Genomic DNA, 576,716 nt, shown 5'->3' with positions numbered 1-576,716 from the left:
GCTACTACCATTTGTTTAGGTCATCTGCATGCAAAGCTATTTCTTCAAGAAACACTTGAGATGCTGGAAGAATTTGCTCAAGGAATAATATTCAAATATTGTCTCTAAGCATAAATTGTTGATATTTACAAAGCACACCTCATACCTTTACTTTGCCTCACTTAAGTAATGCTTTCAAAATCTTGAAAAGGTGTATAAGCATATTTCATTTTCTCCTGAAAATGAATTTTATAAACAATTTCATTTTAATAGATTGCCGCACTCAACAACAACATCCTACTACTTTTGCTGCATATGTTTAGCTCAATAGGGGTCTTTTAGTGATTGCAAAATGTGGTATTTATTTAAGTTTAGGAAATACACATCCTAAGGAAAGATATCAGCAATCATATAGTCCTCTCCTTCCTTCTGCCCCTCTCAATTTATTATACATTGAGTAGTTGTTTAATAATAATAATGATTCTATTTATCCTAAATCAAGCTGACAGAAATGATGAAGTGTCCTTTTGTCTGAGCAACAAATTTACCACGTATACTATAGGTTCTCTATATTTCTGTCAAATTCTAATACACTGCTATGTCTTACAGGAGTTTCTGGTATCTGGATCTTATTGAAAGAGTGGTATCCAACTTTCTTCATGGAAGTGGGATTTGTGAATTGTTCTGGGGAGCTGGTTGGCCACAGAGGGTGCACTGTTACACGTGCCCCTGAATCTTCTCTGTGTACATATATGAATATATAACTACATGACAGGTTTCTTCCTACAGCTACAGGAATTCTGTTGTGCAAAAATTACTCAGATTATGGTAGTGCATTCCTGTGTTATGATTCTGTCAATGTAGCTGTTTCTTAGGGTACAATTTTGGTATATGGACTCTTTAAATGTAAGTTGAGAATACTGACATAGAAGACTGATTCTCAATTAGTCCTTTAATTGCTTATAACCAATACAATCAGGTCAGTAATAAATTGGTCCTGTCAGGTTAACTTCCAGAGAAAACTTTGAGAATTAAATCTGCTTAACAAAGGGGGTAGTAATGTGGTTTGTTCAGCTACATTTACATCAGAACTATAAGGTGGATATTTGTAGATTTCAAAATTTATTTTATCAACATTTTCTTGGAGAGCCATTGAGCTGAAAAACATGTTTTGAAAACTCTGTGGTCTAGATACATTGCTTTACATGTCAGAAGGTTGTATAGGAAGTAACCCCTATGTCATCGGTGCCCTGATGCTTACTCAGCATCTTGTAAGCAGTTTCCAGGAGACTGCAGTGAGTTGCCAGTTCCTGAGGGCAGTATAAAGCTTCCATCAGTTCCTGGCATCAGGGACAATTTTACGCACTACAAGGCATTTATTATATTTTAGAAGTACTAAGAAACTATCCTGAAATTCTACTTTGGAGGAAGAGTCTTCACCCGCTCCAATCTCTTGAGAGTGTTGTATCTGCAAGGAGGCAAATGGATCAACTCAGATATTGGTGGACATGGTAGGTGGTTAAAGGCAGCAGTCTGGAGTTTCTGCTTTGCATTGCACTTTTGTGTTCACTTTCACGGGAATAGAGAAACTATACACTTTCAGTTTTCTGCTTTATGGATGTGAAGAACTTTTTAACATCAGGTTACAGGTAGCTTTAGCAAACTGGCAAACATACAGGAAAATATCAATATAGTTTTAGTACCCATTTTCAGGTTAAAAGCTAAAATAAGTATTTTAGGACTAAGCACAATTAAACCAAATATTTGTAGTAAAACTACACAGACAGGTACATGCAGAATAGAGTATTTAAAGATATCAGTGCCTAAGTGAAGTGCCTTAATAAAATTTAAGTCACAATAAATAAACATATGGTGCAATGTGAAACAAAACACTATACTAATGCTTTTGAACTTGACTAAATGAGATATAAAGTAATGTATATTCTTTAGGAGATCTGTCTGGGAAATAAATGACTGATTGTGAAGGTTTCACTGAAATAGAATGCTTAGAAAAATATTTTAAATTGTAGCCATTGGTACATAAAATACTCTAAGATCTATTAAAAGATTTTATGTTCTTGTAAAAATAAAAAGTACATTAAAAAAGCAGCACAGCTCTCTAAATCTGCGATACATTAAAGCTACTGAAGTGTGTAAGAGCAAAAAATACTAAATTCAATGAATTTTATGGCTAAATATACCATTTATAAACACACACTGTTGGTACTTTAAGGAAGAATAATTGTCTAAATAGAGAAGAGAGAGCATAATGTTACAGACTCCTACAGATTGCTGGTTGGGAATTGTTAAAGTTGCAGTAAACCTAAACTGACTTTTTGTATACATATATATGTATATATATATATATGTATCTCAAAACTTTGTTTTACAAACTTTACAAATAGTCTGTTGTCTAAACTACACAGAACAACTTGGGATGGAAGAGTGAGAATACTTTACATTATTATCTTTTTTTTTCTGTTTCCCATAGAGTTTATATTTTTCAAAATGTCATGTTTACAATGCAAAAGTTAAATGGAGTGCTCTGTATTGACTATGTATGCTGCCATACGGGAAATATGGTGGTTTGAAGATCAGTCACTGCTCCACAGTAGATCTCACTGATGTCAGTGTTTACGGGGCTGGGCATTTCTTTTTGCTCTCATCCAGTTTTGCTGAAAATCAGTTGAATTTTATGTAAATTATACCATAGTGGGGTTTAGAAATCAGATTGGGTTGCTTGTGTGGTATGCTTGTTTCTGTTCACTGTTCTGATGATTCTCTTTGATGTTTCACCCTTTAAATTACACAAACCTTGTCTGCAATTTGCTGAGGCATTTAAGATAAATGCAGTATTTTCAATTGCCACATTAGATTTATAGGTCTTTATGTCACTGTAAAATGAAACAGAACACTGGGATTAGGTTTACTGTGATTTCCAGCTGAATGTCAGAGGCTAGGAAGTCTGAAGTGGTTGCTTTAGCACTGTCTCTGAAGGCAGCCTGACTCACCTGAATCCTTCAACAGTCCTCCATCTGTTGGGCTTCCTTAGACTGTTTTTGTCTTCAGACTTGTGCAAAGAGTTTAACTTTGTTGCTTTGCTGTGAGACTTCCCAACCACTGGTCAAGTAACTACTCTGCCTTGCAAAAACAAGGTAGAATTCCCTGTGGACATATTCCCCTCAGTGTGCTTCTTTGATATTTTCTTGCCTAGGAAGAGAAGGAAATGTCAAAGCAGAGTCAATCAGGATTATAAAATCCACAGCTTCTCTCCTTTGCCCTCTTACCATGGGCCTGGTATGCAAACAGAAAGTAAGAACATACCTGGGCATTAGTCTCTGTCCTGGGTCTGTTCCATTACTACTCATGAACAACGTTTGCTATGTTTGAGCCATTTTGTAGTGCTGTAAGTGATTCAGAGAAAAAGCACAGAGAAGAGTCTTACATCCCCTGTCACAGTTTATTAGAAAATACAACCTGATAAAGATTCAGAGGCAGGTTCCTTCTTTATTCAGTACTTCATCAATTCAGCAGGCATGGCACATATTTTGACAGTTCTATAGCTTACTCTTTCTCTTTTCAGAGTGAATTAACGATCAGTGTGTTGTGTGAGAACTGCTAAGCATAATAATCTCATTAATAATAATTCCTTTCATATATTAGGTGCAAAGACATTGCTATACACTGAGTGAAATAATTTGTTGGCTTAGAATACCTTGCAGCAGGAACTTGATGGATTAAAGAAAGATGAGTTGTGGGTTTCAGCTATTCTGAGGTATCCCCTTAGTTATGTTTCGGCAGCAAAAAAGTTCCTCTCAGATGGAAAGAGTCCTCCAAGTATACATAGATGCCTTGTTGACAATCTCAACCCAGAGACCATCCTCGTCATTATTTTCAGTGAATAACCTGAACCAGGACCATCCCTGAGAGTCACACCATGTGCCTGAGAAGTGTGTCCAAACACTTCTTGAACTCTGCCAGGCTTGGGGCTGTGACCACTTCCTTGGAGGAGCCTGTTCCAGTGCCCAAACATCTCTGGATGAGTTATCTTTCTAGTATCCAACCTAAGCCTCCTCCCAGACTCAGACCACTCCCTCGGATCCTGACACTGGTCACCAGAGAGAAGACATCCATTTCTGCCCCTCCACTTCCTCTCATGAGCCAGTTACAGACTGCAGTGATGTTTCCCCTCAGTCTCCTCCAGGCTGAACAGACCAAGTGACCTCAGCTGCTCCTCACAAAGCTTCCCCTCTAGATCATTCACCATCCTCATTGTCCACCTTTGGACATTCTCTAATACTTCAGTCTTTTTTCTATTGTGTCACTCAAAACTGTCCCCAGGACTCGAGGTGAGGTTGCCTCAGTGCAGAGCAGAGAGGACAATCCCCTCCCTTGCACAGCTGGAGATGCTGTGCCTGATGCCTCCCAGGACATGCTCGGCCCTCCTGGCTGCCAGAGCACATTGCTAATCACAGACTAATGAAGATTCCTGGTGCAGTTTACAATGAAATCTGCACAAATTCAAAACAAACCACTTCCTGAATATTTTTTTCCCTTTTTTTTCCCTTTTTTCCCCATTGAAATACAGGTCATGTTGGAATACAGACGATATGAAACTTGCTTATATTTATAATTAACAAGTACAGCTTCTTAAATACATTTTTCTGGTTCATAGAAGCCTTTGGTGTAAAAGTATCTTAATGCAAGATTTAATTTTTTAAGTGTATCTTGCTCTTGAAGAACCCTGTTCTAAGGTTAGTTTATTTAATTATGTGATAGAAATACAATATTATGTAATCCCAGTGCTCCTTTCTGTGCATAAGGATTTATTCTTCCATTTTACCATTTTTAAAACAGGAATGGTACTATTTCAACATCACAAGAAAATATACTGTCCTTTCTCTGTTTTTTTCCACTGAGGTTTGCATCCTAATGAAAACAAGTTTCATTACTCAGAGTTGCAATGTTATGAGCACATATGGTTTAGGTCTTCAATGAAACTAACAAGTATTTGTTTCCTCAACACTTTGGTAAGTGTGTATTATTTGAGGAATATAGAGAATCAAAATTGCTTTGTGGATAATTTTATCATATTGGTAAAATAGTTTTGTCTGTTTATGGAGTGGGTTTTTACACTTTTTTTTTTTTTCAATGCATTATTCCCTACACTTTTGATCAGGAAAGAGTTTTGCTGTTAATAGTATATGAGTTTTTAGAATTCTCTTCTCTGAGTGTTGTAGAAAGAGAGGAAGGTGAATGCCATACTTTCTTCCTGGGTACATGCCAAACAGACAGCTGCATGATTTATTCTCATCATACCAAAGAATGACAATAGTTTAGAGAAGGATGAGCGATTCCTAGGTCACCCCAATTGAATGGCTGTTTTTTTGCTGCTGGAATTTGCTTCCAGAATAAAAGTAATAAGGCCTGTGTATGCTTAAGGTCACTGATAATTGCAAATGAGGAGCTGAAGCATATATGCCTACAAGGGAAGCTGTTTATATTAGTGGGGCTGCTGTATAGCACAAGATACAACTTTGTTAGGAGTCTGAAATAATGCTTATACTGAGAAGGATATAACCTTGGCATAGCCAATGGTAAGTATGAAGCATAAAATTACATATAAGGTTCCCAGACTTCTTCCATGGTTTTCTGGTTTGGTTTGAGGTTCTGTTGTTTGGTTGGTTGGTGTTGTTTTGTGGTTTTTTTTCAAATTGAAAAGAGGGTTCTTAACTTCATGGACTTCAATCTCCAAATGCTCTCTGTGTATGTAGTTTTGTATGTGACAATAACAAGCCACCTGATATCAGTTAATCTTCAGCAAAAGTATCTGAGACTTCGACTTAGCATTATCTACATAACGACAAAAGTGATCTGAAAGGGATGTAGATACTAAATGATCAGGAAATATTATGGTTATACAGTCCTATAGAAGCCATATGAAAATTCTGCTAGGAAATGCATTCTCTTCTTAGATTTTTAGTCTTTGGATGATAGTTGAAAGGCTTCTTTGTAGAAGTACTGGACAAGATTGTTCATTAACTCTAAAATTGCAATTAGCTGTGTTAAAAAGTTAGGGACATTGGAAAGGATTACTCCAGATAATAAAACAGTAAGATTAATCAATCCCATAGTAGCAGAAAACCTCTGAATTTAGCACTGGTCTAAAATCAGGAAGGTTTTATATACAGGAAGGGAACCAAAGAACTGTTACCTACTATAAATAGGTTCACTATTCAAGTGATTTAGTCTTGGTGGCAGTCTCTAGTACAGTTCTTAAATTCTGGGAATGAATAGTCTTTCTCTCACTTGGAAAACGCCATCCTTTTTCCTACCAAGTATTGTATTCTGATTGGACTGTCCACAAGACCCAGTCAAAACTTTAACTGATTGAGAAAGAAGTAGATCAGTCAAGGATAGGCGTTGCTGGTAGGGGCAGGGAGGAGGTATTATTTATTACTTTCCAGTGCTAGAGTGAGAGTAATTTCTGCTTTTACAAAAATCTACATTTGCGCAGAAATGTCTTGTTAATAATTTTGAATGCTATACTTGAATCTGTGTCATTTGTTTTTTCTTTTATCTTATAGAATGAGAAAAGTATTTAATTTACCTAGAAATACTGTATATCTAGAGTGCTTCTGGAAAGGTCTTAAAGACTAAACTTCTCAACTTTGAAGTCTCACTAAGAGCTGTAACACAAGTGGCACAAGAATGCAAGGGCAAAATATTACTGCTCTAACCCATCAGGTGATACAGGTGAAGTTTCCCATGTGGTGCAGCAAGATGAAAACACTTCTGTTATAAGCATTTAGATTCTGCATTTTACTCTTGTCCAGTGTTAAAACACATGCAGTAGCTTAAACACCAGCTTCAATACCATATAATGTTATTGCTTTATTTTACTCTTTAAAACTGTATGTAAGTATATGGATTTTATTTAACACTCTTCTTGCTAATGCCAAGTTCCTTTGGATGTTGACAATATCCCCAGGCTTTCCTGCTGTCCTTAGTCAAATTATCATTGTGACTTCTGAGTCTTCCTTTGGTGGGAAGATATTCTCATATGTTCAGTAGACGTGTACTTGGAGAAGGTTTGAAAAAGGTATTTCACTGGCTTTTCAGAACTAAATCTCTATTTAACAGGTACCTCAGACTCTGCCACTTTTTTTTTATTTGCTTTCACTTCTGTAGTCCTCAATAGATGATGAATTCTCCCAGAAATGAACACTTAAATCATCTTCTGAAAAGTGGACATGTAAGAAACTCTCCTATTATTGTGTCCACGAGTAGCTGATGAAATTAATGAAGTAACATTGTAATCAAGGTGCGCAACCTGTCCCTAGCCTGAAGCTGGGTAAGTGTATCTTCACAGTACAAATCCTTTGCTGTCTCAGTGGAGGGCAGTGCACTCATTTTGCAAAATATTTCCCCTTTGGGAATCTGAACATACCTAGTACACTGAGAACAGAGTTAATAGTTGCATTACAATGTTTTATACGGTTAGAACAGCCTTTGTTCTCTTTTTCTTTTTGTAATAATACTGGATATTGCTGAGAGATGTTTATTGTCTTATCTCTGCCAACATGGCAGTTCAGTATTTATTGTTCCCATTTTCAGAGTAAGAAAGAGAGCAAGTATTAAACATCTCTGACAACCATGCTTGCTTACCTAAGAGACACAATTTTATCATTGCTCTAAGCAGTGCACCTAACATTTACATAGACTAATTAGTTTGAATTCCTTCATTCTTTTTCTCCTACCTATCCCCTTACAGAGCAGAAATTTTGTATTGTTATAGTTTGAGATCAGTTTGGTTTTACACAAAGTAGCTGCATGGAATTATTTTTCCCCTTAAGCTTCAATTATTTTGCTGCACAGAAAGTCAGTGGGAGGCTAAGGATTTTAAGGGAGCCGTTGTTATGTACATGCTATTTTGCATAAGTAAATATATGAGTTTTTATGTGAGCACTATTGGAAGTTGCCAGGTAAGGATGCATGTTTTATTTAGCTGAATTTATCCTACTTAAATGTTGGGAAATGTTATTTACTTTAATGGGTTCTATTTTTAGAAGTAGACTCTTACAAATCAAAGATAATTTTAAATTATAATCTCTCTTTCCAGAAATAGTGCTTCCTTCTGTAGAGTGTTTTCCCTATGCTGGAATCTTGAACACCAACTTTCCTATCATTAAGATCAACAGTCCTTCCTTCAACAATTTTATAAATTAGAACATTCAGGAAAATGAATGTGAATTTAATTAGAACAAGTTACTTAAACTTCATTATACATTAAACATTGCCTTTTCTATTCAAAACAGATTGAATTCACTTTAGAAGTAAACATAAATCCAGGTAGAGTATTTTTATACTTGAACACCTACACAAGTATTTACCTGAATTCAACTATTTGGGTTTAAAATCTTAGAAGTCAATAATGTCTCTATGTCCATAAGATAGCAACTGAAATTACAATCAATTGTAGATGATCAGTTAATGACTCTTGTTTGAAAAACCACCTTCCTATACTTCATTCCTTTATAACTTTATAACTACAGGGAAATATTTCACAGTGGAAATCAGGTGATTATTTTTTTTAATAAAATATTTTTCCTAATTGCTTCCATCACATGCTATGTTTCAGTAACTAGAATCAGGCTTCTAGTTTGAACTCAACGCTACTCATGCATACTATCTATGCAGGCTTTAACATGCATGTGAGCAGTCTGATAGAATTATTAATTTTCCAAAACACATTTAATAATTTCTGGTGATATTTTAAAGAATGAAGATTGACTTCTGTGATGGTTTGCTTCTGGAGAAAGCATAATGGGAGATGTAATCAATCCCCATGAATCATCCATTCCCATTGTACCCTTTTTAAGGCAAGAGCATGATCCTTTCAGTCCCTGCATTGCAGTATTTATTGAGGAAAATGATGGTTCGAACTGCAGCAGTGCTGATAATACTCACGACTTTCACTGACCTACTGGTTAATATGTTATTTTAGTTTGTTTTTCTAGTGACTAGCAGAGATGAGGATAAAACCGAAAACTACTCAGCCAAGGCAGAGCACAGAAAATATGATAGTGATACTTGGTGTAACCTAGGGCAGAGTAGTGAGGTGTAGGTGATCAGAGCTATACAGTGAAGAACATTTATGTATAATATTGATGATAATCACGTGCAATTTCTTTTCTCCAGAAGTAGTTTTCATTTCCGGCTAATTTATTTTGTTTTTTATTTTAATTTACATATTTGTTTAAAAAAATAATTCAGATTGAGCCAGAAATCGTGCATTCTGTTAGTTAAACTCTTTGACAATGTCAAATTGCATAAATCTTCTGATATCAATATGCTGGGAGATAAAAAGTGATGATCTAGTTCTTATATAAGAAAAAAACTAAAATCAATTCAGGTCAGTATGTGCAATACCTTTTCACTGTTAACAAGAATCAATCTGTCAAACTGTATTTTGCTGGTTTTCTGGAAAATGAGTTTTGATGATCTACAGCTTGAGGCACTTAATTTTAAATGGAAAAATAGATAGCATCACATACTGTATCAATTTTCTGAGTACACTTAAGTGCAAAGTTAACTTCTCCAGTGTTACATAGCTTTTCAGCATGACTTTAAATGTTTTGGAATTTTATTTTAGTTCTTTAACACAGGCTCTGCCATGCAGGCACTCTATTTTCTATATGAAAAATTGAGGAAACTTATTGATCACTCAAAATAATTAAGAAGATTCACAGATTGATTATTTTTAAATATATTTTGCAAATCTTAAAAACCAATAGTTAGAAGAAAAGTGTTAAAAGTGTTAAACACAGTAGCAGACTAGCTGCTTTCCATAACCTTGTTCCTAGGTTTCTCTAAGACAATGACTCAGAAAAGTCATAGGCCCATTTTCTCATTTTTGTGTCAATTGGTAACACAGTATTCTTTTTCATAATTTTTCCCTCCTTTTCTTTTCTACATAAGAAATCTTTTAAAGATGTCTGGGGGTTGTGCTCAGATTGCATTACTAATAAATGAGTATTAAATATCCTTTTATATATGTTCTGATAAAAAGTGTAGATACTTTTTATCTGTGGAGAGAATGGATATTCTTGTTCCCCACTTAGACAACAGCTTTCCAATTATGCAACATGTCATAATAGAATTAATATTTTGATGAAAAATCTGGTAGAACTATCTAGCAAAGAGTTTGGCAGGAAAATTCTGGAAATCTAATTTAAGGCTTCTGAAGTCACATTATCACCATTCACATATTGCTAGAAAAGCTTGCATTCAGGACTACTCAGGAAATACCTTATTGCCCAGTACTTTCGTGACCTCCAGGGACAGATTTGACAGAGCTGTGAGCCTCTCAGACTAAAAAGAGCATGATTTTTACTTGGTTCTTTACTGCTGCTTTGTACTGACCAGCAACTAACTGATAAAACCAAGGTGAGTTTTGGACAGCATCTGCCTGATCTTACAAGGAACATATGTTTCTGCTTCTGTAGGGATTTTGATTCATAGAAAACATGAAAATTTTTGGTTTTGGCCTCATTTGCATGGAGTGCCTTTAAAATTTTGACCTATCAAAAAATGTAAATTGTTCCACTGGCTCCTTATAAGAGCTAGTTCTCATTTCAACATGGTCTGTTGGGAGCTTGATAATTTTTCACAAAAATCTAACTCTTTTTTTCTGCTAGGATGTATTTGGATGCCTTGCTAGACCAATTGCTTATATTATATGAGTGGTGACTGTAATTACAGGAATGTACTAATACAGCCAAGTACAATCAATATTAATTCCATTGGAAATAATACAGATTTATAACCTCCATCACAAAATAGCAAGGTAAATCACAACTTTGGCAACCGTAGTTAGTCTGCAAGAAGTAGTTATCTACTAAGACACTTATTATGCTAATTTATACTTTTTTATTAAAAATCCTCAATATATTAAAAAAAAATACCGTGAGGTGTTTTGTGAATAAAAAAAAAACTTGCTGTAAATGAGTCTCATTTGTGAGAAACACTATTTTCTTTTAGAATGTTTTTTACTAATTTATTCAATCTTGAACATAATTTTTAGCAAGAATGAACATGTACCATATTATCCAGTACAGAAATGCCCTGCCTATTGTGTGATGATAAACTATTACTTGCTGATGGTTGTAGGAAGGACAAAACTTTAATGATGAGGAGAGGTGATCTGAGCTCTCAGTAAGTAATCATTCTCCTTAAGTAGCAAATATAAGTGTAAAATAAGTCATGAAAAACACAGAATGAAGTAGTGACTTTTTTTTTTTTAAGATTAGTTTAGTCCTCTAGCATGGGCCAAATTAAGAATGACTTTTAGAACCAATGCAAATGAGTAAAATTCTAATCAGTCACTTAGTAACAAGAGATTTTAGTCTCCATCTTTCTAATAATGTGTCAAATATTTCAATATTCAAATAAAATATTAACTTTCCCTTGAAATTACTAAAACCTTGTACCATTATGCACTAATACATAAAGTCTAGCAGTATTTTACTGAGGGATAGGTATCACATTTTACTGAACCTCTAAAATTTTATTGGAACATATTCTTCCAGATCTATTAAAACTATAATTTATCATTATGTTTTATTACCAATCCTATACTTAAATGTCTTAGAGGGGTTACTACAACTTACCTTTGCATAATAATCTATTTAATTGATGTAACAGGGTCCAGGGGGGCTGCACAAGCCGGCTCCCCCCTGGTCCAGGGTCCCTGGTCTGTGTAATCCCACCAGATCTGATGCGCCCGGCCCCCGAGGTTCCGCGGCATGGCGTCAGTCTCCAAACCACGTCAATTCAAGCAGGAATATAGTGAAATGAAGAAAAGAACTGGACTCCATCTCTGTTCTGGCAGGGAGGTTTATTTGGGGTAACGGGGAAAAGAGGGTTGCAGGGGAGGAGAAGGGGGGAGGACAAGCAGGGAAAGGATAAGGGCTGCCAGCCCAGAAATGCAGAGACCTCGAGCTTATCCGGACATTGACTTATAAAGGGAAAGGAAGGGGAGGGCTTGTCTCCCCCAGAGCCAGTCCCAGGGAGTCTGAAGGGAAGACAGGCATAGGGAACCCACCAATAGATTTTGGGTACAGCAGAATGCATATTTCAAAATGAACCCATGGTATACAAAGCAGAGGGACAAAGGAGCACATGGAATCCCAAAACCCCACATTGCTACATTTAATGGTCTCACCCTTTGAGTATATATATTTGGAAGCAGTAATATATCTAAAAGGCAGTTTGATACAAATTACCTTTGCCAGTGGATCAAAGTATGTAGGCATCTTGCTTTCTCACATATCACTGCTGTGTGGTCAACCCATAATTCACCAGTGGTTTTCCATTAGTTAGCAGCAACTGACACAGAAAGCCTAAAAGTGCTGAGATAAAGGATAAGTTAGAGTTATGCAAACCATAAAATCCGAAATTCTTTCATAATCCTTCCTGAAGGAGCATTAGTGCTTTATGTAGTGAATTTTATTCCAAGGCATGAGAAAGCCACTGTACTGTCAGCAACTAAGAAGTTCTTGTGTTGAATTTTCGTAGAATTCAATGGACTTGTAGTATCTATGAATCAATCCACATAGTATAGGTTAAAGATTTTCATTAACCATCAGGCAGTTAATGTACTTCTTATTTTCAACTAAGTAAACTTAGATCAAGCTATGGGGATTAAAAACAAAGCAAAACAACCCAAACACACTAGAGACTTATCAGGTACTGTGTAAGTGGCTCCCACACAGACAGGCACTTACCTGTGTCCTTGCACTGGTGCCTCATGCACAGGGGCAGCGCTTGCATTTGTCCTCGCTGAATATCTTACGTTTCCTGCTGACCTGTTCCTCCAGGTTGATTAGATATGTATGAACAGTACCCCTTCACTTGAGAGTTACTAATCAGCTTCTCTGCATTTGGTGCCGTGCTGTAAGCTTTGAGAGTGAGCTCTGATGCTTTTTTCAAGAGCCTGATAAAAATGTTAAATGGACGTGGTTCTGCAATATTGCCCTCATGCTTCATAAACCAAAATTAGCTGGAGAAAACATGCACTGAGAAGTGTGTGTGTGAGGTCTCAATTCCAGCACATCCATCCTAGCAAGCTCACCCTGCTGGTGTCATGATCCTGGTTCCACCACTGCACCTTCCTTGCCCTTTCCAGCCTCACTGGGGTCTCCACCCAAATGCTCTCTGCCAGGTCCAGGAGTCCTGGTCAGGCTCAGGCCTGTGCTGAGCTGTGGTTGTCCCTGTGTTCAGTCTTCTCCTCTTCCTGAACAAACTCTCTGGGTGGGGCTCAGTCCTGACTCATCCCCTCCCCTTGCCTGGGATTGCCATCCAGGGGATTGCCATCCCCCTTCCAGCCCTGCTGGGGTCCGTCCAGACTGTGCCCTGTCAGGGAGAGCATGGCTTGTGCTGTCAGCATCTGCTGCTCCTGCAGCCCTTGTGGAGCAGCCTCACTGCTGCTGTTTGGTGCATGGTTTGTTTAATCATTTCACAGCGTGAATATGTGTGTCCAAATCAGGCATCTGTCATGGCATATTTAGAATCTCTGTTCACTAGGGCTTATATATTTCCAACCAAATTCTCCTCCAGCCTCTGAATTAGGTCAATGTAGAGGAGAGATAGGTACATGGAGAATTCCAGCCTTTCTATTTTGGTTGAATAAGATAAGAATAAATAAGAATAAAAGGAAAATTCAACCTTGCCATCATAAAAATTACTTTCTCTTGGAAAAAAGTAAACAAACCTGTTGTATAATAGCATTATTTTCAGTTTATTGACGTCATATTAGTGCTTCTACTGCTGCATGTATTGCTAGCACTACAAGCAATTCTCAGATTGATAAATTATAAAAAATTCAGTTTAACTTTATAATTTTCATTTTCTTCCCTGAGATGCGTTTCATGCTCTTTCTTCTTTTGATCAAACCTGTAGGAAGAAAAGAGAAAAAAAACCCCTAATTTTGTCCAATTTTAGCTGTACTGTCAACACACTACCTTCTGAAAAAAATGCATAAATGGACGTATTGAAAATGCTTATTGTAAATGGCATCATTACATTCACTTTTTCCAAGAGTTTTGATAGTTGTCACTTGTAAATGTTTATTTTCCATTTCATTCAGACCAATGCTAAATAAACAATGCCAGAAGAACCTGGGAGGTCATTTCCTAGTTTAAAGAAAATAGTGAGAAGTGCATGAGAGCCATAAAGCACTAAGTCCTCTTCTTGAAGCTCACAGCTCAGTTTAGTAAACAAAGCACTTCCAAGATTTTGCGCTGTGATTATACCAATTTTCTTTCATCTATAGGACAGAAATTATTTTATTGGATGTTTTTTTCTCCTGAAGCAAAGTAATTTTCTGCATGACCAGCAGTAATGTAATGTGGGAGATTTTAATAAGGGACAATTATTTTTAAAATTAAACTTTAAACAGAGTGCAGATTTTAATAATATAGCAGGGAAGTGCACAAGACTATCTAGCTCCTTTTAAAATTGTTAACATTGAAATGCACTCTTTGATGATTCAGAGTATCTCAGAACTTCCAGAACAACAAAGATTTTTCCACTTTTTCTTTCCTTATTTCTTGCATCCTCAAAACCTTCCTAAACTTTAAACACAAAAAGAAAAAAATACCACATTCAAAGAGAGAAATCTAAACACTGTTGGATTTTTTGTTTGTTAGTTTTTGTTTCTGCTTTAGGGTGTTCGGGTAAAAAAAAAAATAGTATTACGATAATGTAATCATCAGAGAACAAAATGTTCAAGTCAGGAGCTGTCACATTCCACCCAAATTTTATTTTAGTACAATGATGACAATCGTCAAATACATGATCAAAACTTCATTTTACACTCAGTAGACAGAGTCTATAGACAACATGTTTGGAAGTTCTGCTGATATCTCAGTCTGGCCATACACAGCTTCCTGAAGGTTGGAGCAATGTGTGAGGATTTTTAGAAGGTGAGAATGGCACAAGTGCACTACAGTTAGCATTAGGACTCTGTGATGGTCTTTATGACATCTGTAGGTCTTTAACCAGTGCTTGTAAAGTTTCTGTTATTTTGTATAGTTAGTAATTTCAAAAATGTGTTCAAAAAATGCCCCTTGACTTCTTATTACAAGTAACAAAACCAGAAAAATGTCATGTTTTCTGATTTAGTGAGCTTGTTCCAAAGCATGCATCTTCCCTATTTTGGTTATTTTAGATTTGGCAAATTTTAGCCTGTGGAGGAAATTCTGTAAATAAGGCATATACAACTGAAGAGAACAAGTGATTACATGTTGGCTTATACACATAGAGCACATAGTCAGAACTAATGAGTCCCTACAGCTTTGCCTGGCTAATGTGCCCATTAATACACTCATAATGAGTCTTTGCTGGCCAGTCAGTCTTAGATTAGGAATCATTGGCCTGTGTTGCTCCCTGGAATGGGCCAGTGTTCAACATCAATTAATGCTTAGCATTATAGTTTTACTGTTTCAGTTTCCTTTTGTTTGTTTTTCTTACCATTATCTACTGTTTCATACCGGTAGTTTTCCTCCTGAATCCCTAAGTTGTTACTTATCTCTGTTTTACTTTTCTTATCCTGTATGACTCTAGGTTATGCAGTTCCTTATGTATTCTTTTTCAAAGCCTAAGACTTTTAGTGGTAAACCTGACCCAAGGTCATGCAGCTTGATACATCAAATGTAGACACTGGATTGAAGACAGCTGAACAGCTGAGCTAATGGATAGAGATTCAGGCAGAAAAACACTCCCAAAAATAACATGTACAGCAATATTTTTTGTTATTTTTTCAAAAAATGGCTAAAATGAAATGGTTGCATATCTCAAAAATCCAGCTTATGGCAAGAAACCGGACATAAAATGTCAAGGGTTAAATTCCAGAAACCTAGGGTGTAATTAACACTCCTTGTCAGGCAGTGCTAATCAATGGTGCTAGAAATAATTAAGGTCTACTTTGGGATTCACCTCGTGATGCATGTTTTCATTTGATTCAGATCTGTGTGACAGCCGGCAGATTGGTCAGTACATTAACAATTTGGCTGGGAGCATTGGCATGTGTGAGGTCCTACTGCTTTAGTGGCAGATCCAGAGTTCTGGGGCCAGAAATAGGCTTTTTTGGTACAGATTTCATACTGGGAAGAAAGTTACAAAATCCACTCATATAAGCACTGATTAACCCAAGGACAGAATTTTTTACTGATTCCATATCATATTGAGCTTGTAAATGTGGAATGGAACTTAACTTTGGATCTGTGAGCAATTAATTTGGACAGCAAAACTTTTACAGAGCAGAAAGAATCAGACCCTGAAAAATTCTCTCAGAGTTCAAGGCCACTGTCATGAGGAAGTTCAATTAAAGTTTTGGAGATATGCTTTTAAGACAAAATTTGATTGGCCAGATTTAACAATAGGAAACTAATATTTTGTTAAGGCTCTATTAGATTCTTAGAGATAAGTAGTTCTGTCTTATTCATTTTCTGTTATTTTCTTTCACTTTCAGTGGGTGAAACAGAAACAACAGAAATTTTAGGGAACAATAGAATATCAGAGCCATATTTAAAATTCCAAAGCATAGTTGACAAATAAGAACATACTCACCTGGAATTTGTTGGAGACACAGCAGAGCAAAACTTCCAAGTGATTTTGTCAAGACTAATGTTAATTTGAGCTCGAGAAATTAGTCAGTGATTATGTTTTTACATGAGACTCTTTGCACAAGTGAGTAGACTGTGAGTTACACAACCAGGAGATGAGAATATCCAGACCTATAGACTGATGCAGATTGATACCACATAAGCCTTGTATGTGCTAGGCTGGCAGTGTTTTGCAGAAAACTAATTTGTGTGAAAGGAACACATTTCTAAAACGCAAGTAAGGTCTTTCATTTCTTCTCTTTTATCTTTTTTAAGTGATTGGATCATTAAATAACAGACAAGCTCTTTCAAAAAAAAAAAAGTAAAAATACCTTATTATTTCAGACATTTCTCATTAATCCAGCTATTGACAAGAATGGATATATCACTTTGCATAATTGTTTCTAAATCAGGCCTTGCATCATAGAGAGTACTGCCAATTAATTTTCCCATGTAGTGTTGAAAGCAGTTAAGAAAAAACCCAAATATTCCCTCCACCCCTAATGAAAATAATTTTTAATCAAGTTGCCAGCTTCAATTAGCTTTGTGAAATCCTAAAAGATAGAAATGCTGAAAATTTTGTGGAATATAGGTACTTATCTCTCAATTATTGTTTCCAAAATATTTCTCAGTGCCTTTTACATCTGACAGTGGATCATGTGGAGCATGAAACCTGGATGGAATTTTATGTTTAGGAAGAAAGTACATTCAAAATATTAATCAGGAATTTAAATTGAGCTTTTATTTTCTGTTCTAGATTGAATGATGTCAACATGGATAGAAAACTAGTATATTTTTCTGACACAACCTATGTTTGCCTGTAAAAGGAAAATAAAAAAAATAATTCCCCTGTTGCCAGATCACGTTCAGTAAAGTCAAAGAATTTCAGAAGAGCAACCTTTTCTGCCATAGCTCACATGGAATTTTCTGATGAGAACTGACACAGAAATTTCAGAAAAGACTGGGAAAAGTTGGAAGGGTAGAGAAGAGTTTGTTAGGAAGGAATTTAAATGAAATTTCAAGAGTGGATGTTAGACTTGCTAAGATTATAGTCTGACGTTATTCACAGAGTGCAGAGAGAAAGGATCAAAAGAATAACATCTGTGGTACTGTGAGGTGGGTAAGAAATTTAAGTACGTATATCAGGGAAGAAATTAAAGAGGTGAAAATTTAGAATAACTGACTTCAGAAAAAAATGATAGTTCATTTGTCAATAAAAATATGTGACTGTCAAATATTTCTGGAAAAAAAGAAATGGAACAAGAGGTATGAGGAGACCTTAGGTTGTAGTAATTTAGGCACACATAAATGTCTTTCAGGAAAGCAGAGTGTGACACTAACAGAAGCAATAGCACATGATTGTGAGTGTTTTTTCTATTTGGTGAGTCAAAAACATAGGAATGATAGAGTATTTTATATTGCTGAGGAAATACATTGATATTCAAAGTGTTACAGCTTCATTCCATTACTAATTTAAAATCAATTTGTACTTATATTTGTAAACAGAAAGTTGCTGGAAATCTTACACTTTATTAGAGTGGGTCAGTCTTCCATGGGGTGCAATCCTTCAGGTACCGCCTGCTGCAGCGTGGGCTCCTCTCTCCATGGGCCTCCCATAGGGTCACAGCCTCCTCTCAGCCACCCACCTGCTCCAGGGTGGATGTCTTCTCCAGGGGCTGCAGGTGGATTTCTGCTTTCCTATGGACCTCCATGGGCTGCAGGGGCACAGCTGCTTCACCATGGTCTGCACCATGGGCTGCAGGGGAATCTCAGCTCTGGTGCCTGGAGCACCTCCTTCCCCTCCTTCTGCACTGACCTTGGTGTCTGCAGTTGTAATTGCAGCCCACTTTTCTCTGGCTGCAATTACAACTGTGCAATAATTTTTTTTCCTCCCCTCTTAAATCTGTTATCACAGAGTCACCATCACCATTTCTAATTGGCCCAGCCCTGACTAGTGGCACATCTGTCTTTGGAGCTGCCAGGGTTTGGCTTTGCTGGACGTGGCAGAAGCTTCCAGCAGCTCCTCACAGAAGCCACCCCTTTAGCCTTCCCCCACTACCAAAACTTGTCCATTCAAACCCAATACACAGTCACAGGACATGTCACTTTACCATTTACTAGTCAGAGACTAAATAATAAAAAAATGCAGTGCAAAGTCTAATAATCTTTCTAGTGGTTTTGTCAACACGCTCTTTTATAAATGTTGTTAATATTCAGATAAATTTCTATAAGTACATATTATTTTACTGTTTGCAGCTGTCTCATGATCACAGTGCTGAGGAGAAAAGAAGTATGTTGCAGAAGTTCCTCTTCCAGAATTGAAAACACCAGCACAAAACCAGGCACAGCATTTTCATGCAGCCATTCTGAACAAAGAAACAGATAATTTACTGCATTTCCACAAGTTCTATACAGAGAGAAAGCCCATTTGAAAGTTTAATGGAAGTGTTAGTACCTAAGCGATAACTTGCAGAAGAAATACATAGAAAGAAAATGGGGAAATCACTTAGTAAGTGTCAAAACTATAATTTGCTCCTTCCTCTTGATACACTGCCCATAGTTTATCTACTCCACTGCTCTTATGCAGTATAAAGAACAGAAGTTCAGGGCGTAACAGATTGATGACATGTTTGTAGCAATATGAACGAGAAGGTTAGGAAATTTACATTACTGTAAGCTACAAGATGGATTAATGTAATTTCTGTTTACAGCCTCACATTTAATTCATCAGTTTTTCCAGGAGAAAATGCATTACTGGTATCATGCTCTGAGGGAGTTTTGGAGTACGGTTATATTAGTAGTGTATAACTGGAGACATTTGTTATAAATACAAAGCTTAATTCCATAAAATGTTGATCAGTTTCCTAATGGAATATACCTTTTCTTTGATAACAAGGTGAAACAGTGTCAGTTCTGTGTCTAGGTCTTGGAATATAAATGAAACAAAAGGATGAATGTAAAGGTGATAAAAATTGCAGAGCTCTAAAACTACATTTTATTTTCTTCATCATATTAATATCAGTACTTTTATAGTTTTTCTGAAACTTTGATTTGAGCTTTGTCTTTCTTAATCTTCTCAAAATGTAAAATTAAAACAGACAAAAATCCCAAACATTTTTTCTTATGGCGTACAACAGGATAGTCATGACACACTGCTGGTACTTAGCTATATTATAGTACCCAGTTTAGAAGAAGATTTAGGAAGAAATTTAAATATTAAGTATGAGCCCTATTTAAACTTCTGATTTTAGTCATTCCATAAAATTATGCTGATGTAAGAAAGATTGTACTGGGTTAATCAAATCTGTTTTCTAACATTGTCAGATAAGGGAGTCATTTATGGGTTTCATGTATGTATGTCAAAGTTATTTTTCTCTCTTGATCTACTAGTATATTAGACCTGACACCCTTTCCTCAAGTATTTTTACAGTCTTTATGATTATTCTCTTATTTTGGCAAAAAATGCCTGGAATGAGGAAAAGCTGCAGTTCAGTACTGTAAAAATTATTTTTTTTTAACATACAGTTAAAAAGGTAAAAGTGTCCTCATTTGGGGGAATTTGCATTTGTGTAAATGATAGGAAGCAAAGTAGCCTACCTGTGATGAGAACTAGGTCTGTTCTTGGCCACTTGATTTCCATATGTCTCTACCTCCCACATAATAGCTCTGTGGCAGCCCTGCTCTAGTAGCTGTCTCTTTACACCAGCTCTGCTAGTTTAAAACTTTTTATATAAATATGTCATCTGCAGTCAGGGTGATTTTATAAATTTTGTGATGTTAGGAAATTGAATGGTTAAACAATATAAAATATAAAATATAAAAGACAGACAAGCTCAAAAAGTTCAAAGATTGTATTTCACCAGAAATAATTAATAAATTGGTTACTGTAGCTTTTCTCTTTTGTTCCCAGGGGAATTTAGGACAACAGCAGAAGCAGGAGTTTGTGATGAGGTAGGGAAAGCGAAGACTCTATGCAACATTTAGATTCATTGTGCTATCTCTCCAGGCAATTAGTAGGGAAAAGAAAATACTGGAAAAATGTGGGTTTTATTGGCAAGATCTTGAGGTATTGCAGGGATGTGCGTTTCTTATTTGTTAGTAAATTTACTGTTATATATTACTTTTACTTAGCATATTTCCTATTATATATTACTTTCACTTATATACTATTATTTATTACTTTTACTTATATACTGGTACAGGAAACCAGAGGTCTGGATGCCACTGAGTGTAGCTCTCATGTACCTTTTCAAATATCTGACATTTGTGTCCCCTCCTCTCATTAAAATTATGGATTCACATAGCTACTTTTTGTATGCAGAAGCATCTGGAAAGATCTGGAAAAAAGAAGAATGAGTATTGTTATTAACAAAAAGCCTAAATGGAAATCAATGTTGTAGTGTATTTCTTTTTTTCTAGATGAAATACTAAAGGATTTTCTTCTAAGATTATCTTAAATAAAAACAATAGAAAAATCTTTTGGATGATTATGTCTTACATGTTTACAATACTTTTTCTTTTGTCCCTTTCCGCGTGTTACTAAAATGAACAAACTAACAAAACCACAAAACCACTGTAAGTATCCAGATCTTTTAAAAGTGTGGCCTTTTATATAAACTAAGTCAAGGGGTTTAATTCTCTAAAATATTGTCTGTAGTGAGTTTTTATTGCTGATTTCCAACAAAAAGTTGTGCAATCTATCATACAAGACTGTTAAGTCTCAAAAGAGAGAAGTCTGCTTGTGTTATGAGAATTTAATCAAAATGATAGCACTGTATCATTGTAGAAGTCTTAGCTGTTTTCTTTCTGCCGGTTTGCTTTCAAAAGGAAGAAAATTAGATTCAGCAAAGCCTTCGGCAAGGGGTGTGGTGCTTCTGCAACACTTCTTTCTCTGAGAGAGTTACTACTAACAGAGAGGAAGCTAAGCACAAGGGTGGGAGAAGTGTGGGCTGGAAGATTGGGTGAAAGGACAGATATTTTGCACCATTCTTGGGTCATACATTGATGGCTAAGCATTCTGGGATTATGATTTCAGTACAGAAAAAGTAACTGTGCATTCCTTCAAAGGGAACTTGTATCCATCACTGCCTTATTTTGGACAGCATTGTGGTGTTGTCTTCAAAGTTAAGTAATAAGGTGAGGAGAGAGTGTATCTCCATACTTTGCTTTTTAAATCATCCCATTTTGAAGCAGGAAGCACTGGAAAGGATCAGGGGGTGCCTCTGGCACAGCTGTTGTACTCATTCTAGACTTTCTTCTGTGGCTATATTTCAGTGTAGAGAACCTAAGGCTAAGCACTAAACAAATGTCAACCTACAAGAGCAAATTTAGCATAGACAGCATTGAAATCTTTCATAAGTTTGTAGTCCATCTACATCCTAAGGATACAAATTCTAAGACAACTTCCAGTTACTTGCCCTCATTCCTAAGTGTCAGCATGATCCTTCTACCCTCATGTGGGACATTCTAGTAACAAAAAACACGCAAGACTTGTAATACTTCCAGACAAGAATATAAATTTTCCCTGGTTTCCTACACCAAAGTAAGTTCCATCCTTTTTGCACACTCTCTGGGTATTTTTTAATTATTTTACCTCAGTGTTTTAATTTTGAGCTTCAAAGATAAGGGAGTGGCATCCAGATAATAAAAGTTATACTCCAGTTTAGAACTCTGAATACCTATCTAAGTCTGGCCATTTCTATTGTTGATCTACTCAGTGAGTGGTCTTTAGATGTTTACTCCCTCTGCCAGTCCCAAATTTCAAGTTAATTTGTGGCCTCCTGGTATAAGTAAGCTCTGTTTAGAGCATCAGCATCACACAGCAGCATGCAAAACAAATATTTTTCCAACTCTTTTTGACCTTAAATAACAGCTTGTGTCAATGTGGCTCTTTGTAGTTATCCAACAGACTATTACTTGATCTATAGAACAGAATAAGATTGTGCGTAATTAAGACTTTAGATTCTTGTATGAACCCTATTTAAATTTCTGATTTTAGTCTTTCCATTAAATTGTGCTGATGTAAGAAAGATTGTACTGAGATAATCAAACCTGTTTTCTTACACTGTCAGATAAGGGAGTCATAGTGGAGACTATAGCAACTGCAAGAGTTTAGCATTCCATTGTTTTTTTGTGCTTCCCTGTCAGAGGTAGAATTTTTATCACTGTATTTATTGCCAGAGATCTAGAAATTTTTGTGCGAATCACTGTTGCAAATCATGTGGCATTTGGTTTTATCAAGACAGAATTTTGATTCAGTTACTTCAGTGAGTGTGGTGGTTTTGCTTGATTTAGAGAAGGTGTTGAAACACACACTCGGAAACTTACCAACACGAAGTGGTATGACCAGACTATGGATGATTTTGAGGTAGGTGGCCAGATATCCCTTCAGTCATTTCTTTTTTCACAGGTATTCTATAACTAAATCTTTTTTTCTTATCTTCTTTTGAGACTGAGGATTATAATTGCAATATTCAAAACACGGGAGATATGAATTTATGCACATTACGGTTTTGAATTTATACCTTTTCTAGTAGCTCATATGATTCCAATTACCCTCTTTGACTGCAGCTCAACTGCATTTGATGATCTTAATTCCTATTAAATGGTAATATTTAAATGCTCTCCTTGAATCAGCTGTTTCTTCCCTTGGTTGTCAGAGACTAAAGAATGTGAAACTACTCAGTCTCCCTCCCCTTCTCCTCAGCCTTTTCTATCTTCCTCTTGCATTTTGATGACTAGCTGTCTGATAATATTTTGGAGTTATTTGCATTGATTTACATCTCCACTTCTTTAGCAATGACAATTAACAAAACTTAAAATACAGATAGTGTTGTTGCTTGGTAGGAATGACCAAAATAAATAGTGCCATTCTATGTACCTGTGGAAAGGAGAGAAGGAAAGAAGGAAAGAAGGAAAGAAGGAAAGAAGGAAAGAGAGAAAGAGAGAAAGAGAGAGAGAAAGAAAGAGAGAAAGAGAGAAAGAGAGAAAGAGAGAAAGAGAGAAAGAGAGAAAGAGAGAAAGAAAGAAAGAAAGAAGACAAGCTAAGAGAAGCTGCATTTTAATTATAAGGTGCATAACAATCTGTAGACAGGGCATTACTTCTGTGGTTTGTTTAAAATGCCATGGTGGTGCTAGACTTCAAAGTCAGCTGCAGAGATTTTGTAAAAAGAGATGCCCTTTGGATGGATTGCTGTGTTGCTTATCTTTGTGCGTGCTGCCTTCTCCAAAGAATATTGGTAGATAGCTGAGACAGACTTTTCCTTTATAAAGGCTCCTCTCATTATTCTCTCTCATATTTCCATTATACTTTATCTTTTACAAGTTCTTAGAAATGAAAGTCATATTGCAGAGAAACTCAATCCTCTTTTTCTTTTGCTAACTATTTGCATAACTGAATCCACTTATTTTTCTTCATAGATAGCTAATGTTATAGGCTTGTCTACATTGGGAAAATAGGTCATATTTTGAAAAAGCTAAATTATTAATGCTTCAAATAGCATGAAAATCAGAAGGAAAAATGGTAATGAAATCTTGATATGTTTCAATACCAGGAGAAACTAAAGCAAACTCAGCTTAAAGGCATAATATCACTGGACTCAAAATCATTATAAAAAATTGAGCAGAAATTTAAAAAATATAATTTGAAAAGTCAGGAGATAAAGGGAAAATATTTCAATTGAGAGAAAATTCTGAAAGATAATAATATAGAAAAATATCCATAATTTCAGTATTTCTGTTTGCATGATTTGTGTATGTTTCTTTAAATATAATATCAGAGCACCAAGAGTGCCTTGATTTGTGGCTTCTCCCGGAAAAGGTGTTATGGGAAGAGATTAAAACATGGTAGGCAAAGCACACCAAAAGCTCTGTTCATCAGTCTTTAAGCAAGCTCCACTGCTGCCTAGATAGATGCATGCCATGCTTCTGGATCCAGCTGCTTAGACGTGAGTTGTCACTATTTCGTGGGGAAATAGCAATGGGAGAAAGAGCCTTTCATGGAGTTTTCCTGCTATAGGAGTCACATTGTGAGAGAAGCATAATGTGTTTAAAATTAAACATTTTTGCAAAAGTAATAAACCAAAAGTTACAAGACAGTTTTGAAAAGGGGAAAAGCTTGTTAAAAAGACATTAAAAAAGGCAACAAAAAGAGTTGAATATTTGCAACTAAGTTGGAGACTGAGAGATACTATATGTAGTAAAGACAGACAAAAATAGAGAATGGGCATTTGGCATTGCTAAATAGCTGGTGTTGGGGCCCTGACTGCACCAGGATGCTGTGATAGATGGTAATGATAAGTAGTTCTTATGTATGGAGTGAGTTATAGATGATGATAGAATAAAAATGCATCTTAGAGGGATACAGTTGTGGGCAGATAGAATGAACATGGGGGCATGTGATGAAACCAGAGGTCAAGGGCTATGAGCAAATGATCTGTAGTCAATTACTGATCACTAAACACATGCAGTGCTGAAGTGGGAAAAATGGCTTCAGAGCTAACAAAGAAAACACAGAATAACTATTTAGCATATGTAAAACATGTCATATACATTAAGCCAAGTATAACACAGAATTGCTGACCAATAAGGTATAGTACATGCTCTAGAGTACATAAAAATAATCTACAATATGAGGAAGGAATAACAAATGCTTTCAACATAACAAATCTGCCAACTCTTACAAGGGAAACATGGTTCAGTTCACCTAGCTTAATTATAAACTGGAATCAAAGCATAAATTTATTATGAACTTGTATTAACCAGCTATCATTGATTTATCCATTTGGGATTAATATCTGTTGTACAACAGACAAGGCAGAATCCTGAGCATTTTTAATAAACAGGTTATTTAGGTTATAACAGGTTGTCAATAAACAGGTTTCTACAACTGAATACCCAAAATTCTAACCATATTGGGACACAGTCTGGATGCTAGCTGCTCATGGCCTCCCATGGCGAGGTTGTGCTCTTTAGCATGGGCAGAGGTTATGGTGCCATCAGGATGAGTGCTGCTGCTCCTACTCTAAGGTATCTTCCTCTCCCTTGTTAGAAGTTTTTGTTTCTTCTGGGTTTCTTAGGTGAGGTTTTAATTTCTGTCCAAAGTATGTTTGAATGTTCCCATATACTGCTCTTCTGGCTGATGTTTGTCTCCCTCTTTAACACCACAGGAGGCAGTTGGTTCCTAGCCATGTCATTTATATGATCAGTTTTGGGCAAGCACTCTCCCAAGCTTTGTGCATTTGATCTGTGTACGAATACTGTGTACGCTTGTTCTAATCCTACCCCTGTTGTTATTCAGTCTATTTGCAAACAGTGGGCTGTGTGAAGATGCCCATGCCAGTGAAGAATTTAGAACATTGACAACTCACCCTAGTAATATCCACATCTGTCCCTGAGGAGCATAAGTTTGGGGATCATAGCAACAGAGAAGGGTCAATACAGTGAAACATGTATAAAAGATTTCTAGTCTTATTGTTGAGAACAATAGTTTGAGGATTTGGGAAGTCTTTTTTAAAGATAACAACTGACTCTTCGGACACATTGTTGATAGTTTAATATTTTAATTAGAGCATCAATACATTTACATGTAAAGTGTATTTATTCCACATGGATTGCATGGGATGTTTGATACAATACTTCCACCTGATAGATATAATTTGGATGAATCACAAGGCCAAAAGTACTTTAAACCACATTGATCAATGCACATACAAAAAGAAAATGCACAAAGAATACACACACACACACAAAATAGAAACAAAATACTTGTTCTGCTGCCTATGATATACGTAAGATCTCCCTTGAAACTAATTTACTTCCAGAAGAGTAAACAATAGGACAAATTATGGTGATTTTCAGAGAGGATTTCAGGGGTGATGAGTCATGCAGAGAAATACATTGAGGAAATTAATCAAAAAAAGGAATGATGCTGACATCTTAAGAGCCAGAAATAGTTAACAGTTTTCCCAAGGAGTTACAGAGAATGAGAAGGTGGGTGTGAAACAGGGTCATGCCTATCTAAAGCAAGGGATCAGTGCCATTTCATGGCCTCTGGAGTCTGGCAGCAGGAGATAGTGACCACTGACTCATGGACCACTAACTGAAGAAACCCATGCACTCAAAAAGGAAAGAAAGATTGACCATGTGGCCTAATTAATATGAGAAGCAAGAGAATAACTTAACAAATAGAAGATTTGCAAGATACTTATTATAAGAGAACTTAGTAACTTGTAACAAACAAACTGTTAATTTTTTTTGTTTGTTTGTATCTGTAGTGTAAATTTTGAGACTAGGTGTGTTTGATTTTTGGAAAAACTTCCACCCGTCACCCTGTGCTGAATAAACAATGTAGCCTTTTTAAATCAGCTCCCGTGCCTGTATTTAGAGTCCCTAACTTGGCAACAATACCATACTAAGTTCAAAGATATTAAGCAGACAGAGGCCATCTGCGAGTTTTGGGTGATGATATGTAATTTCACTGAAAATGTTGATTTGACAACAGTATGGTTATGTAAATAATGGATTAGAATTTGTTCTTCATATTTTGTTTTTGTCTCAATACAAGAGCACGTCAACCTCTTAAGTGTTATTCTCTCATGAACGTGTGTGTAAGGGGGAGAAGAAATCAGCAAATGTTTCATTCCATACTGTGGCTAAACTACATCACTGAGCAATTATATCTAATTCAAGTCTCAGAAACAATAGCTTGAGCTGTGTACTTTAGCAAGTTAGTTCTATTCTAAGCATATTTCTTAACATTCAATCAATTGTCAGTGCAGAGGACCAAATGTTCTTGAAAAGTCATTCAGAGGACAAAAAGAAAAACGTCCTAATGATCATTTTATTTAAGCTCTCTAATCACCCTTTGGCAGCCTTCAGGTGCTACTGCTTATGCTTTATGGACAACAGATGGGGGCTGAGAGAGATATCAGGCCATCATAAAGCAGCCTATGCCTTATCAAAACTACCAATTATGTGAGGAATGTGTAGATGCACAACACCTTTCATATTGATATTTATCTCCTCTGCTCTTCTTCAGGAGCTGTTGCACTGGCGTATTTACTTCTAGTTATTGGTACAGCACCTCTTTCCTAGTAAATGCGATGAATCAAAAACTAATACCTTGTATTTACAACAACACCTGTGTAGCTCTTTGTTAGCAGAAGAATGAGCTCGACTGGCTTGGATTTTCCCTGCTCTCAGAAGGTTTCATTTATTTACAGTGCAGCCCCTTCCAGATTAGGAATTAGGTTGTTCCACTGCTGGTAAGAGCCCCAAGGCTTGGTGCCAGTTATGCTGACTGCCCCAGCCTTCAGACCTGTCAGGATTTATCTGGGATTGGCCTGTTCATGGACCATTTTCAGCTTGTTTTGCTGTAACACCTGTGTGTAATGACCAGGTAACTACTACCTCTCGATTTAATTTTTTGTTTAGCCTTGTACTGCTGCGTGTAATAACAGTAATTGCAATTATGTGCTTGTAACTACTAGGCCACAATGACAAATATTTTTTCTGCAAAAAATAATAAAAAATTTATAGCCTTAGAACAGAACGTAGTGCATAGGGATCACTATGGGATGACAGCAGAAGCCCACAATGTGCAGGTGAAGATGATAGCCACAAGGCTATAAACAACTCATAAATGGCCAGCAGTGGTTCAGAAGTGGAATACTGCCTTGGAAACTGGGCAAAACCAGTTTTAGGGATAACAAAGCGAGCAAAGAGCAAGTATCCTAGTGTATTGGTTTGAAAACAAACCAGTGGGACATCACAAGTCAATATTAAAATTAATAGGAAAAATTAACAATAAGTGAAATAATACAAGGAAAAAGCACTGACAAGGTCAGATACAACCTGACACCCAATTAGGGTGGTGGTAGCAGTCCAACTGAAATATTTTAGTTGAAGCAGTGATCCTGTGAAGGTCTGGTCTCCAGCTGAAGGTCCAGTGGTAGCTCTTGCCCTCTGGGAACCCAGCAGACAGGGCTACCTTGGGCAGTTCCAAAGCCAGGTTATATCTGGGTAGGAATGCTTGGTTCCTCCCTCCTGGGCAGAGCATCTCACAACAGGATAAATCCATGAGTCATGCAGTGGGTCCCTGATGGCCCATTGTCTGTCATCCAGAGTGGGTCATTAGCAGGTGATAGCAGCTAACGGCCCACAGCTGGTGGTAATAGAATACTTAAATACATCTATATTGCAACCTAGGACACCAAACTAAGCAACACAGACTGTAGTAAATCTGGGTGCAGTGTGGAGTTGCAAACCACAGTTGCTGAGGAAAAACAGCAATGGAACAGTGGATCATTAGCAAATATATTTAAAATGACTCAAAATGTGTTATAGTGACAAAGGAGAAACAAAGAAACCATCAGTATTGTAGCTGTGCAGCAGGAAGGCTTGCTCTTGAAAACACATGAATGTAACAAACTGATGTGAATTCAAGCAAACCAGAAAGTGATTCAGATCAACAAATTAGTAACAGCAGTTGAGCTTTGAGCATAAAGTAGGATGTTGTTTTGTACTGCAGACACTGAGTTTAAAAGCTCCAGTTTTATGGTAGAGCATTAGTGGTCTTTTTTTTTTTCTTTTTATATGTTCTGGCAGCACAAAGTATTCTATGGAAAGTTGGTACTGGATCTAAAGGAGATTGGATAGTAAAAATCACATTAGGGATGGAAAAAAATGCTGTTGCTTATTCAAGTTTTATGTCTGCACTAACTTTTGCCTCCTTGAAACATTATGATTAAATATCAATTGAAGTAGACTATGCAGATTTTCAGAGTGCTTCTGATTTAAGTAATCTTCCATGGTTAAAGGGAAAAAATCCAGACATTTCATGTACTGATAGCACAAAAAGTAGTTCAACAAAAAAAATTACTTTGAATAACAAAAGAACACTTTATTTTTGCATTTGGAAATCTTTGGATTTATAATGTTTGGAATCTAAAGTACTTATTTCAGCAAAATTTTCTGTGCAGATTCTATTACTTTCACAGAATTAACCCTGACTTTTACAGAATTCACAGGGACAGTTATTTCAAATTCCCCTGATGATTCAAATGCCTTCCTAACAGTTTTGTTAAGGTTGCATGCACTTACTCCCCGATGTGCTGTGAACAGCATGTGTATGTTAATTAAAGTTTACACATGGCTTACAGGTATGTCAGAAAAAAGGCTTTACATGAATGCGTTCAGAAATTTCTATTTTCTGTGAGCAGAGAATGATATTCCTTAGGGCAGAGTCCACAGCATGTGAGTTTCCTGTGGGAATCTGAATGAGAAATAGAGATATTTCACAGGTCTAAGGCTTCTGGTAGAGTTAAGATGGCCTCATAGGCAGGTGCTTATGAGATTAGATGTTTGAATTAATGTATTGAGATGAGCAAGATTGTTCACTATCACAAAGTCTTTACCATTACCTGTTCAAAGTCTTTGCAAGGTTTTAGTGAAAGCTTTGAGAATTTCTTGTCTATGCTGGAAAATTTTTCTCTTTGGTTTTGTGTTTCAAAAGTTGTAAATTGTGCTTTAGTATGCAGCTGAACTAGTGCTCTGTCCTCACATAATTCCAGTTTGAACTCTCAGCCTCCCCTAAATTGTTTTTATATACAAAAGTATACAACTCCTATGAACAGCACTGTTAATCGGGAATTTGGATGAAGATATTTAATGTTAAATTATGTATTTAGACAGCTAAAATTGGAGTGTTTTCATAAATGTTTGCCCAGTGCTCTTTTAGATAAAGACTCTTACTATAGTGTACTAGACTCTTCTCTGCATCAAAATAGAGCTAGAGATTTGTAAGTAGAATAATAAAATTAAAAACTCATGAGTAAAGTTCATGATTCAGGTCAGCAGAAGAAATCACAAATGCTGTCATGTCCTAACAAATATATATGCTTATTGTGTTTCTGTAAAACCAGATGTGGAAAATGATCAGGAGAATATATAAAACATATAAGCAGCCAACTGCATCCTGTTTGCTCTGGTTGTGTGTGGGTGAGATTGGCAGTCACCATCCCTGGTGTTGCAGAGCAGCAGGGGATTTTTTCCTTTTTGTTTTGGTTTGGGGTTTTTTTTGTTTTTTTTTTTTTCCCTTTTCTCTTTTTCCTAGCCTCCTAAATTGTAATCCCCATGAAAATGTAAGCAAAACATTTTTTTTTACATGTTTCCTTAGTGTCATGTTGTGGTCTTTTTTTAACTTTCTTCTATTAAAATGAAAAAGTGAATGGGAGCCAAAGCCACGACCTTGGCATTATTAGCACTATGCTCTGACCAACTGAGCTAGTCTCAGAGTTACATTATGAACAGTGTTTAAAAATTCAAGCCAATTCTATGCTCTTTAGCAGATATGTTCTTGAATAAATTCTAGTCTTTTAAGCTGAAATACTCCAAACATATTTTGCACAATACTGTGGCACATTGTAAATATTGTATTAAGGTGTTATGTTTTATGAACATGAAGGAATAAATAATTTTAAGATTAAATATTTGTACAGGGACCTAGATCTCAGTATTTTCCCAAGAGAAAATCACAAGTTTTCATGTAATGGAATAAAGTCTAGACCAATTATTTTAGTAACTCTTCACACCCATTTTTTCCCTTGTAGGTTTTAGGGGAATGGAGTGGTTGGGACCAAAATGTTTATTGTGAATTATTTTTAGTATATTTAGGTGTTTTCAAGTTCTGTGATTGCATTTATAGGTACTAGCTGTGGAATAGTCTTACATTTATTGATAGATTTTGTTCCTGTACCATGTTCATAGCATTTCAAAATGGTGACCTACATATTCAAATTAATCCCTATGATAATTATTGATAATATATTCAAAGAATTTCTATTTCATTTTTCATATATAGCTCTAAATTTTTAATAACTACAGTGGTATATGCTTAAACGGCTGATTATGGGAAGTTATGATTTTAAAAGGCTTCTGAACAGCAGGCCTTGTTAGATGGATCTGGATGCAACCTTCTAGGAATAAAAGTGCTTTTAAAATTAAATATTCACTGGCCTTAGTGTCTTGGGAATATTTCTCAGGTACTGGATAGGATCTGAGAAAGTGAGTTTACTGCAATGTAGAAGAATTCCAAGGAGCCTGAAGATGAGTGAAAAATTCAAGAGAAAACATTAAAAAAAATCTGCATATGGTTAATAGAGTCTTTATGTGTTTGTGACTGTGTTTTTTTATTTCAATTTTGTGTGTCAGCTGATTGGCCAGTTGCATTTTTCTTCAGCAGAACTGTGACATAATACTGAATCCATCACTTTTTAGCCCTTCTGAACAACAGTGGAGTAAGACATTGCTCTGCCTGGGGTTCAGGAGTCAGTTTCTATCTCTTAGAAATGAGTGCCTGAAATAAGACTGATTTCAGTTCAGTCCTGTGATGCACACAGATTTTTGGTCATTACACTGCTAGTCTCTAAACAAAAATGTTTGTTGCAGCATTCAGATGCATGCTATAAGGCATTAGGAAGAAAAAGAAGCTACCTATTGAATTTGTGCATGGAAAGCTCAATAACATTTTTTTAAAGAAAAAGAGGCTACTTATGCTATGGTATGTACAGCCCACATTAAATAGGGTTGGATTTTTTCTTTTTTTTATTCCTGGTTGAGTAGGAAATATCTCTGCCTTTCCTGTGTTCCAGCTCAATATGCTATGATCTCCTGCAGACTGCAAAGCTTACTCCTTCAATGGGAAGTTACTGTGAAGTTTATTCAGTAAATTACACTGAAAAATTATAAAATTAATAAAAGTGGCACTTACATGAGACCAAAGCAGTTTTAAAGCTTTAGCAGGAAAGGATAAAATATAACTTCTTTCAAAGTAGTTTTGAAAAGTTTTTGAGAGTTTTTTCTGTATGAGTACAAATGTGAACTTTTTAGAAGAACCACATAGCATGTGCCTGGAGAAAATGGGCAAAGAAGGATATATAATATTAATAGTTATCCAAGAGCACTTTGTGATGATGGCTTTTGGATAATTCATTGCAAGAACTGTGTCAGTAGTGCTGTGTGCTCATGCATGAAGTACTAAAAGCTTTGTAGTTGTGGCAAGGATAAATTCCCATATGTGAAAACGATCAGTGAAGGAAGAATTACTTTGCATTACTGAAAGAAAGTTAAGATTCTGAAAGTAACATTTCAAAAGCATCTGTCTCAGCTTCAGTTTACAAGTTCTGTCTCTGGTAGTCAAGGGTATGACAAACACCAACTTGCTTTATGAACTTACTCTTGGATACCTATCTTGTATTTCTTCAGTATGCAGTACCTGATAAAATTATCATTTCTTCTCAAAGAAGTATTTTTGATTCAGGGAATAATTGAATTGCTGACCTAGTGATGTCTTAAAATTTTGGACGAGTTTTTAGTTGTTCCTAATTTTGACCATTTAGGGGCTAGAGATTCAAGCAACTCGAGGCCAAGTCTTACCAAGTATTATCTATTGAGTTATAGAACTAATTGTTGCAGGTCAGTCTCCATTGGAGACTATTCTTAGAGCAGCTTTGATCTATCAGCCTGTGGGGGCTCTCACCTGGTGGCAAATCCTGGCACTCAGATATGTTATTGACTGCAGGCTGAATGCTTTGCAAGTGTGAGGCATTTAAGAGGAAAATCAGGAGGTAGACTTTCAGTAAAAATGTGTAATAGAGTTACTATTGGTACAGAAATCATTACGGTTTCAAGACACTGCATTTTCTGCTGAAACCCTGAAACTGATAACCCTGAATTGGATCATCGGGACAAATTAATGTAAATTTTTGAAACCACAATGTGTGAAATATTTGATTTTGGTAAAAAAAACACTGAAACAACCAAACTGTCTATCATGACTGTATTACTTTAGGTTTTTTTTTTTTTTATAAATGGGTTTTTTTCAGAGAATCTGGTGTTCATAGCATAGCCTTAGGTGCTGGCGACCCACTCACCCTTACAGCATAGAGCATCGAAAATTACTCTTGTCCTTCATCCTCCAAATTTTATGTTGAACAGTGTTGATAGTTCTCTGAAGGAAGCATGTCAGACTTATCATGGACTTATCAGACTTATCATTCCCAGAGACTACTGAGATTACTGAAAATATATTCACTTGGCCACATACCTGTGGCTGAGGAGGCCCAACAGTTACTTTCTTGAGCCTTAAAGGGTATGTCAGATCTTTGTGAAGAAATAATTTTGTGCTGAAGTGTCCCCAAAGTATTTTATATTTTTCTGTTGACCACTGTGATATCTATAAAATGCCCATCACTAGGGAATGACATCCTCTGGATGTATTTGCATGCATTTGCAAATGGAAGAACCACAATTTTTTCACTTCAGAAACATTCAGATCAGCAGAAAATCTAGATTACACAAAGGAGTTAGAAGATAATGCTGACATTTGTGTATCACACAGAAGGCAAATAGAATATTTCAATGAACACTCCTCTTAAATAAATTTCTTGCAGTATTTCATCTACAGTGAACCAATAATGCAATACAGTAGAAAATAAGCTTGTATGTGCTGCTGTGAATGCATGCTTTTATTGTTCCCCTTATGTTATGCCCTTGGGATTATTTTATGTTCAGGCGTTTTTAATACAGACATTACTTAAAATTCAGCTCTTAAGCTATAATGTCACTTACCCTCTGTCCAATAAATCTGAGTTAATCACAGGATAAAACCTGCATCTCTTGCCTGGGATTACTAATAATAGCTCATCCTTAAAGTAATGCTAGAGTGGTTAAAGAATCTGTTTGAATTATTCTGCAGATGAAATGCAAGAATAAAAGATGCTGTTTTTCAAGCATTTGAGTTCCCAAACAGATAATGAGATGGCTTCTTGAAGCTAGGGATTACAAGGCATAGAAGTGCCAGCAATCATTAACTGGAAGTAAGTTAATTTTCTCCAACTGAAGAAAATCAAAACAGGTAATGTAGCTCTTATGCATCATTAAATTGACCTCTGGGTGTGTGTGGTGGATGGAATGACACACTTCACTCTTAAGACAGAAATAGCAATATTGATATAAACTAGCAATTTAGCAAAGTTCGATAACAAATGCTACAGTGGTTTTCCAAGATTTGTTGACAAGTTACAGTTAACTATTTACTGCATAGAGGACAGGGTCAGACCAAACTATCAGGGAAACCCTCCCATACAGTTCTGAGTTTCAGAAAGGACACACTTATATTCTAAACTCCTTCTCAGAGGGGAGTTTAGGTGAAGCTGGATACAGATTTAATCCTGAACTCGGACAATGTTTTATGTGTAAAGTATTATATATTCATAATCAATCCTTTATGTCACTTAACAAACATTTCAATATGAATTACTCACCAAGGATCTGCTGTGTTAAGGAATCTCTGAGTCTGAATAAGTAACCTTGAGAGGCATCTCTGCCCAAGGGGAGATCCTGGCACGTAGCCCTCTACCATGCAGGAAAGCTCAGCAGGCCCTGGGTTATCCAGCATTTATGGCATAAAATAACTGACTTAGAGTCATATTTGCATACTGACTATAGATGTAAATTTATTCCAAACTTGCCTTGAGTTAGACCATTGACCAGCACTGTTAGGCAGGTGTGTTCCTGACTTGTGCAGATGCTCTTGGCTCTGGGGTTGTTATCTGTCTCCCCCAAATCCACGCTGAGTCAGTCAGCTACAGCCAAAATGAGCAGACACATCCATGATAGCCACTGGACTTATGGGAAATAAAGGTCATGTTGGCATCATGGCATGGGGAGGGGAGAGCAAAGCATCACAGGGTGTAAGGCACCAGTGGATATCTTTTTAAGTGTTTTTATTATAAGAGAAATTTGTCCTGGCAAGATTACTATAGATCTATAACTCTCTTTGCCTCTTACGAATTCCATTTTCTGTGCATTGTACGATTCATCAGAGAGGAAAAAACAAAAGGGAGTTTGGTGAAAAAGAGTTCCTAAAAAAATTAAGTCATAATCCTTACAAGTGATCCGCATACATAAAGATAAAAAAATATACAAATGTTTTAATGCTGCAGCCTTTTAATCTTGTGCTGCTTTAGTAGCTGGAAATAGTCCTGGTTTGCCTACTTCAAGGAAAAATTGGAGACAATTTCACTTTTATATTCTTGCTGACCAACATTTCTTCCACGAACATAGTTAACAAGAATGTTGAAAGAGGACCCAGATCTGAAAATGAAGAGGATAAAGTTTCCTTTAATAGCTCATATTCTTGAGAGAAACTATTTATTACTTCACTGTGAAATATGCTATTGTGTGAAGAGGAACAGTATGTTGGTGTTTTCAACTAAGCTGTCCTTGTTAGGACCTTTATGAACAAGTTCTGATAGTGTTCAGTCCATAAGATTAATTTTGACAAAATCATAATGCTCAAGGAACTTCAGTTTGTTAAGTGGTGCATAATTAATGTTTTCGATGCTTGCTATTAAATGGATACACTTATGTCAATTTTCTCTCTAACTTTGAGGTGTACTGAGCTATTGCAACATCCGGTTTCTGGTAAATGAAGGAAATTTTCATTTGTTCTGATTATGTTCCATTATGTCAGGGAGTTCCCACATAAAATTGTTAGGGTTTTGGTTTTTAGGCTTTTAAATTGTATTCCTTTATTGACATCCACATATAAATTTTTGCTATGGTCTGGTAATATACCCTTGAATATCTTACCCTTGCCACAAGTATGTCCCTATCAGTATCTGCATGGACTTTACTAAAGCAAAGTTTCACGCAAACTGATGGTTTGTTCTGTGTTGCTGATGGAACTTTAGTCTAGATAGAAGCACAGAATCATGTAGGTTGGAAAAGAGTCTCAGGATTTTCAAGTCCAAATTCACCTTTAAACCATGTCCCTGAGCTCCACATTTATCCATTTTGTCAAAACCTTCAGTGATGGTGACTCCCCCAGTTACCTGGGCAACCCATTCTAATGGTTGGCAAACCTTTCAGTAAAGATGTTTTTTCTAATATCCAGTCCAAACCTCCCCTGGTGAGGCCTTTTCCACTTGTCCAATCACTTTTCACTTGGGAGAAAAGACTGACCTGGGTGTTTTTGCTGCGAGAGATCAGTGCTGGCTCATGTTCAGCTCAGTGTCCACCAGGACCCCCAAGTCCTATTCTGCACTTTAGCTTTCCCTTCCCTTGCTGAACTTCATGAGGTTCCTATCAGACATTTTCTCCAGGTTCAAGATCACTGCTGGATAGAAGCACAACACCCCAGTGTGTCAGCCACTCATCCCAGACATCTGCAAACTTGCTGAGTGCTTGTTCTGTCTCATCATCTAGGTCATGAATGAAGGTGTTGAACAGAATTAGACCCAGTACTCTGGGGTAAATCTTTAGTTTCTTGTGATTTCTATAAAAACGTGGTTCTTACTGTCTGTTGAATGACTGCAATGTTGTTCCAGGGTTTTGCCCTTTGTAAGGCATAAGTCTTTAAAGTATTAAAGAGCTGTTTTTACCAATTTACTGAATTAGATTGGTTTACTGTCTGTAGAAGAATGTTGCTTAGTATGAAATAGATCCTCCTTTGCCTGGTCTCTGAAATTTTTTTGAAATGAAAAAAGTGTGGGCTTTTAAGTTTAATTTTGATAGCAATTACTACTAACAGTTAAGTGCTTATTATGCATATTTTTCAGTTGATTTTTAGCAGCCCTCATAGAGAAATTATCAGAGAAGACAATTGCCTTTAGTATACAATTGCATTTAGTATACTCCACCTGAAATCCAGTTCTTTAATATCCAAAATTGGTGTAGGGAGGTCTATTTATGTGAACGAAGAAATAAGATAAAATGTAGAACATTTCTGCATGTGGGTAGAACATATATACTTCATACATAACTAGAGAAAAAAATAGTATCATTTAGCAAACTTTCTTTGATATGTTACCATCTAGTTACTTTGCACACTTTACAAATTTGGTGAAAAATCTACTGTCAGGGTGGTATTCTGACAAAAAGTCATGTTACTACTGTAATGAATACACTTTGAAAACATGTCAGATTTGATTACATATTGTTATCAACCCATATATTTAAATTTAAAATATAAATTAAAAATGGAATGTTTATTTGAATTTTGATATGAGAATAAAAACATTCAAAAGTTGAGAATTAATTCATGTAATCATAGTGAATATTCAAAAAGTGAGAAATCTGATTTCAAAATTATATATTAAAATGAGGATGAATCCCTAAACTGTTGGATTTTGTTCTTATCTACCACTAATAAACAAGGGGTTTTATACCATTGGAACTCATTATACATGCAAACATGTCTTATGATTAGGTTTATTGCCTTAGGGACAAAGCATGTGTATTGGGCTCAGTAGTTGCAATCAAATGTTTTCTGTTTCCAAATTTTGTGTGTGTGTGTGTGTGTGTGTGTGTGTGTGTGTGTGTGTGTGACAATGTTGCTTACTACGTAGACCTAGAGAAAATTATTTGAAATGTTGTGAATTGTGACATTTCCTTCTATTTAATTACAACTTCTTGGAAATGTGCTGAAAAGTACTGTAGCAAGAATCTCAAATGAAAAAAATATGTATTTTTTCCAAAAACTAGGAGTATATTTATCCAATTGTAGGTTACCAATTGTGCAAATGACAAGGTCCTAGATATTAAGTTAAGCAAATAGCTTTTTCTCCAGACCTTTGTAATTAAAAAAACTATCTATTGCCCCCCCCATTGCTCTCCCAAGTAAGTCTGAACCCATTACATTTAACAAAGTATTGTACCTTGTCTTAATCTCTGAATAGAATAAATAATGTCATTCATAATGCAGAAGTACCTGGTATTCTGAAGAAAGATTTAGTCGAATTAGCTATGGCCTTGAGTAATATCATGGCAGTCACTCCAATAAAGATAAGCTCTGTTTTTTCATCAGAGTATAACATTCCATGGGGCAATGTAATTCCTTCACTAAACTGCATTTTATACTGAGAGCAACCTGAGGGATCAAAAGGATTATGCACTTGTCTGAGATTTTCTTTTTATTATAGATTAATGCTAAACCAAACTGCTTCTGAAATGTGGAGTACCTCCACATCAAGGGTATTTGGAAACTCAGCAGAAACTTGGAGCAGCGCCTTCTGCTGTTTGGTTGCTTGAGCTTCTATTGATCATGCTGGGCTGCTGGAAGTGTATAAGCTATGTAAGACTGTACAGAAATAACTTTTTTTAAAATGTAAACAGCCTATTTGACTGGTTTTACTTCTGCATTAGCTGTTTTTGTACTGCAGTTCAACAACTCTAAGTGATAACTCTTTGAGTATAGGAAGGCAATAGGTAGCCTTAACCATGGAAGCTCTGGTTAAAAGATGAAGAAACTTCTGTTTTTCTGGCCCTTACTACTGTAGAATCTCCAAAGGACTCAGAAATAGAAAAAGAAGTTGTTATATATTTTTTTCTTCCAGTGGGAAGAAAGGACGACAGCTTATATGCCTAACGCCTTCAGTGTTGCAAGGAAAGGTGAACCAAAGTGCAGTTTTAATACACATCTGTACGCTTGGTATTTTCATGTTGAGTATAACATTGTCACATTCTGCTTTTTCTATTCATCCTTTTAAAGGGTGGGAGATTAATTAATTCGGGAAGCTTAAGTCCAGCCACATACTGTTCACATTCTTTTGTTGTTGTTAAGTACTTGACTTCTCTGTAAAGGCAGTAATGTGTTCTGCTTAAATTCTATTACAAGTCCTGGAGCAAGCCCTTTTCTATAAGTGCAGAAGCTATTTCTTTCTTTTTGTAAATGGAATTCTCTTCAGAATATACATTTTTCAGGCATGAAAGGAGACCCGTAGAGCAGTGACTGTCAGCTTTATGAATAGTTTTTCAGAACAGTGGTTTCATTAAACTATTACCAAAGTAGGGAATTTTTTTTTTTTTTTTGTTTCCCCCTGCAGCTCTTAAATTAATTTTATAAATCCTAGATGAAACACAAAGAACCTTCCTAATCTACAGTGTGAAGCTCTTCAGAGGTACAGTAACAGCTTACCCTCTGGAGCATTTGCATAAGGCATGAAAGCCCAGCACCATGCCCTTGGTTTGCTTGAGCTGCATCAAAGTTTAGCTTAGTCTTTTTACATGCCTGGTGGTTAGACAAGCCTGCTGTGTGTTGGTTCTTCTGTACTGTATTGTACTTGGAGGCCTTGAAAAGTAATTTTGAAGCTTATACTAGTGCATTTTTTAGTGTCTGGCTACATCATAGTCCCCTTTACCTGTTTATGTTTGTAACGCTTACCAGATGCTGAAGGACATTTTATATATTTTTCCACTGTCCTAGGACAAAGGTGTTGGATGTGTCTCAATCTGTTTGTATCTAATTTAGATATGTGGCCTTCTAAAAAGTCAATATTATCTTATCAACATGGTGAAAGTTTTCCATGCTATAAACTGATAGATCTTCAGCCCCACATGTCCTCCTCTGTGTGTATTGTCTTTTTTCTGAACATTCAAATGTGTTAGACATCATACAGAACATTGTAAAAAAAAAATGAAGTGTCATTAAATTTTTTTCCAGATGGCTCATTGTGCTTTCTCTGTTCTTGGAACTCTGTGTTAATAAACTGGTTTATGATTATAGTTTAATGAAAATCTTAATTTCAATGAGTCACTTCAAAAGTCCTTGCAAAAGTCAGGAAACCCAAGACATCCATCATTATAACTTTATAAATCATTAAATTTAATTTTATTCAGGGGACTCACAGATTTGTATGTACTGAAGATCTTTGCCCCACATTATGTTTAATAATGTTCCTTTGTGTATTTTCCTTCTCCTACAGATTTTATAATTTCAACAACTGCAAATCCTTAAGAGAAAAAATTACACTTATTGGAGATGAGTCACTGGGAGACCAAAGAATTTAAATAATTTGCTCATAACTACAAAGTATAACAACGATTTATTTTGAGTACTTCTTTGACTTACTGTCATTTTCTAATCACCATGAGTACTTCCAGTAGAAATCAAAGGGTTTGGATTTCATAATGAATGAGACCATGGATTTTTTTACATTAGTATTAATTATGTCTCTAAAAGTTAGAGACAGAACAGATGATGTAAAAAATAAACAAGGGAAGAGATTTTGGGATATACAAAGTCCTGACATGACTTAGAAAGATGTCAGAGCAAACTAGCTTTCAGTTCTGTCAACAGTGTTAACAAAGTTAATCCTAACTATTCATTTCAAGCTGCTTATTCAGCCTGTGACAGCTATTTTAACAGAAAATCAGCTGTAGTGATGGTCAGGGAGTCTAAAACTATTCTTGTATTAGTGACCGTGAAGTTAATATCATGATGTGAATAAAAAATACTTAACAGTTAGATCACAGCTCTTTTTCAGGATTACTTTGCCCATCTTTGTGGTAATATATGATTTATTAACAAACATTAATATATTCCAGCATAATAACAATAAAGATATATGTGCTGTGGGTATCAGTTTTTCTTCCTTAGGTAATATTGTTTCCCACTGTAAATTTTAATTAAGGTGGAAAGAAGACTGGCTGAAGAACACAAAATGTTGAAGCTGAAAGTCAGAGTTGAAGGAGAAATGAAATTTGGTGACAAATGAAGAGAACATATGACGCAGAAATATTTCAATAGATGTTATGAAGTACAGCACACAGATTGAGGTGATAGAGTCAAATGATTTAGCATAGTTGAGATGTATCTGGAAGAAAATGGCTCTAACAGGTAAGAAGTATGAAAAAGAACTAAAAATTGAGACATTTAGGAACATAGAGTTTTTATCTTTGCTCTCCTGTTTTCAGTTTCACACCTCGGAGACCTGATTTAGCTGTTTTGTAGTCATGAAGTTAAGAGTTGTTGCATCATCCGAGGATGTAAAAAAAGCATATCGGACTTCCTGAATTGGCTAATTTTAACTGCCATTCCTGAAACTCTTGAAAATTAACTCAAATTTCATTGCTCAACATATTAAAAATTAATAAAGTCAGGAATCTGGAATTATAGGATGCTGCAGAAATTCTAGCTGCAGCCAGATGTATATATTACTGTTCAAAGACCTAAATAAATACTAGTAAATATCTGATAAAGATAGGATTTTTTCTATATGTATGCATGAAATAAGTAGAAATTACTTGGAAGAAATAATTAAACCACTCAATTGAATACAAAAGGAAAAGAAAAGCCTATCTTGCCAAAAGTTTCTAAGGTCAGGAACTAGTACTGTGGTTGTATGTATGCAATTTTACTTGCTAGTCAAAATGCAAATAAATGAGCATAGTTAAGTGCAACTTCTGTCTGTTTGACTAACTCCTGTGATGGTGTACTACAAATGTAAGGGCAAATTACAAATTATCAATTAATGTTGTGGTTTTAGATTTTTCTTCTCTATTCTTTTGTGTTTCAGTATTGTTTTCTAGTGTTAATTAGATGAGGAAAAAATGCATGGTACTAGAAAGTACATTGTTATGCACCAGTCCTGGAAGAGGTCAATTGAGAATAATTAATAAATACATCAATACCTTGTTTACAAAGAATACAAATTCACACTTCAATTTTTGGATTCCCATGGAAACCACCTGGAAAAGCAGTTACTATACTCAGAATCAGAAACAGGTTTTTTTTGGAGACAAGAAATGTGTTACATTTTTTCAGACTCATATGGTCATGTCCCTTTGTGTATCAGCTGGTATGCACTCGAGTTTAAACAATTTTATATGTTTCAGACTGTTGTTAAATGCTTTATGACTATTAAAACACCTTTGTGACACGCAAAATGCATTCAACTGTGATACAAGAGTCATAATAAAGTGCCAGTCAAGGGACTTGAATTCTTGCCTTTTCCCTAGAAGACCAAACTGCCACTAAAAATGTAAGCAAGTTTGGCTTTTTGTGTGTGTGTGGATTTGGGTTTTTTTCTTGTTTATTTATCGATCAGGTATGGTGTTGGCCCTGGGAATGAAATCAAAAATCGTCTAATCTTTCTAAAAATCTATTCTACAATGTAACACAGCTCAGATACACTTTCCTGAATGATAAATTAAATACACTGTGGAATTCTAAACAAGCTGAAAGCTCCCCCTGCTGTTTCAGAGAGTTAGGAGATGAGTCATGCCTTTGGATTTTGTATTTAAAAGAGGAGATAAGATCAAATGCTTTAAACGAGCTAATGGTCAAAGAATGTTTATTTCAGTGATGACATTTTCAGCTGATGAAAGGCAGAAGATAATATGTTTGCATTAGTATTGAATAACTGTAGGAATCATGACAGAAAGAAAGCTTTTTCAGTTAAACCAAATGAGGAAAAATGTTAAACATAAAATCCTTTTAAAAAATGTTACCACTATTTAACATAGGAAGGAATATTCAATGTATTTGAGTAATTTATTTTTAAGGTTATACATATATTCTGGTTAGGGTCAATTAGCAGTCTCTGAATAATATGCTTTTGAGAATATTGTGTTGTTCATTGTAGCAATACTGTACTCTATAAATGGTGCTTAGACACAATCTGAGTTAAGATAACCATCCTCCTGTCTCCACTACTGTGTTCAAGAAAAGCATATACATATGTGGGATAGATGACTTTCTACAATTCCACGTACAAACAATGTGCTCCTGTTATCCATAAAATAAAAAAATCAGTTGGTGAAGAGATAGGTACAACTGAAGGGCATATTTTGGAGCATATTTTGATTAAAGGAGAATATCAACAATATTTTGCCATATATTATGTAAATAGCATGCTGTGCTCATACCAGATTGCAAATTACACCAGTGCAACACAAGAACCAGAGAAATTGCATTGATGGGAGTGAGAGGAAACCATCTGAATAGTATCCAGACCCAAGAAACAAACTGGATTTTTAATTCTTTTTCTGATTCCTGTATTGTGCTTCTGAGATCTTTGACAGGGGGAGCAGTATCACAATTCTCACTTTTCCTGTTTTTTATTCTCCTTGAAATGCTGATCACACATCACAGACTTGATATATGTCAGCCAAAAATGCAAAAGGATATTCAGATCTATTTTGTTCTCAAATTGCATAATCTACAGCTATCTGTGCTTGTCTTTCTGGTGGGTTGACCATGCCTGGCTGCCAGGCACCCACACAACCATGCTCTTTTTCTCCATCCTCACCAGGACAGGTGGAGAAAATAGGATGGAAAAGCTTGTGGGTCAAGATAAAGATAAGCAGATCCATTACTATCACATGCAAAACAGATTCGACTTGTGCAAAATTAATTTAACTTATTGCCTATTGAAAATAAGAATAGGATGGTGAGAAACAGAGACCAAAAAAAAACCCATCAATACTTTCTCTCTGTCTGTCAGCTCTTCTTCCCAGGATCACCTTCACCTTGAACCTTCCCTCCTGACTCCCATGAGTGACAATGTGTACACCATCCCTCTGGGCAGCTGGAGTCAGCCTCCCAGGTGGTGTCCCCTTCCAACCTCCTGTATAACCCCAGCCTACTCACTTTGAGCAGGTGTGGAAGAGCAAGCACAGCTCAGCAATAGGTGGAACACTGGTAGGTTACCAGAACCCTATTGGCCCCAAAGCAGAGTGGAGGGATTGCTGTGAAGAAAGTTAACCCCAGAATTCTATCCCTTCATCCAAATAATAGAATCATAGAATGGTTTGTGTTAGAAGGCACCTTAAAGACCATCTAGTTTCAGCCTCTCCTACAACCAGCAAGGGACATCCTACCTAGATCAGGTTGCTCAGAACTCTGTCCAACCTGGCCTTAAATATTGCCAGGGATGGGGCATTGATCACCACTCTGGGAAATCTGTTCTGGTGTTTCACCACCCTCATTATAAAAAAACTTCATTCTTATACCTATTCTAAATTGACCTTCCTTTGGTTTCAAACCCTTACCTTCTGTCCTATTGCAACAGGCTTTGTTCAAAAGTTTGTCCCCATCTTTCTTATAGGGCCCCTTCAAGAAGTGAAAGACCTCACAATGAGGTCTCCCTGGAACCTTCTCTTTTTCCAGGCTGAGCAACCCCATCTCTCTCAGCCTGTCATCACAGAAGAGGTGCTCCATCCTGCTGGTCATTTTTGTGGCCCTCATCTGGACCAATTCCAACAAGCCCATGTCCTCCCTTGTGCTCAGGACCTCAGAGCTGGACACACTATTCCAGGTGGGATCTCACCAGACTGGAGAATAGGGGGAGAATCAGTTCCTTCCTCCTTCTGGCCATGCTTCTGAGATGGCCCAGGATGTGTATGATTTGCTTCCTGGGCTTCAAGCACACATCACTGGCTCATGTCCAGCCTTTCACCCACCAGCCCTTCTCATCCAGTCCCCATTTTATTAATTGCGACACCTTTTGGGTTCTAAATGTCTAGTTGTTTATATTGTCCTCTTGATTTAGGATTAAGGAATCTGACCTATTGTAAACACTATCAGATTTCTCAAGGAAAGTGTGGAAAATTTAGTTTCTAACATCTGTCTCTGGTTACGTGCATTTCCTATTTTCAGAAGCTTTGCAGTTTTTAAAAAAAAAAAGTGTCAATCTGATGTTCCATTCCCAGAATTTATTTTTATCACAACAGAAATCAAGTTTAATTCTGTCAGGATTATTTTTATTAGCTCTTTGATTTTCTGTCTCCTCTTACAAGGTGAAGGGGCTGTTAAGTTCTTACCTCTCCTCATTTGGGTTCTGAATGTTCGTGTCAGAGGTGCTGCACAGTATCTTTCAAAACATTGAGTAATAAATTGGTAATACTTTACCAATGTAAAAAAATTATATATAAGTACCCATTTGGCACATTGTCTTTGATTTACATGTCTAATTTGGTCACCACTGTCACATTAATATATCATAAATGTATAAATAAATGTCTTTAAAAGATGTTACTGCTTGTACTCAAAATATTCTCTATTGTTTTAAGAAGGAATCTCAAATGTCTTGGGAATCTTGCATACAAGAAAATTTAATTGGACTTAATTGACTTAACTAATAAAACTGTTTCATATTTAAGCTTGTCTAATATTCAATGCAGGATTCACTGATGAATAATGTAGCCCAACCCCCTGTGAGGTACAGTCCTTTCTAGAGAATCTTTTGGTACAGTGCTTTTCTAGTGTTTCATCCAAAGGGGTCAGTTAAAGCGTAAACTGATACAGAATTCTAAATTACTGTTTTTCCTCCGCTCTTTGAGATTTCTACTTAACTGCAGTCTGTAGTTTCTTTAGTACATTAGGTCTATAATGAGGGTTTTTACTGCTGCTGGTATGTATAACAGTAGTGGGTGAAAGGTCTGTTTGACATAAGAATTTATTAAAATATGAACGACTTGTGTTGGCAAGTATTCATTACCCCAAATAGAGGCTGTACAATGCATCCTGTTTATTTATGTATTAACATTGCCCTCATCATCACTTCATCTGACTACTTCATGCTTATCACATTATTTTATTTAACAAAACTTACAAAGGGGGGAGCTAGTACCATAAAATTAGAATAACAGAATTCCTTAGATTGGAAAAGATCTTTAAGATTACCCTAAAGTCTGACCATTAACTCAGTACTGTCAGTCCAAAACTAAACCATGTCTGTAAGCACCACATCTACAGGTCTTTTAAATACCTCCAGGGATGGTGACTCAACCACTTCCCTCGGCAGCAAGTTCCAGTGCTTGACAACACTTTCAGTGAAGGGGTGAAATTATTACAGAGAGGAATGAAGTCAGATATCAGGGAGAAGTTTCAAGGGAGTAATTGAAAATATAGTCAGATGTGCACTGAATAGAGCTAAGCAGCTCATTATTGTTTCAAAAGGTCAAGGTTGGATTTGGCTCTGTTTCAATATGAACACTGACTCATGGGCTGTCCTTGTTCCTTTCCACCTAAGAGCACCTTCTGTTTTCTTCAAAGAAAAATTATCTGAAAATGTTAAAAAAAAAAAAAGAAATCTAAGCTAAAACTCAAGATTTTACATGTAGATGGTTGGGAAGTGTTCTTAAAAGCTGATGGTGTAAGGTGCTAGCTGGTGAAGAGAGAGCCCTCAGTCTCTGACTCAAGTGATTTAACAGAAAAACAGACTGAGCCAAGGTTAAGACCCATCTGCCAGCTCAGGAGAAGGAAAAATAAGACCATAGTAGTACAGCTAAAAATCAAACTATGCAGATATCAGATGGTTAGTAATTTTTCCTTTAAAATTATTTCTATCATAATATAAGTCCTGTAAATTTTCATGAAAAAATATAACATTTTATTTTCAGTAGAAGGATTCCTGCAAGATCTTAGCAGAACATGCAACTCTTTTCTGTACAGACTAGAAGATGGACAAGAAGTAGAAATTATTTCTGGATCTTATTTATTTTTCACAAAATTTTAGGTTAAATTCACCTTGGCAGCTTTGCCATTTACTCAGTATGGGTTTGTTCTGCCATTGGTTAACCCTTTTATTCTTGCAGATTTTACATTTGTATATGTATATATTGATACATATTTATATATACTACATATATACTTTATGCATATTTATATATGCATCTATGTATTGACAGAGATAACAAAGGGCTAATTAGAGTTAATATTTTGATGGATCTGCAAGGGAAGAAGAATAAAAGCTCTACCTTTCATCAGAGAAAACTAAGGGTCCAGAAACATAGTGATATGATGAATACTTTCATAAAGTTATTGAAATATACCAGTTAATGCTCCTGCCTTTGACATGTTGATCAAAAGGGTGAGAAAGGAAAACTAATCAACATGATCAAAAGGGTGAGAAAGGAAAACTAATCAACAATATTACCATTAGTTCTGTTCCAGAAATAATGAGTGCAAGGCAAATGCAACAAATACTGCCTAGTGGGCTGCTCATAAAAATAATGTTCATGAAGTTCCCAAAATCCATGAAGAAGTGACAAGAAAATGATGTAAATATCTAAGATTTCAGCTGATGAAAAACAGCATTAGGCCTAACTGACTATATTAAGATACTTCAAGTTTCAGTGTTTTGGGATAAGTACCCATAAATATGAGAAGATATTAGTTGTTTACTAAGGCTCATCATTTGTGATGTCAGATGCAATAGATCAAATATTTTGCTTTTTTTCCCCAAATATCTTTTTCAGGATTTCCATTATTTTGAATCAGACATTCAGGCATTAAGTTTTGGGGGAAGGGCTGGCTCTTCTTGTAGTTGTGAATAAAAATGGAATATGCACTGTGCAACTACATTGTTAGAGATGCAGCTTGGTCTAAAGGGTGATAAAATAGCACATTATTTGAGAATCTGCCACTGAATTGCTTTGAATGATTTTTTTTTTTTTGCTATGACTGTGGACAATGTCTCTGTGTCATTGTCATAATTGATATTCTATTAGAAAAATACTTTCTTCTTTTCTTTTTCAGAATACTAAACTGCTATGCACCATTTCAGTACATAATGAGAATCAGTATTTTCCTATTGATAACATATTATGTTGGAGTTCAGGAGACCTAGGTCTCATTGCTGACTGATGGTGCTTTTATAAAATATAATTTAATGTTTTGTTTTCTGAAGTGCTAGTAAACTTTATAAATAATGAAGTATTACTATAATTCTGTTTCCATGGATTAAAACTGAATTTCTTTCTCAGTCATTACTTTTCTTGTTCCATTTGTACATGCTTAAAGTGTGCCTCCACAAATCTTCATACCAATTCCTGAAAGTATCCGTAAGTGATCCTAAAAATTCCCCACACTGCAGTATGTCCCTGAAAATAAGAAAGGTAACTTTTATTGTGGGTCCTAAACTCCCAAAAATAGCACACTTTTGAATGGTTCCAGTGACTTTCATATCACAGCATGTTTACCCTACCTTATTTGTGTATACCAGAGGATGGGGAAAAGCCAGATGAGCACCCTTATCTAGCTGACTTATTCTCAGTTCAAATACATGAACAGAAGGACCGTGGCTATGACAGAGTGATCATTAAGACACAGCACTTTTTTTATAAAAACATATTTTCTCAGAGGAAGAGTACACTTAGTGACTGTATTTGCAAAATTCCTGTTGCTGAAGTGAAAATTATTGATATGACACTGCTAGAGGAATTTTTGCTATCATCCACTGATATGAAACAGCTATTTTCCAAGGCCTTAGGTGAGCTCCTCACCAACTCAGTGCATGCAAATTTTTTTCTAGTGACAATTGAAAGGTATCTTTCTCCTCTTCTGCCAGTGATGCAAGTGATACCAACTCTTAATCTAGCTCACATATATCATCTGAGGCATATATCACCTATCCTATTAATCACCTTTTAGATATGTTGAAATAGTATGATGAGGAGTATCTCTGCTTATTAAAGCTTTGTAACGTCCATTATTTAGAGGTTGACCTTTGCTGGACAACTGATCCTAAAAAAGCCATTCTAGTACTTCCCTTCCTCAACTGGACAAGCAGAGAAAAATACTAACAAAAGTGTTTGCTTGAAGATTTCTCTCATTATGTTAAAAATACACACGAAACAGAGGTTTTTCCATGAGATTAGAGTTGGTCAATCTTTCTTACCAAGATTTAAACTAGAATATTGTTTTGAGTAAAATTAAGATTTCTAGAAATTTGAATCCATTTCTTGAAAATATGCTTTTTCCTCCTACTTTCTATTTCTTTTTTTCAGTACTTCAAATATTTTTATTTCAGTGCAAAATTCTGACAGTGATCAAATTGCTGTTTGCACAGTCAGCGCTTGGAAAATTTTCTCTTAATAGTGAAGCATTTTCCAATGAAATTCCCATCTGTTAAAGCTCTGTGGAGAAATGCATAGCTGGGCAAGTCTGGAACTTTAAATGCAAAATGTGGAACTTGATCCTTTTCCATGCGAGCTTGAGTCTACACCATCTTAGGAATGGCAGCAGGCTGTGATGGTTATTTAGCTGAATGTTTCCATTAGATCTGATGGTCTCTTCAGATGGAACATGTTGTGTTCAGTTAACTGCATATTTTGATAGGGATGAATGGGACTGCTAACCTGTACAGCTCTGCTGATTTTTCATGGTTGTGTTTTAGGAAGAGGTAATGAATAGTATTCTTCTAACAAAGGAGAGCAATTGCTTTTAGACATTTATAAGAAATCACTTGGAGAGCTGACAGTGAGATTCCAGAGACGAGAGTACCAAATACTACTTCATTTATAGCTTATCTCTGTCTTCCTATTGATTTACTGCTTTTTAAAAAAGCGCTGAAGTAAATCAGTCGTTCAAAATTCTGTATAGTCTCTAGATATTTGAGTGAGGATGGAAATTGTTTGAAGCACATGCACATGCATTTCGAGGACTCCACTATTCTCAAGTGGATTCAAAAAAGTTTAATGATTTGTTAGGAAGCAAGCAGAAGAAAAAAAATACAAGGGTTATTGAAGCCCTAGAATTAAATACCTAAGGTTGTGCTTTAACAGTGGTCAAAATAGCTATGTTAATCATTGAAAATATTTAGAACATGAAGTCTCTTATTCCATCTTTCATTTGGCTTCCATCTTTCATTTGGCTTCCTAGCAAGTGATAATTGTTCTTGATCTTCAGGTTATCCTAACAGTTAAGCATTTCTTATGGCAACCATTTTCCAAAAACATTCTTAGTTCTTAACAAGCACTTGTGAGGAGTTATGCAAAATATCTGTGGTAGCTGTGAAAAAATCCTTCAGTGCAACTGCAGCTGTGAAGATGATAATGCACTTCCATAATACAGTAGTTAATCCTTTTTATACATGAGGCTTTCAAGATAGCATTTATAAGTACTTGAATTAGTCACCTGAAACTTCATCAGCACTTTGTGTCCCAAAGACAAATCCTATGCTGGAGGGTTCTCTTCTAGATGTTCTATTCTTGCACTTCTCACCATAGATGCATAGCTGGGATGTGTACCTTCTTTTATACCTAATGAAGCTATTATCAATTTCTGACATTCTTTCTGGCTTCACAAGACAAGCAAAAAGTGACATGACTTTCAATGATCATGTAACTTCTCTGGTGCAACGTTTCTATTATGCTGAATTTCTGTCCCTAATAATGTGTTCTCATTTCTTGTATTCTAGCAGGAGCATTACACTGTGTAGTGCAACACCTCACTTACAAAGTTTTTTTATTAAGCTGTGTGGCTTTTAAAATGCAACAGAGGGTTTTTTATTAGTCGAAATTTTGCATTTGTTCCTTTGTTCTAGGAATAAATGAGTACTGCCTAATGAAGGCAAGAATTGTTGCTTACATGATTTGAATATGATTCTGCATAACATAAACAAGCTTATTTCTGCAACAGACTCTGTTAGAGGGAAATGTGTAACTAACAATTCTGAAAGCTAAGGCCCAGTAATGAAAAGTCTTTACAGTTTCAGAATTCTGGGTTTGAATAAGCATACAAAAAAATAGAATATGTACTGCTTTACTCACTGTTAAGTTTTCTTAAAATCTAATTCTTTTGCCCATAAGTTACATGTTTATATCTGATATAATTTCTAATATACTGACTTTTTGGCAAATCTCCATATCCCAATACACAGTTTTATAATGAAAACCTGCAGATTCAGTGATAAATGGAAAGAATTTGGCATTGATAGTATTATCATAATTCAGAAATTGTTCAACAGAGAGATATTACTGTTTTGTAGATATAGGGGAAACATTTAACTATGTTTTGTGTCACAGAGTGAATGTGCATATAATGATACTGAAATTGTGGCTTTTCAATAGATTTTATTCACTGCAAATGAGTTATACGACAATTGCTAATTACTGAAAAAACAAAAAAAACCAACAAAAACATCAACAGCAAAATCCCAAATTGAAAAATAACCCAAACAACTAGAAGTTGTGTAATACAAATAAATTTAGCATCAATTCACAATTTCCTACAATATATTTTATTTAAATTTATTTTCTATCTTTGTGGCTTGTTTTGTGTTTTGTAAGCTTTTAGTTTGTATCCCCTGGTAACCATTTTATCTTTTGTTTGTTGTCTTATTTTCCAGTGTTTGTCTTGTGTTATGCAGTTCAGTCTAAAGCTGCTGCAGTCATCCAGTTTGATGTTTGCTGGACAAGACCACAGGATTAAAATCTTCTTTTTGAGATTGGAGATGATGCATGTTTTCTTTAGATTTGGCACTATCTGCTTGTTCAGGCATCCGGTGCTAGAATATGCAAAAGTAGAGAGCAGTTAAACAATGTAAAGCAAATATTCAAGCCAAAGGTACAGTTTAGCCATCTGGATTTCAGAGCTGTTTTAGAGAAGCACAGAATGAGTTGGGTTGGAAGGGACTCTAAGGTCATCTAGTTCTATCCTCCCTGCCATGGCCAAGGACACCTTTTACTAGACCAGGTGGCTCAAAGCACTTCAGAGAATGGACATCCCAACTTCACTGGGCAACATGTTCTGATGCATCACAACCCACACAGTAAAGTTTCTTCCTGATATCTACTCTAAACCTGTGGCGTTGTGTCCCCTCTACAGCCGAAAGCCCCAAAGCCACACGGAAAGGCGATCGGCTGGGCTGGAAGCACGCTGGGTGCACAGTGGTCATGAAGCACGGGGGCAAGCTGCGGAGCTCGGGGGACAGAAGCTCGAGAAGAAACCAGGTAGAGATGAAGGAGATGCAGAATCTCCTGCTGGGGATTCTGAAAGGACTTATTAAGGTTCGTAGGTGAAGGACAAAGGACGGTGAGGAGGGAAGGAGAGCAGAGGGCAGCAGGAGGACAAGGAGTCCGGAGCTCAAGAGCCCAGAACAAAGGATTGCATGAGCTTCAAAGGGGAAGGAAAAGGGGAGTGGTTGACTCTGAAGAGCCAATCAGGGAAAGACAAAGGGGAGGAGATAATGGGTGCAGACCAATCACAACATAACAGGGGAGGATACAAAACTTATAAACCAATGGGATGCTGAACTGGGGAGAACATACTAGAACAAAACCATAAATAGGGTAGAGGCGGGGAAGTGTGTGGGGCCAATAAACTTATTACTTGATGCATACTAATTCTTCCAGCCACAGAGTCTTCTGGGCTGCCACTAGACAGTCACCCTAACTTCAACAGTAACAGCTTTCAGCTCATACCCATGATTCTTCTTTGACTGTCACTGACCCATGTGGTTGGTCGCCCAGGCTTAACTGTAGGAGGGCCAGCACAACATAAACCTACCCTTCTCCTGTTTAAAGCCACTGCCCCTTGTCCTGTCCCTACAGACACTTGTAAAAAGTCCCTCTTCATCTTCCTTGTAAGCCCACTTTAGGTATTGGAAGGCTGCTTTAAGAATTTACTATCTACTTGTATTTCCTTCCTGAATCATTATGGACTGCCGAAACATGTTTTCTGACATTTTGTAGGCCAATTTTAGCCAGAAGTGGATAAATGCAATAATATTATTGGGAATTATGTTTATGATCTCTCATGGTTTAACGTCAGCCAGCAGCGACTCATTCACTTCCCAGCACTGGGATCAGGGAGAGAATTGGAAGGGTAAAAGGTAGAAAACTCATGGATTGAGATAAAGACAGTACCGTAGGAAAAGCAAAAGCTGTGCACACAAGCAAAGAAAAACAGGAAATTCATTCTCCACTTTCAAAGGGCAGGCAGGTGTTCAGACCTCTCCAGTATGTATTACATGTGTAATGGTGACTTGGGAAGACAAACACCATCACTCCAAAGGTTCTCCACCCCTTCCTCCTTCTTCCCACCACTTTACACAGTCTGGAATATCTCTTTGGTCAGTTTGGGTCACCTTTCCCAGCTGTGTCTCCTCCCAGCCTCACAAGCACCCCCAGCCTCCTCACCATCATGGCAGTGCGAAAAGCAGAAAAGACCTTGCCTCTATGTAAGCAGCAGAAAAGACCTTGCCTCTATGTAAGACCTGCTCAGCAATGACAAAACCGTCTCTCTGTTAGCAACCCTGTGTTCAGGGTTTGGATTGCTAAATCCAAAACGTCCAAGCCCCATACCAGCCACTGGGAAGAAAATTAACTCTACCCAAGCAGAAACCAACACATGGTTTTACAGCTGTTAAGGACTCAGCAGCTGTATCTGCCCATTGAAATTCGGTGATACCAGTAACCACCTCCTTGTTTAACCATGACTTTAAAGAGAAAAATACACTTGATTTAATTTCCTACAAGTGAGGTGTAGAGAAAATATAGGAGAAAGACATACAATTTTTTTTCTGTAACTAACTTCTGAGGGCTGCGAACAATTTGTCATTCAAAGTGGTGGTATTGGAGTTTGACACAGCATTTAGAATATTAAAAATAGAATGGAAAAGTGTCAGTGAGACATGTTTATCATTATGCATGAAGTTGCACTACTGCATTTATTGTCGTGGTTAACATAATATTATTTAAAGAAGACATATAGGGATCTCAGAATTGATGAAAAGGTGCAAAAATTGTACATTTAATTATATGCAACCTAAACCAGTCTGTGTAATGCAGGTAAATAACTTAGTTTCTCCCAGTGACTGCATATGAATAAAGTTATTTTGAAATAATTTGTAGTTATTAATATTTTAATGGCTTCTCATTAATTATTTTCAAACATATCATAAATTCAAAAGAAAATAATACTTTTTAGTGGTAGTCTCTCTAGTTAAATCTCACAGAAAGTGTCTTCCAACATTTACAAAAAGAGATTTTTTTTCTGCAGACTAATGAAAAGGCTTAATTGTTTTGATTTTCACTAAATTTCACTATTCTGTTCTGTCTTCTAGGGTACAGTCTTCTAGAGAATCAAAAGGGAAAGCAAGAGTATTTGTAGCTATATTGTGAGTTTGTAGCATCACTCCTTTTGTTAGTTAGCTGACTCTGCATTGTGCATAAGTATGTGCTGTGGAAGACAACATCTTCTTGTTAACATTTTTGATTGAGGTTCAAGGACAACATAAAATGGATCAAGGCAAATGTACGCAAAATGTAATATTGTCATTTTGATGAACTGTTGGTGGATTCTCTAAAATACAATATGTGCTTAGTTACATTAATACCATAACCAAGATCATAAAGAAAAAAAAAATAAAATCCCTTTACAGTTAGGATACATAGACTGAATAATTCTGTATATTTAAACAGAAGCATTTGATCTTTTTAAATTATCCTATATATTAGGCTTTGTTTTTGAAAGGATTTATTTCCGTTGGAATACAGAAACCCTATTTACTTTCTATCAGCAGAATGAATTTGATAGTAAATTATATATCAAGCATGCATTTAGATAATTTCTGGGTTGTTTTCCAATAGCAGGTTAATATTTGTTTCATTGTTATCTCAGTTTGAAAGTATCTAATAATTAAAATAGCACCTTTGTTAAGTACAGCTCATATTCTATTAGCTTTAATAAATCCACAAGTCATTCAATTTACACTAGTAGTATGGTCTACTTGTTTTTAAAGTTATTTTTCTTGAAAAACAAATAAAAAAAATTTTCATAATTGTTCTAGTTATGAAAAGAATTTGGTTAAAATAGTACTCATGTCAACACTTACTACATTTTTCAAAAAATTTTCTGGAATTATGGATGTAATTCTCTTCTGCCTTCTTCTGCAGGCATCCTTATGGCCCTGTGTGATTTCCAAACATAGTGTAAAACAGACCCTGTGAAAGACTGTTCTTAACCTCAATAATCTTGTGTTCTAGAAAAGGAAAATTATGTACATCATTTGAACCATTTGTTTTATATGAGTAACAAAAAACTTGAAGACTGCACTAATTTATACTGAAAAGAGAATGAAAGCTGTAGGCAAATGATTAACATTTATTTAGTCAGTAAAAAAATAGATAGTGACACATTAAGCCCTATAACACAGACATATTTTGGAAGTAATTTGAATGATCTATTTTCTGTATGAAAACATGAAGCAACACATGAATTTCTCATTATGAAAAAAATTCCCTTCAAATAGCAGCAGCTAAAGCATATTAGCTTGTTACTTTTATAATGGGAAACTTGTGACTATTCCTAAGAACTCAGATGTTTTTAGATAAACAGCATGATTCCACAGGGGGCCTCTATTTGTTGGTTTTTTTCTTCTTTTCCTTTTCTCTTCTATTCTAGTTATCCAGAGAAATTGAAATTCAAAGCATTGAACTAGAGGACTCTTGCCAAAACACTGTTGGCCTTAAATATATTCAAACTTTTAAATTTAATATAGATTATTTAAAAAAAAACCAGCCTTTATGTCTTTCTTATGGGAAATTTTACAGTCTTATACATCTTTAAAAATACAAGCTTTCTTTAGATTTATTTTCTATTGGGCCAATTTGAAACAGAGTTTACAACTATGCAAAATAATGTGTTAAATGTGAAATGCCTTAAGTGGGAAACTTAAAATTTTTGTGCTGTAAACTCCCTAAATGTTGTAATAGCTAAGTAAGCTGACATATAAACTATGATGTTTTATGTATGGGAATGTTATTTTGATGATATATTTCCTCTTGATATATGTTTCCAAACCTAAGTACATGTTTAACTAAGCAGTAAATAGAAATTTTGAGTGGAAAACTGCTCTGATATTAATAAAAAAGTTCTGAAAACAGTTGCCTATTGTAATGAAGATTCAAATAGGTTACATATATTTATACAAGAATTTCAGTGAAAATGCCAGTAATTTTTCTTTCATTAATCTTTACTTGATCTTTTGTCTTTGTTGCATCATTTGGCACTTACTGTTATTTTTTTCTCTGTGTTCTAAGACAACTCAATTTTGCCAAGAAATCCTATGTGACATTCCCAGCATGGCAGCTACTACCTATAGAAGACACCCGGCACACTTCTGAGTGCAAAATTTAACTGCTTTGAGTTTGGTCAACCAAGAAAGCATCTTCCTAAGTATGTAAATACTATCATAAGACATTCCTAGGTCTGAAGAAAAGCCAGTGTTTTAAATGCTATTTTTGGGTCAAGATTACAGAGATCACCTTGTAGATGCCCCCTTAAAAATTTTATTTAAAAAAAAAAAAATCAAAACCAAAACAAGTAAACAAAAACTACCAAAAAATAAAAAAACCAAAAAAAAGCAAAAACAAATGAAAAAGCAACCAACTAAAAAAAAACCAAAACAACACAAAACCACCAAATAATTCCCCCAAATATTTCAAGCCCTAGAATCTTTTATTCAGTTAGTTGTGCTCAGAAAGGCTTTTCACATGGGTATACTACTTTGAACAGAACTTAACCAGAGAAAGATTCCTGGGATTCAACAGAGATCAAAATCATAGATAACAAAAAGCCCTTTTGCAGAACAGTCATGTGATAGTTAAGTACTGAAGTCTATACTTCGGGTGCTTAGTATTTAAATCCTTGGCCTGGTATCATATCATTGCCTCACCATCAGGTCCTTCAGCCATCCCTGTCATCTCTACTGGATTCAGTGAATAATTTTAGCACAAACTAGACCCATATGTGGGAGAGTCTAAGGCAGTAATCTAGAAATTGCAGTGGGTCAGCGGAGTAGCTGAGGACTTGCTTTTCAAAGCCTGGCTTTCAGTGTGACAGAGCAGTTATGTAAGCTGATGGGCCTTTTGTAACTCAGATGAGCTTTCTAACAGCAGGACTAACAGGTTTGGGAGTAAAAGAAAACGGTTTGTTTTCTTTTCTCCACGAAGTTGACAAACTTTTTTCCAATTGTATGTTGACATCTCAGTTAGTTAGAGGAGGGGCAAGCTATTTCTTATCTAGCCTTAAAATATAAATAAGAAAAGGCTGGAGAGTGGAATTAAAAGACTGAAATAGCAAAAGGCCTAAAACAAAATGTGTAGTTTTCTGGAAAGCTTCAGTTCTGCAGTTGGATCATTCTGGTGGATACTACTCCATTATTTGTGTTGTTACCCTCTTTCAGGGCTTTAAGTCCTTCATCACTGCTCTTGACATTTGCTGCTGGCTTTCACTTGACCAGTGAAAAACTTGACCAGTTTTTCTTCCTGTAGGATTATCCAGTTCAGCAGAGTATCTCCTGAATTTGGTTTATAGGTCACATATGTCAAGACCTATGTTCAGGACATATTGTCAGGACACTCGGTATATCTCCTGGATATATGTGCTCAGCCCAAATGTGCTTCCAGCAAATATTAGGATGATGGAAGTCCTGGCTGAACTTCCTGGCTCTGTGTGACTCATGAATAACATGCCCTTTTTCAAAAAAACTTCACAGGAATATTTTATGGTTTTCCACAATTGTCTCTTTCCAGTTATTACATGTCTATTAGGCTATCAAAGACTATTTTTCTATTCTTTGTGTTTAATACATACAGAGTCTAGTAGCTGTGCTCTAAGTGACCTTTGATTTGTTTAATTATTCGTTCAATTCAGTTTATTATGAATCATTCTAAAATCTTAGCAAGACCTGCAAGATTTCAGCTGAAAGACTATTAACTGATTATAGTTGTCAGACCAGTGAGTTTAAACGATGAACATTATAAAAATAAATAATAATCATTTGATATTTTAGCAATTCTAAGTTTGAGCAATGTGTACTTTTTTCAGTATAGGTTTCCCTATGAATTTTTTTTTTAATAGTTGTGGCTCAAATGACAAAGAAAAATAAGCTTCTCTTTGATTTATGTTGGATATTTGATTGTTTGGGTGGAGTTTAATACGTCATTCTGTTCTACAACTTTCAAGACTAGAAGCCTCTATACTTATGTCCATTTTAAGAATCCATAGGAAATGGTCCCAAATAAAAAAGTAATTTTGCATTGCATCTAGTCCCAAAAGCATCATTTTACTTTGGTAATGATTTAAAGTGACCCATACACTACAAAAATATTCCAGTGACAGAATGTTTTGGCCCTTGCTTCAAGTCTGGATAATTAGCTGATTTTTAATGAGCTAATTTAAAGTTTTCCTTCCAACTCAGAATATTCAGTGATTCGGTGATATTACTTTCTGTGCTCATACGAAGGATTTGGTTTCAGGTTAACTCTTAGTCAGACATATATACATGTTTACATTCTACTGCTTTCTGCGTTGAGTGATGAGTAAGTATGAGCAAATTGAGTGACTTCTTAAGTCACACATAAGCAGTAGGGAAAAGAGAAGCTTTCTTGTTGTGGAGCAGAAAGGCCTTGCAAAGTGAGGGCCTTGTTTCCCCTGTAAAATCCTTATTCACTTCTGTTACTTTGGCTAACCCAGAAAGCATTCTGGGAATGACTCAGCTGAACTAGAGGTGACACACAAGTTACATAATTGTAAAACAATTATTAGAACCAGTAAGTGCTCGCACCGTGGGGCTGGTGAGTGGTTACACCTGTTGCCTGCTCCTACTGTGGCCTATGGTAGTTGGTTAAGCACATTTGTGCCTCACAAGTATGTAAACTCATAACAAACTAACAGTTTAAGAACCCTGGACTTTGTAATTAAGTGTCTTCACCACACCATTGTGGAGATCATTTGTTTAACGCCGCAGTTTCTGTTTACATATGTGCATGTACTTATACATGAATACCTGTGTGTGTTTGTTACCCAGGATGTTTGATAAATGTTTTGACTGAAATGATAATTTATGAGGTGTTGCTTGGCTTATTAGAAGTGAGCTGTAGTCATAGCTGGAAATTTTGTCCTTTAGTCCTTTTGAAATTTAGCTCTTAGCCATACCAGTTCTGAAATAAACATATTTAAGTTAACTCCAAGTTACTCCATTTTTACCTGCAATACAACCAAGTCAGCCACTGAGTTATACCATATTCTTGCTTTCTGCTTAAGAATCTCTCAGAGATTACAAGAGGTCTGTTTCAGATTGCTACCACTGAAATTAGGGAAAAAAATCAGGTTTTAATTTTTATTATAGCTTATTATTTTATGAAAAGATTACATAAGTTGCATGAGAATTCTTTTAAATAATCATATCTATATGATTTATATAGGGTACTGAATGATTTTGGATGACATATATGAGTTTAAATATTCCTAGCATTTTTCAGGGTCAAAATTATTTTAATTTACTCATTGTATTACCTGAATGGAGGTCTCTACTTTCTCTTCTAGTCAATCTTTATATCATATTCACATTCACATTCACAATTATAGCCACTGTACAAGGGTAGTATAAGGGTTGATGAACCATCACATAATCTGAAGGGTGGGGAAAAAATTCAATGATCTGTTTCACCATTTCTGGTCAGAGAAAAATTAAACTACATGTTTTATTTTTGCCCATTCTTCAGTAGATGAAAGGAAGTAATAGTCACACAGGAATATGTAAGTGTGACATACTGCAAATCATATTGTCATCTACTAATAACTTTTTTTGGTGAAAAAATACAATAACTAAATTTAGATACTTCAGTACTGAAATATTTCTCTTCTTCACAGAAAAAACTGCAGAACCATAGAAAAATGGCAAGTCTTTTCCTTTTGATCTTTCTGAAGCTGCCATTAAAAAGATTTTCTAATAGATATATATTTTGAAAGAGCATTCTTAAACCTATTATCTGCTTCAAAATTCTTTAAATCCATACATTATTTAACATCAATGACATTCTGTCCTTTTAATGCAAAAAAGGTCATCTCCATTTTTTTGAGAAATAAAACTATTTCCTGTTCAACTGGTTTAAATTGCTTTAAAGAGTTTTTTGTCTCTATGCTGGTTGTTACCTATTAAAAAAAAAAGGGAACAGATGAGTATTTTGCCATCTTTTATACTGAAAGACTTCCACAGAAATTTAGATGTGATGCCTTTCCCTGAAAACAAAAGAATGTGAGTTGAGTGATCTCTTCTAGGTATACAAGCGTATCCATGTGTTTGATCCTGGAAAAGAAGTTTTGGCAGAATGTTGTATAGCACAGTCCTTCTATCTCTGGGCTATAAAATGCAGTCTGCTGCTCTTGCAGAAAGCAATAATGTATCAGTCTGCGTTTTACAAATTCACTCCCAGTCCTCATCCTCTAATTCCCTGAGGAGAATCTTTATGAATCTCACTTTGGGTTTTTGAGCTACGTGTCCATATTGAGACTTTGTATGCTTTGAGCTTATGCCACTGCTAGTTCTCTTGGTCCTGTCTTTTATGTACTCACAAAAGATGGATAAAGCTTCCGGAGAGAAGGAATGGCTTTTAGTAGACCAGATGAGATGCTGAAATAAAAGCTGGGAAAATTCTGTGTATACATTCATTTTTCAGATTTTCAGAGGGTTGTATTTGCTCTAAACAGGTACCTGGAAATTCTGTGTCCTTAGTCATCTATATCCAGGACACAGCTGAAATATGCTGTGGCATTTTTCACATTTGCATTTTCTCCTCCTAAACATCTCATTTCTGAGACATGCTGGTCCTCCAGTATTTTTCAGTGTTCCAGTCCTTTTTTGAATTATTGATACCTCACAACTTTTTGGGGTCCTGTTCAAGTGCCAGGATATTTGGGCTTTTTTTTATTAAGGCATTCTGTCATGTAAGCTCATATGTGACCTGTGACTAACAGGTCATAGAGCTGGGTGTGAGAACAGTTGGTTCTCTATGGTCTTTCTTGTTTCACAGTTAATATTTCTGTGCTGAAAAGAGAATGTTTGCACAGCATTACAAAGATGCTGCGACTACATGGTGCTGAGCCTGGACTAATTTCTCTTGAGACTGACTTACTAACTGCCCCTGTGCCAGGCTAATGTCTATGTTCTGCATTCTGGGTTCAAAGCAGTACTGTGCTCTTTTGTGCTCATCCCTCGGATGTAGCTTGAAGAATCTTCAGTGATATTCTTCAGTGGTCCATATAGACATGGATCCATAGTCAACCTCCAGGTGACATGATTTGGAAATAAATACAGACATTATTCTAGTTATTGAGCAGTCCTAAAATGCGTATAATATCTTCAATATCATGAGATAATGAAGCCACTTTCTGGCACCAGCATTGTTTGCATTTCTAGAAGCAGTAGATCTACAAACAGCCTGAGATAAAACTCAAGAGGGGCAAAGGCAGCAGAGTGGTAAAAACAACACTTTTGACAGACTGTCAGGTTATTTTCTTCTCTAGGAGTATGAAGACTACATTAGCTTATGCTAGAAGGTGCTACTTTTTTGTCAGTGTTTTGCAGCATGAGTTTAATTTCACTCATATGGTTCTTCATATTTTCTTAGAAACAACTATGTAGATGTCAGTAGGATACTGGTCCTCAGAGCTTTTTGTTTGTTTTTTATCCCAGATTAAAGTAGAATGTTTTTAATAATACTTACCTGGTTATACAAGGCTCTGTTTATCCCCAAAAGAAAATTTGACCCTCTTTGTCAGTCAGATTGGATAGACTCATTGTAATTTTTGTTTTAGCTTGGTAGCTTCTATTTCTTGCTAGAGTTTAGATGACCAGACAGTTTTTGTTTGAATACTTATCTTTTATTTCTATAACCAGAAAAGTACTTTTCTCAAGTGCCCAAGCCAGATCAGAAGGAACAGACACCAATTCAAAATGGCAAAAATCACATCAAAAACATATATTGCTTTACATGTTTTGGTTTTCATTGATGATTGAAGATTGCTGTTCCAGTTAATCTTTCGGCAGTAATTTTTTGTGGCTGTTGTTTGTTTGCTTGTTTGTTTCTGTCTTGCAATATTGAACTATCTTTTTATTCCAATATTATGTATCATACAGATCTGTGGTATAAATTCATTGACTTCAACACTTGTTCTGGTAGACAGTATTTAGAGAAAAATGCTCTAATTGGTTGTTAGAGAATGCATTTTAGATCTGGGTTAATTCTTTCATTAGCAGGTAGAATTTTTTTGTTATTTTTTTATTTTTTTTTAGTTTTCATACACTCACACAGACAGACAGACATATATTCTGACATGCTATCAGGGAGGAAAAAAAATAACCCAACAAAACCTCTTTTTGTTGTCATTTTGTTGAATATAGAGCATATCTTACAGAGTATCACAGCCGGCTATGTTCCTCCTTCATTTAACCCCATAAACTTAATATCCTGCCCAAAGAAAGGAAACTATCTTGGATTTATTCTGAAATGCCAGAGAATAAAATTTAACTAAAATAGAAACTTAGAAATTAAATGGAATATTGATCCATTTTGTATTAGATAAATACAGTCCACATTCATCAAACAAATGCCTTTTATTCACTTAAATATGGTGTTCTAAAAACACTCTAGATCACCCTGACCTGAATAATTGCTAAAATATTGTCCAATCGTATATTGTCTTTTAATTATTTTATAAAATCTAATTATCAGAAAACCACTGGAAACCCTTCTTATATTTTCCCCTAAGCAGAAAGGAAATGAGAGCTTTAAAATTTAGACGTTTTACTTTTTATGAATGAGGGGAGTACTGTTGAGCCTTTTAACAGGATTAGTCTTCCATTTTTCTTCCATTTAGCATTGGAGAAGTTCGGAAGCAGAGTAGAAAAAAAATATCAGAAGTGACAAATAATAATTTTATTACTTTCTCTTGAATAATGGGGAAGCTAATATGAAAAGAACAGCAAAAAGCAGGAAAAAATAAAGAAAGCAAACCAAACCAAGAGTTGATTTTGAGGCATTCAGAAGATGAGAGGAAAAAAGATGACACACTGAATTCCATAACAAGCTTCTTTCTTTTAATTTTCCACCAGATTTGGGTCTAACCAGTTTCTTGTCATAAACACTGTTTATGTTTCAATGCTGTAAGTATAGCAGATGCAAAATCTGTGGGAAAAACTTGAAACTCCTTATCTGACTTGGTTTTTTAATGTCTGTTATTATGTAACTATCTTTTGGTATGGGCAGAAATGATACGATTAAAACCTTTTCAGATTTTTAGAAGGAAATTATGTACAGAAATATTAGAATGTAATATCTTTTCTTATCTGTATTATAGAAGAGAGTTTGAGCAATTATTGCTCAGCTTTTGCAGTACTTTATCCTTTCTGCATTACAGTAAGAATTAATTACTACCTGAGATGTAGTATAAAGAGGTAAGATTCAATGAAGTATGGGGAAAAGTGAAATCCCAGAGATCTGAAAAGTAGGAAAGTGACATCTCAGAAATTAAGATCTTGGTCTAAAAACTGAGTGTAACTCATCCACTATAGAAGTCAGATAACCTCATGATCAATCTGACAATGGGTTTAAGGTCATACATGGAATTTGTTCCAGTACCAGGCACTGTGAGTTGATCTGTTGCCATCTGACATGTGCAAGAAAAACAGTTCATCCTGGAGCCTGAATGATGGAGATTATCAGCACAAAATATTCTCGTAACATCATTAGTACTTGTGGGAGACACAGCATTTTTATCTTTTTCTTCTCTCTGTTTTCTACCATTTCTAGCTGTCCAGTTGTCTTCTGCTTTGCTCTTTTATTCTTTCCATTATCTCCATATTTTCCTATCTTTTAAAAAGGAAGTTTTAACATTAAATTAAAATGAGGTAGCTATGTCAGAAATTTCACTTAAGAGCTCTGATATACTGCATAAGTTTGGAATGGGCACAATGATATTTCTTCAAAACATTAGTAATTTGTTTCTGGCCCATGACAGCAATATGCTGCCCCAGTCTTTTCCCCTATTGGTTGTACCATAGGGGTGTTTTTGAAGAGACAGGGCCAAATCTATGTGAAATACTTTAGCTTTCAGAATTTTTTCAAGAGGCCCATGTATGAGCTTTATATGAGACTTGGTAGTTCATTCCTGTGTCTTAAAATTGAACAGGTTTGTAGATGTTAATGAAAAGTGAGTTTTATTCAAAGAGCTAATAGGGCATATTGGCATTTGCCTGTTCTTCCATTTGAAAATTATCCATGCAAAGAAAAGTCTTTTATGGTTCCTAACACCAACGTATTGCTTCTTCATAGAAAAAAAAATATAAACCAAAACGCAATGCTGTCTATTTGGTAATTTTTCAGTATGCATTTCTATAGCAATGAGGCCTACAGCCATGAGATATGTGGTGAAGGGAGTTCCTTAGGATATACCGTGAGATGTGTGGTGATGGCATTTCCATGGGCATGAGAGCATGTTGAGGGGGTGACAAGTTATCAGGCAGAGGCCAGATGACCCTTATTGCTGCAATAAGCTAGGTGGAAGAGGGAGTGACACTGGTATCTCAGCTCTGTTCCACCCTTGTGTAAGACCCACAGCCTTTGTAATCTCTCTCTATGTGAATCTCATTACCCCTCATCTATGTGTAAGTAGGTTTCTTGCCCACCATATTTCTGATGGCAGTAACAGAATATTTGAGTTCTTTATTTCTCCCAAAAATACAAATTGGCACTTGAAATATTCAGTGGTAGACAATGGGAATATGACCACCTTGTAGACAAGTTGACATGCTTGCTCCTCTCTCGTCCCCAAAGCAGGGATGTCTCTTTGGTAAAATTTGTGCCTCCAGCTGTATCAGGTTACACCCAGGAATACTTGTACATAGTGCTACACTTTTAGTTTGCAGGTCTGGTAAATGTTATCACTGGCAAAATCTAAAAGAATTCATAATCTGTTTCTCTGATTACTTGCACTTTTTGTGAATTTGTAGGCATGAATGAGACCAGATGTATAGTGTAACCCACATTATTTATGCATCTGGGGTCTAATTGAGTGCAACCAGATTTATAACTCCAAATTGGCTCTAACTGAAAATAAAGGCCAGCTGCACCCAGCACCTCTAGTCTCCGAGGACCAACTGGAATGTAAGGGGGTTTATTTTCTGCCCAATTTCTAGAATCTTAATGTAACAATTTCCCACTTAATCCAATCAAAAGAAGTCAAGAGAAAACTGGGGTATTTGATAAGGATAAGGATAGGATAAGGATAGATGGGAAATTGCATTGCTATTAATAAGAGCATTGAGTCTAATATCTTATTAAGACTCCATTATACTTTGCTCTTTGTAAAACTCAGAAGGGAAATAAAAATTGGGAAAGGTCTAATGCCCCTTTTGATGTGGGTAGTTAACATAAGAAGCCATTTCAGTGGTTATAAAAGGTCATTATTTTACTACTGTCACTAGAATATAGTATTTATGTTAAAGTACTTATCATGGAGACCCTCCGAGAGATAATTTTTGACACAAAAATAAAGATATTTAAGTTCCTCTAACACCTTTAATCCTTTAATTTGATTTACCACAATTAAACTTTTGGAGTCTCTTTAAGTCTCACTGTTGCAGGATCATATTATTGGTTTCTCTTTACCCTCTGTTCAGTGGGAAAATCTTTGTAACTTGATTTAGTTGTAAGATTTCCATGTTTCCCAGGCTTGAGAGTAACTAGCAATTCATTGCCTCTCCTTAGGGAAACCGGTGTGGTGATACTAGAGTGGCAGGTTTTAGTCATTTACTTTCCCAAGATTTGGAGGTTAGGATTTTAGGATTTAGATTAACCTCACTCAGAGGACAGGAATTTTTGAAGGTATAATCCATGTGGTCTTGAGATGTACTGCAGTTTTTCTTCAAATATGTTTTACTTCTGATTTCAATTGCAAAGACAGCTAGTGATTGCTCTAGTATAATTCTTAAATCATTATTAACACTCCAGTAATGCAGGCATGGGAAGACTACAGTCTGACAGGGAAAATAAAGCCTTAAGCTCATCCTGATGTTATTAGGAAAACTTCATAGAGTAGTGGAGAGAATAACTGAAAGCCCTAATGTACAAAAGGAAAGTTCCTGTCTTCATTATCTGAAAGAGTTGATTAGTTAGTAGGTTTTGGTTTGCATTTTGTGATGTATGTCTTTAATTGGTGTTTATAGATTAACATGCCAATGGTATCTTCCATGACCTACAGATTTTCTGTATAAATTGCATCATTCTTTTCAATACTGTTGCACACAGAGCAACAGCTCCCTGCAAGCAAGGAGCAGAAGTCTCTGATAGAATAGCATAGTCAGAAGAATTAGATTTAAATGCTATGCCATATCCTTGGTGAATATCCATTGGTTGCTGAAACATGCGTATACCAAAATACTGAGCTATTCATGTTATGTTAAGGAATTGGCAACCAGTTTGACTAGCTGATATCCACAAGCAACTTCTCTTGGAAACTGAGGAATATTCTTGCTCTGACTGTGAGGAATTTGATGAGGCTAGTTTGAGGTTTAACACATTCTGGTATTGGACCATGCATCAGCTCAGTTACTATTTATATGAATTGAAGAATGCAAGCCAAATTTGTATAATGATAAATTTTATTAATAAGGAAATAACTCGGAAGATGAAGGTACTTTTTCATCAAACTTTTTGATCCTTACATTTTTGAGGGAATGCTACACTCAGCATTTGGAGAAAGTTCATTAATGCTGACATTTCCTGTCAAGATTTTTAAATCAGTTTGTAAATATTAATATTCTTTAAAATTAAATTGGAGGAAGAAATTTTAAATGTATAAAAGACATCCACTTTAGTTGCAGACTTATCAGAAGCTCTGAAAATAGGGCAGCAAGGTGTGTTCCTATGGGAGCAGTGTAGAGCCTTAGCTGCCAGTTGAGATGCCCACACAAATCATGACTTGACCTCTACAAATCAGATGCATGCCTTCCCTTTCATAACCATAATTGTCATTTTGTAGTTAACTTCATGCTTAACCTCTGGTATATCCTGTCACTTCTTTTGCTGGGAAGGTGGAATGTAAATTTTGAAATGTGAATCAGCATAATGGAAAGTTGCTCAAAGTGTTTCATTTATACTAGGCAATTGCATTCTAAGAGTTTTGCTGACCTTGGGGAATGCAAGTGAAAAATCATTTCGAAAAAAATTGAACATGTATTTTCTAGGAACCTGTAGATAAGCCTTATGAGCCTTTGAGAACTTATTAGATGGGCACATCTTTCTCATTTTTGAGCTTTATCATCTAGCTGAAGCACTTTGAAGCAGTTTTACAGATTTGTGTGGCATAGAAAAGTCAATTACAGCCTTGAATTTATTAGCAATTGGAAACCAATACATTGCCAGATAAATTAAGAGACCCCTAAATTAGTAACTCTTTACTGCAAAGCCAGAAATGCTCAACTACTACGTGTCTAAATTTATTCCATTAGCTTGCATTGGTTTTTACATTCTTGAGTCCAAGTTATGAAGATTAAAAAATAGATTAACTAAACACAGCCAAAATATACATTGTTGTGGGGAAACTACTCAGTTTTCTGAAATTAGCAAAATATACTTTCAATATCTTGGTAAGTATATGTTACAGAACTGATAAACTAATAAATGTAGTCGTGGGACACACTTGCCTGGTACACTGATGCTAAACTTACCTTCAGACAAGCTGTAATATCTGCACAAAGAGCATTGCAGTTCTGCAGAGATCTACTTCTTTGGGATGCCCATGTCTAGTAGTGCTCTCTTAATTCACTGGACCTGGTTTGTGTGGTCAGGTCAGGGTAGCAGACGAGCTTCAGGGGTGGCTTCTGTGAGAAGTTGCTGGAAGCTTCTGCCTGTCTGATGAAATGCCAGCCTGGCCCAGGATGGACCCACCACTGGCCAAGGCCAAGGCCATCAGCAACAATGGTGGCAACCCTGGGTTAGCATATTTTAGAATAGGGCAAAAATTGTGCAACTGAAGCCAGAGGAGTGAAAATATGTGGGAGAATCAACTCTGCAGACACCAAGGGCAGTGGAGGAGGATAGGAAAGAGGTGAACCAGGTGCCAGAGCTGAGATTCCCCCGCAGCCCTTGGTGGAGACCATGGTGAGGCAGCTGTGCCCCTGCAGCCCATGGAGATCCATGGGGGAGCAGAGACCCACCTGAAGCCTGTGGAAGATGCCAAGCCAAGGTGGATGCTCAAAGAAGGCTGTGACCATGGATGAAGCTGAGCTAAAGCAGGCTACTGGCAGGATCTATGGACCCATGGAGGGAGGAGCTCACGTTGAAGCAATTTTTCTAGCAGGATATGTGGCCCTGTGGGGAACCCACATTAGAGCAGGCTGTGCCTGAAGGATGTACCCTTGGAAGGGACCAACACTGGTGTAGTTTGTGAGGATCTGTAGCCCATGGGATGGACTCACAGGAGAGAAGTTCATGGAATACTGTCTCCCATGGGACAGGGTAAGAGTGTGAGAAGTCCTCTTGCCCCTAGGAAGGAAGGAGTGGCCGAGACAATGCATGATGAGGCACTGACCAAAATCCCAGTCCCACAACCTGCTCTGCCTCTGTGGGAGCGATGGTGGAGAATCCAGGAATATAGTTAAATCTAGGAAGAAAGGAGAGGTGGGGAGAAGGCATTTTAAGATTTTTTTTTATTTTTCATTACCCTACTCTGATTTGATTGGTAGCAAATTTGGTTAATTTCCCCAAATCAAGTCGGTTTTGCCCATGATAATAATTGGTGAGGGATGCCTCCCTGTCCTTATCTCGATCCATAAGTTCTTATACTTTTTCTCCCCTGTCTAGCTGTGGAGGAGAGTGATAGAACACTTTTGGTGGACATCTTGTGTCCAGCCAGGATTGACAACCTCCACAAAACTGAAATTGTATGGTACCTACTGCTTTGAGTCCCAAAGTAGTGTCAATTAAAAATTGAATTTATATTTATATGGAAACTTCTGAATAATGTAAAAAACCCTGCTGTATCAACAACGCTGGACTTCTTTCATCAAGAGACTCATCAGTTAAAGGGTGGAAACAAGTTTGGTTTGATAACCAGCTTGTTCTGACTTGCTTTTGAAGTCTCAGGTTCCTAATTAGCAGTGCACAGCATGCTTCCATGTGCAATGACTGAGACAAACAAGGGTCTCTTCATCCACTAAAGAGTATCTGTATTTTATATTTCTTCTCTGTTGCAGGTATTTGAACTTTATTTTATGTTATTGAGCATGAAATATTAATTCCTTTAAAGATTTTTCTAAATGGTATTTTCCATTCTGATTCATTATCTTCCCTAGGAAATCAAAACCAACAACAATTTCCAGTCATTAATTTCACAGAGTGAGAAAATGTCGGCTTCTTCAAAGTCAGGGAAATATTCTATTTAAGTTTGAGAAGTCAAGGATGATTCTAGTTTAAATGCAGGATGAATAATATGAAGTAGTTCTTTATATGTGGAAAAGTGCAATGAAGTTTAAAACAAACAGAACCCAGACTTATTGTATATTACAGTGCCAGATGCTGCTGTGAAATGAGAAGGTGCAACTGCAGAACAGCTCCAGCTATTTAAACAGATAAATTCCAGATTTACTGGCAGTACTGTCAGCTGGACCTGACTCTGTGTTCAGTAATATTTGTCCTTGGAAATGAGACCTTCTAAAGTACTCTGATAAGAGATTTTGGCTCAACACGTACCTTGCATGCTTAGGGAACCTAAAATTGCATTGCAAAAATCATCTTCATATTTCAGTTCTATGGTGTTCATTTCTCTGGTGAATTTCACCTGGCAGTTTTCTGGCAAAAATGAAAAATAAGAAATCACAGTTGAGGTATAACTGCAAATAACTGGATTCTGTAGTGAATTAACATTTATAACATACATAAATTTAGATTATTTTTAAAATGATAAACATTTTTTAAGCCTTGTGCTTAAATAGTGGAGTATTAACTGCTTCAAATCCTTGCCACTTGTGTCTCCTGACATGTCCTAGAATCTCTGTTAGAGAGTCACAAGTCTTGCTTGTGATCCACAGTTCATCCATCATAACCTCAAAAATGCTGCTATTTGTTAAAATACATATTTTATGAAATTATCAGTATTAAAAATGTAAAATTTATAAAACTTATCTTACACACTTTAACCCGCAGAACCATATTTGTACAAACATTCCAGCTAGAATCAGAGGTATCAGAAAAAAATAACCAGAAAGTATTCAGATACACTTCTTGCAAGTCATCTCTGTAGGCCAAAGAAGGGGAAAGAGAGATCATAAGCCCTGAAACAAATGACGGCATATGGATGAAAGGACAAGTGTAAGTTCAGTGCTGTAATTAAAAACATTCAAAGATTCTTACTGTATTAGCCATGAGAAAACAGTGTGAAAAGAGATCTTGTTTTTGTGTTCATCAGAAAGCAGAAGAGAGTCATGAGACTTAGGTTGCATGTTAGCCTATTATCTTCTTCCTGCCTCTTTTCCTTTTTTATTTCTTACCTATGGAAGGTTGCCAAAGATGTGCAGTATTGTTTCCACTTACTCTTGTGTTTTCAGTAGGCAAGAATTCAAATTTAAACAAAAGAAAGCACAGAGCAAATGGAAAATCTCATATAATACCTGGGTGAGAAAGCACCAAGTGTCTTTATTGTCTTTGTACCATGCCATAACAATTGTCTGAGAGAACATCAGCTGTAGTGTTAAGAAAGTCTAGCTTAGACATTTAAAATTGTTACACTTGTTCAAGGATAACAATTATACAGCTGCCTACAGAATACAACTTGTGTATCAGCCTATTATTTTACTGCTCTATTCTTCCACCAATAATAAACCGTGGTACAATAAAATAGAATTCTTTTTAATGGAAGAAACAAAAGGTTGGAAGAGAAAAAGAACCCCACATTTTTGTAGAGCCTTAGATAAATAAAGAATTTACTTTTAGGTTTCCCAAGATGCATTTCCATGTAAAGAATGTCAGTGATGGGTAGATCTTGTTCTGACATAGAGGAAAATACAACATTGTTATGAGTGAAATTAAAGTTGCAAAGTTTCCCACCCTGTCTCTCACAATATTCTGTGCATTTTTACATAAAGTGCAAGGAAATACTTTAAAATATCTTTATACGGTTCAGTCTCAATTTGCTCATGTTGAAAATAGGTTTTTTCAAACTGAGAATTTTGTTGCAGCATATATATAAAACAATGCAGACTGCAACCCTGTTAGTGATACTCATTGATGGTATAAACATGTTTTGTACGTAAGTGAGAATGGAATAAAGTGAAGTAAAGTTTGTTAGTTATGTTGGGTCTGGGAAAGCAGCAAGAAAACAAAATGTTCATAGCTGCCAAGCTAAGAGAATGGAGTCAGTCTCTTCTTTGTGGTGCCAAGCAACAGCACGAGAGGCAATGGGCAGAAACTGATGCACAGGAAGCTCCACGTGATTATGAGGAAGAACTTCACTGTGTGTGCAAACTGGCACTGAACAGAATACCTGGAGAGGTTGTGGAGTCTCCCTCACTGGAGATATATAAGAACCATCTGGATGCAATCCTGTGCTGTGTGCTCTAGGATGACCCTGCTGGAGCAGGGAGATTAGACCATACGACCCCCTGTGATCCCTTCCAACTTGATCCATTTTGTGATTTGGATTCTGTGGTAGCTGGGGATCAGAAATAGGTCAAAGCCTCAGGTAGCACTAGATCATGTTGTCCTGAATTTTTGTGGCATCTCTGTCTGTGGAGATACTAAAAATCTGCCTGGACAAAGACTTGGACAACCTCCTGTAGCTGACCCTGCCTGAGCAGCAGGATTTGACTACGTTACCTCAAGAGGTCACTTCCACCCTAAATGGTTCTGTGATTTTGTTTAAAGAAATACAAATATATATTGATTTTTTTTCTATAAAGTACGACACAGATTTGTACTATAAGAACTGTAAGCAATCCTTAAAAAAAAACAAACAAAAAAAAAAACCAACCCTGCCAGGAATAATTAAGACAAAGTTGTTAAATGATATGACACAACAATGCGCAGCAAAAACTTTCTAAAAAATGCTTTTCCTTTCTCTAATAGTGTGCTACTAGATTTTTGTTATTAGGAATTTCATTCATTTTGCTTCATCACAACATTCATTATTTTTCATTACAATATTTGTAGTCTTTTATTATAATTTGTGTAATCTACTTCAGTCTGTGCTGTGGAACAAAATTTTTCCGTGGTGGATGACTAGTTTATGTTTATGTGATGTCTGACAGGAGAAAGATGGGAAATTAATTTCTGGCAGGACGAAAATGCAGGTTGCAAACATTTCATAGAGCATTTTTAAATTATTAGAGTGAGAAGCATGTGTAGAAATGAATTTGTGCCTAAAAAATCCTGTATGGTGCCAGGCAAAACTGTCCTGTTGGCAGAATTAACCTAGGGCATTTATTACATGGGATAGTGTGACCAAAACTTTCATTTTGTATGCGGAAAAAAAGTTAAAGACTGATAATTCTGATTTGTAAATACTTGAGGGGTTTTTGGTTTTTTGTTGTTTTTTTCAATAGAATCTGACATTACATGGGAAAAGAAAGGAGAAAATGTGTAGTCATAAATGTGATGTTAAACTAGTCTACAGGTGTGGGGTAATTTTGAAATTGCATGTTTATTGCAAATAGCATCATGTTTTTATTGTGATAGGATAATTTGGCTTTACATAGCTAAGAGAGAAAGGATCAGAGTGTTTTTCACCCCATTAATGGTCCCTTTTAATTTTATTTTTCTTTCTGTTGTTAAGACCTGTTTTCATGTGGAGTGAAACTACTGTTTTCATGAAACAGCATTGTACTTTTAATAACAGTCATTTAGACAGATTCATACTTCTTGCTGTGCACAAATGGCTCAGCAGTGTCACTTCAGGACAGCAAATACTAAGGGCTGTGTGGAATCACATCATTCTTTATGGAGCAGAAAAGGCTTTATGGCTGCAAACAACTACTACACTGTAGGGATTTGTTTAGTGTCTCACAAGCATCATTAGGCAATTCACAGAGAAGAGGTAGAGCCTGGGTCCAGTATCCTGCTGGCACAAATTTGGAATTACTGGGCAAACTGAGGAAAGATTATTTGTGAAACTAAGGCTGGAAGAGACTCTTTTCAGGCCAACTTCGTGGATAAGCATGATTTAGCCTAAGGAAAGGGGGTTTGATGACCTGAAGAAAGAAACAATGATTCTGAGAAGAAAATTGGTTCAGGTGATGAGGTTAATATTAAAGTGTATTCTAAGATCCTAAATAGCCATGTGTTTCACCCACATCATGTTTGGATGGGCTAAGCTAAGGATGATTACCCATTTAAATCCGAGGTTCAAATCCTGACACAATGGGAGAGGCAGAAACTAGATTTCTCAACTATCAATATAGAACTAGGAACTAAATTTAAGAGAAAAATACAAATATTTTTTTAAACTTTTACATAGGGGATTAGTATATTCTTAGGTTAAAAGAGAGAGATGTGTTTCTTTGTTGTATCTCTGTGGTTTGTTTTCCAAAGAAGTATTGTATTAATAACAAAAGAATTCATCTAAAATTCCTTATAAAACTCTTTACAAGCATTCTCAAGATCAGATTGTATCATAATTTTTCAAAACAGAGTGTCTAGAAATGCATGGAAGTTTTTAATACCTGGGTGCTTTCTTAGATTGCTTTCAAACTGTGGAAGAATAAAAGCAAATGTGTAAATCCCCCTGTTCTTCCAAAAAAAAATTCTGTCTCCTATTTTCACCAGATGTAGCAAATCCTGCACTGTGTTACAGGACAATGCTAAAATCTCTTTACTCAGATATGCAGGAACATTAATAACATTGGATGACAGTGTGCAGTATTTAATAACTTGGTGACAATTCTAAATATAGAAATGGTAAAGTATATTTGACAAAATTCACTAAGATGGACTTTCTGCTTTTGCTACTCACAATATTCCTTCACTACTCTCTTGATGAGTTTCTAATGATTTATTTTCATCTTTTACCTCCTGAGGTAGGCTGGTCCTTATCGGGTATGCTTCTTGAAAAGTCAGTGCAATTATAAAAGCTCATAGCAAAGCAAAACAAGCTCCTTTGTTTCTTCTTTCATTTAGAAATGACATTTGCAAGGAACTTATGAATGTCCTGGCAGGAAACTCTCTTCATAGCTAAGAAATATTTATGGACAATATTCATAAGGCAGTAAGTTCTCACTGCAATATGTGGTAACAAGGATAAGGAAAGATAACTGAAGATGTATTTGGTTAAGCAAAATAGACAAAACAAATATGTTGTGTGCCAAGAAGACTTGAGGTGGAGAACACTTAGAGAAAAAAAAATAATCCCACAACCTATAATGATTCAAAGCAGCCCTGGCTTTAATTGATATCACAGCTGAACACAATAGCCTAAAACCAAATGGACAAATTGGGGAAGAAAATGCCCTTTTATTTGGTCCTCTATATTGTTTGGCATGACCTAGACCAGGATATCAAGTTCTTTATTGCTTCTTGTGCAGGCAGATGTAGGCAGTTTCCCCCCACATTTATCTGCTTTCAGTTTGAAAGAAAATCAAGATATCTGGGGAACCACTGGTGCTACCTTTCCTCTCTTCCTGGAAGGGCCAAATGGATGGGAGAAGCAAAGCACAAGAAGGACCTACTCTTTCTAACTTGCTGGATAGAAAGTGTTATGTAACACTTCAAAACACAGCACTGCAAATGGCACCCCTGCAAATACTGGTGAATGTTTTACAAGTGAGCATTTCTCACTGGGGTGTGATTTCTACACTAGCTTTTCTCTTATGCTTTAAACACAAACACTGCAAAATGACCTTGGTGTCACAGCCAATTATGTGAACAGGGTTCAGGATTCAGCAAGGCCAGAGTACAAATCTGTAACTAGAGTACAAAAACATTAGGGACTTTTTAAAGTGGAATTTTTAATTATTTAATATTAAAGATCCTATACAATGTTTAACACTCCTTCGGTTCTCAGGAATCAGGTTAGTTCAGTTATAAGAGTTTAAGTATTTCCAAGCTGTTTTTTGCTTTTGATCTATACACTTTATAGAAAAGCTTTAATGATGCAACCGTTAATGTTGCACACCTAGTATGTAACAAATGTCTATACTAAATTTTTGTACTTAGAGCACTTAAATTGCTACACACTCAAACGCAGCATGAAGAAAGAGAAGAAAGGTTGAAAGCTGGTGGAAAAAACAGAAGGTAATAAACTGGCTGAATTTGAGACAGAATATACATATGGTATAATTTCACAAATTAATGTTCATTTAAAATTTTGTTTCTCTGCTATTTTATGGGTAAATTATCCCTTTTATATTTATCTTCTTTTTTTTTTCCAGAAGATAAGGTTTGTCTTTTGGACTTTGCACTCTCATATAGATACTGTTCCAGACATTCTTCTTCATTCCATTTCTGGCTGCAGAGTTGGTGCACTGATATAACAACTCTTCAGAAAGCTGCCTTTAACAGGATGGAAGGGAGGGTGCTCTGACTCTGATGGAAGGAAGGGTGAGGTGCTCTGACAGCACCTCTGTGCATGCAGTCATGCATTTGTGGCAATTTTAATGGGAATTATTATGGAGTAACATACCAGTTTTCAGCCTAAAAAATGGGAAAAAAAAAAGAAAAAAGGTGAAGATTATGGACTTGGTTTGTTTGACTTGCCTTTACAGTCTGAGATTTGGGTCTGGGACAAAGCTCACCCCTTGAGTTATGGCCAGGCTCACTGAGCAATCTGTGATGAGGGCAGGCAGAAGAATGATGGGAAGAAGGAAGAGATCAGGGTGTGACTCTCCATGTGTATGAAACCCCAAAATGCTTCAATCTGACATTTCAACTTCCTGTTTCAAAATAAATTCTCACTCCCAAATCTCTTCACATTAAAAAACAAACAAAACCCAATAACCAAAATAACCCCCCCCAAAAAAAGGGCCAACAAGAAGAAAACAAAACAAAATTAATTTTTTTAGCTCCAATAGTGGAAACTTTGAGTGAGAATTATGTTTTGAAGGGATAGTGTGAATGTAAGTAAACAGAAATTCTTTCTTTTTCTATCTGCCCTAAATACTAACTTTTTTTCATTGTTTTGGTGCAGCAGACATATCAACAAAATCAGTTATTTGCACAGCTTTACCTGCAAATTTAATTTTGTAATCCTAACACTAGAAGCTCTTTCTCCCTAAATAGCAGTGTAGTTAATTTTGGTAAATTGTATAATTTACTGTAGATATAAATTAATGTAGCTACATTGCTTTGTTTTGCAGAAATTAAAGGTACAATCTGGAAAAACTGTCTTGAGTACTGTGGCCTTCAGATCAGATGCAGGGCATGTGAGGGGCAAAGGTCCTGGGTTTTCATCAGAAGTAGCATTTTATTACATTATCCTTAATAAGATCATAGAATAAAAGATTGGTCTAGATAACAAAAATAAAATAAAAGGTGTCATCTGGCTTGATCAAGTTCTTTATATAATTAAGAATACAGACTGGATTGGTTATGAAGTACATCACAAAGCTAGCCAGCTAGTTATCCATACCATTGTTCTGGCAATGGAGTGACAATTCAGAATGAGAGTGTGCCATAAACTCTTTCCTGCTAAGTAATCTATAAAACAATATTAAAGGTGATTTTGTTTTTAATGCCAGAACAGTATTTTTCATAGCAAGTTGTGTCACATAAATGAAATCTTCAGCTTGAAGTCTGAGGCATGAGGGAAAGCCTTACTTGGCTTCAGGCTGTCATTTCTGCAATTGTTGAAACTACAGATTACTACGGAACTACATAAATTTACATGGACACAAAATGTTGGAATTTCAGTTGGGATTTTTATCCACCTGAGAAATGTTATTGAAAATCGTTGCCTTAAGACAATTTATGCATAGAGTTACCTCATCCTGCTAAATCTCTCTGCTTAAATATTTTTGGATGGAGATTAAAAAAAAAACATTTTTCACAGAGGCAATCTAGAAAGCAGCTCATAGACAGTTGATTTGTCTGCATAGTGCACTTGTTGCATCATTGCTTTGAGTCCAACCTGGTGCTGATTTAACAGTAGCAAGGAGTAAGTGGCTCTGTTTTCCCCGATCCATTTGTCTCTGGCTGTGCCCAGGTACCCAGTGGTGGCATGCCTGCTGTGTCCTCCCCATACATGATCTCTCAAGCAATGAGAATAATGCTACAAAGTGAATGGGGCAGTGATCTGGCCTTTCCCTTTCTCATGTGCTTGCTGTGGTATCCCATGAGAATAGGAAAGAACCAGCTTTCTTTCTTGTACTTTTCTAGTTTTAAATACCCCTTTCCAGACATCATCTGTCTTCACAACAAAATGGTGACAGGAGCCTTAAGTTAAGAAATGTTTCACTAAAGTATTGTCGAAATTGAGGTTTTGTTTGGTGGTTTTTAAAGGCATTAAGACAGGGACTGTGATTAATTCCGATGAGGCGATTCATGAATGCTATATTTAAGGATAATATTTCCTTTAAATGTATGCAGGCCTATGCCAGGATAGAATTTATTGTCTTCAAAATAGCTTGTATGGGATTATGACTTGGATTTGTGCTGGAAACAGCGTTTTCATTATTGCTGAGGAGAGATTACACAGCACCAAGACCTCTTCTGCCCACCACACCATCCCATCAGCGAGAAGGCTGAGGGTGCACAAGAAGTTGAGAGGGGACACTAGGGACAGCTGATCCCATCTGGCCAAAAGGATATTCCAGCCTGTACAGCATCTTTCTCAGCATATATACCTAGGGAACAAAGAATGAAAGGGAGGTGTTTGAAGTATGGCATTTGTCTTCCTGAGTCACTGTTACACATGATGGGGCCCTGCCCTCCTGGGGATGGCTGAACAGTGCCTGCCCATGGGAAGCTGTGAATTAATTCCTTGTTTTGCTCTGTTTGTGTGTGTAGCTTTTGCTTTCCCTATTAAACCACCTTTATCTCAGCCACAAGTTTTCTGTCTTTACCCTTCCAATTCTCTCTCCCATCCCACCAGGGAGGAGAGAGTGAACAGCTGTGTGGGGCTCAGTTTCCAGCTGGGAGAGCACCAGGAGAGTAAGAAGTATAATTACATTTTCCATCCATTAATCATGTTTTTTTTTTTTTTTTCCCCTGGCTTGCAAAAGGAGATGCATGCAGGGTTTCATTTCCCACTGTAGCTGGTGCAAACCTCACTGCTCACCATGGGACTTCTGCTGTGACACTTGTTCTTCTATTCAATTCCCACAGTATCTTGAAGAATCGATTTGCCACTCAGCTAAATTTCTATTCCACAAAGTTTTACATAACTTTGGCAAAGGTATCAGTTTACTAACTCCTAGTTGGATCTGTTTGAGATATTGTGGGGAATGTCACTTTGCCCCCCACTGCCAGATTCCTGTACTTGTTTTGGTTATCTTGGAACATATATTCTGAAACCAATTTTTGAGAATAGTCAATTCAGCGTTTAGTTGGCAACCACTGCTTTCATACGGTTGCAAAAGTTGCTTTTGACATTAATTTTATTTTTTCCTTTTTCACTAAAAAATAATTTTTGTTTAGAAAATGTAATTTATCTGTAACATATTGTTGTAACAAATTTCAGTAACTTAAAAGAAACAAAGGAAAGTTTTCAGGTTTCTTTCCTGAATTAATTATTGTTAATGTCAAGGAACCCTTATAAAAATTTTAAACTACTCCCACCAATTTAAGATGAGAATAATTTTCAGAGCTTGCAGAGAATAGGGAAATTTTCTTTCCTCTTTTTTTACACTCTCTTAAAAATCTATGCCAAGTTCTGTCTTAAGAATGATGACAAATAAAGCAGATAGTAAATTCCAAGATAAGTATGTTTGAAAAGAATTACTAACTTTTTCAATTAATTGTTTGTTTAGATCAACATTCTGTAAATGTGAAAGTTGCGTTGAGTTTATACTTTTCTCCCTTCCGTTTTGCTGAATATCTTGCTGTGATCTGCTTCGTTATTCAGCCTCTTTTTTAAGTGAAGTTTACCATATTATTGTTGGGACAAGGTTGATTAATCCCTAAAGGAATAACACAGTGCACCTCAGCAGTCAAATCAATAACTGCAGACTGAAGGTTAGCTGGTAAATGGGATTAGGTCTTCTGTTATGGGGCTGTATAACTACACACCTCTAAGCTGTTAGTTTTCTCAACGTCTTTCCCTCAGAAAGTCTATTCATTCTAGCAGAGGTGAATGACTTTTGCTTCTTCTATCGAGAATAATTGAGAATAATTTAGTGCTGCATTCTTCAGTTTAAGTACCTTGCCTTGGATTATTAGTTGAACAAACATCCAATTATCTTTATCTAAAGTGGTAGTAGTAAAATGAATAATTATTGGTTTAAATGGTGACTAGAACTGAATACAAAATTTTTTTGTAGATAGAAGCTCCCATCTCCCCAAGACGAATACTAGCATTTTTATCTTTGACAGATAACTGCAGATCTTGCTTAAAGGTCAGTTCTCTGAAGTAATGGGGTAGTTTACATGGGACTGTCACCTTTCACAGTTCTTTATTAGAAGCAGTATAATATATTCACTTAGGACTTTATATCCTTGTATGATATCCTGCTGCCCTCAGTGATACATTTGAAAAATGCTAATGGGAATCTGGGGACAAGGGAGAAAAATGTACCTGTCATTCTTCAGGCTCACCATCAAGGTGCACTGTCCCTATGACAGGCTAGAACAATCCCAAAAGCAAGGTTTGTCATCTGTCAGGTATCTCCACAGACTCTTCAAACAGATTGGAGAAATGTGGGAAAGGATTATGTATATACTCTTTACTTATAGTCCCCAAAAGCTTACACTGGGGAAAGGCAGGACACTGCTTTGTAAAACTCTCAAAAAAGGTAATTAAGGATGGGAGATCTTGAAAAGATTGTCCTGAATCCAGGCTGGGATCTGGCTCATAAGGAAAGTTGGCAAGAAGAATGAAAGTAGCACAGTTAAAACAGTGTTGGTTTAATTATTTTGCCTGCAATTCTGCCTGTAATCAACAAATGATAAAGCGTATTTTAATCATGGTAGGAACACTCCAAATCCATATTGCTTTCTTCAGTAACTTAAAAAAAAAAAAAAAATCAGTAGAGGCACTTTAAGAACCTTTCCAAGATGCTGAGGGACAGAGTAAGCAAATGACTGGGTGATTCTCCTTAAATCAAACATTCCAGGCTTGTTAATTTTTCCTTTTTTTTTTTTTTTAATTTATGGTGGTTATTTCATGGCATCATCAAAGGGTAATATTGCTAGTACTACCTATGTGCCTCTTAAGGTAGGCTCATCAGTATGTGCAGAAATTAAGTACATAAATGAAACCCTACTATAGAATATAGATATCCCAGTCTTCATCACTTCACTATGAACCAAGAAATGGGTTTATATCTAAAATGCACAAGGAATTTCTGTATACAAATTAAACCAATCAATAATCCTTAAACTCAGTTAAAGAAACTGCTTACCTTTCATATATATCTTAAACATTTATTCTCAAATATATTGTGACTGTAAGGACCTACTGCTGAATAGTTTCTGAAGTTGAAACATTTTCACCTTTTCCTCTACTGGCCTTCACCCTTTAAGTTAATAGAACATATTAAAAACATGCTAAAGGAATTGAAAATAATGCAGACACAATATTTTGCTATCTATTTCTCACTGCTAAAATTTTCCTGTTAAAGATGTACATATTTAAGTGAGTCATGGTATCAACACCTGTGATTGAATTAACACTTAATGAAGAGAAAAAAGATTTCTCCAATTAACAAGCTTAGAGAAACAAAATACAAACTGCAAGCAAAACAGATCCTTTCTCATTCTTGTAGAAATATTGAAAGCCGAAGCTCTCTTTCTTAGAGAAATTGCAGTATAACTAGAACATTTTGTAATTGTACCCTTTTGTCTTTCTTCAGAAGAACATTTAAAATCACTTTGTAAGCTTTCAAAAATGTTTAAGTTTTTTGGCAGTAGGCTGAAATCTGAGCTAGTAAAAGTTTTTCTAGACTGATGTATTTTTTAGCTATGTACTGAGTTAAGTTAGCCTAGATTAAGCCCATCAGACATGTGATATTCTTTCCTGAATTCATCAAAACAAGTATTTTATGGTTTTTGCATGTGTAACTACATATGTACTTTTTGCTTTCATGCAGAGCCAAATAGCCTGTGTATGTTGTAGGAACCCTGCTTTTAAAAATATCTCAGTTGCTTGAAAAAGAAATTTTGTGCTTGTTTGCCTAGAAGGTTTATCTGAAAACTCTGGAAAAAAAAAAAAAAGGCTGTTTATATGAACCTTGACAGTCTGCAGGAAGGATGGAGCACAATCACAATTGCAATTAAGCAATTCCAAACAAATAATTTGTTTGGAAACAATTTTTTTGTTTTTTTAATTGGATAATACTTATTTTGAGTTAATATTTTTAGTTTGTTTAAAGAATTGATTCAATAATTTATATTAAAAATAGAGAATGCTGGTCAGGAAAAGCGAAAGCAAAATAAATTTGAAAGATATACTTCCATTGATGAGTTGTAGTTTCAGTTTGTTTCACTCATTTCAAAAGCTAAGTGCTTCCTAAAAATTAATACATATTTCATTCTTCCTCTGAAGTAAGATGCCATTATTTTTCTCAGCTTGGTAGGAGAAAAAATTTCTGAGAGATTTGCATTATTGAATGGATTATATGAATTTCATGGTTGCTGCTGTAGAACTGGGGCTGTCAGATTGGCACATATGGTGGGGGGCACTATGCATACTCATACTAGTAAATTAAAAACAATTAAAAATACTCTGAGATGTAGTGGGATTGCTTCTGTCATACTGGTGAGGGAATTGTAACAGACAGAGAATTTTAAGAGGGATTAAGGCAATTGACATTTCTTTTGGGTGTTGCTGTTTAGCTGCTAATGAACCATTGACAATATCCCCAGAAATCTAGAATTACTCCACTTATCTTAAAACACTGAGCTGTGACACCTAAGATACACACCTACTCACTTCAGATTCCTTCCATAATCAATGAGAACAGCTGAACTAAGACGAGGCTGCATTACTCACTGGAGGATCCTGACTTACTTCAGAATAGAGGAGACTAAATCGTGCTGAGAAACCAGAATATAGAGAAAAGCCATATGTGTAATTAAATACTCCTTTTTTTTACCCTCATCCAACTTCTATGCCTATAAAGTCTGCAGGTCATTATTCTTTAGTCATCATTTTGGCATGTTAATGAGCTTGTTTTCCACTGAGAAACAGTTTTGTCAAGGATTCAGTAATTTCTGAGGTAGGGAATGAAACTGTACTTTAACAAGGAGAAAAAGATAGAAATGCTTATATGAATACAGTTTTATAACATATGCACAACAGTTCTTTTACAAATTTTAAGTGTTTATTATGGTGCAGCAAATAGAATATTCTTCTTTCTTCACACTTACTCATTTTAGTCTTTTCTGATGCAGAAAGATTCAGACTCATTGATAATTGCTTGCACAATGGTGAAAAATCCAGCTGGTTTATACAACTGGATTCTTTCTGCCTAGAGTGTTCAAAAAAATCTCTGTATTTCAATTCAGGCAGTTAATCCTTATAGTTCCCTGTCCTTCATGTTAAAACAGGCAGCAGGAGAAATTTTCTGACATACTAAAATCTGTCAAAAGCTTGTCTTCCCACATGGAGCCACTGATTGCTGATCTATTGTGCATAGTGTCACAGTAGTCAGTGGGACTTCTAAAATGGAACCCAACTTATCAGTCGGGTAAATAGAAAACAGTTAAAATATGTGAGAGTTGAGAAAGGTCATTTTGATCTGTGTTTGGCATCCATTAATGGCTTCAGTTCAGTATGGACAAATTCCTGCCTTTAACAACAGGATATTGTCTTGAAGAATTGAAGAGAATACTGATGTGCCTATAAATTTTGTGTGAAAGCACTGTACAAAATCAAGCCAAAATGAAAGTTTACAAAAGCTTTTCTTCTTTGCTCTTACAAATCATTATTATTTCAGTAGAAGGGACCAACGGCAACCATCTCTTTCTCACTGCCAACTATTGAGATATATTATTAGCAGCTACATAAAATGACCCAGTAGGAAGTCAGAGGTGGAGAAGGATATACCTGCCTGGAAACCTGAGTTCCTATTAGAGGGTACATAAAACTTGTGCACTGATACATCCACTGACTTTTCTTTGCTTCCCAGACAAATTCTGACGTAGCGTTCTTAAGCTCAGATCCATGATGAACCAAAACAAATCACATTTTCATGGATTTTGGCCAAAGCAGAGGGCACTCAAACCAAGGTCATGAACATCTACAAAATCCCATATGAGCAGCAGACACCGTGTTGCTGCAACTGGTTACATTTACAAAAATTGTTTGATAATGATTTTTGGGATTTTTTTTAGACACTTTATAAATGCATCAAAACTGCTTAGACTAGATGCTTTGTTTGTTCATAGTAGAAAAAATTACGGAGCAAGTAACAGGAGTTATCAAAATCATTGGATGGCTTTTCCTTGCCACTTTTCAAGAAACAGTGAAAAAATATTCTGCAGTGACTCACTGCTCATTTAGGTTCTTTTATAGATATAAAGCTTTAAGATTAAAAATTATCATCACATACTGGCAATATTACTAATGTAAATATTGTAATTATTTCTCTTGGAATTTCTTCATATTCATATTTCTCTAGTAGGAGTTATGATGCAATTCAATTTTCCTGTGCTAACACACTACAAAATACACAGAATTTTAACTGGTTTTGTGTCCATTTCATGAAATTCAATAAATGTTATTATTTCAGCATAACATATTAATAATTTAAGGACATTTTAAATGTCTTCACATATTTATTCATTAGGTTTATGAAATATTTTTGAGGAAAATGACACCGAAACGTTCCATTTAATTAGCGGAAAAGTGAAAGGCACTCCCTTTTCTGTGAGTGATAGGGTGAGAGGGTGGGTGAGAGGGACAGACTGTGTTTGACATTGCTGTGTAGAGGATATCATTGTAAAATAATCTTTTCCTATATTTTTTGTTTTCCCTTTTTATAAAATCAAATGTTTTGCCCTTTTCTCAATTAACAAAAGTTTCCCTTAGGATTTAAAAACATAATTTTTTTAAGTTCCTTCAATTCAGAATAAAGTATTATGAGAGCTGTCCATAAATTGCATTGTAGTTTATAACTAAAAGGTCTGTGTCCTCTATGTCTGAATAGAAAATCGGTTCCAACTCAAAGAACTCTAGCGGTTGGAACTCCAAACTGAATCATGTGCCACAAGTAGTTGTAGTGATTTTACCCTGGCTGGATACTAGGTGCCCATCAGGGCCATTCTATCATTCCCCTCCTCAGCTGGAAGCTGGAAAGGATGGGGAGAGATCACTCACCCGTTGCAGTCAGGGGCAAAAAAGACTTGATCTGGGAAAATTATTCGAATTTATTATCAATCAAGCCAGTGCAGCAATGAGAAATAAACCTCAAACTTAAAAATATGTTTTCCCCTCCCTTCTTCCCAGGGTAAACTTTATTCCAGTATTCTCTACCTCATCTCCTGCAGAGGGGCATGGAGACAGGGAATGAAGACCACGCTCAGTTTGTCACATGTTCTCTCTGCCTTTCCTTCCTTGTGGGGCAGGACTCCTCACTCTTCACCTGCTCCAGCCTGGGATCCCTCCCACAGGCTTCAGCTCTTCATAACCTGCCCTAGTGTGGGTCCCTTTCCATGGGGTGCAGTCCCTCAGGAACAGCCTGCTCCAGTGCAGGTCCCCTGTCAGCAAACCTGCTCCGCTACAGGATTGTCTCTCCTCTGGTTCACAGGTGCTGCCAGCAGCCTGCTCCAGCACAGATTTCCCACAGCGTCCCTCAGACATCCATCCGCTCTGGCATGGGATCACCCATGGGCTGCAGGTGGATCTGTGTTCCCCCATGGACCTCCATGAGCTACAGAGGAATCTCTGCTCTGCTGCCTGGAGCACCTCCTCCACCTCTGTCTCTGCTGACTTTGGTGTCTGCAAGGCTGTTCCCCTCACAAACTCTCACTCCTCTCTGGCTGCAGTTGCTGCTGTGCAATAACATATTCCATTCCTGAATGTGCTATGGAAGAGATGCCATCACTGCTGCTGATGGGCTTGGCCTTGGCCAGAGCAGCTCTGTCTCGGATCTGGCAGGCATTGGCTCTGCCAGGCATGGGGAAGTTTATAGCAGCTTCTCACAGAAACTCCCACTGGAGTGCCCCAGCTACCAAAACCTGTCCATCAAACCCAATAAGTGTATGGTTAAATCCAGCTCATAAGTAAGTTGTCACAGCTCTTGCTGGCTTGGAATGTTCAGCATTTTTTTTCCTTAGCTGAATTCAGTTCATTGCTCTTAATAAAGTTGCGAGCACTTAGCAGGAGAAGCATTACACTAAATACAGGAATTGTGAAGAGCCATTTTAGGGTACTTGCTATTAATTTATGTTTTTGAAGTGTACAAAACCCTCTACAGTGTCAATATGCATCAGACTATGTTGTTTTGGTGGTATTCAAGCTTCTCCTTGTAGTCAGTGATACTTGTAAAAAGAGATCCAAGCCTGTTGATTTCTGCTAGCTTGCAGTTAATTGTCAAATTGTTTTATTCTTGTTTCTGTGAAATTTTCAAGCTGAAATGACTATTATAGAAGGCGCCATTATCTCTGATGTTAGCATTTATGTATCTATATATATGTTTCTATACCTGTATCTATATAATCTATAGCTATATATCTATGTATACCTATATCTATATCTAATCTGTATATATCTATATCTATATCTATATCTATATCTATATCTATATCTATATCTAATCTATATCTATATCTATATCATCTATATCTATATCTATATCTATATCTATATCTATATCTATCTATCTATCTTCTAGAGTTTCTGGAAATGTCATTGTTGAGTGTAAGGTAATCTGCATTTCAGCTTTTGTTTCTGTGACTTTTTATTCAGATTTTAAAAAATAAGAAGAAAAAGTAATGTAGCTCTTGTTATGTTGTCATTTTTATATATTTTTTCTAAATATACATAAGAATTTTTTCTAACTGGTAGTAGCAATTAGCTTTACTAATTCAGGATTAATTTGCAACATCCGATATTGTTTTTATGATAAAAACACATAAAAAAATAAACATGCATGCATGCTATATCATGGAAATAGATCTTAGCAAATATAAGAAAGAAGTCAAATAGGAATCCCTAATCCTACCTGGTATAATTTGTTTCCGTATGCAGTGTACTGTTTCTAAGAGCAGCCGCATCCCATCGGCTCCTGCAAAGTTTGGATGTGCTGTAACAAATGCGCACCTGTCCAGCGTGGACACAGCCAGGCCCCTTTCGTGCCTTGGAAGGACTCCTAAACCTGTGGAGCCACATGAGGGCAGCAAAGACCCAAAGTCTAGGGAGGGCTGCTCGAGCCATTGACAGAACCGAGCATGCCCGAGTGGCTTCTTGATTCTCCTACTTCCCTTTACTTTTCCCAGATAAATTTTAAGAAGATCATGATAATGATGGTAGAAAGTCCATCATTGCAGTCTTTTAGAAATCACTGGATGTAGTTGATGGCACTCTCTTGCCATGAGGAAGGTTCAACAGCTTTCAATAGGAACCTCCAACATGACTTTGGAATCCCAAAGCAGATTTACAAAGCCTGTTTTATCCACACTCCGGATGAGAAGAGCTGAATCATGCCATTAAATCCAGACCTCTTCTCCTTTGTTCCTAAGGTACAAAATATGGAATTTTTTTCCTGTGGTGCACTGCTTTAGTAATATTTTTTTTCTTTTGAGTACTGTTTATTCTTTTGAATCACTTTGATGCTCATTTTCACAGCTACTTTTTCTGTTGCATTGATTAAAAACATCTGAATACCCTGATTGTTATAATTGTTTTGATACTCTATATATTCACTCAATGGAAACTTCAGCTAATCTGAGTTGAGAGCCCCCCACCATCTATTGCCTTGTCAATACAAGCTTAGCTTAAATGGCCGGAGTATACATTTCAAATTTCTGTACTTTTACTTTCTAGTGTTCTACTTAATAGAGAATGAACTTAACAGGAAATAGGAATGTATAAAATACAGATTAATAAGCATGAATGGCCTGCAGTCGTCTTAGTTTGTACTTAACAGAACACTTAGCACCTACACAGTGAAACGAGTCAAGATTTCTGTCAAATTCTCTGAAATGTAAAGATTTTGTTGCAAATTAAGATCCTAAAATCTACCAGCTCTGTGGTTGATATGGCACTGATCCTATGCAGCTGTTGCTAAAATGTTGATGAAATTCACATGTTCAAGTTTTTTCACTCACCAGTTGTTAACCAGGATAGATTTTCTGAAATCTTAGTGCTGACGAATATGAACATTACCTGAGCCTTTAAAGTAGGAGAATCTGAGCTTTTTCAGGGATAAAACTTGATCCTATTTCACACAGCCAATGAAACAAATCATGGTGGTCACCTTCTTAGTATTCCGTTGTTATCCTGGTAGAAATGAGAGTTAAGCATTGCGTTTTTTATTTTTCCTAATGTTAATATAAACTTTTTACTCAGTTACTGTGACAGTGATGTTCAAGCAGGGCAAGTAGAGCTGAATGGCATGCCTGTGAGTAGCTGCAGCATAAGTAGAGTACAGACAAAACAATGGTGCTAAGGAGAATAATCATTGTACATCAAGTTTTGTAAGGATTGCAGGACTGTTGGGAGTGCTTCAGCAAATTGTTGCCAAAAATGTGAGTTAGTGGACAGGCAAGAAATTACTGATATGTCTTGGGGTGTGGAAGGTATATCTGAGAGAGAATGACTTCATGATCTCCTCCAGGTGATCTAGAGTTCCAGGAGAGGAGTAATCTTACACTTCATAACAGATCAATATAATAGTAATTCAGTATGTCTGTGGCCCCCTCCTATAGAGATGATGACATAGCACTCTCCATAGATCACAAGAACTTTGGTACCTAAATGATCCATTGTCCAATTGCTGTAAAAGTGCAAATTATTCTAGAGGGGAGACTTTAAATAGGTTAGTGAAATAAACTGCACCTTAGGTCTGGAAGATCAAACTAACTCTAGCTGTATATTAATGCTACACCTGTGTTTATTTTCCAACCTGTTTGCATGCCACTACCATCATTTCTTAGCAGTATAACATATTTCAGTCTGTCATGCTGACTCAGACAGAGAAGCATTGCAGGCTGGAAGATGCTATGCCTGACTCCTGTGAAAATATTCAGTGATAGATTCCTCTGTGCTGCTATCAGAGGTTTTAAACCAACAAAAGCTTTGAGGTCTTTGCAAATTCCTTCTCATTTCTTTTAACCTTATTTTCAGAGGTTGTTTCCAACACAGAATTATTGATTTTGCAGCATTTTGCCAAACTGAGTAATCTCAGTCTGTATCTTTATACTAGAATGAGTCATCCTATGATAATTGCCAGATTGATGATGAACTCATTTGCCTAATTTCCTTCATATGCTTAGAAATCAATCTATTGAAATATATTATTCATTTTAAAAAATTGCTTCAATTTACTTACTGTCAGTAAGTATTGAAAATGGTAAATATTTGGTTTTAAACTTAGTAATTTAGAATTAAAATATTACCAAATTTGATAATTTTTTTTTTTTAATAACTTCTTGATGACTGGGTGGAAGTAAAAAATCAACAAACTGTTAAAATACAATGTGATAAAAAATTGCACACAACCACATCCAGATATATGAAGTTTGTTTCTATGTAGTAAAGGTATCAGCTGGAATACAAAGTGAAAAAAAAAAATCATATCAATGTAAGAAATCTGGGGTTAGAAAAAGGGGTATTATTGTCGGGACACACTATATTCTTTAAAATTTTCATTGCATTTTTCTATTTTTAATGGGATTTATTTTAAAAGATGTTGACTAGCAAAAAATAATTACTGTCAATTTTTTTCTATTATGTTGTACCTCTTTTATTTCAGTGGCTTGTCTTCTGTTTATTGTGTGAATTGTACCAAAACTTTCTGAAAGTCTTTAAAGCCATGGTTGAGGAAGTTCATGTATTAGCTTTAAACATATTTCCTGTTGAAAGTATATTTCCTGCTGTAGTATTTTGAGAAGACAAACAAACCTACTACATTTTTATAAAATTTTTAAATGAAATTTCATGAATAAAAAAACAATAACTAACATAAAATATACATGTTTTCAGTGAAGACTTGTTCTGTATGCCAGAACACACTTTGCAACTCAAAATAGCCCTTATTTTCGTTTACAAGGATTGTGTCAATGCAATTCAGGAGTATTTCCAGTAGAGTTCAAGGTGTTACATTACTGCAAAAAATCCAAGACATCCAAAGTCAAGCATTCAAAACACATCATATGAAAAATATATATAAGAAAAAAATGTTATTAAGTTTTATTGTTTAAAAATGTTTGAACCTTTAAGTAGTTATGTAGACTACCCAGATGTCCCATCCCATACAGGGAAAATAGTGTTCTCATAACTCATTAAAAATTGCCCACTGTTTTCATATGGATTTTTCATTAAGATATACTTTTTTGTTCTAAATTTTACTTCTCAAGCTCTTGGAATCTGAGCATTGCAGGAGAAAGGAAAGTTTCCTCTGCATATTTTTAATAATTATTATGTGGAGTAGTCTCTTTTACAAGTTTTTCTCATTTCATAAATATAACAAAGTTCTTCAGTTATGTTAAATATTGCAGATTCAGCAAGGGCAGTACAGACAAAAAGAGTTGTTGCACACTTAGAAAAAACTTTTTTACTTTCTTTTAGTGGACGGTCATGGAAAGCAACTCTAGGCCAGAAAAAATTCAACATTGTACATCAAGGTTAGCTGTGCCTAGGTTCTCTGCATGCTTCAGAAAGGTGAGTTAGAGCAGCCCATGCATTGGGCAATCACTGAGGTATCAAAAATTAAATCAGCAGGTAGCTGGCTAGATCTCTCTGTGATATGAAATCAGCCACATAGACATTTTCTAACACAGTTTTGAATATTAGAAAGCAGGCATTCTGGATTGCAGCACTCTGGGGATCCTTCCTCTAATGGAGTGTCCCAGTGTCAGGTGAACAGAGTTCTTATCATGCACACTGATTACATATTGATTAGCCATCCTTTCTTACTTGATGTATATGTATTAATTTATTTTACATAGTAACACCCCTTGTCAGAAGTCCTTAATGGTCTTTTGGGATTGTCTTCGGTGATCTTCAGTGTCTGGTGTCATAATGTTTGAGATGGCCATTCCTTGACTCCAGCTCTTGAGTAAGCACAAAACTGTTGTTTTGCATGACTCCTGCTTTGTCAGCTTTGCAGAGCTGAGCTGGCATCCTGTTTCCTTAAGTTACATCCTTTATCTATTTCTTCAAGGTTGTGCTGTTCTCTTCTGTCCTCATCAACTGGAGTTGTCCCTGTCCTAAGAAGTATTCAGATACCAGCCTGTACTTACTCTTGATTAATCGAGTCCAATCTTCTTATAAAATAGATATTTCAATCTTCTTGATGAAGGAAGAAAAGTTCCTGGAAGGAATTAAAGGAATGAAATGTTATTCTTTATGCACACAGGGAAGCAGAGTTTGCTAGGGATTTGAGCCTGTAAAAGGCAAGGATTAGCTGTGGGAGAAGAACTCAGAGGGCAGAGTGCCTTGTTTGTGAGCCTAACCATTCCTATGGAGCATATGGGAAATGTTTCATGGGTTTGGATTGATAAATTATCTACTCTTTTGCACACGATTTTTATACAGTTTTAGCAGATAGTGTGAGTGGCACAAAAATGACCTGAATGTGCTATTGTGAGAAGCGAGATGCTTTCCTTGCTGTAACCTTTGGAGCGTGTTAAAACTGAGCTCTTAATTTTGCGTGCATGCTTTAACTGCTGAGCTACCACATGGGAGAGAGGGGAGTTTCTTGTCATTGGCAAGTTTAGTGTTTTCTTCTGATTTGATTGATTTCTAAAAAGTGACTTTTGCAGCCTGTGTGATACACTAGAGCTGTGGTACATCGGAGTCCAACTGACAATTTAGAAAAGGGAGGATTTCTCCCGCATTTCAGCAGAATGTAGATATGTTGGCACTGTTGTTGGCTTTCTACCTTACCTGAAAATTGTCCACAGAAAACTTAACCTGGTCAGTAAAGAAAGCCTATGGACAACTTCTTCTCTAAGAACCTGGCACAGTCTTGGGAGGAAAAATACCTTTCAGAGCATGTTTTCAATTGTGTGTAAATGGGGTCATGAGTGGTATATGGGTGTCTGGGAGAAGTTTCAGATTACTTGCTCTTCACTGATCCTTGGGAGGCTGTGCTGGGTCTAGCTGGGATGGAGTTAGGTTTTAAGCTGTCTTAATATTTTTCCATGAGTTATCTGACTTTCACTCTGCCTATTTTGTCCCCCAGGGTGTGGGGGTAGGGAGTGAGTGAGTGGCTGTGTAGTGCCGAGCTACTGACTGGAGCCAATCCACCACATGGACACTGTCACGTGCAGAAAAAAGGACAGATTTCTCCAGACAAAGAAAATAATATGCATGATGGAGCCTGGTCAGCTCAGGGACTTCTAACAAAAGGGAGAGGACAAAGATGGTTTGCAATATTTTTCTGATCCATGTTATGCTCTTTCATTTAATCCTGCAGTGCTTTAGTGCAAATACAGACACGGTTTCTGAATCACAGAACAGCAGTGGTGGCTATTTCTAAGGCTTACAGTCCTTTACAGATCATTTCAATGGGAAGAATGGTCCTGCTTAGCTTTTCCCACATACTAGAGTTTCCTCTGCTGCTGAGTGTTTGAAATGGGGGTCTCTGGTCACAGCAACTGTTTTCTACAGCAATTGCCTAGATGAGTTGTCAAGTCAAGGCACTGATTCACAAAATCTGAGCCCTGTGAGGACATTCTCCTCTCCCTGACCACCAAGACAGAACTAAAGCAGTGCTGTCATCTTGGGTAACAAAGCATTATATTCTAGATAGGCAACAATTCAGACAAATCACTGTGCTCAGTATCTGTCCTTGAATATCTCTGGTCAGCAAATAGCTTCCTTATATCATTTTTCTGAATTTACTTAGCATGTTCTCTTAACTACATATGATATTAAACATTTTCAATCACATTATTTGGATCAAGCAAAGAAACCAATGTATTTGATACAAAAATTTGATTTAAATAAACAGAATTGCAATTATAAAAGCCCTAGAAAGAAAAATTCAGTACTTACCAAATGTGGGCGAGCATTACTAGAAGCAATAATCATTCATTGGTGAGTTAAATTCAGCAAACCTGAAAAAAGAAAAACTGAATTTCTGTTCTCAAATTTCTCCTTTTATGAATTGAAGATTAATGTCTTGCTCTACTGCATTTGAAACATTTGTATTTCCCTTGTCATTGACAAATCCCTCTTTATTTCATAGAATATATATTTCTAAATTTAAGACTAAGAAACAAAATTGAGCTAAGAAATGTTAACGTGGTATTTATATATACAAAAGGATGATAAATACAAATAACAGGAAAAAAAGAGGACATAACAACCCCAGAGTCCTTCATCTCCTGCTCTTTATTTCTCCTTCCCTTCATAGAGAGCAGGTATTTTACATACTGCAGTGGAACAGGAGAAAATATATTACATTTTTTTTTTTTTTGATATTGCAGTTAGTTTTTTCTTTTTTATGTTCATAAATTTTTGCTTCATTTTTGTGTTCATAAATTTTGTTCATGATTTTTGCTATGTCAGTCTGCAGAACATTAAGTTGATGTGTGTTCATTCTAAAACATGTTATGCAAACCAGAACTACAGTGCTGCACCTGTCCTCCTGTGTCAGGTACTTTTTGGTCAGATGTTTCTACTGTAAAACTTCAGTTGTAATCATTTATGCAGCAAGACTCACAGCTGGGAACGTAATGAATACACAGGGGGATGAAGATCAAACTTCAAAGTAACCCAAACAACCTAAAGCAGCGGGAGCTAAAGGCAATGGGAGCATTTGAATAATATTAAATGTATGCCCTGACTTCACTTACTGCAGTGAGAAAATGAGTTCCAAGGACTAAAAATTAAAACTAAAAATAAAAACTAAAAATAAAAAAATAGAAATATAACTATTTACTGCAGTCATGTGACCAAATTATATAAGACAAGCTTTTAAGGCATATTTATTTGTGAATCCTCTTAATGTGATTTCATTTCTTCCTCATACACCTTTATGTGTATGCTTCTAGAATTGTCCTTTCTGACAGAGACATACAGAAGAAAAACATGAATTTGGTAGTAAGTGCAGAATGGTCAACATTTGAAAACAATAAATCACCTCTAACATTAGAAACATAGCAGGGGAGCAGTGGCCTGCATTCTTGAATAGCGGACTAACACTGGCCCCTTTTCCAGCCAGTCACTTCATTCTCCTCTTTCTTTCTTCAGGTGTTCTTGGAACTCAGGGCAGTAACCACGACAGCTAACAAAGTGAAACACATGCAAAAGATGAAATGTATTGTAGAGGTTATCATCTTGCAGTGATGAAATTTTTTTCAAGAACATGTAGACTAAGCCAAACTGTGTCATCAGCCCTAGCAGCAATCAGTGTTGAGGTCCGTGTTAAAGACAAAAGAGTACACTCTTTTGTGGTGTATATAAAGGTATGCAGAATTGAAGGTCTATATAAAGGTATGCAGAATTGAAAGAAATATGGCAATTACAATGGTTAAAATATGAGGGAAATGACAAAATATTCAAGCATATAAGCATGTGATATTTAATAAATAAGAAAAAATTGGTTTTATCTATGCAATCTGGAAAATTAGAACTGAGGGAATGTTGATTTGGAGATCAAGTAAATTTACAATAAAGTCATAATAAGAGAATAAGGTCAGTCAAAATTGTGTTGTAAACTTTTATATTTCTGGCAGAAGCTGAGATCCCAGTGAAATGCCTAGAAACTGACCAGGTTATGTGACTTCCCCAGATGCTAATCAAGAACTATTCAAGATCACATTCAGCCAGATGTGATTCTTCTGTACTAAGCAACCCACAAACTATCAGTTTTTCAGGAGTTTGTCCAGCCTCTTTTTTGATCTGTGTGATCTCTGAGCCTCCGTAACTACCTCAGTTAGTGATCATGTGAAGAACCACATCTATTTTTTTGTAAATTTCACCCTTACATCTACTAGTTTCATGTGATGCCACTTACTTCTTGTACTGGAAATTACAGCAAATAATTTATCCTTCTCCACCCTATCCGCATTGCTAGTAATTGTACAGATTGTTACTCTATTCCTTCACTCCTACCTCAGCTATCTAACTAGAACAACTCTTAGTTACCATGGATAGAGCTTTGAGAAACCTGGTCTAGTGGGAGGTGTCCCTGCCCATGGCAGCGGGGTTGGAACTCTGTGATCTTTAAAGTCCCTTCCAATGCAAACTGTTGTGTGATTCCATGATTCTGCTCTGCTTGTGTGGTTAGGTCCCTAATGCCATTGAGCTCATTGCAGCTGTGGAGCCTAAGTACACAGGGTGGCTTTATCATGAGGCACAGAATGGAGGAGGTTGGAAGATTCTTCTAAAGGTCATCTAGTCCAGCCTCCCTGCTTACAGCAGGGTCAATTACAGCGGGTTTCTCAGGAAAAAATCGAGTTGGGTTTTGAACATTTCCAAGGTTGGATATATTACAACTTCTCTGGGCAACGTGATTACCTGCACAACAGCCTGAGGGTAAAGAACCTTTTTTCTTGCATTTTAATGGAATTTCATGCATTTCTGTTTGAGTCCATTGAGTCACTGGGCACCACTGACAAAAACTTTGCTCCACTTAGTTTACTTCCATCCATCAGATATTTATATATCAGGTATTTTACCTCCATCCATCAGGTGTATATACATCATTGATAAGATTTCCCTGAATCCTGAAAAGCAATTTGATTGGGAAGACAGCAATGAAAATAGGATTTAAAAAAAACCAACCAAACAAAAAAATATTTAGTTGCAAACTAAAGTTGAATAAAGCAAGTCTATGAATTAAATAAATATGTTAAAAAAACCCCTCAAAGACTCACCAAAAAACTCCAGGAACTGATCTTAGTTTTGCTCAAAATAGCAATCTTTGCTGGTGTTCTGGCAACTTATCTGATTCTTGATTTAAATAAGAAAAAACTCAGATTATTATACATTTTCCATTACAAAAAGGTTGTGAATGAGTGTAATATAAACTTTAAATTTCATTCACACTTAAATGTACTTCAGTAGGGTTATTATTAAGGGTAATTTCATTATTTGCTTTCATGGAGTTTTGCAAAGCTCAAAGATGTTTTCACACACAGAATTTGAATGCCTATGCTAATAATAATAATAAAACTGCAATAAAAGTACAACCCCAATTCTCAGCAAGTAAAATACAGTCATTAATGTAATATTAAATGCCTTTAACCCAATTAATTAGTAGCTTTTCTTCCTGCATTCATTCAGCAGAGATCTGTTATTCCATTGCAACACAATCTTAATAACACATATCAATAATGGAGGTAAATCTAGTATGAATATAGCATCTGCAGATCCACATTTTTAGCAGTGTAAAGGATAGGTTGGCTTTATGTGGATATGGAAATCTAATTGTTTAGGCAAGTATATTTTGAAGGTAATCTCTAGAATAATATTATTGGTAATCTGTTCAGTCTTTGCTCTATAATGAACTCTACTTTCAAAACCTAGAGGAAGTTCTCAGTAACTGTGAATGTATTTTGAACAGCAAAATTTAACTAATTTATAAAATAAGTAAAAATCCTGAAAGTGTAAAATATTCAACCCTATCTTTCTGCAGGAGACATAATCTACTGTCATTGCTTTCCAAATCCTTGCTCTTTGACACACTGACATTTTTGTATATCTATGTTACAAGAATAGCAGTAATTTCAGATTTGGGTGGTAGAGATCTTAGGTCCAAATATTAGCCACCTTTTATATTCTGATGCCACGGAAAAATTGTATGAACTTCTCTAAATATTGGCATGTTCAGTTTCCTTGAGAGGACAGAGAAGACTTGTATCTTCTTCCCTGAAATTCTTTTCAGATATTCTGTTATAAATTTGTCTTCAGTTCTGTATGTCTATGATGTAAGTTTAATAGTTCAATTTCCTTAAGTACTTCTACTCTTAGCTCAAAGCTTTACACTAGTATTTTTATTTCAGCACCAATAATGTATGTCATAAATATTTAACTTAAAAAGTGCAATTGTTTGTGCCAGTGAAGTATTTCAATGACTTCATGTGCAGAAAGTGTTTTACAGAATGTTTGGACTATTGAGATGATGCTAAATGTGTGTGCACCAGTACCCTATTTTTGGAAATTCAAACAAAAAGGTTCTCTCAATTCTATACCTTTTTAACATTATCTTAGTTCCTTGACACTCTGATAGCATTTGAGGTTTTGCAGAAAGAGAGACATCCACTTTAACATCTTGACTGTGACAGTGTTTGTAGAGATTTTTTTAAGATACAATGTGTAAAACCAGAAGTAATTAATTGATAAAATTTGCATGTGCACTGGGGTTCTCTAATCCTATTGACTTCGTGTCATCTCAGATGCCTTGACATATTTGAATTATTGTAAATTTCATATTTATCTAAATTACCTTTTATAAAATAACAAAACAAAACCTGACAAGCAGATTTTAGAAAGGGAGTGAAAGAAGACGGAATTAAATACAAATTTCCTGGATCCCAGCTTATGCATAAATGAAAAGCAATTATTTTCCTTAGTTCTACAGAGCTGTTACAAAAAAATACCCCTATTAAATTAAAATTGTTTGATCACCTTCAAAAATGCTCTTACAATATTTTAATTATATATTTTTAGGACTGTTTTGTTAGTAATTGCATACAAATTTTTTTTCTAAAATCTTCCTGATTGTGTATTAGTTATGTGATAGAATCATCTCAGCTACAAACCTCTTAAATGTCAAAAATACACACTTGATATTCAATATGGTGTTAATTTAACATACAACAACTCAGTCTCACATCATAGACATTGTGTGTAGCAGCATGTTAAAGACCACATTTTCTGTCTACTCATTTTGGATGTCAGGTTCACATACAGACTATCCGGCTTAGAACAAATGCCTACACATTCAAGTTAACCAGTGTTCACCCAGTATTCACTACAAATACAGAGAATTTCCTCAGGAGCAAGCATGCCACATGATGTCAAAAATTCAAGCACTGCTCTCACTTATGTTGACTTTCCTAGTGAAATGCATTTAAAGTTGCCAAGAGCAGAGTTTGGCTACAGGACTGAACATCTGTAACTGAGCAGTGTGAGATGTTTGTTTTAGTTGTGGTAACAGGGTAGGAAGTATTGCCATGCATATGCTACATGAGGAAGCATTGATAATTGCTTCCAGAAGGGTGAATCTTGTATGAATCAAGTCTCAGTTGTGACTAGTAGAAAATATAAGTATTTCCTTTATTCCCCAATGCTCTGTTTTAGGCCCACATTGCAGTCTCAAGTTGGTTTTGATATACTGTCAAGATGTGTGAAAATTTAAAACAGAATCTTCCACAGGAAAATTTCTGTGCTGTCAAATGGGCTCCATCACTTCATCTGCTTCCCTGTCCTGTGAGGAGAGAGATTTATTGGTTTAGTCTGTCTGTCAGGGAACACAGGATGCGTTTCCTGATAACAGTAGAAACCACAAAACTTCCTTATTGCTATATGCTGTGTCCCTTCCTCAGCACACTGCTGGTAGAGCCTATGTCAATCATGCTTTTTGTGCACCCCAGCCCAATTGTACTGAATGATCCCAAACTCATTCCAAATATGCACCTTTCAAAGTCTCATTGTGAGATTAATTTCTATAATGTTGAAATATCTTTACATTTCCCCAAGAGAGTAAAGGGAAACTTGTGCACGTTAATATCAGACTTGTGAGCTAAGTATATCTGGTAGTTATTAATTCTTTAGCTAAACAAAAAGTAAGCTATAGACCTGAGGTGAATAAAAAACTTCTGGCTCAAGAAAGACTCAGGTTGACCTTGGCAGTGCCATTAATCATGAGTAGAGCTCAAGCAGGTTGTATAGCACTGCAGAGACTTTGGAAGGAGAATATAAGAATGTATGCACTTCGGGGGACATAAACCATTGTCTTATGAAATGTCTGTGCCTTAGATCATCAGAAAAAGTCCCATAAAACAGTTTTGGAAGAGATCTCCCAAGGAATGATGCCTTCTGCATATCTGAACTTCTGTCATCTGCCCAGTTATATTCAGGCATGGGTATGTACATAAAGAGTGGACAAACATGCTGGTTTATACTTTTATTCTGCCTCTGTTTAAATTTTGTCAAGAACAAAATTAATAAAGTCTCCAAACTCAAAAGGTTTACTAAAATGTTTCCTGTGGGTGTGGCAGTGAAATACAGTGATATGCTGAACTGTAGCAGACAATCAGTGGAAAAATATCTATATTTCTAATATATATGTGCATGGTGCCTACAGAGTAACAATCTAATTGCAAAGAAAAGTGGTGCAGAGTTCTTTACATGTACTTCTTTACTGATACTTGCAAGGGAAAAGGTGTCTTGGTACTAAAAATACAATAATAGTCTTTAAAAACCCTCTCCACTTTTACATTCCAATAATAGTATCATTTCAAAAGAAGAGGGAGAGCCAAGGGAAATTTCCTTCACATAAAGGAATAGCTGCTTTCATCTTTTTATTATTTTCGAAAAATGTAATATTTGTACGAACATTTTAAATATTCATTGATGTATGCAAAGAACTTTTCCTTTTTAATTTGGGCTTTACATCTTCAGAGTGAGCAATAGCATTTTAAATTTAAATTTTCAGTGAAACTTTGGAAGAAGAAATATGATGTCTTGACTTACTGTTTTCTTTAAAAAAAGACAAAAAACATAACCCCCAAACACAATGTACACACTCCCCTCCTCCCCCGCAGTTCTAGTCATTAGATATACTCCAGGAAGTGATTTCCCTTTTTTTCTAAAAGAAGTCAGCATGTTGCTATTGCTTCTTGTCTTAAAGTTCGTGTCTGATTTAGCATTCAGTTTTGTAACACCATCACAGCAGACATTTTACCACTTAAATGATAAAAGTTTCAATAGGCACTTTAGTGGAATTACGAAAAAGCTACCACTCTTCCACCGTGATGCCAGAAAGCTACCTTCTTTCTATGTCAGGTCAGTAAACTGCACCTTGTAGGCCTGAGCTTGTCTCAGTGTAATTCCAGAGTAACAAAATAACAACAACAAAAACCTGTGTATATTACAGGATTCATCATTCTTTTGCAAATCAAACCAAAATTGACGATATGATAAATGTAACTTGCTGGAAACAATTGCTGTCTTTTATAATCAAAGGAATTTTGTCCTATATAAAGCTTAGGTTTATCTTTTAAATTGGTTGTTGGTTTGCTTTTCTTTTTATTTCACTTTTGTAGTCATTCTTAAGTGACTTTGTCAGGGTTATAACTTTCTTCTTCTCCAAACATGTCTGCCAAGATCTTAAAGCGAGGTCCCCAGTCACTCAGATAGTCATAATCCTCATCTGCCTCTGTAGTAAGGGAGTCTATAGAGCTGAGAGACTCTGCAACAGATCCATTTCCTTCATAAGCATACGTTGCCAAAGAGTCATAAGGGGGTGCAGATGGATCTACATCATTTTCCTTCAGCCTTTGATTAATGAAATCTCTTATGTCTGTGTTATCTTCGGCTGGTGGTCTGTGGCGCGGAAAACGCAAGGTGTCTGGTTTTATGTCCCTGCGTATTTTGTTATCTTCAATCACTTTGGGATTCCTCAGGGCACCTATGTCAAAAGCCTGGGTGTCCTCTTCTCCACCTCCTTCATCATCATAATGGATAACATTATCTCTGATGTCTTCTTTAGAGGTCATCAGGGTGTCCTTTTTCTTCTGCCTCCGTAGTGCTACGTACAGTACCACAATGACTGAAATGAGAGACAAGTGAAGTTAAAGACATGCACAGAAATAATTTAGTGCTCTGATGACATATCATTAGATCTTTCTTTGAAAATCACAAGCAATCAAAGGGACTTTTGTCCTTAGATAAGAGCAGTACTTAGCAGTGCTCTAGCAAATAAAAAATCATTTGCTGTTTGACATATGAGTCAAACTTTCCTAAGTGCTTGCTGTACTGCTGGAGAAAGTATCAAATAATTTTCCTACTGCCTGCTTTGCAAACAAATAGAATTGAACAGGACTTCAGCTTTTTAGTTCACAGAGACAGATGTGGATTTTTTTTTTAAATATCTTCCATAGAAAAATAGAGAAAAGAGCCTTAAATTTACACATTGAAGACGAGAATAAAAAAAAAAACCAAAAAAAAAACCCCAAAACCAAGCCACAGGGTATTAAAAAGCGGAAAAATGGAATTTTGAATAATAAATAATTTTAATAATATTAAATTTGGATTTTTTTTAAATACAAAAAAATAACTCTGCTTTAGCTTTTTTACAGTACACTTTGGCCTCTTCAGGGATCTGCTTCAAAAAAATCACGTGTTATAAGGTTCTGGAGAGAAGAGGGGTCCAGGAGGGCTGGTTGATTTTCAAGTATCACCTCTTTCAAACTCAACAGCGGTCCAACCTGAGGAGCAGGAAATCAAGTAAAAACAGCAGGAGGCCTGCATTGATGAATAAGAAGCTCTTGACTAAACTCAGGGATAAAAAAGAGGCTTCTAAGAGCTGAAAACACAGACAGGTGAGCCAGGAGGAATATTCAGTGACAGTCTGAACATGCAGGAATGCAGTTAGGAAAGACAAAGCTGGTGTGGTACTGTCTTATGAGGGACGTGAAGGGCAGCAAGAAGGGATTGTACAGTAAGACAGAAAAAAAAAAAAAAGGTAGAATGATAGAGTAAAGGTGAGCCCACTGCTGAATGGGGCAGGGGAGCTGTTGCCAAATGGCATGAAAAAGTGTCAGCAGCTTCTTTGCCTCTGTCCTTTTTGGTAAAGTTGTCCTTCAATTTTTCCAGGTCTCTGAGACAAGAGGGTAAGTCTGGAACAAGAAAGACTTATCCTCGGTGGAAGAGGATCAGGTCAGGGAATACTTAAACAGACTGGGCACACAAGTACATAGGACCTGATGAGATCCACACATCAGTGATAAAGTAGGGGGCTGAGATCATCGTGAGGCTACTTGTGATCATTTTTGAAAAGTCATGGGGACTGGGAGAGGTTTCTGAGGACTGAAGCAAATGTCACTCCTATCATCAAGCAGGGCAAGAAGAATGAGCTAGAGAACTACCAGCCAGCCTCACCTTGATTCTGAGGAAAGTGATGCAGAAAATAATTCTGGAACCTAAGACAGGGTAAGACTGGTAGACATGGATTTATGAAAGTGAAATTGTTCTTAACACACTTGATAGCCTTCTACAATGAGGTGTCTGGTGGATGAAGGGAGAAAAGTGTGTTAATTTTATCCTAACTTTTGCAAAACACTTTTGATGTTATCTTTCATAACAATGTTCTCAGAAAACCTGAGCAAGTGTGAACTATACAAGCAGATGATGAGGTGGATTGCAAAGCTGCCAAACTGCCAGACTGTAGAAGTTGTGATCAACTTCTCAAAGTCCAGATGGAGGCCAGTCACTAGTAAAGTACCCCAGGATTTGATACTGGAACTACTTTTTTTTAATAGTTCCATAAGTAGCCTGGATCATGGGACTCAATACACCCTCAGCAAGTTTGCAGGCAATAAATAGGAGCAATTGTGCCACCATTCAAAGGGATCTCACCAGGCTGAGGGAGTGGGCCAAAAGGAGCTCTGTGATTTTCAACAAACAGAAATTCCAAGTTCCACACATGGAGAGGAATAACTGCATACTGTAGGTTCCATTGGCCAACTGACCAGACAGCAGCTTGATAGACAAGGCCTTGCAGTCCTGTGGACAACAAGTTCACCATGAGCCATCAGTGTGCCCTTGTGTCAAAGAAGATCAACAGAATTTGGGACTGCGTTAGGAGAAACATTGTTGGCAGGTCTAGTGAGATGACCAGTGCCTTCTGCTCAGCTCTGATTGTGCACACTTAAGTTCTGGGTCCAGTTCTGGGCTCCTCATTACAAGACAGACATGGACTTCTTGGAGTGAGTCCAATGTAGAGCCACAAAGATGATTAAGGCATTGGAGCATCTGCCATACAAGGAGACGCCAAGAGAGCCAGGTCTGTTCAATCTGGAGAAGAGAAGGCTCAGGAGGATCTTATCAATGTGAATGAATATCTGATGGATGGAAGTAAAGATGGGGCCAGGATTTTCTAAGTGGTGTCCTGTCACAGAGGCAATGGGCACAAATTGAAATGCAGTAAATTCCATTAAAATGTAAGAAAAGAAAGCTTCTTTATTACCAGGATGTCAAGCAGTGGATTATGTTGCCCAGACAAATTGTGAGGTATCAATCCTGCTCTAACAGGAATTGTGGCAAAGGAGACAACATTCTTCTGGCTTCAAAAAAACTGACCTAAGTTGTTTTATTTAGTTGATTTTTTGGTTTTTGTAAATTCTTCAGAACGAGTGTATTTGTGATTTTAACTGCTACTCCATGACAAGTGTGACCATTTATCATTCTTGTTTTGATTTGAAAAAACATTTTTCTCACAACATAATTTTTTGACATGCAGCAGAAATTCTGACTTTTACCCACTGCTACTCTGAATGTATTTGTGTAACCCTGAACCTCCAGTAATTTATTTAAGTGCTAAGCCACGGCATCATCCAAATGCAAGGAGGTATCCATATGTTACATTCTGTGTCAGGAGCTATTTCTGGATATGCATTAGACCTATCATGGGATCTAGGAAGCCAACTAGTATCAAGAAGAGGCATAGGCCGGCATCTGTAAATCTCAGTGTGACTTCTGCAGCCCACATTGTGCCTCTGTAAGCTATAAGGTGGATTTTATTTAATTAGCAGTTGATTAGGGTTATATTGCAAGTAAGAGGCACATGAGTATTGACTGCTTTGAACAGGCTGTAAATAAGACAGTGTTTAAATATAAGGTAGAACATGTAACGATGTCATCTTATGAAATCCATGCCTGCCTGAAATAAAAAATCTTCCTGTGAAGCTTTTTATGGATATGGCCAGTAACAGTCTACATCACATTATTTTCTCCTCTTCCATTTCTTCATTATCCTTTTGCTCAAGTGGGCATGAGGAATTAAATAAAGGCTCTTAGTATGTCTTTACTGCTGTTATTGTACAACTTCTCTACCTTCTTAATAATATAAAAATTTAATCTTTCATTACAGATATTTAAAACCATTTGAGAGAAAAAAATATGATTTGGGTTCCACTGAAAACTAGTTCTCTTCATGAAATAAGAAATATTGCATGGATTAGCAGATTTGTGGTCATGGTCTGCACTTTGTGATATTTTTCAAGACCTAAACTGCCACACATATTCAATGGCTTCTGTTAAACACCAGGCTAAGCTAACAATTAAGCAGAGTAATGCATTTTGCAGGGCTTCATGAGAACTAACCTAGAAGGATAACAATACACAACAAGATTGCAATCAGAGCTCCGGTGCTGAGGCCGACTGGTAAGAAGATTGCTTCCACATTGCAGGACTGGATGGTGCCATCCGAATCACATCTGCAAACACGGATAGTCAAAGTGTTTGTGCTGCTCTGGACAGGGTAACTGCTGTCTTCTATTACTATTGGAAGAAAATACAGCTCTTGCTGCCTTCTGCTGTAGCCATTCCTCCTGGTTTCAATCCCAGCTGTGTTGTCTGTAAAACATTGCAGTCATTAGCAGATTTTTATTGTGCACTTCATTTCATATTGTAGCTTGTATCACCTTTAGAAACAGGCTGGTATTGCAGATATGAAACTTGGTGCATGACGTGCATTATGTAATCACCTTGCTTTGTCATTACAGAATGTATTGTATTCTGACTGGTACAGTTCTTTTTTGCAGAGTCATAAACAATATTCCATTCCTTGTAAACCTGCTAACAGCTGAAATTTCAAATAAGATAATAATTAAAAGAAAAACAAACAAAACATTACAAGTATGATTCAGAAGACTTTGCAGTTTTTCTTTTTCCTTTGTCTCTTTCCATTCCAAACCTGTGGTCCAAAGGATCTTGACTGTATATGGATTTAGAATCATATCTCCATCAATTAAGTAATTGCCTTAAAATTCAAAGTAATATATCTGGGTAATATGTAATCACTTTGGCATTCCTGCCCCATTAAAAATAACTAGAGAAATGAACTGAGTACTTGAAAATCAGTATAGTTTCTATCAATTAGTCCACTTCTAGAATTTGCCATTTCTTCCCAGAAGATATTCAGTTACTGCTGCTTTTCCTGAATCAAACAAAGTAGTGAAGAAATGATGTAAAAATTAAAAGAATTACATTAAAAGCAAAACCAAAATTAATTTAGCAGGGAACTAATGAGATGACAGATCTAAATGAAGATAACCTGCAACAGTTACCATTTTTGCATCTCAGCCATATTCATTATTATATTTTTTAGGGTATGACACAGGATGGCTTTCATTCCTTGCATTAAGGGCTCTGAATTTCACACTCAAATGGAGCTCTGATTAAGGACAATAAGAAGAAATCCTAAATATCCCAAATTAAGTATGTTATCATCAGGCATCATTGATAAGGCTCATGACTAAAAAATACTTCAGGCAGCTCCTTTTTATCAAACTCAAGCATGGATAGATCAAGTTCAGTTACACTTAGTTTTGAAAAGGAAAAACACCTCAAAATAATTTGAATCAAACCAGGTTCCATCTTCAGCTTTTTCTTTTTCTCTGTGATTAATCACCTGCACTATATAAAAAGTGTAAGAATTAATTTGAAGACATTCAGTTTAATCTTATTTCTATTATATTTTCCATATTTCTATTATTAGAATTATTTATATTCTTTTACTTTTTTCTTCCAATTGCAAAACTGAAGATCACTTTAATAGCTTACAATGTAACTAAATGACTTCCCATCCTCCTTTGAGAAGAATCAATCAGTTCAACCTCTTAACTCCTTGATTTTGAACACTTTTAATTGCTCTTTTATGACCCCTTGCAATTGTTCCAAGTTCTTTTGAGAATATGAACACAGGCAGGTGTTTGAACTCTACACAGAAGAGTCTGGAGAAGCTGAGATAGCTTCTGGTGCTTAAGTCTGTAGGCAATAAATTAATTTATAGGATATGTGTGAGAAAAGGAAATTCTGTCTCTTACATGAGAAATGGAGTGTTCTTCCCATGGAAGCTGCTCTCCAGAGAGCAGTGAGGCCAGCAAAGCAGAAAGGGAGATGTGCAGTCCCTTTGGGAGCACTCCAGCTCTGCCAGGGCATCACTTATATTAACATGGTGGATTGGTCTCAGCACTGCTGAAAGACATTCTTGAGCTTCTGTCATGCTCCAGTTCTCATTAAGTTATATTCTGAAGTATGGGCCTGGATTCTCTTGGGTGCACCTGCTGCTATACCTGCTGAAGTATTAGACCACCCATGATTTTTAGTTGTATAGAATAACACTGGGATTAGGGCTTCTTGATGTATTTAAAAATGTTAAATGCCATCTTTACTTCTAAAAGCATTAACTGTAGCACAGTGAACAAGACCGTATCCTCAAAATTTAGGAAAAATTCCTTTCACAAAGTACCTGCTTGTTACTAATATAATTGCTAATTAAAAAGAAAATAGTACTTGTATTTAAAAGGTTTCTGTAACAAAAATAAGGTTGTGTTATTATACCTCTAAACTGTGCAGACCTTCCTCCACCTTTGTGGCAAACAAAAGGCAGAAGATATTGCAAAACAGGGTTTCTGTTTGGACAGATTTTTTCCTAATAGCCCTGTAAATCATTGATAATGAAGAAAGGTTTTCATTATTTTTTTTTTCTTTATATTGTTATAAATAGCATACTTCTTTCTTCTTTTTTTGTTTTTATCTAAGTATTAAGAAATGCTTTTAAGAGTGTGTATCTTGGTGTTTTCTGCTTTTTATCAGAATATTGCACTTTTTTTTTATACAGTAGTGAAACTTCATTAACAGATCACTGAGATCCAAAGTCATGTCAGTGTCAACATTACTGGTTTAAACAGGGAAATTGAATCCTCTAATAATATTTGAACAATTTCCTCACCAAACTCATATGCTAAGCACACTTTACAAAAGCTATAATTACTGTATAGACTTACTAAGTTTAAAGATTCTTTTGATTAATTAAATCTGTTAAAATTACCTAAGAAGACCTTCTATTTAAAGCAAAAATTTGAATTACTTTGAAAAAAAACACCTTGGTGAAGTTAAAGGATATTTTAGGAAACATGAGAAAAAAAGAAATTAAAGGTCTTACTTTAAAGAAATCTTAAAAAAAAACAAAACCACAAAGGTCTTTAGAAATACATAGTATTCATGTTCTAAGACTATGTAATTGTGAAGATACTTCCCATATGGGCCTTGATATATGTTCCAGAGATGAGTAATGTCGTATTCTTCCAAGAACAGAAGAAAAGGAACTTGAATCCATTGTAAGCTTGTCCTTCATATTCATTGAGCTGTGTCTCAAGAAAACTGTTTGAATGCCCTCTGACAAAATGCTTTAAATCTACATAGTTTTGGTTTCATAAGATACTATTATTCATGTCTGCAATACTATGAATGTTCTCAATATATACTCTGTTTGCAAATCGTTAAGTGAAATTCTTTGCTCATGTATTCAATCTTTTTAACCATCTGTAACACACAAAGATAAAAGTCACTAGTAAGTTTAGGAATCAACCATTTTCATTGTATCAGCTTCACAGGAGAGCCATGCATAAAGAGAAAATAAGCACAGTTTGTTTTTTCAAATTTATTTCTTCCTGAACTTTTTTCAGGATTAATAGCTGTTATCTTATTTTGTTGGCTTTAATTTTCTATTGCATAGCAATGTCAATAGTACATGGCTTCAAAAGTAATGTGGGCCATATGCATAATTTAAATACATATTTTTAAAGCCTAAAAAATGGTTTTTGCAATTTTATTTCAATTGGTTTATTATTAATTTCTAGCAATTTAAGGCCTTGGAATACTTAATTTTCAAGAAAGGAACATATCGCAATTGGTGTAATCTCAATTTTAAATTGAAAACAGCAATCTATGCAATCATTAAGTTTTAATAATTAATAATTATATGCTTTTTTAATAATGATACTTATAATCTGCACAGTAGAGTGTTTTTGAAGTTTGCTGGATGGCTTTAGGTGTTCTTTCTTTGAAGTGTAATATAAATCCTTTTATATTAAAATCTTATCACAGTTATTTACATCTAATAGCAGAAATACTTTCTTTTTTCTTATTTGAATTAAGTAGTTAGTGTAAAAAATTTACCATGATTTATTATGTTTTAACTGTGTCTGTTTAAAAGACTACATCCTTGAAGATGCTTACAGTGGAAAAAAAGATCAATTTTTTTTGTCTCGGTTTGTTCTTTGCCATCTAACAAAAGAGTTCAAGTTAATAAGGGGAAAAAAAAATATTCAGTTATGAAAAAAAGTGGAAGAAAAATCAGTAATGTCATTGTATAAATCTCCAATCTATTAAGGGTGTTGTACTTCAGCAGCACTGTCCATATTTAAAACTAACGGTTCTGCAGGACTACGCATCCTCAAGAAAGCACAATATCTGGGTACTTTGAAAATGGTTAGCAAAGTCATAGTATTTAAACAAGACAGCAATAGTGCCTTGTTTAAAGGTATACCTGCATTGGCATATGGATTCTTCCTGAGATACTGAATGATAAAAGGAAGAAAATAAAACAGGTAGCAGTGTTTTTGAAGGCCTGTTGGGAAATCTCAGCCTTTGGTGTTCTGACAATTCCTGCCCCTAAAAATAAGAAAAGGTGCAAGACCTGAATTTATATTAATATAGGTCCCAGAGAGTTTAGCAATTAGAAAAGTCAAATAAAAAAAGTTAGGTCTGTAGACACAACTGTAATTCAAAGTAAACATATTTGTCATTGTAACCACAGTCTGCTGCTCTGAAACAGAGATATGGGTAACCAACTTACTTCTGTAGTCATGGACTGTGAAATTTGGTTTGTTGGAAGCCTCAGATGACAATTTGAAGGAAAACCTTTGCCCAGCTGGTGACAAATCTTTGTCTACTGCAGTGATGATCTGTATCACCTGAAACCAGATTAATTCCGAAGTCAGTTCACTCTCCTAAAAGAAGCAGTTTTGTAGAAGTGCAAAGTGAACATCAGATGAAACTATTGAAAGTGAAATCCTGCTAGATTACTGTCATTCCCTTAATGCCCTGGACAGTGGAGGCAAGAAGTCTGAAAACTCTAACCACCAGAGAACTCATGATGTCTCAGAAGGCCTTGCTTTGACATATCTGATGAAAATCAGAAAGATTTACTCTATATTGATGGTATTTAATATTTATTGTTTGAATTAAAATGCTAGTGATTGCTTTCAGTTGAATGATTATGCTTCACCTTATCTGCTACTGTTTCTGTCACACTTACAACTCTTTAAGAAAGAGATGCTTTCTCCTCTCATTGCTATTTATCCTCTCATAACTATTAAATGCACAGTAAAAGGTGGCTCAAGCCCATATAATCAGAAAAAATTAAAAAAAAAATACATATACTGTAAATAGACCATAAAAGTTAACAAACAGAATCCCAATGCATATTTCAAACAATGACATTTTGCTATTTTGTTTGCAAAAGAATTCTGACCATGATGCCATTTTTAAACCCAGAAATTTCTACTGCTATAGATAATAAGGAAAGAAAAGCAAAATAGCAAGCATTCCAAATTTGAAATACCTGTCCTGGTTTGGCATTTTCACATACAGATGTCTCATATGGAACTGAAATTTCAGGAGGAAACTCGTTGACATCCAGGACATTTATTATAACATTGACTTTGCTGGTTAATAGTGGGTTACCTATAAATAATTTCAGAAGAAGAGTGTTATGTTTGTTGTCATCACCCATCTCCATAACCTGTCATAAACTTGAGATCTCAGTACTGTGACTCCCAAAAGTCCTTGACTTCAGTTTATTTCTGATTTGTACTAAGAAGAAAACAGAAGCAAACTTCTTAACAATTTGCACCAGACTTTGATCCATTACTCTTCATGGGTTAGGGAATCAATCAGCATGATTATGTTTATCAGAGCATAAATGGAAACAAAGTGAAATTGTACCTCTTATTAAAGATGCAAACTTTTCTCAGATCACTTTTTATTAAGCCTGTGGAAAACACTTCCAATATTAAAACTGAATTCTGTTTTCCATATTTCCAAATGCAGAAAATCAATATTTATTGCCTAGCCTTTGTTTACATCTTCAAGATATTAAGGAGGCAAGCAGAGCATACCAATTTAGAAGACGGAGAAATTAAGACAGAAAGATATGAAAGAAAAAAATCTTGCTGAAAGCCAGACAGTGTCAGTATTAAAATTAGCAGTGAAAAATGCACAGCTAGCATTCAACTATTTGGCCACGCCGTAAAAGGTATTTCTTTAACTGCAAAAGTGCTTGCAGGCAGCAAATACTTTTGTGCAAAAGAAATGTTAAAGAACAGTGCACATCATGTTTCTTTCCACTGTCCTTCCTCTACAGATAATCTTCATCAGTCACTAGATGCATTTTATAAACAAGTTTACTTGCAAATACAACATCTGACCAAACAGAGACACTATTTCAATATAAAACAGACAATATTTTCTTTTACTTTATGCTGAAACTTCCTGCAAGGTAGCAAATAAATGAAAAATAGTATAGCTGGTGAGTCAAAAGTATAATTATTTTATCCTTTTTCATTTGAGTGGCAAAAACAGTTAACTACTCAAGAAATCTGTTCTATAAATCAGGGTGGTATGGGTATGACAGCATGGGGCCATGTTTAAGTGCAAGAGAAGTTGCCTTGAATCTTCAGGAATAAATCATAGAATCATAGAATGGCTTGAGTGGGAAGGAACTTTAAACATCATCTAGTCCCACTCCCACTGCTGCATGCTGAGATGCCTTCCACTAGACGGGATTGCTCAAAGCCCCATCCAACCTGGCCTTGAACATTTCCAGGGATGTGGCATCCACAGCTCCTCTGGGCAACCAATTTCAGTGTCTCACCATCCTCACAGTACAGGATTTCTTCCTCATATCCAATCCAAATCTACCCTCTTTCAGTTTGAAGCCATTCCCTCTTGTTCTGTCACCATGTGCTGCTGTCAAAAGTCCAGCTTTCTTGTAGGTTCCCTTCAGGTACAGGAAGGCCACAATTAGGTCATCCCAGAGCCTTCTCATTTATCTTCTCCATGCTGTATAAGCCAAGCTCTCTCAGCCTGTCTTCACAGGAGATGTGCTCCAGCCCTCTGATCATCTTCATGGCCCTCAATGGACCCTTCAAGTTATTTGCATTAGGTGTTTCCTTGGCAGTTTGTATAATCATTGGCATTTTTTTTTGTTTAAAACTAACTCAAAAAGTCTCTTCACGTGGTCATTGTAACAAATTTGCATGATTTCTTCATTATTCTTAGGAACTACTAAATACAGTGTTTTCAGGAGACCTCTGTCAAAATCAAAGGTATTCCCCAAAGATTTCCTATTTACATAGGACTAGCTCTAAGATGAGTCTTGCTTTACTTATTTACAAGTAATAGATAAATTGACTGTTATAAACACATCTTGGAATCTAGAAAAAAACAAAAATCCACTACCCAGACCACACAACATTTGTCGTCCTAACCTATGAATATAGATATTTAATAGAGAACATACATAATAACATCTTATTGAATGCTCATTAATTTCCAATTTAGCATCATCCCTACTTGCACCATATCTCTGTGGAGAAAGGCATTGTGCAGTACAGATGAACACAGAGTTTAGCCTATCAACTGGGAACTAGACACGGATTCTTTAGATGCCCAAAGGGCTGGAAGAAATCTAGATCACTTGTTCACAGTTGAATTTCTGCCTTTCTATAATAGGAAACAATAATATACTAAGAAGTTATTTTATGCAGTAGGAGGCAGGTCCTCTATAGAGAGATCAGAAAATACCTGTACAGGTTATGTTCACACAGTTACTGCCAGAAAAAATATAACTTAAAACTTCCCTACTAGCAGTACTCATTGAAAAGAACATATCAACTCACATGGAGTAACTCAGGTTTTTCCCTAGTTTTGATGTGTTTGCTTTAAGGTACAACACTGAGCAACAGTGGTTCAGAAGACATTTTTCAAACAGATTAGGAATTAATGCATCACCACCAAAGTACAGGCATAGATGTTCATTTCCTTTTAGAAGTATGTTCACAATGCCTTTCCAATGAAACAATGAATGTATACAAAATTTATTCTTCATGGAAACTATCAGCTGGTTTTGATAACTTCTGTTGGACAGTAATCTTTAAGAAATCCTTTAGGTCATATTTTAGTGAAGTAACTTATATAAATGACTTTTCCTTCTTTTTGCAACAGTTACAGTAGTATGTGACATATTTTTTAAAGTAACTGAAGGATTCAGCATTTTGTCCCCCCCGTAAAAATCACAGCATAGCATGTTCTGGAAATATACATGAACATGAGTATATATTTATATTTATATTTATATTTATATTTATATTTATTTATTTATTTCTCACTGGTGGTCTGTGATTTATTTTTTGTGATTCTTTGAAAGACATATTAGAGGCTAAAATATTCTGTTCCTAAGTACTTCAGCAAAGTGGAACTTTACCTTGCAGAAATGGTCTGGAAAAGTCAAACACAAAAGAAAACAGAATTACCAAAGCCTAAGATGGACCTATTTCGTGTTTTCATTTTGTTTATATGATTTTCTTTCTGGTTTGCACTGATATCAATTTAACTGCTTGTGTATATAAATACAGACTGCAAGAAGATTGTGTACAGATTTGAATTCATATATAATTACAAAGACCTGTAATATTCGATGTGAACAAGCACGAAGAATTGCCTTTAAAATACTACTTTGCAGACTTGACCTCCACTCTCTCTGGTTTTTGGTTGCTGTATCTCTCAAAATCAAGTATATTTTCACCCTGTGATCACAACACTGACAAATATGCTGGTATCAGTGAGTGAGTCACTAAAAATATCTGCTTATGACTTTTAAACCCAGATTACACAGATGAGAAGACTAACTGGTTAAATCATGAGCCTAGGAATTAAGAAATTGATTTTGTGTTTTAATTCGGCCTGTAAAATATGGGAAAATTAATTAACTTGATAAACTTCATTTCATCAATTTAATTAATTAGTTGACTTCGTCTTTCCTCATTTTTCCTGTCCGTAAGACAGTGACAATCCTACTTCCTTTTTTTCTTGATTACCATCATTTGTCAACATCTTAATGGTTCAAGGATTTTAGAGCAGTAGAAAACAAGTAAAATTCTTTGAATAATGAACTTGTGAAAATCCAAGATATCTGAGAAAATAGATACTTACTAATGGGGAGAGTTGCTGATTCCTTAATCCCAATTATGGTATGCAGGAGAAGATTAACTCCATTTTGAGATTTAAGGAGAGGTTTCCTTAACATTCTCAAAATTTGGGCCTAGACATATGTGAGTTAGGAAGATGGTTTGTACAGGAAGAATTATTACTTTATTTTTAACCTTAACTTATGTCTTGAGGACAGGAAAGCAGAAGATCTTATGCATTTTATCTATCTCATTTTTGTAAAATGGAAAAACCACTTCCATACTAGGTAATTAGGCAGCTCATGGAGGAACCTTTTGAGCACTGGACTGTGATTTTTTTATGCCATTATCCCTGGCTGCGAGTGTGCCTTGACAAAAGCATGCCTGAAAAAAGCTGATTTCATAATTGTTCTTTACTAGGGAGCCAACTTCTGTCTCACTTCAAGCTGCCAACCTGCCCCATGTATGCTATAAGTAGGGATGAAGGGGCAAGGCATAGAGTTTAGGGAAGAATATTGTGATCGTATGTATATGGATATATAAATAATTGTGTGTGTCAAAAAGCAGAACGAGGACACTGGACATGAAACCATTCACAAATTCCCAAACAACCAGGCTTTTGAACAAGGCTTCCCCCACCTACCCAGTAATAGGCAATGTCAGCAAAGGTAACTTTAATAAATACAAGGTAAATATATTTGACGTCATTTTCGAAATCAACTTCTTTAAAAATTGCACCTTCTGGTGCTTTAATGCTAATAATAACCACATCAGCGTCTAAGAAAAGTCTAAATGGTACATCTGTATCTAATTTACATGCTTGCTGCTATCTTTAGTTATCTAAACTGCCATTTATGCCACTGCTTGAAAGGTAACTTTATTGCTCAAAATTCATAATACTGTTTTAAGACTTTAGTGTCTTTAAGAAAAGTAATATAATACAAGAATCGTTGTTGCGGTGGCTATGGCTCACCTGGGTGCCCCAACCCCCTGGGAGAGAGATGGGGATGGATCCTGGGCTTGGTACACTCCCAGGACCCCCTGCTCTCCAGGCCAGTTGGAAGGTACACAGGCTTGACAAGGTGACAGCCACTCCTCTCCCGCTCCCCCGGTTCCCTATATGGTTATGATTCCAGAATGTTCTTCTTTGTTCATGTTTAAGCAGTTATTTGGTTGGTTTTCTTTTTATGGTATTGTCATTTCTTTGGTTATATAATTTGTCGCTCAAAAATCCCCTTTCCCCATTTGCTCCCCAAATCTCCTCCTTCCCTTTCCCCTCCCCCTATAAAAGTTACTGTACAAGAGGGGCCATTTTGTCGATGCCCCGAGACCCCTCCAACTCCCCTCACCCCTTACCTTAATAAACCCTTCTTGGAGCACCGACAATCTGGACTGCATCTCCTGTTTGTTTCGCCGACCTGCTGACAGCACCTGCGCTCCCTCGGGGCCCCGCCCTCTCCCGCAGTCTCTCCCTTCCCCGAACTCCGGGGTGGTGGGGCACCCATGGACGGAACCCCCACAAATCGTCTCTGATTCACATGCAGGGAGTCCATGCAAGCCTGCTGATGACCTTCACATCACTTTCCACATTTAGGGGAATGACAGCAAAGCCAGTTTAATTTATTTTTCTTTCTGACTTGATTGGGATAAAGCTGATTGGCTTTGTTTATAATTGGCCAATTCAAGAAAAGGTAGTTTACAGAATGACCTTTAGGATGTGAATAAAAAGTGTGGGAGGGGTTGTTGTTGCTATTCTCTTACAGTGAGAAAACAAAAATTTAGCAATAAAGTTTTTAAATAACATAATCTGACTGCTACTAGTTATGAGTTTACTTATTTATTCTTATTTTATAAGGATATATTTATATTTTATATATATACATATACTTATAGAGATAAGGTCACCAGGAAGTGAAAACACTTCAATAACAATACTGTCTGTCCTTTCCTGTAGAAAGTTTATGCAGCTAATTTCAATATTGGGCCACCTTCCTTACATAGTCCTGTGTGTGTCAAGGCACTGCTCATTGTGTTTTTTTCCATGATAAGGGATGACATTTTCAGTTTCTATGTCAGCACTGGACCGCAAATTTTGTATCAATAATTCTTCAAATGTAGTAATTTCCCCTCAGTCGTTTTCTTCAATTTTTTTCCTCTCTATTCATTATTATTTTCTTTTGTGCAGTGTGTCATCCCTCAAGCCTCAGACTTTATTTCTGTGCTCCTAGTCAGACAGCTGCACGTAATGTTTTCACAGTTACTATATCTCAAATCCTCCCAATTTTTGCCAATTACTGCCATGGTGGAGATATGGCAATTGTTTTTAATGCTGCAGAAAATGTTCAATGTATAAACATTTTGAGGTATGCTGCAATGAAGCACAGATATGTTTTAGGTGCAGATTTTTAACAAGGCAATTGATAAAATCAGGGATTTCAAAATATATACTACTTCCTACAGCTTTGCTTAAATACGACAGTGTTATGTATATGTGCACAGACAAACTTCAGGATTTTAGACAGATTTAATTACTCTTGGGAATAATAGATTTAAATCAAATTAACTGAAAGTGCTTCTGTACTGCAGGAAAGAAATTTACAAATCACAAATTTATGATTTGGTCCTTTGTCCATCACTAAGTCAAAATAGTTAAGCTTTAGTGAAACATAGACCATGATGAGACCTTCTTATTGCATCTACCTGCCTTTCAGTTTCTGTGGAAACAAATTACAGTTCTGCTGGATTTTCTGTGAATATACACATGCACATGTATCTCCATGAACTCAATCACTTCTGACAGTTTAGTCTTCTCTGTTAGTGTATGTCTTTTCCAATCTATGGATAAAAGTCAAGTGTTCATTTGACTGGTGTTCTCTTTATATTTTCAGGTTCCAAGGAGTGAGGCCATCATTCTTTTTGAGATAACTACTGCTAATAATTTATTTTTTTAATCTGAAATAATATATATCTTCTCTGCTTCCCAAATCTCCCTATTCCAATTAGTAGCATATATTAACTTCTGAAGATTCAGCCAAGCAATCATTGAGGAAAACATGGTATTTACTACAGAAACTTGCATTTTCAGACACGTAAACAACAGAGAAAGAATAAGAAATACAACAAGATCCACTTTTACAGCTTGTTGATGTTGACAGAAAAAATCTGTGGCCTTTGCACAACTGCTAAGTGACCAAAAGACTTGTATTCAAAGGGTGGGATATACCTATGAGAGTTACAGTTTGACAAGACCATGAATGAGAAATGCCACACAGATGGATGGCAATGAAGAAAGCTGGAAGGTGGGAAGAAGGGACTTCTTTTAAAAAAAGTCAATGTAGAAGACACAAATACAAGAAATTAAATTATTCCACCACAAATCACACAGGAAAAGAAAACAAGAGGTTTGGCATAAAATCTTGGACAGAGAGAAGACACAAGAGCAGACATGCAGCACACAGATTAGTTCATTTAGTGCATAAAATCTTGGCTTAATTTTAGTGTACTTTTTATCTGAGAATCAAATGACTCATTAATTTTTTCTGCCTTCAAAAAGCATAACAACCGACCTGTTATTTGACTAACCTAATTTCATATAGAATGAACTACAAAATCAGAAATCAGAACTGGAAGGCCTCCATATAGCTCCTCATGCACTTAATGATGACTAAATGCTTTTCAGCTTCTGAGGGAGCTGTGTCTACCTCATGTCTACAAGCAAAACCTTACTATACAGGGCTGACTGAACATCACACTTATCCTAACAGTGAGTCTGGCAAAATTATTTTTATTGGACATTCTTAAACAAATTCTTGGCAATTCAAGCACTCTTCAGATAATATTTATACCTGAGCATTACAGTCAGAGAAAAATACCACATTAACATATTAATTCAGTTTGTGTCATACTTACTAACTTTACTTGCAATTATAGAGAAATTGTATTGTGCTGTGCTTTCTCTGTCCAGTAATTCATTAGTAGCAATGGTTCCTTCAGTAGCATCTATTGTAAAGTAGCTGTCCACATCATTCTTCCAATCAATGAAGTATCTGTATATGAAAAATATTAAAGAAAGTAGATGCAAATGTACAAAGATTTCTCATTTATCATAGCAGCAGCGTAGCTGCCTCAAGTTTTGTTATTTTTCTCTTCACAGCTATTACCATCCTTGCAGGAAGAAGACAATAAAGAATGACTTGTTTATTTCTTTTTTTGCCGAGTTGGAATGCTCAAGGGGAAATGGGATATAACAAAAGATTTAGTACTTCTGTTGTTCAGATTATCTGAAAACCTTGAAGTTCCAAGAAGTTGATGCACATCATCTGTGACCCTGATTACTTGTGCCAGCCAATTTGGAAAGCACTACCTTGGCTTACACGGAAAAAGAGAAAAGATATGTGAAACAGGGATTGAGGTATGGATGGTGATGGAGAATGTAGCAGATCTGCTCTCTTTACATCCATTTGTAGCTGCAGTAGGCTGGACACAGCCTCTCTGGCTTACAAAGAGGTGTTCTAAAGGATTTTGGTACAGTAACAACAAGGAATATGGAGAAGAGTATGCTTATTCCCACACATATATAAGATCAATAAAGAGCTCTTTGCCTTTGTGAATAATAGGTAGCTTTCACTGGACCTGTGAGGAACAGGACAATGCCATGGTTTTGTTTTGTTTTTTGTTTTGTTTTGTTGTGTTTTCCTGAGCCTTTATACTTCAAGAAGTATGAACATAGAACAGATTTAACACTAGAAATGTTTACTTATTCCTTATTTTTCTCTAGTGAGGAAGAGAAAGAAGAGATGCACTGGCAAACATAGATGCTTAAAAGCAATATGTTAACTATCCCAAACCTATTTCCCTTAAATGCTAATTAATTTGCAAGTCTATTTTCACATTTGATGCTACTGTTTGTAGTCATAACAGAATAGTATTTTTTCTGATGCAATTGCTGCCAGCTACTAATTTCCTTTTCATTGTTAGTCTCTTCATACCTTGACAGTGTTTCTCAAAAACTATACAGGATGAAATTGAGAAAGACATTCATGAGCAGAAGGTAATAAGAACAAAATGGCACTCAACAAGAAGTACATTTAGAAGATCATAAAGCCTAGAGAACCACTTCTATAACAGCTTGTTGCAAGTAAACCAGTGAGAATATAAATAAAAACTGCTATTTCCTTCTCTGATTAGAGTTATTTATGTATTTAATATATAGGGAATGGAATGATAAACACTCTGTTTCTTTACTTCTGTGGAAGGAAGCAATTGTTGAAAGGTGGATGTGTCATATTCCCAGAGAAAATATTTCTGCTTGGTACTAAGAATGCCAATAGCCCACGAACACTCAAAGAGTAAAAAAGCCACAAATAAGGTCACTTGCTCATTTGGAGGTATTTTGTTCAATCAAAATCACAAGAAAAACATGATCTGTAGATGAAATAGTTTATTTCATCAATTGACAGGCATCATTACCAGTTTACAGCTTTAATTGAAAAGCCTCAGAAATGGGTTGCTAAAGGCAGCATGTATCTTTTTACACAGTTGAGCAGGCACATTTTCTTGAATACGATATTATTGTCTACCTACATTTGTAATTTCAATTTCTTTGTTCAAAATTTGCTTGACATAAAAAGTATGAAAAATATATAAGCCATTTATTAGAAATATCATTACCCTCAGATACTCCCTTAGGAGCAGCAAAATTACTCTTTCAGGCTTTGCATGTTTAATAAATTATAATTTCTTCTAAAATTAAATATGCAGCAACACACAAATAAATAAGTTCAAAGCATGAAAAAGTAACTTGGCTTTTATTTCCCCTTAGGAAGACTAACTTTGAGTTCCCCACACATCACAGTGTGAGCCAGGGAAGAAAAGTACAGGCCTGAATTCAAAACACAGTGTAGGTGATGGCTTCCTTCAGCAGGAGGCTTTGAAACTACAGAAAACATATTAAGTATGAACACTGTTGTGCTTGAAGTGAAGTTCAAGCATGAATATTTGTAGGATCAGAAACTGATAGTCTGTCTGGAAGCATTCACACAGGTGATTAACTTCATGCACAGTATGCCTATTCCTAAACATAAGTATCAACAGAATCAAAGTTCACAGCAAGCACTGCAAGACTAGCACTACTCCTGCTGATACCTATGGCAGAATTCCTCATGGCTTCTGTGGACATGGGAATTGAACTGTTTGATAAAAACAGAACTGCAGCAGTTCTTCCAAATTCATTGCCTTCACCTTTGTTAAAAATGTGGAATCTATTATGTTATCGCTGTTAGCATTGTGAGTATTTTTATTTACTTATTTTAATTTTGGCATTATCTTTAAAGGCCTCCCTTCATTTTCTCTCCATGTGCTGCACATAAGCTTAAATTAGGCATGTAAGAGCCTGTTGTTTCAGCTCCTTTTATTTTAAGAATCTACATATTCAATTAGACTACAGAAGGAAGAGGTATGTAGCAATGTGGGTTTTTAGGATTCCATGTTCTTCCATTGTTTCCCTGCTCTGTATGCTATTGGTTCATTTTGAAATACCCACTCTGCTGTACCTGAAAACCTATTGGTGTGTTCCCCCCTGTCAATTTTCCCCTCCTCCTCCTGAGACTGGCTCTAAGGGAGAAGGTCCTGCCCCTTCCTTTCCCCTTAAAAGCCAGTGTCTGTGTCAGAGAGAGGTCTTCCATCTCTGTGCTGCTAGCACCTGCTACCTGCCCTGTCTCCCTTCCCCCTTCTCCTTCCCTGCAACCCTTTCCCCGTACTCCAAATAAACCTCCCTAGCAGAACAGTAATGGCATCCAGTTCATTCTTTCATCTCACTATGTTTCCTGCTAGAATTTCTGTGGCCGGAGACTCACGCCATGCTAAGCGCACCCCGGGGGCTGCCCGGCCCAGACTTAGTGGAGATACGCGCCCCAGGGACCTCGACTTGTGAGGCCGCTGCCTCCTGCCACCCTCCCGCAGAGAGAAACATCAGAAGTATAGGAGGCGTTATTGGAGATGTAATGCCCAAATCATATAAATTTACAGGAAAAGCTGCAACCAAGCATCCATTCTTCTTCCTTTTATTGGTTCTCTGTGTATAGTACCCATGAAAACATATCTAGCAGAAAATCCTCTTACAGGCAGATCTTCTGGACGCAGAATTTCTCCCAGATACTTCAGTAAGTCTATAAAGCTTAAGAAAAAGTGAATGGGACCCCATCTATCTGGTCTTGAAATGGAAATTTTTTGGGAGAGCTCAAGGAGAGGCAACTTTTGGCAAAAATCCATAGTTTCGTTTTATTGCCAAAAAGCACTCTTTCACACACTTGATTTATTTGTAAATAGGAAAGCAACAGCTAGTCTCTTTCTAAGGCCAATAGTGTTGCCTGAGCTCTGTCCCTAATGATGGAAAAAATGCTTTGAGGAAGAGAAGAAATGAGAAAAAGGTCTCCAACCAGAAAAATCTGTAACTTCCCAGATATAATGGTATCTGGGACATAAAGCCCGACATTTCTTGTTAGAATGGGATACACAGAGGAACACTGTTGAAATACTGGTGTTAGGACAGCTGTCTAGATCTTCCAGTCATGGTCTAGCAGTTTGAAGTAACTGAGGTTGGTTTATTTGACTGCTCAGAGTGCCTGCAAGACAGACCATGGATAAGTGCACTAATCCTAAGAGGCATTTCCCTCCTTGAAAAGTTAGGGAGAACTTACTTGTTGGCATAGGACAAAGCAGTATTATTTTTCAGAAGCCCCTGAAGAGGCTTTCCTGGCAGCTCTCAGTACCTGACATTTATATAGTCCATATCCACTGACAGGGAAGAAATTTTAACTCATATGTCTCCCTGAATATTCTTCCCAGTGGAGGAATATTCCAGATTATGTTATTGAAGGCAGGGAGTGTGTGGAAGGACATATCTTTGCTAACATTGCCTGAGTTTTCTCAAGAATAGCTGTATTTCTACATTATGTACTATAGAAGAGAGAGAATGGAAATATTTGGTTTATAAAATGTTAAGATTTAAGAAATGTTAAGCCTGTAGGACTCACCCAGAGTCCACACTGTCTTCTTAGGAGCTCCAAGAATTATAGGCATTCACCCTGGCTAAACAGTGAGGCTGTGTATCCCTCAGGATGTCTCACAGAACACTCCCATGGGAGAGGGTTCAACCCCTTGCAAAGAGAGAAGGAAAAGGAGGAAGATTGAGCTGACTCTCACTGCAGCACTGAAGGTGTCAGAGTGCTTGATGGAGTGCTATAGACTACATGAGTGACAGCAGATCATCCTTGTGGGGATAACAGGAACTCTGAGCCATCGAGCAGAAAACTGTAGGTGCTTCAGACTGTTATGCCATGACTAAAAGAACTGGACAGCTGTCCTGTGCTGCTAGAGAAACCTACATGACAGCAGGCTCAGATGGGATGGGAGGTGGCAGGATGCTAAGGAAGCTCTGAAGCTTAAGACTTGGAAGTATTTTTTTTTTTTTTTTTTTTTTGGTTGATGCTTAAACAGAACACAAAGTATGCATCTGTGTGTCAATGCATTGGCCCTTTGTGGGAATTTCCCCAGCTGTTCCCAATACTCTCAGATCTTCTTCTGAAGAGAATGTCATGAGCAAAGAAAAAGAAAACTTTTAGGGTATCAAGAGGTACCAGAAAAATTTCAATTGCACAATGTTGATATGGTGAAAGCTGAGTCATATCAAGCTCTAAGTGCTCTCTTGTGCATTTCTACCCCAGAAGCACCCCAGTGTATCTTGCTTAAGTGCTCATGTAGCTGACAGCTACATGCATCCACGTTTCAGACAAGATACTTTGACATAATTTTAGGCTGAAAGGTCTCTGAAAGGTCTCAGAGTCTAAAAAACTGGACAGACTAAAGATACTTTGCCCAGAAACACTCATACCTCCTTAAAAGTAAGAATGCAAGCAGGGACAGTCTCTTGTAGCTCTGCTATCTCACTGCCAGTGAGACACATGAGGTGACTTATGAGTCTGGAGAGAAAATATTGATTTCCAGAAGTTTTCTTTCTGATACTGGACCTGAAAGATGAAAAGATGGAGCCCTTGGTATCATGGCTAATGGAATATGTAATGGTGTAATGGAATATGCAGTTCTTAAACCTTGTTATTAATATTATGATTGCGTAATTTAAGCCAGGAAATGAGCAAGGTAAGACATATAAAAGTGTATGTGTTTTAGAGGAAGAGAGGATTGCTTCAAAGCTGCAAGGGGAGGATTAAGGACAAATGACAAAGTAAAACTCAGGGATTGACCTTAAAGAGTGCTAAAACACAGAAAATAAATAAGGTACAGTTATGGTAAGCATGAGAAGAGCTCTGACCTGCCCAAGGTGCTCACAGTAACAGCAAAGACACCCTGCTTGTATAGCAAGCAGGGAAAGGAAGCACGGATCATGTCCCTGGAGACACTTTGGCTAAAGGAACTCAGTGCAAACTTACTCTTGCAGCAATAGAATGCATACAAAAATCTGAAGGAGTAAAGCGCATTCTTCTATTGGAACTGGCCTGAAAATGAAAGGGAATCATACAATTCAGTGAACATTGACACATTTAACATTTAATTACTGGCTTTCCCCATTGTTTTATGGTACAATAAATAGGGATCAGTACTGGCTTCCTAAAAGAAGAAAATGAAAAAGAAAATAGAGGGGATATTTCTTCAATTTTTATATTTAATAGAGTTGTCCCCCATCATCTGCTGTGAACCAGCATAAATATTCTTGTCTTTATTTTAAATGTTATTGTGAAATTGTACCTTAAGCAGATCCAAATGGTGAATCTAACAAAACTCAAATCATAAATTTTCTGTGTACATTCTGAATGTCTTGGCTGTCGATCCAAGTTTAGAAAACATTACTTCAGCTACAATTTCTCAAAGCCAAGAACTGGAATAAAGCATTTTTATCTAAGAAAATTCTTGATGAAATGAGATAAAAAGAAGTATTATTTCTAAGAGAAAGTATGCTCTCAATTATACTTTTCCACCCATTATTTCTTTCCAACTTCAAGTATTTACTTAATACCTTTCCCTGTAAATTAATCAAATTGGAAAGAGGAAAAATCATTCCTTTCTGTAGTTTCTTGAATGGCTGGGCTCTTCTTAAGTTTAATTTAATTTCTGTTGAGTTGCCAGTCCCTTCTGATCTTCCCTAGGAACTTTATCCTTGCCCAGTCACTGTGGAAAGCTCCTGTGACTGGTCAGGGGTGGGAGGAGGAGGTGCCTTCAGCCCTCAGGGGCTGTGCCTGTCACCCTGAAGACATTTGAGGCGATGGTTGTGATGCAGGTCTCAATTCCAGCAACTCAATAGCTGAGGTAAAGGCAACTTTCTCAGTCCAGGCTGAATTATTAGTGTATTTTGGAGCTTGAATGTGGTTTCATATTTTCCCCTTGAGAGGTTTCAGATTGGCTGCTTTGAGAGAATTGCTGCTGAAAGTAATAATAAGGAGAAAATGAGTAATATGTGTTAAATGTAGTATTTGCAAATTAGGTACTCTGGACTATGAACCTTACATGATTAAGTGAATGAAAGAATTTACAGAAAACCAGACTTTTTCTGCTTTGAAAGAGAAAGTTCAAGGGAAGAAATGGGAACAATAAGGTAAGTTAAAGCTGATCTTCAAAGGATAAATGTACTGGTAATTTCTCTCCTCTAAGTGAAGATCATACAAAACATCAGATCTATTGGCCAAGATCCTCAGAGGCAGCTAAGAGACTGACTTCAGAATATATGGGCTTTAGTGATTCCTCTTTTTCTTTTTAAATTACTTGGTATCTCGTTGCAAAGAGTATCCTCAAGTTAAAAAAGGCACTGGCAATGTAATCTCAGCACAACCAAAATTAGGCATTTGAAAGTTAATGTCTTCTAATCATTGTGCCTTTGTGGTCAACAAATATTTCCTCAAAAATTCCTATTGACTTGTTTAGTATGAGAGGGAAAAATAACCTGGTGATAGAGGAGCTTTATAAAAATACCTCAACTTTTCTCAACTCACAATTTGCTGATGTAAAGCACATTGCTTACTCTAGTACCCAGTAACTTAGAACACAGGCTTTTTAAACAAAAATATTGCAAAGAAAGGTGAGGGATGAAGTATCAATTTTCTGTAATGCGATAGATCACTATTTGTGTATATGACCTTAAATTGTTTAAACTGCATTCACTTTAAGTTTTATTTAAATATTGAACTGCAGATAAATGAAATTCAGAGTCCATGACAACTTGGGATAGTTAAATACCAGCCATCATATCAGAAATAATAAGCTGTAACTTAAAACCTTAGGAACATAGATGAAACCTAAGATGCAATTGGGTATTGTGATCAGTTAAGTTTTTTTGTAATTCCTATACATACATAATTAAATAGATGAAAGAAACATTAAAGCAGGAGTGGCAAAAGGGGTGAGGGACTGGAAGAATACAAATGAGATTCTAGGTGTGATGAGACTACCTGAAAGCCCAAAGAAATTTTCATTAGTAGAATGATCGTGTGCTGCAGCTTGAAAATATTAGATCTCTGCATACAACTGGATATTGAAAATATGACACATCTACAACAGAATTTTGTCCTAGGTATTATTTCACTAGATAAATATGAAAAAAAAAATTAGAGGAAGCTTACAGAAAAGCAAGGAAAACTGTCTTGGGTTTAGGAGTTCCAAGTTATAAGGAAATATTAAAAGAACTAACATATGCTTAGCTTGGATAAGAGATGAGAAAAGCGAGACAGGATAATGGCCTGCAGATAACTGAAGAGATTCCACACTGAAAAGGGGAGGGTAGAATTTGATCAACACAGAAAAGTGAAGGGGCAAAACTCATCAGGGAAAATTTATGTTTTGTAGCAAAATCTTACTGTCAGTGATGTACATTTTGCTGCGCACAGGAGGAATGACATGAGTGCTGTTGCTTGGTACTGAAAATGCAAGCTGGGAAATGTAACAGAAACTGTGTAGTAAAGGAAATTTCTAGAAAGATGGAACAAATAATCCTTAAAGTCTCTGAAATGCTAAACTCTGCTTAATAGGAAACAGTATCATCATACCAATCATACTCATCTTAAGGTGCAGTTTCACATAGTTTAAAATATAATGGGTTTTGGGTCTTTTTAAGATTGCTGTTATTAAAATGTAGGGAAACAGAAAAATCACTCGTACAATGAGAAACAAGAAATTGAGATTTCAAGTCAAGCCTGAAAGAAATTTAAAAGTTGAGAATGCAATGTGTTGAAGTATACAAGCCACGTGTCCTCCAAAATCCCACCCTGACACTAAAATATCCATCCTGCAGTTCTAAATCCATTCACTGAGTTATCATTGTGTAAAACTCAAACAAATCTGGTCACCATATTTACATGCATAAATATGAGAAACTCTAAGTCAGAACTTTATTGCTCTTCTCAAAGATAAGTGCTAAATTCTTCTGCTGGTTACTGGAAGTATCTCCCATTCCAGTTAACACTGAGGAGTGATTTCCATGATTTTGCTAAAGGTGCAGTCAAGAATTTTTGAAATGAGCCTCCGGTGTAAAAATATTAAGTCAAATGCTCCAGCATAAGCTTTTCCAATTGCTGATCAGTCCTTTTATTGCAAAAAGCCAGTACAAAAGTACATGGGTCCCTGCCCTCAGAGTCCCAGCCACCCATGGAACAAAGAGCTGCTGGAGAACTCGTTCTGTGTGAGCTGCTGCATCACAAGGGCATGGAGACTCATCAGCTGCAAGAATTTGTCAGCACAGTCTGCCAAGCATTCGTCTGCTTCGGCAAGTTTCTCAACAATGACAGATTTCTGCTTGTTCCTGTAACCCATGCATGCTTAAAAAAGTCATTAAGTTCAAACAGTTCAAATAAATGTAGCAAAACATTTTATTTTCCTGTGTTAAATGGTACAGTCATCTGAGTTATTTGCTTTTAGGACAAAGTAGGATAGTTAAATTTCTATTCTTAGGGCAACAACTCTTGAATTAGTATTATATTAATTTAGTTTCTTTTCCATTACTTCTTTTGATTTAAAGATTACCCTTGACTCTCTTTCTTGTGGTTTTCTATTAACCTGAAAATGTTGTTGCACGCAGTTTTCCAGGAGCAGAAATGCTAAAGAATCTTTTTTCTTGTCTGTGCAGCATGGAAATATGAAATAAAGTGTAATGTACTACTAGTTCAAGAGTAGCAGACTGGTTTTGCATATCATTCATGTTTTCCTGTGCAAATAAGATCACAATATTTTTGAAGTGCCCTGTACAACCCAGCAGCAATTGTGCTGTATGCATACACACTATTATATATGCAAAATATTGGATATTTTAAAAAATAAAAGTACTAGTTATTGAATAATTTCTGTTAATATAAAATATTGTAAGAAATACATTTCTTAATATATTGAAAGTAGATAGGACTTCTCTTAAGTCCTCTTAAACTGCAGAACTGCCAGTTTTAACACCCTGGGTTTAATATTGTGATATTATGCTTGAAGGAATAAATGCAATCAAACTTACCTATTGTCACATAAAAGTGTCACCTTATATATCCATGCTAAGGGTTATTTAAAAAATCTAATGCTAATATCAGCAAAATAACATTGATTTTTTTTGTAAAATTTTTCTGTCATTAACCAAAAAATGTAAAGGATGTTCATGGCTGGCAGATGCTATTGCACTAGGTTGCAGGGGTTTATTTTGTTTATATGCTTTAAATAATTTATTAAGCCATCTCCCTTAATGGCAGTGGAAACTTTCTCTACCTTTGCTGAAATTCTTCAGAACACTTCTGAGGCATTAGAGGTCAAACTAAAGGAAACTTGGGTTGGTCTGCTGACAGATCATATTCCTTTGGTAACCTCATGAATACGAGGAAGAACCCAGAAGAACCCCACCCATGCCAATACATAATAATCTCAAATGTATTGTTTTTGCTGGGTTTTGTGTTTGTTTTTTGTTTGTTTGTTTTTAGGGGGAATACTAGAAATGGAGGGTAAACAACAACAAACAATAAAAAGCCCTCAATGGACAAAACCCAGTTCTATCTGAAGTGTGAAAAAGAACCAGCACTGCCATTCACTACTATATGACTAGTGCCATTAAATCTTAACGTGACATTTCTCCAAAGTCAGTCACAGAAAGGCTTCTGCTGCTGCTCCAGGTTAAGTAGTCATGTCCTGTCCTGACCTCCCTTCCCACTTCCAGTCAACATCAGTCCTGTGGTTCTGCCAAATGCAATTTCCTTTTCAAACAAAAAGGGACAGTTTGTAAAAATGTAGTTTGGTTTCAGCAGCTGTTTGACCTACCTAACCAGTGTCACAAAGGGGTCACTTCTCAGTTGCACTGCAGAACTGATGTCAAAAACCACCTCAAGTGTGATTCTAAGTTTGCATATTAAAATGCAACCAAAAATGAGCAGCCAATGTCTTCAGTCTAACTTGCTCTAAGTGCCTTTACTGTCGTATAATAACACACAACCAACAAGGGGAAGAAAGGTCTCAGTGGCATTGCTTTTTTCCAAGGTATCAAAAACTAGAGATACCTGTGTGGGTGATGCTACAAAGCAGCAGAATTGCCTTTATACCACATCACACTTGACACACCTAAAAATAAATACACCCCCAAGTTTACTATCAAGCTAAAATATTTCTGTCAGTTTTACTATGAATTTTGTTTCAGCATTTCACAAAAACCCTTATTTCTTTATGGTATTGTAGACATTTTCAAATGTGCCTATCACTGATGTAAAGCTTTTATAATAGTCCAGGCTGAGTGTTTTTGAAGATCCCACTGAGGTAATGTATAGAATCTTTTAGGAAGGATAGTTTTGCATTACTTAATTTTTGGCTTAAAAAGCAGAGAATTCTGGGATTATTTTGACAGAAGCCCAAATAGGTTGTTGCCTCTGTACCCACTTCCGAAGGAGTTCAGCAGTGTAATTTCTCAGACTGATATCCTGTGAGCATTCACACAATGAGTGTGATCTATTCTGCCCAGCAGGTAGTGATGCTTAAGAGAAGGACAAAGGAATTGCTACACTTTGGGAGAAGGCATGAATGTTTCTTGACAGTGTTCCATGCCTATCGTTTTCATGCTTTTCATGTAACACTTCATCTCCCACAAGGAAAAAACAGTTTGACTCTTCAGCATACAACTTGACTGGGTTCTTTCTACATGGCTCCCTACTTGTGTGATTTTAATCAGGAGGTTGAAGTTTTGGTGATATTAGCAGTCAGCAGCTTATCTGGTCTGGAAAAAGTAGTATCAGTGCAAATAAATTATATTTTGCTCCTTTGGAGAAAATAAACCATTATGCCAAATTAATTGACAGGAAAGCAGTGGCTGCAGACAGCCAAACTAATGATGGGTCAGAGTCAAGCGAGGGAAGCTGTTAAACTTTTCATAACCCTTATAAATCTTACATAAGAATTTTAGTAAAACATGCTAGGTAATATAAGAATTAAAATGTGCTGCAGTTCAGTTATCAGCCCTTTCAAACTGCCAATTCTGCCTGTCTACAACTTCCTGTGTTTTCTCCTCCCTCTGCCTTTAAAGGCTTTGTTCATTTTCTTATCTGACCCTCCAGTCAGCTCCACTCCAGTCTGCTCTGCATTTCTCGTTACCAGCTGAGTATCTTATCAAAAGCTGTTGTCATTTGGAAAATGCATTGTTTTTATTCAGTCTCAACATCATTTTTCCTGCTTCATTGAGCAGGCAGAACTGCAAGACAGGCAGAGGGAAAACTTTGTCCTGCAGTTTAATTAAGTCTCAGTTTTTGGACTGTGAGCGGCAGCAGAAGGCACATTGGACTTAACATTGTCACTCCCGGCTTAGCAGCCAATGCTGCTATGGTGGGAAAGCAGTAGAGCACTTTCTCTACCAGTACCACACAGTATAGGCCCTGAACACCATTTTACCCTGATTTTGAAAGGTGTACATTTGCCCTTTGCTCTGCTGTCCATGGTCTGTTCTTTCCACCTTTATCCTGCCCATATCAGGAAGAAGAAGCCACCTGCATTACCCAAGGCACCAGAGGGCACATCTCACACTTGGTGAAAAGACAGCTTTGCGGGGGGAGCTCCTGCTTTGATGATTTTAGGTGGGGAAAAAGCATGCTGGCATGGGTGTCTGGATGTTTATGAGTATCTCTGCAAATGGGCAGAGTGTAGAGAAATGGAGCAAGTAAGTCTGAGTGGATACCTCAACCTTTAAGAAAGATGAGAGGAGGGAAACAGGTGTGATGACTCCATCAGATAGTCAGCCTTGGGTGCATCTGACCTAAACACCAAAGGATAAAACAGAAATGCTTCCTAGGCTGCTGTTCCCATGCCTGGCCTGGAATGCTTTGTCTCCTGCTCGAGTGCTAAGACATTAAATATCATAAATACTATAGAGGAGAGCTGGCCTACTGGCATCTATTCAATAGGGATATAAACAATCTTTGATTGTTTTCTTTTGCATCATTTTAAATATGTAAATATTAGCTCTGTTCTATGTCTTTTGGAACTAAAATCTGAACAAATATCTTACATATTTTTCCATTGAAAAAGCTGAAGTAAAATGCTGATGTTGAGACAATCAAAGGAAAAGCAAATAAAGTAATCATGCTGACTCTAGAGAAAACTGCAGCACACAGTAAAAGATTTATTGCTTGCTTAGATCATCAGTTGGGACTCACTTGGATTGCCAGCTGGATCTACAAGAGGAAACAGTAAAGTCAAGAATTGGAAGCTTCACTGTACTGCTTTGAAGCTGGTCTGGTGAAGTGCTTATAAAATAAGAGATTATACGGAACAGCTCTGATGCTGCAGAGCTGCTGCATTTTCCTCTTTTGTTTCTCCTCTCCAAGCCTCTGATGTATCAAGGAATGCAGCATCTGCAGAGGTCAGTATATGTATGAAGTCACCTTTTCAAAGGTTTTATGAATTTCATGAGGGCACCAGGCAAAAGTTGCTGGATAAGCATCTCCTTGCTCCTATTTGCATGCTGATGGTCTGACCTGAGCAAAATCAGGTCCTCTCACTTACTTCTGAAATTGGCTCCTCTCTCCTCCTATCTGAGACAGATTTCTGTGCTGTGTTTCCTTCACACTATTTTCAAATTTATTTTCTAAAATAATCTATTTTTACAGATCTGTAGACTTACCATTTCAATGAATGCTGGCAGCAGTCTTTTTAGCCATCATAGATGATTCCCTGCCATTATTTACCACAGACTTTGCTCCAGCTTATTAAAGATGGATGTCACAGAATCACAGAAGGGTGGAGGCGGGTAGGAACCTCTAGAGGTCATCTGGCCCAAACTTCTGCTTAAGCAGGGGCACCTAGAGACACTCGCCCAGGACCAAACCTAAATATTTTCTTAATATCTCCACAGCTCTCACTCCACCACCTCCCTGAGGTAATCTGTGCCAGTGCTTGGTGAACTTCACAGCACAAAATGTTTCCTGTTCCTGATATTCAGAGAAAACCTGTATTTCAGTTTGTGCCCACTGTCTCTTGTCCTGCACTTAGACACCACTGAGAAGAAGTGGTCTCCATCCTTTTTGCACCCTCCTTTTAGGTGCTATTATGTGCACTAAGTGCATTGATATGCACTGTTAAGACTCTCGAGTCTTCTCTTCCCTGGGCTGAACATTCCCAGCTCTGTCAGCCTTTGCTCATAGAAAGAATATTCCAGTTCCTTCATCATCTTCATGGCCCTTTGCTGGACTCCCTCCAGTATGCCCATGTCTTTCTTGTACTGAGAAGCCAAGAATAAGAATACTGTAAAAGTAGAAATATCTGAGATGTTTGCATCTAGTCAGAAGGTGACTGAAACTTCCAAACACAGAGATCCCAAAAAGTGTAGAACTCTCAAAACCCCTGTTTTTTAAACTTTATTAACAAGCCTGAAAACAAACAAACAAACAAACAAAAAAGCAAAGCGCAAAATATATAAGCTCTTTATGCAATAACTATTTAAACATCATAATAGATGTGAATATTTTAGGACAAGAAAGTAAAGTCAATGCTTAAAGACCTGAAGGATAAATTCACATTGAAAGGACTTGGAATCTGACTAGGCTGCAATGGTTAAAATAGTTATCCTTGTGAAAAGGCATGACAGACCTTAAATTAAAAATATTGGGAAGCTTATTTATTATTCTATACTAGTGAGAGAATTTCAAGATCGACTTGGTGTACCAATGTTCAAAATATCAACCAACACACTTCCCTGTGGCATGTAAGTTTTTCTTAGACATAGTTTTAAGTCCTGAGACCTTATAATTCTGTGTCAAGCCCTGAGAGGTTCACCGATTGAGATGATATGATAATGGTTGCAGCCATTAAATCTCTGTTTTAATCTCACAATTGCTTTCTAGAATCCTTGAGAAATCCATTGCTGGAGAAATTTGGAATAAGAGTCCTTGATGAAAAATCAGCAAGACTATTATTTGAGGTAAAATTACAATGTGTGCCTCTGGGATGAGAACTGGTTTTGTAAAATCACATCACCAGGTGGTACAAGTGCTGTGAAGTAAACCAGAAATTATTATGAACTATTATGATTATATTGTTCCTTTCTCTTCACTTTGGCTTCTTAACTGTTCTCAATTAATTTAGAAGCTTTCCCTGCCAAGTTGTTCTTTGCCTTGGATCTGAATGCACAATTCTTGATGTTCAGCATCCACTTCCTTCACAAACAGGCCATTCACTGAAAGCTGTAGTCCATAAACTTCTTGGGTCTACACATCTATTTCAGTTCAATCTCCTGACTGACATTTTATAGCGCAATATGACTGCATATGCCAAGTGAAGATCACTTGCTGTTTTTCACAAGCTTCAGTAAGTTGATGAATTACTGACTGTAAATAAAGGTTACTGGCCTCTCTCAGTTTCAGACTCTGTTTTCAGTTGCTTTTGACTTGCTGGACTTAGGAAAGAGTATTTCATGCTTCAAATGCATCCAGGATTCGATCAAAGAAAATTTATGCATGTCAAATTAATCCCACCAATCTTTTATTTGGGAAGGTCTAATTTTTCTCTAGCACAGTCTTTCTGACTTGTTCCAGAAAGTACTTACCTTTCCTCCATGTTCCTGCCAGTCTTGAGAAAACCCACACAGATCAAAATGTCAGTCTGCATGTGTCCCAGAAATGCAAAGAAGGATTTTTAACGCATGACTCCATCTGTTTCCATTGAACCTGCTGCAGCATCAGAGAGGGCTAACGAGTGACTACACTTACCTCCCCTACTGATCATGTGTGATCTCTTCAGCCTTAAGTATATGGATTTAAGATTAAGGTTAAGACAAATTCACTCTTTTTGGTAGTATCTTCTCTTAGTATCTCCAAGCTGATCACTGGAATCAAGGTACCACAGACCCTGAACTGATACAACTGAGCCACATTTCAGCTGAACTGTGATAACAGTCTGCGTGCATCTAATCCATTGCAAGTGTAAAAAAAAAAAAAAAAAAAAGTATTAATTTAAAATACCATGAAGGGGACTAGCATAACAATTTGTCATTCACATCTTGTTTCCTGGTAAAGGTAAAACAGAGACCATAGCAGTGCTGTGACTGCTAGAAAACAGTTCCTTTTGGAGGACAATTTATAGACAGAAGAAAAATCTTTTTCTGCCTTCTGTTTGAAGAGAAGTCACTTTTCTGTCCAGTTCCCTAAAACCACCCAGTCGCTGAGGAGGAAGACAGGTCATTCAAACCTAGAGAATGGCAGGGCAGTGTATGGGATCATACGGGGGAAAAATTACAGGGTAAGGGAGGTGGAGTGGAGGATGAGATTGCCTGAGGTCATGAAGACAAGTTTAGGAGCCAGAAAATGGAGAAAAGGAGAAGAGCCTGAAAGTGGGGAGAAATGGGATCAGGAAGTAGGAGTTCAGTATCCTGTATCATATCCACCATTGCCTGAAGGTAGGTAGATGGGGATCTTGCATGCATGATAGCTCAGTGCTCACTGAGCCAAATGAGGGTGAAAAGTAGAGAGGATGGTGAGGAAAGAGCAGATGTGTCTGCCAAATATACACCTTGGTATTCACAGAAAATGTTGGATAGAAGCCCAGTTTCTATAGTTCTAGTAAGACGATAAAGTAACTGAAATGAAGAGAAAAAAGCACATCAAGACACTGAGATCACAAATGATGTCTGTCCTCAGCAGAAGAAAGGAAGAGGGTAGAGCAGGACACCAATGAAACTAATGAGACATGGTTCAGGAGTGAAAATACAGAAACTAGCTGTGGGAGAAAGACTGTGGAACAGAAGGCTACTATTAGACTGACAGAGCATAAGAGATGTAACAAAACAGAGGGCTGGTAGGAGGACAGAAAGAGATAGCAAGGTTTCTGAAGCAGAAACTGTGAAGTAGTTCTGCAGGTATCTGAATTAGATATTTTGAATAAATTAGAACTTGGAATAGAGGTTTTAAAAGTGGGGTGGGTGACAGGCATTTCATAAAATGCAAGGGATAGAGTATAGCTAAAATTGCAACACAAACCGACAGGAGGCAACAGTGCAAGAAGTGTGCAAAAACCACCAGAGCAGCTAAAAAGGAGCCAAAATTCCTAATTCTCCACATCTCTTATCTGTACAAAAGTTTCTCTGCAGCATGATACCATACACAGAAAAACAGCTGTCACCTAAGCTGTTATTAAATTAAGAGGCTTGAGGTGTTGGAAGTAGGTGTCCCAGACATTCTATATATGTATACAACTGTAAGATACATCTTGATGTCACAGGGCAGATTTTTTTTTTTCTGAAGAATAAGAAAATTCAAAAAGTGCAGGCACAAAAAAAGTCCGAGGAATTGTAGGATTGAAAAGTCAAACTTACATATTTTAATTCATCTTGTTTATGCTTGTACATGAAGATACGGTTTTCAAGGATTCAGAAGGAAACCTACCATTTTTATTTTCTTGATATTAACATGACAAAGTATTTCCCTGGGAAAACAAAACCTGTTCATAAAAGTTTATTGGCCATTGTGAACTAGTTCAGAAAATAAAAAAGGCTTTTCCTTTGGAAGCACATGCAGGGATTACAGTCTTATCCCCAAGATACTGAGGGCAGGACTGACCTATGACTAGTACATATGGCTTTTTACTTTAAAATCATGGTTTCTTGACTCTGGACTTGATCAAGGAAGTGCACAGTCCCCACAGCTTTCCTGCTTTGAGTGGTCTTTTGGTTCATAAAGCAAAACTTCTGAGTCAAGCAGAGAAGATCTGAAGGACAGTGTTGTGGCTCAGAATATGAAACTCATTGTTAATTAGAGTCATGTGTGGGATTCACATCAGGGAAAAAAAATCCTCTTATACTTTATGCCAGAAGATCATCTCCATGGAAATCTGACAACTTCAGACATGTCAGTGCAAAGCTGTTGAACTTCTCACACACTGTTAGACAGAGCTCACTAGGAAGTACTGCAGGTAATTCAGTCTTGTACTCCCTTTCCGCTTTCTTGTTATTTAGACAGCTCTGTCTATAACATTCATGCTGCATGGACACATAAACCAGCGATTTTTAGGAAGTCCTAAAACCCCTTGTACCTGAAGAGGATCTTTACTAAAAACTTGCACAGTTACAAATTACATACTTTGTAACACACTACAAGACGGCTGGTTTTTTTTTTTCCTCCCAGTCATCTTCAAGCTGTAGTAAACTAAAGGAGTCTGAGAAGAAAATGAGATCAGAGCTGTTTTTACAAGTGCTTTGGGACTTTTAATGGCCAAAAACTACGTAAGACTTCACCTGAGCATGTATGCTGAGCATTTCTTGAAGCACTATGGATAAAATGGGAATACACAAAAGAGATCACCTGAGACACATAAGCTCCAGATTTAACACAGTTTGAAAATTAGGTGCCCTGAGGTAATGTTCCAAAACAGCTGCAAAGCCAGTCACCCTTGCAGGTGTTGAATATCTGAAGCTCCTTTTCTCCTTGTGCTTAATTTCCTATTCATTACTGGTTGTATGCTCTGTGCCATTTCCCTCCAATATCTCTAGCAAATAACTTCCTACAAAACAAACTTTTTAAGACTCCTGATTTGTCCAAAAATTTCATACTAATAACAAAAGAGAAAAATAATATAAGCCTTGCCATTTTCAATTTTCTCCAACAAAATATTTAACAGCTGAATCCAAACTTCATTCTTACCCGTTATCTTCCCCTTCCTGATATGCCTAACATAACAGACCTAAATTTTTTGTCTGATAACATGGATTTAGTTGCTGGAACTAACACTGTTTCCTTTCATGTGAGCTGTTCTAGCTTGCCCTGCTCTCTGGAGTTTTGCCTTCTGTTGCACGCAGTGCTGATTTTATCCCAGCCTTTATTATTTGGCAGACTGTTGACTAAGTTTTTTTTCTGTTACGAACTTTTTAATGGCCAAACAATTCCAGGAAAACATTTCAGAGAAAGTGAATGAATTTGTAGAGACACTACAACTGTTAGTTTTAGTTCTACTCAGTACTACCCAGTAATTTGTATAGGCTGAGCCTTCAAATAGCATGATTTGCTTTTACCCATTTGTTTAGAGGGCAAATTTACTCAGAAGCTGATTGAACTCCTTTGCAAGATGATGAAATGGGTGAAATAATTCTTTAGGTCTATGAGACGATCTAGATTTCAAGCAGTTAACAGAGTACAATTGATTAAGATACATTAAGAACTTGCAAACATGTTCAACTCTTTCAAACTAATTTACACTTTTCTGACTTATGATCATGTTTAATTTTTGGTTTTTTGTGTTTTTTGATTTTTTTAGGGTTTTTTTGGGGGTTTTTTTTTTTTTTTTTTTTAATTTAGAGGATATAAAACTTATGGAATATTGAATACAAAAACATCCGTGTATTGGGTCTGGCTGAGCTGGAGTTCATTTTCCTACAGCATGCCTCAGAGTGCTGTGCTCTGCACTGGTGCCTGGAAAGGTGTTGATAACTCACCAGTGCTTTGGGTACTGCTGAGCAGTGCTGGCACAGCATCAGTGCTGTCTCTCCAATATTCCCCCCATCAAGGGCTGAGGGTGGGCAGGATCCTGAGAGAGGGACACAACTATGCCAGTTAAATTAACCAGAGGGATATTCCATACCACATGATGACAGCCCACATATGAAAGCTAAGGAAAAGAAGAGGAAGGGGCGACATTTGTCATTTACATTGTTTGCCTTCCAGAGAAACCATTACATGTGCTGAAGCCCTGCTTTCTGGGAAATGGCTGAACGTCATTCTCACTTGCTGATGAGAAGTAGAGAATAAACCTTTTTTTCCCCCTTTGCTTATATGTGCACAAAATTTTATTTTTGCTTTAGTAAACTGCCTTATCAAATTGCTTTCCATCCTATTTTCTCTCCTCTATCCAGCTGGGGAGTGATAGAGTGGCTTGGTGGGTATGTGGCGTCCATCTAAAGTAAACCCATCATAGTCCTTTTTGGAACCGGAGCAGGGATGAGACAAAGGCAGTTATACCTATCTATCTATCATCTATCTATCACCCTATCTATCATCTATCTATCTATCTATCTATCTATCTATATCTATCTACCTATACTGAGCATGTATAGATAGAGTAGAATTATTGAGTAGAAGTCTCCCGTGTGGGACAGGTTTGTCAGCTGCACTGCTTGTCTGTCTGTTTTGCTGAGTTTGGGAACACATTAACACAAACAGTGGCTCTGTGCTTTGCCCTTACAAGACAGCCTTGTTATACTGGGGGAGCTGTCTTCTGTGGATGATGAGGGAATACCCCTCCCTCTCCCTGCCCAAGATTGATGTGAATGGGTTTAAAGTGCAGGCTCCCATGGTTATTGCTCATCCTTATTTAAGTCGCTTAATACTGTTAATAATATTATCTAATACCATTGGCACACTGTGGGATTTGTGGAATCTGGTGTCATTCTGGTGTAAGAGAAAACAAACTTTAAGAATGGAGATATTGAAATGTGCCCTGAGGTGACCAGTTCCTGGGTGGCAGGGTGTGTGGAAGGATTTGGGCAGGTTCCTAGGGTGGTTATTACCTCCAGTTACCTGTGACTTTACATCTGAACAGGTTACTAACCCTGGCAAACTGGCCCATCGACTGATGGAAGGGTGCTTTCCCCATATCAGTGAAAACCAACAGCTCCTATCCCTGTGCTGGGGCCTAGCCTGTGTCTGACAAGACATTGTTCAGTACTCTCAGAGGGCTGTATTTTAGGCAGGAACCCAAACTGTGTTTGAGGACACTATGGCTGACTCAAAGCACAGCAGCTACAGTATTTGCACCAGCAGTGAAAACAAAAAAAAAAGTGGAAAAGGCAAGCTACAGGTCCATATCATTGATCTGAAAGGGAGGAAGAAGACAAAGCAGAAGAAGGAGGGCAATCAAGAGAGGAGGGGTCAGATGAGGACGCTGGTCCTTTAACAATGAAATTTGAAGGAGTGAGACAAATCAAACAGGAACCTGGAGTTACCTGTTCCCCGACCTCATTAGAACCTTGAGACTTGCGTAAAGATTATAGCTGCCAGCCAGGTGGTGCTGGGATAACAGTGCTGACAGTCAGCAATTAGAAGGTCATGAAGCCGCAACAGCTGAAATCCCTTGCTAGACGTGGGGAAATTGAAAGAGGAATAAGAAAAGAAGGAGCAATTTCCAATCTCTGGAGACGGCTTCTTTAAAGTGTGAGGGCACAATATCCGTTTAAGGAAGATCATGTGAATTCCCCAGGAAAGTTGATCACTGCAGTTGAAAGTATACTGTACCTGAGAGAATTAGAAGTCCTGGAAGTCATCCATAGTAAACTAAAAAGGGATAAAGTCCCTAAAAATCCAGGGGATGCCCCTTGCACAAAGGCCATGTGGAGGAAGGTGGCTCAAAGTGCCCAAGAAGCACCATCATATAATGAGTTATCAGAGAACAAAAGAGGCTGTTCTCTATTTACTGATGGACCTTACTGCATGGTAGGAAACCATCGGAGCTGGAAAGCTGCTGTGTGGAGTCCTACACAACAACTACTGAAGGAAAAGGAGAGTCAAGCCAATTTGCAGAAGTGAAAGCCATCCAACTAGCCCTAGAGAGTCCCGAATGAGAAAAGTTCCCCCTACTGTATCTCTTCACTGACTCCTGGATGGTGGCTAATGCCCTGTGGGAGTGGCTGCAGGAGTGGAAGAGGATCAGTTGGCAGCCCAGGGATAAACCCGCCTGGGCTGCTGCACTGGGGCAGGACATCGCTGCAGGGCTAGAAAACACGACTCTGAACGTACATATGCCCAAAAGTCATGCCATCGAAGAACACCAGAACATTCTGGGACATAGTTCATGTTTTCCTGTGGCCATGAACCAGATGAATCAGCTCATAAATGTGATCCTGGGAACACTTCTGCAGTTTGTTGGTGTAAGGGTCAGCAAGTAGAGCAGTGAGAGTAAAATACACAGGTATTAACTGTAGATGGGCATTTGGACACTCAAGTAGTGATTTCAGCATTAAAGAACATAGACATAGAAATTTTCAAATGGCTTAGGATTCAATATTCCAGTGAACACAGTATATGGATAAACCATCATGAAACAATTATTTTTCCTGTGTAGCTGCAAATGCAGAACCAGTAAAAAAACACTCGAGTCTCCTAGGAGGGTTTGTGAAGCAAAAAACTCTCGCTGAGGAATGTTTATACATGCAAATGATTTCCCTGTCATATGAAAAACTGCTCAAAAATATGATTAAAGGCTTTCTATCTTGTTGCAAGAGAGTATGATTTTCAATAGAATATTGACTTCACTGGGGCTATTTTCATAGGCTACCACCAGAGAAAAAGATTCTCACTTCAGTCTTTCTTAGTGAAGGTTTTGATCCTTTGTCAGGGAAGGAATGTGTCACAGACTCAGGAACAAGTAAATTTCTGTGTTAAAAAAATGATGATTCTATTTAAAAAGAAGTTAAACAAACAACAATAATAATAATTTATGCAAAAATTAACAGTGACTTGATAAAGCAGGAGATAAAGAGTCACTGTTGTCTATTCAATTTTTGCATATGATTACAATGTTTATTATACATTTTGAGAATAGACGAGCTGAGCCAAAATACACATAATAGATAAACATGGATTAAAAAAAGTTCAAATTCAATTTGTAATCAAATATGCATGAATGTGTATGCACTTGGTAGACACTTAGTGACATTTGCCTGTTCTGTCACAGTCCCATTTGAAAAACATTGATATTTAAAGATTGATGACATACATTGTGTCTGCAATATTTCTTATGAAAATCTGGGGATAAAAATGTTTCTGGAAGTCAGGTAGGGCCAACACAAAATGGTACTGGGAGTATGCCTAATGACTTTCTATATCTCAGATCATGTCTAAGCTCTGAGGAGCTTCTTTATTGGTACATGACTTTGGTTTGCTTTAATCTTTCTAATGTTGCTGTAAATAGGTCATCAAAGTCAATGTATTATATTTGTATACCAGCTTCGCCCTCCTTTTTATTTCATGAAAATAAGCTTTAACAATAAATGAGAGGCTTGCCTGGCAGGAGTTTCCTTGTGCTGAACACAGCCATGTTGGTCAGCAATCAGGTCCCCTCAGCCTCACCCAAGACATGTGAAAATTATTTATCAGAGCATTTGTTTTTTTGGCAGATGTAGGGAGTAAGTGGTTCTTGTGAAAGGGGCAGTGCTTGCCCTCATCCATTGAGGCCTTACTCAGACAGACATAGCATGTACAACCTCCTTTTTCACTATTGTACTTCAGAGACATTTTTGTGGAAGACCCAGGGTAGAGGACCAGACCTAAGAACATCTTGTCTCAAACATTCTGAGCACTGCTACAGGAAAAGTGCTATCAGAGGAGAGAATCCTGCAGAGGTGGGGCAGGGCTGTTCTGAGCCAGCTCCCTGCTCCACCTTGAGATTCATTCTGAGCTTCCCCATGCCAACTCATTTCCTGGAGAAGGGCAGGCTGTGCATATGCGAACAAAACAGTGTGAAAAAGCTTACATAATAAGAGGTGTGCACCAGGTTAGCTGTAAAAGGACACAGATTGGGCCCTCTTGCTCTCTGTTTTCCTGTCTTTTGCTCTCATTGTTTACCCCAGCTCTGGACCATCCATACTGGCAGGACGAATGAGGAACCTAAGGATTGGTGATATTCTTTGTTCTCTCTCTCTTATCTGTCTTGTTTTATTCCCTTGCTTTGCCTGGGCAAAATGTGGCTATCCTATTCTAGCCCATACTCCATATTGAAATTTGTTACGGGAGTGGGGAGTTTGTGCAGGTGTGTTGTGGCTTGTGAGCCAGCACATTTTAAAGTGTTTGTTGTGGAGATTGAGAACTTATTGAAGTATATCATACTTATATGATACACTTCATATAAGTGTATACATACATACATACATATCAAAATTAAGGGCATCCATTCTTGTGGAAGTACACTGCAAAAATTTAATGGGTTGTTAGCCAACACTTTGTGGGTCAGAGTTATGGCAACTGTAAAATAAAAGTCTGAGAGTTCCCTGACACTTGTCTTTATTCAGGCTGAGGAGAATTTATTGCAAACATCACGTCCTCTGCCAGAGGGTTGTGACACCCAGATGTCACGTTGTCCCTTAGTCATAACACACTATCTCTGAAGTCATGTTAGCGTGTTGTAAAGTACATGATCAGTATGATAAGAAGCTGTGAGCACTTAATGTATTTTTCCAGATAATTCACCCAAATGAGTATCTCTTTCCAATATTTTTCAGAGCATCAGATATCTGTCACAGTGACAGACTTGGTATATTTTATATCTTCCTACTAAGTTCTTTGCCAGTGCATCCAACTTTCAGCAGCACCTTGGGTTGTCAGAGAGTTAGTGAAGGAGGAAAAGCTCTCTTACCTAACTGAGCTGCTGCCAGCATCAAGGTCTTGTGCTGTCACTGCACCTATAATGGTCCCCACGGGTGTATCCTCATAGACTTCCATCGTGTACAAGGGCTTGCTGAACACAGGAGGTTCATCCATGTCCAACACATTTATCTTCACAGTGGCAGTATCTTTGAATGGACCCACTGAGTGAAATCGATGGTCAAGATGGAGATTGGAGGCCTCCACCTTAAAGGTGTATGCCTTTTTCGTTTCAAAGTCTAATGGCTGTAGAAAGAACAGAGGCAAAACATCAGATTTGACTTAAAATTAGACATTGCAAAATCATTTTGGTTGAATTAATCTGTCAAAACTTAAGATGTCTTTAGTGTAAAACTCATCTCCTAAGCTAATCAATCATTTAAGTTTGTTTTGAAGTTCATCTCATGCTAAGGTGGTTTCTGAAATAGGCCAGATGAATCATAGTCAGGAAATTACTGCTTCTCCACATCAAAAAAATCAGGATGACTGGCATAGATGTAAACAGTTACACTGTAAATGTCTGAAGTTAAATGAGTGAGATTCATCTCTTGCAAATGAGCTGAGTGCAGGTTAGTCAGAGATTTGCATTCACAACTCCCATGCACAGGCAATCAGCTGTCTCTAGCTGATCCAGCTCCTTAAATAGAAGATTTCTCTTTTTTTTTTTTTTTTTTTGGAAGGAAAAGCTTTCAGAAGACCATGACAGTGATGGAGATGAGCCCAAATGAAAACTCTGATATATACCAATGGGTCAAACCAAACTTCAGGTATGATTTGGAATGTAAATTATACCTTCATCTGAACTAAGCTTTTCCTGTAAAATGTCTATCTGAGCAGTGAACTGCTATTCATGCCATATGTTTGAGGTGTGTGTATTTTGCAAAATGCAGACTTTGGCTCTGTCTTATGATCCTAGGTGCAATTCATAAGGTCCCGAAGATGACAGAGTAGCTTTTGTGTGGTTATCTGGGGTTTTAAAAGAATGTATCCTGCTATCAGGCTGTTTTGATGTGGGTTTCTGTCAATGCATATCAATTTAGTGCCTTTACTTCTAGAAAAGTAATCATCTAAAAACCCTTAATGCAGCCTTATTTAGTTGAAAATATGCAAAAGCTTTATTTTCATTTAAAGGGTTTATCTGCATTGGCTTTCATGTTGTTTTTAATGTTTCTAACAAAGCCTTTTCTTGATGTCTGGGTAACACTGGCACCTAGTGGTTTCTGCCTACAATTGTCAAGCTGGAAATTTTCTGTGGGAAAGAATATGCTATCTGGAAAAAAGAACAGGTTAACATGTGTATGAATAAGAGTATTTCAATGCCTGTGTTTTTTCCCCAGTGTTTTCAGTCTGTTTTCACAGCCAGGATAGATTTAAATTCTTCCATTTTCTGTCCTTATCACAACAGGACATAATTGGCCAGATGACAGACTGGTGCAGATTGAAGTAGCTCCATTAAAGTCAATTGAGTTACCCTGACCTGCATGAACTGAACAGCTACCATAATAATTATAAATCCTTGTGAAAGACTTCATAATTTTAGTAGTCTAGATGTTCAGTCATTTTTTTGAGCTGGGGACTTAAAATTAGCTATCTAAATCTAAATGCCATGGAATTAATCAGGCTGGAAAGTAATCCACTACCACACTCAACCATTCTCCTACAGAAAAAAATCCCAGAAAAGTCAGTATGAGCAGCACCTTCATGTCTGGACTGACATAAAGAAGAAAAGACTAAGCCTGAGAAGAAACAGAGAAAGATAAATCTGATAGATCCCATGCCGCAGTGGGATCTAGTGAAGATGTTGCCTTCACTAAAAATAGACACATTGCTCCATTATCCAAATCCAGTGTTTTCATTTTCTATACTACTCAGGCACACTGTTATGCATTGCCAAAAAAAAATTGCCCTGAAAAACAAACCCCCAATTCTTCTCCAGATATTTATATAAATTGCTAACATATTTTCAAAAATATAATAAGAGGAGAAATCTGAAGTTTAAGGACTTAGTCTGGAGAGGAAAAAGTCAGGGATTAAGCTAGAGCTAAATGATTAAGTCACAGAAAGCAAGAAATCTAAGCCCCCACATAGATAGTAATTCTGAGTAATACCTTGTATCACTTTCATACCACCTAAATTGCATTAAAACTGTTCAGATTGGCTCCTGTAATACATCAGCATATTTGCAGAGAGAGGTATTAATGGCAAGAGCCATAATTCATTCAGGCCTTGCAGTCTGTCTTTCACCAAATCACTCTTCAAGGAAGTTATACCAGATCATGGTGCATGGCCAGTGCCCAGTCACACCATTTCATAATGGAAGTGGAACAGAAAGCAGTAAGATTTCAAGCAATTCTGTCTACTGGTATGTTCACACTGATATATTTCACTGCATTGGTACCCAGGAAACAGATAAAGTGGCTGCATTACTTCTCTACCTCCCAGAATTATGGGAAAATACTATTTTTGAAGAGACAGTGTGAACCCAAGAAGGGATAATACTTTTCCACTGTATCCTCAAAGCAATTCATCCTATCTGTCCTTCTAAGTGTCTGATGATAAACATAGTTAGAGGTTAAGCAATATGAGGCCAATGCAAAGCACAAATGGCGGTCAAAATAAGAAGAGACAGGCTGAAAGTGATGAGCCATCGTGACAGAAAGAAATCAGTGTCAGACTTCCACACAATAGCAGAATTCAGCCTTTAGCCTAAGCAAGGTTGAGCTGCAACTGAAATGTATGGATAAATGGTAAATTTTGCAAGTGGTAAGCCTTGGATAAATTTCAAATAGAAAAAAAAAAAATTATACAACATATATCCTGCAACAAGAGTATGGTTTTACTGCCTTGTGTGCATGTGGAGCCCATGCTACAATCTCCTGATCAGTTCTGTTTTTCCCCAGCTCAAACAGTTGAGCCATATAGACACCACTTACAGTTTCAAGTTTTGGCATTTGTGTGAATTGTGCAGAATCTGCCTGAAAACAGTAGAATTCAATGTCTGCATTGATCTCAGGCAAAACCATTTGGATTTTTTGCTTTTTGGTTTAAAACATGTTATAAAAACATTTTATTTTATTTCTCTTTTTTAGTAGATATCAGTAAAATCTGTCAAGGAAATGAGTGGTGCACACAATATTCTAACTGTATTAAAAAAAAAGAACCCAAAACAACAAAACAAATGAAGCCCATCACTGTGTTTTGCTGTTATATAAGAAATGTCTGAGAATGCTCAGTCTCATTCTCATTTCTAACCTGGAATGCTGCTAAGGATGCAAGCATAGTAGAATGTTTGAATTGTACAAAAAACACCCAAATCAACCCTGGGGGAAACTGGGGAAATGTCTTTCAATTAAGTAGACTTTAATGGAATAACTTCATACATTTTTTTAAATAACAAAGAGAAATGTTTATTTCTCCTATAAAAGTAATTACCTGCATGATGTAAGTTTGAATAAGGCTTTTATTTTGCAGAAGTTGCTATTCTTTTCCACAGTATACTGAATTTTTGGCTCATATTAAGGTGATGTCTTATTAACAGTGAATTATTCAACAACTGGAGGAGTATTTCTAATTGATATTCTTAGTACCAGTGACAGAAATTTGGCCCCCTCAAATTGTCCTCATCTGCTTTCTCCTATGCTGAGGTTACAAGCTGCTCTGTATAGTTGCCTAGTGAAGTGCTATCAGCATATACACACCTGTGCACAGCAAAGCCATTCCAGAAATCCCCAAATCAAATAACACACACTGACAAATCACTTTACCTTGCAACTCTCTAAGTACCATGAATGGACTTATTTAGTATACTAGGAGAGCACAAAACCAGCTCTGTATTAGAAATAAACATAATTTGAAACATTACTGTTTTTCATATTCAAGGCAGAAGTTAAGAAATGCTGCTATATGGATGCATCTATATCTAATTGTATATTAGATATAGATTAGATTGTATATAGATATTATATATATCTATATATAATTGTATATTAGATAGACAGAGAGAAAGAGAGAGACAGAGAATTAAAGAACTGAAAGAAAAAGAAATGGTCTGAAAAATACAATGAATTTGCATGATAAGCGCAACAAGGGTGGGAAAAAAAAAACCTGCCCGGTCAGTTTGTTCTGCTTCACAAAGAGGCAGGACTGGAAACTCCAGGAATTTCTGCTTTTTATCCACACATTAGAAATACAAGAGTATTGTTTCTGATAGAGTCTGCCACCTAAAAGGATGGAAAACTCGTATTTTGGGGTGAGACTGTTAAGTCCCAGGACATATGGATAGTTACGGATAATAGGACTGGGTTGAGAGTAGATGCATATTTACTTAGGCTTGACTTCATACTAGCATTGTGCAGTTGCAGAATAACTCTGGGTCACATGTGTGACCTCAAAAGCCACCAACATTTGCCCCTTCAAATGGGTTGAACATCTACACATTTTGTGAAATATTGGCATAAGACAATTTGCTGTGCATTGACATCATTTCTGTACGTGCAGTTATGTTTCAGTAACAGCACTTCTGAGCCAGATTTTAAATAGTATAAGGAAATAACTGGTACTATAGAGCAGGTTCATTAAAATAAGCTCTAGATCAACCAGGAGCATTCATTAATTAGAGCTGAGAATGCACAGGAGAAAATGAGATCTGTAGGCCAAATTTACAGCAAGTGCCGTAGCTTTGACTAGATCTGAAGTGAGTATTTAAAAATTTGATGGGAAATGGGCAAAATATATGTATGTTCTGTGTCTGGAGAAGGGGAGAAGCCAACCAGTGTCAGGGGCTCTGCTGTTCGCTACTCTCAAGCATCTCACCTAGTTCTGAAGGTGCCTTTCCCTGTTCCAGGAGAAAACCCAACCAAACAGTTCTGTCCACAAAGACTGGACATCTCCTCTTCCTCACTTTTCCTGTTTTTTGTGATTTTTATCTGCACAGAGCTCACCACTTTCTGCCTGTACTGAAGGACTTAATATTGCCTGTTCTTCCTGCTCCAAATGCACAACCACTATTCCTACTCCCACAAACTCATGAATTATGATTACAGACAGTGCCTGTGCTCACACTTGCTGAGGAAATTCACTGCCTTTGGAGGAAGAAGGGGTGGGGTGGGGTGTGAAGAGCAGTCTGTACTGTTTTGGTAGTAAAAGCAAGGAGTAGCTTTAATGCAGTTCTCACTGAAAGATGCCATAAGTCTGACTTACGCTCACTGTTATGTGGTTAGTCTGTGATAATTTTTTTCTCTCAAAATAAAAAATAAAGGAAAATAGAATTCCTAAAAAAAGGGGGAAAGCCTAGTTTAGGGAGAGGTATTCCCAGACTGCTCTTAAGTTATAGCAATGTTCCAGAGCTACATATATGTGCTGTCCATGGCAAGACAACCTAGCTTAACTGGCAGTCAAAACACTACTTGCTGACTGCATTGAAAGGCTTCTAAAAAGTGGCTCCTGAGGTCAAAAGGAAGCACAAAGTCCTAATACTTCTCTGCAGCTACTGGTTCTGTTCATTGTCCCCCCATTTCTGCTATTTTATTATCACTAAAGTTACTGTTTGTCATTGGGCAACACTATGACATGTTGTTGGGATTTCACGGCCACAACTTTGTCATCTTATCAGTTAGTTTTAGTAGTGGTGCACAACTTAAAAAAAAAAAAAACAAGATGTGGTTGTTCCCTGAGCTTCCATGGAATCATGTGGAGAAATTCACCCAGTATAGTGGAGCATATGTAGGATCATACCAGGTGATGTCTAGAAATGGTTGTTTTCCCAGGTTTCAATGAGACATTGCAATTTAGTAATCACAATTACTGAAGTGATGTCTTCAAGCAGAACAAGTTCAGTGTTTGAGCCCTACTCAGTTTCTGGATTAGCACGTGCAGAGCCAATTAAAAGGCTTCTGCACAAAATGGGCTTATCGTGTAAACTCATCCTTGGTTTAATAAATTTAGTGCCAATTCTCCAGCAAAGATTAGAACATTCTATTTTCCTTTACTGTTGTTTCTGGTCATTAAAGATTTAAAAATCAATCCTTTGCCTGGACTGGCACATCTGAGGCCACTATGCTCTGGTGTGAAGGAAATGGTCACTTCTGTCACTGTGTTTCTTATTGCTTACCCACACTGTAGTTTGCTGAATATTCAGGTAGGATAACAGATGCTATATAAATATCAAATGCAATAAACACTGCATTGAACAGCACCAGAAAATGGAGGAAATTTTATTCTATTCCTAACATAGTAATATTTCTTACTTTTACAGAGAACTGTATACAGCACTATCCCTAAGCCAGATTTTTCCCCCTTTTTTGGTGGATACTATTTTGCTTTATTTTTTATTTTGAGAGAAAAAAAAATAGTACAGGACTAACCACACAGTGGTGCTAAATGGCATTTGGATGATTTATTTAGCAGAATATATGAAAAGATACTTCATTTTTAATATATGTAATTAGCAAAAGAGTAGTAGTAATCAGACTTATACTGGGTAACAGCACAAAAATAAATGAGCAAACAAAACAGATTATTTAAGATCTGCAACTTGTCCAGCTGTAGCTGTTCTTCCTCATTTAGCATCCTAGAAGCTGAGAATGTCCTTTTTGCATCCATTGACACACTTAGTGTGCTAAAAGGAACAGTTTAGCCTGGGCAATTTTTTTCTCCTCAACTGTATTTTCCACCAAAAATAAAGGCAGTCCAGGAAGGCTTCATTTTTGTCAATTTTGATATAGAAATCTCTTTGTTTTTTTTTTTTTTTGCATAACAACAGAACAAAAAAGCATCTATGCAGTGACAGACAGTTTCTGCCTGAAAAAAAACTTAGGGAAAATAACAGCAAATTTTATAAATGGTTTTGGAATGGCTTAGCAATGAATTACTGCAGCACTTACAGCATACGAATATGCTCTAATGGAGAAGAAAGTGCAAATCTGTTTTTAAAGCATATAGCACTTTTTATTAGTGACTTTCACTAAGTTCAGTCGTTTATAATTCATAATTGAATGTGTCAGTCCTATTCATTCACCCATTTTCATTTAAAAAAAGGCTTCAATGCATACTTTACTTAAATATTTGTATAATCCCAAAAGGTCAAATCAGTGTTTTGAACATCATGGAATGTAAAATTGCTTCTCTGCAGGCAAATGAATACTGCTGTTGTAAGCTTGTACTGTATAGGTAGCATGCATTTTAATAGGTATCTACAGAATTTTGAACACCCAGCAATTCTGTATATCAGAAAGCTGCAACCCATGAAAACACACTTGTATTACTACAAGTGTAGAAGATGTAAAAAGACAACTAAGTGAACAATATCTTAAAGAATCCTGACTGTTCTTGTTTAACCTGGGATCTAGCAAAGAACCTAAGTGGATTGATTTTGCATGATTCCAAATTTCTGAAAACACTTGGATGATTTAAAATTTTTTGAAAGGGATCTTTTCCCTTCCCAACTGAGAAAATTTATGTGAAAGACAATGTGTAGGGTCAGTATAAAAGCATTCTTTGCTGGAGGCCCTGCGTGTTTGGTTCATCTTCTTTCCACACTTTTGCATAGAACAAAGCTGGTATTTCCTGATCTTCACATTCTCTGACTGTGCCCTCTCACTACAATGAAGAAGATTAGGAAGGTATTAGGATTATATCTTTCCCCTCTCCCATGTTCAGAGACAGTGATCTGTCATTTACGTTTGGCAACACTGACTAAAATTCTGTTGTTGTAGAAGTTCCCTAGTTCAGATTATGCCCATTCTTGTGTCTGAAAAGACTAAATAAATGTTGCAATATACAATGACCAACTCTAAAGTATCTGGATATAGACTTGGTTGTTTCAATTTTATTTTTTCTTTTCCCTCTTTAATTTTCTTTCTGCATGCCCTAATGACATCCTCAAACATTTCCTGAGTTGCATGCCCATTTTTCCAAAGATGGAGCACCCCTTTTTTTCCCATCAGTTGCTTCAGAAGCTCCAGACAGGTTTTCCCTGCTAGCTAGTCTTTTGCCACATAGGGACAGCCTGCACTTGCACCTTCAAGATTTTTTTCTTGAAATATGTCTGTCCTTCCTGGACCCCTTTGTTTTATGGGCTGTTTCCCAAGGTACTCTCTGATCAGCATCCTGAATAGGCTGAAGTTTGCCTTCCAGATGTCCAGTGCAAAAGTATTGTTGATGCCAATCCTTGTTTCACTGAACATTGAAATCTCTATTATTTCAGGGTCACTGTACCCCAGGTGGCCTCTGACCACCACATCTCCTACCAGCCCTTCTCTGTTTGTAAACAGAAGGTCTAGCAGAGCCCCACCCCTGGCTGGTGACCTTGAAACATCCTCCAGATGCTTATAGAATAATGTAATGACCTCTTAATCCTGGTTGGGTGGTCTATGACAGACTCCCACCAGGATGTCATCCTTGTTGGCCTTCCCCCTGGTCCTTACCCAGTGGACAGATCCACCCCTCCTCCTGTCCTTCCTCACCTGTCCCATTTGTAGCCACCCATTGCAGCACCCCAGTCATGTGAGTCATCCCACCACATTTCCCTGATGGTGACTGTGTCATAGCTTTCCTTCTCTACCATGCCTTCCAGCTCCTCTTGTTTGTTGCCCATGCTGGGTGATTGGTGTACCTGCACTCCAGCTGGGCTGATTTCACCCCTGACTCTGGCTTACACCCCTTAGGCTCATCTCTCGAGATCCTGGTTTCAACCCCTTCCCCCTTCAAACCTAGTTTAAAGCCCTCTCAATCAGCCCTGCCAACTCATGGGCTAGAATTATTGTTCCCTTGTTAGATAGATGGAGACCATTTGACTCTAGCAGGCCTGGTGATGTAAAAGTTGCCCCATGACCAAAACAAACAAACTTGTGCTGATGGCACCAGGTCTAAACCCCTTATAGATGATATGGGCTTTCCTGTTCCTTTCATCATTATTCCCTGCTGCTGAAGGAACTGAGGAGAACACTGCCTCTACTCCTGCCCCATCAACCAGTCGACCCAGAGACTTGAAGCCCGTTTTAATTACTCTGGTACTCTTGTTATCAACACCATCACTGCCAGCCTGGACAGCCAGCAGTAGGTAATATATACACTTAACCACAGGTGTGGAAAATTCTATTATTGTGTATAGAAACAAGCAGCATAGATGAGGCTTAGGACTAATGTGAGGAGATCTGAATTCTATCAAAAACCTGCTCTTGATGATAAAATATTAATTTTTCAATGGCTCCCACCCTGCAATTTCTGCCTGGAATTGCATATGGAGGGGCATGCAGCTGCTCTGCCTGACAGCTCCAGATGGACCCATTTTTGAGTCATCTGCATAAAGGGAAAAAGGTGATCAGAAGGTGTTTAAAAATGAAACCAAATCTACGAATTCCCTTTAGGAGGAAACAGCACACTCAAGCTTTTAGTCAGAACAGAAGGAGGGGGTTAAAAAGGACAAAGAGTTGGTATTATTTCCTGTGAGTTTAGTGGCTTCCATTTATGTCATTAAAACTAGAAGAGTCAGTGACTTGACATCATCTTGTCCTTTAATGCACCCATGGATAATTTGCTACTTCCCAGGTCAGGAGGTTGAAGCCAGGACTTCCATTATTAGAACGAATATGATGCAAATATAGATCTATGGTCAGAGCTGAGGGAAGTTAAGTATCTACACTCTAAATTTTGTTGGAATTAAGGTTTCACTTTTCCTAAAGTTTATCATAATATACATGTCCAGAACTCTTTCCTTCCCAGACCCCTGTGAAGTGTTCACAACTGTGGATTCAAATAGAGATATAAACTATTTATGTACCACTACTACTGAGGTAAAATTACACAACCTGTATGGTTGTGTAATGTATTACAAAATTTCATTCTCTTACCATTTCTCACTTGAATCACAGGCACACTCACTCATTGGTGCCACATACCTTTTTCAGTTTAATGACTCCTTCCTGTGTGTACTCATCTGTTGTGATGTCAAACAAGTTTCCACCATCTCCTGGAACTATGTTGTACTCAATTTCTGCATTTTTCCCAAAATCAGGATCCACAGCTCTGATCCGTCCAATAGCAGAACCAACGTGAGAGGACTCAGGTACTTTTAAATGGAAGATACCTGTGACAAAGTGGTAGACAGTCATTCTTCAGATTTCTTGGTAATTAACACAGGATTTCTGATTAAAATCATGGACTCTGTGCAAAATAAAAATATTTAAATAATCTAATTAAAATTAGGTGATCAAAACAACAAAGGTTTTAAAAATATATGAACGTTTTACCCATTGATTTGCCCTAGATTCTGGATTTTGTCCATTGAAACAGTAAAGGCCTTAGTACCTATGTTTCTTGAGATATCTATCTATATTTCAATCTTTAATTTTTCACATGTGGTTGATTCTCTTTTGAATTAAACTGTACTTAGAGACAGTACATGTTTATAAGCATTTTCCTCCTTTTTCTGATTTTTTTGTAGAAAATAAATTTATGACTTTCATAGTAGCTGAAAAGAAAGATACAGTGGGAAAGGTTTTTACCCATTTCTTTAAAATTCAGTATTATAAATATATATACAACTCTTTATAGAAGGAAGATACAGTCTTGTTTATACATGAGCCACCAGAGGGTGCTCTTACTAAAATTTCCGAGCTAAACAACTTTTAGCTTAGAACATTTTTACTTTCAGATGATTTACTACAAGTAGTAATAAAAAATTAAAAACAAACCACCAAAAAATTACACACCTTTAAAATAAGTATTGCTACTGACATGTGAGGAGAAAATGGTTTCATTCAGGGGAACAGCTATGTTGAAAAATGCTAAACATAATTGTTAATAGAGCTAAAAGAAAAAGTCCAAAGTACTTTGAGGCAGCCTTGATTTTAGCAACAGCAGTATCAGCAGGCCTGGGTTTGTAACATGGTTCCCTGACCTATTTCACTGCTCCTGAAGTGCTCCATCCCCTGTTTAGCTGCACCTCTCAAGATGCTCCTTTGCACAGCCGCCAGTGAACACTACCATGATCAGTATCCACAAAGGGCAGGCAGCACTTGCCTTTCTTCATGCCGCAGCCTTTGCTGTTAAAACTGCCAGCAACTTTTGGAGCTGTTTTTTAGCCCAGGATATTTGATTCACCTCATCCTGTCTCTCAAAAAAGCTAGCTCCATTATTTTGTTTTCCTGGGTCCATTTTGTTTCCGTGGGTCAGTGTACTGCAGCTCTCACAGAGCAGCTCCTTCAGCAAACATTGGCAGTGGCCTGCTGAGCTCTGCTACATGTGAGCATGCAGGAGGAAATTTGCACCTCTTTTTCAATAGTATAACAGGACAGGCAACTGTGACTATCGGGAGGCACATTAGGGGGATGTCTCAGAGATTTCCACCCAGCAGTGGTTCAGGCACACATCACAAAATGAGGCTCTGAGAGGCTGTATATTATATAACAGCAGGATAGATGACTTTCACATTCAGCCGCTGAATTAAACAGCAGACATTGTTCCCTGTAGTTATCTCCTTACAATGCATGCTGTGTCAGCTTTTTCAGCTTTACGATATTTTCAGGTGAGGAACAAAATGACATTAGCTCTGCTGGATTAGGAACAAGCTTACTCTTTTGTGAGCTAGTCATTTGGGCTATGGTACCTATATGATTGCCTGTTTGATTGCCTCTGAGAAAATCTCTTTTGTTTGCTTCCCCCCTCTGCCCATCAGCATGCAAAGTATACCTGAAGGTAAAATTTGCTTTTTTTGTTAGAGAAAATCATCATAACTAAAGTCAGCTTGTGTCAGCATTCTTTTCTGGACATCATCATGTAGAGCTTTGTATTACCCATTGACTGAGCTACTAAAGATTGAGCAATTATCATTTCACTATTTTCTTTTTTTTTCCAAGGGAAAATACTAAAGGATGTTGTACTTCTTAGTGTTGTTCTAACAGCAGGAAAGGAGTGCAATGACCCAAAGTGGTATCATGACAAGGTAGTCTCAGCTATTTCTTACCTGTACTCAGTGACTGAGCAAAGAATCAAATTTTGACATTGTATCCATGGTAGAATCATAAAACCTCCTGTTATTTAATGTCACTTACAAACACCTATATTACTGGGTCTCTGGTGTGCAAATTATGCAGAAAAGAGACAGAAAAGGCTTTTGCCTACACTTGAATCTTATATTATGTTTCCACAGCATAGTTCCAGCCCTGATATCCAGGTCTTTCATAGGCATTTGCATCAAATAACAAAATCATTGCTGCAACGTTTGCTGTTTACATCCAAAATTTTAGTGAGCATGATATGTAAGAGCATATGATAATAGATTTTTCCATCTCCGCCAAATTGATCTGTTTTTAGTGATATGAAGATCACTCAGATTCGTTAAAACAAACCAAATATTTGCCTATAAAATATTGTACCTGGCTGTAAAGCATATGGGACTTAGATGAAGTCAAAGAAAGAGTACATTACTCATTTCTGATTGTTTATGCTTTTATCAGTTATTTTCAATGACTTGGCATTTCATCATTTCCAGAAATTCAAGAGCAATAAAGATGGGGTCATCAAGATGATTTTGGAACTCTGAAGCAATCTTTGACCCTGCAAGAGTCAAATTTCTGAAGATGTAGTATGCAATTACAGTGCCATTGTCCTCCTGTAATATGATCTTCACAGCATATGGAAGCTGTTAATGGTTCTACTGTGACAACATACTTTCAGAATAAAATAAATGAAAACAAATAATGTATATGCCAGCTCAGAGAAAAACTTCAAGAGAATATACTATATAGCATGAAACCCTCAGTCCTTCCTTCCCATCCCTCAAATAATAGAATCATAGAATATGCTGAGCTGGAAGGGACACATCAGGAAGACTGACAGCAACTCCTGACCCTGCCCAGGACACCCTGAGAACCACACCATGTGCCTGAGAGTGTTGTCTAAATGCTTCTTGGACTCAGGCAGGCTCAGTCTTTGTACAGAGGACATTTGAAATGATGAATATATGCTGTACACAAAATGAGATAGAAAGACAGCTTTGTAGATGTTTATTTTTCTGTTTCCAGCAGACATTACTTGCTGTGGACTTGTTGTGACAGTTTAGCATTATTAATTTTTTATTGTCTGTTTTGCCTGTATACGCTACTACCTCCATTTGCTATAGAGGTATATTGAAACAGGCCTGAGTAATAGCCTTTTACTCCCAAAGGTCCTAAAAACATTGTTCTCTTCAGCTTCCAGGAATTATGGAACAAGCAGCTCAGACAAACTTACGCAGCAGCTGGTTGTACTGCTCTGTCATATTTTGTTGATGTGACTTCTCTCCCAACAAAAATCTTTCTTCTACTTGCATAAATCTCTTTTAAATGTGTTTACCGCAACTAGTTCCTCCTTTGCTTATTTTAGGCACATATGTTGCATGCAAGCTGGGATATTTTCACGTATAGGAAAGCTGGTAGCAATAAATATTGCCTGGTCAGGATTTTTTGTTTCAGGTTGAGCGGCATCAATGAAGATGATAAAAATAAATGAGTGATGATGCTGTTGAAGCTTTTAAGCTGAAATAACTGACAGGGCTAATTGCTTAGCCCCAAAAGCATTCAGGAAAATGAGGCAGAGGTGAGCTAACAATTCATACATGCTGCCTCTGAGTTTCTAAAACAAAGATGGATCCAAAGCGCACAGCGGGAAGAAATCAGAGCTGAGTAAGTGACAGGTAATCAGTCATATTGACTGAAATACAGCACACATTTACAGTTCCTCTGGCGCGATCAGATTAGTTTTAGTTTTTAAGGCTCAAAAGCTGTTCTGGGGTTTGATTTTTACTTACAAAGAGGTTAGGTGTTTTCTTGTTTGGTTTTTTTTTTTGCTTACAAAGAGGGCTTTATTGTTGTTGTTTCTCCACACTTGCAATTTACACCATCATTTACCAAAAAGCCTTTCAGGTCTGATAGGAATAGCAAAAGAAAACCATCATTACTTCTCATCAGCAAAAAAAACGTTAAGAAATAATCCAGGTTAGCATCAAAGGATTTAAGCTAAATGCATAATGGCCTTCAATCAAATGGCTGTAAATGCTATTTGAATGTTTTTTTTTTCCAATCTGTCACCATACTTGTACTGTGTGTATGCAAGATTATCCTCTCCTGAATTTTCTTTGTCTGTACTTTTTTCTGCTTTCTGGCAATTGCAGAAGTATTGCATTGCAGTGGATCACGATAGCATGATTCTTAAAGGCAAAAACATTGAAATAAAATAATTTATTTGTCATCTAAATTTTTAATGTTCCTCAGGAAAAAAAACAAACAAACAAACAACAAAACTCAAACCCAATAGATAATGTATTGTAATATTCTTGTTGTCTTAAATTACCAAGGCATTTTAATTTTTATCCTGACCCAGGCTGTAATGGCACTGATTTCCTTCTTTTTAGGAGGAATGATAAGACAACACTTCATATTTTCTCACTGGTCTTTTAATTACAGTGTAAGTGTAAGTGGCAAAGGAAAGGATAATGTAAATAGACAGGCATATACTCAATGTATTAAACCTGGTACATCAGCTACAGCTAATCTGCCTAATAAATAGCATTCTTTGATGCATATGCTCCTACACCTAGGGAGATGTGATTTAGCACAGCAGTGAGATGCATTCATGCCTCTCCTAGATGTGGCTCTGTGCCCTGCAGAGGGGCTGGGACATTGAGTGGTGAAAAATAGCCAGGCTTTGTTACCATGTGTCTGATGTAGGTCACGCATTACCTGGGATGAGCTTGTAAAATTTCAGCTATGGAAAGGCTCCTTCCAGCCTCTAACCCAGTGCTCTGAGTAAGGGGTTATGGCCTCATTAGATATAACATAACCATGCTTAAAAGTTTCTGGTTCTCTTCTGTGGATTCCAAAGTCTACACTTTGAAAAATACATTTCCCAATACTGCAGAGGTCATAGATGTCCAAGGGTTGCCAGTTCTTTAAGGGAAAATGAGCAGAAAAAAACCCAAACATTTTGAGTTTGATCCTACCCTAGTTTTGGATAATCCACATGATGGAGCTTCCCCAGAGCTGGCAGTTTCTGAGCCAGAACTCTATCATCCCCTGAGGTAAGCTAGCAGACTGTGTTTTTGAGGCCATCCTCCTTCCTCCTTCCTAAAGGGAAAATTAGGTTCATCATACTGGTACCCTTTTTGTATACTGAAATATTAAGTATAACCATTTTCTGGTTTTTTCCTACTGATAAGGTATTGTTGTCTTACAGCTTTCTAGAAATAAACCTCCCCATTGCATGTCAGAGAATAATTTCACTGAGATGAATATCCCTCTTGTTGGAGCAAGGGTTCAGGAAATGGGAAATAACAATTCATTTTCTAAGATAGTCAAGATAGTCAATCCCACAGCTTCTGCCTCCAAAGTGTGCTGGTTTTTGCATAGAGAATATGTGCTGTATCAGATAAAAATCTGTTTAATAGCATAAAGTAGAAATAATCATAGAAACAGTTGTTTGGAGCCCTGCACACTCAGATGTGTGTGTCCTAATACTCAGGCAAGAATAATACTTAATCTTCTTTGAAGATCCTAAATACTTTTTTGTGGTAGCATAGTTTTACCAAGAGGGGAAGAAAATGCTCAGTCCTAGAAATTCCTCAAAGTTATAAAGATGATATGGAGTTGAATACCAACACTCTGAAGAGAATTAATCAAGTTCCTGAGTAACTGATTTAATCCTGATGTTATTGTTGTATATGAAAGAGTCTACCTTTATCACTTCCCCTTTTTGTAGAAAATCTGACTTTGCCAATGCAATTCATGTGTTAGACAGTGTGGCTTTTTTGCAACTCTGAGAGCTTATGTGGAAAACCAGTTCCATATGAGCAGCTTGTTATGTATCATAACAAATGAAGCATTGTTCTGCTAATATCCAGCCTACTGATTAGAATTTGCTACCAAACAATATCATAACAAAGAAATGATTTGTGGAGGGTATAGTCTAAAAGCTTGAATCAATTGTTTTTTAAGTAAATTATACAGCAGTTTTAAAGAGTTATCAAGGTGTAGCATGCCTTATGGATAGAAAAAGTTTCCAGGAGAAGATGTCTTTCCTTTTTCAGAATCCCAGGCAGCATGTAATTGGCATTTATCAGGTAGGTCGGTTGGTAATATTCCAGTGATCACACTGTCACCATGAAGTAAATCAGTACACTTATTCCCTCTATAAAATTTAAATTGAAAGATACATGTGAAACATTAACATGATAAAAAGTATATTGTCAGGGATGGGACATAGAGTTTGTAATGCTCTGCTTAACATCTCTGCTTCTTAAATATCTTGCCAGAGACTTTTCATATTTTCTTTATCACCCTGGCACAAGATATAATAACACAATTTTTACTACAATTTCTTCACTCTTAAGAATATGGTCAAACCATTTACTTTAGGATCTAAGCTAGGTGCTCTAAATCATCTGTATTGGAAGAATAATTTTTCTCTCCATCGACTAAGGAAATTAGGTTCCTATCTTAAAGTCCTCTAAGTCACACCTCAATTGCATCCCTAAAATCACCTAAACAAAGCATGGTCAACGTGTGTGTTACTCAAAAAACTCCTTGTGAAGCCTTGATTTTTACATATTATTGGGTACATTTGATGTAAATGCTTTTCCTTAGCCTCCATATTAATTTTCTTCACCATGTAGGCACAGGCTGAGGTCAAAAAATATTACTTTTAAAGATAATATTGTGAAATCTTCAAGTACAAATTCATAATAGATTATTATACTTTTTTTTTAAGTTTTGGGTTACTCTATGCAGTTTCCTTAAATACTTGTGATTTAGTGCATGATGTAGATAAGAAAATAGTGATACAATAAGATAGCAATTGAGTATTTTTCATTTGTATTCTCGTATACTTTACAACAAGTATGCTCAACTCATCACAAGTGATGTTTATCTTTTCCAATGTGAGTGTTTAAAGTGAGCTGTCTATAAAAAAATACTACTTTATTTACAATGAAATGCAAAAGCAGTGAGTGCTTAAGTACAGTTCTTTCTCTTGTGAGCACTGGCAATCACATTTACAAATTCAACAACTTTTCCATAGAAGCCACTGAGAATAAAATAATTGCCATGAACTTAAAAGACATATTTTACAATATTTCTGTAATTTTATTTTTCTTTTTTATAGCTTTATTTATGCGAATATTCAACTAAAGGTGTATTCTGGACTTACAGAAGAAAGTTGCAAACTGCTTGGTATCTTCAGCTCAGCTCCTATTGCTGTCATTAGGAACATCTGGATTTTTGCAAACATTTAGGTATCCCATTTAATGCTTTTACAAGGAGTGGAGCACTCCTGAAAATCTGAATAAAATGCCAGGTCTTAGATATTTTTGAAAATCATGAGCCTAAACTGTTGTGATTTTAATTAGATAATTACATATGGTGTGTTTCACTTTATGTTGCCCTGTAGTCTCTAAATTTTTTTGAAAGTAAGCTCACCATGGTTAGAAGCAGAAAGGATATGTTGATTTCTTACTTGGATGGAAGACCTCAGGGAAAAAGGCAGATGCTGCCAGAACTGACAGTGACACAGCAAGTGACACTATTGTCAGTGAGGCACTTTGGAACCAATTCTCAAAGCACTGCAAGGCAACCCCATGCTGTTAAATCTATAGCTTTAGCTACTTTTCAATATCAGAGTAGGCGGAGATGCATGGGGCTTTTAAGACATCCCAAGGTTACTGTGGGTAATTTCATGCATCCAATCTAAATACTCTCTGTGTTTTGAATGAGTAATTTCTTCATCCCCACAGAAAACACATTGTAGTGGAATGAATGACACGATTCTTGTCAAAGGTTGTTGAATTTCTATGAACTGTATTTATTTGCACTTTCTCTACATAAGGTAGCAGATGTAAAATACAATTATTAATGATAATAATCTACTATGATGATAATTATAGTGTTTAAAAACAATTTACCTAATCTTTCTGTTAATGATCAATTACCATTTAGAGATGATGATAGGAAGAAAATTAATTAACAACAGAATGTTATGACAAAGAGATAGCATTTAACTTCTGAATCCTATTGTGTTCATTTGTATTTCCTGCACTATTGTTTACAGTGCAACCAGAGCATTTCATTTTAGCTAGTGAGAAATTACCTATATTTTTCATTGGCTATGGAGTAGTATACAGAAATAGCTATATTTGGGTTTCTGCTCTGTTTTGCAGGTAAGGGTTCAGTCTCTCTCAGTTTAGACCTTTAAACAAGTTTTTTGTTTCGTTCAATCAGTAGTCCAAACAGACCTCAGATAACCTTTGCTACATATGCATTCTTGAGAGAGTTTAAAAGCAATATAAGTGCAGCAGACAAAGAGTTTACCAAACATTTAGTGTTTTGAGAATCTATGGTAATTGGGTATCTCCCCCTCCAGTTTATTTCTCAGTTTTCTTCCTATTAGTATGCTTTGGTTGGGAATTTAGTTATTCAGTCTAGATAAAATTATTCACTCTTCAAGATGCTTTATGATTAAGAGCACAAAACAGTGACAACTATAAAAAAGAGAAGAAATTTCGAGGGAGTTTTTACTAAGGCTACATGCACCTTTGGAGGCAAATCAGTTCTTATTAAAAGTGCTTGAAGAATTCTGATATGGAAAGAAATAAGAAAAAAGTAAGAGAAATAGTAAATAGAAATTTCTATAGAGGTTAAGTTTTGTTTTAACTTCTTTATGTTGCACACACACAAATAATGACAGAAGGCTCCCTAACGATGGAGTACTGCTACCCAAAGAGGGCTGTGTGGCCTGGATTGCAAAGCATAGGCTCAAATAAACTACAAATGTACAAAGAAATTTCATGTACCAGCCATACTCTGTGGCCCAGAATCCAGCCAATAGAGAATGGCCTAATTCCATGTTATTAAATTCTTTTACCCACACCAAAATAGGTCAATTTTATGGAAAGCGACTGCAGAAAATAGTTCCTGATCTGTACTAATTTCTCCACATGCCCTGAATTTCGCTGAGAAAACTTTGCTGTGGGTTGGTTGAAACCGTGCCCTGGACTATTCTAAGACTAACAGTACAGACAACATAAATCTTCATGAACTTTCCCAGATACTCTCCTTTTTTTCGTTTTGAAGAGCAAAACATGATAGGCCATTATATGCCTACTTTTAGTCTATGTAAATTGTCTATAATTGCACTGATTAATGGTGATGCAGGGAAAAGAAAAATACAGAGGCTTTTATATGACTACCTATCAAATGTGTAGCTCAAGTGGGTGAAATAGAAACAGCAGGCAAGGGTCGCTGAGCTATGTGACAGTGTAGTGGCCAAAACAAATAAGATGAAGATGTAAAGAGCTTAGCTGGGATGGTGAAGACTCATTATTTCACTATAGCAAGATATGGAGAAACTCAGAGCTGGAAGTGACTCAGCAAAGTATAAATTGTTTTAGGAGTGCTACCACTGGGGAAAAAAAAAAAAAAAAAAAGCACTTGTGAAGTTGAAGGAGAAGATGGCCACACTCTATTAACAAGATGAAAATGAGATCAAGCATAAATTTGTGTCTCTCACAGGAGAGGTGAGACAAGAGTGCATGCTGGAAGTAAGGATATACAGGATGAGGAATAAGAGAGGCCAAAGGAGGGTGAGACAGGCGAGACAGAAATGCAAATAGTACGGAGGTGTGAGACAACCTAGCTACTCCTCTGTTTCCTGTAAGAGCCCTGTACAAATACCAGTCAGCTGATATTTATTATTGTATTGATTTAACTATAGTTTTACTGATGATAAAGCTGTAGTTAAGTGAGTCAAAAATATTACAATCCAAAATTGTACTGACCTCTGCATGAGTGCTGTTTTCATGATTGGCTTGCAATTGCATGAGCCCATTTCTGGAGTCTTTTCATTCCTGTCTTCTACTGCTGTTTCAAGTGGTTGGTTAAAGTATTTGTTCAACTAAAAAATGCAGTTTTAATTTACACACAACTAACAGGTAAATGAAAATCAGACTTGTATAACATTTTCTGACATTGAACAATATAAGGTTTGTTTAAAAAATTAAGCTTGTGCTTTTTTCGTTTTATGTTTTACTTCATAGACATTACAAAATTAACAAAGATGGAAAAAATAAGGATTTGACCTTCCCTTCCTTTCTAATTCAAAGCAAGCTCTGGGTCAGTCTCCCAACTAATCTCTGCCTGCAGGCTGGTCTGCAAGGAATCTGTCCACCTGTCCTGTGCGAGTGTCTCCCAATTGGTATAAAATAAATAATTAGTTGCTGGAACTGAATTAGGGCATCTTGTCTGCCAGGCAAATTCTTTAATCAATGAAAGATGGACTAATTTTCATTCTGAGAGCCAATGAAGATGCAAGTGCTGTATATAAAGCACAACTACTTTTAACAGAAATACCGAGAGAAGGCATACTTCCATATCTAAATTAGAGGGAGTAGAATAACTTCCCAGAAACTTGTTAAAATGCTTAATTAGGCAGATCAGAACCTTAATCCTGAGTAAGTTTTCTAGCAAATTGTCAAAGTAAGGAGGGGATAAATCATCATTGCTTATTTTTAAATCAAACCTCTGCTTTCATTATTTAAATTTTCCAGATTAGTGACCAGAATAATTTATTAATCACACAATCTTTTTCTGTAGATTTCTAATGCACTACTGGGTGGGAGTTGTGTTGTGCTCTTCCAAAATCTTTAAAAGTAGATACCATTATCTGAGGAACTTCTCTCTAATAAGCCACTCATCCAAAGCAATGGACTAAAATATTTTCTTTTCTATCTCATGTGGACCAGAAGACCTCTTGCTTGCAGTCTGCTTCTGAAACAATTTTGCAATATAATCTGAGCTAGACTTGTTCTAAGCCACTTGAATGGAATCAGCCACATTAACTTACTGAGTTAACAACTGACTAGCTCTTTTGTAGTAAAACTTAAAGTAATTAATGTTTGTGCAATTTGTGATGTACTAAGCTTCCAGTGATATATAAAAAAATGATTTTGATAAGAGTTTTTGATCTACAAAGTGTGTATGCATAAGCATATATATAGGCAGGCTATTCTGGGTTCAGCTCTTCGTTGTTCTTTTTTAAAAAATATTTTTACAGATTGTAGTACCTGACAGTACACCTATTAAAACAAGTTATGAACCAATAAATAATCATGGAAAATAGGTGCAATCTAAAGGGTAATAATATGCAAAGCCTATTCCTAATATATAATACATCTATATAATAGATCATCCAGTTAATAGATCATTGAAGTGCCATGCCAAGGTTATATAACTAAGAGAATAAAGGGCTAGTTCGTGATCATAAAGGTCTTTTTTACTTACAATGAAATTCCTGAAATTGCATAAATGAAAGATTTTTTTGGTTTGTTTCTGAGTTGTCTATTTTGTGAACTTTGCTCTCTAAGGTTATGGTTTCCTCTGCTGTCTGCAATGGAGGATTTAATATATTCTGTGGAATGCACTGTACTGCCCACTCGTGAAATCCAAATCCAATTACCTGCAAACTCCTACAGTATGGACTGATGAGCAAGGCCCTAGCAATGATCCTTCAACCTTGCTTTATTGAAGGTGTCACTAGCAGAAAGATGAATAGTTGTGTTTCTGCTTCCAAATGTATTAGCATTTCTGGCAATTTGCCATGCTCTTTTATGCAAACTATCTTGATGGATTTCAGTGAGATGCTTTTGGAAAGACCAATGACAGCAAAAAACCAAAAAAGGTCCTGGTGATGCCAAGGCATTGCTCTACAGCTCTCTGAACGTTTTAAACGTGGTTGAAAAGCAGCCCTTAGATAATGGTTGCTGACCATCAGAGATGCATTTTTTTAAAGCTAAGACATGCACAAGTAGACAAAATTCAAATATTGGGTTCAAACCTTAATTAATTTCCCTTCTATAAGAAACAGCTTTTAATCATTCTCTCATAAAATTGACTTCTGTTAGCTGGAAATGATGTGATAAAACATAGCTTTAGCCAAATAGTTCTTTTGATTAAAAAAAAGGAAATTCAGGGAGTGTCACCTTAAAAATACACAACTTAAAAATAAGCCAAACACCTCTGACTTCACTAGAAACTTCAAATGGTCTTTTATTTCCTAATATCAGAATAAAAACTGTATATATTTTAAAATTCAATCACATTTCTTCTATGTCAGGGCCTTATTCTCTAAAAGCATATTTATGTCATACTAAAATAAAAAGACATACAATTCCTTTGACTAAAATGATTCACGTTTGCTTTTATTGCTCAGCATATAAGGTTTTATTTCTCTAAATTGCTTTCACACTCTGTCAGAAGTGAACAAAAGGAGGAGACAGGGAAACTGAAGCACAATAACCTTGCAAAATATGAATCCACCACTTCCCTTAATTGGTTTGGTTCCATAAAGCATAATTTATATCAACTAATTATACAGTTTTTGTCATTTAAATGTTGAAGTAAATATAACCCATCCATTTTTTCTTGAAGCTTATTTTAAGAATTGGAAATAAGCCACTGCTGTCCTGGCAGCTTGCTCAGACTGGTCCACTGCTGATGAGTTAAGGGTTAGTCCATTAGCTTTTAGGAAGGATGTGCTGAACTATCTTTTTACTTAGCCAGCTATCATGTACCTAAGTAGCTGAGAGAGAAAGGCCATCAGTTTCCTCTGGACCAACATGCAGGCCTACATATGTGCAGCTTTTGTCCACTTTTCTATGTTCAAAGGCAATGTTGTATTATACCAAATTTTTCTTCAATTACGAGAACATTGTTGTTATGATAGGAAAATTACTTACCTTTTCAGCCTTTGCTTTACTTTTTCTTTCTTTGGTTTTGGTAAAAATCAAACTTTGGTATGAAATATTTATTTTAGTATTTACAAAAAAGTTCTATCTTTAACAATGAAACATGCAGAGCAATGCAGAAAGTTGCTGTACTAATGAAGAGTCAGAGAAGAAAGAAAACACTTCTGGAAATAAATTTTTACTAATAAAATAATACAGATTAATTTTTTTCCTACTAGGTTTAAGGAAAATATCCATTTTCTGAAGTGTCAGTTTTCTGAAATATGGGCCAATAGATACCTGCAGGTCAAACAACTCTGACAGAAATATACATTTAGGGGTTTCCTCTCTGTTACACTCCTCATTACTAGGAGACATGCAAGGTGGGAGTTCCCCACTGAATACATTCAAAAGCACAGGTTCTAAATAAAAAATTCTGTGTTCAGCAGGATAGTCAGGGCTTTTTCATCACTGGATGCTGATAACCCATCCAAACCTGCCTGTCTCCTTAAAGGACCCTCGATGAGATGAAGGTGTTCCGTGATACCTTTTTTTTGCAATCTTTTAATGTATTATTTATCAATGTAGCTTCTTCCAAATATGAATAATATATGTTCTCCTACGTCTGCTGTGAAATCTCTTTTTTTCCAGCTTTACTAAGTTCAGAAAATAAATTTAAACTTTATCCTGTGAAATTTACTATTGTCTTATTTGATTAGGTAATCTATAGCATAGGTCTGGAATAAGCCCTTTGCAAAACTGTGGTCCTGATTATGTGGTGCAAAAACATTAACCTTGCAGCAGTTTGCATTAAAGGACCTTTAGTCCTTTATTTCAGTCTGTACTTCCTGCCTTTGTTGACCAAGCATGAGTAATGGGATACTGTAGGTCTCAACTGCTAGCAACACTTAAGGGTCCTGACCTCTTGCCAGGCCTGAATGTGGCACCTACACAGACCTAATTTTAAAGACTTATTTTTCACATAAACTAAAAATCTTCACGAATATCCTTTTAGCTACGGTAGTCAAGAGAATGGCAAACTCCATTTCCTGGCAGGTAATTACTCTGAATCATTGCAATATTTTCAGGGAAAAAAACCCTGAAAAATACAGTTCCTATGTCAGAAATATAACTCATATTCTACTTTTTTTTTTCCACTTAGTTCTCTTGTTTAGCCATAATTAGTCTTGTGTCTCTGTGAATTTCAGGCACAGTACACATCACCTCCCATACTGCTTAACAAAACAGAGTTGGCTAAGTAAATCCCCATTGATCAAGACTGGTGCCTGTAACACATGCAAAAATTAAAGGCTTGACCAAGTTTGTTCCAATACACTGGAGTCTCCACATTGACATTTTAGCTTGTAAGCCATGTTAAGTGTTTGTTATTTTCAATATCAACACGAACCTCCAATCTTATTCTCTTCTGTTTTGTTGAGACTCACTGCTGTAATTTGTCTTTTGTGACAGTTGATTTAATAGAACAAAAAGGTTTTCAACCTTACTAGCATGCAAAGCACAGGACAAGCCTGGTCTCTTGTGTGTGTGTTTTTTGCTCCTTCATAGCAACAATTGGGCAAAGATGTCATAACTGCAGTTCATGCATTAAATGAGACCTCGAGGCTATCTGCTTCAAAGAGGATGATATATTTCATGATTTCTCTTTGTCACGAAAACCATCTGACATTATGTGAAACTTGTGGATTTTTGTACCACCACAGCAAATGAAAGCATATAATAAAATGTAAAATACTAAGGCCCCTAACAGAAAAGGAAGTAAAATATACAACTGGAAACCAGATTGGGAATAAGCACTGGGCACATGAAGCTTGGCAACATACTGAGTTTTGGGTTTCCAGAAAGTTACATCATTTCCTCTGGTAACCCCTTCCAACAGCAGGGGTTCCAGCTGAAAGGAAGCAGCAGACTGCAAGGCTGGGCAGTTTAACAAGCACTGAGGACAAAGACAGCAGGACTGCTGGTACAAAGAGGCTCTCTGGGATGATTTGGTTATTGATCAGGTTTGGAGCATCCTACAAGTGCTTTGACAGCATGTCATGAAACTAAAGGAGACACCATGTGAGCTCTGCCAAAATAAAGAAGCCTTAAGATTAAAATTTAGGCTAGCAAATGAACCCTGAATTTAAGAACATTGACAGTAGCACAGTCTCTCACCACGTACAATCAGGAGAAAAACACTGAAAGGCAAAACTTTAAATACCTGGCTGAAAAAAGTGGTGAAAAGAAGTGAGTCGCAATATCAGAATGTTGGGGCACTTGTTAAAGAATAGGGAAAATGTAAAATTCATTTTGGCCATATAAAAATAGGCTTCTGAAAGTTTAAAAACTTTTCTGTGACCATGTGATACCTAGTGAAAGGTTCAGGAGAATTTTCAGGTGTTGGAAAGAATGCAGTTTTAAAAAATGCAAAGGTATGCAGTTCAGTCAAAGGGTGCAGTGATGAGAATTCTGCATTCTGCACTGGAGAATGCTACAGAAAAAGATGATAGCCCAGGAGGAAATGCAGAAGTGGTAGTTCATACAGAAGCAAAATAGGGACTAGTAAAGAAGAGAAAGAGAGACATAATATAAAGCCAAGGGTTAAAATGGGAACTAGCGTAGGTAACTTTAATGCCTAATGCGAAACAAGAACACCAGCATAATACCCATGTTCAATATATGTGGAAAAGAAGAAAATCAGCCAGGCAGCATAGTATCAAGGAGCAAAATACACAGGAAACTCACAGCAGACTTTATCAGTGGAGGAATAATGATGGTTGTTAAAGGAACCTCTGTCAACTAAGACTTAAAGAAGAGAACAGTATTAATATCAGCTAGTCAGGAAAAGCTCCTTAGCTTTACAGCCACTGTAATTGGTTTAAATGCAATATTTTTGCAGGAGCAATAGAAGCCAAAATTACAAGATGGTTGTGTTCACTTAAATAAATAATAATAACAAGAAAGTGGAAATAAATAAAACTGAGATATATTACTATAGGCATTGTGAATGGGATAGCTGACATTGAAATCACTGTGGGTGGTGTGGATTCTGTCTAGGGATATAATTTAGAAGACCCAAAGCAAATGCACATATCCATTAAAAAGCAAATCTATAAGGGCAAACAACATAGCCAATAAAAGCAAGAACACATCTTTCAAAAAAATGAAGTTGTGTCTCAGGGAGGACAATAGAAAGAACCATAAAATCTGCTTTATCTATGAAACCACAATAAAGAAGATGAAAAATGAGTTTGAATAAATCTCTGCAAACAAGCTAATAATAATTGTCTTTTAATAAAACTGGAGGCAAAAGCCTGAGAAGAACTGTAAAGCTAGACCAAAATTGAGATGTAGGAGTGCTCAGAGAAGATAAGATTACAAATGTAAAACTTATTACATTTTTTTCCTTTGTTGTTATTGTAGAAAAACTGGGGATTTTTTCTGTCCTAGAACTTTATAGGGGACTCAGGAGAAGGTTAAATTAGCTATAGAAGCAGTTGTGGAACATACAGACACAACAGTAACAAATCATTTGGATTAGCTGTTACATGCCCAAGAGGCTGAAGAATGAAATAAGGGAACTATTATGATGTGCAATATTTTGCTTCAAACCACTGTGGCACAAGAAGGCTTGGAGGTATAATATAACACTGATTTTTTTCCCCCAAAAGTTCTCCAGGGAGTCTAGGGGAGCGAAGGATGGATATGACTGACATGTACAGGCAAAAGAGTAGGAGCAGATTTACTGAACTCAGAGAGAATTTCCCATATTGAAAAAAGAGAAATCAACACAGCTTCTCTAAATAAAGCTCATATTTTACAGTGCTTTCTGAATTCTTTGAAGAGGTTAACATCCAAGCAATTACGTAAGGATGGATTCAAAACAAATGAGGGGAGGCTGTTTGTTGTGTGATATATGATAAATCTGTATACCTCTGACAAAGGACAGGGACTCTGAAATTTTACATAAATTTCAAAGCAACAGGACAACTTGCTGCAAGAAAAATACATTGAGGGTGGTTAAATAGACACCATTAGAACTAAATATAATTAGAAAGTGAGGAAGTTTTATGAAGTATTGCTTGGCCTGTTTTATGAATACCATCTACATGTGAATATAACAGAGAGAAGGAAGGACCAGATGGATCCTTCTCTTAGCATGATCTTTCTTACATGCCTGCAGAAACACAATACATTTTCAGACTGAGTAAAAGAAGAAGAATTTTTATATGAGAGGAAACATCACAGTTGCAGATGCGGTTTTGTACCTATGGAGCATTCATAATACATATATTGGGATTTCAATTCATGAGAAAAGAAAGAGATGTAAAGTAAAAAGCTGCTATGATCTTACTGCAGATTCATGCAATATATTCTAATATGAATTTGCCTTACTAACAAATTTTAGCAGCTAATTATTTTGGCATAGTTATCAAGATTTATGCCTGATTAGTTTCTGCATTTTGAAGGTATGGAATATACAGAACTTCAGTAAATTTATAGAGACAAGTGACAATCCTCCTAATCATACGCAGACTGTGAAACTCTTTAAATTAGCATACTTCTGAAAAGCTTCATTTAAACTAACTGTTGTGAAACATAATAAATTATCAGTGGATGATCACTGTTTTGAGGCTGTAAGCATTTTCAAGGACAGATATAATCTTCTGGGGCAAGACACATAAAAATCTGTTCCTGAATATCATAACAGTAATACTTAGCATTAGCTAGCTCTGCCTTTGGTACCTGGAAGTCCGAGGTTGTAACCTTTTGTAATTTGAAGGGGTCCATGCTGTTTCCCTTTACAAATTAGTATTTCCCAAATAATTTTTATAGTGTAAATGAAATGAACTCTTAGGCTCAGTTTGGTCTTGTGGAATGACAGTATATTTCCTCTTAAACATTCAACTCATGCTTTTAAATTAAGCTTTGTATTAAAAAAAAAAAAAACCCAAAACCCAGGATATCTGATATTTTTGATCATATACTGTTCTTCTTGCAGGATCTCAGTTTTTTATCTAAAGAACTTTTCCAAATGAATACTTTCAGTCATGCTTATTTGAAAATCAGTGCTTTGGAATACTACATACTCTTAGGAAATCTGGGTGGGTTGTCGTTGACATCCGTGAGAGTAATGTTTACAGTGGTAGTACCAGCTAGTCCTCCCAGCTGTCCTCCCATGTCCTTGGCTTGGATTAGAACTTGATATTGTTCTTTCACTTCTCTGTCCATATTTGGCAAAGCTGTTCTTATGACACCTATGAGAAGAAATGGGAAAGAGAAGGAGCAAATAAACAAAGGGCTGTGATTGCCTACTCTTACAATTTAATACTGGATTTCTTGAACAGAATTCTTCTGAACAGGTTTATGAGAGGAGTTCACCCAGAAACATGTAAATCACTCAGGCTTTTCTAAGGTGTGTTTGTCAGCTATTCAACCACTCAAAATGACTGTTTTGTCTTTTCAATCAGGACATGAATGGATGAAAGAGAATGATGCATTTCCACTAAGGATGTGAATGTTGTGATCATAGGTTTGCCACATCAGGGATGAGGAACACTGCCTTGTACAAGGTCAGGATATGTAGGAAGAGTTGGCATTGCATTGCAGAGCCTGCATCTTCAATTTTTTCCAGCCATTCACTTGCCAATAAATGTAGGCCAAGACAATATTCCTCTGTACAAAAGAAGGTCTTTATTAGAAGACTTTTCCTTTGCTTGAGAGAGTTTTCTTGATATAGCACAAAGGTGAAGTGAAAATTTGAGGAATTTCCTTTAAAAAATAATTTAAATATCACAGTAAGACATTACCCCAATGGCTTTTAGTCTTCACAGCTTATATCTAAGTAGATATGCCGTAATGTCCCTTCTAATATGTTAAGAATATATAGGATAAAAGGAAGACTTGGAGAGAGAAAGAGGGGGAGAGAAAGGGTGAGTTACTATTGAACACACAAATTAGCTGATGAGGTTGTATAAAGCTGTAAGGTTTTGGGGTACTAAAGGCTTTTTCATTAAATTAAATATGTAGGAGAAAATACATGTCTTTGTCAAAATTTTACAAGTGTGAATAGCATTGCAAAATGCTATATATTCAACAACAGTTATCAGAAAATGCCTAGGTGCACATTGGTGTGGAAAACATGCAAAACTGAAAAATAAACCAACTGTAAGTATGATTTTTCCTTGTTATTATTGGTTTAGAAAGTATTTTTTCTAGTATTAAACAATTTGATGTTAAAAGCAGGTTTTTTACCTGGTGTTATAATGGGTCTGGAATGGCAAGAAACAAACTTTAGGACAACTCTTATCTTTAGCAACTAACCACTACTGTCTTAACAAGTTGCAATAGGAACCACTAGCTTGTAATACTTTTTCAGAGTCTAGAAATAACTTTGACCTAAATCTGCTATTCCTGGCACCTATTAAAATTTCCATTGAATCAAACTCTATAACAATTTCCTTTCTCTCCACTTTAACATGATGATAATGACAACATTAATAGGAATCACCATTTTCCTGTCTCAGGATGGCATATACCATACTGCACACAGTTTGCTCCAAACCAAAAACTTGAATAATAAAGCTGCAAAAAAAAATATTCATATTCAGGTGAGATTCAGAAAAAAAAAAAATTGCATACGGGATGAACTTTATTAGGTTTCCTCTAAAATCTCTTAATGTTAATTAATGGTTTATTTGGCATTATGGCGACAATATGTTCCAAAATATTTTACAACATCCTTGGTATATTCACTCCAAGGAGAAATGACCTGTGAGAATGAAGGACCTCCTGCATTATACTAACAAAATTAAATAGCATAGAATTACAGAATCATAGAATATGCTCAGTTGGAAGGGACCCATCAGGATCATCTAGTGCAACTCCTGGCTCTGCTCAGGACATCCCAAGAGTCACACCATGTGCTTGAGAGTGTTTGTTTAAATGCTTCTTGAACTCTATCAGGCTAGAGCTATTACCACTTCCCCAGGGAAGCCTGTTCCAGTGCCAATCCACCCTCTCAGTGAAAAACCTTTCTCTGATATCAAACCTAAACCTCCCCTGCCTCAGCTTCATGACATTTTCTTGAGTTCTGTCACTGAGAGAGAAGAGATCAGTACCCACCCCTTCTCTTTCCCTCTTGAGGATGTTGAAGATCACAGTGAGGTCTCCCCTCAGTGTCCTCCAGGCTGAACAAACCAAGTGACTTCAGGTGCATCTCATATGGCTTCCCCTCGAGGCCCTTCACCATCTTCTTTGGATGCTCCCTGATAGTTTAATGTCTTCTTTATATTGTGGCACCCAGCACTGTCCCCAGCACTGGATTTGAGGCTGCCCCAGAGCAGAGCAGAGCAGAGCAGAGCAGGACAATCCCCTCCCTTGCCCAGCTGGCAATGCTGTGCCTGATGCACCCCAGGACACACTTGGCCCTCCTGGCTGTCAGGGCACTGCTGGCTCAGATTCAACTCGTCACTGACCAGGACTACCAGGTCCCTTTCCACAACACTGTTTTCCAGCCCCTCATTTCCCAGTCCATACAAAACCAGGGTTGCCTCATTCCAGCTGCAGAATCTGGTACTTGTCCTTGTCAAACTTCATATGTTTGGTGATTGCCCAGCTCTCTATTTTGTCAAAAATCTGCAGAGCCTCCTTGCCCTCAAGGGAGTTGATAGCTCCTCCCAGTTTAGTGTCATCAGCAAACTTACATAGTACTCCTTGCAGTCCTGCATGCAAGTCATTTTTGAAGATGTTGAAGAGCACGGGGCCAAGGATGAAGCCCCATGGAACCCCACTAGTGTCAGGTCGCCATTCTGATGTCACTCCATTCCCTGTAACACTTTGTGCCTGACCTGTGAGCCAGTTGCTCACATGTGTGATGGACATTTTTTCCAGAAGGATCCTGTGAGAGATAGTATCAAAAGCTTTGCTGAAGTCCAAAAAGATTACAGAAAAATATTACAGAAAAAACTGAGCATGAGCACACAGTGGGTTGTGAGGAGAAAATACAGTTTATCTGGTTGAAATAAGTATTCTGGGTACAACTAAGTAGCTTTTTCAGAAATGTTCCAGGAGTTTTTCAGAAAATGAAGAATGGGCTATCACTCTTGTAGTAAAGTTCCAAATCACCCACTGTTTATTCCTGTCTGGAAGTGTACGGTCATTCCATGTATTTTTGTGGGAAAAAACTTCATCTTCAGGGAAAAAAAAAAAGAAAATCAATGGGAATAATTTTCATGTCTAGGAATGCATGGGCAGTTGTCATCTTTCTGCCTACTTTATTTCAAAGGCTTAGACAAAACTACAAGAAATATTTTTTTCTTCAAATATCAGTTCATATGGACAGAACAAATGAGAATTAGAGTTGTCTTACCAGCAAAACAGGAGAATAAGATAGAGGTAAGAATTCATGGGAAGGAAAGGGCTACAAATGTTGGTATTTCAACTTCAGTGTCACAAAGAATATCTAAATTTAAATCAAACGGTTTTTATAATGTAGAAACCTTATGTGCATATAATGGTGTTTTGAGCTTTTGTGAATCCTTCCACCTTAAGATTTTTCAATAAAGACTGTTCAACTCCAGAATTGAGTAACTTTGATTTTCCTTTTTCTATTTCCAGATGTCATCAATATTAAATGTGCAGAAAAGTGTGATCTCCATGACATCGCTGAAAACTGAAAATAGTATATATGGGACTTGGGCCAGATTTGCTTTTCAAAGTTATTGACCTGTAATTCCGCAGGAGATCATTCAGTTTTGTGGAAGAGAAAATCCAGGTTCCAAGAAAAAATCTCCTCAATAAATATTAACATCAATACTCCTGCTGGCACCAATTTGGATTTCAATAATATAACTGAAGTCTAAAGATGGACTAGAATCCCGATTCTAACAAAAACTGGAGACATCTAACCCTAAAGAAGAATATTGACCTCATTAACACATCAGAAAATTGGGTGGAAAGGACATTTTAGTGGTGGAATGGACATTTTCGTACGAGAAGAGAGAATACATAGGATAGGTAAGAGAGGTCATCTGCTTTAAGAGAAGTTCTCATGTTAAAAAAAATTCACACTAAAATCAGAAGAGTAATTTTATAGCATTTAAAAGTACCCCCACATATAAGATTTGAAGCCTCAGAATGTGCCTGTCAAACAGTTGCTTTCCAGAAGTTACTATGTTGCATTTAACCTGCCTGGAACAGCAATAAAAGGCAACTGTCCCACTTCCACATGATTTGCTTATCTCCAACAAGAAGATGGAAAAAGGTTAGGAGGTCACTAAAGACAAGGAATAAAAGGGGAAGATATGACATTCAGACCCACAGAGGTTAAAAACTATTTAAGTGAACTAGTTTCATGTCAGAGTAAATGTGTAACACCTATTAGGAGTGATTTGAGAAAGGAGTAAGTGTAAAGTCATGTGCTCGACAAGCACAATCCTTATTTCACATGTAAATTCACGGTCAGTGGTCTCACTGTTACTACTTTGCAACGAGATCTTGAGATAGTAACAGACATTTCCACAAACATATCAACTTCTGTGTGGTAGAAGCTAAAGAAACAAACAATATTTGGAACTGTTTGGAGGGGAAGAGGGAACAGAAGTGTTGTGGTTAAACAACTGTATACACCCATCCATATCAGCTGCCTTCCTGAATACTGTGTGTACTTTCCCACCCCGAGGAGGAGAAGGATAATTATTTTTATGGAATGGCTTCTGTTAAAAGACATTTTCAATCTAGAAAAGAGGAGGTTCAGGGAGACTATAAATAGATATTAACTGTTCAGTGTCTTGTGCAATGTGTAAGGTACAAAACAAGTTAAGAGATGCTCCTCTTTCAAAAATAGAGGAAAAATGAGCTGGCTTTTAACCAAATAAACTTTTGCTGTGGAATTTCTAGTCAGTGCGTACACAGATACTGCACTCCTGGACAAGTCAAACATATTGGGAAGTGGAAAAGCTGTGAAGGAGAAGTACTTTTAGAATTTTAGTTACTTTGACACTACTAGTCACCCAGGAGCTTAGTAAGGACAAGTTCTTTGAAGACTAGAAGTGTATTCCAGGAGTGCATCACTACACAATTATTCTTCATCATTCAGTAGAGCCAAGCCATCATTTTTGCAAGCCAGATACAGGGCAGAAACTTAGTATGGATGTTCTTAGGTTCTTTAAATAACTATAAGTTTGTGTCTCAAAATTGTTACTGGGATGTGAGAGAGGGCAACGCAAGCCAGCAACAACGCAAAAAATGCTTATTCATCTGCCTGCAGTTCTGAGTTTGTCATTTATTACCAAATGGCTTTCTTCCCCTTTCCTGTCAAAAGCACTCAGAGCAGATTTCTGGCAGCAAAACTCTGCAGTGAAAAACTACTGTATAAACTCGTCAGTTATAAAATAAGAAATTGGAAAGACCAGATCTGTAGTACTACCCCAGACTTCTGGATTTTAGAGCAAATCATGAAGCACCATCCTGTGCGGTGTTATTCACTTACGATTTACCTCTACAGTCATTGCTAGACCCATGAGTAACTCTCATAATGTGAGCTTTCTAGCGTAAGACAGGTTACAGCATATTATTGATGCTTGTAGAAGCATGAATCTATATGCCTTTTTTCCGGTATAGGATTTAAAACTACACTGGGTTTCATCGAACTTCCTCTACAGCTGTGTCCATTCTTTTAGCACATGAGTAAGTCATTAAAGATAATAAACAGGTTTGTATGATGTTCCAGGGCTAGTAGGGTACAGGTCACCACCTAAGGCTGACTCACTGCTGAGTAACAGATGAGAACATCTGACACAGACATTTAAAGTGCCGTGGGAAAAATAGTTCTTCTTCCAAGTACCACTAACTACTTTTTTTTTCTTGTGAAACTTGTACTAAAACACCAATTTTGGCTCCAGTAAAGTTTTTTCTTGCCATTGAATTCACACCCATTCTTTACAAAACCGAAATGAAAAAGTAAGTATAAAGGCATTAAGTATAAAGTATTTTCCCCAGACACCTGAAGAAGTCCCATTTAAGTTTGAAAAGTAAAATTGCTTGCTGCAAATTGCCATATTATCTCCTGCTAAATGGAGCATGGAACAAAGGAGTGTGTCCATTGGAGATGGTGTGATAACAGCCTTACAAGGCTCCACCATCAGGGCTAAAGGTCCTGAACCTAGCATTCAAGTACAGCTTCATTGGAAGGCAAAATTATTTGCTGAACATTCACTGAAACAACATTCACTGAAACACACTCAGGATGCCACAGTCTATGTCATTCACCATGTAGGTTATCACTTCCTTAACTAAAATACTAAATATAGAATCAAGAATGACATTTAGAAATATAGGACAAGCCACCCAATTAACATGTCTACCAACCTCCCAAATACTTGTCTCTTTAAACATATTATCTTTTCCTGCTCACACATCCAGTAACCCCAGACAAAGATAGCATGCCCCAGGAAAAGAGGAGAGGAGGAGATCATTAGCTGTTCCACAGTCCCAAATTAGCTCAATATAGCAAAACAATAATTGCTGGAGAATTTCTGACTGTAAGTTCAGCAAGTAAAAATGCTGAGAAGACCAAAGTTACAAAGTGCAATCATCAGAAAAAAAAAAAAAATCAGGATGCATGTAGCACATGAAGTTTTATCTATAGAGAAATGGTAAAGCATTGAAAAAATAAACATTCAGTGTAGACATAGTTAGATATTCCAGGACTGATTGGAGGACCATGTTCCTTTTGTTTCTACAACACATTGCAATTAATAAAAACTAGTCTATACTCAAAACTGAATCACGTGGAAAATTGCACTCCTGGATTTTGGCCATATAAACCAAGTCCATATTTATTCATTGATATTTCCCACATGAATCAACAAAGCAAAGTTTGACTCTTCCACTGTTGCTGATAAACTATTTACCTGTCTTGGGATCAATGGAGAAATATGGTTGCCCCTGAAGAATGCTGTAAACCACTCTAGCACTGTTTCCATAAGTGGGATCATCAGCATCTGTCGCCTTTACTTGAAGCACATATGCTCCTGCAAAGAAACACAGGTAATCACGTTTTTGGCATAGAGCAGGGATCAGGGATATTTCAGGCACATTAGTCTGGTTGCTAATGGATTCTGTTGCAACTCTTGTTCCTCTGGAAATAAAGGTGAGAATAAAACAGTTAGTTCTTCATCTCCATGCTAGCAAACATCTAGGTAATAGCTGAGGCATAATGGGGAAGAAGGGGAAAGGAATCCACTGTCAGAAGATACTTATAAATAGTTTATGATGCATGCATTATTTGTAAAAACTTTTTATATAATATATACGATGGAGGTTTGGGAAAACTCTATATTAATTTTTGAAAATGGATTATACCCCACAACTTTGTGAAAAAATAGACAACCATGAAAGTAAAATATGGGAGTTGCCTTTAAAACAAGTGTTTGGTCAATCAGCTCCTGAATCTTCAGTAAGACCAAGTGAGCTAAGCTCTAAGTACATTAAAAAACTGCACTGCAGTCTCCTAAAGGTGGAATTAATATTCCAATTGTAGAATGAAATTAGGTGCTTAGTTCAGGTAGTTGTCTTCAAAATCCAAACTTGAGTACCTTTGCCTTTCCAATACAACCCAGTAAGAAATAGAAGTACTGTGGAGGAAGTTCTCCTTGTCTCTCTGTTTTCAGCCATAACTATAGACCAGACCTATTCCAACTTATAAGGGGCAAATGGAGCAAAAGAAATGCACGTGAAAGCAGAAAAGTCACTGTAAATCACAAAAGTCTGCAGAAATGTCTTGTTCCTCTGGCTTGTTTCTAACCTATTTACTTGCATTTCCTCACTGCCCCATAATTAAAATAGTTTTCAAACTATAATCGTTACCAAAACAAATTGCCACATTTTTAGGTTTTCCCATCAGCTTTGAAAAATTGTTTCCTATGATCTTCTGTTTAATTCAATGTTGGAATTTGCAGTGCTGATTTGGACTGAAGGTTGCCTACATGAGAAAGAGCACAGGGACGTGGATTATCTCCACCCTTCCTGTTTTAAGAACCATTGAGTATTTGGAGGTCATTTGACATTTTCTCAAGAATATTCATGGAATAAATACTTCAAGAGCTTTAGGATTGCTACTTTTCTGAAATGAAAATTGGCAAGTTTTAAAGAATGTTCAGAATCTGAAATGAACCTTAATAGACCTGTCAAAGTTTAGTTCTTGGAGTGCCTCACTCTCAGATGTTCCATATGAAAGGCCCTAAGACTTAGGCAGGAAAGTAACAGAAGAGGTTAATTGTTTGGAGGCTTAATTGTTCAGTGCCTGGCCCCTGTAGTCTCTTCATATGAGGACTGACAGAGGTGCTGAAGGGTTTGGTACTAACATTGTAAAAACATTTCTGCATGATGGCATCATCAGCCTTCTCTTGTTACTGTTTATTGAGCAATGGAAAATGAAAAGGTATCCCAAGAGATATTCTTTCTATCTCCTGTAGAAAACACAGAAATGTGTTATTTGATTAGCAATCACTTTTGCAGTTAATGGGCTGATCATGTTCTTAAGCTGAGGGCAAGTTTCAGTAAAATCAGCTTCTAAAAGAAAGAAAATATTAGTAAATAATGTGTTAATGAATGAAAGTAAGCACAACAGCTGAACCCATATCTATAACTTTTCAGTCAAAAATGTGACTCTGCAACGTGAAGGAAGCAGGCAGTGGCAATCAAACCGCCTGAAAATTCTGCCACAGACCGAGGTGCCTGATGATTCCTGCCCATACTGATTACTAGTGTGTGTATTCCTAGGTACATGCTCCAGGTACTCCAACCTTATTACACAAAAGGAGGAAGAAGTGTTGATTTACAAACTAAGTTTTATTAAGGAAGACATGCAAAGTCATATTTTAGACTGAAAAATAGCAGGCGCTGAATATGAAAAATAATCCATTTTACATTGACAGTATTTTCAGCTGTATTAACTCATCTATCAGATCTTATTCAGCTAAGATATAATATGTAGAGCTTACATTTTTGTGAGAGGTCTGGCATGTTGGGTTGTTTTGTTTTTTTTTTTTATATGCCTCCAGTCACTTACTTATTTAAATGCACACTTAATGTTCTAAATAGGTTTTTTGAAATTGGTTTCTCATCCTTTCAGTATTATCAATCATTGCTCTTTGTATCTAACAAGCTTTCTATTTTATTGCAAAGCAAGAAACCAATGTGTTTCTTCAAGTAGGCTCTAAAATGTAATTATTTTTTTCCAGGCAATAATGCAGGGCGCTACAGCTGTAAATCTTTAATGCACAAAGGTAGTGATGAGGGATCACATTAACTATAGTTCATGACATTTTAATTAAAATATATACTTACATTACTACATGGAGTAGTGAAATGGCCAAAAAAAAGATACAATATTATTTGGGTTTTGGAAATACCTTATATTATGGTCAACATTTAAATGTTTTTAATTTTGATATACAATAAACACATATTTGATGTAAGGCATTATAAAATGCAGAAAAATTGAATGGTGTGCTTTAGTTATTTGTGTTTTAAAAAGAGAAAAAAATAATGTTAAACAATTCACACAGCTCAAGAAATAGTATGGAATTTTAAAGACTGTGTTTTCTTTGAACCAATACAAGTGGTATTGAGGACTAACATACCCCAATAAAACATTGTTTTAATCGCAGCAAACATACTTATCTGAACTTTACTCTGGCTAAAACTAAAGGAGATTCATCAAAAAGTGAAAATAGATTGGAGCACAAGATTATAACTTGTTGGTGAAACTGACAGAAATAACATTAATAAAAGCCTTGTAGTTTATATCAAAATAACTGGAAGGAACTGTAGGACATCTAAGTTTATTCTGTAACAGAAATGTTTATGAAATATTGATTTGACTTCTAGAACAATTACTATTTTTCTTTTAACAGTCTCTCATTGGTAAAAATACTACTTTGCCAAAATAAAAAAAATTCTTTGAAAGAAGAACAATCTTGATGAAATCTCTTCCTATCCAAGGAGTACTAGAAAGAAATTTCAAAATATTCTAATACCCTGTTTGAGATTTTCAAATTGGTTATGAATGACTAGTCAAAGTTTGTTTGAAAAAATAAAGTTTAGACCCTCCCAAATTTTGAAACAGAATGTTTAATTAATTGATTTTATTTCCTGATTTTTTTCTCATAAATATTAAAATATTGACCCTTTGTACTACTTCAACCTGGAAACAAGTTTACCTTCACCAGAGTGTAGGTGGGGTATCTTGCTCTCTGTGGAGCTATTGTTGTCTTTCAAAGTAATCAAGCAAGAAATCTGAGTTTCTTATGTTTAGTTTGCTGACCTGAAGATCATGACAAAGAATACACAAAACTCAACTGGGACTAGATGAAATGTTTATTTCATTGTAAAGAAAAATGAGATGATTCAATGCTATGAGAATAATACAGCAGACTTATTCAGACACAACACCTGACAAAAATAATGCATAGTCATTAGAACTGCAAAGACAAACTACAAAGGAGATGCTGATATGTCATGTCTTTTCTCATTAAGAACAGCTTTCACTATGCCTGCAAATCCCATTAAGTTTGGTTACAAATGCCAAGATTCAGTTAAGTGGTAGCAGTGCATTGTTTTGCACAGAAAGCGAGGGTGGCCTGCTTTGAGGGTTTGAAGAAACAAGAGAAGGCTGGGTGGGAGCAGTAAGTTTTAAAAGTTAATTGAAAAAGGAAGGGATGCTGAAATCACCCCGTCAGCAGGACTTCAAGGGCTCCATGGGCTATAGCTGGAGCCTCTCTCCACTCTGCAGAGATCAGAGATTCAGTCGGAGAAGGTGACTCAGGCCCTCATGCCAAATTTTGAATTTCTCCAATAACAACGATACCCCTACTTTGAATGCTCCTATGGGATCCTGTCAAGCAGATTCCTTCCTCAACTCTTCCCTTTGGAAATTCAGGGCTCTGATTTTGCCATTTTTCTTGTTCACCTTTTTCCTGTCTTTTTTGAGTAGGAAATGAGTATTTAACTTTTGCACATGAATTTTCATGGAATTACTTTTTGTACTGGACTACCAAAGTAGTTTCATCTACTTTATGGTGAGTGAAGACATGGTTTTCTTGTAGATTCAGAAGAGCTGTCATCATCTTGCTGCACAGCCTCTCCCCTTCCACATGTATGATTTGGTACTTTTGAAAGAAATTAGATGATTATGAAAATTTATTTTTATGGGGAGGGAAGAGGAAGAGCACAGCTGCTGGCATAGAAATGAACTACTTTGTGCAATATTCTTTCTAACAATTCTAAAAATAGCTCCATGGCAACCCAAACAGCATCCATCTTCTTATCAGAATTCAAGTAAAAATCTAATCAACACATTTCATAGTTGTGGGTATGGGGTTTTTTTAAGTTGAAGAAAAAAAAGACAGTGAATTTATGGCTCACTGCAGCACTACATTGCAATTCAGATCAGGAGATTCTGTGTCTCAATAAATATTCCCCTGACCTGCCACTAGTAGTTTTAGCAAAGCTCCAGTACTGGGAAGACATGTGCATTTGTAAAGAGAGATGCTGACATTGCCCTTTTGGGGCTTATCTTTTATAGAAAAATTACCAATAATAAGTTTTGAATATATACTCTGGACGCTGACTCCCACAAAAGTAATGTGAGAAAGGCATATTTTACCTGGAAAAGTCAGTTTCCAGTTTATGTATTCATGGCTGTGCAGCCCTGATAATAACACAAGCTTGCTGGCTCCATCAATATCTCAAATACTAGACTAAATCAGGGGAGCATACTTTTCTCCTGTTTTGCATTCCAGACATCACCCTGAACATATATATTTTTCTCAGCTGTCAGAAACAGCCATGGCCACAAAAGCAATACTGCTATTCCTTTTGTAATTGATGAAGAATGGCAGGCTTTTGCTAATAGTTTTGCTGTGCTGGTAAGCTAAAAGCAGATGTTGCAAGTCTCAGCATTTAGTGTATAATCAAGCATATTTCTAGTAAGTCTAGAATAACATTTGATTTACATTGGCAACAATCCAGGGAGCATGGAAGCTGGCTTTTTTTTTCCGACTGATCATCCCTAGTTCCCTTATGGAGGATGAGGGTAAACAGGGGAAACCTACTAACATGGGGGTTTTAGCTAATTATTTAGTTTAGAAATCAACAAAGCAATTATTTTCTTTTCCCTTTCCTTTTTTTCTTTTTTTTTTTTTTTTTGGTACCATCATCTGTTGGGGTCAACCAGAGTTAAACCACTCCATCTGGCCAAGCTAATAATGCCTGTTATTCATTGCATATTTATTTAATTTATTTATTTTTATTAATTTAGGCTATTCATTTATTTATAAATACATTCAGCTGCTTACACAATCTCAAGGCTGTGATAATGTTTACAGAGGTTACACTTCTGAAGAAAATGAGGAGCTTGAAATAGCAGCTAATAGTCTATACCCAATATGCACATAAAGGAGTGGCCTGGTAAAGTAACTGCTGGAACTGCTGCATAAGGAGAATGGCAGAGGAGACAATTAGCAAATACTAAGCTTAATATCTATCTGCTTGAGAAATACACCTTCTGCGAGTGATTTTTCAGTTCTGTTTTCAAGATTGTTTTCGTCTTACCAATATGACAGAAGTTTCTCTCATATATATGAAATTTAGCAAATAAAAAAATTTAGCTTTGACTTCTGCTTTCATCGTCTTGACAACTTGATTAGTTTTCAGGCCATGGCTCAACAGGGACTTAACTCTGCCAGTATACCTTCATGACTAGGATAGGTGAGATAAAAATAACTAGTAAACTCTCTAATCGTGATAGCTGTGCTGGCAAATCTCCTACTATAGATATTTCTGTGCTGATAAAAACATGCTTTTGCTGCCTTAGTTTATGTTTTGCAGGGAGGTGGTTTAAGCTGTATTAGAGGAAAGGACCTTTATGATATCAAATGCTATATCTGAACCAGACAACTTTTCCAAAAACACTGTGGGAAACTGGATGTGTCCTGGGAAATATCTTCTTGAATGGAATTGAAAAATAATAAATTTTAGCCCTACTCAATGCACTGAAATCTTAAAAGCCTGAGGAAAAATGAGTCAGCCCTAGCATAACAGCACAAAGAGTTGTTAATAATTTATTGATTAACAACTGTAAACTTGTTTCAGTGTGATCAAAGTATTTTTCAGATGCAAATGTTCAAAGAAAAGACTAAGTATTAAGTTCAAGTTGAGCAAGGAAAGTGATACACTGGAACTGATTCCAACCTGATGCAACCTGATGGTTGTCATGATATTTACCTGTGCAGCACTTGTTGATATCATCTGCATGTACTTTCAACAACATAGATCCTTCTCATGCCAGATGAAAGAGTACTACCAAAAGAATTTGTAAGCAATCCAAGAAACAACATTCACTTTTCTCATGGAAGTGTTCCTAAGAACTTTTTTGGCAAAGACCTTGAAATTGTTACACTCCTCCTGACAGCCCCCAAAATAAAAGAAAGTATGCCAGAAAACGTGGCCATCACATAAAGAACTCAAGAGAAAGCAAGTCACAGTGTTACTTCCATTATTTCACTGTTTGAAGTTTTCATGAGCTGGAGTTTCACACATCAATTCTTCAAATGTCAAATGATTTATTCAGAATGTAGTCATAAGAAAACTCGAGCTTTACAGAGGATACAAGAAAAAATTAGTGTGAAATGAATGTCATTCATAGTTCATTTCTACTAAAGGGACCTGGTTTTGAATCTCAGTAGATGTTCTACTGCTATATGAAGGCTGGGTTATTTCACTATTTTTTACTAGGTATTAGATCTGTTTATAAATAATTTAAGTCTATGTTCACCCAGGTATCTTTAGCCAAGCAAAGTAATTCTCCACACCAGAATTTCATGAAAAAAATATTTTTAACTTTTGAATGAAAGAAAGAGGTTTATCAAAGCCTTTTTCCCAGTTATATTTAGAGTCATGCACTTAGGATCAAATATTGGTAACTGAATTACATACTTATGTGGTCATATTTCAAGAAAAAGACATTTGAAGATGTTGATGGCTGAGAACTTTTAAAGTTTGCATTGCCAGGACCACATGTCTTCATACTTACTTAAAATTTTGTGGTTAAATCTCTTAAGAAGGGGGCAGAGGAGTCTGCATGAACATTTTTTCCTTCGTATTTTTTTGCATTTACCTCTTTTTTCCTCCTCAAAATCTACAAATATCCTGAGGGCAAATTTGGATTAGGCAGAGTCATGATAATATGCAAGAAGAACTTCAGAATATATCAGTGATTTCTACACAATCTAGTATGCAATGAAATTCTCTGTAAAAGATGCTGACTTTAATTATTTAATCAGAATATTGCTTTGAAGACCTTCCTGCTACTTGAAGATCAAAGTACTGAAGAATCCACAGAATTTTACTCTATACATTTGCATTAAAATTTAAAATGTAATCTAATCCATTCATTGACTTAATACATAATGTCAATACTATTCTACACAGCTCTCTACATCAATATCCAATGACATTAACCTTCTGTGATGAGAGGAGACAGAAATCTCAGACACCCATGATAGGGGTATGACTGTAGGGGCTTCAGAACATGGAACAGCACTGATATCCTCAGGTTTGACAAGAGGTTCCCCTCATGCAAACTCATTCACAGTAATAAGAAAAATGGAAAAAGAGGGATTGTTACTCTAAGTGACATCAGGCACATCCTCCATCACAAATGGCATTTCAGAAAAAAAAGGGGAAGAATTCCAGTATCTGAAAAAACTCAGGATATCACGGTCCTGTGTAAGTTCTGATCTGATTCCTACCACTGACTGATTTACACCATTAAGCATAGCTTTTCTAAATACCCTTTACCTTTCACCACAATAACTAGGCAAATTATTCCTAAAACAAAGCTAATTAACTAATTTCCTTTTCTACAGGAACAGTGCAAGGAACCAAAAGGAGTCAGAGATTTGTGATAGATGAACAGGGACAGCTAGCACAGGGCTGACTGAGGTGACTTTTCTCCTCGTGTGGGCTTTATGCTCCCTCTCAGAAACCCTGTCCCTGTTGTAGGAATGACCCAGTGACTTATAAAGGTACAAACTGAGGTCAAATTCAGATTTCCTTAATAATTCACAGCAGTTGGTGGACTTTGAGCATGCAGCTGAATCATCCTTGCAGCAGAGACTCTTGAGAGAGAGTGGGAACAAACAACTGGCAGCAGAAAACCATGCAGACATTAAGATTATGAGTGGACAGACTTTAAACAGAGCCCTCATGTAAACAGTAAGCACATAATTAATTCTACTTTGTTCTTTTACCAGAGGGATTGTAATGTCACTATCTTTGGAAGTCCTCGAGAACAGATTAGGCATCCATTAGGAGTGACGTATATATGGTGATCCTCATGGAAATGCATGAAGTGAATCTGGGATCCCTTCTGACCCCAGCTCTGTGATGACATGTAGTGCATAAACAGACTTCCCTTCAGAGAGCTACTGTGTCCTTGCTCTTATGGCTATGATAGAAGTGCTTTAATTTGCTTCAGGAGTGCACTATTGAAGCAGATCTTTCACTTGCCCTCAGTTCACTCTTTCAGTGTGCAAACTGGATAACTTTGGGTTAAAACTAAGCTGGAAGGTAGGTGTGCACTTGATGAAATTCTGCTGTTAATAGGTAGTTTAAAGAGCTTATTTGAAACCATGAGGGTAGATATACTCAGTATACCAAGTTCTCATCATGCACTGTTTCATCACACAACTCTTTTTCTATTGCACCATGTTACTGCCTAGTATGACATCACATTATTTTCAGACCCTTTAGATACTATAGCAATAGATAAGTATCATTAGTATTTCACATCAGGAACAGTTGCAACTTAATTAGCAAAAATCTATAAAGTTTTAACTGCAGATGGGAAATGCTATGGTAGTACAACTAAACATATTTAACCAATTTCATAGCACTGAAAAGAGAATATTTTAGTGATTAGGAGAGAGAAGAAATTCAAACCACAAGGTCATGTTCCACATATGGAAGATTTAAATATATACACTTAAAACTAGCCTTAAGCATGACTCTCCTAAGATCTTATATTAGTGTGACAACTCCCTCCTTTTCATGTCCTCGCATTAATTTTTGATATTTTTTTCATAATATCATATTAAAACCTTCTGGTGTACCAGTCTGATTTTTTGTTGATCTGAACAGCAAATACAATTTTGTATTTACTTCATAGTTTGGATCAATATAATGCTTTGATAATACAGTTTTATTAAGCAAAACATCAAGCATCCTTCTCAGCAGGCAAATTTCTGGACTGTGTGCTGCCAGACTAGGGACTTACATTCAGTTTTGTTAGGAAAAGTCCAGCAAGCCAAAGAAAATGTCAGTGTTTCACCAGAGGAATGTACTACCCAGGCATAACTGGGAGGATGTTCTTTGTCAAAAGGTCACAGAAACATGCTTTTCAGTTTTTTCTGCTTTACTAAGCACAACTCAATTTCAAGATACTGCATGCAGAGATTTTCTCTGCATGGAGAAAGACTGAAGCAGAAGTTGGAAACAGAGAGATCTTGTCTGTTCTCAATTCAATACCAGACTGTTGCTCAACAAAGTGTTTTACAATTTCTTAGGTTCTCCATGAAAAAATGAAAACAGGAACCTTCACACTTACAGTGGTAGACAGTGTTCTAAGACAGTTTTATGTGGAGTGATTTTTGGCGCTCTGTAGTGTGATGGAAATAGAGATGTCTTCTGTTACATCATTGGTCATGACATTATAATATACATAAGCTGGAAATGTATCCTTGGGCAGAGCACCAGACCAACCCAAAATAAGACATAAAGGAGCATATCTTATTTTTCAAATTCCTGTAATTCATATCTTTGAAAGAATTATGGACTAAAGTCAAGAAGCAGTCAAATAATCTCAACAGCTGACAGATTTACAAAATGTTGCTTATTTCTAACAATATTTTATGATAGAGATATTTTATGATATAGGAAGGTATCTTGAAACCCGTGGCTGTGCACATACCCAATATTCTTTTTGTTTGGCTGGGTTGTTAAAAAAATGAACAATAGTGTGGCTTTTGGAATAAAAAAAACGTGAAGCAAAAATGTGATTTTAAGTTAGCATTAAGCATACAAATACATGAAAAGCATTTCAGTTTTGAGCATGGTAAACAGGCAAGAGTAAAAAAGCTTTTGTTTGCAGGGTTGCATTAGGAGAAAAAGACACTCAGCTATGCTGTGGGAGTTCTCAGTTCAGATGCTTTTTTTGCCTGAAGAAGTTCAAATTTGTACTGCCCATCTTTCTAGAAAATTTCATACATGTAACTGCTTATATACTTTTCTATTTAATTTAATCATTCACAAGGTTATATGCCTGTTTTCTAAGACAGCTTCCTGATTCTCATGCAATGTTACTCTTTCTTTCATTTTGTTCCCCTCAGTTCTTTCTTTGTGAACACTCCTGATCAATGACAATCAATGTTTCCAAAAACATGGAACAATATTATCAAGTGAGCCTGAAAGGCATAAATTTATATACGATAGGTGGAATAAGACCACTGTTGGTAGGAAAAAAAAAAAGTTTAGTCTTCTACATAAATTGGACTGTTGCATTAAAAAAATTCCCTAAAACATTTTTATGTATGCATAATTAGCTAACTGGAAAACAGAATCAAGACATCTCTAATAAAGCTTTTAAGTGAGTGAACCCTTCACTGACACCAAATTGACTTCAGTAGCATTCTTTCCCTTTGTGGCTCAGTTTTAATCTCTTAAAAGAGATACAAGGCAATGCTGTGGCAAATTAGAAATATGATGGAGATTATGGGGAGGAAGTTTGAAGTATGGGACAAAACACCCTTGTCCTCTCTTTAGAGAAGACTATAACTCAAAGATTGCTCTATTTCAAAATTAATATTTTTTTCGTCAGTGTGTCCTAATCGTGGGTACTGAAGTTTTACTGTCTAACTTCAGGCACTAAAGACTTCAATCTCAACACTCTAAAAGTTAATGTACCTGCCCATCCCAAAATACAGGCAGACTTCATTTATCAATTAAATTTTCATTCATCTGTTATCTAAAAAGAAGACAGAACCTTCAGGGGATAGACCATGTTATACTGACTGCATGGGTTTGGCTGCAAATCTTCTGACTGGAATGGTGCCAGATCAGATGAAGAGCCAGGCAGTGGTCCTTGGGTTATTTCAGGTGATATTAAAGGCTGTATTCAGATATGTACCTCTCTTCCCCATATGCCAGAGGTAAGCCCAGGCCTACACTCTCAACAGTTCTTCTTTTAGCCATAGCTGAAAAAAACCCTGTTCTTATAGCTGGTCAAAAAGTGTATCATCTGGCAAAGTGTAATTATAATCCTTATATTTTAAACAATTAAGAATATATCAGATCATTTTATGCTGCACTTCCCATTGTAAAGTCCTGTTTGGGAAGGGTGAGATCCTGCTTATCCTATAATTAACAACACAGCTGTTATTACCTTGGATAGCAAAGGACCATATGTTTACATACCCCTTTTGTTTTGAAATTTGAAATCTATCTAGCCCTATCACTCTAGGGAAAACCAGATGTTTCCCATCAGGTTGATAATTATTGAGAGAAAATGGACAAAAAATAAAAGTTTCAGACTTGACTTTGTGAGCCATCAATTGGTTTTGAGCAATCAATCTGGTGGAAATACTGGCTCAAAGCATTGTTTGAATGATTCTGTAAGTATTCCTTTCTTCTAATCATTAACTGACAATGCATTCTGTATCCCCAATACGTGACTGAACTCCGAAAACTCTTAAAATACAAAACTTTGTGTCACCTATCACAGATACATACAAGAAATCCAAAACATTTTGGTCCTTTTTTCAAAGAGACATTTAAAATCTTCAAAAAAGGTCTGTTTAGATTCCAAATAATTTAAGATCTTATGCGTGTTTTCTTACTACAGGAACAATTTCTGACTTACTAGATCACTTTGAAGATTTTAGCACTTATGAAAATATGGTAGTCAAGGTTCTTTTACCTAATTCACTTGAATCTGGCTCAGACAATTGTCAAAAGTTTATAGAAATTTACATCAATCTCTATGTCACAGATGCTAGAGAGACAAAAAACCCCAGCCTTTAATAAATTATCATTTATTTCCCAAATCTTAGCATTTTTGACATAATTATCTTCCCCAAGAGCCACAATCACATTTGTCAACTTAACTGATCCCTGAAATGGGATCCAAATTATTCAACAGGGATAAAATTAGTATCGAGCCTCAGGCATAAGACAGCAGTTGTTTTTAGCATTCATTTTTGGTTTATTAACTACTAGAGACCTATGGCAAATGAGATCATAAGATGATACTGAAGTCGAGTTGAACAGCCTGGTATTCCTGCAGCAGAACAACTTTTTGTTTGTTTGTGGTTTTTTGTTGAGTTTTTTTTGGTTTGGTTGGTTGGTTTACTTTGGTTTGTTGTATTTTTTGTTTTGTTTTGTTGTTTGGGTTTTTTGTTTGTTTGTTTGATTGTGCTCTTTAATTTTTCTGCAACTCTGGAATCCTTTAGATAAAGTGGAGCACATGTATCTGCAAAGCCACATTTAGGTGCTCAAACTTCCAGCATCTGAGAGCAGTAAGTACACAATTTTGCTCTCAAATTTATTAAGGCCTGTAGTCATAGGACAAGATGGCAATCTAGTGGCATAATCAATCCAAAACAATAAAAATGCCAAGTCATCCATTGAGCTGCTAGAAGTAATATCTCTTTAGAGAATGGTGATATTTTACCTCGACTGACTGCAGCTCTTCTTGTTGGCTGCTGACAAGACTCTTACCTTTTGTAAATTCCAGCCATATTCCTATTCTCATTCCCACAGCCTCCATCTAGTGAGCCACACAGAGGAAATTCATCCAGTCTAATCTGCAGTTTCCCATAGTTACTGACTACATTCGCTTTCCTCCCTGTTTCTCCTGACATGTACCTGTGCCTGTTATGCAACCATCTCCCTTGTGCCTGTTTCTTTCTCCTCTGGGTCTTCTACTCTCAAATCTTGCCAAGACCTAGCTTGATAAAATGTTCCTGAGGCAGGTCCTGTCTTCTCTAGATTTTTCTCTACAGAAAAAAAAAAAAAAGCCCTTTCATAGTGTGCCTCCTTCCCACAAAGCTTCTGGATGTAGCACGTTTCAGTCACTCAGTCATTTTTCATTCTTCAACACTAACCAGTCTACTTCTCTGGTTTTCATATTCTTTTTAATTCTATTTTATAAAATAAAATGACACTCAAAATAACTATTTTTGACACACTTCAATCTTTTTAATCAATTATGGGATAAATAAATGTGAAATTGTACTTTCTGGAAAAGTATTGCAAATGAAATTATTCGCACTGCATCACAAGATTATTCCTGGCCCCATTGCACCAAGTGCCAACAACAGACTTGTAAAGATACTGACAAAAATATGCTAACTAAACAATATGGACATTTTAATGAGAAATTTAATGAGAAATCTAAGCAGTGTCAGGACACTTATGATTTTCTGGTTTTTAATTTATTCATTTTCCTTACTCTGTAGGCCTCTATGTTTTTTTTTAATCACCAAAAATTAAAAGAAAAAGGAAATAATAGTATGTTAATGGGGAGCAGTTGAAGAGAAATGTATAGGAAGACAGTTGAGAAAACAGGCTCATTCATTTCTTTGTTATCACAGCTAAATATAATGCAGAATACAGTCTGATTTTCTTAAAATTCAGTAGGCATGTGAAGGCTGCACTGAATGAGGGAATGTGCTCTTTGACCATTTTATAAAAATGTCTAATTAATTTTCCTTTGTCACTTCCAATATGTTTCTATTACATGCTTGGGACTACTGGGGTTCCCAACGGTGACTGAGTTTTACAGCTGAAAATTACTGTCTTTAAGTAATTCTAATATTTTCTCACTGAAAACTCATAAGCCCACATCAGATGCTGGTTAAGGCCACACAAAGAAAGATCCTACTTGGTTATACTTATTAATTTAAATTGCCTTGAATACTACTTGTTTATTTAAGATAATTGCAGATTTTTGGAAAAGTCCTCTGCGGTATTTTCCTTGACTCTATAAATAAGGATTACATGGTTCCAAAATATTCTTCTCATGGACAACCATGCGGGAGCAAGGGATCCTATAAACTGCATGCTCTTTGGCAGAAATGAGCTCTGGGAGTGTACCCAGTTCATACAGTTACCAGACAAGTTACAGGTAGTGCCATGTAGAAGAGCAAATACGATGGGCAGAAGGTGCCAGAACATGTTGTCATCAAAGATTCTCATGGTTAATGTCACCTGTGTTACCTGCATGGGAACAATTGACTGGAAAATCGAGATTTCCAATGCCACTGGTGCATTGGAGTGCAGAATGCATTTACCAATGTCTGTTGTTGTATATGAAAAACAAAAATTACTACTACAGAAGTCCTCAAATCAACTGAGTTGCAATGTAACGAAAGAGTAAATGAGGGCATGTGTACCCCTCAAAAAAATCCCCAAATCTATATATTATCTGAATTTCCTGTATTCCATTACCATGTTCAGAAAATTTTATTTCATAGAATTATAGAATAGGTTCTTTAATAGATGCTCATAGCTATGAGCAGAGAGTTCAAGTAAACACTTAATAAACTGTTTCTGACAGAGTTTCTTTGTTCTCTTAATTATTGACATGGCATTTATTGTGAAAGAAATAATGGTTACTTTCCAAAATGAAAAATGGTGACAATTATGTTGTTAATAACTGTGACTTTTCTTCTCATTTTATTTAATTTTTAACTCTTCTTGCAAAATATTCAGTTTTATGGTAGGAACAACCTCTAAATTAGCACTTCACCTTCCAGGAAAAATTCTCCAAAGGATGGATCCACCAGATGGTGCCATTCACTTAGCCATATGAGGAATTTGGTCCATGAAAGCTTTCAATTTCTTATTTATAGATAATCTTTAATAATCAGTATATACTTTTTCTCCATTTTTCAGTGTCCTATGAATTTATGAATGTTATGCTGATTTTTATCTAAAGACCTAAACTTATCAGAGCATCTTTTTCCCAAGGAAGGGTAGGTGGGCAGAGATGACCCAACATGTTAATCAGGAACAGTTTTCAATTTTGGTTTTGTTTGTTGTTTTTTGTTTTACAGAGAAGAGCAAAACACAAAGCTGGGAGGAGTGGCCAATACCCCAGAGTGCTGTGGAGCCCTTCAGAAGGACCTTGACAGGTTGGAGAGATGGGCAGAGCAGAACCTTCTGAAGTTCAACAAAGACAATTGCAGGGTACTGCACCTGAGAAGGAATAACCCTAAGCACCAGGGCAGGCTGGGAGCTGATGTGCTGGAAAGCAGCTCTGTGGAGAAGGACCTGGGAGTCCTGGTGGACAACAAACTGTCCATCATCCAGCAGTGTGTCCTGGTGGCCAAGAAGGCCAAGGGTATCCTGGGGTGCATTAGGAAGAACATTGCCAGCAGGTCAGGGAGGTGATCCTGCCCCTCTGCTCAGCCCTGGTGAAGCCACATCTGGGGTGCTGTGTCCAGTTCTGGGCTCCTCAGTACAAGAGACACATGACCTCCTGGAGCAGGTCAAGCAGAAGGTGACAAAAATGACACAGAGAGTTGGGCATCTCTCTTAAGAGGAAAGGCTGGGAGCACTGGACCTGTTTAGTCTGGAGAAGGACAACTGATCAGGTACCTAACTTATAAGCGTCTGGAGGAAGGGTGTCTACAGGATGGAGCTAGGCTCCATAGGACAAGAGGAAACAGGCAGAAACAGATGGGCGGGAAATTCCACCAGAACATGAGGTGACCAAGCACTGGAGCAGATTGCCCAGAGAGGTTGTGGAGTTTCCCTCACTGGAGATATTCCAGAATCATCTGGACACAATACTGTGCTATGGGCTGTAGGATGGCCCTGCTTGAGCAGGGAGGTTGGACCAGGTGACCCACTGTGGTCCCTTCCAACCTTACCCACTCTTGTGATTCTGTGACTAATGTAAAACTTGCATTTAATCACAGAAAATAAAAAAAGGTTAAAAGAAAAGCAAAACCTTCTACTTCAGCCCCCTACTTTTTTTCCCTCAGTAAGAAGCAACTAATTTTTGTCTTCCATAACTGGTCAGAATGTTTTACCATTGGCTAATATATTTGTCTTTTTAAAAATTTTGATCTCTAGATTTGACACAAGCTGGAGCTAAGTCCATCTATTAAATAAATACACAGGCTTTTCTGATTTACTTTAAAATGTCATGTCAAATAATTAATACTTCTTAAAGAAATGTTTTTATACCTATTGTTCTATTATCAATCCTAGGCTTTAAACAACAAATACAAGTCCAAATTCTCATTTTAGCAAGAACCTTACCCTCTTTTTATCTTCATACCATATCTTAAGTAGTGTTCAGTTTTGCCCAATCCTTCTTTTGAATACAACAGAAGTCCATTGCACAGGGTCCTACATCCTTACCTGGCCTTGAATTAATGAAAACACATGATTTCTTTCATCAGGCTTAATGTCAGCACTCGTCAAAGAGGGAGTCTTTGTCTGCCTCCATTCACCAGAAGTGACTCCCACAACCCACTCCACAGGCTGCCTGTGCTTACTGCTCCCAGAACAGAAATGACAGCAGACCAAACATATCTGGAACTGTAAGCAAGAAAATTTGAGGTGCCAGAGAAACAGGGCACATATTTAGAAGCAAACACTGTACTCACTGAAAAAACACAGGCTAAAAGCAGATTAAACACAGACTAAATGGTTTGGTGTTAAATCTGGACACTTTCCTGTATGGCTGTGTGCCAACACAGGGCAAAAAGCCTCACAGGCATAGCAAAGCTCATCCATCCACCTGAGATACAGGGCATGTCAGTCTCTGCTGAGACATGTGCTAACGAGCACAGGCAGCCCTGGGAGCAAAGCTGCTTCTCACAGTGCGTTCCCAGGGACTTTGCACCAGTGCATAAAAACTCTGAGTGAATCCAAACCAAACATTTCTCTATTTAATGCAATAAATTTATACATTGAGGCAAAAAAAAAAAAAAAACATCTTCATGTAATGTCCAGTTTCAGTTCTATCACAACTCTGGAAAGCCCTGAAAGTAGATTCCTCTGAGGAATCAAAGTGCCTCCTTGCTCAAAATGACTTTCCTATTTAAACCTGGAGTCTCTCACACTTTACTCAGGACAACGGTAATGGATTTTGGCAGAAATCTTATCTTTATAAGCATGTTCCCTGCCTAATGCATTCACAGAACACCTAAGCTTTTACTTTCTTTTGACTGGCTCTCAGTTTATTTATTTTCTCTATGTATTTTTCCTTAAACCAAATGTAGTTAAGATTGTCTCCAGACTTGAACATCCTAATTTTGCATATGTAAGTGCTTACAAATTGGGTTTGTGGCCTGAATATAGCATACATAGCTGCTTCTCTGTGTGTGTGTATATATGTATTTGTTACTGGCCTGAGAAAGTTAAACCTTGTAACATTTATTATTAGCAGGATTTCATACCCTATCAAATTTCCTGGGGCTTGTGTTTGCTTGTTTTTTTTAAACTGATGGTGTAATAACAGGCTTTCATATAAAAACTACACAGTGTCAAGATTGTAAATAGTGAATCATACCATTGCTAAAGAAGCATTCTGTAACAGTTTCTTAGCTTTTTTAGGGTAATAATTCCCTAGTCAGAAGAGTGAAGATTGATAATCACTTCAAATTTCATTTAAAAAAAAAACTATTTAATAAGAAAGGTTAGTCATGCTAGTTCCTAGGTAGCTGGGGATCCAGCCAAATCTGCTGAACCTGACCAATTTTTTTAAGGTCAGTGCCGGTTCTATAAAGGATTGTATTAGCACACTTATAGAACAGCTCATCTTCTGAAATTGAACTAATATGACTGGAGTCACAATGGTGTTAAAAAATTGATACTGGTGTCATGGCACTAATCCAAAATTTGACAGAATCTGACTTCTACCTCCAACATACTTGTTCTTATTGACTGTGGTTCTTTTCTGTATTGCAGAGTGTGGGAATGCATTCAAAGAATTTTTATTTTTAAATTTGCCTTCACTGAAATTAGTTGAGGCTCCTAGACTGTGTTGCAAAGGCTGACTTATTCACTCATTATTCCTCTTTTTCACTGGGGGAATGCATCTAAGTAAAGTACAGTGGCAGTGCAAGTAAGGTTAAGCAGAAGCACCCTTGCAGTAAGTCCTTTGTCAACACAGAAGGAATGAAAGATGTCAAATAGCTTGACTTAAGGAATTAACTTCAGTGTGATATTCTGAGCCAGACTCTGTAACTTTGGGACATACTTTTTTCATGTACACCAGTGCCCTTGTGTCAAGATAAGCGGATCTTCATCTGGAGTTCCTTAAATACACAAAAATTCAGTGGTTTAGACCAAAATAAAGCTATTAAAGTTAACTATTTCTGCACTTTTTGGACTACATGACTTTTTTTGGTTATAACTAATGAATGATGTTTATGGCGACTGTTGCACAAATCACCAAGGAATTTTTCTGGCAGCAAACCACAGACTAAGGACTCCATACACCCTTTACTGATGATGTGGGGCAGGATTCACTTAAACAGATAAATCTTTCAATGTCATTGTAAGTAAATATCGGAAATTGTATGTTTATTTAAACTCTTTTCTTTTCAGTATTTGTACACTTTTTATTCTTACTTGGATTTAACAATATGTGACCATTAGAAAGACATCATACTAATAGTATCTCATTTTTCATCCCTTGCACTTCCTGATTATAATGCACTGAAAGATTCATTTGTATTCCTATCATTACAAGGAAATACTGAAACATGTATAATTATTTATCCTTTGTCTTCCCTCATCCCCTGGCAACAAGAAATTTGTGCCCTTCTGTATAAGAAACTATGTAATACATCATATTATCCTTTTTCTTTAAGCTATGTCACAGCAGGACAGAGTTCTGTGTAGAATGATAGAATGCTTTGAGTTGGAAGGGACCTTAAAGATCATTTATTTCCAACACCCCTGTTGTAGGTAGGGTCAACTTTCACTAAGCCAAATTGCTCAAAGTCCTATCCAGCCTTGAACTCTCCCAGGTTCAAATCCACAGTTTGTCTGGGCAACCTGTTCCAGTGTCTCACCAGCCTCACAGTAAAGAATTTCTTCCAAATTTCTTCCTATTGCCCAGTCTAGATCTACCTTCCTTCCATTTGAAGCCTTCACCCCTTGTCCTATCACTTCATGCCCTTGTGAAAAGTCCCTCTCCAGCTTTCTCGCAGACTCCCTTTAGGTACTGGAAGGTGGTCTAAGGTCTTCCCAGAGCCTTCTCCTCTCCATGCTGAACAACCCTAACTCCCTCAGCCTGTTTTGATATGAGAGGTGCTCCAGCTCTCTGATCATCTTCAGGGCCCTCCTCTGGACTTGTTCACCCAGGTCCATGTCCATCCTGTGCTGGGACCCCAGAGCTGGTTGCAGCAGTCCAGATGGGTCTCACAAGGACAGAGTAGAGGGGCACAATTCCCTCCCTTGCCCTGCTGGCCACACTGCTTTGGCTGCAGCCCAGGACATGGTTGTCTTTCTGGGCTGGAAATGCACCTTGCCATGCCAGGTGCAAGCTCCTAAAAGGAAAGAGCTGAAAATGACAGGTGTTTTCTCATAAGTAGCATGTAAGTCATACAGTATATGGAAAAACACTTCTAATCAGAACTGAGGCTTAGCTAGAAAACAGAAGTATGAAAATGATGAGCTTTCAAATCCTTGTCCCCTTATATATGAAACACAGGAATTGAATTTACTTCCTTATACAACATAGGGCCTTTAACTACGAAGTTTTTGCAAGATAAAAAATGTGAATACCACTGCTCAGGGGCAACAGCACTAAATAGACCAGTTCTTGCTCCAAAGATTTTGTGTAGTTCACTCCTACCTTTGTGAATGCATTACAGTTCATCCATATTTTCATAAAACTAATTTAATTGAATGGTAACAAGCAACCTAAAGATTTCTTCCTTTTGATAAACTTCTGGATTTTTCTACAGAAGCAATACCTCTTCACTAAACATGAAGTCAGAAGTTCTGCTCTACATAATTTATTGTAGTTTCTGTGGACCCAGGGTTTGGTAAAGCCAAAACTCATGCAGTTATCTCTATGACTGATTGCTGGCACGTTTGCTGTATTTTGTTTGGTATAAAGCAGAGAAAGCTAGTGATTTATCCTTGGCAGGCTAATGGTATATGGTCACCATATGGCATTTGAGAAAGACTTACCAAATCACACCTCCATGTAAGTATATTTAAAGACAAACTTCCATCCTTTTTTACCATAGGAAAAAGAAAAGCCTCTATAATAGATATCAAGGCTGAGGAAAGGCTGGGAAGCCTTTTATCCCTCCTTTTTAGTATGTACCTACATAGATGCAATTCCCCATTACTTCCATTCACTTCCCAGGGATAAAGCTCTGGAACTGATGAGAGGTAGTTATCAGCACCTTATCAGAGACCCTCTGGGACAGAAAAACAGGCAGTTGGTCAGGGCCCCAGAGCATGAGGAGTGATACAGCCATGGCTGTAACCTGGTGCATTTGCTGCCCAATCCAAGTTCTGTCCTCTGCTCTTCCTCTGTGGGCTTTATTGGGTGGCACCTGCACCGGCCTCCCAAGCAACACAGGAATTCAACTTGCAGGCATCTGGCTGTAGCAACGTGGGTTTTAGGATTCCATGTGCTCCTTTGTCCCTCTGCTTTGTATACCATTGGTTCATTTTGAAATATGCTCTGCTGTACCCCAAAATCTATTGGTGGGTTCCCTATGCCTGTCTTCCCTTCAGACTCCCCGGGACTGGCTCAAGGGGAGACAGTCCCTCCCCTTCCTTTCCCTTTATAAGGCGATGTCCAGATGACGTCGTGGTCTTTTCCATCTCTGGGCTGCTAGCATCCCCTCCCTGCCTTGTGTCCCTTTCCCCTTCTCCTTCCCTGCACCCCTTTTCCCGTTACCCCAAATAAACATCCCTAGTAGAACACAGATGGAGTCCAGTTCTTCCTTCGTATCACTATTTTCCTGCTTGAATTGACGCGGTTAGAAGACTGCCGCCATGCCACAGAACCTCGGGGGCCGCCCGCCCCGGATCCGGTGGGATTTACAAGAACCAGAGACCCGGTCCGGGGGGGAGCCAGCCTGTGCCACCCTCCCGGACCGCGATACAACATCTGGCTACCTGGCTGACTAAATAAAGATGTCTTTTCAGATGTCTTTTCAGAACCCAGGCAGGTCTGGTGTCTTTTCCCAGCCCTCTAAAGTCACTTAAAATAATAAGAATCATGCTACCTAAATATTGCACTAAAAATAATTATATTATGAATATGCTGTAAGGTTTAATTGAAAAAGAGCAAAGAAATTATAAGAGTATGAATTTAATTTTATATTAAAGATGTACTTCTGCACATGACTGTATTTTTAATTTCTCTTTAATCTGCGCACATCTGATTTTTATAAAATTAAAAGTAAATATGAAAGGACAGCCTACCAAACATGATACGTACTGTGCCCTTTCCTGCCCTTACTTCACATGCTTTGAAAATACTTTTTTTTTTTTTTTTTTTTCCCAGAAAGCTTGCTTTCAATTACTTGGATATTTAGGTCATCATATTAAAAACCATACACCACTTCAGTTCCCTTTAATTATTACACATTTGATTTTAAAAATTCTTTAGGCAAAATTCCGTTCTCAGTTGCACACATGCAGCCCCACTGAAGTCACTAATTAGCATTTAATCAGATATATAACTTATTCTCAGGGAAAGCAGATAAGAATGAGAGGAAGGGCAGGAAGAGAAAGGACTCAGAGCACAAAATAATAGGCTGACTAGCAAAGATAATTTAATAACATAGACATAACTAAGGCTTATTATGAACATTCTCTTCTTCCTCTGATTTTGTGAGTTAACATTAATTTAAGATCAATGACTATGTACTTGTTTCATCAGTTTCATTTAAAAGACAAAGGGAAAATTATGTTTAGTTATAATTACATTTATAAAGACCATGCTGGCTTTCAAGTTTTCACTTTTTCTATTTTTGGAAGGTACTAAATACTCACAGAACAGAGAGACAGAAGGTCCGCTAAAACACAAAAAAGAGTATAATCCCACCAACAGTAGAAATAACAGTAGAAGCAGTGATGCAGAGAGATTACATTCATTGCACCACAATCTCCTCTACCCCTGAACTAAGCTATCTAAAATTACCTAGTTAGGTCTGTATATTTAATGTCTTGCTGCATTGAGATGGACAAGAGCTTGGTTAGGTTGACAGAGCAAAAAGGTCCCAATGCCAACATAAGCCATCCCAGCAAGGGAGCACACTGTTTCGGTTAAATTACTTTTAATGTCCATACTAGTTTCTTAAGATTGTTTTATATCACAGCCAAGCAACCACTGCACCACACTGCCACCACTTTCTGCTACAGAGTGAATGGTACAGGCTGCAGAGCTGTGTGTCTGCTCTTGTACCCTGTAAACAGGAGGTGTAGCATCCTTGGCTGCTTACTGCTGTGCTCTGCTATACCTGCATTTATCATCTTCTCTAGGTCAGATTTTGTGCAGCCAAGAGGCCAGAACATTGGCTGTGAGCTCTCTGCACCTGAACCCAGTGCAATATTCTCCAGCCTGGCTTGAGCAGCCTTCAGTAAATGTTCAAACTAAGACAGATGTTTTGCCCCTAAAACAGATAAGGACTTAATATGCCATTATTTCTGCTTGCTCAAATGTAAGGATGGTACTATTGAGACACAGCAACATTTTCAATTAACATAATTATTTTTGCAGCAATTGCCTGATTATGGCCTTTCACACACATTTCAAAAAATGCTATCAGAAGCACAATTGCTTTGGCTGTCCAGAATATATCAAACCATTGTGTTTTATCTCTGTTTATTAATTTCACTAAACTCTATTTTCAGTGGTTAGCATCACTGACCTGGATGTCAGCATTAAAAATATTAAAAGCTTTTTGCTGTATATATTGTAGCTGTGTATAATAATACATTTTCACTAGTCATGAGTACATTTCAAGGATTTCAGTGTTCTGATTACAGTTGGGTAAAAGCTTGGGAGTCTGAAAGTTATTCCTTTTTTCTAGCTCTGTTGAGTCTGTAAAATTGAATTTGAAAGACTGCGGAGGAAGACACCTTTCAAGTAGTCTTCTAAGAGTCTGCAATTGGCCAGGAAAAACTGCAAAACACTCCTCCTTATGACTTCTCAGAAATTTTGACAAGCCCTCTCAATTAGAAAATGAGTTGAAGATACATTAAAAAAATATTAAATAGTGGAAAACAAAGATTTATTGCAGAACTTCTTTGAAATGTCAAAATTGGATTGATTCTTGAGATGTTTTAGAAGAATGTGTATTTTTCACTGAATTGATTTTCTTTACCTAAATTTAAAGTACAACTAAAAACAACACAGTTAGTGAAAATATTGCTATAAAAATGCCTGCATTTATATTTTCAGATGGTCTCAACAACTCCACAATGGTCAGAAGAAAAAATGGAGACACTTCTCCTTGTTTAGCTTGAAAAATTTAGTACTTGCAGATTATGTTATTGGTTAGGGGTTTCCTTCCTTCCTTCCTTCCTTCCTTCCTTCCTTCCTTCCTTCCTTCCTTCCTTCCTTCCTTCCTTCCTTCCTTCCTTCCTTCCTTCCTTCCTTCCTTCCTTCCTCCCCACCCCCTCCCCCCAACTTTTCTTTAAAGGATGAGCTCTAAAAAACATTTCTCTGCCACAGACCTCGGTTGTTTTCCTGCTTTTCAGCTCTCTGTAGCATGATTAAGAAGTTATTAGTGGAAAACCTATGTATTCATCAACTAAAAACCAGTGTAATTCTTTCAAAGACATTTAAAGATAACAAGATATTTAAAGGTAACAGAGCCTGAAAAAATTGCTTCCAAGAAATGCCGAAACAGAAAGTAGTGTGCAAGAAAATGGATTGTGAAAATCTAATATCACACAAATATCCCAAAATAATGACTTAAACATGTTTTAGTTGTGTTTCTTGGCAGGGACATTTGTAAAGCTGTGTTCAAAACCTCCTCAAGAAAAGCATTCTGATTCACAAAGACAGCCTTCCAAGTTTCAAATTTATCTTCAGTTCTGTGCTGGTTTTGGCTGAGGTTGATTTAGTTTTCTTCACAGTTGCTTGTACGAGGCTATGTTCTGGATTTGTGCTGAACACAGGGCTGATATTATAAAGAAAGTTTTGGGTTTTGTTTTAAAAAGACTCTTGTTGTTTAATCCCAGCCAGCCACCAAGCCCTACACAGCTTCTCCCTCACTCCCCCATGAGTACAACTTGGGAAAGAATCAGAAGGACAAAAGGTAGAAAACTTGAGGGTTGAGATAAAGACAGTTTAATAGGAAAAGCAAAAGCTACAAACACAAGCAAAGCAAAACAAGGAATGAATTCACTGCTCCCCGTGTTCGGGCAGGTGTTCATCCATACCCAGGAGTGCAGGGCCACATGATGCAGAACCATGACTTGGGAAGACAAACACCATCACTCCCAAGGTCACCCCCTTCCCGCCTTCTTCCCTGCAATTTATATATTGAGCAGCATGTGACATGGTCTGGAATATGCCTTTGGTCAGTTTGGGTCACCTGTCCTGGCTGTGCCTCCTCTGAACATCCCAAGCACCCCCAGCTTCTTCACCAGCTTGGCAGTCTGTAAAGCAGAAAAGGCCTTGGCTCTGTGTAAGCCCCGCTCAGCAATTAAAAATACCCAAACAAACAAACAAAAAAAAAACCTCTTTATTTTCAACCCTGCTTTCAGCACAAATCTAAAACACAGCCCCACAGCAGCCATTGAGAAAAAAATTAACTCTACCTCAGCCAAAACCAGCACAAGTTCCCAAGTTATGTATTTTACAAATCTTTACATCATAAACTATTGTCTGGTGCACAGCCATTTTGTGATCACTGATTTTAAATAAATTAAATCATTGTATTTAAAAAAAAAAGACAATACAATAGAAAGATATCTGAGGACTGACTTTGTTAAATCTCAAAGTTATTACAGGACACTTTACTGCAAATCCATTTGAGCTTTTGTTTTGGTGGTTTTTTTTTGGTTTTTTTTTGTTGTTGTTGTTGTTATTCTGCATATGATCACATTTAGAAAGGTGGAGGAAAAATATGGGAACTTTTTAATTAAAATTGCCATTGCTTCAAATGCTGTGAAAAACACGTCAACATTTATGGCAAATGGAGCATGAAACACAGCACTGTGAACACGATGGTGAAATTGCTGGGTAAGTAAATATTCTGCCTCAAAACACCTTCAATGTCAGATGTGCCGAAACATTTAAAGTATAGTTCTACTGTGAAAAGAAGCTGTCAGAAAATAAGTGTTTTGTACTTTGGAGATCTGCTTCTTATGTTTACACGTGTGACTAAAAACATCAGACTCTGTTCCAACTAGCTGCATTCATTTAATTTGCAAGGCTGGCTACACAGACATGATTGAGTGTGCTTACTAATGTCTCTGGCAGTATGAACATAATTGTTAATTAGTTTCCAAGAATAAAATCTTAATTGCTGATAAAGATTGTGTATCAAAGCGCAAGTGAGCAGTTTTGTTCTTGACAGCATTTGGGTAACGTGAGTTCAATATGTCTAGGCTTCAGATTACACCAAACACTGTGAATGTTTAGTACCTTAGATTACAGTGCTCGAGTTTGCTTCATATGTTAGAAACGGTGAGCAAACACTTCAAATGCTCACTGTGAAGAAAAATGGAGGGAAAAAAAACATTAGAAAGACAAACTACGGGGAGACAAGAGAAAACTTTCTTCCATATCTACCCCAAGCTGGCAGGACATCTGCTCGGTGCCCACCATCTGGGTGTGTCTAATTAGAGACTACCTGGAATAGGCTCTCAGAGAGCTATTACAGAAACAGCTCCACAGCAGATGCAGATTCACTCCCTAAGGGCTGAAAGATAAGGCTGCATGAGAAAAGGGACCACTGAGCAATGGGAATATTGTATCACCTTGTGCAGTAGTTTTGTAGAGCGAAATGCTTCCAGAAGAAATAAGTATTGCTTGCACTTGGAATTTACATGGAATCCAACAGGGAGCGATGATCACACAGAGCATCAAATACAAAGACATTGGAACAGCACACTGAGATGTAGTAAATACATGCAGTCCCATACTGATACTTCTGATGCACCTCAGTTTAGACTGATGTGATATGGATTTTTTCCTTCTCTTTTTTTTCCCCTTTTCCTTGAGGCAGCTTCTTTTTTTTTCTAATTTTGAAACCATTCAGGTTTTAATATCACCTCAATTTCAAATCATATTCAGCTGAAATTTAACACTGATCTCTTTTTAGTTTCCCACACTCTAGCCAAAAATCTCCTTAAAGATAAATTTCAGAGATTAAACAAATTGCAGTATAGCATCAAGAAAAAAAAAAATTCCATTTTTCTGGCTTTTTTCTGCAAAGGTATCACTCTTGCCTAGCCTAGCACTTAGTGCTTTCTGCTGACTGAAACACAAGCCCTGAATCTTTAGATAACTCATGATAACTCTAAAAAGCTGAAGAAACGTCACTTGTACTGGAGATGCATTTATGCAAAACTGCTCTTTGTAAGTGAACTTGATTCTTTTTTAACCTTTTAATAGTGATATTGATCCCAAAGCTTCACTTCATAGAGCTTGCAATAAGGAGGAAAGATCTGTGCTCTGGTGGAGTCTCACTTGGAACAGCCACACACATGGCATGAGCTGGCTCATGGTTTAGGGAACAGTGGCAGCTTCAGAGCTCTCTGGTCACCCTCACCAATGCTCTCAAAAGAGCCACCATCAGCTCTGACATCTTGTTAAAATAAGGCTATGGTTTTAAAAACACAAATCATAACAGGTATGTCATAAAGGTTATACCTGCTCCGTGAGCTATTTCAGTTATGTTTTGCTTTCAAAATACCTGTCCTTTCTTGGGTCTTTCAGGCTAACTTTTGTGTCTCAGAGTCCTCACTCCAGATTGCCCTGCTTTGCACAGCAGCAGGAACAACAACAACTTTAAGGAGCTGCCTGACTGTGAGACCCTTCACAGCCTAGCTCCCAAACACTCCTGAGCTTTAGCTTCTACTTGTGCCTGGAGCCAGATGTGAATAGACACCTTCAGATACTCACCTTTGGTGCTGACAGTAGATGGGGACAGCTGAATAAGGACCTCTGTAAATGGCCAGTTGCCACTCCCTTGGCCAGAGAATCACTCAGCTTACCTTACCTTAAATATTTTGCTTTCTATGATTATAATTTTCCCAGAAATTATCTGAATACAGTGTAATATAATCTATATGGGATTGCAAACATCAATGCTGTTTTCACCTACAACTATTGGTTGTTTATAGTATAGAATATAATATAAATTATATTCTTAGGCATAAAAATATATCCTTCCTTCAGGTTAGTCCAATTTCTTTTAGAATTTAGTGCAGCCTCTCAGTATTTTCACCTGGCTTTTAAAGGCTCAGTGGGGTTTTCAAGCATAGAAAGATGATTTGTCAGGTTCTTCCTGGTAGCTTAATGAATCTGTGCATTAGTGAAAGCCACTGTAGTAAATTTGAGGATGGTTGGAGATCAGTAGCCTCAGCTTTGACTGTGCAGTGCACCCAGGCAATATCAGGGTGATCAGAGCTCAACAGTCTAATGGCAAGGACAGGAATGGATTAAACCAGCTGGGATTGGAGGTGGAGAGATGAAATCATGAGTGACCTGAACATGACCTAGTTCTGCTTATTCTTTTGAAATACTCAAGGTGCATGGAATAAAGGATGCAATGTTAAACCTGTTCTAGAGAAAAAGAAACCCTGTGCTGATACTTGTCACATGAGAGAGGATAAAAATACTAGGAAATATCGATGTAAAACCCTCAATAATCCTGAAACATTTAATATTTATGAAAATTTTAACTATGTTGAAAGATCTGGAATTACATTCCTCTTGCATGCTGTCGTGGTGGGAACTCTATTGTTAAAATCACCTTGATATGCACAAGAGTATAAAGCAGTCACCAAGCTCATCTTGGATCCATTTCTTAGAGCCCAACGGAATCTACACACAACTTTGCAATAGCCATGCTGCAAAAAATAATTGATTTTCAGTGAAAACCTTAGTTATAAACATTTCATATGTTTAGAAGTCTTTACAAGGATTTTCAATGTTTTTTTCCCCTTGGGAACCTAATCTTAAACACTGTTTTAATTTCTGATGTATAAAAATAACGGAAAAACTGAGGTTCAGCTTAATCAAATGTATTTCTATATTTGTGCTGAACAGCTTTACCACAATCTTCTCTGCAATAATAATAAGAAAGGCAAAATCATTTTGGTTTGGATATTTCAAGCTTTGATTACAAAACAAGTAATTTTTTTAGGTGGCCCTAATCTTTCAGGTCAGTGAACTAAGAAAAAGCAGTTACTTGTACAGACTACTTGCATGTCAAAACTCTTTATCGGCATGTCACAAAAGGAAATATTAAAAGAAAGGCAAATAGCTTTTCCATACATCTTTGGCTCCCCAATAAGATTAGGTCCTGAAGATTCTCCAGGGCAGCACCATATGTTCTTCAAAACATAAGCATAGATTTGTGAAACAAGAAAATACTATGTCATTGTGGTTCCCCAGATGAAAAATGCACAAGAAAGGAAAATGAAATTTCTGCTCACAAATTAAAGATCTGCTCAATGAAAGGAACCAGTGGCGAAAGCAAACACATTGTAAGTTACCAAGGTGTGACATGCCATTTTCTATGGTACGAATGTAAAAGAAAGGCACAGTGAGCATCTTCTTAGGAAAAAACCCAACAAGTGTATGGAAAAAAGGCATCTTTAAAGGTCATCAGTCTTTCCTATGGCCTCTGGCCAAACAAGAAAGAACATCACTGAATGTTGTATGTCACCATTCTACTAAATTACAGGTGAGAAAATATGCCCTAAGATAAAACTTTCAGCAAATGCCATACATTATTATATTGTTTTCCTGTTATCTTAAATTCTACTAGGGAAATTTTCCTCAGTATTTTTCATTTCGTGAGCATATTATCAGTGTGGGTCGTTTGCTAGTCTACATAAAAAATGGACACATTACACCAACAGTAGTTTAAAATTAAAACTGAGTGCTTTAAATATATTTTAGAGAACTCTTTCACAATGCTTGAAATTAAGCCTAAGATCAGATACACTGCTTTTCCCTACTGGGGCATAAGGTCTGTAGGAATACCTGGGAATTTACTGGAATGTAGAACTCATTTACAAATACAGTGGAAAAACGTTCAGAACGGATGTGAACATTTGTAAAAATAAAAGATCGTGGGAATTCATTAACCTAGTGAAAGATATGGCTTTCATAACTTTTTCAATTGTATTTTCAGAATATACTGTTGCATGGAGTATTCCTCTTGGTTTTAAAAGAGCTAGTCTGACAAAATTCTCTGGATTGGAAGATTCCTATTCCTTCTAAAAATCACGTGAGATTTTTCAGAAAATTGGATTTTTTTTTCCACCCATAGGTAAGTAAAAAAAAAAGTGTATTTGCTAATGTACAAATATCATATGTCCCATGTGGAACTGGAGAAACAAAACATGAAATAGTAAACAACATAAATAAACAAAATTAATATGGGCCTGCAAGTTCTGGCTAGGGCACATTTCTCATATTGCAGTACTACTTCATTGTCAGAAGGGAGTCCCTAAATGGAGATGGGAGATTAGGGGAGAAAAACACTGAGGAGAAGAATGAGGTTCTGAGTTGCTCAGATACATAAATCTATCTAAGAACTTGAGTTACCTATTTCTGCATGCAGGAATGAAGTTGTAGTTCTAAAACTCTGATATTGTTTTACACTAAAACTGAAATTCTGTCAGATTTTCTTTTGAATGAAAAGACCTGAAAATTTTAATGGAATATATTAGCTAATCCCAGCAGATTTTCAGTGTACAATAATTGGTGTTTTGCAAATTGGAATACAGTGCTACCTGTGTGTAGTTCAGGTACCTATGGAAAAAAAATCAAACAATCAGGGGCCCCATTTTTTCCTCCATGTTAGAGAAATAATTCAATAGGACATTTCATTTGTCTAGTTTGGATGAGACAGAGTGCAACATCGATGAGCATACAGTACAGATCAGATTTTAAAGGTGTTTATCTTCCTGGTGATAAAAATGAAGGTATTTATAACACTGAAAACTGTATTTGTTATTTTTTTATCAGATAAACTTTATGACAGGGATTAAGTATTTGCTAGAAATATGTGTGAAGAGCAAAAACAAGTGTGCGTGATCTGTGAAACTTAGTGTGGCCTCCAAGGAAGGCTGCCATGGTCCTGTGTACATCTGCCTGTTATCACCTGAGACAGATGTGTGCACAATATCAGAAATATAGGGGCCCATTAACTCTACCCTGTGTCAAAGAAAAAACCCAAAATTGAGAATTTCTGCCTTATTATTTGAGTATTTAAAAGGTAGTGTTGAAAATCACCATTTAGAAAGCCTGTGAGATAGTCTCACTCCACATCTACACAATCCTCACCAATGGTGTATCCCCATTCTGGTCCAGAAATTATATATGTTCAAAACATCTCACTTGCCCAGGTATTTAGTCAGAGGATTTCTGAGCACCTTTAGTAGAGCTCAGCAGTGAAACTCACCTGCAGGAAGGACTTCAAGATGTTTTTTTCTGGGACTTCCCTCAGCTTCTTCCTCACTGTCCTGAGTTCCCCCTGCCACCCAGGGTGGCTTACCCTTCCTCCTCCCTTGCCTGTCATGTGAGTGTTGTGAAAAGCTTATACTGATCAAACAGTGGCAGTAGAAGTTATTCTCTCTTCATGGAGAGTTATCCCTGGGTAAATAATGAATAACAGGCCAGATCAGGATTTCCACTCTTCAATCCTATTACTATCCATGGACCAAATATCTTGGGTAAGCATAGCCTTGGATTCATCTAAAATGTGAATGAAAGCCTGACTGTAAGCAAAACCTTTAAGAACATAACTACTCAGCACATCATTTGGCATATGTTTCATTTAAAGAACCCTTTAAAAGGTACTGAAGCCAGTGAGATCAAATAATTATATTTTAAAGTAATTGGGACTTATTATTGGAATAATTGAAGGATATATGGTAATACAGTATGCAGTTTCATTTCTTTCTCCATGGTCATTTGTTAATCAGGTTCTTCTGCTCCTTATCAATAGCCAAAACTTCAGGGGCATAACTGGTAATCAGAAGGCTCTGAGGAAAAATCTAAGATCAAACTTTCCTTATCTGCCTAATTTCCCAGCTGCAAAAGGCAAGCAGAAAACATTTGTTTGCCTTCCTCTGCTGTAATGGCACTATGGACTGACAAATCTTTATTACAACAGTTGCATCTCCTTTGAGAAGGCTTTCTCTTATTTTAGAGTTCTGAGCCATCACCCCTGCAGCACAGCCTTCTCCTGATGTGATTGAGACTGTACATAGCCATACCTAGATATATATATATATTTTGCAAATATTTCACTGGTAATCTGTTAGTTTTATAAAGAAATGTGTTGAAAAAAATGATGTTTCCTTTATTAAAATACCTGAACTTTGAAAAAAAGGAGTAAAATCTAACAACGATGCTGAACTGTCTCTGTAGGAAGGGTGCAGCATTCTTTTATAATTTCAGTTTCATTTCTTATTTGAAGGCTTCTTTAATGCCTTAATTTTATGCAATGTGTTATGTGCTTTAAACAAGACACAAGCAAAAAAAAAAAGACAAGAACAATATGCAAATAAATTGTGACCATACCTAAATGCATGAATACAAGTACTTCAATACTTATATGGTACACCTAGGATACAGAAAATTCTAGTTAAGGGTGATGCAAAAAGGCCTCTGTACTTCTCACTGTTAAAATGGTTAAGGCAGAAACTCTACAATTTGCATACAGGAGTTTAAACCATTTACTCATTAGAGTTATTCTGAGCCTACTCTGGGATTTTTTGCCCCCGATTTGCATTTCTCCCTCTATTTTGATGATCAAAATCACTTGTCTCTGGAGACGAGATAAAAAGCAATGTTTAAGTTGACACCACTGGCCAAAAAAAAATAAAAAAAAGAATCAGAGTCAGAATAAGTAAAGATAAAATTAAAGTGGTAAAGACAGAGCATATCTGCTTGTTGTCCAGGCTGAAGTGTAGTCTGACCCTTCTTCAGCTAGTGAAGATTCTTTTTTAGAAATTTGCCTTACTATGCCACCCCCCATCATCTTTATGTTTATTCATAACTTGTAAAACCTGTGAGGTAAGCAGGACTTTATATTCATAAAATTCTGAACTTGAGAAACACCAAAGCTAAAATTAAACGCACCTAAATATGGCCTAGATATCTTGATTAACTCATAAAAACGAGTTCTACATTTCAGAGGAAAATATTTGCTTAAAATTTGCTGTGTTATCATTTTAGAGATTAAGCTATATCTATTAAAAATCAAATCCAGGCCTAAATATTGACTCTCTAAAATTTGAATGTATTCAGTATTCAAGGACTCTCATCTTCTCCTTAAAATTTCTAAATAAAATACAATCCAAGGTATTATTTTGTCCAAAGTTCAATAGTAGTAAAAATAGCAAAAGGAAATTCTATCCTAATCCTAAATAAAAAAACAAAACAAAAACAAAAACAAAATCCCAAATAAAACAAAAAGTCTCAAATACAATTAAAAAAAAAAAAAGGAAAAAAATACATAGTCAGACCTTCATTTTAAATAGTCCATGCACAGTCCTTCTCCCATATATAAAAACAGACATCATGGTTATCATCTTCACTCACTAAACTAATCATGCTCATATTTTTTAAATGAGCATTAAAATCTTGTTCTATTATTCATCCGCTTTCCTAACTTTTTACTGCATTTTTTTTTTTCTTATTCATCAAGATTTTTTTCCCCGTTCTATTCATCAAACATTTTGTTTTCCTTGATACCTTCACAAGCACATTTAAAAAGACATACTGGTTTTTAAGGTAATTTCTCCCAGTTCCCTTGCACACACACCCCATCTGTGTTTTGTCAGTTCTGGTAACAGATAAGCATTAAGACTCAAGCTCTGCAATTAAAATTCCTTCTCAGTTTTCACCAACTTCAAGACTACACCTATAAAACAGAGAAGTGACATTACATGGTGCTTTCATGCACAACAACTACAGCGCAGAGACACCGAGGGCATGAATCATAAAAAGAGCCACTGTGAAATGCAATAAGCCCAGATGCAGTTCTTTCTTTTCAGTGTTATTGAGATGCCTAACAAAGAGATCCATACAAGTGAGCTTATTAGTGAAAAGGTGTTGTAGCCTGTAAGAAATACCAGTGAGAAAAGTTGTATCCTGGATACCTTCCTTTTCAGAAATTATTTACTGAGGATAAAAATTTTGAACCCTTTTCTGTGTTAAGACTTTAAAGCAACCTTATTGTGACAAAATGCAGAAGCAGATGATGTTGCCCCCCTGACTGCTCAGTGGGTACATGAGCTACAGATTATTTTAAGTCACTCTCCTGTTATGTGGTGGTTGAATGCTTATTTTCTACCTCCTAAGTGAATGCTCTCTCAAGAGCATCATTCTCTTGAAAAAAGAAGGAAGCTGATCTGTTTTATGTAGGGTCATTAAATATTCATCAGGCCAAAAAAATGGAGAAGGAAGAAAAACTACAAAGACTCTGGTAGTTAAAACATAAGGGGGGGGGAGGCAGTATTCAAAGAAAGGGAAATAATAAAGCTGCATCTGCAGCATCTTATGTGAGTTTTCTATCTATCTCACCACAAAATGAAACACATGTAACCTCTCCTCCAGCCACATTTTGCATGGGATGTAACTCTGAACTCTGAAAATGTCACTGACTGGCTTCCGAAAGAGAATTAGGTATATCTACTTTATGACTTCTGACAGTGCTTATGCATTAATTGGCTTCTAGCTGCTCAGCAGTGTAAAGTTCAGATGGTTCTGTGTGGAAGCAGTTTGGGGACAGACTTAGCTGACATTTTAGGTACCAGTGGAAAAAAATTCATGGAATCTTACTTTTTTGCACTTTTAGGCAGGTGCTAAGATACTTCATGTGGAATCAGACAAATAAATGCATGTGGATATCTAAGCCTGCATGGCATGCTCACTGTAGTAGTGCTGAACTTGATTTGTGTCTGATGTGATTGGGCTCCAGAGACATTGCTCCAAGTACCTGTCCAAATTTTGAGGACATGTTGACTCATATTTATAATGTAGGTCAGCAAAAGTTAGGTGCCTATAGATAAGGGATTCTCAGTATAGCTTGAGGAACCTAGTGGTACAGCCCAAGCTATTAAAATATATTTGTGAGTCTAAAGGCTGACTAGGGTTTTCAAAACCATTTACACACCCTACAATTAGTCATATCAAGAAAAAAAATCTACCCACAAGATGCTTGAAAACTCTCAGTGCCAAGTTATCTTTAAAAATCTGTCCTGAGAATGTGCTGATGAAAAGCTTTCATGAACAAGACCCCTCTAAAGAGTCTAAAACCTCTACTGCTGATAAGAGCAGTACCAACATGGTGCACAATGTGTCCACAAGTAAGAACACATTTGCAGTGTGAGAAGTGCAGCCTCATGTAGTCTTTAATATGAGCAGTCTGGGCAACAGCAGCACTGGAAATGAACCATCTGGCCATTTCTGCAAGGGAGCTGGTGAGTTAGTGTCACAAAACCTCTTGTACTATGCTGCTGTAAAACCTGTCCTGTCATCACTGTTACTGTCCCCTTGTGCTAACCAAGGTAAATCGATAAAGGTGGCTAAAAAATAAAACATCCAGATTGCAGTATGGGTATTACTGAACTGCCACAACTTCAGCTCTCCAATAAATCAGTAGGATGTGCTGGTGCAGTTCTTATCCCTTATCTTTCCTTTAAATCAGCCGTTCAAAGATCTCTTACTGCTGTGCAGTGGCCCAAAGAGAGGATTCCTTCTTTACAGCTTGCCAGTTCAATTACTAGCCTCATATGGATTTTGGAATTTAAGGAGCTGATGCCTTGCTACGATCTTTTGATTCAGGCAGACAGTCTGACATCTTGGTGCCTTTCAGGTCATTTATGTAAGATTTTCTTCAGAAAAAAAGCCTAGGATTTGCTTTTGCTTAGTTGTTACAAAGAAAAGCTGATGTAGGAACTGGTTATCCAACATTATTATGTTGCAGAAGTTCCTAGTACACCAGTGTCTGAATCTTTGTTGTGTGAAATAAAAGCAGCTGTTTACGTGTGTTCAATCACTGCCTCTCCCTCCACAAATGTTGAGTCCCCAGCCTGATTCCCGCACCAGTATTGCAAATAAAACTATCAAAAACTGTTCTTTAATATATCATAGTAAAGTTGTTTTTACTACTCAAGCAGGATAATATTTCCTTCCCTCCCTGCTATATTAGCAACAGGATGATATTTGGAAGGCACACAGGATCATCCACTGTTTGAACAGCAAGGCACTATGTCTCACCGAATTATGCTCAGTGATTAATATTGGTTTAGGACTTAAAATCTGTGAACAAAAGATTCATTCAGAATCACATGGAAGGATCACAAAAGAATCCCAGGACTATCAAGCATCTGTTGAAAACTGTCTGAAAGGGTTTGGTTTGTATTCAAGCATAAGGTGTTATGGAGTCAAAGCAGCAAGAAAAAGTGGATGAATTTGGAGCTACTGAACCAGAGAAGTGGCAAGTAGGGCTGATAATTTGAGCATCTGTGTCTGTATCATCTCTTGCAAGACCATAAATTGCAGCCTTGAGCATTTGAACCTGCCCTTGAGGCATCTTTCTCATCTGAATTCTCTCAAGGCTGTTGAAAATATTGATTACTGCTGCCTTATCGCTAAAAGGACAGCAAAAGTAACAAGGGCTCAAAAGCAAGTAGTGAAAGGGATTGAGACTTGAAAAGTTTTCCACATAGAACTTTAAAGATTTAATCTGTTTAATTTAGAAAGGAGACAAAAAAATGTGGCATGATAGAGATGTATTCAGAAGATAGGACTGTACTAAAGCTAAATCATCTGTTCCTATACACGTTTTATCTTCCACACTGAAAGTCAAAAATGTTAAAAATAGACCAAGAAAATGTTTTGTAGACTGACATGATCAATTTAGGCAATATACAGCCACTAGACCTGACAAAATGGGGATTAGAAAAATATTTGACATGTATGTGAACCCAAACAACAATCCTTTTTAAGAGACAGAGAAGCAGTAAATTGTGCTTGGATAAAACTTAGTCCCAAATAGGCTGTGACATTATAATCTGCCTAAATGTGTGTTTAGCCTACTCCCAGGCACTAGTTCTGGAAATTTACAGAGACAGGAGGATAGGCAGGTTACTAAGGTGATGTTTCTACAAAATGGGAATCTTAGCTACATAATTATCTTGTATTTCAGATCAGTTAGGATACTCCTTCAGATCAGAACAAATGATAAAATTTATGTTTGCTGTACTAACAGCAATAAACACAGATGGAAGATGAAAGATATGATTCAGGAGATAATCTCCAGCTGTAGGCTTCTTGACCTGCTTGTTATTGGCTTGTCTGTTAGGATTCATATTATCCTTTACCATTCAGAATATCTATTCCCAAAGCATCATGCCAACCTCAGAGGGATCACTAGCAGTGAACAAATTATTTCCAGTGAAAATCATCAGTTGTTAACAATGTGTACAAAGATGTGAATGATGAGCTAAAATTACACCTCTGAGAGTACCAGCAGCAACATTCTGCATCAATCCTGGTGCAGAATGGTGTGTCAGGCAATCCTTTGCTGGAAGTTCTCTTGCATACTATTTGCTGTTTCCTTGTTGCCTCAAGACTGCTCCATAGCAATACTGGTATCTTGAGTGCTTATGCATTAACATCCTTTAGGCTTTTTATGAAAATAAAAAGGACAGTTCTGAGGTTTGTTAACAGAAATGACAGCTGTCTCTTTAGCAGTGTCAACCTAAATCAGGTCCAAGGCAGTATTAAAGGTGTTGATTTCTCTCCAATAGCTCTTGAAGTGAAAGCAGAACAGTCTGTAAAGATTTTTCTCTTCTTCTGCTGCCATCCTTTACTTTCACACCTGTCTAAAGTCAACTCCCCTTCTATTTCCAGTCTTTGCCTCACTAATCCTCAGTGATCTCACATTTACTGCTGGCTTCTGCACAAAAGGTGCTCAGACATAACTGGCAACTAAGGATGTCTAGACAGTGAAATTTTACTTTACTGTGACATTTCACATAGTTTTGGATTTTCACTTCATCTTGCAATATTCCAGGAAAAAAAATGCAGTCCAGAAAACAATACTGATACTGCCAAGTTTTTAGCAAAGACAACAGTTTCTTTCATTTCCATTGGTCTTCTTCCTACTTAGTTATGACCTGTTTAGCTTGGAGGATGACTATCTTGTCTGGAAAGCAAGACAACCTGTCTTGTCATCAACTGTATAGAAGAGAAATCAGGGAACAGGCAACCCACCATGTTCCCAACTTCAGAGAATACTGCCTGGCCTATGGGTTCCAAGCCAGACAGTGCTTGGCTTGTCAGGCTGATATAAAGAATGCTTCTCTACTAGTACAGGAGCCACCTGTTTAATTTTCCACTCACCAGCTAACCTGTAGGATGGCTCACTAGGCAGCCACCTGGTTTTTAATAAAAAGTTTTAAGAGTATTACATGTTTGCACCTTTCAGTTGTGCAGAAACCTAGCAAAAATATCTCTTGTGGAAAGGTTTCAGTCAGCTCTATCAGGATCCTTGTTGAGCAAAGGCTGGAGGGATGTCAGATTCCTGTTCCCACAAGAGCTGTAAAGGTTCCTTAGTTAGGAAAAACCTACATTGTACAGGACAGATATTGGACTGGATTGCCCATCTATGCTATTCCTTACTACAAACAAGGAGAAATGTTAAGTACCTAGGACTCATTAAATCCAAGGTTGGCAGACAGATACACCTACTAATTGGCTGACATTCCATTTAAAGATATTCTTGTATATGCTATTCCTCAGTCTGCAGATATTTTTAGACCTCTGGTTTATGTAGATTTTCTTTTCCTAAGGTATTATTTCTATCTGCAGTGTCTTTGCTGTAGACTTTAAGCCTTATGGGATTCTCTAAACAGAATAATTTGTCCTTAACACTATATTTGTGATCAGTGATTTTTCTCTTAGCTCTTGTTAAGCCAGATTCTCATGAACACTTTTTTATCACTCCAGGTCTTCCTAGGATTACATCTAATTTGCCACATAGATTCTTTCTGCACACAGAATTAAAGCCTTTAATAATATTTGGTTTACTGACTCCCATTTGTTTAGCAATCTTGACACTATTTTGGATTCTGTTTTGCCCTCCTCTAGGGCTGATGATGACTTGATTGATTCATACAATCCATTAGTGACTGATTTCTTAGACTTCTTAGATTTTTTATTACAGAATATCAGTCATGTCTGCTTTTATTATTTTGGTTTACTGAAGAGTAAAACACAAAAATTAGTGACTAGAACACTAAATATGACTCAGTTTACACGCAAAATATCCATTAAAATCCATTTAAAATTTGTCTTGCTATTATTACCTTCAGTGTTTTTATGAGAAGATGGGTAGGACATGATTACTTGTCATAAATGAAGAGCTGCCTTGTGCCAGTGGAAACTTGCGCTTGTTTTTTCTCTGAAAAATTATAAATAGAACTGAGTGTATAAGAAAAAAAAATAGCTCAGTGGATGAAAAGCAACTTTAAAGAAAAATTATATTCATAGCCATGCAGGCAGTAGCTTGAAAAGCAGCTTTTATAAAACATATTTAATGTTTACAGTCTCTCAGTGGCTGAGAACAGTAATGCTTTAAAAATATGTTTGTTTAAAACCATTTGGTGGCCAAAAGAACAGCTCTTACTGAACAGATATTTAATGTTCAGAGTCATTTTGTGACAAGAAAAAAGCAACTTGTTAATTTTTATCGTTTATAACTGATCTGTGGCTACCAAAACAACTATCAATACAACATATTTTATGTTTACAGATATAACATGCCTGAATAAAATAATTTCTGCACCTTTCAATGCTGCACTTAAATGTGTCAATATCTTTCCCTCATCAAGTGTATAATTAACAAAAAAAAATAGCACATAATCCCAATAACTCTAATGCAATATATCGTGAACCTAAAGATGTTTATGCAAACAGCAAGACTTTATAAAGCCTTCAAAATAATTACAAAGCTTCTCCTTATATACAAAAAGAACTAATACCCAACACCATTGAAATGATCAACATATACATTTAGAGTAAACCCAATAGTTTAGTTTTAATAATGAAAGCATTTGGCAATATAAAAGGGGTTAGATTGCATCAAAAGACACATATGATAAAATGTAGTATTATTTGATTTATGCAACTGGGCTGCAGTAAAGTCAGTGTGTGGATAGAAACAGAGTGGTTTTAACTGCTGTGACGTGAGTTCTAAGCTTTGCCCACATACAGTTAAACACAATCACACAGAGAATCACAGAATGGGTAAGGCTGGAAGGGACCACAGTGGGCCATTTGCTCCAACCTCCCTACTCAAGCAGGGTCGTCCTAGAGCACATTGCACAGGATTATGTCCAGATGGCTCTTGAATATCTCCAGTGAGGCAGGCTCCACCACCTCTCTGGGCAACCTGTTCCAGACCTTGGTCACCTCATATTCAGGTGGAACTTTCTGTGCATCCATTTCTCCCTGTTGCCTCTTGCCCTACTACTTGGCCCCACCAAGAAGAGCCTGGCTCCATCCTCTTGACACACTGCTTACCGACACTGATTAGGTTCCTTCTCTGTTGTCTCTTCTTGAGGCTGAACAGGCCCAGATCCCTTAGCCTTTCCTCATAAGAGAGATTTTCAAGTCCCATAATCATCTCTTACCCTCCACTGGACCAGCTCCATGTCTCTGTGGTATGGAGGAATCCAGAACTGGATACAGCACTCCAGCTGTGCCTCCCCGAGGACAGGATCTTGTCCCTCAACCTGTGGGTAATGATATTCCTAATGCATCCCAGGATACCATTGGCCCTCTTGGCCACCAGGACACCCTGCTGGCTCATGGACAACTTGTTGTCCACCAGGACCTCCAGGTCCTTCTCTACAGAGCTGCTTTCCTGCAGATCAGTCCCCAGCCTGTCCTGGTCCATGGGGTTATTCCTCCCCAGGTGCAGGATCTTGCATTTTCCTTTGTTGGATCTCAGACAGTTCTTTGCCCATCTCTTCAACGTGCCAAGGTCCTTCTGAAGGGCTGCACAGCCATCTGGGGTATCGACCACTCTCCCAGCTTTGTGCCATCAGTGAACTTGCTGAAGAGGCCTCTGCCCCTCCATCCAAGTTATTGATGATGAAGTTAAACACTTTTGGACCTAGTATTGAGTGCTGGCGGACACCACTAACGACAGGCTTCCAACCAGGACCTGTGCTATTGATTATCACCCTCTGGGATATGCCATTCAGCCAGTTCTCAATCCACTTCACTGTCCACTTATCTAATTCCCATCTCCTGAATTTGCTTATGAGGATATAATGAGAGACAGTGTTGAAAGCCCTGCTGAAGTCATGGTAGAAAATAAGCACTCTAGACTTGGTTATAAGTGAAGTAAGAATCAAATTCTTTAAATGGATTCAGCAGTTATACTGACATTTTGGGACTGTAAAAACAGCTAGCAGAAAACAGCTAGCAGAAAACAGCTATCCAGCACCTATCTCTTTTTAACAGCCAAAGCTTCTCAGCTTTGCTGAGAATTTTGCTGTTCACATGTTTGTATAGTCCTGTCTGTCACAGCTTTCATTTTACAGAGATTCTCCCACCTGACAGCATTTGCCAAATTTCATAGTTTTGCTGACAACATCCAACAACCAGAGTGTATGAAAAGAAACTCAAAGTATGACAATAACCATTATCCTTTAACTAAGCAAGTCGTGATTTTCTGTACTGTTTCCTCCTTCCCTTTTGATCTAAAATGTATTTTTCTGCGCCCTCCTCACTCCCCCCAATAACTGAAGCTGCCTATGTTGCCCAGTGATCTATCATAAATAAAGAAACACTTCTGTTTCAAAAACTTTAACTGCCTACTTGTAATATTCTCCCAGCATCTCAGCGTTGAGTTTTTTTTCATTTTATTTTTGGTTTATTTTTTATGCAATGTCCTGTATGGGGGAAAAACCACTGAGAAAAGGCTAAGCAGCCCTAACCTGCCTTTCCTTCTGCTTCTTCCTTAAAACTCACCTCTCTATACAATGGCTATAAAAGTCTGATGATCAGTGAAGTAGATGAAGCAGATGCATATTTTCAAAATAAAAAGAAAAAGATAATCAGAAAGATAAGAACTAAAATTAAAAAAAGAAAAAAGCAACAAACTGTTCTTAGTGGGAAACCACTGAAATATCAGTTGTGGTGAGTAAACCGCCACCTGACATAACCCCAGGAAAAAGAATGAAATAACAGTAATGGGACATGAATCTTTCTGAAACAAGGCCTGAATGACCCAGGGCATCAGGTCTGACCCATGGGATGGACGAAATTTGTACAGTGTAATAAAGTACCAAATTAGAGGACTAGTGGATATGACTCTGTAAGGTCGAACTCAGTACAGCTTTGTGAAGGGAAGTTGCTCTTCACAAAACCTATTAAAACTATTGGGTGCATCAGTGAGTATATAGCTCCAGATTACTGGCATAGAATAAGAGTATCTAAATTTTAAAAAAACTTTCAGCAAGGTTCCTATGCAAAGACTCTTAAAAAAAACAAAAAAAGGAAGTTTAAGACACAGCAGCTTTTCCTAAAATAATCCAAATAAAAAGAGATCTAAAACGGTAGGAATAAATTGCCAGTCTTTATATGAGAGAAGGGTTGCCACTGGCATCTCTCTTGGATCTGAACTCATAGGTTGCCAGTAAAAGAGAATATATGAACAGGTGACAGCTTGACAAAATGAAAGCTTCGCTGCAAAGTGCTACAGGGGAATCTTAACATAGCATGAAACTGAGAATACAGAACTTCACATGGAGAAACACAAAGAGGCATGGGAAAAAGTAACTTATCAGTACTTCCTCAGAGGTGGGTTGTATCTCTGTTACCTATTAATTCTTGATCTTGGGATCACTGTGCAAAATCCTCCAAAGTTTTCATCTCAATAATCAACAGCAGACAAAAAAAGGAAAATGATCAATGGAAATAATTCAACAAGGAAAATTGGGTAAAAATAAAGCATACTAAAGATGTTTGTATTTTGAATATGACATACAAGTCCCATTATTGTCTCTAAGGACTTGATAATACCAGAAAAAATAGTAGAGAGCAGGTTGGAGCTAGAGGGGCTGCAAACAGATTATGCTGTCAGTTATCTGTCCATGAGCATGCATAATGCCATTCAAAAAAATATCTATGGTCTCAATGGATTCCCAAAGTAATATCTTCCACAACAGCCTGGGTAAGCTCTTGGAAGCCCTTAAAAATATATCGCCAACAGCTAGGAATCTATATCAAAGGAAGAATCATTCAGCATTTGCTCCAATACCTTATAGTCCCTCTTTCCCAGCCTCTGCTCACTGTAAGCTTCAGGCTAAAGTCAGGCACACAGTACTAAGCTGAGCCAAGCCAGATTGCAGGGTACTATTTACTGCTTCATCAGGTTAGTTTTCTGCACATGTAATTCTTGCGCATGAAACGACGTAGATGGATAGATTAAACCTATGTTCCATTTGTGGATGTGTATATATGCTCAATTGTCAGTGTTCAAATATAAGCCAATGTTTAAATAAAAGTGAATTAAGTATTCATTTCGGAAGGAAAACTGCCAGAAAATTTATAGAGACTATTTTCACACTGACAGTACCACGGGAAGCAAATCCATAACACTCTTCAGGTAGCTTCTTTGCACCACTGAGGAACACAGTAAAAATAACCTGATATCAACTTTCTATTATCATTGACCATTTTAGTCTGCCACAGTGATGTGGAGTTTGTAGAGTGCCCTCTAATCAATAAAGAGTTAATGTAGTGGAAAAGCATGAAATGAAATTGCGTAGGAAAGAACATATGGCATCTATATATTATGTAATTGATGGGTTTAGTACAGACCTAGCTGGTCTATGTATAACCATAGAGGAATAATTCAAAGACTTTAGAAAACAATTAGAAGACTACGACAATAAAAGTTACAAATTTGCCGTTAAAATCAGCATATTCAGTGAAAGGAATGCATACGAAAGCAAATGCATTTCTGTGCCCATTTTATGTAAAAATATATAAAAATATATAATAAGATCTTTCCTTGAATATGTGCTTAATGCTGCTTTGCCCCCATTCTCAGTCATCTGGACTGATAGCTTTAATAAGGGGATAACCTTGGTTTAAACTCAGCTATATTTGCATGCTTACGTCAACTATATTGCAACAGAAGCTGGCACAGCTGCCAGAAGCAACAACACAGTTGATTAAACTATACTTAAGGAGAACATATTTTGCTAATACAAACTTACAAATGGGGATATTAGGGCATCCTTTTCAGTTCTCATAGATAAATCCCCGTTTCTGGTTCATTCTACATTTTGAAACCCGTATTAAATCAAGAAAATATTTTCAAATAAAGATATTGATAAAACCAATTCAGTATCAGAAATAAAGCCCCCCAACATTAGGAATCCAGCTCTTAAGCTTTTATAAGTCTCTTACTAGGCATAAGATAACAGCATAGCAATCTCTGTTCTTAAAATATTAGTTCTTAAAATATTAGTTCTGCATTGTAATCTGATTCCATCTGCTGAGTTTTTCTGCTGGGAATTTCAAATAATTGTCTTTTACAAAATAAATTCTTCACCATAAAGTATTCTGCACCCCATTTATTATGTGAGCAATACAATGTCAACTTTGGGGGTACCAACATCCTTCCACAACAATGTGCCCACTTTGAAACTGTCAGAAACACTGGAAGTGACAGATGGGTACAGCAATCTGCATGTTACAGCACTTGGTAGCCCAGGGGGCTTTTCAAGAAAAGATCTTTCTTGTTTATGTCTGTGATTGACTTTCCATCATACAAGAGCACTGCATGCATGGAAGAAGCAAGCCTGGCTGGTCATTGAAGCTTTGGCATGAAATAGCTTTGCATCCGAGCTTGTCGGGGGTAAACATCCTTCTAACATTTCTCCTTAAGAGCATATGAAGGAATTTGGCTCCTGGTAAGGAATGCATTGCAAAGGAAAAACAGCAATCCTAAAACTATCTCTTCAGTAAAAACTAAAAGATATGCAGTATCACTATCTTTTTTACTGAGTGGTATTGATTAAAAGAAAAAAAAAAACAACCATAGAGTACAGAAACTGTAGAAGAAATTTCAATTTGCCCTCAATGTAAATTTGAAGGGAAAAGTAAATTGCCACCTACAACGTGCATGGAAAATAACACAAGTTCTAAGAAAATCTACCAGGAAAAACTTGGCTATGACAGGTGTGTCTAAGTAATAACTCTGTGCAGAAAGCCAGATCTTGAGGATGCTATGAATTTTCATTTTTTTGCACTTTTTCCAATAAAAAAATTGCGAAGGTCCAGTTGACACACAATTTTTTTATAACACTGTAACTTCAATACCGATTCCAGAGTTGAACAGTATGGCATTATTTTAGCCATCCCAGATTCAGCAACAGCAATTAGTATGATGTCCAGAGACATTAAAAAACTGAGAACCATGTAGCCATGACAATTTCTAAAATGTACTAATAATATTACCAGTAATATTGGGATAAAAGTACGAAACACAGTAAACCTTTGTACACAAACATCATGTAACAGTAAAAAACTGTAAGTCACTAGTCACAAAAGCTTGTCAGGCTCAAGTAAGAGACTAGTAAGAGTCAAGAAAATAATGTTTCAGTGCATTTCCCACACAGAAATATGTGCATGTGTGAAGTTTATAATCAATACTGTTGTAAAACAATAGTAAGTGAAATATAGAACATTTGGTAATTAAAAAGTGGCAAGTAGAAAATGAAAATGTAAAAAAAAAAATAGATGAGATGAAGAGTCTATCTGGGTTTTTTCCAAAGCCAAGACAACCATATGCTGCACCAGCTGAAAAATCAAAGTGATTTTCAATGTCAGCCTCAGGCACTGGTAGGTCTAAGCATCTCCATAGGTGCAACTAAATGGTACTGCTGATAGAAAGGAGTTAGTTTTAGATCCTCTGAGAAATCTGTTCTTGCATAAGGAAGGAAAAGCATAGATAAGAGAGAACAACAGAGTGGCAAGACCTACATCAGAGAAGGCACAATCTCCCAGCACATTACAGAGGATAAAGCATTTCTGGATACTTTTGCTGCAAGACAACCTAACAGCAGAAATTGTTATCTGCTTTAGTAACCACTAATTGAAGTTTAGGCCTCCACTTAGGGAACTCTTTCCTTGTCTTGTTCTTTCTGCTTTCTGATCAATTTCCATCCATTTTTTTTTCATAGAGGAAAATAGCAACTGTTTTGAATAAATCTTCTAGATATAGTGAGTATGGCCCAATAAAGAGAAGACCAAGAAGATCCATTTTTGCCATTGCATCTACTGCTGTTCTAAAGGAGAATAAATTGAAAAGCATTTCTTTAAAATGCTGTATGCATGACAAAGCATGCTCAGTTGTAGCTTATTTAGTCTTGCAACTTCTCATCCATGTAAAAGCCACAATGTATGGCACACCTTGAAGAGTACTTCATATGAAGTAAAAGCTCTGTTAACATTTAATCTTTTACTGCACACACATATTTAAGAAAACAACAAAGGAAGATGGGGAAGAACAACAGAGTGAGACAATGAATTCAGGCACTGTGTTCTTCTGTACAAACAGCATCACTAATTTTCATTTCTTCTTTCTGATCAGGTTTTAAAAACAATTTCACAACCAACCATATGTTCACTGGTGGGAAATTTTGTTCTGAATTTGCCACAGACACAGACATCAAAATATAACAAACGGTTTTCATCTATAAATAATTCAACTGTCAGTAATATTATTATGCATCTCATTAGGGGAAAAAATAGTGCACCTATGTAGTGAATCTACAGACAAACCATTGCATGTGAGTACAGTGAATGCTTCTTTATACAAGATTAATGTGATTATCTCCACATGTCTCCTTACATGACATTTTATCACATTCTACAACTCCGTATCACAAAATTTGAAATACAACCCCATTAATTCTACGTAGCGACTCATGTAGATAGCTATTTGCCTGCCAGACTGACTTTAAAAACATCAACATCTAAGGTGCATAGCTGAAGGGGAGCAGTATCCCTCTGCCATTTCAAACTCAGAAAACTTCCAAAACTGTGAACAGCTACCGGGAGTATTAAATGACTGGGACTGGCTTGTGAAGTACTGGGAAAAGACAGTTTAGGAGAGAAAAAGGCAATAAGCTGGAGCTAGCACTGGGAAGTTAAAGGACTCCCAGCCCAGAACAAATTAATTTCTGGTGCCTGCAGGGAAACCCAAAATGCCATCTGGCAGCAGGACACAAACAGTGTGCTTATGTTGCAAACACACTGCTCAGGACCACTGCAGAATCAGCCATCAGGAAGAGACCCAAAGGGTCCATTTAGTCTATTGTCCTGCTCCAAAGCAGGATCAACACTCTTTATGTCATTCCTGGCAAATATCTCTCATGTTGTGAAAATTCTTCAAGAAAAATCCTATTCCAGTGCCTCAGTATCCTTCCTGCAGGCCACCTTTCTATGAAAAGAAAATTATTCTCTCTTCTGTACACTAGGTTTTTGAAAACTTACCATGTTCCCAGGCAATTTTTTTTTTTAAGGGTCTGATGCACTAGAGATTTTCTCAGACATTAGGTTTTTGACATCTTGAGCCAGTCCTCCAGCTCTCATTCTTGCATTGTGACCAAGGGAAGGGCAATAATTCCTTTGAGCCCACACAGTATACCAAGACTCGAATAAAGAATTGTCCTCTAATGCATAATTGGGAGATCATGCAAGTGCTGTAGGAGTTTAACAGCCATAAAGACAAGATCACTTAAATGTCAAGATGCTTTGCAGTAAACAGATAATCTAATTCTGTACAGCAAACAGTTAATGTAAACTAGGAAGAGAGGGGAATGCACCACATCATGTGACATAGCAGGTTTGGGACTACAGAGAGCCCCTGGGCCTTAGCATATCCACCTTGAATATCGGGGTTTCTTTCCTCATCCTACCCTCAGAGACTTAACTTCATGGACACTCATATTGCAGGAGAATAAGTTTCTAAACAAGGTAAAACAAACCTGTAATCTGTGTATTTCTAAGCACAGAATATTAGAAACATTTCTAATAGTAAGTTTTAGATGTTGTTTTTTCATTTCACCCTTCTCATTCTTTCCTCAGCGAGATTGTACATTGAGATAATTAAGCAATATGCAATTAGTTATCAAGCATTTACAGTTTCTTACTCACCCACTGGAGACATTTCTGGGACACTGGCAACATAAGGCCCATCCAGAAACTTTGGCTCATTATCATTAATGTCCTGCACTTTGATGATGAACTCTGATTCAGGCTCTAGTGGTTTCTTGGTGTCAACATCCACAGCCTGAGCCCGGAGTGTGTAGAAAGGTTTTTCTTCTCGATCTAGGCTCTTTATGGCATGAATGTCTCCCGTGGTCTCGTCAATAGTAAAAACCGTGCCAGCACCATCTCCTGAAAGGGTATATTTAACAGTGCCAACTCCCTTGTCCAAGTCAGAATGAAGCTTGACAAGAAAAAGAAAAACAAAAGGGAGGACAAAAAACATTAATGGCTTTTCCTAGGCTAGATGGTAACTATTATTTTAATTTCTTTTTTTCTTTAATGCAATAAAAGGCATTGGAGGAACAAATTTCCTAACTCCTTAACTGCCACAAAGTGCATGGAAAAATTGTGGGTAGCATGTTATGTAAGACTTTTACCCCATCTAGTACAGCACAGACAGCAGTTCAGCAACTAAAACTGTGATGAAGCAGGGCTTCACATTTGTTATAAACTAAAATTAAGGACCGAGGACATAAAATCACCCATAGCCACATCAAACAAATGTTAGATGACATGAGAGTGTGTAAAAAGCTTTCACAAGCATTTGGCTTTCAGAGAAGTAGAAGGGAAATCTCTAATTTTTATTTCAAGAGCAAGAGCTTGATGGCATCCAAAACTCCAAGTCAAACTTGGTCAAAAAAAAAGAAAATATACACCTTGTAATTACAGTAAATGATTAACAGAACTAAAAATACTACCTTTTACACAAATATTTGATCCCTTGCTTTTGTCTTTTCCAAGATAATCACACTACAGACTGTGAACCTAGGAGTTTCTTGCTGAAAGAGTCCAAAACTCAATCTTTTTTTTGCCTTAAATACCAATATACACATTTTTCCATGTATTGATATGATGAATCTCTAGTTATAATTTAAAAAAAAAATAATTTAACTTCTTGGATGTTTTTGTATCTTTAATCAGTGTTCATTCTACAATAATGTGGCCTTAAACTTTATTTTAAATGCAGGAACTTTTTAAATCTAAACACAGTATGATGAATTTCTTTCTCAGATGCCTTTACCTGCTTCATACTTATCCTTTAAATACATCTAAAAGCTTTACCAGGATATTCAAGGTTATATCACTGATGCTGAAATAGTTTTTAAAATATTCGCCCACTTTTCCCATCTAATGAGGATTAAAAAGATCCACTATAATGGACACTGGTCAGAATGGAGTTTTCAAGAGTGAATTTCCTTAAGCTGAATCGTAAAGCGATTATGGATATAGGCTTTATTTACATGATGTACTGCCCAAGGTGAAACACAATAGAGGAAACATGGGACATGAAAGGAGATTATGTAGAAATTGAATTACTGAGAAACTAAATGGTTTTGGTAATGGGGCAAGAAGCTAAGCTGCAGAGAAAGACGTAAAGGCCATTATTAACATTTATAGCTATTGACTTGAAATTGAAAATAGGTCCTTGTGACTGTGGAAGAGGTCGTGGTTTGTAGCATAGAGCGAACATGAACATAGTCTCTTCTTTGTCTTCTTTTTCATCTCATCATTCTTGTTCAGTGAATATACTAAATTCTGATCTCGCTGCCCCCCACATGTGATTTTAAATTATCTCTCCAGTCCAAAGTAAAGCATTTTGCTTCTGAGGTGTTAAATATTTCCTTGCTTGCAAAATGAAAAGATAATGCAGTCTGAGATAATTAATGTCTATTTCTTCCTCATCATTTCAATTTAAGTGGTTCAAAATTTCCTGCTGTTTCATTATACTCTGCTCAGTAAAAACTTGGTATTTTCCTTCCATTATCATATAGAGGCCTACAGACACACAACTGAGAGGGAAAAAAAATCAAAATTATGAGAAAGTTTGAAGAAAAAAAAAGTTAGAACTTTTTAGAAGGGACCGGGCAATTGTTTTAGTAGTTTCCCTTTATTAAATAAAATTTGTTTGCGCTTCATTGTGAAGACTACCTTGATTCATACTCTTGGAAGTAAGAATATCATGGAGCAAAAGCATGTGGTTATGAAGGAGGAATTTGTAAACAGGGAAGCATGACAAGATTGCTGTTTCTACTCCCATCTCTTGTCATCAGATTTGGCACTAAATCTGAGATGGTTGAGTGTGTTTCTGATTGCCAGCTGTAAATTTTATGTTCAAATAGTAACAAATCAGGCTGCCTTGCATGTCTTATCTGAACCCTTGGATCATACTAGAAACAATTATAGTTGATTTTCCTAGCTAGAGAAAAAGCAGGAAAAGCAAAGGCTCCCAAGACAAAGGAAGACTGAAATACAAAACGACTAAACATAGCTTTTTTTTCTGAATGTATTGGAGAGAAAAAAGCTTTTTAAGTGGCAGGATTAACAATCCTACAGTTACAGATGTGTTCACTGGGCTTCACAAGCATCACTCAGCTGGTATAACCTAGGAGCCATTCCACCTATTTAAGCAGAGCTGCATTGCTCTGCATTAACTGGAATGTGTCACATTGTGTTTATTCACCCAATAACGCTAATCTGCTGATTTTGATGCAGGCTTCCTAGATGCCATTGCTGGACAATGTGCAAATGCATGCTTATTTGTAATCCACACTGAGTTATGCAATTTGTGGGGCAAATCAACATTACACAGTGCCTAATTACTGAAGGGGAATAGTTGATTGATTTAATTTAATATGAACTAAATTCTCCAACCATAAAAGGAATGTAAAACTTAGATTCAAATGCAAGGATGAGGAGCAAGAAGCTAGCATTAGCTTTACCTACACAACACTAGGAAATAATCCTGACTTCCAATGTCGGAAATTTTCCAGAAAGCAGTTTGGGCTAAAGAATAAGTACTTGCTACTGTGTCTTGATTTATGTGCTACAAACTGTATTGCACTGGAAGAAAAAACTTTTATGTTTTTGTGCTGAAAAACATACAGAAGATTTGTGAGAGACTAGCTTTTCTGACACTGTGTTCACAGAAGCTTTTGGGTTTGTATTTCTTTGTATTTCTCCTTATTACTTGTAGTTATTTTCTAATTCTTGGCCTTCTGCTGTTTCCACAAAACTACAGGGCAAGAGAACAAGTGCTCAGATCTTACCTACTTCCCTCCCCACAATGTATTTACACTCCAGAATCACCTGAATTTACTGCAACAAGGTTGTACAAATGATTGTATCCACAGAAATTGTCTTAATTTTATATTTTCCCTATAAATCCTGAATATTAAAAATGCAGCAAAGGCTTGGAAATGTGAGGGATTCCTTTTTTACCATTGCTCAAATCTACACTTTTATTTTCACTACGTAAGTAACAGAATTTAGAGTCAGATCTTTGGGCAAATCTGCCCCAAGTGTAAAACTAATAATTTCTTGCAGCAAACTCTGTTAGTGTGGAATATTAGGAATATTTTTCTGTGATGGCAGAAAAAGACATATCATTTCATAATTCTTGCTAATGTGTGCAAACAACAACATATATGGCAAAGGGAATGACTGATTAAAAAAAAATAAAGTATGAATAATAAGATGGAGACTATTGTGAAATTCATTGTATAAAACTTTGTGAAAATTATGGCAGTGTTTTTGAATCATATCCAGTACCAGATGTCAGACTGAATCAGTCTGCAAGTCCATGTGATCTAGCAATCTGCTTCAGCCTGTAGCAAGTTGAAAGTGAGTTTCCCTCAAAGAGGATGGAAAGTTGGTAACAACTCACTACCAGAACATCTGGGAGAGATTATTTATTCAGTTCTTCTGACAGATAAGTCCCATTCCTGACTAGAAGTATGACTGTTTGTATTTTAGCAATAAATTAAAACCTTACTGCTTCAATAACTCAGTTTTATCAGCTCTGTGTCACTTCAAGAATTCATACGCCTGCACAAATGATTTGAAATAATATGAAAAACCAGGAAATGCATTAGACGATGTACTTCAAGAACAGCTCTATCCTCCTAGGTAAATTGAGCATTACTGAAGTATGGATCAGATGTATCTGTTCCTGAGTACCCTATGGTGCTGATTTTCTCCTCAGTGTCCTGTTCATCTAACCCTTAAATGTTCACCTTCTCTTTTCTTAAATACTTCAGAGGCTTCTCTTAATGCAATAATTTCAAAAGTCAAATGTAAGTTCACATACATAGGTAAAGAAATTGGAAGCAAAGGAAACTTAACAAATTGCAAGATAGTCTACTTTTAAAGCAAAGCAATCACTATATTCCCACAAATCATGCAAGAACAAGAGCTGTGACATCTGCTAGGATTGCTGTGATCTTAATTTCACAGCGATACAGACACTGGAAAGTTGTTGTATGAGTTAACAATTTTCCTTTCTTCATTTCCCATCCACATAAAATGGAAAAAAAGGTAGAGAACGAAGTAAAAAAGTTTTAAATGTCAAGAAATGCTCAACATTACTAAATTGATATATTCACCCTGTGATGCACTCTGAGATTCTATGTCTTATTCCACTGCCAAGTTCACGGGCTGAAAAATAAAAATCCCTGTCCAATTTATTTGTTACTAGTAAATCAATTTGAATGCTATATTGCAGTGCATATCTGGACTGAAAAAGGTGGTAAATGTTGCAGTCTATTAAGCATTCCTTGCCTGTACAACAATATTAGTTATCCAACCCACATCTGTATCCTTACTTCATTTTTCTCTATGGAATATATTTCATGGCTTTATTCTGTTCTCTCCTCTTCCTGCATCTACTCTCAGGTATCACCACTTATTCTATAGCCACCAGCTCCTCCTTCCCCCCTTTCTTGGGTAAGATGTGCAATGAAAAATATTTGTGAGATTAGAACATCCATTCAACTCCAGCATTACCTAAGATTGCAAATACTGAATGATGTCTTGAGCTGAGGAAAGGAAAAAAGGCCATTTTTGTGCAATAAGCAAAGACACAGGCAGATCTATTTTGGCACATCTCCACTGCAAAAGTCTGTGTGTTGGAACAGGAATATCTACTACAGGAGAGGAGGGTGTAAATGAGCCTGGAGACTTTCTGTTTGGAAGACTGCCCTTTAAAAATATAGTTATTCTACACGTATTTTCTATCGGCAAGAACTCTATGGTCTACACAGATTGCATAGTTTCTTTTAAAAGCTGATAATTAGAACCTAATGTACTGCTTTTACACAAATGTATTTATTCCTTCCTTCTAAAAATATATAAACCCTGAAAATTTTCCCAAAATAAAAAGGGGTGTGGGGGTTTCAGAGACTTTCATTCAGGACATTGCAAAATAAAAACAACAGTGTAATTGTTGCTAATCAAACCCAATAAAATAGTTTTTCTTTCTTTCCCTCTCCCATCACACACACATACACACCCATGCAGAGGACATGTAGGCAAGAGGTAAAATCTGCTTACAACATAGTCAGTGCAAATGTTCCCTGATCCTGTGAATTTGGATTTCCTAGGGTCTTCTCCACAACAATTTAAAATACATTAGTCAAACAAGACTGCAGACTAAAACTTGTGTTCAGAGGAGTTAGGACATTACTAAAAGTGGGTCAGATGAATGACAAAAAGTATATGGAAACAAGGAGCAACTAAAATCACAGAATCAGAGGACCCTTTAGGTTAAAAAAGACCTTTAAGATAGTTGAGTCCAAATGCAAAATCATGAGGTAAAAGAAAGGTGAACAAAAGGAGAAAAGAATGATTTTTTTAAAGGTCATTTGGAAAAGAAGGTTTTGCTTCCTTTTGAAGCTGAAAATTATTTGCAATAGAAAGAGGTGTCTTTGTACCAACTTTGTAGAGGGCTTTTATAAGAGAATCCTATCTGTGAGTAGGCTTTCTTAGTTCTATGAGAATTTCAAACAATAATTAAAAATTTCAATTAAAGGATGTGTATGTGTGTGTGTGTGTTTGTATACATATATATAAAAAAAATTAAAAGATATTATTTGAATTAGTAAGCTGGGCATATCTTATCATCATGATAAATTTTCTTTGTGTGGTATTTCTCTGTCTTCTTTTTTCATGTGTAGCACAATATCTGATTCCAAAACTTGGCATTCTTGTGACTACTTTTTGTAAAAATAGTAACAGACAACATGGCTCTGCATTTTGAAGTATCTTTCTGTTCAAATTAGATTACAATACAATCTTATTCAAAAGGAATTAGGTAAAAAGAATTTCTACACTTTTTCTAATGATTCTTGTTTGGCAAATAAAGTTGAGCTTTATTTAGATTAAAACACTGATTATCCAATTAAATAAAACATTATCTTCTTCTGTCATGGGGACGTAGTATAAGCACACTAAGTCAGAACACTTTTTTAATAATGAGTATGGTTGTCAGGTAGTAAGATGATGGCAAAAAAGTCAATAGAAAGGAACAAAAACAGTACCTGACCTGGTCAGTTCAGACAAATCTTCATCTCTATCAAAATCATGCACTTGAGGGGTTAGGGAATGTTATTTTTCTAATTCTTCTCTACATTAATATTTTTGTTGCATTATGTAGAATTCAATAATAAGACTTGTAAAATCACAGTGAAAGAAAACCCAACATTGCTTTCATGGAATATCATAACCATAAAAAATATTGGCCAATGAAAAAAAGTTAGGCACTAGTAAAACACTGAAAGAATAAAAATTTCTCAATAATGTCTGAATATAATTTAATTATAGAAGTACTTATATATGTAAGTTACAAGTTGCATATATTTATGATGATTATTTCTGCATCACTTTTTAAGCTGGAGTTGATACATATAAAAACACTGTGTTCTGGTCCTCCCTCTTAAACCTTAACACAAGAATCAAGAGTAGAAGTAATTTTTAAAATTAAATTACTCTTACTGATCTCATATAACTCCATGTTACCATGTGCTCTGTGTACATATGGTGATGGTTTAAGTTCACAGTTACGTTGAATATCATTGGAGGAAAATATTCTGCAGAAGGGTGACAGCTGATGGGACCATCGGTCTGCTGAGGTCTCTAGGCATAACCATTGAAAAGTAACAACACAATCCCAGGTTCCAACACCAAATTCCAGTATTGGCCATTAGAGAGCAATAGGAGTCAAAATTTGAGGAAATTTATCAGCTTCCAATTTGCTCTTTACCCAATGCAATTTTATATATCCTGCTGAAGTAATATGAGCTACTATGGAGCATGCACCTGCTGATGACATCTGAGTTGAACATGATTTTACCATATTATTAAATTTGTGTAATTTTAAAGTTTTTTCAAAGTAGTTATCAGGAACTGAGCAGGGGATTGAATCTGAAACCCTTACAATCCAAAACTGTTAATGCATCAGATGGGAAAAGTGAGTTTGTGCCATATATCCTCATACATGGATATGGCCTTTTCACTACTGTGCACTCAAAATCTGTGGTAAATAATCTTCTGGCTTGAAGGAGCCTGTGGAAGACATCACCTTTTACTAATGAATGCATTTGAGCTGGCACCAGTAGAGCTGCTTTGATCTACACCTGTGAAAGCACTGCTGCTCCCTCTGTACACACACCTGGCTGGAGTCCCTGTGGCTAAGTCAGAGTGGCTATGTTGATGTCCAAAACTCAGAAATGAAGGAAGGGCATTTGCCACAAACAAAGCTGTAATGGGAAAAATATCATCCCAGCTTTAGGCAGGAGATATTTGTATTCCTCTTCAAGACAATACTTATTTACTGATTCTGAAAACTAAATGAAGAAGAGAGCACTACAATCAAATTTTAATTCTTTCTATTTCATTGTGCAAGATACGAAAAATGCTCAATGGTGTTGCTGTAATCAATTAAAATGGTAAGTATGAAGGGGTGGTGATCTTCTGAGGTAGTATATGTGATTGCACTATTTCCTTTTTGAAAGAGGAATCACTGTAAGAATATCAAACAGACCTGCATCTCTCTAGATAATACATACTGACAGGAATACATTATATTGCACTAGGTTCCCTGCTGTATCTCTTCTACAACATATATAAAAGATCAGTGCATGAAAATATGAATTATGCTGTATGAATAAATATAATAAAAATAGACACTAGAGACTTAGAAAGTCTTTATGCAAAATTTGTTACATCTAACCCAAAATTTCTAAGACAACTATAAGAAGAGAGTTTATAATTTCTAATGACTACCTACTTATATTTATGAAGATAGTCTCTCTGAATATCACCAGATAACCACTGCTAAAAAGCTGAGAACAAGCAGGAACTTTATATTGCAAAGTGTCACTAAAATTAAGCTGTTGCCAAGGTTAGAAATTTTTGGTCTAGAATGAGGTGTTTATACTTGCAAAGTGAAATGACAAAATCTGCTCTCTTTCTAGGGTGTGTGAATGTAATCCATTTTCTGTAGAATTATAATCTATAGATCTATTAAGCTACAAGGTATAAAATTCTGGTTGGTTACTTGGACTTTTCCGCATAGAAAATACTATTATCATCAGAGGACACATGCTTGATTCCTCAAGTTCTTTTGACATTACGGACTTGTTTTTTATTTGAGATCCAATTTGTCATGGAAGCTGTAGCTACAGCCAGTCAGTTGCATGACCTTTTTGCTCTCACAGGAATTGCCCTACTGATGCCAGTGGGAATACCTTGTGTCAAAGGGAAGAAAGTGTGGGGTATTCCGTTCAGTTTCTGAAGGGACAGACAAAAAGACAGCTGCACGTTGACAACTGCCATGCTGCTGGAAAAGATCTTAGCTCCGAGCAGCTTCCCACCCTCTTCCTTGGTGATATTCACTTCTCCACCCTAAACATCTGGAGCTAATTGAATTACCCTGAAATTCTTTATATCATACTGTCCCATCTAGTTAGAGGAAAGGAATAGCTGGCTTTGTAAGCCTGGCTCTTTTGAAATTCATTATGGGAAACTCAAATTTCCTGCTGGAGTTGCTCTTCTGAGGAGGCAACAACCTGTATGAGGGAGAGTAGCTGTGAGGCAGCATACATTTCCACACCACAGCTGCAACTAGGAGAAGAAATACAGCTCCAGCTATGCAGTCATAAACATCTAAGGCATAGTAGTCATGAAGTAGTAATCTCCTACTGCCCATCAGTCCCTAACACAGAAAACCCTAGTTAGGGTCAGCTGACCTCCACAGTCACAGAAATGGTGTACATGACCACACACAAAGTGAATCCCAAGCTTGACTCTGGCTCCCTGACTCAGCTGTGAAAAATACCCAGAGACAGCTTCTCTGTAAAGCTAAGGGTTCACTGTAGTTCCTAGAAGTGTACCCTAATTAAGGCTCCCTACATTGTGTTTACTTCAGCAAGTCACAATTCTATGACATGCAGAGGCATGAAAGGACACAGATTGCATTACCCATTTGTCTACCTATGCTGATTTTTTTCTGTTACTATTATTAATAAAAGAATTTATTAATAACGATAATAACAACAACATCATCTCTGATAAATACACAACTTTTAAGTACTTTGAACAGGCACTCTGTCATAAACCAAAAATGACAGGTTCTTGTAGTTAGAATGTAAAAAGAAAGACTAGAGCTGTAGCAAATGCTACCCTGGAAATGTATGATGTACAAGTATCACTTTAAATCCTTTGCATTTAGAAAGGTAAAAGTTTATAAACTGATTATAAAAGTTGATGCTTAATTTTATACTGATTGGAGCCTTATTTAGCAAATACATCTTCTACTATTTTCTTATTTATATCAGTGTGCTCTTTACCTCCAACTTGAACTTGGTAGGGTTTAGAGTAAAGGCCTGCTAAATTCTGCTTTGCTGATGAAACTTTCTTCATTTTTATCTTTCCCTTAATACATTTTTTTTTGCTTTTTTACAAATATTTTTCTTTATTGACTGCATAGCAAATGAATATAGAAACTCCCTTCCTCGTGTATTTAAATTTAATGTCAAGTACAAAAAACTTGTTCCATAAATCGCACTTGCTGTAAAGCTCTGTCAGTTAAGGTGTCTCTTTTTGTTTGATAATGATATACCAGAACTGGCAGGGAATGGCAGAGTAGAAAGATTTTTCCTCAACCTGTCTATCACTGTGACAAGGCTTACTATCATAAACTGTTTGACCAGCAATCTTTTCTAAACAGGAAAAAAAAAAAAAATCTCAGTTACATCATAGAGGTGAAAAATATAAATTTTAACACATATATTAGAGGGATAAAGTTAAGGGATTTACAGGCACAGAATTTTAGGAGTGAAACAGAATATCTTCGGAATCTTTAATCTCTTTGTCTTAAATTTGCCCAAAAAACTCAGGCAAACATGCACACTAAAAGACACAGAAAAAAATTGTAAAATAATCCAGCAATAATGAACAAATAATGCTTAATGTGCAAGAGATATAGGAATAGAAGGTACAACAAAGAAACTGAAATAGTTTTCTGTGTCCTATGCATCAATTCTAAAGAAGCACAACCACATGAATAATGTTCCAGCTGCAAGATTTCCTCAGATTAATATTTTTAAAGGCTGTATTATAGCAGTGTTGATTTCCTCAGCTTCCAGAATCAGCATAGGAAAGGGTTGTGTTGGATGTATTTCTTTCATTTTGCTGAAGCAGTACAGATAAGTGACATGCTGCATAGTTTGCATTTTTTTCTAGCTTGTAACGCAGATTTATTTTTTAGGTTTGAGGTTGGAGGTTTTGCAAAAATAAGTAAACATTCTGTTTCAGTGGAGTCTTTTAACTAATCAACATTTGCATGGGAGAAAAACAGGTTCTTAAGACACATGTGGAGCATCAGATAGAGTTTGTTCTTCAAACTTGGTTTATTTAAAAGAAGCAGAATTTACATGGCTCTATGCAGAACTGAATCAAATCCCAGAAATCCTGTATCTATTCTAAGTTATGGATACATTAATATTTCACATACCATTAAGATACGCTGTGTGAGAATATTGGTAAGCCTTCTTTTTAATAAAAATGTCACACCTATGTACTAACAAGCAAAAGGAAAATATCTGCCACAACTCAAGGCTAAATCATTTCTGCTCAAATGGAGCAGTTTAATTATAAATCTGAATATGATTGTCTCTGCTGGATTTTCCCAATGCAATTTAAGAAAAACGTGTTAAGTTTACATGTAGTTATATGCTAGTTATAGCATTCACTTGCAAGACTTACTCATGTTTTTAATCAATAAAGAAAGATGTTCCTAAGAATCAGTCGAGAGTACAATACAATAGATAAATAAATTAGAAAGCTTTATAATTTGGAACAGAAATTATTGTACGGCTGCTGTAAGACCTCGGTTTTCTATAGCTGTGGCTGTACTTATGTTTTATACTGATGAGATGGAAGAACAGCCACCTCTGCTGCTGCTGTTAGGGCTGGAGAAGGAAGAGAAGAGCTTAGAGTCATTTTACCCCAGAGACAAGAGGGTGGGAAGGTCATTCCTACTGAGAACTTGGAAGAAGCAGAAAGTGAACAGTAGAACAACTGTGTCTGGATGAGTTTGTATTCCATTTTTTTCAGACAAAACTGCTCAATGAAACAAGAGATGTTAATTTGTTCCTAATCCTCCTGCATATGGTTCTTCTAGAAGTCCTGGGGAAATTAATTTACAGGGACAAAATCTCTTCAGGTTCCAGGGTAGCATAACTGTGTCCATAAAGCCTAAATCTTGGACTTGAGAAAGTCAATGGAAAAACTCCCATTGTCTCCAATTTTATTCAGGAATAATTAGGACATTGCAAGTACTAGCAGAGTACTCTCCTGCAGAGTATTAGCAGGGTTCTCTCCTGCAGACTGAAAGTAAACATTTTCTTTTGTTTAAGTTCACACACTTAGGGAAATTTTCTTTTCACCCTTAAGTTTACCATACTAAAGATCTCAAAATGGAAACAACGAAAGTCTTTTCTTATGTGAAAATCATTCACTATCTCACTCTCTCCCCATCCCCACTCTTTCATCTTCCAGAACCTCAAATAATAATATTTGATAGCTTCAAAATTCAGGGGTAGGATAAACTTTATTAAAAAAAAAAAAAAAAACTCTTTTGCAATTTTAACAGTAACCTTCATTAGACAGAAATTACTGCGAAATCCTTTCACTGGTGCAGGAATTAGTTGTGATGTGGCAGGGCTTTTATCCATTTACAAATATTTACAGAAGTCAGGCTTCTTTCACTGACAAATGTTGCAGCTATTGATAGCTAAATTCACCTATATTTGCAGTAGCTGTTAATTATGATCCAGGAAGTGATATTCACAAAGGGAAACCATTTTAGCAATTTCCCTAAAAATATTCCTTTGGTTTGATAAATGACACACATCCTTTTTGAACATAAGAACAAACTTATCTTTTAAATAATAATACATTCACTGGCTGTAGACCTTCTGAGCATCAAACATCATCTTTCCTTTGCTGTCTGCCTTTAAGTTTTTACAGATTTCATAATCTTATGACACTTGTTTGAAATGCAGTAACGAAGACTGAGAAAAGCATTTGTGCATCTTCAAAAAGACTATGTAAATATTTTTATTCACAGAATATCAGAAGATCCCTGTAGTGAAAAGGGAATTTTAAGAAAACATACAACCTAGCGACGTTAATTTTGATTATGACTGAAAGACATATGTACGGAAACTACATATTTGTTAATGAGAATGCAGAACAATGGCAGCTATTTAGAATTAGATCAGATCAAATTAAATGGCATCTGTTTGTTAATTAAGCTTTCAGTCTAACAATATTTGTACCATAAATTGAACTAAGTTTAACAAGGGAGATTGTAGCCTAATTTACATGGGGAGAGAAATCCATTACTGCATCAAATTCATCCAGAGAGGTAAAAAATATAGATCATTTGCTTAAAACAAATCAGAGAAGGAACAGGTAATTACACTTATTTACTAATGAATTTGCCAAAAATGAGTAATCCAGAAAACAGTAGTTATTTCTGGTGTTCACACTTTTTTAAGGGGAAAATACATATACAAATTACCCAAAATGTTGAAAGTCGCTGTTTCTAATTCTATTAACAAATTGAATAAGCAAATTGAATCAAAATATTTGTTTTCAATGCAAAGTTATTTGTTAGAAAATTTCACTTCTTTCAAGGATATCTGATGATGATTGATCTTTTGCATTACTTACGTAATGAATCAGAATAGATTCAATGTGAAAACCGCCTTATGAGCATACACTCTTGTGAGTAGTGCTTACAATAATTGAAGAGTAATGCACTCTAGCATTGAGGCAAGTTGTATTTCCTTATCTTCTTCAGAAGGCAAGATCTAACTACTGAGCTATGATCATAATATGTGACTGACTATAGGAACATAGCAGGTACAGCCTCTAAAAAGACAGTCTGCAAGCCACTCATGGAAACCCATGCAAGGATGTACTCTGTAGCAATGCACTTTATTTATGAAAAGGGAATAACATGTAATTGCCAATGCCCATATCCACAGCAGGGCACAGGTCTATTTATAACAGCCACGTGCCCCACAGAGCTGGTTCTATTAAAGGAACATTGTTTTTGAGTAATTGAGTTTTGTTTGACTCACCAAGAGCAAAAGTGTTTATGCACAGAGCTTCCCACATTCCTACCCTGACCTTCCACACCTGCACAGGGAAATAGCCATCCTTGTTGAGCTGCTATGAGATCCAATTTAGAGCTACATCCTTTACCCTAAAACTAAGTTTTTTGAGAGGCTGGCTTAGCAGGATGAGAAGAATATGGCATTCACTTGTAGAGAGACTTTTTAAGCTTTCAGAGTAGATTCATCTCTCGTTGGCATCCAGCTGGCCTTGTTTTGAGTACTGCAAAATTTTCTTTGAAAAATCATATAGCACTGACAGAAAAAAAAAAATTAAGTAAGACCAAGTTTTTGATTTACTATATGTGTGCCTTAAATGTGCATATTTTTCATCTTAATGATACATTTACCAGAAACATGAATTGGTGCTTTGGGATGTCAAACACCTGTCACAAAAAAAATTCATGCTATAAAATCATGAATAAACTACATCCCAGAACACTTACAGTCTTATCAGGATAATGTTCTTCTGTAAGAGTTCAACTGAATACTAAATTTTCTATAAATATTCTTTTTTTAATTTATAAAACTAGTAAGACAACCCAAAAAAGATTTTGAAATTCATAAATACATCAAGATTTCTTTGGTAATTTGTTTGTAAACTTAATAATATAATTAGACTGGGCTTAGCTTGATTAACAAGCCAGTATAATACCAATCTGCTATAAAAGAAGAATAATCTTAAATATTTTGTTTTAAATAATACTTCTAAGTAGTGGTGCTTCCATTACTGGAACATCTGGTACCTGGAGGAATAGTAATATACTTTCTTCATATTTTGATACACCAGCTGCAGCTAGTAGCTGTGTAGCATTTCTGACTTCCTGAAGCATCTATTTTGCGAACTGGATTAGTACTGTGCTCCCCTGGAAACAATCTGGGGGCTTGTAGGACTCCTTTGTTATCAGCACCATGTGACTGACCATGGACCATGTAATTCCTTGGGATTTTTTTTATTTCCAGTAAGAACTCAAATCTTTATCCCTGAAGAGATAAACATACACAAATTCATTCTTAAGTGTGAGATGAATGTGAAATGAAAACTGCATTTTAGAAGAAAAAGGAATGGGACAATCTGAAGGTGTGTCTTCAGCACATAAATAAAAAATTGATTTAATGCTGATTAACTTCCCTGTCAAAAAAATTCTGGCACATGCCCACTGTGCTTAAGGAAGTTTGCCCTCAAAAGGCACTGTTTTCACTTTTAAGAAGGAGCAACAAGAAATATTTTTGGAAGACAGAAAAAAAATATACAGAGTATTTCTCCAACTTGCCTGTGATCTGTGAATGTTGTGATTTTGGTGGGCAGATGAATAGGTGCTTCAGCCAGGCTGGGCTGTACAAAGCACAGCTAAGAAGAGACACATGCCTGTCTATAAAGAGGTTATAAAAGAGAGGTTATGTATCTCACCTAAACGATATTTCTCCCCATGAGTGCAGTGCAACTTTCTAACATAAATCCCTCCTCAGCACAGCAACACAGACACACCAGAATCATTAAGGGAAGGTTATAGGATGCTTCCAGATGACTTCCCAAAAGGGCAAGTGAAGCACTGTTTTCCCAGCATTACTGAATATGTTTTGCGGGCTGATCCTGCTGCTACACCCACCTCTGTCCCACAGGAGAGGTATGTGCCAATGCCATGCCAGGGCAGCAGATATCAGCTCTTTCTCTACTTAATCGGCAAGAACTCCTACATTTCCTGGCCTAGCAGTACAGCTAGCTGTGAAAAGAATGGAAAAGCACTTTTCCCTGTGGACAGGCGAAATAATAAACTAGTCATGGCAACAGCAAATTAGCAGCACATATCAGCACTGCAGGGTGTATATAGGATTTTTGGAGTGACACACTGTCAGAGTCCCAGAGGTATTATGGACTTTGACAAAGCAAAGTTAATGATGTTCAGATTCTACAAACCCATATTCGTGTGAGAGCTACAGATGATAACTTTGCATCAATTTTCAGAGAGCATTATAACCCCTACTTAGAGGAAGGGAAACAGAGGAAGAATGGTACAAACAAGCTCATTGGTACAAATTGTAAACAGAATTCAGTGAAAGTGTAGCTACTTTAATGGCAGTACCCAATTGTTCAGCTGCCTTCCAGCACAATAGCTGTAGATGAGTTAAGTTTGCTTTTCATTCAAGCCATAGAACGTCAAAGGTCAGAGAAATGAAGCAGAATAGACTAATTTTTTAGAAAAATAACCAGGAACACCTAAGAAATTATAGATCTTAGTAATTCCAGCTGAGTTAGCGAGAGAGAGCAAGAGAGAGAACAGAGAAACATCAACTCTACAGAAAACACCAACTAAAGCCAACTTGTTTCCCTTCCATATCAAACTGGGTCAGTTCGATGGAGGTTTGAGGTCAAAACCACTGAAGGTCAAGACTGTGAAGCCAGAGGACATATGAGGAGGAAAATTTGGTTCATTTACCAGCTCTAAAGTAAATAATCAAATGAAATTTCCCCAAGTGCAGGTTTTACACACACAAACACACACCCACAGATTGTCCATATGCTTGTTTTAGAGTAGTTCTTTTCCTGGTTAACAGGGAGGAGAAACAGGAAAAAAAGAGAAAAGAAGGGGAAAAAAAAAAAGATTATATTCAAAGGTGTAAATCATATGCATTACTAAAGGATGTTGCAAAACAGCTAGCAAATGTTTCCAAAAGAAAGGGCAAATGAATTTTACATAGCCAAGTATTTTAAAAATACACATTTTATGAGAACTTTAAAGGAAAAAACAGATGGCATTTTAGACTGCGTTCTACATACAAGATTTCTCTATCTCAGATTGTGAATTATGTATACATCCTTTCTCATGTCTTTTATATATAAAAAATGTTTTTAAATATTAATTTTTGTAGTTTAGAAAATATTACAATGAATATTTTCAGGACCACATATTCAGAAGCACCAGCCTTCAGAGAAATAAAAATAATGATTAGAGTATAAAAACGTATTTAGAAAATTACTTCTGCTCTTCATAACACTATGCATCATCTTTTCACACCAAAATTTTGATCTTGAAAAATTCAGTTTTCAGTGGGACTATTCTATCTTTCTTTCCATTTAATAAAAATTATTGAACTATACTTAATTTTAACTTTCATTATTGCAGTCAAAAAAACTATTTAAATAGACTACCTATTATAAACTAAATATAACAACAAATTTTCATTTCTCTGGCAGTTTTTTTATAACTTTGCATTGCCTGTTTCATGCTTTGTCTTAAAAATCAATTAAGATCAAATCAAAATTTATTGAAATTGAAATATCTTGGTGACTTCAACATCTCATCTACCTCATTATTTTTATTGTTCTTTGCATGGTTGTTTTTCACAAAATGAAAAGTAATGGCTGAACATATTCCAACACAGAACTAATTAAAAAAAGTAGACATGGTAAAATGTAACTTCTACTTACAGATCACACACAGATACATAGACACACAGACATGCAGGCACCAAACCTGGAAGTTAATATCTTCTAAATCAATATGATTTTATACAAACCATGTAAAAACTTATTTTTAGTACCTAGATTTTTCAAGAATTGTATGTCATGAAACATATACACTGCAAGCATGAAATTTTTACATATGCAGGCATGTAACATAAATATTGCTAAGAGTTACTCCCAAACTGAGATTATACTCTCATGTTTTATACTACTATTCTGCATAATTTCTTCCCCACCTTTGCACACTAGACACTATAAATCACTTCTGCTCAGTAGTTCTTAAAAATACTGGCAAATTTAATTGAAATTTAGGGAAAGATGGCTGACTAAATATGCCAGGACTCACCTATCCTTGGGTAGTGTCTCTGTATCTATTTTTTATTAGACACAAGCTGTACCTATGTTAGCAAGTAATGTGAACCAGTGAGAGTGTTCTGTAGAATGAGGCAGCTGATGGAGAGGAATGATGCAGGCAATAAATGCACCTCAGGGTCTTTTGCTGAGAACAAAATCTCATCTGGTTCGGTGGACTAAGTGCCAATTCATGTAGTGCATCCTCTCAGCTTTTTTTATCCAGAAGTGATCTAGCTTGTACTCTCGAAGACCTCTCCTGATGTGAACAAAACTACAGTCATTCTGAATGATCAAGAGATTTGCCTCAAAAGTGCACTTTAAATTGTAATGAAAACACTCATGAAGATTTGTCACCTATCTGGTAACAATTCTGAAAGGTGGCTATGACTTCAGAATTTGAGAAGTATGGTATCACTTTTTAATTTTGAAAGAATAAAAAAGTATTTTTTAAGAAAGGTCCCATTTATTTTTTTAACACAGCCCAAAATGGAAGAGGACTTTACCTTATGTCTGCATTGTATCTTTAAATAAAGATATAGAGCTGTCATTAGCTGGTTATAAAATTTGTGGTGGCATAAAGTGAAGTGAACTGGAATTTAACAGGATAAAATGAAAATTTACTTTTAAATCCCTGAATCTGAAAAACACTTTTCAGAAAATATGTTTTTGTTAATAAATTCCGTCAAAATGTGTGGGGTATTGGCAATATTTAGACAAATGTCATTATTAAATTTGTAGGCATTGTTTTAGGCTCATCTTGTTCTTTAGTGTGTAATATGAATGAACATTAAAACTATAAATGACTTTCAGGTTTTTTTTAAGACATTGCCATGATAGAATATCAATGGCTTTGCAAAGCCCTTGAATAAATTTACCCATATTTATCTTTGTACTTTACTTTTTTCCTGCAATTTGAGTTACATTAATGGAAAGTAAAACTGGAGATAAACTACTGAAACAAATAATTTCTGCCTTTTTATTTAACTCAGCATATGGACTGTCCATCATTTACAAACAGTAGACTTGCCACGAACACACACAATGAAAGACTCTTTGGTTTCTGCACTAGATACTGGGAAGAGGGATTTCACGTCCCTTTTTCCTCTCAAAAAATATCATTTTATATTTTCCCCAATAATACAAAATTATCTGTATAATGCATAAAATGTGATCAAATTCAGTACATATTTCTTATTATCTTGTATAACCTATAGGAAAAGTAATGTCAATAGGCTAATTACTTATACCATTATTTTTTACAAGTTTTTAACCACTGATACTTGGAGATAATTAAAGAAAATGAGCAGCCTGTCAGAATTATTTAATACGCTGAGGAAGCCATTACTTCAGAATCAGTCTCTGGGGCTGGGCTCCCCAAAGAAACATGTTAACAACCTACTACAAGGAACACAAGTGAAGACCCATAAAGCGCAATGCAGACAGACTGTAATGAGCACAGTACTCCCTTGGTCGCCTGTTTTCTTGGTTATTTTAATAATTTTGTCATCTAGTTTGATGATCCATGAGTAGATCCACAGTAGGCTCGTGAGGACTTGGCAGCACTGACCTTTAATCCTCTTTCCTCTTCCCCTTGAGCTTACTTTACCTTACTTTTTATCTTGCAGTTACAAATTTGACATTATTAACGTCAAGACTAGGAATGGACTTGGAAGCTAACTATTTAATCTAAAGAGCACTGCAGTGCTGGATGTAGGGAAATTTAATCAGTAACCCTTTATTTCATTTCCAGGTAGGCAGATCTGCCCAGCTCTCTCTTACTGTGTCCTTTCCCAGAGACACAAGTCCCTACTTATCAGTTCAGACAATATCAAACTTTAGACCAGTATTTATCTAAAAAACCCCCACACGTATCAAGAATTTTTAAAAAAATCAGAAGGACGGACTTTCTAGTTTTTAAGGTTTCAGTTTCATTTGATAATTGCTCAGGCAAGTAATTCAGTCTTCCTGCGCTTCACCTCTCTACTTAGGGAAGGGAGCTGATACTTCCTTGCCTCACACGGAGTCACAGCAAGGATAGTCATTGAAAAGTTCAGATGCCTCAGTGATGAAGCCCATAAAAGCATTTCTTTGAATCACTCTGATTCATAGAAGGATAATAATCAAAGAGGACATAACAAACCTTTTATTTGTAGGATCAATTAAAATTTCTTTTAAAAAAGTATTGTTCCCCAACAAAATAATGGGCCAGGCATTAATTTATTTAATTGCTAATATATATAATTCTGCTACCCTGGGTAATATAATATAATTCTTATAATTAATTACCCTGGATAATATAATAAATTTATGCTCTATTTGCTACCAGACTCATCTGGCAGAAGATTTAGCTTGTTGAAGAAGGAATGATCAAGTGCAGTTCAGAACCAAGCCTTACCATAGCTTTCAGATATGACGGTGCAATAAACATGTCAAAATGGTGAATAGAGTAAATAAAATAGCACATAAAAAGGAACCAGACCCAATCTTGTTTTCATCCAAATGAAAGAATGACTTATTTTTGGTTCTGTATTTTGTTATACAAAAAAAAGCAGCTCAAGTTATTGTTTCTAATATAAATCATCTACCTGTTACTGCCTTTTTTACTTCTGGATAATATCAAATTAGTCTATTTGAATATAAATTACTCAAAACTTAAATATTTTACTTTTTAAAAATACCACAGCAATACATACCTTTACTGAAAAGAAATTTTCAGTTGTACTGGTCAGTTTTTCAAGTTTTCAGCATCTTTGTTGTGGTTCTTAATCTGCACAAATGCTATCTGCCAGAATTCATTAGGCTTATGCAGGAATCTCCTGATCCTGCAAACACTCATTGATTATTTTTCTTGGACTCTACAACTGGCATCAATTAAACTAGAAACAGTTACCTGCTGTTGGGCTGATACAGCTGGATTTGACAAGCAGAAGCTATTAATTGGCTTATATACAGTGCTGGAAAGTACTCTTGGTTTCTAGAAAATATATACTGCACTAATAATGTCAATAAGACTTTTTTTCTTGGCTTTTTCCTCCACAGTTTATGCTTCAGCTCTCACAGAAAGAAAAAAACAGACAAAACATTGTTACAGCAATTAGACTGTCCTATCTCACTCTTTTAATATAATCCTTAATTCACATCAGCAACAATACATAAATATTTATAGGCTGATGGATTTTGACACAACTCTTGTTAACTATCCCAATCTGCAACTTGACACAGTAAAGAAAATGTCTTTGGCTCCTGCATTATGAAACACTAAAAAACTGTACTGTCTTCAATGTAGTAATTCTACACTGACACCAAGGTGCAAGAAAACATGAAAGATTCAGAATCAGCTGTGATCAACAACTTACTCAGACATCATCCCTGAAAACCAATGCTAGGAGAAAAATTTGAATAGAACAACCTCTGTTTAATGGCACAGAATCATCATCAGGGACTATGTTTTACACACTGCCATAGTGACAGAGAAAAGGCTTTCCTAATTAAAACTCATTTATAAACATTATCCTCTAGGATATTGGAACAGAAGATTCTCACATCTTGTCTCACCTCAAGCTTCTTTAAAGGGCAACTTGAACTGAACACCAGAAAAGCACTTTTGAAGACTCAAACACTAAAGAAAAATCAAAAGGCTGGTATACACACTCCTGACAGGCCTAAATTCCTATTCAACCTGCACACAAAACATCTACTCTCCTTCAATGTACGTGGGATTCATTTTGTATATAAAGAGGAAATGCAAACACGTAGAGAACTTGGAAGGTTTTTAGGATTGCATGACAAACAAGGAATTCTTCCACAGAAAATAAAAAAAATCCTTTCATTTACTTTTTGATTTTCAGCTTATCAGGCAGTCAGGCTAACAAGATATGATCACAACTCTTATCCCCTTTAAGAGGTCATTTTATTTTCATGAAACAGATTGCAAAGTATAATTTAAATCACCTACTGCATTTTATAAAAATGCCACAAGATTTGCATAAGAGGATAAAAACATCCCAGGAAGAAGATATACAGGAATATTTGTGCTTTGTCTCTGTCTGTCTTTTGCAAGCATGCTTGAGTTTGTGTGCAACTCCCACTGTGGTTCAAGGTTGTCACATTCATGCTGCATGTGGTAGATGTGCTTGCCTGGGAGATTTCAGGACACCTGATCAAGTCCCCTCACATTCCCAAGATGGCCTGAGCACAGACTGAGCTAGTTCCCTCTCGCTTAGAGTCAGAGAGAAAAGCAAATCACAAACTGAGTGTGTGGGCTCCATCCTCAGCGTAGTGGAGGTGTTTTGGGCTTAGGCCAGCTTCAGATAGAAGGGATCATCTGAGGGACTTGTAGGATGCCTGAAGAGGCTCAGCTCCTTTTAAGGATCTTTTTAAGGAAGATTCTCTGCCAGTGACACAGACTAGAAAACTAAGTAAGCAGTTAGTGTAATGTCTGGTGCTATGAGATATTGAAAGGCATGAAGCTTTGCAGCAACATCCCAAGCCTTTTGCTAACCGGACATTTTTCTCAGCATTACGCTAGTGTAGTGACCTGCACTGTTGTCTTATATTTTTGGAATCTAATATTATTAGTTACATAGCCACATTGACAAGACAATTAGTAAATTGCTACATGAAGTACTGCAGATGTTTGAATTTTACATATAACTACAAATGTTTATATTCTTCACTAGGAGAAATGCTATTTAGTATAATGCATTTTACTGTTTACAGCTGATTTCTTACTTGATGAAATTCCTTGCCCGTTAAATTGTCCAAACCACTTTCAACAAAGTTAAATGAATTGCTTTTGGGATCATGACTAATATATACACTTATCATTCTTTTATCCGTGGTGGAGGAGAATATCTGTTGCTATGGTTGGTCCCCTAACTATGATGTGCTGCACTGAATGCAAGTGACGTTCCAACACAGAACTCTGTCTCTGGCAAAGGTGAAAGTTAGAGAAAGCACAGTTCACCACATAAGTTCCAAGTGTTCAGTAGTTTGCGCACATAGCAGTGCCTTTGGAAAACTGATTTTTCATTAATTTCTTCATTCTCTTCTCATATACAAGAAAAATTCTGTTATCTCCGCAGTAACTTGTATGATGGAGCTACCCATTTTGGATTGATTCATTTTGTGAGGAATTACTTAATTTTCTTTTCTCTGAATGTGCCACCTGTTGGCTTCATTTGCTGTCCCACATCTTGCATTGGTGGAGGAGGGAATCTTCCCCCTTTAGTCTCAGCCCTGTGTTCTAGATATTTTTGAGACCTATCATATCTCCTTCTCTTTGTTTCTTTTCCAGGATAAGGAAACCTATCTTACTCAGTTATTCCTCACTGAGGAGTCAGTCCAAAAGTCCTGATTAACCTTTTATCCTTCTCTGCACTTTTCCCAGTTCTTTGGGACACATGTCCTCTTTGAGACTAGAGAGAAATAATTCCCACAGTGTGGAAGATACAGGCTCACCAGAAATTTAGATACAAAGCTGTATTAATGACTTCTATTTCCTTCTGCTGCTGCTAAGAACTTCGAACATCCTATTTGCTTTTTTTGGCACTCACGGCACACTAAGCAAATGTGCATACAGCTATTATGAAACAAGATCTCATTTGAGAGAGATTATCATTTCCACAGAGCATAACAATTTATTAATAAAATTCGAATTATTCTCCACCTCCTACAGTATGTATAGCTTCATATCAGATTTCATGTCTTATTTTAGTCCTATTTCATAAGATTCTTTTCCATTTAGCCTTTGTCTTTAGTAACTCCAGTAGCTTAATTAGAAGAGCAAACACTCCCGTGGATACTTTCACACTTTCTAAGATAATTTATGACATTAAACAACATAGGCCCCAACCTAAATCCTTACTGATATCAAATATAGCATCACAGTTTCCAGGATGAAACATAGTAACATTTTTTCAGTGGTCAGTTAGGTATTTTCACAACAATAGGAGTGAATAATCCATCTGTTACTGAAAATCTATTTTTTTAGCAAGCAGTAGCAAGGTTTTAATGGCATTACAGTATCTATCATTGATAACAGAATCAATAATAACTCTAACTTACATGTTCAGGGACTGACAGCCAAAATAAATACAATGCATACAAGGTAGTAATTTCTATAATTACAGACGGTGCTAGAAGACAGGAGTTTTTTCAAAGTTTGCTTTGTGGTTTACAGATACTTTTTTCTCTTGTTGTAAATACAAGAATAACTACTGCTCACAGCTGTTTAGACAAAGCCTTTTGTAATTATGTATTTATGAAACAAAACCTTCTCCAGAGGAAAATTAAATTTAAGCTAGTTACTAACAATTAAAACTACATTAGTTCTTATTTTAGCATGTGCCAATCCTGGTGGACATTGTCTTCACTCATTGGTATGTCTTTCAGCTTTTCTGCACCCTTTTTCATTTTATATGAGATCAGACCCTGGGCTGGAAGCAAGAGGTACATGTCACCCAGCACTGTGGGCGTAATCAACTTTCTCCTTAGTCACCCTCTCCTGCCTATAGAGCACATGTATCACTGCCGTGCAGAGGTCGTAGAACACACACATCTGGTACCACACAGTGATCTACACCAAGGAACTTATCAGTTTAAAAAAATCCTCTGTGGTTACTGGAAAAAAAAGCAATTTTACAACAGATTGTTCTTGTGCTTTAGATCATCTTCAATCAATGGAAACAGCATCATCAGTCTGCAAATGCCTCTAGAAGGTTATTTTATCATTTGGGGTTTTATAATCTCTGATTAGATTGACTAAATGATCATGAGCAAGTGACAAGAGAGAAAACCATGCAATAGTGTTCCTATTACAAAATAATTTTCCACTTCTGGGGCATCTAAATACTATTTGGTTATCTTTATGCATTATTATTATTTCCTCAGTTTTAGTCTTGTCACATTCTATTTTTCTTTGTTAAGACCTTTTTTGACTTTTCATGTTGAGTTTTCTACATTTTTTTTTTCTCAGGTAGAAAAATATGTAACCTACTCTGTTTTATGAACTAATTATTATGAAGTAAAGACAAGGTTCATTTATGAAAAACAGTTCATTTCACCAACACGTGGAAAATACAAGCAAGGTTTTGGGTGCACAAGGTCTACGGGAAACTGGAAGAGAAGCTGTGGAGTTCAAGCCATTATTAACTGGGTTCATTCGTCAGAATTTAACAGGATATGTAACAGATCCTGGGCAAGAATTAAAGTGATTGTAACTTTTGCAGCAGAGTGGAGTAGATGTCAGATAGAGGGAGACAGAAAGAAGGATTAGGGGATGGTTATCTCTAGAGGGAGAGGAAAGACAGGTGATTTAGAACCTGTGGGACATGAAGTGTTTCTGAGAGAGAGGGAAATGGTCACTGCCATAAAACAAATCCGTTGCTTTCTATGTTAGATAACAGAAAATGTGGTTTGATAAATCACTTTCAGAAGAACAGAGGGTTTTTGCACTTTAGGACATCGCCTATGAAAACACTTTCAAGGCCCTGACTCACAAACCATGCTGTGTTATGGCAGCACTTGATGACGCTGCCAATCTCAACCATTTCTGTTTATGACTTGCACGAAAGGCTATTAACTGCAGGGACTGAGGATGAGATAACCTAGCTCATTAGCTTATCCTATAAATTGGTGCTGGAAACCTAATTGGAATTTTTTCTTTCTTTTTCTTGTCTATGATGCTTCATTAATAATTGACTGATTGATTCTAGTTGTTATTTTGTTTGTGTGTGTGTGTTGTTTGAGGATATCTATAATTTTGTTTTAAAAAATTATTCAAGTTTTAAGTTTTTGAAATTCTATTTTACACTCATACATTAGTTTTGAATTTCAGTGGTGATTTTTCATGCTATGTTTTCATATATTAGTAAATAAATGTTTACATTTTATTGAAGCAATTTTAATCACAGAATATTCTGAGTTCGAAGGGGTCCAAAAGAATCATTGAGTGCTTGCCCTGCACAAAACAGCCCCAAGAGTCACACCATGTACCTGAGAGCATTGTCCAAATATTTATTGAACTCTGTCAGGCTTGATGATATGACCACTTCTCTAGGGAGCCTGTTCCAGTGCCCAACCACCCCCCAGGTGAAGAACCTTTCCCCAATATCCAACCTAAACTTCCCCTGACACAACTCCAAGCCATTCCCTCAGGTCTTGTCCCTGGCCACTACAGAGAAGAGATCAGTGTCTGCCCCTCCTCTTCCACTCATGAGAAAGGTGTAACTGCAGTGAGGTCTCCCTTCAGTCTCCTCCAGGCTGAATAGACCAAATTACCTCAGCTGCTCCTCATACCCCTCAAGGCATTCACCATCTTTGTTGCCCTCCTCTGGATGTAGTCTAATACTTTATTGTCTTTATTATATTTTGTAACCCAAAGCTGCCCCCAGCACTCAAGGTGATGCTGCCCCACTGCAGAGTAGAGCAGGACAATCCCCTCCCTTGCCCAGCTGGCAATGCTGTGCCTGATGCCCCCCAGGACACAGTTGGCCCTCCTGGCTGCCAGGGCACTGCTGGCTCAGATTCAGCTTGCCATTGACCAGGACCACCAGGGCCCTTTCCACAACACTGCTTCCCAGTCTAAACTGTAAAAATATCCAAATTATATAAATATTCCCATTTTAGCCACTATTTAAGCAGAATTATGAATTATTCATATTTCTGAAACTTGGTGTTTTAAATCTCTTTCCAGTAACTGTTTCAATACCAAATCTACATTTTTCTACAAAAGGCAAAAGAAACAAAAAAAGTCCATTTCAAAAAAGCAATCCATCTCACAGATATGAAATCCTGAGCTTTAATCTAGTCTTCTGTCACTTAGCAATTCTTTATTATTTCTGGGTTTTTTTTTGTTTTCCTGCTGAGAATTTATACTTTTGTAGCATGTTTAAGTGAGACATTATGCTATCGCCTTTTTTTTAACATGTTGAAGGTTGCAGCAACCATAACTTTTATTCCATTTCTGAACCTTCTTGTTATTTTGGTTTACACATTGTTTCCCAGATAAAGAAATAGCTACAGGTATTTAATACTTTCCCATATTTTGCTCACTGACAAATAAAATTTAATTTCTTACTTGGCATTCTGGTGCTCTTCCAGAAAGGAGATCTCATGATGCCAGCTGAATTTTAATTGATGGTCTAATGTTTCACTAGTTATAAATTCAGCTTGCATTGCTGACATACAGAATACATGTCCCTGTCTGATCTGACTATCAATAACACTATGTCCAAGTCTACCAGGTGAATCAGAAATTCTCAGCCAAACTCAAGATTTAGATTAAATTAATTTCAAATCTTCAGAGTTTCTTGGTTTAAAAGAGGAGACTATGTTTTTGTCTGTTCTCTTTGAGTCCTGCAAAGAATCTATACTTTTAAACTATCCTTTCACATATCTCCCTGTTTATATAAACCTCCTGCCCACACAAAGCCATTTATGCAGAAGCATTCCAAATCAGACTACAACAGGTATAAGATTTTTCTTTAGCAGTTTAATTTCCACAGGCTCATTTGTATTTCTACATCTGTGTTGGCAACATAAACTTCAGACACACGTGAGCACCATTAGCACCATGCACTCAGCTGTGTTCAGAGCTCTTGTGAGACCCAGTTGTTCATCCTAACAGGACTATTTCCACAGGCTCTCCATCTCCTACAGTGAGCACTGAATTCTTGCATAATACAGCCTGCTAAATTTTAGAGTTTGAAATATTCCAGTCTGTGACCTCCTTAGCTGTTCAGAACAATAACCTAAACCTTTTACATCCTCTAAAATGTGGATGACAGCTCAAGAAGTCGATCCTTCCTTTTTGTTTTGATCTCTCTTTGTCCTGAGCTCACTCTTTCTCCTCTCTCACGCAATCAGTGAAAACAGTTCTTTTTTTACAGCACCAAATACAACATATAATTTTCATTGATGCAAGGACCACAGGCAAGAGGTCTTACTAATACTATGCTCCTAATTTTCCTGCTGTGAGCTACCTAAGTAAATCAATAAACAAAGTGAAGCCACGAGATCAATAAGAAACACTCTGTTGCAAGTTGTTCATCTCTGCCACCTGTCTTTATACACCTTGTAAAAAGGTAAGCTTTCAGGAGTAAACATTAAATGTAAGTCTGACTTGCTCATGGGGGTTTTGTGTTTCCATGGTTCCATTTCCTTCTCACACTTTCACGTGCAACTGTCAAAATTACTTTGTGTCTTACAGACTCTATGCAATATACAGGATGCAAAGCTTTTAAAGTCATCATTTTTTTCACCAGAGAGACATAAGTGGGAGAGACAAAGGTCTCAGCTCAGCAGAGCAAAATAAAAAATCCAGAGTTTTAATACCCGTTCTGATTCCTCTTCCACCTTTTTTACCATTTCATTTCTCCTCATCAATTTCCTTATCTGTAATAATTTGTTACTGCTTTTACTTAATAATGTGCATGGCATAAACTCAGTAAGCCGATTTAGTAAGCCAGGTTAATGTAATCATGCTTGATTGTAGTTTAAATTATTATCTAAAGACCACTAAGGCCCAACAAGATTTCACTCTGATGTCAGCAGATAGAGGTGAGTATATGTTTGGTGTACTGAACAAGCTCATTCTTAAACATAGCATAGCTTTCATATTAAAATCACCCAGAAATGAGTAACTGTGATGTGCTGCATCATGGGAGTCAATTAATACATTACTAGCAGCAGTCCCTGAAACAATTTTCATCTCCTTGATGATGACACTGTGCAAATGTCTAATGGAAATAATACTCATCTATGTCTAATATTGTTACTTCAGTTGTGGGAATAGAATCTGATAAGTTACCAAACCCTTTTGAAAATTTTAAATGAAATATTATTGTGATCATCTTACTAGAAATCTAGTAGAAATATAATTTAAAAATATAAGTTTAATCGTGGTACAGTTATGAACTGTAGACAAGCTTTTTTTTTTTTCTTCAAAGGCCAGTAGCTTTCACATTCACTGCACGTATTTCTTTTCCTTAAATTTTATTTTTCCTTTCAAGTTAACTCAGTGCTTATGAATAATGCCAAAATGATAGCCACTGCACTGTAAAATTGTTTGTCTGAACAGATTCAAAACAAGCAGTGTAAAATTTCCTTTACAGGCTGCCCTGTCATCCAGACACTCACCCAAGAGGGAAAATAACTGTAAAAGGAGAGTGTATACTCAGAAGTACATGTTGATTTAAGCCTGACGAAAGGTGGTCAACATTAATTTGTATATATTAAAAACTATCCACTATAAATGCATAAATGAATTCTATGCTCATATTTCAGATGCAGAGGATAAATTATTAGGTTTCAAAACAGCACATATCTGTTCTGGGCACAGATATAGAGCTCTGCTTCCTCCAAATCAGCACTCTTTCTGCCTTGATATATGGGCAAACCTTTGAAGATGATGAGGCTTTCTCAGGACTGATTCAGATCAAAAATACCATATTGTTACACAATCCTATACTGCCATAGAGCACTTGTGAGTATTAAAATTTCAGCATCTTTTTCTTAACAAAAAATATCTGCATTAGTTTGTATGTAATCATGCATTAATGTAACAGAGGTTTACAAAACAAACTGTTGTAAAGCATAGGTTTATTCATTGGCAAAAAAATATCTGGCAAGCTGAGGTTCTGGCACTTTTTGGGATTTTTTTTGCACACTGGAAAACAGAAGTGAAATGGCCATTACACTGAAGAGGACTTTGCAATGTCCTCCTATGAACCCAGTCTGCATCCAGAACAAGCTACTATATGCCTGTCTCTGAAAACTTGAGGACAGACAGCAAAAATTCTTACTAAAAGCGACTGTGCAGGTGTACAACACAAGAAAGATGCAATGCATTTACGCACTAGGAATGCAAAGATGCATATAAAGGGAAGCATGCCACATGCAGCACAACTAAAACCATTTCTGGTATTCTCTTGACCAGGAAGAACTAATGTTGCTCTTGTCTATCTTTTTTTCTCTTAAACTTCCAGTACATTTTGCTACCTGTGCACAACAGAGTTGATCACAGGAATGAGGAAAGATTACAGACATATTTGTATTGTTCTGGTGGGCTGCACCTGCTTCAGCTATCCTTGCATAAGGACAATTAAAACTACTTCCTAGTTTGTGGTTATAAACTGTGCTGGGACTTGTTCAAACTTGAGGACCTGATACTCTGGTGAATTCTGTCACCATTCACTGAGATCTGAGCTTTTGCACAAAGAAAAAGAATCATGAACTTTTCTGTTTTCATCCACACCTGCCTGGCCTTCTGGAGCTTCAGAGTGCCAGGAAAACAAGTAAAGTACTGCAAAGTAAATGAGCAAGCCTTGTTTTACTCCCAGCACCCTGTCCATTTTCATGGGTCGCATGGTAACACCCTACTCTAATTTTGCTTTTTAGAATGGATCTGCTTAATGATCAAAGGAGCAAAGAGGGTTATATTCTCTTTAGCAATCTGATGGATTTTTATTCTTCTTCCAGATTACACAAGCAGGTTTCCAATTTTAATATTCAGGTTACATGCTTTTAACGTGTAAGCTTCAAGCATTATTTCAAAATCACCACCTGTAAGCTAATCTCTAGCAGTTTCTAAAATATATTTTGATTTGCAATCTGACATTTCTTGAGACATTTTTCTAAAAACAGACAAGAAAGGCATTATGTGCATTGGCTGATGACAGAAGCCATTATTACTGTAAAACTGTGTTCTCTTGCAGATGGTTTGCAAAATTAGCTAGTCTTTCTTAACTGTTTAGTGAAATTGTCAGCTGACTTAATAGATACATTAAACTCCTATTTATAAATTATTGTGACATTATTGGTGCAGTAGTTCTATAATAAGTATATAAATGCCTATGCACAGGTGTCCCGATATCATGTCTGGAAGAAGATAAAACCCCTGTGATTTCAGGTTACATGAAATACCCTGCACTTTGTCATACATTTATTACCACTGTAAAATATAGAATAGTAACGTTATAAAAAAAAATTATATTGAAAAGATATGCTTTTGGAATAAACCTTTAATTATAGTGAATAAATTACTTCTGCAGATTTAGTCCTGCAATCAATCAAGAACACAATTGCATTTACACCTTAAAAATTTTATGTGATTTTAAAAAATTGTGTAAGATCTAAAGATATTGATTAGCCACTGATGAGTATACTTTGGTATGTTGACAATGATTTGAATTTATATGAAGCTTGGCTATTGCTATCTGTATTTAAAAGCACAATTTCTCTAAGGGACTTCTCTCTTTCAGTGTTTTACCTTCTTTGAGACCTTTGTGTGTGTTGTGTTTTTGTAAGAGATTCAGCAAAGATGACATGCAAAAACTTGCAAGACTTTTTGGGGTTTTTTTTAGATATATTGAATCAAATGAATAATAAATATAAAAAGTTATGATAAACATCAAAATAAACATTGTTGCATGAAGTTAACAACTAATTGCTCTATTCTAGAAGCAGGTGTTTTGATGTAAAAAAAGGGGCTTGACTTTTTGACTTTCCTCATACTTGAAAAGTGTCTTTCCTACAATTTGTAAAGGTTCAAAAAAGTCTTAAGAAGTAAAAATATGCCTGATAAATTTGTGATGTGTTACTCTTAATGAAAATATCCCATTAGTTCTAAAGTTGTTTATAAACAAAGTCAGTGGAGCACAAACAGGATGAAGGAAGAAGCTGATCCCTCAGTACATTGATACTAGTGCATTTTGTGAAAAATTAATTTTTTTTTGGCTATCTATAACTGATCCTAAAAGACTACCAGGAAAAACTTACATAAAGGCATAGAGACTAATGAAAATATGGTGGTGGAGCAGTAGCATCTCTGTCTTTTGATGTTAAAAGCATAGCATTTACATTGCCTGTGCTACAGCATCAAATGTGATGAGAATCCTAGTCAGCATCTTCAGTGACTTGCCAGAAAAAAGATATGTGATAAAGAAAGTGTAATTTCTATCAACTGGATATCACAAATATGCATTTTTTTTTGTTATGTGGTTCCCCCTTTCTTCAGACTGTAAAACAAGATCTTTACATTACCTTTGTGATACATATCCACTGTTTGCAAATTGCTTTGACCAATATATTTTAGTGCTTAACATAAATGCCTACATGTGTAATACCCAATTACATTTTTGGCTGCTTTGCTAAATAATCTAGGGTTTTATTTATGCATCCTCAGTTTCCTGGAAGGGTAGGAGGAAAAATTAATTTGCTGTTAATTTTATTTATATTTGAGAGGGAAAAAAAAATATATATTTCCCAGAGTGTACATTTAAAAAAAAAAGGTACAAAATGGTATTAAAGTAAAAACTGAAGCACAATGACTAATTTTTATGGTAGGTGAATTTGAAACCTTGCTGTCAAGGGAAGTGGCATTTGGGGGCTCAGGAAACAAATCCCTGACTTCTTATTTTCATTGAGTAAAGTCGTTTACTTAAACTGAAAATTAAACACAGCAATCAATTATATATGCTGCTAAGATATTTTTTTCAGGTGTCCTTTTCAGCTTTCCTATCTGAAAACCCTATGATTTAAATTTACCACCCCCACACCCCTCAAACAATTGTCTATCAATTACTTATGCCCTGTTAGAGAAGAGTGGTCATATGATGAGAGGGAATTGCAAAAATTCTCTGCATGTATGGTTGTAAAAGTCTGCACAGAGCATAAAAGCTATAATGCAAGAGTTTGAACTATGAATCAATAAAACATATTAGAAATACTTGAAAAAAATCTGAAAAATCAGAAGTAAAAGTAAATTGTTCTGAGACACAAGACAACAGACCAAAAAAAGGGGTCTTCATTAGCTGAAAATTGATTTGGAATAACCATATCAATCACAGAAATGACTGCAGTCTGGGCTACAGATTTAAGATTTAAATCTTATCTCTTGATATCAGACCAATATTTGTTGCTAAAAATCAAATATGCTTTTACAGTAAATTCGGTTAGTTGTGAAACACATATTTATTGCAGAACTCTCTGTTTTTGTTTGTTTGCTTGTTTTTGTTGTGGTTTTTAATTCCAAAACCAAGAATGCGGAAATAAGATAAACATACCAAGGCAGAAAGTATGAAGTGACTATAGAAAGACTGGATGGTAAAAGTAATGTGCAAAGGGAACCACTGCCAGTTGAAGATTTGCTCCACCAGAAACAGGTACACATTTAAAATACATTTTAATATTTGTCTATATAATTCATTTTTTTTAAAGAAATAATAAAAAATTACCTTTCCCACATACTGAGGTTCAGAGCCCATGTACTCCTCCAGCACAAAAAATTGATTCCACACCCAGCCTCGTTTGACTCGCTGGGCAGATGACCTCCTCCCTGGCACTGGGACAACATTTTCTCTTGGCTGTGCATCTAAAATCTCTTGTGGTTGTGGATGCAGTGGCGTTAGAAGACCTCCATCAAACAGGACCCAGAGAAGCAGGGATAAGCAGTTCCTTGTAAGCATTGGCAATGGCTTCACTACTGCAAGTAATAAAAACTCCAGCACTTAATGCAGAGCAGAGGAATCCAGGTTTGAGGTGTCTGTGGCCTTCACCACTTAGCTTCTGATTTTATTGCAGAAATGCTAATGCAGGCATTAATCCTTCTGATGACAAGGTATTTGCCGCAATAAATTCCATCTAAAGGGACCTATAAAAGAGATTTACATGCAACATCAAATTACATAGGATTACACTGAAGCGTTCATCAAAATTCTCACACCTACTTAGTTTCTAGAGACAGAGAAAAAGATTAGGAATCACAGTTTAAAAGAGATTTCTATTTTCATTTTAGCACTGAGCTGCTTTAGAACATTGTACAGTTATTACAGGAATATCTCATTCTTGCTTGGAATTACCTTTAGTCTGTCTAAGAGCATTGCCTTTGTGTCTTTCTGACAGAGGCTTGTAGCCTTTGCTTTAGGATCAGTTATCAAACAAAACTGTTTCCCATTTGTGATATCACAAATGTTTACTCCATATTTACAAACAAAATACTGGAGATCAGCAAAACTACTCTTCCACCCTACTGTCCAGAGCAGGACTCCTGTGCTCACTTTCTCTGCTAGAAAAGCCTCATGAAGTCTTCTCTGCAGTGTGCTGCTTGTCAAGTATAAAAAATAACTGTCTGTAAGACTTAAGATAGATGCATTTTACATTTTAAAAACAAAAATACAATTTATAGCACTATGGAATTCACCATTTTGTTAGGGCCATATTGTGTCATTGATTTTTAAGCATAGGCTTCTAGGAAATCAATAGAGTTCTTAAAAATCAATGACATGATACGGACCTCAAAAAAGAAGAATAATAAAGTACTTAACCATATATATTTTTCATTTTCAAATACTGCCAAAGGTTATATTTTCCTTATGAATAATATTATTACTATCCATAACAATATATAACATAGATTTTCTTATTTCTTAGGTACATGCTGAAGTATTTAAATAGAAAGGATTTATAACCAGGAACCTGGAAAATTTCACAAGTCTTACAGAAGTAAAAAAAACACCCTAGAAGAATAACTGCACTTCCCATGCTAAATTTAGGGCAAGATTTCCTGTTCTGATTTGAAAGGCAATGTTTTAGGTCTTAATAAAGAAGAAAGTCAAAAACCTGGTGAAAGGTATCTAGTGCAAGTGAGTGTTTTAATTCTATCTTCAGAAAGGATGAAAGATGAGGAAAGAACTCCCATCTTGTCAAAATCCTTTAAATAAAAGTTTTTCTAAGTTATGTTCAAGACATTTCAATGTTTTTCATCTACAGCAAAATATTCTTTTGTGCAATGGGTACAAACTTCTTACTTGCACCATCATTTGTAGTCTATAGATTTTATTCCAGCAAAGAAACTTTCAGACAGGACCCAACCACCATAGGATCTGTACTCAATATTAATATATTTGGTATGTATTTATTTTTTATTCAACAGTTCACATGTGGTTTTCTGCTGCTCTTTTCAGTGCATTCAATGGTATATAACATCACAGTCAGACTATGTTGATCCATAATTCAGTTCCAAGATATCCAAACGTTTGTGTCTCTCTCGATCCATGGTTGCAAAGTGCATGCCTTTTTTTTATGGCAAAATCATAATAATAATGAAACACAGCAAAAAATAAAACCAAACAACTCAACATATCCTTTTGAAGCCCAGACACAGATGGGAGGTGGAAACAAATATAAAAAAGTGGTGGGATAATCTGCACTGCTTCAGAGATGCCAAAATCATGTAGTAGTCAATTTAATTGCTATACCACTTCTCTTTGCTGAGAAGACTCTGTACATTACAGTTCTCCCAGCAGAGCTCTGCCTCTGGCCATGTCCATCAGTCAGGGAGCTTTTAAAATGTTATACAGCACCAAAAGTAATGCAAAGAGATTGAAAGACTTCAAAGAAAGGAGAGCAATTCCCCCTTGGCTGGAAGGTTAGTAACCAAGTGCAAGACACAGAGCACTTTAACCCCTTCTCTGTTGGTCTCCCAGGCAGCATCCCAGAATACCTGCTGCACAGTGAGGAAAGAGCAATGCCAATGCTTGCTTTATTTCCTACAGCTTCAAAAAGCTGATGAATGGGAGGGTCAGAGAAAAATGGGAGGCTAACGGATGTCGCAGTACAGGATTGCAACACAGATGCCCTCATCAGCTGCAAAAGAGTTCAACATGAAGAATTTCTTCCTTTTTTTTTTCTTTTAATTTAAAGGTCAGCAAGGCAAATAATTGAGAATGTCATGCTTTGGCACTTGAAAGGATAACTCCAACTTGCTCTTCTCTAACACTTGTGCCATAGGAAACTGAGGCAGAAGATTCTGCCCCAGCTGCTTCTTCTTCCTCATAATTTCATTGCTGGCTTGGGAGGATATCTGGTCTGATAGAATATATTTTTCAGCACCATTGGAATATGTACAGTAATTCAAAGGCTAATATTTATTTTAGTCTGTGCTTAGAGTTTTGCATTTTCTTTTTAAGTTATGAATTTCAAAACCTGTCTTTTATATTGACAAACACTCATTAGTCCCTTATGTACCTCTGACCAGAAAACTACTAAGACAAGTAGGAGGCAAGTATTTAGAAATCCAACCAGAACAATTAACCATAAGAAAGATATTATATTTCCTACATGTTTAGGGTATTATTTCCTGTGATGATCATAAAGAAATACTTATCTAGTGAGAGTTGTGTGCAGACATGCACCCTCAATGCACCTCTATCCTATGTATTACAAAAGTACAGATTTTTCTTAGATCTTGGGGTTTTTTTCAATATTAGTTGTTGCTATTCATTTTTCAGACTATCATGTATGGATTTAAGTACCATTATGAATGACCTAATTAACCCATAAAGAGAGCTACAGAGGAAGACCCTGTATGAACTTAGCCCCACACATGCTTTCAAACACTGAGCTCACATGTATTCATTTCCTCAGTCTGATAAAATGAAATGACCCAGCAGCAAGCATGGACAGTCTGTTAATACCTGATTATTAAGAAATCTTGATCACATTTACTGTGTCCCCCCAAACTGGAGGCTTAGAAGCTCAAGAAATGCACATGATGAATAAAATATCATTAGTAAAATTATTTATTGAGAATTACAATATACAGTAGAAATGGTGGTGTTGCATGAATTTTATTCTGACCTGGACTATACTGCCGTTAATCTAAACAGCCTGAGCAAAGGAATGCTTTTGGAATACAAAACTGATGCATGCCATTGCTGCTGCAACCCTTAGTCAATGGGAATCATGGTACTGCAGACACAGACCACCTCACCAATCTTAGCAAATGTTACCCCTTGTAGAGAGGACAGCCACAGATCCTCTGCAATCCCTAGTATGCACATAAGGCCTCATGTAGAGAAGTAATTGAAAAGAAACTCTAAATTATTTTTGGTCTTGTCATGATTTAATCCCAGCCAGCAACTCAGCCCCACCCAGCTCCCCGCTCACTCGCTCCCAATTGGGATGAGGAAGAGAATCAAAAGGATAAAAGTGAGAAAATTCATGGGTTGAGATAAAGACAGTTTAACAGACAAAGCAAAAGCTGTAAATGCAAGGAAAGGAAAACAAGAAGTTAATTTACTCCTTTAACATTAGCAGGCAGAGGTTCAGTCATCCTCAGGAAAGCAGAACTCTGTAATACATAGTGGTGACTTGGGAAGTCAAATGCTATCACTCCAAACATTCCAACTGAGGAGTCCTTCTCCTTCTCTGCCCCCACCTCTACATGCTGACCATGGTGCCATATGGTCTGGAATATCCCTTTAGTCAGCTTGGGTCAGCTGTCCTGGCTGTCTCCCCTCCCAACTTGTGCACCCCCAGCCTCCTCACTGCTGAGGTGGGGTGAGGCCCAGAAAAGACCTTGACTGCATAAGCACTGCTCAGCAATAGCTAAAGCATCCCCATGTTATCTACACTCTTTTCAGGACAAATTTAGAGCACAGCACCATACTGGCTTTGATGAAAAAATTAATGCTATCCCAGCCAAAACCAGTACAGATCTGTAAGGTGTATCTACATGGATCAGATCACAGATGCACTACTGTCACATGCAGACAAGCAGGAAACACTAAAGCTCCATGATGCCCTCAAAACTGTCATTAGTCCAGCAAGGCTGGTAATTGCACTTCCATGAATGGAGGCAAATTGCTTACTGACAAAGTATCCATTATGCAATGATGGTAGGAACATTTGTGCAGCCACCTTAACCATAAATCTATCAGCATAGAAAATGCTTTTGCTTATGTGAAATAAGAGCTAATGTAGAGCAGCCACCTTCCTTACCCATAAAGAGGTTTGAAAAATCTTGTCGATATTGTAAAATGGTAGATCATGCCAGAAGAAAAGCCAGATAAGATCCCTAACTAAGGATATGTTGTAATAGCTGAACATGTAAACTTGATTCTCTGCAATATCTTGAAATGAGAAAATAAAACAACAGGAAAATGAGTCTATGTTCTTGCTACCTATTAAAATTAACTGCTGAAGCATTTGAGATGATATATCTTCTGGTTAAAGAACAGGTGAAAGGATATGGTAAATCTTTCTCTGAAATTAGGCAAATCAGTTAGGTGGATGTCCTCAAAGGATGTGTTTAAAGAAATACCATTTGATTAGACTCTAAATGACTATATCTCTTTGTGAGTTTGACTTTCTTGAGCTTCATAACCTACATAGACATTTTGCAAATAAAAGTAATTCTTCCCTTTTTCCACTTGGACTTTTTTAGTTAGGGTAGGAAATACTTGAGAATATCAAATGTTGGGTTAGGAGGGAGATTGCAAGTAAGCAGATTACAAGGCTGAAACTACCAAGGAGTTTAATTCTCAGTCTGTCCATCCTACAAGTCAGAATACTTTCCACAGATTGAGCAGGTCCCACCTCTGCAGCTACAGAAACTTGGCGAGGATAACATCTGGAATCCATGCCAGGTAACTGTCATAGGGAAAAAAAAAACAGTGTTTCTACCCGCTGGAGTCTTAACATGATCCAAACCAGTTACTCTATATCTCCCTTTGTGTAAGATTCAATAAGCTGTATAAACTGTCCTAGTTTAGCATCTGTCAGCAACCAAAGACCACACAGCTGCTCACTCACTCCCTCAGCCAGGATGATAGGGCCAAGAGAATTAGAAGAATAAAAGTGAGAAAACCTGTGTGTTCAGATAAGAAAAGCTTAATAATTGAAATATAATTATAATCATAGCAATAATAATATTACAGTTAAAAGTAATATAACTGATTGAGAGAAAAAACCCTCAAGAAATACAAGTGATGCAAATGAAAATAATTGCTCAACATCAGTGAATTGATACCCAGCCAGCCCACAAGCTGCAGCTCCACAACCAACTTTTCCTCTAATTTATTGCTGTGCATGGCTCTGTATGTTACAGAACATTTCTTTGGTCAGTTGGGATCAGCTGTCCTGGCTGTGTCCCCTCCCAGACTCTTGTCCATCCCCACCTTTGTGCTGGTGGAGTGATGTGAGAAGCAGAAAAGGCCTTGACTCTGTCTAAGCACGGTTCAGTAATAAAATATTCCTGTCTTATCAATGCTGTTTCCAGCACAAATCAAAAAACACAGCCCCATACCAGCAACTATGAAGAGAACTAACTCTGTCCCAGCCAAAACCAGTACAGAAGCCTAGGGTGGCTCTCTGGCTGTTTAGCTTGAATCCTCACAAAGTTGAAAATCTGAATCTGAGTTCCACTATTTCAGAGCTTATTTATATGAAGTTGCTGATGAAGGTGGGAACAGAAACCAAATCCCCTGAGCCAAACCCAAATATTCTGTAGATTAGTGATGAGAGCATTCTGATTGAATGTGAAAAATATATGTAGAAAATATACAAAAGGAATCTGAATCTTGGTATTTCTGGAAGACATAAATCATCATAGGGATGAGAACCTTACTCTGCAAACTACTAAACAACAAGATGATGCCTTTCTCCTGCAATAAGGAGACTTTAGCACTCTTATTGTTAAATTCTATTACAAAAGCCTGCAAATTCTCCTTTTTCATGTCAAATATTTTCCTTGTTATGAAGTATATAATTCAACTCGGCAAGAATAATATCAGTGTTATTAAGGCTATGATTTTTGGATTTGACTGCCAGAGCCACTTCCTCTATTCAATTGTTCTGTGCAGTTTTATTTTCTATACTAGTTAAGAGATCAATTCTAATGTTAGTAGTGACTACAGAGTGATGCCAGTTATGAATCTGGACTACTCTATTGAGTTTTTACTGGCATAAAACCAAAGTGAGATGAGAATGATGTCCCCCATCTTTGAGTTCGATTGCCCTTGTAAGCACATTCATAGGAAGGTTGCCACAAAGATGTATTAGAGCACAAAAAACATGTGATATACTCTATCAATACCCAGGAAACATATTTATGAAGTGCCTAACATTGGAGAGGAGTCTAATTATTGCTGGCATTTTTAAGCCTTGCAATAATAAAAGTATTATAGCTTCACAGATATGCTTTAATAATTGGCTTTCTAGCATACAGAAAAGTGATGACTTTAGGGGGTTTGGTAACATAACAAAATCAAATGCTAGATACTTCCAAAAATGGTGTAGCTCTACAATGCTGAGGCTTTTTTGGGGTGTGTTTGGTGTTTGGTTTGTTGAAACTATTTATACATATTGTGTCAGCTTTGTCATCATTAGCAATACTTACAGGAGATCATTTATGACTGAGCTATCATCCTATACCTGGGAAATTATAATTTCTGATCCATAAAAATGCATAAGAATATCAGGGAAATAATTGTTGAAAAAAAAAATTAAAAAAGGACTGAAACTTTCATTATAAAATGCAAATACATCAGTAAATGCACAAGTCTCCATGGTTCATTGAACCCTTGAAAGCTAACTCAGGTAAAATGAAATTTCACCCCACATTAATAATTAATGTTTATCTTGCTGAGATTCAAATCCAGGCCAGTACTACTCTGTAAATACATAATGCAGCCCTACAGTTTAATCATCAGTTTAAAGAAAGAAACAAACTGTTTCAGAATAGAATGAAGTTTCCTTTACAAAGATGGTCAGATGATGAACTAGTATCATCAATTTCATTTTTATTCTGTCTTATGTCATGTTTCTCGCAAAAAAGTCCTATGTTGAATCTATACTGACTTTGTCAATGATCTAGAATCTTTATTTTTTATCAACTACAAACATTTTCATTTCTGCTAGAAATCTGTCAATATCAGATGATATTTACATAAAATGACATGTTAAAGCATGGACAATCAGGAAACCATCCTTCATGCTACTGTCCTCCTGTGCTTATAGAATAAATACATGAGATAGGGGAAAGGCGAGAAAGGCAAATATATCAAAACATTTCAGCACATTAACAATACCTGTAAAGGAAGAATTGACAAACCTGAGGCTGCGGCTCAAATATATTTATAATTTTGTATGTAATACTAGATATGGAAATGAATGAGAGCACATTTTAATGTGCTCTGTAACATAATTTTCTTATTCCTTAGGATATTTCTGTTTTTCTGAACCTGTAAAGAATTCTATCAAGTACTTCACATTGCAAACATATTTTACTTAAGATCTCCTTATTAAAAGATTTTCTACCATGGGTCCAAACCTGATTATTAGAAATCTGAAACAATTTATTATAGTTTCTTGTGTTAGAAGGACTCTAAAAAAATGCTAAATTACAAAACTAACTCAAAGATAGATATTTTGAAGCGAGTTCAAATGTCTGTGAGCAGATATTTGTTTGTGTATTGTATATATAATGGTGCAATTATTGCTTAACATAAACTTGATATATAACCTTAGGCACTTGAAAATATGGGTCTCCTATTGCCAATTATTGAAACTTCTGTAAAGTAGATTTAATTGTCTCTGTCTCCGTCAACAGGGTATTAAAAAGTATTTAATCCCCAATATTCCTTTCCAGAGTAGATCATATATAGTAGATATAGTAGAACTTTTAGATTTTCCGTCTTCTGAAAGTTAATAGATTTGTTCTAACAGCACTTAATCACGTAATTTCAGAGGATGATACTATTCTCAGGAAAAAATGACAGACAGCAGTTGTGCCCAATGGGTTTCTAGCAATTAATCCTGTGAATTTTAAAAGGTAGTCCTCAACACAACAGAAGTGAGAGATAACCCATCAAATTTTCTGAACTGTGAGAACATCAGCTCAGACCTCTCAGTATACTGGAATCACCTACTTTTTTCTGGGCTTCTTCCAATACTCAGTAATAAATACCTCCTATGCTTAGTAATTTATCTCTTTTCACAACTCATTTTGACATGTTCTCACCCTACATACATTTGCTGGTAGGACTGTGACTCTTTTCTGATCATCAATGAACTGAGGGGGAAAAAAGGCTTCATGGATTTTAAAATATCAGAAATAGTAATGCTAAGTCTTCTGTTTTTATTCTTTAGAACAGTTTTCTTTGTCTTGCTTACCATTACTGCATAGGAATTTAAGGTCATTAGAGAAACTGAGGCAGGCTCTAGTTAGAATGGCAACAGCTATTCTAAATAGAGAGTACAGACATCTACAAATAACTTCAGCCAAAGTAATCCTCATTTGTATTTTGTTGTGCAGAACCAGATGTGTTTTGTGAAGACTCACCAAATATCAAACTGTGTTTGAACAGCTCTATGTCTCTCATCAAGAAACCCTTCACTCAAGTAAAACCTTTTACTCTCCAGTCAATGTGGAAGTGCTCCCAAACTAAGTCAGTGATTAAACTCAGAGATGCCAGGAGACATTTTGTGTACAGGTTCTAAAAAAAGATTAAATATTATTTGTGCCTCGCTTTCATCATTATAAATCCTCGTGTCTCCTGTGTATGATTGTTCATTTCCCAAATTCAAGAGTAATGAATTGAGTAATTTTGCAACAGATGCCTTCTGTGAATTTTAGCAATTATGGCAAACACGGGCAATAGATGAGGTGGTGCAGGAGGAAATAAAGGGCTTATTTCAGTGGCATTCAGTACTCCAGCCTTATCTGTCTTGTCTAGAGAAATAAATGCAAATCTTATCAGTGAAAATAGTTTTCTTTTTAGATTCTTTGGTACCTTTCTAAATTTCAAATTAAAAGGACAAGAAAATAATGTATTAGAAAAGAGAGAGGTTTTGTCATCTGTTTAACACTTGCACTTGGAAATATAGATTATTGGGGGCTTCCTCTCACTGATCCTTTCTTTTCTCATGTGGTACACCTGTGGGTCTTTATTAACTGGTGTGAATATATTTTCATAATGTCATTCACAAAAGTATCTGTTTTATTTAATAAATTAAAGACAAATATTATTTTGTCTCAATTTTTTCTTCATATATACATACATACATGCCCCATCTCACAGAATCACAGAATATACAGAAAATAGAGAAATTTAAATGTGAAATGCAAAAATCTCATCAATCTTTGTAAGCTTACTTACAATTTCAAAATGGCTTTTTTTTCTAAATACAAATGTCCGTAAAGAATCATAAGCCATTTTCAGTTAGCACTGATTTAACTTAGAATAGAAACCATATTATCTTACTATTTTTCACCCTTAAAACCCTGTCTTGAATTATTTCAATAATTAAATTAGTATTAATTAAAATAAAGCACATATTTTTATAAACTGTTACAGTCAACATTCTCATTCTTCAGAAAAGGCAGGCAGTGGTTACTTTTTTTTTTGTGCTTGGAATTTAAGCAAGATTTTTCCTTTATTTTTGTCTGAGCTCCTTCCATGCTACAGTAAAAATGCAACTGTATAGTGGCTTGGTGGTTTATGATTTATATAACTTACCTCAAGACATGTGATGAACAGCTTGTTTATTGTATATATTGCATATTTTATTTTTCTATAATAAACATAAATTTGTCTAGTTATTTCAGTCTGCAAAACTATGGTTTAGATAGGAAATCAATAATGTCTTTCTAAGGTTGAGCTCAGTGAAACAAAGTGCTGAAATAGTCCTGATGAAATTGCACCTCAGCTGAACTCACAAAGAACAGCATTATGGCAAGAGGATAATGTCATACCTGCAGTATTATAGATTGCACCAATCAATCAGACATATCGTAATCACTAAGGGCACTGTCCTATTGTACTAAAAAAATACCTTCAGGTCTCAAGGTAGAAAGATTGACACATTTAGTCTGGAGCAACCTAAATCAAATATTTCCCTAAGATTAGTGAATTAACCTTACTAGAGGACACAGCCCAAAGACACATATTTTTTTTCCTGTTATAAATGGAGTTCTGGGCCAAACACTATGCTGGAAGAAAGGCTAATACCCTGCACTGAAAAAAAAACCACAGAGGGAGCTATTGCTTTGGGTGGAAATAAACCTGTGTTTCTCTCCATGCAACTTCTGATCTGTGTTTAAGTGTGACACACTGTGTGGTTCCTCTTATAGCAGAATCACAGAAACACAGAATGGCTGAGGCTGATGGGACTTCTGGAGTTCATCTGGTCCAAACCTCCAGCTCAGTCAGGGTCAGCTACAACAAGCAGCTGTAGCTACATGGACAAAACAGGTATTTTCTAGATGTGGAGACTACACAACCATTTTGGGTGACCTGTTTCAACAGCCTGGCCATTCTGCCAGTTTTTGATCCACCTCACTGTCTACTTAACTTCACCAGTTTTTCTATGACATTATTTGGCAGCTGATGTGAAAAACTGTTTAAAAGTTGAGGTAAACTACATCCACCACACTCCCCTCATCCACCAAGCCAGTTGCCTCATTATAGAAAGCTACCGGGTTGGTTAAGCATGATTTCTCCTTTATAAATCCATACTGACTTCTCTCAGCCACTTTCTCATCCTTCATGTTTTTGGAAATGGTTTTCAGGTTTCCAGGACTTTATTACTTTCCCAAGGTCTCTCATGAGGTTGACACCTCAGGCCCCGAAGAATCATGTATGTACCTATTGCTAAAGTGCTCCCAATCTGGCTCTCCTTCACTGAGGGCAAATCTTCTTTGCTCTATACATTAGAAGCAGTCACTTCCTTTTTTCGTGGAATTTCAAAGCCTCACCCACAAGCACTATGACCAAGTCTCTTCATGAAGATAACTTCTGGTGTTTTACACTAAGCCAGTAAGTGAGCCAAAATAAACTCTCTCATTTTTCAAACCTTCTTCGCTTCCTTCAAGGAAATGAGTCTTTGAAAGTCCCAAGGACTTCTAGAGAAGATTATAGTTAATTTTTCAGTTAAATTCCTAATTTCTCCGTTAAAATTAATTAGTCTCTTTTTATTATTATTAGGTATTACATTTGTTAACATGGAAGTCCAAAACATAGGCCTATATTCTATGCTCCTAAATAAAGTATTTTGATTTTTCAGAAATGCTATAGACTTCAAATGCCTGGTGAAATCTTTAGAATGCTTTCAAGAAAAAAGTTATACTCTGTACTCTTAAGAATTGCAAACAAATAGTAATAAACATGCAGATACTTAATTGATATTAAATATGCTAAATAAAAGCAATTTGAAAGACAGCATTTTAATGCAATGGACAAAAATATTTCCTCACCTGTGATCCCTAAAATATTTATATGATTTTTTTTCACATAAAGATCTAAATTTTAATGGTTTGGGGTTGCATTTTATCATGATGAACAAACTTTTTGGTTTTTTAATGAACAAATCCTGTTCAGTGACAGAATTGATACCTGGAAAACTTTCATATGTAAGTAGAGAGAGTTCAGTTTGCACTGAGCTAAGAGAACTCTAAGCACTAAGAGAACTTTGCACTAAGAGAACTTTAAATATATATATATTTAAATTAATTTCCTTATATCTCCAATACTCTTTAAAAATTTATCCAACTTCCTATATTTCTCTAACAGAGATGGTAAAATTATTTCTTATAATTTTATGACATATCATTCAGATATATAAAGTGAACAATTAAGTCACCATAAAATCAAGTATTTGCTTTGCTGAGTATTATTAAGCAGTTAAAAGCAATTGATGATATGAAAGGCAGTAAAATCTTATTGCTTAGGAAAATTCCAACTGAAATGTTTTTATGACTACCTCACTTTAGCTAAAACCTTCTCTGATGTTAGAGCTTTTGAAATTCCTGGGAGGGTTTTATCCCCAGGAAGAGTCTTACTTTCCATTTCAAAAAGAACTGAAACAATTCTTTGGTTTTGCCCCTTTTGATACACATGCACATTTTTATATGGTGTGTGGCATTAAAGAGCATTTAAACCCAAACCCTGCAACTTAGAAACTGATTAAAGTTGTACTTTTTAGATGACATCAACCATCATTGGCTTTACTAGTCCTTTGGTTTTGCAGAAAGAGCATAATGTAGCAAACTCCTGTGACTGAGAATTTTCCATTGATTCACCACTTGCAGCTCTGTATGTCTCAGCATCTGCTAAACCACCAGATGCATTTCCACCTATTTACCTTCAAGCTTCATTCAAACACAGAGACAGAATTTCAGGTAATGACCAAAGGAAGAGAGCGAGAGACTAGACAGGAGCCCCTCAGACACACCTCTCATCTGATGTGTGTGAAATAGGATCTCTGTTGAGCAGTTCAAAACCTGGACTGGCACTAAGGTCACCTGCTTGAGACCGTTAATAATATTTTGATGATGCTGAGGAAGGGGGATATCCTTGTCATTTCATATGAGTAAATATCTTGAGGTTTCTGCTGAACTTATTTGCATAATAATGGAAGGTGCAGAAACAAATCTACTGTCCTCAAAGGAAATGAAAGGGCAAAACAAGGGTCCAAGATTCAGGTTTGTCAGTAGCAGAGAATAAGCAACTAATTCGCTAGGATACTTAACCCCCAAAACCAGAAAGTACTATGCTCTTCCCAGTTCAGTAGAAAAGGCTGTAGTTCTCTATTAACTGTGTTTAGCCATCATAATGGTATTCAAGCATCACTAATTATAATTAAATATTTAACTAGTTAACATCTGGGGCAATAGTTGGCAGCCTGGCTGGGCAGCAGCAGACAATCAGAGCAGAAAGAATTGTTGTGATTATTTCTTAATAGGGTGGCTAAAATGGCTCTCAGCTAATCAATGAAAAAGATTGACTTACTCAGCCCTTGTTCAGAAACAAGCTGAATAATAGTTATGCAAATAAGAGTTTTCAGTCAGGTTACAGAGACTTTAATATTTTACTGAGAAATAATCACACCACCGTTATGTAAGAACCTGCAGATGAGGTGCAGGCAATTGTTTATTGCCCCATAAATACACAGATGTGTGTCAGCAACTGTGCAACACCCCAGTTGTCATACTGGCTCAAATTATAAAAATTAAGAACAAACTCCTGCATCAGCGTTCCAGCATGACTTGACACTTCGATCAAGTCATGCCTTTACTGCTCACTTACTAATCACCTTCCCTCTCTTTGCTGCTGTTTTTTCTCTTTCTGAATTTTAGAAACAGTATTTAGAAGAGGGAAAAGGGAAGAGAGAGGAGATGGGAATGTCTTTGTTACTAAAATGCAACAGCATTTTAACACAAGTCATTAAGCTTGTAGTTAGACACATGAATTGAAGAGGTCTGCTTCAGAGGTCATGTGTGCAGAGTACTTTGGAAAATTAGGGCAAGCTTTTAGATACATATAAGTATAGGGCACATTTCATGATCACTTTGTGTAGGAAGTCGGACTATATGCCATGTTAAGATGCAGAATTTGTTTGCTTGTGTGAGTAGTGGAAAAAAATTACAGCAGTCTCTATGATTTAGTTAATGTTTCCTGTTTGATGGGATCTTTGAAAAAGAGAGACCAAACTGTGACCAATCCGATTTTGAAGAACATTATTTTTTTCAATTATTCGCAGCAAAAGTAAGTCAATTTTTTTAAATGACTTTCAGAGTTGATGTGCCTTTCACCTTCTGGGAGGTAGCAAAGTTTCACCTCCCAGATATCCCTTTTGTATTGCAAAGATTAAACATTCCACCACCTAAAGAAAAATAAAAAAAAAAAAAAAGGAAAAAATAAAAAGAAAAGTAAGTTTTTCTCAGAGCAAAGACAAAGTAAAGTCTTTGTCTCTACAATTTCCTCTAAAAAGCTCTTATTGATTTTTTTTTTTCTCCTAGGAAATCAAGGCAAAACTCTCAGGTTTCTAATTTTCTTCAACTTATTTGAAAAATAATATAATTTTCAGTCATTCTTATGATACCAAAACAAAGCTTTCATGACAACAACATTTGCTTAGGGCTTTGGGTCAAAAAATTCTGGACAGCAAATATCCCTTTATTTTGCATTCTTTCTATATGTATATGGATGCATAAATAGTAAGACACAGAGACACATTTATATACACCTAAGGAAAATGAAGGAATATTCCTTACAGGCATGCCTAAGAGTGATAAATTCTCAGAAAAACACCAAATATATTTGCTGCTGAATTACATAAATTAACCTTCCCAATACAGAGTACAGATCCTTTCCACTCCTAGTTTACATGAAGAAAAAACATATCTGATGGACACTGCCGAAAATATGACTTCTTCAGATGTTTTTAAGGTGCAATTTCCCTTCCTATACCATATAGAACCCAAAAATAATGCTCAGCAGCAGAGTTGCTCTGTGCCGCTAAAAAAAAGAAACAAAGTAGACACTTGATACATCTTCCACTTTCTACTAAGCGCAGTGGTCCAGTGCTTAGAAGTGAAAACAAGAAAATTAAATGTGTTCTTCCACTAAAAAAAAACAAACAAACGCAAATATAATACATTATCCCAAAGAGTATAATCTCCCTGTACAAAACTCAAATGCATTTTTATTATTTTGACTGTGTACCAGTGACATTTATTTTTCAAATTGAAAGTGCTTGCTGCAGCATTTTTGCATTCCATACTTTGTTTTTCAAATTTTCTCTTGTCAAAACTGGAACTTTACACTTAATTTTGGAAAAAGAAATAAAATTAATCCTCTATGAGTCCAAAAGCTTCTTGAGGTTACAGAGGGCAGTGCAGCAGGAATAACATGATGAAAATTTAAGACTAAATTGATAAATTGCAAACACACTAGATGCTAGAATACATTTTGATTTCTTTCAAAGTAAGGTAACAATAAAAAAAAATAGTCTTTGTTTACCAAATTCTTACTGTAGCACTCAAAAAGGACAGCACAACCAAGAAGGCCAGAAAACTTTCAAGCCATGAAAAACAGAATTGGACACTTGCTGAGATTTAAAGAAGATGAGAACTTCAAAGGAAAATGTGACAGAAGTATAAAAGACAAGTAACAGTTTTGAATGTCTAATCTTTTCCTAAACTCTACTGTGACATTTTCCCTTCTGATACTGCTTTAGTTTTCCTTTTTAGCTTATAAGAAACAGAAATAAAGTAAAACAGACATGCATACCCTAGGAAAGATAATGGAACTAGATTTAGATTACAATTATATGAAGAGGGAAACTTTGTAAGATGGAAAATTCTTTCTTTTTTACACTTTTAGATTTGAATTGTCTTTCCATTGCTTAATGAAAGGTAAATAGGACTGATAACTCATGTGAAAAAACCTCTACCATAAATTGTATTGTTGGCTAAACTATGTCAAACCATGTGAAACTATAGAAAAACTATTTCGGAAACAAAATGAGGAAATATGTTTGAAAACTAATTTTAATTTCAGACTATTTTAAAGTAGTTTTTTCAGACATAAAATGCTATTTGGAATGAAAATATTTTGAAATTAAAATAGTCAATAGTGAACAAAGACTATTGAGTCAAAACTAAAAAACAAAAAAAATTACGATTTCATTTCATAAATTTTTTTGAAATGTCATCTTCTCTTTTTCAGCTGAACTCTATCCATAATTAAACAAACAAACTGAAACACAGATTCCTTCCCTTTTTGAATTATCATCTTTTTAGATCAATCCTAATTTAAAATCAAGAACAATTTTAAAAAGATTTGTTTAAAAAGGTTTTTTTTAACAGAAAAGGAAAAAATAAAAAAAAAAACCTGTTTTCCATACAATGAAGCATTCTAAGGTAAAGCCTCTCATTAAAACAGCATATTGAAGTGTTGTATAGCAATTGTTTCCCCTTGTCTTTTAATAACAGAAACTCTGTGGATCTTTATGAACAAAAACACCAACAAAGACATGAAAAAAAAAAAAAAATAAATAAACCTGAGTACAGCAGTAGCCCTTTACCCTGAAACCACTGCTATCATAAATTAAATGGAGTACATTCCAATTGGAGGTATCAGTTGTGGGAGGTAGAAGCAGAACAGAAAAAGAGAAGATTACAAGGTGCCATCCTATAAAGCAGAGACAGGAAACTATAAAAGTAATTTTCAACATAGAACACAAGCCAGAAGTCTGCTCAGATGGTTTAACACGTCATATTAGCAGAAAGGTAAAATCTATAACCCCATGATAGACAATGACTTTATGTGTTGGAGACTACAGAAATCTGGCAGCTACAAGCACAAGAGATTTAGCCACAGAAAGACTTATGCACAGGAGGCCACAGCATTCCTGGAATGCAGCAGGAAGAGCGAGGAGTCAGAGGTAAAGATTTTGAAGGCAGCATTTACTTATGTTCACATGGTTGAGTATTATAACACAGCAGTTCTAAATATTTCTCTCCATAAAATGACAGTTTAATTCTATAAAATCAGCATAATTTTCATCTATCAAATGCTTAGTTGTGACAAGAAAGACTTATTTGCATGAATTTCCATCCTTCTGTCAACACAGAGGTGCCTGGCAGGCCTGTTTGCTTGCACCTGCTCAAGCTCTCAAGGATTGCAAACCAACCTCCATGGGGCCTCTGAGCTTAGCTTTGCTTTCCTTTCTGCAGTCACTTGTGCTGCTTGTGTTCCCCTCCCCTCTTTCCCCAATAAATATAGCAACAGCAACTCCTTGCTTTGAGTCAAAGGCCACCAAATCAATTCAGATTTCTCTCTTACCCAATCACTGCTCCCCAAACTCTGGTGCTTCTGATTTAAGAAAGGGAAATAATAAACAAAATTAGGTTAAGTGTATTACATTTCATTCTGTAAAAAAAATATATATAGTGAAAAATGCTTAACAGATTTTAATCTGCATTGCATTTAGCTTTGGGTTTTTGGGTTTGTTTTTTTTTTTTAAATAAATACTTTATACTATTTTTTCCCACAGAGCTCTCTCTTAAAACCAATGTTCTTTAATATCTTCATCAATGACATAGCGAGATAGAGTGCACTCTCAGCAAGTTTGCAGATGACACCAAGCTGAGCGATGCAGTTGACATACCTGAAGGATGGGAAGCTATCCAGGGGGACCTGACCAAACCTGAGAAGTGTGATGGCAAGAAACTCATGAGGTTCAACAAGGTCAAGTGCAAGGTGCTGCGCCTGGGTCAGAGCAATCCCAGACGTGACTGAAAAATAACTAATTGAAAGAGGTCTTCAGAGAAGGACTTGGAGGTTCTTGTGTACAAAAAGCCGGACATGAGCCTACAGTGTGTTCTTGCACCCAGAAAGCCAGCCATATCATGTAGCGTTGCCAGCAAGGCAAGGGAGGGGATTCTGCCCTCTGCTCTGCTCTGGTGAGACCACACCTGGAATGCTGCATCCAGCTCTGGGGTCCCAGCACAAGGAGGGCATAGACCTGTTGGAGAAAGTCCAGAGGAGGCCATGAAGATGATCAGAGGGATGGAGCATCTTTCATTTGAAGACAAGCTGAGAGAGCAAGAGTTGTTCAGCCTGGAAAGAGAAGGCTCCAGAGACACCTGATTAGTAGCCCTCCAGTGCTTAAAGGGACCTTATAGGAAAGATCCAGAGAAACTTTTTACAGTAGCAGACAGGACAAGGGGGAAAGATTTTAAAGTAAAAGAGGTGAGACTTAGATTGGATTTGGAAGAATTTCTTTACTCAGAGGATGGTGATGCACTGGCAGAGGTTGCCCAAAGAAGGTGTGGATGCCTCATTCCTGGAATTGTTCAAGGCCAGGTTGGACAGGTTGGTCTGGTAGCTCATGGCAGGGGGTGGGAATTAGTTGATCTTTAGTGTCACTTCCCACTCAAAACATTCTGTGACTCTATGATTCTATGATTCTATGAGTCTATGAATAGTTTTAAAAGAAAAGGGGGAAGAAAAGAGATTTTATATTTAAATGATCAAATCAAATATATGAAAGTGTTTTAAAGTCCATCATGCCTATTCATACATATTTTTAATTGTTCTTTAGAATAATGTGATGCAGTCAAATTTTAACTGAGTTAGCAGATTGCTTTCCATTTCCATAAAGAGACCATCCACAATTTCACATTACATCCATATGTTTTCCATTTTATTTAATAAATATTATCTGCTTGCAGATAATTGTTAAGATAAAGATTTGGCTGCCTATTTCAAGCTGAAAGATTTTACACTGGGATGAATAAAAGAGACTTGCAGAGCATAGTACATCCTAAACTATTTTTCATTCCTGACAGATTTACGTGACCAAATAATTTTGGTGGGTGGTTGGGGTTGTTTGTTTGGTTTTGTTTGCTTTTGGTTTTGTTTGTTTGGTTTTTTTAATCACAGAAGTTGTAACACCCCTGTAAGAATATTTAGCATTTCAGGGCTGCATAAATTACAGGTTCCTTAGCAAGGTCTGTTCTTGGCCTCATTTAGTTTTCACAAACTGAAACTTGGCAGGATACTTGCACATCATCTGCATTCAATAGACAAAGACAGGCTTCTTGAGCACTGTCTAGGATGAAAAGCATGATCACTTACCCTGATGTTGTTTACACTCACTCATTCTGATTGCAACAATAGAGCAGATTTGCCCTGTTGAATAGAAACAGCTTAAACAAGTTCTTCATCCTATTTCAGTTTCACTTATCCAACAGAGTCTAAGGTTAAAGCTTTGATTTGACATTACTGTACTTAAATTAAGGGGTTTTTTGCTGCCTACACAAACATGCATGAAAGTTATAGAAACTATTCATATATCCAAGTACTCATACCTAAACATTTTGCCAACTTAATAGAAAATTATGATTGATCTATAATACTGTTGGTACTCTGAATTGTTTAAGTCAATCAGAAAAGAATTAAAAAGTAATTTCTTCACAGTGTGTCATCCATGCTTTATTTAATTCTGAGGGCATCCTTTGCCTCCTGTAAGCCTACTGGGATTCTGAAATCCTCTGTAAGATAATTTTACTGCAAGAAAGACTCACTTGGATACAAACAACATGCCACCAAACTGACAGCTGACTTCATCAGTCACAATTCTCTCAGCTGCTATCGCCAACTTTTTTAGAAGAGAAAATCCAACTCTTTAATGGGTTGCACAAGAACAATTACTGTTTTGAGACTCTGTGTGAGACAGTCAGCTCTTTTCCTTAGGAGGAGGGGTACATGTGATTACCATATGTCACACCGGAGAGCTGCTCTGAAAGGGCTGACCTTGTGCTGCTTTGTGATTCCATGAGCAGAAGCCTGACAGGGCGCTTACCCATCACCATTAATAATCCGGGAAAGCCAGGCTCCTGGATGAAGAACAAGATTAAAGATGGTTACAGAGTTCCACATGAGTTATTAGCTGTTAGCCTGATGTAAACATGACTAACGGATAATGGAATTAGCTTGGCTGAGCAGAAATCACCCGGAGGATCTAAACACTTTCTCTTCCACACTAAAATATTTCAAAGAGGAAGAGAAAGGGTAAGGAAAGTCTTGTGTGTCATTTTAACAGCCTGGGTGGGTTATGACATTGCTTGAAACAAAATCCTCTCAAGGAGGCAGATGTGCTTTTTGCCTTCGCACAGAAAATTTCAAGCTCGAAGAAAATAAAATTAATGTGGGGAATGAGACAGACAGAAAATGATTATTTTGCTGTTCTTTTCTGGTGTATTGTTGGTTTTTGGTTTTGTTTTTTTATTTTTTGGTAACACCATTTAACTCCAAAAACAGCAGCAGACCTTACACTTCATTGTTAAGCAAGCACAAAGCAAACTGAATTTGGGATGCAGCAAAGTTTCCTACAGGAGTTGACAAGCCATTTTCTCCTAAGCAATGATCAGACCTTAAAAATAAATAAAGGATGAAAGATTCTGTATTTCAAGTACACAGATAGACACCTAGACAAGCACCAAAGACAAGGAAGGCACTGTGGCAGGTTTGTGTCAATGTAACTGACACAAAAATCTGCTTAGGCTTATTAAAGAGCTTAGAAACATACAGCTGAAAAGTGTAACATTCACAAAGCCTGCAAGAACATCCCCCCCATAAAAAACAAACCAAGCCAGCATAAAAAAAGAAAAAGGAAAGGCAAACATCATGAAAAAGAACAGAGAGGCCTGGGTGCTAATGAAAAATCTAAATTTTTTTGCATCCGCATAAGGCATGAAATCAACAACATGTCATCTTATAATTAATTTCTCTGAGTCTTTTGGCCTGCTTTTATTTTGCTAAAGCTTATCAGGAAAAAGAAAAGAGAGAAGAGAGGGGAAAGGTTTGTGAAAATGGTGCTTAAAAAATTCAACAAATAATTTACCACTTTTCTTTCCACTTTTGTGGAATGCATTTTAAAGCAATGATATGGATGGCAAAACAAACCTTTGTGCTCACAGGACCTGCAGGCATTTTAAAATGGCATTTCAGAAGAAGAAAATGTGGTTTGCAGGGAAGATTAAAAAAAAAAAAATCAGTATACATTGGTTCCACCTGAAATAAACTCAAGCCCCTAATGTCCTGAAAAACTGATACTAGACTTTCCTCAGTTTTATACTAAAAACCCTGAAAAACATTATACACACTCAGTGCTGCAAATTTCCATAATTTTAAGACGAATTTGGGGGAAATCTATTTCTAGGATATATTGCAGTTGCAATTCTGTGAGTGCTTCTCACAAAGCCTAAATTTCCTATGACTCCTTTTTCTGCATATGGTCACTGTAGATAACATATTTTAGAACAGCCAGTGTTTCTTCTATTCAGAATATCTGCAAAGCACAGTGGGATGTGAGCACACATTGCCCTGGGTAAACAGCATGACATTCCTTTGGTCATTACGGACCATTTTTCCTGGTGGTGCTTTTGGTCCAGCTCATTTCTGTGTTCAAAAGCATGTGTTCATTCACTCCACAAAATTATTTCTCAGTTCAGAAGTTGAAACACTGGAAACAGTGTTTTCTGGGCTCTAGAGTCAACCAGGAGAAAGACAAGTAAAAGGGAAGAGAAGGGAAGAGGGAAGGGAGAAAGAAAAGGTTAAAATGTTCTTCTAAAAAACAAGATAACTAAAACTGCATTCTTTGACCTTCACACTATGGTCTTTTGCATCCACTACAAGTATAATAAAGGAAAATTTTTCTACTACCTGTTTACAGTTGAAGAAACAAAAGTTGATAACACTCCATTCAGTTTTGCATTGAAGGTGATGTAGGTAACACTATTTAATGTTTCACATTTTGAGTTTGCTATGCTTTCTTTTCTGTGTGGTATAATGTCCTTCCATGGATCTCCTCAAAATGCTGTTCTTTAAAACCAGGTTAACATTTATCATTTAAGTTTGTTTTTTTTTTTGTAGAGTTTCCTTTGTAAAGGAAAGCATCTGTGTCCCCTGCATCTGACACACTTAGTATGCACATTCAGAGAATACTGGCACAAGTGAAATTCTGTTTAATGATTTACAGCTACAATTTTAATATATATCTTCCTACCATTATCCTTAACTTTAATCCTGAATGTTTCGGGGGGGGGGGGAACCAAACAAACAATTGACACAGCATAGCAACCTTATTGCAAGAAAACCAAGAAAAATATACATTACAAAGCAACAAAACTTGGCTTTCAAATTTTTTTCCATGCTGTTTGGGAAGAAAAAACAAATGGCCTCACAAACAAAAACACACTGGTGGAAGTTAGAACTAATAAAGAGTTTATAATGTTGAAGTATGGTTATTTACAGCATAATTTCATGGTGGTGAAAAAAGAATACATAAAACCTTTTAGACATTAAATAAAAAGTGTATTTACTACATGAAAAGTTGCTTTCATAATCTTCCAAAGACCAAAAAAACTAAATAGTGATAAAAATAATAATGAGTAGTGTATAATGTAGGAATGTTCATTTATAATCCATATATATCATATAAATAAATGTTCAGAGTCTAGCACGTGACTTTCTAGGCTCTAATGAATAAAACATCTTGATAGATCCTCACAGCATATGAACACCAGCCAGTATATTTTACAAAGAAGGAACTGAATATAGAGAAAAGTGATTTGAAAAAACCCATTGAGACAAGCAGAGCTAGGATTTGAGCTAAATCCAACCATGTGTCTTCAACATTCACTTAGTCCTTCTTGGCTATAAGTGATAGATTGAAATGCCAAATGGTTCTTATATAAAAGGTTATGCCACTTCTAAAAACTACATTCTGAGAATGCAAAATTTGTTTCATAGATTTCAGTGTTACTTAAATGCTACACGACCTGGCACAGCAAGTGCTTTCCTCAGCTCCCTAGATTACTCTTTTAAGAGTGACTTGTCAATGCCTTCATGTTGCAGCAAGTCACATGCACAGAGCATGCAACATGCTTTTGGTTTTACAATCTAGCACATGTGTACACTTGAAATGCCCACACTTAATGATAAATGGAGCATCCAAAACACAAGCAGTTTCCTTAATATCTTAGAAACTCCATGAGAGCACAAACCAATGAGTTTTTGATGAAGGAAAGCCATTCACAGAAAAAAAAAAAAAAAAAGAAAGAAAAAGAAAATTAATAAAAAAAGAAAAGCTTCATTGCAAATTTTCAGGCTGATTTCAATCCATGGAAAATGCACACCAATTTATTTGTTGAGTTACAATTTGTGGCTGTTCTAAATTGTGTAATGTTCAAAGGGAAGTTATTTTGTGTAAAAAAGATTAAGAAATTTGATTACTCAAGTGCACTGTGTCATTAATATTATTGATCTCTTCTCTCCCCCACAGAGACAGATGACCATTCTCTATAAAACCTTTGTTTATAATAATTACATCTCAATAGCCCTGTGAAGAATTTTCTGCTTTTGCTAAATATATGCTGCTCTTTTGCTCTACAGCACCTTGCTGAAATGTACCATTATTTTCAAGATGAATTGACTATATTTTTTGGTATTACTTATCCATGATAGTAAGCATCAACTTGAATTTGATTCCTATATATTGATCAAATTTTTTTTTCTTATTCAATTCACAAACTATCTACAGTTTTACAGTGCTCAAGCTGACCTTACACTCTGAGTATTTTAACTATCAATAACATGATAATCACTAGGAAGTATACACAGCTGAAAGAAAAATAACAAAATTATTTGAAGGCACCAAAGTAAGTTTCTTGTTTTTCATGCCTCTTTTGCTCCTCTTTATTGTGTCTGATATATAGAGATGAAATGGAGACTCACATTTTTATATGCTCCAAACCCTCCTGGAGATATAATGCTTAGGTTCCTTTTATTATGTTCATAATATGTTGGTGGTAATCAGTTATCAACACATTTAAAAATCACCTTAATTGAATCCAAGTTAAAATAAAATGCATATGCCCCTCCCTTTCATTTTTTTTTTTCTCTCTTAAACTCTAATACTTTTAAATGGGCTCTCAAGCTAAGGTTGAACAAGAATGTTCTTTCTCCTCTCAAAAACCAGATATAGCTGGTATGCTCTTTCAGGGAAGATGGAAGAAGCATTTATAATATTTTCCTTACTTTGTACCCCAGAGAGCACTTTCACAGAGAACCTCTGCTTTACTGCCTCCATCAAAAATCATTACATTTTGGCAAAATGTTATATTCCTGTAGCCATGTTCTCCCATCAAATCTCCCAATGCACCGAGGAAGCATCATCCTTTCTCTTGGAAAATTACTATATTGGGTACATACAGAGAAAATCAACTGACTCTGCTATTTGTGTAAAATAAGCACTTTTCTACTTCCTTAGATATGTGTGTTTATTATATCCTGTGCTTGACTGACCAATTAACATTATTTTACTTAGAGAGAACAGCCATCTTCTCTCTTCCCTTGGTGAACCACTGATACATTTTATTGTGATATACAATCAATAAACACTACTAATTTTCTATTTTTTCTTCTATATTACAAATCGCAACTGACAAACATTTTGCTGTTGTACAGATATGTAGCTCATTACTAGTATTAAGAGAAATCACGGTGGTAATCAGTCATTCTCAGGTGACTGATCTTCAGTGTCTTTTTCTAAGCCACTATCAACATCTTCTCATAACTCAAACTTTACTAAACCTGTACAATGATAAGCAGACCAGGATTTTTTGCCTCCAATTGTGCATGCTGCAGATCACCATCTATTTAATTTTGGTGTGAATTAAGTTTTTTTCATCCTTATGTTATTAAAAGGAAATTATCATAGCAATAGAGGAACACATGCTGGTTTTGGCTGGGCTGAAGTATTTTTTCTCCATAGTAGGTAGTGTGGGACTGTAGCTTGGATTTGTGCTGGAAAGAATTTTGATAACTCAGGGATGTCTTGGCTGCTGCTGATCAGGGCTCACAGAAGGTCAAGGCCTTTTCTGCTTCTTACAACACCCCAACAGCAAATACGTAGGGATGCACAAGAATTTGAGAGGAAACACAACCAAAATAGCTGATCCCAAATGACCAAAGGGATATTCTAGACCATATGGCATCATGATCAAAAATAAATTAAGGGGAAGGTTGGCCATAGGGCTGCTGTTCAGGGACTGGGTGGGCATTGGCTAGTTGGGGGTGAGCAAATGTTTTCACTTGCATCACTTTGTCTTCCTGGGTTTTATTTGTTTCCTGTTATTACTTTCTTTTTCATTAAAATTAAAGTTGTTGTTGTTGTTCTTATTACTCTATTTTCATTATTAAATTGTTCTAATCTAAGCTCATGAGTTTTCTTGCTTTTGCCATTCCGATTCTCTTCCCTTATGTTACTGTGGGGTGTGCAAGAGAGCAGCTGTGTGGTGCTTGGTTGTTCTCTGGAGTTCAACCAACACAGAGAGTGAGAGTAATTTTTTCAGATGGAGATGGTGGTGATTTAAATCCTACATTTTCAGTGCTACTTTCCTGTCGTCTTTGCATCAGCCTTTCAAAGTACTCAGATTTCTATAATCTATTCTTATCTATCTGGGCATGACCAGCACAGATGCTAAATTAAGGTCATATTATTGTAAATATTATTATAAAATATAACCAGTTAGCTGCCTCCTTTTTTTTTTTTTTTTTTTTTTTTTTAATTTGGAGTCAGCCATTTACACATTTTCCATTACAAGCAGAAGGGTCCAGCAAATGGAGTACATCTTTACTCATATTGCTCATGCTGTCCTAGAATGTGATTATTTCAGTGTTATTGGCAATCTGTCATTTTGCTAATTCAGTATATGACAGTACAGGGCAGCAGCTGAGAACTGTGCAAGACTCTCCTTCCTTGCAGGTTGTCAGATATCTTTCTACACTTTGATTCTCTGTTTGTGAGAGGGATAAAGAAAATACTATATCTTGTCTTTTATGAGATCTCATTACAGAATGATTCTTCTTTACCATGAATGAAAGTGAAAAGGTTTCCAGCATGTTGGCAAGGAATATTTTTCACAAATTTAAGACAGTCATTGCTCCTTTGGAAGCAAGGAATATTACAATTGCTGAGTGAGTGCACTATTTGCTTTACTAACCACCACTTTAGGCTCTGTAATCTATAGCTTGCACTGTTGGGCTATGCAACAGGCTTTCAGAGCTTGTTCTATTTCCTTGTGGAGCTGAGGTTCATATAAATGGGTCAAACTCTTATTTTCCTGCAGAGCAAAACCAAAAGGCAGCTCTCCCCTGCTGCGGGGGAGGGCTGCCCTAGAACCGGAACACGCAGGATGGTCATTCCATGGCCACGAGCTGTGGGGCTGGTCAGACACGGTTCTTGTAGAAGCGGTGCAGGTTTAGAAAGGCAGCTGTTTGGTTCCTGGTCTGCATGGTGTTTTTATTGTGGAAAACAGGGGAGGAGTGGGGAGACTGAGGAGGGGGAAGGGAAGGCGAGGGAGGGTACAGGTTCCATATGAGTCCAGAACCAAAGAGGCTGTTCCGGACCTGGCTGGGGTTTTTATCTCTAGGGATGGGGGGCGGTCCTGACTCACATCCAGTCAGAAGGGGTCAGGGGGGCGGGGTCAGGGACAGGAAGGACACACTTTACAACATTTTCCTAAAGTCAAGTAACCTTCATGCACTGTTAGAAAATATGTTTCTCTGCAGTGACACAGTGTCACAAGTCCACTGCCTTTGTTTAAAATCCTAGTTTGTAGTAATGGCAGCAAATGGGGTAACTTTGAAACCGAATGTATGTAAATTCCCAGGCTCCAATAACTTAACTAAAACCTGCAGTGTCTCATGCTCAGTTGCTGCTGGAGCACACTGTACTGAATGACAGCTCTGTAATCAGTTTCCTGCCTTTCCTCCATGAACATCTAAAGTGTTGTAAAGAGTGGTCTCAATGATTTGTGCAAAATCTCATACTCTGAAAGGTCTGTTCACCAAATTACTAGTAGAAAGATCAATAACAGTCAATTTCAGCAATCCTCAATATCCTTTTATAAAATTACATTTCTATACATTCTCATCATCATGGATGAAACACCTTTCTCATTTTAAAAATGTTTCTTTTCAGCTTTTGTTCACATTTTAATTACCAAAGGAAAGGCTTCTCTTTGATGCTGTTACTGCAAAATACCAGGCAAAATATACGTGCCAATATCCTGCTTGGAAAAATCACACAAATCAGGTTGTTTGCTTCCTATAAAAATATTTGAGGGCTTCACCTCTCTAACAGAAACTCCTTCAGTTTCTCAAAATACTGAAAGTTATGTTTTATGTATCTTCCAGAGTAAAAAAAAAACAACAAACAGGGGAGCAGGAATTTCCCCTGTATTTACCAAACATGGATATGTTGTACCCATACAATGCTAAGGCACGTATTTTTGAGGTGGACTTAAATGTTTTCTTTACTATTTTCCTTATTATATTTTCTTCTACTCTCCCCGGTTAATATTTTCCTATTTACTCTTACCCCTACTTCCCATTTTTGTGTTTCTTATGCTCTAAATTTTTAGCTCTTTCCAGTGCTGCTCAGACTCTTGGGTCATCCTCTTTCATTTGTTCCCCTCAGATGAAATGTCCAATATGTTCTATATCACATCACACATCCATGGAAATATTCAAGGTCAGGTTGGCTGGGACTCTGAGAAATTTCATCTAATGGAAGGTGTCCCTGCCCATGGCAGGGGCATGAAAACTAGACGATCTTTCAGGTCCCTTCTAACCCAAGACATTCTATGATTCTATGATATCAAAAAAATCTTCTTTCTCAGAAGATATCCTAGATACTAAAAGCAATTCAAGAAGAAACTGGAAATTATTTTTTGTTTTAATAGAAGCATTGAAAAAAACATTTCTCCTAGAATTTCTTTCTTAGCAAGAAAAGATCCTCCTTATTCCTGTTTCTTTAATTATTTGTCTCTATACAGAAAGAATTCAATTATAATTTTGTTTTGGAGGTACAGGTAATTTGGTAGTTGGTCTTGTTTGTTGGAGTTTATACTTACTATATCTCATTTGCTCGTATTAAAAAAAAAAAAAGGTATGGAATTTCAATTTTCCCAAGGAGAAGGGGAACCTTTTAGTTACATGAGTTTTAGGTAAGTTTGGAATCTTTTTCTGACTCATAACTATGAAGTACCTGACATCTCCTAAAATGTACCAAGAACAGTGTCTTGTCAAGCCCAGGTCTTTTACCAAGACAATATTACAAGCTGTGACTCTTTTTCCACTTTATTAACCTACATATGCAGTTCAAATACGTAAATAACGTGGATAAAATTGCCACTACATATGGTGAATTTTACTTTATTACTCCCTTGTCACCTGCTTGGTAACTATTTCATTGTTTCTGATGTAGAAGTGCCCAGTCTGAAATTATTAAGCGCTTTCCTTATGTAGATAATCCATTCCTTTTTAGCTGTAATATTCATAATGAGTTGCAGCTCACCAGAACTTGTATCTTGTCAAAGTATTCCCCTTTTTCCAGATTCTAAACACCACCAACCTTTGCAAAGCAGCAAGCTATTATAGTGCTTACTTTGTTTTCCAGACAGGCTTGTATTTACTCATGTCTGTAGACTAAATGCTAGGCATTTATTACTTCCAGTTCTGAACTGTGTTCATACTTCTGCCTCATGTATCTTGCCTCCACTTTTTGGTAGTGTCCTGAATTCTGTTTGCTGGTTTCTGACCTAGAATTTTCACCTTTTCTAAAAAAATGTAATGAATCTCATGGCCATGTGCATATAGCCAGACTATGCAAAACAGCCTATAGGAACACTCGAGGAACAAGTGACAGGAATGTTTTGAAATCCAAGCAGAGCACTGTGGCACATGTATTTAATAAGTTTAGATAGCATTTCAAAGAGCCTGGCTTATTTTTTTGTATCTCTTCCATACAGTTATGGATTCATTTAAATTGGAACTAATCCATCCCAGCCTCTTGGGCCTTGAAGTCATATATTTAAAAACAGAACCAAACATGACATTTTTCAAGTTTTGCCATAGATCTGGTAACATAAGACTGATTCAAGGACATGGAAAAGGAACTTCAGGTGAGAGTCTTTTTCTGTCTCAGAAAAGGTCAGGCTATTACTCTTTTTGGCTGCCTTTGGTGAATTGAGATGCAACAATAACACAAATTCGAATAATTGATCATAAGTAGTTTCTACTTTTCATTCTGTTAAATTTTTAGTTGAAGCTACCAGTCCAAAGTCAGATGCAAATGGAGCAGAACAGATTTCCACATGTTCATGTTTTATCTCATTTGTCTGTAGTAAGAATCTACTTTGCGGGATTTGAGCAGTCAGTATCATAACATGGCATCTATCTCAAACACTTTTCTTTCACAATATCATACCTATTGAAAATTCACCTAGTTTTGTATCAGTCTCTGAAGTTACAGATCATAAATCAGATGATATATGACTAGACAGACTATGCCTGAAAATGTTTGTAAATACATGTTGATAGGAAGGTGACATTAAAACAAAAAGCTTCAGTCCTGGATTTAATTACAAATGAATTCAGTAAGAAGATTCAAATTTCAATTTGAGGTATTCAACTTCTTTTATATACACTACTAAATTATACAATCATGAGCTGAATTATTTTTTCAGATTTTTTTCATGTTTTATAATGTTTTCTCCATTATCCATGTTAGATTTAGCTGCAAAATTTCTCACAAGCAAACCTTTATATGTTTGGGAAGCCACATAGCCTCTTATGCTAACATTCAAGGAAATAATTCCCGATCTTTTACTTGATGAGAAAACCAACTTCATAAGACAAAACAATCAGGTTGACATGTCCTTCACTTGATGGATATGCAGATGATGTGTCTGCTTACCTGATTGGATACCCAAAAAAATTGACAAAATTTTGTGTGTAAAACTAAACCTCAACCTGCCACATGATGGATGTGCTGCTGCCACTGGAGAGGCAAGAAGAAGATGCAGAGGAAAAGTCCATAAGGAACAGGTCACCATGACAATGCAGTCAGCACTGCTCACGTCTAAGGGGCCACTGAGTAAAGAGGGACAACACCTTTTGGACATGTCTGTTCCTACAGGGGGTGCTATTGCTTTGATTTGTACCCTTAATAAATATATAGGTCTTCACATTATATACGATAAAGCAGAGAAACGCTATCAGGAAGATGAGATGAGCATAAAGAGCAAGCACCTCAGAATCCACTGGCTGAAAAAAAGATAAATATTACATTATGACTCACATTTCGTAGAAAACAGAAATGGTAAGGACATTAAAATATACATGTGGATGCAAGTGTGAATATAAGAAGTTGCTAGGAAGTTGTCTATATGTTTTTCCAGAGATTATTTATTACATTTCGAGGGTCAAATAATTTTTCTGAAAAACAATTGGGGCTGTAGGGTATAAATACCAAACTGTGCCCTCACAAAGAGACAGGTTTACAAACAACCAGGATGCAACAGCAGCTCAGTTTTCACTATTACCTCTCCTGCTCAAAAGAGAACATAAATTTTGTTTTCAACAGATAATCTCTTTTAACAGAAATGTTAAACAAAAGCATATATACATGTTCAGCATGGTTATCCTATTAAGACACTAAAGATAAAACTCTGTCTGATATCAACTCACAGTAGGTAGCTAATTTCTAGTTAATTAGCTATGTAGCAACTGGCTAATACAGTGTGTAAAACTTTTACCCTCTTTGAACTGCACACCTTCTTAAGACCCAAATTTTCCTCCAAAGTGAATACATTGAAAAGAGATGAGAAGGACAGAAACAGAGCTTACTAAATTTAATCTAAAAATAAGCAGCACTTAATTTAGTACCCATTACATTTCCAGTGCTCTTAATCAGTTCTATGCATCTCCAACCTTCTATACTTTGGACCCTGGATCTGTGATGGAAACTGATTGAAAAAAAAAAAAGAAAAAAAAGAAAAAAAAAGAGAGAATTATTTAAATATTTTTTTTAAATTTTTGTGAATCTACCTTCATAAGATTTCATAAAAAAAGCAGAGAAATAAAAATCATCACCTTCCAGAATGTTTTGCTTACTCAGCTGTAATTGCCAGGATCACATCTTATTTCACTTTTCTCGGAAGGGAGTACTAGTGGCTTCTGATGTCCTCTCAACCAACTCTTAGTTGATAAATGAAATAGACCATAGAAAATAACTAAAGTATGAGATTGGACATTTTAGTGAATGAGAAGGGACTCCCAATCTACACACAATTTGTTTCACCCATTCTACAAGAAGCTTCAAAAATTTACTTTCAGCCCTTGAAATATAGGGTATGTTTCCATCCACTGTGCTGCATTTTGGAGGGGCAGAAGGTTGAGGGCACATTCAGAGGACTTCAGAAATGCTGGATCTACTGTACTCTAACCATTCTGCTTCACATATATGGGAAGCCATTTTTTCTAACACCTTCTAGTTCAGCAGAACCCCAATCTAAATATCATTTTGAAGACTGTGCATCTATTTAGTAGTGTATACATGTATGACATATGTATCTTTACATTATAGAAATAGTTTGAGAATAATGAAAACCAAATGCACCTAACATATGTAGCGTAATGGTTAGTTTCACTTAGGTGAGACCTCTAACTTCAAAAGAATAGAGAAAATGTCCTGGTAGAGATGAATTGTTGACAGCAGTGGCTTTAATTAGGCTTCACTTCAGTTCATGTGATCACTACTGCTCTTTCTGGCTGTACACAGCTCTTTCAGAAGAACTATAGAGAAATGTCTAGCCAGTCTTAAAACTGAAAGTCAACTGTCATTCATTCTTCCCAGAGCCATGGATCTCTGGATTGCATCTGACACATATTTCTGCGTCGAGGTTGTCATTATTGATATGAATAGTGCTGATAACTTTTTCTTTCATAAAAAAATGCTGCTCTGGTGGAACACCCACTCTTCAACATAAAAATGAAACTTCTGAGAAGGAGCAAAGAAGCTTTAGCAGAGACAGAAAACACACAGAATAGTTCATGCAGCATTAACCAATGGAACAAAATGGAAATTAGTATTAAGAATTCAAATTAATCCCCTTGGTTTCAATAAAAATAATTTAAACTCATCAGACTGCCTATTCCCCTTCAAATTATATATATTACAACACTCTCTTCCTGAAAACGTGAAGCACAAAAACACTTTGATAAGTTTCTGTTTTTTTCTTTTCCATGTTTTTCATTTTTTACAGCTGATTTTCTTTGTACATTTTTGCATGAAACAAATCTCAGTTCCCTCTGTAATTGTATGTTGCATAACTATAGCTAACTAGATATTTTCATAATATTTTTAACTTTTAAGTTTAATTTTATTGCGTACATTAAATAGCCCAACACCACTATCTAAGGCTCATTAGTTACCAAGTCTCAGGAAATTGGGATTTATTTATTTTTTTCTGTTAGAGAATGTACCATTCAATTCTATACCTTCCCTTGTTAGTAAGCTTTGTTAGTGAAACAGACTTTGCCTTCAGCCATAGGTTTGTGTTGCTTTTTCTGTTGTTTCATTACAAAACAAAATAAAAGCCTTCTGTCTTAAACTTCTGATATCTGAATAAATTAAAAAGTAAAATCACAAAGGAACGAAAAAATTTCTAGGGATTAAATTTTTGCTCTTGTATTATGCAATCATCTGACTGCATGAATGCTGAAACAGATTAATTTGAAATCCTGCTTGAGTATTTGGAGTTGAAAACAGAGCCATAAGTCATTGAAAATTTAATTTCCCTTAGATTTACAGTGAAAGCTCAGCTTTGATCTATGGCATCTATGTCCCAAGAAACTGGCCATTCTTAATGTTATCACTCTTCAGACACATACTTCCATCACTGAAATGTAAGGTACAAGAGATATTTGGAACACTGGTAAAGGACTACAGTAACGAATTAACAAACTGAAAGTGACAGAGAAAGCTTTGTAGAATGGAGTTATGATGAACAGCCATCAATCAGCATGCCAAGCCTCTGATTCAGCAATGTGCGTCTGTCCCAGCCCTTACTTCAAGCACGGGAGCAGTGCCATTGATGTGAGCCAGCCCCAGACCTGGCACAGGGGGGTGCACTGAAGGAGCAGGATGATGCTCCAAAAGCACAATCCTGCCACAGCTCTTCTCCCATCAGGAACAAGTCAGACTCCTGTGACGGCAGGAGCAGCAGCTCATGACAAAGGCACAGCAGGTTTGGAGAATGGGGGCTTTCAGAGAGGTCATCGCCAAGTTTCCTAATGCTTTCAAGCCCACAGAGACCTTGGAAACATCCTGTGGAGCCATATGGCCACTCTCCTGCTCAGATCTCACTGGGTTTTGTTTCTTGGTTTGATAGATATTGTTGCTGTTGTTCTTAATCTTTTAACATTTTTATATATTTTAACTTTAGAAATGCACAGGTACATTCATGAATCCATCAGGATCACATCTAACGGATCTGCTGCGCATCCCATAGCTGGTTATATATTAAATTCCACTAAAACTGTGAAATCTGCCTGCCCTGAAGAAGTCACCAGGGTGACCAGAAAACAAACAAATGTTTTATGCAGCAATATCCTGTTCTGGGGTGTTTAAAGCAAGGCTTCTGTATTTTACATATACAAAAATTAGGAAAGTTACAGCAAAATAAGGAAGCAAATTAATCCTCAGATATGATTGAGCTATGGGGTATTTTACTACAAAATTGAAAAAAAGAGTGAAAGGAGGAAGGGAAGTAATAAAGACCTCCCATAGAAACAACTGTGTTTGGAGCTCCCAGCAAAATGGCAAATGCCATTTTGTCTCATGAGTAGGAAAATGAGATCTGCCAAGTAGGACTGCAGTGACTAGAAGATTGATCTTGGATGAGAAGCTTTTGTGGCCTCCATTCCAAAGGGTGGCATTCTGCTTACCAAATAAAGCACTCATTTCAGGCAAATTCCAGTTATCCTCTTCAACTAAGGCCTGCAGTAAGATTTTGAGAAAATGTCATTTATTTCTAGTACTTAACAAAAAACGCATGAACCCTTCATCAAAATTACTAGACTTCCACTGCTTCCAACTCAACATTAGTTTAGACTAAAGCAGCCTGCTTTGATTTACTTTCCTTTTCAAATGTCTGGTCTTCATCCCTGCCTGATAGATGTAAGACCATAAGTCAGTGTACTGCTAGGAGACTCCCAGCTTCTCATACAGAAAAAAAATTTGCTTAGCTAATTCAAGAATCATTTAAAAAATATGCTTCAAGCATTACATGGTATTTCTTCCCCACTACCTGCTCCTCTTCCACAGACTGCACTATGATATCAGAAACGCGTGGCAGCCATCACCCCTGGTGAACACCAGGGTTTAGCTCCTCTTGAGCTTGTCAAAAACAAGTTCTCCCAGGAACTAGCACTGCCTAGCAAAGCCTAGAGCTTCTTTTTTTTCAATGAACATCCTTAAAAACTTAATTTTTTGCCTGAATATCAACTCAAGTGGAACAACGTTTTTGTTATCAAACTTTCAAAGAAATTACTGACCTGAACTGCAGCCATGATGAAAAATTACTATGACTAAAGCCAACTGTCTTGCAACCCTATAAACAGCTGTCCTAAGTGAGACCTTGTGAACTCTCCAGGACCACAGTGCGCTGCAATCAACAACCTCCCTCTGCGTGGGGTCTCTCAGAGCCAGTGAACTCTCAAGTTTGCTATACCTGGAGGATCACCAAATGGTAATGACAGAGCCTGGGCTGATACCCCCCACTCCTCGACTCAACCTCTTGACCACTGAGAATATGCAAAGGCATCCAACATGAGTATTACACTGAATTCAAGGGGATTTTTTTCCACTGAAATATACCTTGTACATACCCCTTTAGTTCTGTGTGTGTGCAAACATGCCATAGCAAACATACTGTGAATGGTGCTCTCTTAGATTCTTAAATATATTAGATTCATAAGTAAGTAAGGCCTATAAGTGAGTTACTGTTATGCTACAGTAAGTTCTACAGAATCTTTGGATAAATTGTTTCAATATCAGTTATCAGTTAAGTGCTGTTAAGTTTAAGTGTTCTTAAAACCTCCAGGCTTGATCCATTTGTCAAGTCTGGGGCTAAATTTGGCAAGGGGATTCGCTCTCAACGTTGTGACTTAATAGGAGAGTCTCCCTTTTTCTTATTATTCTTATCATTTCCTATTCTTACCCCTTTTCCATCCCAAGCCTCCACATAGACTATTTTTGGTAGATTTTAGATTTTAATATGATTTTTCTCTGTGTACTTTAACAATCTATTAAGTAGTAGAGTGAACCTTGCCAACAAACTTTGTCATGCTTTTGCTTTAGTACCAAACCTACTTTTGCTGATATCCTTGAGTGACCTAAAACACTTGCTTGTTACATGTCACTTCAAATAAGTCATTAAATCTATAAAATCAAACAACAACAGGAAATTTTAAGAAATAAATTGCAAGTTATTGCATTTTCTAAGAAACCAAAACAATACAGTAGAATAGCTGATGGGAACTGAAAACATTTATCTTCTTTTCTCTCTTTCTGGAACCAGGGAAAAGAAAATTCCCATGTAAGTAGAAATTTTCAGGAACTGCTTGCTCCATTTTTCTGATTATCCATATAGGTAAGTTAAAGCTAGAATTTAGCCATTTGAACTAAGGAGTCAGTTATAAATCCACGAAATCACCCATAATGTTATTGTGAAGATTCTGTATTATCTCTTTCAAAAATTCATGTTCATTATAACAAAATATAACTTTGAACTTTGTATGAAGATTTCACATTCCCTTTAAAACTTCATAAAACATGCCCGTACACAAAAGTTTTCCTGTCCACCTTTTTCAAATGGCACATTAAAGAATAAGATTATTGACTACCTCATTTATAAATACTTAAGTACCAAAATGTAGGCAGTCCAATTTGTATTACTTAGAAAGAAGTAGATATGACAAATGATATCCTCACAATGAAGGACATTTTAGACTGAGGAGAAGAAAGATATATTGGCTTCTAGACTGTGTGCCAATCACAAGCTGAATTATTCTGTTCAGTGGTATTTTTGTGGGTTTTTCTTTTTTTTTTTATATAAGGAACTAAGGGAATAATGCTGAATGAAAAATAACCTTACCATTTAAAAAGCTCATCCTATTACCATCAGTGAAGCAGCAGGAAATTCAGCTGCTAATGAACACCTCTAACCTTAACCACATCTGTGAAAAAATTTGCTTTGCCTAAGCATCACTGAGAAGAAAAAGCAGGCTTACAGTGTATGAAAACCGACATCTTCAGAAGTACTGTAACAAAATGATCTAATGCCACAAAAGAGGTTTTTATGAATGTATTTTTGTACTACCTCTAAGAAAACTGAAGCTTATCTTCTTCTATGTGACCAGAAGGAATTTATGCATCAGATTACAAAATGGTAATTATACCATTAATGTAAGATTGGGAAATTATAAAATTTCCATTTAACCTAAATCATTGCATATTCCAGGGAAAATATTGTTGAAAAAACCACAAAACTGAAAACCCTCTCTCCTGACTTTCTAAGGTCTTTCTCTCATTTAAAAGTATAAGCAAAATATTAAGCCTGTCACAAGTCTTCACATTGATCTATATATCCATCTTCATTGTAACAAAACCAACCATAAATGTTGTGTTCTTGAATTCTTCATATTCTTCAATGACATCTCACATTACTATGGTGGGTAAGAATGACTACTAAACATTCTGTAACTCGTCTTGTTAGCATCATGTTCTTCTTGTACCAGCACAAATACTCAAATGAGCCAGCACTGAACAGAAATAGAACCCTTATGTTCTATCTCAAAAGAAAATCAATTTACAATCTCCCACATGAGCCTCTCGCATTCTGTTTTTGTTTGTCCTTGTTTTCTCCTTATTAAACGAAAATTGCAAAAGCGACACTTCTGCCACTAGTTTATTTTGGTCAATTAATGAAGCATGAATATTTGTTGTAAGAGATAAGATTAAGTGAAGTTGTTTTACTAAATTATATGAATAGTTGGATAGGACTTCATTTCTCTAGAATCTACAGCACATTCACAATTTTGCCTGACATAAATTCCTGGAAGACAGGTTTTCACTGTATACACACAAATGTCTGAGAAGAGAATTAGAATATGACAAAAAGACTATATAATGAAAAGGAAAAATAAAACATAATGCTCATTTTGGTTTGTTTTGTTTGTTGTTTGTTTTTTTTTTTCTTGGTTTGGGGTTTTTTCAGCATTAGAAAAGGACTTATATGTGTATTTACAGTATAACTCAGTTTTAATTCTCTTCTGCTCTCTAATTCCCAGAAAAAATCAGCTCTACCATACTCTTTCTGTAATCATAAATGGAAATCTGCAGAGGCTGGCTAGAAGCAACCTGCAGGAATATGATAGCAAAGAGCTGGAACTACCTAAAACCAGCCCAGATGTATGAAGTGAGGGAATATGTTGAGAGCCCATTAGGCATGTTAAATCAGAGGCAATTCTCCTGAGATATCCCTGAGACAGAAGATGACGCATCCCACATGTGCAGGTTCAGCACCACAGAACACATCTCATTCACAAAGCAAATGGAAGTACTTAGTGTCTCTTCTTCATCTTAAGTAATTAATTTTGGTTTTAATTTTTATGCCTTAATTACTTTGGTAACCTCCTTCCTCCGCTGCAAAAGTCAGCGACTGGCTGACCTTGTAAAACAAACTCTGTCATGTTCTCTTTCTCTGTGTCATTTAGTTCTTGGTAAAACTAAATTGCTTCAAAGATCTGTGGTTGAAGTTGCAACTAGGTCTGACACATTTGCAGGAAACACACATTACAAAAGATCCAATTTTATTCATTTTTTTTCTTAACGTAAATATTTTCCAACATGATATTCAAATCCTACCAAAGTAACAGATTTTTTTTTTTTTTTTTTTTTTGTCTTTCCTCTGGCAGAACACATTCTTAACTGCTGTGGAAAAGTAACTGCTTTATTTTTGGATCATGCACTGTGGATGCAATTATTTACCGTGTTTCAAATCCATATTAGTTGCCTCTTACTGCACAAAGGATTTAATTTCAGTTTTTAAAATTATTAAGTTCGACAGTGACCTCCTTGAGTGACCATGAAGCACTCTACAGAACAGAACTCTACTTCAAAGCCTTCACTTCTACTCAGACACATTATTACTTCTGTTAATTTATGGGAGTTGATGCCTTTGTAGATTAATGTAAAACAAAAAAATCCAAACTCTGTTCCTCACATTAATTAAGAACTCAAAATCCCAAGTCTTTCAAAAGTGTCTGTATGACTCGGGTGTATAACAAATGATATTGTTTCAAGTTACAAGTTGGTCTAAGTTAAAAGAAGCAGGCAAGTGAAGAAGTATCTCTTCAATTGTGCATCTTTTTGAACAGAAATACATGAAAAGCCTCCTCCCTCATCAGCAAGTTCAGAATATATTCTAAAGTATGGTAATTGTCAAAGGGTAAAACCCATTGCTAAAGGGTCAAACCTATCTGAAAGCATCTGCCCTGGCTGCAGGGAGAGGGGAAGAAAATGCAAGTACACACTGGAAATTTTGTTATTTTGCCTCCCTTTCTCCAGTGGGAAGGTTATCAACACTCAACACCAGCCCTGCAGACCTCATGCATCTGTCACCATCCATCCCTCTGGTTCCTCCAGGACATCTTGTCTTTGTCCTGGCAGCCAGACAGAACTAACTTGAGGTGGTGAACACCTTCTTTGTGGGTAAAGCACCTTCTATTTTTGTATACTTTTGTTAATGCTATTGCTGCTCTTACTGTGGTTTTCTTATTCCATTGCGTTTTGTTTTCAGTAAATTATTATCTCAACTCATAGGCTCTGCCTCTGTCCCCTCCCAGACTTGAAGGGGCAAGGGGAAGGGGAGAGGCTTATTTATAATTTAATTTCCAGCTGTTGTTAAATCACCACAGTATCACTGAAGTGACTGAGACCTTGACTGAATTTGCCCTGTGCTCAGCCTGAACTGTTACATGATTCTGGTATACGCTACAAAAGCAAACCAAGCACGAACAGCTTCTATGGAGAGGCTTCTCTCAAAGCTCTGGGCTATACCTGAGCTGCTCTGATGATTGGGTATGCACAGAAAAGACACAAAGATGAACTCATAACAAATTTGTGCCCAGGTAAGACATTTTGGAGCAGGAAGCCAGGAGGTTATAGCAACCTAGGTAGCAATGTCCAGGTGGCTATAGCTATGGAGAAAGTAAAAGAAAGTGGTGATGTCACCAATGAAAACATCGGTGGCTTACATCAGTCAGCTGTGTTAGAATGCAACAAACAGTGATAATAACAGCCCTTCATGGAGGACATTCTTGCACAGTGCTCCCGTTGTACTTACAAATACCTTTTACATTATGTCACTAAGCAGTATGGTTCTGCTCCTGTGTCTACCTCATCCATGACAATTACCTAAAATACTCAGTTTTGTAATCCTCCATCATATCCAGTGACTTGTTTTTCCACTAGAATCTTAGGCTTAGAAAGTCAGTAGCACACACAGAGATGCTTCAAATTATGCCCAGAAGAAAAGAAATGCATGTGGCCATTTTTTTGCAATCTCTCATCAAGGAATTTCCAGCCCAAAACAGATCCTGAGATTTATGAAAGCAGCTAAATGTATAAGCATGGCCAAAACTCTCTGCTTGGTGTGTTTTAGTAATCACGAATCAATTAACTTTTACTTAACATTTCTTACAATTAAAAAAATCCAAACCAGCCTCTCACCGTGGGGCTTGCTTTAAAGCCCTTCTATGCAGAGAACAAATTCCCTTGAGGTATCAGACCTTGTAATGTGCACCTCTTCTATCCCAGTGTAGCTCAGGCTGTAAAGAATGCCAATTAATCTCTTACTGTCTGATTATATATGCACAACACTATTTTTACAGTATTATACAAATATTTAAAATGTTTTGACAGAATATGTTCTGAGAACACTTAACTAAATATGAAAGGACTAAATCATGGGAATTCTTTAGATGATATTACTGCTGATATACTGTATTTAGCACAAGGACATGCTCAAATACAATAAATGGTATTTATAGTTTGTAAAATTATGAAGATGGCAATAAGACACTTAATGCTGTGAAAGACTGAAATATTATGGCTAATGGTTTAAACATTGTTATGAAGAACCTTTTTGCCCATTATAGTAAACTGTGTAAAGAAGCTGCAACCACCAAAGCCTAACCCTCCCCATATATAACTCCTTACTGGAACTTTGGACTGCAAGCTAAACCACCTAAAGGAACTTGAAATAAGATAAAGGTGCCACTATCGTCCATTTATCTCAGGTTTAGGGAGAAGAAAATAAGGCTGAGATAGAAGAATGTATCAACAAAGAAAGTCAAATCCAGTGTCTGTCCTGCAATTCATCTATGTCTGGATTTGGGAGCAGGGAGTATGGTGAGAGAGTTTTTGGGTGTGTGATGCAACCTCTGGTCAGGAGTTAACACCTACCCTCCCACACACAAACTGTCTCAGTTGTAAACCACCCCCTGCTGTGGGAAGGCCATATCTATGGGACATTCACATGAGAGGCAGATGAGGAGGTGTCATAAACCATCAAAGACACCCAGAGTTCTCCCCAGACTCATTCCTGAGGCCTTTAACCAGAGCATTGCATGTGATAAAAAGTGATGCTACACATCAAAGCCAGTAGCAGATAGAAAGTACTAGTTGTCCCCCAACTTAGAGAGATAAGACATATTGTTTTATTTATTTACCCACAGAAAGGTACTGTATTGAGCTTTCTCAACTTTGATCTTTCTCTAAATTATTGAAATACCTAACACTGAATGTTTCATTGTTGTTGCAGGAATAAACCAAACCAAAACTGTACAGTTAGCCTCTACACCTCAGAGGTGTGTTCTCTCATCCATGTATGCACATAGCCTCTATTAGCATTAATGAGAACTAGCCATGCATATGGATGAGAGATCAGACCCCTTAATTTGTTTAGATGAGACCAATTTTAATCAGTGTAAGCTAATGCATAATTTTGCAGCGTGCTTGTGTGGTTGGTGAGTCAACATGTTTGAGGGTTTCACTTCATATTCCACAAGTGCCTGTGTATGCTGAGAATTCTGAAACAAGAATGTCAGAAGATAAGTCGGGAATATTATCCTCAGGGTACTTGGTCCCAGTGATAAGAGGAACCGCAGTGACATTGAGTGACCTCACAAAAGCAAACCAGGACAGAGAGTGAGTGCTGAATGCCAGAAGCATGATTTTGCATTGAATCCCTACCATTAAAAAAGCCTTTACGGCCATCACTGAGGTCTGTTACAATAAATCATTGCTCCTGATCATTAAACACAGGTCAGTAAACTTATGCTCCTAGTGAATCTTCAAAATCTGTATTACCTCCTAACCTCACAACAACCTCATACTGAGTTCAGTAAACATGCTTATTCAAACAAAACAAGCATCAAGAAAAATTAATGTAAAATGCATTACAGAAATAAAACTAAAACACACAAGGTGAAACTGAAGACTTGCTCAGGGAAAAAATTATGATACCCTAACCCTCATTTGAAAATGAGTTTCAGACTCAAAAACAAAAAGCTATTTTTATGTTAAATACACAATCTTTCCACTGCTTCACCTTTTACTGGTAATCATTTTCCTAACTCTCATCAATCCCACTTCGTAGAGATTGTTTTTGGAGATATGTAACTGTGAAGGTATTGTCTGTTTCATGAAAATATTGTACAGACAGATAAATATAGAAGCTTTTTTCATTTTTTCCCAAGAGAATATACAAGATATGTCCCCGAATTGAATACATACACTTGTGAGTAAAGGACAAGAAACTGCACCTGTAAAAATGTACCTAAAAAGAGACGGCTAGTGCAGATCCATTTGGAAGATGATGATCCATAGTTGTCATTAGGCCATTTTGTTAATCTTTCCCTCAAGATTTCACATTATTGGTGTTCAAACCATCTGTTTGACAAATGTAACTTTTAGTTTCTAAGAGTTTTCAGTATTGTGTTTTATGAAGTTCTGTGTGAAGCCATGAGTAACTTGTACAGATCATCCTAAATAAAGGTCTAGTGTAACCTTGATCTATACCCCATAAGCAACCAGTTTAAAACATAGAAAATCAACTAAAAATATATAAAAAGTTCTAAAAATATCCTCATGTTCTGTTTTTCCTGTCTTATTCCCACAAAGAATAAGAAGATTTTCCTACTAAATTCAGCCTGAGGGCAGAAGAATATAACCAGTAACTGACACAGATACACAATGCTTCAGTTTCTCGAGATGATATTTTTGGTATGATTGATGGAAAAGTAAGGTGACCACCCAGAAAACTGGATTATTTCATTCTAATACATTGCATCTTAATGTCTCAGTGGGGAAGAGGAGAGAGAGAAATGGTCTAAACATACATGTAGACATACACTCTATGCTGTGTACATATAAATTGCCAAACACTTGGAGATCTACAGTTTAAGATGCAGTCTTAAGAGAATTTATGAAGGGAATCATGAGAATGTGACAAAAAACACTTTATAAAGGCAATTAACACACGGTCTTCACAGGAAAGTGCATTTTCCTCTTACATATAAACATCTTTACTTGTTTATTTATTCCAAATATGTATTCCACCATAATAAGAGAGAGGAGAAAGAGAAATACAGTACTGGGGTAACTCTTTCATCTTGGTAAAGAGTTAGTGTTCTTAAGGTAGACAACACATTGCACCACTGATTTCTTCATGTGAAAATAGTTTTCGGAAGTCAATACTAAGATTGACATTAAAGCTTAAATGCAAGTAATAAGAGAAATTCTTCTGAGATACCTGTCTGGATTAACTAATTTAAAAAGATATTGCAGAGTATGGATAGGGAAGAGAAAACTGGAGAGTGGAGTCAAACATTTGTATCAGAGAAGATGCTTGGTAAATTATTACCACTTTTTTTTTTTTTTTTAATAGATGTACAGAAGTATGAAAATGAAAGATTGTTATAGGCATTTTCTAAGTAACTCATATTTTGTTGCTACCTAAATACATGCAATATTTATAACATAAGGACTAATTTCCATGAGTCTTAGTGTCTGAGGGACAAGCAAGCTGCAGTGTGTCATTACTAAAAAGACTCCATAGCTTATCTTAACTGGGAATAAAGATATCATGTTACATATTTAGGAAGTTATATAAAGTCTACCTCTGATGATCCCCAAATAATATCTATACACAAATAAATTAACCTCATGGTCTCAAAGTAATTTCTAATATCATTTTGTTGTCTTACCCAGGCCAATCTGTGTTTCACATCAAATTCAGCACATCTGCACAACATTCCAGCAATCTTCCCAAGCTAGAAGTGTAGTATCCAAGATATATACTGTGGTGTTTGAGCTGAATCTTCAAATTTTATCTATTTAGAAGATACCTCTGTAGTCAGTGAGAGGAATCTCATCATGCTTAGTTCTCTGGACAGTTAAAACAGACCTCCAATAAAACACATTAAAATGAAACTTCACTGGAGTGAAAAATTCACTGCCAGCAACAGCTTCTAGATTAAATAACCTAATCTCACTGGTAGCTCAGTAATTCACAGGGTGAATTACCTTACCATCATCTTTTAGTTGAGTTATTGGAGGATTTACCACTAACTGAAAGGTAAAAACTAAGTTCCTGTTCTGTTCTGCAGAAATAAAGGTAGAGAGAAACATCCAAAAGAACTTTCAATGTTTGCTGATCAGGTGTAAAATCATGGACTTATTAAGCAGAAAATTGTACACACAGAACTGAGTATTTTCTTTCCAGTGTGCTCCTGTATTATGTAGAACTATTAAGAGAGAAGGATGTCACTAAAATTTCCACCCCCTGATATTCTATATTGGCTACAGAATAAATTGAAAAGATGGTACTCTGCTGTAGAGGGGACAGTTTGAATGAAATCCAGTAGTTGCTCCTGGGAAAAAAAAAAAGTCCCTTTCTAAACAACCTGGTTTGGATTCTAAACAATCTGGTTTGGATTGTACTCTCTCGCTTCATCTGAAAACTTCAAATGTACTTTGCCTTTTCATACCTTTTGAAAGCTACTCTCAAGAAGGTCTTCATCTGATCAGTAAATTATTTATTCTAAATCTTTATGAACCTTGTTAAGGTTCATTCACTTTTTTTTTTAACTCCTATTGTAATAAAGACCTAAAAAAATGTTTTTACACAACACACGTGGGTAATAATCCATGAAATTTTACCTATAGTTTCCTCTTCATCTCTTTTATTTATACAACTCTCTAAATAATTTATGTTTGTGACCATCCCTCTGTAATTTAATTAAGCCATAATTGTATCAAAACATTTAGACAATAAAAGTAACACAGTTGCTTGATGAAAACAAAAATCGATTTAAAAAAATTATAAAGGGAAAAATGTTATTTGGGTTACAATTCAATTGTGTATCTTAAAATTAGTATGCAATTCAGTGGCAAAAACTTAATGAGAAAAAAGGTACTCACTGAGTGTAAAACATGGCACCAAAAACGTATGTTCATAAACATTTGCAGCCTCTCCAAAGAGAATTCACATCAGAGCAAAACTAATGATTATATTTTGGTAAGTTCTTTGCAGACTTATTTTCCTTTTCCATCAATTTATATAGGTGCCTTAATCACCACAGCTCAGCTTAGGTAGATCAATTAAATATACATGGAGAGAATCAACTGAGCAGTTCTCATGCAGTTCTCATACCTGATGCAAAGGATCCTTCCTTCCTTCCTTCCTTCCTTCCTTCCTTCCTTCCTTCCTTCCTTCCTTCCTTCCTTCCTTCCTTCCTTCCTTCCTTCCTGCCTTCCTTCCTTCCTTCCTTCCTTCCTTCCTTCCTCCCTCCCTCCCTCCCTCCCTCCCTCCCTTCTTAAAAAAAACTTTATGTACACTTGTCAACTAGGTTAAAATTTAGGGCTTTGCCTTTAGGTAGCTGGAAGCACCTCTGAAAAAATCAATGTCTGTTGAAGTTTAAATTAGGGTATGAGGCCTGGGAAAGACTTGGAGGTCACAGAGATGCTATCACATAACACAGAGCCAAAAGAGCACTTGCCAATGCTAATGGGAAAAAAGAGGTTAAACCCTTCTGTGTCATGGATCCTTTTCAACCATTTCCAGAAACCTATTACTGAGTAACTAATATGTCCCTCAAAAATTACAGATGTAGGAATTTATCTCCCCAGTGTACAGCAAAAATCACAACTGCTCACTCAGCCTAGTAATGCATTTGGGTACAGAGATTTATTATGGTCTTGAGTAAATTAAGTTAAATTCAGTCAGACTGGTAAAAAATAAAGGTATGAATTCTTAGCCAAAATTTTGCATGAAATTCTGCATATTCGTTGTCCATTTCCCAACTTTTCCTTTCTATAGCAAATAATTAAAAATACCAGAAATCAGATCAATCTTTGATTTTACAACTTGGGCCATTTTTTCGTGAATTTTGCAGCTATTTTACACAGGCTAACTTTACAATAACTTTTGAGAAGAAAAAGACAAAAGCAGGAAATAAAAAAGCACTGATACAAAAAAATATGTAGTGCTTAGAGTTACAAAACAGACTTTAGAGAAAGGTGCAGCTGCTCACCACCTGTTGGAGTCCTGCTGTGATGGCACAATGTAGAAAAGGAAATATTTTTAGACCTTTTCTTTTTTTGTTAACAGGGAACACGCCTTTTTGAGAGCAGCTTCATATCAAAATAGTGAACTGGAAAACTATACAGCTCCATATTCTCCATACTTCTTACTAGCAAATCACTTATGTGTGGCTTTAAGTTAAGCATGTCAGAAATCTTACTGTACTCATCAGTATTAGTCACATGCTTAAACAGGCTTGGAAATTTTTTTGGTTAAAGAACCTAAATATGTTACAATGACAAGCAGAAGTAGTAGTTTCTGAACAATCTGTGGCCCTGTAATTTAAAGGTTTTGTGGATAAAATAAAGAAGTAATACAACTTCTGATTAAAAAAAAAATCAAAATTTACATTAGAACACAATTTCAAGTCTTAGTGATCTATGCTTTCTCAATTCTAATTCAATTCTACCTTTCAGTCTGTACACCACTAGATGCTCTTAATTGCATTTGCTATTCAAGCAGTTGCACACACACACAATCATACCAACACAAAGATTTGTTAATAATAAATGAAAAAAAATCGGAATCTTCCATCACAACATAATAAAGTTTGACAGTGAACTGTAGCTTAATTACTACCAAAAACTATCATACCTCTAATAGAAACTGCTGATCTGGGCTTATCATGGCTCTTGATTAACCATATGAGAATTTGAAGAATTCTAGGTTTATAAACTTTGGAAAAAGGCAGGCAATTCTGTAGGACTACTAGGATGCTGCGAGACTCTTCAGGGAGAAAATTAGAACAGTCAAAACTCACCTAGTACTTAAATCTGGCTACTGCTGAAAAAGACAGTGAAAAATGTTTCTTTAAATATATCAGCAACAAAGGGAGGGCTAAGGAGAATCTCCATTGTTTATTGGGTGGAAGAGGAGACAATGACAAAAGATGAGTAAATGTCTGAGGTACTTAACAGTACTTCTTTGCCTCAGTTTTTAATGGTTAGACCAGTTGTACTTAGGGTACCCAGTCCCCTGAGCTGGAAGATAGACATGGGGACCAGAATGAAGCCCCCACAATACACAGGGAAATGGTCAGTGACCCTCTATACCACTCAGTCACACACATGTCTGAGAAGTTGGGTGGAATCTGCCCAAGAATACTCAGGAAGCTGGCAGAAATGCTCACCAAGCCACTTCCCATCATTTACCATCACTGTTGGCTAACTGGAGAGATCCCAGTGGACTGCAGTTTGGTCACAGTGATGCCTATCTATAAGAAGGGTCAAAAGGAGGACCTGGGGAACTACAGGCCTGTCAGTCTGACTTCAGTGTCAGGAAAAGGTATGGAGCAGATAGTTGAGCATTATCCCATGAAATGGGATGTGCAGGACAACCAGATGCTCAGGCATAGTCAGCATGGGTTTAGGAAAAGCAGGTCCTACTTGACCAAACTGATCTCCTTTCCAAGACAATTCAACCCCCTTAGTGGATGAGGGAAAGACTCTGTATGTTTTCTACCTGGACTTAAATAAATCCCTTGACACAGTCTCCCACAGCATTCTCCTAGAGAAACTGGCTGCTTAGGACTTGGACAAGACCATTATTTACTGAGTTGAAAATCGGATTCATGGCTGAGCCTGAAAAATGTTGGTGAATGGTGTTACATCCAGCTGGTGCTCAGATCACTAGTGGGGTTCCTGAGGGCTCAGTTTTGGGGCTAGTCCTGTTTAATATCTTCATCAACCATGTGGATGAGGGGATCAAGTGCACCCTCAGTCATTTGCAGGTGACACCAAGTTAGGCAGCAGTGTTGATCTGCTGGAGGGTAGGGAGGCTCTGCAGAGGGATCTGGACAGGCTGGATCAATGGGCCAAGAGCAATTGTATGAGGTTCAACAAGGCCAAGTGCAGGGTCCTTCACTTGGCTACAAAAACCGCCTGCAGCACTACGGGCTGGGGTCAGAGTGGCTGGAAACCTGCCCAGCAGAAAAGGACTTGGGGGTTCTGGTTGACCACCCGCTGAATTTGAGCCAGCAGTGTGCCTGGGTGGCCAGGAAGGCCAATGACATCCTGGCCTGGATGAGCAACAGTGTGTACAGCAGGACAGGGACAGTGATTGCTCCTCTGTATTCAGCACTAGTGAGGCCACACTTTAAATCCTGTGTTCAGTTCTGGCAACAACCCTCACAGCAACAAAGACATTGAGGCTCTGGAGTGTGTCCAGAGAAGGGCAACGGAGCTGGCGGAGGGTTTGGGCCACAAAACTTATGAGGAGTGGCTGAGGGAACTGGGGTTGCTTACCCCAGAGGAAAGAAGGATCAGTTGGAGACATACCACTCTTTATAACTACCTGAAGGAGGTTGTTGTGAAATGAGGGTTGGTCTCTTCTCCCGAGTGACAAGTGGTAGGGCAAGAGGAAATGGCCTCAAGTTGCATTAGGGGACGACTTGTATGGATAATAGGAAAAATTTCTTCATAGAAAGTGTTGTCAAGCACTAGAACAGGTTACCCAGGGAAGTGATGGAGGAGTTTAAACTGGAGGAGTTTAAACACGTGTAGATGTGTCACTTTGGGCCATGATTTAGTGGTGGACTTGGCAGTGTAAGGTTTCCGGTTCGATTTGATGATCTTAAAGGTCTTTTCCAACCTGAATGATTCTGATTCTATCATTTCCACTTGCATCATTTCTTGATGCCTACCAGATGATGGATAGCATGCTACTTATTTCCATATTTTCAGAAAAAAATATCTCTGGTAGTCTCAAATCTACAGCTCTCATCATGATAGTTTAATGTTTTTTAAAGCCTGAAATGCAAATTAAATGCAAAAAGAATCTCAGAGAATCTTTTATAGGCAAACTGAAATTAAATAATTGTTAGTCTTTTTTAAGAAGGTTTTCATTTAATAGTTTTTCTACTTTAATATGTTTTGTCTCTTGACAAATGTCTGTGTTTGGACACAATACTTTTGACAAAACATAATTTTAAAATTGTATTACAGAGCTGATGAATCATCAGCAATCTAAAGATATTCAAATGTTCATGAAACCAAATGTAATAGCATCAATCTTTTTGTTTGTTAAATGTATTGACTTATTTCAAAGAGCCCTGTATTTAATGAATTTCCTTACATGCATCAAATCTAAAAAAGATCTCTCATTTAAGGTACATATGTAAGTGTTCCTTTTCTTACAAGCTCACGTATTTTGTCTTCTTTTCGAAAGGTATGGATATGTTCTTGGCTAGCTTTTCTATGCAGCTACACTTCTACCCCAAAAAATCTTCCAGATTCAGGAATTGGAAAAGTCAAACAGAAGATTGTGGAACACTTGGCCAACCCAAAAATTTGGCTTCTATTCGGAGTTTGTCTCAGAGACCCTGCTTAGACTCCAAATGCTCAACACTATTTTCAGGCAGGGGCACCAGTGTAGTCCATATTTTTCACAGCAGCACATCATCTCTGGAAATCTCCATTGTCCTGCCTCTCCCATTTGAGATACCTGTGACAGAAAGTCTCTATTAAGCTCTGGAAAACTTCAAGTTCCTGAATTTTCCAACCAAAATGCAGTTGGAAACTTATATGGCATTTCTCACACAGGAAAAAAACTTTTTCTTTCTTGTCTAGTCTCTTTCAGATGAAGTGTTCCAAAACTATACAGGCAATTGGTACTACATGTTTCAGAAATACAGAGACCTAATTTTGTCTCTTAACTTTGTGCTTATGAAAACCTAGAATTCTCCAATCAAAGATTGGGATGTAGATCTGATCTTCCGTCTGTTCCCTTGAGATTATACAGGAAACTTATTAATGCATCCACCTTAACATAACGCTTAACTGGTGAATAAAAGAAAAATAATTATTTTTTATTTCCTCTGTATGTTTCTTGAAGAAGACATGGGACTACAGAAGAAGCCTTGAGTAAAGCCACAGAGGTATTGGGGGGCAGCTTATATAACTGCTTTGTTTGCTTTTCTAAATCTGAATTGAATCATCACCCCTTTCATAGGATAAGCTTCAGCTTTCTGCATTCAAAATTTTGGTAATAGCCTTGCAAATTTAAGTGTGACATAAGAAGTGAATTTTGTTATCAGACTGCACTTCAAATATACCTCTTTAATGTACACAAAGATCACTGAAGCCTGATCTTTGTTTACCACAGGCAGCTGGTGCACTAGTCACTTCATACAGTCCGTTATTTTATATTCCTTAAGGATGGGAGAACCATGGTGTCATCTTTTAGATTTGAATTTGTAAGGTTGAATGCACTAAGGAAATTCACATTTGCTTACTGCTAAAACTGCAGCAACAGCTAATGTATTACCCTATTCTTCCCATTTGTTTTCTTCTTTTAACTCTGAATTTTTCACTGCAATCTGCACTTGTGGTTGAGTAGGGATCATTTCCTTGCTACCTTCAAGACAAAGTTTGAGCTGTGAGCATGGAAGTGACATAGAGTAATTTCATTAAGAACCTTACTCATCTCTTTCTCTCTCATTCTCATGAAGCAGAAAGAACACCATAACTGACAGGAATTATTAGGATGACAGAAAGTTTCTGTTACATCAAAATAACGGAACATTAGGGATTTCAAGTTTAGAGGGTCTAAAATTAAGAAAAGGACTTGAAGATGAATAGTATGAAGGAATATGGGTTTGTACTTTGATTACTTCAATTTCTCTATTATGGTGACCAATAATTTTCATTATAGAATTTCATATGATAATAGGGGATGAGTAATGCTACCTTATTTGCCAATTTTAATAATTTAAGAATTTGTTTCTTTTTCATTATGGAAGGGGGAACCATGAGCTGTAATTACTATCTCTTCTCTCTTCAATGATACTTTTGCAGTTACTCCAACTCTGGTGTTGACATGTTTGATAACTGAGATGTGCTTTAGTTCTTCCTAGTTACTGCATTAGACATTAGAGAACTAGAGTCAGAAGCACTGCCCAAGGGCTCAATCTACTTCACTGGGAAGTCAATAAGAAAACTCAGGTTCACATCACTAGGACTTGAATTAGTCCTAAATACACAGAAGAAAATCCAGCTGATGGTACAGTTCTTATGCTCAGTTTACAATTCAAACAGAATCCTTATAAGTGTGGGCAAGTTAGAACTAGCAATAGGAATTCTCTAGAATTTATCCTGAAGTTACTCTAAGCAAGTAGGTGAAGAAGTTAGAAACTGAAGAGATATTATAAATTATGAGGGCTTGTATTAATAACAACACAGAGAAAATTATGGCCATTGATTAGCACAAGTATCATATAAAACATTTGATTTGCAGTATCAATAAACTATTCAAATTAAATTTGAATGTTTATAGGAACTGTGGAATAAACAGATTGATGTCAGTATGTTATTTTTATAGAACTCCTTAAAAGGTTAAGAAAGGTCTCTTGCAAAAACAGCTTCACATAATGAATTCAAATCAAGATTAAAGTTAGTGCAGTTATAATCATACAGGTAGGACCGAGAGTCTTGAGTTAATGTGTTAAAAGTTATAAGAGTATAAAAAAATACCAGTGTCCTTCATACTATATTCAGAACTTGATTTTTGTACAGGCAGGAATAGTGCCTGCTTCCCCATGTCTCCTGGAATATAATGAGTCTCAGAGAGAAAGTACTGTAATTTTCTTCCTCTGCAAAACTGGATTAATGCTATCTTATGTCTGACTTATTCCTGTCCTGAAGGAGTCTGAAGAAAAAACTGCAACTCAGTAAAGACAAAGTCCAAAGAAAATCTTTGCTGGGGCATGGCATACAGGATGACAGGTTTACATTGTCTTCATCCTTGCCCTATGGGTAAATCACTACCTCACTTCTACTCAGTTTCCTGAACACTTTTTATATTTTAATACAGATTACACGAGGATTACACAGCTACTCAACTTTTATGCAGGACAATATAAAACCAGCTCCTTCTTAGTGATCATGCATTGTAGAAGTTGAAGTTAATAGACATCAAGTAGTCTCCACCAATTAAAAGAGCAGCGTATGATTAGCATATCTTTTTTCCCCAGGAAAATTACCTTTTACATGAAAAGCTTCATGCTGTCTTTAACACTGTATGCTTTCTGTATTAGTGTGCTCATATCTCAAGGTTTTTAGTGGAAAAACTCAGTTGCAAAGCAATTCAAGACGTTGTCATAAACAAAGAAAGAACACAGCTTCCTAATACCTTTAAATTTTCAAGAATCCATAGTAGGTATTTTATGGCTGTTTTTTGCTTCACAGGAGCGAAAGTGACATTGATGAACACAATAAGGAGTGAGATGTTGTCAAGATATGCTACAAAAACAGCTCCTCCTGGGTTCTTAAGACTTGGTTCTACTTTCTTTTTTGAAAGAGAGAGCATCAGATCTTGATCAAGTATCACTGAAATCAATATAACAAATGTTTCACTGCATCAAAATCTGATAACATTTTTTACGGTATAATGCAAAATTAAATAGCTACTGCAGAGTCAGTACCCTTGATAAAACTTATTTTAAGAATTGTCCCAGCAAATGTGTCATTGACCTCACTGTGAACAGCTTTTAGTGATGATTTATAAATAGCATGTCTAGACACCCAGGCATATCACATTTTATAATTTCTTTCATTTACCTTACCATAACAATTCAATTTTGAAGTAGTAGAAAATGCCAATGTGATTCTACCAGACAGATACTGACATTAGCTGTTCTTATAGGAGCTTGTAACATTATGGAATAACCTCATTGAAGTCACTTGATTTAGTTGGTATATTTGAGACATGATAAATTGTATTTATTGAGAGAAGAGTTTGTATGCTGCATGCAGTTTCAAGGTGCACTTTCAAACTGCAACTGCTAATGTAACCTAAGTGGTCTTCATAGAGAAAGTCCTGAAAAAAAAAATGAAAATTTGAATATAACAGGATAAAATGACAAGAGAGCAATATTTTGGTGTGGGCAGGAATGATTTTAAAAAAACACCACTTTACTGAAATTATTCTATCAGATTAAATAATCTCTCTACTCTATTGTACCTCATCAGTTTTAGGTAAAAATCAGCATTTCATCACAAAGAAAAATTTTAAATAGTTGATACACATTGGAGTTTGATTTTGAGACAAGTTCTAACTTGCCACAATTTTTACCCAAAAATGTGGTGTATATGTACATGTATACATCACAAGAAGCTGTAAAGGGTGGAGGGTTAGACAAAGAGTTATTCTAGTCTAGTTTACATGAGACTGATGCTTTACCATTGTTTTAGCATTCAGGATGGAAGAGCAGCAAAGGAAACATTATCTCCCTCTGTGATCAAAGAAGCATAGGTTTGCTTCTTTCAGGACCCAAGAGAGCTTCAAAAAAGATGAACTAGTCTTACAGACACTCTACAGTCAGTCATCTGCAATATTGTAGATTAGACATTTTAAAATTCTGTTCTTATCATAGGCAGATGTCAAGTCATCTTCAAAAGAATCATTGCTGCTCACTTTTACGATGTTTCCTGCATTAGTAAACGATAGGATGGGAAATAAACAGCAACAAAAAAAAGTATTATTTCTAATTTTTATTGCCTGAATTTGCTATTCTAAAGGTGTCTGCAGACCTAATAAAAATGAATCAGTTTTCAGACAAAACTTAGTATTCTCTGATCACAGCAACAGTTTCCACTCTCCTTTAATTCCACGGAGTTGAGTTATACAAAAGAGAAAGTATTTCCTTTACTTATAGACTGAAATATTTGCTTTCAAAATGTTTCATAACATGCCCCTAGTAAAAATATACAGTGTGATCATCTGATGTTCAGTCACTGTTTTTCTTCATGGCGTGACTGCGAACATTATTTCTCAGGTGCTGTTTCCCTGCATTCAGGAGTCCACTTTGACCCCAAAAGCATTAACCCAGCCAGGTTGCATTTCTTTCTGTACTGTCATGTAAGATGTGCTCTACAAAAAATAAGGAACATTGACCTTGAAAGGAAAGGGGCAGGCGGGGGGGGAAATAATAAATCCCACCACCAAACCCATTCAACAGCCCAGACCAAGATCTAAGCTCTGTCAAAATGATTTCTTATTCCATTTTACTGAAGCAGTGCCATGCTTTATCACTTCTGAGTTCCTGCCTTACAGCTGAGGCAGCCCACTTGAATTGGTAAGTTGTTTAGTTAAAGTGTACACATGCTACTCACATTGTCAATATGATTTAAAAGGAAAGAACATTTTCCAGGTGAAATACAGCCACAAATGCAACAGGAAGCTGAAATCCAAAGCACTAGAGCACATGTAATTAACTGTTGCATATCTCACTATGTTCCTTCTCCTTCCCATTTACAACAATACTACAGACGCATGGTCCTGGTGACTCACTAGTGGAGGTGGCAGCATTAGATCTTCCAGGAGCTTCTGATGAAGCAAAATTGGTCAGCTAATCTGAGCTAAATGTAATGTACAACTACTTTCTGTTTCATTACATCACTGCAAACACAATTATATACAAATTTCAGTATAATGTGAAGAACTGCTGCATTTGTTTTGCGACTATGCAGATGTTGGAGCACCTAAATTAATCGTGAGTATGAAAAAATGCTTTCCAAGTCACCAAAGTGCTCAGTTTACAACCAGTAAAGTTTACACTTCATTACATCTCTTCAGAAGTTGTTGTGTTTATTTATAGATATTTTTACACAAGTAGGTTGAGTTGTTTGGCTTTTGCAGTCCAGTCAGATTGCTGCTTTGAACGAATAGATCAAGTATTGATATACAGGCATAGACTTTTTGTTTTGTTTTTTTTTTTTAAAGTGGAAGGCTCTGTATTAAAGCACAAAGCATACCTTAAAAAGGCTACTTGCTCAAACAGAAAGGAAATCAAAACATTTCTCTCCTTGTAATTTGCAAATAAAGAAACCTGGTCCCAGAATGCTTGAAATGCCCTATAACTCATTTCAATTTTATTTTAATGTAATTGAAAAGTCTTGTGAAGGCATTCTTGAAAGTTGAGCTCATTTTCTATTACACTGCAGTAGAATACCAAACTCTATGCATTTCATGTAAATTAGCAACATTATCAGACTACAATGAATCTAAACACTCCTCCATCTGTACTTTGTGATATGTGAATAAATAAAAACTTGAAAGTAATGCAAATGAAGTCACTGACAAAGGATCCATAACATTCAGAACTAGGTCATAAGTGAATGCATTAGTGTTCAATATAATTCCATCTTAGGTTTTAATGTTCACCTTCTTCTCTTGTTCTTGCTGCCAATTGATTATCTTTCAGTAAAGTTTACACGTTACCATTAAATGTTAATAATGCATAAATATTAAACATACCATTGTAAAGTTAGCAACACTATTAATATCCTCAGTCTCTGTAGGCAATACTAGAAATTACTAAGATCAGGACCGCTAGTCAGAATCATAAAATCCTTTCTTTCTGGAATTGGTAGCAATAAAAAAACTACAAGGTACAATGGATATTTAATATGGCCACATCTTCCTGCAAAACTGGTGTCAGGAAACAAAAGACAGCACCTTTTAAACAAGATATTCCTCTTAACATGTCACTATTTTCTGTCCTTTTTTCTGTATAAAATACTTGTAAAATGCCATAAGATCTTAAGGCGCTGCATATTCTGTAAAACTTAGCAATATTTTGTTCTCTAGTTTGTTCAAGAAAAAAAACCCCAAACACTGCTGCAGCACTGATGGGCAGAAATGCCACTGTCAGATTCCCCAGTGCAGATCCTTGTCAGGCAGGGCATTGTTCAAAAAGCAGGCAAAGACTTAAATGTGCACAGTTGCTCTAGATTTCAGTCCCACTAGGTGACAACAACTAGCTAAAGTGTCCATGTGTGATAAGCTTTACACCCTCCCAAGGGTGCTAAATCATTGTGTTGGCTCAAATTTGGTTTTTAAGAGCTTTGTTGACTTCACAGCTGGTGAGTTGATACTTTCTATCGCTCCACCACTTGGCAACAGATGCCTCTTACTTATGCACAGATGCTGAGTATCCACCCAACCCTAACATTAGCCTTGTGTTTTGAACTAATTGGGCCAACACAGTTGTAATTAAGATTTGAATAATTAGAAAACTAACATGATTACTTTCACAATTAATCCTTATATTGTACCATTACATTCTCTTTTGGACTATTCTGCAAAGGTCTTATTTCTTTGGGTCCTGCAAATCCATCAGCCTTCTAAACAGTGGAGTAAAAATGTATTTTGCAGATGATATAAATGACATTTTAAAGGGCTTGTTTCACCATGACTTAAAAAAGTTATAGTGTGCAATTAGACTGGTTTTTTTCATTCGTTCTATTGGCCCATTATATGGATCCCTTTATAATAGCCACACCGGAGGAAAAACCATGTACAAGAATGAACAAAGATTTTTAAGAATAGTATGTGAACATACATTGATAGAGTGTAATATAAAAGATCTTTAAATTGAGCTCATCTGATATGTCCTCTTTTATTCCTTTGACTTTGTGTCTTTTCTAAAGTGGGTGCTGAGGAGTAACTGTTAAGCAAAGGAATATAGCTGACGGTAAAGGAAGAGCCTTTTAAGTAGGAAGTTTGTAATGGGAAAATGGCAACATTAGTACTTGGAAAGAATAGCAGATAGTCAGATTTTAGAGAGAAGAAATAATAGGAAATGAAAAATTAAAAATTGAAAATCATTAGGTAATGTCTATTCAGAGCTTGAGGGGCATACAAAGTGTGTAAAGAGTGGATGAATATGTCAAAATCTCATGTTTTGGGTATTACACTAAACAGTGCTCAATCTGACAGTAATATACAAAATTAAGATGTATGTGCAAGCACACAGAAATGTCCCCTTTTTTTTTTTTTTCTCAGCTATATTTACTAATGTATAAACACAATAGGAACTCTCTTATCTGCCAGTAAAAGTCAACACTAGTTAAATTTTCATTCTTTGGCATTAGGAAGACTGAGAAAAATAGAGAAGAAACATTATAGCTGTGCAGGAATAATAGTAAGATTCATAATATATAAGTATGTATTAGCTTCTGTTTAATAAAATCCATCCAGTTATGGGAAAGAGAGGGAGTTAGCTAAAGACAGACTTTCTTGAACTAAAGATTTATGTTTGCTAGTCTCCTCCAGGTATTTAAAGCATATTATTCACACAGATATTCGAACTTTCTTTAAAGGGTGTTTCAGGAACATATTTATCAGGGAAATCAAAGAAACAAGAAAAACAAAGAAGTATTTCACAAACTGGTTCAAAGGCCCCTAAGTGTTAAATGGCAGCAGCCAGTATCAGCTCAGCCTCCCCTGAGCCAGAGCAGTTCAGTTCCCCTGAGGCAGGAGAATGAGCAAAGGCTGTAATTACTGTCTGCCACTGTTATTGAAAATAAATATACTGCTTCCATATTCAAGAAGATGTATAGCCTCAATCCCTTTTTCCCCACCAATTCCTTAATCCAAACTACAAATACTTCTATTTATGGCTATGATAATCCTTGGGGTTAGTATCTGACATCATGACAATTTGTGATCACAAGCCAATCTCTTGTAAAAGGTTGAGTTAGGTCTTGAGACAGTGACTCATTTCCTTAGGAACAAGAAAGGCAACATGATGCTAAGGCCCTGGGGAGGGAAGCATGACTTCCAAAAAGCAGTTATACTCACCCACTACCCTTGGTTTGCTGGGTAGGGATTAAATGAAAAAAAGAAACAGTCTCGACTTTTATGTTGGGGAGATGGAGTACTTTCCAAAAGCTGGAAGCAGAAATCACTTTGTGGGCAGCTTGGGTGGGGAAAAGGAGAGCAACCAAGTCTGTCTTTCCTTTTTGTTTTATTTAAAGGCAAAGGAATTTTGGGAGAGAACAACAATAATTTCAGTACTGGATTGAGTCTGGCTGAGCTGAAGTTCATTTTCCCAATGCAGCCCTCAGAGTGCTGTGCTCTGCATTGGTGGCTGGAAAGGTGTTGATAACACAGCAGTGCTTTGGGTACTGCTGAGCAGGGCTGGCACAGCATTGGTGCTGTCTCTCAGCATTCACACCATCAAGGGGCAAGATCCTGGGAGGGGGCTCAACCAGGCCAGCTGACCCAAAATAACCAAAGGGATATTCCATACCATATGAAGTCAGCCCAGATATAAAAGCTAAGGAAAGGAGGAGGAAGCAGGGGGATTTGTTATTTTCAGTGTTTGCTTTCCAGAGCAACTGCTACATGGGTTGACAGTGGCCTGAACATGACTTGCTGACAGGAAGTAGACAATAAACTTTTTCTTCCTCTTTGCTTGTGCACATGCAAACTTTTACTTTTGTTTTAGCAAACTGTTTTATCTCAACCTATGAGGTTGGTTTTTTTTTTTATCTTATTTCCTCTTCCCTGTCCATCTGGGGAGTAATAGAGTGGCCTGGTGGGCACTTGGCATCCAGCCAAGATCAACCTATCACGAGTACTTATAAACTTCAATTTGTCCAAGAGAAAAAGCTCAAAAACTGTTGATGGGATCACAAAAGTAATCACTTTCACACCTAATCTCAAACAGTCAGAGCTGTTGCACTGTCCCACACTTGGCACTTCTTTGGTTTAATAATTGAAGCAGGAACTTTTCTATTGCTCAACATCCTAGCCACTGAATGATGTTTCAACCTCACACATAAGAGGACAGCAGAAATCAAGACTTCATAGTTCTAAGACTCTTTCTTGTTTAGACATTCCATGAAACTTCAAATGCTCATGAGTGCTTATCAAATATACCCGATCAGTTAGATTTTCTAATTCTATCAATCATATCCAGTGTACTTCACAGCCATATCCTGATCGAGCTCCTGATGAAGTAATAGAAAGTTAAATTCATTCTCCCTCCAGGTTTGACTCTTCTGCATAATTTTTTGCCTCCTCTGTAAAACAGTTTGCCAGATACTTCTGCTGCTGTAGGTTTTTTAACTATGAGGCAATGTACTGAGCAGACTCTAAAACTTTTTTCCACTGTGTGGTTGGTGAACATGATATCCTTTTTAATTAAATTAAAGCCAGGTTATAGCTTTACCACAGCAGCGCTTCTTTCACAATACCTTCCATATAAAACACTTTAATGTCTCAAAGAGGGATGAATAAGATTATCCAATTACAAGCCTCTTCCCAAAGATTATCAAATAACATTTAGTTTCACAGAGAGCTTGAGAATTTTTACAGTTTTAGAATATCAAATTCCAACATACGTGGGATTATATTCTCAGAATTATAGAGAATTATTTACAGAATTATAAAGTGATACTTCAAATGATTACTTGGAATTAGTTTTCATTCCTGTAGCTGTGGTTTCTTTCAGTTACAGAGCTACAGAATTATGTGTAATAAAGAAAATAAGTATTATGCATTTCATTTGTATTCCTAATTATTTTCAGAATAAAAAAAGATATTTAAATGTTTCAAAAGTCATTAAAGGCAAAAAAAAAAAACCCTTAATATTAAAATAACACCAATGACTCACTAGATATTTGCAAAATAGAACAATAATTTTGATTACTAATACTTTCTTTTTTTGATAGGAAATGTTTCTCTATTTACTTGTATTGAATTTTGCCTTCTATCCTACTCACAACATTTATCTTGGTGTTATGGTTCTCTCTGCCTTTTCAAATGTTTGCCTTCAGGGGTATTGATACTACTAAAGAGCATCTATTTCATATATCTGCATTAAAAATCACTTCTATTTTCTGACAAGCTATTTAAAACATCATATTTATGCCCTATGAGGTGCACTTTAAAAAATATATCTGCATATCCTGTGAAAACTAAACCCATCTGACGCAAGTTTTGTTTCTTTGCAAGAAAGGTAATTTCTATCTGAGGAGATTAGCACTAAAGGAGTATGAAGGAGACATTTTCCAGAACAAATACTGTTGTTTACTTTTACTGGGAAGGAGGAAATATCCTATCAGAAACTTTAGAAGAATGATTCCTAAAATGGCTAGTTTAACTATGGACATCAGTAATATAGCATTATTTTTCTTCAAAATTAAAATTTGAAAACAAGATGGACAGGTAAGCCACACAAGACACATACATATAACCTCTGGCACTTGTATGTTTTAAAACTTTAGATGGACAATACCTCTATTTCCTTAATAATTTTTGCACAAGAAACACAGGCACAAAGTTAGAGGCTGAGAGTCTAAGAATGATATATCCCAATGTATGATTTGAAATTATAATAAAATATGTCTCTACTATGGTATTGGTTTAAAGAAAACCTAGGGAACAGCTGGTGGAAAAAGAAATGTCTGATGCACCTAAACTGCATTCAAAATTCTTTAGGTAGAGCTGCTTGTGTTTTGGCTGGTAGAACCTGCACTGAGAGAAACAACTGAGGTAGGGTGCATGGCGACCAGCTCCAGCTGTTCTTTATCAAACAAGTGAGATTATATCAAGTTAGATTTATTAAATCTCAGCTCTTAGTTAAAATCTGTCACTAGGTATGTGAACAACATGAACAGCGATCATACCTTGACTGGACAGAAGACATGCACATATATTTAGAAATTGCTAAATTTCTAAATTTAGAGAGAGAGAGACTTTCCACTCAAGAGAAAATTTAAACATAGCATCTTGCCATTTTTACCTGAATTACCATCCCTAGGCATGTATCACCAAAAGGATTGTATAACCACTAGGTAATGAGAAGTGAATGGTAATTCTGGTTGTTCAGCATTCCTCTTCCAACCCCTGCACAGAACTGTAACACCAACATTTAGAAAGACAGTTAAGTACTTGAGTCTTCTATTTAAAATATTCATGCTCTTTGACCACAAATAGGGCAAAAAAATTGTCATACAATCATTACAGAAAAAGTGAGTTGATTAAAAAAGAATGACCTTTAGAAAACATTTGCAAAAAAAGCCCATTGTTTTTTGGGAGATAATGCTTCAGGGAGCTCCAGGCAGAGTAAAAAAAAAATCAAGTCAAACAAACAAACAAACTCACCCAGTTTAAATAACAAGCTTGGAGAAAAATACTTCTACCAGACACAAAAAAACCCCAAACTGAAACAAAAAAACAAAACAAAAGACGGCTACTTTTTAATATTTCCTGGGCGGGGGGGAGGTTTGGGATTTTTTTTTTTGTTTGTTTGCTTTTCTCTTTAACTATTAAAATCATCCAATTGCTTGCCCTCATGACTCTGCTCCATCCTGCCATCCATAGTATCTCCTCTACACCTAGCCTAGGATTACTCATATTCTTGGCTGCTGGAACTCAAATATGTCCTTGACAGATAAATTTTGGCTCTCAGGGTGAGAAAGAGTGACAGGTAATTATTATGTGCTGCATCTGATGGGTAATGCAGAGTGGGATTGAAGTCCATTGATGCACCTGAAATAGGTGCTTATGCATTCTGTGCATTAACAAAGGAGGTTTCCAAATAATGATAAAAAAGAGGAGGATAGGAACGAAATGAGGAGACATGAGGACAAATACAGAAGAAAGTGATGGTGTCTGAAAATTTTATTAGATTCATATGCAGTGAGTACCAAAAAATGGGACAGAAATCTTTACACTGAATCACAAAAACAACGGAGGCAAGTGATGCTCTTTAAAAAGCATTTTAATTAGCAAATTAATTTGAGTGCTTTCCTCATCTGCACTTACCTTTTCAACACCACCTCTCACACTCTGTATTTATTCTGACATATGCACTTTTTCAAGTAGAAGCCAGGTGTATCACATTTTCTTTTTTTTTTTTTGACACATTCTCCTTCAAGCAGCAGTTCAGAGGTGGAAGGGCCAAATCACAAAAAGCTCTGGTTTATAGAAAACTTGAGTGTCACTACCTAGGAGGTCAGATTTTAAAAAGAAAAAAAAAAATAATAAACCAAAAAACAACAGGCTATTTCGTTATGAAAACATGAAACACAGCCCTATTGAGGGGTCTGCTCTCAACTGAAAGGCATTGTGCTTCTTTTGTCCTTCTTTTCTTATAATAGTGTAAATCAGGACTTCTGTAAGGTCTGTTTAGAGTTACAGTGAGATAGATCTACACTGGGTATGTTTACTTATGCTCAAAATTGTTACTATTTATGTAGCAAAAGAAAAGTGCTCCTTGTGACAGGCAACAAAACCTTTTTAAAGAGATGTAGTTATATATTTAAAATTATGGCAGCCAAATACCATGACTGCTATTAATATTTTAGAGAGAATTGAAAGGACACGTAACAAGCAAATGTACAAGTTTCCTAAATGGAAAGGCAATGGCTTTTCATTTTGTTATATAATTATTACTCCAGCTTAATGAATGAAATATTACTTGAACTAGAAGAGTTTTCAAAGAAAGCTTGTTGCGATAAATTTAAATGAACTCAGATTTGGCAGAATGACTTCATCATCAAATCCCTAGTAGAAGTATTGAGTACAATTCTTCTCAGACTGTTCAAGACAATGAAAATCTAGTAAAGAAATACTAGTTTCTAGTTTTTGTTCATGCTACAATTATTCTTAGAAATCTGTAATTAAATTTTCCATTTACTGATATTGTTTTTATTTGCAGCATTTTCTTAAATAAGAAAAATGTACCATGGATGGAGTATTTTTTTTTCTTCTTCTAGATTATTCATTAAACTAAGTATAAAATGGATATATGAAAGTGTGTAGCACACAGACATATTCAGTATGCCTGAGGATGGAATGCCAAGAAGGTTCTTCTCAATAAGTTTAATTTGTGGTCTTCATACTGACTTTTAAGAGAGCTGCTGAAACTATCATCTCAATTCCATATACAGAAATACTGCAGTATAAATAAATAAATTAATGCATACATATATATATATATATATATATATATATACACAGACACATATATAAGTGCTCCGAGGGGACTGAAGAACAAACATAAGAGAAAGATAAAGGAAGTCAGAATCTAGGTCTCCAGTTCAAACCAAGTCCTGTGAGTAGTGGTTGACCTTTTAAACAAACTAAAATTATTGTGAAATGAATAAATGACCACAGACAAGTGTTTAGCAAATGTGTGTCTGCATTTACAATTACACTTAGAGCTTGCTGGCAGCCTTCAAATAATAGAAGCTGGGAACCAACCTAATGCTTATACAGTTGAGGTCAAAAGACCCAGTTCAAAAAGCTGGATTATGGGATCAGTGCAAGAGTACATTGTTGATCAAGAAAGGTCAAAAGTCTTGTCTGTTTCCTGGAAAAGGAATGGGTTTGCATACCTATTCACTTTTACTGGGGAAAAAAAGTCAAGCATTTTACTAACCAAGTCAGTCACTAAGCTATTTTGCAAGTGTGTTTGGTGTGCTGGACAAAGTATTAATGCAGTCAGTGAGTAAATGCATGCATGAAAAGAATACTAAATCTGATCTGAATTTGGAAATAAAAACTACTTGTCCAAGTAATTTAACTGAGTATTTATCATCAGTTTGGATGACTGCTACAAATATACTGTACTCTGAAAGCTGATGGACACCGTAATTCTGGTGCAGTTAGGTGCTCAAATACTTTCTTATTTTTAGTATCAGACCTTTAAGTTTCTCATGAGTATCCCCATAAAGATTTGCATCTGAGCTGTGGTTCCAGGTCTGGGTCATTCAGTACCACTGCACAGAGATGGACTTCAGCATCCACAGACCCCAAAGCACACTTCACTGCAACACAGGACAGTAAACAAAGCTCACATTATACTTATCAAAAACAATGCAGTCATTGCCTTGAAAAATATTGGCAGCTGGGACATCTGCAGCAGAAAGATGGTCCTTCAGCACAGAACTGTCTGGTGTACATCAACTAGTCTGATCTTTGCAGGAAGGCTCTACACCCTCAAACCTGAAGCTATACAGTTGACAGAAACTGAACCACAGCTGCTCCTAAAGGAATCTGACCAAGTCTCATGATGTGAACTCTCTTAGTTCTCATTGGTGATAAGAAGAAGAGACTTTTAAATGATCCATTGCAATATTAGCCTTGTAAAACCTGTGATTTTGACTTCTCTGCTAAATACAAATTCCAGTAATCACTATGGCAAGGTAGGTTTGGATTTCATATTGATGCAGAATTTTTCTACCTGGAAATCTTTCCTCCTCCCAAACCACCAGGCTTGAAGGCTCAACAAGAAAACAGCCTGAAGTTTTGTCCTTCAGAAAAGAACACCTTCAAAGCTTTGCAACAAAATAATTCCCTCAACAAATGTTCAGCAACATATGCCAAACCTAGTGCCTTCAATGAGTTACACCTGTACAAAACAACTGGACCTTTGTGAAAGGCTCTATTAATAAAAAAGAAGATAAGGTTTGAAAGTCATTCTTTAACATGATGCACCTATGGCAAACCACAAAAAAAGAGAAATCAGGAAAAAGTAGTAGCAGAGAGTACATTAGTCTCTATATCAACCTGTTAGAGTCTGAGAAATCATTCAGGAGGTGAAACTTCCACAGTGGCTGGAAAATAGCAACCCCTGAAAATATGCTCAAAGCTTACTCATTTAAAGGCATAATGTACACATTGTAATCTCTGCTTCTTTTTAACAGTAATTTATGCTTTTGCAAGAACAACGATATCCTGAGGCAGATGACTTAAACCTTGCAGTGTTTGCACGAACCAGTTTAGAGCATGTGATTTCCACAGTCTAGATACACACAGGGACTCCAAGGCTGGAAGCAGAACCACCTCTTACTGTGCTAGCTACTTACTGTACAGTGAGATACAGCCCCTGACACAAAGACTGTAGAATCAAAAACAATTAAAAAACATAGAGAATAAGGGGATAAGGAGATGGTGGAGTTTTGGAGCACACATGCCCCATTTGTGTGAGCACTGGAGTGTCTTCGGTGGGTTTTTTTCTGTTTCCATTAAAAATGAAAAATTTACAAAGAGGAACCAAATGTGAAAAGTGGTGTCCCTGCAGCATCAAAGGACTGAAGAGAATCATGATAGATGAAGAAAAGGAAACAAAAGAATGAGGGAGAATGCTAAGAGGAAAAGAATGAAGAGAAACACCTACCATTAGGAAGAACATGAGCTTATATGAAGAGGAAGGTGCTACCCAGAGGTGCAAGAAGTTAAAAAGCCTTCTTTTCAAGTAAAGCAATTTCCTCATATCTTCAAGAAAGGAAACTGTGCAACCACATTAACTCCTGAGGCTTGTTCTATCTCACTGTCACAACATACTCTTGAAATTATATATCATTTAGTATATCACTTTATTTTACAATATCTGGATTATGATTTATAGTCATTTACAGTTGTTTCCTTTCTCACATGTCACTATCCCTGTTTTAGTGGGACTGTTCCTCACTGGTCTATGGTTAATTTTATGTCAGTTTTCATAGAGCTCTTGTTTCAATACCTCGTTTTAATGAATTTCCCCAAAAAGCTCCTAAAACATTAAAGCATTAGTATCAAACACTAATTTTCAATGGAGTTGGGCCAGATAGTAATTGTACTCGTCTGTCAGTAATAAGGAGATGTAGCTTGAGGCAAAAAAAAATTAAAACTGACCTCATTCAAAGAACTTGAAATATCTGAAATAAAGTTGAACTATGCATACAGCTATATATTTAATAGTATTTGATACAGCTTTAGAGTAAAGAAAAAAACTTCAAGAGAGGGAACTAGGCTATACTGCCTTCCTGTGTAATCTGTCTGACTGTGTTTAACAAGTCTGAAAAGCTTCAGTAAGTCAGATGCCCCAATTAATTTGTTTAATGAGGAATGTTATTTCCCATACTGCTGAGGTCACTTTTAGGACCATAACTATGTGTGAAGAAGCCCACAACCCACTTATGGAAAATATCAGGATATAATTATGGCATTATTGTCAATAATATCAAAACATGAGAAAAGCCAGAATTTCCCAGTGGTAGGTAGGCTGTCATGTCATAAAACCTCTGAGGCTGGCACACCAGAAAGTAAGAGCTCCTCACTTACAAGCAGCTAGAACATGTGATCTTGTGAAATAATAATAGAGATGTAAGTGTATTTGTAAGACTTGTTTAGAAACCCACAGACACACTGCCATGAAAGTGTGATTTATTTATTTTTTACTTACAGCAACAGCTTTGTGAAACAAAAGGAGAACAAAGCCATCATGTCAAACAACGTTTGTAGTCAGACCTCGTGAAAGACTGGAAAGGAACTTCCTGCTATTTGTATGTAACCTGGATGTCTCCAGCAGCAGTTGTTTCACACTTGAATTCTTTTCCCTTGCAGTGCATTAAGTTACTGTATTTTGATTTTTTTTATAATGAATACTCTGATTAATATGAATGAATACTATACGGAAAACCCATTGATTAGTCACAAAAGAAAAAAGTGAAGACATATATAATGGATTCCCATATGTGCATTGAAATATTTCTACCCTGGTCAAGACTTGCATCTCTGGGTGGAAGAAGCACAAAATTTAGTAAATGTCATCTAAATATAACATCAAAAAAGATGTGAGCCATATGCTACACCAAATGAGGATCAGTGCATGTAACCACTTCAAAACCAGCTTTCTTTCCTAGAAAACAGTGGACATATTGAGTTGCCATTATAAAAAATATTACTTTCAAAAAGAATTTTCAAGAAGGAGAATATACAGATAAACAGTTAAAACAGTCAGAATTCTTCGAACATGTCCCCAAAACCTTGGGTCATTTTCCCCTGTGCTAATGTTTTTGCAAGAAAGAAAACTGCATTTTTCACCGAAAAGGCTAATGGAATAAGTAACCTGCAGGTACCCAACATTTATGTAAATCATTCTTTCCCTTTTTTTTTTTGCCTTTTCTTTTGGGAGCAAGGTGGGGGCAGGTTGTGAAGTGGTGAGGTGGAGAGGAGGAGTGAAGCAGGGCAGAGGCTTGAGAGGTATATCTCTATATTGATTAGCTCAGTTTTTAACGCAGGATATAGTGTTACGAATTGTACTTCCAACCATAAATGATAACCAACAATACAGATATTTAATGACAATAAAGAGCATTGGCTGAAAACAGGCAGTGCAATTAATTCACACTTTTGTAAACTGCCTAGAAGTTACACATCTGTCTAAGCTATGAAGATTTGAAATTATTTAACTTTCCATTAATGTTTTCTTCCTATTATCATGAAGTTTTAAACACAATGTATTAACTTTTGTGGGCAACAGAGAGAACATTGACATGTTTGATACAACAGATCTTAATATTTTCCCTTACAGTATTAAAAAGTTTGGCCTCTTTACAAGCTCCTTAATTACATCCCCTGATAGCACAGCTATCAAACGTGGACATGACTGAGACCATCCAAGTCAGTTCATTTTAGACATTTCAGGGTGGACACACCGTAGGTACAAGGTTAGCTAACTCCAGACTGTGTAAAAATCTCTGACATTTTCTTATTACTCATTTAATCTTTCAAGACAGCCTCCCTCATCTACTCTCTTTTCTCCTTACCGATAAAGATCTTCAAGCATCAGTCTGTTCCTTTTGATATGCCTCACTTTCTATCAGCCCATGAAAAAAATACATCCTCTCTGTCTTCAGTCAAACACTACTCTCACCCCCTAGCAACCAATTTAATTTTCTGGCCACTTTTATTGAAACAGCAGCCCTACTCAGCCTTCCCCCCCTCAACACACACAGGAGAAATGCTAATCCTACGATAGCAACTATCCGAATCCTCTCAGCCTCCGAGTATAACATTCCTTCCACATGCCAGTCACAGTTCTCAGTCTGACGGTAGCCTGGAAAGCTGCATGCATATTCTTGACTCACATTTCAAGAATCCCTTACTGTCTCATTTAAATGCCACGGGACTTTGAAGCCTTGCATCTATGATTTCCTGCTGGTGAAGGAATGACGCTCCTCATTCAGGATTATGTTTTACCATAATGTACTTTTGCTTTCTATCTGCTGTGCTTCCTCAAATACATGTACAAGGGGGAAAGTGCACTTGCCTTTCCTCCTCCCTTCTCATACCCCTGCATGCGTCTAAGTTTTGGATTTTTGTGGGTTTTTTTGTGGTTTTTTTTTTTTTTTTTGTTCTTTTTCTGTCTGTATGTTTTTTTGTTCGTTGGTTTGGTTTTTTGGATTTTTTTTTTGTTTTTTGGGTTTTTTTTTCGCAAGCTTCAGGGAATCACCGGATCGGAAAAAACTGCAGCCATTCATAAGATGCTGCTTAAGACTGGAATCCCTCCGGAGAGGTGTTCCTGGCTGGGACACTCGCTCTGCCCCCAGCCCGCTCCCGCGGCGCGGCGCGCCTCCCTTGCTGCAGTGCAGGCTGCACTTCACTCCGCTCCAACTTTCCATGCAGAAATTCGGCGCGATGCAGGCAGCCAGATAAAGCAGCACTTACCTTAATTGAAATCTTTTCTCTGCTAATGCTGGAGCATCAGTCCAATCAACAGTGATCGGGGAGAATCTAACTTTCAATCAACACCCTCCGGGTAGCCGCATGCTGCTCTGCCTTTTTTTCGCTGAACTCCTCACTGTCTAGAGGAGAGAGAGAGAGAGATCAGCTGAAATCCTCAGAGGCTCGTAGGGAGTGAGAGAAGAGGCACCAAGGCAATGTTTCTTAACACGAGATTCTCAGCGAGCGCGCTCAGGTCTGGAGGATCCTGTAGCTGCTGTGATAGGCTCCTGTCATGTCCCCTGAGCCGTGAGATGATCATTGACCTGATTAGCTCTGAACACTCCCTGCATGCAGAGAAAGCGCTGAGAGGATTGGTGGGTCGCGAGGGAATTGGGAAAGGCACCAGGGCCGCTTGGGAATCTTCATTCTTCCAGACTAATGGATGTGCTGCAGCTGAGGCTGTAATTTGTGAGGAGGTTACGCACAATGTTAACCATATGAGGACTTAAACAAATGTGCTTTTGCATGCTGTTTCTCAAGGTACACCAGCATTCAAGGCAGGGTAGAGCTGAGTAATTAGAGGCTGATGTAGCCATTTCGTAATACAAGGCTCACTGTATGAGATGTTCTGTAAGCTGAGAGATAAAGTGGATTCATACATTTGTCTATGACCCTGGAGACAATAGCAGTTAATGGGTAGAATAAGTGAAATTAGTATGGTGGGCTCATGTTAGCCCCCAGATGGCAATCAGTCACCATGGAAAGAAAAAAGAAAAGAGCAACAAAACCCAAACAGGCTAGAATTATTTAACAAATGTATGCAGCAATTTAAACAAAATGTGGATAAAGAATTTCAAATTAGTACAGAACAGACTCTTCAACATGGAGATAAATCAGTAGAAAAGAACAACAATACAACAATGCAAGTTCTTCCCTCTCTTACAGCAGAGGGAAAAAACCAACAAGGAATGCATTTAAAAGATCTAATTTGCCTTTCACTTATACTGATACAAATAAATCTATTAAAGATGACAGTTTAAATTTAGACCAGAAAAAAAAAAAAAAAAAAAAAAAGAAGAGTGGAAGAAGAATGAGGTGTATTCATTACTTGGTTTTGGTTCAAGGGTATTATGGAAACTAGACTTCAGTGTACCAAATATTCAGGCTTATATGGTCAAAGGAGTCAAGCTAAAGTGTGTCAACTTTTATGACTGTCCTCATCTGCTATTTTCCTGTTCCTGGATGATAATTGTGGCACTAGCCAGTTGACACGGTTCAGATTTTCCATTCGGATTTATCTATGAAAATATCAGTTTGTCACTAAGAATAACTTTGTTCACAGAATAATATATTAAGTGTTGGTGATCCGAAGCAAATAATATAACATGGGAAATGGATATTTTGATAGCAACTAGTGAAGAAGATTTGGAACCTTTAGTACAAATGGTAGTTCATATGTAGTTATTATAAGTTACTCTATGAATGCTGAAACAGAGCTAATAATAAACATATACTGAAATTCTTAACCACATTTATTTACTTTAAGTCTGCTTTTATACATTTTTCAGTTAAATTTGTGTAATTGTGTTTTAGTAAGAAAAGCAATTTTTAAGTTGTTAAGCAAGTGGCAGAGAAAATGGATTATATGTTTACTTTCTGAAGGCATTTACATCAGAAAGCTCATTATTACAGAGAAAAGAGTATCATGTGTTTTAGACCACTCGAAGTAACCATGAAAGCTTGAATCTCCAATTTATTTAGCAAGACAGAAAACAATGATTTTTCACCCTGATTTTAATGCCTGAGAAACAGGAAATAAATCTAAGTGCCCCATATTTTCACTACACAATCAGTAGGAAGAGGTCAACTTTTCTACTCTGGCACTGTTAGCCATATAATAGTCAGGCTCCTCCTCTGGAAGTGCCACTTTCATCCCTCTCATCAAAAGCTCCTCCTTGTGCAAAATCTGGATAATAAGATTGGCAGTATTTCATATTCAGACAGGAAAGTTTTTAGAATGTAGGTTACTTTCTTTGCAATTTATTGAATGCTTACCCTGGGACTAATTGTAACAAAGCAATAATTAATCAACTAATTAATAAAATAAGAAGGCTTTTACACACATTAATATGAAACATAAACGCTCTAGAGTAAAGGGTTTCATGGGTCAAGACTAAGGTGATTTCCTGTTACAACCCCCACTGAAAAAGAGGCTGCTTCCTTTACCTATATATTTCTACCTGTGAGTGGGTGGAAATCATCCCAACACTCACAATCTTATCTGCTTTGACATGGCATCTCTCATGAAACATGTAATCCACAGACACACATTGTATTATTTATGATTTTAAATACAATGAAAAAATTAAATATGAAAAAGATCTTGTTAAGACAATTTACTTGCCATTCCTGTAAGCTCCCAATTTCAAGTTTCATGCTGCTTTGTCTAGTTGAATCTTAGCTCTCACCAGCCCTAGAAATTTCAAAACTTCTTTTAAACTGCTATTCCAGCCTATGAGATCTCCATAACAGAAATTCATTTCCTGTTTTCACCCCCTTTTCAAATATCTTTCAGTAATTTTATACTAAACAATTATGTTCTAATAATTTAAATGGCAATATTTCTCACTCAGTGTTCTGATTGTCTTTTTAAGGTTTAAAGGTCAACATTCATCAGAAGTTCATAGTACAAAACAGAATTATTTTAATTGTTTCTCACCACAAATAAAGGTCTGGAAAAAATAACAGCAGATCCAGAAAAGGGACTGAAGCATGAAGGAAAAAAAACTGAAGTGACAGAATGATTTCAGTTTGTGCAGAAACAACTGGGACTTACTGTAGTCTTGGACTATTAGGTAAGACACTGACATTTTAAATTCAGTGTTAACAAAAGAAAACAATAATTTGAATCACTCATGAATTGCTACAGCCTAAATAGCAGAAGCAAAGTCTGGCGCCTTGGGTCCTATTCCCAATCCTAAATATAACTTAAAATTTTGAATTCAGTTCCTATGAGTCATCTCAATAAAGGGACAGAGATTTTTCTGAACAAGGAGATCAGAAAAGTAATTATTTCAATAGGAGATCATATAGTTACTTATATAGATTAAAAAATTAAGCACCTTTCCCAGCACATCATTCTTACAAAAAGAGGGCAGTATATTAAAGCAGTAAAAGAAAAAAAAAAAAAAAAAAACCAAAAAACAGAAAGAAAAAAATTCTATGCAAACTCTAATTAACCTTTTGAATTCACTGCCCCAAGCAAGGGTTTTAGAAAAGAATTAATATATACATGTGAGAGTATTTTAATATCATAACAGAATTTAAAATGGTTACCTGAGAAAAATTTCTTTATTCAGTGTTGTTCTTCAATGAGATGCAAAAACATTTCCTCATGGGCAAGATAAGATATCAATCATGGGGAAAAAATCCCTGACCAACTAATATGATTTAGTAGCAAAATTTAGAAGACCTTTACAGTATCATTGAATAATCCATGGTATTTTTACTGTCAAAGGCCATTGGATATTCATGCTTCTAAGAGATTTTTTAAAAGATGAATAGCCTTTTTTAAAAAGCTGTATTTCCAACATTGGTCATTTAAATAGACTGAATGCCAAAATTAATTCAGAAAGCAATACTAGTGTGAGTTTCTTAATATTCTCATAAAAACCTTTGGTTCAAAGACACAGACTACTTTATCAGGCATTAATGTAAATTCAACGACAGGTGATAGAGGAACAGTAAGAAAAGTGCTAATACAGTCACAACTTTTCTGCTGGCCCAAATAACATACAGAGTCATCTGTATCAGCTCTGTTGATGCTCAGGAATAGAAAGAACTAGAAGAAAATTGTGTCTATATCCATAGCTTCAACACACAGAATTATTGTTTTCCTACACCTAAAAAGATCCTTTGCTATGAAAAAAAAATTACTATAAAGGATGTATTAAGAGTGTCAATTTTCTCAGTAATTTCTTCTTTTCTAATAAGTAAATAACAAAAAAGAGGTATTGTCTGTTTCATTTTGGCTGGAAACACAGAAACTAGAAATAAGGTGTGCAAGTACTCTAGGATAGTAGCAAACCCAGCAGAATACATAGAAGAGATTAAAAAAAAACTATATTTATCCTTCATCTCTTCAGAGAAAAACAGAAATAATAAGCTATGACATTAAAAATGCTTTGCAGAAAAGCATTTCAGCCATTCAAACTTTCACAACCATCATATTTTCCATATTTTGGTAACCATTTTTTCCCCATGGCCTCCATAAACAATGAGACTAGTTAACTCTTAGTAACACTTAACTGCCATGCACTGTAGCTCTGAAATTTTACTCTCATCCTCATTAATTTCAAAAGTACCAGCTGAGGAAATGCAACTCTGAACTCTCATCTGGCCTATATCAGCATAGCTGCAATGATTTAAGTGGAACTCTACAGCAGATTTATAAATTAGCAAGATCTCATATAAAAGCAATATAATTGGTCATCAATGAATACTACAGCAGGTTTCAAAGATAAACTTTCCTGCAGCATCATCCAATATTTAATTTTTGATATGGATAATTTATTTCCAAACTTTTTGGCCACAGTGAATAACGACAGCGCCGGAAATTTCTTTGCAACAAAGAGTTTAATCTTGAGCATTCAGTGCTTTAGTTCAGCACCTTATTCAACAGGTTCTTGATGTTAAGGTAAAGATGTGATCTGGATGGAAGGAGACAGCTGAATGCTTGTCATACCCAGTGGAAAATTGCTGACTTCATCGGGTTTCCCCTTGTGGTACCTCAAGGGGCTCAGACAAATCCAAAGTGCTTTATCTCATCTGCTCACTGTTCTCACTCCCAGTTTAACAAGACCCACTCTTTTTACTTAGGCTAGACTTCCAAATATAAGGAAAGTAGCACAGCATATTGTTTTAAGACACTCTTTTTAAGGTTAAGTGCAGTTTGAATTTCGTTGTATGCTTTTCTTAAGCCAGCCTTGTAGGCTGACACATTTCAATGGTAGTGATCTCTGTTTCCTTGGAGGCATTCTCATAATTTTGAAGGGATTTAGGAGGCCCAGGTAACCCTGGATTTAAGTAAAGGTCCACAGAATGCATAAACAAATGAAAGTTTTGGAGCATACTGATACCACAGTGGAGCAGTACCAAAATCATGAAGACAGTGGAAAAGCAAGTGGTGACTAAATATTTTATCATTCAGTTTTGGGAAAAATTTATGAACATTATGCTTTGCAAGAGTAGGGAACTTATGGGTGGAGAGGGTACATAGCCCTGTGAGTGGAAGGAAACATAGAGGGATAATATTTTTAAAGATATTTTCAGGTCTAATAATGAGGAAATTAAAATAAAGGCAGAAAAAAGATGTGAAATTGAAACAGGCCACCACTATTTCAATTATACATCTTCAGTTTTATTACTATCTAAAAGAACTACACTGAAGAAATGTATCACAGAGGAATACCATTCATGTTCAAGCACCAAGTAAATTATTGTTGTCCATAATTTGAAATAAGGAAACAGAATGGACAGTTTTTTGACAGTGATATGTGACTGCAATCCTATTTTATTTACACATACATATTATAAAGGTGTTTTTGTTAAATAATGGAATCAAAATTCTGTTCAGTCTGCTTGGTGTGTCATTATGTACAAATTGAGAATCTTGGCACTACTAGAATGTACTCTACAAGACAAAGGAAACTTTATATTCAAAGTGTGTTAATCTCTACTGAAAATTTCTGTCAGCAATACACCTATGCAGCTCAGCTGGAAAAGAAATTAAACAGTTGTAACCAAAGAGTGTGGTTTTGCAGCAAAGTTTGCAATTTCTGGTCTGGGTCTACATTTTGCTGTGGGCTATAAACCTCCTTTAGGCACAACAGCAAAAATAGGAGCACCCTGCAATTTGCTCCATAGAAGCAGTGTGGGAAACAGAATGACTCAGGGACATCCTTTCTAAAGTACAATTCCTCCCTCACATCCTTCTTGTTCAGGTGAAGGGAACAGTGTGATTTGTGGTATGATCTGTCTTAGCAGCAATTTACAACTTCCCAGTAAAATCTCTCTGCTCACTCCCTTTTGCCATCAACTTGCTTCAGCATGCAGGGACAGCAGGGAGAGGATAGTGCAGAAAGTCATGTGCAGGGATGCAATGTATTGCTTGTAACTGCATAAATATCTTACACCCATCCATTAGCCTTCCTGTTCCTGTCTCTCTGAATAAGGAGGGGTTGCTTGTCCCCTTGAAGGGGACAAAACTGAACTGCAATTTAGTCTCGGGATTCTCCCTGGCATTTTTATAGCTGAAGTCCATCTGCTACTTGCTCAGACTAATACTATAAATCTAGCACACTTTAAGGGCCACATTTTCAGTGTCATAAAGCATCATATCTGTCCATTTTTCAGGGTAACCACAGGGCTTTTACAATAATAGAAAAAATCAGATCTTAGGATGTGACAATATCTCCACCTGAGATTTTTCAGATGTTACTGGTTTCTGGAAAAGCTCAGATAAATACAGTACCAAAAATAAACACTAATTAAAATGAACTTTCCAGAAATCCTAACTTGCATCTGTCTGACTAGATTTTAGTCTTCTAGCTATGGGGAATTTTGGTTTCTTTCTTTCTTTTTTTTTTATTGTTTTGGTTTGTTTTTATTTGTATTTCACCCTTGACTGTTTTTCTTATATGATATTGCTCTTCTGTTTTTCAGTTTGTCCATTTCAGATTAATCTTTTAACCTGTTTTTTTTTAATTTTCAAACTTTTACATATTCTTCCTTCCTTGTTTTCTTGCTCTCTGTTTTGCCAGTCTTAGAAGAAGCGTTCTGCCTTTTCTTGGCAGTATTAGCATGCATAGGTACAGAGGGAAAGAACAGGGAGAATAATAACTGCATTTTTCCAGATACACATTAAAAAAAAATCTAATGTAGGAAAAGGAATCAAGTGCTAACAAAATTGCTTTTATCATTACATTTCCTCAACTACTATTCAGGAGGACCTGGAAATGCTGCAAGGGAGTATGACTGGAAACATTTTAATTCCTCATACAGTCTCATTCTCAATAGTCTGAAGCAAGTTTTCCCTCAGATAACAGACACCAGCCCATTGACTGTGAAGGACAACTTCCTGAAGAAGGCTGGACTATAAAATAAAGAGTACCTGCAACATTATTGTGCCAAGTCCTGAAAGGGCAGGCTGATGGGAAGAGCAGCCAGTAAGCCAAACCCTTATTTGGGGTCAGCACTCTCCCTTCATGTGGAACCATGCTGGTTAGCACTTGGTTAAATTTGTTGTGGGAATACTCAAGCTACACCACATGAGCGTGACAGTGAACAGGAGGGTAAGGCAGTCCCTCATCCCAGCTTCTTCAGAGGCTATCAGGAATAGAAGTTATTTAGTGCCTCCCATGTGCCTAACGGCAAGATTATTACTCCCAAAAGCACTGCACTGCGTCCAATTGTCTAAGTGGCTTCTATGACATAAAGTGTGCACTGTATATAAATCTTATTTTTAGATACCAAGGAGCATGAAGATTTGAATCTAGTACAAAGACACTGGCACTGATTTGCAGGGCCTAATCCTGTTGAGTTTTTCACTTGTTTGTGCCACTCACATCATTACCCCCTCTAACACCCTCATATTACAGGGATATGCTACAAACCACATGCTACGTGTTGCTCCTGCATTAGCTTGCTTATCTATAGTCAAAATTCAGAAAAAAATACTGCTTTCTTTTGCAGACTTGCATGTTATTTCTCATTTCCCTGCTTTTTGATTGTATCCTGCACTTCAGAAGTCCCATAAGCCTTTGTGGTTATCTTATTTCCTAAGGTTTACCTTAGACGATCAGCTGAAAAAAGAATGAAAAGGCAAAAATATACAAAGATATCTTCTTTACTTTTCCATCCTGTAGTCATTATTTCCAACTGCGTATATTAATGCCATTATTTTAAAAGCTCAGAAGGCAGACAATCAGATCATAATACAAAATGTGGCACTCAGTTCTAGCCAGCAGGAAACTGAAGGTGGCAGGAGGAGATTGGAGCAAAAACACAGACTCCTTAGCTCAGGCAGCCCAAGCAAAAGCCATGTCTCAGCTGCTGCCTCTTCACTCAGGGAAGCAGAGACCATGGTCTGTCATAAACTTGGGCATTGTATCCTGCAGAGGGAATTAAGCAGTGGCATCTTAAACTCTACGTTACTGCAGCTTGCTGCCAAAAAACAGTACAGAGCATGCTGGAACAGTTTCTTTAGTACGATCTTGCCTTGGAAACATGTTGGAAGAGAACTTGCTTCCACAAAGCACAACCACCTCTTACCTTTTTTAAATATGGCATGGTTTGAGACAGTGGCTAAGTAATAAAATTTGGCCTCCACCAATTAAAGAGAAGAGAATTCTCTAGCCACATATGGCAGATTAATCATATGACACATTAAAAAAAATGTTCAGGGTAATAACTATATCTTTTCTGGACAGGAAGTATTATTATGTGATCATACCCATTTTGAGCCATTAGGCTCTATTTCCCCTTTTTCTGAATATGGAGGAATGAAAGATAGCTTAATTATAACACTAGGAAATTACTTGCCTTTTGGTTGGGGGTAGAGAAAATGGTCTTATAATCACAATACAAAGTTGAGATCGAATGATATTACCTTAAAATATTTATTCTCTGTTACTCTCTCAGTTCCATTTGCATCAGTTATAAGTAGCACGTTTAAAAGAAACTCAAATATATGGAATGAGAATAGAAGAATGTCAAAGCTGGAAGGCGCAGAGCCTCACTTCCTAAATACACAGTTGCATTTCTCTCATGCTTGCAAGCTGTAATTGATGTGAAAACATGTAATATTAATAGTGTCTGTTAAAAATTGTGGATAAAACCCGCAACCACTACATATGCATTCATGTTAATTTGTGTCTTTACTAGCAAAGCCAACTAGCCTGTGTTCATCTGTCTCCAGAAGCACCTATACTGATATTAATCAGTTTGCCAAAAACCCAGATCTTTTCTTTCCCCCTATTCATGAAGGCACTTCTGAGAATAATAATTACACTACTTAGCCTTTATCTAGTGCTTCTCATCTTTCAAGTGCTTTACAAATATTAATTCACTAATTAATCTTTCCAACAGCTCACATTACTCCCATTTTACAGATGGAGAAGCTTTAGCAGAGAGGGCAAGTGACCTGCCTGAGGCCATGGAGAGAAGAGAAAGGGGAAAAGACTAAAGGAAAAAATGCTTATAACTAGAACGAAATGGAGGCAGATGGGACAATTATGGTGATTGTTCAGCAAATAATCATGAGATTCCAGTGAAGAATTTAACATACCACCGGAGGGCAGGCAGTGCTAGTCCTACTGTGTGTTATACAGCCACTCAGCATGCCGAAGGATCCATGAATAAAAAAAATTTAAAACCAAAAAAGACTGAAAAAATAAAACTTATTGCACTTTCATAATTTTTTAAAAATCAGATACAGCCTGTTTTTAGATACTGGCAAGAATCTTAAAAATAATCATGAGCCCAGACTAGGGTCAGGAAATTAGAAAATTCTTTTTTTTTTTGGTATCTCATTTGATGTAGGGTTATATGTACTCAAAATTGTATCAACTAAATTGGATCAACTAAATGCAAAGACTGCCCAAAGCTAGTGACACTAGGATTTCGATGCCTGGCTCATTTTGCATCTGAGGAGTCTGAAAGAAAACATACTGCTTATAAAACTAGATCTAGCTCACCCATTTAGTTCTAACTGTATGTAAAAAAATAGATGACTAAACTTCCCTCTTAAGCCTTGGCTTTCTGCTCTCCAACTAACTTCTGTTTAATAATTTTTTTCCACTTTACTTTAGTTTGATTTTGCTTTGTTTACAATCCTAAATGATTCCAGAAAGAGACATTTCTACATTAGGACTACAGAACAACATGGGATAACAGTATTGTATGATACTGCTGTCAGGGAAACCTTTCCCTTAAGGCTGTAAGAGATATATCACTGCCTGGAATTTAGGACAGTGACTGGGGATGTGAGGTATCCAAGCTAAAACCAGGAAGCAAATTATTTAAGAGCAAAAGTTATTCTCTGTGTCACAGCTGATACAAACCTGGAGATTGGTTTTGAATTGTGTTTGAATCTAGCAAGTACCATACACATACCTATCCAAATCAAAAACTCCAAATGATTACACAAATATTCAAAGTACTTTATGCTCCATGCAGACTGGGACCAAAGTACAAAAAAAACCTCACTAAAAGCTGTACAAAATCTAGCAGATATACAATGGGGTCAAATTGAGATCACTTTTACCCCTCTCTGAGAAGTTTTGCTTTCTGCTCCATTGGTATGTTAAATATTTGTTCCAGTTGCACTTTATACAGACATTTGCATTTTGTATACAATACTGCAGCTCACTGACTAGTGGGTAAACAATCCAAGAGCACTGAAAGCCCCAATGAAAATGAAGAGGAGTGAGGAGGGATGTAAAAAGGTCCCTGACAATTTTAAACACTGCTGTAACATTCAGCACTAAAAGGGGAACTCTCACTCCTGTACTCTGTGCATTTCTCTCACTAGTTATCCCCTTGTCTGGAGATGCCCTTAAAATGAAATTTAATTACCTACAGAATAGCTACACCTTCTCAGGTTCTTAGACTTTGGGAAGCAGATAATTTTCTAAGATACAGAACTGATACACCTATACTGTGCCTTGGAAAATAATCTGCTTCCCAAGCTCTTAGAACTTGAGTGAAAAACATCCAAACTGTTATTTCAAAAAAAGAATAATAAAAAATATATTTTGCTTCTGCAAGAATTTGAATGTAAAGTTAATTGCTTTCTCTCTCTCTGGGTTCTACATCCTCTTAAAATTAATTCTCTCCTTAAACTTTATTTAAGATGCATATTCAGGAAAAGATTTTCTGGAAATGACAAGGTGGAAAAAAGCCTTTATTGACACTATTTTAGTATTAATAACACAATTATGGCTTCATCATTTGCAAGCTTTGCAGACAATGGAGACACATGATTATCAATCCCATCACTGACAACTGCAAGCAACTTACCACTTGTGACCTCAAAATTCTGTAGCAGTAAGAAAAAAATTGACTGGGAAGAGCTCCTACAGCACATTGTAACCAGGATGAAACTATTGAATTTGTGATTTCATACAGTGATTAAATTTTTGATTAGCTCCTATGATAGAATGGGGTTTATATTATTATAAAAAGGTAATGATCACAAAACTTTCATAACAGATCACATACGTAGGTACAGGACTCTTGAGAAGGATGTTTGGTGATGACATGAGCATATCATGACACCAACAAATGCTGCATTTTGTATGTGAAGTTTAGTCAGGTTTGTTTTGCTTAGGTCAGCCTGTTGGAGTAAGGCCACAGATCACTCTCACCAAAATGCAGAGCACTGTGCAGAAAGGACTTTTAGCAGATAGGAAAAGGGGCAAAGAAAGAAAAGTGCCTGGCTCAGCTGTAATGTTACCAATGTGGAGAAGGCAAGTTTTGTTTACGCAATAGACATAAAGATGTCAAGGATTCAGACCAGAAGTCCTGAGTTTCTTCCTCAGTGAGAAGAAAGTCCTGAGTTTCTTCCCAGGTGCTGCTGGGTTACACATAAGTTGCTGCTGCTTCATTTTGTGTTCCCCTTCTTCAACATATTTCAGCTCTAAAAGAAAGATGTGGATTTTGTTTACCTGTCTCCATAATTGTGTTTGGATGATGTTCAACAAGGATGGAGGTCAAAAGTGCTGTTGATAGGAACCTAATTACTGTTTTAGGAACCGTGTTCTTTTAAACAATGATTATTATTTATTTAACCTAAATCTGTGTCAAAAACTAGGCAGTGATGTGTAGTTCAATGCTATAAGTTAAATGAATGTTTATGAAGGTAAGGCAAATACTGGTTCTTAGATGTTGGGAGCTACAAGTAAACTAGCTTTACATATCAGCTCATCTTTAATTAAAATTTGTTGATATATTCTGAATGTTGCTGATGCTAATATTTTGAAGTACCTAAGGTTATTCTAGGCTAAGCAGGAAAGTGTCAGTTTTCTTTCTCTAGCACTCTTTTTGTTTGCATAGGCTTTAGTTTTATATTCTTACACCAGGAAACTGCATGCAATTATTTTGGATGTCTTCTTTTATTGCTTAATTAAAACTATAGAAAATGGCATAAAATAAACTCTCTCTATCTCATTGACATTTGCACAGCAGCACATTTGTAATCAACCAAAAGCATACTTGTCCTATGTCATTAATGATAAAAAAGGCTCAAATTATTTATTTACGATGATATTAAGAATAAAATATTAATTTGTTGAAGAAAACACTGTATTAATAATAAATAATCCTGATCTCCATGAACATGATACAGAATGAAACTGCTTTAATTTGGTTTGGAAAATAATTAAATACAGGCATATGCTCATAGAAAAGAACTTACTGTCTTATAAATAGTGGTAAATTACATGTCTTGGAACAACCTCTAAGTAAGAACTTGCACAAGAAGTGTGTAGCAATGCTGGAGTAATTTATTGTACTGTATCATTGACCACTAACTCTGAAAAAGCTGCTTTTTCAGAAAGAAAGTTCTATATAAGCAAAAGATATGAAAAGTTTAGAATTCATAACCAACACCTGAAAAGAAAATAAAAGAAAGTGTCTGTACTTTGGATAATTTATTTCCTAATTCAGGAAAATATATGTGTGAAATTAATGATAAATCCACTCATAACACTTCTCCAAAACCCTGAATAATTTTTCCAAAGCATGAAAAAAAAGAATAATGAATTAATGGGTAGGATGGGCCAGGAAAAAGTCTTGTGTATAACTATGGATTTACCACAACAGAAATTCATAGGCAATTTTGACTGCAACTGGGAATTTCTAAAAGTAAGTTTACATTGTAATTCCAGCTTTTTGTTCCAGTATTTTGGTCACTCTCACCATAGTTAAAATATCTGTGGAAGTGGCCTTTCTAAATAGTTGCCCATTTTTCAATTGATTAGGGTTTTCTATTGGGTTTATGTCTACCTTCACCTCAACTTTTCATCCTTTACACTGGCTCACATAGCAAATTATTTTCCTTTTTGTATGTATCTTTTTTCCAAACTGTTTTTTGAAGCATACAGGAAAGCTATGGCAACAGAGATGACGTCTGTACCCTTTAATTTGTAGCACAATGCTGTCTCTTTCTATGCCTCATTCTCAATACTAACAGGCATATTTCCAGTCGCTTCACTTCCACTTGGTATTGTATACATTAACAATCTTTTCATGCAAGTCCCCAAACACAAAGCTCAGGAGTATCACATTTTGTAAAACATCAGAAACAAATATTCATGTTCCAGAGCTTATGAGTGATTTTATCCTCAACAGCAAGCAGACTGGGAATGGTTGAAGCTCACACAGACATATCTGAGTTAGTCCTAATTAGCTCAAATACCAGTAGCAGCATAGCAGGGCACAGTGAGAAACTGAAGGCAAGATGCCCAAATATGTTCTTTACAATATCATGCCCAGAAAACAGTAAGTTTGAGAGACCAAAGGAACAACACGTGACATATCCCTCATGTTTCATTTGAAAAACCCATCCCATGCATCCAATTTTATCACTGTGTTCTCACAGAAAGGGGTTCCAGTGAACCAAGTGAGATTATTTACATGAAATTCGTAACCCAATAGATTGTGGACCAGACCTTGCATGCATATCTGCAAGACACTGCTCTAATTTGTGCAAGTAAGAGACGAGCAAAAAAGGCATTTGTTAATATATACACACACATAATTAACTTGAGAAACATCTTAAAAATGCATTGCTAAAATATGTGATATACACATTGTTCTGGTTTCAGCTGTAGTGGAGTTCATTTTCTTCATGGTGCCTGGTATGGGGCTGTGTTTTGGATTTGTGCTGAGCACATGGTTGATAATACAGAGATGTTTTTGTTGTTGCTAAGCAGGGTTTGCACAGAGCCAAGGACTCTTCTACTTTTTTGCACTGCCGGGCTGGTGAGGAAGTTGGGGGTGCTTGGGAGGTTGGGAGGAGACACAGCCAGGACAGGTGACCCAAACTGACCAAAGAGATATTCCAGACCATGTAACATCATGCTCAGTGTATAAAGTGTGAGGAAGAAGGAGGAGGAAGGGGAAGGATGTTTGAAGTGATGGAGTTTGTCTTCCCAAGTCACAGTTAGTCCTGATGGAGCCCTGCTCTGCTGGAGATGGCTGAGCAGCTGCCTGCCCATGGGAAGCAGTGAATTAGCTCCTTGTTTTTCTTTGCTTGTGTGCACAGCTTTTGCTTTCCCTCTTAAACTGTCTTTATCCCAACCCACAAGTTCTCTTCCTTTTACCCTTCCAATGTCCTCCCTGACCTATGTGGTAAGGAGGTGAGCTGGCTGGGGTTAAATCTTGACACGTGTGTACACTGAGATGGAATTATTCATAAGAAGAAAAGGTGGTATACAAAATCCTAGCTAAAACTAAAGTTTTCAGAATTTCAATATTTTCACAACTAAAAGTGAAAGACATTTTAAAGACTACTGCAACATTTGTATGTCTTGCAATAGCATTGTAACTCAAGCCTCTCATGAGTGGTTTATTTAATTGAGTTTGCACTCTAATTTAGGTTTTGTGATAGTCCATTATTAGAATAGAATGCCAGCATGTTTTCTTTTATCTGAACACAGACATCTTTTTCAAAATGAGATTTATCATTAGTTGTTTGGCATCTAACTCTTACCCCTTCAATTATGAAAGCATCATAGACAATTTTCTAAGATCAGATGCCAAAATTCTAACCAATTAATATTATCTGAGTAGAATCCCACCATTTCTTGCCAGAAGCTTACTTTAGTAAACATGGATAAGAAGAAAGCTTATTTTTTTGTAAAGATGTATTTTGGTAAGAGCTTTGTCTTTCCCTGTCAAGCTTTTGTAACTTTTCTTTGTTTTAATCAAAATCTTATCCAGATTTTTTTATTATTTTGTAAATATTTTGTAAACATTTTCCATCTGTGATTCACGCTGGGGGAAAGAGTAAAAGATGAGGAATAAAATTGCGTAAATTTCCTTTCACTGAGATATGCTACCTCACCGTTGTGGTTTAGGAATTATACTCCCTGTTTAGTGCTGCCCTCTCCCCAATATTCCAAAACCACACACCACTCACTTGCTTCCCCTCCTCCCTGTTCCACCCATGGGTGGCTGGGTAGGAGAATTGCAGACACAAAAGGGAAACATCACGGGCCATGATAAGAACAATTTGCTGGAAAAATCAAGGAGATAAGAAAAGGAACAGTAACAGCAACAATATTAATAACAAAAGTGCACAAAAGAGAGAATGCAAAGCTCAATCTGACTGCAGCCATGCCATCCAAACTGCCCAGTCATGGCCAGTGTTAGTGCACTGCTCTGTGTGTCACACTGATTCCATTCGAAAAGAACAACATTCTTTTCAGAAGAGAGAGTCCCTTTTTACCCACCCCTGATGATGACACGAGGTGGTATTGAAGGACATAATGCCTTGGCCACACCCACTCCAGTTCTGGGTAGAAAACAGGCCACTTACTCATCAATTAAATGTTTTCTCTTATTTTTACAGGGTACATTTTCAGTGTTAAGAAATTGCCCATTAAGTCCCTACAATTTCTGCCTCTAAACAGCCTGAAGTTCTGCTCTGGATAAGGTCAACTGAAAGTTAGGACTCATCAGATCAACTCACCCTGAGTAAGTTGACATGTTACTTAACAAAAAGAGGCTTGTATGTCAATACCATTATAGGATAAGTCTGCTCATTTCATAAATGAGAGAAGGGCTGGAAATACAGCTATCACAGTTTCACAGGTAAGAGTCCGCATCAATCAGATGTAGATGTATGAGCTTGTCCTGCAAACAATATGGGAATTCCATGTTCAATTTTTAAATCATGCTGTATCTTTTCCTCAACTTCGTATATAGTGCAGCTTCTATAAATAATCATTTAATGTATTTAGCCTTTAGATTGTAAGATAAATATTGAGAAGCTACCTAAATGAAAATTATTTGTTACACAGAGTTTATGAGCATCTACAAATTGATTTAAAACATGGAATGGTAATTCAAACTACAGACACTTTTAGGTATAGATTATGGACCTTATCATACAGTTAGAAGGAAGAAATCTGGTCTATAACTTCATTATTTACTGTTGTCAATATAAGATTTATAAATAGGAGAAAGAAATATCACAAATTTGATAGGTTTTGTTGTTTTTTATTTAAAGGCAAGTAATTCTTCCTGAATATGTAAAGAAATGCTCAGCAAAGAAATAATGCAGAGCCTCTGTGTGAAAAAACTGAGGACCATGGCATATTTCTTCATTACTCAAGAACAGAGAGAGATGGACAAGGCCAGCTAGCAAAGACAGGGGAAGAGCTGTTTAAAAAAGATCTTGTCAATATCTTATTTTCTGAGCAAATTATACATGCCAGCTATGTGAAAAAGCAGCCTAGAAAATAAGTGCCTGGTTTGTCATTATATCAGCTGTTACCTTTTCTGAAACCAACATAATTTTATTTTTATGTTATTTTAAAAAGTAAATGTTGTCATCCTAGAGATTTTAGTTTACAAGTTAAAAGTGTACCTGAATCTTAAATATTCCCATCCTAATATTATTAATTATTTATATATATTTGATGTTTTGTTCCTTACTGTACTTTAATTCCAATGATAAAAAATTTAGGAAATTGAAATCAAGATAAAGTTGGTTTGGGGTCTTTTAGAGTTTACTTTAAAAATAATTTAAAAGTTTGTCTGATTTATTAATTCCTAAGTAATATAATATGAAATCAAAATGGTTCTCAATTTCATTTAGGATTCTTCCCTTCATATCTGCATTACCCTGAAATAACAGAAACAATTTCAACTATTAAGACACCCGTGGCTAATTTCCCCTTCACTTGAATAAGGTCAGACTTTCACCTCATACTTATGCTATTTTATTTTTCTATGCCCTTCACTGTAAGCACGAGGCACTGGACAAATGAAGTCAGTGGAAATAAAGAGAGATGGAAATGGCATTAACACGGTTTGGTATTGTTTACCCCAACAATTCAGTATGGTTATGTGGAAATAAAAAGGTTATAATGAGAGCAGAGTATGGAACAACATTCTCATAGCAGTGATTGTAATGTTAATGGCATATTGTGCTAAGACAACCCACCCCAATTCAATTTAAGGAATTTAATCATATGTCCATATCCAGTTGCAATTTATTTTTCTTCTTACTGTAATAAATAAATTCACATACTATGAGTAAATTAAAAATAGAGCAAACACCTCCCACTAAAACCTAACTCTAATCTACCCATCTGTCACTGTGCAATGTGTGAAGCAACAGATATATAATATCATCCCTTATTTAAACCCCTTAATACTGATAACTTGGTTTCCAATTCCCGATGTTCCAATTCCAGGCACATGAAGGACAGGTAGGTCATCAGGTACAGCTAGCAGGGATTTAAAAAGGGGAAGTCATGCTTTATCAACTTGATAGACATCTGTGTTGACATGAGTGCCTTGACAGATGAGAGGAGAGAAGTGGATATTGTCTACCTTGACTTCAGAAAAGATTCCTAAAAGATCATCACAGAGAAGCTGTTGAACTGAGGGCTGGATGAGCGGATGGAGAGGAGGATTAGAAACCTGATGAACAGCCAGCATGAAGGGTGGTGGCCAGTGGCACAAATCCTTGTTGGAGGCCAGTAACTAGCAGTGTACACAGAGATCAATTTGGGCTCCCATCCTGATCAACACATTTGCTCATGTTCTGTACTGTTAGCAAGTTTGCAGATGACACAAAACTGGAAGGAGTGTTTGATACACCGGAGGGTCATATTATCATCCAGAGGGACCTGGGCTGGCTGGAGAAATGAGCAGACGGGAACATTGCAAAGTTCAGTCGAGGCAAGGGCCAGAGGAACAACCCCAGGCACCTTTTATATATGATTGTAGCAACCAGCTTTGCAGAAAGGACAGCTGGGGAAAGCAGCTTTACAGAAGAGAGCCTGGGGATCCTGGTGGACACCAAGGGACACATGAACTAGCAATATGCCCTTTGCTGCTGGGATGAATAATACGATCCTGTGATGTTTTACATTAAGTATTGCTAGCAGGTAGAAGAACTTGATCCCTCCCCTCTACTCAGCACTGGTAAGACCACACCTGGAGTGCTGTGTCCGGTTGCAGATTCCCCAGCTCAGGTATAACATGGTGCTGTTGGAGAAAATCAGTGAAGGGCCACAGATATGATCAAGGAACTGAAATATCAGTGACACACATGCACAAAAAAATTCTTCATTTAATTCTTTAAATTCTTAGTTTCATTTAATGTTGATTTTGACAGAATGAAGGATCTCAGGTTTTGGTTCTATAAAGACTGAGATTTGACAAGTGCATTTCATACCAATGCAGTCAGTTGCAACAAAGGGATACAGCAATTACCAAAAATATCCCTGCAAGGTTGAATGCAAAAAAGCACACTGAAAATCTACATTTAAAAATTCTGCTAACCTTAGTACTATATAACCAAAGAGTTTTTTGTTCATATATCCATGGAGCAGGCATTTCTTTCAAAGCTAAAATGCAGCATGGTTAGAATATAAGGAGCTGGATGAAGATTAAATAATGAAGATTCTCCCAGCTATGGTCTGGGAACAATACCTGAATTACATCATTCAGATTTGTGACTTTCTGCCGTAGCAAGAAATGACAATATGACATATTTAATAGAACTGTAAAAGTGGCAAGCATAAAGCATTCAAACACAGGACTAGTTTATGTCTTAAGGCAGCAAAAACAAAAAACAAGGACAAGATGCTTGAACACATATTCAATACACTCCAAAAGCATTATTTCTAACAGAAAATAGGATGTCTGTGCCAAGTCTCTTGCAGTTTTACTGTGTTGTTTTGTTATCTTTCAAAAAATTGTGTAGAAATCAAAACCCAAAAAATATGTGTGTCCTACAAACTCTGTCCATGTATAATACAAAAATATTTGATTCTGTACAGTCTGTATTTGCTGCAACACCCAATAATCTATCAAATAGTCAGCATCAAGCCTTTCTTTTCCTTTTTTGACTTTCTTAAGAGAAATTCACAGGACAGACAAAGAAGTAAGCTGGCTAAACTGAGCTCTGTAGTTCTGCAGTTATAATACTTTCAGCATCTCACACAGTGAGCTCAGAGCTAGATTTCATTCAATTGTCAAGAGATGCATTTGCATGTCTGAGCTGGAAAGAGACTATGGCTCAGCTTTCCATATAAAGACAAGCATACTTTTCTGCATCTCACCTAAGTGGGCTCAGGAGCAAGAACTAACTTAACTTTATTACTTAATATAGTTTTAATTGTCCTACACTTCATCTTTGGTGGAATCAACAGCCTTGATGCTACTTCTAGTATTAACATTGATCTCAGTTTCAATCTGGCATCTTTACTTCTAGATGAGGAGACAGAAGAGCACTCTGTCATGTTACACCTGTAGCTGGAGTCCACTGATGATCCAGACAGGGAAGTGTCCTGACAGTTTTCCAGCCTGTACATTAAATGGAATCCTACAATTTAAATATATAGTAAGCACTTGCAATTAACTTCAAACCTTCAGCAGCCACAAAAAATATGTCTATGTTATTAAATTAACCAGTGTCTGTGAATGTTCCTGGGCACTGGGCTCAGTCATTCATGCTGCAAAATTATTATAATAATGTGCAGTGCACTTGCAGCATCAGTGTTTTCTTGCAAGTTATTAATTCCTGTGGGAATATCTTAGGAGGTAGCAAAGACAAACAGGGAGTTTATATAAAACTATCTTATCTTGGAAGTTAAGAGACTTTACTTACTTTGCTGTTCTCTGCCTTTTAGCCTCAGTGTCAGGGAATCATGGAATTATGGGATGGTTTGAGATGGAAGGGATCTTTAAAGGTCATCCGTTCCAACTTCCCTGCAATGAGCAGGGACACTTTCAACTAGATCAGGATGTTCACAGCCCCATACTACTGGCCTTGAGTGTTTCCAAGGATGGAGAATCTACTACCTCTTTGGAAAACCTGTGGCAGTGTTTCACCACCCACATCATAATGACCCTGGTGTGTTTCATTTCTTGATTCAGACACAGCCAAAGTGACCAAGATACAGAAGGAAGACTCCTCCTATTGATGTCCCTTCAGGATTTCAAGTTAGGCAAAAGGAAGCTATCAGGGAGAATGCATTATCTATGTTACATAAACTTAGAATAAAATGCAAAAGCCCTCTGCCTTTCAGTGCTGTCAATCAGACACATATCTAAAGCCTTAGTGTTACTCAGGAAGACAGAGAGACAAATTCAAAAGATTTTAATTCTTAGCAATCCTAAACATAAAAGCCACCACCAGTAGACAAAGATGCAAGCCATCATGATTGAAAATCTAAATCCTTGTAGTAAGTAGCAATTTGCAGAGTGTTTAACATAAGAAATCTCCCGGACAATAGAAGACTGACATTTAAATTACAAAGGAAAAACAAAAGATTTGTATCATTCACATCATATGTCATGCATGCATTCTTGAGCTGCTGAAGAGCTCTTTATACTTTTCAGGCACTTTTTACATTAATAATGTCCAGTTTTGACTGGTTTTCTGGAAGTAGACATCCTCAAAATACAATGGCTCAGGGCTGCCAAATCCTGCATTTGTCTTCCATATAGACAAGTGAAGAGGTACCATTGAGATGTCAGTTCCCAGAATAGTTCATTTCCACAGAGGAATGTTATGAGGGGTTTTTGGTTGGTTTTTGTTTGTTTTTTTTCCCCTCCCTATTCACCAAAAAATCTATTTTATGGATGGCAAGTCAGGTGTCTGTTAGTCATTTAGGGGAAAATTATTAAAAAGATCGATTTCCTCTCTTTGTTTGTTTGTTGTTGATGGTTTGACATCTTCAAAGAATGTTTCTTACTTGTAAACTGCTATTATTAGTGATTTCCATCCCATTAGTCAATAGAGATGCCATGTCTCTTAAACAGAGAAAAGCAGAAAACCCTGAAAGTGTTTAGTGTTTCCTTGTGGCAGAGAGTGTTATGGAAAATGATAAAACTTCTTTAGATCATTAAGACCCAGATCCAGCTCTCCTTAACATAGGTCAGAAAACTGCCATTGATAGGAATTGATTTTGGATGTGATCCAAAGCAAGTTAAGAATACAATGAAGTGTCAACAGCCAAGACGTATTCACTATTTGCTAACTTCTCCAAGATAGGAAATAACCAGATGCATCATTGAAACAGTAGTTATCACAGAACTTTAGATTAGCTGCTGCGTTTGCACCAAAAACTGTTCCAATGCTGTTTGCTCATCTTAGTTATTTGGGAACATCACTTCCTGTAAAAACCATTGCTTAGAGTTTGTGGTTGCAGCCATGTCCTTGACATCAGAAAGTACTTAAATAAGTACTACATTAATGCTGGAAAATTGCTAGTAAAACTAATACTTTGCATTTTCTATCTTGAAAACATTTTAATGCAAAACAATTCAAGGAAACAATATTTCATGATGAACATGTTTTTTTGTACACACTTCCACCTCCTTCAAGAAATTTCTTGGGTCTTCCTGGGTGTATAAATATGGATTCATTTCACAAAAGCCTTTTAACCTTCTAAAGTAACAGATATACTAGAATTAAAGTTATGCAAATCTCATTATTTCTGTGGCATAGGAAGTACTACCTGTCAACATTTATCTTTTCTACCAAGACAGAGAAAGAAAGTTCCATTTTGTGAAACATGAAACAAAACTTCTGTATCTAACAAACTTCAACTTTCTGAAGTTTCTTAATATGAAAAACTTCCCTCTGATTTAAGTGTACCTTGATACTATATTTTATCCCCCCTTAAATTTTACAAAAACTTTTTAATGTCCTTACCTTTTTAACTGTAACCAAGTTATAGTTATAGTATATAACCGTATATAGTATATAGATCAAGCAATCAGGAGCACACATACATACATACATACATCTCACATAAAGAGAGAGAACAGAATTAAATAATCTTGTTTAAATTAACTGGTCAGAAGGCAACATGTAATTTAGATTTCTCTAAATGAAAAGCAGTATGCATATTCAAAATCCTCAGTGGCAAATTCATTCCAATAGATTTTTTTTTCTGCAAAAAGTGATTTTTAAAAAACTTCCTAACTGTGACATAGAATGGTTTATTTTTCAGAACCAGACTTCTAAAAAGTCAGATCCTATTCCTGGACCTCCTATTGCCTTCTTAGATAATTTGGGTGAGCTATTTTTATATATTTGACTCATTTTTTTCACTATAATTAATATCTTGTAAAAGAAATACATATAATTTTTAAAATAAAATAAATTAATTAAATTGTTTATATGGTTGGGTTTATTTGATATATAGAAGTAGTTTTGTATTATGGTCTTTATTGATTTTTGCATCTTATAAACAATAAATTGCTTTTCATGAGAATATTAAAAAATACAGCTACTTCAATCTTTAACTCTTGACAAGAATCTTCCAACTAACAGAAAAGATTCCTGGGGGAAAAAAAAAAAAAGAAAGAAATACTAGTATGAGTGACTGCTATCACCCATTTGGATTCCATACTCAAAGCATTATTCTCCCTGTCGGTCTAAAAGTAACATCTCTAACTGCTGCTTTGGAGTCAGGCTGCACTTTGAACAGCTGACACCCTGTTCAGGTTCACTGACTACCAAAATAGCCAATCTTCTATGGGAAACACTATCAACAGCCTGTTGATTATTTTCAGGAAATTCATGAGAGCATCACACCAACAGTTTATAGAAAAAAACCCTCCTCTTTGTGTGTCCCTAGGGATATACGTATAGAGTTGTAGTTTTACAGCAACAGCTTTATTTCCAAACCACAACATCCACATAATGTCAGGCAAATTAGTTTGCTAAGCTTTCTGAAATCTTTTTCTTTGATGATATTCCCCTCCCTACTGATAACTTAGTTTAAAATATTTATCAAGACAAAGAGGGGAAAAAAACTCAAAAAAAACAAACAGACAGAAACATTTCTAATGTAAAAGAAATAATAAGAATTTTATGCAAAATGTGAACTTTAAGAATATGCTGCCCTCTGCTACAAAATTACAGCTTAATTTTAATTGAGCCTTGTTCAATCTCAATGGCCAATGTCACAAATTTTCCTGAAACACCATTTTCAACTGCACAGCTCACAGAATCAACTGTTATGCACAAAACAAAATAATACAAGTGGAAAAAAACATAAATAAAAAATTACTCAGATATATATTTCTTGAATTAAAATATCTTAAATTGAGCAGATACAGAAAAAGGTTAAATTAAAGATGAATCTTTCTAATCTACACAGACACATGCCCTATTCAGGGAAAGATTCCTAACCAAAGTCTGTCCCTGATGCATTTAAAATTCATTCTTACTGTGCCTGACTAAAAGCCAGACATGGAGAGTCTAGAGCTGATGTGGAGTCTGGTAATTCTAATGCTTCCTGCTACAGGAACCTGTTCAGACCCTTTCTGATCTGAAAGGAAAGGTAAAAATCAAATTTAGAAACTAAGCAAGGAACACACAGCATAGATTTCTTCTCATGGTTATATCTTATCCTTCTGCTCTTGGCAAAAATCTCAAATGAAATAAATGTGAAGACTGAATTTTACTCATAATTTGCATATGCAGTACTATAGATAGAAGAAAGACATTTCTATTCTATCTCAGAGATTTACCAGACCTATGATTCAGAAAAGGACTGAATTACATGTTTGCATCATTTTTGGCCTGGATGCAATGAGCCAAAAGCATTTGTAAATGATATATTTTTAAATCAAAATAAAATATTTGTTTCCAAAATTCTTAATAAATCTCCAGATATTTTAATAGCTTGGAAGTAATCTCTCAAATGAAAAATAGACCTAAAAGCTTCATAAACCAGTAGTAAGTAATGATTTTTAGGCCACTAAGCAGAGTGCCTATGGTGATCAAAATTTCCCTCAAAGGGCAGAATTGTATTCTGGAATTTAGTGCTCCTAAAAACATCCAAAATGAGAAAATGTAAAACAAACCCTTAAACCATAAACAGTGAAGCCTTAAAATTTTTCATGCATATAAAACTTCCCCTTTGGGATACAACTAAAAGTCTGAGTGTTATACCAAAAACAAAACTTATCCAATAAAAAGAACTGTATTATTTCATTTTACCTCCAATGTCAGTCAGCCTTACTATTCATATTATGAAAATTATGGGATCATATTAACCTCCTCAATGAAGTACACTCTTTTTCAAAGTAACCATTTAAAATCTTACCCATCATGCCTGTGAAACAAACCTACAACTGTACCAGGAAAGCATTACAAGGATGTTCGTATGGAGAGATGAAAGTATTAGCACTGTGATCAATTGGATTTGACAAAACACAAGATGTAGGATCACCTTTGTCATTTCAGAGCTTCTTAAAAGGATTCAATAAGAAGACATATTAGGCTGATAGAGCCATGGAAAAGCAAGGGATAAAAGCAAACCCCTAAATAAATACAGTAGTTCCTTTTGCTCTTATAGGCTTTTATTCTAAAGGCATTTGCAAAGTCTAGAGGATGAAGTACACGGTGACTGTATTCAAGCACTGATAAGAATTTGAAGAAAATGTGCAAGTCTGAAGAATGAGCAGTAAAGATACCAGCCCTTGAGTAATCTTACCTTTAAATAATCTGTTAAATGTGTGCAGCTCTGGATATTTGTTTTGAACAAAAATCAAATTAAGACTACTTCAAAACCCCAAAGAAGAAAAAAAAATATATTTACAGACAGACCAAGTTTGAATGCAGTGGGAGGTGGACAAATCATGACATGCAGACAGTGAAATGTGGATTTTTTTTTTTTTTTTAATGTATGTTTGTTTTTTTGAGATTCCCATCAGATGACAGAAGAAATGAGTCGATATAACCTGTGCAAGTATTTGTTTCCCTCCCTGGCCTTTCAACACCCTCACAGATTTTATTACCTCTTTTTGTCTTTACAAAAACCTTCTACCTGCCCGTGTAAGTGCTTACTCATGGAAGATGATCAAAAGTACAGATATGGAACACAGAGTGAGGCTATCTAAAAAAAAGTGAACAAAATTTGCAAAAGTGTACATGAAGTTTATGGAACTTCATGTGTATATATTGTGTATCTGTATAGAAGGAGAACACAACTTCATTCAGTTGAGGATAATGAAGAGATGGATCCTTCCATAAGAACACAGCAAAGTTCAGAGATATGTAGAAGTTCAAATAGATTTAAAATGCATGTAAGTTGCACCCTTAGCTTTCCCCCAGTTCATGGAACGTATCAGAGTAACATTCAATAGAGCCTCAGCTGAGAGGATACTGTGAAGTCAAAGCTCACACTAATCATCCAATATCAGATAAATGCAAACCCACGCAGTAAAAACAGGCCATGGAAAGCTACTTTAGCTCTCTAGCGAATCCATTCATGAGAACTAAGTAGCCCACAAAGTGACCCACTGCGTTTCAGCGTATAACTAACTTTGACATGGATCTAATTTTCAGCTGAATTCATGCAAAGTATAATCTACTTTGCTTTCAGACTGGTTTGGGATGTCCAGAACTAGCAGTCTTATTATAATCTAGATAAAACTGTCTCACAGGCAGAGAAGATGGAGCTCCACACACCTGTCTCAGGGCTGATACATTCAAAGTAGTGATATTGGAAAAAGAATTTCCTATGAATAGGGATCCTAGCAAACACATATTAGTCTAATTACATTAACACTTCTAATTCAAATTAATAAAGAAAAAAAACAACACTTTAAACTGTACCTACATTCTCTTTTTATCTAGGTCCCTATTTTCTTATGTTTTTAACTTCAGCCGTGGCAACTGACTTCAAGAGAAAACTATCCTAACTTTTGTTTTTCCCATGTTGAGATATGGCAACATCTCAACTCAAATCAAATCAAACCCAAATAAAACCAAAATCCAAACCAGTCAAAGCTGTGCATTACACAGCTAACAATGCCCATAGGACTGAAATTGGTTATTCACCCTTCTTTTCTACCTAAAGGCAGAAAATACCATATAAACAAACAAACAAAACCCACAAAGAACTTACAACCAGGACTGTGAATAACTATCTTTGTCAGTTCCAACCAAAGCATCTCCTTCCAGAGGACGTTCTGGTGATATTCCAGCTAATTAGCACAATTGTTATTTTGACAATACATTTTGCAGTATCTTTTATGAATGATTTTACTACTAGGTAAGAACATTTTACTTTGTGTGCTTAAGGAAGTGTTCAGTGATCAAACAGCCTTACTTCTTACGCCTGGGTTTCATCTCTTTTTTAGAACAAACACATAAAACTCAATATTTTAACTCTAAAAAAAATCAAGCACTTGTACTTAAAGTTTTACCTCTCTCTTTTTCTTCTTTCCTTTCAAAATAAATGTCTTTTTGAATGCATCAATTGCAATCATCCCTTACAGGTTTATATTCTGGCCTATGCAGTTAGCTCTGCTTCACTTCACTGACAGCTACTTAAGTATAGAGAGCACTTAGACAATAATTGTGTGTTTTAAAGCTTTTTACAATGCTCTTTCTTTTTTCTATTTTTTTTTTTCCCCACGGTGGTCTTTTTACTTCTCTCTCCTCTTTGGATGTCAATTTTCCCAGAGGAAGCTCTGGAGAGTTACTCTGCAAGAATCCCTGTGCCGGAAGCCCAGCCCCAGGGCTTTGGTACCCCTTTACTCAGCTCAGCCTTGAGAACTCATGTAGCAGCAGAACAGGCATCTAGCATGGGGTCAAGAGAGTGGGAAAATTTGCTCTTTTCCTCTTCCTTGTCTTCCCTATAGAAGTGCCTGGCCTTTTGCCCTTTCCACCAGTTCACAGGCAAACCTGGCAAGAAGACCAAACACCTGGATTCAACCAGTTCACAAAAAATAACAGGAAACAGAGATCTCTGATCTCCTCAGACTATGACCAGAGACTGAAAGCACATTGCAGCAATCCTGAGATTTTGACTCGGATCCCACATTTTCTCAGACTTCTTCAGAGGCTAACATTGTGAGACACCAGCACCTCTGCTGCCTCCTCTTCAAACCAAAGTTTTTCCCAGTTCAAGTTGCAGCCTGACAGTTAAACCAAGACAAAAAAAAAATTCTCTTCCCTTTTCCTCATGTTTTTTGTGAGCCTTCACCATCTGAACTGCTTATACAATGAAATGAAATAAAATAAAGTGAAACAAAACAAAATAAATGTAAAATGTCACAATCAGCTGACATACTTGACACAAGCTCTGCCTTTCTAGTCTCCTTCCATCACCTTGGTGTCCCCTGCAGAGACACATTTGCAGAAGGTAGGTCACCATATCAGCATGCCTGGGGTCACTGGGGGGTTTGTCCACCTTTTTCACCACTGGTTACCCTCAAAAGACTGTCATGGGCAAAAGGGATGTTTTTGTGCCTGGAGTACTAACAAAGCACTGCTGATGTAGATGATGTGCTCATGGTTTTTACAGTCCACATTCTCAAATGCAAAACCTCAATAATGATCCAGTAGAAATTGTTATAAAACTCACACCCCTCCTAGCTCCTCCTATTCTCTGTCTTCATATGTCTCCTGGGCACCCCAGACTCTACTCATGTGCAAGCACAGATAGGAGGGAGGGTGGGAGGTAGGGGCCTGATGGCAAATTGCCATGTTCCTGAAGGGGGTTTCTACCTCCCCAGACTTGGGTCAGCTTGAGTTGATTGCCATACATTCGCTCAGTACATCCCACACCCTGATGGCACTGTTCCCACTGTTTCCCTGATGGAACTCCCTAGGTTCTCCCCAGGGAGTGACAGTCACTCAGCCACGGACAGAGGGTCAGCCAGAGCCACTCATGCCAGTGCCAGGCCCCACGAGGCTTCTGCTGCCAATGGCTAAATTCCATTTATTTGGTGTCAGGGTCCCACTGTCTTGGAGAGCTGGCAGTGAGGTGCAGAGACAAGAATGAGAGCAGAATGAAAGTAGTTGTAGCATTAGTGTACAAAGAATGAATAAATAAAAATCTTTGCTGAATGCAAATGAAAATTTGGTAATGTGTTATGAAATTCACTGGAATTGATAATTGCTAAACTGTGTTAGAGTTCCATCATTCTCCATTTCAGAGTGTTTTTTAATGAAAACAAACCATTGCAGCATTTTGCATATCAAAATCCAGTAGAGACGTAGTCGCAGCACATGAAAGCTGGCCCATGTAAGCTTTCATTTCCTTGTCAGCACTGTGGAAACACAGTGCACCATGCCTAGAAACTTACAGCTGTGGAAAATACTTGGAAGCTTTCCTCATAAAATCTGCCTCATAATCAAACTACATTGACAGTAAAGACCCAGAGAGACTGATTAAATACCAGGTCAACAAAGAGAAAGATGAACCTTAAAGGTCTACCATTCGTGTGTATTTTTTTTTTTATCCACTTCAAGGAAGAGGACAAAGAAAGTGAGACAAGAACAGGATCCTACATAAGAAGCTTAGGATAATTTAATAAATAGATCTCTGTGCATGATATGGTATCCTGTTCTGGACCCAGTCATTTGCTTTTTTGAGTTTAAAGAATTTCCCTCTAACTCTTAGAAAACTTGTAGTAGACTGTTAGTAAATCCATCTCTTGTTCAGTTCTTAATCATTTGCTTCTTCTGATCTATGTTAATTTCTGTCAATGAACTTTTAAAAAGCTCACTCATTTTTAAAAAGCTGTTTTAAAAGTTCCTATTCTGAGAACAAGCAAGACATATGAAGTTGCAAAGAATATATCTATTTCAAATTGTTTTGACAACATGCAAGCAACATAAATAATTCTGTTCCTATTTTTCCATATTAAAAAGTACAAACAAAGAATAATCTTCACTTTAATTGTGAACGAAATATAAAAATTATTAGTGGGGTTTTGCTCTGAGTTTCTGACTCTTTTCGCCACTTGGAATGCTATCTAGCAAAAATATCAAGAAATAAACTATTGCAGAAGGAGAACATGGACATCAGAATCTGGTTTTAGTTCAACAACAGGCCAACCTACATGCAGTCACATCCTGGAAATTTGTTGTCGTTTGATAACTCAGGTTTGATTAATGAACTATGAATATTTTAATATGCTATGTAAGAGCAGTCCAAATTCTCTCAGTTAATATAATAAGAACTACTTCAGACATATCACAGAACTATCATTTCTCACAAAACCCCTTTTAGAGATTAATGAAAGAAACTGAGTTGAAAATCTACCTTTGTATGGAAACTTTGTTTTTCAAAAGGAACTTAACACTTATCAAAGCACTTTAAAGAAGTGTTCATTATTTTTGAGAAAATAAGCCCATTTAAATTAGAAAGATTATAATTTCTATAGCAAATTATTTCATGGTACAGAACGTTTTCTATTTTTGAATAATTTTTTAACTGAGTTAGCTTTTTTGTTTCTAGACTTGGGCAAGACGGCATGTTCAAATACTGCAAGTTTGCATACAGATTTCTTAAAAAAAGACATATCTCATTTCAAATTAGAAATACAAATGTCTTGGTTACAGTGCCAATGAACATTAGGACAAGCAATGTCATTACTTCAGCTCATTTTTTTACAGAAAATATTACTGTGAAATTCTGTGGGTTGAATAAAGCACAGTGTGACCAAAAACTAACCATATAAGGAAATAATCCCTGAAAAAATAGTTAGAAAGTTAAATGAAATAAAAAGCCATTGGTTTCTGGATTCTGCTGCAGTGCTTTACGTGACCTCAGTAAGTGGCACATAGCGTGACAAGGCTGGCTACCTCAGACACTGCTGATCCTGTGTGGCTACTATCCCATGGCCTGCTACTATTTCAGTTCTGATGGCTTTATTATTTCCCTGGCCTCTCTCCATCTTCATTAAATAATCTAAGATAACAAGAAAAAACAAAGCAAGATGCAAAACATCCTTCGTGCAGAGTACCATATGAATATGTGCAAACAATACAAGTCTGTTTCAACTAACAAGGTAATTAGAGTCTATTCAAAGCTATCATAAAAACAACTCTTTTACAGTCAATCAATTTTCTGACCATAACTGCTCCTTAGGGTTCACAGAGAGTTTTAAGGTTTTTTCATTTCCTTTTTTGCTTTTGGTTAATCAATAAAGATATAATACTAAGAAGAAAATGCATCTTTGGGAGGTTTGCATATGGCTTCTGGCTTAAATGGAAAATACTTTTTTAAATTATATAAATTCAAAGTGTAAACGAATGTGGATAAATTAATATACTTAATATACTTTTTACAGAGGGCCTAATATGTGTGTTGAGATTAAATCAAATTCACTATTTATAATTTTCATGCATGCTGCTGACTATCATTATTCTTCTCTGTACCTTTTTAAATAGGAATATAGCCCAAGGAACTAATCGTCCTCTGAGTCTTTCAAATAAGGCTGTTTGTGTGGATGACTTGCTTTGATGGGAAATTTTTTTCTGCACATTGATGTGTGCTGGTTAGTGCTAGATGGTGAAAGTGTGAAAAAGAGCTGAGTTGCAGAGCACAACAGCATGATATGTATGTGGAATTTATTTCACCATGGAAATGGGGAGCTGCAATTATTCACATGTCAGTCTTGCAAGACAAATCATGTTATTTGTATACTTCAAACAAGATTTATCTCTTTACTACTACATTTAAAAAGCCTAGTTTAATTGTTCATTTTTTAATTCTTCATGTTTCACTCCATCTCCATACACCAACCAGATGAATATAAAATGTAACTCATTCTATAGTCACTCAGGCCTCTTCAACCAGAAATATACAATTTGAAATACTTATGAACACTGAATTCCTTTGTAATAATATGTAAACATCCTGTCATCTATTCTGGCAACTGACAGAAAATGCTTCACTTAAACTGAAACACAAAAATTATGCTAAAAGTTGTCTTTTTAGAAATCTGGTAACAAGTAGGCTTTGAATGATGTACATAAATCAGCCTAATTTTTTTTTTTCTGATATTTTTATCTTTTTTTTTCCAAACACAGTAGCATATTTGATTCACAGTTTTCTTTCAAACAAAACTGTTATTTATTTCAAAATAATTTTAATTATTTTCTGTTACATTAACTACTGGAATTTGATGCTAATTTCATACTCATTGCATGTAGGTGGGACTTTTGCTTTCTCCATTATCTGAGAACTGAATCCTAATAGGTTCTGTATTTCTGAGCAGCTGGGCCAGACAGTAAGAAATAACCCATTCATTCACACACACAAAAAAAATATATTCATAGCAGAACCTCAAATCCTCCAGGTTTCCGCAGAATCCTACTATCTCTTCAACGTGATCTTCACTGGTGATTATTCCCAAGATACTTAACACAGGCATCCACACCACAGCGATTCAAGCAAAACCTATTAACCAGTTGGATAGTTATTAGGTCCAGACACACATATCACCAAATTATCAGACGCTTTTCTAAGCTGCTCCTGAGAATTTCAAGAATAGGTAAAGAGGCTGAACTGCTTCCTATCTTTTTCTATGGATCAACCCATGTTCATAAAACCTTACTCTGAAAAGTCCTTCCAAGTCTTAACCTCTCTTGGCAACTGAATATGCCCCCCAAACTAGAAAAACTGATCAGATAGTCTAAGCAGATGCTGTAGAAAATATTATTCTTACATCTACTTTTCATTGCTTGTATGCAGACCCAACTCCTTGTTTTCTTAAGCTTAAACAAAAACAGTAAATCATGGCATGCAGTTCCATAAAATGGAACTTGGCAAGGAAACACATCAATAGCGAGATATGAAAGCACTCAGAACAATTCTTACCATCCACAGTCTTCTCTAAGATCACATATGTTGAGATTAGAAAGTAGATTTGTATCTTTCACATGCTTTGAGTTTCATCCAGTATACCTCTGAACATAGTTTATCTGTGAACACAGTTTACCTGTGAACACCAGCAAAAGCTGGTGACTGGTTGCTCGTGAGATGATGGCCTGGCCAACCTGTGCCATATAGCACAGAAACAGATTGGAGATGATCCTGGTCTCTTATATAAAGATGATCTGGATTGCTATGGATTGCCACCCATTGACTGAGGAACTAAAACTTAGTTTGGAAAATTGTTCAATTTCTGCTCTTATGACAAAATAAATTTTAGTATTTGTCCTTATTTGACTTAGAGGCAGCTTCTCTTGCAAGGTGAAGTTTTACTAGAATTCAGTTAGTGTATTTACATATAACTTTGGAGATTGAACAGATGAGAAATGAAAGATGTATCTAATTTTCAAAAGCATTCTGTAAAATGTATTTAATATCTGCTAACATTAATGTTTGAAATAACATTGAAAGAAGGTGTTTCATTTTAAAGTGCCTGAAACCTTTCTTCATAACACAACTCTTCCTGAGGTATCAAAAATATGAAATATTTGCTGAAATGAAACCAAAAGCCTTTTATATGATTTTCTGGGGGAAAAAAAAAGGAAAAAAAAGAAAAGAAAAAAAAAGAATGAAACAGAGAGTCAGAGGAGAGGAATCTTCATTATAGACAAGATGAGGATACTCACCTTGTATGACGCAAATATCAGCTTCAGATACCTCAATTTATTGGTCTTTCACATGCTAAATGAGAACTCCCTTAAAGCCACTTTGGAATATTTTGGTGTCAGAATCTCCCAATGGTCCCACTGATGCTGTTTAGATCATTCTATTCATACAGCAAACCATTTCTGAGTCACTTAAAATTGGATGCATCAGTATAAAAATATCTCTTTTCAAAAGCGTATCATTATATTTAATAACAATTGATAAGAGAATCTGATATTGAATCATTATGACTATCAACAATTGAAAAGAGAACCTGATTTTCATCTCCCACAGAGTAGGAGAGTGAAGCTTTTCTCTTTTTAATCAAAATACTGCTACCTGGATTTCAGAAAAATTCTCAAAATATGTATACTGGCATGAAAATGATTTTGCTTTGATGAAAAACATATTTTCCAAGAAGAAAAAGCATGCAAAACTCACAAATGTATATTTATTAACAAAACAAAACAACAACAACAAAAAAAAAAAGAAACTTAAAAGAGAGACAGGGAGACATCAACTGTTTAACTGATCCAATGACTCATTCGTGTTAAATGTTTTCGTATGTAAAAAGTAGGAACTCATGCTTCAGAAACTGAGTTACACTGTTTGGTATTCTCTTCAATATTGGTGATACTTCAAGATTACACAATTGAATGTGATGTATAAGCACAAGTGTAGTATTTTAATGTAACAAGTCTAAAAAGCATTCACTCTGTGTCGATCCATCTCCTTCTTCATGATTTCCAGAGCAGACACTTTTAAAATAATTTACCATAGGTGAAGGAAAAATAAATACTACAAATGTCATCATAAAATAAAGTCCACTTGAGCAAGCATTAAAGTAGATAAAAAACACAGACTTGCCAACTAGAGTGAGAAAAACTTCCCTTTCTATGGGCTTCTACTATAATTTAGCATATTATGATATGTAGTGAACCTTTTGGTATGATTTCTCAAACATAAGAGTGGTAAAGAACATGCACTAATTAAAATCTTCTGAGAAGTAGCACCATAACATATATTTATAATTAGGAGTATTGTTTTGCAATGAAAGAACTGATTGCAATCAATTTCATTTTACTAGTGGACAGTTTATAGGAGATAAAAATTGACTTTTAGAGAAAGTTGCTTCTTTTTGAAAGTTGCCTAAACATTTGAACCTTCCTGCATTCAGGTACCAGACTTGAATACACAAGGGGGTGTTTTTCTTACTCTGTCATGTGTGATTTGAATTACTTTGGGGATATTCTTCTGCACTAACACAATTAGTGCAGAACCTCTATAAAAGCACTAACAACTGAACTTGGGAATTAAAACTGAATTCCAGCTTTGTAAATTAAAGCTGTATAATCTACACTGGAAGAGGGGAAAGGGAGAAAAGAACACTGTATTTCGGGATGCAGTACTTGCTGTCCGCTTTAGACATTGACCTAAAAATAAAGATTCTGGAATTACATTCCTAGTAAGGATTCTTATTAAAGTTAAAATACATTCTGGACTGGAAGAATAAGCTTCTCATTTTACTAAAACTAAAAAAAAAAGAAAAAAAAATCTTTTTTTTTCTCAAACCAATTTTCATTAAGATCTATTTCTTGTTGCTATACTTCTCTGAAAATTATAAGAAATAAAACACCCAAGATTTCTAACTGATTATCCACATGGAATTTTCAGACCTTTGGAGAAGAAGGACAGTCTCCAAAATAGAATAAATTATTCTATTTTCGGATGCCAGGGACAGAATTTTGACAGAATTTCACTAGGCACTAGAAAGACATACAAAGTGTCTTCACACTTAGCAAGGCCTTTTTTTGTCCTGCAATTTTGGTTCCCTAAAACAGGTATTTCTTATTGAATCGGCTGAAACATTATGACAAACTTAAACTGGAGCACTTTCCTCAGCATTCCAGGGAGCTGCTTGGTGTCAAAGCAGGGTGAACAAGGCCCTGAGTGCTCTCAAGGTTGCTGCCATTAATCCCCATTAGATTTGCACTGATGAGCATGCAAAACAATATGCTGCTGAGCTGACAGAACATACCAAACTGCCTCAAGCAGAGAATTCTGTGGAGCTCATGATGCCGTAAGATTGTACTTAAATGTTGTAGGACACTCACTTCCCAGACCAATGGAACCTTAGAGCTGTGATTTAAAAGATTTGTTATCTTGCTGTGTTATCAACACAGGACATGAGAGTTCTCTTTTCAACATTTAATGGCCACTAAGGGCAGGAAAAGCTCAAGAATTCTCTTTGTGTTCTGCTGTACAAGGTCAATAGCAAGGCCAGAAGACCATGGGAACAAAAAATAATGGAAATTATTCGAGAGAAAGGAGTCATGCAGAGGAGAAGGTGTCAGGAAGGCTACAAAAATAGTTTTACTGAGCTGCTATGAGACACCACAAAAAGAAGGGTAAAATGTTAGGGTAGAATTTGATATGGTCTAAAGGCTAAACAGGTCAGCATTTGCTGAAACATGTACAGAAATATAAATATAGAGATTTTTCACCATAGCAGACCTTCCAGCTCCACTCCTGACTAGAATCAAGAAAGTGCAGATCCAGGGAAAGAGCAGAAAACCAGCAACTGAGAGGGTGTTTTGCAGATGTTAGCAAGTTGTGGCTATTCACAGAACAATTCACCCAGTACGCTTCCTAAATATATACTCCCTCAGAAGTCCATATACTTCAAATATACAGAGATGTCAGACTTTTAGATTTTAAAATTTGCCCACTTTGGAAAAAGATGGTCATGGAAAAAAAAAACAACAAAGCAAAACAGAAGTGGACCCAGCTTGAAACAAAAACCAGTTTTATCAAACTTTCATCTTAGCTACTCTATTTCTTGAAAATATATGGAGCCTATACTCAGGACAAGCCTGTGATTGCACGTTAAACTAAGGGGGTGGCTAACACAGAAAGCTGGCACCAGAGTCACATCTGTGGCTTTTTCCTTACCCTTCATAATATTCTAGTACTTTTGAAATGATGAAAAACCATAAAATCTTTTAATTTATTTAGTCTTAGATTTCCAGTGAAAGAAACTTTTTCTCTAACATGTTGTCTTCCTATTTTCAGGTATCAAATATCACTCAATAAAATCATGACCTTGGAATGCTTACCAGCTTGCATATTTGACATTACCAAAGGGAATAATCTCAATGCAGATGTTTGTTTCTTCCCTATGTTTTTATAGAATTTCACACTTTCACATTTCATTTAAAATGTAGGGCCATGGAAAAAGATATGTTTTATGTCAGCACAGATCTTAATGACATCACCTAGTACAAAAGTTTGTGGAGAATTTATCTGATCATCACAGAGGTACTTCATTCAGTAATTATGTGCCCTTGGTAGTAAATTTAGCCTATTTATTTATTTTTTAGCCTAAATTTTAAATGAACAAGAGTGACGTAATGAAGACATAAAAGAAACACAAATCTCAACAGGTTTCAATGTTTTTAAATCTGAACTAAATGACATCCAATAAAATCTGTGAATCTTAAAGGAGTGCACCGCAGGTGAAAACAAGTATTTGCCTTAAACAAATGATTCAGGATCAGGCATCTTTACATCTGTATCCTACATGAGAAAACCAGCAATGCCTATGTTTCCTACAAAAAACGGTCAATAGGCTTTTTCAAGCACAAATACAGTGTAGTACATAGTAAAATTACACCCAGATGTTATTTTAAGTCATTTGGCAGTTAATGACAATAATTGCTTTTATTGTCTTCTATAATTTTATAAATCTTTGTCTTGTATACCCTTAACAAAACTGCGCCTTAAAATATACAGTAAATACAATGTATATCCCATAAAGGTCCATGTCTGATTATCTCCACACATACTCTTAGCAATTTCAGCTGTCAATTTCCATCCTTGGTCATTCTTATAGTAGCTATTTTTTCCATTTTATTAATTCTTCACATCAATGACTTACTGGTTTTTGCCACTGCATTTTTAATTTGGCCTCTCTGTTCAATATCTACTACTATTTGAAAAATATTAGTTAACTGCTGGCAAAACACATACCTACTGTTTAAGGAAATATAGCCACACCATTATAGTTAAAGCTCTGTCAATATTTCTGCAATAAAAAACTGCATTTCCAAGATTTATAATTCAAACATAAAGAAAAAAAATCCTTCTGGGATGAAGTTCAGCATACAAGGTCATAGCACACAACAAATTTGTTTTACCAATTTTCAAGCAAATTGATTCTGCCATTTTGAGTGCTGCAAGTATAAATCAAAACAGAGATTTACCTGTTTAAAGCTAAACACTGTTGGCCATGTACTCATCTGTGCCAGAAACAAGATTTTTATGGCTTTGCATTTTGAACTAACTCAACCTTCAATCTAAATTGTATATTACCAACTTTACATATAAATATATACATATATGTACCTATATACGTATATATGCATATACGTAGATACATAAATTTACATGCATAATCAACGACCTTGTGATCCCTACAGCTGACATCTCCATTTAAAGGCTAATTCTATTATAGAACACTGCTTGTATGAATTAAAGACCTGACCCATATATTACGTCTGTCCTGCTGTGAAGGTGCAATTTTCCAAAGGAAGCTTTAGCACAAAATGCTCCACCGCTTTTGTTCCAATCACACAGCTGTGGCCAGTCTGCCCTTGACTGTCAGCATGCTACCTGGCTGAAAATCTCTGGGCTTGCTGGGTTTTATACACTCAGAAAAGTATAAATGGATTTATCCTTCAGACTGTACTTGTAGACTTTGTGTGGACAATAGGCCCATTAGGATCTCCATGAGAACTCCTGCTTTAGAAAAGTAAAAACAGATATTTTAAATCAGTCCAATTTACATCTGTCAGCACACAGCATTATTGTACAAATGTAGATGTCAAATAAATGCTTGTTCCAAGTGTAATTTTCTCATTTTCTAAACCGATGCACACCAATATTCCATAAGTGCTAGGAAGACAAGCCCTTGTACTACTGCAATGGGTTTAATAATATCCTTGACCTAATTCAGCAATCATAACTGACAGACAGCAAGGCTTTTCATCTTTATTTCAACTGAGAAAATACTTGTCTTGAATACAGAGTTGACCCATATTAATAATTTCTAGTAACGAAGGAATATTTGTCAAGAGTCTTTCAAGGGGTCAAACTTCCTTCCAGCAAAAATTTACATAGGATGGTTTGGCAGTAACTGCATGCCTTTGGACAATTTTTTTTTTTTCCAGAATGAGAATTAAATGGTATCTTAAGCACCTTGAAGCAGTGCAATCCTGTTGTACAACACAATTGAAGAAGCAAAAATCAGCTCTGTGTTACCTCACAGATGTAATTATGGTGCAAAGTCATCAGACATGAAATGCACCAGTCTAGCTGAAAATGGAACATCTACAATGTAGTGTGGTCTGGAAACATATTTTTCAAGTCATGCTCTGTATTGAAAACAAAATGAGTGCTATAGTGTCTAATTCTGCAGTGACTGAACTGCTCTGTTTTACTACAATATTTTTTCCAGACCTGTTTCAACTTGATAGTTGCATATAGTTATTTTCATTTCCAAGCTACCTTCAGTTTATTCACATGGAATTAAGTTTCTCCTTCATCTTCCCTGTTTGTAGGATTCTGCTATTCCCTTTCCCTCAAATCTTTTTGTGCATTCATAATTTTTAGACAAAATACTTATGAGATCATATGTTATAGAGAAGCTTTATTTGGTTGGGGAAAGATTTATTTCATTCCCCTTTTGCTATTTTTTAAAATCTTTATTTCATTTCCTCTTTTAAAACTTTCTTGAAAACTAATCTCACTGGCTTAGAGAAAGATCAGTGGACCTAATCTATTAGAAATAACACATTTTTTCCTCATTGCAACACAAAAAGCTAAGCAATACTGGCTGATTAGGTGGCTGAATTATCACCTATCTTGGCTTCTGTCAGTTTGGAAAGTTATGTGTATGACAGTCTTGAATGATGAGATGTGTGAATGTATTTGTACTCATGGGTATTCACAGATTTTCAGCTTTTGAGTTTTTATATTAATCTCAGTCATCTGCTCATCTTCACTATTCTCATTTGTCCAAGACTGTTTAGATCACCATTTTTCACTTGGAGAAATGGTTTTGCTTCACTTTCTGTATATTTTTACTTGGCATTTATTAGGATTATACATAATATTAACAAAAATATTTAACTTTATATATTTATGATGCTCAGAGAGACGAAAAAAGATTTAAATAAAGTTGAGAACACTTTCTAATGTCCTGTTCCTCCTTCTCTAGTGTGGCGATATTAACTCTATTATTACAGTTTGTAACTGGCTAATAAAAAAACCTGAGTATCTTCTTTTCTGCCTCAATTTATTTACATGAAAAATGTGTTGGCCATGTTTATTAAGTACACTGGATGTAATAATGCTGAAAGCAGCATTATTACTTTCATGGTAAACAAGAAGACAGACTATTTATCTAATTAAAACTGGCCAACTATAGTTTAGATACCTTTTTAGGAGCAACAAAACTGGTAAATCAACAGGAATTCAGCTTTGCCCAGCCTTCAAAGTGGTACATCCTGTGAAATATAAGAACCCTAAATACTGCAGCAATTGTTCAACAGACTGCTTTATTCCAAAGCACTAAACCATATTGTGGTCTCAATCTAAGGGCAGTCAAAGGGAAAAAATCTCTGCTAATGGGGATACAGCCCTGTGGATTCACTAGTAACAACCCCACTGTGATCTCTGTTTCTGTTGTCTTCTAGGCAGAAGGCACAGACAGAGTTTAGAACATTTACTGACTACAGAGAGGCCTGAAAAATAAATGAATTTTACAATTAATTGTTAATTAAATATAGGACATATTTATTTGAAATTTTAACGATAATTAGGAAACCGAAATCTTGCAGAGTGTCCCTCCATTGAAAGTGGAGGGAAAAGAGTTAAATTACCTCCTTCTTTATGGAACTGTGTACATTTTATAATTTTCTGTTATTTCAGAAATGTGTGCGTTGTTATCAAATCTGTTTAGTCATTAGGGGGTAAAATAATTTCTACTGAAAAAATATGCTTTAAAACCAGCAAAACATTAATAAAGGTTGCTTAACAGAATGACACACAGGGGCTACATAAACAAAGTATTTGAGAGAATAGAAGAGTGTATCAATAGAAAAAATAAAAAAGTTAAGGACTACCAGAGCAGAAAAATAATTTGAGTTATGCTCTTCACCTAAAATAAGATCTGACAGACTCAATCTTATCTTCAGTGCACTTAAAACCAAATGGAATTACTTCAAATTCAGCAGTATGGCACTTGGTTTCAACAGGGTCTCAGACACATGAGGATTGAATGAAACTCAATTTTGTTCTGATAGCCACACTTGGAGTACAATTTTCCAGATTCATGAAAATATTTCAGGATGCCATAAATATTATACATTTCAGGAAATTATTATGTAATCTGATATGGATATAAGAGTTGACATTTATTGAAATAAACTTCAGAGTAGATGGCTGTTTGACATATTATTGAAGAATTTACAAAGTTTTTAGAAAGGGTATAAAGTAGAGTGTCTATTTGTCTCTAAGACAAAGATGATATTCTGCATCCCTTTGGGTTTTATTCTTCTTTTTTCTTTTTTCTTTTTTTTTTTTCCACAGAATGAGGTCCATTATGTAAAGTGCAGGGAGCACCCAGGAAAGTCACAAAGCCACACATCCATTAAATTAATAAAGAAAGAGAGCACAAAATTATCTGCTTGTAAAGCAAGTCTAACCACAGCAATAAACACTGGTTCTATTTCTTCAAGCTGGAGTAATTGAAGTAAAATCAACAATACAAACAGACTTTTAGGAAAAAAACCAAAAACATAAACACAAAATTGCAGGGAAAGCCTTGTAGTGCCATTACATTTAAGAATTCTCTTTCCTTAGTGATCCTGGAGTAATGCCTTAAAGCATGAAATTTGTTAGCACCAGGTCAAGGGAAGCAAGAGAAAAATTCAGCACACTAGAGCAGGAAGGAGTGCTAAAATATAAATATATTATCAAATGCTTATTAATATTTCTACAAAGTGTCTGCACTGCATATAGCCCCAGTCAGGAAACAAAACAAATGTCAGATTCTAATAATTGCAGTCAGGAGCTAATGCAAAAAGGGAACAGATTGAGAACCTTTGCCTCCTCCCCAGGGACAGAAAAGACTGCTGTCCCCAGGAAGTGGGAAGCAAGGGAGAGAGAGTGCAGGTGGCTGACATCCTCCCACCCAGCATTAAGCAGAAGTGATTGCCTAATTGACTAACCTTCTGTTGGCAGAGAGACATTGTTCAGACATGGGTGATCCCACCCTCCTGCCCTTGCAGCAGGTGGCATTCAGTCAGATGGACAAATACAAACATCAATGTGAAGAGCAGGATGGACACAGCTGTAACTTCCATCTAACCAGACACTTGGGGGGGAATTTTGACAATGTTGTTTGAGATTGTTAAAGAGAAGATGTTTTTTATTAGGCTGAAGACTGAATATGGATTTTAACATTTAGCACCCCTAAGCAGTCATTCCAAATTTTACAATTGCAGGAAATCTCACAAAGTACATCAAAGACAAGTTCTATTATATGTAAAAGTGATTTGTGTCTTTCAGCTATCAATTAATTAAGGAAAAAGGAACATTCTGTCTTTTAGCAATGTAACAGCAGTTAAATGGGAAAATAAGCAGATAGCTCAGGGCTGAAGATTGTGAAGGTAAGGAGTAATTTCTATTGTTCTGTATGTTTTCTTGGTCATTTGTACAGATTGATAAAATTCTTTGAAAGGCAGTTTCACAAAAACATAACACAGATGACACTATTTTTGCTCCTGCTTATTTTTCCTATCTATTAGAGATGCCAGAGTGGAGCAGAAACTCTTTTCTTTTGTCTAGAAGCAACTAGACCAATCAAACCATGACTGTAAACTTTCTCAAAATATTACACCTTTATTATTATCACTGTAAATAAGCAAAGATCCCTACCAGAAGCAAAGCCTGTATTTTGAAAATTGAAATATTAATTCACCAAAGCACTCAAAAAATATCCTTAATGTTAATGCATTGTTAAATTAATGAATTCAAGCATAAATATTTGGCTGAACGATGGGACAGCTCAAAAGCTTCTGTAAATTGCAGCAAAAGTCTGACAGAATGCTCACACACCTGAAAACATAATGATACATTTCCCTACAAGAATTTAACAAACTCGTTACACAGGTCTTATCACAGAGGAAAAATTTAAAAATTAAAAATAAAAAGAAAATTAAAAAAATTCACAAATTCTAAACATAGATGTGTAATTGATATTATAAGAAAGCGTAGGCAGAGAGTAATTTCAGATGAATGATGGGGACAATAAGTAAGAATCCTTAAAGTGTTAAATACCACGCTTACTTCTTCCACTCCAAGGCCAAAACACTCAATCACAGGTCCCAATTGTTCCTTCCCGGACTGACAGTTTTGCATAAGTTTGCAACTGTAGCAAGTGGGTCTGACATGGAATGATTTGGGGTGAATTACAAGCACTCCGCTGAAAGTTAAGTCCATAGTGAAGATAAAGACTGAATTTTAAAAGTCATGAGGAGGGTATTCCCAAAGATATGGTTCAGGTGCCAAAGGACATAATTCATAGAAACAATCCATAGTAATCTACTCCTGCAGGCCAAATGCCAGCTTTACTGCTGGGAATTATGCCTAAGCAGTAGACTTGTCTACCGGCAGTATATTCTCCAGGACTAGTCAGTCTGCACAGGCTAGGATTAATGACATGAAGAGGCTACTACTTTTTAAATTACTACCTTTTAAGCAAACATAAAAAGTACCATGTGCCTGCAAATGAAAGATTTTGCAGCTTCCAGGATAGTAACTGGTGTTTCATTATATCCCTCTGGAATTACAGAAAGTAAATTGATTTGAAAAAAAAAAAAAAAAAAAGGTAAATTGATGAACTAACTATACAATTTCCTAGCTCCTTCTCTCTTCTAAGAGCTCTTAGGTCCCTTAGCAAGGAAAAAGGCAGGAAAAAAACAACATAAAAACAATATCTACCCTAAGGGAACTCAGTGTAAGTTTCTAGATTTAGAGATCCTGACCCAATGAAAAGATTCTAAAGTACACAAACAGCAGAAAACAGCATCAGAGGCAACGCTTCTAGAGAGAAACTTGCTCTTCCCATGAGCTGGCAGACCCAAGGGATGTACAAAGAAACCAATCAATCCTATAAAAGTAGTCATAAATGCAGGAGCTCATAACACAATTCCTCTTTGGGAGGAAACGTCTTGATTGTTTTAATATGGTCTAAACAACACTGATGTCTTTGCTGATTTGCTCTTGATCTTGAAGCCAAATTTAGGTACCATGAAAAACAAAATCCTTGTAAAAGTCAGCATGATGATCTGATGAAGACACTTCTGTTCCAAACACATAATTAAAAGTCCTTCAATCTATTAAAACTAAAATATGCTGAAGAAATCCATATTTTCTCACAATTGCCTCTTATGTGGGTAAGGTGGAAGCTCAAGTACTCTTTGCACTATGTACATAAATAAATGTTTAAAGAAAAAAAAGAAAACAAGACGTATTTTTTACAAGTTATCATTAATCTTTGATTAAACTGTAACTCAGAAATACTTTCAGTATGTTTTAATGCAACTAACTGAATATCAACCCTCCTCTCTACCTCCTACTCCAATATATAAAATCCCATGGCAACACTTAACTTTCCCTTCCAAGTGATATGTCAATTTTTAGTCCAGATTCCCAAATCAGAGTTACAAGATATTCCAAAACAGTTCCCTCAATCCATCAGTCAAAATAAAGGTATTGTTGTAAAACTTAAGTGGCACTATCACTACAGCATAAGAGATTGTAATTAATAGTGCATAGGGACATAAAACTTGTCTGCCCTAACTGGGGACTAATTATATTTGAGGAAAACATGGTGATTATTACAAGTTGACCACTAATTTTATGACAGTTACAGGACAGGCAGCCTTGTCATTCTGCTTTCTTTTTAAGAACAATGTCATGAATTACCCAAACTAGGCTGGGGCTTGCAGAGCAAGGCAATTTTCAGCTGGTGACACCTTTTCTTTCTTTAAGAAGTGCCAAAAAGTCTTTAATGATTACAAATGCTCAAGGCCTAGTTCTACATCTTAGATTAGAGCGAAAAATCTCAGTAAGGCTGTGGGATATTGCTATGCAGATCACAAACAGTATAATAACTAAGGAGAAATCAGCTCTGGAGAATAGAAGATAATAATTCTGCAGAATAAGCAGTGTGTCAAAATAAAATCATCTGATGTACTGGGATATCTCTACTGACACTTTCCTTCCTAAATTCATCTTTAGATTTCAAAGCCTGAAAGAATTATCCATATTTATAATATCACATAGGCACGACTACCTGGGTCACACACTGTAGCTGCTCAGTTTGTGACTGGGAAAGCATCAATATAATGAGATTATAGCCCAAGAGATAAAATTATTTCAATATTTTTGGGCTTTTCTATAGGAGAAATTGTGCATAGACTCACGACTATCTGTTTACTTGATCTCTGACATCTTGAGTCTTTATATTCTGTGCTTCTGCTCTAGATTCCTGCAACACACTGCAATATGACAAGTCATTAAAGAAACTTGCCTTTTCACACTCCATAGACTATTGCTCAGTAGTAAATCCCATTAAATTAATATTATTTGAATATATATGATTAAATTAAAAATATGGCATTCCATTGTATATATATGTAATATATATATATTTAACATATATTTAATATGTATATTACATAAAAGCAACATATCATATTCTGTTCAGACTTAGAATGTTTTCACTTAGGAATAGATGGTAATGACTTCAGGAGACTCAAGTTCCTTTGAAATGTCAGATTTCACACTATAGGACGTAAAGGTATAAAAGAAAGGCAATCTAAAATATCATGCTCTGAAACTTGGAGCCTATTAATCACAGGAAAAAAAAAAAAACATTGACAAGGTGACAACATCCTGCATGACAACAGTGAGCTTGATGTGGTGTTCAATTTTATTAAAAAACAAAATTTATTATGCAGCAATTGAACCTGTTCAGTTGTGGTGACATGAATTGTCCTGAGTGAATAATATACTATATTAATATTTTAGTTCAAATTCCTGGACTGTATGGTTGATTAATAAGCTGTACTGCAGGTTGAGAATATATGGCTGTTCAATATAACCGGGTTATGAATAATCCTTATTACAGAAAAAGCAGCCTCCTCTGAGGTTCAGAACAGACATGTCAGTGGAGCAGAGGGAGTTGTATTATTAATCCTCCCATGTTCAAATGTATGTCAGCAACCAATAGAGGTCAATACATATCCCACAGCATTATGCAAATGCATGCATTATTAAAGTTTTTGCTAGTCAGGAGGACTCCAAGAATGTCATCAGGTTGTGCAGGGAGAAAATCAGAAAGGCCAAAGCCCAACTAGAACTTAATCTGACAACTGCTGTAAAGGATAGTAAAAAAATTTTTTTACAAATACATCAGCAACAAAAGGAGGGTTAAAGATAATTTCCATAATTTATTGAATACAGGGGGAAACAGTAACAAAGATTGAGGAAAAGGCTGAGGTACTAATGCCTTCTTTGCCTCAGTCTTTAACAGCAAGAACAGTTTTACTCAGCCCCCTGAGCTGGAAGACAGAGAAGGGAACGAGAAAGAAAGCTCCATAATCTAAAGGGAAATGGTCAGCAACCTGCTTAGACATGCACAAGTCTATGGGGACAGATGGGATCCATCCAAGAGTCCTAATGGAGCTGGCAGAAGAGCTTGCTAAACCACTTTCCACCATTTACCAGCAGTCCTGGCTAACTAGGGAGGTGCCAGTTGACTTCAGATCACCATATGTGACACCCATCTGCAAGAGTCAGAACATGCAGGAAAACCAAACGTTCAGCCCAGTCAGTATGGGTTCAGAAAAGGCAGGTCCTGCTTGACCAAACTGATCTTCTTCTATGACACAGTGACACACTTAAGTAGACAAGAAAAAAGCTCTGGATGTTTTCTACTTGGACTTAAGTAAATCCTTTGACACAGTCTCCTACAGCAATTCTCCTGGAGAAACTGGCTGCTCAGGACTTAGAGAAGCTTACTATTTGCTGGGTAGAAAATCAGTTTGATGGCTGAACCTGAAGAGTGCTGGTGAATGGGGTTACCTCCAGCTAGTGACCACTCACAAGTGGTCTTCCTGAGGGCTCACTATTGGGGCCAGTCATGTTTAATATCTTCACTGATGACCTGGGCAAGGGCATCAAGTGCACCCTCAGTCAGTTTGCAGGTGGCACCAAGTTAGGCAGCAGTATTGATCAGCTGGAGGGTAGGAAGGCTCTGCAGAGGGATCGGGACAGGCTGGATCAATGGGCCAAGAGCAATTGTATGAGGTTCAACAAGGCCAAGTGCAGAGTCCTTCACCTGGGTGGCAGCAACTCCCTGCAGTGCTACAGGCTGGGGGCAGAGGGAAACCTGCCCAGCAGAAAAGGACCTGGGGGTGCTGGTACTCAGCCATGTGGATCTGAGCCATGTGCCCAGGAAGCCAAGAAGGCCAATGGCATCCTAGCCTGTGTCAGGAATAGTGTGGCCAGAAGGACCAGGGCAGGGATTGTCCCCCTGTACTCAGCGCTGGCGAGGACATATCTAGAGTCATGTATTTAGTTCTCAGTCCCTTACTAAAAGACAGACATGGAAGAACTGGAGCATGTCTGGAGAAGGGTAACAGAGCTGCTGAAGGTTCTGGGGCAGAAAACTTATGAGGAGCAGCTGAAGGAGCTGGGTATGTTTATCCTGGAAAAAAAAAAAGAGGCTCAGGGAAGACCTTATCACTTTCTACAACTACCTGAAAGAGGTTGTAACACGGTGGGCATCAGCCTCTTCTCCTCTGCAACAAGAGCAGAGGAAATGGCTTCAAGTTGCACCAGAGGAGGTCTAGATTGGATGTTAGAAAAAATGTCTTCATCAAAACAGTTGTCAGGTATTGGGAAAGACTACCCAGAGGAGTGTGCAATTAAAAGAAGTTGTAAAGATAAAAATCTCTAATCACTTTATATCTAGATTAAGGACTGACATCAGGAAGGAACAGAAGTGGCTCTTGAAAATAAAAAGTGATGCACTAATGAGATTATATCACAGGAAGTTATATTTGATTAGTCAAACAGAAATGACTACCTATGGACTTATACAAGAAGTTTCAGATGAAAAAATATGTTGAGAGCACTCTTACCAGATTTCATTCCTTGTTTTCTTGCCTGACTACCCAAGGTTTTAAACTGCTGATATGTACTATCACACTGAATCATATGATTACTTCATGTCCAGTTTTCACTTACTCATGCTACACTTAGAAGTCTTCTGGAACTCTGGAACTTCCTGGGAATAAATGACATTTGAAGTCGTAGAAAATGAGAATCACTTTCCTTTGAAGAACTGTAAAAGAATAGAGTTTTTGAAAAATTCTGTCCATCACTGACAAGCTACTGTTTCTCTATTAAAAAACCACAAAAAATCCCACAAAAACCAAAATAACAAAAAAAAAAAACCAAAAACAAAGAAACGAACTAAAACAAGCAAAAAAACACAAACAAACAAACAAAAAAAAACCCACAAAGAAACCAATGAAAATGAAAATTACTGTTTTCATCCCAATTCTTGTCATATGTTTCATGGTGGAAAGTCTGTAGGCTTTAGTGAAATCAGTGAAGACCTAGAGAAAAGCCAATGTAGTAGAACTGTTCATCAACCCTCATTCAAATTCCAGTAAAATGAAGTTAGCAGTTTGGGGAAATGGAAGCATCTAAATGTCTTAGTCCCCAAATCCTCAGAGTGAAGACTCTCCTCAACTGTGGCTACAAGGCTAAGCAAACACTTTTCACGCATTTTTTAATGCAAGAAAATTGTGCACTCATATAGTAAGGTGACCAGAAATATTTCCTGGGGCAGAACTGAAAGGGGTTAAAAATTTGCAAGGAAAAAATACTATTATAGTTTTCAAGCAGCTTTGAGGTTTTAAGCACAGAGGACACAAATCCAAGAAGGAGCTCTAAACACTGCCCAGAAGGAGAAACACAAAATACTGCCTCTCTAAACTTCTTTTGGTTACAATAAGATTTAATAAAATCAAGTATAGTTGAAACAATAGCACACTAATCACCTAAAACAGGTAGTGAAGTGACACAGACTATGCCCACAGAAAGCATACACGAGCTCTCTCCTTCATGCCTGAAGCATTTGATGGGAAATAACAAGTTCTGGACTTATAAATCCTGCATTAATACAATATTGCATGACTTAATAGGGATTACTATTTCCAGACCAATTCTGCCCTGTGACCCAACAACGCAGAAATTTCCTCAGGATTGTCAAAATCTATCTCAGGAGAGATACCAGAGTATACTGATACAGAAGCATTGTGTTGAGCTGTTGGAAAAAGATTGCATTTAAATAGCATGTTTACTGAATTCTACTATATAACCATTTTATCACTCTGACTGCAGAGTCTCAAAAAGGTACAGCAAAGCAGTTACTGATCTCCATGAAGTTCCTCGACAAGTCCAAATACTGACAGCATTCAGGACATGTTCTGTAACCATCTGGACATCATAAAACAGGGAAAGGAAATTAAATTGGAGATAGCTTGCCAACTAATTTGATCAGTTCAAAGTTAAAAGTAGCACTGCAGTATTTCCAAGAGGTGAAAGTGATCTGCATTACAAATTGTCTGGATTTTTTTAATTAAAAAAACCCTAAATCATCTGATTCAAAAATAACAGATGAAATCTATAAAAAGTATTTGTCTTTGAGTAAAAAAAAAACAAAACCAAAACACACAAGTATTTTATTTGACTTATAGGTAACTGACATTTCAGTTAATGAAAAATTTTGACTTCTTTTTACTACTTACTTTTCAATATATTTTTTCAGTGTTGAGAAAACAATAGGAATCAAAAGATCAGTTATTTTTCCAGCTTTCACTGGTCATATTTAAGTAAGATTCCCAGATAGAATATCTTTGGCTCATGTCCTTTATCAATGTATCCCTATGACATACCACCTCTATTCAACCAAAACACCAACCTTGGCAGACTTTGCTATATTTTACATCTTTAACTTGCTTATCTGTTCAAAAGATAAAATGAACCAAAATGAACAACCAAAATAAACCATAATTCAACAAGAACTTAATAATATTACCTCTGTATTGTCCAACCTACATGCTTCTTGAGATAATGCAAAGGTGAAATTTGACAACAGATTTGGATTCTGAATGCAAGATTTATTCATGCATAGAAACAGATTTACCTGCATGTAAGACAACACATAACATAGGTACTGTTTCTGATTAGTGATCTGTAAATTAATGTGTAGCACTTTCAGCTTCCATTTCGTATAAGAATTGCAAAATGCATAAAGACTTGTGGGGTCTGCTTGCTTGCTAGGCTGTGGAAAACCTTTAATAATCTAAATATTGATTAAAAAAGAAAACTCCAAACAAAACAAAAACATATTTCTCCCATACTTCCAAGATGATGAACTTGAATTACAGAATAAAGAGCAAAATTCTAAAAATCATCCATGATGTACTTTCATTTTGTGTAACTTAAGATGATATTCAGATAGATATATTTAGATATTCAAATTCTTAGCCTGTATAATAAGATAACTGGGCTAACCTTTCAAAAACTGGCAAATGGATAAAAAGAGCTGTATAGTTTGAAATTTGAAATAAAATTTTTGTACTAGATTTTCAATGCTGCAATGTTCATCACATCCTTATTTCCATTTATCTTTATACTAGAAAGAATAATTATCCATATAACTGCAGGATTTAAAACATTAGATCAGAGTTAAAAGCAATTAAGTTTCAACATTTTGTATAGTACTTAGAGCACATTTTTATGGATCATGCTACCACCAGAAAATATCGGCTCCAAAATAATACTTTATTCACATGTGTACTGTTTTTGGCTGAGGTAGAGTTGATTTTGCTTCACAGCAGCTCTTATTGGGCTGAGTTTTGGATCTCAGGTGAAAACAGTTTTGATAATACAGGGATGTTTTAGTTACGGCTGAGAAGTGCTTGCATCAGAGCCTTTTCTGCTTTTTGTACTGCCGTGCTGGAAAGGGGGCTGAGAGTACACAAGAAGCTGGGATGAGAGAGAGCCAGGACAGTTTAGCCCAACTGACCAAAGATATTCCAGACTACATGACATTATACTCAGTGTACAAAGTGTGGAGAAGAAGGAGGAAGAGGGTGGAGGGCGTTTGGAGTGATGATGTTTCTTTTCCCAAGCAACCCATGTGTATGATGGAACAACCTCCCCAGAGACATGGTAGACACATCACTGAAGTTTTCATTATTTGATTGGAAATAGTACTAGATAATCTCATGTATGCCCTCTTTGCCATGAAAGGTTGGTCTTTATGGCCTTTCAAGGTATTTTCCAACCTAGGCTGCTCCACAATTCTATGATAGCTCTTAGATAAAATTTTGAATAAATTTGTTTTAATCTTTGCGCAAACCCATCAAAAAGAAATAGTACATACACTAGCAGAAACTATAAAATATTAGAACAGTAGATTACTTAGGAACATTCTTTCATCAATTCTACATTTCAGAGCCTTGAAAATAATACTGATTAAGCACAGAAACAAAACAATTATGAATGTGCTGTCAAATTAATTATAAAAGGACCTACATGGTCTACTGAAACAGTGTGTGTGTGGTTGGTTGTTTATTCTCCAGTTAATAAATTCATAAAACATATCAATAATTTATTTTAAAAGCTAGAAGACTGAGAAAATATATTTTTCCAAAACATTCTTTTCTAATAATGCATCATTTGCTGCATCTGATTTTTGAAAGTCAAGCCCTTGCCAGTCTAAAGAGATGAGAAACACAACGTCCACGTAGAAAGGGAGGTAACATTCAACTAACAATTATATTCTGTACAGCTAGACACACCGTAATGGCAGATTTTTCTAAACCTTAATCCTTTGGGGATTAAAGTCTAATATAGGATTAGCTTATTATTATTTGTACATAAAACCAAGGCCATTAACTACTCTTGGCTTTGCATTTTTCTTTTGTTACTAAGGCAAGAGAAAAAACATAAGTGCTTTCAGACCTTGTTCAAGAATTTTCACCAGTTTAAGTAAAACTGATTTTTACATCATGAACTACAAAGAAACCCAGCTAATAAGCAGTAGAGTCAAATTCAAGAGAAAGCTACTCAGCACAAAAAGAATCCTATGGAGTCAGTTTTGGACCTGTGAAGCTTCAAAGGAGAGGGAGAGTCCTAATTAAAAGGACCATCTAACTGCCCCATCCCTTTTCTTTCACAGCAGGGATGGGAAAAATGTCTTTGGGGAGTGCTGCCACAGCAAAGAATCATCATACTATATTTTTATCATCCCAGGTAACATTCAGCTTAGTCTACAGCTACAAATGGTCCTACAGATCTTGCCTGTTGGACTGCCTTTTATGGCTACATAAGAAGGCAGAAACACCACCCTTTTTACATTTTAAATATTTTTAAATTATTACTTGAAAGTGAAATCTCTTTCCACACACTATTTAGTCTCAGATACCTAGATTGAGGAATGCATGGGAAATGAAATACATATGCAAATTCCAGCCCTTCTCAGAATATGACAATAACCATTTAAATAGTGACCTAGCACTCCTTTGCATTCAACATGTGTTTTTTCTTTTGCTTATTACTACTGCTCTAAATTGGCAACAAGAGAATGTCAAGACTGTGTCCTCTCACTTTGCACAATTTTGCTTGATACTCTACCATGGATATATTTTTAAAATTTCAGCAAGAGGTGATATGCTGGTTCTGGTTGGAGTGGAGCTAATTTTCTTCACAGTGGTAAGTATGAGGCAAGTATGGGGCTGTGTTTTGAACTTCTGCTGGACACAGGGCTGAAAGTCCAGAGATGTTTTTGTTATGGCTGAGCAGGAAATAGGCATAGTCAAGACCTTTGCCTCGCCTTTGTAAAGAAGGCCTTTGCCTTGCCATGCTGGCAAGGAAGTTGGGGATGCGTGGGAGACTGGGAGGAGACACAGCTGGTACAGGTGACTCAAACTGATCAAAGAGATATTCCATATTATATGACATCATATTAAGTATACAAAGTGGCAGGAAGGAGGAGAGAGGGCAGGACATTTGAAATGATGACAATTGTCATCCCACATCACTTTTATATGTGATGTGGCCCTGCTCTCCTGGAGATGGCTGAGCACCTGCCTGCCCTTGGGAAGCAGTGAATTAAATCCTTGTTTGGCTTTGCTTGCATGCACAGCTTTTGCTTTTCCTGTTAAACAGTCTTTATGTCAATCCATGATTTTTCCACCTTTTACTCTTCCGATTCTCTTCCCAATCCCACTGGTGAAGGAGACAGTGAGCAATTGCATGGGGCTTGTTTGCTGACTGGGATTAAACCATGACAGGTGTGAAGGTCAACTTGCCACGATCCTGATGCTGCAAAGATCTCTCACATTTTTCCTCAGTTTGTTTTCTACGAATATTTCTCTGCAGTGTTTGAGTTTGAGCAAACACTGCAGTGTTTGGGGTTCAGCAATAGCTGAAGTTGCACAAAGAGAGAACTAACAGAGCCAGGATATCAGAACAAAAGCTCATAAATAAATCCACTGTCCCTGAGATGCTAGCTCTGTTGATATGTCATGGTAAATGCAGTTTACCTTGGGAAAAGTTAAAATAAGAAGGCTAATTGACAACAGGATAATTAATCTTTCTAGACTGTGGTCATTTTTTTCAGGGCCCCAAAGCTCACTCCCAAAGTGCTCCATTATAAGAAAAATTCAGAAGACACTGAGTACTAGTCTTCTCTATCCCTCTCAGTCACCTAACATTTTTATTAGGAATGCAGAGGGAAAGATAACTACTCATGTGCTTCATGCATTTTGCTGCTGATAATGAATTGAGAAGAGATGGCAAAGACCATGTCAGCAACCGTTATCATCATACAACCTTGTATTTTCTCTGCCAATACAATTCAGTTACCATGGCGCTGTTCATGGTTCTAACATTTTGATTACATGCAGTCATTTTCAAAGGTAAGGTCTGTTATGGTGACCACAGTAGCTCTTGGAGAGTATTTTTCATCTTCAAAGAATATGACAGGCATCAGCTAATTATTTCTCATAGCCCTTTAGTTCTTTTTAGAAGGGTATGGAGAGGTGAAGTCTATCCTGACTGTAAATAAACCAAATCATCTCAGCTTTACCATTAGAGCTGCAGCAGGCTACTTAACATGTTATTGGACAGTGTCAGAAAGATTATTTTTGCTGATATCAACAGAAAGTTCATTTTATATGGCACGCCTGAGAAACAAAGAATAGTTAAATCTTGCAAAGCAATGAACCCTGGTTTTCAATCCAGTAAATCTCATAAGTAGTCTAATCCTTCAAGCCTGTGAGTGATCCTACTGACTTCAGTTTAGAAGCTTAAGCACAACTACAGACATTTAACAGGTCTGGGAATGCAAAAACAAGCACTTTCAGGGTAAGGATGACTGTCAGCTGAGGATGGAGGCACAAATTGCTCCGGCACCTAATTCTAAACCTGTGATTTTAGATTGTGCCCTCTCTGTTAGCCACCCAAAAGAAAGCTTGCCAGGTCATTACCTTCCCTTTCTCCTCTCTATTTTAATGTGCGTGAAGGTAGCAGGCGTATATTTGAGATGTGCACAGAACCATGGCCATGTACCTTACCTTATGCACTACATGCACCAGCAACTATTAAAGCTTGATGGTCCTGAAAGGCTGTGAACATTACATATCTAGTAATGCACTCACTACTGCAGTGCTGTCTGTTTGGCTGCCGTATACTCGCTGGTTCTAGAAGAAACATGGAGGAGTACTGCTTCAAATCTTCTGGGTTTATGCTTTACCTGAAACAAAGCGTCATCCCAGTGAATCAATATGCAAGTGAGTCTTTTCTTAGAATGTTTCTCAGGAAGTTTCTTTGAATAAGATAGGAAAACTTTCTAAATTAATATACATTGACCCTCACACATTAATATGTTTACTTACACATAATTAAATGTTTTATCTGCAAATAACTGGAGGTTCCCCATAAATTTCACAGATCATGGGAAAAGAAGTGACTGCATAGCAATCCCTGTATCCAAAAAAACCCTCCCTTCATTAACAAGCATCATATCATCCCCTTCCTCTTTTGTCTCTTTCCTCTCATTTCTCTCCCTTCAACAGCAAGAGTTTCCTTTGGATGTTTAGAATCCTCTGGTTTGAGCTATGCACCAGGTGGTATGAGAAGGCTGGGTGAAGGAAAAAACAGAGGCCTTTTCTTCCACCATCAGTACTTTCTTTTATGCATGTATGAAATAGAACCTTCTAAGGAAGACTTAGCCTCAGTGTAAGACTGAACCTTGCTTTATCTTAATTGCCATGCAAATGTACTATGCATCTTGTCTCCCTTTGCAGCTTTCTATTCTCCATATCCCACATTTCATTGCTTCCTGAAATTCTGCCTGGAGTTCAGCCCTCTTATTTCAAAATTCTCCATTGAAATTAATTTCTTTTCTGATTTAACAATTAATGGCTTCTTTTTCCAAAACATGGTATGATGGCTAAGAGTTTTCCCTTGGCTTGGCTCAAGCTTATCATTCTGCCCAATTTTCATGCCTGTCTCTTCCTGCATCATCATAGCTGTAGGAATACACATAAGCCAGCCAGACAGCTGTGTGTAAGAAATGACAGACCTGCTTATCTCTATTAAACCTGAGCTGGGTATACTTGCCTAGGCATTTCTGAGAGGACAATGTAGCAATGGAGGCCTACTTAATAAAAATGTGTGTCTGGGGTTAATTTTTTAAAAAGTTTACTATAACCCTTAGTTGAACTCACAGCTGAACCTCCCCATACTTGCTAGGCTGCAGGTGTTTAGTAGCCCTTCTGCCCACAGACTGGAGCTATGAACTAAAGAACACAAGTGCTGACCCCTTCAGGCGTCCCATGAAGCCAAGTACACCTCAGACCTCCACCCGGAGGATAATCTAATTTAGTCTACCATGTTAATAAATGAATAAAATATGAATCATATGAAATCTGAAGACGGTAAATCAAAAGGTGTGCAAATTCGTATTTTATGTTCACTTTTCATAGGTTTTAGGAAACAGACTCATAGAAGATTACAGCACAAGGACGATTTCTGGAAAAGCTAGAGCACTCATTAAATGAAAATAAAGGGTACGATTACCTCAACTCTAATTCAGACATCCCCACATGAGGAAACACTGGAGGTAACAAATCTGCTCGGGAGAATTCCTTGAATAAATAAATAATATTTTTTTCTCTTGGTCTGGTACATCTCTGGAACAGTCAGTTTTTTTAATTTTAAGTGCAGTTTACATTGCAGCTCTACTAAAGAAATCTTCTATGCCTAAAATAACACCATTTATTTTAAAATAATCAATGCATCAGACAGATGGAGCAACCACAGCACATTGAGCCTTGAGGAACTGTGTTAGCCTAATGTTCTACAGCCCAAGGGAATTACAGATGATATTTATATTGCCCCTGAATATGAATAAAAACATCAAAGTTTATAAGGTTATTCCATTAACTGAATCCATCATTGGACAGCATGAAAATTGCATTATGTTTCCGGACAAGGTCTTGGGAGAATTGTAACAGGTCCATTGACGTTATTTCTTATTTTGCCTAAATTAAATGAAGGCTTTACATTTAAAAGATTTTCATTTGGCTATAGATCAATGTTCCATTGCAAGTTTCAATTTATCCTGTCCTGTGTACTGTAAATTTTTTCTTGCTGTGATTTATGGGAATATTTAATTAGCAGATACTATGTAAGTCATTCTTTGTCCTAAAAATGTTTGTCTTATAAAAAACAGTTGCAAGACATGTATGACAACTTAATAAGACTTTCAATTGAGGACTTTAATTTCAAGATTTGTTAGTTGGAAAGATATCCTCTGAAAAATAGAGAAATGTTCATAGTCTGGGTCTTCTGGCCTCCTCCCATCAAAACTAACACAAGGTATGACTCTGACAGTTATATGACACCTGACCAAGAATTATAAAGACAGTGGTGATATAGATATGTTATGATCTGGTTTAAGTGTCATTCTGTGGGTCCTGGAGATTCATCATTCCAGGCACAGGAAGATTTATTGCTCAACTGTAGGCTTTAATTAGCAAGAATAAGAAGATACAGTCTGTCCATGAAAATGTTCCAGTCATGTTTTCTGGAGACCAAAGTGAAGGTACTCCTTCCTCTCCAGCTATTTGCTCACATGTGGGATACTGGCTGTGCTGTTCTGAAGCTAACACTCCTATTGTCCCACACAATCTCGTGCACAAGTCTACAACTGCACACATGCAAGGGAGGTCTGAAACTTGTCAGAAGGAGAGAAACAGGCAAGTGTTGGACTTGTGATGGACAATTGGAGCAGGAGGCAGTGTCCTGCTTCTAGGTGATCAGAGCAGGAACTCTCATTACAGCTCATTTGTGATAGTCAAAAGCTTCACTCCTCTTTCTCTCAGCAGAAACTGTCTTCCATCCTTTCTATTCCAAACCCATTTTCTAGCAGGAGCAACACTCAAAAGTGCACACATCAGTTGAAAAGGATGTTTCTTTAGGAGACGTGTGGTCGGAGTCAGCAACATGGACACCACTACTAAAGGCAGTTCTATTTCCCCAATCCACTCGCCTGGAAAATTTTGTAGGAAAAACAATAATGCAGAAAAGGCATATTCTAGTCCATAAAACTGGGACTGAATAAAAAAAAAAATCTTAATACCTGGTAACCAGATATAATTTATTTTATCATATGGATTGAACAGTTACAGGAACACTTTTAGTTCTTTAAAGAATTTAAAGGATCCTCAATTCTAAAAAAAAAACAGACACCAAGAAGGTAAGTACCATGCAGACTCACACTTATTATCCATGGAGAAACAGAATTATAGTCAGAGTATGACATGTAACACCTCTGTGCTCTGTGGGACAGGCAAGGTTATTCTGAAATTACCACAAAGAGCCAGCATAAAGGAGGAAAGATATGAAACATTTATTCTTAGTAGCCTTGTCTTCCTTTGAGGAGAAAAGATGCGTTGCTTGTTTTGCAACTAAACTAGTTAAAATCCTAATGAAGAGAAGGCAGTTTTGTAGTTGATGTGTGAGTTTTGTTTGGTGTTTTTTTTTGTTTTTTTTTTTTTTAAATCCATTAAACTGGGTCTTAATGTGTTATACAATAACTCCAGCTGGCAACAAAGCACCACAGAGCTCCTTGGTCACCTCTCTCTGGTGAGATGGGGAAGAGAATCAGAAAGCGTGAAGTCAGAGAAGTCCTTGGTTGAGATATAGGCACTTTCCTAGGAAAAGCAAGAACCACACCCACAAGCAAAGCAAAACAAGGAATTAATTCACCATTTCCCATGGTCAGACTATTTCCATGAAAAGTAAGGCTCCCTGATGCACAGCAGTTACTTGTGAAAGCAAATACCATCACCCTTAACATCCCCCACCTTCCTTCTGGCCTCAGCTTTATATACTGAGCATGATGCCATAAAGGTCTAGAGTATCCCTTTGGTCACTTGGGATCAGCTTCCCTGGCTGTGTCCCCTTCAAAAATTCCTACTCACTGGCAGGGCAGGAAGAAAAGCAGAAAAGGCATTGACTGTACATAAGGACTACTCAGAAATAAAAAAAAAAAAAAAAAGTTTCTGTACTATCAACCTTGCTTTCAGTACAAATTCAAAATATAGATACTTGCCAGTGCTACTGAAGAAAATTAACTCTACCCTAGCCAAAATCAGCACATAATGATATATACTCTGAATGTCAGGTCTGCTGCAGTCTAATATGGGACCCTAAAAGGTTCAGAAAGAAATATATAACATATATTAGAAATTTATGGATGACCTAAGATACCTACTGAGAATTTCCTGAAGGAAAGTAACCTTAAGATAGAGCAATAATCTCTGGTTCCTCTGACCCTTTCTGTACCTGTAGCCCAGGAGCACTTGGCTGAATAGCAAAAATGAGAGGCTATTTTAGTCTTGGATAATATTAAATTCATCCAATTACCATTTGGCTTCTGAATCAAATCAACTCAGAAGATGAAAAAGTGCCCAAATTATTATCTCCTTGCTTTCTGCTAGGCAGAACAAACACTGTTTTATCATACCTGGTCATGCAGCTTTTAAACTGTTCATTAGTTCATCAGGCCCACTGTCCATAATAAATACTCTTTCCTGTTTTTCCTTGGAAACCATTTGCCATTCTCCCTGTACACCTTCACCACCTTTCAAAATGTCAATGTTCCAGTCTTATCAAATTTAGAAAATATATGCTATAAGTTATCTGTAAATATCATACTCTTTTGCTGCTGAATATCAATTCACAGTTCACTAGCATGCAAGTTATACTCAATTAAAATGCTATTTTTTAAACTTTTCCTATACCCAACAAATCAGATGTTCAATGAATCAAAAGTAAACATATTTTCCTAGATAAAATACACTTAAATACAATAAAAGAGGAAAAATTAAACAGTGAAATCCCACAAAGATAAAGACAATGATGGATAAATGTCAAAATAAGTAAGGGTCTTAGATACAGTCTGCAAAACCCTGTAGATTTCAGCTTAAATTTATTATATTAAATGTGTTTGCTGAGGGAATTCGTATGTTCCAAGTTACAATATAAGGATGCCCATACCAAGTCCTGTGAAGCACAGAGCTGAAATTGTATTTTGTCATCCTTCTTCACCTTCAGCAACACCTCAAATCAATGCAGCTTTGAACACTGTCAACTGTTTTTCTGAACTAAGGTAAGACATACAAGTCTGGAAAATAACACCAAAGTACAGATGGTAAACACTGTACATCACTCAAGAGAAAGTTTATCTCTTTGGGATTTTTTATTCTCAATGGAAAGAATACTGGGTATGTGTGTGTAGTTATATTTTCTTGTGTATAGTTATATTTTTAACAGATAGACACAAGAATTTAGAAAGCCTAAATATTGGCTTATTTTACATGTAAAAATAACAAAAACAGTAGGCCATGTGCCATATTTCCATTATTTTGTTTTATTTTATAGACAGCTCACTAAGCTGTAATATCTTATCTAAGACTGCCATCTCACAATAGAGATAACAGAGATAACATCACAAAATCTAAAAGTATATTTGATAGTAGATGAATAGTAACCTAATCTGCTTTCAAAACACTTGCAGAGGATGAGTGAAACACATAGGGTTCTACTGTCTTAGAATACATTTGTGCAAGAGCAAGAGTGAAGAATACAGAATAATAAAATAGCTTACTAGAATTGTTACTGAAACATCAAGAATGACTGGTAGGACATCTGATGAGTTATAAACATTTAAGACATTTTTGAGCTCTTTCACATAACACCAATTAAGAACTTGGTCTCATTTGCTTCTTTGTGGATGAGTACATTATTCTTGTGCAATTGCTATATCTTAGGTAGAGGCTTGAAACATTATAAGAAACCTGAAATTGTAAAAAACCAATTTTGTCACAGCCAGGCTATACACCACACCAACCCAAATAGAAGGCTAAGGGACTATTAATTTAACTGCATTTCAAACAACTGAATTAGCTGGCTAATTTACCAAGCTAATCTCCTAATGAAGTTAGAGAGGTATAAAACCATCAGTATTTATTAGAGATATTAATTCAGAGTACTTCCCTTTCTTTAGCAGTCAATTTTAGGAATCTACTAAACTAGACCCGACTGAATTCTTATCCAGATGTTTAAATCTAGACGTTATACATACATATTAAACCTTTGATCTGTGTTAGAATCTCAACTCCTTCAAGGGCTAAAATATTGAATTAGTGATGGAAAATAATTATAATAATAGATCATCTGGAATGTTAAGCTAACAGAGAAATATAATTACCTTCGTTTCAAGACACTCCAAGCCAATGAGCTAACCCTTATATTAAGGGTTAATAAGTCAAGGCCTTCTTTCAGATTAGTACCTTCCTGGCTAGGCTCTTTTGCAAATATCCCACCTTCTCTAAGGAAATGAGAAGAAGTAATAATAAAATTATTTTGAGTAATAATAATATAAAAAGCGTTATTGCTGTTTTATTTCTCATTGGTTCTCTCATTTGTTTTCCACTATTAAAACTTACCATTTTAGGCTGAAGGTTTAAAGTCATTCCAGCATTTCCATAACCTGGAAAGTACTTCACATTTTAATCACAGTTGGCTTCATAAATCCCATATCCCTACATTAAATAATAAATGTAGTCAAAGAGCAGTTATTGTAACAAATGGGACATTTGACACTGGTTTCTACACAGGTTTTTTTGTGATGCCTCAAGCAGTTCTGCATGTTGTACACCACAATACCTATGTGATCATTTAAATATTCAGTGTGATTGATGGTTAATTAAAGCTTCTCACAGCAACCAGTCACAGTAACTTTGCAGTGCTGATAAATCCCCAACAGTCTAGTTGTCCTTTCTTTTCTAATTATATCTCCCCTGTTCTTTTATAAAAGTTATCAGGTGCCACTAAACAAGTACCTGTATTTTTATGACATTCAAATAGAGCTAATATTGTGCTGATGGATCCACTGAGCTTTACTTTGCTGTGGATGTTTACAAATGGTTTCATAAAATCTTTTTAAGAAGGGATTTTTCAGTGCCTGTGTAAACTCATTGTGTGCTGCTTAATTAAGAAGTGTAACAATACAAATAACATTATGGTCTTATTAATCTCTGACTAGGAAGTGAATTGCTTTAAAGGATTTTAGGGATTTCAACAGGCTATATTTTTTAAAATGTACTTGAAGCATATTTATATGCTGAATGTACTGTTTTACTAATCTCTACTGCTAACTTATCTCTTCATAAATTAGCAGAATAGCATTTAACTTGTGAAGACATGTCCTTTGGTTAATTATTATTATAAAAACTCCTGCTCTATGCCCTTTTTATTTTATTCTTTATTCCAAGTAGCTAACATTTAAGCCTGTGCTCAGTCCTTGAGATCATCTTAAGTATACTACTGAATTTAGAATCCTCTTATATCTAAACTTAAAATCAGGCAATTGTTTAATTGTTAATAAGCAAGCAGAAAATTTCCATGAACAACATTATACTCCCAATTATGGGCTTTGGCTTTTAAAAAAATACAGTCATGAAAGTCAAGTTAAAAATGGGATGGAAATCACTTTGCCTTCTGATCAACTTTCCATTCTACTGCTCCTCATTTAGATACTTTCACTCATTTGAAAGGTCGATTGTAGACCTGAGTTGGTTTTTTGCGTATAAGATATTCTCTGAACAACAATATTCATCCAAAGTATGATATAATTGAAAAACTAAAATAAGATATGACATCAGAAGGAACAGAAACATGACATAGTACATGCTACAGTGACTTGTGAATGTGTTCATGTGCATGCTGCCAATTAAGAGCAAAAGCAATAAATAGAAATAAAGAATGTTCCTTAAATGTACTAAGTAGCTACCACCAGCTTTAAAGAAGAGTTTTGTTCTAGAAAAGAAATAAAAAAGCAAAGAAAACACAAAAATACATATAGCACTGGATGTACAAGAGTTGAATGGACAAAGGCCCTTCAAAAGCTTGAAGAATGCTTTCCACTCTAACTGACCCTTTCTCAGATCTTGTTCTGAAACAACAGGACTTTGTTCAGCTTTTGTTTTACCTGTCTGTCAACTTAAGATCAAAATCATCTTCTAGTGTTAAGAACATTGAGCCCTTTATTTGCTTCATTGGAAATGCTTCCTTAAAAAGAGCAATTTATTGCTGTCTTCTTTAACCATAGCATTGTCAACTGTTCAATTAGCTCACTTTCGGACAAAGCAATTCCTAATTAATTTAATTCCAACAATTTTAAATTGCTCTACTTTTGGTTGTAATTACACATACACTAACAAATACACTCTAGGCTCAAACTCTTCCTGTTCTGTGCAGTCTGAAAATGTCTTTGCAGAACCATTAATAACTACTACTTTAGTAGTAATTTTACTGCTACAAACTCAACTTAACTTGTCTTTATTGACCCAGGTCTTCAAACAATGCAAAAGGCCTTAGATCCCAGTAAAATTAATAAAGTTATGGCAATCACTAAACAAAATTAAAAGCATGGTGTGTGTGTTTACCTGCAATATTTTTGCTATCAAATAATTTCTCTGTCATGGGGGCAGATGACCTTCTTTTTTTCCTTTACTGAAAATCTTCAAAATGAGGGAGAAATAATTGGACTCAAAGATGGTGTCTGCATAACTGATTTTATATTACTTCATTTATATGTAGACCTGGCTTTAGTCTAAAGATCACAAACACATACACATGCAAAATCACTCCTTTGCTTTTGGGCTCAAGTTTGGTGAACCAAAGCTAGTTTCTTTGGACTGAACCACAAAACAAGACATTCAGCATAATCTCCTAGTTTGCAATTCCCATGGGTGAAACAGGATCCTGCTCTGAATCTGTTGCTAGAGGAGAAATTGTGCCTTCATCAACTCACAAACCTATTGGGAGATCTCTGAAATATATAGATAATCCTGAAAATACACCCGACTTTGATACAACCACGCCAATGTACAAATCCATGGTACAACTGCCTCTTTAATATTGTGTATAGTTCTGATGCTTCCCTCCTTCTACATCTGAAGAGCTTAGAGACAGGCAAAGAGATGGAGTGTCTTACCTACACTGAATGCCTGAGTGAATTTGATCTCTGAAGCCTGGAGAAAAAAAAAAAGGCTGGGAGATGTGGTAAAATTTTATAAAATTAAATAACAAGTAAAAAGAGGTAGACAGGCTTTGAATAAATAGTGTATTTCAAAAAAAGATAGGAGATAGTAGGCTAAGCCAGGAGGAGTCAGGCTCAAAACAGATGGTTGAATTATGAAACTTCTTGCCAAACCAAATTTGAGTGCTTGTTTCAAAAGAGGCCCAGGGGAAACTTGAAAAGGTTATGGACAACTGATCCACAGAAGGCTGCTAAATACCCAGATAAGATGTTCATTCATATCAAGAGTCCATGACCTGAAAATAGAGGAAGGCTGGAAAGACATAATGTAAGAATACAACAGAATCATAGAACCATTGAAGTTGAAAAAAGACCTTTAAGATCACTGAGTCCAACTGTAAAGCAAATGATGCCAAGTACACCACTAAACCATGTTTCTGAGTGTCACATCTACATGCCTTTTGAATGAGAATGCTTGAGAACCCTTTTAGTGAGCATATTTTTCCTAACAGCCAAACTAAACCTCCCTTAGTGTAATTTGAGGCCACTTCCTCTTGTGCTATTGTTTGTTACTTGGGTAGAAGAGACTGATCCTCACCTGGCTGCACCCTCCTTTCAGGAACTTGTAGCGACTGATAAGCCTCTGAGCCTCCTTATCACCGCTGAGCCTCCTTTTCTCCGGGTGAAACATCCCCAGCTCCCTCAGCTGCTCCTCATCAGACTTGTGCTCCAAACTCTTCCCCAGCTCCATTGCCCTTCTCTGGACATGACCCAGCATCTCAACGTCCTTCTTGTAGTGACGGGCCCAGAAATGGGCACAGGATTTGAGTTGTGGCCTCACCAGTGACAAGTAGATGGGACAATCACTTTGTGAATTGCGTCTTTTCTAGGCCTTCACATTTGATTACTGTCTGAGATAGAACATTAGGTTATGCAGACATGTGACAGTATAGCCATTCTTATATTTCACTGTAAGTGTGCATGAACCTAAAATAGCAATGAACTACTTTTCATCTATTCCAAACATTGCATGGGAAGATAACACATGGAGAAGGGCTAACTTTCACTATTTCATTAACTCTTCTTATTTTTTCATTTTGGATTAGTTTCAATCTACCAAGAAAGCATTGCATTAACTGTGTCATTTTCATCTTCAACAAATAGATTAAATCTGTAGTTCACTTGCTCCTCTTATAACTTTCACTTAGCACAGCTCTGATTTTTCTTTTGAATTCATATTTAATCAGCTAAGGAAAAGACCCAGTGGGGATTTTCTTCCATCCCACCATGTATTTCTAAACAATTCTACAGCCACACAGTTGTGGTAAATGTCAATAAAACACATCTGCTGTTTTTCCATCCTTTATGGGTTAGTTGTGGGATGCAGTGATGGTCAGATGTAGATCAATGCTACATCTGTTTCCATTTGTTCTGTCCTATTCTGTAGTGAGTTCAAAAGAATTCCCACCAGTCTCCTTTTTCATTTATTCATTTAATCTTCTTAACACGGTTCAAGCCTGTTGCTAAGAGATAATCAAGAGAAGAAAAAAACTACATGTAGAAACTAAGTAAAAGTCCTTACTTTAGGAAAAAAAAAAATCTTCTAGAGTGCCTAGCAATCTTTCCAGCTGGCAGGAGATGTAATGTATAGTATACAGCAACCCAGCTCTGTCCTTTACACCAGAGAGAGATTAGCTGCTCCACGCAGACTATAAACTACAACTGGCAACCTCATACAATAAGAACAGGCAGCCACAATCCACTGAAACTGATTCCGTGCCAAATGCCTCCAACCAGCCTTACAGCCGAGGGACCAAACCATAATTCTTCAGGTAAATACATTCAATTAAATCAGTCCTTTCATTTCAGGCAAAGAAGACAGGGAGCAAATAACAGCACAAGAGACAAACTGGAACATACAAGCAGGACAGCAGTGGCAGGCCAGATCCAATATAATTAGCAGTCATTCTGGAACATGTTAAGAAAGTCAGACCAAGCACTTTGCATTTGGAATTAATGCACAAGGCTACATCATGGCAGGGGTCCAGAAGATCAAAACAAGGAGTCTGAAGCATGGAAAAGCACAGGCTATGTGAATGCTGCTTTCTATCCATGCAATTGCTTAGACTCTAGAAAGTCTTCCCTAAAAAACCTTGTTCAGACTTGTCTCCCAGAGACCAGTGAAAACATCTTAAATGGCAGCACAAATGTTAATTAACTGCTACAAGCCTTCTTCTTGATGGTATTGCTCTCTACTTAAGACATTTCTGTAGGCATTGCATACATTTCCAGCATGAAAATCATCAACTCAATATAATTTACTGGCCAAACATAATGAAATGCCATTTAGAAAACACAAAGGCAGAGAGATTTTCCTTTTAGAAAGACAGAGGTAGCAACATAAATTATGTCACTTCACTACACAGCCACATTAGAACTGAATAATATTTAGCTTTCCTTCCTATCCATTCATGTTACAATACAAACCTGCTGAGTAAACCTGTTTCTGGCAAACCTGTTTTCGGGCGCCTCTGACCTTCAATTTCAAAAGGTGAACCTTTAGTGAACCACCAAAAAGTTAACTCTAGTGAACCATCATGCCCTACTTCTTTAAAGGCCCAGATCCAGGCATGAGGGAGACGAACGTTGATTTTTGTCTTGGATCAGTAGGAGCCTTGGGAGGAAGGGGACACTATTCCTTCCTGCAAGTAGCAAGAATGCCTAGGTTCCAGAGAGGTTCTCTGATGTGCAGGCAAGCAAGGGACTCATGGGACAGGAAAAATGCTGCCTTGGGAGAGCATACAATGGGGAAGAAAAGGGTATTTTCAAACGTACACGCCTCCAAAATGGGAGTCAGCCACTTTCAAGGGATCAACAATATTCATTTGTACTAATCCAGTCTCAGAACCTGGATTGATAGCATGCCTGGAAGACAAGAGAATTCTGAAAAGACAAAAGAGACAGGAGAAATTTCTTTTCACAAACCATCTTGGTTTTATGTCATTATCTAAGCTTTGTGCTTTTAAAAGTTCATGCTTCTAGTTTCTGTTCTGATAAAACCAGAATTAGGGATTCAAAATGTATTTAGTGTTTAGGGAATGATAAATTCAATAATTATTCCAGTGTCATCAAACAGGCACTGAATGATATTTCAAAGCGTGGCCCAGAGTGTTCTGCTTTCAGAGTGGCACTAAAAATGGCACTCTGAAAACCCTGTGCACAGCCCTGGCCCCGTGAGATTCAGTTAGGGCTGAGATAGGCACCGCAATGAGAACCTCATAAAGAGGAAAGTTTTTCAAAATATATGTCTAAGACACAGTGGGAATTGCTTTGTTGAAAAAAAGAGTACTACTAGTTTGTTGCCTTTTTTTTGTTTGTTTGTTTGTTTTTTTCTTTTGAAATCTATAGGTAATGCTTAATGAATAAAAAATTTAAAAACTGGTGGTTTTGTTTTAAAGAAGGAACAATCTGTTAAATGCAGCCCCCCACACACAAGCTTTCTACCAGAGTTGCACACAGAAGCCTTCTACCAGGTAGAAATTTCTTACCTGCTAGAAAACATTCTCTCTCTCTCTTGCTTTCTCTATTTTACCAAAAAATATAAAAAAGACCCAAACGATATTGAAAATATACACTAGGAGGAATCTTCTGGAAAGAAGAAAGGTTTATCCCTGCCTGGAGGCAGCTTAAAAAAAATAAGTTTGTCACAATATTTCATGCTACATGTTTTCTACTGCACACTTTCCCAAAATACCTGTCAGAGTTCTGCATTGACCATGACTGAGAATATAAAGAGAAACAGCACCTAAAAAGTACGTAGAAGTAGGAACAGTTAAGAGCTAGAAATGGACTTGCATATTTGTTTACTTTAAAAAGCAGTGTGGTATATTTTCTCCTTAAAGTTCTATTTGAAAATTATTGGGATATGAACTTTATTTTCTAATATTTTCCCTGAAAATTTACATCTGCTAGGAGTCCCAAAATAAGAATACTAAAGGTATTTGACATTTTAGAAATCTGAGATTTGATTATCTGAATATTTACTCCAACAGGATTTTTATGAACTTTACAGGGTCACAGCAATAACGTTTATTTTTACAAATACCAGTATAAACATTAGGGAATAAAAGTATAGAAGATGAGAGTGTGAGAAAGGAGAGCTGAAGGATTATTCCAATTACAGCTTCTGCTACATCTGTATCATCACTGGTACATTAAGTGTTATGGGTTGTACATTTTGTCCAATAATAGTGTCCAAGGAAGTATTTAGGATTATTAGGATTCTATGGTGCTAATTTAATTTGATATAAAGTTACTTTTATTGTCAATGTTGCAAGACATACTAATAATTTCCTGTTCTTGGAGAACCAGCATCTCTGTAAGCAACATTAGGAACCATAATTTTCCTCCAGCCCAAATGCAGGTATATATTATTTTTAACTACACAGCTTCCTATGAATAATATGTATGTGGAATTTTTTCTAATATTACTGGAAGTAGTGACTGGAAGTCTGAGCCTTTAATCATTACCTTGAATTATGGCAAAAAAGTAGAAGCAGAAAACCAGAGTTATATTTTCAGTAGCAAACAAGAAATAACTAGAAGTTCATCAATAAAATGAAGAGATATTCATTAATATTAACTTAAAATGTATAAATTATTTTTAAAAGTCACAGGTATATAGAGCCAAATTAATCATTCTCAAAGTTACTTAATACAGTGAGGAGAAACATTTTGAAGTAATCTCTTTAAAAATCCAAATATCGAATCGCCATTGGCATTCCTATACTATTAGGCTGCAATAAGAAAAAACTGCAAAAAAAAGTAAACTATCCCGAGTAGACAGAAGATCAAAAGTAAGTTTTTAGTCAAACTAAACATATCCAGTTCTGGGGAGTTCAAGTGAAGAAATGCAAATTTGCTTTTGCTGCCTGTGCTACTACTAAGGTAGCACTGTTTAAATACCAAGATGATAAACTTTTATTCTTTCTCAGACTCTGAATTTATCAGTTTTAGCAAAGTATGGAATAACAAATGTTTATTTATGGTCAACAAAGTTTGGCCCTACATTTTTCCAATTAAAAGTCTTTTAAAAAATGAGATCCTTAATTCAATGCAAAAGAATAAACACAAAGAAAAGTCATAGTACTATTTGGGTACTCAGTTTCCTTTAATGATAATTTTTATTTAAACATTGAAACCTACAGACAGTGTATTTGACTTATGAAAATCATAAGTATTTTGAAATATTTTATAATAGGAGTTGTTCCAAGACAACTTGAATAACATAGGAGTTGTTCCAAGAGAACTTAATTTTTCTTTTATGATATACTATTCAACATATTGTATTTATTGAAATGGCTTGCCTACAGTTACTTTGATCAACAGGGTACAAACGTCATTAAAAATGTAAATGCACCATAGGTTAAACTACTGAAGACATGAAGTCTAGCAGACTCATGAGCTTTGTGGGAATTTTTGAAATTAATACTAGAGAAATTTAAGAAAAGAAGGGAAAGTTAAATATAAGCAACAATATATGGAAGAGTCTTGACAATTTCCATTCTTCCAGAGAAAGTCAGGAATAAATGCAATCTACCAACCATGAAAACACATGCATGTTGTTAAACCCAGGGAAGACTGACTGCAGAAATCAAACTGAATGCATGCCAAGTGTTTTGAACCTGAAAAGTGCATCAGGGAAAACATGATCTATTACCTATATTTAGTAAGGAAATTAAAATAACATGAAAGTGTCCTTGACTGGCTGTTATGAACTGCCTTTGACCATACCCTTCCATAAAGTTATGTATGATTCACAGTGCCTAAGAGAAGAGACAGCATTACAATATTTGTACAAAAATGTTATATTTCACTGCTATAAAGGCTAGGTCACAGATGGAAAAAAAATGTCTATCAAGACCTCAGACAGTAACTTTTCTTCATGTCACCATTCCAGTGCAAGAAATACCATTAAAAAAGGTAGTTTCCTGCATTATTTTTATGGGACTAAGTTCCAAATCATAAAACTAGTCATTATGTAAAGATCTACTCTGCATTCTCAAGCAACCAAATCTACCAGCACTGGAAACTCAATTATATCATGCATTAATATTACATACATTAAATTTCATAAGATATACTTGGCTGAACAGAGTAACTAAATTAAAATTTGATTTATAATTAAAAAACTTATCAATCATTTCAAGAACATTAACACAACCCACATTATATATTTGCTACTCTAGTCTCTCCAGAAACTGTAGTGCAACTTGTCAGACAGTGTTAGTCATCAGTTCTGTGCAGCAGGCAATGTTTGTAGCAATGCAGAGAGCATTTAGAATGGATCAGTCATGGCATAATGAATTATTGGATTAATTATATGTGTACTATACTACATACATTTGTATAGAACTGCAAATATACGGAGAAGCATTAAATTTCAAAATTACAGAGATCTAAATTTTGGATAGGTTTCTATTCTAGTAAGATGTGCAGGATCCTCAAGGAGAGATACGGGGCAAAAATGAGAAGAAAACCACAGATATTAAGAGAAAAAGATCAAAAACATTTTATAATAGCATCTGTATGATTACTTATCCCCTAGGCCAGAACGGAGCTACCTGTGCTTTCCACAGAGTTAAAAAGTAGAAAAGTGTAGTGATTTTGAAATATGAATCATTGTTTCTCTTACAATTATTAATTTGGCAATGTTGATGCAATAGGCTGATAGATTTATAAATTACTCATTTGGTATGGTTATGCTGGTAAAATTCAGATAGTAACACTGAGTTTATGAACAGATTATCTGTACTACAAAGAAGAATTGATTTTTTTCACTGTCAATTCCAATTAAGTTAGTAATTTATAGGCAGAGTATGCTATGTGTGATTAAACAAAACTTTTAGTAAATTTGGATAAGCTGAAAAGTTACCTATTTGTCAAAGAAGTGACTTATTGGATCAAAGCCAGGGCTCACAACACCTTGTCCATATATTTTCATACAAATAAATATCTTCAACTTAATCAAGAACGACTAGACTGCTAGATTAAGTACTTCTTCACCACCAGATTCCTAAATAGAAACCACTTCTATAAGATGAATCTCATTACATTCTGTTTCTCATGGAAGGATGAGTGATATTAAATATTAACAACTAACTTAATTAAAACTCTGCCATTTTCACAATGTAAAACTTGAAGAATTTTGATTTGCATTAACAAACTCAGATATTTTTCAAACTATGTTCATCAATTATAAAACTAACAAACTCCTTATAGACTAAAAATGCTATGAAGACCAATATCCTTGCTTTCTCCTTTTTATTGTTTTGAGCTCATTGAAAGAAATCAAATGTACTATCCATTGAAAAATAGTAACATCAGCAACTCCTTAACCTGAAATTCTCCTTATTAGTCCTGTGAAAACTTGAGAAGTGTCTGTTGAACAGTTTCACTCAGCAGTTCCTACCTAGCTCCATGCAGAGGATATCTCTTAATAACTACTCTGTGGCTCATACATAATATTTTCACACTCTGTGGAAAGCTGTGTGTTGAGGCAGCAGTAGAGGAAGCCTTCCAGGGTATGACATAAAGATACAAGTCCCATATGTTTATTTAGATAAAGGCGCTGAAGTCTCCTGAAAAGATAATTTTCTGGTATTTCAGCTGCGGGCAGAAATAAACCAAACAATGCAGAAATCTTGAGTTGCTATCCATGGAGTTTATGTGAAGAATAACAGTAGAAACATGGGAGCACTGTCTGGTAGATACATCTGTCTGTCTCCTTCCACAATGCCTTCTCAATATTCTCCTCTTCACATCAGCCATTTACAGCATTTTCCATGTGCCTTTTTTTTCTTTCTAACTAGAATAATTATACTATTTCACCATTATATTACAATAAAGCATGAGACCAAAGTTCAAGACATCCTTCTTTGATAAAAATGTGCATGCTTTTATTTGAATTCCAGTGAGTATCAGGCATTTCACCACCTAAGAAGTTTTTGAGAATAGCTGGCACATTATCTAGGTCTATCGATAGACATTTATCTGTCCAGGTCTTTATTTTCTGACAGCATTTAAATGTTCTATAATCTGTAGGGAATTATTGCTCTCAGTATCTTTATGAGGCAAGAAATAAAATTCCCCTTTCTCACATAGAATAAAGAATAACTTAGAATTTCTCATAGACTGGAGAGTTGAACTCATATATTTTTAATCCCAGAACAAGTCTTGTCTCTGATTAAGCAATTATTAAAACAACTGAGAAACATACAGGTATTTTCATCTGAACTAAACAGAGTAACCTGGTAATATTTTATGAACACATATAATGTAGGGCAATTTCCTGCAAAAATTCTAAAATAAAAAGCAGGCTTCTGATTGCAATACCAATAAAAAACAAACTGGTGTACCCTGGGTTTAATGTTGGGATTATTTAATATAAAATTGGTATAGGATGAAAAAGGAAAAAAGAAGAAATAAAAATAAGTAAATGAAGAGAAACCCAAAATTCATCTCTTTGGAAGCAGGAGTAAGAAACAAGAGAATGGTTGAGCCTCACAGAATTTAATTTGAACATTGATAGTAAAAATGGCTATGTCTAATGCTTTCATTTGTATTTGTCTTGGTCTAATAAGGGGGAAATTCAGACTCTAACTATAAAGACGGTTGAAGGATGTTAACCAGAAAAAAAAAAAAAAAAAAGAAAGAAATCCTTAAATAAGATTATGATACTCAGTGAAGACACATTCATTAGCATGGTTTCATAGAAAATGAAAAACTTGGAAAAGCATAGGGGAAAAGAAGTGGGTAAATTAATACCATTCTGTAGGCCAATCACAATGAAAGTCAATCTAGAGAATAGAAGCACATTTCTAGAATCTAAATCCACACAAATATGATATTAAAAAAATTGAAATAGGTAGCAATTTTATTAATTCTTTATTATTTAAAGGAAATTTAATAAAATATTTAATTCTTTAAATTTCTTATTTCTAGACATTTTATTACAATGAAATTTTAAAAACTTGGCCCTGATATTCTCTTTATATTTCAATTTTAGGGTTTTTTTTTTACGTTACGAAATAGTGATTTTTCCAACTATGAAATCTTGATTTAAACTCTAAAATCCAGGTGGATTTTTCCATCCATGTATTCTTTAGTAAAAGATTCTCTAAGTCATGTCAGTCTCTGAAGTTTAAAGCACTGTTAACAACTACTCCATTCAGAGAAACAGTTTAAAATAAAACTGGGGTGTCATTTCTTTTTCCTATCTCAAGTGGAATGGATAAATATTATCTAAATATTCCTAAGGAATGCATCAAATTATATTCCCTATCCTGAACTTCTTGAAAGCATGCTATAAAGCACAAATTTGGAAAATTTATTACTTTTTTCAGCTTCTTATATCACTACCTTCTAAGTAGTTATGTTACAGAATTTTAAATTTCAAGGGTTATAGATCTTTTATATTTCTTGTTTTAGACTTTCCTTTCATTAATAGCTGAAAATTCAAAAAGAAAATCTGGAGAAGTTTCTTGGAAGGGAATTTTCCCTGTTATTTCGCAAACTGCTCTAAGTAAAAATGAAATTGGAATGAAAACAGAGAATGCTTCTACTGATATTGCGATATTTGAGTACAAGTTATTTTTGTTGTATTTACCTTGGATACTTAGACAAAAAAAGGTAGTAAAAAGCAATTTCAGAAACAATTTATCACTAATGAAGCACTTTAGATACATACAAATAAACAGACTTTGTACAATGGTGGATTTTATTTTAATTTATTTTTTCAGACTGTCTCTGGAGAAGTAATACTGTGAGATACCATTAAGGGTTGCTACAATTTTTAGTACTGTTTCCTGGTTTTTTGCATACTAATCTAGGGCTGCCACAGTATCACAAAGGAAAAGTAAAAATAAATTGTTCAGTAAAATTAAAATAATTCTTAGAAATGTTTAGGGATGGTTCTTAAACCGAAAGATTGAAAAAAAGATATTTTAAATAAGCTGATATATCCAAATCGTTACGTTTTACAGCCCTTATGTCGTAAATAATAATAGACAAGTTTTGAGGGAAAGAGAAGTTGCTTGGCAAAGAATTTACTGAGAAAAATGTTTGTAAATGGAGCTTGTGTTTTACAAAGTCGTTTTGTCACTAGATATCCACTGGAAATAATGTTGGTAAGGTTGGTGCCATATCGACATGGTATATCAAGAATTGATTCCTGCTCTGCACAGTCAAAACAAAACCTGTATTAATTTGGATATGACAAGTTTTTTATGTTTTTTTTAATTAAAAGACAATCTTTCTTGACCAGATCACAGCTAGCAGTATATCACTGTATTGACTCAGATCTATTTCTTTCTCATCTCCCCTATGAAATGCAGCAGAAGGAGAGTTAATATTCACATTCAGCTATATTTGAACAGAGAGAGCTAACAAGAATATTTTTTTTTCCTTTCCTGGACATACAGGTGCCATAATGTAAACATTCAAAGCCCTTATGAAAGAAAAGGGAAAAATTCTAATTTCCTACAAAGGTTGTGCCCATGCTGCTTCTCAGGCTCTTTGCTGCTAAAAACATCAAGCCAAGACATACAGTAGGTGGGATGTTCTCTTTGAGTGACCAATAAGTTCACCTTAATTGTACCTTTTCTCCATGGCATGTGATAAAAGGTTTCCCATAGAAACCTTGTAAGCTGGACTGTAAGTTGGACCTCATAAGTAGGTAAATTTCAGCTGGGGTAAAGTTAAGTTTCTTCATAGCTGCTTGTGTGGGATTATGTCTTGGATTTGTGCTGTAAACAGCCTTTATAACATGGGGATGTTTATTTATTGCAGAGCAGTGCTTGCACAGCATCAAGGCCATTTCTGCTCTCAGTCTGCCCCAACAGCAGGGCGGCTGGGGGTGAACAAGAAACTGGCAGGGGACAGTCAGGACAGCTGATCTCAGTTGATCAAAGGGAAATTCCACACCACATGGCATCATGCTCAGGATTTCATGCTGGGGGAAGGAGAAGGAAGCAGAGGATTTGCAGAGTAATGGCTTTTGTCTTCCCAAGTCTCCGCTACATGAGATGGAGCCCTCCACTCCTCAAGGAGGCTGAACATCTGCCTGCACATGGGAAGTGGCAAATGAATTCCTTGGTTTTTTATGCTTGTGTACACAAGTTTTGCTTTCCCTATTAAACTGCCTTTATCTCAACCCATGAGTTTCCTCACTTCTACCCTTCCCATTCACTGGGGACAGTGATTGAGCATCTGTGTGGGGCTTGGCTACTGGCTGGGCTTAACCCAGAACTCTTACACGCCAGGGTGCAGACTGCCTCAGGTTACTAGCAAGTATATGTCACTGCTGACTAGATTCCAGTGGTTGCCTGAGAAATCCTGAATAATATACTTTTTACACCTTGTGCACTAAAAAAGAGACCTCATTATTTCCCATTATTGTAATAGGCAACAGAATGCCAAGAACATATTAACTACAGTACCAGTAATGAATATAATGCACAATGTAGGGAGTAGTTTGAATTCCAACTGCTTGGCATAATTCTTGTAAGACTAACCATAAAATTATCTGACTACATTTTAAAAATTGCTCTATTTATTCTCTCTCTCTTCCGTAAAATATCTGTAGAATTTTTCAATTCTAATTAATTTCTGGGCTTTTTATAAAATACTTACCTTTTTTTTTTTCATTTTTTAAATATAGTATTTGGGGAAAAAAAAATTTAAAGTCTGTGTCCTGAAGAAATTAAAATGGCAAGCACCAGTATACATACTCATATGGCAACATATGAAAGAAAGTGGAAAAAAACTACACTTGATACTGTATTCTGGTCACTCTTGAATGACTTTAAACCATTTCAAACATTGACATAAAAAAAAATAAGTAAAATAACTTTAAAGAGAACATATTATTTCCTAAACTATAACTTGGTTCATATTTGTGCAAGAGGTTTGAAACAGGCTAATCTTGTTTAAGTGTTTGGTTTGCCTTCGCTGGAGGGGGTAAAGAAGTGAAGCAGCACACTCAGAGGATGCATTCCCTGATGATATTAGAGAGTGATTTTCATTACAGAGACATGCAAGAGAACTGATAAGTCTTTTTGAATCATGGAAATCTTGTAGGGAAAAGTGGAAGCAAAAATAAAATTCTATGTTCAAATATACTCAGTGGTTTGACTAGCACTATACCTATTAAATAAATAGCGTTATAGATAACACTGAATGAATAAATTGTGGTAAAAACAAGACCCTACTTGATTTCCTATGCACCACTAATCAAGACTAAACACTTCTTAAGCATACAAATGTACGCTCTTCTCTTCACATTTTCAAGAGGTCTAAATAAAGCCACCAAGTCTGGAATAGAAGAACGGAGTAGTTAGAACTCCCAGAAAGAGGCTTCTATCTGAGAAATAAGAGTAGTAGCTGCTTCTGAAGAGAAATCTGAATGTGTTTCAATATTTTTCCTAATTCCATATAGTAAATAATGTTTTTTAAGACCTTGTCAAATGGGAAGTAAACATTGCCAGAAAATTAAAAAGGGGTCAGTGGTCATGTCAGTCCTTAGTGTTGTGCATTCTTTTATGTTTCGAACACTGGCTTGAGTGCACTGCAAGCATTATAGCTGTCATAGCCAATAGACAGACCTGACCTCTATCAGTCACAGTTAAGTCTTTAATGAAGGTAAAATTTTGCTCATTTTGTGAATCTGTCTTGGTCTACACACTATTGATTGCAGCCAGCTGAGCTGCTAAGCTTGGATAATGAAGTCTGTGAGACTAAACCAATCCTACTTAAGAAATACAGGAGTAGAAAACCCAACCCATACATGTGTGTATTACAGGCATCTGAGTTACAGTCTGGCAAATCAAGTCTAATTTGGTGATTGCAAGCAACTAAGAGTAGGCTAGTTCTGTCATAACATTCGTGATATTTACTATATATGGTGAATTCTAACACAAATTTTGCTTGGTGGGATGAATTTGTCACTTGAAAGTGCTCACTTTCCAAATTGCCTTTCAGTCCTTAGCCCTATTATTTTAAAATAGCTACCTTTCATACATCAGTTAAAGACAATTTTTCATAGCTTAATGTAGCCTTCCAGCATCTATCTGGACAGCAGTGCATTATGTAATGCAAACTTTATTGTATTATTCAAGAGGGAAAAGTGAGATACCCATTTATTTTTCTAAGACATTACTTCAAATTTGAAGTACTTGTCAGGCTCAGTCTGCCAAGTTCAATAGTTTACTTTAGCAGAGAAACATAAAAGAATATTTGATATCTCAGTGCAAAATCATCTTTGGTTTACACCTCATTCTCATCTGGTATTGATCAAGATAACTGAAGCAATCTCATTTGATGCCAGAAGATAAATTGGCTAGGAGTTGACTTTTTCCTAGTATAACAATAAAGAGGGAAGTACTGGATTCTGGACTTTTCTCCTTCCTCCTTTCATCCTCCACCCAATCAATTTTTTTTTTTTTTTTCAGTAATGTGGTAGATAACAACATTGTTTATAATTTTTTACAAGTTACACTCTAAAAAAATATTTCTTTCTCATACCTTTATTTTCTAATGTAGTCCCATTTTCTTACCACAACTTACTTTATTATTCTGATCTTACCCTCTATTTTGTTTTTCTTTAGTAGGATCATAATTTTCATACTGCCAGCACTGTTATTATTGCAGTTCAATGTAGTTCATGGAGAGCAACTCACATTTATTTCTTAATTGTTCTGCAGTTATAGCCTCTTTTATAGGTTTACTGCCGGGTGTTTTTCACACCTCTTTCCTCACAAATTTCAAATTTCTAGCAGGCTTTCTTTCCTTATTTTGGAGTATGAGTCATGTCAGAACAGAGCTCTGCTGTATCACAGTGTTGCATTCATATACAGTAGTTGGTAGGAACTCAAATGTGCTTCTCTTTTCTAATGTTTTCACCTCTGGTTCTTATTCTACACAATTTATTGTACTCCTCACAGTTCACATTAATCAAGAATTTATCTATTCTCAGCTCAACTTTGAACTTTTTCCTTAATATCATAACTCCACATGCTCAGCATTTTTTCTTTTTCAGTTGCTGCGTTATTGTGCACACAATGCATTAATGCAGTTACCTAGTTAGAGGAATCTTAACTTCCCCTACCCACTAAAGCTAGGATGTGCAGTATGTTTAAAATTGATGAATTTTCATACTACCATTTCATGGTTTAAAATTGATGAATTTTCATACTACCATTTCATGGAGTATTATGAACATACAGAAAAGATCTTCCTAATGGACACTGAGAGCAATTACATTTACTGAAGAAAACACAAACTCTTGCACAGAAGTAAGGGATATTACAGTCCTCAATTTTATTTTTATGCAAAAGTTCCTTTTATGAATTTTAAGAAGTTTCTCCCCACATTCTGCTAGATTCTTCTCACAAGTGACTGTAAAATGTGCTATTGTGTTTTGAGCCACAAACTCCAGCATTTTGTCTTCAGCTTTGGCATGATAGCAAATGCTTCAAAAAGAATGAGAAATAGAGTAAAAACACAGGGTAATATTTCTCCTCACTTTTCATGAGTCAGTGGCACATGAGTAACAAATTTGAAGGTTGCATCCAAAGTATTGCACTTCATGGACATCATGGGAACCATTTTCTATGAAACAGACTTTTTCCTGCTTAATCATTGGATGCTTTTGCTTTTATCATTTGCCTGATAATTGCAAAAGAGGCCTTCTGCCTTTTTTTTTTTCCTTTGTTCAAAGAGAATTATCAAATAATCAATTTACTTTCTTTTTTCTTTTTTTTTTTTTTTTTGCCTAAGATATAAATCATAAAAACAAGCTTGTAACACAAGTTGGACAGAAACATGTTAAAAAAGGTTAGGAGACAAACTACCTATGCTCACATAAACCACAGTCATGTCATTACTCGATAGTAATGACAGCTGTGACTTTTTGATCAAAGTCACCTCACTTGCTGTGAAATATGTTATTATCAGGGACCATAACAAATTCTTAACCAATTATTGCATGCATAAATAAAAGTGTAAACTAAAATCCTGAGAATTTTACTACCATTTGTGAGAAAAAACTCTACCGAACAGAGTTTTACAAACTATTTATTTTAGGCTCTGCACTTTCTCTTTTTTTTTCCTTTCCCTTATTTGCTAGAGAGAAAGAAATTATTGGCATTGTATCACATTAATATTTAAAATAAAGATTTGCAAAATGCAAATAATGAAATAGTTAACAGATATTTCTGTTTATGATGAAAAGTGCTAAGGAATTGGAAAAAAAATAATTGCATAAAGGCAAATAACATAATTCCTGATCAAGAAAACAAACCTGCTGAGTATAAATGACTGAAGTAGTAGTGAGGAGAATAGAGAAGGGATATCACTAAACCAGAATAATTTTAAAATATATTCTACCTAGAGTAGCACATAGGAGGAAACAGACCCCATTTAACAGACTATTACTGCTTCATATAAAATAATTTCTGTTCCATCCATACAAAATTTTCCCCAATACAAAACAAAAGCATCTTAAAGTTAGGCACAGAAAGTCAACGTAGGACTTGTCCCTTCATCACTGTTTATTGAACTCTTGAGCCCAGATCTTGCACACTCTCAGGTTTCTAGTCACTCAGCAACCAATCTGTCACCTTTACTCCAGTTATAAAAAGTTTTATCACCTTCCCACCTTTAACTAAGGTTTTCTATCCTGTCACTATGCTTCTGTGCTGGGAAATAAACCAGGAGCTGCAGAAAACGCCTTCACAACCCTCCAGTTTAAAACACTTAGAACTTGTATAGCAAGTACTTTATGCCCAGTACAGCTGCTGGCAGAGAATTTGGCTCCGATCTTACCTCCCACGTCTCCTGTAGCTCAACCGCCTTCCGCTGGGTACTTGTTTATTTCTCTTTTCCTTTCATATCCCTGACCTTTTTTTCTAATGTGTTGAGCTGAGTTTGGAGTCAAAGTGATGAATGAGATGTGATCATGAGAATCATAGTGAGGGTGCAGTGTGCAGGGCTGTTTCTCGGGCAGCATAGTAGCAGACGGAGGAGGGGGGGAATGGAAATCTGACAGGTTTAGCTTGCTGACAGCCCATGTTTATAGGCTCTGTAAAGAATACAGATGAGACAGGGGAAAGGCAGAGACGACAATGACATAATAAATCTCAGCCACAGTGTTTTCAGTCCAAAAAAGTGAAGAAATAAAATCAAGTTTGGGATGCTGTTAATGGTTAAGCTGTCACAGAACTGAACCTCTTCACTGTCTGCTTCTTTAGATGAGATTAATAGATACACTCCACTCCACTGTACAGTACTTCTGCCATCTGCACAGAAAACTGCAGTCCTCTGTTCCCTTTGACCACAAAACACTTTAGGTAATAAATGAGTTAGGCATTCTAGTTCCAATAAATAGGGTGATAGATCTGCATAAATTAAAACTAACTAACAAACAAATAGATAGATGAAGTGGCAGAATAAAGACCAGCCTCCATTCTGAAAGCAGCAGTCAGTTCCTCAGCTGCTTCAAGCACTGTGTTTTTTGGCTTCAGTGGAGCCATGCCAGTTTACATCAGGTAAAGTTCTTGCCTTTTGTTTTCATTTAGGAAAAATTCCAAGTAAATTTCAAGTAAATTCCAAACCACTAAGTAAGGAATCCAAGATTTTACCTAATATCAAATTTTAAAATACTTAGATTTTTTTCCCTCTCCAATGTCCCATATACAGAAAAAGTTTCTTTCATTGTTTTGAATACATCCATCATGAGCATTACTTCTGTGACGCAACTGGATCTTCAACAGGCTACATCTTGCAGATAGACTTTTTCAGAGCTGCTCTCAGTTTTCAAGTTACACTTATTCTTGCAAGAGCTACAGTTTTTCACAATTCCCAGTCATAAAAAAAAAAAAAAATAAAAACAAGAACGTAAGTATCACTACAAAATATTTTCATTATTTTTAACCATTTATCACTAAGCGAAAAAAAGACAGAGTAAGAGTTGTCTTTTCTCTAGATTCTGGAAACGACAATACAGAGTTCCTTGTCAGAAGCTGTAAAGTCTGAATCCATTTTCATTCATCTGAGTCCAGTGCTAGGAATGGAATATATAATATTCATCTTGCTGCCATTGGTAGATTACCTTGTTTTTGAATGTAATAAAGAGAAGGCCATTATACCCAACTGAACAAACAGATGAGATCAAAGAGCACATCAAGCACTTTAATTTAGACAGAAGAACCACACTGAAACACACGTGTTTTCCCCACTGTCTTCAAAAAAACAACATCTACTTTCAAGCGAGGTTTTTAATAGCTTATTTGTTAACTGGAAGCTGTTTGTTAACTGTTTCAGCCTCCAAAATTATATATGACATCTTAGAGGTCTAATTCACCCCAGGTCAATTCAACCATCCATCAGCATGTGAAAGTGCAACAAGCACAATCTTAGTTATAAGTGTGTGAAAGGCAGAAATGAACAGGATAAATAATGTTTCTAAAAACCAGCCTTTAGATCAGGGCACTCCTGTTGGACCATGTGCTAAATTTATACAAATTAAGATGAAAGAAAGGAGCAAGTTTTCATGAATATCAGACTTCTTTAAGGCATGTAAAAAAAGAGTAATCACTAACTATTTTTGAGAGAGAGAATGATTCTCTCAATAACTTGTGGGGAGATGAGGGTAGAGGGAGGAGGGAAGACTTCCATCTTAAGATCTCAAATGATTACATACCTCTCTCAATAGTCAGCAAAATATCATTTTGATCCATGTTAACAGTTTGTAAACTTACAGAATTATGCAAGTTTAAGTGGTTCATCCAATATCTCCGAGAAAGACACTTGCAGAAACCCTGCATTCCAGTTTCCTGATCTCATTCTGAAATGATGCTGCATTAGACATTCATCCTTTAAACCTGCTTGTCCTGAATGTACAACTGCTATATTAAATGGTATATACTTATCAGCTCCATTATATTTATGCGAAAGAATTTTATTTCTTCTCGTTTTCCTAGATAAACAATAACAAAACAACAAAAAGGAAATTATCTACAAGAAATTACATTCTTGTTATTGCTTCCTTTGGCACACTTTTAAAATGGTATCAACATTTCTATAGAAATAAAGAGGATGTAAAAAAGAAAATAGTTTAAAAAAAGTCATATAAATAGAAATAATAATGTAAATATATTAAGTTAAAAAAACCAAAAAAACAAGCCAACAAACACCTGCAATTAATCAATTTGCATATCTGGTATTCACCATAGAACCAACCTCGTATATAGTCTCTTGAAACTACTGTCAACTAATACAGATATTTCATGGTAGTTATAGTTCAATTTTTCATGTACATCTATAGCTGAAAATCGTCACATTAATAAGCTAAGACAGCTTTTTCCTGTCTTCAGCTTTTTTACTGTTTTTTATATGCAGATTACAATAAGGAAGACTGATTCTGTGATTAGTTTGGGAAAAGGGGAAAGAAGGCAAAAAACCTTTTACAATTATTCCTGTGTGGTCATAATTCTAGCTCTTATGATCTGCTAACTTGTGACACTGATGGCCTTAAATACCCATGCCAGACCTCGCCCTGCTCTCCATTAGTCTCATACTTCTATGCCTCAAAACAAAAAAGGTGGCTCACACAAAGAGATGAAAAGAGCATTTTTTCTCCCAGCCGGTAATGATTTTTCAAAGCATATGCATCTTGCTAGCATCTTGAGAGCATAAAAACAAACCTAACCTCTACAGTCAAGAATCCTTATGTTTTGTTCTTTGCTTTTCAAAGATTTCTCTCTGGGAGTTTAGCTGAACATTGAGAAAAAAATCTGGTAGAAACACACATTGTCTACCCACCACCCAAAGTCAAGCTGTCATCTCATCTGAGGATGTTGACATTCAGTGTTATATTCAGATAAAGACAGCGTGAGTGAGACTGCCGCCTAATAGGACTATCATCAGTGGAGCTGTTTCATCCAAAACCTACAGACTGGTTCTATTCTTATTCTAAAAATAAAATTTTGACTATTTCCATACTATTGCCTAAACAAATCTTTTTTAGTCTTAGTAGGATGTTAAATTCTAACACTGTAAGTGGTATTTATAAAATCAGTGACTAAGAAGGGGTCTGTTTGAGGTCTAGATTACGTGGTCATTCCACTTCAAAATGGAGAAGGGCAAAGAAGCCTACTTGAGTGGAGTTAGCTAAACTAATATGTTATTTTCTTAACAGAGAGTGAGAACTAACCCAAGTTAACTTCAGGAAACTTCTTAGACTATGCAAGCCTTCCTCTGCTTTGACAACTGCTTAGAGAAGAAATTACTGAATTCATGCCGAGATTGCACCGGGATCTGTCACTTATTTCTAATGGTAAGTCCATGAAACCTCACTAGCTAATTGAAACCTAAAAAAAATTCCTTTTCTTGGTAGCATGCTGTAGGGGCTTATTGTGTGTTAAAGATAAAATATTAGATGGATGCTAACACAAAGCTCTGTGTGGAATCAATGAAAATTATGTCATGGATGATGTAGAAGAATCAAAGAGTCTTCTCCAGCTTCCATTGATACACAGGAGGTTTCTGATTTGTACCAGGGAATCAGGCTGATGCAAATAAAAGAATTCTGAGAGGGAATTTCACCAGCCTCCCTGAGGTGAACTTTGACAGCCTTCACTAGGTCTTCCTCTTTTCACTACTAAACAACACAGGATAAATCTGGTTCCAAGAAGTGACATAATTGTCTAATCAAAGAGGTTTTGTAACAGTACTTACTTTTTTAAAACATTACTTTAACTCTTTGTTGAAGTCAGATACATAGCTTTTCTTCCTATATTATCAAGCAGCTGGAGTTTAGAAGCAGCATAACTGTTACCAAATCATGCCTGGGTCTGTAGAATTATCTAATCTCCAGAAAGGAACTCAAAAAGAGTATCCCAGCAAGCTGAACACCATCTAAACAATTCAGTGAGATCTCACCCTTTTTTTTCATGATGTCCTAATCTTTGACAACACTGCAGAGCTAAGACAGACAGATTTTCTGTGAAAAATCTCCTAGCAGTTTCATGGAAAGGAACAGCCTGACCCCTAAAAGATACTCTGAGGGAGGAATAGAAGAGAAGAAGGGCTCGGGCTTTGCATACCAGATTGCAAATTAATAAAGACATCCTCAGAAGGGGTTCAGAATTAAGTGGTTAATCAAAACACTGTGCAGTAAGGATCTCCTCATCCTAGTATGAAGGCATGTCAGGGGAAGAGCAAGAAGTGCATATAAGAATGTGCATCATCTTCCTGAGGCATTTTCACAGTTGAGTGAGAGAAGAGACCTCATTGGTCTTCTTTTTCAATCTCATATGAGGCACGATTCACCAAGAGAATAAGATATAGTTATGGAGGGAGAGTTATCACACATACAACTTCAGAAAATGTAATTTGCATGAGACTATAGCTATTTTTAATTTTAGTGATTTTTTTTTTCTTCTTAATTCCCTAACAGTAAGACAAAATATTTTGGACTAGTTGTAGTTTGGAAAAAAGCAGAAATCATAGCCTTCCAACTTAATTTTCAGGGAGTATATTAAACTCTCCCTTGTTTTTTTTTTCCATACTTAAATGTATCATTTATAGAATAAAGGTATATAAAAAGCTACAGGAAAAGCAATATAAAAAGCTTCTGAAAGGTCGGAAAAAAAGGAGTTTGTTATGGAATTTTCATTCATGCTTCTAAGAACTGACTGGACATTCCTCTCAGTGCACTGTTTGACATTGTTATGACAAAAAAGGAAAGCTGGGGTATGAAATTATTCACAATTTTATTTGCTACACAAACTACCAGTTTTCACAGATGAAACAGAATCTGAACTCAAGACTAAGCATGAAAAATCGTGCTTGAACTCATTAAATCAGTCTGAAAAAGATAGCAGGATAGCATTCCCGTTGGAAAAGTTGAATTTGGTGTTACCATCTTTCTCAAAATAAAGTGTTAATGATTCCTCTTCTGAACTTCTAGCATGTGAAACAAACTTAGGCAATCTGTTTTCTCAAGGACAGAAGAAAATTATTTCACATATATTGAAAGGAATAAAACTTAACAACACTAACATTTTTCCCATTCTACCATTTAGTCAGGACTTTTACATGTTTTCAAGAGTCTTAGAAAACTGCAATAATATTTGTCTAAATACATAGGGGAATCTTCAAAGTAAAGACTCATTAAGTCAGATTTCACTGTCAAAATTTTCCTGATTCGGGAACTGATGATTTATCCCAGTATAAATAATAACACATCTCCCTGCTAATAATGGAAACTGTTTTATATCTGTAAGTGTGCATAGGTATATATATGAAAATTATAAACAATACTATCTGTATATTACAGGATACATACACATATATCGTACATATACATGCACATATATACAGGTTTAAAGCAGAATAGAACCTACAAGTTAATATGTTACCAAAATAAGCAATAGGAAATCACAGATAAATTATAAAAACACATGCTTAAGCTCATTACCAATACAGACCTGTGTTATTTTGGCACCTGTCTCACATAAGATTAAAACACAATATGTAATAGCACAAACCATAGATGTAAAATAATTTTGAAGCACCTATAGCCTGCATGCCATTTTACAGTTTAGAACAAGAAGTGAGTACAAAGGTAAAGAAGAATTTATCAGAAATTTTCCCTATTGGAGTTTAGATTCCGTATAGTATATAGAGATTATATTGGTTAATATAAGTTAAATAAAATAAAATAAAATAAAATACTCAGGTTTACATCCCTGGACCTCACTCTATTTTTGAAAATATTTTATTTACCTAGATAAAATGGATGGTCTTTAGGACTGGGCTAGATCAGGTAGCTTAAAACGAGATAATTGGAAACAGATCTCTAAACATATATTTAGTAATATACTTAGAATTTTTCACTATTTATCTAGCTTACTAACAGTTTAGAAAATCAGCAAAAACCTTTTGCTGTAATAAAACATGCATTTTTTCCATCACATATTTCTTTTTCTCTTTGGTATATTTTTTGTATAAAAACGTGAAAACCACAGTGTACATTTATTTAATAAGAATGAACATCATATTAATAATTCTATTTATCTTCCAATTGTGAGCCAGCTCCACATTACAGAGATTCAACTCATCCGTGAGCCCCTTGCTGAAAGACAAGGAACGCTGAAACTGCCTTCCTTGGACCCTTCTCCAGTGGTAGGTAAATATCAAATAGACTTTAATTATGACTTATTGTATCATGAAGTTCACTGTTTAACTACTCCAGTCCTGTGTGAATTTTAGTACACAATGTTTAAGTCAGCACACACAGCATTCAGTCACTGTCAAAAAGAAAAGCAGCTAAAATCCACTAAAATTCAAGCCAAAGTACATTAATGCATAGGTCAAGAAGAATATGAAAGTCTTTTTTTCATATCTGAAATGCATATAACTTGCAAAGAGGTAGAAAAGCTATTACAGCTTGCCTGTTCCATTACACATATATAAATATATGTATTCTATAGTGATTGCTTTCATTAATGATAAATGTCATGAGTGTAAACATTAACTCACTAAGCAGCATGAGCAACTGGCAAAGCAGACAGAAATAACTAAAGTAGTTTTGTTAAGTAAAACAACATTTTTATGCAGCTAGGAAAAGTTTCACACACTGCAGGAATAATTAAATGTCTAAGTTACAGTTTTGTTTTATTTTGGGTACTCGCCATTGTAACCATTTCTTACTAATCAGTTTAAGAATTTTCTGTGTAAATGGCTGATCCTCATACATATGTCCTCCTCCTTTGAAGATCTGGAGAAGAAGACAAGACTGCTCTGTTCTCCAGAAAGCAGCTATGAAAAGCTAATACAGTGAATACTTCTTATCTATTACTGTTTGAATCTGTTTCTTCAAACAATTTCTAAAACTATTATATCACCTGTTCTGTAAAGATAAAATGCAAAATTGATATTATTTTGCCATACTTCCTTTATTTGCCTCCTTAGATGAATGAAATGATAACATTTTAAGCCCCTCACTTATTGCCCACATGCCTATTATTGACGTTGAGGTGTCTCATGTGGAGAACAAAGTCCAGAAACCTCCAGAAAAAGCCCTATAGATCACTTGAATTTAAGCTGAAAATGTTATATTAAATGCCTTTTCCAAACATAAAGGATGGTATACAAGGAAATCAAGATTTTACAACAAGAAAATATAAATATAGTAATTCATTTATTTTGTATGATTTTTTCATCCTTCATGAATGTCTTTGAAGAAAGCAGCACATTTTTGAATGATTGTTCTGAAACAGAAAACAAAACGTCTTTTTTTGCTCATATTTTTGATCAATAGGAAGTATTTGTCACTACAGTGCTTCCTATTTGCTCACAAAGCACAAAAGAGCTTTTATTCTCATTTCTCCTTGAAGTTAAGAGAGATGTCTACATGTCTTGAAGTCAAAATGAGGAAAAAAAACAAGAAGCTGAAAATAAACCAGAATATTTTGGAGATTTGTGTGCATATAAACCCGAAAGCTTTCCAAAAAAAGAAAAACAAAAAAAACCCCAGAAATTAAACTTCTTGGTTCAGTAACTAAAGGACATAACTTCAAGTTTCCATGCCTCTGTCACAAACTCTTGAATTATGGCTATGAGGCATGAGAGGAAAATGAAAACATTGCTCAGGCTTCCAGTTAAACTTTGGCAATAATTAGGTAGAATTAGCTCAATCATATGCCAGATTCTCTAATCTCATCCTTATTCTGCAACTGTCTAGCTCAGAAACCTACACTTCTAAGCCACGCAACCAAGCCTTGAGAAACATTATGTCTCATTGTTCAAGCACTTCCCTCCCTAAGCAATGTTTACATTTCCCATACTTCACACAAGACTAAAACCAGTATGTTTGGATGTATGGATTGCGTGTCTCTTGTGCAGAGAAGGCTTTACATATCTGAGCAGAATGCACATTTCTGGGGTACCTATAGGACATTAGAGGATCAGATACTTGACTGTGAATTCATCTAGATAGACAACTAAAAGAAAATAAAACCCCAGTGTGTTCTGGCACTTACTTAGAGGTCAGTGAATCAGTGAACCTCAAATCAATTAAAATTTGGTGAGCCGTAATGTTCAAACCATCAGCACTTAAACATTCAGGAAAGCATCTGCATTACAGGAAAGTTATTATTCAACCACCACTTGTCAAGTCTGATAAATGGCCATCCCTTTTGTCTTACTAAAATGCATTACTGGACTGAAACTGGTAAAGACTATGCCCTACATAGGAGAGAAAAGGTAACATGCATTTCTTTGTATAAAGTAACAAAGTGAGAAGCAGTAATCCTTTACAGACTTTATACATTACATATGGAGACAAATATACCAATATTTCTTAACTATATGAATAACTACTATTAAGTAAATGAATAATGGTTTTAGAACTCTATGTGTTATATACTGTCACAACACTTCATTATGACTTCACTGTCTCACATATTTAGTTTTATGAGATGTGAAAAATGATGTAGCTGCATCTTATTAAATTAAATTAGACACCACATGCAGTTTAAGCAATTGCTGTAATTACTCTGTAATTTCTAAAATATGTATAATAGGAATACACAAATGATATAAAGCTCATTTTTATGTAAACAGAGTAATTAATACAGAAATCTCAAACTCTCCCGACTGTCAAGGCCAATATGCTTGCAAACTTTAGGAAGGGCTTGCACAGTGCCTTCAAAGACTTTAGAAGAAATTGGGTAATCAGCTTTCAGCATAATAAACATATGCATACAGCATACAAATGAAATTCAATATGTATTATATAACAACACTCTAGGAGATGAAGCTATGATTCACCATTTGTTTTTTCTCTGGATAAAAAAGACTAATTGTGACTTTGCTCATTTGAATGGGAAAAAAGCCATAAATCTCACTCTTAGAATGCAAAATGTTGGAGGTGGCTCCTACATCTATCTGTTTTATTTTGATGGTCAAAATCACTATGCACAGCTCAAGCTGGACAAAATTTCAAAGAAAAAAGGTAAGACTAGGAGTATGAGTTACTACTGAGTTCCTCCATTTCCTCAGAGGCAATGCCACCATTACTTTCACCAGTGTTACAGCAACTTAAAACTGCCAGTGCAATAGGAAGTCAAGCTTTTGCATGTATTAGAAGGTAAATGACAAACATTTAAAAGGGAATTTGTGTACTAAGGCCAAAGAAACTATGAAGGTGATGGATACAAAGGGAACAATATACGAACCTCCTCTGCCTTTTATACTATGGGCTGCACATCCCATATAGTACAGGTTCGTTTGAATAAACACGGTGTTAGACACAACAAGTGAAAACCCTTTCTCATTACTTAGTCAACCACATTACCTAGTGTTAATGTGGAAACATGGAGATTATCCTGCATCTGTATTTTTTTTCTCTATTGTTAGCTTACAGTATGTCTTTCCCAGGAAACCAGACTATTAGAGTTCTGGTTTTTTCTAGCCATTGGATTATTTTGAGGGAAATGACAGCAGTTTAGACTAATTTTGTAACAATTTTCTTCATCCTGGCCTAGAAAATATTCATAGTGCTCATTTATGCCAATCTCCTAGGACTACATTAGGACCAGCAGTCCTAAAATTGCAGGTTTTTAACTTCTTTAGTAGAGCTTAAGAGACATTCACAACAGGAAAATTTTTGTGTTTGTTCTAGAAACTATTTTTGGTTTTCTATGTAAATCTTTCAAGAGTTCATGGTTATAGAGAAATTTTCCTTGAGAAAAATGCAGAGAAACCTAGAACCAGTTACAGCATAATCTGACTGATATTCTACATTTCTACATCTCAGTTAGGACAGATAGGCTATATAGAGGAAATACAATCTGTGAAACTTTCCACAAAAACCTTTCTAAAAAGGAAAAGCTTTATGAAATCTGAAAAATAGATTCTGTGGTTTATTTATGGTGTGAATGCTCTTTTCCGGGAGAAATATTTTATAATCACTCCTGCCTTACAATCTGGTAGAAAGCAGGTTCCTGAAATCTCATGATTATATTTACTTGCACTATTTCCATTCAGAAGAGTGTCCTTCACAAGCACATCTCTTATTTACAAGCACTGTGTCTTGCTGTACAAGGGTTGTACACCAAGTAGAAAAATAATCATCTTTGTCATGGTTTTACAGACGTAAACTATGTAACACGTGCAAAGTATAACCAAACAACTTGTCAAAACTGACACAAAACCTGTGTAGCAGAGCCAAACCAAAGCCAATCAAGTTACAAATCAGTGCCTTAAACAGAATGTGAAAGAGACATTTCAAAAGTCTCATTGTTAGAGATCCAGCTGTAATGTGCAGGATCTCTGTTGATGTTGATCCTGGTTGCCTGCTTACTTGATTTACCAATTCAACTGGTCTTCCAAGGGAAAAGAAAGAGAGAAAAATCAAACCAATCATCTACTTAAAACAATCATCTACTTATATCTGCAATCATATATACTGGCTGTATTAAGATTATAGGTCAAATTCTGTGACAGTTTCCAAAAAAATACCCATACTTTGTGTAAGTTACATACAATATAAAACTATTTTAAAGGAGGTTTAAGGTTCAAATCTAAAAATAAAACTAAACAGCTACATAGCACTTTCTCTTTACCAATCTCTTAAAAGGAAGTTAGGTGCACTTATGTCTGTCATTCATGATAATAAGGGAGTGACCTACCCAAAACAGATGAAAAAGTCAATGGAACAGTATCCCACTCCAATGCCCTACTCAAGAAACATAAAAACAGGGCAGGTTTTGCTCTGATGGACAAGTGATAATTATCTGAATGGGAACAATCTACTTTTACCTGAAATCTCCTGTGTCTTTGTTCTTTATTGATATGCCATCAGACTTACTGTCAACTGGAATAGCTTCTGATTAGCTTCTGGCAGAGGACAAAAGTGCAGCAAGTCAACAGAGGAAAACCAAAATAAAAAAGGAAGCTAATACATGAAAGCATCAACATTGAAAAGATTTTTCTTTCTGGATGGTCCTTGCTAATTCAGTACTACATGACTACTAAACAATGGTTTAATCCTAAGGAAGAAGCTTGTCAACATTTGCAAGCTAATTGAGGGTTATAGTAGAGTACTTATCTGAGCACTCAAGACAAATCCCTCAGTCTGCGTTCTAAGTACTTTTTTTTTCTTTTTTCCAAAAGAGACAGTGGTAAACTCTTTGGGACTCCTTATGTTCTGCAGTAAAACAAAACATTTAAACCATCTTAATTCAGTCTTATTCTGGAAAGGTTTTGCATGGTTATTTATTATTCTTACTCTAAAAAGGCCACACTAGTAACTGTTTGATATATTTTGGTCAATACTGAGCAGTGTAGAAGCATGGTTGACTTGCTATGAAAATCTATAGCCAGTGTGCTTAAATTCACCTTGCATACCATAACAAGACCGAGTATGTACACAGAACACAGTGCCACAGCTGGAGTTCAAACAAATGGCAATCCATTAGAGTGCTTCTCCCCGCCCCCACAAAACACTACAAAATTCTCTTCTCATAGATTTCAGACAGCCTGAGGGCAAGAAAGGTTGCTTGTCAATTTATAGCCGAATTTATATCTGTAAGGTCCCACAGGGCTCTAAGACTCAAATGAATGTCCATTTCCTTTATGCTGCACTAGGGCTTTTGAGACCCATGTCCTCCAGGTGCATTAATGTTGTCTGAGACTCATTAATATGGAAAGACAGGAATTGTAAGTGATGGGCTGTGAGATGTTTCCCCCATTTTAGGATTCTAACAGGTAGTTTCACTAAAGGTCTCTGTACCATTAATTCTGCAGGACTCTTAATAGAAATATATAACAACAATATAGTACAGACAAATTAATGTTAAGCAGTAAAGGCAATTCCAAGCACAGTAGTAAAAAAGAAGAAGTATCCAACTAAGTCAAGAACAAGTTTAGTGTTAACACTTACAAGTAACTTTCAAGCAATTCACTTTAATCCAGTACTATTCTTCTTTCTTGCCTGTTCCTACCGATGTATTTCAAATACTTTATTTTCAAAACAAAATATGCTTCACATTTTTTTCCTCCTCCAAACATTTATCAATACATTTCTTATTCTGTTTCATTAGGCATCTCACTGGCATAAAATCATCTAGAGAGAACAGGATTTATTTGTGAAACAGAGTCATTAGTCAACTGAACAGTCACTGCTACAAGAAACTGAATACATTCTGCAGGATTCCAGGTTTTTCCTTTTTAACCAGCTGAGGAGAGCAGGAGCAGCAGGAACCATAACACTCAATAAAGAATTCACAAAAAGATAGACAAAGTACCAAAATTTCAGCAAAATATTTACTGACTTCAGAGTCCAAATTAGCTGAATGACCTACCAACTTCAGTGGATTTCAAACATTGCCCCTAAATACACCCTTCATGCAAAATCAGGAATCTTATCAAGACACATATTTACTCGACTCATGTCTTCAGAAGTCTTGTAGATTTAGATTTTGGAAGAGAATATTCACTTGAGGATTTTAAGAGCTAAATATCATTCTACCCATTAGGGAATTTACAGTAGGAAGGTTATTAATGCTGATGAAGGACAGAACATTTGTCTTGAAAGACAAAGACAGATGTAGCAAAAGAAACTTCTTACTTCCGTAAATACATAAATATTATCTCCATACATATCAAGTCTTTTCCATAGAAAAATATAGTTTGGGCTAAAAAACATCTGTCCAAACTCTTGCTAAAGTACAACTAATTTCAAAGAAAAATAAAGTTGTTCAGGCTCTTGTATGTTCTACCAATATTCTTGAAAAATAGCCTTGTAGTACAACATGCATTATAGTATCTCCTTTTCCTCTCAGAAAAAGTTCTTTAATAATGCATTACATGGTCTTGATACTTTCCTTGAGTGAACTATCAAAACTTTTTTTGTGATAACAAATCTGAACACCACAGCAACAATACAGTTAATGATGATGTAGGTGAGTGAGAGTCACAAGTGATAGCGAAAGATGTTTTAACTATGAAAATTTTAAAAGGAGAAAACAAGTGAAAAACAAACAAACAAACAAAAAAAACTCAAAACCAAACCAATCAACCAAAAACCCTTAAAAATCCCAGAAAACTACAAAAAAAAAAAAAGAAAAAAAAATTAAAAAAGAAAGAAACAACTCACCAAAAAAACCCTGAACAGCTGCTTTTGACTGTTTTGGCTTTCCATTCATTTTGTTCCCTTCTTCTACCCTGCCTAATGACTTTTTTGCAATAATTAAATAAAAAACTAAATATGGATAGTTCTGTAGTGCTTTTGATCTTACAAACAGAACAACTTCCACTGTCTAAGAAAAGCCAGAACACAAATTATATTAATTACATGTTGAGTTTAATTCCTTGTTTTGTCTTCTCACAATCACTTTTTCCTAAGATGGTACAGGCAGTATGTAAGTTATGGACACAGTGAGTCATTATCTACTCAGAATTTTCCTCTTGGCAACAACTCAGCTACTGAGATTGTGACCAATGCCTCTGTATCATACAGAAGATTCAGAAGGAGTGTGACGCATCAGAAAGCTCTTCCACATAAATAATTTTCAAAACTGTCTTTGGAGCAGGATGTGTTTATTTACATAGTAAGAGAGGTTAAAATTTGTCAGTTTCAAATTCGGCAGTAGAGTTTACAGGCCAAAGACTCAGCATTTCATGGTGTTTTTTCTCCATCCTTTCTCTGGGAAGTGCACTTCCATCAGCCCAGAGCTCTGTCCATACACAAGGCATGTGCAAGATGCTACTCATTGTCTGCTGAGAAGGTGTTCTTATAACATAGAATCATAGAACATTTTGGGTTAGAAGAGACCTTTAAAGGTCATCTAATCAAACTGCCCCTGCAATGTGCAGGGACATCTTCAACTGGATCACGTTGCTTAGAGCTGCATCCAACCTGGTCTTGAACACTTCCAGAGGTGGGACATCCACAATTTCTCTGGGCAGCTTGTCCCACTGTTTCACCACCTTCATTGTAAAAGAAAATCTTCCTTATATCTAGTCTTGCCCTCTTTCAGATCAAACCATTACCCCTTGTCCTGTCATAACAGCCCCTGCTAAAAAATTTGCTCCCATCTTTTTTATAAGCCCCCTTTAGGTACTCGAAAGCTGCTATATGCCCTCAATGGAGCTTTCTCTTCTACAGGCTGAACAGTTCCAACTCATTCAGCCTTTCCTCATAGGAGAGGTTTTCCATGCCTCTGATCATTTTCATGGCCCTCCTCTGGACATGCTCCAACAGGTCCATGTCTTTCCTGTGCCTGGTGTGCCTAAACAGACACTTCTACCTTTGCTGAGGAAAACCAATCACATTTCTGCTCAACTGACTAATGCACCACATGTTTAATGAGACTGCTCAAGAACACAGACAAATGGCCACAGGATAACACTTCTGTATTAAAAAAAATTAACTTTTTATGTTCTTGTTTAAAATCTGCTCTTGATTCATGCCACTATAGCAACCACACCACTCAGAACCAGCAAAATGAATCTCATGTATCAAGGTAATGACCAAACCTTTATGTTGATATATAATACCCTACAGTGTCTTGAGAAATGAGTAGCACACCATTGTGCAAAATATATACATGTAGCTGGCAGAAGCTTGCATGCATAAAATACAAGAAACTTCGTTTTAAAGCTGTGTAAAAGGGAAATTTTGTCCAGAGAAGAAAACACAAATGTAGGTCAACACACTGACAAATGTATGTTAAGACTAGTTATTGCTTCCTTTAAAATTTAAGAAAAAATATCAAACAATGGACTTTTGTCCTATTTATTCTATGAATCAAAAATCTAATTTGCTGAGATTTGCTAATGAAGCATTCCTACAACAAAGTCATCATATTGGTAAAGAAATTAAAAATTTCTCTAAATTAAGATGTGATGCTAGTATTTTCTATATGAGAATGCTCTTTGTCTGGAGTTTCTAGGTATCATCATAAACATTCTCTCTTCAGTTTCTGCTCCTCTCTGTTCTCATATACATTCAGCTGCAGAACCAATCAGCCATTTGCTAGGATAATTGTTTTCCCCATTTTGAGTGAGCTCACACAAAAGCAGGACAGACAGCATGACATAATTGCCCTGAATATGAGGAAGAACAAGGGATAACTGTCAATGATAAAAAGAAAAAGGAAATGTGTGAAAATATAGGCCATGTGGAAAAGCAGGAAGCCCCTGCAGCCAGTCACTAGAGGTATCAAGGAGAATGGAGTGGACAAGTTCAGGGCTTCAGGGTTAGTGTCCATATTTTCAAATGTAATTTTCTTTCTGTTTTTTTCCTTTAGAAACTGCACTCTTGCTACATTATAGAGGCACGTAAATAAAAAAGAAGCATAATATAAACATATAACTTAGCACCTATCTGGGAAAATACACTCAGATATCATACATGTTCCTTGGAGTCTTTCCTGGTCTTAAAATGCTGCTCTCTTATGAAGAACATTGCAAAACCTTCTTTACAGGAGATCTGAAAGCAAGGGAATCTCTGAGGCTCTTTGTATCTGACACCAGAGATTTGACCAAGCTGGTACAGAAAAGGAGAGATGATGTTGAATGCAGACACTTTTAGGGAAAAATGTTGCTGTTTTGTTCATTGGAAAGCCTTTATAATAGCTCACTAACCAATGAGGGAGAAACTTCATTGTGCCTGAATCAATAGACATTAATGCAGCACATTTCTGCCTCCTCTACAATCATCTTGGTTGGAGTAACTTCCATTCAGAACTCCTTTGTCTTTTTCCTTTCATTTTTGGCTTAGACTAATTTCTTCTCTCTTTTCTTATTTGAATGTTTACATTCAATTAAGGATTTCTGCTTTATTTATCAGCAGTGTTTGATCTAAATATCAAGAAAAACCAACATATAGTCCCCAGTCATTCAGAAAGTCTCATCAGCTTGTTAATTATTTGAGAGAAGGTTTCATTACCATGTAAATAGAAATAGGTCCTTTACTCAGACTGACTAATGTTTAGTGTTCTATGAGTTATGTCATGCAACAATTAAACTTATTAAAAGATACACAGCATATGACATTCATATTATACAGACTATTTATTATTGCCACAAAGGAAAGGAGGCCAAAAAATGTTTGTTGCAATTTTTAACCTGTCACTGACTTTAGTATAAAACAGCTTTAAAGCTCAAATTCAGACCACACAACAAAAAAACGGCACCAAAATACTCATTTAGAATGACTTCTTTGCATGGATTTCTTTATATGTTAACAGTAACACACAAGGCATTCACTACTGATGTTTCTAGAAGATTGCACCATGATTCATTTTGGCCCTTGAAGAATAAAGGTCAGGCCTAAGCTAGAAAAACAGAGAAATGAATCGTCAATCCACTGAGAATGTACCAGGGCAGAGGAAATATCAGCTGACAAGTTGACACTGTCAAGTCCTAGACTGGTATGATATTTACACAACCTACTTTTATGCAGACTTTAATTGGGCTTTTCATTTATGTGCTCTGAAATGCCGTGTTAACTCCTGTGTAATACTTGAGCATTCAGGGACTAAGCCATTTAATTTACGTGCTTAGATTTTAGCTCTTCATCATCCCTTTCAATTTTGAAAGAACAGAAAACTCTGACTGACTAGTAAGGCAGAAGAGAAATAAAAGGGAAACCTTTCCCACTGTGCCGTAGCAGTGTAAGCTCTTCCCCAGCCTCACCCCCAGCTTCATTTCAGCAACTCAGTCATTTTCCTGGGCTGCAGCTATCTGTGCACCGTCTGTGTTCCTAAGAAAATTTCTTGATTTTGTCACTCTGGGAACTTAGCTCTATTTCCACTGCCTGTTTTTAGCAGCTTTCCTGTCCCTCCTGTGCTGTGTGCTCACTGCTTGGCTTGGCTCTTGCCCCAAGGCTCTGCATAGCTGCTGCCAGCAGCCCAAGATCCCTTGAACCTTTCTTTGAGCACACTCCCTAGGCTACCTCCATCTCTCCATCCCTCAGGAGCATTTATACAACCTCATAATTCTCTTTAGTATGAATACCATATGAATACCATACAGAAATGTACAGTACCACCTAACAGAATATAAATTATTCTGTTCACGGGGGAAAAAAAAAATGGTGAAACCTTTTTCAGAATGGAATAAGCAATAGATGTTCACAGCTTGAATGTAAACAAGTTTAAAAAAGTACCAATTTTTTTCTGGTAAGTATAAGTGAATGTATAACTATTTCCAATTGACATAAAGCAGTAGATTTTTAGGCACTGGATTACTTTAAGCAATCAATGCTGATATCCCATATTGAATAAGATGAACAGCTAGCCAAGCAGTTTAGTCAGTCATTCAGTTCTGCACTTATTTGATTAAAAGAAGGATGCAGAGTGATCTCCCAGACACACAACATTAACCTTCAATCAATAACCACTTTAATGGTAGATGGACTCCTTTCTTCAGGCCTCTTCCAGCTGCATTACTGTGGAATTGCTATTTGGATAATGATTAATATGCTCAATACATCAAAGATTAATTCCTGTTTACACTGGAAGATGCAGCATTACATATTTCCATCCCACAGTCTCTGTCCTCTAGTCATGGACCCTGACAATGACAGGGTTTTGATTGCTTTCAGAATAGCACCCATGATAAACAGGGATTTTACACTTGTGGTAATCAGTAAAGCAGAAAATGTTTATAATGCTGTAATTTGAAGTAACCTACTTATTTTCTGAGTACACAGAAACAACGTTAAGGGCTGAGCACATGGATAAAAGAAATACAAACATTAAGCCTTTCCCCCCATATTTTTTCTTCTGTTTCTAATGCACCAAGATTAAGAAGGTAATTTTTAAAAAAGGTTACGGTTTGGATAGAAAATAACTTTGTTCTTTGCTCATCTCTGTTGAAATATAGTGGACACACATAGTCAGATAGTAAACTAATGTCTAGTTCTTAGAAATACACCAGATTTAGAAAAAAGCCCCAAACAATCAAGATATGTGTACATTTCAATGACATTATAATATAAATAACGTATGATTAAGTTGTGAAATTTACGATATCACAGGGACTAGTGGAACTCCTTCCCACTAAGACTTTGTAGGGTTATGATCTCATTGCCATTCTCTGTAGAATCTCATTCACCCAAATCATTAGGGAAAAAAATCAAACAAAGTCATGCCAGTGTTAGAATCAGTTTTTATGTTTAACTAAAATGTTGCTAAGATAGTTAGAAGACCATAACATTTTTTCATTGATGTATCAACACTGGAAAAACTCTTTTGATAGATCTGTAAAAAAATGTGAAAAAGCTTTTGAACTCATTTGAAAATCACTTGTTTTTTTAAGAAAATCCTTGCTAAAACATGTCTAAAATATTGGTTTTTAGGCTCATGTAGTAATAATCTGTCTGCCTAAGGCATCAATGGCTGTATCTTTAATTGCCAAATTAAAATTTGCCATTGGGATGCTGAATCCTTGCATGAATGCCCTTACTCCTTTCAGCCCAGCCTTGTTTTCACAGATGAAAAGAGATGGTTTGGTTTTGAAAAGCAACAGACTGACATCACTTTGAGCTGAAATAAAGAAGTTAAAAAAGAAAAAAGTTCCACAGGTAGGAACCAGCCCTTTCAAAGAGTCTTGCTCATGTGAGACCATCTTGATCCAGGTGCTCCACACATCGAGGCAAACAATGGAGAGGCCAGCTGCAGGTGGGGAATGTGGGAATGTGCCTACACTGAGTGCATGCAGAGCATGCAAGGCCATACTTGCAGGTTGTATATAGATGATTTCTACTCAGTGCTTGAGCTCACCCAGACAGGCTGTTTTTAAGATATGTGTGATGTAGTCATGGCCATTTCAGGGACAGGACTATCCGATTCAAGCAGCCATAACCTCTTTTTCTAATGAGAGCGAATGAACACAACTATTGCACAAATAATTAAAGCTCTTTAATGTCCATTCTGACAGATTTGCCCTAAGAGTTTGGCTAGAAACCAGGTTAGATGCTGACACAGCGTGTTTATGTCAGTGTTTTTCTGAGCCATTAGGAATTTTACTCATGATACAGAGTACCAGAGTACCATGTTCAGGAGATGGAGGTTTCCAGCAGTATCACCTCCCAAAGCTCAGGATCCATGTATTCAACTCCCGCAAAATTATATATAGCATGTCATAAATATCACTGTTTATTATAGTTTAAAAGCTGTTCCTCCTTGCAGAAGTTAGGAGTAATTGGTTCTTGACATCACTGGTGCCAAGAGTTATTCCTGAATAATTTACACCTAGCACAGCCTTATGAAGTCCACTGTAAAATAAGTTTTTTCTGTCTTCTAGTCTGAAATAGAAATACAAACTACAATTAAAACTAAATTTTCTTTTCCACTAGAGAGACATCAAATACACACCACCAAATTAGGAGCTTGGATGAATTTTCTTATCGTGAACCTTTTCATATGGCCTTTGTATTTAAAAAAAATTACGAGGGAAACATGGAGGTGCTAAAAATAAAGAATTACCTCTTCTTTCTATTTTCAAGCACTGTTGTACAACAGGAAACTACAGTCATCATTGTTTTGTAAGGAAACTCAGGAAATAGGCTGACATGGGCAGAAAACTGCTGATAATGACAAGATAACTCTTAAAAAATCAAGGAATAAGGGTGCTACTCTCCTTGTGGCTTATTTAGAATCAGAACACAGCATTTATGCTGGGCTTCTAAAAAGAGCTTATTTTGACTAAGAAAATGGGCTTTATTCTAGATCTGATTTTTAAAGGGATGTCACACAAAGAAAGCAGATCAAATGTTATTCTCACGTGAGAGAAGATACGAACATTACTGAATAATAACTATATGATCTGGCTCAAATTTAATGACAAAATATTATGCTTTCACACCTAAAGTATTGCCCACCAAGCCTTCCTATTTCTTCCTTTTTTTTTGACCCAGATATGATAATATCTTCACATGTCATAGTTACTGTGCTTATTGTAACAGTTGTTAAGTATCACTCAATGTTTCGGTGGTAGAAGTAATATTCACTTCTGACTTTGAAACAATTGAGTGGTTACAGCAAAAAACAGGATATTTATTAAGAATATTATTTATATTCATGCTAATTATTAACTCCAAACTTGATTTAAATTTGCACTCTTTCATGTTAGTTGACTCAGAAAGAGCTTTGCTTGATTAAACCTCAACTGTAATTTTATAGAAAGGTAGTAAAGAGACTACTTTTTGTTAATATTTGTCAGATAATAAATAACCAGGCTCAGTTTTTTTCATTTTTCTGTATCACAGACAGAACTCCAGTACATCAAATCCAGCTTCAACAAGCACTATATAAGACCATTTTTATGGTTTAATTCCTGATTACTTTTGTCATGTATTACGTAAAGTGAAAGAGAGTCAAAGAAAACTAGAAGTGAGATAGAGCAGAATCAAAGGTGATCAACAATTCAGATAAGTGATACAACAAAGGTGGTAACAGGAGAGGGGGAAAATTAGCACATTGGCAGTAAATCAGTTGTGCATTTTGCCACAATGAATAAGGAAATATGAAGATTGGACTTTACAGCATTATTTAATTCAGGAATAAAAAAAGATTATGTATATTTCTACCTCTTTACGTTTATCTTGACAATCCTTCCTGTCTTTGTAGACATAGTGTTTCAACATATTTATTGACATGCAACATATTTATCAGAAGTTCTTTATATATAACTAACCTCTAATGAAATTGAAGTCCTATTCGCATAATTGCAGTATGAGTGAATCCCTTATGTAAAAAAGCAGAGCAAAATGGTTAATCTGGTCTGAATAACAAACATGCAGTCTGAAAGTATTTGATGAAGAGTAATATATGAGTAACTTCTGTCTTTCATTTGCTAAACTATACATTGAAGATATTTTGTTAGGTAGAAACTGCTATATATTCTATTCAACCTTTTGCTTTAATTGCACAATTATGTGCCTCACAAGGCTTATAAATGAATGAAAAGCCACATTTATTAATAGATATGTGGCAAAAGGCCAAAATTTGTCAAACTATGTCTGACAATTGAGCATTAATTGAAAATTTCCCAGTCATTATTACTTGAGAGAAACACCTGACTTACTGGAAACCATCTATTTCTAAATATCTGTCTATTCCAAGTACATAAGACCCCCAAGTTTATGCATATTTCCAAGCAATAGGTGTTGCAAATAGAAGACAGCAAATTACAGTTTGTTTTTTCACTTGCATTCATCACTGGAGCTTGTAATACTCACAGTGCATTTTGATCCTTTCTGTGATCTATACCTCCAAGATGGAAGGTTCCCTGCTAATGTCAGGGCATGACAGTCCAGTAAGAGCCCACTATCAAAGAGCTAGTGATTCTGGCTGTAAAGGAATTAAGGAACCAAACTGCAGTGCAGTATTCTTACCCTGTCCTTAGCTTGCAGGCAGTGCCTTAATGAAATGAAGAAAAGTGACAGAGACAGATGAGAATTCAATGTGACAACTGCTTTTAGAGGCAGGCTGAGCCAAAACAATTTGATGCAAGCAATATTATGATCAATAACACCTCCTAGGCTTGCTTATTCCATTATGTACAAGTCTGTGTGGCTCTATTACTTTTTTAACTTCCTTCTTACTTCTTCTTTTCAATTAAAAATGTTTCAGACTAGTGATAGTGAGCAATTTCTGCGGCACTCATTTTTGGAAAAAACTGTCACTGCCACACTAGTGCAGCTTTTGTTCACGCTCTGTAAAGTTTAATGGTAAAGCAAGACATTTAAGGTGTTCTCATTTGCAACTAACATTGGCTAGTCCAGTTCACTAAAGTACAGGCTATTAGTACAGTGGAAAAGGTAATGGATTTTCCTGAATGCTTCAGGAAAAGAACAGGTACAGTAAAAGTATTTATTAAAATAGCAGTTCTGTGTAGTGCTCTCTAACTAAGCAAAGTCACTGGATCAAACTGCAGCTTTGAAAACTGAACAAATTATATCAGCATCTAACAAAGTAACAGAAACTGTCATGCAATGTCACATTGCAAAATGCAAAATGTAACCTATTTGGCTACCATCCCTACAGACATCATCTTTTCAACGCCACTGTTTTACCACAGCACCTTTTTTATCAAATGTCAGCTTAAAGATAGTGCTGCTTATTATAGTTTGGGTTCATCAGCACTTTTAGTAAAGTCAAAACAATTCAGGAAAACAATATAATTCTGGCAAATCTAGGGGGACACATCCTATTTTTTGATGGAGGCAACTGTTTACCATAATGTAGAATGCAATTATAAATGTTATATTCACTGAAATATATAAAAAAGTACATAGTGAATGAAAAGTTTCTTAATTAAGGGAATAGTCAAATCTTTACACTTTCTTAAAATTTTCCTCTATGTCCATTGAAGGAGCATCTTGTTGAGTGTGAGATGCACACAATAATTTCAATTGTTGTACCATCTACCCAGTCAACCAAAACCAGCTCATGTTATAGAAGGAGATCAACATAAAGATTCTGTTCTTAAATCCTCCTTTATCTTTCTTTAAATGTTTTGGCAATTCTTGCTTTATGTGATCAACCATGATTGATTAGACACCCTGGTAAATAATACAGTGTTCTGATCTGCTGTAAATGCATTCAGTTTCACACTTGTTTCCTCTTCGTAAGTTAATAATAGAATTGCTATATTCTTTCTCACTATGTAGCCCAGTTATTGGATCATGTAGTCAAAAAACCCTACTGAGATTACTCAATTTGATAAACTATTTTAGGCTTAGAAAGGTAATGGAATGTTTTCATGGAGATCAATAATTAACATGTTTATGTGTGACCTGTGCACACCAATTGATAAAGGTACAACAAAGCAAAGCAATCTTACAGTTCTAGGTCTGGAGGGGAAGCAGCAAAAATGCATACATCTAAAAATGGCATAAACTGATTAGAGATTTGTTTTTTTCTGGCTTTATAAGTCTTTGAAAGGACAAAAGAAATCATTACTTTTTTATCTTAGAACTGCATTTTAAATGACAATGAGCAATCAATGAAATTGCTGAGGCTGAGTCCATGCCAGCATAGAAGCTTGCATTCTAATGCAGTCTGTAAGATCTTTAAACCAGAGACATTGTCATAGCTGTAGTCTGAAAATAACATCCATATCAGCTGACCTATAAAGCTGGATCAATAATAATCTATCCAAGTTTCTGTGCTGTTCTTCATCAACTATTATTTTATCTTTAAAATAAAGAAAGCTGATGGCTCTTCTCAATTCCCTGTAGAAAGAGGCAGGAGTACTTGATTTATTTTAATTATTAAGGAATAATTCCTATGCAGAATAATGCAATTATGATAAAAGTAACAGCACCCTGTATATGACATCTTTGTCTCTTAGATTTCCTGCTTAGAGGATATGTAGATTGCTGATGTCTTCCGTCTCTAATGGACAGGAAAATGTAAACCGATTTTTCCTCTTTTTAGCTTTCCTGAAGTATCTAGAGCCATTTGGGTTAAACACCAAATTAAAAATAATATCATTGACAGAGCTTACTGTTTCTGTTTCAGCCTATGACAAGACTGCTATGTTCCCATTGATAGACCTCAAAATGTATTAGCAAAGGAAGAATAATTCACTTGAAATATTTTCATATGGTCCTGCAGGGGAAATAAAAATCTATATTCTACACATATTTATGCATATTTACATGACCTATCTGGAAAAAAAAGATTTTTTTTATAATTTCAGATGACACAAAGTCACTGACATATTAATTCTAAATGGAGGCCATTTTACAAAGAAATAAAGGCTCTTAGGTAAACTAAGTACACTTGAGACACATACATGCTTACATCATTTGCTATACCCCATATGTATAAATCAAGAATACATGTCAAACTAGTGGAGAAAAAGACTGAGTGCTCTAAACTCTCTGGGAAGTATTTAAGAGAGGATAACCAGATGATTCTTGCATATGGTATAATGAACTAATTCAAAAACCAACTTGTCTCAGGTGTACCTGAGTAAAGTTAAGATCTGCTAAAATTTCACAGGAAATATGACCTGTATAAAGCTATTAGCAAGGTCATTTATACAATATGGTAAATTCTGCAGCTGCACCTGCCCATGAGGATGATCCAAGGTACTGGAAATGTGTTCCATAGTGAAATACTAAGAAAACTCCTCCTAATTCCTCTAATGAGAAAATCAGAGAGATTTTCATGTACAGGTACATGGTTTGGCACAAACAGCACTAAAACAAAAAGCTCCTTTAAACAATGTGATAAATTAATAAAGACAAATAAGTACAAGCTGAAAATGGCAAAACAAGCTAAAAATTATGTCATCCTTATTTTGACATGGATAATTTCATCTCCTTTTGACATCAACATCAGTGGGCTTTGATCTCCGTTTGATTGATTGTTTCCAAAACATTTGTAAACTGTTAACAGGTTTATCCTTGTTTCTTTTCTGTTAAATATGTTACTTAGTTGAAAAAATTATGTTTACTTAAACAGTTATACATCCAATACCGTACTAGATTGTTTCTGTCATAGAATGTAATTTTGAATGTAATTTTAATAGTTAATATTTTTCTCATCTAGAATACTCTTGATTGCATGATTACATTGTTATTTCTGTGATTACACATCTCTCTTATTTTTTCTTTAATTGACTGATATCACATTTATCAACCAGGCTCTAAAGAGCAGCTTGTCCTACAGGAAATGCCAGGCTCTTCAAGAAGTAGCCACAAATGTCACACTTCAAATTTGGCTCTCAGTATGAACTTTTCTGCAGCTTGAAATTGTTTGGAAGATTATGTGGTTTAATTCATCATTAGCAAAAATATCACCCTGAAGGTAACAAATTATCAGTAAAGATGACAGAAGATGGCTCTGGTATGGGACATCAGGTAGTCTGGAAGAGGCAAAATGCTAATTACTTACAAAAATAAAAATTTTAGAAAGGGTCTGATGCCAAAATGAGGATAAACATGGTTTAGTACAATTCCCCCTTTTCTTCCCAAAACAGTCATTCCACAATCAAAACTGAGGGAGTGGTGTCCTCCTGCAGTGGACAAGCTGGAAATTGCAGCAGCCAGCATTGTATTGCAGTAATCTCAGGTTCTCATTGACTAAAAACAGCTATCTGGAGAATTTACAGCTCTTAATTCCCAACAGGATAGAAAGCTGAATGAGTAAACGGCAAAGATATAAACACATACTTCTCCCAGGAGTCATCATCAAGTCTGACCCTAATGGATCATTTATGAAATGGTTGATATTAAATACTCTCCAGTGGTGTCTCTGAAACATGTAATATATGCCTAAACCAAACACTGATTTCTAATCAGAAGAATTTTAAATTTTAAATGTCTTATCATTTTGTGACACTCCACATGTTGTCAACAATCACAGGCATACAGGTGTTCCCATTCAAACATGCAACTATAGAAAATATGATACAGTTTCTTTAAATACAAAACTACAGTTTGTTCCAAAAAGTGATGGATATGTTTTACCTTCTTCTTTCACGATCAGGATTGGCTTCTGTTGCAGTCTTGAATGAGTTTCTGTCTAACCACACTGTAGAAAGGGCTTTACCATTCTGTTCATAGTAAGAACAATGATAATATGAACACCAGTTTGCTGTTCAGTGGTAAATTTTGAAAGATCACTCATTTTTCTGGAAAGATTTGTAAAGGCCTGGAATGACTCTTTGTCTGATATAAATATAATATAAACCATGAAAAAAGCATGTAATGTTTTAAGTTAACAATAAATACTCCATATTGATATGTCTTCCTAAGTAATTTCCCTACAGATATTAAAAAAACCCACCTCATACAAGCTACTAAAAAAAACCAAACAACAACAACCCAAAAAAAAAAAAAAAACAACCCAAAAAAAAAACCCCAAGAACAAAAAACCCCAAGAACAAAAAGCCCCAAGCTGGGGCAATGGAAAAAGTAAATGAGTCCTTCATTTGAAAGGGAGGGCAGGTGAGTACAGAATGTTATAACATGCAATGCTGTGTTCTAGCTCAGTTGCATAAATAGTAATTTTCTTCCTTTTAACTTTGAATAAGATTATCTATCTACTTAATATAACTGTTTCAAAGATTTGGATGTAAAAATAACAGAATAATGTTTGGGAAAAAAAAAATCTTAGACCTATCTCCACTATCTGGATTCAGAATTGGCAGTAAATTACAGAAACAGGTATAATACTTGAAGGAAAAGAAAAATGGGAGAAGAATTCTGGATTTGCTTATCTTAACACTCTTCTTGCTGTTGCCTCTAGGAAAAACAAAACAACTTCCTTTGGTTTTTATGGTGAAGCCTAGACCTATTTCTTAGACCATTGCTGAAGTAAATACTGTCACCTGCACACTTCTAGAACTTAGTAATAAAAATTATGTGGATGATGAGCTGTGCCTTGAAATCATGATGGTAAAATATTTTTTTCTTTGTTCTTTTTCTTTTCCCTAAATATGATGCTAAAGAGCAACAGGTGTGACTAAAATGTTGCTATTTCCTAATGTAGCTAATAAGAGATTACGAATTTTTGAGGGTTTTTTTAATATTCTTTTGTTCACACGTTGCAAAAAACCAACAAAAATTGTTCACCTAAAGTATTTTGCTATTGTTATTTTACTTATTGTTTAAGCTTTACTTTAAATGTTCATCTTTTGCACTAGTCAGAAAAAAAATGGGTCCTTTCTTAAAAGCTGATTCATGTTTCTTAATGTAGCACATTTTAAAGCTTGAAAATTGTGCAGAAGTGTACCCTAACTCGATATTTCACACTAATTATCTCTTTTCGTTAGTATTGCTTCTTTTTGTGGTTGCTATAACTTCTTCCCATTTTAAATGCATGATGTCAGCTCACAACTGCTTTCCGGACCAAATTGAATTCTGGAAGTCCTTTTTCTCATGGTGAACAGGCCTAATTTGCAAAATAATAGTACTTAGAAATCCTACCTATTAATTTCCTACTACAGATTTTTGTTTTTTGGAGTTATTTAAAGGCTTGTTTGCGTGTGCTAATCTACTGGCACTTTAGCTTTATTGATTTTGGTTTTAATTTTAGTTAATAACAGGTAACATCTATGAAAAAAATTACTGAAAGATTTTTTTTTTTTTAATGCTGAGTTTTTCTTTCATTGTATGTCAGAGAATTAAAAGTGCTATTGTGCAGATTTTGGGGAAAACATGAAGACAGGCAGAGATGTGTGCAGAAACCAGTACAACTGGAGGTACAACTGGAAATGAGATAAGTTTACCTTTAAGTTGAAAATAAAATAGATATGGTACAAAAAGATCAGAGTGTGAACTCTGGCATTCTGATGAGGGTGAGTGCCTGTAAAAGGATGAATTAGACAGGTCTCAGACTGAGATTTGCTGTGGCACATGCAGCAGATGATTAAAGATTTCCTAATTTCAGCCATATTTCACCAAAAAAACCCCAAAAAAACAAAAAGAACCAAACAACGCACAAACAAACAAAACACAAACCCCAAAGGAACCTGCTACAACTGAGTAAGTACACTTTCTTTTCCCATGATAGAGACTGTAGAAAATGCCACAGAACCACTATGGAACTGCTAAGGGGAAAATAGGTTTGTCCTACGGAAAAAGCTCATACAGCGTGCAGAATAGCTGAAAACCTGGTAGATGAGTTATACAGAATATGGTGCCTGAAGAATTTATATCTAAAAAAAGACAGCCTGAACGCATAAACCTGTGATTGAGTACCAAAATTTTCATTAGGCCTCAGTCCTCTCTGAATTTTAAACAGAAAATAAACCAACAATTCACTGAGAACACAACTAGAAATGAATTATGGGGTGCTATCACAGATCGTGAAAAATAACCACTTGCTATATTTTGTGAAAACAAAAAAACATTGATAGCAGGAATTAATAAAATAGATAAAGGAAACAGATGTGATACATTAGTGAGAAGAAGAGAAAGTTCAATCACATTTATTTTTTATAAAGAAACAAGCTTTAATTTCTCTTTCGCATTTAAATGGCTATAGCATGTCAGTTTTTGCCACTCTTATAATAGCTAAACAAGAATGTCAACTGCTCAAAGATGAATCATCTTTTTCTAGGAACAAAGTGATTGGGCTGTTTGAAACTTCTAATGACATATTTGTTACACACTGATTTGGCAGAGACTCTAGTTTATCAGTAATTGCATTTTGGAAGCACTAAATCTGAACAGCAGCTACTAAACAGCACTCCCAAATAATTCCCCAGTCAAAGGGTTTAATTTCTGTGCTACGGTACTCTTTTTGAGCTAAATCTCTTGATGTGAGATAAAGTGTTGCTTTGATGCCCAAGGTTGTCTTTTAATTAATTCGCTGTTGCCATCTTCACCTCCTCCCTGCACCCCTGCCAGGTTTGCTCCTGCATGGTGTCTCCCCTCTTGCCCCCTAGGTTTGAGGAATGAAACTGCCTTTTCCTGGCGGCTTGAGAATGGTGATTACTGTTTAACATGCAATATATCATTGGCATTGGTGTGTCTTGCTGGAAAGAATTACCTGACTGGACCCCAAGCCAGTGGTCTGTCTTAAATAACAGTCTCACTGAGCTACCTGTCCTGTCCATAAACAAACCAATCTACCCAGAAAGCATTGAATTGAATTTTAAATTAATTTCATTTTCATTTTTGTTCTTACGTGTGTGCTGGACATACAATAGTTCTTTATAACTGAGTTGTCCAACTAAATACACTATATATTCAGGCACTGTTGGGTTTTTTTCTTCAAAGACTTTGAATTTGCTGATTTGTTTACTCAGCTTGGGCTACATAAGTAGTCAGATTATGCACACAGCATTATTTCTGACCCTTCATTTTCCTTTAATCCTAAAATCCAATTTGTCTTCTGAGTGTTCTGATAGATGATGGAGAAGAAAAGAAAACATTTTAAAAGGAAAAAGAGGTACCTGGACAATTTTAAAAGATTTTTTTTCCTGTCCTCTTATGCATGTAAAAAACCCTACAGCTTTAAAAATAATCTACTATATAGGGACATAAAAGTTGTTTCAGAAAAGAGAAATGACAAAGAGAGAGACAAATAATCAGCTGTTTAACATATTTTGTAATGTTCTTTGTTTTATTCGTACAGACAAGAGAATGTTTCAGACCAAAGTATGAGTGGTCAGCAATCTTTATCTCTTTTCAGAAGCTGCAAAGTGCAAGACAACTTTTCTCTCTGATCTTTTCTTTATGTATAGAACCCCAGGCTATATTTTTAGTAGATATAGATAGGCACAAATGCCCTGAATTTTGATGTTGAATACAGTATTGCTGAATCTGAACAAGTATTTTCTTGTGTTAGTCATGACCACGAACTTTTCCTCAAAACTTAATTTTCCATAGGATTTTGGCAAGTCCAAAGCCCTATATTGGGTCATTATTTATTCAATTTCTTTCAAAAATACTTATGCATATTTAAGAATTTTACTTGAGAAAACTGCAAGTAAATATATCCTTTTTGTTTTCTGTCACTGAACATAAACAAACAGAAAATTATAAACTATTTTGATAGAAATATTCCCCTTTAATGCTAAAAAATGGATTTGTGATAGAAGTAATTTTATTTTGTAAAATATTTCTAACAGATAGAACAAGTATCTTTACAGCTTAGTTAACAAACAACATTATGCAAACAAGGAGCACATTCATACATTTCTCAGTTGATCAAGAAGGATATCTATGGCACTAATGCTATTTCCTAATAATGATATCCCAGTCAAATTTTATTTTGCTTGGCACTGTACAAATCTGGAAAAAAAGGACAAGTCCCAACACAAAAGTTTCAAAGTTAAAAATTAAATATTATAGGTTAAGATTTATAAGTTATTCAATATACTTCCTGGCTTTCAAAAGATGTTATCAAACTTTGGATTGCCATGGAAATTAATTTTTAACTTTACTTCTTTTCTTACTAGAAACATTAGTTAATCTTGTAAGCAATCATATGTTCATGCAATAGAGGTTAATAAACTCACTCTGCAGCTTCTTTCTTTGAATATGATACTCAACTGGTATAACTTTCGAAACATATATGTGGTTAACAAAGCATGAAAACAAGTACTGTCAAAATGGTTTTTTGCAGCTTTCAAACCTTACTCCTTAATTTTGGGATTACTGCATGTATTCAATTTAAAAAATGAAAAAAATATGTGTATATATATATATATATATACAGGGATACATATGCTTGTACATATATGTACAATGATTCACAGGTTGAAAGCCACTGTGTTTCATGTTGAAAAAAGATTTGACATGAAAAAAAGAAAGCACTGCTTCAAGGATTTTACAGCTCTAAGTTTTACTTTATATTAGTTACGCCCATTATGCTGTTTCTTTCAGAGCTGCTACCTGCAGCAGTTTTACATCAATTGTTATATAATTAATGTGTCAAACTTGGCCTTCAGGATTACTGAGAGATTTACCTATTCACTCTCTACTTGCTTTGGAAAATGGAGTACTTTGAACATGAAATGAGCTACCAGATTTAAGTATTCTATGCTTAATGAGTGAAAAGCTACCTCTGAAGTGACTCCTAATAAACTGATTCCTAAAGTCATGGAATAAATTAAAAAAATAATTCAGAACAACTATATGTGATTATAAATCATCCAGTGTCCTATGAAATTTTGTTATTTCTAGATAGGGCATCTTCAGAAAAACAAGTGGTGAGAAAACTCATTTTGTAACACATTAGTGACACAAAGGAGGAAGTTTATTGTTGGCTAGTCACTGTTGTAAAATTTATTTTTCCTCCCTATCCCCAAAATTATTTCAATTAGGAAAACCAATACATTTTGTATTCTTGTATTTTGGAAATAAAGGTTTCAGTAAAATGTTGGATAAACTAGATTTTTTTCCTCTTTTTTTTTGTTATTGTGACTCAGAAATCAGTTGAAGCTTTTCATGCTTTTTTGCACAAAGTACAAATAAAATAGTGAATTCATCTTTATGAGATTGTGAAGACAATCCACTTACAATAGATAGAGCAATTTCATTTCTCTTTTACATTTAAATGCAGAATGGATTGGATCCAATACTACCATTTCACTTAATTCTCTGCTTCTCATCTCTTTAACTACAAAAAAAATCTATATAGTGTGGGTGTGTGTATAAAGAAACATGTTCACTGCTTAAATTACACCTGAAGGCAGAAAATTACACCAGAATACAATAAATGATTCCATCAAAGAAAGGTACAGTGCATAGAAAACGAACTTATCCCCACACACCAATATGAGCTCTTTCAGCTATAGCTAGACCCTCAAACTGGTTTTCTACTATGTCAACTCTTATGTAATTAAAAATAACTGACAGCATCTAGCACGCAGTACACAGATTAGAGAGCTACAATAAACACATGAGTGAGCAGAGCATTGCATCTTTTCTTTCCCTCTCAATGCCTGGGTGTCTGTGTGTGTATAGGGAGAGGCTACTTCATCCTAACATCATTCCCCACTTCCCTCAAGGATATAACAGCCCTGAAATCCTTACAAGGCCATATAAGCTAAAAAGGATCTCTGTCCTTGACCTATGGGTAAATGGATGCAACATGTATATATTGGCCTTTTGAGGGAATGTAATACATTTAATATCATATATAAGTCATGCAACAACCATGAAGGAGATCAGATAATATGCAGTTAAGGATTTAAGAACTCAAGGAAAGAAAAATATGAATGCTAATGGTGATGTATAACCTCTCCATGAAAATTACTTGATACCTCAGGACTGAAGGCAGGAAAATGAGAATGTTACCTTTCACAAAAGGTTTCAAAAGGATTTAATGAACTTCAGACTCGTTAATAGGTATTAAAAATACAAAGAAAAAAGAATAAGAATAAAAAAATTGTGTACATCTGGGTAAATAATGTACTTAGGGAGGGGCAACATTCCTTTCTTTTACAGAACCTGATGTAGCAAAACTTGTAGAGTCACCTGAATTTTCAGCACATTTGGATAAGAGTGACCAAGTTCCTGTGTCTTCCTTAAGTTTCCAAAAGGCTTTTCATAAATTTTCCTGCTCTAGGCTTTTAAGAAGAATAAGCAGCCACTGCATTTAAAGATACGAATTCAGGCTGAAGGAATAAAGAGCTATTTCATGTAATGGAGAGGTGGTGGCAGGGGTTGTTATTAATGGAAACCCTCCAGAGCCTCTTCTAGAACTAGTTCTGGCCCCTGTGTTGTCTGACATCCTCATCAATAACCTGGCCAATAGGAAAGCAGCAAGGTGAACTGGTTTGCTGATGAAGTTGTTTAAGAGAACAAGGAAAACTGAAAAGAATTGTTGAAGGCTCTTAGGGGCCCAAACAATGGAATGACAAAATGAGACATGAAAAACATTATAGATTAATAAAGGTGCACATGATGAAAAATAAATCTACTTCCACAAATAAAACAATGAACTCTAGTTTAACATAACGAGGATCAGTTGGGTGTTCGGAGAGTTTCATCAGAAGATGTACAAAAAAAGTAAATCCCTGATAGGAATGGGGAGCAAAAGAGCAGAGGAAATATCTAAGATCATCCTGCCATGGTATAAATCTATATTCTGCCACATCCTATGAAAAAAGGAAAAAAAAAAAGACTATTGTTTACCTCCAATAAGGGCAGTAGCAGCCAGACTCAAAGTAAGTAGTTCTTCAACAGGACTCCTTGCTAAAGACCGCTGTGAATGGAAAATGGTATATTATCAAATGTTACTAGGCAGGCAAATCACTCAACATCTCCTGGTACCCTGGTACCCAAAAATTTAGAGAATGGAAAAGTATCCACTTTTCTTCTTCACCCTCATACCTTTTTATCTGAAAGAATTGTTAGAACCTTAACTGAGGCCCTGTGGCTCATGTAAATAGCATCATCTGAGCATTGCTTCTATATCTACCCTCTGCCTTTTTTCCCATGTGGTATCTTGTGGTATCTGGGACACCATACAGGAGAGTAAAAGTCACACTAACCTTGCAAATGTCCACAGGAAGTTGTTTGCCACTAGAATAGATTTGATTTGTCATTAAAAAAAAATCAAAAACCAAACACAAAAAACTAAACCAACAAACAATCAAACAAAAGAACCCTGTAGCATAGAAGATTTGTTGTATACCAGCCCACTGTTTGTTTATTTATTTATTTTACTAAAGTATAGAATACAAAAAACCAGCATGACACAAAATTTTTCATGTATCTTCTTTCAATCTTGAAATAAATTGCAAGGATGTTATAAAACAATTTAATAGCCTTATTTTGAAATGGTTTGTGGCTCCAAAAAGAAACTGTTAGAATAATATATGGCCTTATGGTTTGGCTTAGAACAGTATCTTTTATATATTTCTATGTTTCCTGAGATTTTAACAGTCAGCAACCCTGCATGAAACATATGAAGGCAATAACTATGAATGCTTTGCAGTGAAACTAGTTCTGAGTTCATTTTTTCCATTCCAGAAAAAAAAAAAAGCACCTAAAAGTCAAAGAAATACTGTTTTGATTCTGAATGCAAAGCACAAGTAAGCTGAAATACAAGTCTCTGGGTGAGCACTTAAAAAACATTATAATCCAGAACAAGAGAATAAAAGAAATCAAGGATTTGAAATTATTGAGTCATTGCTGATTGGGTTCTACACTTCTCTGAATTAATTTTCAATGGATTTCCCTGAAGAGCATGTGCAGGTTAATTTGAGTTTGTTTCTTGCTTTAGCATCTGCCACATAGCTAGCCTATTAATATATTCTGGTAACTTCTGATTTATATACAGGTCTGTGTCAAACACATTCTATCTGTCTTTACCTTTGCCCTTCTAGTTCAGCATTTTTACACAGTCTAAGCTGGAGAAATATTTTTGAAGATTTCATCCTACAGTTTTTTCAATTTTAATTTAGAATTTTTATGTGCTTAGGGAAGAATTTTTTTTTCTTTTTTTCTTTTTTGAATGATTTGTAAAAATGCTTTCCTTCAGTTCCAAAAACCAAACCAAACCAAACAAACAAAAATAAAAACCCAAACAATCCAGACTTTGTCTGGAGGTGTGGAAGGAAAATTGGGTAAAAAGACTCTAATGTGGAATACTGAAAGTGGAGCTGGAGGACAAGAAGAGGGAGGAAAATGAGGTTTACTGTGAGGAATAAACAAGCAGACATTTCCAATGTAGTCTTAGAGAAGGGAAAACAACAATTCTCTGTGTGTATTTGACTGAGGATGGTATTGTAAGTTGCTTTTTGCTGATTACTTAGCATATGTAAAAGTAAGGTGATGGCTCCAGGTCATCTTATTGCATGGTAAGACTGTCATCCATGTCCTCTTACTCACTTAGCAGATAATTGGGAAACGAAATAGGGCATATCTTAGAAATAAATATAACCAGATACTGAGTGGAAAAGCAGAGAGAATAATCAGTGAGAATAATAGCCTTTGGGTGATAAACCACAATTCCACACAAGGGTTCACAGATAAGACGCTAGTGGAATAAGTCTGGTTGAGATTATTAACTTAATCGATCTTGGACATGTGCAATTGGGGAAAGGAGATTGAGGAGAAGGAGGAAAGGTCAGTGAATGATTATGTCACCTGTAAACAATAGGAACTCCAGAAAAAAAGAAAAATATTTGCAAAACCACTAGACTTAATGCCCCTGTGTGAATTCAGAGCTCATCTGATCTTTCCTGTCCATCAAGCAGTGCCAGACACACAGACACATTCTGCACTGCTACTGTGGCTTTTTAGAGCTGGACTGTCACTGACCTGAGGAACCAGCTGTTCAGATGTAACTTGTGTGGCAAAGAACCACCTCTCAAAACCACCAGGTGGTGCATAAGCTTTAACATAATGCACAGACAATAATTTCTCCTGTCTAGAGTCTTTATTGTAATGTCAGGGTTCCTCAAACAAAAGAAAGTGTACATTTGACATTCACTGCAATGGGATTAATTAGTTCTAGGTATTTTTAACAATGGGAGGGAAAGAAAACCCACCCAACACTTAACATATTAGTAGTATTAATATGATTAAAAAAAAAATTAAAAATAATCCTCTTTTCTCCCTGTATCTGGTATTTTATTAATTGTATTTTCAACCTTGGCTGCAAAATATGTTTCAAAGCATGAATGTCTTTGCATCACTGAATTACAAATCCTGCAACAGAATCACCTGCTATGAAATTAAACTGCAAAACTCCTACCAGAATTATGACAACTCTTTGAAAAAAATAACAACAATCTTTTACCTTAAAATATTGTTCAATCAGGAATGCCAGACTTAGTAACTACTTATTAAAAAGTTATTAAATTCCTTTGATGAATTTGATTTAGCAACCTTGCAAAATAACCATCTAATTTATATCTAACAATGTGATGAAATTTCTGCTAAATGACTGCCAGATATTTTTATCCCCAAAGATCTTTGAATGCTAGTATTTACTTGATTTCCTTTAAAATACAATAACTTCTGTTTTCAATTTTTTTTTTCTGTGAAAACAAAATATTTTCTGACATACTTCAAGAAACAGAAATAGTTTTCAGGGAGTCAACAGGTTAACTAGACAGCACCTTGTGAGCTAAAATTAAAAGAATGCAACCTAGTGAGACTAAACACACGCACACATAGACACACACACATATACACACACACATATATATATACGCTCACTGGATTGAATTATTTTGATACAGATATATAGATACAGATATAGATTATATATATATATAAATGCATATGAAGTACACATATTGTGCTAGAGTCTGCAAGTGAAAAATATGTGGTGTCTACAACGATTCATGCTTTTTTTTAATGAAAATGTAAAATTACTCTTCCCTGCAGACAAATTTTCTAGTAAGTATGGCACTCATTAAATTACTGTTTCTGAGGTTCCTGCATTTTCTATGCTAGCCATTATGATCACTATTACTATATTTTTTAAGTGTCCTATAGGTAAGGATCAGCACCGATGTGTTACTTATAGACCCACAGAATGGTTTGGGTTGCAAGGGACCTTAAAGATCATCTAATTCCACACGCTGGCATGGGTATGGATGCTATTTACTACATTAGGTTGCTCAGGGCCCTGTACAAACTGGCCTTGAATACTTCCAGGGGTGGGTCAGCCACTACCTCTCAGGGCATCCTGTGCCAGTGCTTCACCACCCAAAAAAATCCTTCTTCCTGAAGAAAACTAAAGAATTTTTTCCTAACCTCTAATCTAAATCTGCACTCTTTCAGTTTAAAACCATTGCCCTTTCTCCTGTCACTATCTGCCCATCTAAAAAGTTCTTCTCCCTCCTTTTTTAAAGCCCCTTTAAGGTTCTTAAAGGTTGCTACAAGCTCTTCCAAAAAGCCATCTCTTCTCCATACTGAACCTTAACTGCCTCAGCCTGCCCCAGTAGAGAAGGTTGTCCAACCCTTCATCTTCATAGCTCTACTCTGGGCTTGCTCCAACAGGTCCCTGTATGTTGGGGGCCCCAGAGCTGGATGCAGCACTGCAGGGGAGGTGTCACAAGTGCAGAGCAGAGTGGCAGAACCCTTCCCTTGACCTTCTGATCACACTGCTTTGGGTGCAGCCCAGGACACCACTGGTGTTCTGGGCTGTGAGTGCACATTGCTGGGTCATGTCCTGCCTCTCATCCACCAGCAACCTTAAGTTCTTCTCCACAGGGCAGCTCTCAATGACTTCCTCTCCCAGACTCAGGTCTGGGACTGCCCAAAATCAAGTACAGCACCTTGCACTTGGCCTTGCTGAACCTCATGAGGTTCTCATGGACCCAATTCTCAAGTTTGTCCAGGACCCTTTTGGTGGCATCCCATCTGTCAGGTGTGCCATCTGCAAACTTGCTGAGGGTGCACTTGATCTCACTGTCTATAATAATTGATAAAAATATGAAAGAACACAGGCCCCAAGACAGGTGTCTTGAAGGACACTCTTGTCACCAGCCCCTACTTGGACATAGAGCCATTGACCACACCTCTCTGGCTGTGTCCATCCAGCCAACTCCTTATGCATTAAATAGTTCACTGCTCAAATCCATGTCTCTCTCATTTGGAAATAATGATGTCATGTGGGACCATATCAGAGGCCCTACAGAAGTCTAAGTAGATGACATTGGTCAATCTTCCCTTATCAAGAATTTCTGTCACTCCAACTGCCATGCCAGTTGTCTCAGATCATCTCCTTGTCTTTTATGTGCTTTGCCACATCTAGGTGCATCTGTCCCATGATCTTCCCAGACACAGAGGTGAGGCTCACCACTCCATAGGTCCTTGGATCTTCCTTTCTCCCCTTTTTTAAAATGGAGGCCTGTTTCTCTTCTCCTATTCTATTTCTAGCTGTAAAATTTTATCCAATAACGACAGTGGGCAGGAGTGGGTCTTGGATATCTACTGCCAAGTCTACTCATGACAAAGACAAAAGGAAAAAGACAGAAAGGAAACATTTGTCGTATTTGTAATGTGCAGGTTTATAGATTAGTCTCTTGATTTGTACAAAGGAAAACAATAATTTTCAAGAGATCAGCAGGTTAATAGGGCTGTGTTAATTTCTTAGCTTAGCTCTGATTTTACTGCCAGGGACTTTTCTTTGTTAAAATGTATGTGCACTTAGCTGTCACAATATACAGCACTGATTCTGATTAAAATGTCATATAATTAATGAATGCAATATGTTCTTAATAATTATAAAAACCATGTAATATTTTATTGAGTAACTTAACTGGTTATCCCTCTAGTATTCGGGTAGTTTTATTTAAGAGCTCATCAGTAATAACTTGGAAGATTGTTTGCAGAGGTTTTGGTAATATACTGTAAGAAAAAGGATAAATGCATAAATTACACAGTATGAACAAGTGCTTTTATAATTTCCCTGTTCTTTCCATAATTTTGTGGTTTGTATTTCCCCATGACATACAGCCTTGTTGGGATTTATATACAACTTATTGCCTACTCAACAAAGTATTCAGCAACAGAGCTAATGGAAGACAACATGAGTATTTAATCTGAAGGTGCCTCAACAATAACAACACCACCACAGCTTTTCTGAACAAGACTGCCTTTAACTGTCAAATGACCCCAGTATCACTGGAAAAGCACTGTCCAAAGGCACGAGTCATTTTAACACAATCATTCCAGGTGGGAATGTTGTTTATTCTGCTGTGACCTCTCTAGCTTTCCACAAAATGGCAAGTTCTGTTGTTGCTCTGTACACAGAGACAACCAGAAGACTGGAAGATACTGGTCAGCAAATAGATGACCTAGGATCTTTACTTAAAACATGTATATTCATAGATGACCTAGGATCTTCACTTAAAACATGTATATTCAATGCGCTATTGAAATTAGCCTTTTAAAATGAGCCTGTAAAACATTTGCTAGGTTGATATTTACGTTCCCATTACTAGGTTTCATTACAAAGAAGTGATGGGTTGACTTTGGCAAGCTACCAGATGCTCAACCAGCCAATCTCTCACTCCCTTCAACATGATTGTGGGAAAAATAAGACAGAAGAGCTTGTAGGTTGAGATAAAGACAGGGACATTGTGGGTCAATTACCACCATATGCAAAACAGTCCTGATTTCGGAAAAATTAATTTAATGCATTGCCCATACTACACAATTTGAAGTTGAGGATCAAAGACAAAATCTAAAATACCTTCCCCTCCTCAACTTCTCCCCAGGTTGACCTGAACCCCTACACTCCCAATTCCTCTACCTCCTTCTCCTCCCTGAGCAGTTTAGAGGGATGGGGGATTAGGTGCTGCAGCCAGTCCATAACAGCTCCTCTCTGTTGCTTCCTCCTCCTCATACTCTTCTCTGCTTCAGCCTGGGCCTTGTCTTGGAGCCAGCATGTACAGAACTGGGCAGTGCCAACCTCTCCTCACAGCCCCAGAGCCCCTCACTGCTCCTGTCTTCACGTGGGACCTGCACCTGGCACAACAGGAATGTTGTATCCTATACACGCACATTACCTGTACTTATCCTACATGTACATATGCACACAAATATGTATAAGTAAATAACATGGTTCAATAAATCTTTGTCAAAAAAACTGTTGAATACTTTCCCACCTCTCCTGGAAAGACATTTCCAATAAGCATATTTCCTGAAATAAATATGCATATGCCATAATAACCCTTCGGAAAACTACAATAAAAATATTTAAGAATAAAAACTCTCATATTCAAGATTTTTTAGAAAAAGTGGCAAATTTCCTGGAGCCCCACACACCCAATAGCACCTCAGGTTAACCCATATTGACTCAATTGTCTCAGACAATAATTGTTAGGTACAAAAGCATTAGACTTTAATATGTGGACTGAGACTATGTAGCGTGTTTGTTATGCATCTGGCATTTCTGGTTATTGTCTAAATTCTTGTCTTGCTACAATTCAGAATGTAATTTAAAAATTCTTAAGAAAAAAAGGTATAATCTTTCAACAGAAATCTAGGCCTAGGTCTGCTAGAAATATTTTTTCTTCAGTTCTTAGGACTGAATGTCTTCCTTTCTGACTTTTTACTTTTTTATTCTATTATTTTCAGGTGAAGGCACTGATTTGCTCCGCGACCTCTCACTTTGGAGGGAATAGGTACATGGTTCAAGTCACAGTACAGAATAAAACTTTAAGATTATAAGGGATTTTGTTCCACTTCTGCCTAGCTGTTTACCCTTGACCAGTTCACTTCAACTTTCTGCTGCTTCTCCTCATGCCTGGTGCCTCTGTTCAGGCACCAGAAGGATCAGTTTAACAGAGAGAATTCATATTTATTTTAGTAGGACTTAAACATGGACAAAGTCACTTTACTGAACCTAAAGCCTACAGTATATTAACATATATTCATTTGGAAAGAATTTTTTCACCATACATAAGATAAATGTGTGAAGCTAAAAATGACAATTTTTTATTTTTGTCTCTGGTGAAATTCAGAACATATTTTCCTGCTTACTACATTGCTTGTTTACTATATTGTTTGAGAAAACTTACTAAGGCATCTGATTACTTTTGTCAACAAAACTTTGTTGTTGTTTTGGGGGTTTTTTAAGAGTTTCAGAAGAATCACTTGGGGAAAAAAATGTTTAGAAGTTTAAATTTCATTCCAAAAACTAAAGACTAATTGTAACAAACTCTAAAATGTATTTTAGGGAATATGTAACATTTAATAATGTATACCTATATACAAAAATATATAATGTATATTGTATATATTATATATATTGTATGTGTATATTGTGTGTATATAATTACATATAATATATAATGTATACCATATGTACACGCAGCCACACATATATATGAGCATATACAATGTCTATTTAATTCTTCTACTTTCTGTCTTCTGATTTTTAATTTAATCTATGGTTTTTCCAGCCAGATTCATTGTTTCGAGAGCTTGACTTTGGCAGTAACATAATGAGGTAGGCAGGATTCTGGTCTTGTTTATCCATATGGAAACCACAGTATTCCAAATTACCTTTTTTCCCTCAAATAATCACATCCAAAAAGTTCTGGTGCATGTCAGGACAGGCATTTCTCATGATCTCAAAATTATTTTTTAATATTAAAGACAACTAAATAATGTAGCATTTCATATGCTTATCTATATTGATATTGATCCTTGAACATTGCTTGTGAACTTCTGGGAGATCCTGATAATAAGAATCAGATTAAGCAACGAAAAATGAAAAAAAAAAAAAAAGAGAGAGATGTGTGAATATTGGCTAAATTACCCTCCTGGATAAAACAGAGTTTTTTAAGAAATTTCATGCTCTAAAATGAAGACAATGAAATTAGGACACTATTTTCAAAAAACTGGCATAACTCGTCTCAATTCTATTCTGTTTTTCAAAAAAAGGACCAAGACAGGTCTTTGTGAAGATACTTAGCCTGCAATTACAGGTATAAATGGAAAAACATTATTGTCCCCGAGACTTCACTTTTATAGTCATAATACAATTCTTGTAGTAAAAATCTAAGAAGTTTATATTCAGTGTTTCTGTCTACCTGAGACAAGCTTAAGGAAATTCTATTACCAAGTATCTCATGTATCCAGGTAACAGCAGCATTTTACAGTATCTAGGGCTGCACAAAATGAGATCATTAACTTCACTGCTGTCATTATTACCTGTATTATTAACTGCAACCTTAGCAGTAGAATTAAGTTCTTCTCTGTTCCAGGTACTGCATCTGAGAAAGTGGAAGGTCCCCAGTGGAAAACAACTCTGTCACTAAAGGCTGAAATGTTCCCTGCAATTTAGTTCCTTTTGCTGACTTTTCTCAATAATGTAAAATCACTTTTAGCAATGAGACTATGCCCCTTAGAAGGCACTGAGAAAAACCATACCAGCTATCTTTCCCAGTCTATATCAGGTAAGTTTTTACCAGGCAACTGCACAAGAATGCCACTCAAAGGGCAGAAGTGATTTAGTAAAATTTGATATGGGAGCCTGAAACAATAAACACCATGGTGCCTCTGAGGTATGTGCCCTTGCTGTACTGAGATTTTCTTCAGGACTTGCTTTATATTAGGGTTACTCATTATCTGTTGCTGTTATAATTATCAGAACAGAACAGACTCTTTTTTCCCCCCAAACCTCCTCCACATTTTCTAATGATTTGCATACATTTTTTTGTTAGGGTTTTTTGGTTTTTGTTTTTTAAAAAAGGAAGAGACCCAAACCTCTATTCAGAGGTATGCTTGTCCCGTTTACACTTCTCAAATAATTTCAGCATAAATTATACCACTTCATTTCTTTCAAGAAATACTATGTGGACTCAAAACTCAAATCATGGGCAATATATGAGTGAAATCAGTAAAGATATCCTAAATAACAGTGGCTAATGGACCATTGCTCCAAAAAGATTTCCTCTTGTTATTTCCAATGTTTAGAAGGCATGAAGAAAGTAATTAGACATATGCTTGAAAAGGTGAACCTATATAAATGACATTAAGGTGCAGTAATTATGTAGAAAATCCAGTAAAAAATCTAGCAAAGGTAAACTTACATATATGTCTATGTTGGACACATAGATCACTGTGGAAAAATACACTCTGCCCCAGATATAAATGTAGACCATAGAAAGGCATTTCTGTGACTTTAACTTTTGTTTACTAAGCACAGGGCAAATTATGAAGTTGTTGGTTTGGTGTTGGGTGTTGGTTGTTTGTTTGTGTGTTTTTTGTTTTTTTTTTTTTTTTTTGTTGTGTTTGGTTTGTTTTGAAGTATAAAAATAATGATTAATTGCATTTTTTGAACCATCAAATATGCATCACTTCAACTGGCATTAGAAGCTGCATTGTAGTTCCAAGATGGTTTACAGGGAAACCCAGTTTTCATTGCCTGATTTGATATTTTTCAGAGAGAAGATGATAGATTCATTTGTACTGTCTTACTCATTAACTAAAAAGCTCAATCTAGTAGTTTCCCCAAACTAACAAGTTAATGAAACTTCTGAAGTTATCCAGTACGGAATAAAAAACTTCTCTAATCAGTGTTTTTATATCATTACGATATTAGGTATGGAAGATTCCAGAATGTTTCAGTCTTATAAAAGCCTGCACTCTAACAGGATGCTTCAACAACCTATGTATTTTTCTGCCCAAAATATTTTGCATCATTGTTTATTAAGCCACCTACCTTGTGTTGGTTGACATGTTGTCAAAATATTACATAATTTCTTTATTTTTCCTAAAAAGCTGTTACTATTGTGATGACCAGTGACTTGTTTGCATAGATACTAAGTTAATTGCAGTAAAGAGACTTTTTTAGTCTACTTCTGAGACAAACACCTCATGGGCATTCTGGATATTACTCTTCCTGATAATTATTTACATAGGTTAAAGCATCCATAAATAAAACCAGAAACCCAAGCTTTTTTCTCTTCATGTGTGAGAATATATTACCTTAAATATATCTACTTCAGGAAGACAAGAAGAATTTAATGAGTTTTTTGGTATTTGACCTGAGTGATCTGTACAACTCAACACCAGAGAAGTTGTGCCCAATTGTATTCTTTCCTTTCCAATCCCTGGCCTCCCCACCAGAAAAAAAACTCAAAGAGCCAGACACAAAGAAAACCACCAAAACCCACAGCAAAGAAAACAACCTTACGTGTGTGTAAGTTCATTGCCTTACATGGCTTCATTTTCAATTTCAGAACAATTTTTGATACCGAATATACCACTTAGCCTTCTCTCTAACATTCAACATATCCAACTAAGTATTGAAGCAACCAGACCATAAACTCAAAGGTGAATATTTTGAATTTAAGCCCAAGTGGTGACGTTAAAACACTACAACATCCTAGGGAGAAGTTTGAAACAGAATCAAGTGACAACAAATAGAATATTTTTTCACATGTGGTACTTCACGCAAAGGTCACATCCTGTGTTCAGTACAACATCATTTGAAGAGGCATAGATTGCTTTCAGAACTAGAACTCACCAGCTATATGTTAATCAAAGAGAAAACTGAGCAAGACCATAATCTTTGTTATGACCCCCTTTTTACAGGTGGCATATAAATAGAAAGGAACTCAGATATCAACTCCTTGCCAAGTTCCAAGTTGTATTACGCATTCCTCTTATATATGGTTCCTTTGATTATGACCCAGGAAGGAAACTGATGTGTTTGCTTGCATTAACATAAATTTTTCAGAATTGCAAAGCACTTAATCCACACAGAAGTACCATTATGAAATGGCTGAATCATTGCAAAATCATGGCTGCTGTCACTACATACAGTTATACCATTACACAGCATTTTATTTCATATACGTCATACTACTGATTGTAAAGACTGAGCTATTTCCTATAACAGAAAGAAGCCTTATTCCCAGTGTCATCTGCAGCTCCTAAACAACAAAGTGAGCAAAGGTTTGTTCATGGAATTTAATTAATTTTCTTTTGGTTCACTGAGTTTTACTTCAATTCTGTGTTGATTTCATCTGGAAGACACAGGAACAGTTAGCAAGGTCAGAGTTATGAGATCTTATTAGCCAGGAATAACAAAGGTTTTTCTCACTCTTATGTCAGTGAACTGAAACATGAAAATCTTGGATATTCCAAGCTATTGAGCTACAAGAAAAGGAACTATCTTAATTGGGGCTCAGTGCTTTTCTTCCTCACCATTCTTATGTCAATTTATTCCTCCTCTGGTATAATCAGATGCATCCAAACTTCAGCTTCTGAGTAAGGTCAATGAATTGTACTACCTAGGTGTCATAAAAGTCCTTATTGAGAATTTTTAGATAGAGATTTATTACTCACTCCTGCAACAGAGCCCATGCATTTTGAATCTGAATTCTGAATCATTCCTCAGAAGTGACTCATAGCCTAGCTCATCTTCCTCATGTCAGATAAGAAGAACCAGAGACCAGAGCAGAAAAACTGTCAAGGATCATGCTTCAATCTCTAGAATTATACGCCACTTTTACTAACAATGCCTACCTTAATGCCTCTAGTAGAGGTAGCTTGGTCACAGGACATTTTAAAGGACATTGCATAGCCGAGTAACTTCCATTTGCCAATTACGCAAGACTTGGAACAAAACTTTTATTTCTTACAATTGTAATTCTATTAGTTTTCAAACATAGGACAAGTAATATAGCTACATCTGAGTTTCACCTGTACTCATTATTAATTAAAATCCAAACCATGGTTCTGAAAACACTACAGTCCTTGCCTACAACAATATTAAAATATCTGAATTATTTCTTTTTCGATCATTTTTATTTGATCGCTCATGAACTTCTTTCCTCTAGGGCCTTGACACAAGGAAAAAGAGAACATTTGTGAAGGGAGGGAAGAGCTCTATCATCTTGTCTGCACTGCCAAACCTTGTCTCCTGAAAGGCCCAAAGGACAGTTTGGTACCATCTCCTTCAACCCTTCATTATACCATCAGATAGTCCTTAAAACAACAGCAGACTTTCCTCCTGCAGGTCTTCCTCCTGCCTGCCCTTCTCATGCTTTAGTTCTGTCTTTTCTGTTATATTACCTAAAAGGACAGGTAGAATCTGATAGCCAGAGCAAAAGAAGTGTTATGTTGGAAGAGGAAAACAATTTAGAAGATGCTAAAGGGATTGTTTCTATTCTGTAGAAACCTGAACTCTGTCTTTCAGAACATGAATCCTTCTCTGTTTATTCTGCTGTTCCCCAGTTTCTGAGACACAGCATTCTCATAAGATATAATTCACTTAAAAATAACCAGGGAACTAAGTGTTAGAGGAAAATTCAGCTACTGCTTAACAGCTTCAGATTTTGTTGTTCATAGCTATTTACAGTATACTCCCTTAGAAGCTCAAAACCACATTCTTTCCTCGAGGTTTTATCTACACATTATTCTCTACTATTGATTTTTCTTCTCCTGTTTCTCATAATGACAGTCAAGAGGACTTTGCTTCATTTCAAACCTTATTACCACTTCAAAATCATTAAGCTTCAGTTTTGTTTTGTTTTCATTTTATTTGTTATACTTACAGATCAAAACTATCCTGATGTTTTTAAATACTTTCTTCTTTATTTTTATTTTTATGCAACAAAGATACACAGATGCAGATACACATATAAATAAATACTACACATTTATGCATAGTAAGATACTTAAGGAGGAAAAATAATCAGCCATTGACAGAAACAGCCATGCAACAAAAGGACACAGTTTATGATTCATTGTTCTTTAATTACTTTTTCAATTCATCAATAAATATGTTCTGTCAGAAAGTTTCTAAGCCTCTCTACATATGCAAGCATACAAACGTACTCCAAAGTAGCATTAGACTGTATTACTAAATCTAGCAGAGTAGACAAATAATATTTTATATTTCAGAATGTTTGGCAACTTCATTGGCATTTCTTTGTTTCTTAAAAGGACTATGCAATATGAAATGTGCATGTTTAGCAGAGCCACGAAAGAAGTTAAGGCATCCTGGGCATTTATGCTGATGATCTTTAACAGCGAGTTTCACCAAATTAATCTGAATTTAGTTAAGAATTCTGATAATGATCCAATCTATCTTCCCAAAGTTGTGTGTTGACATTTGAGTACCAAGAAACAAACCACAAAAATTGCCAAAAGTTCAGTCAGTAAAATAACCAAACTGGTTCTCCATATACATAAATCTATTGAGAATGCCAAAGCCATTTTACATTGGCGCTTTTCAGGATACTATTGCACAACATACGCAGCCTCCAGGGAGCTGCTTCTATTTCAGTGAGCAATTTAATTTTCAGCATAATTTGTCATATAATTGTGTCTTTAAATTTAGTCAATTCATTCAGTTGTTCATGTAATTAATTCTGATTTATTCTCATGCTCTCATCTTGCAGTTCTTTCATTTTTTCATTCTTTGCTTGTAATTTGCTGAAGATTACATTACATTCTCAGATCCTTTGGAAGTGTTCTAAATCCTACACACTGAATATTAGAAGTGAAAACATTTTTCCTTAGTTTTGCTTCAATGAAGCTTCAAGATAAAATTGTCATTGAAGGCTGTGGCAAGAACAATATTGTAAAGGAATTATGGACTCTTACCCACTATTAAAAAAAAACAAAACAAAAACTAATCTCTTTCATGACTATGGCCTGTATGTATGCTCTATGAAAAAAAAACCTCAAGGAAAAATATATATCCCATATTATGTAATTACCACTGAGGTAATTACAGTGTAATTACAGGTAATTACAGGTAAATCCTATCCTTCATTTTAGACTACTCCTGACAACAGGATCTTTACCCTAACAAGACCAGAGAAGGATAAACCTTTGGTTGATTTGCTATGTACAGATTGAAGGACTGATTGAAGCCTTGACCAGGTTTCTGTGGCAAGAATACCATGAAGCATAAATAGGGTTATTCATATTTCAGCTTTTCCCCTTTTATCAACGTGTAGATGGAGCAATGGTTCCATCTTTTATTGCTGTCATAAACCATCCATTTATTACAGTAATAAATGATGAAACATAGATTGTGGTTCTTCATGTCAATGACTTTTAGTCTTACACTGTATCAGAGCCCACTGAGTTCTTATTTGCTGTGTATAGAAGACTGCTGTTTTGGATTAAATTAAAGCAATAATGGTATGATGAACTGCCTGCATAGGAAGGATTTTCTATTCCTTTCCTAGGTCTGTATGCTGTTTTTACAGAGTCATCAAATTTCTTGTGTTCAGACATATTTTCATATTTTTAAATTTGCATCCATTGCTTATTTTCCTGTCACTGGGTACCATTGACAAGAGCTCTCCTTCATTCCCTTCCTATCAGGTACTTTTCCAAATTGATAAAATCCCCTAGAGCCTTCTTTGACTCATGCTGAACAGTCCCAGCTCCCTCTCAGCCTCTCCTTGTATCACAGATGCTTTAGCTGCTTATACAACTTTGCAGCCCTTCCATGGATGCATTCTAATTAAGTCCATATCTTTCCTGAACTGGGGGAACCAGAACTGGACCCAGAACTGCTTTAAAGCTGGTCAACCCCAGTTGGTACTGGTGCCTGGGATTACTCCTTCCCAAATGCAGAACTTGGAGTTTCCCACTGTTGAATGTTATGAGATTTTTCCCTTTCCATTTTCCCAGCCCATCACTGAAGTTGGGTTGAACTTCGTCAATCACACCCAACTGATTTATCAGCTACTTCTGACAGCTTTTTATTGTCTGGAAACTAGCTGAGCATACATTGTGCCTTATCATCCAGCTCATTAAGGAAGACATTAAAAAGTAACTCCACCCTTGACCCCAAGTCTTCTTCACTAGTGACTTCCCTCCAACTGGACTTTTTGTCACTGATCATCATCCTCTAGGACCAGACATTTACTCAATTTTCAATCCACCTTGCTGTCTATTTATCCAATGCATACCTATTTAGTTTTATTTAAGGGTGTTATGGGAAACAGTGTCAATGAATTTACTAAAGCTAAGGTAAGAAACATCTACTGTTTTCCCTTTGTCTACCAGGTCAGTCACCTCATTGTAGAAGATGATCAGAGTGGTTAAGCATGATTTCTCATTCATAAGTCAACACTGACTACTCCTGAGCACCTGCTTCTCATTCATAAATGTTCACCTGCTTCATAAATGTTTAAAAGTGGTTTCCAGGATTAGTTGCTTCATTGCCCTCCCAGGCACTAAGGTGAGGCTGACCAATAGTAGTTCCCAGATCTTTATTCTTTACTTTCTTGAATATAAGAGTGACATTTGCTCTCTTACAATGTTCAGGAATTGCTCCTGATTGCCACGACTTTTCAAAATAAACGAGTGGCCCCACAGTGACATCAACCAGCTCCCTTGGCTCTCATGAGTGCCACCCATCAAGATCCATGGCCTTCTATATGCCTTGTTTCTTATAGTTCCTGAAGGCTGATTTACCAGTAAAGACTGATCAGGAAAACACATTAAGCATCCCTACCTTTGACACATTCTTTCTCAGCAGTTTTTCAGATGCATTCAGCAGCAGACCCACCTTTGATGTTCTTAGTTTGGGTGATTTTTTTATTTAGGTTTTTGGTTTGCAGTACTACCCCAAAAAATTCTTTATAGAACTGCACCTAATTCTGTTTCCTGTCAATATATGTATTTAACAACAAGGTGGACAAACACCTTTTCCTTACAATTCCTTTTGTTTATGCACTTGCAAAATCTTCTGTTTCTTCCTACACCCCCTGACAAATTCAGATCCATGCAGGCTTTGGTTTTCTGATATGATTAGCTACATATGGCATCTGTATACAGTCTGGTATGAAATCTAATATGAAATAATGTTGATTCCTTGTTGCTGTTTATCCAGAGGTTGCAATCAGTGCTGATTTTATGCCTTGTATTTCTTGGATCTACAGAGAAAATGAAAATGCCCTAGGGCAGAAAACCCTGCTTTTTCATTAGACGCCTGTAAGTATGGATGCACCTTTGTGTTGATTTCCAGAGGAGGTGTGGGTGACATTATTTTCCTTTAAAATGTTTTCTCAAGGGATAAGCGCAGTTTAAAAGATCTTCTCTGGTTGTATCTGAATTCTGTAATTTGGGACTGGAAAATAACTTCCACAATTCAAGTTACTTCAGACTGACGAACTGCCAGTTTCTAGAAAAGACCTTCAACTACGTGCTAAAACTCTGAACTCCTTGTTAATCCAACTGTGGTTTATAGCACTGCTGGTTTATGGCACAAGTTACAAAGCTTTCATCCTTTTGTATTCCATGTTTTGATCATTATCAAACTTTATTTGTGCATAACATTTTATTTTAGGTTTTTAGGAGGAGAATGTGATTTCGAGTGTTTTTTGCCCATTTCCCCCAGGCTTTCATAAAATGGTAGGTTTAAAACTCTCTGCAATAGTATAATGCTCCCTTGAACACAGCTCAAAGAACTCAATGCTAAACATATTTTGTAGTGTACTATGGAAATTCAAATAAAGCAAGCATATGAAAAGTCACAAGAAAGAATAGAGGTCTGAATAGATTATTTTGAATATAAAAAATATTTGATTCAGATATCACAATTATCATTTCTCTGATAAAGATAGCAAATGGATTTTTCTTGCCATTACAATTGCTTTGAAAGTCTGCACTCCTGCTTAGCTTTTGTCCTTAAACTAATACAATGCCCTAGGAATAGAAATTATGCTTTCGAAAAAAGGTTGTGTTGGTTTTTTTTTTGTTGATGTTCTTTGTTTGGGAGATTTTTAGTTTAGGTGTTTGGTTTGTAGTGCTACCCAAAAAAATTTTTAATGAAATTGCACCTAATTCTGTTTTCTGTCAATAAGAATATTCAATGACAAGGTGGAAAACAAGTGATTTCTATGAAATTGTAGAAATAGAGAACAACAAAATCATCTATTTATTCATGCTAAAATGCATCCTTTCAAAAAACCTCTCTTTCTTTCTAAAGAATTATTTGGTGATAGATGTAAACCAGAGGTAGAAATAATAAAATGAGGAGTAAATGTTTCTAACAAAAAGAACCCAAGAGATTACTTACTATGAGAGAAATGAGTAAACTGTAACATATACTAGAAATACAGTATGACTGTGTGTTTACACATAGTGAAATTATTAGAAATATAAGCAAAAAACTGTTTCTTTGATGTTCATTTATGGACCAGGAGAAAGTCGAATAAAATCAGATACATAGTCTACCCTATAAATCCACTGTATATGTTCATGAATTGTTATTTTAATACATTAGTTTCCTGATCTGCTGTCTCAATATAGGTCCTGTGTCTTCACAACTGGCTTTGCAGTGAATCATAATAATACTATAAATTTTATGTTTTCTAAAAGAAGGCAATGGCTTGGGAAGAAAACCATATCAAAAGAAACAGAAAAAATATCTATAAACATATGCACTGAAATTATCTGCTTTTCAGTGTGTTTTCTCTAATGTTACAATTAAAAGCTCAAAATGCCCACATCATCATGTAATTAATTAATTACAAAACCAGTTAATCTACCATTTTGACTCTCTCACTCTGTTGTTTGTTTTTTTTTTTATTAAACCCAAACAAATGAACACCACTTCTCCCCAAAAAAACCCAACCAACAAAAGCCAGGAAAGAAGGCCTCACATATTTGATACACCAAAAGATACCTCTAATGCAGCAAACTTAAAAAAACCTCCTTGCTACTGAAGTCAAATAAGGAACACCCATACCTATCCCTATACCCACCCTCAGAGTGAAGGCCATATTAGTGAAGCACCTACAAATAAAGGAGAGATAGAAAATGGTTTTTTACTTCACTTATATTAGTTTGAGGTTTTTGCCTGGAATAACAACTTCATATCAATTCACGGCAAAAAAATCTTAGCTAATAATTAAGAGTCCCTCTTTGAGTCACATATTATAAGATGATTATTACACCCATTTAAAGTGTTTATTAAGGTGTGATTTCACGCTGGAGGTTATTTGAGTAGAATGTTTCCAAATGCAAAAGCCAAAATGCTTCAGCAAGTGTTGAGTGTATTTTCCCGCCTCTGTGAACTCTCCTTGTGTGCATGCGTCCCAAATAATGCTTTCACTGCTTATTCCATCCTTTTCTTCATTTCCCCTTTTGCTCCTGAAACTTCCCTTTCTTCTGTTCTCCTTCCCATTCTTCCCTTCTTTATCTAACACATCTTATGTGTACTTCTTCCTTTGAGGCGATAATAAAAACCAGCTACAATAGACAAAACAAAAAGGTGTCATGCAAATACATGTGTCCCTAGAGCAAGATAGGAAGTGGGCTCCAAGAGCAGCTTAAAATTATATTTGACTGAGTATAGTGTACTAGCCAATAAAACAAGCAGCTGAGAATCATTGCAGTAAGCTAAATGATCTTGGAATTGAATAAGAAAAAGATAAAATACAGGATATGTCAGTGGCAGATGCTAAACTAAAGCCCATGTGAAATGACTGCCAAAGTTAATAAAGGTGCTTCTGACAGCCACATATGAAAGTTTTGATTTCCCTTTACAAACATCAGTACGATACATAGACACATTGCAGCAATGTAAAGAATGCTACAATCTCCCTTTTGGAAATACAGAAATAACACAAAGTTTAGCAAAAAATTAAGAAACAAAAAAGCATTTAGAAAGAGCTCTCAAGTTAAGCAGCCTTATCCTCCAGTTCAAGCATAAGTCCCAACAACCCAAATCAGAAAGATTGTTTCCTGAGTGCCTCTGTGCTCATATCAAATAGCCTCAAATTCTCTGGATGGCTTAGTGTCCATCTTCAACTGAAGACTCCTTAAGATAATGAATTATACTCACATTTAGAGAATGAATTCCACACAAATATAGCAATTATATCAGCTTTCATTTAGACTCACAAAAATGAACAATGATGCTGCCCCCTTTATACATTGAGCTAATGACAAATAGCTTGCAAAAAAACCCCATGTGAAATATGGATGTAACTTTTTTCTTCGCCTGGGTAGTTTCAGCGTAGCAAAATGCCTTATGCCTAGGCTATATTATAAAAACAGCTTTCAAGTTTTGAATTTTAAATTCTGCAGAACAAAATAATTTTCTTTTAGACATGCTGTGGTTTAGGAATGGTAGTCCCCCGTTTAGTGGCCCACACACACAGATCCCATGACACCAAAAGCCTGTGCTGCTCACTCGCTTCCGCTCTCCTGCCCACTTTTGTCCACGGGTGGAGAGACAAGAGTTGAAGGCACAACAGGCAAAGATCATGGGTTGAGATAGGAATAATTCACTGGAAACATCAATGAGATAAGAAAATAACCAGTTACAGCATCAATATTAATAACAAAATTGTACAAGAACGAGAGTGTAGAGCCCAGTCTGGCTGCAGCCATTCCACCCATGCTGCTCTCTCTGGTCAGGACCAACATTATCCCACCGCTGCGTTATCCACACTTGTTCCTCTGGAAAAGTATGACCCTCTTTCCTGGAAGAGAGCATCCCTGTTCCCTGCCCCTGGCAATGACACCACATAGTATCAAATAACCCAATGTCTTGGCCATGCCCTTTTCTGCTGATCTGAGCCAGAACCAGGACAAGCCACTGACAGAGCAATGTCTATCTTTCTTTTTGGGGGTAGAAAGACCTAGCAAAGCCCTTACAGTAATGGAAATCTGTCTTCTAAACCCTAGTCTAAGGACTATGTGTTAAGCAATATAAAAGGCTTGGTAAAATACCTGAACATGAGCATGGAGTGCAATTTACACCTACTCAGTATTTTTCTAAGATTTAAAAAGAATTATCAAAAAATCTCAGAGTGTAAAAAAAAACAAACCAGTTTGTGTAATTGTAGATAGCAAATAGTTCTAGTTGCCTACTTTTAAAATATCTTTTCTGAAAATACTTTCACACAAAGACTTTACCAAATAAGAATTCAATTTACCATTCTATTACCAATTCTTTCCATTTAATTTTACTTCCATACTTCCAGAACTCTGTATACCTAGGCTGGATCAGTGAGCTGCAGATGTATTTTCTTTGAAACAAGATTTTGACCACCAAAGATCTATTCTACTAAAAGCTAGCAATAAACACACAGCAGACCTCCCCATTTTTATGGCCACCCCACATCTTTCACATATTTTCCTAAATGGCAGCAAGATTTTGTCAATTTACTATTATTATTGTATAATGCAACATACAGATTTCAGAAAAAGAGACAGGCTTTTATATTTCCCTTTTTATTCCTCTAGCTTTTCTCCTCTCCAGCATATCTGTACTTATAATCTGATAAGTCTTTAATCATTTAACAGTGAGACTACTTTCATCTCAATCTAGAACACATAACCAGGTCCTGCTCCACACTGAACTTTAGGATGAAATAAAGTGATAGTGAAAAACATTTCTTCCAGTATCAACATAGCAGATAATGCTTATGTAGTCTCCCTTCCCTCCCCCAAAACCTCTGACTGCACTCCCTCACTTCATGAACAAATTAAAATGAAATCCCTTCTCCCTAAAAGTCTTTCACTACAATGATTTCTGAATGAATTGATTGCATGAGAATTACAGTTTTTTAATTTATTTCCCTCTTCCTTCTGCTTATACAATACAGCTCCACACAGTGCTGTGGAGAGGAAAAAAAAATTCTTTAAGAAAGTCTTATAATTATTTTGTCACATAAATAGAGGAAAAAGTAACTTACTACTCAACAACCTCTATAATTGCTATTTAAATTTTTATTTGGTGTAGAATATCTGAAGAAATGTGGCCATTAAAAAAATTACAAACACAAAACAACACAGACAAACAGATTAATATAAGCCTGTACTACAATAAACAAAAAATATGAGACTATATTTAAAATTTTATCCTTCCTGTAAATCCTGGACGTCTGTTTTATAAGTGCAATCCATACATGAAAAGTGTCATTAGAAAACCCAATTACATTGACAGAAAAGGCTACTTGTACAAAGGCAAAAGTATATTTTAGTGAAAAGGCCCTCTGAGCATTACGTGGAGATCATGGCTTTGGAACATACGCCAACTCCATTAGTTTTGGTAGCGTCTAGAAGTTTATGCATGGAAGTATTGACAGACCATTCCTGAAATTTTCATTCAGGCTCAGTGAGCACTAGGTAAAGCAGGATTTCACTTCTTGCTTTTTCTGTGCTAAGCTATTTGGTGTTTTTTAAGCTATTGAGTGAACTGTGGAGGATATTTTGAGAGTCATGAAATGGAAAAGATAAAAAAACAAAAGTATTCCCTTTAAACTCAATACAGGATGAGGTTTTTAGAGACTAACAGACTATCCAGAAAATTATAGGGTGGTCTCCTTTAAATAAAACAGGAAACAGTACTTGTAATCTAAAAAATATGGTCAGAACAGGAAAAATAAACCCAAAAACTAGAAATTACTGACAGAATAAAAGCCAGTTTTACCTTGTCAAACAAAACTAAATTTACTTTTTTTTTCAGCTGTAAGTTAAAAAAACATGATGACATATATTTACCTACTTCAGCTGTTACTAAAATACAAGGGAAATCCTGACTACCAAGATTCCTTATGGGAGATCTAATCTAAACCCACTCTTTTTCAGTAAGAGCATTTTCTATAGTCAGACTCATGGCATTTATATCTACTTATGAGTCAATGACTTTACAGTATAATTTTAGCAGGCGCTAAATACTGACTTCATATTCTGGAACCTACAGTCATCCCATACTGAGAAAAATTGTAGTGACCATGACCTAAGAATTACTTTTGTAATTTCTGTACATTAGCTTCTCTCCTTACATAGGTCAGAAAAATAACTATGATGATCAAAAAGCCAATGGAAAGAAAAATAATTTTACACTTTATATGTTGACTAGAGATTATTTTGCATTATCAGTAATTGTAACAAAGCTTATCATACTTTGTGTAGTAGTGGCTTTTCAAATCATCATGAACAACTGTAAAAAGTCATTTAAATGTAACAGATCATACAAAAACTACTACAGCTTTAAGGAACACTTTAAAACTCTTATTATTAAAATGTGCAACTATAGAAAACTGGCTTGTTACTAACAAAAAATCTGTGAAAGTGCAGCATAAAAATATAATAATAATATCTACAATTAATGACAAAGATCATGACTTAACTTTCTGTCACCAAATAACACTTCAAGGTTAACAAAAAAATCCCATGCATCACCCATATATATGTGACCTTGAAACTTATACAAGAAGACTTCTCAACTCTTTTTATAACCATCTGCTAAAAGATATCTCCGAATTAGAGGAAATATTTTAATTTTTCAGTCTTGAATACATATTCATATATACTAAAATATTGGCCCTACCCTGACATCTACCCACCCACTCACTTGTCTAAAATACACCATAGCAAAAAAAAAAACATAAGACAGGAAAGAGATTTCACAGAGTAGTCCTACAAGCTTTTTGTTCAAGGAACAAAATTATCTTAATTTAATTAATAATTTTCTTAAGATAAGTGTTCAAAAAAAACAGAGGCTGTCTTTAAATCTGGAAAATTCACAAAAACGTTTTATTTAGGACATTTGTAAAGAGATTGTGAGAGATTCAGAGAAATACTTCAGATGTCTAGTATTATGAAAGAAGATACTTATCCTCAAATCCTAGCCATCTCAATTTCTTAAAACTTATGCAGATTTATTATCTCCATTCCCACCACGGTAACAAAAATGCTTTCTTTCCTTAAACAGAGTTGAATATTGTACAAAAAAATTATAAAATGTAATGAATTTATTGAAAATGATATTGAAATACATCAACATTTATCAAAACTCATCTGTAAGTGATACACTGAAGCACCTTGTAACTGGTCTGAGCATGCAGGGGGGGTAAGGACAGCAGAAATACACATTAGTGAGAAAAACACATAATATCATAAGAGGAGTCCTCCTTCACTACAGTTTACAATAAAGTATTCCTTTTGCAGGCTATCTTCTTGCCTTACTTTCAGGTCTGTAATACCCATTTTCATCCACAGAGGTCAGCTACATTTATTCATACCAACAGCTGATTATGCAATTATGCACAACTTTTTCTCAAGCTTCCATGTTTATTCCCAAAAAAATCTTAATATTCTTACTAATCAGCCAGGATCCAGAAGGAGACAAAGCTGGCACTTACTGTATTATTTATTCAATATTTTTTCATAGAACTGCCCAGAGTATTAGCACTTTCAGATAGTTAAATATTTACCTTTTCTAACCCAGCCCTTTCTTCAGTCACAGAACAAATCTTTCGTTCCTAATAGAAAATGATTGGGGCAAAAAGGTACTTTATATTTTGTTTCTCATTCTCAGTGTGCCTCCCTAGTCCATTCCTTATTTCCAGCTAAGGAAGTGTTGGGAAAATTGAACATCAATATAGGTTCTTCTATATTCCACTTTCCGATTTCATCATCTTTCCTTTGTTTCATAATCAGTTATTACATTACTTGGTGAGTGCCCCTGACTCCAGAAAGATTAATTTTCTACTGTGACAATTTTTATTCACTCAAGATTTCCCCACCCAGTCTGATCTGTTATTCTGAAATTTTAGATAACTTCTGAATTTTAACAACATTTCACTCTTCTCACAAACTCAAGACATGAACTCTAACTCGACATTTTGTACAAGGTATTTCCACCTAATATGTTACACAGTTTCAATATTCCTTTTCTTTATTTTAATTTTATAAAGTAGCAAAAAAGAAAAAGCTTTTCTATATGCCTCTTTGAGCCTTCCATTTGAAATGACAGGAGAGCCAAGGAGAAGTATCTGAGAATTATTCTCACTAGCAACACCCCAAAACCAGACTGAGGGGTTGTTCTCCACTTCTCTCAAATACTTGTAACACTTGTGAGCGCACACTTTGCTCAGCATGGTGTAGGTATGACAATGTGCAGAAAGAAGCCATACACCTTCACTACCAGAAAAAATGCAAACACTATGAGGAAACCTTTACTACAAAATTAAGCACCCATAGGTTCAGCATAGAAGATCTTATGCACATCACCATATGTCAGGTGATGCTAAGTGAGCTTCAGATAATAATATTTCATTGTACCCCACTTGTCTAGCTCATAAAGTCAACAAGCCCATCTGATCTTGATATCATAAGTTATAGGACACAAAATGAACTGCAGATTTCAAAGCCCTTGGTAGGTGGGATAACAACCAGAATCAATCCAAACTAACATTCTTACTGGTTTGTCAATCTTCTCAGTTTTCTGTAACATACTTGTTACCACACCAACCTTAGTTATAAAATTCATGAATTGTATACTATCCTATTAAAGTATTTCATATAATAATATATAGAGCAGTAATATTAAAGGAACCACTACCGTCTTTATTAATATAAATAAATCAATGAAAAATGCTACTTAAATCAGTGAGCAATAAAAACACCAGAAATTTGATTTGTAGCACAAACTCAACATTTAACATGTCAGATGAAAATACCATAACTTCAGTAAAAAAATGGAAAATTCTTAGCTTGGTCTAACAAGAATGGCAAATAGATCAGGCAACCAGAATAGAAAGTGAAGCTCTCCCTACAGATTATATTTATGTAATACTGCCAATGGTGAGGGCAAAACCTCAGACTCATGAGATCTCATGAGAGTCACAGCATTAAACACAATATTGACACTGAAGTATAAGCAAGTCAATCAAAATACATTTATAGTCTAGTGACATCAGACGTTAAACACATGGTGTCACCCCACAGGCAGTATCACAATTCAAACACAGTACACAACTCAGTACACAGTACTCAGTACTCAGTATCACAACTCAGTACAAACCTGAATGTTCAGAGAAACCACCTGAGATAGCTCAGATGTCTTTCAGGCATACGCCCATTATACTCCACGAAGTTATTCAAAGGAATATCACAACAAACTAAACTAAACCAAGCCAGTATTTTACCTTTTTTTCCTGTTGCCCCTCTCTGTCATCTGACGGGTTGGGTGAAATACCGCTGTAACTCACACAGTCTACAATTAAAGAGAGGGTTTTTTGCTAATTAGTTCATAAACTGCAAAACAGCAGTTTTTTAAACACAGTGTAGAGGGCATATTGTAATAAAATTTCATTTCTTTTCTTTGTTTATCCTGCTCTAAAATTACTTGGTCCATGAGTCAGTCCTTGCTTAAGATAATATGTCTGCTTCAGAGACCACTCAGACTAAAATAGAGGTTCGACCTTTAGAGTAGTTATCAACCTTGACAATATAGGAATGAGATTATTTGCTTTACAATTCATTTCAGTTAAAGCCTTTAATCTTACAAGAATTAGAGTCCTCAGCCTCATCTCCATATAGGCAGACTAGCAGCCTACCCTAAATCTCATCTCTAGCTTGTCTGCATTCCAGCAAAAAACAGAGTTAAAGGGACCTGAAAAAGAAGCACAAGAAACTCATACTTCAGACAATGCTATCTCACTCTGCCTTCATGGTGGAAAATGAACAGTTATGCTTCCAAAACTTCTGAAATGAACTGGATCACCTCTTCCTGGGTCAGCTGTTATTCATATCTCAGATAACTAAACTTTGTAAGATGATAATGGCTTAATGGCTTGCATTTCACTCTTTTAATGAGCTGCAGGGAAAAAAAAAAAAGGCATCATATAAGTATTTTACTAGAAGCATTTAAGGATCCACACTGTGAATGCTTAAATTACAGCAGCCCAAACTCTAAGAAGATTGCGTGTTTTTTACATAGATGCGTGTAAAAATGTACTGTTATATTTTAACATGATTTGACATAAATCTTACAGTGAAAAGTAGTGAAACCGACAGCTAAGTCAGTCTTTGAAGAAATCCTGACATACTCAGTGTCTGAAGGTTTTTTAAAAAAATTACCTCCCAGTTATACTGCAAACAATAGAGGTCAGGGAAGCTTTAAATCATTTTAGCATAGTCTTTGCATGCACAATATAAAATATATTCAAATCTTTCATTTTCTTCTCTCAGAAATCACTGTTTTTCTGACAGATATTTATATTCCTAAATATCTCTAATAATGAAGAATTCACAGTTCTCCTACACAGTCTATTTCAATTACATTTTCCATAATAAGATTTTTAATTCTAAGTAATCAAAGTCTCTCTTGCCATAAAGTAAAAAAGCACTTAATTCTTGTCCTATTTGTCCTGGGAAAACAGGTTATTCTCCCCTCTTTCAGGAACTTCTGGCAGATTAAGATATCTAATTTTTCCATCTTCTCTTTACTTTGAAGATGTAATTGTTCAAAGGTTGTCTCATGCAATGTGTATTTTTTTTAAGCAATCAGATATCTCAAAGTATAATGTCAAAAGTACTACAAAAGCATTACTGGAGTTGAATAGAGATGAAAAATTGTCATCTAAACTATAGATAGAATCACAGAATTATTCAGACTGGAGAGACATCAGGATATCTTTTGTCCAATTTTCAACTCAGAGCAGGAGTAAGGGTCAGACCACTGTCCTCAGGGCTTTATTCAGTCCAGTCTTGAATATGCCCAAGAACAGAGAGACTAAACAGTCTCTCTAAAAAACCTGTTCCACAGTTTGACTGCCCTAAGACTTACAAGGTCTTTCCATATATCCAGCTTGACCCCACTTGTTTCAGTTTACACCTGCAGCCTTTCATTCTCTCTGATGCATGCCCATGAAGAGCCCAGCTCTTTTTTTTTGCTAACTCCCTTGGTGGCATAGGCAAGCTGATGACACATTCTCCCAAACCAGTATGCTCTTCAGGGTGAACAAACCCTGATCCTCCATTCTATCCTCAAAAAACAAATGCTCCAGCTCCTGACCAGCTTGGGGATCATCTGCACGTCTCACTTCAGCTAGTTGATGTCTCTCTTGTTTTGGGGAAACCAAAACTGCAAGCAGTAGCTGGATGAGGTCTCATAAGCTCCCATAAGCAAGCAGAAGGATAATCCTTTTCCCTTAATGTACTTTCTGTTCCCCTGTGAATACAGCCCGGACACCACCTCTGCTGGCTGTGGTTAGACTCCTGAAAAACTTAATTTACCACAGGCCTTCAAGTAGCACATGACCATTCATCAGTATACTCTTGTCTCAGCCATCCAACCAGATTTTTAGCCATCTAGTTTTCTACCATCCAGAGTGCAATGTTCAACACTAACAATGTAAGCCTTATTAAAGTCAAGGCAAATATTACCCATTGCTTTCTCCATGCTCACAAAGCAGAAATCAACCAGGTTGGCCAGGCATGAATCGCAGCGTGACTGTTCCCAATCACAGCCTTCTTCATGAGCCCAGATGTGAAGTTTAGGATAATTCCATGATTTCCTCAGAAACTAACATGAGATGTCTATGCAGTAGTTTCCTGTATTATCTTTTGGGCCTTTTTTGGAAGATGTGTGCAAAATTTGCCTTTCTCCAGTCATCAGATCATGTCCCAAATTTTTTCATGCTTTATCTTGAAATAATTTTATCGCATCATGTTCAATTTGCAATCCCTCCTCTCTTTCTTCCTTCCCCTGAGTAGTTACCTAACCAATTTATGTAATAACTCAGTCTGTATTTTGTCTCGGGTGATTTCTGTGCAAGGATGTTCCATTTGTATAAGTTTCACCACATTTTTTAGTGGTTACTTCTCCATTTCTTGAGGTTATTTTGAATGCAGAGTCTACACCCTCTTAATTCTCCTCAGTTTTGTAGATGGCAAATTTATCCATAAAACTGATAAGAAATACAGGTTTAAATTTCATCACCCATCAGGTTACTGATAATATTGAAAAAAGCCAGGTCTAAGCCCATAACAAAATCCTTATGACCACAATTTCACTCTGAACATAAGATATATTTTCAGTATAAAAACCAGTTCTACAACCAACTTTGTGCTTTCTCTTTGTTGATGCATCTAGATCAAACACAGATTAAAATATCAAGTGAAACAATACTAAAATTCCTAGGATTTAAGACACCTGCTGTTTTCTCCCCTCTCCATAAAACTACAAGATTAGAGAGCTTTAACATAATTTATTCAAAATATATGCATTTCTACCATTTAATTTATTTTTAGCTCTTATTTCTAGTTGCCCAAAGGCAATACTTTATAAGTTAGATCACTTATCAGCAAACTAGAGCCATTATGTTTTAGTATTAGAACTATGTAACAGTTGCATTGATTCCATCTATAACTTTTACAGCAGGGTCTTAGAATTAAAGATTTTTGGGTTGGTCAGGTGAATGGTCGATAAAGAAATGAACTAAGGTGACGGATTTTTGTTGTTTTACATCACTAGGCAATTTAGATTTCCTAGTTTTTGACCTAGTCACTGTCAAAGAAATTCAATAGGCTTGTGTTGCAACAGCAGCTAACCAAACAATAATTTGAGATATAGATGGCAGCATGATGACACAAGATGGATAAGCAAAAATAGAGGCACCATTATTACTTGCAAGCAATTTGTATAAAATACATCAATTTGGCTTTTTTTTTAATTTCTAGCAAAATATTCTTGATATAAAAAGTAGCATTTAGAGTCACTGCATTTATGATAAAATATTTTATCTAAAAATATATGAACCTGTTTAAGAAAAGTTGAGTACATTTTGACTGGATTTTCATATTGAAATGCCTTATTTTTACTTCAGCTAAACATAAGATTTACATCAGAATAATATATATCTCTAAGGTGTAGTGAAAATAAAGAATTCTACCCTGTTGCCACTGAGTTTTAATCAATATTGTTGAAAACTCCCTGATTTTAGGAATGAGTCATGCATAATGGACAGTAGGAATTTCTTCACAGAAACAGCTCTTAAACATTGGAATAGACTGCCCAGGAAGGTAGTGGGGTCACCACCCCTTTAGGTGCTGGAGAATTGACCAGGCATGGCACTTACCACCATAGTTTATTTGACGAGGTGGTGGTCAGTCAAAGGCTGGAATCAATGACCTCAGAGGTCTTTTCCATCTTAGTTGGTTCTGTGATTCTGTGATAATACACTAAATGGCTATAGTCTCTATGTGCCTCATTTCCCCATATAATAACATATTTTCTTAATAGGTTGTACTTCATGTTAGAGGTGACAGATATTCCTGATGTTGTTTGTACAATAAGGACTTGACTATTTCATAGCATTTCAGACAGCTGTTTTTCCTCCATGAAATGTTTCTAGCATATTGTATGTACCCAGTGGACTGTAATAATCATAATTTTTGTAATATCCCATCCTTGAAATACAGATTTAAATAATTCTTAAAAGGATATAATGTGTTGTAATTCAAAATCTCAGCTCCATGCCTTTCAAAGCTTATACTTATGTGAAGAATACCACTAAGCATCATGAGTTAAGTGCCAGGCTTACCAATGCAAATAAAAGTTTTTATTTGCATTGATAAGAGGAACCTGGCCCTGTAGAGGGTCCCATATGCTTACTAGTGATGTCCATATGTAATAAATAAAAAATCAGATAAATAAATTTAGCCTTGGCATCTATTACCAAATCTTATTCCCTAGGTAAAGTACAGTTTGAAGAAAAAAAAAAATCTGGAAACAACTTTCAACACCTTTAAGGACTCTCATACACCAACAAAAACATATATTTGAAACATCATTGTTATTCTTTTAAAGCCTACAGCGGTTGTATAGAAAATACAGAAATCCCTACAGACCTTCATGGACTCACTGGTTCTGAACCTACAAGCTGTCAACACTGAAGAATAGGAGGAAATACCCAAATTGATCTTGGCTGATTTACAGGATTCAATATCAATTCCATGTTCAGACCATATGCAACCAGCACAGCAAAGCATTATCAGATACATTATTGCTTTGCTACCTGGAAAACAAGGAAAACATTTCAAAAGCTAGGATGAAGAAAACTGCCTCAGTACAGATTCCGATTAATGACAGACTCCTTGGAGAGGCAAAAGTTGTGTGAAATGTACTCCTGTTTTATATTGTATAACATTCATCTAAATATGACATTAAGACTGGGAAGAATTTGTGCTAATTTTGACTGTAAAAGAGCAAGTCCTTCATGCTGTAAACAGTTTGGGATTTTTCTAAGCGAATTACACTGACTCTTTGAACACCTTCTCAAGAGAGCAAGCTTGGTATTTTGGTTCCTATCACTGTAAGGATGTCATACTTTATCCTGCATATCTCATTACTCCTTCTCCCTCCCTCGTTTCTGAAGGCATGCCTGCTGCAGTGAGCAGAATGCAAGCAGATGCTCACATAATCAGCACAGTACTATATAAGGGCACCCAGTGAGAAGCTGAAGACAAATCATTGTGACAGCGCAGTGCTACCCCATTGCTAATAAGTCTTTTTCATCAGAACTAATTATTTTTGGCATGCTGTTGTACTGGTAAGATGGCAGGATAACATGTGTCCAAGTACAGCAACCCAAGAGTTTCCAGTACCATAAACCACTTTCTGAAACAGTTGAGACTTAGACATATTTAAATTTCCTAATCCTTCTTTTAACTAAATCAATAGTTTCCAGGGGGTTTCGCTATGACCAACTCATTCATTTTGGGCTTTAAAGACACCATCATTTTTCAGACATATTTAAAATAACCAGAATCAGTAGTAGGATGAGCACTTTCATGCAAATTCCCATTGCTAAGCAAAAAAATTAAAAAAAAAAAAAAAATTAAACCCCTCTCTTTTTGTAACTTAATCTTTACTCCTCAGAAAACTTCTCATCTCCAAAACACTCTATTTCCCTTGTAAGATGTTATAAGCAATTTCTTTAGAGGTTATTTCTACGGCATTGCAACAACAATTTGCCATTTTCAATTACATGTTTCAGGTGAATGAGAATATTGCAGATTTCTGGTTTAATTTAGCTCTTTCATTTCAACTATGTGAAACAAACACGTAAATTTCTAAAGAACTTGATTGCCTTGGGTAAGATTTAGTCCTCATTTTTTGAAGTCATCATTTCATCAGGTATAGTCTTTGAAACCTGAATATTTTTTCAATCAGCTTGTTTCTGACGTATGCTCAGAAAATTAATGTTTTTTAAAATTATCTCAAGTTGACACTAAAATCTGGAGAACTCCAAATTAACAACTGGTATTGAAAGGTGTGTGTGTTTGCATATGAGATTACAAAAATGTGTCTCAGCTATGCATTTGTAACCTGACCATCCTACTTTCTCAAAACATGACAGATATAGAACAAAGCATGTTCTATGGCTGTCATGCGTAGTACAAATTATAGAAGGCTTTATTAAAAAGAATACAAAGACATTTACATTAGGGCAAATTGAACTTCCTAAACAAAGAGCAGTTTCTGCCAGCTTACTAAATAGCCAGCTTCATGGTTTTACTTCATTGGTTCTCATGAATCATGGACTCTTAATCTGTGATCCATTCCAAGACTCATGACTGCAGTATGATGTTTTTTATGAGGATAAGAAACTGTGCATGTAGCTCACACTTATGGTATGAAACAGAATATTGATCACAGAGAAGTAATTTTCAATTTTACATCAAATCAGAGAAAGAAAAAAAATCTACGTACAAATAGCATTCAAGGCCACTGTTTTATTTCATAGTAACAACATCATTCCTGCCTAGCATGGTAGATGTATAAGCAAACTCTGTCTTCCTGCATCATCTGTTTTATTGGCTACATTTCTAGAGTAATCAAACATCCCAATGGAATACTAGAAACTAAATGAACTTCCACATCATCAAAATAGGAAAAAGGCAGAGAAAGGAAAATAGATGAATTAGAAGAAAAATCACCACAGAAAATCTGCCTAGGAAGACATTTCCACTACAATCTTTATGAGATAATCAGAGGAAACAGCTATCCTGAAGAGATGACAGAAAGTCTTCCTGGGGGCCTGTAAAACTTTACAGCATTGTTTAAGTAGCTATCAAATGGTCTGGCCTGAAGCAGTTGACAAACCAATACTCTCCTGATTGTGATCTTCTGACAGTGCTCAGGAAACACTCTGTACATAATGACTAAATGTAAAGATCCTAACAACATGTTTGCCTCTGACAATCCAAAGGTTTGAATTATCAAGAAGACTCAAACTACACACACATACTTTTTTTTTTATTTTAATTTTCAATATGTAAAATTGTGGTCCAACTCTAAGGTCCCTTCCAATCCAGGCCATTATATGATTCTGTGATCTAAAGGTGAAAGATAAAGACCATCTATTTCCAATACCCTTACTGTGGGACCATGGACACCTTCCACTAGACCAGATGTCTCAGGGCCCCACATCCAACCTTGCTTTACACACTTCTAGGGTTAGGGCATCCACAACTTCTCTCAGCAACTGGTTCCAGTGCCTCACCACCCTTACAGTAAAGGATTAGTTTTTCCTTAAATCTAATCTAAACCTCTTTCAGTTTGATGCCATGCCCCCTTGCCCTGTCAGTACATGTTCATATAAAAAGTCTGTCTCCATCTTTCTTGGTTTCTTGTGCTAATCTATGCAATGGATTAGACCTTTGGAGGTTTTAAAGCTTTGCTTTCATCATAGTACATTTTGGAAGCTCATCACCACCATTGTCACTCATGCAGTATACAGGACTCTGCTGAACATTATATTCCTGTATTTCTTTCCCTGACAGAATTTACTAGAATTTTGAGTCACATATTAGATTTAAGAAAAAAAAAAGTTCTTGCTTCCCCAGTTTTCTTGGTTTACAGGGCTGTGAAAGGGGGTCCTTATGACATCACATACATTCATTTCTCTTGCAAATGTTTTCAGTCCCTCTACTGGCATTCTGAGTAGGGAAGTTAAATATTTTCAATTCATTGGTGGATAAGTTAAAACTTATTTCCAGGTGTACTGGCAACATTTACACACCAAACAGATAAATTCAGGCTGTACAGTGCTTATTTAGCAGACTGAATACGTGCTATGTTTTTGTCATTGCAAGTTTATTCTTTAATCACCATCTGTATTTGAGTTGAGTATTTATATTTGAAAAAGTATCTGGATTCAAGCAAAGGCAAAGGCAATTCAATGGCAATGGGCTGTTCAGGAGTCCACCATTTTAAAATGAGAAAGGTAAATATCTTTTTTGTCTTGTTCCTATTAAGCTAGGTTTTCAAACGTATTTGTAAATTTTAACTTAAAAACAGATCAGGGCTTAGAAACAAAGGGCTCAGCGAGAATCAGTATTTTTTTCCATTCTTTTGTGGGAAATGCTAAGTGTTTAACAGCAGAAATTCTTCTAAGATCTCTTTTAAGACATCTATTTTCCCTTTGAAAAGGTAGGTGTGAGTGTTAATTGAGAGAAGCATTTTAAAAATTTGACACCTTTTATCCCTGAACAAAGATTACATGCACAGTAAGTTGTAATCCTTGGCTTTGCAATACTGCTTTTAGGTGGTTAAGAAGATGAATGTTCATTGCTTTTAATCCTTACCATGATTTATGGGGCTCTGGATATCCTTTCCCCAGAGCATCTACAACTGTGCGGTTGCTCTGCCTGGTGCGTAAATTACAGAGATATCTGCAAAGTAAATTATGGATTGTTGTCCCACAACCAAGCTGCCTCCTGATCTCTCGCAGTATTTCTTTGATAACAGCAAAAGGCTTTTTTCCCCCTTGTTTATCACTCTTGGTTTTCCAGACTGGGTGACACTATGACAACCCTGATGAGCGCCTGCTCTTCACACTTTCAACCAGCATGTTCCACTGTAAAAACTCACAGTAAAAGAAGGGGAGGGAATGGGCTGCGAGGGACAGAGCAGACAGGTACATGTTTGTTTTATCCACTAAGCTCTTCAAAGTTCACAATTCACAAATCTGGAGATTATTTTCCTCCTCCAGAAATATATGTAGCTAAACCAAACATCTGAGCATTTAAAACCATTTTGAGTGAGGTAAATATATAGCTTTCTGTAATTCTAATATCTCTCTATTATATTTTCACTAACATGCTGATTTCCACATCTCTATTTGTATGCTCGTATCAATATAAATTTATCAAACACTTGCAAGGTTATCTAAGCCACAGAAAAAGGTGAGCCAAATTTTAAATTATGTGCCGTATTTTCTAATCTTGCAGTTTAATATTTTATTTCCTAATAAATGCAGCGAGAATATAAACTCATTATCGATAACAAATCATATGCCAAGTATGCCAAGGTTCATCTTTGTCCACACACAGGCATTCTTAGAAGACAGTCTACTAAGTGCTGATGTCATTAAATTTCAAATAAAATTTAATAAAATAATTCCACATTACTTGTTCTCTATTATCATTCTCATTATGTTTTCATACTGTCAACCTGAGTGTTCCGAAACAAGATGTAATTTAAATTAAATTCCAGGTGTCAAAAAAATAATGTTTTAAAGGCAAGTGCATGGAAATATATATCATCCAAACCATTTTACTAAGCAGAAATGATAGTCACATCCCAAGCTCTTTTGGCACAGTTCCAGCAAGCCTATTCAACACAGCAAGTGCTGATCACATTGACATCAGAGAAATTCTTTTCATTTATTTGTCAGAGTCACTGAGATATAATCTCAATTTCCTAATTTCTTTTGACTAGTCAGAAGCCCAGAGTTTTGTAAGAGAAAATGCATAACAGAAAATTGCCTTGTGCTCTTTGTCCCAAAGACTGCAAAGACAGACTAAAGCGAAAAACTAGGATCCAGACACTTTTAGCCGTACTTTAAAGAGCAAATTACTAAAAAAAAAATATATAGCCCAAAAAATTCACAAACTTTTGCCATCTTTTGGAGACTGTGCTTTAAATTAATTAAGGCTTTTACCTCAAAATACATTGTAATTAACTTTAAAATTATAGAATTCATACTTTTGTAACTAATTGATTTTTTTGGTCATCCCCAGCATTAAATTGTTGTCCAGAGTACAGTAAAACTAGTTTACAGTACAAACTCCATATGCAACACCTGAAGTAGACAATTGTGTATTAAATAAACATGAGGAAGTCTATGACATTGTTTTTTCCTCCTGTGAAAGAGGTTCTGCCAAGGTATGCCTTTGAAAGCAGACAAATACCATTTGACAAAAATAACACCATGCAATTACCAAAAAAAGCAACATAAAAATAAAGCTCAGAGAGAAAATTAGTTTTTGTCCTTTAAGAGGTATAGAATAGACTGTAAAGGTACTTTTATTTTCTCCAATCTACATCTAAATTGAAATAGTCTGAACAATATAACATACAGCACAACTCTTTGTTAATAGTGAACTGGTCTGTAGCAGTGAAATCTCTAAATTGTATCAAGTATTTTTGTTGAGATCTGCAGGAAGGATAATTAGAATCCTGAATTTCTTGAGCTCAGTTAAGTGGGCCTAAAACGAAATTCTGTTTAATTTGTGAATAAAAACAAACAAACAAATAAGTAAAAAAAAAATCAACAACTAAAAAGTTGAACTGAAAAGAGAACTGAATCCACCAAGTTTAACACAGTAAGTTCATTGCAATTATTACAGATTTCATTTAGATGACAGAGACATCTTTTTAAAAGTCTACCTGTGAATATGATACCACATCTTCCAAGACCTTATAAAAATAAAGTTCAGATTTTGGCTGGCCTTATTCACTACAGTCCTCAATTGATTGGATCACTGCAGTCTGCAAAAGCCATAAAAAAATTGTTACTGTCAACAATTATTTCTCATGAAAACAAAAAGAATAACAGCCAAAGCACAATGATTTGTGCTATTAGAAAATTCAATCTAGCATAAAAAAAGTATTAACAGATCACCACACAGCACTTTTTCTGTGCCTCTTGTGTGAATATGGCAAGGTGAGGGGCAGGACACAGACACCCCTTGAAGCTGATGGACCCACAGAGCAAGTATTCAGAATAAAACTGCTCACATTCCTTATAGCTGTCTAAAACTTGGGGGATTTTACTGCCAGTAGATATTGTTGCAAAACATCATATTATAATTCTGATTTGTATGCATTGCCTTGGTTGGGTTTTCTTTGTGTCAGCTATCATTCATCACAGCATGAAAATAAACATACAAAGAATTTTTTGTAAAGGATAGAGAAGCGATAATACGAGCTAGGGACATCACATATAATGATTTGTTCTTTTCACAATGGTTTTACAGCCAATTTTGTCACAACCGTAATGGTATAATTCAGTTTAATATCGTCTTGGTTTGGAAGACAGCTGTCTGCTAAGGAAGGTGGAACCCTCCCTTAGAATAGAGAAAGTGACCCCCCCTTCCTTCTGAATTATTATACCTTTGAAAAAAAGGGCTTTCAGGGAAAGATATGGGAAAAGGAACAACCGTTCTTTACTAGTATATATGAGGAGGCCAACAAGCAACAACAAACAAAACCAGAAATTTGGTGGCAGCTCACTCTGGGCTGCCAGGCACCATCCTTTTGGTGCAGTTACCGTCACAGCCAGCAGGGGCGCTGTTGGGTCCCAGATGGCAAGGGCGGTGCGATGACCCTGCACAGCCGCAGGGGGCGCTGTGGCGCGAGCTCAGCTCTGCCTCAGTGGGTAATGGCGGGCGGGCCTGACGGCAGGACGGGGTGTGGGGAGCTTAGAGAAGTGAGCTGGAACTGCAGCGCTGCCTCACCCAGGCCAGCAAGCGAAAGGGGGCAGAAACTCCGCAGTTGCCTTCAGGCAGGTGGAGGGGCGTGGAGCACCTCAGCAGCAGCCGCGAGTGCAGCACGCTCCGGGAGGGGAAAAGGATCAGAATCCGGTGCTTTTTCCCATACGAGAGCTCACCCAGCAAGGAAGAAAAGACAGTGCAGAGCTGGGCTTTTCCACGGTCTCAGCGAAAGGGAGACAGCAGCTTCACTGTTCCCCCTCCGGTATCCAGGGAGCAAGTGACCTTACCAGTGGCCAGCTGCTCCCCTTCCCTCAGCACACCCTGGCTACATCTTTTGTCTCTTAAGTGTTCAGTCGTAATGGCTCCCTAACAACAAAGTGGGGGAAAATTCTCTCAACCTCCAACACATAGGTGGCAGGGTGGTAATTTTTCTCATAAGTGCAATTCTGTACCTCACAGAAGCAACTTCTATAACTAGGCTGTCCTGATCTGGTTCCTATTATAGCTCTGAGACACATTGTTATTTGAACCTCAATCTAATGTTTAGATGATGGGGATGAGAGGAAGCAAACAAAAAATACTGGAAAATATTTTCTATTAGTTCTGAAGGATGAAACCTTGGAGGGTTCTTTGCTGCTTTTGTTTGTTGTCCAGTTCTTTGCATATTGGAATTTTTGAATGCTGATGGACAGAAAGCTAAATGAATAGGAGCAAAGAGAAAAAGGAAATTAAAAATGTGAGATTCCAAACCTAAACCTGGAAGGATATTAAGAGAGAGATGGCATCCAGATACAAAACTATAAAACAAGAGAAAACTCAAGGAAAGACAAACAGCTGAGCTGGTGACTCTTTGTCTTCTTTAACGTCCCAGGCAGTGTTCTCAACCAAGAGAAGAGGATACTAAGGAGAGGCGTAATACCCACTCTGAGACAAACCATTACATTGTATTAAATTAAGGCTTTAGAAATGTACAAACTTGGGAGTTGCAGGTGACCTATGTCTGCAGAACAGGATAAACCATTTTAAAGACATTAATAACCCAAGTCTCTATACTTCAAGGAAACATTAAAAGAAAAGCTAATAGTATACTACAACATAGACTACATATTTATAAATGTATCACTTGTTTTACAGTAATTCTACACCCCTCTACTGAATTAACACAAAACCACTTTTGGTACCTTCAGAACTTTCAATATCTTGTTGAGGGTGTGGGGTGAGGAGGAGAGAATCATAGAATTTTCTTTAAGTTCAGTGGAAGGAGTAATTAGTCAAGAATTAATTGAATTAAATAATTAGTTGAATTAAATTTGGAAATTATAAATACTATTCAACTACAAACCTTTTATGCCCAAGACATTGTGTTCACTGAGAATGAATTTACTGTGGAAGCAATTGACTCCAATTACAGTGGCTGGTACTATTAAAAAATGCTCAGTTCACATGGACATGGTGATCTACTTTACTCTTTAATGTCACCACATTTGTGAGGAAGGCAGGACCAGAAGAAAACCTACTAACTTAAAAGGAGAATTATTTTTAACTTTCTTGCTAAGGTGAGCAGGATTTGAATCACATGATTTACTCCAAGCTTACCAAACCAGCCACATTCCCTTTTCTTTTGAAGAATTTACTTGTGGTCTTTACACTAAAAATTGAATTGCCAAAAACCAAACTCACAAACAAAAAGATGTACTCCAAAAGGAGAAGTATCCCAACACTGTCCAAGCTTCTTTCGTTGCAGAAACCCCTAACAGAAGTCTGAAATAAAACAACTTGCTCTTTCTGTGTTAGTTCTTCACATTATTGGATTTGATAGCAACAATATTAACTTAATGGATCAATAACACTTGATATCAGTTCAAAAGAGCAGCTGAAACATGCGTCCAGAACTACACACATCCCAGGACTCTAGAGTCTGCTGATGTAGAAATAAAGTTCATAAAAGCCAAGAAAAAAAATACAGCTTTTTAGCGTTAGCACTGCAAGTTCATGTTTCCCTTAAAATATTCTTAAAATGCAGTATACAGCCCTTGTTATTTATTGCTTGGCACCTCTTACCAAAAACATTGGCAATGAGAGAGACCACAATGACTCTTACTGCAAATAAGGACTGGAGTGGTTCTGTAAACCTTATCGATTTTTTTCTCAGTGGCATTGATTAAATTTGAAAAATCTTTTCTGCAAATAATCTAGTTTACTTAGCTGGAGGAAAAGTACAGCATGAAAACTGTAATATACAGCTTGCATTAATCATCTAACCTGAGGAGACTGACTGGCAACTATGGTGCCATTCAGTACCTTGGAATATATTCACATTCAGAGAACATTTTGAACACATATACAAAACAAAGTTAAAGCTGTCAGGATTGTTATCATCTGTGAAACTGCAGAAAGTACCAAGTGATATAGAATGTGCATATTTGGTGAAATATCATTCACTTTCATTTACAGATATTTTTCACAGTATAATATTTAACTGGTAGTAACCTAAATTGTGCTGCATGAAGTTATGGTTCCTTACTCATTTGGTTTTGCAGGTGGACTGAATTTTATAGTGCTTTTCTGTCTGTGCTCCCTTTTTCCCACTGGGGAGAGTGGGATCACAACTGCTAATCAAAGTGATGATTCATCCTTTGTGAAGTTGGCATCTGGGCCCACTTTAGGGTTTTTTTTCACACGCCCTTTACATCAACATTTATTTTTCAGAAACAAAAGGTTTTTGGGCAAGAAACTCCCCACACACAAGGTCATTCAGAAGGAACTTAATCATAGACTGAAAGGCCTCACTTCTCCCTGTACTTTTCAATATTCTTAGTTTTACATTTTACTGCACTAGTGTGTTTACAGAAATCTGGCAGTCAAACACACTCTTCAAAACCATAATAGTCAATTTTGTAAAGAACAACAATTCCTTCTGGGCTTATTTGATAAATATGTTTCCAACACAATTATGCAACAATGTACAGCTAATAATGCTTTCATGTTTACTCATTCGCAAGTCAATATTAAAACAAGCAGCATTGACTCCTTTGCTGAACTCTGAGATTCCTGTGATAGAATTCAGTAATAAAGCTTTCATGAATTGCAGCACTTCAGGGTAAGTCTTTGCATCCACCCCTGTGTTTCTTCTGCAAGCAGTAGATGGAGGCTGTTTCCTGACATTGCTGGCAGTCTACACTGCCACAAGACCCATTCATTACACTAAAACAACCAATAGCATTTGCTATAAAATTATAGTTTTTCTTCATCCTTTTAGCACTTGGTGTTTTACAAAGACATATCTGAAAGGATTCCAAAAGATCCTACAGAAGTCCAGTGGGTTTCTAAGCCAGCTTTCTCCCCATGGAAGGAAGAATGTAGCAACCTCAGAATCAATGTCTTTTAATATAATTTTTGTGAAAACAACATGAGCATTAATTAAGTTTTAAGTGGTACAATGTTATTTTTATTCTCTCCTGTGGTGCTGGTTTTTGGGGTTTTTTTACTGTTGAACTAAACACCACATAAAAATCTCTACTAGTCAAGTCTACTACTGGGACTAGCTGCAGAAAAATGAGACAGGGATTAATCACACTTTAAATTCTGGGGGCTTGGGGGGCGTTCCAGGTGAGGAAGGGTGGCTGCATTTGAAAGAAAAGGATCATAATACCTTACAGTGTCAATGCATAGCAGACAGTCAAACTATAAATTTAAAGGCATTCAAAAGAAAAGGTGATAGAGAAATAGGCAAGAATAGAGATATAATTAAACTAAGCATAAAACAAATAAAATACATGGCAATATAATCACGCTGAAGCAATAAAACATCCTCCTGGTTTGCAGAGGACTCAGAAAACAGACTGAAGAAACAAACCAAAAGGAAGTCAGAAGAGTGCCTGAGTGAGCAACATTGGCACATTCTTCACAATTAAAAAGAATGAAAGGTAATGGGTTGTTAAGGAGATGACAAATATAACTAAGTTTTACTCAGAAGAGTAGGAGGAGGACAAATCATAGAATTGTTTAGGTTGGAAAAGAACTTTAAGATTATCAAGTCCAGCTATTAACCTAGCACGACCAAGTTTGTAATGCTTGAAGATTTTAATATGACTGTGGTTTTCGAGATTGCCAGCAACCTAAATGATTTCTTACAGAATTAAATGGTGCTGGTTTCAAGTGGCATTAATTATTAACGTCAGGTCATCCAATTAAGGAGGAAGAACACAATCCAACACAGACAAGCAGTTATAAATCTTGAGCAACTCAATTCAGGTATGAGTCATCCATTGACTCAAAACAGGTCAAGCACAACTCCAAGGTCAAGTAGATTCATATAAACTACTTGAATAACATTTTTTTCTGTGAATTACAAATGAAAAAAAACCAAACAATAAAAACAGACCTTTATCTATTGCCACACATTCTTTCCTACTAAAAATGGTGACAACAATCCATGAGAATGAGAAATACATTTGTAAAAGCATACAGAATTGCATCTCATATAAAACTTTTGCTTTTATTAAAGTCAATGAGAAATGTCATACGGACAAAACAGGAGGTTTTAATTCCTTAACAAGAGCCTAATGGTAGGTGTTAATAGTTTCAATGTGCCAATGGACTGCAGCTTCTCCTACGTCTCACCTCCCAAAATACTTCCTAAGGCAAGCAAGTAAAGAAGTTTTCTCATCCTTTTCTTCCTTAAACCCATGACAATGGGAGTAGCTATTTTTGCAATGTGAGTACCAGTTCACTAGCAACTGGAATGAAACCAATCACCCATTTCACACAGCAATTGCACTGCTATCAGGGAGTAATGATTTTCAGTCACTATGGACTTAGCTTGAATCTGAACTACTGGCTCAAAGGTCAGAAGCTTTATAACCAATTATCAATCTCCTGGTCCATCCAGACCCCTCTATTATCTTAATTTCCTTTTGAAGATTAATGCTGTTGCCACAGTTTAATCAAATGAGCCTTTGGCTGTGACATTTACTTCCATCCTACAGCTGCTTCTTCGCAGAATTGAGTCAAGAAAACCATAATGAAATTACTATTATAAATATTCCTAAAAAATAAAAATATTGACTGTTCAAGATTTATCTAGGAATTAAGACAAAAAAATCTGTCCCTACACTAAATATTATTTCATGGTCTCTTAAATATCTGTATTTTGTTTGAATTTTCAGACAGGAATTCATATGGCTTCACTCAGAGCGCAATATGGAATCTAAAAGTACTTGGTCTTACAATTAGGCAGTCAAAATTTCCACAGAATTCTTGAAATACATAGAAAGAGTCTATACCTGGCCTTCTGACTCCAGTCTATCTGCCCTAATCTCCTTCCCCAATTAAGATATAATTTAGTAGAAGGATAAGCATGGCAGGATTGCCTAAGATCATGCTAGACTACTTGTGATACTAGCCAACAATTTATTGCTGTCTCCAGACCAAAAGTTTAATGATTTTCTTAGCTAGTTTTTGATCTTCCTTATGTCCTTTTATATCACATATATGCTTCATGAGAAAGAAGAAATTCTCTTAAATCTTCTACTAAAAATCTCAGAGAAGAATTTTAAGATTTCTTCTAAATATATCTAGTTTACTTAGAATAAATCATCATGGACTCTCAAAATATTTTTACATCTTTTTCTTTTGGAATAGCTCACACAACACTTGTGCTGAATGCATGTTTCAGGAACAACAGGGAATTGATGAATAATTTTGCTGTACATAAATTCTTCTGTGAAATCATGCCATATGTCTACTTGGTTAACGGCTGAAGAAAGATAATTTGTCTAAGTGGAAAAACAAATGGGTATTTCCTTAGTTTCTCTCCATTCCCTCTGTAAGAATCTACTTACTCAGACTCATCAGTGCACAAGTATAATTTCTTTCTACAAGGTAACAATTTTTATTATGTTTTCTTCTAAATTTGACGTGTTTTCCATTGCTGTTTTTTTCTAGTGACTCTGATTTATTTGATAAAAAATATTAAAAATCTGAATTAAAATGAAAAAAATATTGCTTCTACTATTACTCTAATGGTACTTCCATTAAGCACATGGGCAATGTAAAAATTGAATACCATTAAAAGAAATATAATGTACTGAAGCCCATATGTTCTCATTTGATATGGGACATTACCATGCTTTTCCTAAAAGGGAAATTAGTCCTAAAAGAGGACTAATTCCTCTTGTTAGTCTAACATAACAGATCCAAGATGAATTCATAAGGTGGCCATTATCTAGCACATTTAAATACTACCCATCCCAAATATTTTTCTTTTTACATTAACAGTAGCAAATACCATTTTGAAAACAGCATGACGATGCAATTTTGTACTGTCCTCAGAACTATTCCATAGAAGTTTGAAGGAACAAGCAAACAGTCTGCCTCAGTTCCAGCAAGGCATCTGGAGCCATGATGATGTGTCTACTCATGTACAGAAACAAGCTCTCTGAACAGAAGTTAAACACCTGTACAAAGGCAATTTTGTGTTCAGTTTTGCAAACCTCTCAGGATTTGAGATCATTTTTATTATCACTTTATGGCTTGAGGAAACCAAAATTGCTTGCTTTCTTCTGAAAACCACAGCCAAACATAGTAGGTTCTTTTCAGTGCACTGCCTTTTACGTTCTTTTCTTGGAAGCTACTGTCTTTCTTTGATATTATCAGAACACAGGGGTTTTTACTAGCTGTGGTCTTGAACCTGTCTGAATGTTCAAAAATGTGTGTTATCTGTCCATTTACATGTCTTGGATTAGACTCCAGTGCTGAAAATTAAGTTAGCTTCACAACAGCTTTCAATTATGATTTTCAATTATGCGTTTCAATTTTAAAATTGAAAAAATATCATGAAATCACTGTTCAAAGTATCCAGTTATCAGTTATGTCTTATAACTAGGTTATTTCATTCCCTTTCATCTCTGTGGTGAGAACTGATCTAAGCACTTCTATTAAACATAATGACAGTGTTAATAGTGTTTTATTCCCCCATTACATGCACAGCTTCACTGGTCATGACTGTTCCTGGGGGTTCTAGGCCTCATTTCTTTTTTATAAGGCTTTCCACAACAGACATTCCAGCTTAAAATTTTATGTGGTTGCTTTTGGCAAGTATAATTTCAAACAGAGTAAAATATTTTGGTAAATTTATTTCTGAAGTTATTTCTAGAGAAAAGGGAAAACAATTGTAAACCTAAATATATAACAACAGTAATTTTCAAGTTTTAAGGACAAGATTTTCTGCTAAACATAGGAAACTATAAATAAAAGAAGGGGCAAAAATCTCAAAAAGATTTTACATTTTGACAACTAAATTGATTCCTCAATAGTATTGAAATTTAATTGTTTAAAAGAAAAAATGCATCGCTAAATATCATAGCTTAAAATCCCACATTCCCAGGCAAAATGCACTTCATTGCATATCAGTGATTCACAGTGTATTCTATAAGATTCAGATTTTACGTGATTTAGGCATTAGCTGCTTTATAAGTAAGTATTGTAGTAATTTAAGGTAAAGCAAAGATGCTGTGGTCTACAAATAAATGCTAAGCCCAAGAGGCCTATGCAATGCACAGTTTTTACATGCAATACCATGTGCAGGTATGACAAGATCTTATTTTGAAGAGGCTGTGTACTAAAGTTCTGTGGTTAAGCCTGTGGATGTAAGTAACATAGGAACCAAAACTCTGCAGAGTCAACACCTAAACCTGGTCTCAAAAATGCAAACTCTCTTATCCTCAAGTGCAGGAATAGCAACTGCAGGTAGGACAGTAGTTTATTAACAAACAACGTTTCTATACTTAATTCTTTGCAGATTACAGATAAGTATGTCCAATTTTAATAAAAAATGAGAGAAAACAGATTCTTCCCTTCTCTGATCAGAAAACAGGATATCATAGAAAGTGTGTGTGTGTCTCCAAGATGTCTATCCTATAAATTAAAACATTTTTTATTATTAATTTCCTTAAGAAATATTTAAAAGTTGTACGACATGTACAAATGTGACATAGTGACAATAAACATGCAATTTGAATAGTTAATAAAGAGGTTCACTGCATCACCTGCAATATTACTTGTCAGTATACTGAAAACCCCTAACATCTCTGAAAACATCCAATGCCTAAGCAGACTAATAGAAATCAAGTAACAAAAAACACCTCACAATCCATTTATTTCTTTCAAATTACTTTCTTCTGTTCTGGAGTTTATATAAAACATAATGTTTCTGAAAAAACACCTGTGAAGATAAAATCCTATTAAATTATTCCAGCAAGATAATGGTATTTGGAATTCATTGAGTAGCCCAAATGTCCTCTGGAGGATCTGAAAAAGTGGCAGTGGCATTTAACTGTGATGCCAACAACCGCAACTACACAGATGTAGCAGAGAGAGAATAGGCAATTCTAATATAACCCAAGACTCCTTTTGTCTATGTTCCTTCTCTAACTACATGAAAAATGCAGTGGCAATAAAGGGCTTTCTGCTGATGATCTGTGTAAGATTAATTCCACCCTTTATGACTCTTTTGAGAAATATTAAACAAAGATAGTGGAATTCCAAGCTGGAGGGACCAGGGGGGAAGGGGAAGTCAAGGTGTGAAACAAAGAAACCCCCAGATGTATGTGAATTTTCCATAAGGCAGAAAAGTTTTATTTGTCATTCATTCCTTTCTTGCAAAGAGAGTGGAATTCAAGTGTTCTGATTTGCACTGACACAGAAATGTCTAAACAGCAAGAAACTATGCTCAACAATATAAAACCTTCACTTTTAATTTTACAGAATATTTTTATTAATCTGAACTATAAAAGATCTTATTACTTTCTTGAAATTTACCATTTTAATCCATAAACTTAATGAAGCTTTATATATCTTTTATGCACCTATGCTTTATGTGTTTTGACATGAAATCCCTAACATGTAAAAACATGTAAATAGTGGAAAAATGTTAGAAACAGGAATCTATATTAACTCTTTCTGATGAAACTCTTTTTCCAGGCAGTGACATTATAAAATACAGCAAAGTTAGAACACTAGCACGTCACCTTGTTATTGTCGATTCAAGGGCACACCTGGAGATTCAGATGGTTGGGGAAAAGTCCACAGCTGTGATAAGTGCTATGCCCTATTACAATTTCATGCCAAGCATAGTAGTAATTTAACATATGAATATACCCACTGCAGAGCATGAAAAGTTTATGATTCACTTAACTACCAAACATTGGAGGAACACATTATACATAAGGGGAGAAAGAAGAGAAAAAAGAGAGATTTTGGAGCAGAGGCAATGTTCTTGTTTCTCAACAGAGTAAGAACCACGATCCTTTATGTCTGCAGCAAGTCACTGAGATGAGAATAATTTAGCTTAATCCAGCTGGAACAGTAGAACAAACAAACAATGCAAATCGTTCTCTTCTCTGTTTTCCTAGTTCACTGGAGCAAGCATCAGTGTCACTAACAGCATTGTCTGAGGCTAGGAAGTCAAACTGAAGTGCTTAATGAAACACTAGACATGTCTTTGCAGTTCTATTAAAATGCAGCTACTGACCCAAGTTTCTTCTGAGTTCTGAGAGATGCACCCACTAGCAATGCTCACAGCATCCATGACAGGGGGAGGAGGTGATGGTCCTCTAATGCTTTTAGCTTCAGGAGTGTGCATCTGAGAAAAGACAAAGAACCCTATTTCTGATTCTTTTCTCTTCTCTGTGCCATGATATACTTTGTTCTGTCAAATCAGACCTCTTAGACAGATAAACAGAAGCAATGCACCTTTGACACCGAGATTGGCAACTCCATAATTCACTAATGATTCAGAACACACAAGCCAGAAATGGATGCATTTTGGCCAACAGTGGGTAGACAATTACGGATTATCTGGGAATACCATTTTTATTTCTAACTGTTACTCCCAGTTAGCAGCTAGGTGTAACCCTAATTTTTACATCAAAGTGATATGTAACTGTATAATTGAATATGTGTGAACCCTACACAGCTTACACTACACAGTGCATGACCTACAGGGATCCATCCTTGGTACTGGAAATCCTCCAGCACTTGACCTGCAAGTTCCTTCTTGATGCATTCACGTTATTTAAAGGTATTAGCTTGTACTTCTTCACTAGTAACTTTTATTGCAGGGTGAACACAAGTTCTATTTTCTTCAGTTAAGCTACCAGTCTTTTAATCTTGTTTTTAATGTATGGTTATGCAATCTTTATCGTAATCTAACTACAGAACATAAACACAACCTTCTCCTTCACCTCCTAATAGGCAAAGCAACATTTGCTCACTTTATTTATGTGCATTTCACTATGAGCCTTCTCAGGATTCAGGGTGTGTTCTTATTAATCTACCTGGATGGCCACATGGGTTTGGTCCCAAGTAGCCTAATTCACATACACCATCCACTTTGCAATCAAAAAGAACAAAATTAGGGGGCTGGATTTCAACCTAATCATGGTCATTTTGTCTGAGTGTATTACTATTATATCTTAATTTCCTGTTATGAGTGATGGAAAGGGATGGAAAGTCACTGTATCGCTATGATGCATGCCATATGAAATCATCTTTGATCAAACAAACCTATCATTATTTTGTCATCACTTGATGGAACAAAAACCTCCTCTAAAACTACAAAACCTCTAGAAGTCCCCTGGAATACTTTTTTCTTTTAATATATATATAATTTTTTAAAATCCTTTCAGTCTTGTTTATTGAAAAAATATTGAGAAATGGCATTGTCACACTATGCAATGAGTTTTTCTTGGCACATTTAGTAAGCTTACAATCAATAAGAAAATGATAGCCAATGCTTCATCTGTGAAATCTGATTATTTTGCACAAGCAAAGGTTTTATTTGCCTACAATAAATCTATTCCATCTAATTCTAATTATTTTAATCAATTTCTTCTCCTATTTTTAGCTCACAAAGATGGCACTAGGAAGAACCTGACATTGGCTGAAGCTTCTGCCATCATATTGGACGAAACTGATGTAACAGAGTGGCTAGTGGCTAGCTGGTGTGAGAGGATGAGGTTTCCACCATATTCCTCACATCAGCATTCAGGCACCACAGGAATGTTCTCAGTTATCAGACAGTTCCTGCTGTTGGTCACCAGAAAAAGTAAAGGGCAAAAATCTGCATTAAACAGTCCTGGGGTAATACTGACCTGAGTTAGTTTGTCTGCACAGTGACAAAGACACCATATTCAGCATGCTGACATGAAAATTATTGGGAGAACTCACTCATTTCATTCATTACTTCTTTGAAAAGCTAGTTGAGAAAAGTCAATTAAAACCAAAACTACTAATTAAAAAAAAAAAAAAATTCTATTTGATAGGCATTTCCTCAGATACAAATGGAGCTTGCAAATCAGATTGTCCTACGGACAACTAAATGTTTTGACTACAAAAACATTTGTTTACATACAATATACTGTTAAGATGCACATTAGACTAAGGTTCAGTGCTACTATCTGTAGAACTTAGTTGGCATTTCTTAACACTTACATTCTACTGTTCAAGTTATTTTTGGCCCCTCTCTGTAAGATGACATGAAAAAGACCCCCTGAAAGTCCCCAGTTCCCTAGGACTACATTGATTCTTAATTACAGTGGCTATCCAGGAGAGCAATGTTTTATAGAAACACACACAAACAGAAGGGCTGAAAATGAAGATTTGAAATGTTACCAATCCTAGCATTAAGAACAAACATACATAAAACAAAACAACAAAGTTTGGGGGCTGTAAATAAGATTTTTTAGATAACTGTCAAAGCTTTGTGCAGCTGCACTGCCAGGTGGGACATTTCATTGTATGATGGGGAAAGTAGTAAATTTAACGCTTAATAATTTTGTTTTCTTGTAAGATATAATTTAGCTGTAATTAATCCTTGTGTTAGGAAGAGATCTATCTGAAATGTTTGTTAGTAAGTGGTAAAAACACTTTCCTGGAGCCTGTAAAAAAATCCAAGCAACTACTTATTTTCTGAAAGAGTGATCAGGATGGATAACAATTACCATCACATGTTTTTCCTTCATGTTCTCTTGCCAAACAACAAGCAATTTTGGGAGCCATTTCAAGACATGAATAAAAAAAGAGTTTTAAATATATTGACATAATCTAGCAATTTTATATACATTTTTTACAATACTTATCAATTTAACAAGGTTTAGTTTAGTAAAATTTTCTCTAGTTGGGGTTTTAATCTTTGAGCATAGAAAACACTTCAAGTAAAAATTCATCATTTTATATGTATTTTTCAATTAAAGCTCTTGATAATACTAAACTATTTCCGTATTCACAAGTCTTTCCATACCGAAGACACATTAAATAACTCAATAAACATCCGAGCATTAAACTAAAATAAAGATCTGTGTTACTTTACCTTTCAGATTCCAATTTTCTTATATTTCAAATATACAATATTTCAAACCAATAATACAACAAACCCTAAACAAACTCCACCACAAAACATTTCTGGGTGTAGAAGTGTTTTGTTTTCAGCATTATTTTAGTAGACAAGTTATGAACTAATTTCATCATTCTAGCAGGCATCGTGTAAGAAGTTAAAGTTATTAGCTGCTATCATATGGTTTCACTTTTGTGAAGCTGAGGTTTATAATTGCTAATGCACGGATCACATAACTGTATTTTCTTATTTTAATGAAGATTATTTTAGGAGTTTAAGGCAAATACAAATTATGTAAAAAAACCTATTGTAATCAACTGTGTGACTGTTTTCTTATTTAGCAGCAAAATTAACAAGGAAACAAAGTTGAAGTTTAGAATATTTAATGCGATTCTGTGATTACCTGGAGGTAGTTTCTTGTTGCTCAAAGAGCTGTATTGCTCTTTGAAAAACAAACAAACACTCCCCTCTCCCAAAAAAAAAAAAACCAAAAACCAAAAGAACCAAACAACAAAACCAAAAAATACACCAACAAATTTTATATTCAGGCACTAATTATTAAAGGAGGAGCTTTCATCCAGTAATGTAAGTTCAACTATAGATATAGTTTCAGGTATGCTCTCCAAGAAACCCATCATTTGGCATTCAGATACCAGTAAAGAAAAGAAAATAAAGGAAAAATACAGCAGCAGAAGCAGCCACTGTCACCACAGTGGTATCTTAAATTGATATTCTGAAAGGAAGCACTACTGACACAATGTTACAGGATCTATCATAGTTACAGGCCAAGGGAGTAAATTAAAAACAGTATGATAGCTGTCTTCACATTTTTACAAGCCAAGCAACATGATATTTGAGATTGGGCTCTGTTTTAGCAACACATTTTTACAAGCCTGCTGCTGTGATTAAACTGAGTAGTCCTTGTGCCTTTGCAGCTCAAGGGGGGCAACAGAAGCTCCATGTACTGCCTCGTCTCTGAAGATTTCCAAGTACAACAGGACTCCATGGAGTTTACCCATATAATAAAGTCTTCTCATAGAAGAATTTAAAGAGCAACTCTTCAGTGATCTTCTTGGATCTATTTTATCTCATAATGTCTGGCTTCCTTAGAACTAGATTAGTTCTCTTTCCTTATGTAAAATGATGAATTACAGCTACCATATCTGAGTGTCTCTTTGCATGAAGAATGGGAACTATTAATATATTCTGAGATAAATAAACTGCTGGAGTAAGTAGACCTGGATAATGTAAATGCAGTGTAAATATGGTGCACTTACATCGTTGAGACAAGCTGACCTAAAAGTGCACTGTTCTTTCTCAGAGCTTTACCAATTGCATAATACTTAGGGAATAATTGTTTTTTTCTTATTTTAGTAATCTGAGAAAAGCAGATAATTATACAAATAACTGATAAATATTAAATCAGTAGAAAGACAATATGCCTTGACTGTATATTCGCAATAAGACACTAAAAGATTTTTCTCTGTTCCTCATAATTAATGTGATACATCTGTGATCATGACAAGTAAAATTATAACCCAAATTCCTTCCTGTGTATCTTCTATGTTTTCACAGAAAACTAAGTACTTTAGTTTTGTCAGGGAAACTGGTAAGGAAGACAATGAGAAAAAGTATATACTCAGAGTGCAGACATTTTGCTACAAAAGATGAAATTATAGTAAAAGTGGAAGTGAAAACCTCCTCATCATTCCCCAAGCCTCAGATCAGCCTCATGTGTGACTTATACATGGATGAAGCTTTCAGAGCTTTTGCCAGAAAAAGGACAGCAGTTTGTTATGAGTTCCAAAGTAGTAACTTCCTATTACACAAAATACAAACGGTTACCTGAAAATTGTAGCAGCAAGTTGCAGAGTAAAGAGTGAGAAGAGTAAAGAGCAGCAGAGTAAAGAAAGTGAAAAGCTAAATAATTACATTTTAATCAGAGTCCTTGAAATTAATCAATCAAATATAAAAGAACTCCGATAAGAAAATAATTGTACAAATTACTTGTGTACTTGTGCCACCTACTGGATATTTTTGAATGACGACAAAAATTAGGCAATGCCATTTTCAGTTTGCTGGCAGAAATCTGTCTCTACATACTTCCTGATAAGTTAAATGATGCCTAATAATACAGCTGAGTGTACAAGTTCCCAGATATTGCTACACCCTCAAGTGTTGCCTCTCTTCTGCTTTGAAAAGTCAAAGAAAATACATCAAGCTGCCTTGAGCAATTTCCCATTCTACCTGGCTCAGATTCTTCCAAAGATTTTTGCCGAAATTAGTGAACTGAAGAATGCACTTTGTATTTGGTGTATGCAAAGAAGCCCATATTTGGTGTATGCAAAGAAACCCCCATATCTGTGGAGCAAATACTAAGATTTAAGATGCTCAGTGTCTCTTTTTTTCTGGTAAAAATACATGTGTGAAAGTTCATTGTTCAGTTTCCTGTCTGGAGAAAAGCCCTCTAGTTAAAGGAGTCCTTGGATGTCTCCTCAGAACTATTACAAAATATTTAACATTCTCAAAAGGCAGGTGCCAAAAACTTTAATTTAAAAAAAAAAAAACAAAAAAAAACCCAAATGTTTTAAAGTTTGGCTTTACAGATGGTAAATTAAATTTGAGACTTATCAGAGGGATTTAGAAGTCTATAATCAAAGAGTAAGACATACGTGCTCCAGGTCACATGGCTGTGCATGTTCCCTTTGACTTCATTCAGCCTTGAAAACTACCTTAAGAACCACTAAAGAACTTTCAACTGCTTACCAAAAAAAAAGCCTTCTTTCTTCGTAGAATTGTTTTTCTGCAGGATTATGGCAACAATTGATAAGGAGTCACAAGGAATACTCTGAAAAGAGAAAAGTACTGCAAATCTGATCTGCCTGCACATTCAAAGCAGCATAGCAAAATCATGTCCAAGCTAATGGTTTTATCTCTTTTTCAAAATCTTGAATTATCTGTATCCTCAGTAAGTTTAGCAGAAGGCACTTCATTTATGCTAATAAAGCATTAGAGGCCAACTGACCCGGCCCTGCCCAAGCAAAGCTCCTGCACACTTTGAAAGGAGATTGGTCACCATAGTCCACATGTGACACTGACTGGGGTTGTGAACCAACTGGGTTGCTCCTCCCGCTGGCAAACACATTCATGAGACTGCAGAGGACATTGGTGCGCTTGGTGAGGAAATAAAGTGTGAATCTCAAGGAGATTTGATGTTAGGGAAAAATAACCCTTGATTTGAGTTGTATGTTAGAGGAAATACTACAGCAGGAACAACCAGAGCTGTAAGAGGATGAGCCTTACAGAAAAAAACTGGGCACACGCAGCCATGATCCAGCCTGAGCTGTCTTAGGCACCCAACAACTCAACACAGTATCTGCCTTCTCCTGTGCTGAACACCACAGTTAAGCAAGACTGAAAACAGAGAGGCGGAAATTTATCCACAGAAAACCATGGAAGTTTAAAAAAAACAAAAAGAAATCCCATAAAGGAATGCTGAGCATTCCATACTCATGTTGCGTGTAACAACACTGATCATTACTCCATAAGATTCTGACTTTCATGTCAAACCAGTCAGTAGAAATGTCACATTGCACATACATCTGAAACTTTATGTCTTTCTGTCATAGTCCAGTCTTAAGGTGCTCTCCTAATGTCACAAAAATAGAAATATCTGAAAGATTTTTTATAAGGAAGTACATCAAAATAAATTTTTACTACCATTCTGGGTACTTTTGTCCATGTCTTGACCAAAAGTAGACTGTCTCAGTAAGATTGAATCTATACCCCTCTAAATTAAAGACCAAATGAACAAACAAAACAAAACAGAACAAAACAAACCCAACAAAAACAAAAACAAAACCCCAAAAAAGCCCTCACTACAGCACTACAAAACAACCAAACCCTCAGGCATTTTTTAAAGCCTGAAAAGAGCGAGGTGCTGTACAGAAAACAGATAAAATGTTTTTGAGAGTGTGTTTGTACATTTAAAAGACATTTTAAATAAAATTAACTCCTTGTTAAAAACTTAAGCACATTGTGCAAACTTGTCTGTTGCCAAAACACGGGGCTCTATAGCTGTACAGTGCTTAAGTGAAGCCATGATCCTACAATATTTTAACATTAATGCAAATTAATATTACAGTATTTATATTGAGTAAATGAAAAGTTGTGATGATAAAGAATGAATTGCTTAAAATTTAAAAATTACTAACTTTCTATCAGTGAATCCTGGCTGGAGTACCCTGTTGCAGTGGCTTTAGCTCAGCTGAGCATCCCTAGCAGTGGCATTGCCCCACGGGACGAGTCATGGGAATAAAGCAACCCTAAAGGGTGTGCTCCCAGAGAGCCTTGAAGTAAAGCTATTGGCCCATCTCATCTCCCCTCCCACATTACATATAAAGATTGATTCTAGAATGTTCTCCTTTGTCTGCCTTTGCCGTGTTCTCTGATTGGAAAATTTAAAGTTCTGTATCCTCCCCCCTTGTTCCCCCATAAGATCAAGTTATTGTCAATCCAGAGTTCTATGTACCCCATTGGTCCTTTCAGTTTCTCCCCTCCCTTTTTCCCCCGCTTTATAAGCCGCTACACAACGCAGAAACCCCGCTTTTAGCTCGCCGATCCAGTCCCCTCAGTTCCTCCCTCCATCTCCCGTTGCCCTTTAATAAATCCCCTGGGCCGCCGGGCTGACTGCCTGCATCTCCTGTGTCTGCTTTCGATCCCTGATTTGCACTGCTCCTCCGGGAGCTCTGCCGAGCTCCGGGCCGCCCCGCTGCCGCCCGAGAGCGAGCTGCCTCGCCGGGCTCCGCTTATGCAGCCTACCCGATCCCGAACTGAGTTTGCGGGTCTGGGACCCCTTTATCACCCCAAGGCTGGACAGCTGTAATTTGTATATACCACACGTCAACAGTCAGAGGATCACAGAATGTGGCTTGTATTTCATGTTCCTGTGCACTTTCTTATTAGAGCAGCGTAAAATAACAGGGTTTAGAACTCTTGGAATATCTTTACTTTCCTAAAGTGGATTTTACACTGTAAGTAAAGATTGAAAAATTGGACAGAGTAAAAGACATTAAATCATCTCAGAATTTAGGAACACAAAAGTTTTAATTTTCTATTCTGCAACATCTTACTGTTCACAATGTAACAAAGCCAACAATCCAATTGCTGGAACTCCTTTAGAACCATATTACTGTGCTGGTTCAGTTACCCTCCTGATAATATTTATGAGTAATTCTTTATGTAACTTGATTAGGATCATCCTGTAGGGTGGAATTTCCATGATAGTAAAACACAGTTAATTTTTGCAGTTACTGTTCATACGTGCATGGAAAAAAATAATTACTTGCAGGATAAGTACTTTACCTAGGGAGGGAATATAGTTTCCAGTCTTTGAAAATCAACATTCTGACATGATTTAAGGTCTTAATCAGCTCTATCTAGCATAACATTCAGACCCTCACTTATGTGTGCACCTATGTACTCAATTTATTACAGTCAGCTAGCTACCTAGAAAGTGGAAATGCAAAATAGTAATGCACAATAGCATTTGGCACAAATTAAATCTTCAATTACACACTCATTTTTCTCATGTAATCACATGCCTGATTCCACTTCTAAGTTCTTATCTCCTCTGCATGCATTTAAAAATATCTCTAAACATTTCAAACTATATGCAGCAGCAGAACTTTAAACCTTATTTAATACAATCACATTTCACAAGAGTTTTTTGTCAGTCTTCTGGATTTGCACCTGAGCTAAGAATTAAAAGGCAGCACCTGAAAGTTTCTGTACTTAACCTCTCAAGAACATAAACAAAAAAACCCCCATGTATATCTATGAAAACTAATTGCATCTCAATTTGGGCTTTTTTTTTTTTCTTGTGGTAACTTATATTAATATCCACAAGCAAGGTATACCTGTTCCTGTCTTGGATGTCTGACCTTACGAGACATGTTAGTTTTAAGAAGAGCTTAGGATGTGAGCATGGGGATACCTCACAGCAAGAAAGCTTGGCTCCATGCTAATCCCCAGTCACCAGTTTGATTGTGGTATCCTGTGTCTTTATCACAGATGGCTGGGTCAGTCTATTTTGACAAACATCTCATTTTTGATTTGTTTGTATTGCAAAAGCAGTAGCAAAGTCAGACTGCCCATAGTAGCACTTAATGGTACATGACCACTGGCAAGGGTCAAACAAATAAGAAGCTTCAATGCAGAAAGACTAGAAAATCTTCCCAGTTACTATGTTCTCTTCTGAAGGAAAGGACTGAAGTCTCATCACAGCCTAAAATCGTAACTTTATTTTCATAGGACATACTGGTTTATAAAATGAAAATATTGTTCAAAATATTGTATTGGTCTTCCTTGATGATTTATATTCCATGTAGCAGAGTTTCAGCGAGTTATGACACAGATACTCTGCAGCGGGAAGATAACGACAGGCCATAAAACATCACAAGTTTGTACACGTATTTTCAGATAACTGTCAGACACTTGCCAATGCCTGCCAGGAGGCATAGCCTGTTTCCAAGTGCTCTTAACATACTTATATATAAATGGAGGATGTACTTACATCAGTAAAGCTAGTTTTGCTGAACAAAATATGTACAATGCCCTATGAAGCCAAAGCATTTACCATCTTAGTTTTAAAAAAAAAAAAAAAATTAAGGTGGTATGACTTAAAAATATTTATGAAAATGTTAACCTAAACAATTTCTCCTGTAACATTATTGTCTGATGTTTTCTTCAGCATTTCGTCTCATCGAAAAGGATATTAGCATGTTATCTAACTTCACACCTCCTACGCAGATTTGTCAGAGGGAGAAAGCCATGCCAAATCACATGACATTTCAACAATGTTACCGTTAACTTCTGCAAGTGAGATGAGCAAGTTTTTGGACTTGACTACTGTCTTGTCTGTCCATTTCACATGTTCTGAAGGAAAGTATGTTTTTTTTTTTCTGGTTGTCATCTTCTAATGCACACTCAGTTTTTTGTTTTTTTTTTTTTTTAAAGGATTCATTAGCCCAAGAATTGCTGTGCTTGTGCACTGTGTTAGGAGGGACATGTTGGATGGGTGGAGAGATGGCCTTGAAGGCAAATGAGGATGTTCAACTGGAGAAAGCTTCCTGGAGTGCAAGGTGAGATGGGCAGAAACAGCAACAGAGCACAGAAGAAATTTGCAGACAGAGTGCGTAAAACAGTTCCTGCCATTTCCAGGTGTTAAAAGTTGAATTTTAATTTCTTTCAAAAGATACGCTTTCCTCTGGTTAATGTTTCATTAAACCTCAGCTAGAAGCTTTTCTGTATTTTCAGTGCATTTATTTTAAACATGCCAACACAACTACTCCAAGATTCTCTCAGATTCAGACATTGTCAAAAATACGTAGAGTAGCAATGAACATTTGCTAAAAGTCGTGCCCACAGAAACGTGAACTTTGAACTGCATCCTACAACACCACTACCCAATCCAACTCCATGGATAATGATACCAATACAGGAATTGCAAGGTAAATTCACTTTATCTTTCTCAGTATTGAAACAGACATTTAGAGCTTACCTAGAATTTATAAAAATAAATATGCATAACAGTATAAGCCAAAAATAAAAAAAAAAAAGAAGATACTTAGGGATATTTTGAAAGGCAGGTTTTTTCCCCAATATTTTAATATAGTTGCGGTCCTAAAATAAAAAAAAAAAAAAAATTAAAAAACAAAACCAGAAAGTTAATAATTTCCAGGTATGAAGCTGTTTCACCCACCAATTCTATTAAAAGGATAGCAGTAGTCTAAGCTTCCAGAGATACCACAGTAATGAAATTCTGAGCTATGAATGCAATACAGCCTGATTACCAAGAGACCATGTTTTTAAGAAAGGGGAAGAGTAAAGACTTTTTTCTGAGATTGTCTTTATAATCCTGCAACACAGAACATATTTTCAAACTTTTCTCCTCAACTACAGACATCAGAAGAATGCTTTTTCTTAAATGAAACCCAAGATTCACTTGTTCCTTTATATCAGAAGCCTAGGTTTCAGAAAAACAGCTACATCTACAGCAAATCTTACAATTAAAATCATCAGGTGTGATGACCTTTGCACTACCCATGACCCAAAGAAGCTTCTTTTAAGAACAAAAGTATAAAAAACCTCTCCATGTCCTACTTTCCAATTTTCAGAAGACTACCACCCATAGGTCTAAAGAGAAGAATTTTACTCTGAACAATAAACATGGGCAGGAGGGGCTGGTGGTGGGAGAGGGTTGAAGAGAAAGCTGTATCTTTCTTTGAATCACCTTTTCTTATAAATTTCCTATAACTCCAGTGTGTAGTCTCACTAAAACTGTATAAGAGACTCAGAAAGAGCTGGGTCAAGTGAAAAGTCCATGATAGAAATTCCATAATTATGAAAACTCTTTTCAAACTCCTAATTAAGATGTTATGCAACAATTTGAGAATTTGTTTCACTCGTCTGCTTCCAGTAAAATACATAAAGTTTGTAAGTCATAAATAAGAGCTAACCTTTACTCTACATATGAAAGCTTGGTTTTGTAAGGCCAGCTCCAAATAATTAGCTACAAACAACATATTCTCTGCCAGCAAGTAGGACAGAAACGAGTGCTTAATGAAACAATAATCTTTTAAAGACTGGGAAATATCACACGCTTGTAAGTGCCACTGGCATTATTATCTCACAGTACCTCCAAACTTCTTTCAATTCTCCTCCATTCTCATGAATGCTTAGACCCAGAAGTTTTTAAAAGAGATCATTCAGAAACCTTTCAGGAGATTCAAATATGATCCCTCCAGTATAAAATAACCCCACACAGACCCTTAGACTGTGGAATAAGTGGCTGACACCACATTTCACACTCGCTGACGATGTGCTTCAACACCTCAGCACTGCTCTGCTACAGGAAGTCCAAAGAGACGTAGGAACACTGGACATAACACTGACAAACAGGATTAGGTGCTATCAAGTTCCTGTGTAATCATTTTAAAGGTAATATTAATAAGGCTGTCCTGCACTATTTTGGACTAAAAATATTATTATTGCAAATAGACTAATAAAAACTGGGTTTCACATGTAGACTTTATTATGACTGCAGTTAAGATCTGCACAGCCAGTGCATATCAGTGATGCATTCTCTTTTGCACAAAGTACTTTGAATGCAAGGGTGAGGCACCCACAGAGCACTTTCACTGTTCTGCACAAAAGGGAAGGGGCTGTGAGCACTTAAACATCAATTCCACTATTGCACTTTCGAGGATCAAAGTACAAGCATTGTGAAAGAATCTTTCCACTGTTAGGTTTTGATGTTTACTCTTGTTACACTGTACCTTCTCAGGCCCTCGATAACTAGCTTTCTTCAAGTTTTGTTAATATAATCCATAGCTCTTAAAATCAGGCACTGAGAACTTATAAATAAGATTAATCTTCACATTGGCAGAATTTAACATTTCAATTTCCTTTCCACTACTGTGAATAATCAATATTACTAAAATTTCTTTCTTTTTTTTTTTTTTTTTTGTTTCTTTTTATGTGACAAATACCATGAATGTGGAAGACTTTAATTGTCTTTCCTCTCAGGGGGCACCCTGACTAGTATATCATATCATTGCTGAGGATAGCTAATCTTGAGCTAGATCTTCAAGTCTAAGGAAAATCCCACTGCTAAAAGCTGCATTACTGTTTCAGGGTTCACAGCTCCAATATTTAACTTCGTAATAAATTTTACATTGTTAAAGGAGAAGCCACTGCCTGAATAATCTCACACCTTGCAAGGAGTCACACATCATGGTTTACCGTTTGCCTTATGGGCTCAGTAATTATTGATTTTCTACCAACTACAGTGTGGTAAACATGGTACTAAATTAGTAGCATATGGTTCTGCCATTCATATTCCTCAACTACAACATAATTCCTTTTCATTTAGTGGTAAATTACATCACAGATTGACTAAAATATAAAAAACAAGAAAAACAGTAAAACATAAAACAGTACCAGGAACACTGGGGAAAAATCATTGTTACTTAAATGGAGCCTAGACAAGTGGCAAGAGACAATCATTACTTGAGAAAATTAGTTGTGGGTTATGTGAAAGAATGAGATACTCTTATTTAACTTTTAAATGTTTTCTACATGTATCACAGTGCCAATCATCATATTCCAGAAAGGCAAGGTACTCCTGAAGAATTGCCTAAGTTATGGCATATAAAGAGTTGTTATGCCTGGATTACATTGGTACCATTATTGTGTGACAAAGTTAGGGAAGCTTGAGTCTGTCTTAATAGTGGGACATTATCTGCCAGTTACTGACTGATGCAAAATCTGCAGAGCCCACTGTCAAGTATTTCTTCAGAAATTCTCAATTCCATCTGATGTTGAGTAAGGAAAGAGTAGGAATGATGAGTCATGAGTTTCTAGATTTATCTATTTTTCGTTTGTTTACTGAAAATATTGTATAAGCTTTCTGATGTCCTAACTGGTACTTATTTTATCATAACGTCATTTCAATTTATCAAAGTCAAGTAGGCAAATTAAGTCAGACTCTTTTTTTCCCATGCAAAGCTAAAATCTCAGAAATATCTGGAACATTTATCAACATTGCTGGTGACCTCTAACCTTAATTCATTTACAGTTATTTTGGAGAAATTCATGAGTATTGACAACAAGAATGATGACTTGCAGAGGAAATTTAAGTTCATGCCTGCTTGCAAACAAAAGAAGGGATCCGCTTCTTGTGCATTCAGAGAAACTGCCAATTGCAGATGTTTTCCTGATTCCTTATTTCTAAAAAAGTCAATCTTCTACTGCACCTTGCACCAAATCAGACTTTCAGTTCATGTGTATTCATATGCAGCATAAGCAAAAGAGTGAGATATTTATTTTATACGAGGATGCTTAATAGTACAATCACTCAGTATGGAAAAATAAAATTAAAAAATTAAAATTACTTCTTTCAATGTTAGATTGACTGTCTCTGAGTCTAAGAAGAGACTACTCCAGCAAGCTGGACTGAAGACCAGGTTAAATTCAGGATCAGGAAGAAAAGAGAACAAATGCAATATTGAGGGATGTCAGTCCATGACTGGGCTCTGAATTAAGGTTATGAGACGGGGTGAGAGAAACTCCTGAACATCATGTAAGAATCTGCTGGACACAACACATGTTTTAGAGAGAAATGAATAAGAATTACACCTGTTGCTGTGACAAAGTGCTGGGTTTCACTAAGTGGTTCAAGGGGGTGGATATGGGAGAAAGATACGTTGCATGGATAACTGAATGGGGAGCACTGAAACATTTTTGGGAGTCTTGTAAAAGCAACAGAACTTTGGCAAACATCTTAAGACACAAGGAGGTAACACCAGAAATACCAAAATGGAGAATTACTCTGTAGTAATAGTGGCCCTAAAAGATAAGAGTAAATTTGAGCAGGTTATCGGTGAAGAGAGGATGAAAAACAGAGTGATTAAGGTGATTCAGAAGCATGCACAGCAAGGAGGACAGAAGCAGGGATGAAAGCAGCTGGTTGAATGCAGGCAGGCGCAAGTCTGGTGCCTGAACATGGCACTCCTTCCTATCTTCTTTTTAAACTCCAAACTCACTTCCTTCAGGAATGTGTTGTCTATTTGAGTGTGTTTGAGCAAGAGAGATGCTTGCAAATATCAAACTTAACTAGGCAACAAGGAAAGGAACATAAGAGACTGTAAATCCGCATCTGGATATGAATGTAGGTCAAAGGGGAGCTACCAGAGGGACTTTACTGCGTGAGTTTGAACATATTTAGCCAGTGAGTAAGAACAGGATTTACACATGTACAGTTCTGGCTTATATGAGGGCTGTTTGTAGGTATGGGGCACCTGAACAGCTGGAGGTCATGTTCTTATGGTCAGCCATGCTCACAGTGTGTGTGTGAGGGGGTATGGTGTATTAGGGACAGGAGGAACAGAAAAAGCAGCAGCCTGGCATTTAGTAGGGATGGCAGGCCCTCCTGGCTGGCTCTGAGAACTGCCATCCATTCCAAAGTCCACTGGTCTTAACATGCACAAGCAGTGAAACACAATTCTGAGCTATATGTGGCATTCATCCTCTGCTGCCAATTTATATTCAAGTTGCAATCTACGCTGTTTAGCTTCACTTAAATACTTTTTGCATGTAGGTGTTTTATAGATGCATAACTTGCTCTGTTCAATATTTATTATTTGTCAAACAGACAATAAAAATTCCACAGAGTACAGTTATTGAGGCTCTTCATAAAGCAAGTACTTGAGTTTTTTTTCTCTAAACTGATTATCCAGTTCTTGCAGTAATTGCAATAAGTTTGCCTTTTATAGATTATTGACCTGGTTTACTTCCATTTCATTGATAACCCATTATCATATATCACAGTAACACACACTTCATGCAGAACCCTGCTGCCACCTGTGGCCTGCAGACAAAGAAATGGATGCAGGGAGCCTTGTGAATGCTTTTCACTTATGAGTAACAATTGCTCAGATGTGTGGTAAATTGAAAGACCAAGTCATTAATCTGGCCAGCACACAGCATTCCTGGGAGCACCTTTGCAAGATCTCCACCTTGGTACCTGCAAGAAATGAGATTTATCCTACCACAGATCCAGCTGGTGGCAGACACGGCAAAGGGAGCTCACATTACCCTTCACAGGCTTGATGAAGGCATTTCAGCCATTAAACTAATGACTCACATTAGTATCTACTATAATTTTGGCAGCTTTAAAACAAAATGTATCTATTTATTTCAAATAGCACTTCCCAGTTGTGGATTGCATCCACAATTTCTATTAAAATAAAGCCAATGTTTCAACAGTCTGGTAATGAATTGCTTTGTTCAGACTGATACTGAGCTTTCAGGGCTCTTTTGTTTTCTGAGAACTTGAAATTCAAGTTCATTTAGAATTGTTTTCCCATATGGTTTTTAATCATCATAATTAAGCCAAATCTATAAATGGGCTTTTATATTTCTAATAATTTTCTTAAGTAATATAGCAACAAAAATATCAGTACAGAAACTAAGTTCTTCCTCCTCCACCGAGGACAGAAAAAGATGCAAAATGTAATTTTAAAATTTGGACTGCTTTTTAAAAACTGCTATTTTTACACCAAATCAATGACAACAGAAAAAATTGGTCCTGCATTTCAAGTACGGAAAATGCATTTATTAGAGAATAATGGCAATATACATTAAAGAATTGCATTATTGAATAATACTGGTATACGAATGATTTCTCTCTGTACATGCATATGGTTTTGTAGTGATGACATAGGAAAGTAACTGGTTATATATTGGGTGAACAAAAATCAGATTTAAATCTACCTCATTGAAAACAAATGAAAAGTGCTATGCTAAAACAACACAAGAATTAGCAATAAGATATCCAAATTTTTTCAACATTTGCAACACGTATGAACTTGCAGCACTATTCATCAATATGCTTCATCTCATATATCCAGTCATCCAAGTTGTAATAGAAAAGAGCAAACAAAACCACAAATAAATCTGCAAAAGTTCAAATCAACCTCATGCTTATACTACAAGCCTCACTGCCAACAACCACGTAAATAATAACAATTAGAGTAATGTTCTGTAACCCCAAACTTCCCCTTCACCTTTAGCAAAGAGCACTATACTCCGTAGAAAAAAGTAACAGGTTACTCTATTACAATGATTAAGTAGAAAACTGAAAGCTCTTTAAACAGTATGATTAAGTGTATTTCTCCAATTTCTACTTAGAATTTACAGTAATTTTTTACTTTTTTTTTGCAGCTTTGCATGAAGGAACCCTATTAATCTTACTCTTGTCTCATGCACCTATACCCCAAAATAAGCTACTATATCAAATGTAAATCAAATGCACCGGTATTAAAACTTTAAAATATACATGCAGTTCCGATAATGGAACTGGAAGAGTTCAAAGTTTCAATCTTGCGTTTTATTAAGTACATACATTCATTCAGCATTTCTGATGCTTGTATATTAAACCAATGAAAGCTGAAAGATTAACCCTCACAAACTTTCCACTAAAATACCAGAAAAACCTCACCAAAAACACAACAGCAAAAAAAAAAAAAAGAACCCAGCACCACCAAAAAACAACAGAGCATTGCAGCTTTAATTTACCAGCAGTTCCCCCCCCCCCCCCCACCCATAAACAGGTCATCACAGAATACCCTAAGCGTGGTCGTTTGATCCTGCCTGGATGCCAAGGTATCCAAGTGCTCTATCACTCACCTCTGCAACTGGATAGAGGAAAACAATTATAACGAAAGGCTAATGAGGACAGAGAGAGATTACTCATTGATTACTGTCACAGGCAGAACAGACTTGACTTGGGGATATTAATTGACTTTATTACCAATCAAAATCAGCGCAGGATAACAAGAATTAAAGCAAATCTTAAAAACACCTTCTTCCTTCTCCTTTTCCCTCCATGGGCTCTACCTTCTTGCCCCAGTGGCACAAGGAGACAGGGAATGGGAGGTATGGTCATTTCATCACACATTTTTTCTGCCGCTGCTCAAGGAAAGGAGTCCTTCCCCTGCTTCAACTTGGGTTGCCTCCCATGGGAGACATTCCTGCATGAACTTCTCCAGCTTGAGTCCTTCCTACAGGCTATGGCTCTCCACAAACTATTACAACGTGGGTCTCTTACCACAGCGTACAGTCCTTCAGGCACACCCTGCTCCAGTAATCCTTGTTACTTTTTCTAGCTGAGCTTCTAATAACTAGGAGAATCTCAAACAGTGAGCCAGGTTGAACTCTGTGGTAAGATGACAATTTAAGCAATGTGTAACTTTGTAAACGTAGTAGGAAAAGATGAAGCCATATGAATTCACTGGATTCTATCTTCAAAGATAGAAGTTTGTGAGTTGTGCACTGGAGTTAATTCGTGAAGGTATTTAAGTGAACCTGACTTGTGTGTCTGAATAGAGCATTAATTGACCCCAGAATTTTCTACCCCTCTCCATTAGAGATCTTTCAGCAGAATGTCCCCTTTCTCCTAATGAAAGTAGATATGACATCTCTTGAAGCTGGTGAAGCGAGCAATGGGCAGAGACTACCTGGCTGATGAGCTGTGTTAATATTCCCACCTCGTTTTCACAAAATGTCACCAAGTACTGTGACAGCAATATACTTCAAAACTCAAAGCACATTTAACACAGATGCTGCTACTAGCAACAGAGTAGCACTGTCACTGTAACCTTTTCTGTCAAGGTGACTGCTGCCTGTCTTTTGAAATACAGTATCTAATGTATTCCTTGAACATATAAATTATCCTTGAAAATATGTCATATTCAGATTTTGTAGGTACTAGGCAATCAGACAGCAGAAAGCAAGTTTTCTGCAATCAGATTTATTTTTCTTTGCAATTTCTTTTCTCTGGACATTAATTTTATTCAGAGCAAACAAGTTCAAAAATGTCTTTAAGGAGTTCTAGTAAGCAGTATTTAATGATATGGATTTTTAGCGGGATTCAGATTAATATATTGTTATACTGCTTTTCATTCTCTCAAGTGGTCCAAGTGCTTTAAGATATATATATATATGGACACTTTTTCAGACTGTCTCCAGCACCTGTTCACATTTCACAAATACTTCCTAGATCTGTTGAAAGGACAGACTGAGACAGATACTTTTCTACCCTGCAGGATATTCAAACGAATAGCTGAAAAGGTCGCAAGCAGGGCAGGTCTAAATTTCTTACCTATTTATCTCCTAGAGCTACCACAGATAATACAACATTTGTGTGTGCAAAACTGTCAGCAGTTATCCATCTTCTACAAACTTCTTTCCCATAAGCAACTAATTTTTACAAATGTATTCCCAGAAATACTGTTTTGGTCTGAATTTGCATTAGGTAGGGCAGATACCTGATGTATGCAGGTCAAGATTTGGCATACAATCTCTGTACATAATTAATGAGTGACAGAGCTTCCTGATTTTTCTATATACAGCTGTAGATCAACCATAAATGCATCTTTAAGTCTTCTGAACAATTTGTGGACCTTTCAGTAAGAAGGGTCCTCTGTCCATGTAGCTGTAACTTCATTTACTACAAGCCCATGCCTCACTTCCCCTCATCCTTTCCCACAGTTCTTATTTTCATCCTTTTCCTCTGTGCCATCTGAAACCTTTCATTTTCCTTCCTCCCACTCCTCCTTTGCCTTTTTGGCTAGACAGCTAAAATAGAAGTCCTATCCCTGTCAAAGCTCCAGGAGGTGCCATGTTCCTGCCTTGGCACACGCCAGGAGCCAAGCCACCCAGCTGCCCTCCCTCCAGCACTGCTCTCTGCCAGCCTTCCCTCAGCAGGTACAGTGGCACAGACTCCTACCACAGAATTTCACAGGACCTACAGGAACTCCTTCACTGCCTGCAGGCTTCTACCACCTGACAAAGTTAAGATGAACTGGCCAATAGATTAAAGAGCTATCATATTACTGACAGACACAGACATTGTGGCTCTATCAGAAAGCCAGTAAATCATTAAAACTATGCTGAATTTCCTTATATATATATATATATACACAAAAGACAGAATTCTCTTAAACTGGATTTCCATTAGTTACAGAAATGAAGATAATGACTATTTATTTGAGGGTGGGGGGTTTTTCAAGCTGTACTTTTAAATATCCACAGCCCACAAAGGTCATGCACTTCTGACAGGATTTTTCTTCCTGAGTGCTTGCATCACTGATTATAGTCTGGCTCATATACAATCAGAGTTCCATTACTTCACATTGTAATTAAGGCTATGTGAATCAATTACTAAATTAATTCCAGAGTTAAAAAGCTATCATTAAATTCAGAGAATGATTCAGGGAATTAACAGGTACCAGGTAGGTAACACTTCAGACAAAACTGCCTTGAATGCTTTTCTCTCTATATCAACAGTGCCTCCTGAAGTTTCTTAAAACTAGTTTAGCAAATTTAGTGGTGCCAGAAAATATAGTCCTACTCTGACTTCAGGGTTTGGCCAAGCAACCACAAAAAGTATATTAATTTTTTTTTATATTGCTTTAGTGCATCTACTGCGTTCCAGCTTCTGTTTCCTTGTGTTCAAACACAACAGAATTATAAGTCATTTCCTTGGCTGACAATGCATTTTCAAAACAGCTACATCAGCATATTTAAATGTGTACCAAAAATATAGAAGCATTGGTTCATTACACAAAGCTTATATATTTTGAACTTTCCCATTCTCTTTTTCAAACTGTAACTTCTTAAAGAGTGAAGAGATTTACTAGTAGAAAACAACTGCAAGATGCAGTCACCAAAAGCGGTATACAACCATTCAAAAATAAATCTAGTTAACATAATTTAAAAGCAATATTAAAATGCAGACAAAGGAAAAAGGAAAATAAACCTTTGAAATAATAGAATAAACTAATTACTCATGGAATACTCTCCATTTGGTGCTAAACTATGTTAACAGTTTTTCCTGCTTAGAAGTCTGTCAAATACTTCTCTAACTTCTTTTTACAGAATTATGATTGACATAGGGATGACTCAACCACATTAAGGCAACTTTAGATTTTAACATTGATCTCCTGAACTTGCAACTGTTTTATTTATAAGGATAAATTACTGTATTGTAAGAGTTGCTCACCACACAATCAGAAAAATATCTCCAAACTGCATCTTCTAAAATACAATTGTAAGCCTCTTCTTCAAACACCAACATTTTTTCTACACAGTCTTTTGTCTGCCTTAAAAGCCAATTACAATAATAGAATGATAAAATAATTTTTGTCTAATAATTTTTTTTTTTTTGTCTTGGAGATGTAATCACTGAAACACATATTACTGGAGGAGTTTTCAAAAGGATACCACCTAACATTTTTTGGCTCAGAGAAGTTATATATATAGAATGGGATTAAACAACATACAACATTTTCATTTTGGGAGTGGGGTTTTCATGAGTGGGGTGTCTATATATAGATTCAGCTTCTTTAATTTGTCTTGTTTATCCAATTTGTGATTTCTTGGACTCCTACTAATTTCTTAGACTGGAAGATGGCATTCATAGGAGATGTCAGCAACAATACATAGTATCTTCAGAAATTTAAAGGCATTTAATAATTTTTAATTTGCTGTTTCTTTTTTCAGAGCCTAGATTAATTTCATAAAATCTTACCACTTATTATAAACTGGCTTTTATCAAAGCAGAGTCAATAATCTGGAGGAGGAGAAAGCAAAATAAAAATAATGGACACTCACCACTTTGGCTTGGGCTGAGACAGACAGCACAAGATAGAAGAAACACAGAAGTCAAGAAATATCACAACACCTAATCATTAATTCTTTGCTAGTTTTTTGTCTAACACCATGAGACAGAGACAAATAATCCTCTGAAGAAATGTCTGGTACTAACAAAAGCTTTTCACGTACTACATGAGAGGCAGCATCACTTGAGAACATTTTCCCCTTTCAGCTTTCTCCCCTTAGACCCTGGTCTTGCTATCTGCTCCAAAAAAACAGATCAAAGCAGTGAAGCAGAACTGATGATATGTGCAACAGCCCAACTATCTCAAAGAAGAACCTTCTAGGTTTAGGTCTGACAGCAGCTGGTAAAGCTGGCAAAATTGCATAAACACAATTTTAAAAGAACTAGTAAAATTTTAAGAAGCTACAGCTTTGAAGGAATTACTAACACTTCTATGTCCTTGCAATGTCTGGTAGCAGAAATTTCTCCTGCTGTATTGGCATAGGGTACTAGAAAGAAAGGCTAAGAAGCTAGCCGATTGCTCCCTCTGGTTTGGCAAGAGTATCATGATGGTTTAATTCGCAGTCAGGGGTTCACTCTGCATCTAAGAAATCCAGCCAGCTGACATGGCTGCATCTGGTCCTTTCCTACACGACAAGTTAAGGTCAGTAGGGCTCACTTGAGCTGGCTTGTCACAGCTCAGCTTTCCATCTTAGCTTACCCCAGAGGTCTTCAGTCTGGAGAAAGAGAAGCATAGCCAAAAGGACAAGTCTTCCTACTTCCTACAGTAAGGACTGGGATAGTCCTTACTGCAACACATGTGACTTAAGAGGAGGTGCAGATACACAACTTATATTAGACATGAACATTTAGGCTGCCAGCATTACATGATAGTGGAATTACACATGAATGGCAAATGTAAGACAAGTAATCTTCCCACAGGAAGCCCAGTGCTTTATTATCAACATCTTCCCATGGATCAGCAGCCAACCAGCCACATTGGGTAAAGAAGGAGCAAGGCAAGAAGAAAAAAGCCCAGTTCAAACCATGACAATTTTTACAGACATAGGCTGTTCACCATTACGTCCAGGATAACTTCAGCACAGCCTGGTAACTCAACTGCAGAAATCAGTACAATTTCCTGAACTTCTCAGATCAGAAAGCCAACACCACACTCTATTGCACATAGATTCCATGTGCTGCAAGTCCACAGATGTATAAATTAATAAGCAGATAGGCTGCCTAAATAACTCTTTTAACTGTTAATACAAATCATATTCCAAACTACATAACACAGATTTGAATAGTCTTCTATTTTTAATAATGACTAGTATCAAGTAATGAGCAAGAAATAAACAGAGAAATCAATTCTCCTATTTGAAACATTACACATAAAAGGGATTTTTAACCTCTTTTACCCAAGGAAAAAAGATAGAGAATTGGTCATAATGATATGAGATGGAGAGACAAAGGAAAAGTTTACATGCATGTATGTATACATATGTATGAGTATAGACAGCACCTTGTTCAAAAGAATCGTGGGTCACTTGCTTTGTGACTTTAACATAACACCAGATCATGATCTGGCATAGCCAAATAACAGGTTTTTGCCAGGCAAAAACCAGGCAGCCACTGCATTGTGCTGTGACATGTGGAAATCAGCATTATTACATTGCTCAGCCATATGGGCTCATCCTCAGAAAAATTAGGTTTATGTGACACTGGAAACACTGACACAGCCTGCTGAACCAATGTATGCAACCTGTACTGCACTCTGGCAAAGAGAGAATCCAGTCATACTAAAGTACTTGAGAAAAAGATTAGGGTGCTTATGAGCAAAGCTAGATATAGCAGTCCTTTATAAGGTACTCAAAACTTTCACTTCTTTATACATTTTCCTGCAGAGAATATTTTCCCTTTTGCTCAGAACTTCCTTAGCCTTAAACAAACCATCTATCACAACTGGCAAAATATTTAATCCTATGGGTACCAGCACAGATGTGCTGTCTATAGTTATGAAATTGCCTGTTTCCTCAGCTTGTAAATTCAGGGAAAAAAACCCAAAAGTAGATATCTTGTAAAAGTCAGCTGTCTGCAATGCCAGCTAGCACAATGATACAAATCTAGTATTTTAAATGTAAGAAATAAAGAGTGGGTTTAATAAATAGATAATACATGTATATTCTCACATTTAAAAATATACACATCAATAAATGTGTGTGCACACTTAAGAAGCCAGTTAGGAAAGCTGACGGACAACGAATCCTTCTTGCATTAGTTATTCAGGCTCTAATTATTCAGCAATATTCCAAAAGCATAAAAATGTCAATACCACAACTACAACCAAAGGTTCATGAGTCTTGCAACAGCCAGAGTTCTCCTTTGCTGTCAGTGCAAACATATCTTTCGTGTTCTTTTGCCACCAAGTAGGACAAGAAGAGCAGAGCTGTGTCACCCAAGCTGTGTGACACCCTGTTCAAATGGAATAGCTCTGTAGTGCAGCCACAATATGATAAAATACTCTGACCTGCTAGATATTATGCAACTATTTAAAAACACTAATATGCTGAATGTATCAAGATAAGAGAACAGGACTTTTTTCATTACTCAAAAGAATTGAGGGGGTAGGTTCTATAATCAGCTGAGAGATTTTTGATGAAAGATTATCTTTTGGATCATCTCTGTTGAAGCTAGCATGGAAAACATGGAAAAATATTTATTAGGAGAAAAAGTGTAATAAACGAATGCTGAAAGTTGTCATCCACAGCAACATGCTCACAAATGTGACAGACATTGACTTTTAATATATTCTAGCTATAGTAACACACCACAGGTATCTTACCTAATGTATGTCTAGACAGGCTTTGGATAGGCTTTATATTATTGGATCTGTAAGCAGAAGTGATGTAATTTACAGGGTTGTTTTGCATTAGAGGTCTGACTGTGAATAATAGGTTCATAGTACAAATACCAACATCAAGGAGCTTTTTTTCCCCCACTTAGGATATGCATATAGTTGCTCTATCACAGTACCTTACAATGTTCTCCAATCACCTATTAGGTCCCTCCTGAGAACTACTTTAAAAAAAAAAAAAAAAAGCTTACCTTGCCTTTTGATCTCCATACAGTGGAAAATGACTTATTAAAGCTATTTCCTACCATAAGGAAGTAAAGTAAACAAAGGTGATGCTTTTGAATTAGTGTTCACTGGCTATTTTGAATAAAACTCCACATATATTTCCCAGAAGCCATTCACAAGAAAAGGCTGGTACATATAGTTAAACAAAACAAAGCATGAAAAACAATCTGCTCTGCATAACATTAAAAAAAGTGTATTGGATGAACACTGATTGCATGATTTTGAAGACTGACTGTTATCTGATATCTGTCAAGCCTTCAAACACATTTATACAACTTACTCTGCAACATTTCCCTCACCAACACATTGAAAAATTCCACCCACTTTAAAGCAATCTTTTAAAATGGTAAGACGCGGCAGAATTTGTTTTCTTCTTATTTATAACGAGTTAAATGCCTGATGCTAAAATTTTCTTCTTGAGCTGTATATTTCACAACAATTTTGCAAGGTTGTCATGAAGCATGTAGGCACACACTGGAAATGTCAGAGAATGTGATTTTTTTCCTTGCAAAATGAAACATATGGCATTTAATTTTACCTAGTGCACATCTTGAAACAAGCATATAAATTCTTTGGTACGTGTGCACATTATAATACAGGTATAAAGACATTATTTTTAGTAATGTTCTCATGCATATTATCAGCACCTGTAGATGGATAAACCAGGCATGGTGATGATCATGCAAATTAGCAGAATTTCTTTTCTACATATAGATTAATCTTAATTCCTATTATTATGCAGAAACGGGAATATTCTAATTCTTTGTACAAATAGCTTAATTATTTTCTCTTTCTTTGTGTTAATTCCAGCAGCCATCAGTTTGCCCCATGTTTACTTCATAAACAAGAAATCCAATACATTTGTATTTATTACTATTGTGAAGATGAAATATTACTTATTGTCACTGTTACACTTCATTAGGCATTGCTTTTGGCTCTGCATAATTATTAGCACTTTTACAATAATTACATAAACTAAGCTGGCTTTTCCATTGCTCATTCAACTCCTTTATTTTCTCTGACCTTTTTGCAGATGATAGAATTCCTTGTCTTGAACTATGATCTTCATAGTTCAGTATGTAGTAGTGCCTACATAAGCAAGTAAACATGCTGAAAAACTCCTCTTCAATTTCATCCATCATAAAGTTTCCTACATCAGCCTTCAACCGTATTGATAAGTATATAGATTAAGAGAACAAGTCACTTACAAAGCCAAAAACATGCTAGTATCTTCTGCCAAATGATTTTGTTTTAATTCACATATGATTTTCAAAAATATTCCTTACCTCAAAAGCAAAAGCAAGAGAAAATACTGTAGTGTCCTGAAGTCCAAAACACATTAAATAATCTAACACTACAGTTTCTTGACTCATACAATGCAGCTTTTTTGGATTCAGTTCATGCTCATGAAACTTATTTTAACACTTTGCCATGTAATCACAGCAATAGGTTATTTTGGTAGTTTAGTAGTAGAGAAAGAAAATAGCTTGCCAACTCTGTAGTCATCACACCTGTGAGTAAGCAGCACCCCAGCAAAGACAGAGGCAGTGCTGGTCAGAGTGCTGTAGCATGGCTCACAGACTCCCACGGGAATAGGCATCAACACTGCATGAATTCTCCATCATTTCTGTCAGCTGTCAGGGACACTGGAGCAGAACTGGGCCTTAGCAATTGCAACCAGCACAAGGCTGAATATAAAGCAGCCTTTGACAAGGGAATGTGTGAAAAAAGCATATGCAGCATGGGATTATCAGTAGAAAACATTTATAGGTGCAGACAAAACAGGAAACTAGTTAAACAAAAAATGAATTTGTTAAGTAATATAATACTCATAATAATAACATGAGTATGAGCAAGTGGTGTAACTTGACATGGTATTTCTAGTTGCAGCGCCATCATTAGACATCATTCCTGAACTTGGGGAAATTTTCCAAATTAGAGTTTGGCTGCATTGGAACTACCTTGAGCAGTGTTTTGGAGTCACATAAAACCACCTTATGTGATTTACAAATACACTTCCTGAAGCAGTCATCAGGTGTTGGAATTTTTTTTTCTTTTTAATTAGAGACCATAAGGACAATGAATGGCACCCAACTGGTTAGGTTAAAAACTAACATTGAGTTGAATAAAACAGCGATTTGCAAGGAAACATGAGCCAGCACAACTGTTAGTAGGAATAATCTGTCATTAAAAAAAATGTAAGCTTACAAAAAAAAAAAAATCCAACTTGTTGGAAGAAAAAAAACCTTACAAAACAAGAACCAACCAACAAAGCCTCAATGCTAAAAAAAACCTCTTAAAATGCAAACCCTTGAGGAGTTTCTAGGCCCTTAAAGCCTAGAAAGTATCTGAAGTTTGTTCCAAAAACCATATTCCTAAACTAGTTCCATAATTTTGACTTTAGTTTACCCCTCTATCCACTTGGGCTTCAATATTACCACTATGCTCTACATTCTTAGGTGTTTTCTTACATTACAGATCAGAGTGGCTAATTGCTAGTTGTATCTTTATAGAAGTTGTGAAGTATTTAGGGATTGCTTTATGTGAGCAACAAGGAAAGGTTGAAGGGGAAGAGAAGCCTATACAATGAACAGTTCCTTTATATAAGGGCATGATTGCACAGAGAAATTCAGTCATTTATTTTATGTTTTATCACAAGTTCCTCTTGTAGTTTTCTCTTATATTTGCCTCTTTACAACAGGTGAAGGTAGACAGATATGCTGGAGGAAACCAAGCCTGAAGTATAAAAGCCTTGACAGAGTGAGACAGAAAAACGCAAGCAGATTGCAGGGCTAAAATTATACAAAATAAAAGGCTGCACATAGAGAGCAAAACACAGACAAAAATCAATGCTGCCTCTTATTTTCTTTCTTTCCCTTGAAACCAAATTTAAGGTCACCTACATTGAAAGTTTCAGACAAACGAGTATAATTAGTGCAGGATTTCAAAGTTAGGTCTCTATGAAAGGCAAATTATTAGAATAGATACTGTAGAATTAAGTCTTATTTGCTGCTCTCTTCTATTCTGACAAAAACATCTCATTTAGATGAAATTAAAAAAAAAAAAAAAAAAAAGGAAAAATAGTAGTTGAAGATTCAAGGTAAACTACCAAAATTGACTGTAAACAGGTTTTGGCTCTTTTGGAAGTCCAAGGTAGAAAACATTTGTCCCTTAGACATAGTTATGTAAAAATCAGTTAACACCCTGATAAAGGATAACAATTCTTCCACCACTTAATGATTTATAATTACTGGTTGGAAATAGACAAGAGCCATAAAAAGGTCAAAATGAGATAAAATTAATAAGAATAAGGCATGCTAACATAAATTCAACTGTCAAAAGAAGTCAATATCAATGTATGGATTTATGAAGAGAAATTAAATGCAAAACTAAAAACTTTTACAAGTAGATTTAGTGTCTTTTCCTTCAGTTATCACTGAAATTCATGAAGAGGGTATTTGGCTCAACACCTAACATCAAACTTCAATTCAGATTAAACTATTGCTGTGCATATAACATTTTATTCTTTAGCAAATTTCTAGAGTAATAAGTTGTCCTTTCAATTTTAAAGATAACCTTTTATAAATTCCTCATTGTAACTGTACTTGTTTTGGGCTCAAAATAATTCAGAGACAAATTCAATTGACATGGTACATCTGTAGGCTGAGCTAATAAGACAAAAGCCACAAAACGATACATAAAATTCTTCTTCCTGTTATTTCTGCCTTTGGTTGAATTTCTTTTTTGATGACAGATGAAATGTGTTACAAGCACTAACCTGAAAGTGGACAAGCAGCCTCAAAAGTAGCATAAGGTGTTTTCCTGCTGATTATATCTATATGAAAAGGGTCTTTAAATAGAACTTTGATTTTAGCATATTCTACAGAAAGTTACTGAAGAATATTGTTCTTTATTCTGTAGCAGAACAATTAAAAAATCGTCAGGAACAAACTACTTTTTCATCAGATTCCTAAAGCAAAGAACCTGAATCTGATTAAATCTTAGAGGACCTTTCCACGAGGTTGAAGAAATTTGAAGTAAATAAGTATTGCCAAGTATGAATATAACTTCAAAAGAAGATGCATCATATGCCTTAAAGATATAATTCAACACAAATAGTTAAATACTTGCCTGAGCAACCTTTTGGCTTTTCTTTGAAGAAAAGAAAAACAAAAACCCTCAGCATATATTTTGACTGTATTTAATACCTAAGGAAGAAAGAAGTACAAAGCATATTTTTTGATAGCGATGAAAAAAAGTAAAAGTTTCAGTTTATGCAAGCCAGTATCACTTTGTCCTTGGTAAAAGAGCTGTGAAAGTCAATGCTAACACTCATATAGCCAAAAAGAGCTTTTTTATTTTTAGAACAATGTAGAGATTAGTCAGAACACCCATGCATCAGACAGCAAATTGATCAGAGAATTTATTGTGCTCCAATTTAGAACATCATGACACTTCCTACTTTCATCTGAAATGCTGCACACAGGTGAATTCCAAAGAAACAATTTCAACCTTGCATGGCAAACTTTATATTCTCAAGAGACAAGCAGGGAAGTATATTTATATTTCAGCCTGAATCAGCAGTGTATCCTGGCTTCAAGGAATGCCAGCAGCATCCTGGTCTGTACTAACAGCAGCACAGCCACGAGGCTGAAGGGAGGATTAGTATCCCCTACGCAGTGCCAGTGAGACAACATTTGATTACTGTGTCCAGTTTTGGACCCTCAGTACAAAGCAGGTGTTGAACAAATGAGAAATATTCAATGGGGGGAGGGGGGATGCTATGCCATACTCTTGCCCTTTGGGAAGGAGCTCTTTGCACTGGGCTGGAAGATGAGACAGAATGAACATGAACTAAAAAAAAAAAAAACACACCAAGAAAAACCAGATTGCAATTTGATATAAGGGGGAAAGGACTTGTGGCGGGGAGCAGGAAAATCACTGTGGGGATAATTAGGCAGTAGAACAAGTTCTCCAAAGAGGTTGCGCAGTTTCCATCATTGTAGAATTTTAAGATCCAGTCTTGACTCTGTGTTGATCCTGCTTTGAGCAAGAAGTCAGACTAGGGGACCTCCCAAGGCCCCTTTGAACCCAATTACTCTATAATTGTAATGCAGAATTATATACATGTATTTTGGAAGAAATAAACCTCTGATTTCAGTGGTTGTCTTGACTAATCCGAAGACTTGTAGCAGACAGCAGACTCCTGTTACAAACTGTCTCTGTTCAAGAACCATAGAAAATAAAAGAAAAACTTCACGACAAACAGAACATGTGACTGGAATCTCAACTGGCTCCCTGTGCAGTGCTGCTAAAATACAAACAGATTTTGTTCTTTTTAGTTTAACTGCTTTCTTTAAACTTATGTAGATGCACACAGATATCTACTAGAGTTTGAAATGCAGTCACATGAGCTGTTATGTTTTTACTGTGGGCTTAATTCTCTCTCATGTTTTTTCCCAGTTGCAGGTATTCAAGTCTATTTCTCAACAACGACAGGATACAATAATATAGCAGTACAGACACACTGTTTCTCCATTATTGAAGGGGATGAATTTGTTGAAGCACCAGTCACTTTATCAGGCTGTTTACAGGACTGTCATTAAAGCAAGTTGGTTAATTAAGTTCATATGAAGAGGGGTGATACTCAGGCACGAAGTTCAGGCCAAGAATACTGAGTCAATTAGTGATAATCAGGATACTGAGCCAATTAATTTAAAAAGTGAAAACAAGTTCAATTTTCACTAACAATTCAATCGTTATTTTTAATATCTATTCCATTTTCAAACTTCAGAGTATGCTGTTATGCTCAGACACAGACATACTTCAAACTAAACCTAATTTGAGCATTCTAATAAAGCATACATATTAATTTGCTGTTCATTTTCAGCTCCAGAGTCATGAGAAATTACAGGCAATTTTGCTGTTAGACAAAAGTAGACATTCATTTAGGTTGGAGTTCAACAGAGCAGATATTAGTACAACTACAATACCAGATTAACTTATCTATATCCCTTGAGACTCTTGGGGAAAATAATAAAAAATAGTACTTCATTCCACATGGAATTAGCCCATGTGTAGATATGAGTAGTGGCAAGAATGGAATTCCTTATGTTGAATTATAATTTCAAAGGAGCATCCTTATCAATAACAAGGAAGGTACCTTCTCAGCAGTAAAACAAGGTTTGGAACCCTGGTTGTGAAGCATGAAGTTATGTGCTACAAGAGCTCTCAAATTAAATAAACCAATCCCAGAAAGTAACTGGGGTAAAAAGTCTTTATTACAGGGAAGGTCTGTAAGGAGGACATTGAATAAGTAAAGCTGTCAAACTGTGCATGCTTCACTGATAAAAGAGAGAATTACTATTGGACAAAAGACATAAACATGATATTGTTTTATTTTACAGCACAAGATTTTTCTTCAGTACAAGGGATCAATGCCAGATTTATCTAAGTCTACCAATATAAGAAACACCGAATTTGATTTCTTCCATTTTCTATTACAGGGTCAAAATTGAGAAAAAAACAAACCTTTTCTCATTTACAGTCAAAATAAAATATTAGGAGCAAGTCATATGTCAAGAAGGCAGCTGACAGTTAGTCTCCCTAAAGCTATAGCTACAACCTCATCCTGATACTAAGTAGACAGAGATCTCATAAAATAACAGCAGTGAAATGCCAAAATAGATTTGTGAGAAGCAGTACTGATTTGTCAGGAAGTCAAACTCATCTATCCTGTCTCACTAGTGCCTACAGAACACCAAAAAAACCCCAGAACAAAATCATATTTCAAAGAAAAAACTGAAAAGGAAAAAAAAGTCTTAGGTACATTAGTAGGTAAGAAAGTGCAAGAAAAAGATATGTTCTCTTTAACAGCCTAAGGGTCAGCTTTGTACCATCCTCAGTTTAGTTTTATACTTTTTTGTGTAAGCATCCACAACTTTTTGTGCTCATAATCCTCACAAATTTCTGTAAAACACCTTCTTCTCACCTCACATAGTTTATATATATGCCTGGAACAGTTTCTTAATTATGACATATCTACTTTTTTTCCCTTTGACAATCAATAGCTTTTTCTCAGTTGTATATAATAGTTGTTATTCTAGGTATCTCTTCATGGAAATTCAGGGTTGTTTTCTTAATGCACTGTTGCATTATGTTTATTGAAAATGGGAAAAAAGTTTGGACTCCTACCAGTTTATGTATTTTCTTTTTCCAGGTAGAGCTGTTTCAGTGCCTGTCATGTACTGCTTTCATGTTTATGAACTATTTTCATAATGCTTACAAACTGCAGACTGTTGAATGGAAACAAAGAAATCAAGAGGGAAAAAAAAATCCACATTTTTCCAAGAAAACTTTTCATTTCAGGTTTAATATCCAGCTTCAAAAAAGCAGATCTATCATCAGCAAAAGAGAAAATTATTTTTACATTATCTGTTTCTAATAAAAGCATTATAAGAACTTTTACATTAGAAGCAATCCTATGAACATACCCCGTGAAAAATGTTGGTTTGCTACTGCATGTTGTATCAACTGGTTTCTTGGAACAATTCATTGACTCAGTAATGGTTCCCAGGAATTTGGTATCAATTTTCTGGAGCATTCAGAATTTTTAAAGAGGTATCATAATTACAGAGAGAGAGTGACCAGACCATTATGTCGTGCTAACACATTAATGGTGTAATTTGAAACACACCATTATGAACAGATTCATGAAATTAATGCCAACATTAATTTATACTAGGGCTTCACTTGAAAAAAATTCTAGCCACCCATTATTAGAATTATTGACTCCTCATGGTACTTCCAGGATGCTGTTGGACAAATAGTCACTTAGGAACTGGACAGTCAGCAGTATTAATGCACTTCCCAAAATTTAGGTTTCAATGAGAATTATACAAAGTGTTTAAGGAAAACGACATAAGAAAGAGGTGGCTGCTTAAGTCTCCAGTATGGCTTAGACCACTAAAATTAATATTTGTGTTGAACAGTTCTTAGGAAAACAATTGTTTCCTGAACAGCAATAGAAGTATTTAGCAAACTAGTATCTTAACAAAAATTACATTTCTATAGCTGGCATCATCCACAACTTTGAAATGGGTTAATGCTTCTGAATGAACTATACAGAAGAAATCCTCACTTGAACAACTTTTTGGTTGTTTTGATATGCTTGCCTGGACTCTAAATCTGAATCAAGGCAGTAAGAACTTGCATATATGTGTACTTTGTGCCACTTTAACACAAATCTTCTCAGCAGATGAGTTTCTGTTGCTTATCAATTGATCTTGTAACCTGATTAGATTATCTTTTTCCAAATAATAATTAAAAAAAAGAAATAAAATTACCATTAACATAATTTAATTTAGAAATATTTTGTGCTGCTGAGAAAGATATCTAAAGAAACAGGAAAAAAAATGTTCTTGTCTTTCATGATGCACATGTGCCCAGACAATAAAGATACTTTCTGTGATTGTGTGACTAATTGAGCCTCCTGATAACTTACATAGTAATGAAGCATATTTATAGTCTTTGTTGTACTTTCAAGACAGTAATTTAATAAGTCTTCATTAACTATTTCTTCGTACATAATGTATCCATAAATCTATTAATGGTCAGAGAGGTGGAACACCTCTCCTATGAGAACAGGCTGAGAGAGTTGGGGCTGCTCAGCCTGGAGAAGGGAAGGTTCCAAGGAGACATTATTGTGGCCTTTTAGTGTCTGTAGGCTTATATGACAGACTGAAAGAGACTCTTTATGAAGGCCTGTGGAAACAGGACATGGGGGCAACAATTTTGAACTGAAAGATGATAGATTTTGGGTAGATTTAGATTGGGTATAAGGAAAAAAAATATTTTGTGTAATGGGAGTTTTGGGGCACTTTGTTAATTTTTGCTTGCTTTTTTAGTTTTACACAGTGAGGGTGGTGAGACACTGGACAGACTGACCAGAGGACCTGTGGATGCCCCATCCCTGTAAGCGTTTGAGTCTTGGTTGGGCAGAACATTGAGCAACCTACCCAAGTGAGAGATGTCCCTGCCATGTCAGGCAGGTTGGAGCTAGATGATCACTAAGGTCCCTTCCAACCCAAACCACTCAGTGATTCTAGTTTAAACTCCTTTTTGTTTATTCAGGTCTCAACAACATTTCTGTAGAATACTCTGTAGTATACTCTGCTTCCTGACCTCCTTCAGTTACTGGTGATGGCATTTTTATTCTACAGCTGGAGAACAATGTAGGTATGTCCATAACCCCTTAATACACCCATCATTTATGAGTCAAAAAAACCCTTGAAAAATAAAGTTTCTGGTTTTGCATAGACTAAAAAGAATAATTAAAAAAAATTAAAAAAAGGCAAAAAACCCCCCAACCATTATGCATATTCTAGATGGGCTAAGCCATTATAACATGTGACAGACAAGGGTTAAGAGAAAAAAAAAACAGCCTTGTTCTGAATCTGAATATCATTTGCCACTCATCAACATATCTGATAGCATGACCAGCTGTATCTCATCACATCATGGAATTGTTTCTTTGGCAAAATTGTTGACATAAAACTAAGCCAGCCAAGTCTAACTAGACATGCTATGCAAAAAAACAACAAACCCCTCACCAAAAAAACCTCAAAGTATTATTTAGTATTTCTCTTACCTGAGAAAAGAATAAATAATTGCATAGGGAAAGAGAAAATTTATTCTAATTCATGTTTTGGAATAAATAATTTTTTTAACAGAATACATCAATAATAGCGGTAGTGGGAATTTTATCTGTAAAATTACAGCTATGAAAAGCTGGACAAATCATAATAGATGATCCTATCCAATCCTGTACACTCCCTAGCACTGAAGATTTGTGTATTTTGCGTACTTCAGTTTTGCTAACCTTAATACAAGAGTTATTTCCATGGACTGATAAGGTGAATCTTATTAACTGCAGAGGCCTGCCTTTTATGACTGCTTCATATTCAAACACAACATTACTTTGCCACTCTTTTTGTTTACCTCAGGGAAGGCAAGAATATTTCTTTTTTCCCAGCATTGGTTGTAAATAGCAAACACTGGCACAACTGCAGCTGTCCCTCATAGAGCATAGCTTATTTCTGAAAGTGCTGGATTCCAGCTGGTGCTGGAAAAATAAGCCACACTGTGTTACAAGCCACTTGGTGCATAAAATACACTGGGGGAAGAAAGGTAACAGGCAGAACTGTTTTAACGTTTAAGACTCAAAATGTTAAACCTCCATTCTTACAGGATAAAAGCTCATACCCAAGGGAAGGCAAACAGTGGAGAAAGCTGCATACCAGGTATGAGATGTGCTTCCTCAGCAGCAAGAGAAAGAATATTCTCTGGAGACCATTTTATTTGTTTTAACCTCCATACAAGAATCAAAGCAGAAAGCGACATAAAGCACATAAAAATTTTGTAAACTATCATAACAGCTTGTAATTACATTTGTACTACGTGCTTTCCTGTGCTGCTATCTTTGAAGTTTATTAACACTAATTATTGGACTTTGCATCTTACAGTGCATAGTTAATCCAAGATTTCTACAGAAAGAACATCCGTATGCTGCAAGTGGTGGTTTGAATATCCAAACACAACTCAACATCCTGATTTAAATGAGCAGGGAAGTTGACAACATGACTTTTTGACATCTCTTCAAGACATCTCTATCTACAGGGCACTTTTTTTCATTATAGGTATGATATCATCAAGTGAGTTTCTGAAAACCTTTTGAAGTATTTAAGGATATATGAGAAAGAAAAGAAGGTATTTTAGAGTGCTATAATTTTAAGCTGATGGAAGTATGTTTTGATTTAAACAATTTTCAGAAAACTCCAACAAACTAGCTAAATACTTATAATAATGTTCTCTGTAAAGTTAAGTACTATAGGAATTTTACAACTTGCGATTTTTGTAAAACCACTAGTAGTTGGAATGTGTTCAGAAGGCACCATTTCAGCCCTTCTAACTGATGTTTTGAAAGACTGGATTTATTTTTACTCATTTAATATTTGTAAGACTGCAGAACTGCCATCTTATAAGCAGAGATTCTGAAAACACTGCATCTGCACATGAAACAGCTAATAGAAGTTGCATCTATAGCCATTGGTATATATATTACATCAAATACACAGCAAAACTGTCAGACCTCTTTTTAGAACAGTAACTCACTCAAATCTAGAAATGCTTCCTATTGGCCAGGCTGGTTCCATAGTCACATAGAAATCGCATTTTAACCCAACACTGAAATACACTTTAGTGAAGCTAAACTCGGATAATTAAACATAACTTCAAAAGACAATCTGATGACTTTTTAAAAAGAAGACAGCAGCACTATAACCATCAAGTTGAAGAAAAATAACTGTCTGTATACCGTATGGGTAGTCACAGATTGCCCATTTATGAGATAAAATGCTAAAAATTCAACCTATAAAGATGCTGGAAAAATTGCTAATTTTCAGTCAGTTAAGCCTGAATGAGATACATTTACATAAAAATCCTTTGATATGAACACTGAGCTCTTTGTTCATATCCTTATTCTGCAACACCTATCACTACCTCTCATCCCTGTTTGTTGATGAATTGCTGTAAGATGGTCAAAAAGAAGCCTGTTAATAAGCAGCTACCAGAATATATGAATGTTAAAATTACACCAAGACTCCAACTTTTGGTTGACATGAGACTGTGAAAAAACATTGAAAAGTACTAAATTGCATCATCTGTGCAGATTTTAAACTCCATAATACCTTGTAGGAGAGGAGAGCTGGGAAACCCAATTACAAACAGATTTACTTCAGTTATAGGCTGGTTTTCATCAAGATTTTCACCATGGCTTCTCACACTAATGACAAAACAGTGTCTGAGAAATGTCAGTTCCACGCATGTTTAAATCTTCGACACATATCCCAGAGACTGACATCCACCAGTGAAAGTTTCACATCTCTGCTTCCCCACAACAAGCTAAATATAATTACTCAAGGTTAACGCATAAAGACCTTCCAGTAAGCACTTATGAGAACTTCCTTTGTCCTATATCTACCTGCTTACAAAATTATATGCTTTCTTTCAGCCAAACACTCACCAACCAGGAGATAAATTCTTATGCCCATCTCAAACAGACAAGAGAAAATGAGTTACAATCCTGTGACACCACACCAGCTGTTTTAGCTTCTCTGAGTCTAGAAACATAATTTCTTTTTAAAATATTACATTAGCCAAAAGGGCATTTAACTAATGATCCAGTGACTATCACCCTCTCATTGATGTCAGAAATCAAACAAAACTCAGAAAGAAAAGTTGCATCTGCAGGGCATACATCCTTGTGCTGCATTTCCCCAGTTGGTTGACACCTTTCAGAAAGGTCTCAATTCTCTGATAAAGAACATTTATCCGTCTCTCTCATGGCCCATTCAGCTTCATCTTGCTCTAACAGTGACAGGCAGTTTTGTGCACTAGAGACTGATCCCTTGTAAACTCTGAATCATAGGACTGTCTAAACTTGTTTTCCTGTTGACATTATCCCAGGCAAAACTTCTACATGAAACAATACTGTCATGCCAGAATAACTCAACAATTAGTAAAACACAGCATGACCTCATAAATAACCAGCATGACAGATAGCTAGGGAAGAGTAAAGAGAACAAAGTAAATTTAATTACCCTTTTACAAACCTATCTGTGAAAGACAATCTACAATTTGAGTATTCTGAAGAAATGTCCTTAAAAACAAAAGTCATGAGGATCAGTCATGAAGAGTATTTTAAGGACAAGGCAAAAGCAAACAACATAATATCTTAGAAAACAATCTTAGATTTATTTCAACTATGGATGTCTTCCCCTCTGGAGACTTGCACACATTGCAACTTGTGTAACAGTAATTCTCCATTATAACTAACTAGCAAACACAGCCTATTACTCATAAGGCATTATACTGCATTCATTACTGTGAGTTTGTGTGATAAACCTAATCCCCAAAAGCGCAGAGGAGCTCAGAGACATAACGGCAGGAATAGGAGCACTCAGCTGCACTCAGACCCATCCCAGGAGCCATCTGCCCATCACAGGCACATCTCCACAAACTCAGAGGAGCACAGAGATGCTCAAACTATTGTAGACCACAAACATATGTTCTTTAACAACAAAGTAACTTACTCACTCTAATATTTGCAGTAGTAGAGTATACACATACCTGTTTTCAGGAATTTCTAGTAAAATTATGCTTCAATTATTTAATATAAAACAATTAAGTTTTTATTAGGTAAAAAAACACCAAACCTGAAAGCACAAACAACTTGAAGAAGTTTTTGTATTATCTAGTGTACTAGACTACAAAAGTATTTCCAAGAGAAAATCCATCCTAATGTGACTAACAAGTAAAGGAAACCACACTATGTCAAAAGCAAGGATTCATGCTAAAATTGTGCCCAGAGTTAAAAGGCAAAGCACATTTGCTCTAAAGTGCCAATTAACTTTAACATATCCATATGTGGTTCTTCATAAGAGTAAAGAACAACCTTACCAAGATAGCTTTATTCCCTAGGTTTTGTGTACATGTTCTCATTTGAGAAAGCATAACAGTGTGTAACTCAATAGTAAGGGCACAGAATAAAAACCCTCTAACCTTAATTTGTATTTTGCTCATCAATCAAAACCAAAGGTTGTACATAATAGAAACAACTTTTTAACTCTGTACATGTACCACAGTAAATGAGATGAAGGAAGTGTGATGCCGGTTCTGACTTGAAGATTTTATGGAAGTTCTAACAACACCAATAGTCTTGTAGTTCTTTCAGAAGTTTCAGCTACCTGCTGCTACTTCCAGCTCATTCAATTTCAGCTCCAAAATTATTTCACCCTGAAATATTTTCATTTAATATTTTCAAAGATCATTCTGCATGTTTCAATTTAAATAATATTTAGCAAATAAAGTATAAAACTTTCTACCTGTGAATCAAGAATAAGCAACTCTAGAAATGTAAAGATCTATGCTGTGCAAAATCCAAACAGCATTGTGAACAGATCTTGTAATAGCTATTGAACAATATACTATAGATGTAGGAATTTTGTGCTTATTGATACAGATATCCAGATGTAGAAGGATGCTCTGCTAAAGTGGGGGTAAAACAGCTCAAACTTTACCTTGTTTGCAAGAGCGTCATTGATGCATGGAGACTGGGGTCACACTGTTTTTGTAGAATGCTGAGATCAGCCAGACTCGTCGATCCCAAAGATAGACATTTTGAGGATGTGAAAAATAATGTTTCCTGAGAGAATCTGGCACAAGTGAGGATGTGGCAGACAAAGTCTCTGATAAAGGAATCATCAAGTGATAGTACTGATAACTTATCTAAAGTTGCTGAGTTGACACAGCAGCCTAGAAATGTATGACTGACAGCCAATCACTTTATACTATAAAAGCCCAGCCTCACCCTTGAACAGCCAGGACTTCTAGCACATCCCTTCCAGGAGTGGGTGGGGAGAGCCCTCTCTTGAGGGTAGATGCCCCTCAAGGATGCTCCTGGAGGCTGCGTGAAAAAGATTTGCCCACAGTTGTTGGTATGGCTGAATGACATCAATCTCTAATTAATAACCATTTTGCTAGCTTTTAACACCATTGCTTCAATATTGCTTCAAAAATTAGTTTGCTACAGTAGTAGTTAAAACTATACTGTGTAGCAAATAATTCTGATCAAACGATTTTAATCTATTATCATTATCAATTTAAGTACGTAATTTATCATATTAATACAAATATCTCTGTTTTGCCCCTCCTTAATCCTGTGGGTCAAAGTCATATAAAGGCTGAATTACATCTATATAATCCTTTAGACATAGACAGTTGACCATGTCTGGACTCTCTAACCACAGATGGAATACAATACTAACATTGACTAGAATTTTACTGTCAATAATCCAGCAACAAAGGAGGAGAAAAACAAATTAACAATAAAGAAAAAAAATTAGAAAAAAAAAATCAATTTTTTAGATGCATGAAATAATGCTTGTTAATATGAAAGTTCTTCTAATACAAGCATCTACATATTAAATAGCAATACATTTCCTTGTTTTTATTGGCCTATTTTAGAATGAAATATTGCCCTTCAAAGAAGTAGAACAAGATGTTACAGTGAGCAGCAGGTGAGGCAGCACATACATGAGCCTCTTGGATACTCTGCTGTGTTCAAGGTACAAATTCCTGATGCTGTTTCTTCCATTGTCAGCAGGTACACTGGTTTGGGCTAGGATAGAGTAAAATTTTCTCCACAGTAGCTGGTATGGAGCTATGTTTTTGTGGTGGAAAGTGTTGATAACAGGGATGCTTTCCTTACTGCTGAGCAGAGCTCACACAGCATCAAGACCTTTTCTGCTTCTCACACCAGCAGCGAGGAGGCTGGAGGTGCACAAGAGGTTAGGAGGGCACACAGCCAGGACAGCAGATTCCAACTGACCACAGAGATACTTCGTGCTTAATATATAAAGCAGGGGGGAAGAAGGAGGAAAGGGGGAGAAGTGATGGCATTTGTCTTCCCAAATAACTGCTGGGGGTGATGGGCCCTTGCCCTGTGCATCATGGCTGAAGAGATGCCTGCCCATGGGAAATAGGGAATGAATTCCTTGTTTCACTCACGCGTGTGTTGCGGTTTAGGAATGGTATTCTGCAATTTACTGTTCCCACTGCAACCATGCACCACTCACTCACTTCCCCTCCCTTCACCCTCCAGTGTGTCGGAGTGGAGATTGGAGGCACAAAAGGTAAAAATCAAGGGTTGAGATAAGTACAGTATAGTGGAAACAGCAATGAGACCAGAAAATGAACACTATCAGCCACAATATTAATAACGAGTGTTCCAGAGAGAAGCAAGCAATCCACACGAAAATTCTCACCATGGAGCCCAACCCACTTACCACCATGCCACCCCAACCCAGAAGGGACCCCCTTCTCCCAACCCCAGAAAATGATGTGAGGCGGAACAGAGTAACTACCACATCCTAGACATGTCACTTCCTCACTGCTGCACAAACTAACCCTATCCTGGCCAGAGCCAGGACAACGTGGCTTTTGTTTTCCCTGTTAAACTGTCTTTGTCCCACCCCATGAGCTCTCAGTTTTACTCTTACAATTCTCTCTCCGATCACACACCAGGGTGGAGGGTGAGTGAGTCTGGTGTTTAGCTGCTGTCTGGGTTTAAACAACACCAGGCATGACAATTTGTTATTTTTACAGTAGGTGATTAGAGTCCAGCCTAGCCATTCTGAAACATATTTAACTGAATCTTAGCATGTGCTGTAGCTCAGTCATAACCCCTGCTGCCAGCATATGGCACTAGAATGGGATTCATCCAATAAAACATTTATCTAAAATGTTCAGATGTGCCCGAGACACTTTCTAAAAAAAAGTCTATTTATATGCATTTCTTCAGAGAAAACTTGAAGCATGGGGGCTTCTTTCCAGTTCTTTTCCCACTAGTTCTCTCTCAATTAAATTGCTTTTTCTGCTGAATTTCTTTTTATATTTTAGTAGTGAAGCAGTTGGTCTTTGTAGATTTTTCAAATAATTTTATCTCTTTGTTGCCAGGACTGCATCTTGAGAAAAGCAGTAGAAAAAAAAAAAAATTTACCCAGGAATGGGATTTTCATTTATGCTCTAATAATCCTTCTTTTTTTGTGTTAACAAACCAAATACACTTCCATGAGAAAATAACATTATGGTGAGATTTTTAGCAGGTTCTCTTCTGGTGGGACACAGGGTAATAGTTTTAAACTAAAAGAGGGCAAATTCACAGTATATTTAAGGAAGATATTTTCTATAATGAGGGTGGTGAAGCACTGGAACAGGTTGTACAGGGCAGTGGTAGGTGCCCCACCACTGGAAACACTCAAGCCAGGCTGGACAGGGCTCTAAGCAATCAAATCTAGTCAAAAATGTCCCTGCTCATGCCAAGGAGGTCAGACTACATGATCTTTAAAAGTCTTTTCTAACCCAAACTATTCTGTGATTCTATGGCTTACAATATAGTGAATTTGAGCAGTTTCCCCTTATTTCACATCCACAGTTTTAAGAAAAAATTGTCTTCCCCTACAAAGTATATTCTTGTAAACTAAAATGTCATTCATGATGAGAAGAAGGTGATAATCCTCTGAAAAAACTACAGTTTACATTTTTCCTTAAAACCAAAGCCTACTCTATTAATGCTGCAAGGGTTCTACAATTAATAAGAAGCTAATATAACTCTCCATACATTTAAAATATACTCTGAGACAAGGCTGTTTGGTTGAACTCATTTGCCACACTGGGGGAAATAACTGCTTCTTTTCACATCCATCTCAGGTATGTGGATCCATTCAACACTTCCTAAGCACTTTGGAATTCGTCATAAGTTTATTTCTACACGTATCGTGTATATTCTCTCACAATGGGAAGAATATATATTAAATAATAATCTATTATATTGAAATAATCATAAATTGAAATAATTATATTGAAAATTGAGCTATAGGAAAGCTATATTACTTAGGACAACTTGAGAAATTTGTGGCAGATCAAGGAATTGAGTCTAGATGCTTAACTTGGGTTCCCAGCTAAAATATATGCAATAAATATTATTGATGTATACAAGACCACAAATGGCACAGGTTTATCTGGATAAACTATTTTGAAAAATTAAATGTTTGTGTGTTTTCAAACATTTGAGACTGAACATCTAAAGAGAAGGAAGACAGAAAGTTAACATGACTACATGACAAATAAGAGCTGGTTACTGTGTCTCAAGTCTAAGGTTTTCTGCAATAGACAACAATTCTAGAAGCATTAATAGGTCTCTCACTTTGGCCACCTACAAGATGCTGTGATGACTTGAAACATTGTAATTCCTGTAAAACTTTAAGGTAGACTATACAAAAAAAAACAAACCAAAAAAAAACCCAAACAAACAAATAAAAAACCGCATCAGTGTAAACATTTGCATACTTAAATCCTTCTCTGTTCGTTTTTGCACAACCCTAGCACATATTTCCAAGCTTGATGTTGGAGTCAATGTCTCATATTTTCATCACATCAGAGCATACAGGACTTCAGCACACAGTAGAATAAATTCATGGAAAAGACCACCATGATTTATTACACAGAAATCATTATGGCAGTAAGAGACACAAATATGTTACAGGTTTAAAAAAAAAAAAATCTATACTTTCTAGAGCAGGAATTTGGCTATTTCTGTGAGAAGAATAAAAAGAAAAAAAATTATATAAGGATTACAATTTAACAATGTTTTTGCCTCTTACAGAGATTATAAAATTCCAGGCATGTTACAAATATATGCAGACTATATGCTCCTACAGTGGTTTAATATACATTTTTATCTTTGTGTGAGATTTAAAACCAAGGCTCTATATAGGGATTTAAAAAATCTAGTTATAGATAGTCTGCAGGAAAAAACAGCAAAAAAATACTCCTGAATTAACAGCATACACCCCAAAGCCCTGAAATGTAACCAACACAATCTATTGCAAGCACCTTTGAACCAGAATTATGGCCACTGCAATTTCAGTACCTCTTATGACACAAAATATCAGGGAAAAATAGCAACTATGGGAGAAGAACTCATTGCTCAAGAGTGAGTGGAGCCTTTGCAAGTTACAAACTAATCAGAATAATTCCCAGACAACATGCTGCGATATTTGCATTGTCAGCTGGTTATTATGATTTATTGGAAAAGTGGGACACAGACACAGCAGTACAATGGAATTGCACTGTGATAGTTGTAGTAATCTCATCACACAGCTTTTGCTTTTTCAACCAAAACTCTGCACAGCCATTGTTTTCCTCAAAGCACACAGGGAAAAAGGAAAAAAAAAAAAACCAAAACCAAAAACAAAACCACAGATGTTTGAATCCATAGCTTTGTGAAGTCTCTGCTTTCACTTTTCTTATTTTCCTTTTTTTTTAAAAAAAAGAGTGTTTCAGCAAATCCACCATCTACATACTATTCTAGAAGTAGTTGTGATAATGAAATAAATAGTAAAAGTCCAATCAGTGCATCAGAGCACTTATTTTGACTTAACATACATGATAACCATCTAATTAGGCTTTGACTTTATCTCATCGTCACAATATAAAAGTATGCTTCACATGTTTTCAGGGAGCCTGGTAACAGGTATTCTTAAACAGAGATGGTTTAGGGCATTGGTTTTTTTTTGTTGGTTTTGTTTTTTGGTTTGTTTTTTTTTAGTAGGTTCTATTAGAAGTAGAAGAATTCTACAATAGCAATTAGCAGCTGTAAGACTAGAGTATTATACATACTAAGTAACCACTTACATTGCAGTAGAAGTGTCATAGCATCATAACATAAGATTTTACACCAACAAAACTTAAAAATAACAGAGCAGCTGGACAATACTTAGAGATTAATTGGAGACAGATATATATATTTATATATATATTTCTAACTCACTGGCATCATAACCAAGATGAAGCTCGCCTTCAGCAATTTTGCACATGACACCAAGCTGAGTGGTGCAGCTGACACATCTGGACAATGAGCTGCCATCCAGAGGGACCTGGACAAACTTGAGAAATGGGCCCATGGGAACATCGTGAAATTTAACACAGCCAGGTGCAAGGTGCTGCACCTGGCTTGAGGCAATCCACACTTTCAACACAGGCTGGGGATGAACAGATGAGAGCAACCCTTTCAAGAAGGATTTGGGGGTGCTGGTGGAGGAGAGGCTGGTCAAGAGCTGGCCATGTCCTCTCGCAGACCAGAAAGCCGAACATGGCCTGGGCTGCATCCAAAGCAGTGTGGGCAGCAGGGCAAGGGAGAGGATTCTGCTCCTCTGCTCTGCTCAGACCCCACTTGCAGTGCTGCATCCACCTCTGAGGTCCCAGCATAGGAAGGACATGGACTATTGTGATAATGGCTGCAAGTTCCCCACACCCCTTTCTTAACGACTGTACTTGTCACCTATTGTCCTGCCTTCCCTACTCCACATAGTCCTAGCCACGCCCCCAGTTTTCCCTATTGGTTCCTGTACTGTGGTGGTTGGTTTTTTGGTTTGTTCCTAACTCCGCCCCTGTACCTCCCCTGTACCCAGAGGTCACTGGGCCTGTGTGCTGTCCCTGCCCCTCTCTGTTTCCCTATAAAACCCCTTACCCTCCGCCATCTTGCTGTCTATGCTCCACGTGTGTTTATGCTCCACATGTGGCTGTGCATGTGAGGCCTTCGCCCTCGAGGCATCTCTGCCTCGGGGAGGTCGTTGGCCTCTGCTGCACCATGCGAATAAACATCTTCCATGGACACAACGCATAGACCCTCCTCGCCTCCTTTATCACCGCCGGTTGTGGAAGCAGACGAACCAGAGCTAGCCTTATGGCTCCCTGGCCGGTGAGAGCGCAGTGTCCAGACCTGGGACAGAGGGTTTAGAGCACTGAGGCGCTGAACTGGGCCGGGTAGAGAAGCTCTAGGGTAAAGTCTGCTGTAACATCCTCCAAACCGCAACAATGGACCTGTTGGAGCAAGTCTAGAAGAAGGCTGTGAAGAGGGTTGTAGGACCTCTCCTATGAAGAAAGGCTGAGAAAGTTGGGGTTGTTCAGTATGGAGAAGAGAAGGTTCAGGGGTGACCAATTGTGGCCTTTCAGTATCTCAAGGGGCCTACAAAAAGCTAGAGAGGAACTTTTTACAAGGGCACGTAATGATAGAACAAGGGATAATGTTTTTAAACTGAGAGTAGGTTCATACTATGAAGAGGAAATTCTTTAGTGGTGGAGCAAAGGTCAGAATTCTCTTTTCCATTCCCTTCCCTCTGTAAGAAACAAGGTGTTGATTGCACACAAATTGGTGCTTTGCCTATCCTACGTTTGTCACTTAGATATGGAAGAGAGAGTCTATAGGCTTCACCCCTTCTGTATTTTACTATGTGAAGAAAATGCCACAACATTTCAGAGCCTTTCGTTTTAAAGGCATGTTCATGCACTGTGGCAGCAGATAAGCATTTGGTGGGGGGTGTTGCTTTTCATTTTGAGACAGCCAGTCGCAGCATTTGGATCACTCCCTAGAAGAAACAGCTTTCAGATATAAGTATAAAGATTCTCTGAAAAGGAAAATGCTTACAAAACGTACCTTGCAATAATCCTACACCTAACCACATCTGCAGCCCCTGTAGGTTTCCGTGCATCAGCAGCAGAAAGCACCCACTCTGCATTCACTCAATTTAGGATGAACACAAAAAAAAAAAAAAAAAAAAAGGCTTCTGAATACGGCAGACTCCAGATGTTTCAGATTGCTGTGTGGGCACAGAATGAGGCTATTCAGTTTCACAGCAAGAAAGTAAAATACAGTAAATTACCTTGCCAGGGCATCAAAGTGGCACAGATTATGGCTCTTCTTCTATAATCATCAGATGATTAAAGAGCATTTTCCACATTAAAGACTCTTACAAGGGACCACCATTATCCAACTCTTCATTTACTCATTAAGCTACATCTAGGTTTTTACTTCTCTAATTGCAATTTGATACAAGCTCTTTAGTCCTAAAGTGATTTTTTTTAAGAAAGGAAAAAGGCTTTATCACCTACAGAGTAAAAACAACATTTTCATTGAAGAGACCTTGAATTCAAAGTTGCATAATTGCAAAGTGAGCTGTTTTAAAAACAGACCAACAGTTCAAAAGAAAACCCAAACAATAAATCTGACCAAAACAAACAAAGATTAAAAGAAACTCCCAAGAGGCAGAAGTGAGACACAGAAATCCAAGCCCTCCTTTTTATTTGTTTGTAGTCCTTGACACAGGTGGTGTCAGAAAGCAGGTAAAGAGTTCAACTGCTTCCTCCTTCTCTACAGTAAAAGTGCTCCAAAATCCTAAAACTCAATGTCTGAAAGGAGGAAATGTTATCTTCTCTAACAAAAAAAAAAAAGAAACCAACCATGAATCAGTTTATGCATAACAAGGGAGAATGGAAGCAGTACCTCAAGCCCTGAGGGGAGACAGGGAGGAGGGGCTCCAAGAGTTGGAGTGAAGACCTCTCTGTTGCCCCAGGATGGTATGCAGGTGGAGCAGGGAGAAGTGTGAGGAGAAAGGAGAGGCAGAGGATCTCTTCTGGACTGACCTCTGCCACAGGGCCACCTGGGGGTATGCAAAAGAGCTTGAAGTGAAGTTCAGCCCAGGAAAGGGCAGGGGAGCAAAAAGTGTTGTTTTACTTTGTCTTTGTTTCTTACAACCCAAATCTATTTAAAATGCCAACACAACTTCTCTCCAAGTCTGTTTCACCTAAAAGCCACAGGCTTTTCCATCACAAGTTCTCCTCCCAGTGGGGGAGTGAGAGAGCAAGTGGGTGGGCATCTAGCAGCCACCAAGTTTCTACCCACCACAGTAGGATGTTCAGATTCAGGTCATCATTACAGTCCAAAACATTTATTTTGTTTCTTCTAGAATCATAGGAGAGAATAAAGATATTCTGATTGATCATCATGTGTTGGACATAGCTAGGGATCCTAAAATTCAAGACTTCTGGTCTATGTATAAGTAAAACCCAAGTCATCTCCCTCCTATTTCTTTTGCCTTTGATTGCAGCTAATCCCCTTTCTAACAAGTATCACGTACCACATATTAAGGTGCTGTTAATGTTTAGCTCTATATATGCAAATTACACTAAATATGATCAATACAAAAATCAAATATTATCAGCAATGTCATTAAGTTAAAAGACATTAATTTCCAGCAAAAAAACGTGTATGATATAGATGTGTTAGCTTTAACATAAATAGCAGTAAAAACATACTTGTGGTAGAGCAATGGGAAAAACTTCAGTTCAAACCAAGCTGAAATGCTAACTCTACCAGAACACATCACCCTTTTTTTCTTTTAATAAAAATATTGCTTCAAGATTAATTTGTAAAAATTACTTTTCAAATAAAATTTTAATAAGGAGCTAGTGTGAAAGTGGTTACGAGTCAATGTAAAACATTTTTTCTACTATGCACATGCATGAGGATATATATGACTAAAGTTAAGTAAATCAGATCATCTTGCATTGCTCCTTGTGGGTGCAAGTGTGAAAATTTTGGTCTTGAACTTAATTGCCCTCTATTTCATCTTTATTTGACTGTATTCACATGGCATTTAGTTTTCCAAATGGATGCATACTCTAAATCCACAATTAGCTATTAAGTGCAAAGACCAGAAAAAGAGAGAAATTGCTGAAACCAGTTGTTGTTAAGAGCTTTACTGGAGTGTAGGTTCACCATGTTTCTGCAATAAAATATTAAGCCTTCCACTGGAAATTTAGATCCTGGTCAGTAAAGACATTTTTTCTGAAGTATCCCTTTTAGATGTACATGTTAGTCTTCACTGCTTTAAAACCAGTGACTTGACGTCAGACAAACAACTTTTATCTACAGGGGAAGAGAATTAAAGATTGGGTGGTACTTTAGAAAAAGCTGAGAACAAATCACAGCATCAAACAAAAGAATATTTTAAAAAAAATGCTGAAACAGAAATCTGCAGAATGTCCTTACAGGAACACTTAAATTGCTGATGAATAGTGGGGAAAATAATGCAGTACCTATTTTTAAATAATGCTGCTAAAAAAGAATCTAAAATTTACAGCCTGGTGAGATTTGTCCCATTACTGAGTAAACTGATAGAGAATCTAATTAAAGATAGGATGGCAGAACAGTTGGATAAATATAATTTGATAGACTCAAGCCAGCATGGCTCCAGTAAGGAGATAAAGGGTAGAAGAGAAAGAATTTTTGCTCCTTTAACCCAATAGAGCTACTTTTTGCAGGTATACACAGAATAGGGGGGCAGGGGGAAGGAAAGGGAGTGGATGAAGATGGGCTTAATTAACTTGAGTTTTCAAAAATAATATAATTAGATCTTTCCTAAAGGAGTATTAATTTCTTTGTAATTACACATTAGGATATCAATTATTTAGCTTTATGTCACCAGCTGTGTACTAGGTAGCTTTCTGAGGGGCAAATATCTTGATTTAGAAACTAATTAAGCAATCGGAAATAAAGTTTAAAAGTTATTCCTCAAAACAACCACAGCTATTTTTAAATAGAAAAATCTCATGGGCCTATGCAGTTAATGATTTTAAAACGGAAACAGCTAGCAAATGGATTACAGATCCCAGTGACACCACACTGCTTCTGTTACAAAACAAGCAAGTTGATAGCACATAAAATGTGACTTGACTATTAAAATATGTGAAGTTGTTCCCAGTGAACAGAGGATAAGAATACTCCATAGTTATTCTTGAATTTCTCAGGGATTTTTTTTTTTGTTTTTAACATGAATCTTGGACTTCACCATAGACAAGTTGATGAGTTTGGCTGTTGGATATTAGGAATGCAAACAGAATGCTTTGGTATATTGGGTACAGGCAAATATAAGCAAAAATGTCAGAACAATGATCCAATATCTTCAAAACCACAAATTAAATTTAAGATGATCACCCTTATTAAACATACAAAAACTAGGCATCCAGAGAATTGAAAGGTTAGCAGTCTCTACATCAATATTTTGTCTGTTCACAGATGCTGCTATGAAGCAGGAAAAAGAGTATTATTCCAAAACTAATATAGATACTGGTGAGAGATAACAAAGGGGGAAATAGGCTCCAAATAATCTGGAGATGTTGCTACTGTCAACCAAATACTCTGGGTGTCAGAGTAATTCCTCTCCTCTGCATCAACCAAAAAGAGCAGGAATGCAGCATAGTAATTAATTTCTGGGTGTAGTGAGGAAGCAGGAAGGGTAACTCTTCAAAGAGTCAAATCACAAGACTTACCAAATTTGGAGAAATAACCAGCCAACAAGCAGAAACATCAGGTTATGGTGGGTAGAATTTTCTTACAGATGGGGCTGGGGGGAGCCACAAATGCTTTCAACAAATAAGAATTCCCTGTGTCTCCCGCCAAACACAGACAATACCTTGCAAACAATTTGGCAGCTCTGAGCAGCCCTGAGGGTTAGGCTCAGCTCTGGTAACTGCTGCTCTTGAGCACTGGGTGCAAGCACCTTGGACATGTACATTTCACACAGCACTCACTGGGATGCTGCTTTCCTCTCACAGCTCAGCAGGATCTGCTTCCACAATTCATAAATTGTCACTCCTGAAGACCACAGCAAGTTACAGGAGCTTTTCCTCGAACCCATTTTCTACTTTGGCCCAGATAGTCACAGGGATATTCAGCAAGAGGAAGGTAAGGTGGAATCTGTTTCTGTACTTAGATCCCTGGGGCTTCATCTGTCCAGATACCTTTGGGATCAAAGTGTACTGCTGGGGAAGGTTTGCTTTCACCCCCTTTCAGTTACTTCAGGTTTTTAGTATTTCAAGACTCACAGCTATCCTCCTTTTCCCCTTGACTTTTGTTATCGTTTATTTTTAATTTATTTAAAAGAAATTGAGGGGGATGGATGTTCAAGCAACCAGGAAAGCCACAAGAGCACAAGCCCCTAACAGACACATAAGGATGAGCAAGCAAGAAAACCTAAGAGAAAGGATTTCTTATTTAAGGCATATTTAGCTCCAAAGAAGGCCTTAATATACAAGGCACATCAGAATCATGATGAAATGAAGACAAAAACATCCAGGATAAACAATTTTCCAGGAAAGCTAAACTAGCCTGTGCTGGAAGTGAAGCAATATCATGTGTTCAAACAAACTTGGAACTGCATTAAGATTAAACAAGCTATCTGTGTCAACAATTAGCACCAGGAACAAACATAAAAATTCAATACCAAAATAGAATTATGGAATTGGCTCTTCATTAAAAATTGCTTGCAGCTTGTCAGAAAAATCCCAAATATTCACAGTTCTACTTTTCCCTGTATATTTCTGCCTCTATGCAAAGAGTATTGGCTTCTTGGATGCCTTCAGCAAGTACTGGATGTTTTTAGGTCTGCTATATTTTTTAGTTCCCATACCTGCTTACCTCATTCAGAGTTCATGTGGTTTTTTGGACACACTTTTGCTCTCCCCTCACACCCATCCCCTTCCCCCTACACCCACTTTATCTTCTGTAGTACACACTTCTTCATTTTCTGCAATCTCAGAGAGAATTTTCGTTTTCTTGACCTAGTAGGATACATCCAGTCTAAGGAACCCAGGAGCTATACCAAAGAATACTCTGTGCTCAAGAAGACAAGACATGGAAACACCCCTTTCTGAGATATATTAATCTACATTTTCTGGACTCTTTAAATTAGTGTCTTCACCTTGGTGTTTCACAGCTGTTGAAGAACTTGCAAGTTTGTCTAAATCTTCTAGGCTGTTACACTTTGCTTTACCATGGTGACTGGGGATCAAGAAGATCCCCACAGTTTATTTGTATTTTGTATGATAAATTCATATTTCTGTTTGTTCTATACCTTCTGTTTTATTAGTCTATGTCCTTCATTCTTGCATCATGAAATATGAAAAAGGAGTATAAAATGATTAATTCACAGTAATTCATCATTTTATAAACCATTAGCCCATTTGTCTCTTCCTCAAGTTAAAGATTTCATTACTTAATCTTTCCTCACACTGAAGTCATTCAAAAAAATCTGATTATCCTGGCTGTTGCTGTCAATAGCTAGTGGATTAAATGATGATCTTTAATGGCAAACATCAACTTATCTCTTTTGCTCACTGGAGGGAAAAAAAGCAGATTTAAACTCCGGTTTGACAAAATCTGACATTCTGAACCAAACACTTAGCTAAAATTAGCCAGTGTGAGCTAACAGTAAATTTTGCCATGCAGACATGTTCCTGGGGGAAAAAAGTGTTGTTTCAAAAATGCTTAAAAGAGAGATCCATTTAAAGGATCACAGTAGTACTTTTTTTAACAGATAAGAATATAGTATTTCCCAAACCCTAGTTTTTAAACAGATCACTGTGTAAACCCACTTGAATTATAACAATCATGCTTCATACATAAACACCATAATCTCAAACAATGTGCAGCTTACCATAGTTTATCAAGTAATTTCCAAATGGAAACACCAATTAGAATCAAGATTTATGGGAAGACTGATGAGAGATGAACTGAATCGACCTATACTACAAAAATCTCAGCTGAGCTGAAACCATCTACTACAAGAGTAGTCAGCTCTCATTTCCCACTCTTTTCACAATTTCATATTAACAAAATGAAAAATCTTACTTCAGTGTATGCAACTAGATTCTTCTTTTTCTTATAAAACCACACTGATTTGTCTGGGAAATATTATGTATAATTTAGTAGCATCTGCAATTTTTTTAAAAACCAGTGAGCTGAATTCCCTTTAATGATTCAAATAATCTACAGTATCAGACCATAATACAGTCCTAACCATCAGCGAACTATTTTGCTTTATTAATATTGAAATTTGAATTATTTAAAGAGAGTAGTTAATGCTGCATTTCCAAAGGCCTGTTACTCTACTCTGTTTCTACACAACACCAAGTGACTCGGGTGAGGTGCCTTCACATCCTCTGAGAACACACAAACCCAAGAAACATTTACTGCAGAAGACAAAATAGGAAGATGGGTAAAGAGAGAAGCACAGGTCAGAAGTTTACAAAACTCTGCATGAGGTAACCAGACAGAGGAACAAAAAAGAACAGACATAAAAGCCTCCAGTGCTTACTGAAGGCATCCAAGAACAATGCCTTAAGATTCCCCACAATCTTAAGAGTTGAATAAAACTCTCTTTTCTGTCTCCTTTTCAGATATGAAGTTGCTTCACTTTTTAAATCATTAGGTGATTTGGGGGGGAAAAATGGTAAATCTGCATTAGGAGAGTGAAGTCAAATCCCCACCCCCAAAACAAGTCCATCATATGACAGCACTAATTGGACAGAAGCAAGATGGACAGGTCAGGAGCCTTGCCTTCTCCTAGACTACACATCCCAGCTTGATAGAAGTGAGAATACCTGTTGCTAATATGACACAGCCATTGATTTCTGAGTTAGTCTCAAAGTTTCTACAAGGTTGGCAGCCTCACCCAAACTGCTGATTAAATAAAACCAGAGGATTGCTTTCATATATCTCACATTCCTCTACTTAGTCTCATCTAATGCTGAGTAGGGTAAATAAGCATATTAAAGAAAAAAATCCAGTATTGCTTTGGCACTTTCAGCACATTCTAGACACTCTTCAAAATTGTTCATATTCATGTTGATAGATCAGAATCTCTATAAAATTTGTTTGATGCAATGCTTATCACTTATATATGCAACCAGTTAAAGCCCACATTGAATGGAAGGAAAATTCAAGTGTTTTTAACGGGGCTTCAGAATCTGTGGAAAGGATGTCTGCTGTACTCCCTAGAGTGGAATACAGAATACTGAATGCAGTCATTCAGCAGCAACAATACTGAAAGGCCTGTCGCTGTAGCAGCATCATATTCTGATTATGCAACATCACACAGTACAACAGTAGTTAAGGATGCAGCTGATCTAACTAGATGCTAGGGCAGTGAAAATGTATAAGCATCAGCATGATCCAAAAATCTCTTCTTTTGGAAATGCAACAAATCTATCACGGCATCCTATGAATCAAAACGATCCCCAAGAATTTAATTACAGGTGAAATATGGAAATAATTAAGTGCTCCCAGCTGCTTGCATTTCTCTGGAATATATTAATTTAAAAAAAGAAATCACACAAAGAAAAACAACAACAACACACCCAACCATAACAACACATACTACCTTCTAAGGCTGTGGTATTATAGAAAAGTTGAGGCAGAGAACAAAAACTCTAAACTCCTGAGTTCTTTAAAAATGTAAGCCAAGTGCTCTCTACTTTAGGTCTGACAAGAAATTATGTATTGACTAAACTTTAAAGTTACAGGAAGCTATAAGTGCAGCAGATTAATGTTGGAGCATGAATTGGAATTGCACTACAAGATGCTCAGGAGAAGCTCTTAATGGCTCTCCTTCAGAAAAAGTCAGGTCTTGAACACAAAAGTCAATCAGTAGGAAATGCCACAAAGCCCATGGAAAATGAAGATTGACAGATGTTGTCTAAAGTGTAGGTTAGCCAGCTAGGTGATGAAATTAATTAATATTTAATGACTCACTACATGTGTCTGCTTCCCTGTGCATTCACAAAACGTTTGGAGGTATGACTTGCTCCTATTGAAAGCAATTTTTCTAGGCTCAACAACACACAAGAAAACCGGTACTTATCCCCTGGACTTTTTTCTTTTACATAGAAATAGGGGGAATCTGTATTAATGAGATGAAAACTTAGGATATCTAATGAAATTATGTATCTTCTCCTTCCTAATTACCCCTTTATGATTATTCTTTTACAGGTATTAATCAACAGGGATGACATCCAGCAAAGCTTTAACAAAACACTTATCTGTTTATGAACAATTCTAAAGCCTGGGTCTTATCACATGCTAATTTAGCTGTCTGTATCAAAGCTCAGCTCCCAGGATCACATAATTTAAGTAACAAAACTAAGATGTACCAAAAGAGCTTAAAAAATTTGTTTGGCAGAAGCAAAGAAATTCTTATACTGCTATACTGCTAATTACCCATCGTTACCCAGAAAATGTTACTTCTGAAAGACAAAGAAAAGAAGACAGAGTGGGCATAGGATGAAGAAAAAAAACAGAACAATGAGAAAAAAACTCAGTGATATTTGATAATATCTGCTTAAACAATTATTTTGGAAGCAAAGAAAGCAATAATTTTAGTAGCTAAACCTCCATTTTAATAGTTAAATCACCACTTCCCTCACAGGAGGTTCTCAGTTGACAAGCAGCAGATCAAGGAGGGCACCTTTCTGAGTTGGCTCCCTCAGGTCTTCTTCCATAAAGTTATCATCCAGGCTTTTTAAGAATCTTCTCGCCTGGGTTGCACCAGCTGCATGATGCTCCCAGTAGATTTCTGCCAAGTTGAAGTCCCCCATAAAGGCAAAGGCAATTGCCTTGGAAGCATCCCTTGGTTCCTCAAAAGGTAATTCATCAGTGTCATTGTTCTGGTGAGGAATTCTGTAGTAGACTCCCACAAAGACACACACATTTTTTGTTTGCCCCTTGATTCTTACCTGGAGGCTCTCAACTGTGCCAGTGCCAGCTGTGAGCTCCCTATATTCTAACCCTTCTATGACATACAATGCCACTCCTCCACATCTTCTGCCCTGTCTGTCTCTCCTGAAGAGCCTGTAACCATCCAACAGGGCATTCCAATCGCAGGACTCATCCTACCAGGTTTCACTGTTACCAGTGATGTCAAATCTCTGGGACTGGATCAAAGACCCAAGCTTCCTCATGCTTTGTGCATTAGTACAGAAACATTCCAGGTGTGGTACTTTGTAGCCGACACCTCCCGAAACATATTGAGAGATCCCATTAGCACTCATTTCCTCAAGTTTTAGCGTACTATCCCATGCTCATGAATGGCAAGTTTGGTCCCTTTTCCCCTTTCAAGGTAGTTGAAAGCTCTGTCAGTGAGTTCTGCTACTGTGCTAGAACTCTTCTTCCCATCTGAGAAGGGCACATCTGATCAGGTGTCAGTAGACCACACATTGAGTGGAACATCCCATGGTCAGGAAACAAAATTATTCTGCTGACACCAACCTTGGAACCACACATTGACCCAGTGTACCTGCCTATTCCTATTAATATTATTTGTTGTTACTGAAAGAATTGAGGAAATCACAACCCATGCCCCTGAACCCTCTACTGATTCTCTCAGGGCCCTGAAGTCTCTTTTGATTGCCCTTGGACTTTGTTATTTTGATGCTGCCATCTTAAACAGCCAATAACAGATAGTAATCAGAGGACCTTACTAGAGACTGGGAAGTTTTCTGGTGATGTCCCTTATCTGAGCCCGTGGGAGACAGCAGACTTCCCTGTGAGTTTGGTCCAGTCTGCACATTGGGATCTCCATTCCCCTTAGAATGAATTACCCTTCTTTCTCATGTAGCAAGAGCCCATTACACTTCGGGACTAGGCTGTCATTAATTAATTATATCTAACTCTTGTGAGAGGGCCTGTTCTCTTCTAGTAGCATTCCAGATTGATGTGGTTTCGTAAAATTTCTAGGAAAATTTTAAAATTTAAAAAAAAACCCTAAGAAATTGGACTGTATTCTGTTCATGACTGCACAGCATGAAACTGAATTAACAATAAAGTAACAAATTAGTTAACAAGATCTGCATATGATATATGTATTTATGAACCCAGCAATTTAAGAACATAAGCAATAAAAAAGTACAAAATAGTAACAGGACAGCATTTTTTTTTCCATCAGCTAAAATTAAATACTAAAATTTAGAATGCAGCACATTTATATTCTACTTATACTACAATTTTGAATATTATTTAACATAAAGAAGAGCAAAACAAAATCTCAAAATATTACAGGGTTTGATATGTTGTTGCAGGTACTGAATGCACCAAAGCAGATGAGAAAAAACAAACATGAAGTAACTTAAAAGAATCCCTAATGCATTTCTTACTCAGTGTGCCAAAGCTTTAGAACACCAGTTTCTCTTTGTGAGCCACAGTGAAGTCTGAAACTAGGCATACAAGAAAAGCCCGAGTTTTCAAAAGAGACTAAATTTTTTTCCAGAGTATCTACTAGGCTAACACAAAAACATTTCCCAGAACTCAGCCAAAAAGGCCAAGTGAGGGAATACTTCATGAATGCAAAAAGCTATTTGAAGAGATATTTACAGATACATACATACATGCTCGCTCTTCTTAATATCATCCTATTAATGCTGCCAAACTACTAATATTATACAGATTTTTCTTTTTTTAAATAAAGCTTTAGTCATCAAGATACTTCAGCATATGTTTATTTTTGAGATCAATAAGATTTAATCAAACACTTAAAATATCTGATTGAAATACCATTCATGACAGGAAGTTCACACAGGTTTTTTAGATATACAGATATCTGAGTCCTAGCCTTACAACTTATGGTTTGAATAATTATTTTGTTTAAAAAAAAGGGGGTTGTTTGCTTTTTGGTTTGGGGTTTGTTTTGTTGGTTTTTAACACAGTGTTTTCTAAAACATCAAACAGCCGCTTGTGCACATCAGAGTAACAGCCTTTAGGACTGATGCACTGTGAGGTGTTCAGTCTCCTTAAAAAAATAAGGCTGAATAGATCTAAAGTACGTTGTGCTATATTCAATAATGCTAATATTCAAAACAAGAAGAGAAACATAAGCGTTTGAAATATCATATCCATGAAATTATAGTAATTATCCAAGGCCCAAACCTGTAACTTTTTATCCGTCTTTAAATCTGTAAGAATTACATAAAATCTGATAAGAGAACTTGTTGGTAGTAGGAAAATATCAAAAGAGAATTCATATCACAAACATAACAACCAGCTCCTATGAACTAACCACATGGCTTTGTGAATATTCTTTGCTCAAGGGTTTCAACCAAAAGTTTGAAGAATCAAATTCTCAAGATCACACTTTTTATACTCCCTGAAAGCCTACCAGACAAAACCAACTACAATCATGCTGCTCAGTAATATAATTTTGTTTGTTCCAAGTCAGTGCTACAGTAAGAAACTCTTCCAACAAAACCTGAGTCACACAGAAACCAAGTGATCCCAAATCCCCCTACCAGCCCAACTGCTTCTGCGACATAAGACTTTAGAAACAATTACACAGAACTTGCTTTGGCCACAACTCACCAGAACACTGCTCAGCAACATACAGAATATTCCAGGAGCATCCATAATACCCTCAGCATATTTAAACACATCCAAACCACCTCCCTGCCACTTCCTCATATAGTAGTCCCTCTCACATTGCTCCCAGATGTTTCCCCCATGCAGGTTAACGAACAGCTAATTGCTTTCTTCTTACCTATCACATAAGGTGTGCTGCTTTGATTCACTAGGCTCAGAAGTGAAATTTTCGGCTATACTTATTCCACCTGGTTTTCACTAAAAGAAAGGTATTCAAGAAGGAATTTAATTTTAAAATGTCCCTGGGAGTGTAAGTCTATGCCCTTATTCTCTATGATGTTGCCTATTTATAAGAATGCTAGTTAAGATTTAAAAAAAACAAGGATAAAGTTTTTGGAAAGTAAAAATAAGCTTTTTCAGAGGGAGGGGGTGAAGGGACATGAAGAACAAAAATTTGTTTAAAATGGAAAACTTAATTGCTTTGATTAGACCAGAGACTATACCAAGGAAAACTGATATTTGACGAACTCTAAATCAGAATTTCTTTTGGCTAAATAAAGAAAAGCAATTTTTGCAGTAAGAGGGAAGTCAAGCATATACTTAAAATAAGATGGTGTGAAAATATAAAGTAGGTACATCCACATCTGTTAAAAATAGTTCCTTTTCAATCCCCCAAAGAAAAAAATAGAGGAAGCTTACATAAACACAATGCAAGGTCACTTTGTTGTGTGTAGGAATACAGTTGTATCACCTAACAAAATACAACATTCTGTGCTTTCTGTGGGTTAAAGCTACACTACAAGTATAATGAATACATGGAGTAAAATGGGATAACAGAAGTATGAAATAAAATCTGTCAGTCAAGAGCACTTTGCATCTCGTTTATTGTTTGCCACAGTTGTTTCTGATTTGGGGATATAATACCTTCCACTGTTAGAACAGACTGATTCTTCTGATAAAGAGAGCAACCTCTTAAAACGTTAGTATACATATATATGTGGGTGTGCGTGTGTGTGTGTAGAAAGAAGTATATTTTAAACACACTCATACATTACAATGAAGATCTACCAAGTCTGCTTGACTTAAATTTACTCCACTATAATATCTCTAACTTTATTTGTGGCTATTAAAGGGGATAAGCCAAGAGTACAAATCAAGAAACAAAGAGTTTGCTTGTGCACTGGTTTTGTCTGTGATGGAGTTTATTTTCATCTCAGTATCTAGAGCAGGGCTATGTAACAATGCTGATAAGACAGGGATGATTTTGTGATTGCTGAGCAGGGTTTGCACAGAGTCAACCCCTTTTCTGCTCCTCACAGCACCCCAGCAGCAAGCAGGCCAGGGGTGCATGAAAGGTTCTGAGGGTACAGCTAGGACAGCTGACCCCAACTGACCAGAAGGATATTCCATACCTTATGTCGTCATGCTCCAGATATAAAGTTTGGAGATGAAGGAAGGGGGAAAGGAGGAAGGGGTGGATACTTGGAGTGATGGTGTTTGTCTTTCCAAGTCACTGCTACATGTGATGGGGCCCAGCTCTCCTGGAGATGACTGAACACCTGCCTGCCCATGGGAAGTGGTGAATTAGTTCCTTGTTTTGCTTTGCTTGTGTGCGCAGTGTTTGCTTTCCATTTTGAACTGTCTTTATCTCAACCCAGGAGTTCTATCACTTTTACTCCCCTGATTCTTTCCCTCATCCCAGTGAGGGGAGTGAGCGAGTGGCTGCTGTAGCTTCGTTGCCAGCTGGCATTAAATCATGGCAATATGGAACTTACAGCAGATTTCTTGATAGTTTGGGTTTCCACACTCATACCAACCAAAAATATAGTTATTTTCTAAAGAACAATATACTTATTAAGTATAATCCAAATCAATGCCAATTAAGATATTTTTAGTATATGACTATTTATTCCTTGCATACTTTTTGATCCTGGGAACTCCCATGAGACTCAGTTCTCACTGATGAAGTGTTTCTACTTACTCTACAACCACCCTAGAAAGGTTATTAAGTAGTCCCATTTTGTAGGACATCTGATCTTTAGGTAAATTGGCACCATAAGCAGCCCAATATTGATGTTCCAATTCATGATAACTCTTTCAGGTGATACCTTTCCAGATACAGAAGGTATAGCAGCAGTTCTTCAAATAGCTGAACATACTGTCTGTCAATATTCCATCTTCATGAGGACTTTCACCATATAGGTGTGATTTTCACATCTCATGCTCATGCAAATATTCACTTCTGATTATCATCTCTCTTCTCTGCTCTGATGCAAAGGCACACCAAATAATTTTGGCTCCGGAGAAATAAATCAGTTCAAATAGTTTGGTTAGGTAATTGAAAGTCTGCAGAGCACCTTGCCTGGTGGGTCTCAAAATTTACAGTCCATAGGTAATGCTCCCTGAATTGGAGGGAAGCAGCATTTTACTCTGACAATCAGAAATTAGTAGAAAGGCTGTTTTAGGCTCTTGTAAACTCTGTGTACATGAAGTCCTGAAGCCATCATAGAGGCCCTCAGAACACTTATGCAGTTTATGAGTAGTAAGTTCCACCATACATGACAAAGAGTTTTATCTGACTTCATTATGGCTAATAGGTTCACCAGTAATTTACCAAGGAAAATGTTTTGTTCTATGAGAACAACAAAAAAAATAAAAAATTAGACTTTTTGTACCTTACCAATGGGTGCCATCATCTTCTCTGCTTTGTAATATAAATGAAAGAATATCCCAACTAATAAAGTCAAAAAATGAAACAAACGAATTTTAGTAGTGTTATAATTTGCAAATAGATGACTATATCAAAGTCAGTGAGACAAAAAATAAATAGCTCTAAGCCTAGTCATATTTTTCCTGCTGTTGACATTGATTAATTGTTTACCCGGTGTTGTGGTGGTTGAACCTCTTATTAGGATGCTTAGTACTAATTAAAATTTTAAAAGATCTCTCTGCTCCACATGCCTGTGTCTCTCTTGGGGCCCTTACATAGTTGTTTTCCCTTTTTGGTGGAGAAAAATAATGAAATGCATGACAATTCCCAATGTCTATAACAGATCAGGCAACTAGTCTATTCTCATATCAACAACTTGAAGAGGAATCAGTGTTTTTGGGGTACTCCTAAAGGTTTAAAAGGATAAAAAATGCTGGAAGGTTTCAGAAGATAGTTTTCTCCTGAGGACAGAGAAAGTTCTAACCAAAGGTCTAGTAAACATGAGAAGTTTAAAAAGTTTGTGTGTAAAAGTTAAAAAAAAAAACAGTGCTTGTGTGAACCCAGTTATTTTTATAATAGAAAACATTTTGAAATATTTTTGGGTTTAAAATTTGGAATATAATTTTGATTTCTAATTGTTGTGATTGTTTGGAAGTGTTTTCTCAAAGTCTTTTGAAACACTGTGCTTGTGGTAGTAAAATAGGACTTTTCTATACCTTGGAATTACAGTTCCTGATCTTGGAACTTGCTGTAGTCGGTTAAAATCAGATTGATTTCAATGACCTATTATCATGCTTATACCTGTAGCATAAGCAGATTTCATTAGAATCATCCGATGGTTTTAAGATTTTTATAGATCAAAAACGAAAAAAAAAAAAGCTCAACCTAAAAATTTGAAAATCTTCCAAATTATTTTAAAGTTTAAAAATAGCAATAAAAAAATGTCATTCTTTAGTTTTCAGTAGATGAAAAGTGAATTTCAAAAGATGTTCTTTATTTTCTTTTTTGGTTAGCTTTGTCTCATCTCATATTTTTACCAGTGATCTTTAATCTGGAATAAAAATCTGTGAGAATGTAAAAGAATGGAACCATTTTTGCAGTTTCACCTACTATTTACGGAATGTATTTCCTAGCAAAATGAAAATGAATATTGAATTGGATTTCTACAAGAAACTACTTCAGAAACTTACAGAAACAAATTTTTATCAGTGTGCAGATGAAATGCTGAAAAACCTGGTGGCATACTTCTCAGACTGGCAGCTACTTAGTATCACCTATAACAGAAAGAGAAAAGGATGGGAGAATTCCAGCTATTTGAAGGAAAGGGTGCATATGCCTGGAATTATCTTTTAGATTATACTATTAAACTGGAGAGACCATAATCCTCTGCCTTTACTCTGAGGACAGAATAGAAAGTGAGCATGAGAGTTTTCTTACTCACTTTTGTCCATTTGTCTTAAATCAGGGCAAGTGTGCAATAAACTATAAAATTCAACTTGTAGTCTCCAAAACAGTTGGCTGAGGTAGTAAATCTGATGAGTGTACCACGAGATGAGATCAATAGCTTTGGAATCAAGACTCAGAGTCCTAGGAGCTGTAATTGATTTTTTTAACTTTTTACCACTCCCCTGAACAGAACTGTATAGATTCTTGAAAATAAATTCTATTTGTGATGGGGATTTGAGATTCAACCTTAAGATATATTACATTTCAGGGATAGTAAAAATCACCTTTTCTCATACAGACTTTTTTGTAGCTAAAATGCAGTGGAAGCCTACAAAACAATTCTTTGATACCAAAAATGTTTGTTTTCTCTAGTCTTTGAAGGTGAGGAGTGTGGTGGGAGAAAGAGGATTTCTTTTCTTCCTCTTTTTGTTTCTCTTTTTCTTCCTTTCTCAATAAAGATATGGACAGAAAAAAATAGGAAGGCCACAAAAAGATACAATTTTTAAAATATAACATATTATAAGAACATATCTTATTTGTTTCCAATACTTTCTTTTACATGAAATTCTTCTCAGACTGTGGTCATTCATCCTGTTCTAGCTGCAAGGGACTCAGTAAAGAAGTTACCATGGCTCATTTTCATGAAAAGTATGTGCATGGATTCAGCATTGCATATATTCATGCAAAGAGTACCTAAGTTCAGTCAACAAAATTCAGGTAGGAAAAGACCTACTAATATGAGAAATAAAATATAGTTTTCCTGAAGTTACAGAGTAAAATACTTGCAATCTATTAGTTTATATGAATTCACAGTTTAATACTTTGCAATAACAATGATTTTGCTAAGTATCTACATATGCTATACATCATGCATTTCCGAGTGCAGTTATATGCTGTCACATTTATGATAATATACACTTCTGTGATTGCACAGGTTTATAATTTTGCATTGAAATATACTGAGACTTAAAAGGAGTTAAATAGGATTCTCTGTAAAAATATTTGAAGTGCATGATCTGTTATGCAGAATTTGGTTGCTATCTACTACTGCAGGAGAGCAAGTAAAGCTTATTATAATTTTGTGCTCTCTTTGTAATCAAATGCATAATCTATAAATCTATTTTTATTTTGATCTAATGAATGTCAAAGTCATAGCTACACAGGAAATCAGTGGTGATGGACTCATTCTGGATGACATAGGTGCAGAAATATGCCAAAGTGCTACATAGCTACTGGATTTTAAGAAATATTTTCTAGAGTTGTCCATGTCTATTTTCAACTCATAGAATGTTCTGTTTATTCTACTATTTCAGCTATTTACAGAATCTCTATTTATGTGCAAATATCCTTGTTCCTGCATGGGGCAGTATGATAGATATGAATGCAGTTTTGATGATTTAAGCCAAAGCCTCCAAATTGGAGTCTCACATAAACATTTTAAAGCTGAAGACTTTCTCCTGATATAACAGGGCTATTAGACTATGTAAGAATTAATTAGAGCGTAAATGGTTCAAAGAATAATTCTGATTTGATCACATATACAAAGAAAACTTCATTTCTTGATGTGTTGTGATAGTCCGTTCCAGTTCATTGCCTAGTTTGGAAGTTTGACAGTATGGAAAGGCAATTGGAATGCTCAACTATTTTTAAATCTCAGAAATCTCTGTTTCAGTGGAACTGAGAAGCCTATTCCTTTTCTGAATGAAATTAATTCAATTCTACAATGCAAACTCTGCAGAACTTAGTGATCTGGACCCAAAATCATTATATTTTAAATTCTGCTATGGAAGCTTAAATCCAGACACTACAGCTTGTATTTATTCTGTATTTGCCAATATGGCTTTAAATGTTGTCAAAGTGAAAAAAAAAATACAGGAAAAACCTTCAAGTGTATACATTATTGAGAGATATAAATCAAATCAGAAATCCACTGAATTAAAATATATTAATCTCTTTACTGTTATAATGGAGCCACAAAGAATCCCCTAAATCAAGGTCTGAGCGAAAATGGAGAGCAATTCTCAGAATACATGATGGGATACAAATAATATGAAAAAACTTAAATGTCAATGCAATGGACAGAAAGAGAAGAAGAAGCTCTTGAACTCACTAACCCTGAAGGCATCAGATTTGCCTTCAAAATCAGCTTGTCTGCAGGAAAAATTAAGCCTGAGTTAAACAGGGTTTGAATTTAAAGATTATGTATCCTTGAAGAAGTATCTGTACAGATATTTTTGCTACAAAATAACCATTAAAAAAATTCTCATTTCAAAATAGAGCTAGATAAATCAGAATGATTATCCCTGTTCTAGACTGATAGTCGGGGAACCCATTTACAGTGGCTTTTTCCATGCTGTTTTACCTTGACTCCCTGTCTAAAAATATATTTTAGGCCACAATTTTTGCCAGTCTCTTCATATGCAGGGAAGCAGATGTATTCCTCTGCTGAGGCAGCAAATCTGACTCATGTTACTCAAAACTGTCTCTCCTGCCATTTCTAGTCCCAACTGAGGCAAAGATGGCAGTCATGAAATGGCTGGTTGAGGTTATTTATCTTGATTCTGTAATATTTACTCTCATCAGCTTTACTCCACCCCAGGACCCAGAAACTTAATATTTTTCTGATTGTGCAAAGGAACTGAATTGATGAACAAAATGGCAAGACAGGATACAATTCTTGCAGCTAAATGTACAGTAGGACATATCTCATAGCTAAATATTTTAATCTTCACATTATAAAAGTCATGTTGCCCCTCTTTCCTTGCAGTCTAGCATCTTTGTTTTTCCCATTCCTACTTTTTACCCCCAAACTTCGCAATCAAACAAACACAGAGAACAGAAAATTAATACACTGCACCAGGTAATTCCTGGAACACCTCTGTAGATACCAGATATTGAGTATTTTCTAAGTTTATGATACATTTTAGACAACAGCATTGTCCAGAACTTCACTGAATATTTCAAAGCCACCATGTGATGTTTGTATTGCTTCCTCAGAATACCAACATGTGGACTTGAAACGTTTTTAAGCACAGACTTCTGACTTGAAAAGTTTTAAAGTATTGAATATCTGCAGAGAGCTACAAGAAATTAACCAAAAAAGACACTAAAATATATTTTAGCTGTTACTGAAGACAGTGAGCTCCCAAGAAAAACTCTGTGCTTTGGTGTGCAGTGGCTCCATGCAGATTAATCAAATCCTTTCATAGGCAGGTTTAAGGATATACACAGAAGTCCAGATCCTGAGCTATGGTAAACTCCATCAAAATCATCATGCTATGCTTAATCAAACTAAATACTTGAGACACAGCACATTTTTCTTTCTTCTTGCTTTATGTATACCCTAAACCAGACGTCAGGATGGTCCAGAAATGACTGCTTAAAAGAAGGCTGGAGTTTGCATAATCAGGCCTTATTTACAGGTAAAACATATTTCTTTGCTCACTCATAATGGGAAAGTTTTAGCAAACAGAATAATAGGGGATTTTCCACAAAGCTCTGGCTAGGAAAGTTCTGTGGACTTTTTGTTCCTATTTGGAGACTGTAATGAACTTTTTATTGTCTTTTTTTTTTTTTTTTAATTCCATGTAGATTTGTCTTGCTGATACCATGATCTATTGTTCTCTGAGGTATGGTGATATTGCCATCCCTTAAACAGACAGCACTTACTGGAAATTAAACCTCTACTAATGTATTATAATTATTACTTCGAAGCAATTTGCTGCTCCAGCAGGGAGTCAGAGCTAATCTGATGGTAACATTTCTTCTGTGGAGCTGTTAATATTTTCTCTATGCTGAATATCCATGTAATGGATCTAGCTTGAGGCTGATTAATGATCTTGGAGGTGGAACAGTGATTTGTAGCTAAATCAGCCCTTACTGAAAGAGATTCAGTGTTACTTCAGTCAATGCTGTTAAATAAGTGTAAACAGTGACTTTGGTTAGCACAAATGTAATCTAGTAAGGTGAGAGAGAGGCAATAAACTGAAATAAATAAGTTCCCTTATTCATGCATTTCATTTGTACATGGAAAAAAAAAATCAGAAAACCAAAAAACATCTCCTCAACATTCTCAATGTTCACTGCACAAAAAATAAAAACCTGTGGTATTACTTTACTGAATTGCCATTTCCTAAACAATATAAAAAGGAATTTGAGCAGTATGGATAATAAAATCTGATACTGTGTCTTCATTTATCAAAATGATGCTGAAGATTAAGGAATTAAAATCCCCTTTTCCTTATAAATTCTCCATGTTTCAGAATATGAATGTTTGTAATACTACACTGTTACTTGAATTAGCTACAGTTAGATCTCATGTATGTAAATATAAGAGAAAAAAAATTATGATCACCTTCCACTACAAGTTTTTGAAGAGATTGCTTTTATTTATAGTTCTATATGTCTGATTGGAATAAGACATCTAGGAATTTTTTTGAGAAAAAATAAATGTAACAATAATTTCAAAGCTTGAAATATGTTGATAATGTTGGTTTCCTTACTGCCTATAATAACTTTAAAGTTATTATTTTGTGCTCCAAATTAAAATGAAAAGTTGCATTTTACTTGAACTAATATAATTTTCTTAGGAAACAAAAATATTTCAGATGGTGATTTTGGACTATTAGTTTATTTTCCAGGTCTATTAATTTTCAGTCTATTTCTTTTTCTTGAGAAAGCAGACAAAGAAGAATGGGAAGGAAAGGTAAAATGGGGCTGCCTTCCACAGTTTCTTAGCTTCCCTGTGTTTGAAGGCAATGGATGTACATAGAAAGTATTAATTTCAGACAGTGTTACAGAAAATTGAGATGTTCTGAACAGAAGTGTTCCGAGATTCTTTTTAAAATATACACTTATATATTTTTCCAATTCTTCCTTTTCTTCTGAAGAAAATATTTCTGAACATCATTTCAGGATGTTTCCTTATAGACTGGTATTACCTTAACGAGACAGGTAACTGTTGATAAGATCTGAGTCCATCAGGGCAGACAGCACAGCAACAGATGAAATCTCATTCTAAATTTGATGAAAACTCCAGCTGACCTCACTGAGGAATAGCTCCCTGCATTTCTCCCTTTTTTCCTTTTTCTGCTCATGCTTAGGTGTCAGGGAGCCCCTGCCAAATCTCAGGGCAGTGGGGAACCCAGACCTGATGAGCACCCTGGAAGCCACCTGTCCCTCAGTCCAATTCCCCTTTTTGACTCCTTTTCCCTTCCCACCCAGTCCATCACCTCAGCTTCCAGTCTGGCCTACAGCTACTATGCAGTGTTTCTGAAGGTTTCTCAACCTTACCAAGTATTTTAAATTATTCTATAAAATGTAAAATATTACAAAATTTGCCTTTTCCTACTTTCCCAAACCCTCCTCTCAAACAAGAGAATAGCAGCAGATCTGTAGTTCATCAATATGAAAAATTAATATTGATCATTTCAATACCTGAGAAATGGCAGAAAACTCCAGGCTGTGTTAAGGCCGAGTATTTTTATACATTAACATCTTCAATTGGGCAACTGCACCAAAGCACAGACACACTGCAGCTATGGTAAGGCTTTGTGGAAAGCCTGTTTTTTGTACAACCCACCTGTACAATGATCAGCCTCAAACCCTGTAGCCTTTGAGGGTCGCTGATTATCACACAGTCAGTACATTTTTATATATAGATACTTCACTGGGATGAACAGTTTATGGTATCTTAGGAACAGATACTATCTGCCTTAGCAAACACCTATATTTTCTTTGCTGAGACAACCTGTCTTACTGTAAATGTGGGTTTTGTACTTCAGATTCACTCAAAGCTACAGTTTTATTCTTAAAGATCTAAAGATAGATACAGTTCTTGGCTTTCTAAAGACAGATTCAGTTCTTGCCTCAAATCCTGGATTTATTTTTAAGTTCCTTTGTAAGGTTTTTTTTTTACTCAATCAACTTTCTTAGAAACTTAATTGTACTTTTGAAATTCAAACATACTGAATAAAATCAATCAGCTTGTAAGACAACAAAACACTGTTACTGTAACGCATAAATCTTCTAGTCCTTATCTTAATAAATAATCTTACTAGTCATATGACACTTTCTGTATATGAAAGTGTTTTATATTTCTATATGCAGAGACTTGCCAGACATATGTCTCAACCAGTGAATTTTTAGCTATTATTGTATTAATGTAAGAATACATGTGAATGTACCTAAATTTGGTCGTTTTTAATTGCATGGGCTAAGAAGGAAATACGTAAATACAATTACCTGAGAAACAGAGACTTATGGCAGAGGCAAATTGATGGAAGATTTAAGAATTCTCTCAGAAGAATGACAATATATGACTTTCTGCTCTGGTTATACAGATATATGTGTGTTTATACATATATATGTGTGTATATCTATATGTGTAAAATCAGTTTGTACCATTTGCCATTTTGTTGCTGTCTTTCCTTTTCAGTTACCTTCTGTGGTAACTTTCTTACAAAGACCCCTACCAGTAAATCATTGCGAATCTGGGATCACACAACAGAAACAAATTCCTTTCCCACCATTCTATTTACACACAGAGCTGCACCCAGCCTTGTAAATCATCTCTGTTCACCAGTTATACTATGTTTCAGGTTTTATATTATATAGTTGGATAAAACCAGAATAAAGGCAGTATTTTGAATATCCAATATCTCTTTTCTTTCCTCCTTCTGAAAAGTGCAATGTTTTCATTAATATGTCAGTTCTTATATAAAATATTTAGCATTAAATATATTGTTTAAACTATTTTCCCTATTGATTATGCAGTTCATCAGCTACAAGCATGAAATTAAATCTATCTTTTAAGAAATGTGTTGCCCTGTACCTCAGTAAAAAATTACTACCATCATTAATAGAATGTATTAATGCAGCAATAGCTCTGTAAGACCTCAGACCAGAACCTGTTTGTCTTGGTTTGTCTGAGTTTCCTCAGGTTTCCCAAGTTCTTTGTTTCAGCTTGTTTTGCTTTATTAGCATTCACCAAGCAATCAGATTATTATTGCCTAATTTATTTCAGTTTTGGTTAGCTTTGAAAAATTGCATGTTATGCCTGTTGCAATAATTTTTATATGTTTTGGAAGGCAGTAAGTTATGATAGTGTGCAATTACTCAGTGTAGTATGAATGGCCACACTAGCATAGCAATGTGGTTTGAGTAGAGGCATAGGATGACAGCATAACCTTGTGAGTGCCAGCACAGGATGAAACGAAGAGCTATGAATGATTCATCGAAAAGCATTACATGCCATTATTAGGATGTAACCTTGGGAGATCAGCAAAACCTTCTCTAGGGGTAAGAAAACAGAGAAGTATCCATGGAACACAGAAAATAACTTATTAAGTAATTCCATGTGCAATGTAACCACCAAAAGGGGCAAAGATGGTTGTAGTTGCCCAAAGGAGACGTCCAAGTAACACAAATTTGCCAGAAAGAAAGTAGGAAAAGCACGAGGAACTACAAACAGGCGCATCATCTCCCAGAGTACACAGGCCAACTCCAAAGCCCTGTGGATCCCTAAAGTCTCTCTGGAAGGCATCCTTTCCCTCTAGGGTATGAAACACGCCACTCAGCTTGGTGTCATGCACAAACTAATGTCTCTAGTGCCTATCCAAATACCAACCTCTGAGGAACACCACTTGTCACTGGATGTAATTGTGGATATTTAAATTATCAAGGACCGGCTTATCTTCTGAATGTTTACAAGTCCATGGGGATTCATCCCAGGTTACTGAAGAATGTAATGGAAGGACACTCTTGACCTTCTACCAAAGGTTTTGGGAATCTGGGAAGATCCCTACTGACTGGAAGCTGGCCAAGGCTATTCCAATTTACAAGAAGAACATGATGGAAGATCCAAGGAACTACCAACCCGTTAAATCTAACCTCACCTCCTGGAAAAATGACAGAGGTCATATTGAATAATAATGGAAGGCATTTAAAGAATAATGCAGTCACCAGGCAGAGTCAACATGGGTTCACAAGCGGAAAGTCCTGTTTCACTAACCTGATATCCTTCTAGGATAAGGTCACACCCCTAGTGGATGAAGGGAAAGTGGTGGATGTAGTTTTCCTGGATTTTAGTAAAGCTTTTGATACTGACCCCCACAGCATCCTTCTGGACAAGTTGTCCAGCTATGGGATGTGTGGATTCACAGTGTGTTGGGAGAAGAACTGACTGAAGGTCACCAGCGGTGTTCCTCAGGTGCAATTCTGAGGCCAGTCCTGTTCAATCTGTTTATCAGTGATCTGGATGTAGCTGTTAAATGCATCATTAACAAGTTTGCTGACGATCCCAAACTGGGAGGTGCTGTTGACTGTCTTGAGGGACAGGACACTTGCAGAAGGATCTAGACAGACTGAAGCTTTGTGCTGTGATTAATGGGATGAAACTTGACAAGTTAAAACACTGGAATCTGAATCCAGGACAGAAAAATGCTGGGGACAAGTATAAATGAGGAGAACAGTGGCTGGAGAGCAGCCCTGCAGAAAGGCACCTGGGATGCATCACATTGATGCTCAGTGTGAGTCAGCAGTGTGTGCCTTGGCAGTCCAGAGGGCAAAACACATCCTGGGGTGCATCAAACATGGCATCACCTGGTGGTCAAAAGAGGTGGTTATCCTGTTGTGTTCAAGGTTGTTGTGGCCTCATCTTAAGTCACATGGCACATGGAATTACTTTATAGGTTATTTTCTGTGTGCAGATCTGGGCCCCCCCTTTTAAAAAGTGTGGGAAGATCTGTGAATGTGCCTGCAAAAGGCTAACAAAGCTGGTGAAAGGGCTGGAAGGAATATGCTGTGAGGAGCTGCTGAGGACTTTGTGCTTGTCTAATTTGGAGAGAAAGAGGCTGTGAGGTGACCTCATTGCTTGTTACAACTTCTTGAGGAGGGGAAGGGGAGAGGGATGTGTTGAGCTCTTCTATCCATTGACAGGATGTGGGGAAAGCTGCACTAGGGCAGGTGGACATTAAGAAACACTTCTTTACAAAGAGGCTGTTCAAACATTGGAGCAAGCTTCCTGGAAAGGTGTTTGATGCCCCATGACTGACAGTGCTTGTGAGATGTTTGGACAATGCCATTAGTAACACTTTAGCTTTTGTTCAGGCATGAAATTGTCAGGCAGTTGGATGCGATGACTCCTGTAGGACCTTTCTAACTGAAATATTGCATTGTATTCTGTTCTGTTCTGTTCTATTCAGTATGAATTAATCTCTAGTAAGTCTGCTGTTAATGAAAGAAGTTAGAAACTTCAGTTTTCAAGAATTAAATTAGCCCATGGCATCAGTCTTCTAGACATTCCTCTCACTGTGAACTCTGATTTTCTTCTTGATAAATATACAAATATATTCATGTATAACATTACTAAATAAAACTAGTGGATGTTCCTTAAAGAATTAACTGTGAACCTTTCATGCATAATACTAACATGACTGATCACAATAGTGGTTTGTCTTCAGTGTGATTAAAAAGGTTTCAATATGCATTATAATACCTATGTAAAGTTATATATTTTTTAACAATAATTACTAGCTAAGTAGAAATTAGTTTAAAGAGGTGAGAAAGTCGAGATATTACTGGTATAATAATTAGGTATACTATAATTTCAAGCAACATTGCAAAGAAAATAGAAACACCATGAAAGATTATAAAAAAATATTTTTCCAATATTATGGAATATTCCATTCTTATGAAATAATATTTCATTATAAAAGAGCTTTAATTAATGGGAGTGAGATGATGAAGAAGAATAAAGATGGGAAGATATCAGCAGAAAATGTTTTTTACTGGTTTGTACCATGTTTCAGAAATAAAGAAGGCATCTCAGTAATTGGATCTCAATTGCATGGGAAAGCACTAGAATTATCTCAGTGATATTATTTCAGACAACTGAGAAGAAGTCCTGAAGGACAAACAAATGTATCACAAAGTTCCCTATCATTCCTTTTTTTTTTACTGTACACTTTGCTACAATGTTAAACATGTTGAAATATATTTTAGAAATTTACCTACTTAAAAAAAATCTATTACAAAACCAGTTGCACAATATGTTTTAATTCGGTTTACTTCTTTCCCTTCCACTGTCTTTGGGACAAATTGCTTTTAGCTTTATGCTGCCAACTATTGAATAGCTTTTATTGGCATATGACAAGAAAGGTGTTATGAGAACTGAAGAATGTCTGTTCATCCGCTGTCATTGTCTCTTGACTCATCTGAAAACCTCAAATAACACATGCCTTAAAGAAATACTGTGTCCTCCCCAGCAAGTGACATATCATGTTATGGGGGTTTTCTCTTTTTTTGTTTTTCTTTCACCTGATTTTGCCACGTGAATGTTTACACATCATGCATCAGCCTTCAGCACAGGAAGGAACAGCAATAGGAATTACACCTCTAGTCATCTTTGGGAGTGGCTGTTCTCAAAAAACTACTGAGAAGGGATAATTGCACAGCCTAGGCACACTAATGAGTTGCAAACTGTGACTTCTATGACTTATTCTCAATATTGGTGTAGGGTCAGCCCCCCTGACTTATATCTACATAAACTCAAATTAACAAGATTAGTGCTAACACTTTACGTTAGCCTGGAATTGCTTCCTAGGTAATTGGTGAATTCGGTAATGGAAAGAGGTTAAACTAGCATTGCACTTTGGAGGGAATATTACTACTCAGTAAACATTACAGAGAAACCTATCACTGAGTGAATGTATTTGTCTGGCACTCCTTTCCACGAGAAACTGAAAAGCATATTGCATTAAATTGTCAGGGAGAAGAGATTCAAGGTGACACAATGTAAATAGTCTAAGTGCATACTCTTACTGGTTCATTTAAAGCTAGAGACAGATTTTGTAAATGTAGAGAAAGCAAGTTTCTGATAGAAAATGAGTTTTGACTGCTACACTGGGTGGCAACACTCCTTTGAAAAATTAAAGGATTACTAAGCTTATTTGGTAGCACAGCCTCAAAATACATTTACTAATATGCATATCTAGGCCAAGAGACACTGAGTTTGAATTCTGCTTGCTTATATAAACAACATTCAAAAATGTTTGGTTAATTTGCTACAGAATTTCAAAGCCTTCATTTCTAGTAATGAAACCATGTTGACCAAAAGTATGAAGCAACACAAAATAGCTCAGTTATACTAATTATTGTAAAAGTTTTGTGTTAGGTATGAGAATGGAAGTGTAGCAGATTATATATATGCAGATTATACATATCTCTTCTTTAAATTGGCTTTTCTAGAAAACACTTTCTGCAAATTATATACCCTCAAGGATATCGTTTCAAGCATGCCTTTTCCCACTGTTGGACAGATGGTTGTTGGTTCATAACTGGGGGCAAAAAGCATCACAAGAATATCTAATACAGAAATGTTTTCCTCAGTAAAGAAAAAAAAATCCGGGTTTATAGCCAGATGTGCTTTCTCCACCCAGGAGGAGAGACAAGACAAACAAGATGATAGCAAAGCAACAGTAACAATGACCTGTGATGCGTGGCTAGCGATGGCTTCTGTTGCTTGTGGGTTTTTTTCTATGCTCTGCCATTCTGCTTAAGAGAGGGTTGTGTATTCTGCTGGAGAAATATATGAGTTGTGCACTGAAGTGAAAGATAATGCAATGAATTCACTTGCAAAATAGTGATGTGGATATCAATGAGGTGTGAGCCCCTGAATCTCCCCTTGTGTGAAAGAAGCCAAAATAGAAAGCAAAGGAAAAAGAAGTTTTGAATGTGGTTATTAGGAAGCTCTCTTTCGATGCTGTGACAATAGACTAAGTCTCTCTTGTACAATCCAGATACCAGTTTCCTAAAAGTATGTTTGATTTTCCCATGTTTTCATCATATAAAGAATTTTTACTTAAACCATGTAATACAGCCTCAAATAACTTCTTTTATAATATAATGTAATAACAAATGATACTAAACTAATTCAAAAATATTAAGACTGCAAAAATAAATAGTAAGAGCAGAGCATGTGGATTCACTATTACCCACTTTGCACACACTGTGACATTGAGATGTAAAGCTGTTTTCCACAACGTCCCTGTCTCATCCAATGAATCCAATGAAGACTTGCTCCATATGCCTTTTTATTTCTTCAAAGTTTCATGCGAAAGTGAAACACTGATATCAACTTTTCTGTAATGTGACATGGACATAGGACTTCATTTTACTACTGAGAAAATTGTCAGAAGTATCTGGTAAATACCATCAAATGTATGTTTTTACAGAACATTCCTCATAATAAACTCAAAGGTTTAAAACAGTTCTGATTAACTTCAGGTTTTATGTCCCAGGGCTTCTGAAAATCAGTCAATTTAAGTATTCTGAAATGAAAGATAGCCAGCTGTTAAAAGACTCATTCAGCTAAGTTTTTCAGAATCATACAAAGAATCACTTACTGAGATGGAAAGAAAATACAATTTTTTATGATGGCTTTAACAATTTATCTTTCACCATCTCAGGAAAGGTGCTGAAATGTTGCAATAAACTCCTTAACATGGCCAAGAATCTTACTAATCTCTAAAGAAGACGCTGCAAGTGATTGCACCATTGTCCAAAAAAAAAAAAAAAACCAAAAAAAACCCAGTAATAAGGAATACTTAAAGTTAACCTCAAGTAAATGAAGAAAACAAACACCGATGCCACTGAGCAACTTCACTTCCATAATAATTTCGAATAAGCTAAAAAATAATCGTAACTAAATTATCTATAGTTTGTATTCACAGAATAATTCAGGCTGAAAGGGATGTCAGAGCAGGGTTAGACATGGGGTCAGATCAGATTGCTCAGGTACTTATCCAGTTTTGTCTCGAAAAACTCCAAGGACAGAGACTGAACAACATTTCTGGGAAAGGTGTTCCACTTTTGGACTGTCCTCAGGGTGATTTCCACCTCTTATATAGCCAGTCTGATCCCCTCTTATTTCACCTTCTTTGCTATGAAGATCCCAGGTACATCTTCTCACAGGGATTGGGGTGGGGTATTGCTCTAGGTCATCCTGAAGCCATCCCTCTAGGCTGAACAACCCTGATCCCTCAGCATCTCCTCATGGGACAAGTGCTCCAGACTCCACCCGGCTGAATCCACTCGAGTCTATTACTGTTGTGAGAGCATGGACCCTAAAAGTGGACTCAGTATCCACATGTGCCTTCCTTAGCATTAAGTGACATCCACAAAGCTGTGAGGTACTAAACTTGGTAAGTTCTGGTTTAATACAGATTTTCTAAGCTTTGACTGGGTTAAATAACTGGGCCTGCTTTCTTCATACCTAAAAAGTCACACTGATCTACTTAATTCCATGTACCTCATTAATGTTCAAGTAAGAAAAAACATTTTAAATTTATAGATTTTGTGGGTTGTAAGCAGATATATTAATGTTCCATTAAGTAAATATAAATTTTTAAGTCAATTTAGTGCACAGTCAGTGTTTCCCTGGACAAGGGACAAGGACAGTTAATGTAAGTGGCATGGATGTCTACCAACGTTAGGCAGTTGTTTTACAGATATTAATATTTAATAGTCCACTGAATTTAGATTTATTGACAAATACCCAATTCTCATTATAGTGGCTAACTTAACATTAATTGAAGTCATAAAGTTGTTTAATTGAAGTAAAAAAGAAGTTCTGGTAAAACTCTTTTCAAGATTCTGATCTCATTAAACAAAGATAAATCTACCAGTGGGATGGGTTGTACACAAGTTTAGCTAATAGATCCATTTGCTAATCCAAGTAACCTCAGAGTGCTTGACTTCCAGAATTTTAAAACTAGAATTTCCTCTCAAGACAACTTAATCTCATTCAGAGTAATCATAATTTGAAGGGAGAAAAAAAGCAAGGACATTCCAGATTTACTAATAATTATTAACAAATTCAAGATTTAGATATTCATAAAAAATTTCATAAATTGAAAGGTGAAGAAAGCAAGGACATTCGATAACTACTAACAATTTCAAGCTTTAGATACTCATAATAAAAATTAAGAGTTTAGAATTAATATGTTAATTAAGTTGTCAAATGTCAAAATTACATGTACAGGCAATTTAGGAGACCACGTCTTCATTGTCCAAAATCTATAAACATTTGATGAGAAAGAGACTAATTACAGACAAAGCAGTATATGAAGAGAAAGGCCACTTTGGATGGCTTACAGTAAGAGCAGGATTCACTGCCTTGTACATTTACATAGATGTTGCACATAAGGAATAAATAACTTGTTGTTAATGTCCACTGGGGATAGAACATGTAGCAAGAGGCTTAAATTGAAGCCTTAAGTATGATTATCCATTAGTAAAACTTTTAACAGTAAAGACAGTTAAGCACTAAATTAAATTGAGGATGTGAGATTTCCATCACTGGAGATATTTACCAGGATTTGAAATAACTGTCAAGAATAGTTGAGGCAAGAGGATGAAAGAGATGGTGCCTTTTGGGAATATTCTTTCATATTTGCCATATAATGTACAACTTTTTTTCTTTGATGCATCTTAGAAAAGTAATTACATATTGCATGCTGTGAAATCTCTTCTACTAGAAGAGAAATCCCAGCCAACGTCCTGAGACTCATTTTTCTAAATGCTGTAGAAATTGGAAAAAAATATGTACACAGGATTGCCACAAATAAAAATGGAAAATAAGGACACATAATAGTATTTGAGTACTGCATTAAAAGGGAGACAGCTAATATTAAAAAATGTTAGTGTTAAAAGCACAAGGTTATGTCTTATCTAACTTTGATGGCTTCAGAGGTTTTTATTAATAAATGGAAAAGGTATTTATGAATTCATGTACAAGCTGTCTGCTTCACTATTATTAGCAATCTAATTTGCAGTCTTGTAAGTAATTTCATAAGAGAAGCCAAAGACTAAATAGGCTTGGGGAATTGCCCCTCAAGGATGTTCATATCTGGAAGGTGGGAATAGGGCTGGGACAAAAACAATTTTACTGCTGCTTGTGTCATATTTCCCTTTACTTAAATTAAGGATTTACAGTGTTGTCATTGTACAACCTTTCCAGAAGAAGGTTACACTACTGATGATTCTGAACCATCTCAGCCATTGGACTGCTTTTTAAAGCTAGCTTTAATGAGAAAAATACAAGGAAATGTTATGGACAATTAGGAACTAATGAAAACCATGTCATTGCAGCTGATGACAAAAGATATTGAAGGGCATTGCTATATATTGAGTCTGGATATTTATTTGCTAGACTACTGCATTTTTCAGAAGTTGGATTTGTTTTATGAAACAACTCCATTAATAATCCAAGAGAATGCACAAGCAGAACATTTGTTACAGAAGATGTTTCTATCACTGGGTGAACACACATTATAAAAATGAATGTAGAGAGGAGAGAAATCAAGATAGGAGATACAATGAGATTCACTGAGAAAATGCATAGTCCTAGAAATGCATGTGAGGGGAAAACGTTCTCTTCCCTCTGCAGTGAAGGGCATCACACTTTTTGAACAGATGGGACAAGTGTTTCAGCATTATGTCAACAGTCACTGACGTTAGCCTTAGGATCAGCCCAAAAGCACACTGACGGGAATCATTGCCTCTACTGATCTGCCAGCCAAGAGGCACTAAAATACATCTCTGCAACCATTCCAAGTCCCATATATGTTTTCAGACTAAAGGGAATGTAAGGGTTATTGAGTGGCATAAAGCAGGTGCATGACCCATCTATAAAATAATATGGTTAACACTTGCCATGATTTTCTAAAATCTTTGAAGTTATGTTTTGTTGGTTTTTTTACCTCAATTAAAGCTTTTTTTTTTTTTTTTCTTAAGAATTAGCCAAAGCATCAGAACAAACTCCTCTCAAATTTCATTGTTTTTCTCCAGGCATACTGGTTATGCCAGTCATCCATGCTTCATTCCTGGCATGAGGGCCTGCAGCTTGTGGCTGCTTTAAAACAATGTACTCAGAACAGAGACATAAGACAGAGATACAACCTCTCATTATATCTGACACTCATCAGTGCACTTAACTGTAATCACGCTCCTACAGTCACAGTCTTCCAAAAAGAAAACGGTTCTAACATCAGAATCAAGACTGCCATCCAATGCCAAGATGTACTGTCATGAATTATGCATTGTGTATCTCATTTGCCTTAGAAAGACATTGTGTAAATCAAAGCTTTTCTGTGTATCCAGTGCCTAGATATGAAGCATCAACCAAGTATTATGCTACCAGATGGTTTAGGTTTGCTCTTTAAAAAATTTGCTCCAAATGTAAGTACACCACAGAAATATGAAAAGAATAATTCTATAGAAAAACTCAAATTTGCCCTCAATCTCTCTCTCCCCGTATCTTTTGATGGCATTTATCTCAAGTTTTGAAACTCTCGCTTTAAATGATCTAGAACTCTGGAAGTGTTTACATACAACTTTTCTTTTTTGCAGAACTGAATTTAAGAGCCTAAAAAGCAGATTTATCAGCAGGAAGAAAACACAACAGTATTTCATGAAAGAACTCTCATGAAATTATCATACTCAATTTCAATTATAAAGGAAGGACATTAAAACAAATCTGTTTACTATCACCAAACAGGAATGAATCCTTGAACACCAACTACAATGGAGCAGTAAACCCTGCAATGTATATCTCAAAGACTAACTCAACTGAGCATGATGAGCATGAACAGAAGATGACTGGCAGAAAAAAGATTCATTTCCCTGTTTGGTAAATGCATGGGTTTCTTCTGCTTACCTCCTAATAACATCTGCAATTGATTGCCTACAGAGGGAAGATGTTTCAAATCTGTTGTGTCAAGATCTTAAAAACAAACTGTAGAGACCCCTGGGTATTTAAGAGTTGGTTGCAACAAAGGAGTTTTCTTAGGAAAAAAATGTGCCTTGCAAAGATCTTCCTAGCCACAGACCTGGAATGACATGCTGTAGCAAGAAGACACTACAATAATTCTTTCTGTAGTGGAATCAATTTCCAAGACAAAACAAGTTTGGTCTTGTGCCTCACTATTGTCATTTGGAAGGCGGTTCCAAAATCCTCATGACCCTAACAGGTAGAAATCTTTTCATTCCAGACTGAATTACTCAAAGTCAATATATGCACATTTATTTGCTCTCGGGGCAGTAATTCTCTTTACATTTCTTCCTTCTATTCAGTCCCATCTCACGATATAAGTAAAGACAGTGATTGTGTTCTTCTCCCAGGCCTTGTTTTATTTTGGGGCGATATTTTCCTTGTTGTTCACCACTTCATAGATTCATTCAGGCTGGAAGGAACCCCTTGCAGGTCTGTAGTCCTTTCTCTGCTCCGACCAGGGTCAGCTCTGAGGTCAGACCAGGTTAATCTTCTCCTCTGGCTGTGCACTTCTGTAAAGAGCCCACCTCTGTATTCTCAGTAAACCCATAGAAGCAAAAGGAAGATGATTTTAGGTTCCCCTGAAGCCCTTTATTCTCTAGGCAGGACAAACTTTTATATTTTTTTTAATGATCCATCCACCTTGAAATTGTTTGGTTTTGGTTTTGTCTTATGTCTTCATTTTGCCTTTGTTCTCTCAGCCTTATGGGCCATTTTAGTTTGATTCTATGCTCTCCATTATTATCTTTATTAAAAATAACGGCAAACAAGGATTTTCTTTAATTTCTGCCTAATCCCCACTACATGGCCATCCCACTATTTTTATTCTTTATCTTATTTTATGCCTACATTTGGAGAAATTATACGTCTCATTTTAATTCCTCCGCAAACCTGACTTTTGGCAGGTCTTACTTTATTCATTACTGAGCTCTAAAACACAGACTTAATTTCCTTTTTCCCTTTCTAATCATTCCCTTTTTCCATTGTCTGCTTAATCTTAATATCTTTCAAGACAGTTATTAATCTGATATCACCTATCTGCTTGCTTCTCTTTTAATGAAAGCTAGACTGAGATTAAAGCAAACCAAACCATATCAAACCAAAATGAAATTCAAGTAAACATAACAACAATACCCGGACTTCAGCAAAGCCTTGGATAATGTTTTCCACGGCATTCTCCTGGAGAAGCTGGCAGACCATGGCTTGGACAGGTTCTCTCTTTACTGTCTTGAAAAATGGCTGGATAGCCAGGCCAGAGAGTGGTGGAGAATGCTGCTGCATTCATTGGGTGTCTGGTTACTCTTGGAGTTCCCCAGGGTTCAATATTGGGCTCAGTCCTGTTTAATATCTTTACTGGTGATCTGGATGAAGGGATTCAGTGCACCCTCACCAATACTAAGTTGGCTGTGACTGTTGATCTGCTGGAGGGTAGGAAGTTGTCCCATCCTGCTGTAAAAGGGGAGTTAGGGAGGATTCTTTTTGATATATTTCTTGGACAAAAATAAAGCCAAACATAGCAATATTGTATCTGAGAACTGTTTGTTAATAAAGAAAGTGTTCCTGCAGAAGTGGGATAGAAAAGGGAGCAGAGAGGGGAAAAAGAGAGATTGAGAGAGAAACAAAAGACAGGGACAACATTAGTGCTGCTCCCCGGGGCACCCTGTAGGTGTGTGTTCAGCAAGTGGAGTGCATGTGCTGATCTGCTGCCAGGTGAAACCTCCCCAGGGACAGGGCTCCCAGCACATGTACAGCCTCCCTATAGTAATTTTTCACCTCATGTGTAGCATATGTTGGGGCATAAACAAAAATCAATTTGGTCTCTCTCAGAAGGCTCTGCAAATGGATCTGGACAGGCTGGATTGATGGGATGAGGCCAAAGGCATGAGGTTCTATAAGGCAAAGTGGCAGGTCCCCAGGCAGTGCTACAGACTGGGGGAAGAGTGACTCAAAATCACTCTTGTGGAGTGGAGAAGGATCTGCAGATGCTGGTTGGCAGCCAGCTGAACATGAACCAGCTGTGCCCAGGTGGCCAAGGAGGCCAATGGCATCCTGGCCTTTGTCAGCAATAGTGTGTCCAGCAGGACCAGGGCAGTGATTGTCCCTCTGTACTCAGCGCTGGTGAGGCCACACCTTGAGTCCTGTGTTCAGTTCTGGGTCACTCACAGCAAGGCAGACATTGAGGGGCTGGGGGGTGTACACAGAGGGAACAAAGCTGGTGAAGGGTCTAGAGAGTAACTCATATGAGGAGCAGCTGAGGGAGCTGGTGCTGTTTAGCCTGGAGAAGAGGAGGCTCAGGGGTGACCTTATTGTTCCTTACAGGTACCTTGAAAGGAAGTTGTAGCAAGGTAGGGGTCAGTCTCTTCTCCCACGCCACTAGTGGCAGCATAGAGGATATAGTCTCAAGCTGTGCCGGGGCACCACGAAGTATTTCTTCATGGAAAGGGTTGCCCAGCATTGGAACAAGCTGCCCAGAGAGCTGGTGGAGTCACCATCCCTGTAAGTGCTCAAGAAAAGACTGGATGTGGCATTTAGCACTGTGGTTTAGTTGATGTGGTGGTGTTCAGTCAAAGGTTGGTCTCAATGATCTTAGAGCCCTTTCCCTACCTAAACCAATCTGTGATTCTGTGAACATTGAACTAAATTAGGCCAAATTAATCTAAACTCAAGAAGTTAGATTCGATATGTACACACATCAGCACAGGACAATTGGCTGTAACTCTAGGTGAAACACATTGGTGTACCTCCAGCTGGTAAATCTATATGGAACCTGCTGCTATACTGTCAGGATAACCATCTGCTTGTTAACAGGAGTAGGAAAGAACAATCAAGCAAAATGCAAAGATGACTCATTTATTTTTTAATGTTTATATTTTTAAACAGCTTTGTTATTTATTATTCAGTATCTCAAATAGACTATCAATTGCTGAGAAGTGTAACACACAAGACTGTTCTTCCAAATTGAATTTCAAAACTGTGAGAGGAATCTACTTGTTAACAAATCAGCTAGACAATGAATCATACAATCATAGGATAGTTTGGGTTGGAAGGAACATTAAAGATCATTTGTTCCAGCCCCCTGCTGTGGGTAGGGACACCTTCCACTGCACCAGGTTGTCCCATAAAACCTTGCCTTGATCACTTACAGGGATGGGGCATCCACAACTTCTCTGGGCAACCTCTGTCAGTGTCTCACCATCTTCACAGTAAAGAACAACTTATCTAATTTAAACAGACCCTCTTTCAGTTTAAAGCCATCACCCCTTGCCTTATCACTCCATGTCCTTGTCAAAAACCCTTCTCCAGCTTTCTTGTAAGCCCCTATAGGTTCTGGAATGCTGCTAGAAGGTCTCCCTGAAGCCTTACCTTCTCCATGCTGCCTAACCCCACCTCTCTCAGCCTGTCTTCATAGGAGTGCTCCATCCATCTGAGCATCTTCATGGTCCTCCCCTGGATTCTATCCAACAAGTCTGGATCCTTTTCATGTTGGGGACCCCAGAGATAGATGCAGCACTCCAGAAGGAGTCTTTTGAGAGGACACTCAATAGTGGAGATGGAGAATCCCCCCCCCTCTCCCTGCTGATCACGTTGCTTTTGATGCAGTCCAGGAAGCAGTAAGCTCTCAGCTGCAAGCACACATTGAGGCTCATGTCGAGCTTTTCATCTACTAATAATCCCCAAGTCCGCTCTATAGGGCTGCTCTCAATCCACTTGCTGTCCAGCCTGTATCCATGTTTGGGATTGCCCTGCTCCAGGCGCAAAACCTTGCATTTGGCCTTATTGAACTTCATGAGGTTCTCACTGGCCCATCTCTCAAGCCTTTCAAGATCCCTCTGCCTGTCAAGCACCTCTTTCCTCCAGCATGTCAACCACACCACACAGCTAGGCATCATCCACAACTGAGTGCACAATGGTTGTGTACTTAATCCTGCTGTCCATGTTCCCAAAAAAGATATTAAATAATACTGGTCCCAGTATAGAACCCTAAGGATGCTGTTTATCACTGGTCTCCATTTGGACATGGAGCCATTGAATACAACATTTTGAGTGTGAGATCATCCAGCCAATTCCTTATCTACTGACTGGTCTGCCCATCAACTCTGTGTCTCTCCATTTTAGAGACAAGACTGTCATGTGGGACATCATTAAATGTTTTGCACAAATCCAGGTAGATGATGTCATTTGCTCTTCCCTCGTTCACCAATACCTGTTATAGAAGGCCACCAAATTTTTCAGGCATGGTTTGCCCTTAGCAAAGTCATTCTGGCTGTCACCAACCACCGTGCTGTTTTTCGAATGCTTTAGCACAGTTTCCAGGATCAGTGATCTCACCAGGCACAGAGATGAGACTGACCATCCTGTAGCTCCCAAGGTCTTTCTTTTTCCCCTCCTTAAAAATATTACAATTTGCATTGATTTTTTCTTATTGAAAGACTTCTATGAGTTTAGAAGGCAGCATTAGCTGGGAAAGAACAAAGAATTTTAGTTGGTATAAATCTTCTGTATATTGGAATCTATTTTGAATCAGTCACATTTTCATACAAGGAAATCCTTTACAGGCTGAAGTGGGATGTGGGATGCACATCAATCTGTACATCCCACTTCAGTCTGTAAAGCATTGCCTTTTCTGAAAAAGGATTAGTACCACATTGTTTTCCTTGGAATTATATGATAATGTTTTTGTTGGAATAGATGGCAGCAGGAAGAGAAAATACTTAAAGTGTGAACTGAGGTTGTAAATACAAACATGAAGAAAGGCAGTTTTATTTAAAAAATATGTGACAAGAAAAACAGTAAAGACATAGAGACTACAGGCAAGCAGTTTCAAGCTTACATGGTATGGTGGTTTATTTCCTTTTGTCATTCCCTGTTTAGGATCAGAATCAATTCTGATTTTTGCTTTTAGAAATTAAGGGCTATATCTACTGGTAATGAGCTAGGCAAGAGTATGTCTTTAGCAGGAAGCAAGGAATTGAAAAAGATGAATAAAATTCATATTTCAGAATGGGAAGACAACATAATGTTACAGGTCATCTATTTGCAAAATTGTGAGGAAAGCCAAAGCACTGAGAACCTTATTTAGGTATCTTAGACTTGAGATGTTGTCTTTCATTATCTTCCAAGATCTAAGGTCTGAAAATCTGCATAAGTCATATCATATACAGTAAACTTTCTGGGGAAAATCTGTTTCATTATGCAACTGGGCAATATTTAACAATACAGAGTTCATAAGTGTGAATACCAAAAAAAAAAAAAAAAAGACAGTTTCATGGTATTTCAGCAGTAGTACCTCCTGTCTCATTTTGAAGCTACAAAGAGAAACTTTCCAGGCACTGTTTACATTTAAGTCCATGTGACAGATAAGTATGGGCAATAACCAGATACTAGCCTGTTACACTGTGTGTTTTTTCTCAGAACTGTCCATGTTGTGATGCAGGCATGAGGGAGCCTCTAGTAAGAAGTAAATGCAACAGTACAGAAAAGGTGAAGAACCAGGAGTTAGAGTTTAGAGTAGCAAAAGGTTAGAGTGAGGGGAAAGGGCTAGAAACAGCATCTATAATTAACAGTACATATATTCTAGCAGAAATCTGTAAGGTCTGTGAGTCTGTTACTCTAAACCACAAAAAGTACTGGCTAAATTCCCTCTTGGCTACCTGATAAGTAACCTATTCAGAGGTCAGTCTACATAACAGCCTAGACTGATGAACGCAAGAAGGAAAGCTTGTTTGTTTTCTGTATATGAACTATTGTAGAACAGCATACTGGGACTTCAAAGGTTTTTAAATTTGCCATAGATAAGGCAGGGAATCCCAGAACTGAGATGTTCTGTGCAGCCTGAGTTCAGCCATCTTGTGCATTAGCACAGTAAAACTGTATTTCATGGAAAGCCAAATTTGCATTGGAAATCTCTGGCAATTCATAGGCATGAAGGAGAAAGTAGAGGGTGGTCATTCAAAATGGTAGCCCAACCATTTACTGTTGGGATCTTTTGAGTGCATTCCTCTATTGCTTGCACACATTTTTCATGCACATTCCTTTATAAAGAGGTCTAAGAGAAGGATATTCCCTGGCAGCCACATGCTGATACTTTTTCCTGCTATTGATATTCCGCCAGTCAACAACGGTTAGCATTCATAAATAATTCTGAGTTACAATAAGTGACTAATAAAATCCTAGTTTCCTTCTCTTTTATTATGCTGAATAGGGATACAACCAGCATGTGCCCTTCCCTAATAATAAGTGCCATCACCAGTATTACTAATTAGAGATACCATCACTGCCTCTGGAGAGACATTATTTATTTTCCAAAGCTTATTTCTGTTTTGTTCTTTTTATTCTTGTTCACTGTAATTTAAAGCTCACAATCTTGGTCTGACTCCTGCTGGCTTTACTTTTAAATGAACCTCTAAATTTTCAGTAACAAAGAAGGACAGGATGGAGGATATAGACCCCTCCATCACATTGTTTTGCTTATAATTTGATAACGAGGTATCACCACTCCTAAATGAGTCCTTCTGTTGTTAATAAAAATGAAAAAATAGTCTTTCAAGTTATCCAAATAGGCTTTATGATATATTAAAGGAATGAAAACAATACAACTCAAGTACAGAAATATGAAAATACTAGTCTAAAGATTGCTTGTCTAGGTTTCTCCCTTTGTTTATGGATTATTCCTTTTTGGATGGTAGCTCAGGAATAGAGCCAAGGATGGAGCTTTGCCTTTGGCACAAGGCAGAGCACTCTTCACAGAAAAACACTTTTTTTCCAACATTGATGCCTCAACAATTTCTGTTTTTCTTACTCTTCATGTATCTGTTACTTGATGTATTTCTGCACTTCTTACAAAATGCTAAAAACCTCTGTTCCCAGCACCTTTAGCCAAAACAAAGCTCTCTGGATAGAGATTCAAGGACACATTAGTTGCCCTATGGCCCAAAACCATGTAAACAATGGTGGAAAGGGGGGCCTGGCCTGGGGTGGTCAACATCATCACCTGAAGGTGTGATTGAGGAATTAGGGACCAATATGTGAACAGGACAGAACTTATAAAAGGTGAAGAGCTTGTGACCCAGAGTCCATTTTGGGTGTAGTCCCTTTGAGGGGGACTTTGCTTGCCCGAGTGTACCTTGAAGGCCTTGAATACATTTGTCTGCTTTTAATACTCCTAATTTGTCTTGGCCTCTGTTTCAGGCAGCCTGTTTTAGGCATCAGTATCACTCCTTCACATATTTCCAGGGTTCAACATCTTGTTCTCTGACACTCATCTTCTTCCACCCAACAGACTTTTTAAGTAGCCTATACAGAATTCTATCGTTTGAATCAATACTGAATGGTAGCACTGAGAAGTTTTGTCAGACATACAATAATTAAGCCTGAAAGACCTTTTAGTGCTATGTAAATAATTGCTTACAATACAGGCAGAGAATTTCTGATCCCGATAATTTCCTTTAAAAGGATCCCATGGAGTTATTGACAGTGCAAACACATTCATAGTCATATTAAAAAAAGGCCCAACCTTTGTTTCTGAATTAATTAGACTTCAGTCAGGTTAATTAGAAATTGGGGGGGTAGGGGGGGAGAGAGAGAGGGAAGAAGGAGGGAGTGAGAGGATGTGCATTAGAGATCTCTTCAAGAAGTTTCTAGAAGTCTGATATCTGAAAATATTTACTGTATATGGAACAAAACTGGCACCTGCAATCCATTTAGAAAATGATTTTAGAAGAATTATGTCCTTATAATATAACTGATAAAAATATTGAAATTCTTATTTTTCAGAGATGGGTATTGTCTTTTGGACAAAAAGACGGTGCTCTTTATAGACCATTATGTTGGAAAACATTGCAATTTGGCCTCATTCAAAAATCAGCTGACAACACCAAAAAGCTATGGAATTTGGTGGGTAAATCATATTCAGTTTTTTTTTTTTCTTCACGTATTTGTGAAACTTCAGTCCTAAGACTTGTTGCACATAAAGTAAGCCTGAAGCAGACAGCAAACATGGAGTGTGTATCCCCAGCAGTTAAATTCTGGCAATACTAAATGCAGAAAGAAGCAAAGACTTATGACAGAAAAACTAATGCAGAATTAAATATTGATATGCCTGTTATTATCATGATTTATGAACCAGCTAGTGCTATGACAGAAAACATACAAATAAGCTGTATTCATAGTTTGACACCACAGTGAAGAATACGATAGATAAAAAAAAATACAGCATGGGAAGTAGATAAGCAGAGATACACCAGCTGTGAAGAAGAGAAACAAATAGTCCAGAATAGTGACCCACTCTCCTTCCAGCAGGGAATGGTACAACTATGGTACCACACTGCTTTTGCGACAAGAAATGTCTGCACATTATAAGATACAATTTTGGACTTCTGATAGAATTGAAATTTTTTACAAAGCTTTGGTTTTAGTGACAGGCTTGTCCACTGATTTATATTTTGTTCATAAATCAGTTTGAGAGTCAAAAATCCACTTTTTACTATTTTAGAAATTAAAAATGGCATTTGAAATGTCAGCAGTAGGTGGCTGACCTTTCCAATGAATTGCTGAATTTTAGTAGGATAGAGCTGTATTTTTAAAATCACAATAAGCCTGCATGCTTTTCCTCTCTTCTGTCAGACCTCCATCTTGGCAGTAAGAAGATTTTTTTCTTACAGTTAATTTTGCAGGGAAGGTCACAATTTTACAGATCTTTGTCCAGTAAGATCCTGACTACTTCCTCAGAGGTACAGATCACCCTTTATATTCTCTGAAACCTCCAAGCAGCTTCAAAGATTGAGCCAATAAATGGCATTGGAAAGTGGGTTTTATTGTTCGTTTACACTCATTATATTTCTTTATGTCCTGTCATTTGTGCGCAGGGCTTATTTCAAGCATGAATTTTCAATGCAGAAAATTCTATCAGCAGCAGCAGATGTGAAAGTAATGACAGGCTGAGAAATGATCTGCTGGCTGATTTTGGAAAGTACTTTATTTGGCTCGGAACAAATTTGGTTGTTTAGAAGACCTGCATCATAATCATATTCAATTTCAACTTCTGGAAAAGGAAAGGAAGAAAAAACAAACAACAACAAAAACAAAAACAGAAACAAAAACCAAACCAAACAAAAAAATACCCAAAAAACAAAAAACAAAAAAAACCCCCAAAAAAAGCACCAAGAAAACCCACCAGGACAAAATTTTTGCCTATAAACTGATTATATGGCTAAATCAAACTGTAATATAAAATGCATTAAAAAGGATATTCAGGAGAATGCTAGTAAAAAAAGATAAAAGAATCCAGAGTCAGTAGACAGAAATCAAAATAAGTGAGGAAAACATAAGGGGAGACAAGGAACAGAAAATAAATCACAATAATCAAAACATAAGGGGTACTAAGCTAATTTGTAAAAGGAGATAGTGGGAGAGAGGAGAGGGGACAGCTGTCCTGTGCATTATGATCACTTCTCTCATAGGCCTTAGCAGGAATCTTGAGTCTCAGAGAGAAAGGAATACTGTCCAGGACCCTCTTTCATGAGATACCAACAGTGACAACCTTTCCCAGAAGTCTCTAACAATAATAAAAGTTTTGCATCTTTTCCCACTGCAGAATATCTTCTTCTCTCCTCCCCACTCCATAGCTCTTCATTTTGTCTCCTGTCTAAACCCTTTCCTGTATCTCCACCTCCAGCCAAAATTCATCTAATTGTGTCTTGTTTGGAGTTTCTGAAGCCTGGACACAATATGCATTTTCCAAAATTTCATCAGTAGGGGATTCATTTATTGCCAAAGCTTCTAAAAAAATGAAGAATTAACAACTTTAAATAATGAAATATATGTTAGGTTTAGCAAGTAAAATAGACAAAGCTTGAAATTTAGTAGGAAACAAAAATTCCTGTCCCCTAGGCACTCAAATGCTTGTTAATCCCCTCAGAAATTACCCATATAACAAAACTTTTTGTGTTCTACTTTTTTAATTACTGCTTGTTTAAAAAGCAAAACATGACCCTTGCTGGCCTCCAGAACTACTTCAAGGTTCATAAATAGAAACACAGAAAAAAATACTATTCTTCTAGAAAAAAATACCATTCTTCTCTGTAAACGCTGCAGATTAATTTCTCCATGCATATATATTTCCTATTATATGAGAGCTTAAATAACTTAGAAGGTAACTTAGAGGAAAGAAGAAACTGTCAAACTGGAAAAAAATACTCTTGTACTTCACATGAAATTAATTTGGTATTTTGCCTCAGTTTTTGTTAAAGCTTCAGAGATTTTTCTTATATTTTATGTAGTCTGAGAGTTGCACTTGCAGCTGCTGTCAGCCTCACCTCTCTGACTGGATTGCTACACTCTGCCAGTGGCTGTCCCTTGTCTCTGTGCCTATCCCACTGCACAGCTGCTGAGCAGCAAACAACCTGAAATGACTTTGCCTGTTCTGTCTCAAGGCAGTACCTGTGATACCAAAGTACTTCTGGGCCTAATCAAACCTGAAAATACTGCAGTGTTTTAGCAACTCCTCGAATTCAGTTCCACGAAGCTGGCATCCTTGGATACCCTTGTTATATTTCCCACAGGCCACACTGCTATACAGACCTTTGTTATAATTCCCGCATGCCACACAGCTCTACAGACTTTTCTCAGCTTAACCCCTACATGAAGGAGATGAGAAAAAGCTCAGCCAAAAGCATTTTCAGAGCATCTTATACCATGCTAAAAAGCTGAAAAGAGGCAAGGATGCAAATGCCCTCCCCACATGCTAGGAGAAAGGGCTAAGAAAAAAGAAAGAAAGAAAGAAATGGGACACATTGAGAAGGAAGATGCTGAATCTAACAACGGGAAAGGACGTTACGGATGTCCAGGCTCCAATGGAGTTCATAAGTGGTGGAAAAGAGCTAAATGAAACCAGACATAAAGCAAAGCTGGAATAATGTGAACATAAAAATGGCCGTAATTGCCCATATGAAAGGTCTGAGTAGCCTGAATTCCTAAGAAGGATGAACATGAGACACTGCAGGAAGGAGCAGAAGAAAAAGCACAGAAAATACTAATTCCTTGAGAGACATAATCAAATATTTATGTATATGCCAGAAAATGAGATTGTGTCTGGGTGACATTAGCTGTTTGTCACTGCTGCATGGCTACTCTAAACATCCTTTTAGCCTTGATAACATTCCAGGGCAATCAAAACTACTTTTAATCTTGCACCTTCAAAAATGCGATTGGTTTTATTTGCTTTAAGCCTGACTAAAACCACCATTGCATTTTCCCTTATTGTTCAGTTGTGGAAAATATTGGAAAGCTGTTCCTTCCTCCACTTTTCTTTTTTTTTTTTTTAATTGTTATTATAGTGGGAAAGGCATTGTAAATAGAGAAAAAAATCTAGATCTTTCAAAAGGATATTTTGGTTAATAAGTCAGAAAGACAGTTTAGCAGATAAGAACTAGGGTTTTTTTTTTCTAATGATGGATGTAGGGTATTTACTTTGACTCATTGCACTCTATCATTCACTGCTAATTTGTTACCAGCCTTACACAAAGATCAGAGATGAGATTATTATTATTATCATCATTGATTATTTGTGCATTGTCTTATTGTAACTTTTTTATCTTTCAGCAGGTAAATATGTTCCCTTTTCAGAAACAGCCCTGTTAGTTTCCTGTGATTACATGCCATAAATGGTTCCTTTTTCTTTCCACCAGCTAAAATGATTGGGACATAATGATGGAAATAAAAGAAATACTGTGTTTTAATCATAACTCCCTAGAGAAAGCTAATTTCGGAAGGACGTCTGAATTGTTTTAGAATATATGATCTCTGCCAAAATGGGTAGTTTTCATCAATTACCTCTAAGTTTTTACTTAGGCTTTCTTAGAAATATTGAAAGCTAGAAGCATTCTCTTGTAGAGGAAATTTGAAAACGAGAGTTTAGATGTCCAATATAACTCTAAAATGTTCAATCTTGAAATGTATAAAGTGCATTCAACAACTGGATCTTATAAGGAGATAGGATACATGAAAAGACTTTCCCATTTTCAGATTTTATGTTTAAAAGTTATTATCTCATTGTAAAAGCTGTAGCTGAAACACTATAATCATGTCATGCAATGATGTTTCTCCATCAAATTTTCTCTTTGAGAAAATTGTTACAGCTGGAGATGTTATATGGACAGTATTTAAATGTCAACAAATTCTTTCATACCTGTTAGACACTGGCAAATATCTTTTGGTCAAATCTTTCTTTAGAAACTAAAGAGATATATAATGACATATAAAAAAATGGCGTGGGAAGAAAGGTGTAATTCCTGTTGCAAAATAAAAGCTTTTGTTAATAGAATACACTCCAGCAATAAAACAAAAGGTTAAAGCACACCCAATATCTTAGAATAAGCTCTAAAATATTCCTTGCTAGGGAGAATGCAAAGCACTGTTAGTTTGGGCATCTGCTTGTTCCCTGGATTAGATCCACCATAGAAATTATACTTTCTGTGAAATCTACAGACCTTGAATGCAAATATACATTTATTTGTGTAGGTAATTCTGGTTTCTGCAGAAGCAAATCAAATATCTTCATTCAACCTTTAGATCAAAATTCCTAGATATTCATGAGGCCTTTTTTTCCTGAGCAATATCTGACTAGGAATTTTGTGATTGACTCTAAGGGCTGGGAAAATATGCCACATATATTTAAAGAGAAAACATCAGGAATATGAATAAATGTATTATTGATAAACATTCACAAGGGTTTACTAATTGTAAGTAGACAATTGTAAGTAGACAATGCTGTTTATCTACACTGAGTAAAAAAGTATACAGTTCTTATTATTTAGTTTAATAATAAGCTTAAGAAATCTCTCTTTTATTTTGCCTAATTTTTTTAGTCTAAAATTAATTATCTGATTTTTAAAATAAAATTTAGAACTTAAAATGTATGTGGATGTTCAAAACTAATTCCCCCAAGAGGAAATTTAAATTACGTTCACCCAATCCTGATTTAAGTTAATCCATGCCTCTTATTTGCATTTAAAACCCTACAGGAGAAAATAAATGAACACACTGAATTTGAGATGGTAAAATGTTTAGATATAATCCAGGACAAACAAAAGGAAAACAAAACAGAGCAAGCAAACAAAAAGCAGTAAGAAACTAAATCATAAAATTATGGAGGAAAACATCTTGGTTCATCTCTTTGTACAGTGAAAGTAGAAGTTATCCAGACCTCAAGTCAGTTTGAGGAGCAGAAACTGTGACAGCCATGCAAACCAGTAACTGGTTATAATGAATCCATATGGATTATATCCCTTATGTTTATGGGAGGCATTATAATAACTGCTTCTAATTTAACTGTCCAAAGAACAAAGATTGAATATTGTTGGATGTATGTGCATGCAATTGCATGAGCAATCACTGTGGTTGGGCTTTGTAAACCTGTGCTTCTGCTTCTGGCATAGATTAAATTATTCCATTGGTTTAGTGCCACATATATCAATGTACAAGATGTTTTACCAAGTTCAACATATTAATTTTACCTAAGCTGAGTAATGATAATGATACCATGATAATGATACAATAATTCTAGGTAACTAAGCATTCAGAAAAAAAAAAAATCACTTATTAGTTTTCTCAGTTACTATCAAGATAAATAGAGCCAGACTAAGGTATATTTATAAATAAACTCACATGAGATAAATAGAATCAGTGTAACGTAAATTGCAAACACCTTAGAACCATTAACTTCAGCAAGATGTTTTTTCTTTTACATAGGCTCAGCACTGTCTTAATCTCTACCTCATTTTGGTATGATAAGAAAATGAAATTTAAGCAACAAACGTAATAGAAAGCCAGGAAAACAGACTATTTTGTTATTGATCATTAGATGTACAGGAGAAATACCTGTTTGTTTCTCTAGAGAAAGCACCACAAATTAAGATAGCAGACCTTCAGCTGCAGAGAACTATTTAAAATATATATTAAAGCCAATTGACTTTGCTAGAAAAATGACCTGCTTTGTTCTTCTAAATATCTACACTTTAAGTTCTAAAAACCAACCAACCCATTAACTAACCAAAAGCAGCCAAAAAACCACCCCAACAAACAAACAACAACAAAAAGCAAAAGAAAAAAAAAGCACAAGGATGTACTCTTTTCTCTTTAGTATGAATGTGTTAGGTTTTCCACATGGTAATTTTAAAGTAATTTTATAATTTGGGATTTGTTTTAAAAAATATTTGAAGTGTATTCTTTAGAAAATACCCATTGTCTTTTAAAACTCTATGTTTGTCAGAAGGCACAGATCACAATGTTCTGAAATGTTCATATGCCTGTTCAACCTTACTGTACATGAGACTACTGAAAACTTTCACAGAATCACAGGCTGGGTCTGGCTGGAAGGTACTCCAGTGGGTTGTCTGGTCAAACCTCCCACTCAAGCAGGGTCATCCTAAAGCACATGGCACAGAATTGTGCCCAGATGGTTCTTCAATATCAGTGAGGGAGGCTCCACAGCCTCTCTGGGCAACCTGTTCCAGTGCACGGGTACCTACACTTAAAGAAGATCTTATTATTATCTGTTCAATTATGATACTTGACTTATACTATACCTGACTACTTATATCTTTCATTTTTCTACAGCCTGAAGATCAAGACTACATCCTATTATAAAAGTTGAACATATGATAAATTGCAATTTAGACTGATTTTTTCTCTTCTTTTCCTGAGGCTGGAGAGCTAATTTTGATTTAGATATTAACTTAAGATGTTGGTCATATTTTCTGTTGTAGTCCCTTTCAACATACCATATACGCCAATATTGTTTAAAATAAAAAGGTAACCTTTCTTATAGGTGTTCTCAAATATTTTGAAATTTGGCTTTCATTCAAGTCCAGAGGGATGGTGGTCCCAGGCTGTGTTTACTATCTATGTTAATTTAGGTCATGAACTTGCCCTCATCCACCCATAGCCTTGAGGTGCTGCAGGTTGCTTTGGACTGTGGCTCTAGTCTGACTTTTGCTGACAAATCAGCTGAATGCTACTGCAGGGAAGCTTTGGCACAGGGGGAGACAGATAAAGATGTGTTTCATAGATAGATAATGAGATATCTCTTTTCATAGATGACCATCTGCCCTTTCCTCAGAAACTCATATCATTTCTTTATAATGAAGATATTCTCAGGCTTGAGAGTTTCTTGAAAAAATGGTTTCTTGATATCCCAAAAGCCTAAAGAGAAATACAAACTGAAATGTAAAGAACATAAAGACCTAATAAAATTGTAGGCTCAAAGAGGCTCACTCATTTTTTTCAGTGGTGCCATCCTGAGTTAAAAGGATTATCAGTGCTACAGGAACTGTGTGATTCAGAGGAGGATAATTAGCAGTCCACTGAGGTGATCAGAGGGTAATAATGCAATATCTCATCCCTTCCATCCAGAAATTTTCTGGAGATCTGGAAAGAGGAAGGAAGCATGATACGCACATGACAAACTTGGATTATTTTATTTAAGCTTGAGGTTTCTGTCTCCTACAATTTTAACAGATAATTTATGTATTATTTTGCCCCTAAATCTCTGTGTGCATGATGAATGGTTGTGCAATGTGGTATACAGATTTTTTTTTTTTTTTTATTAAATTATTACTGGCTTATCAACCTTTATTGCCACAGCTGGGAGACCATATGCTTTCCCTGCAGTCTCTTTCCTGCTTTGACTATGTGTAGTACTTCTGATCATTGCAATACACCCCGGGAAAAATTCTTTGCATTTTCTTGTATTTAAAATTATAATTCTGCGTATCCAAATTGCACCTTAAAGTTTTAAATATCTTTACACAAATCCATGATATAATTTAAATGGTGGTAGTGATGATATTCTGCATAGGATCAGATCAAAGAATTCACTGCTGAAAAGCTGTGTCAATTCATTACACAAGCCTGTGGAAGCAGATATCCCTAACATACCAAAATAATATATAGTCATTCTCTAACCTACTAAAAATGTCTCTGGCATTATTCTTCCTATACTCATGGATGCCAGTTCGGGGTCACAGATAGTAGTCCCCATGTCACTTACTACAGCTAAATGTAAAAGATTTTTTTTATATTTCTGAGGAATTATTCTTTCTAAGAATTATTTATTAATGACTGATCACTCTCAGCCAAAAGAAACTCATAAAATTATTTCAAATTGTCTTAAAGGCAGAAAAGCACTCTGAAAGTATCAAAATAAGAACAACTTTCTTCTGTACTTATTGTCTACTGCTTCAGGCAATCTGTGAGTCTTAAAGTGTGACCTGTAGGGCATTACTTGTAATTGTATTATGCTTTCATTACAGGTAGGAGATACTTATTTCATGGAAAAGTTTAAAAGTTAACAAAAAAGCAGTCTTACAGCAGTACTACTGGTAGCAACGTTAAACTTGCTTACAGTTTGCTATTCTGATCCTGTGTTTTCATTCTTTTAGTGATTGAATATTTGTTCTCTCTGGATTTTATTCCTCAAACAATGCCTTGTCCAAGTGTAGTCACTCATATAGAAGTGGCAATATTTTCTCTTTTGTTTAAACTGGTTATGAGCACAGACTTAAGTCCAGAACTGCCTTTGGGATATGACAAGCTATGGAGAGGTGATTTAAAACTCAGCTTGCATGACACATATCTTTGGTTTGAATATGAGTTGGATGAGGCACATAAAAATTGCTTGAAGCAAAATAACAATGTTAAAGATTCAATATTCATCCTTGAAAGGACATTGTAATGTACAGTTTAGACAAATGCTTTTACAAAAATGTCAATACAAAGCCAAGAATGAATGCTGCCAGAAATGGAAAAGTTTCCCAGCATTTTGGGTTTTATGAATTCTTTTTAGTGTGCAGCATCAGTCACAGAATAACCAGATAATTCCTACTTGCAGTCATATGTCACTGTGCCAATGGACATGCTGCTTGGCCAGCCAGGGTATTCCTATAGCAGATATGGTGGCATAGTAATACAGGAAAATTGCTTCTTTAGGATGCTGGAAACCTAGCTGTTCCATAGGCATGGACATACAGAATGAAGACACACTTCAAGTATGTATGACGAAGTAGCTATGTCCTCTTCCTAGAAACATCCAAATGTGAAATGGAAAACATCCACTAAATAGTCCCTCTTCTCAGGCTAAGAAAAACTGATCTACGCAGGTATTTTAAGGGTTTCAGTGTTTAAGGGGATGCATACTTTACTACTTCTAGAGGGGAAAAAAGATTCCCACTTAAACAGAAGAACAATTATGTTTACAATTAAATGCTTTTTACCTTTATATGTTTCTTTCCATATTATTTCATTGAACCATGTTATAATAACAGCACAAATAACTCCAATCAATCCAAGTAACGTAGCACAACGTGGTCACACTTGGACCACATTTATAAGGGTCTATTATTGTCATTACACACATTCTGTTGTGCAAAAATCCCAACATTGCATTAGTCTTTGCTTTTTCCTGATGTACTCATGGAAAATTAGCTGTCCCCTGTGATGACAGTAAACCATGTTCTTTCAGGTGTTTCTGCCTTCCAGCTGACAGTGAGCATGCTAGTTTGTTTTCCTTGGTTATATTAGCTGTTTCTCTCCCCAGGATGGCTTTCATCTTATTTTTGTTCATGTTTGAATACCCTTTAGTTTCCTGTTCCTCTTTTTTGACTAATGCTGACAGTTCTCCCCTAGCGTGATACGCAATTTCACTGATAAACAGTTTATTTTCCCTTCCAGATAATCTATAAAGGCATGAGATATTTCTGGGAAGGTATTTCTGCAATGCATTGCTGGTACTTTTATGTTTCTCGTGTATCTTCCCCCGTTTGGGTATTTCTGCAGTAAGTGGTCTATTTCCACATGGTTGTGGATTGGGTAAATATTTCTTTTTCAGGTAAGATATAAAGTAATCTAATTTTGTTTATGCTAATATGTGATATGAGTATTGGATATTTGCCTAACTCATCAAGCTGCTTAAAAGATTCAACCTTGACTGGCTGTCAACTGGTCAGTTTTAAGACTCTATCTTTCCCATGATTTTTTGCTTGCTTACAGGACTACTGAAGGGAAAACAAGGTTGTCCTCCCACATATATTGAAAATCCTCTGGAAATGACATTCTCTGGCTCATCTCAGCCACTGAATGAGAAGACAAATAGTTCTTAGAGTGGAAACTCAATGTAATTGTGGTTATTTATCTGGAAATTTGGATTTTAAAAGCAAACTACATTCTTAAATAATTTATGTAATATATATATATGGAACCAGGCAATAGCATTTCAGTTTATTAAGATTTTATATTTATATTTTATCATATTACCATTTACAACATACTACAGAAGTTGGTTAAAAGACGGCAATTGAATAAATTGTGGTAATGAGGTCTGCCTACGAAGAAAAAGTTGAAATTTCTAGCTCAATTGATAGAAGAGCATGCAAGAGG

General features: G+C 36.3%; 1 protein-coding gene across 1 annotated transcript; it reads right to left on the bottom strand.

The window, feature by feature from the left end:
- Window positions 1-98,766: 98,766 nt before the first annotated feature.
- Window positions 98,767-434,180, bottom strand: CDH12 (cadherin 12). Its single transcript, XM_085052104.1, has 13 exons — window positions 434,109-434,180; window positions 322,943-323,079; window positions 255,255-255,670; window positions 222,625-222,919; window positions 175,019-175,138; window positions 168,194-168,361; window positions 150,256-150,443; window positions 140,352-140,605; window positions 116,430-116,566; window positions 108,896-109,017; window positions 108,128-108,245; window positions 103,588-103,839; window positions 98,767-100,033 (listed from the first exon to the last, which is right to left on the bottom strand). The coding sequence occupies exons 3-13, from the start codon at window positions 255,483-255,485 to the stop codon at window positions 99,534-99,536; spliced, it is 2,385 nt and encodes a 794-aa protein (XP_084908230.1). The 5' UTR covers window positions 255,486-255,670; window positions 322,943-323,079; window positions 434,109-434,180; the 3' UTR covers window positions 98,767-99,533.
- Between the last annotated feature and the right edge of the window lie 142,536 nt (window positions 434,181-576,716).

This window comes from Lichenostomus cassidix, chromosome 2 (assembly GCF_008360975.1).
Source record: "Lichenostomus cassidix isolate B80296 chromosome 2, HeHo_3.0, whole genome shotgun sequence".
NCBI classification, from domain to species: Eukaryota; Metazoa; Chordata; class Aves; order Passeriformes; family Meliphagidae; genus Lichenostomus; species Lichenostomus cassidix.
The sequence above is the reverse complement of the archived record's forward strand: the minus strand, read 5'-3'. Positions and strand labels throughout refer to the sequence as shown.

What these genes read in the sequence shown, in the direction of transcription:
- CDH12 (XM_085052104.1), bottom strand. Translation starts at nt 255,485, where the DNA reads ATGCTTACAAGGAACTGCTTATCCCTGCTTCTCTGGGTCCTGTTTGAT. An exon ending in CCCAGAAATGTCTCCAGTGG is followed by an intron (nt 175,139 to 222,624) that starts GTGAGTAAGAAA and finishes GTTTCTTTGCAG; the next exon opens with GAGCATATGTGCTTCAAGTA. An exon ending in GAGTCATTAAACTGAAAAAG is followed by an intron (nt 140,606 to 150,255) that starts GTATGTGGCACC and finishes TTCTTTCTACAG; the next exon opens with CCATTAGACTTTGAAACGAA.